The 576,716-nt window shown below is 19.8% G+C and overlaps 9 protein-coding genes and 2 non-coding genes across 30 annotated transcripts; 3 read left to right on the top strand and 8 right to left on the bottom strand.

Moving 5' to 3' along the window:
* Positions 1-132,752: 132,752 nt before the first annotated feature.
* Positions 132,753-445,656, bottom strand: LOC122719684. Of its 7 annotated transcripts, none has more exons than XM_043945705.1 (23): positions 445,356-445,656; positions 320,419-320,490; positions 238,689-238,910; positions 229,360-229,485; positions 218,489-218,500; positions 213,740-214,021; positions 210,604-210,969; positions 187,600-187,830; positions 169,874-170,038; positions 157,363-157,659; positions 152,896-153,006; positions 149,721-149,945; positions 148,683-148,837; positions 143,980-144,759; positions 140,719-142,787; positions 139,499-139,787; positions 138,737-138,946; positions 137,715-138,026; positions 136,981-137,388; positions 136,678-136,906; positions 135,602-136,022; positions 134,390-134,912; positions 132,753-134,155 (listed from the first exon to the last, which is right to left on the bottom strand). In XM_043945705.1, exons 3-23 carry the CDS (start codon positions 238,888-238,890, stop codon positions 133,943-133,945), a joined length of 7,626 nt encoding a protein of 2,541 aa, XP_043801640.1. In that variant the 5' UTR covers positions 238,891-238,910; positions 320,419-320,490; positions 445,356-445,656; the 3' UTR covers positions 132,753-133,942. The 7 variants fall into 7 exon arrangements, with proteins under 7 accessions (XP_043801640.1, XP_043801642.1, XP_043801644.1 ...); XM_043945707.1 differs by having other exon boundaries at positions 134,390-134,909; XM_043945709.1 differs by having other exon boundaries at positions 137,715-137,987.
* Positions 230,590-230,662, bottom strand: Trnaf-gaa. Its single transcript has one exon. It is a non-coding gene; the product is annotated as a tRNA-Phe (tRNA).
* Trnaf-gaa lies at positions 230,909-230,981 on the bottom strand. Its single transcript has one exon. It is a non-coding gene; the product is annotated as a tRNA-Phe (tRNA).
* LOC122719685 lies at positions 362,383-469,992 on the bottom strand. Of its 5 annotated transcripts, XM_043945716.1 has the most exons (11): positions 469,827-469,992; positions 468,422-468,646; positions 467,717-467,914; positions 466,713-466,835; positions 462,828-466,519; positions 462,330-462,745; positions 462,064-462,255; positions 461,452-461,988; positions 461,099-461,341; positions 460,265-460,973; positions 362,383-362,482 (listed from the first exon to the last, which is right to left on the bottom strand). In XM_043945716.1, exons 2-11 carry the CDS (start codon positions 468,613-468,615, stop codon positions 362,451-362,453), a joined length of 6,336 nt encoding a protein of 2,111 aa, XP_043801651.1. In that variant the 5' UTR covers positions 468,616-468,646; positions 469,827-469,992; the 3' UTR covers positions 362,383-362,450. The 5 variants fall into 5 exon arrangements, with proteins under 5 accessions (XP_043801651.1, XP_043801647.1, XP_043801649.1 ...); XM_043945712.1 differs by lacking the exon at positions 362,383-362,482 and having other exon boundaries at positions 459,681-460,973; XM_043945714.1 differs by lacking the exon at positions 362,383-362,482 and having other exon boundaries at positions 459,681-460,973; positions 462,330-462,742.
* Positions 457,373-459,045, top strand: LOC122719686 (STING ER exit protein). Its single transcript, XM_043945718.1, has 4 exons — positions 457,373-457,658; positions 457,738-457,894; positions 458,109-458,337; positions 458,791-459,045. Exons 1-4 carry the CDS (start codon positions 457,538-457,540, stop codon positions 458,935-458,937), a joined length of 654 nt encoding a protein of 217 aa, XP_043801653.1. The 5' UTR covers positions 457,373-457,537; the 3' UTR covers positions 458,938-459,045.
* A 120-nt stretch (positions 469,993-470,112) lies between the features above and the next one.
* On the top strand, positions 470,113-472,582 carry LOC122719674 (cyclin-dependent kinase 9). Its single transcript, XM_043945688.1, has 7 exons — positions 470,113-470,294; positions 470,391-470,475; positions 471,229-471,319; positions 471,396-471,562; positions 471,658-471,899; positions 471,982-472,129; positions 472,205-472,582. Exons 1-7 carry the CDS (start codon positions 470,188-470,190, stop codon positions 472,511-472,513), a joined length of 1,149 nt encoding a protein of 382 aa, XP_043801623.1. The 5' UTR covers positions 470,113-470,187; the 3' UTR covers positions 472,514-472,582.
* Positions 472,583-474,933: 2,351 nt separating this feature from the next.
* Positions 474,934-510,930, bottom strand: LOC122719670 (SPARC-related modular calcium-binding protein 1). 4 transcript variants are annotated; one of them, XM_043945676.1, is made up of 10 exons: positions 510,548-510,930; positions 484,787-484,946; positions 483,371-483,745; positions 482,542-482,766; positions 478,130-478,210; positions 476,498-476,578; positions 475,898-476,131; positions 475,581-475,753; positions 475,275-475,440; positions 474,934-475,136 (listed from the first exon to the last, which is right to left on the bottom strand). In XM_043945676.1, exons 1-10 carry the CDS (start codon positions 510,719-510,721, stop codon positions 475,048-475,050), a joined length of 1,758 nt encoding a protein of 585 aa, XP_043801611.1. In that variant the 5' UTR covers positions 510,722-510,930; the 3' UTR covers positions 474,934-475,047. The 4 variants fall into 4 exon arrangements, with proteins under 4 accessions (XP_043801611.1, XP_043801612.1, XP_043801614.1 ...); XM_043945677.1 differs by having other exon boundaries at positions 478,130-478,180; XM_043945679.1 differs by having other exon boundaries at positions 483,476-483,745.
* A 6,288-nt stretch (positions 510,931-517,218) lies between these two features.
* On the bottom strand, positions 517,219-525,027 carry LOC122719682. The gene is made up of 4 exons (XM_043945702.1): positions 524,868-525,027; positions 524,217-524,347; positions 517,778-517,985; positions 517,219-517,541 (listed from the first exon to the last, which is right to left on the bottom strand). The coding sequence occupies exons 1-4, from the start codon at positions 524,940-524,942 to the stop codon at positions 517,305-517,307; spliced, it is 651 nt and encodes a 216-aa protein (XP_043801637.1). The 5' UTR covers positions 524,943-525,027; the 3' UTR covers positions 517,219-517,304.
* Positions 525,028-525,506: 479 nt separating this feature from the next.
* LOC122719688 (mediator of RNA polymerase II transcription subunit 23) lies at positions 525,507-531,895 on the top strand. Of its 2 annotated transcripts, XM_043945720.1 has the most exons (11): positions 525,507-525,569; positions 526,041-526,285; positions 526,352-526,484; positions 526,543-526,725; positions 526,791-527,075; positions 527,152-529,294; positions 529,393-529,632; positions 529,698-529,857; positions 529,919-530,206; positions 531,379-531,585; positions 531,673-531,895. In XM_043945720.1, exons 1-11 carry the CDS (start codon positions 525,525-525,527, stop codon positions 531,809-531,811), a joined length of 4,068 nt encoding a protein of 1,355 aa, XP_043801655.1. In that variant the 5' UTR covers positions 525,507-525,524; the 3' UTR covers positions 531,812-531,895. The 2 variants fall into 2 exon arrangements, with proteins under 2 accessions (XP_043801655.1, XP_043801656.1); XM_043945721.1 differs by lacking the exons at positions 531,379-531,585; positions 531,673-531,895 and having other exon boundaries at positions 525,512-525,569; positions 529,690-529,857; positions 529,919-530,060.
* A 30-nt stretch (positions 531,896-531,925) lies between these two features.
* On the bottom strand, positions 531,926-534,114 carry LOC122719687 (pyrimidodiazepine synthase-like). The gene is made up of 6 exons (XM_043945719.1): positions 533,847-534,114; positions 533,310-533,467; positions 533,029-533,193; positions 532,759-532,891; positions 532,568-532,683; positions 531,926-532,484 (listed from the first exon to the last, which is right to left on the bottom strand). Exons 1-6 carry the CDS (start codon positions 533,869-533,871, stop codon positions 532,362-532,364), a joined length of 720 nt encoding a protein of 239 aa, XP_043801654.1. The 5' UTR covers positions 533,872-534,114; the 3' UTR covers positions 531,926-532,361.
* Positions 534,115-543,492: 9,378 nt separating this feature from the next.
* LOC122719689 lies at positions 543,493-566,915 on the bottom strand. 6 transcript variants are annotated; one of them, XM_043945723.1, is made up of 15 exons: positions 566,367-566,915; positions 565,150-565,564; positions 564,208-564,459; positions 562,179-562,959; positions 559,022-559,838; positions 556,419-556,863; positions 555,741-555,930; positions 555,154-555,286; positions 549,990-550,229; positions 549,350-549,562; positions 546,355-546,776; positions 544,585-544,824; positions 544,066-544,268; positions 543,941-543,982; positions 543,493-543,816 (listed from the first exon to the last, which is right to left on the bottom strand). In XM_043945723.1, the coding sequence occupies exons 3-15, from the start codon at positions 564,294-564,296 to the stop codon at positions 543,678-543,680; spliced, it is 3,954 nt and encodes a 1,317-aa protein (XP_043801658.1). In that variant the 5' UTR covers positions 564,297-564,459; positions 565,150-565,564; positions 566,367-566,915; the 3' UTR covers positions 543,493-543,677. The 6 variants fall into 6 exon arrangements, with proteins under 6 accessions (XP_043801658.1, XP_043801660.1, XP_043801659.1 ...); XM_043945725.1 differs by having other exon boundaries at positions 562,179-562,956; XM_043945724.1 differs by having other exon boundaries at positions 565,360-565,564.
* Positions 566,916-576,716: the final 9,801 nt, after the last annotated feature.

The following is a 576,716-nucleotide window of genomic DNA, read 5'->3' as shown; positions in this document are numbered from 1 at the left end:
AATAATAATTTATAGGAGCTAAATATAATTAATCAGATATTAAATTCAATTGATATTATCATAATATATCGTTGAAATAAAATATACTGAAATAAAATACCTTGAAATAAAAAGTAAAATCATAGTAAACGTATGTTACAATACAAAAATGAATTGATTCAATAATAGAAAAATGTTTTGTGAATGATGTGAATGTATTTATGAAATATATGACAAAGAAATTCATTGTAAAAAAGAAATTGCAGTTGATAAAATTTAAATGGACATGGAAGTAAAATTCAAAGATAAAACAAATAGGCAAATTTTCACAGTTAAAAGATATGAAAGAAAAAAATAAAAAAAATAACTTTTATATAGACATATATAAAAGGATAGTATTATTAATATAATTTAACGAACTTTGATTAACGAGATTTGTGGCAAAATTTTTTGGCTAATAAATCCGAATGAAACCAAATGAATTGATGTCATGTAAAAATTATTTTGACAATTGCTAAATAATTTAACAAATTACAATATTAAAAAAGATATTGCTAAAATCAATATATAGATTTTATTGATGAGACAACAAATAAAATAATAATGATCAAAACATAGGCAATTTAATTTAAATATTGGAAAATTGTTTAAAATTAGTTAATTGTTTGAAAATCAAATCAATTCTTTTACTTTCTTCTATACAAATAAATTACATAATTACTGCTTGGTTCATAAATTCAACGACATGAATATTATATCCAGATAGAATATAATGAAGAAAAAGTGATATTGTTAATAACAAATGAATATATAATAAAAGTTGAAAAATCTTTGAATTTTTTATTTAAACATGTCATCTAACAGATTATTGTATGTGAACAGATTATAATATAAAATTGAAGAAATACAGTTTTCATAAATAATTTAGTATCTTTTATTAAAAATAAGTTTTATTTTATTCTTTTAATAGTATTTATATATAAGAGTATTGCTTTATACTGAATGCTATCATAAAATATTATTTCATATTTTTGAATCATTCTTAACGGAATAAGAAATTGGTCAGCAATATTTTAAATTACGCATTTGGAATATATTGAAATTTCTATTAAATCTTTCAATGTGAATGATATATTGAACAATTAAAAATAGCACAGAATTCTTTAAAATGAATTGCTAACTCAAAATTTATTGTTTATTAAAATTGATTTTGGAATATTCTTTAACAATATAAAAGAACTAAAGTTTTTACCAATCAGATAATTATTCTTTCTAAAGTTTCAATATCGGATATGTCAACTTGAATAGCGCTATCAAAACTCGGATATTGGTTTGTAGAAAATTGCATTAGTCGTAATTTTTTGCTGATTTTGAACAATAATAAAAATTTTGATTTTTTAAATAATTTTTCGACAAAAAATTAGATACTAATCGAATGAATGATATAATTTAAAAATTTAATAAATGATATAATTTAAAAAATGATTGAAAAGTAAATGAACAAGATGCTATGTATGTATATCTTATCTTTTCTCGTTTCTTCTAATTTCTCTTTATCAATACGAGAATTATAGTATGTATTTAAATTAGAAACAACTGAAATTTTAATTGAATTGATGAACATATTAATGAATAATCAAAATTTTAGGAAATTATTTCTAAAAGTTGCAAATTCAAAATTATATTAAAATCGAATGCAATTTTAGCAAAAAATTTTTTGGTTTTCAAACAATTTTAAAAATGGTTTTTAAAAATTTAATGAAAATTTTCAATCAATTTAATTTAATAATGAATTAATGAAAATTTTAGAGTCATAAGGGAGTCATAAGGGAGAATTGAATAAGTTTGAAGCATGTTAAAAACATTATTGTTATGTTAAAATATTTAAATATATCTTCATATTCTGTAATATTAAACTGTACTTTCAATTATAAGTTAATCTTATAATTTATAATTAGACGATAAATTATAATCAATCATTATCAATTGAAAATTTTGAAAAATATTCTAAATTTATTATTATATTATTTATTATAATTTAAATTATAACTATTAATTATGTTTAAATAATAAATATATGTTGTATAAATATATATATATATATATATATATATATATATATATATTCTTATATACTATGTTACATATTATTAACACATATTTAACATATGTTAATTTGCATTCTAATTTACTTATCGGCATTTGCTTATCGATAAAATTATTCGACATTGATCGATAATTTATCAAAATTTTCATCAATCAATTTTATATTTTATTATGATTGTAATATAATACGACCAATCATCATAATGAAATAAAATTTTGAAGAGGTAAAGAGAAGAAAGAAGAACTCAAAAATTTTATAAGATATTTATTAATTTGTAAGATGTTAGTAAAAATCTTTCAGATCTATTCATTAAATATTATTGATATATTTACATAATAATATATGCATCAAAAGCGACTTTTTATTTATTTATTTATTTATTTATTGTTCTTATAAATATATTATGATTATGGTTAATATTCAAAATATATAATAGATAAATTGAATTTTAACGAATATCATCAAACTTATAATTTATCTATAATAAGTTTTATTTCTTCGAAAATAAAATATAAATTTTTTGAACGATCCAAATTATTATGATCAAAGTTACAATAATAAATAAATATCCGCCATTGTATTTGTAATACATCTCCATTTTATCAATATCGTAATAAACATCTAACTTATCGATACAATAAAATATTCGGTGTCAATAATTATGCAACCGTATTTATAACAATTGCAAAATGAAAAGAAACAGTTTTAAAAAACAAAGATTTTTGTGTTCTAGGAAAGAAATCTACAGCGAAAATGAATTTATGAAAGATTTAATTTTGAAGAATGTCAACATATTTAATCTCGAGTATAGATATAATGAATTTAAAAAATTTTATAGAATATTAAGTATTGAATTGAATATTTATTAAATTTAATTGAATCAAAAATTGTTGAAAATAATAAAAATTTTAGAAAAGCATTCCGATAAAAAAAATAATTAATCCAATTTTAATAAACTGTTTAATAAACTGATTATGGTAAACTAAAATATGACTATTATAATATAACATCAAATGTAATACTATTATATAATATAAAATAATAATAATAATAATAATAATAATAATAATAATAATAATAATAATAATAATAATAATAATAATAATAATAAAATAGGTATATCGCAGATACTTTTATTGTAATTTCAAAAATAAATTTCGTGATATATTGATCATATTTTTCTCAAAAATAGTAAATTTTTGAGAAACACCATTTATTTGTAATATTATTTAAGAAAAAAAAAATAAATTTCAATTTTTTTTAAATACAATGTCATTTAAATTTGTTCATATAAAACATACATCAAGATGAATTTGATCTTATTTAAACTATGGCTTTCAAAGTGAAACAAAAGCAAAAATAAATGAAATAAATTGAATGTTTCGTGAAGCTACATTTATTAATATATTATATAAAACTATATATTCCAAATAGATATTGTTGCAAGAATGTATTTTTGCATTCTATAATACCTTCATAGTACTTTTTGCTAATATTATTTTGAATATAGATTAATATGTTTTTCGTATCTTCAATTATAAATTGTTTAATATAAGTTCTTCGCTAATATGTTTAAAAAAAAAATCTAATAGTGATAAATCTGACAATCGTCAAAGCTCTCACGGATCTATAGATTTCAATTTATTTATCATTGAATATTTCATCCAAAATACTTTTTATAAATCTACAATTATCAGAAAGATAATTTTAAAATTTCATTTTATTAAAAATACATATCATTTATCAATGATTATGAATAATATGTAATTTTATCAATATAAGTAAATATAACATAACTATTCAATTTATTTCATTCATTTTTAACTTCCTATAAAATCCTTCTTAAAAATATTTCAATTCGTTTTGATGCTCAATTTCATATAATATAAATATATTAATGATATTGCATTTAAAAAACTGGAATTTATTTTCCTTTTTCGAATAACAATAAATATAAAAAATTCGTATACAATATCATAATTGACATAAAAAACATTAAAATTTCTTCCTCTATTATGTTTTTTCAAAAATTTATCATTTTTGAGGAAATTTCTAATTCAATATATATATATTTTGTTGTTTTATTATTCATATTTATTTTTAATTCAGGATATAAAAAGAATTTAAATATTATAAATTATAAATATTGTTTTTCTCTTGATGAAAAATTCATAACGTTTGGATAGCTTTTCCTCTATGCAAAAAATAAAAATAGAAAATGATGAAAAATGTATATCCAGAATATTAATCAAAAACTCTTCTAAATTTATGATTATGAGTATGATGTAATAAATTTATTTTTTTATCTAATATAGTTAATATTAATAAATAAAATAAAAAAAATGTTAGAGTAGAATTGTATTTCTTTTAGTATTAAATATCAGATTATGATCTTAGCATTATGAAAGTTAATACGAAATAAACATAAAATTCTTCAGAGATTTAAGATCTAAGAATATATAATAAAAATTATATTCAATTCTGTGCCAAAGTTAATTGAATTAATCATAAACTTCAAATATTTTTTAAAAAGAAAAATAGTATATTAGTTAATATTCCATTACTTATTGTTTTAGAGTAAAATTACATACATGAAGAAAAAACTTTATTAATAATAATGAAACATTTATTGATAGAAAATTTATTATAGATATATTGATACTGATCTTAGTATTAAAATAAAGTTATAAATCATCAAACATAGTAAACTAAAATAAGTAAACTATTTGCAAAATTGATTACTAAAACAATAGATATTACTTACAATAGATATTACAATAGATATTATAAACAAGAAATGGAAAACTATTATATCAAATTTAAAAACTTTAACAATATTTGGATGCAGAATAATTTTATATGAGAGCAAAAAAGATAAGATTTTTGGCTTTTATATTTTGACGATTTTCATATTTTATATAATTATATTTTATATAATCATAGATATAATAAAATAATAATTGGTATACTCATCAAATTTTTAAATAAATATAGTTAATAAAATATCAAAAAAAGCAATTAATATAATAAATTTTAAAAATAATCAATTACTTGAATTTGATTAGTAAATAAGCCGAAAAAAAAATTTATATGTTTGTAGAAATCCTAAAAATTCCCATAAAAGAAACTATTTCAATAAAGAATGAATAATAAAACATTGCTATGACAACAGAATTAAGATCAATTTTAAAATATGATAAATGAACATTAACTGATCAATTAGATAATAAAAATATCGTAACATACTTTTAACAAGTAAATATCTCTCTGATGAATCACTAAAAAATAAAAATAAGATTAGCATTTACTTAAAAAAATAGAAATTTAGTTAAAAAAAAGATTTTAGTGTAATTTTTTTTATGTATTTGTTATTAGCTCAATTCGAATAATAATCAATGTACATATATTATAAGTATATTTAAAAAGAAAAAATGTAAAAATCCTAATATATTTAGATTCTAAAAAAATTAATCATTATGAAAAAAATAACAAAGATATCAATTTAAAAATTATTATCATGCTGAAGGAATAAAGCATTGAAAATAAAATTTATAAGTTAGAAAGTTTATGTTTTTTTCAAATAAGCTGACAATAACATAAAAAAACTTATAAAAATAAAAAAGTTTAAGTTTTTGCAAATGCATCAAATGCAAATTCATGTATGCATTAAAAAAGTTAAAGAAGAAATTTTCAATAACTATATATATAAATGATTTGATAACATCTATAAAACATATATATAAGAAATACAAAAATTTAAAATTTATTTGAATCAAGAGCCCGAAATTAAATATATAAAAAAAAAAAAATTATATATTATTTTTAATATTGACTTTTCAAAAGAGAATAATAGTATTATTATAAGAATATATCAAAAATTTTATTAAACATTTTGATAATTGTTATGATTAATATAAATGTGAAGATGAAAAATTCCAAAAAAATCTAACTTAATATTAATATAAAATCAGATGTTTTTTATGATATTTTTTATGAAGATAAAAATAAAATTTCATATCGAATGTTTAATGTGTTTGATGTGTTTATAAATATTCATTTAAGCATTATTAATAAGTTAATTTGACAATAATTATGAATCATTAGACAACAGCGAAATATTTAACATTATTTAAAAAACAATATTAATATGACATACATAAATAAAAAAAAAATTCAAAATTATGTGAATACAGATTGGAAAAAATTAAAATTATAAAAACAATAGACATTCATATATAATGTTTAATGTTCATTTTCAATTTTCAATTATATAAAAATTATATATTTTTCGTTGTATACAGAAATTATAATATAATATAAAAAATATAATATATAAAATTGATAATAATTATTAGATATAATATATATATATATATATATATATAATTATATTATTAAAATTATACTATATTAAAAGAAAGGATTCAAAACTTTAAAAATTTTTAATATATTCGTCAACAAAAAATGTTCAATCATAAATCCTGCAATCAATTCTTTCGATATAAAATCGATTTTGATGAATTCGATATTGTGAATAAGTTTCATTATTGAATGTAAATAAAGATATTTATTCAGAGATACGTTAGATCAATTGTCAATTCTTGCGATATATAATTCTTGTGATATATAATTTTTTCGATATAAAATCGATTTTGATGAATTCAATATTGTGAATAAATTTCATTATTGAATGTAAATAAAGATATTTATTCAGAGATAGCTCAAGATGTCAATTCTTGCGATATATATAATTCTTGCGATATATAATTCTTTCGATATAAAATTGATTTTGACGAATTCGATATTATGAATAAGTTTCATTATTGAATGTATATAAAGATATTTATTCAGAGATACGTTAGCTCAAGGATATAAATATAAAATTATTATTAATATCAACTGAGATTATTTCATAAATGGAAAAGAAATAAAAAATTTCTTTGTTATAATCCGATATGTTCTTCTTTCATTATAATGCAAAATTAATATCTTCATGTCATAGATCGTTATATACCTTCAAATATAATATTGAATTGATAACTTTGAGCCAATATGCTCTTAAATCAATTTCTGTTTATATTTAATGTATTGCAAAAAAATTCATTCATAATAAAAATCAATTTTACATCAAAAGAATTAATTGCAGCATACCTATGTTGATATTTTTTGTTTCTTTTAATGAATAAGTCATAAAATCTTAGAAAAACTTTTTTTGAAACTCTATATAATATGATATCGAAATGATAATATGAAATAAGAAATTTTTTATAAAATTTAAATAAAATATTTAGATATAATGATTTTCAATACAGTATATTCAAAAACTAAAAAATAATTTATTTTATAAAATAATTAATATAATTACAATTGTGCAATTTGCTTTATATATGAAATACTTTATAAAATATTTTTTTTATTTAAAACTTAAAAAGTAATTTTAAAATAATATAAAGTAAAATTTTTTCTAAATAATCAAATTAGGTGCTTGGAGTATTATGAAGTAATTATAAGGAAACTAGATTTTTAATTGATAATATAGATAATATTAATTGAAATATCTTTTAATTAGAAATACTTCTGAAAAAGAATTGAGTATTTAGAAAATAATTTATTTTATAAACATTTTATAAATATTCTTATTTTGAAATAAATTTATTTTTATATCTGTTATTTTATTTCGAATTTATTTAGAATTATTGTAAATATTTTTTAATATTATTTCAGATAAAAAGTATTTAACTCTATTTAAATATCGATTAATATTGATATTGATTAATTACGTTTTTAAAAGAAATTCAATAATTATTTTTGACATTAAAATTTAGTTAATTATATAAAATAAAATGTTTAAAAGTGAAGATTAAAAATTCTTGTGATTTTTTATTTTAAATTATTCGAAAATAAAAAATTGTTAAAATAAAAAAACATATAAAGTTGTATAAAAAATTTATTATTTGTATTATTATTTTTAAAATAATCAGAACTTATATTAAACTTATAGTAAATTTACTTTTTAAAAAAATTTAAAAAAAGGAAAAAGTTATTTTTTCTTTGCCTTGAAAAGAAATATTTATCAACTTAACAATAAACATCAAAAGATTCAATATTTGTTTATAGAAACAAATTTTCAGCAAGCAGAGATTTATAAATTGCTTAATTTTTAAGCTATATTTTTTTTTACAAATATAAAATAATAACATCGATAAAAAAATAAGTTTAATTTATAAATGTTCATAATATAAATATATTTATATTTATATTATAAATATAATAATTTATATGAATTATTTAATTATTAATCTATCTAACAAATAATTTATAATGTATATTTAATTATAAACATTAAAGTTTTTATTTAATTACTAATTTATGAAAAATATAAATTTCAAAGTATACGATCAATCGATGCTATTTAATATTAATTATAATATTAATTATTTAATTACTAATTTATGAAAAATATAAATTTCGAAGTATACGATCAATCGATGCTATTTAATATTAATTATAATAAAAAATCAAGTCTGATATTGGTCTGATATTGGAATATTATATCAATATTAAATCTATTAATATTAAATCTATTAATAAAATATTATACAATTATATCTTATTAAAAGAAATTGTTATTAAGCTAAAAATACATTTATTTTTGAAAGAAATTTTCCTAATACTTTTATGATTGCAAATGTATTTTCCACATTATAGCTTAAATTTTCCATGTTATAAATATTATATAACATATTAAACAAGAATTTTACTATATTAGAGCATCTATTTTTTTTATTATTATTTCTTGGACTAAAATCGATAAAAATTAAAAATTTAAACAGATAATATGAATATAACATAATGAAAAAAAAACATTTATAGATAATATTATGTAAATTATATTTTCTGTATAATGGCGGCTGTTTGAGATTCGATTGTTTATAAATATTTTCTTGTGACAAGACTGGAAATATTTCATAAAAAACATTTTGTCATTTACATGCACCTCGAAGAGAAATCGAATATTTTTATGTACTTTTTCAACAAATTTTTAATGAAATCGTTAGTAAACAAAATGTTATGTACTTTTATAAAGATTGGTGAGATGTACAAGCGTTTCAAATTGTAACAATGTTTTAAGCGAAGAAGTATTACGTTACAAAATCAATATACAATTCTGTTCTGTTATACAATATGACCACATTTTCCACAAACGTGTAAAGTTTCGAAGTTATAATTTCAATAATTATAGTAAAAGATTAAGTTTCTGTACATATTATCTTACAAAGAAATTCATCTAATCCAAAAATTTTAATTTTAATAAAAATTTATGGGTATGTAGAGCATAATAGATTGTACAGGAAACAATTTTTTTGTCGAAATCTCTTTAAAAAGGTATTTAATTTTTATCTTTGTTATTTCTTGAAAAAATTTTTAACGAAACTTTGTGAGTATGCAAAACAATGAATTTCATATGGAATAATTTCTTTTAATGAAATATTATCATTTTAAATAATAAAATCAATGTTCAATATTTTTTTAAATATAATTTTTTTATAAGAATAAAATATACAAAAATTTTTAGATGAAATTTTATTATTATTTAGAACATAAAAACATTTATAACTTAAACATTAATAAGTAAATATTATAAATAATTATAAATATATATAAAATTATAATCACTCAATGATTTTTAATTCTTTAACCAAAATTATAAATAAACATTTACAATTTAAAAGTATAATTTAGAAATGTAAGTTAGAAATATCATTTCTTCTTTGACTTCAATATCCTTGAAATATGCTGTTAAAGTCATTATTCTGAATTACTTTCCCTTATATATATGTTCAATAAGACCAAAAAGAATATTGAAAAAAAAAAAATGCTGATCCTAAAGATTATTTTGTATTAATAGATATATAAAAAAAAATAATATATTTATGGAATACTTATTTTTAAAGAATCGTTTCTAGAAATCCAAATAGAAAAATATTATATAAAAATGTCAATTTATTTATTGTTTTATTTATTATAAACAATTTAAATTTCTATTAAATGAAATAAAACATCGTGTACTAGGTTTAAGGGAAATAGAGATATTTCATTTTATTTTTATAATGCATAAAATGCAAACTTTAATTTAATAAATAAGTATCAACCGATATTTCTAAACCAAGTTTTGAATTTTAATTTTTAGAATCAATCTTTCAAATCTTATAGATGTATAAAATGATATAATATGTAGTGAAAAATTTAAAGTTTGAATTATCAGAAGTTGAAGATTAAGTTAAATTAATTATTATCAATAATTCACAAAAATACAGATATATATGCTGATAATCATAGTTAATCGAAACAAGATAAAAAAATTCATATATAACAAAATAAATATAACAAATAAATATCGTATATTTTTTTATGAATTATTTGAATTAGAATTTAAAAATTTCTTAATTTTTTTTGTTCATAGACCAAAGAACAAGTATACAAAAAGTACAGAATATTATATATTTCATGAAAAAAATTATAATCTTTCAATGATTTTTAATTCGTTAACCAAAATTATACAAATTAAATTAAATTATCATTATCATAATTGTTTTATAATATTTTTTATAATAATTTTATTAAAAAATATATAATTTTATATGTAATAAATAATTTTGTTTATTATAAAAATTTATATTTTTTTAAAATATATATTTATTTTCATATATATTTATTATTTATATTTTTATTTTTTTATTTATTATTTTTTAAATATATATTTATAATATTTTTTTTAGTAAAATGTTAATAAATTTAAAAAGAATATTTTTTTTAAAAAGTAATAAGTAACAATTAAAAAAGATATATTTTATTACTTTATTATTACATAATACTTTTACATTTTAGTATTACATAATACTTTATTAAAAAGTAACAATAAAAAAAGATATAATAACCTGCAATTCATGATTACACTATTAATTATAAGAAGCTATGTTTAATACTCATGTATCGAAATGTTTAAGAAAATGTCATATTCAAAATTAAGCCTAAATCTATAGTTATATTAACAACGTTGATATAACAATAAATTACATAATATAAAATCATTTTTATATTATATCATATTATATTATATATTATATCATATTATATTATATTATATTATATTATATTATATTATATTAAACATATATTATATAAATATAAATAATTCACTTATTTATAATATTATGAAATTTATGATTAACGATTAAATTGTTATAAAATATCAATCATTATTCACGAATCAATATAAATAGAAAATAAATATATTTAAATTGACACAATTTTTAAATGAAAAGCAATACTATATGATTGAGTCAAAGAAATAATAGAATTAAAATTAATAAGAAAATTTTTATCAAATTTTTATTAATTTATTAAGAATAAAAAAGAAGAAATGAAAAATTAGTTACGTTTCATCAGAATCTTAAAGTACTTGAAGCATATCAAACAATGTTATGAATGAAAGGACTTATATGAGGCACGAGTTAAGAAAACGTTAAATTTTATAATTATTTTTGGTCAATCGTCAAGATATATTAGTTAATGATAGAAATTCATATATCACAAGAAAGTTCATCTCAGTATTGATCTGAGAATTTTGTTTTTATTGAAAATTTATATATATATATATATAGATAATGAATTAGACATGGAACAATTTTTTTTGTCAATTGAAAATCTCTTTAAGGGAATGAAATCATCTCTTAAAAGATTTAGCATTTTTTTAATTTTAGAAAAAATTTTATACGTTTTACAAAGTAGTAGAGCATTAAAAATTGAACATTTTATAATTTAAATTTTTATTTTGTCTCATATTATAAAAAAAATGAATAATTACTGAAAATATTGAGCATTGATTTTATTTTCTTAAAATAATATTCTGCTAAAAAAAGTTTTATATAATGTTTATTAAAAATAAAGAAATTTATTAAAAAAAGTAAAAAACTAAAACGATTAAATTTTTATAATAGGATACTTCTGATTAATTACATTTTTTTTTTATTAATAGTATTTTTTTAATAGATATTTTTTTTTTATTAATAGATATATTACTAGATATATATTACTATATACTAGATATTAGATAGATATACTAGATATTAGATAGATATACTAGATATTAGATACTATATACTAGATTATACTATATTACTAGATATATATTACTAGATATATATTAAATAGTCATAGTAATAATCACTTTTAATCAAATTTATTTTTTTTTTTGTAATATTGTAACATTGTTATAATGATAAAAATTAATAAATTTAATACGATAGGTAATAGATGATATTTATTTATTTTTTTTTTTCGAAAGATGCATATAAACAGCAAAAATCTTTAAAAAATCATTTAATCATTTAATCATTTAATCATCAAATCAAATGACATTATTTAATTAGTAAATGATTGTTCAAAAATATTTATTTGAAATAATGCTTAATTCTAGTTTTTTCTTAAAATAGATTCTTTTTAAATCTGATTATCATCCGATCGATAATAGAATTCTTTTCAAAAATTTTTCTCGCTATTCTTAGTTTGCTCATAGGGATAGCAGATGAAGCAAACTATCCAATTTATAATTTCCTTTGGGATTCAGAGAAGTAAGTGGTGAGAGAAACTTTCCATAGAGGTTGACTGACTATTTCTAGTGACAGTTAAATCTTCCATAGGGATCCCATACTATCAGTCCTTTTCTACTTTGACGTATCGCGAAACTTTATTGACATAGCTATGCGTTAACGATGTCTCCTTTCCTCCAAACCTAGAAAATAGTGTTTGGTGTACGTTACGTATACGTATGTTAGCTTACAATTAAGTTTCTATCATGAAGATATAATATAGAACATATGATGAAAGTATTTATAATATTCACAGTGGAATTTTGAAATTAAAAATCTGAACTGAAATTAAGATAAAGTTTACTTGATTGATTTTAACAAAATTTAGATTTAATCGAAAAAGCAATAAAAATACAAAAATTTTGAATTGAAGAATAAATGTTTTTAAATAAAAAATACATATAAATGTATTAATATTGAATTAATGATATATTGTTGAATTAATGATATATTATTATATATATGTAATAATAATGTATATTATTATATATATTTAAGAATTTTGAAAATAGAAAATCAATATTAATCAATTGCCTAAAAGTTTTATCATGTTATTTTAAATACAATTATAATAATTTACAATATTTTTATTTTAATCAATTTATATTTTTAATAAAAATACAATTTAATTTTTATTAAATATAAATTAATTTTTATTTTATATTTATAATTTAAATTTTAAATAATTTTACATAATTATTATCATACAAAATTTCTTTAAATATATTTTAAATCTTTTTTCTTTTTGTTTTTATTTTAATTATGAAAATATTACTATAATAAATTTCTATCAAATTTAGATAAATTTGAAGTTTTCATTAATTTTGATTAATTAATGTACATATTATTAAAATATTAAATCATATTTATTTTCAATTAATTTCATATTATGGAAATATATTTTTAGTTTTAACATAAATTAAATTTTCTTTACGTTTATTTATAAATAATTCTTACGTTTATTTATCATATATATAAATATCATAAATATCAAATATTATATTTTATATTCTTAAGAGATTTGATGAAAATTGATTTTCAGTTATTTCATCAATTATTTCATAATTATTTAATTAATTTATTATAATATATTATTTTATTACAAATGGAATGATAAAATTTTAATCTTTCTTTGAATTCTTTTCAATCAGAATTCTTTCTCATTGTTTAAATATATCTCGTTTCGTCTTGTCGAAACTCCATTGTCACTTGTCATTCCGTAAACGGTTTCGATTTCTTCGGAACTTCCTTCTCGCCTTAGCCTTCTTTTCTTTGCCGTAAACTTCATCGTCTAACTTCGTCGAAACTTTATCAATTCGTTCTGATCGCATTTAGTAGTCGTTTGTATTTTATCTTCCTTAGATAATAAACGAAACAATTTTATCATGCAGTGTAACAATTAAATGCATTATTCCTCTGTGTGTTGATTTCTATTATTTCTTTTTTTTCATTATGAAAAATATTGTTTTGAATCGAAATAAAATAAAAAAATAAAAAATCAAAAAGATAGGATAAAACTTTATATATTCAATTATATTATTTTTATATATTTTCATTGTGTTGATGAAAATAAATTTTAAAAGAATAATTTATTTAAATCTTCTCTTTATAATATTATAATTATAATTATATTGCGAATTTTCATATATTTATGAGATATTCAAATGTATAAGAATGTACAAGATATGCATAATATTATGCAAAAATATACAAAACATCTTAATAATAAAATAAAATACTTGATATACATCATTTAAAATGAAACAAATTTTTATTTTCATTTTTTTTTATTGTATTCATAAAAATATGAATTTGCATAAACATCCGCAATTTATTTGTAGTTTTTTAAATTAGATTTTCATAGTTTTTTTATTCTCTAATTTTTTATAATCAAAATTATATTTACTTGTAAAAGAAAAAAATTATAATTCGTTAGAATTATTATAATAAATTATGCAAAGTGTATCTTAATATATCAGCGTGGTAAATTTTAGACACAGAAAAAAACATAAAAGTTATAAGAGTTTATTTTTAAAAATATAAATTAATTCTATTAACAATACGAATGTTTATAAATAACTAATTAAGCTTGCAGGCAATAGATGATTTCTAATAGATAATTGTTATCATTGATAGCAATTGTTTGATCAAATTTTATTATATTATATAACATATTAAATAATATGTTTCATTATTTTATAATTAAAAATTTATATAAAAAATTTATAAATATTTCTATTACTAAATTTACTCATTAAATAAATTTCAAAATTAATATCAGCATAATTTTTTTTCTTTTTAAAAATAATCATATTTATCATATATTATTAATATAAAAGCAAATTTGTTTCTATCTTTTGTCTATCATCGCATAAGAGAAAAAATCTAGTTTTAGAGACGAATATACAGTAAACCTGTTCAGCAAAAAAGGATCTATAGTCTTGATACTATCAGCCAGGGAGATTAATATTCCCAGTTTTCCCATTATATGAGGCATCGATTTGTCTAGAACGATATGAGCTGGTTTTAGTGTAACAAGAACACGTTGTTAGGTTCCTGTAGTTAGACCCTTGATTCTCTTTGATCCGGATTCTATTAAAATTAAGTGTGTGCAACGAAGGACGTCAACCAGTTCTGGAATATTATTCGAGGCTTATAAGCAATTTTGCTTTGCGAAATGTTATTTTATATCGACGATGCAACCCTTCGTATGTAATATTGTGCCACGTTCATTATTAGATATCGATTGACTCATTATTATCATCACATTTTGTTGATAAAGATTTCAAAAATAATTAGCAACATAAATGTTTGAAAAATTTGCTTTTCTTATTCATCATTTTATTAATTTTAATTGTTTCTTTCATTTATTAATGATATATCCGTGAACAATGTATTAATGTCATTATGTTCACGAATGCTGCAAAATTTCATTTTCGAATTCTTTCGAAGGTATTTTTGCTAATAAATTTTTTAAAAATCTGATATGATTAAAATATGATTTTAAGAAATTAATTAGAAAAGAATACGAACATAGAATTTTATTTTTTTTATTTTGGCATATAATATAAGAGAATTTGAAAATAATAATATATAAATCAATTTAAAAAATTTAAGAAATTTCATAAATATTATGAGTCCTATAGAACTTTTGAGAAAAATAAATTATAAAACTAATTCTTCTAATATTCTTCTTCTTAATATTCTTCTTCTTGTTAATATTAAAATATTAATAGAAAGTTTTATTAATATGCAAATATAATAGTGTAAAATAAAATAAAAGAATCATAATTACATAAAAAGATTTACTTTGTTTTGCAATAATCACATATATAAATTATACTTTTTTAGCCACATAATTGTGATAGATTCATAATTACATAATATACTATATTATTTATAATTCATCCTTTTTTTCAAATCTTCACAAGTTTTAATTCTATTGCTATCAGATCTTATATTTCTAAATTGTTATTTCGCTTTTTCTTATTATATCATAGTCGAGAACGAATACTTCAAATCTTTTATTTAATATTAATATATTAAAATTGATTATAGAATAACTTTATAATTTATTTTTTTATTTTTTAAAAATCACAAAATAAACTAAATTTCTGAATTTCAATTTTTTTAATAAAAATGTCTAAAAATTTCCTATCTTTCTTTATTATTTATTATTATTAAAATCGAAAATATTCATTAAACAAAAAAAAAATCCCTATCAATAATAATTATTAAAGGATAATGTTTTAATTGTCATAATATTTAAAGTATTGTTGATCATTATCAAAATTATTAATATTGTTGTAATATTGTTACAAATCAAAAGTAATTATTTTGTTTTTCATATTTCTACTCTACATTCATGTCTACTCTACGTACTATATATCTACATGTACATTCGTATCGTATTCGACATCATATTCTGTCTTGTAATAAAATAAAAAATTCAATAAATATTTCAAAATTTTTTAAATTTTTGAGAACTTAAAATAATAAAAAAATAGTTGTTTAATATAAATATAAATTGTAAAGAGATAATAAAATATATAATAAAATATAATAAAATGTTAACACATTTATTGTTAATAAGTGAATCGGCACTTTTATCTTATAACATTTTTGTAATTAAAAATTGATTTTTTTGAAAATATTACCTTTGGCACATATTTCAATTATATAAAGATTTTTTAATTGATATATAATTTTTTTTATATAATTTTTTAATTTGATCATTATTTATAAAAAGACATTTAATTTTTTAATTTATTGTAAATATACGAACATCTTAATTGCAACTTATTTGTAATTTATATAAAAATAATTATGAAATTTTTATTAAACTTTATATATTTATTTTGTACCTACAATATAGAACTGCAATATAGAATTTAGATTATATTTTAATAATATATTTGCAATAATATCTATCAGCAATAATAAAAAAAATTAAATTCTCTTTTTATTCATATATTTATCATTTTATAGCTACATTTACTAATTTTGACAACTTGATTATTAATTTTTTTATTATTTCATAATTAATATTCTTATATTCAGTCTCTAAAAGTTTCTATAAATTTTTTTCTAATTTTGAATTTTCAATCTTGTTTATCTTAATGATTTTATAATGTATTACAGATAACTGTATAAATTGTTAATATTATTTAAAAAATTTAAACAATTAAATTAATCAATTTAATATTAGTATTATTATATTCATACGTATTGTTATATTTATATTCATGTAAGATATTATATTCATAGAACACTTTTGGAGTATTTATTTTAATAAGCAAAACAAATATAAAATATTGATATACAAAAATGTCAATTGAAATTTATTTATTAAATTATAAGCGATGTAACCCAAAATTTATATAGTGGTTAACCTCGATTTTATTTTTAACAGCTTGAGTATTTTCAATAGTCTAATAATAATTTATAAGCGCGTACAGTTCCTTACTGCTTTCCAAATCCTCAATCTAAACAGAGATATAACAGCAATAACCACTTCACAAGTTATATTTGCGCGATAAACTACCGTGGAAGCGAGCGAAAAGATCCTGATCCTCCCTCCTTCTCACGAGAATCAATCCTTTGGAATCATTCTCTAACGTGACTACTGGTTACTCTAATCTTCTCTTAGCTCACATTTTCACAAAAAGTAATGATTGGAGGAAAAATCAAAGTTCGCGATAGTTTTCTAGATCAGATTAGTTAGAATAAAAATAGAATATAGATTATATAAAATTTAGTAACGATACAGTTTGTATTAGAATACAGTTAGAATCATTACAATCGTCAATTAGCAGCAAATAGTTAAAGTAAATCACCATTCGTTCATTCAAAGCTCATAACATAAACGATAATAACAGTCCTATGACAATAGGTGGTCCTTCGGGTAATATCATCAGTTCAAGTACCACATTTGCGCAATATTCAAAGTTGTTTAGTTTAAACTTTAACAAGCAATTTAATCGCGTTGAACGAATGAATTAAAGTAGAAATAGAAAATAATAATAATAGACAATGGTTTTAATTATTTTTTAATTTAATAAGCCTTAACTGATATTTTTGTATATCAACTTTTGTATTATTTTGAATTAATAAGATATATATATTTTAAGATATATATATTTTGAAATATGTACAAATATATTAATATCCTGATAATAATAAAATAACAAAATTAAATTTAATAAAAAATGTTATTTTATATATAGATAATAATTTATGTAATGTGTTATATTCATTAAAAATGAGAAGTGTTCACATATTTAAAAATATTGTACATTTATTAATTTCCGAGATATTTGATAAAAAAATTCATAAAAAAAATATATGATAAATATCGTTTAATGCTCTATATATATGCAAAGTTTTCTTATGATTTTATCATAATTTTATTTATTTTAGTAAATTTTATGCAATTTATCTCAATAGAAAACAGAAATTGAGTCACTTTTCTCTCATAATTATTAAATATTTCATTGAAATTATATGTCATAAATAATACTGTCAATAGTATATGTCATAATAGTACATAAATAGTACACTTTCGCGAAAACGAATTCTGTTTAAATTACGAGGTTAAATATTGAGCGAATTTTGATAAATCAAGAAAAATAAACCATAATAGCCTTTCTTACGATTCAATGAATTTTTCAAATTGATTTGAAACTTCTTTAATTCGAACACTATTAATAGCACTTAATAGTATAGATTTTTAATGTACTACATATATTTACATATTTTACATATACATCTTTTTAGATATTCTGTATATACAATTGATGGATTCTGTATTTTATTAGTTTATTCTTTGAAATTTATTTTATTATAGTCAAAAATATAAATAAATATATTCTTCAAATTATAAATTCTTATTAATATTCTAAAGCTCATATCTTTATTATTCTTTTATATATATTATTTTTTTCTTTTTCTTTTCTCAATTAAAAAAAATAAATTCTTTTAATTAAAATAACAAAATAAATTGTAATTTCTGTTGAATAGATATAGATATATATAAACTTTAACTATTACTAACAACAGACATTAATTGCATAACATGACTCTAACGAAAATGAACAACTGTTGTTGTGAAATGTTGTATAATATAACAAGCAGTTCACGAAAATTTTCATTAATCTTATTACTATACACATCTCAAAATTATAATGAACCATGTATTATCGTTTTATATTTTCACTAAACTATTCATTTCAGATAATTAATATGGAAAACAAAAAATTTGGAAGTAATTTAATAATTTCTTTTATTATTGTTGTTATTATTATTATTATGATTATTATTACATTTTATATAAAATTATTATTTATATTATTATATTATATAAAATGTAATATTACTATTATTAATATTATATTTTATTATTTTTTTATGTTACAATCTAAGTTTTGTAACATGATTATTTCAAATAATTTGTATTTTTGTAAAAATAAAATTTTCTATATAAAAATGTTTCATATAAAAATTATATGATATAGAAAATTATATGATAGAAGAAAACATAATTTGATATTAATAATTTTTTTGCAACTAAATTATTATTTAAAGGATAAACAAAAAAAAATTAATTTTTTTTAATTTTTATATTCCCTATAAAAAATCTATTAAACCACTTATGATAAAAAAATTATTTTATCTTGAATTTTGTAAAATTTATCATATAAAAGATAAAAACACGCAGTCATATTCTTCTCTTCATTTTTTTCATTGCCTTTCAAATAATAAATTTTATAAAATTCAAATTAAAATATTTCTTAAAATAATTTTTTATGTTATAGTTAAATTATTAAATAGTAATTTTTAGAAATTACAAAGAAAAAACAATATACATAGATTAAGAAATATATAATACATTAAAATTACATTTAAAAAAATAAATTTATATTGTGAAAAAAAATTATATCTACCTTTATAATATATATGTTCATATAATAAATAACGAGTTATTTAAAATGATCTTGTTGTTTGCTTTGTATATTTCGTAATGGTGATAGAAAAATCATTAGAAATTATTTTAAGAATGCTTTATGTCAAATTATTGATAGATAATAACTAGTGATTTTACAATAAAAAAATTATTTTATAATAAAGAAGTTAATTAAAATTCTATTTTGCACATATTAATCAATTATTAATTAAAAACATAATGCAAATGATAATAAATATATTCAATTATTATACATTATACATTATATATTATAATTAATAAATTTTATGATAGTTATTTAAAATACAAATCTTTTTTTTCGTAATTATTTTACTAAATAAAATATAATTAAAAATTTAAAAAGTTTTTAACGATAAATTATCTATTTTCTTTATCATTTATTAATAATTCATTTACTAACTATATTTAACAGTTTTTAAAATTATATTCTAAATTGTACTAAATTTTCAAAATTTTGTGTCTTTAACAAATTATTATTATTATTTTAATATCTATTATTTCAATTTGTTTTAGTGAACTATAATATAATATTAGAATTATTAATAATATATATGTATAAATATATACATTTATAATTGATCTATGATTTCAAATCCAATTCCCTATACCCATTTAATTGATCAAAGCTATTTTATCGCGTGCCTATTGATAACTAAAAGTAGAAAATTTGAAATATTCCATATGTTTTTAGTTTTTGTTTTTAGTCTAGCATACAATTTGAGCCAATAATGTTTTACAGAACTCTTTCTTCTATACGATATAAGTTCTATACGATAACAATTAAAGATACCTTGTTACCATTGTAATATCCGTTATCAGTATTAAGGTAAAATTATCTTTTAATAAAACTAAACGACCCGGCTTTGGTGGCGCTAAATTAACCATTACGCTACTGTTACTATCGAAAAAGGCAATTTCCTTTGCGACATGTGTTTTAAAGCCATTGTTCCCAGCACAGAAATTCTTTATACAATGAAACTACTATTAAAATCCAATGATCTTGTTTTTAAAAATTTTTTGATTGTAGAATTCTTAATCGAAAATATTTAATACATTAAATATTATAAATATATTAAAACAAGACTTTTTAGCAGATATTAAATATTTTATATGTATTTTCTTATTTTCTTATTTAAAATTCGTTAGTAATTTATAAGTTATACAAGTAATACTTAATTGAAATATTGAAGATTGATAATGATTTTATTCAATTTTATCATTCTTAATTATAATAATACAATCGATAATTTTATCAATAATTTTATCAGGATTTTATTTTTAGAATATATAAGTATTTTTTCTTAATTTTTTTAAAATAAAATTTTCTTTTACAATATTATAGAATGAAGTATAATAAATTGATTAAAAATTGAATTCGATTTTCGAAATAAAATAACTTTGTTTTTAATGGAATATTATTTCTATTTCAAATCTCTTGTACTAATATCAGAATAATTGTAATAACTTTAAAGTCAATATAAAAATTATTTTGAAATCTAATGTACTAATTTAGAAAAATTAATTAATATGAGTATTTTTTATATTTATGAGTATATAAATGTAGAGAATTTGAGAGGATGTAGTTTAGGATTTGCATTTAATAATTCAATAATGCATAGATTAATAATTATGTATAAATTTGTATATTGTATATTGTATATTATATATTGATCTGATATTTTATATTTACGAATAATATTATTTAATATTATACAATAATAATAGTTATATACATACAAGATATATGTATATAACTATCGTTAAAATTTTTTCGGTGTTTCTAATATTTTTGAAAAATATTTCAAATAAAAATAATCAATTTATATTACAATATAAAAAATTAAAAAAAAATTTTTTATCGATTTTTTTTTCTTAAGCGATCGACAATTATTACAAGAAAAGTATAATGTTATAACTTTTTTTAAATTAACGTAATTAATATATTTATAATTAATATAAGTACTTTTAAAAGTAATAATTTTTCTGAAGAATATATAATAGAATATATTTAATTCAAAAAAATAATATATTTTTTATAAATTTTATATAAGCCTAGATATTCCGACATTCTATTTCTTGATCTAATTAAAAGAAATTTATAGTTGCTAAAATAAACCATTTATCAAATGAACTTGCACATTATATCTGTGCTTTATATGATTTTAGAATGAATATGATTTTATATGATTTTAAAATATCTAAATTTAGGTAACATAAAATGAATACACATTGAACACATACACGCGCACGCACGCGCGCGCACGCACACCACACACACATTTGGTGCAATTTAATAATAATTATTTATATAGTTACCTACAATTTGTATAATTTAAATAAAATGCACGTGGCAGTCGAAAAAGTTATTTATATTTATCCAAAATCTATAATAATATTTAAATAATTTTTGTATATATATATAAATAAATTTTATACTATGTTTTTTTTTATACATATATTTTTTATTTATACAAAATTTTTAGTAATTTTTACATTTTTAATAATTTGTTTTTCCAAAAAATAATATTTTGAATAATAATTTGAAGAAACTTTAAACTTTAAATTAGTTCACTATTTTTTACAGTTAATAAATATTAAAGATTTATTACTAAATTTGCAATTAAGATATCGAGATTTATGTCTTTAAATGAGTTTGAACTATAGAACTGATAGACATATTTACCGAACAATATGTAAGTATATATATTGAATAATCTAGTAGTCAAGTGAGAAACTTTGCAAATATATTTACTATTTGCTATTTTATAAAATTAATTGTCGAAATAGTGCAAGTAAATAATTAATAAATTAATCTAATTAAAAATGAAAACAAGTTTATCATATCTAATCAATACCAAGGAAATAACATTATCAAAACCGAAAATAAATAATTGAATATTATAATAATTAATAAACATTAATCTAAAAAAACAAAAAAATAAACGAAGAAGAATAATGCAAAAGTATGTATTAAAATATATAAAAATTTGAATAATAATAACAAAAGAAAAATTCATTCAAGCAAAAATTACTATATTAAATACGAAAAAAAAAATTTCAACAATTATTTTATGGAATATGAATAAATGAAAATGATAGAGAATGATAGATTCAAATAACTTGTGACATCGATAATAGAATAAATATCAAATATTAAACGAATTAGGAAAAGAAGAAATAACTAAATAAAGTCTATCTTCACTTCTATTGAACTGAAAATAATTCAATTGTTGAAAGTAAACTGGATTCAATATTTCTAGTTCTATATTGAGAACAATAGGTGATATAACAAAAATTCTGGCTAAAAACATTCAAATTTTTAAGAAAACAATAAAAATATTAAAAATGTAAGTTATTTTATCTATAAAATGAAAAATATTAAAAAATATATTAAACAAAGTATTACATTATTCTATTGAAAATATTAATAATACTAAAAAAAAACACGACTTATAATAAATACACAAAACATTATCAATGTTTAATTTAATTTAATTTAATGTTTAATTTATATAAAATTAGATCCTCTAAAGAATTTTAAAAAATAACTTTTTTTGTTTGAAATAAGCTAACTGTTAAAATATTTTGAATATTAATTTTATAAAAAGAATAGTTTTATATATATAGAATATATATATATATATAAATCTATATTATATAGAATAATATATATATATTATATAATATATATTATATAGAATAATACTAAATTAAATTAACCGATAAAATGATCAGTTAATAATAATTGCTAAATCTTTAGTCATATAATATATAATAATTTATAAATATTATCTCAATATATTACATTTATTATAATCTTATTTATAATAATTTATACATTTTAATTTATACATTTTAATATTTATATATTAATTTATATTTTATTATAATTTTAAATTTTTTTATATTAATATTTATTTAAATAACAGAATCTATTTTATTCTATCTTATCATAAAATTTTTATGAATGAATATTCTCTAAAATTTAATTAATTTTGGTTAATATTTCAACCAATTTAGGATTATAAAATATTATCAATATACTTTTAAAATTATAAAATATTTTATAATATATATTTTATTTTGCTTTATTATTAAAATTTGATTTTAATTCCATCAATAACTATCAATATTATTTATTTCTTTATATGACAAGTATTTTAAAATTTTATTACATTTTCACTACTAATATTTATTAGTAATACTAATAATACTAATATTTAAAATCTTACTATTTATCTATGCTGCGGTAAAATTAAGAATGATATTAAAAAGAAATTTTAAAATCTTTTTAGTTATAAGACAAAAAAAAATTGAATATTAAGTTTGTTCGATATCTCATCTATGATATACTTGATACATCATATATGATACATATATATGATACATTATATATGATACTTATATATGATACATTTCCTATGACATAAAGTGCAATTGCAATAATCATTCATATTATGTATCTTTTAATACATATTATTTATACTTATTAATATAATATAATTATAATATAATATAATGTAATATAATAAATCACAGTTCGTGAAACGTATGCAATTCTTCGAAGCTCGTACTGTGGCTCCTATAAATTTTATGTATTTATTATATATATATATATAATATTTATACGTAAAAAAGTAAATTAATAAATCTATTTAATAAAATTAACTACCTAACATCTCAGAAAGATACAAACACATACATATGTAAATATATATTTATAACAATATTCTCAAAAATATACAGTTTTAAATTTTTTATGGATGATATTTAATTCTTATTAAATCAAGCTAGAGTTTAATCATCTTTTTAATATAATTACATAATAAGTATAAATAAATTAAATTTAAATGAAATTGGTTCTTGACTATTTACAAAAACAAAACAAAGCAAAACAAATGTGTTTTTTTTCCGTTCTTGTAAAAATTAATTATTATATGAACGAATAAAAATGTGCAAAAAAAAAAAAATAAAAAGAAAAATCAACCATGCTGATAATTGCCTCCTAAATCTTATTTATTTTATTTATATACATACATACATCGATTCAAAGTTCTTCGTGCACGCGTATTCGTGATGATAATCATGTTTAAATTGGTCTGTCATGAATTGAGAAGCACTGATGTGTATCCTTCATTAACGCTGATAGATTGAGAGTTTCAAATCGGACTTGGGTGATGAAAACTCCTTTTTCATTTTATTTGACAAATAAATTTAATAGTTCGAAAATAATGAGATTATAATTAGAATAGATCGGAATAATAACAGGAAAGGGAGAGACAAATAATATGTTATATATCTCAAAATATAAATATAATACATAAATACTTATAATAATAGATATCAACACAAATTTTTTATTATTAATTTTTCATTAATTATCAAAAATATATAACAAAAAAAGAACATTTATAATATCTATTCAAGTAATATAAATATATATTAAATATAATATTTATATATTTTATAATATATAATAATATAATATTATATAATATATAATATAATATATAATGAATAAAATAATTTTTACTATATCCTAAAGTAATTTTTTCTTACTGATTTGAAATTATAATATAAATATTTTTTTAATAGTTATTTTTTTTAATGTTTGTAATCTGATCCTTTTTAAATAATATTAATTATTTGGAAGTTTTCATCAAAATTTAAATTCAAAAATATAATTGAGAATAATTGTAACATTGGTAATCGAGATTGGTTTTAATAGTATTATATATTAAATAGAAAGAATTCGATGAAGAATATTTTTAACTTCTTTATCTGTTATTAAATAAAAAATTAGTACATTAAATATTTAAACACATGTAAAATGTATTAAAAAATTATTTATGTTTATTATAATTATAATGTAAAATAAGTTCAATAAACAATCTTGTAATTTTTAATTATTTTTACTTTTTTTGCATAAATAAAATTATTTTTATTTAATTTTATTTATTATTATAATTTCTAATATTATAATTTAATATTCAATAAACATTTTAATTTTTTAACATTAAAATTTTATTATAATCAATGTGGAATCAGAGACGGTAAAATATATATATATATTTCTATTATATTTGAAATTTTACTGTTTATATTATAGATTATAAAAAAATGAAAATACAGTTGTTACAAGTTTTCGTTTAAATAATATTTTACATACTTCACAAAATTTTTTTTAATTAAAATATATTTTATTTATTGAATAAATTTTCATTATGAAAATAATGACGAATTAAGTAAAAAAATTTCTTCGAAACTATTAGTTTTTAGATTTTTATTAAGATTTTTTTTGTTTTAATGATTATTGATTATATTATATTTAATGATTATATTATATTAAAATTTGATAACAACTTATATAAATATCTTGTATATTCAAAGTTTTTTACTCTGTGACTGAGTAAATAGTAACGGCAAAAATTAAAATAAAAATATTAAAATAAAGTTAGCATCGAAAGCGATCAGCAAATATCCAGTGTAAATTTTTATCAATATTGCGACACATTAATTTAATAATCAATAATAAAAATTTAATGACTAAAATTTTATGAATAATCGCCTTACACGTAATACAAATTTTATGAAATTTTCATAACTGAAAAATCAAAAATGAAAGAAAAAAGCAATTGACAAAATAAAATAAAACCTCTTTGTTCGCGTTTTTTTAGTGCCTCGTTTTTCTCCTCTTCGTTATTATTATTCGTGTCGCCAAACACTTCCGTTTGAATTGCACTCGCATTCAACCCGCAATTATAATTATAGTAGCCAGTCGACGGAAAAACTAATTATTATTGCCATTGTTTTAATCCGTCATAAACAATTCCGTTAATTTCCGCTTATTAATAGAATAAGACGAATGAAATTCATTCGACTGACGAAAGATCTTTCCTTTACTTATATTTTGTGGCTTTTATTTTTATTCATGTTCTCTCTTTTTCCTGTATACCAATATCCTTTTTGAACTATATCTTTTCGCCTTGCCTTTTCTCGATGAAATTAAAACGCTCTTGTTTGTAGGAGTGTGCAGCTTTGAACAGAAGCGTTTATTTCAAGCGTTCAATTTCATTCTTTTATCGATATCATTCGAATCTTCCTATGATTGATTCGCGACCGTTATTTTTCCATCGATCCATTATTTAATTGCAAACGCTATAAGAATTCGTATCTAAATTATTAGATTATTTCATTTTTAGCTATTAAATATTGTATATTAAATACTAAAAAGGCAACGATTTTGGCTAGAACTTTTAAATTGATAATAATTAAATTGAATTTTATGCAATAAAAGAATCATCGCATCGTTTGAAATAACGATGAAAACAATGGAATAACGGTAATAATTAATATTTTCAAAAATGAGTTGAAAAAATATAAAATATAGTAGAAAATTAAGTTTAATATAAGAATCGATAATATTGTGACAATTATTATTGAACATATTTGATTGAAAATTTATTAAGTGCACAAGAATTCGGCGTATTTTCAATTCGATTTTTTTGAAAATAAGATTATAAATTTTTTTCTTATCTTTCTTATTTTTGCATGTTAAATCATTTTCTATATGATTATATCACATGTTCCATATCCATGTTTGAAATATGCTATATTGGATATTTCTTATAAAATCTCAACTGATAAAATATTAAAATATTAAAATAATGTTAGATTTTCGTGGATTTTTTAGAATTGATTGATATTTGCATTAATTATTGATTTATTATGCCGAGTAAATTCTTTTAAATAAATAAAGGATCACTCCATACTTATGGATTGATGGAGATTAAATTGTATAAGATGATTATATTCTAAATCGTATATTCTAATTTATATCTAATGTGTTTTTAGTTTGGATTCTGAGTTTTTCGAATTTTTGTGAAAGTAAGTAAAGGATCTCAGACATCTTATAAGAAACATATGATTAATTAAATTATCACAAAGTGATAAGAGAGATATTCGAGTTTATTTTATTGATAAAAAATGACTAAAGAAAAATGACTTTTTCTCTTAGTCCTAGTCTCAAATTACATTACGAGGAATACTCGATTAAAAATAACCGTAACAAGCAATTAATTTAGGAGATGCCTTGTCTGATAAATATGCAATTTTCAGGATTGAAAAAGTTATTTTAAGAAACCAAATGCTAAAAATTATAAATTTTCGATGAAAAAATATTTAAATAAATTAAATAAAAAAGAAAACCATAATGATTTCATATATTTATTACTACATTATATATTTTCAGCAATTCTAAATCCTATTCTAAGTAATTATTCAATAAGTTATAAGCTATACAAATAATAATTATTTATATAGAAATTATTTGAATTATTAAAAATTATTAAAATAACAAATCTTAAATTTATTTTTAAGTAAAATATTGGAAAAATCTAAATATTTTTAAAATTAATTAATATTAGTGATATTAAAATAAATGATATATATAATGTATCTAAACTTTCAATATTACAATGGTCCTAATATCCGGGTTCTATCATAGGAATGTTATGTTATCTGAATACTTTAATATGCACATATCTTTTTTGATCTCTAAAATTGATGCTACAAAGATGCCTTATAATATAATATAATATCTAATATAATAATTAAAACAAATTTATTATTATATAATATTATATTATTATTGCAATATTTTTATTAATTAATATAATATATTATTTTGTTATAATTAAACTTTTTTTATTAATTATATAATATGCTATTTTTTTAGGATGTCTCATTAAATTATTAATTATCTTGAATTACATTATTATTATTTGCAGTGAAAAATATTTTGATGGACATTAAATGGCTTCAAGAAATGCATATATTGATTACTAGTTTTAAATGGACGCGTTAAGGATATATAAAAGTCAACTTTCATTTTTTAAATAGAATTGTATTTAGAATCATATTTTTTTATATACCAATCGAAACAATTTAATTTATGTTAGATATTTAAATATGTAATTTGATGAATAACATGAAAATAGTAAATACACAAAAGAAGAAAAATTAGACATTATTTTTATAATTTAATTATAATTTTCTTAATTTATTTTTGAGATTCAAAAAAATATGTCACAGAATAATGAATTTTCCAATCACCTGATTTAATACCCCTCTTTATGGAGTTATTTGAAAAATAAAGTTTACATAGAAATTGCTCAATATGAAAAAGCATTTCATAAATGAATATTGGAAAATATCTGATATATTACAAAATATGAGACGATAACTATTCTATTGATTCTTAAAATTGTTGAAATAAACGTTACATTGAAGTCCTTTTATAAATAATAATTAATAAATAAATATAATTATTAATAAGTAAGTGAAATTATTGAATAAGTGAGTGAGTGAAATAATATTTATATCAAAATATTTCCTTAATCTAAACTAATTTTTCGACATACATAGATTAGTACTTTTTTTATATAAAGAATTTAAAATTACATTGTGTATAAAAAAATATATAGTTCTATTTAAAAAATGAAAGTTAATCTTAATATGTTCTTAATGTATCCACTTATAGAAAAATAATAACACCATATGTGTATCTTTTGAAATCATTTAATGTCCATCAAAACATTTCTCGCTGTGAATAATAATAATGATGTGATTTAAGATGATAATATTTAGCGAGACATTTTGTATATGAAGATAAAATAAATATCATAAAACATTATTAAATGGAAATCTAAATGGAAATAGCTTGTTTATTTAATGTACAATATATTTGTATTACTTCCATGACTGAGTTTTCCTTGTTTTTTATTTATACTATTTATCTGACTATAGCCTTGATTATATCATTTATTAAATTGTATTCTTTATTTATATTATTTTTTGATTATACTATTTATAATAAATTTAAAGAATGTTAATAAAATTGAATACTAGTTAAAAATATTTGGAATAAAAATAGAAATAAAAAGAATGAAATAAAAATAAAAATAATGCAAATAAAAATAAGAATTTATAAAATTAAAAAAATAGGAACAATATGTATAATTTTTGTCAAAATATTATAAAAAGTAAAAAGTTTTATTATTTACTTAACATTTATTTTTATTTCATTTAATATCTATTATCTTCTTTTTCGTTTCAATGAGTACAGATTTCGTATTGTATCGTTTGTATTCTTGAGAAATATTCTCACCTTTTATTGGACTGCTATCAATTTCCACTTTTCACTTTAATGATAACGTTAGCATTTACCATTTATTGGAAATGTATCACCGATTTTCGAAATAGCGAATTATTTACTTAACATGCAAAATTCCGATAATTTGTTCATTGAGAAATTTGATTTTCACATAATTGATGCTTTTATTCTATGATGACAGTTCATTTACAAATAAAATTAAAACTAAATCAAATCATATGCTTGTTCTGTTATACATCAAGTTTATTCTGTGTTTTCAGATAATTTATATTATATGATATATAATATTATACAGTTTACATTATACACTTAATCAAACTTCTATAATATAATAAATTTAGTTGTAAAATAAACTATTACTATTATTATTAATTTGATCATAATTTTCTAAATCGTTTAAAATTGCATTTCATGTAATTACATATTGTTTTTTTTTTTTGTCAAATATGCTTTCTTCAATTGAGTTGTTTTACATATATGACAGATATAAATAAATAGGTATGGTAAATGCAAAATATTTGACAGATTCTACAGTAAGTATAATTTTTTTATTTAACATAATTTAATATGTAATGAGAATATGTATCTTAATTATAAGAATAAAAATTAAGTAATGTAGATATTTGACTTGTCTACATTATTTATATCTTTATTGAAAATTATTTAAATTATTTTATTTTATTTTTAATTATTTTATTTTCTAAAACTTTTTATAGATCTATATACATAATTATAATTATAATTATAATTATTATTATCGTATCATTTACAAAGATAGTTATAAGATAATATTGGAAAATCAATATATTATAATAACAGGCCAAATTAATATATTAGATTGTGATACTTTTAATTTTCGAAATAAAATTTTAATGTTTTATATAGTTTAATATTTTATATAAGATTGATAAATATTTTATATAAGATTGGTAAATATCTTTTAATTTTATATAATAATCTTAATGTTATTTTATTATTTTTTTGAAATATAAAATATAATGAAAGTCAAAAAGTAGTAGTTTTTTCCTTCAAATGCTTAATTTATTTTTTAGATTAAACGATTTGAATTTGTTGAGTTGTTCCATGTTTGCAAGTTCAAATTGATTTTAGATATTAATTTTTTAACTATGATTTCGATTGATAAATTTCATAAATCTTTTAAATATTTTTTATTTTAAAATATTTTGTTATAGTTTTTAAAAATTTTAAAATTTTTATTGAATTATAAATTTATCGTTTTTTTCTAAGTTTTATTATTAATATTTCTACTATTTAATATTAACAGAAAATAGTTTAATTTGCATTAAAAGCTATATATTTTATATATTATACATATATATCTTAAAAATTTTATATTATATTTTTCTACAAATCCTTTTAATATATTTTTATTGATTAAAGTACTTAATGATTTCTTTTGTTGCTAATTTTTTAAATAATATCTTGACTTTACTTTTATCTGCAATTACCTATGGAAATAATGAAAAACTATTTATTAGATAATTTGTAAATGAATACAATGGATACTTTTTCTTTGCTTATTAAATATTCAATTTATATAAATTATATAATAGTTTTTAGTAATAGTAACATAAGATTGATATGATTAATAGTAATGATATGAAAATTTTTAGAGATTTTTTTTCGTTTTTCATGAGAAATAATCAATGTCCCTTATTGATATCAATTTTTTATCGCTTGTCCTTTCTTTTTTATAAATATAATTTTCAATTTTCCAATAGCTGTGTTCAGCTTTTTCTTATCCACTTCTATTCAATTTTTTATTGTTATTTTATTATTATTATTAATATCATTGTTAAATATAGGTATAATTTATCGAAAAAAATACGAAAAAATCTTTATATTAACATTTCTTTTATTTTCCTTCCATTGCACATTCTCGTATCTAAAACTTATTTTATAATATATTTTATATTTTTAAATTTTGCAACTTTTTTTGTATAATAAACTTTGAACAAGAGAATTTCTAAACTTAAAATTAATTTCCTTAAACTTTATTCACCAAATATATATTTTTCGTTTCGATCAATATTTTCGTTGAAAAAATTAAATTCTCAAAAAAAAAGATATATCCAACTTTTTTGCAACATTTTTTTCATAATTTTATAATTAACAATAAAAATAAATATGACATATTTTTCAAAAATTATATACAATATATTTATATAATATTTTTATATTAAAATTTATATTAAAATTTGATAAATTTTTGAATCCACGAAATCAATAATTCAACAATTATTATGAATATAAAACAAAGTATAATTCAATAATAGATATATCCATATGAGATATGAGCATTAAAACGATAATAAATTCATTTTCATATGTTAATTGATTAAAATTATTAATTTGTGACATCGTTCATGTAAGATGATCTTAATTCATAAAAAAAATTTTATTTTATTTTTTATTAATTTTATTATTTTATAAAATTTTATTTTGTTGTTTTATAATTATAATTATATTTTAAGATATTATTATATATGTAATATATACATAATATTAATATTACATTATATTATGTAATATATACATTATATTACATATATATTATTTTCTATCATTACATATATATGTATTTTCTATCAATTTCATCAATATTATATTTTATTAATAGATATTAAATACATATGTAAATTTTTACATTTGAAACGAAAATGTTTCATCATTGAATAGTATTTGCCATTAGTATTAATACCGATAAATAAAAAAAATTATTTTCATTTAAAGTTTTGCAATTCATTAATTATATTGTATTTATAATAATCAAAATTTATTGCAAACAATTTAATTTTATTACAATTATTTAATATGACAATTGAGTGAAGAAAAGTATAAAATACATTAGATTAACAAATGAGGTCCAACGCGGAATTCGTACAAAAACGCTTCTGCAATATCTTTATCGGATTCGCAATAGAAAACGATTGGCCATAAAATGAATGGGCTTTTCATATCAACAGGAATGATCGTCAATTCTGGCCAAAGAAATTTTTATGGAAATTTTAAAAAAATAAATTTATAGGATAAAAAAAAAATAGAATTGCTTTCTTAAATAAAATAATTTCTTTTTACATTCTTTTACAATTTTCTTAATTTTTCATTTTTCTTATTATAAAATTTGAATTGTTATTATGAAATTATATAATAAAATTTATATGAATATATTGTCAATCTGAAAAAACAATAATATTTTTTTATAGAAAAATATTTTTTATAAGATATTTTTTATAAAAAAGACTTGAAATTATCTTTAATATTCAGAAATTTGAAACATTTTTAAATTAAGAATTTTCTTTTTGGCTGAAATATATCATTTTGAAGTTTATTTCATCTTTTAATCTATTAAAATCAAGAAAAGAATTTGATTTATTTTCTTTAAATAGAAAGATAATAAAATAAAAATGTGTACTTATGGTTCATTAAACATTAAAACAAAATATTTTTTATTAAATTTATATTATAATAAGTAAAAAAAAGAAAAAAAAAGAAAGAAATTTTGTATGATAATAAATCATATAATAAATAGATTAAATTTGATATTACAGAAGAATATTAATGGAATTTTATATTATAGAAAATAATATTAACAAAAAAAAAAAAAGATTATATGAATTGACAAAAATTATTTTCTTTTAATATTTTCGTAGGTAATAATAAAATTTGATACTTTTTGTGCTTCTATTATCTTAAACTTAAATACATTAAACAATTTTTATGGCCAGATTCAAATTCAATATACGAAAATATATAAGAAATCTCTTAATTCTCGAATAAAACAATAAAATTTAGTTAATCTATTTTTTTCATATTTATTATTTTGTCGAACATATTTTTTACATAAACGAATAAAATTTGTAAAAAAAAATTTTAATTTCTATGTTTCTAAATGTCTCAGTTAACTTGATTATTAACTCGAATATTACCGTTGATAAATTAAATTATATATATATATTTCTTTTTAAATTCTATATAAGAAAAAAATTTATATAAGAAAAAAATTTAATATGTGAAAAATGATGAATATAACTATTTTATATATACTACAATACTATAATTCTCCATCGATTCATCAAATGTACAATTTGGAAAATTCTCTCTACAATTTTTCTTGTGATTTTTTTGCACTTTTTTTATTCAAGACCAGTGTTCAACCATATGATAATAATAAACATAATAATAAATCTGATAATATTTACCACATAATATTTACCAGGTAATTATAAGAATTTTATTTTCATGTCAAATGTTCAAAATTGTTAATGATCAACTTTGATTCAATAAGAGTTGTTTTATGATCATTAAGAAATAATGTTTTTTAAATTAACATTGTTCATTTTCGTACTAGTAATATTGTAATTAGTGGATTGTTAAATGTATAAATACATGTATCAAATATTCTTTTGATTGAAGTTTATATGTGTGAGTGAACAAGCTGGTGATTGTGATTGATTATTGATGTATTTTCTTCACGATGAGTGAACTGTATTACAAGTGTAGTACGCGTATCTATAAGAAAGCTTGGTCTCTCGTATATTATAATAGGTGTCATATTCGACGATTGCGTAATTACAAAGAAACTACCTATTGTCCTATGGCAGTCAGACTACGATGATAGAAGAATATAATGTTAGAAGAAAATTATCTATTTGTCGTACCCGGTTAAAATTTGATCTTCACAATGAGACTTTTTTTACAAGAAGTGAAATTCGTGCCCTCAGAAAATCCTTTTTAATTTAATAAATTTAATTGGGAAAATCATAGATTCCCTGTGACACGATAATAACCAATAATAACCAATAATAAAATATCGTGATCAGTGCTTGACTCGCGACACATCCAAGTAAGAGGAAAATTGCTCGAATTAAAATGATGTTGATTGAGTCAGCTATATCTGAAATATGTTACCCTTGAGATCAAGCTGCACTCCAGCCAAGCTGAAGTGTGTCAAAAATATATATATTTTTATTATAAGTTTTAATTTATATAAACGTTGACTAAATTCTTCTCAAAAACGGCAATTTTTTGAGATAACATTATCATTTGTTTAGATTTAATGGAGATCGATAATAATAATAGAAAAGAGTTTCCATATGAAGAATTTCTTCAAATAAACTGTTTATAAATCTCGTGAGCAATAAGTGCTCGCGAACATTCTCAAGATTAGTAAAGATCATTAAGAAGTATCAATAAATAAAACATATTATAAGAAAAAAATCATTTCCGTTTACTTGTTGCAAAAAATTTTGAAAAAATTCATAAATTTGTTTTAAGTTTATTAAACAATTTTATATACATTAAAAATAATATTACTTATATATATTACATATATAAACATAACATTACATTTATTTTAACTTGTAGTAAAGAAATTAATGATAACTTAAATTAAATTAAAGTTAAAAATAGAAGATAAAATAAAAAATTTAAAAGTTTACAAATACGTTTAATTGATTAATATGCACGCGAAGAATACAAAAAATGCATCGATTAAATATTGTATTTTATTGTATATTAAGTTTACGATTTTCTTTTTTAAAACTGTTTTTGCTTTTGTGAACATTGCTTTTGTAAATTTCTAATCCATAACTAAAATTTCTATTTTCTAGAATATAATTTCAACTTTATAATGGCTATATATAAACATGATCTATTGCCGAAAGCAACAATTGATGACAAAGTAATAATCTAAGCAATTAAATTTTTGTCATTTGCTAGAGCATTTGAAAAAGCTTGCTTATTTTCGTTTTAAGCTAATCAACTGATATTTGAAATCCATACAAATTATAGCATAATTCATATAATTAAATATAATTAAAATAAATTTTGATATGATAATTATTCATTATCGAATATTTGTTGTCAATTTAAATATGTTTTTTTATTATCATTAATTATCTAAATACTTACTGTTATTTTTAATTCTTTGCTATAATTTTTCAATTTTTTATTTTTTTTCCTTTTTATTGTTCTAATAATATTTCTAAATATATATAATATTTTTCATTTATAGCCTTTATAAATAATTTCTTTTTCTTTTCATCTAATTTCAAATGCAGCGTTTCGTAGATTATTGCTTTCATTTTCCGTATTTTATTTCTCATTAGTTTAATTTTCTCCGACCTATTTCTTAGTATTTTCATTTCCCGTTTTCCATTTTCGACTAATTATTATTTTTCATTTTTATATCTTATTTATTGTTCATATTTTATATTTCTATTATATTTTTATAATATAAAAAAAGAAATTGAAAATAATATTGATTTCTTTCTAATATTCCAAGATTTTTTTTCAAAATATGTGCCAAAACAATAATTATAATTTTTTATTGCAAATACAACTTTTTTCATCTTCTTATATTAATTTTTAAAGAAATTATTAAATTTAAGCAAATGTACTAAAAATATATATAGCTTTTTTTTACACATAACAAACGATTTTAATTTTCGAATTATTCGCAAATAAATTTTGGTACTATACTATTAAATATTACTTATATTATTATATATGTATCTGTGATATCATATATATTAGTATGTGATTGTCATTTAAGAGTGACTAACGATTATATATATAACGAATGAGTTTATAGAAAATCTATTTCTTCATAGATTTAAATAGGATTTTTTTTACGATTTTCTTTTTTCATATATACTTTCATTCAAAAAATCCATGAAATCTTTATTATAAATAAATACACTAAATATAATGATATTTATTACATTGTCTTTACAAACATATATTACAAAGTTGAAAAGTATTGTATAGATATAAATATAATATAGATATCTATAGATATAAATTACATATAAATATTTTACGTAGTACTATATATAAAATATATCAAAATTTTTTGCAAACAAGTCAAAAATTAAGACAAACCATCAATTATATATAGAAGAAAGACATAATATTATAATATTTATAATATATTTCAACAAATATATATTAAATTATGCAGAAGAAATATTTTCATAATTTAAAATATATTTCTTTTAATTAAAATTAAGTTCCTTAACAATAAAATTAATATCAATAATTACATATTATGTATTTATTTATTATTTATTTTTAAAACATTTTAATTTCAGTATATAAATTTAATAATGAATATATTAAATTGTAAATTATTCATTTTCTAAAAAATATTATCAATTTTTTATATTAGAATTCAATAATATTTTATAAAGAATAAGCATTGTCTGTCGAACAATGTATTGAGAAATATACTATTTCATTTAATAAAATAAAATTTCATATGTTTTCTATACATCCAATCTTTTGTACGAAACATTTTTTCATGCAATGAATATTTTACAAAATATTTAAATAGGTTATATTATTAGATTCATTTTAAATAAAAAAAAAAAATAATAATAAAATGGAAACAATATATAATACAATTTTTATTAGTAATCTAATTATTTTTTATGTAATTCTCTCAATTTTCCCGATCACTTTCAAATATTTCTAATCTTATTATCTTTTAAATTATATATATCTTTTAAATTATATATAATTATATATATATTTTATCAACTTTTTAATTGGAATCATTCCCTAACTAAAGAAATGATAAAATAATGGGAATCAAAATACAACAGAAGATTCATTGAACGAAAGAAGTTCTCTGGCGAATATGTGGCATTACAAGCGTGATGTCCATTTTCAAGCCAAGCAAAAGAAGAGCCTTCCTGAAATTTTTCCAGACACGTTCGTTCCCACGCCTCTTTGAGCTCACCAAGCGATGGGGCTAAAGACGATAAGGCCGAATAGAAAGAGACAAAGATAAGAATAGTATGAGGAAAACCGAATGGGGATGAGATAGATGGGTGATCAGCCATCTCGAGAAACTTTCTCAAGAAGTTGTTCTCTGGATTCTCTGCCAAGTGCAAATCCGTTCTTCTGGCAACTCGACGACCACTCCACGGCGTCCCGTTGCACGACTCGAATTATTATTCTGTTGAGTCGAAAGTCGTACGTCCGATCGAACGAACGCCGTCCACAGAAATAAGCCGAATGATTGTTTGCTCATGATCGGATGTCGATTCGAAGACATTCATGGATGTGGGACTAAAATTTCCTCACTCGCGTTTGATCGTTTGGAAACAAGCTAAAAGCTATAATAGCTTAAGAGCTACCAAGCTGACTATACCCTTATATATGCTATAATGTTTGATTATTTATGCATTTTGTCCAATAATTATTTAGAAAGCAGATGTCAATTTCGATTTTGATGATTTTTAAATATATCGTATAAATCAATATTTTGAATAATTTTTTTCTATATATATATAACCGATGATCGATCTCAGTTTTTGAGATATTTGCAAACAATAGGATATTGAATTTTGTTATGTATATAATCGTGACAATATCGCCACTTAAAGTGTACAATTATATTATTATTTATATTATTATATTAATACTCGTAACCATTGTAATATTTCTTTTTTACGAATGTTTTCACTGCGTTGTGAATTTAAAGACTTATAATTTTTAAGGGTTAAGACTTTTACTTACATTTTCACATATCAAAGCGTTAGATTTAATTAACTATTATGTTTGTAAATTATATACATTATTATTATATTATCACAGAATTAATTATTCGACATAGACACAATATACGATAACAAGCAGATCATCATTACATTTTTATTACATTGAATTTCATTTATCTACACAAGTCACAACATATGCATCAATATATTCACTTTTTTCTATATTATATTTTTTATCTATTATATCTAAAATAACGAATGATAAAAGAAGTTTATAAATTCTAATGAAATTCCAATCATAGTTCCAAATCATAGTGAATATTTAATAAATTTTATTAAATTTTTTATATTCTCTTGATTCTATAAATTTTAAACAATTTAAAATGTTAAAAAATTATTTTTAATCAATAATGTTCAATAATTCATATTTTATTCTCGTATGAAAGAGATTTGCTATATTTTATTTCAGGATGTGTATCGCATATGATGGTACGATATTAGTATTGCTATGTCAAAAAGCAATTGAATTGTTTACGTTTGATGTTAATAGAAAATCACATCTGAATATGAAAATTATAAATCGAAACATATATGGATTTTGTAGACGCAACTGTTCATGTCTGATTGGAAATTTTGCTTTTAGACAATTGGATTCTATATATCAATTAAATTCACTAAATGATGATACTCTAGAAAACTAATTCTTCGATTGCAATGTATATTCTAATCAAAAATCATTCACGTATATAACATAACATATGGTTATATTTATATAGTTATATTATTATTCCATTACTCACATATTTGAGTATAATATGTTTATATTTATATATAACCGTGCACAATCCAGGATTTATTCGCCACAAATATTATTTTGAAGTTAGTTATTACAATGCATGTAACAAAATATCATTTGCAATTAAACATTCTAATTACAATATTTTGAAAAAAACTATAACAATAAAGAAAGAAAAAACGAGTATGTATTCATTGTGGCATTATAGTAAAAGAAGAAAATTTAATATTGACAAGAACTTAATAGATAAAAAAAGTTTTATGAATTTTTCAAAATAATAAAATATTCTTTTAATGTTTTATTTAATAAAATTAAAATTTTTCTCTATTTCTTTTTGTATTTTTGTTTATATTATGTAATATATATTATGTATATTATATTATATTTCTCTTCTGTGATAAATAAAAATTATATATACAATAGATTATATGTAGTTTTATATATTTTACAAGTCATTTGTTTAAATGTAATACGAATAAATATCTCACTAAATGAATATGCAGTTTTCTCATCAAGTCTTCTTCATCACATTAATTACATCTGGCCGGAAGGCATTTTTGAAAAAAATGTACATTTAGGTATCAAATCTATAATAGTTATGTATGTCCAGATAAAAAAAAAAACAGAGAAAAAAAAAAATATCAGAGGCTGTTGAATACAATTGAAAATTGTCCGAATCACGAATGGTAACGAATAACACGAATGGTGTAAAAAGTGTTACATATGAAACTGATGATAACATATGATAATAAATTCAGATTTGATGTACGGTTAAGATATAGTTGAATATGATATAATTAATATTAATGAAGTGAAAGATAGAGTGAAATAGATAGAGTGAAATTTGTTTATAATTTAACAAATTATAATTTAACATCTCGATTATTTTTATAATAAATTTTTGTAATATCATATATATGTATTTTTAATCAAAATAAATTTTTAATCAAATCAAAAAATTAAAACTTTGTGCTATCTAGAAAAACAATATAAATAGTAAAGATATTAATTCTATTTTTCAAAATAACAATAACTAAATGTGTTATTCATTTTAACAACAAATTTTAAAATATATGCATTCTTTATTCAATTTTTAATGTATTCTTCATATTAAAAATCTTTAAATAAAATTTAATAATTTGTATCTATTTTTTATTTCATAGACAAACAATATAATAATAATTCTTACTGAATATTCTCCATGATTTATAATGTTAAAATCAAGTTAAATTGTGAATTTTAATAAGATACACGCAAATGTTGAATAACAATTAATATTATTATATTTAAAAATTTAAAAAGATCGTTATATTTAGAATATGTTTTTATATGATATCAAAAATCATGACTTTTATTACCATCTTATATCATGGTATCGTTTTTCTTGAACAATGATTTTATGTTATGATATTATATAGATATCTACGTTGCAATTTTTCAATTTTCAGGACCAAATCGTATTGAATTTCTTTTTTTTTTTTTCAAAATCAAATAAAACTCTTGATAGAAAGTTATAAATCTACATATAAAAATTTAATAATAATTTAATAATAAAGTTTACAATTATTTATATATTTACAATTATGAGTAAGCAAATATCCATAAAATAAGAAATATAAAAATTAATATTTTTAATGTAATATATAATGTAATAATATCAATTTATATATATATATCAATTTATAAATATATCAATTTATATTTTAAAATTGATATTATTTTTGGAAAAATTTGTAGAAAATACATTTAAATATTCGGTTCGAATAATAAAGATTTTATATAAAATGGTGACATTTATATTTATCTATATCTATTTATTTAATCTTTTTATCAAATTTACTCGTTGCGAATTGAATAATTTAAACATTTCTAAACTATATTAATATTCTGATTTTCATAAGTATATTTATATCTAATATCGCTTATCATACAAAGGACGCCGAAAGATTGTAATAATTCACATAATAATGTTCCAACAATAAAAGAATTCTTTTCCTATTATTTTGTTTTGTTATTTAATAAATTCCTTAATCTCAAATCGCATTCTTGTTTAAAAGTTTTCTTGTAAATCAATAAAAGAAATAAGTATATGGTTTTATTTTGTTCTGGTTACTAATTTCATCAGATTATTAGTCTCCTTATTACCTTCTATACCCTATATAATCCAATAATTATTACCTCCTATATCAAATGTAATCCAAATAAATTCTATATGTTTGCGAATAATAAGTAGCAAAATTTATTCGAAGAAATTCCACGCGCGAAAACCCATTTTTCCCATTATTATCAATCTTTCATTAAAATTAAACAAAGAATGATATGAATGACTGCTATTTTTGAGAAAAGTTTAAACGACACTTTCAATTGTATATTTTTGATAAACTTCTGATTGAAGAATAACATGATTTCAAGAATGATATATTCTAGATATGGTTGATTCAACGGCAATCAATATCATCCTACATTCTGAGAAATCTATAATAAAAAATATATGCTAATCAATATTTGATTATAAGCGATGCTAATCATCAACTTTTTTCGAGGAATTTTCCTCTAACTTGGGAATATCGAAGTCAGGAATATTGCTGATGTAATCTTATTGATTATTATCGTATCCCTCCATGATCCTTTCAATTAAACTTGAAAGTAATTTCTAAGGATACGATTTCTTCACTAAAAAAAAAAGAAAAATCTAATTAATCACTTCATTGTGAACATGTCGTATTCTGGAAACGATAAATAGATAATTTTCCTTGTAACGCATCATGCTTTAATCGCCACACATGATTATTTTGACATTGTAAGAGATATAGATCTTATATAAACACGCGTATACTTCTAATACAATCTATTTATCGTTGAAAAAATGTACTAGTTTTTATAATATCTGTCGAAAGAGATTATATATACACATACTTATCTTCCATTTCACTAATATTATCGCGGGCACGAACACTATACATTTATCATTTTTGAAACTTTAATTAAATTCAAAAAATTTTAATTTGAAAGATATAGAAATTGTTCTTTACATTTATTTTTAGATTTTGAAAATGAAGAAAAACATACAGACAGTTAATAAAAATTTAAAAATTATGATTCGTGTTAAGAAAAGCACTATCGATTCAACAATGAAAACAATTAAATTGAAATGTCTTTTCTTATTGATATATTCAATAATTGCAGATCCAACAAAATTTGATTTCGTGATTTTACTAAAATGTAAAAATTATATGCCAGTTGTGATTTACTGACCAATTATTTAATATTTAATATTTGTTTGCTAAATTTAAATGATGTGTTTTCAAATTTGATATTAATTAATTATTATTTATAACAATATTATAATTCTTCTAATATTATAATTATTGCTAATACTTAAATTACTTTTAATATTTTGAATGTTATTATATACATTGTTTTATAAGTCTTTTGCTTTTATGTTTTTTTTTTATTGATTTTAAAATAAAATTGCTAATTTAAATATTATAATTTAAAAGAAAGAAAGATTCTCAATCTGAAAATTAAAAAAATTTTAAAATTTTGGGGATATATAAAAAATATATAGACATATTTTTTTTGCTCAAATATCTAAAAATAAAATTGATATAAAATTGATTATAGAAATTCGATTATTTTTCAATTTTGTGTTATAATTTGCGATTAAAGAAGATACAGAAAGAATTTTCAGATAAAATTTTTAATGAGAATACTGTTTAAAAATTTATCAATTGTTTATATTATTAGAAAGAAATTATAAACAAAAAATTTATAATTTTTTTTAATTTATTTTTTTCATGTGAATCTTAATGAATAATTTTAATAATGATAAACAAATATTCTTTTTTTACATATTTTTTCTTTTATTACAAGTACAAGTTTTTGTATTCGCGACAATCTAGAAAAAAAATTTCTGGATCTTATACGTATGATATGTTATAATATGATATATTGTATAAATTGATAATAAATAATTTTTTTCCTATTATTTATATTGGTAAGATAATTTATATTATATATATTATTATATATGTATATAAATTTATATTATATTATATGAAATAAGTGAAAATAGAGGAAATGAAAAGAATTGTTTGATGGAAATTATCTTTATTACAGAACTTTTTGTTTTTAACATAAATGAAATCATGTCACGGTAGAATAAGCAATTTGATTGTACTTAGATAAATATAAAAATACTTTAAAAGTAACAATTTGGTTAGTAATAATATATCTTTTATTATTTAAAATGAAATAAAATCAAACATAAAGAATAATAGATATAGATTTTTTTATAAATATTTATATTTATTTAAAGAAAAAACTTCAGAATAAATTGCGATATCATTCACAAATTAAGAAATATAATTTTCAGAGTAAGTTATCAGTGCACAAAGAAATAGAATGAAAACACTTTCTTGGATGACATTTTTATCAAAAAATCCGAAATTATTATATATTAAATTTGGAGAAATTTTCCATTGACATATAAAAAATATTAATATAATAATATGAATAGCTACTAGCGAGTTTAACAAAATATTTGTTAATTGTCTTATTAAAAGCATTTTGAATGTTTAAAAATTGCTAAGTATATCTTCTTTATTAATAAATCTCTCTTCAATATATAAAGTAAGGTTAGTGAGATTATGGACGCATGATTTGACTTTATGAAAACTTATCATTAACTATATTTAATTCGTTAAAATTATATTGAAATCACCGTTATAATTTATTTTTAATAATTGAAAATAGATTAAATTATTTCGAAAAGTTTACAAAGTCAAAAGAAAAATCAGACGAATATTTCATTTGTCGATAGTTATATATATTTAATTATTATTATAATATGTATATATATATATATATATATATATATTGTTATATATATTTGATTAGATATTTAAAAAAATTAATTTATATTTTTAAGATAAAAGTTAATTTTTTAAAATTATTATGTTAAAACTATTTTCATAATGTATCTCGTCTAGATTTTGGAATTTTCTGAATTTAAAGTTAAAAAAAAATTTAATTCAATTCAATTAAATCAAAGTGTATGCAAAGAATTTATAATTAGAAAAATAAATAAATATAATTAGAAATGAAACAAACATAAAAAAAAAGTAGAATCAGAGGAAGAATTTATATTGTTAAAAATAATAAAAATTTAAAGATTTCCTATTACTTTTACTGAATTGATTTTAATTCATTTATTTTTTAGAATTCTAGTTTTGTTTCAAATAAATTTCAAATTAAGTTTGTAATATTTTTTAATACAAATTCTTTAAATCTGTCTCTCTTTTTTTATAATAATTTTTTAATTTGAACAGCTACTTTGTTAAAATTATTTAAGTTATTAAGATTATTTATACATTTTTTATACGAACGCTTTTCTCAATTTCTTAAATTTATTCATTCAGAATACCATAGAATAATTTTACATTTATCATGGAACAAAATTCCTATGTATAGATGATATAGATTCCTATATAAAGATGATTGACCAATCTTTTTTTAAGAATATTAGTGTTGATAAAATTTATAATTATAATTAACAAATATTTTATATTTTATTTGTTGCAAGTAAAATATAACTCGTAAAATATAAAATATTTAACATATGAATTCTCTAAATACATTAAGATTTTTTCCCAATTAATTTTAAAATGCTTTTTAGAAATTTTTTTAGAAATGAAAATGGAATAATGTTCGAAATTCAAAATTTCGTTATAGATTTTAATATTAATTTTACATAATGCAATATTTGCAATATTCATAAATGATAAAACAAAATTCTATATATATATATTCGATTTCGTACTTTTATAAAAATCTATATGAATTAAAATTATAAAATAATATTTATTTAATTTGATATAATAAAATATTAATAATTTAATAAAATTATATTTTTGCAATAAAAAATATTAAATATTTATAAAATTTATAGTAAAATAACTAAAACAGCTATTTTTTTTCTTGAAAATCAAATATTGATTTTGATATTTTGGTTCTATAACATTTTGAATAATCTAAAAGATATCAAAAATTATTTCTTGTTAACAATATATTCCCTATTTTATTTTTGTCTTAGATGAATTTGTTATTTTTCTTTAATATGTATTGTTATTTATATATATATATTTTCTATTGATAGTTCCATTGTTTACATGAGGATTTTCACTGCATATGATTCGTTAATATAATTTGATAATTTAAATTTACAATGTGTTTCATTATATCTACTTATAAATAGATTTTTAATTTTTTAAATATATAATATTGTAATTATATTATATATGATTTTATAATATCAGATAATAAAAATAAAAAATTTATAAATATAATTATTTCATTTCCAAAGAAATAAAATATACTGCATTCTATATACAATATGCATTCTATATGTATTATTATATAATATATAATAATATATAATATATCTATATGTATTATTCTATATGTATTAAAATTTGAAAACTTTTTTCTTTTTTATTTTTATAAATATATCTGAACTCTTTAATAAAAATTCTATATCTTTTTATGTTAATATACTTCTTATACTCTAAAAAAGTAAATGTAGATTCGATGCACTATAGATATGAATGTGAATGAAGAAATATAATTCTAATTAATTATTGTCAATTATCGGAGGAAGTGAAATTTCTATTTGAAATAATATCTTTCTATTTTAATTTTGTAATTTTTTAATAATTTTTAACCTTTGATTTTTTAGTTTCAGGTATTTAATATTATTCATATATATATTGTTAATATTGTTAATATATCAATATTACTTTGTTTGAGAAAATTAGATAAATAATTCGAAAGGAAAATTGAAATATATAGTTTTATTGGTTGCTTAATTAATAATAAATAAATCTTAAAATATTTTTTTCTAGTTTCTTATTTTGTATCATTTTTGCATTATTATTTATATATATTTTTGGATTATTATATTTATAACTATATATATATTTATAGCGATGAAATTTACTTATAAATAAATTTAATTGATATACAAATATATACGTATATGTATAAATTTATATATATATAATATTTATATATATTGTTTATATATATATATATATACAATATTAAAAAACAAAAAATAATCATAAGTTTTGAGAAAAAAATTAAATTCTATATATATATATTTTATAATCAATATTTCAAATATTTGTAATTTTTAATATGAATTTTAAGTTTTTGTTTATTGTCTATATTCATTAATAAAAATTATCTTAATATTTTTTCCAAAAAAATAATAAATAATTTTTTTATTTTTTATTTTTTTATTATTTATTATATATTTATTTAATTTTTTATTTTTTTTTTTAAATAAATAATTTCTGTATTTGTTTTCCTCAACATAAGAACTATACTAAATCTTTTAGATATATAAAATCAGTTTCAATTTTTTAAGAATTTTTTTGAAGATAGAAAAAAATTTTATTTACAAAAATTAAATATTTTCTAAGTGTATCACATAAATCAAAACAAAATCTTGAAGTTAATAAAATATTTTTAATATTTTTTAAAAAAATTTGTATCTTAAGTTTGTTTAAAAAATTACAATAATTATGCATGTAAAATAAATTACATTTATTATAAAAACAACGATAGATATATGATTTTATTATTAATATTATAACTGGTGCATTAACAAATATTCTATTTTGTATTGATATTCATTCTGCCACTTTAAATCGCCTTTGTTATTTCCAGCAATTTTGTCTATAATTTTTTAAATGCATTATGTTTTATTTTATATTTATTTATTATATATTATATATTTTATATTTATTTAATATGATATAATATATAATATTAATCATCAATATAATATATATTTTATATTATGATTCTAAAGAAATGTTTACTATTTTTATATTTTTATGGTTGATTATTTATTCCATAAAAAACCAAGCTATCTAATTCGAGAGTCAGGAAGTGATTTATTTATTTTCTCAATAATTCAATATCTCATCAATACAATATCTCATCACTCGAATATAAACATAATATTATACTAAATTTATTTTCTGAAGCTAAAAATATGATTATAATCATTTACCTTCATATTGATAAAAAATATGATATAAGATATAAGATTTTTTTATAATAGATTATATATTTTTTATATTCAATTCGAATAGTTTCTTTAATTAAATTATAAAGAATTATTAAATAGAATATTATATAAAAATAAATATTATCTGCTTAATTTTAAAAACAAACAACTCAAGAATATGATTATATTTATTTTCTTCTAATTTAAAAAGCTTGTTTATTAGTTTTGCTGCTCAAATATTCAATTTCAGATATTCAGCTATGAGATATTCTCGAAACAAATCGAATATTATTGTTAGAAATCAAATATATTATTTATTAAAGTTAACAAATTTACCAATATTTTTAATTGAAACATTTTCTACAGCATTATCAATAATAACAATTTGTTTCTTCTTCGAAAAATTCATATTTTAATCAATTATAGTTAAAATTCTTTTAAGGAGAATATTATGAAATTTTTTATTTTAAGAATTGTTTATTTTAATGAATTGAAATTTGAGGATGAATATCTCTAATATCAGATTGATAACTATATATATTCTTTTCACAATCAAATCCCGGATATAAAAAAAACTGTATTTAGATCAAAAAAAAAAAAAAAAAAGAAAGAAAGAAAGAAAGAAAAAAAAAAATACTTTCTTTTAAGAAAATCAGACAAAATAAATTACTAATGTTATATTACAGACATATGTCTTAGTTTTAATTCACCATTAAGTTTGATTATTCGAGCATTAAGTATTAAGTACTATATATTATTTGACGAGAGAATATATCGTAGGAAGCAATTCAATTATATTTTTAAAATAAATAAAATCTTTGTCTATAAAGTCACGGAGTAAGAAAGGCAATATCTTATACTTTATTATTTAACATTTACAATAATTGGAATTTCTCTTTGAATAGTTTTTTTAAATTAATAATTATATTTTTAAATTATAAAATATATTTTAAAGAAAAAGAAATATAGAATATAGCTATATTTTTCAAATATTTCAAGTTTCAAGAACTAAAGAAATAAATTTTCAAAAATAGATATAAAGATAATAAATATTTAAAATTGAAAAAAATTTTTTCCATATTTTTTAAGCAATTGATTTCTTCACATAGATAAAATGTTTTTTTAATGAAATATAGAGTCAAATAGCACAATAGTGAGCAATTTTATTCAATCGTAGCAAAAAGTACAGTATGTCACATTCAATGACATTGCTTTCGAGAAGCAAAAGTGATTTGATAACGTGACATTTAACATTTCTAACTGAAGTTCAACGCGACGACATTGTGTCACAATCACTGAAAGTCGCGACATTAGCCGTGACACAGTCATACAAATGCAATTCTTAGTTTTTACGATGATCATGATAATAAAAATTATAACTTAAAAAAAATTATGATGGAAATCAGACATCGATTTTAATGAAATTTTACAAGCCAAAAATAATAGATATATATTTTTTTAGCCATAATTCAAGTTTCATCAAGAAAAAATTAGTTTCAACTTTTTAAGAACTAATTCTGTAATGATTGAAGATAGAAAAAAAATTTATTTACAAAAATTAAATATTTTCTAAGTGTGTCACTACATAAGTCAAAACAAAATCTTGAAGTTAATAAAATATTTTTAATATTTTTTAAAAAAATTTGTATCTTAAGTTTGTTTAAAAAATTACAATAATTATGCATGCAAAATAAATTACATTTATTATAAAAACAACGATAGACATATGATTTTATTATTAATATTAACTGGTTCATTAACAAATATTCTATTTTTTTTATTTTTAGATAATAAGTCAACGATATAAATGTTATACTGATAATTCAACAATAAAGATTATTATTGTTGACATTATCATTTGATCAATGTAAATATTAAAAACTTTTTGTTAATTTTAATATTTTCTTTCGACACATTAGAAAGCATTCAATTTTTATTAAAAAAACTTTTCTATCTCTATTATCAAATTAACTGTTAAGATATCAAACTTTGAAAATTAATTTCATTTTTTAAATTTACTACAGTTAAAATAATATATATTTATTATTTTTCGTTGTTTTTTGAACCTGCAAAATCAATATTTAATCGCGATCTTTCCTTGTTAATATTATATAAAAATATCTAGTTCAAAAATTTCCGTTTACTAAAATTGTGTAATTCATAAATTTTTACCGTAACGATAAAAACTAAAAATCAAAAAGCTTTCTGATTCATTATGCATCACGTCACAATATGCATTTGAAATTAAAAAAGAACGAGGAGATAAATAACATTCGTTAAGTTATATGGCACAAAGCTGAATGTTTGATTATTATTCGTCGAATACGAACATTTCTGTATTCCCTTAAGCAAAAATCGAGCAACGAAAAAGACAAACAGAAAGTAACAAAGAAAAAAAGGAAATAAAAAAAGAAAAAGAAAAAGAAAATGTTTTGAAAAAATTTAAACAATATTTAATTTAAGAATCTCATGGAATTAGAGTCTATTGATGGAAATGGAAAATATTCAACAGGCTATTCCAGTTAATTCTTATAATATTCTTCGTCTCTCATTCATGAATGAATAAGATTCGTTTGCAAAGAATTGTTATCATTATTTTTACAACATGCACGAACTTATATAACCGGCAAAATAATTTCTATTTCTGAAAACTTGACTGGCATCCTAATAAGGATTAAATGAGTTGTTTCAAAATTAGAAGAATAATAATTAAATGATTTTATGATATTTCAATAATGTCTTATTATTGGGAGAAAATTGTTTTGATTTCGTTCAATTTAAAAATGGATTTCAATTAAGCTCGGATATATATTTTATGAAATAAAGATATGATATACCAATTCCATATATTCAGTTATTTTATTTCATTTATTTCCTATTAAAAATAAATGAATTATTTTCAAATAATATTTAATTTTTATTCACTTCATTTATTCACATTAAACATAATATGATTGTACATATATGAATAAATGAAGAAACCTGCATTTTAAACAATTAACAACATAATGGTTTAAAATAAATTTTTGTATAGTATTTTCCTTTTATTTTTGTTATTAATATAAATTTATAATTAGAAAAAAATCAAATTGATTTCAAATGATATCAAATTTATGATATCTAATTTTTATAATTTATAAAGCTTCTTTGTGTAAAAGAAGAAAACTATAAGATATTATATTAGTTAAATCTAATAATAATTTAAGTATAATCTGATCTTTAAACAGTATCTATTACATGTATCTATTATAGTATCTATATCATGATCTTTCTATCTAAATAAAATACATTAACTATGTTATTAATTCAATATCTAAAAATGGATAGTCTAAAATTAATCTCTTTATTTAAACCAAAATTATCCAAAATAATTTCTAAGCTTTCTCTGCATAAATAAGGAACAGAAAAAAGCATTAATATTAAAATTAATACAAAATTTAAAAAAAAATTTCATCTCTCCGAATATCTGAAGTTGCGTTTTTCGTAAAACAACAGTAAGGAACATTTCATTGATATTTCATATTTAAAAAAAAAAATCGTCGTTTATTGCCGAATATTTCTACAAATTTTTGTGTGTTTTTATTCCCAGCTACAAATGCCACTTGTTATTTGTTTCCATTTGAAACAATAAATATCAAAGAGAAATAGGAATCACGTGATAACTTGTGAATAGACCAAACAGAAACAAATATTTCTCTTGTATGTCTAATGCAAAATGCATTGTCGCTATCAATTTATACATTGTTTTATGCAATTGTTTTATAAAAATGTTTATTGAAAAGCTAATCATCAATAATGAATGATAAAAATCTTCTATAGATATAGTTTATTAATAAATTATGCTTCAATGCATTCGTAGTTATGTGCAAATTTTTGATGATCTAATTTTGATGATCTAATTGAATCATACTTTTTTTTTCAGCTTGGAATAATTTATATGTATAATAGTCTATTATTATCTATAGCGACGTAGCATTAAAACTAAAACAAAATCAAAATATTTCACAGATTACGTTGCTTCAGACAAAATAGATGTTGTAAATATTTTGGAACATGCAGCAATAAAAAGCGACAAAAAATTGATATTGTTTCAGTATATAACTTTCGAATCCTTCGATACGATAAAAATACGATAAGAATACGATAAGCATTAGTTTGTATCTCTTTCAAATGTGTAGAATCTATAAGGATTTCTCTTATTTAAAAAAAAAAGAAACTTAGATATTAGATAGAAAGATACTTTCAGATATCTTATCAGATTCTTGAAAAATAGAATAAAATTTTCAATTTAAACCAATCCAATATTTTTAGATTTTAATTCGGATCCAATTTTTTCTAATATAGAAATTTTATATATTTACAAATCATATAATAAATTCAAAATCCCAAATATTTAAAAAAAAAAATAATATATTAAAGAAAATTTTCAATAAAATTCAAATTTTCATAAAATTTAAATTAGAATGAATGATAAATAACTGAGTTTTAATATAATTTTCAAAAACTTTCGTACGTATATAAGCATAAAGAAAGAAAAGATAGTAATTTCACTGATTATTTAAAGATTTTTGTGCTTGATGAATTAAAAATGTGAAATATGATTTCTTTCGTTTTATATTAACTGTTAGAAAAAAAATATTATGAATAATATAGTACTGAAAAATTCTTTTATATCTGAAAAATATCTCATAATGTACAGGAAGCATAAACAAACATATAAATAAGCATGAATTAGAAATAAATGAAAAATGTTTACAAATATATGTGTCATAAATATAATAAATACTATATAAATGTAATAAATATTATATATAAATAAAACATAAATAAATATTATCCATCTTTATTCTTATCCCTAAAAATATATTTAAAAATAATCATTTTTAGTTTAAATTCAAATTAGCAATATTTTAGCATCATTATATATTACTGAATAATTAGTTAGTTGAGTATAATTAATTAATACTATTTATTTTCTTTTTAATTAAGATTATAATTTTTATTTAGTTCTTCAAAACATTTTTTGCTTTTATTCATGATATAAAGACTGTTTTAATAAAAAAATTATAAATTTTAAATGTTTATATGTAAAACTTGTAATATTACGAAATATTATAAATTGCAAACGAAAGAATAATACGAATGCAAATAAAATCATTAAAAAGTGCATATAATAATTTACATATTGCAAGATAAGTTTTATGAATAGAACTGATTATAAAGAAATGAAAAATTTTTTTGTATCATTTTCGTGAGAACATATAAATAAAGATAAATAATAAAGAATTTTTGTCATTGACTCTTAAATAAAATAGAGAACAAAGAATAGAGAACATAAATGGGCACTTTTGTTTAAGAGATAGAAGATTAAACGATTATTATGACTTTCATTGAAATTAAAAATTGATCTTTTTATCATAATTATAATATTGTTGTACTATATTTACTACAATGATGTATAATAACTCCTTTTTTTCTATTTATGTGTTTTATTTTTAAGAAATTGAATTTATTCCATTTATAGATTATATCAAACAGCACATTATATATTATTATAATAAATGAAAATAATGAAATAATATTAATTTTATAATTATTAAAATTATATAAATATATAATTATATTGTTAAATTTTACATTAAATTTTCAATTTAGAATTATAATGTGTTTTTTTTTCTAAACTGCTTGATTCTAACGATTTTATCATCTAACGCATGTAACAAATAAGATACATTTTTATTTGACATAAAATCATGACTCTATTATGACTTTCACTGAAATTAAAAATTGGCAAAGTCATAATTAATGTCATGGTTAATGTAATTATCGTATTAAATATTATATTATCAAACCATTTTTGATAAGAACAATATCATGCACTGAATCTGCCATATTTTTTTCCACAGGGCAAGATAAAATCGTTCACTATTGTGCTATTTGGCTTTATGTTTCAATTTAAACGTTTTAAAAATATTAAACTAATTATTTAAAAATTACAAAAAAATTTTACATTTTTCATTTTTCAATTTTAAAATATTTATTATCTTTATATTTATTTTTGAAAATTTATTTTTCTATTTCAAATTTGAAATATTTGAAAAGTATGTTTATATCCTCCATTTTTTTCTTCAAAATATTAATTATTAATTAAGAAAAATTATTCAAAAAGAAATTTTAATAATTGTGAGAATTATAGCAATTACTTTTCTACTTTTCTACTTTTTTACTTTTTTTACTTTTTTTTTTTTACTTTTCTACTTCGCAGCTAGATTTTTTAGAAGCCTCATTTATTTTAGAAGAACGTTGAGCTACTTGTTTTCTCACATTTTCTCTCCAAACAATCTATTTTATAATATTTATTATTTTAGTTAATAACTAAATCAAAGTACGATTTGATAATATGAATGATTGAAAAATCAATATATATATTTAAAAGATATCTTATGATTTTGAATCTATGATGTAGTATCCTAACATTAAATCACGTCAAAAAGAAATATCACGACATAGTGATAATATATATCACGATTTTTAATGTTATATGAAAACTTTTTATAATGGATGCATATTCTGATGAACTCAATCTAACACTAAAAATGCTATTTGAAATATTTTGAATAGTTTTGAATGAGAATTCTTAAAATTTTCGATCATCTTGGAAGACTTGTTTTAATCGATTCTTGAGAGTTATATTATTTATTATACTTTTGTCTTTGATTTAAAATAAAATAATAGTTAATTTTTAAAAACAAGTAAAAATAAAAAATAAATAATATGAATAAATATAAAATAAGAGTTTTGAATTTATCAAGATTTCTTAAGATTTTCAAGATTCAAAAATGATCAAAATTTTTTTTTATTATAATTCTCAAATTCGAAATGATTGATTTAAAACATTCAAAATTTCAAATTTTTCTAGCTATAAAAATAGAATAATTGTATAAATATATGATATAATGTATAAATATCTATGATAGTAATAATAAATCCTTGAAAAAGATTATTTTCTAATTATCTATAGAAAAAATATATTCAATTATATCAATTTATATATATATATATATATTCTTCTGTTAAAAATATATATATATATTCTTCTGTTAAAAATAAAATAAAAATTCTAAAAGCACAGATTTATTATTGTTAATATTTTAACATTTTTGATAAAAAAACTTTGATTATAATCTTATTATAAGTTAAATCTTTGAATTGAATTATTTTTATATTTTAATAATGATTATGTGCATATTATAACGATATATATTACAATTTATATACATATTATTACAATTTAAAAAGATAGATATTTATTTATCTATTTATATATTATATTTACATATGTTTATATTTATTATATATTATAACATTTGCTTGCCAAATGCGGTAAAAAATTCTTTTTCATATATTTTTAAGATCAAAAAAATTATATATATAATGTTAATATATTCGCGAAATATTTAAAGAATCGATTCTAAATATTAAAAAAAAATATATAAAAGTTATAAAAATCTTAAAAATGATTAATTTATTAAATCATAATTGAAATTTTTTTATTAATATCTCAATAGAAATTTTTTTATATCAACTTTTATATTTGTTTTGTATTTGCCTCAAAAAATCAAATTGTTCTATGAATCTATTGATATTTTTGAATCTGAATATATTAACATTTTGTTAATCGAAATTGTAAAATTATAATATGATTTTTTTACATTTATTTTTTAACATTTATTAATAATTGACACGATTACATTTAAATAAGTGAATTCAAAATGATAAAAATAAAATTATTATTTATAATTACTATGTAAATAATATAAATTTATTATTATATATATTATATATATTATATTATTTATTAATATAGTTATTATAATAAAAATAAGTTTAGTAAATACAATCAATACTGTTGAAGACGTTCCGATTACACTGAATTTTTATCGCTCGCTTTTAGCGCTCTCAATTTCAAATTCAATTTTAACTTAGTGATGCTGAATTTCGTTAAAATGATTGCGACTTGTTGATAGAAATAAGTTAAAGAAATAAATGATGTTGAAATATTCTGTTTTTGCGTTGTTCGTTTCGTTCGCTTATCTCATTGTTGCATCCTTGATTGGTGATCTTGATTTTTTGGAAAACCAATCAAGGGACACATTGACGGTTATGTTCATCCCTCCCTCGGTGTCAAACGTTTCTAATGGAAGGGATGAGGTAACGCCCGGAATGAAACCCATAAGATCTCGAAGTCGTCTATTGTGTAAGGGCCACGGTCAAGAGGACAATGACAAATTGCTTCAGAATTACTCTTCAGAATACTTGGTTTATAATACTATTGAATGTCGACACAAGAAAATCCTAAGATATCTGGTTTATTATTTATGTTATTATCTGGTTTATTAAAAATCTTTTAAAAACTTTCACTCAAAAATAGCGTGTTATAAACTAAATCTTATGTTGGTATTTCCATGTTGGTATTCCAAGATTGATACACTGACTTGGTACGCTGTTGCGATGCATTTACATTTGCATCGCATGTAAATGAAAATTTTTTTTCAAGAGATCAGGATTCCAAAATTCTTAAATAGAAAACTGTACTTTTTAAAATAAAGATAAAATTTTTTAATCAAATATTTTGTTTTTTATTAGAAGATTCCAAATATAAAAAAAATATGTAAGGATTTAATTAAAATCAAATTTATTTATCAAAGTTATTTAATATACTAATTTATTAAAAAATATATTTAAAATCTAAATTAATTTCGAAATTTCGAAATCATAGAAATATATTCTTATATTATTCTCATAAAATGTTATGTTATTCTCATAAAAATTGTAAAAAAACTGATGATACAAGTGTCGTTTTACTCATTGCTTATAAACTGAATGAAAGATCAAATATAAATATAATTTTATAGTAATTAATCGTTTCTAAAGAAATGAATACATACAGTATGATTATTTATATAAAAAAACCATGATTATTTATCAGAATAGGATCGTTAAAATACAATCTGAACCAAAATTCATCCATTATATCGTAATCGTAGATTTTTATCTAATAGTGATATATAATATCATATAATAAGAAAAAAGTCTGCTATACATATATCATATCACAGTCTTAATTAGTGATAGATATGATATTCCATTTATAAATTTCTTATATTGTATTCTATTGATAAATATCTTATATTGTATTCTATTGATAATATAATAATATTGAAAATATAATTACATTTAAGAAATGTAAAATGAATAATTTATATGTTATATATATATATATATATATTATTAATAAAAAAATAATAATTAATAATAATATAATAATTTTATGTTATTATTCTTGATAAAATATCTAATAATAATTGAAAAATCAATTAAACAGTACACTGTTACACAAAACATTACGATAAAACAGAAAAAATTTTAGTTTGAGGCATGAAAAAAGTTAATCATTTATTATATATCAATTCATAGCAGTAGATATAATGATAATACATATATATAATATTTCATTCAAGAGAATATGTCTCGTTTACGCTATTTTTAAAAGCTGTTCAAAAATTGAAAAAAAGTACAAATTAATAAATTTTTAATTATTCAAAAAATATAATTATGTTTAATATAAATATGATTTTTTTAAAAATAAGATAAGATTTTCTAATTTATTCTAACAAACTAAAAATGAAAAATTTATATATAATATAATATAATATAATATAGTATAATATAATATAATATAATATAATATAATATATTATATATTATATATAACATATTATATATTTTAAATATTTAAAAGTTTCTATTTAATTATATACAATTATATATAATATATATATAATTGTAATGAATTATATATATATATATAATACTAATAATTAATAAGTTATACAATTTAAATGAAATTCTTTAAAAATATATTAGAAAATTATCCAAGAATTTTTTTGTAAAAGTTTACAATATTTTGTTCATTATTTTTAAAGTCACAGTGATACATTAGTACAAATAATTGTATATGTTTTTGTCCGTGTATGCTTATACGTTTTTCATAATTAAGATAAATAATGCCGTACAAAGATAAACTTTCAAAAAATTTTATGTTTTGGTAAACTACATTATAAGCTTGAAATATCATGTAACTCTGAACTCATGAAAAAAAAAAAGAATATTTTGTCAGAAAGAAAGTATTTTATGAAACCTATTATATTCATCAAAATCAAAAAATATTCATAATAAATAAATAAAGATAAAATTCATATAATCATAAATCTTAATATATTATAAGTTCTATAATGAATATATATTTTTTACAACATTAACATCTGAATATTTTTATATTTTATATATTTTATATTTTTATACTTTTGACATCTTTAATTGTGAAAAAAATGAATTTGAGAGAAATAGTTCCAAATTAACAATTAGAAGCACAGCGATTAGATTATAAACTAATGAATTTTTTCTTTTGTCTTTCTTTTACTTCATAGTCCGATGTATGCGAATATGCGTTGTATCGTAGCATCCAGAAAAATTTATCTATATCTGTAATTTTCCTATCTTGCAAATCAATGGATTTATATATAGTTACATATATAGTTTCATATATGTGATGGTTTATTGAAAAAATCATTTTTGAAAAAATCAAGGTTGAAGAAAATCAACATATAGTAGGATATGTAGTCATACATATATATATAGTAGGATATTGATAATCGATTTAAATGAGTAACAAATAAATCAAGATTCATCGAATAATCGAGATTCGAAAAAAAGTATCTATATTTTTTAATACAAATTTTACTTTTCTTAACAGCTTATTTTTAGATTTTGAAAAGTTTTGAAAATATTATTTGAAAATTTATTTATAATTAAATCTAATTTATATTAACTACAATAACTATTTAATAACTATCAAAATTCCTTCTCATTATCCTCATTTTCATTTTTATAGATCATTTGCTGTACCAAATATTTTTTACTATATATTCTATGTTATATCAAATAGATTCTTTCTTCTGTATTCAATGACATTTATAAATATTATATTTATAAATTTATAAATATATCTATATCATCATACATGAAAGTATACCATAAATAATGAAATAAATCGATGCTAATGCAAAACTTTCAAAAATTCAAAGGAATCAATATGAATTGGTTATTAAAAATGGCAAAAATGAAAAAACATTGTATATCAATATAATTGTAAAAAGATAATACGTAAAATGATAAAAATTAATATACGCTGATAATATATAAGAAAAGATAAATAAAAAAAATATCAATAACACACGGTGTTCCCACCAAGCAGTCACCCATCCAAGTACTAAAAACCGCGCCTGACGTAATTTGACTTTGGTGATCGAAAAACCAAAGTTCGCACGTGGTATAGTTGTTGACTTAAAGAATTTACCTTATCTAAATATAAAGAGAATGTATATAAAAAAAATGTCTAAATATATAAATATATAATGTCTAAATATATAAATAAAATATTGTCTGCCCATATAAAGAATAATTAGAAATGCATATTTTTATACAAATTGTTTTCCTTAACAATTCATTTTTAAATAAATTAATATAGTTTTGATAATTTCTTGCTATAAATCTGATATATATCAGATAATAACTATTTAATAATAAATATCACGATAAATATCGACCTAATTATCGAAGCGTTCAGACATGTGGACTGCTTCGCTCGCGTGTGCCTATTAGGTTAGGAAATAATGAAAAGCCGCGTGCGACTAACATAATTTTTTTTTTGTTTCGAGTGAAAGCAACTATTTCAACGATTAAATACAATAAAAAATCCCTCATCTAACAACATTAATAAGAGGAAAAAATAAATAAATAAATATCTAATAAATAAATATTATCATTCTCGAAAAACGGAGAAAAATCTAATGAAAAAAAATTAAATATAGAAATAGAAGTTCGAAAGAAAAATATAAGATTAATATAAGTATACGAGAATTACTATCCTATACGTTTTGTTAAAAGATACTATAATGAAAAAAATTATCGAATAATCACTTTTAATATCCTCTAATGAAAAATAATTCCTAATAACAATTCTTAAGATTAATTCTTAATTTTAAAATCAAATATATTATAATATTATATAATATATATAATATATATCAAATATATTATAGTATAATCAAGATTTAGATGATCGAGATTCCAGACAATCATAAACTAGTTAATCGAAAAACTAAAAAAATTCAAGAAATATAATCGAAAAATTTTCAAATTCAATTTTTTTGAAAATTAACTTATAATTGAAAAAATTTATATTTTTTACTTATTTTCACATATATATTTATTCCTTATTAATAAAAAATAACCAATTTCATTTATAAATATTTAAAATTTCTCAAATTTGATTTATTTGAAAACAAAATCTCAAATAAAAAAGAATTCTTTTATTTTGACTTATTTTTTCATGAAATTATGTTTGAATAAAAAAATATTTTAAAAATAAAGTACCAATAATAAACGTACTAAAAATACTAAAAATAAAATATAATATAAAATAGAGAAAAATTTCAAACTTGAAATTTCAAATTTTAATACTTTATTACTTTGATATAAGAAAAATATATATTTTTAAGAAAAACTATACTTAAATCATGAAATTAATACTGAATTTTTAAGAATGAATTTCACTTCTTTAAAAAAATTTATAACTAAAAATTCTGTGTATATTATGTTCATACGAACTTTCATTAAAATCAGAATTTTCGGAAATTGATAAATTAATTAAATTTATAATGCAATACATAAGAATTTTCATAATTTAAACATATTCATTGTTTTCATTATATCAGATCATCCTAGGTTTAATGCAAAGCATGGAAATTTTATTGATAGAAGAAAAATAATAAAAATAAAAAGAGAAAGAAAAAAATATTCCGTAAATCTACTTGCAATAGGATCTTCCATGGTAGACAAAGACAGAAGGCATATTATCATAATTATATCTCTATTCGATAGAGATAGAAATAGGATAGAAATGATTAGTGGGTGCAAAGATACTTCCGGCAATTCTACATTCTTTGAATAATTTGCAATTAATTAAGGATAACGTACAATTCTATAGCATTTGTTATAAATACAGAACTAGCTTAGTAGAAATGAGTCTTTCCACGAAACGGAACTGGAATGGCATAATTAACTCTTTGATATGACAAATATATAGATAAATAAAACCCTTTGAGAATGTGATGCTTTAATAGATAGAAAGAGAAAAGGAGAGAAGAAAAAGACGAAGAAAAATAAAAGAAAAATGTTTCATTACGGTTTGCTAATTGACTTATCAATAAAACTTTCTATATTAAATAAAGAGAAAGGATTAAAAAGGATTAAAGAATAAGAATTAAATAAAAAAAATATATTTATTTGCATATTTTAATATTAACTCAAGATTTTTCAAACTTTGAATATAGAAATGCTGCTATAAATATAATTTTCAAAAAGTATAAAAAGTCATTTAATTTTTATTTTAACTCAGCTCATCATATTTTTATTTACATTAATTCTTAAATGAAAATTATTATTATAAAATAATTATTCTATTATTAAATCTTTACATTAAGATAATAGAATTGAATAAAAAGAATTCGAAATCTTCATTCATAAATAATTAACTAAATATTGTTATAATTATAATTATATTAATATTGCTAAATATTAAATTTATTATACTAATTGACGAAGCGTAATAAAGAAGAGCACAAAGCTATTGGTTTTTGGACATTTGTGAATATGATGATTTTATCATTATTTATATTAAAAAGTAAAAAAAATACATTATTTTTGTTGTATTCAAAGTTAAAAATTAGTTTTAAAGTATCAAATAAATGTATTAAAATTGTATATACTTTTAATGTGTACAGTGATATAGTTTATTTTTAAATAATAATAAATAATAATAAATGTTATTTTTTAATCTATCAACGAAATAGATATTATTGGAATAAAAATTTTTTTATTAGGATTTATTTTGCTACACAGAAATTATATAGAACAGAGAATTGTTAGCTCCAAGCCGTTCTTGGAATTATAATATAATAATAAAACTAATTTATTACAAAGATTCGAACAAATTCATTATGAAAAAAACATTATGAAATTGATTATAAAACAAAAGCAAAATCCATATGCTAATGAAGATTTACGTTCATCGTATCATTGAAGTTTAAGATTGTAAATTGAGAAGAGTTCTAAGTTCAAAAAGTTCTTAAAGATTAAAAGTCCTAAAAATTCTAAAAATTAGAGAGTTCTGAAAGTTTTGAAGATTCAAAGGGTTTTGCAAAACCCTTAAAAAAATTCTTTCAAAATACTAGTACACTCTAAAGTCTCCATACTTATCTCACGAAATCAGGGATCTTGGGATACATAAACAACCAATTATATTGTGAACCAACCTGATTGAACGATATCCCAATCTAAGGAAAATTTCTAGAATCAAACTGAGGGGTTACGCCACCCAAAAATCTGCTGTCAAAAAACGATCCAGTATTTGTAATAATTTTTCTCAAACAAAATAATGCTGATTGTCGTTAAGACTGGCATGATTGGAAAATGTCTCAGGTCACCACATGACACTTCAGCCGCTCCGAATTGTTTCTAAATATACAAAGCGAAGGATTGTCCAAATTTTTTTTTCAAAAACGGCATTGTCCTCGCATCCAAACGGCATCACCTTGCATATCATCTGTTCAATATTTAAACAAATATTTGAAAAATCGAAAAATATGAAAAATAATGATAACAATAGTGATTAAATTAAAAACATCTTTATTTAATTATGAATATAAAATATAAAATATTAAAATATAAAATTATAAATATAAAATAATTTTTTATTAATTTTAACTTAATATAAATATAGAATAATGAAATAATAAGGAAAAATTTAAAATAGTTTTTATTTTTAAATTTAAAAGAAAATTTTTATTTAAATTTAAAATAGTTTTTATTTTTAAATTTAAAAGAAAACTTTTATTTAATTTCTTATTTCTTGTTTTATTTTTTTATTTTTTGTTAAAGAAATCAAAATTATTATATAATTTTTTACTCAAGGTAAATATCTGTTCTATATTTTTATTCTTTTGTTTAAGAAATGATGTATGAAATGTACCAAAAAGAATTGATATACAATATTGAAAAGAAATATTTTATTAATTTGAAAAAAGTTTTACTTATTTAGTTTTATTTTTATAATAATAATATATTAATATATAATATATAACATATAATAATATATATAATATATAATAATAATAATATATTAATTATTATAACACGAATAATCGGTTAGATATATTATATAAATTATTAAAGTTTTTCATTTCAAACAATGAATTTTTTAAATGTCCCAGAAATGAAGATAATTTTGAATTAATAAATTTTATATAACATTTTATTTAATATAACTCAAATAATGATATCAACCAACAAATTTATAAAAATAAACTAATTATATATAAAAATAAACTAATTATAAAGAATTATAATTTATATGAAATAAAAAAATATATCTTTAGATTATTATTTATTATAAATTATTATAAATTTTATATAAATTTAAAAAAAAACGGGGATTTCATCTAATGTTATTTTATTTCATACAATATTTATTTTCAAAATGATAATTAATTGATTAAAAATTATATATTTTCTACTAATAAAATTAATTATATTCTATGACGGACATAAAGGATACGTGCAAAATGTATGAAAAGAAATTAATGTTTCTGAATGAAAATCAACGCAAAACAAGAACGAACTATAGAATACAGAATAATGAAAGTAAAAGAAAGTAAAAGAAAAGTGGATGAAATGTAAATATTATCGTACAAAGAATTTAATATTAGTAGAAAAAAATATCATATATAATAAATATAAAATATAATATGAAATATATATTTAATATATATATTATATATAATATATATTTAATTAATATTTAATATAATATAAAAATACGTAATTATTTACATATACATAATATAACAAGATAATTATTTTGCATGTATATATAAATGAATAAATGAATGAATTTATATATAAATGAATATAAATGAATAAATATAATAAAATAAATTTTAATGTTACTTAAAATTAATTTTTAGTATTCAATAATAGTTAATTTAATTTAATTCTATAATTTAAATATGATTTCAAGCAATACAAAGATATAATATTCACACTTATATATCTATAAATTATATAACACAATATAAACACAATAACATATAAACACAAATATTAAAACTAAAAATAAAATATAAAATAATAATAATAAAAAATAAAATATAAAAAGATAAAGTATAAAATAAATTTTTTTTATTTAAAATTTTTTCATTTTCATATAAATCAAGTTTAACAATTTTTCAAATATGAAATTGTCTTATTCTTATAGGATTGCATAAATTATTAATATAAGATTATTTTTATAATTCTACAAAATAAGAAAAAAATCTGGATTATATTTTTTTATCTGAAAATTAACATTTTTAAGAAAATTGAATTTGGAATTCATCGATTACATAATTGTATATATTCAATCTCGATTTTCATAAAAACAATAAAATTTTATTCTACATTTTTTCTTATTTTTACAGAACCATCATCAAGTCAAGAATTAGTTAATTTATATTTAAAAAATTTTTAAATTTGTTTTTTTAAAAAAAAATTTTTTTGAAAAAAAATTTGTTTAAAAATGAAATCTTTTACTGAAAAATTTTATTCCATATTTTTATTTTATTTTAAGCCATAGAAAAATTTCTGATCTCATTTGTACTATAACTTATGGATCACTATAAATTTTCATCGAAATTGAGATATATGCTTTTTCATATATATATATAAGATCGAAAAATTCTTATTATTATCTAATTTAAAAAAATTGAAAGAGAACAAACTTTGTAAGAACATTATAATCTTTCATTGGACAAATTTCAAAATCACTATAATGTAAATTTAGAAAAAAATTTAATTATATATAATATATATAATTATATATAATTTCTACCATTTAAACACAGATATTGTTTTAAAAGAAAATTTTTTTATAATATATTTTAATATTATTAATATGATTTAATATATATATATATATTATGTAATTATGTATGTAATATAATATGTAATATAATATGTAATATGATTTAATATATATATATATATATATATATATATACATATATATTAAATCATATTAATAATATTAAAATATATTATAAAAAAATTTTCTTATATATAAAAAAAATATTAATATATATATATATATATGAATATTTAAGTAAATATAATTGCCAATGATAATTATAATTGCCAAAATGGAAAACACACATTTTTAAAAAATAATCAATTTGAATTTCTATATTTTCAAATAAATTTAATTTATTAATTTTAATTTATTATTAAAAATAATTCGAAAGAAAGCTTTAGTTTATTTCATTAAATATTAAATAAAAACAAGATCTTTTAGCGTTAAAATTCTCAAATTCGAAATATTTATCTCTATCGTGATATACAAAAAATTTCATTTTTATATTTTTTATGAAAAATTATATTATTAATTAATATTATAATATCATTAATAATATCGCGAAAAATCCATGAGAGAAACATTCACAAATATACAAATTAAAATTTCTCATCAATAGTCATTGCATGAAACAGAAAGAATCAAGAACGTTTCCGTATCGAAACTGGATACGTGATATCAAATGCTAACACGGAAAAGTGGAAATTCATATTTCTCCGCGCGCAAATAAAAAGTTACTATCGCCGCGAGCTTTATCCTTTGCCTTCAGTGAGAGACGATTCCTCGCAAAGGAACAATGGTATAGAAAGAAGAAGCAGAAATCGCATATGCTATTCTGTCTTCAAGAGACAGGAATACGTACCATGCAGAGAGTGAGTACGTATTCTCGTAGCCCTTTATTTTTCCGATAGCTGTAGGTAACGGCGTGTGCGGAGAAATCGAAAGAACGTGATCGAAGGAATATGAAAGTTGACGCGTGGTTGCAAAGACATTCCACGTCCTTTGTTTGTTCTCTTTAACATTTGACACCAGCATAAAAGGAATGTCGATCAATTTTTTCTTTCAAACAGAAAAGTTGCGAGGTAACAAAGTATCAGATAGTTCGATATAATATGAGACTATGAAGAGTTGATGTCGGAAAATTGATATTTTTTTCTGTTCAGAAATTGTAATATTTGATGGAAATGTTAGAGAAAAGAATATAATTGTGTTTGCCTCTTTAGGAAATATGATAATGAATGATGTTATACTATGTTAATAATATATTATAATGCAATATAATATAACAAGTCTGAAATATTTGAAACTAACACCATAAATATTCAAATTAAGATATAAAGAATGTTCAGATCAATATATATATATTTCAAGATTATCGCACATAAAAATCAATATGTTATCAATATTGAACAGATTGACATATTATCAATCTGAAAATCTTGAAATATATATATAGAATAGAATATTTTCGAATCATAATACAAATGAAAAAAAATAATTTGAAAAAAAATAATATTTTTTTATTTAAGATTAAGTTTTCAAGTAAATTGAATTTGAACAATTTTTAAGTACAAGTAAAGATAAGCAAAAAATTTTTTTAAAATTAGTTTTCGAGAAAATTGAATTTGAAAATTACATGATTTCTTAATTCTAAATTTAATCTCGATTTTTTTAGAAATAACCTTATAAGCGATAAAATATTAATTTTCATATATAGAATTATAAAAACTCTTATCTATAATTCATTTGAAATCCAATATGAAAATAGCTAATTTCATTTATATTTGAAAAATTTTCAAACTTTTAATATTTATTTGAAAACGAACTTTTAAACGAAAAAATATTATTTTTTTTCAATTTATTTTTACATGTACAATCACGCGACCATTGCCATGAAGTACCATGATTTCGGAGATGTTATGCATATATTGATCGTTTAAATATTTCAATAAGATATTGTACTAAAAAGTGCGTAACTATGATGACAATAGATAAACATGATCGCAAACGATTCTTGCAAAATATGTAGAGCATCACAAATTTATAATAATTTGATACCTTTCTATTGTAAGTTTTTTCTAAGATGACTTTTTTCCATATCTTAAAAAATAGACCAGTAGTAATAAAAATAATTGAAATTATTATAATTCTTGATAAAAAAAATAAAAATTGAAAAAAATAAAAAAATAAAAATTGAAAAAAAATAAAAATTGAAATAATTTAAATTCTAAAAAAAATATTTATAATAGTTTAAAAGAGATTTTTGTTCTTTGTAATTTTTGTATATTATTGATTTTATAATTTCTAAAATATATAGACATCATCACCAATGTTAAATTATATTTTTTTAATTTTTTTTTTTTTGCTAATTTCATTCTTATTATTTATATTTCTTAATTTTCTTTATCATATATGTTACATTTTTTTTTTAATATCTTGTGATTACAAAATTTTCAACAATTGTTTTCAACAATTATTCATTTTATTTAATTAAAATTTCTGATATCTGACATTAAAAGTCTGACATCTAATCTGATCTTGTTACATTTAAATTAAATAATATATAATGTGATCATTCTAGCGTTATTAATCCAAAATCAAATAAATGTTATGATTAAGTGAATTTATCAAATCTAAATAAATGGAATACTAATTTGTGATTTCTATTTTGGAATGTCTGATATGCAAGTACAACACTCACTAGTCTTTGATGTTTAAAAATATGATTATTGGAGAAGCGATAAATATCTTTGCTCGATTATTGATTCTGATCGCAATCGCAAAGGATGAGGAATCTTCTCAAAGAGAGTCCTATTAGTACTTTCCTTCAAATATCTATTTGAAAGCGAGACACCATCTTGAAGCCAAACAAATCGTATCGCTTCTGCTTCAAATAATGTTATTTTTGATCTGACATTTTGATCGATATATATAGTATTGATATAGTATTGATATAGAGCAGAAAATAAAAAGAAAAGTTATCTCTCTTCCTGCCAATAATAAATAAAACAAGAAAACTTGTTTATTGTTTTCGAAATCTCCTGAAAATCAATAAAGACATTAATGAGTGGAGAAACATTCAAAATAAAAAGCATATTTTTCCTCAACAAAAAATACAAACTAGGATCAAAAAACAAAAGTTCTCTACATCCTAAAAAGAAAATTAAAAGCAATAACAGTTTTAACAATAAAAAGAATGAAAATTATAATATAATAATATAATATTATAATTATAATATAATATAATATATTATTATATTATAATATAATAATATAATATAATATATAATATAATATAATAATTATAATATAAAGAACCTGTTGGACTGAAAAAAATTCACAAAAATTCAAAGAGACTTTTGATAATAATTTTCCTGCAATTTTCAAGCAATATCATTAAAAAAGATTTTGAAAAGGATATTAGACTATTAGTACTATTAGACTAGATTATTATTATTAGATTAGATAACGATATTAAACTAAAAATAATCAAGAAATAGATTATCAAAATTTATAAAAAGAGATATTATTTAGAAATTAAATTAAATTTATTAATTAATTATAAAAATAAATAATATAAAATTGTATAAAATAAATAATTATAAAAATAAATTAAAAAAATTAATTAAATTCTTAAACGAAATTTTGATAGCTATTATTAGATATATTGCCTATATCGCTGTATTGGCAAGATAATATGATTAGATCGGTACATAGGATGAGAATTATTCTGAATTCAATGTTATTTGTATATGCCATAATTTTAGACATATTTGTTTTCAATAAAAAAAAAAAATTATAGAAAAAAATTTAAGAATTGCTATTGGAGACTTTTAAAATTTAGAGAAATATAAAAACTTAATTATTCGTAAGTTATTCATATACAAGTTGTTATCAATATTAAATATAAGCTTCTCTTTATGATGCAAAAATAGATATTTGAAGAAAAAGATATCTCAGAAAATCTTAAGGATGATAATCTTTAAGGAACATAAATTTGCCCCCGCGAATAGGAAAGAAATGATTAAAGAATTATTTTACAAACTCTGTAAAAAAATCAATTTTTTATCGATTATCACAAATGCTAATAGAGTGTTTTCTAATAATAAAATAAAAAAAAATTTTAGCACTTGAAAGATATTAGAAAAACATAGCGATGCAATTCTTTTTATCTTAAATATTTACTTGAAAAATAATCAGTAGAGATTTTATTACCATGATGAAAGATTTGTTCTGATCTTTAAACAAAATAGAATTACGTCGAGATAGATTGTGAACGGATACTAGTCTATTACAATATTATCGAATTAATAGCTCATATAATAGCTGTATAAATATTAAACTCAAGAATCATGAAAATTTTTGATCTGGTTTTCAGACAAGAAAATCAATAATTTATATCCTTAGAAATTAGATTGCATATCCTATATTTGAATATGTAATCGTATTTCTAATCACTGGTTCTTTATTCGAATATAATATATTAAGAATTCTTCGAATTAGAATTAGGTAGTATCAAATTAATATGATGGAAGATATAATGGAATGAAAAGTTTTCTAAGTCTAAAGATCTTACTTAATAATAATCTCTGATAGAATTTGTCAAATTATTAAAACCTCGTTTATAATATAATAAATACATATTTAGATATTCCATTGGGGTTCATTATTAATTCGATCATATATGAATTTTTTAATATAGATCTTTCTCACGGAATTACTTTTGTAATATATATTATATATTATATATATATTATAATTTTAGATTTAAAGTTGAAAAGATTTTTTACTTAGTTCTTAGATGAATAAGAAACTATGATCTTAACCTATCACAACTATATACTATGAATCCGAGATCACCATAAGATTGAGAGATAGAATAATAATTTCAGAGAAATGAAGTTATCCAAATTATGATATGGAACAAGTGGATATTTTCTATATTAAAATATTTTTCATATTAAAGTATATTTATAATAAAGTTATAAGAGTTAGCCAATGTTTTTTTGTAATTCTTGCTAAATCGGAAAGATTTGCTGGCGAGGAAGCTATTCAAAAATCGAATTTATTATATTATATATCCCTGAATGATGTAAGCCATCATTTTAAACTCGTTGCAAATAAATTTAGACCATTTCAGAAAATGGAACTTATTATGATTTTTTTATAAAATAATAATATTATAATAAAAATATATATTCTGTAATATTTTTTTTAAGTATATCATCTATTTGAAAATCAAAAAACGCAGAATGGTATTTGAATTCATAAAAAATATAGTATCCAATGAACAAGAGATGGAGATAGAGATGCTAAGACAAAATAAGAAATTATTAAGAAATAACGAACTGTATATAAATAGATTATTATTATGGCAACAATAGGATGAAAATAATTATCTAGATTTGAAAATTTTTAATTATGTATGTATTTATATATTAAAGTCTCTTTTGCAGAATGATGCAAAATATATCACATATCATATATTTATATATAATAAAATATTAGTAATAGAAACGTTGAGCCATGATGGACTCTATTGAAAATATTAAAACCGACAACTTTATTGAAGTTCAAAGAGAAAAGAAAAAATAACTTTTTTCAAATAATATAATATTTGAAATAATATAATGAAATAATATAATATTTGAATGAATAATATAATGAAATAATATAATTAATAAAAATATATAATATATAATATAATACAATTATATAATATATAATATAATTTGAATGAATAGAAAAATAAATAATGTTATGTTTTAAAATATTTTGTTTCTAATTAAAGAAAGCACGATTACTTTCCTACCTAATTAAATATTCAATATTTATCTCAGACTTTATCACTATACAACTTGATTCTAAAAAAAGAATTCCAGTATATATATCTTATTATTATTCTTATTTTCTTATATACTTTTATATTTTATATTTTTAAGTTTATTATTTTATTTTTCGTAAAAATATTTCTATATTATATATTTTTTTATTTGGAAATTTTTATATTCATTATGCTCATTGAGATTCTTGTTTAAGCAAACCGGATATTTTCTGTATAACCGGCAAAACGTCCAAAAGATACGAGGAAAGGAGATAATGAAGAATTTTAAAAAAAAAATAATTATGTTTAAAAATATATATATAAAGAATTTTTAGTTCCTTTCTAAGAACGAATGTTCAAAATTTAATGATTTTCTATATTTTTTAAATTTTTGGTATTTTTGAAATAAGAACAAAAACACTTTTATAAGTTTGTTTTATTAAGAATCGAATTCACTATTTAACTCAAATCATAATTTGTAAACTAAGAAAAATTAATGAAAATTATAATACAAGATACATAGAGATTATAAATTCTGAATAATCCCTCAGTTCAATTGCTAAAAAATCGATTAGTCCATTGTAAATACATTACAAACAATGTAGAGCTATATACAATGTAGAGCTATATCGTCACTGAAAAGAACATTTTGGCGCATCTTATTTATATGATATTTATAATATATTAATAACCTATTTATTAAAATATTTTATTCATATTAAAATAATATAATCTCAAAAACATTTGGATTTTATTTCAATGTAATGAATTTGTTTCAGTGTTAGATTTGTAGCAAGTAACAATTATTTACATATTACCACAAGTCAGTTTGTTTCAAGCTGTTATCAATAATTGAAGAGAACTTGTTTTGGAGCTACAATATTTATTATCATCAATAATAAAAGAAAAAAAAAACAAAAAGCATGGTTCGATCAAGTTTAAATTATCAAAAATTTAGAAGTGCATAACTTATAAATGCATTGAAGTATAATAATTTATTAACAAACAGATGTCTTTATTTTAAAATTTTATACATTTGTTAAATAAGGAAAAATAAACAAATGCGAATTTTAAATGTAGAAACATTTAATTAAAAAATTCTTCGTTGAGATTATTTCATATTTTTTAAGAAATATGTTACATAAAAATAAATATTACAAATTTTATAGGATTTTTTATTTTTTTTTTATTATTTTCTAAATAAATGAAAAATCAGATTAGTACAAAGTAGTATTCAAATAGCACTATGAGATATTATTTTTAAGATAAATAAGTTATGTATTAATATAAAAATTTTATTAATATATAAATCTAATGTATTAAATATAATAAATCTAATAAATATGTCAAACATAACAAAATAATTATAATTAGATTAGTACAATTTATTTTGTAATAATCACATATGTAATTGTACTTTTTGAATCGACATAAGCATGATGAATCCACAATCCACTACAATAGATAATGTATCTTTATAATTTGTCTCTTCAGAAAATTTAAATTATATTCCTATTTTATTTAATTATATTATTAATAATTATACATTATATATTATATATTATTAATATTATATCACTCAAATATCTTATATTTCTATCATTTTATCATTTCACTTTTTTTATCATATTATAATCAATATCATGAATATTTCAAATCTTTATACTGAAACTATGATTTATTATAATAGAATGTACCCTTTCTGTTTCTATAATAATCAAAAAATAAATTAAAATAAATTTCATTTTAAGTGTGTAGGAATTTTTTATTATAATTAAAACATAAAACATTCATCAAACAAAAGAAATGTAATTAACAATCATAATGGGAAAATGTTTTAATTATCATAATATTTAATGTATCAGATCTGTATATAAGTTAAAATCTTTATATTTCATATTTCTATCCTATTTATATTGATACTTTTTCTTCTACACTACTAATTACGAAAGAGGCAATCTACTAAAGAATCGTAGTAAATCAATATAAACTTTAATATCTTCTAATTATTAATATTTTCAGGAATATGCAACTTTATAATGCAATTATTGCACTTCTTATTTGTTATGTCAGAAAATTTTACAAAATATTATATTTAATTAATATTTAACATCAACAAAATATCAAAGCAAAACAAAAAATATTAACAATTGTGAATGAAAATAAGCGAAACATAAGTAAAATGTTTTGTAAAATGAAATTTGATACATAATTTGATACGTTAACATAATTTCCTTGTTTTCCGTGATTTCCAACATAACTGTTAATCATTTGATCCATAATATTATAGCAAAAATATTGTATCGTCCACATTAGAATTCGCAAACAGTTTTATAATATAAATGCAGTATTCAATTTATTGAGATCATTACAACATATTCAGATCCATTTTAAGTTTGCGAAAGGAGCCTTTGATGTGAATGACTGTTTGCTATTCACAGACGAGTTAACGTAGTAACCTATTCGTAGTTCGCTAAAAAGTCCACACTGCCGGCAATCATATTTTGCGAGTTGTTTGCAAACAACACTATAGACACGGTATAAGACGAACAAAGAAGAAACAGATTTTCAAAGGAGTATGAATGAGGAGAGTTAACGAGTGTCCACCCCACAAGCGAAATATCAGCTCTGTTGAATTGAAATTTCCAAAAATCTCCTATAAATATATTAACATCTTTTAATCTGAACATCTGAAAATCAAAATGACAGCCATGATTTTTTTAAAAATTATCATCATATATTTTAATAAAATGTTAAATATCATTGAATCGATTTTTATGTATATAAGATTCCTTTTGTTTGGAATTTTTCTTTTTGCATTTGCAAGTATTTACATGATAGAATACAAATTTACGTGATAGAATACAAATACATAAATGCAATGTTATTAATGGTTAATCAAGAACTTATATAAACAATCAGTCTCAATCTTTTTTAGTATAACTCAATCTAAATCTTGAACAATATTTTTACATATAAACTTTTCCTTTATCTCTAGAATCGATTATTCAAAAAATAGCCTTAGTAACTCATATATTTTTCAATTTAAGGGTTAGTCTATTTTTCTTTTAATTTATTATTTATTTTTTTATTTATTATATTATGGCGATTGTTAAAAAAATAATTCATTCAAAAAGAAATAAACTTTTATAATGCGCATTAACTTATAATTTTATAAAAGTTTTATATATTTTTCTATAAATATATATTACTTAATTATCTTAAAATATAGTTATTTCAAATACAATTTCTTTGATATGTCTATTATTTATTTTTCACGTCTGAAACAAACTTGATAAATAAAGAATAATAATTATTTAATTTATTAATATTAATTATTATTAATTATTATTTAAAAATAATAAATAAAAAATGAGCATTATTTAATTTTTACAATTTCATTCATAAGAAAAATGGGACATAAGAGAAATAAATAGAATAGAATTAATTTTAAATAAATTAAAGATATAATGGTAACAAGTGATTATAGTACAAGCTCGAGTTAAGAAAGTTATAATTTATAATAGAAAACGATTACGAAATGAACTCCTCTCTCTATCTCTTTCTAATAAAACCGTAGTCACATTTAAAGCAGGTCATATTTCAATTTTTTAGAAATCTTACGGAACACCTTGGGCTGTTAGGATTTTTTTAAAGAAACCTTCTGGGTGTCACGATGGGAACTTTTATGAAAACTTATATGTAACGAGATTCAGTACAGTGTTTCTCGAGTAAACATACAGAAACATACGGAAAAAGAAATGTTTCGTAATTCTTTTTCCTACATTTGCTTTGCACGCTCTTTCATCTATTCTTTTTCCTTTGAAACTTTATAAAGAACTTATGATTTAATGAAAACAATGTATCCTAAGGAAAACAATATGCAAAACCTTGTCAACAAATGGAATAATGCATCAAATTTTTAAATCTTGCATTCGAAAAAAAATATACGCATTATATTTATTTTTATACATTAGTAACTTACATCCAAAAATATATTAAATTTTTTAATATATCTGATATTATTCTTAAATGATTAATTAATCTATGAAAATGAAATATAGAATCTGATAAAAAAAAAGTCTTAATGAAAAATAAGAAGTCAAATACTTTTTGTCAATATATCTATCTTCAAATTTATAGTTCTCTAATTATTTATATAATTAGATCTATATAATTTAGATATATTAGCTTCTTAAATATTATATTTTCTAGTTTAAAAATGACTATCCTTAATTTGAATAGATTTAAAAATAATTTTTTGAATTTATATTGATATAACATTTATATTGATATTATATTTTAATCTGCTTAAGCATATATATCTGAAATAACATATAAGAATCGATATTAATTCGATAATTTAACTTATATACAACATATATGAAACTCGTTCTCATTTCCAAGAATAGATAGGAATAGAAATGAATAGTGGATAATAATCTTTTAATTATATATTTCATTTATTTTTAGAAAAAATTATATTAAAAAAGCATAATAAAAAATTAGAAATGAAAAATAAAAAAATGTATATTTGAAAGTTTATTATTAATATCAAATTTGAAATTATTGGATCTAAATGAAATATCAATATATTTGAATAATATCAATAATAATTAATATTTTCATTTTAAACGCTCTTTTAATTTATTTCTTTTAATTCATTAAATCATCATGGCAATTATTTATTTTTTATTATTATAATATAATTTATATTTCAATATTTAAATGTATTCAGTTATAATTTGATAATTTGATCTAAAATTTTGATAAAATAATAATATATACTAATAACAATATTAATTAAATTTTTAATTAAAAAATTTTCAATCTTACTGAAAAATATTTTATTAAAATCAATATTTTACATCTCTCTATTACTACAAAAATATTGATTATTATTTATATAAAAATTATGTATTTAATATTATGTATAATATTCGATATTTATGTAAAAATTATTCAATATATTGTTTATATTCAATAAATATTTATAATTGTAAACCATAAGAAGAACTGAATATTTTATTTTTAAAAGAAGAATAGCTTTTTTCGTTAAAATACGTAATTTTAACTGTTTCATTTTTTTGTCTATAGAAATCACAAAAAGCATAAACAATATATTTTCTAGTTTTATATATTGCAATTTTTCATCTAACGAAATAACTCTGCATTCCAATTTATAAAATTGCCAATCTAATTTCTTATTTTCTATATTAAGCATCAAATATAATGACAATAATTTCTGGTCACTAAACCGAAATATTGTTAATTTTTAAACAGTTACCTTTAGGAAAAAGTCATACAATGTTTCTGAAATTCTTTTAAAAGACAAACTCACTATTTCCACATTACTGTTTCAAATTTTTTTGAAGACACTTTTATAATATAAAGTAATGCATAATTTTTCATTGAATATTGTTAAAAATATAAATCTAATTAATTTATTAGATTAGATAATTAATTTATTAGATTATTATTATGATAATTGTTATTATCATTATCATTGTTATTATTATTATTATTATTGTTATTATCATTATCATTATCATTATCATTATCATTGTTATTATCATTATCATTGTCATTGTCATTATCATTACTATTACTATTACTATTACTATTACTATTACTATTATTATTGTTATTATTGTTATTATTGTTATTATTATTGTTGTTGTTGTTGTTGTTGTTGTTGTTGTTGTTGTTGTTGTTGTTATTGTTATTATTGTTGTTATTATTACTATTACTATTGCTATTGTTATTGTTATTATTATTATTACTATTATTATTACTATTGTTATTACTATTATTATTATTGTTATTATAATCAAATTATAATAATATTTTTTTTCTAAATTTTTCAAATAAATTATATGTGAATGATAATGCGATTTTAATTAAAGTCACATTTTCTTTACTTCCTAAGTTTTATATAATAATTTTCTTAGAAGAATATTTATATGAAATTTTTATTCATTTCAAGTATTCTATTATTCTTTATTCTATTCTTATAAAATTCTAAAAAGTATTTGTTTTTTATATTTTTAATATTCGTGAAAATAATTTTTTTCCATTATGCATCCACTGTCATTGAGCTTGTGTCGGAAAATTTTTGTTATTTGTAACAATAATAAACTTAAATAAGCTACATAAATTATCATTATAGATAAAATGTTTAAAATGAGAATTATATTAAAAGTGAATTTGTATATTAAAGAAAAATAAACAATTTATTATTATATTAGTCATTTATTAAATTATATTTGCATATTTAAAAAAACAATTCTTTAATATACGAAATTATTATTAATAAATTATTGATTCAATCATAATAAGAATTTTTAATCATTACTGATTATTTTCATAATCAATAATTATTGGATTAATTATGATATAATATTTTTTGATTATAATGATTATAATTATTCATTATTTAATAAATCTTTTTTTCATTATTTAATAAATCAGTAGTGATTAATAGCATGATTTTATATTATTCATGATTTCAATTATAATAGATTATGTTTAGCTCAATTTTCGTCGACATTAAAATACTCAAAATATATTTTAAAAAATGCAATATTAGAAAAGAATTATTCTACTGTATAAACTATTTATGGCTTTTAAAAAGATGAATAAAATATAATTTTAATGCTATAATGAAATTAATTAATGAAGTTTATTATGAAGTTTAACTTAAATATGTAATGTAGATAACACATGTCATTTAAATTAAAAGGCTAATATAAAATTGTGTATCAATTTTTGAAGGCTCTTTATATAGGAGATTCAATCTTTTTAAATTTATAGTGAATTTATATAGTTAGTAGTATAGTATAGTGAAAAATTTATAGTTTCAAAAAACATTTTTTAAATTAAATTGAATCATTTAAATTTTTTACAATATTTGAAGAAAAATTATTGACTTTTTTATGTAAAGAAAGTTAAAAAAAACATCTTCTTAATGTAGGCATCTACAAGAAAATTGGAAGTATAAAATTGTGAAAGTATAAAATTCATCTTTAAAAATAATCTGCGAAACATTATTATATGATTTTTTTTATAAAGTTACAACAGTTCAAAATTAATAATATTTCAGTCTAGCACTCGGAAACTTTTGTATATTTTTATATGGATAAATAAATTCTGGATTCACACTAATTTTCTTATACTTCTTAAAAATGAGTCATTTTAATAAGTTATAATAAGTTCTATAAGTTCATCTATGTAAAATATTTTGTTTTCTGCACAAATAAAAAAGATTTGCTATCGACACAATATCAAATTTTCTTTTAAATTCTTAATTTTTGAAATAAATTGGAAAAATATTAACAAAAATGAGTGCGACATTTCTTTCTCGTCAATTTTCTCATCAACTTTTATTATTATTTAAAATAATATTATAGATATTTAAATATTTATAATCTAATAATTATTTATATTATTTTATTCGAAAAAATTTATAAAATCATTTCGCGCAACCGAATAATTACCATTATAAAACACTTCCAAAGTTAAAAAATTGCAATTTTTTAAGATTTTTTTCAAAAACTATGGAAAAAGTTAGAAAAAAATATATACGCAGAATTGTATTTAGATAATAGATATTTAAATATTAAAATTTGTATATTTATAACATAAAAAACATGTATTGGTTAACATAATCAAATAAATATAAATTAAATAAAGCAATATTAAACAGTACAATTATTTAATATTTNTTTCATATTTCATTGTTATAAAATTAAAACAGCATTAATGGAAGATGAATGATAACGTATAAATTCTATGTATTTAATGTTCAATTGTTCTAACTTTTAATTAATATTAATATTAGTGTAATATTATTTCAAGACATTCTCCATATAATGCGAAATAAAGAATATTCCATTTCCCATCAAGTTCAGAGTGTAGAACGATAATCAGTACTGAGGATATAACGAGCATCGAATACGTTTACAATTGCAGAAATTCAATGTCTAAGCTGCACATCGTTTTCCAAAGAGCCGTTTAATGCTTTTGAGAAAATCGTTGTAATAGCGTCACGATGCTCATTTCATTCGAATGATTCGAATGATCGCCAGCTAGTTCACCATTTAACATAAATTATTACGTATAAATTATATATTCATATAAAGATTCAAGTTAAACGAATCTGTAAAGTGGTGTTTAATCATCTTTTTTTCTCTCTTTTTTGCTTTTATTCATTCTTTCATTTTTTTCTTTTTTTATACGGATAATATTTATAGATAAAGTAAATATATAGATAAAGTTTATAGGTAAAATTATATTAGAGAATACTTTTTTTACTTGAATTATATTTTCTTCGAATTATATTTTCTTTTTTTATTTAGTTTTTTTTATTTAGTTAAGTCTTTTTTAATTTTTAAAATTTTAAATTATTTTTTTATTAATAGATTTTGAAATTCAACAGGATTTTTATGATTGTTTGTTGTTTCGAAAAGCCTAGATGATCAATTAAAACAAAATTTAAAGAAATGATAGAAAAATTGGATCTAAATATAAATTTTAATTTGAATTAATTGTTTCCGAAATATTAATTACAATTTTTTATCTGCATTCAATATTGCGTATATTGATGTGATTATAATATATTAATACTATTTAGTATTCAGTAATATTCATTTTATTAAAAAATTATCTTCATTGAAATAATTATATATTTTGAAATAACCGATAAAATAATAATAATATTTTCAATGTCTATTTAACTCTATAAAATGCCGCAATAAATATTAACTATGATAGTTATAAAATTGTTATCATATTTATATCATAATTCTTTATAATTGTTTTCGTATATTTTATAATTCGAAAACATATTTAATAATCAAATCTACACTTGTTATTTCTCTATTTCTATTTTCATTTTAATAGTTTTTATTCTATTGTTATTTTTCAAATATACTAAAGTACATTATATTTAAATTTCAAAAGTCGAAAAATCTATTAGTTAATCTATTATTTTAATCATTATCAATAAATTAAACGTTCTTTATTTATCAAATACCAATAACCATTACTCAATAAATTTTGCATTAGAATATATATATATATATAGAATATATAGAATATATTTTCTATTAGAAATTTTGCATTAGAATTTTGCATTAGAATATATATATATATATAGAATATATAGAATATATTTTCTGATTAAGAGACGAGTTGGAATAAAAAAATGCATAATAATAAAATAATTCTCACTTCGAAATTTTACATCATTTTATTGGCTATTTCTACATATACAACAATAATAATATATACAACTATAAAAATTCCATTAGTAACATTTAAATAAACATTAAACATTTAATTACATCTGAAATAAAAGCAACATTCTATGTATGATGCTAAAAATTTTTTTATTTTTTTATTAATATCTAAAAAATAATAAATTAAAGCTAAAGATAATTTTTTTAAATTTGTTTATGTGTATTTTATTATTTTGTGTATTTTATTACTTTATTTTATTATTATTATTTTTTTATATTCGTATATTTACCTATTTATTATCTTATCAAATTTCATATTGATTGTCCACCGAAATCTTTCGAAATTTTATCCATTTTTATTATTTAACATATTTGTTAATTGATTTATAATTCAAGATTAAAATTTAATTATTGAAAATCAAAAAATTTTTGATCATTTATAATATCAATATATAATATTACATAATATATTATAAATATAATATAAATATCATATACAATATAAAAATTGCAATATGTTAGGATGGAGACTTATTAGATTTTACATAATAATAATAAACATTAATAAAAAAAGTCTTTTAGTTTTTAACAAATTTTATATCATACTATTTATTTGTTCGTTTTTTCAACGAAAATATGAATTTTACACGATAAAACAATTCATTAATTTGCACAATATTCAGAGACAATAACAAGATAAATATTAATAATGAAAAATATAAAAACGAGAAAAAAAAATTATAGAGAAGAATACTTTGTAATTATTTACTTTTATTATTTATTTAAAATCAATATAATTTTCAAGGAAACAGCAATCACAATTTAAAACAAAAAAAAAAAAAATTCTTCATTATTCCTAAGAGAAAAAAAAATGAAAATTTCGAGAATATTAGAAATAGATTTATTTAAAGTAAATTAATTATTTAAATAATTTAAAATAATTTAAAATAAATTATTATTATAGAATATATTTATGATTAATTTAGATCGCCATTTATAATATCAATATATATCAATATATTTTTAAGAGATTAAGAAATGTTTTTTATTTGAAAAAAAATTTTAGATTCGTTTTATATTTCAAAATTGATTTTAAAATTGATTTTAAAATAGTATAACTCGTTCTGAAAAATTTTTCAAAAATATATGTATATCTATAAATATATACATCTTATTTAATATATACATCTTATTTAATTTATGTATTTGAAAATATTATACGTTTCAAAAATAAGTTTATTATTTCATTTTAATCAAATTTTTTTTTATATTTTCATTAAAATACTGTGATTTTTCATTTTATTATGTTATTTCAAAAAATTTATTCATATATAATAGAATTTTTCTTCATGTATAATAGAATTTTATTATGCATTCAAACTATTATATATTACTTTATAAATAAATATATTGAAACATTTGTATTTTGAACATCTAATTCACAAATGTCACGATAGTATTTAACAGATATGTCATCATATGTCTGAATCTCAAAGCTGTAGATACACGATCCATTCATAAAGGGACATTCATGATGTCATAAAGTGATATGTTTGTAATTTGCTTTGAGCAACTAATTAATCTTCAATATGGAATAATTATGTCGGAATCCTCTAATAATTTAATTTTTAATTTTATTTTATATAATATATTTTATATAATAATTTAATTTTTAATTTTATTAAATAAATTTTAAATTCATATTATATAATAGAAAATTTTCTTTCAATAAACTAAAATCCTTAAAAGTTATAAACAATAGATATAAACATATAATATAAAAAAATAAATTTAAAATTCACTCAATTTAAGCTTCTAAAAAAAATCATTGATTATTTGTAAAAAAATTCTAATTGGAGGATTTTTATAGATTTATTTATTTTAATATATTACAATATTCGATGATTGTTTACAATATTGATTTTTATGCAAATGTGAGAATTTTCAATTATTTGATTCTCATGAAAGGAAATCATGAATCGAAGAAAGATTAAAAAACATTATTTAGAGAAATAAATATTAATACTATACCATTTTAATATATTATTTCAGTTTACTTTCTTATTATTATATTAGATAATATTATTATATGTATTATTATATGTATTAAATAATAATAATTACATTATCCTTAAAGAATTTCCTTACATTATCCTTAAAAAAGAGATAAGATAAAGAGAAAAGACAAATACAGATTGTGACAACGGATATATTAATGCATCTACACAGAAGTATAGCTTTGTTGAAAAATAATGACATCATTGTTGATGATCTTAACGATTGGATTTTCATGATAATACAAAAAGGATTGAAGAAACTATCATAGTTATAAATTAATACTAGACAACATTGAATAATTTTAAATAATGTTAGGTATAATAATATACTAAATAACATTGAATGCAAGCTTACCGGAAAAAATTTGATTATTGATCATTAAAAATCAAAAGAGGAGAATAATAATAATTGAATAATTATAAAAGAGCTTTCTTCATTGATTTTGATAATTTTTAATACATTTGTTATAATAATTTAAAGAGAAATATTTTAATGATATTTTATTTTATACAATTAATTTTACATAATATGAAAAAAAAATTTTTAAATGTAAAAATTATTGAATAAATGTAGTTAATCTTTTTAATATACATAATCATTTTCATTGAATATAATAAAATTTCAATATAATAATCGATAAAAATTAATAATCAATGTTTGTTATGAAGAATATGGAATATTACTTATATGAGCCAACGAATTAAATATGTTATAGAAAATAAGATAGATTTTAAATAACTTCACATAATTTTAGTTATTAAAACGAATTAAAGAGCGTATGATAACTCAATTGAAAACATATTGAGTTGTGCTTATACATATATTCATAACAGATGCCATTTTTTAAATGTTTATAAAAAGATATAAGAAATAAACAAATATATCATCACTTTAAGTATCAATTATTAATATTATATTAAACTTGAATATTCTACATAATATGAAAATATATAAAACAATATATATAATGATACAATAATTATTCGATACGAATATAATATTGATATAATATTGGAGCAAAAATAATCTACTTAAAATAATAAATATTGTTCGCAATTTTATCCTAATGAATTTATTAACTTTGAATATTATTTAATGGATTTATTTTAAATTTTGTTGTAATACTGTCTAATAAATACATATATTTATTAAAAATAATATTTAATATAATTTTTTATATTGAATCAATATATTAAAATTTCACTATTCATAATATGTTAATAACAACATAATATATTAATACGGTGTCAAAGTGTTTTGCAAATAATTAAAAAATTAATCTTAATTGATAGTTATATATAAAGAATAAATATTCTTTATAATATTTCAAAACTAAAATCAGAGAAAGTTAATCAGATTTATTATTAATATATATATCAGATTTATTTATTAAAATCATTTAAAAAATCTCTATGATAATTCACAATAATATTCATAAATGAAAACATTAATCAATCAAGAATCAGATTTTAATATAAACAAAACAAGAAATTCAAATTAATAATAATGATTGTTTAACTAGTGAAAAGTTCAATGAACTTTTGTAAATTGCAATAACTATTGAATGATATTTATAATATCAACAATGAATGTCGGTTAAATTGTATATTTTATCGTGTATATTGTCAGATTTTTAAACATTTAATAAAATAAATTTATTTGTTTCATATTCGAATTTAAACTCAAAGTTCAAAGTTATCTTAAGATCACAGTTTCATAGATCGTTGAATTTATCTTACTTCATTGAATAAAATGTCACATAATAAAAAAACAGTTGTTTATATATATATGTAAAATAGCGATAATTTTTAGATAATCATCACAATGATCTTCGGACTTTTTTTATTGTTATTAAACATGTGTATACTCTTTTTTTTCTTTATCATTTTACATTATCTTCATTTATAATGAAAATAATTTAGATAATGACTTAAAAAGAACATATTATAAAAAATTTTCAAGTGTTATTCTCAAACAAGTTCTTCAAACTCTAATATTTGTTGTTCATTAAAGTTATGTATTTATATTCTAAACACATCTCTTAATGAAATTAATTCAAACTTTGAACTCTATATGAATCATCCTATTAAGCAAGAAATATAGAATAAATCTCATGATCGAATTCTTCATGAGAATCAAAAAATCCATAAAAAATTCTCACACACAATTTTCAATGATTCTCAAAATCAAAATAAATGATATCAAATAAAGTTTTAATCTTTCGTTTTTGAAAAAATGAAATAATATTTCGATGAATTTCTTAAAATTTCATGTCGATGAGGAGAAAGAGAGAATTTAAATAGAAATCAGAAAAAAATAGAATAAGCAATTGTATCTCGTGAAACAAGAACGAATATAAATGTAACAAACGAAGAAATATAGATTTTTTTTCTTTTTCTCGATGAAATCGTTGCTCTTATCTGTATAATTTCGAAGTTTAAAATTTCATTAAAGCTGAAATCAACGATCGTAGATACCCGATTCAGACTTAAGAACGGTTTAACTTGATAGCTTCATAGAAAGACGATGATTATCTCGACCACAACGCGATGTCGAGACTCTTCCAAGTCGATTAAGAAAGAAAATAAAAAAGAAATAAAGAAGGGACAAGTCGTTGTAGATTTGCGTTATTGGCCTAGTTATTTCAAAGAAACGGAAATAATGAAACGTTCATGCAGTACCGCTGTATAAACACCGATATCGAGGAATTTAAGGACTTTGCGCCATAGGACATTGGGGAGACGTTGACGTTTAGAAAAGCCTAATATAAATCATTTTGCGATAATGGCTGGAAAAGCGAGAAAAAGTAAGTACTTTTTTCAATCTTTGGATTAAGGTCAATGAATGAAAGAAGTTCTGTCAGACTTTTTCTATGATTATATTATAAGTATATTATAAGAATTTTGAAGAGACATTTAGATAATATTTCTTTTCTTTTTTTCTTTTTTTAGTTCAATAGTATTCAGATCCAAGAGGATTATATAATTTACGTATAATTGAATGTTGTATAATACGAAATATAATTTGAGATTCAGACAAAAAAGATTTGGAAGTATCGATCTTGAAAATAAAATTAATAAAAAACTTTATATTTTATTTTAAATTTATAATTGTGAATATATTTCTTTATTTCGAAATATTATCTATCACAAGATGTTTCCAATTCTTTTTAGATGTTCCAATTCTTTTTAATTCCTCGTTTATTAAGTGAAGGTTTTATAAATAAAGAATTTTCGAGAAGGAATTGTTGTAGTTCTTAATTCATTACTTAAAATTTCTCTATCTCTCTCAAGAGAGAATAGAATATTTCGCATTTCGACTACGTTATTAACATTCATTCATTCATTGATTTCGGAGAATATTTTTTTCCTCTTTGAAAGAGTACTTAACATACATGTTTAGAGATTACATTTTTTTTTTTATATTTATATACAATATTATATTTTATAATATACAATATTTAATATATTTTATAATATATTTTATAATATTATGAAATATAATAAAAAATTATAAATATATAATAAATTTTTAATATANTATATATATATATATATATATATTATGTGTTGTAAAAAAATATATATATATTTATATATAAAATAAACATAATTATAATAATTAAAAATATTATCGATATTATAAATAATATAACAAATATAGTAATATAGTATAAAGTAGTATAAATATACAGATATTTAATTTTTTTCTATAATTTGCGCTTGAAAATGTGTTAAACTTTTGTTAATTAATAATTAATAATTTTAGCAATTTCTCTGAGTTTTTTTTAATTTTTCATAATTCGTAAAATGTTTTTTCTAATTACGATAAGTTTAAATTTTCAAGTAATTTTATTAAGTTATATAAATAATTATTATTATATAATTATTATTATTAAATTATATAAATAAGTATATAAATAAATATAAATTTATATAAATAATTATATAAATATATAAATAAGTAATCTAATTTTTTTTCTGACTTATATTGTTTCGTAGTTTTTATTATAAATTTTGCAGTTGAAAATATACATTTTGTTTTAAATAATATTATTCCAAAATATTGAACTGATATAGTATATGAGTTACAAGTTATAACTAATTATATCAGATTCAATGTTATATATATTCGAAGTGTTACAATTGTATTAATATATTAATAACTGTAATATGAACAATTTCGAATCGTAATTTTTAAGATTTTGAATTAATTTATAGTCTAAAATTGAATTTTGCATTCTATCCAAGATTGCATTACAAACTGATCATTATGAAAAAGTTTTAGAATATATATTTATATTCTAAATTAATTATACAGTGTTTTATATTTTTTAATATAATTTTCTGAATCGAATTAAAATATAATCTTGGATTTTTAAATAAATGTAATTTTAACAAATTTTGTTATTACGAACTATTGTTTATTTAGTTTGTAATGTTTACAATTATTATAATTTAGAAATGAAATTTCTGTAATTATAATAACTGATTTTTAATCATAATTAGTTCATTATTTCAAATAATTTGTATATGTTTTCCAAAAAAACAATACTGGAAAATTTAAATCTAATGATAATTATGGAATTATTTCTTTTAAATAATCTCTAATTTGAGAAATTACTAAATTTATTGAGAATGTACTGAATATAAAATACGATTTTTCAAATCAATAACGAAATTTAAAAGATTTTATGAGTATAATACTAAATCGCATTTTTTATTATATTTATTATTATTATAAAATTTGTTTCTATTATTGCTTGATAACTTCTGTTTATTATTTCTTGAGAAAGTAAATTTCGAATTTTATTATTTATCTTTAATAGTATTTAGTATTATGATTATGATTTTCCTTTTAAACTTTTTCCTTTTAATATAGCGTGAAATGATGAGATTTCTTTCCTGGAATTTATTTCTCGTAAATTGGTATCTCGCGTTATCAGTGTACGAATTTCACTACGAGAGGGACATAATCATATAGCTTCTGCAGTGTATTGAAACGAAACATACTTACTTTTAGTTAAACAATTATCGAGATAAACTCTTGATTATAACATTTGTTTCTCTTCAATATCTTCGCTGTTGCAATATCATCCGTGTTCGTTAATATCACTCTTTCTATATTAATTTTTTTCTTGAACAACTGCCAACGATAACCTACATTTCGATATGTTCATTTATCTTGATTCATTTTTTAATTTATAAAATCAAATACTAATATATCATTTGCATAGCAAAATCATGCTATATGACATAATAAGAATGTTCAATCATTTTATTTCCTACTTTTATATGTAAATCAATTTGGCAAATCAATATTTCCGAAAAATATATCCATATATCTCAAAGAAATGATTTTGTATTTCGCTTATATGTAATTTAATAAAATAATAATTAATAAAATTTTTAATAAAATAATTCGTTTCGACTATTAAAGATTTGCATTCACAGATCTATCGCTTCATCTCTATTTCTATTATATTTTTTAATCTAATAATTTCCCGCCGTTTTTATATTTATTCTGTTTTTTTTGTCTTGTAATTATTATGGCCTGCTTATCGATTAATGCTTTATTTATTTCAGTTATTTCATTATTGTTTTCAGAATCTATCATTAATTGCGATAATTCTATTGAAAATTTCTTTAATCTCGCATTTTCTCTCTATTTTTGTCAGCAAGAATTGAATTTGAATAGTACTCATTAATCCGTAAAACAAAAGCATTGATTTTAATATTTGAAAATCTTCAATTTTTCTATAATTAATATTTTTTATTTTTGTTTTTGAAATAGCGTATAAAAGATTCGATTGTTTTATCGCGATTATTTTATCTCTAGTTCACAAACTTCTAAAAATTCTGATAATTCCGATCTTTTGAATTTATCGATCATTGAGTATCATTAATGATATTATTTACATTATTTGTTAGAATTATAAAAAATATTTGTGTAAAAAATTTCTTTCTTTTTTTCTTTTCTATTAATAATATAAACTTGACTATTTTAATCGTACACTTTCTCTCTATTTTTATGTTATGTAACGTATTTTCTCGTAAGATTTATGACAGCTTATTCGAAAAAAAAAAATTCCTCGATTGGAATGGAGGAATCCTATGAAAATCTTTTTTTATTATTATTGCTCGCTCGACCTTTATTCAGCCTAAACAAAGGATAATGTTATCAGAGAAGATTATCATTTTTGAAAAGAATTTACTCGACATTTATAATTGTATATTTTTGACACTTCAGCTTGGCTAGAACGAATCTTAAGAGTGATATACTGCAAACAGAATTGATTCAACGACAAATAACATCATTCTAATTTGAGAAAATATAATAAATATACTGATTCAATACGATATATATTGATTACCAGCTCAATTCGAGGAATTTTTCTTTAAAATATGTAAAAAAGGAAATGCAGAAAGTTGTTTTTAATTTGATTTTTTTCAATGAACATTTATACATTTCGTATATTTTTAAATTATATTAGTGATAAGATACGAATACATTTTCTAATAATTCTCTTCTAGATATTAAATATGCTCCATGTTAGAAATCTTAATGTAAATAGATATAATATTAGTATTTTTTAATAGCAAGAATAATATTTAGATTTTAATTTAATAAATATATAACATACATTAGTTATGGATTCTCGTTTTTAAATTGCATTTTATTTAATTTTGTTCATCTAAATTCTCTTTTAAAGAGATCACTCAAATCAAATTAAAATGTAATATGATCATTGAGAATCTTTTTATAAATCTATTTTTTATATTTGCATAGAGAATGCACAAAAAATGAACTAGGGATTTAAATTTATAGAAAAAAAAAAATTATTATAGAAAAAAAAAAATTAAATACATATCTAAAGGAATTTTCAATCTTATTGAATATGAACATCAATCAAATTCAATTATAGGAATTTTCTAGAGAATGATTTACATGAAATAAAATTTAGTTCTATTTATCTAAATTTTAATTATATTTACTCTTTTTTAATTACTTATAATTATATTACTTCTCTTTTTTATTATATTCAAAATATAATAATAATTAATAAAATAAAACTTCCAATTCAAATCATTTATTGAATATTAAAATTATACTATAATTGAATACTATAATTATACTATATTGTACTATATATAATAATTGTACTATAATTGTAATAATTGAAGAATCATTGGAAAATTATTTGAATTATATAAATTTTATCTTTGTTTGAGATTTAAATATCGTTTCAATATCTTTTACGCTGATTATAAAACTTTAATTTTATTTGAAACTATTTTAATGATTTTTATTATATATTCTAATTTACTATTTAAAATTTCCTTCTTTCAATTTATATTATATACACATAATAATTATAATAAAAATTAATTTTAATAAAACTTATCATTTAGTATTATTTATCCTCTTTTTATACTTATAATGAATAAAGAAATCACACGATAATCTTATGAAATAATTGAAATTCAGTAACAGCTGATTTATAGCTATGTAAGCATCAATAAATGGCTTGAATAGACGATAGAATTTGCATTATCAAGTAATCTTACCATTATTCTAACAATATTGAAATTCCAACATTTGATATTCTAACCTTTAATACCAACATAATTTATGACTTGGATTCTCTAAAATTTCGCTATATATATGAAGATATTTTTGCTAATTCTTTAGATAAAGAAAATAAATAGTGTGATTTTATGTATAGTATAAATAAATATATAGCAGAATATTATTGCATCGATAAAAATATAAAGAGGATTTAATATTGTACTATTATACAAATAATAATTAATTTATGATTGATTTATTAGAGTAATCTATTATTAAAGATTGAAAAATTAAAAAGAGAACAAATTGAATCAAGAATTTTATTAATAACAATAAAATTTAATAATAACAATAAAATTTTCACAGGATATAAATTAATTTTATTTCATTTTAATAATGAATTTATTAAATTATTAATAATGAAATTATCAAATGTTATATTTCGACAGAGCAGAAATATCTACAAATTTTTACATTCGAACTACGAGTATCTATTGGGACCAATATTCATTTAAAAAACTATATTTGATTTTATGTTATTTTATTATATAATTATATAAATATATAGTTATACGATGATGATAAAAAAATATCACTCGAATTATTTGCTCGAACATCAAAACTTCTTGTTTAACTTAAACCTCAGTAAAATCTTAGAAAAACTTAGTAAGAAATAATGTTTTATAGACTGAAAAAATGAAACAAAAATAGTAATTTGTCTGATTATAATTTGCCTTTGAATATTATAAGAAAAATTCAATTTTTATATATAGAATGTTAAAATATAAATATAATATAAATAAATAAAAAATAATATAAATACTTTTTATCAACAAAAAATTATATCGAAATATATCATAAATAATGAATAAACTATAATATTCACACATTTTCTTCGACATAAGTTAAATTTGTTAAACTCTCTTGGCAGCCAATCTTATTATTGCAGCTTAATTACGTACTCCATGATTAACCAGTGTTTTTTATTAATAATTTATCAACAAAGCGTAACAAAAATTTTTGCAAAGAAAAATTGTGGCTTGAAACTATTTTATAAATCTCTAATTAACGAATGTTTCTATATTTTCATCCTATGTAAGTATATTTTTACATATTATGTAAAAATATGTATTCTACATATTTTTATACATTTTAAATTTATATATGCATAGATATTATTATACAATCTAATTATATAACAATATAATTATATAATATATAATAATCAAGCATTAGAATAATAATATGTATTTTATTTTTATTTATTAATAGATATGCTTGATTATTTTTGTGAATGGAAACTTGATTTCATATTTAATTGTATCTATAAAATTTGTTGAAAATTTCATATCTAAATATTTCAAAAATAATAAAATTTTTTTCAAGAAAAGTATTAAGCATAATTATTCTATTTATTTTCAACGTTATTTGAAAAATAATTTTTTTTTTTAAAAATTTGCATTTTTTTGCAGATTCTTATTTGATGGAAAAAAATTTTTATATTTAATAATAGAAAATTAAACAATATGAAATAAAAATTTTGATAAATCCTACAATTTTTTTTAGTCTTTTTATTATTATTAAATAATGAGAAAAAACAATATAACAAATCGATTTCTTATATATTTTATATTTTTTATATAAAATAATACATATATAACACATATAATATATAATAATATAATAATATATATATATATTATTTTTATACAAGTTAACAAATTTTTACAAAATATTGCATTAATAATTTTTTAAAATTGTTGTATGAAAATTAAAAATATATATGTTTGAAAATATGTGATTTGTAAAATGTTAATTTTAGTTAATTTAATAATTGTAGATTGATTTTTTAAGAAAATTAATTTCCTTTTTTAAGTTTTGTAAATTATTATTGATACCTAAGCATTCTCGAAATCAATATAATGCTATAATCAATTGTTAAATATTATTTTTTATAAAAATTAGTTTTTATAAAAATCTTAAATTGTCAATATAATTTGTTTCTTCCTTTGAACTGTATTAATTGATATATATTTATTTAGATAAAAATTTTTAAGATTTAAATATTCTTGGATTCTTTTGAATTGTTTTTAACGAAAAAATTTGTTTTATCGATTTTGATATGTAATTTATCAAATTATATTAAAAAAAGTGAAATTTTAAAATTCTAAAATTAATATTTTATAAAAACAAAGTAATATTTTTATTGATATTTCTGTGATAAATGCAAAATAAATTTTTTTATTATTCGAATTAATTATTTTAGTTGTCTTTTTCTTAGAAAAAATATAAATACTTTAATTATATTTTATTTTTATATTCCGAATAATTTTTTTTTGTTCATTATAATTTGTTTGCGAAAATATGATAATGCTAAATATTATGGATACTCTCTTATCAGTTATCATATTTTATTTATTATCTTTTCATTTAAACTTCTTTTTTTCTTGAAATCAATGTAATCCTATGTTTAATTGATATTCCTAAAAATAATACTCAACCAGAAATTTCCTATATGTCAATATAACATTACGATTCAGAGTATCGCATATTTCAATTATAATGTAACTTTAATTTTTATGCGACAATAATCGTAATGATTAAACCATAATAAATCTGTTAAGGACGAACCCAAGACTTGTGAAGCGGTTAAACAGCCTGAATTTTATTTTCAACAGCTCGAGTATTTTCAATAATCTAATAATAATTTATGAGCTGGTTCAGTGCTCTTTTCAGATTCTCATTTTAAACAGAGATATAGCAACAATGGCTATTTCACAAATCACATTTGCGTGAAAGACCACCATGAAAGCGAGCGCAAAGATCCTAACTCCCACGCGCTGCGATGTAATCCTGCGAAAGCCCATCCTTTGAAACTACCTTCCAACGCGACTATTGGTTCTTTTAACCTCCTCTTAGTTTGCATTTTTACGGATAATAATGATAGAAGGAAAAACCAAGGCCTATGACAATATTCTAGAATAAAATAGAATTTAGGATAGATAAACTTTAGTAACGATATAATTCACATCAGAATACAGTTAAAAATCAGTCATCATTAGTTCATTCAAAGCTCATAATACAAACGATTGTATCCTACAACAATAGGTCCTCAGTTCAAGAATTCTATTTATGCAACATTCAAAATCATTCAGTTTAGATTTTTTCCTTTTTGATATTTGATCTTTCGAACCGGAAACAGTTAAAGAGTGAATATTTAAAAATAAGTTCAGTATTCAATAGTAAACACCAATTAAAAATCCTCATCATCAAAAAATTCACTTCAGCATCAGAAACTCATCAGTGCGATCTGAAAGGAAGATCAGTGCATCACAAGATCATTAGCACAAGAAACTGCATCGATCCAGCAATATTCAGCAATACTCAACAACAATATCAGATGACATCTTGCGGTTCCACAACAACCATTATTCTAATTGCAATCAACTTTAGCATCGTCGATCTACTCTCCCATTTAATTCCTGTAAGCAAACTATTGTCTTTATGTTAGCAGAGATGGAAGCTCAATTAAAAACACTAGTTAACGAGCATAATTCGATCAAAGCCTCGATGATAAGATTTAAGAAATTTTTTGAAGAATCTAAACAGTCAAAAACGCTTACGGAGATCAAAAAACGATATGACGCAATTCTTCATATAATAAATACGTACACGTGCAAGGAAACATAAAAGAAATTGTGACAAGCACCGAATTAGAATCGTCACATACGGCTCATCGCGACAAGTTTGAAAATTCTATTCAACATAATGATCGCGGTAAAAGATTTTATAAAAAACGCACGTGAACAGAGAAAAAAGTTCTCTTCGTTAGTCGTGCCTCCCGCCATTATCCAGCAATAGTATCCAATTTTGCCCCAAATAAAATTGCCAATTTTTGACGGAACTCTTAAGAATTGGATTAACTTCAGAGATAAATCTTTAATCTCATTTGTTTTATTGATTCACAATAATGAATCTATCGGACTTGCAAAAATTTTATTATTTATGAACATGGTTAAAGGGTTATGCAGCTCGCACCATTCAGTCCTTAGGCGTATCCGAAGAAAATTACAGGCTGGTCTGGCAGTTTACAAACGCTAAAAGAACTGCGAATCTTTCTATTTATCATGCGAGCGCGTTTTTAGATCTATCACCGATTAGAAACAGATGTTGCATCGCGCTAAGAAAATTAATTGATAAAGCAAAAAATTATCTTTTCACGTTGAAGAGATGAACCAATAGAATCCTGGGATACTATTGTACTACTAATTTTTTCAAGAAAATTAGACGCGATAATGTTAGGCAAATGGCGAGATTGAGTATCAGTTTTAGAGCGCAAAACCTTCAAAGATTTTTACGAATTCTTAGGAAAACAGGCTACGTATTTGGAAAGTTTCGCGGCAGATGATCGACAGCAACGCTTAACGGATAATCAAATAACAACGCTCGGCGAATCTTCCAGTACACCAACATTATATTCGAAACAAATGACAGAATTAATGTAGTTGACGTTTCTTTCGCTAATCCAATTTGTCCGGGCAACCATTCTTTGTCAATGCAAAAGATTCAAGAAGTTAAGTTTAAACGAAAAAACAAAAACAACAGGGAAAATTTTGCTTTATCGTACATCGCGTGAAGGTTTTTGTAAAACGTATGGGTGCAAATATATTATTGCATCGAGACAATTCTGAAATAAAAAAGCTCTCTTCAACGAAAGGTCTCTTCAACGAAAAGTCTTGAATTGAAAAAAAATAATTCAGCAAAAGATATCCTATCATTCTGCAAATGTTGCAACTCATTTCTTATCGAAAGAATTACCGTATTGTTAACCATGGTCGTTTACGTGAAAGATAGCCGAGGAAACAGATAGAAATGCTAAATATTATTAGATTCAGATTCTCAATGTAATTTTATTATCCAGGAATTATGTAACAGACTGGGAATAAAATGATAGATGAACGAAATGGAATGCAGAGATTTAATTAATTCGATATTAAGGGAAACGCTTATTAACATATTCTTCCGAATATAATTTTAGCGCCATTTTTTATCTGGCCATAAATAAAATCATCATAGATTTGCTGAATCTTTCACTAACAAAATAAAGTTTAGAAATATCGTCATGTATTAGTCATGCATTGACTGATCCTCAATTTCAAATCAGGAAAATAGACATGCTTATTGCAACACATTACACAGTTTGGGCATTATTGTATGCAGATCAACACTAGGAAAATCCTCACTTTTTAATGGCAGAAGATCCAACTTGGGTGCACTTTCATATAGCGCAATCGAAAGAATCTGCTATGCATTAGGTGTCATCTAGTTAGAAATAATGATTTGGACAAACAAAATTCCGGAGATAGAGAAGATATCTGCGAAATTCGAATAAGCAAGAAATTATTGTGAAACCCATTCCTCGGAAAACACGCAACAGATGGAAAAATGAGTGTATTTGCTTAAGAGAAAATTAGTCAAACTATTGCCAAAATCTAATCTAAATTAGACATTCCCACTATCTGTTTTTAGACAAAAATGGAGTTATAAGAATAGATGGCAGATTGCAAAACACGTCTATACAATTTCAGGAAAGTACTACTCTCCAGTATTATTCTCCAAGCATTCGTTTATAAAAATCATAATAAGGAATGAGCATATTAAATTATTGCATGTAGAATGCCAGTAGATAATATCATCAAGAGTGATATTAGCCCAGTCTGTAAATAAGTTAAGAAGTTAAGAAAATCTCAGTTAAGAAAATCGTAGGAAAACGTGTTAAATAAAGTGTTTTTTAAAGCAAGATCACAACTTTAGAATGCGTAATAGTCAATTACCTACAGTATGAATAACGCCAGACCGTTTTCTAGTTGCAATCTCGATGCGAGTCAGTTTCTAACACGTGAGAGAACCCATAGCAAGAAACCTTATTTATGCATTTTCGTATGCTTTGTCATGAAAACCATATACTTAGAATTAGCCACGGATCTCTCTGCTGAAGTATTTTCAAATTGTTTGCGTAGATTCATAGTCTATAGAAGATTTATACAGAACAATATTCTTAGATAATGAAATGATTATGAAATGATGATGATTATGAAATGACTATGAAATGATTTTATAGACGAAATGAACTCCATGAATTAGGCATACTCTTGAAAAACAAGGAACATAATACAAAAATATTAAGAAAATACAATATAGAATGATCCTCCCTAAATCCTCCTCACGCCACATTTTGGTGATCTATGAGAGTAAAATGTAGTTGCGTTACATTCGTTCGTGAATATTAATTCGATTAACATTTAAAAAGCTATACCGCTAACACAAATAGAGTCTTATTTGAATTCCCGATCTTTTATCCCTTTGTCCGATCTGAATCCTTTGACTCCATTTCCTGATCGAGAATGCATTGATTTGCAATACCAGAGAATGATTTGCGAAAAATCAAAGTATAAATCTCGATTGATATTAGCTAATTTAACAAATGTTCCAGCATTTTTTGGCACACTGGAGCAAAGATATATTTACAACAGTTACAGCATCAGTCAATAGGTACCCTGCAAGGAAATGACCTGATAATAATACAAGAAGAAAACCTCTTTACAATGGCGTATGAATAGAGTGATGCAATTTCATATTGAACAGATGCGCATAACCACCATAAAAATTACCAGCGGTATCGTCATGTGGCCAAATTGTATATTTTATCCATACACGAAGACAGCGGATTATTATTGGATTCAAACAACGATCAGGGGAAGCAGATCAGCATACTTCGGCTGAATTGGATGACAGAGAGACGCAGACGTGATAGAGACATTTTACGGAGTTAACGTCAATGTTATATATTATGGAATAACTTGAGATATCATATCCTTAATTGTTTTAATTTCTAAAAATAATTAAATAATTAAATAACATGATATGAATTCTTTTTATGAGCGAATTATTATATTTATTATATTATTTATAATGTATATATTTATAATATATATATATTATTTATAAATATATTATTTATAATATATGGATGAATTATTATATTATACGATTATATCACAAATATTTACATTTATGAATGAAATTATTCGTTTCTTATGCAAATACAAAGATCATATAATTATCTGCAATACAAAAAATCATAAGAAAAATATTTATTAAGTCCTGATTAAGTAATAATAATTATTAAGTATTTTGAAGATATAAGATCAAATCCAACTTCTGTTTGTACTTATTATATTATATTGTTATATTGTTTTGTATTTGTAATTCGCTATTAATTAAAGATTCAAAATTTTTGCTTTTCCCTCTTTTCCTAACGTGTATTAAATTTTCTAATTTCAAATAATTATGGTATTGAATAAAGCGAATTTTTGTATAATGATTTGAATATTTTTATTGTTCAAGGAACATAAAATTTTATTAATATATTTGACTAATTATCAGAAACTTTTTTCTCAAAGGTAATTTTAGCAGTCACGGGATCATTTGGGATTTCTATAAAAACTGATTTCTATAAAACAAATCTAATCATAAGAATAATAATAAAAAATAATAATCTTGATTTTTCAAACATTTATAAATCCATGCATTTGAATCATTTTAATCAAAAGCTAATTCACCTTAATCAATTTATTTATTAAGCAAAGAATTATTCAATAGATTATAAAATAGATTATGTAAAATATTAACAAAAAAGATTACCTATAAGATTATGAATTATTTTTTTAATTCAGTTAAATCGATTTTTGATAAATTTATTTTTGACATAATTTTTTAAAAAAAATGCTTAAAAATAATAGCAAGAAAATAAAACATATTATAATATGCAATAAAGATTGTTTGAAAACTATAAAAAATTATAAACGTTTTTTGTTAAACATTTAGTTAATATTTTTATTAAGAAAAATAATAAATCATAATTTTGAAACGGAATTATAATGAAATTAAATAAAAAAGAATCATGGAAAAATTTTGTAATATGCATGAACAGTAACATTTCTACTTTTGAAGTTTGGAAAAGTAAGAATGATTAAAGATATTAGAGTTTGGATATTTCTGTTTTTGTCGATAAGTTTATCACGATCATTCATTCAAAAATTGCTAGTTACTATCTTTGGAAATAATTCTAATAATTTCTAATTTAAATAAATTTCTAATAATTTTATTTTTTATACATAAAAAACTCGTAATGAATCATCAACTATTTATCTATATATATATACATATATATACATACATCTGTATTAAATATTATATATATACTATATATTATACATCTGTATTAAATATTTTTTATAAAAAAAAAGAATTGTTACTCTTTGTAAATTAATATACAAACAATATACAAACAAAGTACACAAATATATCTAACATATCTACCAATACACAATATATATCTAATATTTTAATAATTAAAGTAGAAACTCTCAAATTATATTTTAAATTTCTAAATTTATAATATAATTTATACATTTTATTATAAATTTGTGATTAAATTTGAATATGTATAACATTTCTTCTAATGTATCGAAACGACCTATAATTATATTCTTGTTGAATCCTAATAAAAATTCCATTAACATTAATAACAATTGCACGGAAAAATACATTCTCATAAAAAAAATGTAAACTACAAATTTCAATAATTTCATGTGATTGAAATGATGATTTTCCAGAAGCAAATTATCAAAGCGATTTTTTCAAATTCCATGTAAATATAAATAATTTCCATAGTTTGTTAAAATAGTTTTATAAAAATTGATTGTAAAACTGCAAGTTAAATATTGGATTTCATTTTATGATTATTATGAAAAATAGATTACATATTAAAAATAGATTCTAACAAATATCTAAATATTCTTAAAATAATTACAAGTAACTGAGGAGTTGATTTAAAAATCTTATTTTTAATTTGTAGATTCAGAATAAAATTTAAATTTCTTCAATAATTTATTTATTATATTATTTCAATAAATTAAATAAATTAAATACTATGTAAATAATTCATAATTCAGCAAATAACAATGATTAAAAAATTAGATACTAAACATAACATTATTGAAAATTATATAAAGCCAGAAAATTATATTTAGAATCAATTCTATTTTAAATATCATCAATGATAGTAGAATTTTTTTCTCTAAAAGAAAAAATGGATGAATCAAATTATAAGATTAGTTTTAATTCCTCATGCATTCTATTTAAAGCATTTCTGATTTCTAAATCAAAGAATATCAATTTAATTTTTCTAAAGTACTTTTGTAAAAATAAAACTTGAGATTGATACATTTAATATGAATAACATGAAAATACATGAGTAAAAGGATCCACTATAATTCACTATATCAAAATTTAAATTAAATAATTAAAACATAAAAAAAATATATTGATGTTCTAAAATTTTTCTCCACAATTTTACAATTAGATTACATGCATCACACATATATTTTGATAATTTAAAAACCAAAGTTCTAAATATAAGTAGTAATTCATAGATAATTCATAAGAAAAACTAAAGTAAGCAATGATAATCCAATAATATAAATTAATTCGATTTTAACGAATTATTGAAATAAAACTAACTGTAAAAAACATGAAATACATCAGATTTTGAATGAAAATTTAAATGAAGTCTAATCAATTATAAATATCGAAACAGATAATGACTTAATTATCAAATGTTAAAAAACGTATACATCGTACGCATCATTAAAGAAAAAAAATAAAATGATTCTGTAAATTCTTTCTTGCATGGTATCAAAAAAAAATAGTATGGCGAATAAATTAGCTAAAGAAGCAGTAAATTTTATAACAAAGCTTATCCGATTATCTCCATTTATGACTCATAAACAATATAGCAATTAATAAATATTGAACAGTATTTTCTTCAGAATTATTAATAAAAAAAAATTTATTCTTTCGGTCAGAGTCTTACAGGATCAAAACAAATGATAATATCACGGAAATATCAAAATATATTTATGTCTATTAAACAAGATCACAATCGCAATTAATGTGAAACCTGCAATATAATATTAATAGTTATCTCATCCTCTTTTGCATTAAATTCTTCATTAAAAGAATGAATTTTAAGATCAACTATTGCAATCCAGAAATACTAGAATTATGAAAAAGAACATCAATTAAAAAAAATACGACATACTACGACAGCTACTGACATATTACATTTACATAGATTACATTCTAAAAAAATACCAATCTTCAAAAACTATAAATTATTCTAAAGCTCGAGTCGCTAATCCAAGGTGATTGATGAAATAAATAAATAAATAAAAAGATATTATTCATTATCATCAACGATAGTCAAAATAACAATGATATTCAAACCTATAAAACCAATCATATTATTATTTTTATTATTACATCATATAGACCAATATCATTTCTATCTATCTTGTCAAACTACTCCTTATTGAAGAACTGAATTATCAATTTAAATTCAGAACTAAACATGCAGTTACAGATCAGGTACATAAAGTGACAAATATTATCGAAAAATATTTTGAACAAAAAAAAGTTTCCTTTTTAAGTTGTATTTTTAGATTAGATTATCCAGATTATATTTATCATAAGTTTTTAATAAAATTTGCTATCTATTTCAAAAATTCAATATTCAAGTACCACCAAGAAAATAATAAATTGATAAAATTATTTTTAACTAACCATAATTTTAAAGTAAATGTAAGGATATACTAAACTATATGAAACAAAAGCAGTAGTTTCGTAATGTAACATATTGAAACTAACATTGCATCTTCCGTATAGTACAGTAAATTGAAACAACAACAATTATACTTACTGATACATATCCATATAATAAATATATAATAAATATATAAATATATAATAAATAATGATTTTCAAAATGCAAAATAATTATACAACAAAATATGTTTATTAACTTTAAAATTCTTCAATCGATTTATAAATTATTGGAAAAGAACAAATTTCCAAATTTTATTACGAACAATATATATATAAGAATTTTTAATGAAAAGCTTGTTATGGGAAATATTTATATTCATAAATTGTAGAAAAATTGCTAATTAATCTTAAAGATTAAATTATAATTTTATTTAATAAAAAAAAGAACTTAATGTAATCATCGATTATTTAATTGTTTAAAAAAATTTTAAAATTGTTCTGTTTAAATTGTTACATTATCGCATTTTATTGAATATCAAAATAGATTGAAACCATTTATTTTAATTTTAATTTTAATTTTAATTAAGAAATCAAAAAAATTAAAAATATAATAATAATATAATAATAAAAAATATAATAATTATGGAATCAAAGTTTCAAAAAAATTATCATTATTGATTAGACTCAAGATTGCGATTATTAAATAATGATAATACATCTATACATATCAATAATTATATTATTAGATGATATTATTGATTATTAAAGTAAATATTAACAGATGTTAGTCCGATGTTTGTTCTAATGATGATGGTTGGAAACTTGTTAAGTGCATTATATATATGTCAAATGCTTCTTTGATTGTATATTTGTATAAATGTAAAAGCTGATGCTTGTAACCGTTTTTATTTTTTTAAATAAACTAGGCATTACAAGTGCGATACATGTCTATATGAGAACTAAATCTGTTACAATGATTGTATCTGACGATCAGAGCACGGTGCGTAATTACAGAGAAACTATCTATTTGTTGTATCCATTGATCAATATATATTTAATATAATATAATATATTCACAACGAAGTATTAATTAAATGTGCTTCACAATGCCATAATAGATAATCGTATCCGACAGTCAGAGCAGGATGTATTATTACAAGAAAACTATCTATAGCCATATCCAGCAATCAGAGTATATGTTCGCAACGAGTACTAATTCTTCTTCAAAATAAGGCTCGTGTCTTCAGAAAATTTCTTCTTAGTTCAATGGGAGGATCACGGAGAATCGGTATAATAATTAATAATATCACGGTCAATACTCATTCGTAATACTCTCAAATTAGAGGAAAATTGAGCTGATGATCAATATATAAAGATATCAAGGTGTCGATAATTAGAAATTGATCAATATATTTATTATACATTTTGTTGAGACATTGAACATATAGTACACAAAGATGCTGCGAGGGCAATGCCATTTTTGAGAGAAGTTCTTAGAATTATATATTTGTTAGAAACAGTTCGGTGTGGCTGGAACATAATGTGAACATAATTTAAGACTTGAGATGACATTTTTCAGCCATACCAATCTCAATGGCAATCAACATCATCCTACTTGAGAAGAATTATTACAAACGCGGAATAGTTTCCTGGGAACATCTGTGGCTGGTGTAACCTCTCAGTCTAATTTTAAGAATTTTTCTTAGATTGGAAATATCACTTAATCAGAAGATGGTTTACGTATTGGTCGCTTGTACCTGGTAGCTTGTATTGATCGCTCACCGCGATCTCGCGAAATCAATATAGAAAGGATTTTTAAAGAATACAGATATTTTGTTAAAATTTTTTGAACATGAGAACTTTAGAATTTTTTCAAAATCAGAAATCATCTTAAAATTACATCTTAAAATTTTCCGAATTTTTGAACTTTGTAACCTCGAACAAATTGAACTTTAAAACTTTATGAATTTAGTGACTTTATTAGCAACTTTAAAACTTTATTAGCATATAAATTTTGCTCTTGATCGTTTTAAAATAGAACTTATTAACAAACTTTGTAATAAATTAATTTTATTATTATATACTATAGCTCTAGGAATTGGAGCTAATAGAATGATGTAATTCGAACTACAATGATGTTAATGTTTTAGAATTGGCGTTGAATCATCCATGTCTAAAATGTCATCCTTGGTATTGAATTGCGTTCTAGTAAGACTGAAATATATCAAAAATATATATTATAAGTATTAATTAAACTCTTCTCAAAAACGATAGTCTTTTCAGATAATAGCATTCTTTGTTTAGGCTGAATAGAAATCGGTGAGCAAGAATAATAAAAAAGAATTTCGATACGAGGAATTTCTTTTTCAAATAAGACATTATAAATCTCGCGGGTAATAAGTGCTCGCAAATCACTTTTTAAATAATATAATTCATTTTATTTAAAAGAAAATAAATTTGTAAGTTTAAGATATCTCATTATTATATTATAATATTTCAAAATTTCATAATTTTGTTTATAAATCACATTCCTTGTAAATTATAATTTCTTCTCTAACTTTTTTATATAATATTTTTTATCGTAACTATTATTATACATAAACTATTTCATCATAATATAAAATAATGTAATAAAAAAGTGATGTGTAATGAATTTTCCAATTTTCAATGTATTTTTAATCTTTTTTTGATAACTTTTGCAAATAATTGCAATTATTCTCATGTTGTTCATGATTAATGGAGAAATAATAAGATAATTATTAATGAATTATTAATTATATTGATTAATTTTTTTTTACACTATTTAATAATATTTTCATAATTTATATAGTTATAAATGGTTCCATGCATTCCATATTTTCATCTTTTTACATGATATTTTAAATAAATTTTTTCATATTTTTAATGTTTAAGTTATATCGCATAATATTTATATCGTATATTTTATAAAATATATTTGTATTATACAAATACGCATTTTTAAATATATAAATATTTATAAGTATTATAATAATAGATATAAGTATCGCAATTTTTTTGTAAATTATTCTCTATATTTTTTTTGTTTATATATTTATATATATTATTAATAAAATTATGTTTGTTATATAAAATTATGTTGTATAAATTTACAATTTTTTTTTTAAATTTATTACTGAATGAATATTTTTCATATATATATATATATATATATATATATGAAAAACATATCAAGTTATTATTATTATATCAAGTTATCTTCGATCTTTAAAAAAATCTAAATTATTTAATAGGTAAAAAAATTCCATTAAAAGAAAATTCTTATATTAGAAAAATAAAAGAATATAACGTACCATAAAGAGAATTTTTTTTAAATTTCTCTAAAAAAGAATATTTTTATAATTGAAATTTCTTTCAAAAGGCAATTTTATTTATATTTTTTTGAAAAATGATTTTCTATACAATGATATACATGTAAAAATTGAAAGAAAAAAAATTCATATGTATATGTGAATTTAGAAACATGAGAAGAAAAAAATCAATCAAGACTATTATAATAAATAAAATATTATTTATTGAATAAAAAAAACTTTTAGAAAAAAGAACAAATTCGCAAATTTTTCTTTGACTTTCTAAAAATTCTTTCTCAGAAAACTCCTACAAATTGCTTCATGCTTTTCTCATATTCTTTATTCTATATTGCATTTATTCTCTTTCATTCTATCTTTTTCTTTGTTTCTCATTCATCTTAAATATTCTTCTGAAATTCAATAACCAGTTATATCTTCATTCAGATGGTAAATTCAAATATTTTATTCTAAGTATTTTTCTTTTACATTTCAGTTAATTTTTAATGAAATATGATACTGTGATTATTGACCAGAATTGTATTTACATATTCATAAATCACTAATGATTTTAGTTCCTTTTCAATTTTCAAACTTTGAATTTTTATTCTGATTGATATTTCATTTTGTATCATATTATACAGGGTATTAATGTATTCGTGGAAGAATATATATAATATATTTTTAAAAAAATCGATTCTAAAAACATAAATATTAATTTACAAAAATATTGGATGAAACTTATTTATTAAATTATAAGCAATTTAAGTTTCATCACGCGCTAGATAAAGCGTGGCGAGGACAATGCGACGGCACGGTGATATATTTTATTTTATTTTGTCTAATGCAAATTTTAATTATTTATATATAAATCTTAATGGATATTTTCTATATTAATTTTTGTGTTTATTTTGATCTTTAAAATCGATTCTTCAAAGTATCAAATATATATCATGAATATATTAATATTTTGAATACATATACTATGTAAAGTTTAATAAATTTTTTTTGTAAAACTATATATATTTCATTATTTTTTCTTTGTTTTAATTTCTATAAAATCTTATAAATTTAATAACGACTTTATATGAAACAACTTTTATATATAAATTTTTTATATATACAACTTTTATTATATAAATTCTGTTTTTTCAACAAGAAAATTAGAATGAACATACAAAACATTTTTATTTATTATTTTTATTATTTTATAACATTCCTATTGACCATTATAAATTTTGCTCATTAATTGCTTATTTTTCATCACATTTCAATTCATAAACATCCATGTAATATTTTTAATTTATATAGAATCATTCAAGAAATCAATTATATTATATTATATTACAAGGAATTTCAACTAACGATAATTCTAATTTTAATAAAATTTTATGTGCATAATAAATTATATATAGAACAATTTAACAAAGAATAGAAAATCTTTCTCATGACATTACACGTAAAGTTTCATCATCTTTTCTTTGTTTTAACGAAACGAAAATAACAATATATTATCATTTTAATTGACGAAATTTGACTGTTCCCCCCTCCCAAATTATTTGAAATCTCTTCTATCAACCACAATCATTAATTATGATCTTGCTGCTCAATTTCTAGAACACTCTCTCTTATTCTCTTTTTGCTATACATCTCTCTCTCTCTCTCTCTCTATATATATATATATATATAAAGAGAAAGAAAAAGAGAGAGAAAGAGAGAGAGAATTATTACTATGTGGAACGAGAAACTTTGACAAACGACAAAAAGAAAAGATTATTAATAATTAATTTTAATTAATAATTCAATAATTTATCACAAATTATATATATACAATGATATTATATGTATATCTCTTCTTTTTCTTTTTTTGTCAGAAAAATCCATATTTAAACTTAAAGCCTTCTATCCAACAGATAACATACAAATTAATCCATCATAAGTAAATACATATTAATTAATCTAATTCGAACGAAGAAAAAAATTCAATCGATATTAAATCAAACAACGCTAATCCTCTTAACTCCAAAAACAATCTAATTAATTCTCAATGATGGATGATCAGATGAGTTATTAAATTCGATCGATGAATCAACGAGGTTACACCACCAACCAAGAATCTAGAACAGTGTTCTGCTGTAATAGGCGATCCAAAACGAGAAGGGGAGAGGGTTGGTAGACGAGGGTAACAATGGTCGGCTATTATGCAGAACTTCTCGTTTTCTATGCTTCGGTTCCTCACAATATCCATCCACAGGAAACTTAAGTGTATATGTAAACGATTCCTAATTATCAGTGCCGACGACATGGCCCACGGTAATACAACCTCTTAAAGAACCTCTTAAAGGATCCTTACGATGAACGAATCGCCGTGGAACACGCGATAAGCCAGTGAACCATATTGTACTTCAAAACATTTTGAAAATTGGCCAAGATAGATCGTTGATTCAGAATAAAACGAAAAAAAGGAAAAAAGGGAGATGGAATTCGCTATAATTACAATTACAGAAAAGAAATCGATGCCAATTTCGGCTACTCGAATTCTATCACTAGATGATTCTTACTTCACGTAATAAATACATACTTAATTAACCAATAATATTTTATTGAACTTATCCATTGGTATGGTTAAAGTGTGCAAGAATATTCGATCCTAATTAAATAAATATTCTTATCACTAATGTATTAACAATTAGAAACATTATAAAAAGCATTATTAAGAAGGAATTACAAGCATTTTCGTATCTGAAAATTGTATAAATAAAGGAATTTGTTAATAGAAATGTCGATAAAAGGCATAGAGTTTTTAATTATTTGAGATAGGAGATAAAAAGTAGTAGAAATTAATTTTTTTCTTGAAATTATAAAAATAATTAATTTTATAAAATAAATTTTATAAATTATAAAATGATTACTTATCTATTAATAATTAATATCTATTTTTGTTTTTATCATTTAATGACTCAAATTTTAAAATTTGTATATATTATTTATGCTTATATTTTTAGCAATGTTAACGTAATATAATTTAACATATCAAATCTAATAATAATTTTTTAATTGTTAATAGATAGATAGATAATTTTAGATTTATTAATTTAATAGATATGAAAGTTCATTTTTTTCAGAATTAAAAATAGCAGTTTATTAGTTTTAAATTAAAAAATCTATTCAATTCAATATCATCAGTGATTTCTATTAATTTTCCTACAATGAATAAGATCTTTTCTTATTCCTATATTTATATTTACATTGATATATTGAAAAATGAATAACAAATATAAGATTTATTTAATTTTTTAAGGTATAAATTCTTAAATTGTTATTTGAGGATTGATGAAATTGATATTATATAAGATATATTATTATATTAGATATTATATTATATTAGATATTATATTAATATTATATTACATATTCTATTTTGTTGTATTTAAGTTAAAATTATTTATATTAAATCTACTTATAAATTAAACATTTTAATGTATAGTATCTATATTCAAAATTGTTTATTAAAATCATATTTATATTAAGTAACTTTTAATTGAGCAAACAATAATTAACTTAAATTAAATTATCAAAATTAAATAAAATAAATGATTGGAATTAATTTGTAAATCGCATAATATATATATATATAAATATAATCTAACTTAAACATTAATAATAGAAAATCATATTATTAATTTTTGTTTAAAAAAAAATTGATATGATATATCAATAAAATATATAAAAAACTATGTATCTACAATCAATTTTTATAATGCAAAAAAGAATTAAATATTAAATCCGAGATTAAATTTTTTAAAACATTATACCGATGAAATATTTAGATTTAAAAAATTAATTGTTTTCCGAATAAATAAAATGTATAAATAAGATGTATAATTGATATCTGATGATATATTTTTTAAAAGAAAATTATGCGAGACTTTAGTATTTTTTAATAACACGAAGAAACAATGTCATTGAATTAATTGTTAAATATTCAGTTAAAATCAAAATTAAACATCATGAGATCATGTTTGAATTATTCAATGAACCGAATTATGCGATTTATTTAATATAGCGATGAATGTGAAATAAAATAAGTCGGTCAAACAATGGAGAGAATACCAATATTACAGCTTACAAGCAATGTAGCATCGTCGCAGATAATATAATGGGACGTACATGGAAAGCGTATTTGGAAATTCGGTGTTTCCATCGATTCATCGTATGTGCATTCTCACTTTGGAATATTGTTAGGAAAAGACACATCGATTGGTGACTGAGAATTAGAGGCATACGTGATACCTCAATTGCGCACGTGTACGATGTTACAATTTCGTGGCGACTGCTTTGCGACCGGAAATGTGCCAACAGTGTCATTGTTGAGAGTTCAGATGTTAATTGTGCTGCGTGTCTTGTCAAACTAATATCAAGGGAATCTATGTAAGAGAAGACTGATTTACATATTTACGCGACAATTCATTTTTGTAAGTTTTGATAATTAATTTATCAACAATATATTATATATAATATAATACATAATATATTATTTTAAATACATCAAGTATATAAATTAATTTGAATCTTTTTTTTATTTTTTTATGAATAAATTTTTTTAGAGAAAGATAAATTATATTTTTTATTTCATACTTCACGTATGTGTTGCTTCAAAATTAGCAATCAGAAAAAATGCAAAAAATGATTCGTTGATTTTCAATAGATCTAATATATTTATAAAAATAGAATATATATAATATATATATATATATTTAATATATTATAATTATATATATAAATATAGATTAAAAATATTACATCTATAAATAAAATTATATAACGCAAAACATGTTAATAAGCGATATAGAAGAGTATACATTCTTCATTTTTGTAAGTTTTGATAATTAATTTATCAACAATATATTATATATAATATAATACATAATATATTATTTTAAATACATCAAGTATATAAATTAATTTGAATCTTTTTTTTATTTTTTTATGAATAAATTTTTTTAGAGAAAGATAAATTATATTTTTTATTTTTAATCGTGTTTATTTGAAATATGCCATTTAAAATTTTAGATTCAATTATTTTTTTCTAGACGAAAATATAAAAAATATATAAAAATAATATTTATTTCTTTGATAAAATTACATATTCTTAATTGTTTTTACATATTCTTATATTAATTAAAATATTAAAATCAATAAAATCTCTTTTTTGTAAAGCAATTATTTAAGAAAAAATATTAATTTTATCAGAAAAGACATGTTTGATAAACTTGTTTCAAAATTCATAATTTTTTGTGTATTCTTATTTATTTTTTTTAATCTCACTTTATATAACATAATTATTTTTATTTATTTATTTTTTATTTAATTTAATTGAATAAAAAATTTTATTGAATTTATTTATTTTTATTTATAATATTTTTATTGAATAATATAGAATGCATAATCTAATAAGAATAATTAATTTAATAATTAAAAAAAAAATAAAGATCAATATCTTGTGAATTTTAAATAAAATCTATGAATTCTGAATAATTTAGCATTGCAAATTATATTTAATTTCCGAATATTTAAATATTAATAATTTAATATAATTATAAAATTATTTATATTTTTCAGTGTAAAATTGTTTGATTTATTTTCAGTATTACATATTTGGTGAGTATTACATATATACATAACGAAGGAATTAACATAAATTTCCAAAAGTAGTCATCCATTATAGGTCGGACGTACTTCCTCGCAAATAATAATCACTATCATCGCTCACGCTTTACCATATGGGTCATGATGTAGTATTCCTTGTATACTTACTTCCTGTCAAATTTACCAATTTATAATTCTATCTGCAAAATGTGACAACTGTATACTATTCATCTCAATAATATTTATTATGAAACGAATAGAGTTGAAGGTAAAAATAAAGACTAAATGAATTCCCTAAATTAATCGAAATAATTTCTTGATTATTGTTTTCTTTATTTAAATATCAAAAATATTAAAAAAAAATAAGATAAAAAAGATTAAATAAGATTAAATAAGATTAAATAAGATTAAAAAGAAAATGACATTAAAATTATTATTAGTAATAAAAGTAAGATTTTAAAAAAATTAAGAATTTCAAAGATCTCCTATTTTATTTATAATCTTAATAAAATAAATAATTTTTTCTGTTAAATACATATTTCCAAAAATTTTAAAATTGCTTAATCTCTAATTGCGATGGATTAAGATACATATAACGCATGTTGCTGCATTGTATTGAATTAATATTTTTCATAACTTGCTTGCTATTTTATATTACACACGATGAAAATTCACTATATCAGATAGAAAGTTTTTACCAATCTAAATCTAAACCGCTTTTCAATGATGATTTTCTACATTGATCATATAGAATAAAACGTAGACAAATAAAAACGAATAGATATAGATCACATAAGAAACTTGTTTTCGATTGGATATTCATTTAAATTGGTATATTATCCTGAATTGTAATACAATAGCAATTTGTAAAATAGTTATTAAAATTAGTTATTTAAAATTAAAATTCAATTCGAAACAATAAATACATTGATTTACGAAAGTATTTGAATACTATTACAGAGAATCCAGTTCAGAAGAATTTACTTAACCTGAAAATTCTGATTTAAATGAAAGTTTGTATATACAAGCAAAAATGGCAACATTTGTTTCTTGAATTAATTTCAAACATTTTTCTTTATAAAAACTTTTGCTGCAGGTTTGATAATAAGTTATTAATAAAAAATATTCACAAAACACATAATCTAATTGAAATGCGAAAATATTGATGAAAACATATTAAATATATCAAATATTTTTTTATAATAATAAAAAGTAAAAAATTATATCAAATTATATCATAATCAATGAATAACTATAATATATTCAACATACATTCTTTCTTCGACATATATTGTTTGTTCATGCTCGGTCGGCAGCAATATTATCATCGCGGTTCAATTAGGCTTTATGATTGGTCAATTTTTTATTAATAACTTATTAACAAAAACGGTTTTACAAAGAAAAATATTGTTTGAAATTATTTCAGAAATTTCTAGTTAACATTGATTTACGACAAACACATTTTTGGGACAATCTATATATATATATATATATATAGTAATTTTTTTGTCAAAAAAAAAATCTTTTTGAAGAATTGATAATTTATAATTTTGTTATATCTTACACAATTATAAAATTATATTTAAAAAATTTTGAGCGTTAATTTTATTTTTTTAAAATAATTTCATTAAAAAATGAAATTGTTCCATATATAATTTGATTATATTCTACATCAAAACTTTTTCCTCATCGATAATTTGATTTTCATTCAAACGGCTCTTCACTAACTCAATTGCAGAAATTTTATATTCTTTCTCTATCAACTCATTTTCCCACCAGAAATTATATTATTCTATATAACTCTGATAAGTTGTTATAAATGCTGTATAAAATAAAAGATTTTTGTATATGTGCATTTGACTAGCCTACTTATGATGAGATTCATGAAGCAATTGAAAGAACAGAATGAAGAAGTCCTCTTTCTCCTACGACCAAACAAAAGAGGGAAAAAAGCTACGGTGGGCTATAATTCGACACATATATATAATACACTATATAATAACAAAATTTCATTAAAAATAAGAGAAATTATTCGGAATGGATGGAAAATTTTGATTTCGATGATTTTTGAATGTATTGTTAAGTCAATATTTTGAACAATTTTTTCTTTTGCATGTTATCAATGCTCAGTTTTAAGTTTCGAAATATTTGCTTCGTATAATTTTGTTTATCAATTAATAATATCGATAATATACCATTTTCGTTTCTTTCATGAATATTTATTATGTTTTTTTACAAATTCTTGAATACATGTTAACTGTAAATATTTCTATCATGTTCCCAATTTTAATAATTTAAACTTTCTTCTTTTTCTTCTTTTTTATTTATTTTTATTTATTCCTTTTCTTTTTTTTCTTTAGAGGTTTTTTTCAAAAGATTGCTCTGATTTTTACTATCAATATTTTATTATTAATATGATTATGTCAAATTGATTAAATTACTATATATATAATCGAAAATGATAAAAAATTTAATGTTTTTTTTGAATTTTCATTGTTTTCATTTCGATCTTTGAGACATATAGATTTAATTAAAGAGAAAAAATTTTTCAATATTTTTGCAGTAAAATTATTGAAATTTAATTTTAAAATTAAAAATTTTTTCAAATTTTAGAAAAGAAATAGATCTTTATCTATTATTATCTTTATCTATTAATTACAATATTGAAAGTAAAGATTCCGTATAATGAAAGTAAAGATTCCATATTTTAAAATTAATTACGATTATTTTTTTACGAAATTATGATAATTTAAATTATTGCCAATATTTCATCTAATCCAAGTTCTATCTATCTATCTACATAAATTTTTAATTTCTTTTATTATTCATTTTATAATTAACAAATAAATTATTTTTTTTATAGTAATATCTTTCATTAATTTAACATTTATTTTCTTCTATTAATTCAATAAAAACTTTTTATTTTAAGAAATAAATTAAATTTTTTTAACGAAATTTTATATGAATTATAGTATTAAACTTAATATGAAGTAAAAATTACATAAAAAATTATATAATAAAAATATATAAAATTTAAAAAAAAATTAAAAATTATTAATAAATTTTCTATATAAATGTATACATAGAAGTAAATAATTCATGAAAAATTGTAGATAAATCGATATTATAAAACTATCATAAGATTGTAAGATTATATTATAAATCAATAATTTTGTTATTTATATATATATATATATATATATATATATATATATATATATACAACAATTATGAATAACAACTTTAGAGCTTTTTATCTATATTTATAAAAAATACAATAAATTTATTAATTTAATTAATTACTAATTTATTTTATTATTAATTAATATTAATATATAGATTTATTATTAGGTTTCATTTTTCAAATGAAGATTTATGAAATTCTATGGATTTTTCAATTTTTTTTTAATAAATTTTTAAATGTAAAAAATTAATACGCAATAAAATGAAGTAACGATAAAGATAAAAATAAAAAATTCATAATTTGTAAAATAGATAATTTCGCTAAACATTTCTTATAAAATCGTTAACATTCCAATTTATCGTATATATTTATTGAATATTTATGCAAAAAGTATTATTGAATATTTAATTTTGCAACGTGAAAACAGAGAATTTATATAAAGCATAGAAAAGTATATAAATTTATTATAAAAGAATTATAAGATGAAATTACATGTCACATTTTTTCCGAAACTTAAAATTCTTTATACATTTTTTAAAATCATATAAAACAGAAAATTTGTAAAAGTTATATTAAAAATATTAAGTTATATAAAAATTTTAAATATATAAAAATATATAATTGAATTATTTTATCTATCTTTAGTTTATCAATCAACATTATTCATTCATTTATTCAAGAAAATTTATAGATAATAAAAAATTAATATCATTTTGAATTAAAAAATTCTAGAGATCTCTTCTTTTTTTTTTTTTTGTAGTCCTTATACAAAGTTATATATTGGAAAATTAGCTTTCCTGTTACTTAATTAAAATAAAATCGATATCTTCATTGATTTTTTTCACAAATAAAACAATTTAAATATATAAGCTATTCTATAAACAGCAAATTTTTTCATTTTTTATTAAAAACTATAAATATCACACAAAAATTTTTGAATTTTGATTCAGTCTATCGTTTATTTTTTTTTATTTCAAATTTTGTTATTAATTATATATATTGGTATTTTATAAAAGTTTCTTAATAAATTCGATTTTGTAATTTTAATAATACAGAACTCGTTAATATTTTGTTTTTTTATAAAATCTACGAAAATTTTTAAAAATATATATGAAAGATGAAAAAATTTTGTAAAAATTAAACAAAAACTATAGAATCAATCAAAATTGTTAACGAAATCTAACATCTATTATTAGTTAACAATTATTAATATTTATACATTTAATAATTTTTAAATATTTTCATCAATATTACATCAAATATCTACATTTTATTTGACAAATATTTTCGCTCATCAACATTCTATTTGTTTAGATTGAATTTATTGTCTTTTAGAATCAATGTTACAATAGTTCTTATTTTTCAACTTCTAATTTTTTTGATCTTATTTTCCTAAATAATAATATTTAATGAAAAGTCATATGTGTAAAATTTTAAAATGATGGATAATGAGAATCTATGCTATACTAAATTCCTACAATAATTTCAGATCAATATCGATATCATGTTGTGTTCTGCTGTTTTAGAAATATGCATAATAAGAATATGCACTATTTTTTTAAAAATTTTTTAAAAATTTGATTTTTTAAATAACAGTAACATAACAATAACATTTGTGTATTACTTCCAATAATTAATAATTATGTTTACTCATTTTTTAATTTTATTTAATATTGTTTGCGTTCGCAATAATACTACTGTAATGATGTTGATGCATGGAAACCAATAACTGGATATTTGTAAAATGCCCTTCGATAGATGTAACAAGTAATATTTCTAATATTTTTTAAAGATGAATGAATTACAAACAGTTACAGGAACAATACAGTATCTAGAAAGTTGGATTTCTCACAATAGGTAATCGAATACAATCAGATCGAATACGATCAGAGTACAATATGGTGTTAAAACAAAACTATCTATTTGTCGTATTCGGCGATACGAATTGTTCACAATAAGACTTTATAACAAATTTCGCGAACAAATCGCCCATCTTGAACGGCTCGTATTCAACTTTACAATATATTGTTTACAATGTAAAAATTAGACTATGCTTACAAATTATATTTTTGTCTATATAAATTTTCAACAATAATAAATATTAATGATTAAAGTCTTTGTATAATACATATATATATATAACTATATATTATAACTATAATTTGTTGCAGTATTTTAATTACTATTGCTCTCCGTGTGGATCCTGATAAATTGATTCGCTCTTGATCTCTGAGAGATGAGCTCGAATCCTCCATTGATAGAATGCAAATTTTTTATACAAGTCTGATGATACCATCGAATATCTTAATTGACATTACGCGTGTCACGCCATTCTTCCTCGAATACATTCACAATGCGATTCAATTTTCACCATAGCGAAGACAGGTTTTCTTCCTTTATTACTATTATTGTGCCCACTCTAAGTGTGCCATGTATTTCCATTTGTTTCGTTGGTGAAGATAGTCGCTCTACCATCGTTTCCAGAATTGTTGTTGCATCGCTTGCATCGCTGAAACCGATTCAAGCGATTCACTTTGACATCGTGATGTCAGGATAGATTAAATCAGTTATTGGAAATGTTCAAGAGTTAATGGATTAAAATCTTTTATGGGATGGAATGTAATGGCCAAGAATTCATATAAATCTTCACTCGCATTAATATTGTTGACAATTCTTCAAACATGAGTCGCGTTTCTCTTATTGTTTATAGATGTCGTTTGGCCAATTTAACAGCGCTTTCCCACAGGCCATTGAGATGTGAAGCGTATCATGATATAAATCGCCAATCAATGCCTTCCTATGATTGCGAAATCATAAATTGATTGTTGATTTCTCTCAAAAAATGATTTCTCTCGCGGATTCGATGTAATTCGTTTCGAGCGTTCGCGAAATTGGTTTCATTATTCGAATAGATTTCGCGATACCGACACGAAAAAAATCTACTCAATTTAAAAAAGATCCCATGAGATCGTAAGATCCGTGATTAATTCTAGATGAACTATCTATCTAGATAAATAAATACGCACAAATAGGCCTTTGTTGCTATTCTACTGCGCTTTCTTAATAAAAAACGATCTAGCATAATTCAGCCGTACTGTAAAAAAATGCCTGAATATAGCTGCAGATAGCTGGCTCATTAGCTCATCCCTGGCTCATTGCTTGTATCCCTGGATTTTTTTCTGTTGTATTGTATACATTTATGTAGTACGCCTCGTATAGCATTCCTAACCACAAGTGGCTAAAATATGTCAACGATTGGCGAAACTGTTCAAAGGATGATATGTTCCTTCGTCGATTGTGAAACGGCGCTCGCGGATGGCTTCCCCATAGTTTCCTCAGTGATCTGAGTCGGTTTAGTTACCTTCGTGATATATAGGAGAGTATGATGCCTAGCACGACATTGCCTATACGATCCACACTTGCTGCATACTTTAATCCCATGTCCCTGAAGGCAATTAAAACAGACTTTCAATTCCTTGACATGAGCCATTCGATCGCGAGGATATTAAATTCTTTGCACTATGAGAGTATGTAACTCGGATATGCTGATTTTTCGGCAATTAACAAAGGGACGATTCGCGAACGCGATTTTTGAGCGTAGGATTTCATGGGCATTGGTGCAATAGTAGTATCTGGAATGACTTTGGATAAAAATTTGCACTGTTGTTCGAGAAAGATCTGATCGTTTAAAATCTTTTTGCAGTCTAGTTCGGACACGCACCTCTCCCACGCCTCAATCGCTTGCGGATTTAATTTTGTTTCCAATAAACACGTCAGAAGAGTATCTCATTGATCAACAAGTTCTTGTAACGATTTCAAAAACCGGACGTTATTGATAAAATCATCTATTAATTAGCGCAAAGCATTCGTCCAATCTACCGATACTAAAAATAATTCGAATGCACCCACGTGATGATCGATTAATTCATTCGTATCGTTCACGCAATAACTTCCACGCAATCAAATAATTATCGTCTGATATTGTAAATGATCTTATTACTCAGCAGCCTTTCCCTTTAACGCGAATTTTAAATAATAAAATCTCTCAATGTCAGTGAATGATTCATTATAGTTTACTATGGATTCGAAACTATTGTGAAAAAAGATCCATTCGATGAGCTCGCCAAGAAAATCGAATCGAAGGTAATCAGAATAGAGCCAATGTCTCGGATACGGCTGTTAATATGTTTGTGAGCCTAACTGTAGAATTTGACAGTCTGTGTTGTAAATAACCATGGACCTCAGTAATAACGTTAATAAATAAATTATAAATTAATTAATAAATACATAGTTTCGAAAGTTTCACGGAATTAGTGGTGCGCTTCCTCGTCTGCGATATTCACTATTAGCGATTCTATGCGATCTTGTAAAATTTCGAATTTATTGATCAATATTACGTTCCGATTGAACCGTTTCTGAAGGGAGCCGACTGAAATAGTTCTCTTATATATGTCATAGAAATTTTTGAATTTCGTTAGATTAGATTTGAGCCGATCACGTTCGTCAATTAATTTTAATCAGCTCATCGTTTGAGCGTGCCATGTTTCAATACGAATAAGATTGAATAAACTCGATTCACCGAATATAGATAGGATTGAAGATATAAATGTCACTGATCAATCCTCGTTGTCTGGAATCTGACAATTGACGACTGTTTGCAGAATGTCCTCTAGGAAAGGTAAAATGTTTTGGCTAATTTTTTCAACATCCTTATAACTGTTTGAATCCAGCTATCCGGCTCGAAGGATCAATGCCCGCAATAATAATATTGTAATGTTATTGGTTGGAATGATGGAAGCTAATAGCTAAGTGATCGTAGAATGCCTTTCGACAGATATAAGTAATCTATTTTTTTAAAGATGAGTGAACTGTATACGTTTGTGTGCGTACACGTAGAGAGCTCTCTCATAGCAAATAATCAAGTCCGACATCAGAACACGATATGGTGTTAGAACGAAACTATTTGTTTGTCGTATCCTGCAATATGAACTGTTCGCAATGACACTTACAAATGAGCTTTAAAAATGAAGCTCGTGCCCTCAGAAAATCCCTTCCTAGTTTAATTGGGAGGATCTCGGTTTTCTGATAGGACACGATAATAACCAATAATATCACGGTTAGTGTTTGGGTCGGGACTCCTAAGTTAGAGGAAAATTTCTCGATTCGGGTTGATGATTTGCATGTAAAGATTTCAAGATAAACAGAAATAGATAAGTGTATTTCGCTTATGGATTTCCTCGGACTAGAATGATGTTAGTTGTTTTAGAATATATCAAGTTTACGATTGATTCAATCAGATTGAAATATATCAAAAATTATAAACAATTATAAATGTCGATTAAACTCTCAAAAACGATAGTCTTCTCAGATCATATATTTTATTTAGATTTAAGAAAGTCTGCGAATGATAATAACCGAAAGAATTTTTTATATGAGGAATTTTCTGCAAACAAGTCTCGCCAACAAATATGTTACGCAGCATATGAATTATACCACTACGTGCATCAATAAAGATATGAAATCATTATCATCTATTCAATCATTTATTCAATAATATAATATTTTATAATTTTATATATAATATTTTTATAATTTTTTTTTATAATTTTTTATAAAATATAAATATAAGTTTCTCTCTGAGGAAAAATCTTTCTATTACTATAAAATATTATCTAATTTTTTTTAGTCTGTTATATAATCATCATAATTAAGGATATGCATTTCGAAAAGAATAATATTCAAAGAATGAATTTATATAGAAATAAAAACTAGAAATTCTAATGAAGTATATTTATTAGAATACGACGAAAATCAAATTATTGTAAGTTGTATTCTTCTAAAATACAATAATAGAATAATGTTAGCTCTAATCCGTTCATGGAGTTATGGGTATATAATAATAAAAGTAATTTATTACAAAGTTTGCTATTAACAAGTTTTATTATAAGATAACCAAAAACAAAATTTATATACTAATAAAGGTTTATAATTAAATAAGGTTTTAATTAAGGGTTTTCATTAAATTCACAATATTCTAAAATTCGAGATTATAAGAATTTTGATTTTGAAAGGGTTCTTAGGTTCAAACAGTTCTAAAGTTCAACAATTTTTATGTATATATATATTATATATATATATTATTTTATAATTTATATTTTATAATTTTTTATGTATATATATATTATTTTATAATTTACAAAAAATGAAAATGATTCTTAATCAAATGTCATAATTATAATAAAAAAAATAAAAGTTTTAGGAAAAAGCATATATACAGCGAAAACAAATATATATTTTCTAATAAATAATATTAAATTATAAATAATAATTTAATACAATTTTAATGATATAAAATTTTGATGTGAATTACAAAAAACAAGAAAGGAGTTTTTCGATTTTTTTGATATTGTTTGGAATTGAGAAAATAAATTTTTTCTCTTTTATCAATCAAAGAAAGAAAGAATCAATGATTGAAGCAAATAGAAGTTTAATTGGAAAGAAAGTGGCAAACAATTCAAGAAAAAGCAAGATAATGATAAAATAACGATGTGATCCAATAACAAAAATAGAAATTACATATTTTTAGAATGAATTCTTATTTTAATTTATTCGTAAATTTGAGATAAATTCTTTTTTTTATATTACAAAATTAACACAATTTCAATAGATTTTAGCGAGAATTAGAAAATTTCTAATTTAAGAAAAAATTATATTTTTATTTCCTTATATATCATATATGTATATGAAATTGAGCAACATATTTAGAAAAAAATATTAGAAAAATAAAAAAAAATATATTTATTATATAAGAATCTACAGTTCTTAAAATTCCTATGTTTAAAATATTTAAAAAATTTTATATGAAAATTAATAAATTGCATAGATAAGTATATTTCAGGATATTTCAAACTGAATTTTTATTTAAATATTTTAAATTGAAAACAATTAAAATTTATTTATGATTATTTATTTATGTTTATATTATTTATATTTATTTAAATTATAAAAATTTTATTATTATAAAATTATATTATATAAAAATTATATTATTATGTTTATATTATTATTTATATTTATTTATTTATGTAAAATTATTTGAACTCATTAAAGAAAGTAGTTTTCATATGAAATTTTTTATCATGTAGGTGAATGATTAAAACTATATATATAAATTTGATATTTTCAATACATGTATTAAAAATATTTTATTAAATAATATTTATAAATATATTATTAAAATAAATACAATATTATATTATTATTATACATTTAATTGTAAATATACATTTAATTTTTATTTCACAAAAATTTTTATTAATTATTATTAATCGAGGTAATAGAAGTTAAGAATACATATTTTTAACTAATTTAATATGTATATTGAAATATGATTTAATGCTCCAAATCCTACAATGGAATTACATACTTACAATTTATATATATATATATATATATTTACATATATGTTTATTATAATTAGATATGTATATTATGAATTTTTCATATACTTATAAAATATTACATGAATACTAACTAATAAAAATATTAATCGAATTATATGATTAAAAAAATTTTAATTCAACTTTTCATTTCATATTATCTTACGCTAAAATACTTTAGCTTTATTTTTTTTTAATATCAAATTATGATTAAATAAAAAATGTATCTTATTTAGAAAATAAGATAAAATATATTAAATTGAAATTTTTAAAAAAATTATACAAAATATGAAAAATTGTATTAATGTGAAAATAGAAAATTACATTTCGAAAAAATTTTCAGAAATTTTTTAACAGATTCAATGCGTATATAAATTTTTTATTAAAAGAAGTTAATCTATGAATCAGACTTTTTAATTACAATTTATTTTTAAATGTTCCCTAATGTTTATAAAATAAAGGAAAGAAAAAGAATGCAAAATTTAAAACTAATAAGTAATAAATAATAACTAATGATGATTAAGCAAGTCATAAAGCTGATATCAAAATAATTTAATAATTTATTAATAGAAGTAAAAAAAAATAAATAAAATACAAAATATTTTGTATAGATACTAGAAGAATGTAAATATTAGTCTAATATAACTAAATCTAATTCAATAATTTTTCTCTTCTATTTGTTTTTCTTTCGTTTACTTTTATTTTTCATTACATATAACCAAAGTTGTCATTTTAAAGGAATTAAGGAAAAAATTAATATAATCAGTGAACTGACTTATTATAAACAAATAATGAAGATATGCTTATAATTGAATATGACGCAATGATGCGACATAAAAATATGTGAAATATAAAATAGAAGTAAAAGTAGTATATCATTCTTTTAAGTGAGAATTTTTACATATATAAATAAAGTTATATAACTTAAATTTCAATAATATTTTTTTCATTTCTAAATATTTAAAAATTATTTATAATTCGTTATATCTATATTTCTTTACTAAGTTTAAAAATAAAAATCAATGATTTATTAATATTTATAAATATATTATTAAAATAAATACAATATTATTATACATTTAATTGTAAGAAATTATATCTTTATTTGAAAATATTTTCTAATATTTTTAAAAATATTAAGCAAAAAAATAATTATGTCCAATATTGACATTAAATTTTGAATATGAAATGTCAATTATCCAATTACTTTGAAATTTTGTACATATCATTTTTTTATCAAATACTTTATAATTTTATAATTTAAAAAAATAATTTAAAAAAATAATTTAAAAAATATTTTATTCAATCTTATTACCATTCACAATTATTCTTTAAATTGTTCAAAACCGTATTTATATTATTTTTAATATATTTATATTATTATTTCTCTGTTTTCTTTACATTTTAACTTTACCATTTGAGTTTTCTAATTTTTTTTTCTAATTGAATAATTACTTATATTTTGAATATTTTGAATATTTAGATATGCCTTTCCAACAATTATTACAAAAAACATCCTCAATGTCTATCTTTCAAAGATGTCTTGTTGAACTTTATAAGTTGTATTTTCCTTTTTAGCAATTCTAAAGTTTCATATTCTTTTTCATTTTGTGATATTTCTTATATTCGTTTAATCTCGTCCCCTTATATTTTTTTCTTTCAAAATTATACCACGTCAGTATTTCAGATAACGATTAGTACTCTTGAAGTGGCTTATGTACCATTTCATAAATTTTTTCCTTTTTTTTGCTTCAATCTTTCATCTTGATTAATATTATTCACTTATATATATTATTCACTTTATTACAAAAATAAAAATGTGAAAATATTTAAGATGTGTTTATATGTGAATATTATTATGAAAATAATATTAAATTAATTATTATATATATTTATATTATATATTAATATTAAATTAGAGTTTGATTGAATTGATAACAAAATATTCACATTTTTGATATTATTTTATGTTAATTTTTTAATATATTTTTAAAAAATCTTAATATTTTTTATTTTTTTTTCTTTAACAAAGAAATTATACAATATTTTTTAATATTGTATTTTTATTTACTTAATATTTTCACTTTATTTTAGAATGTTTTAAAATAATAACATTTTTTTTTATTTTTTACAAAATAAAATATATATTTTTGCATGAAAAAGAGATTAAAAAATAAAAAATAAGAAATAAAGAAATAATTTTCTCTTATATTTGTACTTTTTCTTATTTAATTGTTAATATTTTTCTGTTATCATTTTTTTGTATTTCGTATTCAATTTTATTATTGAAAATTTTGAAGTAAGAATTATTTAATTATTTTTAAGAATTATTTAATATTGAAATATTAAATTTAAAATAATAACAAAAATTATAATTATAATAAATTAATAACATTAATTATAATTTTTTAAGAATAATATCTGTAATTAATTAATACTATAAAATAAAAATATATTGTTTAATAAATATTTATATTTATATACTTAATCTAAACATTAATCACAATTTAAAAAATTCTCTATAAATTTTATATTTTATTTTTTATAATAACTTGATGTCATTTATTTAAGATTTCCATTTTCTTCAATATGAATGAATTTATATTCCAGAAAAATTCATATAAATTAAAATAATTTTTATTTTTAAATAAATTATATATATTTATAAAATTATATTATTTTTAAACATATAATTGCTGAAACATTAAATACATAACATTAAATATATAAAATAAAATAATAAAATAATATGAGATAAAATAAAAATATTTGAATAAAATTTTTTCTGAAAATAATCGTAACAATAAAATCAAATCATTACAATTTATTAAACTTTACTGTTTTCGTCAAAAACTGAAAATATCATCGAAATGGAATTTGAAGGAGAATAAGGAAGAATACGATGAAAAAAAAGTAACAAGGTTTCCTATTCCGAAGGTATTGAAAGCACAGCCTTGAAATGGTTTCCCGTATGGGCCATTTTTGTCGGCCATTGGCTGTTGAAGAGAGCGCCTTTTATTACTTCCATTTTCTCTTTCTGATTTTGCTTCCAATTTTCTTCGTGAAATTCTGTCGGATTAACGACTCATGCGCGACTTCATTTTTCATTCGTTTTTTATTGATATAAATCCGATTTCATAATGGAAAAAAAAAGTATATAAAATAAAGAAAACTTAATTCCTCTCTATAGGAATTTATTCATGTAATGTTCAATATTTTTATTTTAAGTGAATCTGCTCTTTCTTCATCGATTTTAATACATTTAAAATATGTTACAAAGAACATCATTTTAAATATCTCTCATTCTTTTATTAATTATAGTTATTCACAAAAATTTTAGTATATTATTGAATTCTATCTATATCTGTACATCTATGATAATATATGCATCAATATTGTATAACGAATGAACTTCTCGAAAATATGTTTTCTTACTCTCTTTCTTTTCTCTGGATTTGAATGGGATTTTTTAAAATTTTTTTTTGTGACGTATTTATATATACATATATAATGGAAAATTAACTTCGATTATTATCAATTTCGTTCGCCTAAAAATTTTATATTTTATTTTATTTATATTTTATTTTATATTTCATGAATCCGCATAATATTAATGAATAAGCATGATAATATTTGTTCACCCGTTACATTGTCTATATATAAATAGTTAATAAATGGCAATCATAGCAAAATTCAATATATATAATAGTAAATATTTAATATATATGATTATTTGATATAATAAATCGAAAATTAAAATAATCATAAATTATATGCAAAAAAAAAAAAAATTATTCAAAATGAAATCCTTTTAAACTCATTCAAATCAATGAAAAAAAAATTATTCGATATATTGACTGAATTTTATTATAAAATTTCACTGATTTAAAATATTTAATTTTTTTTTTATTGATTTTTTTACATGAATTTTTTCAATATACTTTTTTAATAATTTATATACTTTATTTATTTATTAATGAGTTATAAGTAAAATATATTTTAAATATATTATATATTAAAATATATATAAATATATTTTAAATATTTTAAATATATTATTTAGAATATTATATAGATATTTATTTTTATTATTAAAATATATGTAAATTTCTTAAAGTTTTCTTAAATAATATATTTCTAAAATATTTCTTTTAATATTTCTAAAATTTTTTATTTTATAATATTATTAAATTATAAAATTTTATAATATTTTAAAATATTATTTTATAATATTTTATTAAAATACATGTAAATTTCTCAAAGTTTTCTTAAATAATATATTTCTAAAATATTTCTTTTAATATTTTTTTTTAATATTTTTTTTTAATATTTATTTTTTAATATTTTTTTAAATATTTCTTAAAATAATAATTCTTTTTTAATAATTTTTAATAATTCTTCTTAAAATATTTCTAATAAAATAAGATTTTATAATAAAATAATAAAATAATTATTTTATAAGAAAATAAATTTTCATTTTCTATTTATGAATTTATATTTATGAAGAATTTTCTATTTTACAAATACTTTTTAGAAAGATATTCAGTAGAATTCGTTAAAAATTTCTTATTCAATTTTAAAATTCAATTTTAAAGCAAGATAAAGATTATAAAATAATTTATTAATAGAAATAGAATAATTAAGAAACAATTAGTTAATAAATAGAAAATTCTATTTATTATTTCAAACAATTCTTGTTTTTATCCAACTGAAATAATAAACTATTTTAATTATATAAAAATAATAAAAGTTTGAGACTTTCCAAAAATTTTAAAAATTAATAAATATATTTTAAAATGAATATTTCATGAATAGTATTACTTTCAGAAAATTTTCCTAGATATTGTTATAACTAATTACTCAATAAAAATTTGGCAAAAAAAAAATAACAATTTAAAAAACGTATAAAAATGTATAAAAAAGAAGAAAAACATTATACAATTATTTCATATTTTTTTATCAAATTCCACCATGTTTAATTAAGATCAATAGGAAAAAGGTACAGGAAATAATATTTCGAATAAAATTGTTTTAAAAAATACAAGTAAATTTGTATCTAATATGCATTTTATTATTGGCAAGTACTTAACTGAATAGAAATAGATAAGAATGTGTATCTTTTTCTTATTCCTTTGCTTACCGCAATTGATGGCCCATTCTTTTTATCATTTTCTGTTATCATAGGAATATCGTCATCATCAGGACCAAATACGCTTTTCTTATCATCATATATATATATATATATATATGTATGTATATACAATATTTCCGTGTCACCATTTCCACGAAACTTTTAATACTTATTTTTCTTTTTTTTTTTTTTTCTTTTATCTGTATATAATATTAATCTATTAAGTTGGATTTATTTTTGAGCGTGTAACAAACATATGTGCGCGTTAAGTTTTCGACAGATCAAAATATCTTTTTCATCGTATGATTGACAATTAATTAATCGGTTGATAAATCGATAATTAGATCTTTTTCGATAATCAACCGATAGAAAAAGAATCATAATATTATATTAACAAGTAATAGATAATATATATTAAGAGATAATAGATAATGATTCTCTATTTTTGTAACAGTCAACTAATTTAGAAGCATAATACGAAATACGATTAAATTCTCTTTCATTCTCTATCAACTCTTAGTGTAGTTCATTTATCTTCATCCTGTGTAGCTAGAATTGTAATTATATTGTGCAATAAGACTGTATGTAATTAATGGAATGAGTAAAAAATTAATAGATATGAAGCATTTTGAAGAAATTATAATCATTTGATAAAATTTTAATTCGTTAAAATTTGCTTAATTTTTTATTTTTTAGAAAAATATATTATTATTATATTAATGATTTTTCAATAATTTCTAATTAATTTTAATTCTTTATATATTTTATGTTCTCTTATACTTTTCGTTTTTTTGTTTAATTGCATTTAAAAATTAATACTTAAAATCTTCTAATATTCGAATTCTTTTCAAATATTATTCCTTTCTTTTGTTTTTTTAGGCAGTAATATATTATTTTTTATTGTTTTCATTCATTATTTTTTTTGTTCTTTTTAATTTTTTTATAATTATTTCAACTAAAATATGCTGAAATTTTTTTTTTTAATGAAAATTTCAACATAGAATTTAAGAAAAAAAATTATACATTTATTTAGATAAAAAATAAATATATGAGATATATTTATATAAATGAACAAAGATTCTGTTTAAGCTTTTATAAAGCATTATTGCACGATATAACTGATTTCTCTTTTTTTCTATTCGACCATTCATACATGCACACGTTTAAACCTTTTTCTGATTCATTCTTTCTCTTTTTTCCACAAATATACTTTTTTTCTTGTTTATTCATTTGATCTGATTATTGATATCATATATTAAATGAAGTATATATTCTTTTAAATTAAATGAGAATTGAAATAAAAAATAATAATTTTCTTTTATGTTTTTATAATATACAAACACATGTTTTTATCATACTCAAAATTATAATTCATTTATTTAATTACCCATTATTTCCATCTTTCTTTTCCACATCAATTTGTTTTTCATTTAGAAAGTAATGCAAAAACTTAACTCTATGAATGTATACACAATACTCTTGACCAAGAAATAGAAAAATCTGTCCATACATTGCTATTCAAATTATCATGTTATTATTCATTCGTTCATTAATGCTTAGAATAAAAAACAGACGAAGTTCATCCATCTTTGTGACGTTCATTTGAAAGATCGAATTCGAATCAATAATAATAATAACAATAATCGATGTTGATCACATGATCACATACAATCGATAAATTTTATGTAGAGGTACTCCGTTGTAGAATTCTATCACAGATTTGCCAGGTTTCCTTCTTCTTTTTCTTTTCTGTATAATAGAGTATTAGACTATCCAACTGAACTTTGTTCGAAGACGATTGATAGAAACAAAAAAAAAAAAATCCTGAGCGTATAATAGATAAAATAAAGATTGATTTGAAAAATATGAAAGAATTTATTTTTTAAAAGTCTATGTTAGATATCTAAGGTTTTTTAATAAAGCAGTTATTTATTAAATAATTATTAAGTTAATATAATTAATGGAACATAATGAAATATAGAAATACACGTAATAACAAATAATAGAAATAATAAAAATGAATGATTTTAAAAAAAAAAATATAATGGCAGTTTTTATTTAACTCTTAATTAATTATTAACTACTTAAATGACAAATGTATTTTTTTTTTTTTGGTAAAACTGATCTTAAATTTTAATGCATTATAATTTCTATACAAAAATAGAAATTTTTTATTTATTATTAATAATCTTGGAAGAATTAAAAATAGTTGTTATTACTTCAAAACTTAAACATAATTATGTATAATAATAAAATAATGTAAGATATATAAATGAAATTATTTATATAAATCATTAAATAAATTGTTTAACTTAAAAAAATATTAATTATTATTATAATTTATGATTTGTTTGAAATATATTATTAATTATTAATTATTAATTATAAACTCTTATATATTAAGGAAATGACATATACATATATTTTTTTCCAAATTAAAAATAAAATCGTCCAATGAATAGATTTTTCTGTACGTATGTTTTAATAAACGAACAATAAATAATAACAAATAATTATCAATAATTGAATTTTGAAGTTCTTTTCTCCAATAATGAATTCTCCAATAATAATATTCTATTTTTACGCAAATATTAATTTCATTGAAATTTAAATTTGAAAACAATATTCTTCGTTAAGCAATGAACTTCTATGTTTATACATGTTACATTGCATAATTAAAATTAAAAATAAATTAAGAAAACAAATAACATAAAAAAATATCGAATAATGGATATATTGAATTATATTGATATAAATTATTTAAATCGGGTCTCTAATGTTTTCAATCAAATTTGAAGTATCGACATTTTTTTTTTAGATATAATGAAAGTTTTATTTGAATTTTTTCAACTTATGTTCATAAGTCACCAAGTTTTCAGTCTTACATTCTAAATTTCATTCTCATATTTTCCCTCTTTTATAAATTACCGAGTAAGTGGAAGATTAATTTGAGAAAAATCTACTCATAGAATTGATCTAATTTTAAGTAAGTACTAAGTTTATAACCTAGCGTTTATTTTAAAAAAACTTGTCTCTTATAAATCATACAGGAAAGCCAAGAATTCTTATCTCAAAAACGCAATCGAGGCATGCATGACTAACCAAGTAATCAAGCTCAGAGAAAAAGAAAAATTTCATCAACGATAATAAAAAAAATTCCAATCGATTTCATTATTGGGTCCTTTAAAAGGATTATATTTATTGAAACTTTCTTTAAAACGTAAGTATAAGAGTCTTATATATTTTTTTTTAGAAAAAGAAAAGGAAAAAAATCTGCAATGCAATATGTCATTTACTCACAGGAAAAAAAGTAGTCGACCTGACAATACTGCAAAACAAAAACCACAAAACGAGAAGAGCAGTAAGCATACATTAATGTAGTACATCAAACATTTATATTTGTATGTTTTTTTGTCTTTCGTCTTCATTTTGTGCACATAGCACATTTCGCCGTGATCTTCAAATTTCATATGTGCTTTTTTTTCATTTTTTGTTCATTTTTTTTTTTTTTTATTACAAACAAACGTCAACCGAAATTTGCCTTACATCCACACGCACACATATTACCACTCGTCATACAAAAAGTTTTGCGTAGGAAAATATAAATGAAATTCAACTGTATCTCTCTTTGTTTCATTTTTTTCTTTTTTTTTCTTTTTCTTTTTCTTTTTCTTTTGTCCTGAAATCTTTTTTCAGACTTTTGGGTTCGAAAAACAATCGTTCCACTATATTCTTAAATGTCTCACTCTCTCTTTCTCTTTCGTTCTCATTTCAATTTTCATTCATGCGTAGAATTCTCCTCGTTCATATTTCATTTTTTTTTTTTTTCATCTCTTTATATATATATATATATATATTTTTTTTTGTTTGTTATTTGTATGTTTGCTCGCTCTTTTACATCTCATATTATTCTCGAACTATATTTTTTTATTCTTTTGTTTTAAATCGACTACTCGCACGCCTTAGTTATTAAAATATAATAATTTCAATTGTCTCTCTCTTTTTCTCTCTCTAGAATAAAATATTAATTTCATCTGTTTTTGTTTCACTCACTCTCCATTCTCTCTGTTTCTTCCTTTCATTCTTTATATATCTCGTCCTTTCTCTCTTTCTCTCTCTTTCTCTTTGTCTTAAGCATCACCCATGCATCGGCTATACAACTCATAAAATATACAGGCTCGCATAATCTCCTAACCTTAGATTGTTTACACATTTTTATTCTGGTCGTTCCATAATTATTATTATTTTATCCTTCCCGTATATCGCGAACAATAAAAATGGCAATCGAATACGCAACATGATCAAGGGATTCATTTCATAGTGATAACGGATGCACGACATGTTCACGATACATTTTTTTTTTTTTTAATTTTCTAATAAAACGAATGTAAACTTTCAGTAAATTCCTATATTATCATTGTCTGTATAAAGTAAGAAGTAAAAAAAAAAAATAAAAAAAATAAAATTTTAAAATAAAAATTCTAATTTAAAATAGAAGAAGAAAAAAAATGTCTATTTGTAAAATAAAATTTTTATGAAACAATTTAATTCAATTCATTCAAAAATGGTGACACAAATTTCTCGTCCATCCGTTACCTAGATACTTATAAACTAATCCTTACGTAGTGGCTAGACTAGCTAGAACGGTATACGCTTTTTTTCATGTGAATTCTCTCGCTTATCTAAATTGTCTCGCCAAAGAAAAAAATTAAGAAAACTTTGCCGGAGCGAAATAAATCTTGTCTTCTCATTGGAAGGAAAGTCGATTCATACCGACATATGCGGTGGTCTTCTCGACTGAGAAGCGCCTCAATTCCACATGGATTCGAAAAAAAAGAGTGTTATCGCGAAATGTCGGCGTCATTTGTTCATCGTATATATATATATATATATATTTTAAATCTTTTTATTATTTTTCATTAATTCATTATTATTTTTTTTCAAATTTTTTCTTATTCGCTTCCAATTATCATTAAAATTATTATTGAAATGGAAGCAAAATTGATCGAATCGAACGATCAAAAAAATGTATATTTGGTATATAAAAAAAAAACGATCAAGAACACCGACATTTCTTTCGATCTATCTATTTACGTTAATCTACGTTATTTACAAATCTACAAGCGAACGTGCCTCGTCTATGTTGTCTACCAGTAGGCTACTTTTCACAGGATCGAAGCGTCGAAAAAATCGTCATCGAAGAAACGACATCTCAAATCGACAAATCGTCGTTTTTCATCATTTATACGACTCAGTAGTCTTCTTTTTAATCTTCAAAGTATAAGCCAATAGCGGCTGTATTAAAAATTATCGATAGATTCAAATTTATTCGATTTAGCGTTATCGCTAACTGTTAAAGTCAAAAATAACTTAGAATCTTGAACGTTAAACATCATTTGAACTATGTCCATAATGATTTAAGAAAGTTATTATTTTTTTTTTTATCTTTCACGCTTTTCATGCTTTTATATACTTTTTTTATATACAATCATCAAAAGATGGATGAAAACCATCGAGCCGATGAATGATACAGAGAAATTCGACAATTTATCGATAATATATATGTATATGTATATATTTTTCTTTTTTCTTGTCGTTTTTTTTTTTGTTGCCCTTAATGGAAAAATACTATGCAATGTACAGATTGTATACGTTGTCCAAGAATCTATCGAATTTATCATCGCCAGGTTTATAATTAACCTAACCTATATGGTGAAGATTTGCGATAGCGTGCACGAACGACAATAACAATGAATATACATTAGAAGATAGAAATCTATGGAAATCGATCAGTTCTATCTAAGACAAATTAGTGAGCGATCCTGGTATGCTATGATCTATTTACACGCGACAATCATACGATGTAAGTACTCTGATTTGCTTGTCTCGCCGATGTAAATATCGCATAAACGCACAATTATTATTGTATCTGCAATTTGTACTAGGATCATGTATCATGCTCCGCTAGGATTAATTGTTCCTCTTATAAAAGGAAACTAGAGGACACAGTCGAAAGACGATACGTTTAATAAACGTATAATAAATAGCTAAGATGTATCGATAATCGGCGGAAAATCGAAAATCTCGTGATTGTACTTACACCGTTAGAGAGATTGTCTGTATATATATCTCTGATAGATTTATATCCCTCTACGAGGATTTGTCGTAGTATGTAAAGAAACAATCACGATTTTATCGGATCGTGATCAAGAAGAATCAAGAAGTGGTTGCAGTTTTCTCGCTATTCAGAGAGATACAAAAAAATCATAAAAAAAAAAGAAAGACACCTTAATTCTACATGGGATGGTTGCACAAGGCTCGCAAAATGAACGCATTTCAAAAAATATTTGAAACGTTTTGCAAATGTCAACTTATCGTTAATCGCAACAGTAATACACGCGCAAGTGAACAAAAAATATTGTGTAGCACCTATCTCATATCACTATGGACTCAATGCTCGAGATATTCTCGATCATTTCGAGTAATCCATCGAATCTCTTCTTTTCGTATTGTCAAGAAATTAAAAAGAAAAGATATAGGAAATGGGACGTGCACTCGCATTAATCTCTCGATCTTATTATATCGATGCATCAATGCTGTTCAAATTGATTTCTGCAACCAAATAATCTTTCTTTTTTTTTTTTGGAATTTCTCTTGTTATTATTAAATTAAATTAGGATAGTTAATATTTAGTAAGTATACATGATCACCAAAGAAAATTTTATAAAAAAATAATGTCAATTAGTACGTTTAATATAACTAGTAGTAATTTGTTTCAAAGAGAACATTAATTGTATAAAAAAAAAATTATAAATAATCGTGTTATAGCTTAACTTCTTGAGAAATATTAGCATATTTATTTTTAATTTTTGACAATTCAAAAGATATAATGAATATTATTTTATATTGCATGATATTCTTTCATGAATAATTTATATTAACATTTAATAAGAACATTATTTTATTTTCAGAAAAATTAATCTTTATAATAATCTTTATCTTATAAATCGATCCCTCAAAAGGCTAAAGAAACTAATAACTTGTTAAAAATTCAAATATTAGAGAAAAGGTATTAAAAAAAAATACTTAATTGTATTGACTTATTACTTTGATCATTTTTTACATCTATCTCATTTAAATTACTAGATTAAACAATATTTTTTTTTCGCTTAGCGAAAATTTAAAGCTTCTTGGTGAAGCTTATCAAAACCTTTGAATGAAAATTTTATCCTGAAAGGATAATAAGCGTATTATTATATATTTTTTCATCTCTATCAATAAAATTATATATAAAAAAAAAAAAAGAATAAAACCAAATGAACTTTTGTTTATGAACAGCATTGAAGCAATTAAATTTAACAATACTTATTAATAGATTAGAATTTATAGATTAAGAAATTAATGCGAGAAAGTGATATTTAATCTAAGTACGTTGCGTCTCATAAGTTCCGATTGCAGGAGTATTAAAAAGAACTACTTAGTTGTCGAAAAATATCAACAGAACAGACTATTTCCGTTCGCAGCTTGCAACTTCAACTTTATATCTCTGCGTATAGAGTTTGCATAATCGGACTACAAGATTCGCAAAAAATCTCTTTTTTTCATTTTTGCTTAATAAATGTAGATATATATATGTATTGTATTTTCGTTTAGACAACAATATTTAACACTGGTCTAACGATTAAAAATCAGATTATGCATCTGATTTACATATGTACGCACTTAACGTTTATGTACAGTATACATATATACATATATATATATATATATATATATATATATATATATTTTATATTTACAATTGATAAAACATTTATCAATATTCTTTTCGTAATTTATTTCGCGTTAATGCCACTCAGTATATTTATTGCATCTCTCCTCTACATATTTAATATATATATATATATATATATATATATATATCTTTTATATGTATTTGTTTTTTGTAATTATTTATCAATATTCATCATAAGCGTGATCCAAATATTGAAAAACTCAGCTCGTAATTTTGAAAAAATTAAGCTGCTTTTCATTTTTATTTTAACTTCGTTATACACAAGGCACAAGCCCCTTCTTCGGATTCAAATTTCGCGGAAAATATGGAAATCTCTCCTTTCAAATGTAAACTTTTGGATCCCACGAAATTTTGCAACAATTGCACGGTCTTCGTGCATCATATATATCTATCACGATAGCATACAAATAATCAGATATTTCTATATAAATAGCGAAACAACTTTATCATTGCACGCCTCTTCATTTGAAAGATTCACAATTTGTAAAATGCGAATAAGTATCGTCATGAAAATACTCACAATAATATTCGCGAAAGTATCTCTCTCCTGTCAAAATCCATCTTTCAACACCGAAACGAAACGCAGTATAACTCAGTTGAAACTTCGAACGATATGAAAGACGCAAGAAACACTAATAGAAAATGTATCAAATTAACAACGATTATCTCTCGCATAAACAATGTACTTGCATATGTATATATATATAATTCAATGGGAAAAAGAATCTAGATCAAAGAAAAATCAATCGTAACAACATATGCAATAACCATAGAAAAAGAGGAAAAATATAATACAACTGGAAACAATGTATTTCTGGTTTTTTTTTTTTGCAATAATAAATAACGCTTGTGCCTTGTGATGACACTGATTGCCTTTCAAAAGCATATTGTGAATGATAGTATCGTTAATTGCATCATAAATATTATTTTTATTTTATAGAAAATCGAAATTATTATTCGAAGTAAACGGTGATTTTTCATATTATAAACTTTAATGTCCTTCGAATTGACGAATGTTCGATTCGTTCGTCTATTTTCGCCATGATTTGATAATCATGATCCTAGCCTTTCGCTAGAAAACGTAACATCTCAACCATGACAGGAACGGCATGGCATTTCATTTAATTTCGCAGTGATTCATTGGCTGACAACAATTAAGTAACACTCGTTAACTTAATCGTCAGCTTAAGCTGTTCTCAAACAACTCCTGGCTGCATAGTTAACAGGTACGTTGTTGGATCGTAATATCCGGCTAAGTAATAAATGTCGTTGTTGTCATAAATGGTCAAATATCTATGTGGTTCCTTGCCCAATTTCTCTGTATATTCTTGAAGAGGTAATACTTCGCATTTGTGAGAGATTGTTTGCACGTCGTTCTCGTCCATATGAGGGGATTCAAACAGAGCGCCCTAGAGAATAGGTAAATTATATTAGATTAAAAATAGATTATAACATTTTTTTTCTAATATTTTTCTAGTATTTTTTTTTTATCCTTTAATAATTAATAATAGTAAGAAACAAAATATAAAAGAATTATTTTACATAAAATATCTATCTTAATACTCTTTTTAATACATTAAATTGAATTAGTTAAAAAAAAAAATCTAAAATAATTTTTTAAGACAATTTTAATCATATTTTACCGGGTACTTTAAGTTCTTTGGACATCCAACGGTCTCCTCAGGATGATAGAACCATTTTACTTTGACAACCATATTGGAGCTCGAAGTTTCCCACATAGATTCGATGCGTCCAATATAAGGCCTATCAGGTCTGCCAGTTGATAAGAAGACAGCACTATCACCTATTTGGATTGTTTCAGTTCCTCGTTGTATAGCACGGAAGAACTGTTTTTTAGCTCTTCCTTTAGCCCCGGGTCGTCTGTAACCTTTTCCAGCCCATCCCCATAATTGTCTTGCTGGCAAGAAAGCTGCCATTTTGCTCCGACTTTCTACTGATTCTTGTCGTTCACGTATTTTCGACTTTTTATCTGTTTTTTTCGGTTTTTCAGGCTTTTCTTCATGAACAGGTTCTTTGATCGGTTCTAGAGTAACTTCTTCTTGAGTAACCGATTCTTCTTCAACTTCTTCTTCTTCATCGATCTTAGATACTGTCTCTTTAGGTAATTCTTCTTCGCTCTTTTGACCACAACAGCTTTCCCCACTGCTAAGAAATTTTTTTAAAATAATATTTGATTAAAATTGGGAATCAATATAGAGATATATATATTTTTATGAATATATAATATAATATATAATATAAATAAATGATCTAATAATATAATATAATATAATAATATAATAATAATATAATAATATAATATAATAAATGATATAATATATAATATAATATAAATGAATATATATAATTTTATGAGTCTTTAAATATTTTTATATTTATTTATAAACTTCATTCTAAAACTATAAAAGAAATTTTCTAAATTTGTGAATAATTTTTGAATTAATATCTTATATACATATTTGTATTAAATTATTTCTTCTAATAAATCTTATTTTTAAAAAGTTTATTAAATCTACATATATCTTTTTCGTGATAATCTTTATAAAATTAGAATTAAAAATTTCTATTATATATATAATTATACTTAAAAATTTTGATAAAAATATATAAAAATTTTTTTTTGACAAAGACATATCATGATAAAAAGTTTCAATTTAGTTGATAAACAATATTTACTATAATCTACTTAATTTTATAATTAATAAATTATATTATATTATATTCATCTTATTCAAATTGATTGATAATTGGTAAAAAGAAATCTCTACAATTTTTTTAAGATTTACTACTCATCATTAAATACTACAAAACAGAGAACTTAAAAAATAACAAACCTATTATGACTTCCTTCACTATAACTACTATGATGGCTATGTTTGTGTTTATGTTTACGATGTTTCCTGTGTTTATGCTTTCTGTGTTCTTCACAACATTTATGTCTTCTGTGTTTCTTCTTTCCTTCTTGAGATTCTTGCAACCTCTTCAATTTATCTCTTCTTCTCTTCTTCATACGTTTCCTTTCACGATACTCTTCCAAATCTTTGGCATCTATATCGTCCGATTTGTGTCGCTCCAATGATTGTGTGTCAGATGATGAAACGTAGCAACTCGTTGTAGATGTAACAGTAGATATTGAGCTATTTATATTTGTAGAAACAGATGGTTGACTATTGCTAGACGAACGTTTATCTTCTGTTGATATTGATGTTTGTCGTCGACGTTTTCCCAATGATAACAAAGGATTAGGATCATATTCTATAATGTAATGAAGAAATATAATGTAAACATTCACAGAATCAATGATTATTAAAAGCTTATTCAAAATATAACTTATTTTATTAGTTAAATTAAAAACAATTTAGGATAATTGATTAAAATAAAAAAATTTAGTGCTTTAAATTTTAATTTTCGGACTTTTTAAATTAAATAATTTTAATTCTCTCAAGGATATTAAAACTTTGGAATTAAAATGTCTGGATAAAGATTATTCAAAATTATAACTTTTAGAATAAGAAAATAAATATTAAAATAAGAATTTTATTAGTTTTATTTTAACATTTTGTTAAAATGTTCCTGTCTTCAAATATTATTTACTAACTGATATAGTAGAAATATTAATCATGAAAATAATTCCACATACTAATTTCTTTATCTTTTATAAGAGATAATATAAACAAAAATAACATAGTTATCGTATCTAATAAAAATATATTGTTATAAACTTTTTATCCAGTTTTAAAATAATAATCAAATACATGAAATTAAAAATGATAAAATTATCATTTTTTACAACAAATTTTAATCATTTATCTTATATAAAAATTAATAATAATTTGAATTTTTTAAAAAAATAATTTTACAAATTCTTTAAAATATTTTAACTTAACAAAAACGAAAGTACAAAATTTACCAACGACAGGATAATCAGGCTGTAACAATCTGATATCATCCAAAGCAATTCTTCCACTATCTCCATCATCGAATTCCACGCTGACAAATTTTTCATCAAGTTCTGGATCAGGTTCCGAGGGTTCGACCGAAGTTCCCGGATACAAACAACGATATTGTTGGCTCCAATAAGCGCACAGTCTCGTGCCAGGTGGTAATTCTTTCGTTGAAGTAGGACAAATCTCCACGATCTATAAACGATGATGTAAATAGAAGTGCATATTCGAACGAAATACAGGCAATGAATGAATCAATGTTAATTTACCGCATCTCGTAGTATCTCCTCTCTGGAATGAATATGAGGTCTATTGCCTCTTTCACCATCCAGCGTAATCGCATAAACGTCAGGTGCTTGAACAGCGCTCAGTCTTCCGGCATAAAATAGACCACCCATAGCCGTTAAAACCCTTAGCTGGTCTATGCCCAAGTGGGCCGATGTTAATTTGCATTTGTTCACGATTTCCGTTTTCTCTGCTCGAGCAGCTTTCGCGCATTCTTTGCATTCTTTGCACTCGAGTGATTTTCGACGTTTCGATTCTTTCTTATCTCGATCGTTTGATTTGTGTCTGGACGGTGAGGATGAATTCGACTTTCGCTTCTTTTTTTTCGATTTCTCGTGTCTTATCTTTTCAGATTCTTTTTCTATTGATTTGGTAATATCCACTGAGATTTCCTAAGCAATTAAAAAATAGATTGCAATGGTTGGATAATTGATGGAATATCAATATTTATACAAAATTTTGTAGAGACAATTTAATTATCAATAAAATTATTTTTAGAAAAAGAATAAAAAATTAAAATAAAATTTCAAAAAAAAATTGTATTGTTTAAAAATGAATATATTTAGAAAATTCGTGAAGAAATTATATTTTTCTTAATATGTCTATATATGTGTGTGTGTGTATATATATATATATATATATATATATATTTGTATATCTTATTAATTGAAATAAATAAGTTGTGTAATAAAATTTTATTTCTATTTTTGTACTTTACCTTTGTTAATTCTTCCACAGTAGATTCTGGCATATTCTCCGTGATGCTACTAGATTCATCGTCTTCCCAAGTCTTCACTTTTGCTTCAGCCTTCAATTTTGGTTTCATTTTACTTTGTTTATCTAACTTTACTTCTTGACTTAATTTCGCCTTTTCCGCAATAATCGAACTAATTACATTTTTGCTATGCAAAGGTGTTTGTTTCGCAGGCTTCGGTTTTGACTTTGTTGATTTATGATTCTTGGAAGAGGATTTTATGGAAGATAACGTAGTCTTAAATGGTAATGGAGTATAACCAGTTTTACCCACATACTGTCAAATAGTAAATATATTTAATATAATAAATATACAGGATTCCAGATAAAAGCCAAAAAACTTTGCTAATAATTTGGAAATCATTCTAAATAATATATATCATGCAGTAATTTGTTTCCATTTTTAAGATATGCAAGATAATAAATCATCAGATTTAAACTATTTAAATCTACTATAATTTTTAATGATATGTAATCATTTATTTAAAATCATGTTTTATATTAATGATATTTTGAGAATGAAAAAAAATTGATATATAGTTCATAATATAGAATATTAACATATTTTAATAGAAATTTTGAAGAATTGATTCTAAAAATCAAAATATATATATATATATAAATTATAAAAATAATTAAAGTTTGCGTTAGATGAAGCAAGACAAAAATAGAAAATGCTCACATATCACATCGTTTTCTATTCTTTTCTTATTTAATTAATTGCTTATAATTTAATAAATAACATTTTCTTAACATTTTTGTATATTACCTTAATAAATAAACTTTAATTGATATGTTTGTGTTTTTTTTTTTTTTTTTTAGTCTTTAGAATCGATTTTCTAAAAAATATCCATGAATATATTAATATTCTGTATAATATTTTAAATTTAAAATGATTTCCTAATTATGTTGGAAAAATATATCCCTTTTTATCTAGAACATTCTGTATATATTATATTTATATTTTACCAAAAAAACAAAGCTCACTTTCGTTTGAAGATGCCTATTCTTCGAAGACAAAAGATATCCCACTAGAGAACTCTTGCTTTTAGGTTTTTTTGCAACTATTGTTTCTGTGAGATGTCTAACACTTCCGGATGTACACATTAACTTCCTAGGCCGACCAACCTTTCGTTTTTTTGAAGCTGAACTAGAACTCGCAATTGTAGGAGCTGGAGATGATGTGTCATAGCCAAGCTGTAACAAGTTTTATAAAATCTTGATAAGATTTCATAAAAAAAAAATTCTTTATCTTATTATATTTATATGTTGTGTTTATATGTTATTGTTCTTCTAGCTTGTTATGCTGACATAATAATTTAAAAATATTTCTGTTGTATTATTTAATTAAATATTATTATAGATATTATATATAGAAATTTCTTATATATGTAGAAATAAAATTATTAAGATAAAAAAAATCCAAATTATAATATTTAATCACATTTCATTTATTAATAAAATTAATAAAATTAAATTAATTAAATAAAATATAATATTTACAGATATACAATATATATAAAAAATTTAAGTAGAAATAATTCTTTATCATTATTATTTTTCTTTAAAATAAGTATTTTTTTAATAATTATAATAATTCTCAATTAATAATTCTCAATTTTTCAATTTTAATTATAATTTTCTTAACTTTTAAAGTGAAAAATTTTATTAGTACCAATGTATATATTCTTATTAAATTTTTAATATATTTTAATTACACACATATTATTTCTATCAAAATTCATTTACCCTTCCTGTGCTTTTTTCATCGTCGTCCTGCGACGATTTGTTCGATTGTAACACGGTAATTGGTGAGGCAACTGGTGGAACAGGAATCGGAATGCTTGGTATACTATCCAACAGTTTAATGTGACTTCTCTGTTCGCCCAATTTTACTAAATTCACATTACATCTTGGCATAGCTAGGACAGTCGAAGTTAGTGGTGGCGGAGCTCCATCTGGTGATCGTGGTGGAGATTTGTGCGGTGAAGATATTGGTTCCAAAATCGGTGGTGATGCGAGAGGTCCGTGATCCGAACTGCAAGTATTATTTATTAGTCATTTATATAACATATATTATATACAATTTTATTTTATATTATTATATTTATTTAATTTTTATATTATATTTATATATAATATATATTTTTGATAATTATATTATATTTAATTTTTATTTAATTTTATAAATGCATATAATTTTTACTATATTTCTTGTTTTTCTTTCATGTGATATTACTTTCTTAATTGTTATTTACGATAATTAATAATTAATTTCCTAATGATAAATAATATATATAAGAAGATATGATAATTACTATTCTTCGATCTTGATGATTTTTTAATATAGTGTCAAAGTCATTAATATTCAATAATGTAAAAATTTTATTTGGTGATCATTGTTCATTAAAGAGTTATTATTATATATAGAGTTATTATATATATATAATTATATATAATATAATATAATATATATTATATATAAGAGTTATTATATATATATATTACAAAAACATTTGATATAGTTTATCTTAAGTTAGTTTTAATTTTATGTTAATTTTAATTATTGCTATAGATAATTGATAACTGGTTGCTCTTACAACAATTAGATTAAGAAAGCACAAGTCCAAACTATTAAATAGATTAACAATTAAAATAAAAAAAATAAATTTTTTTTGATTTGAAGTAAAATTAAACTTAAAATTAATAAATTAATTATATTTATTAATATCAAATAAAATTTAATTTCTAATTTATATTAAATTAGATTAATAAACAACTTTTTAATAAACAATTGTCAAATAAAATCTTCATAACTATTTAGTATGATTTTGACAACATAAAAAATCATTAAGATCTGAGGATAATTTTTATAAATATTTATCGAAAATATGAAAAAAATATCTTAATATATAATTATCATAATTTATAATTAAAATCATAATAATATATAATTTTATCAACTTCACCTGGAAGAATGACTCTTCTTTCGCGGTCTACCAGGACTCTTCTTTTCATCCTTTTTCGGAGTCAACTTAGATAATTCTTTTTGTTTCTCTCTATATTGTCTTTGAATATCAGCTAATCTGACTCTCATATCAAGTTCCATGGCATCCATATTCGGCCAGTCTGCTTCATTATCTATATGTCCTTTTCGAGCAATGAATTTTTTTGCATCAAGTTTTGCTTGCAAGTTCCTATAATCATGACAGTCACGGTGTTCTGTAGAAAGTCGCCTCTTAATATCTATATTATCCTCCTTCTCTATTTTTTCATTAGAAGATTTTTTATCATATATTTCCATATCAGAATCCGATAAATTACCATCAATAGATTCTTTGCTGCTATATGTTCCGTTCATTTGATACTGGTCACAATGTCTTTCATATTCTTCAAAATTTTCGTTTCTTTCATAATTTACATTCTTATTAAGAGGAGCATTTTTCAACATGGCAACTTCCTCATCATCAGAACTAATACCATTTTGTTCAGAAAAGTCTATACTTCTCCTTGTAGTCTCTTTGAGCCTGAACATCATATCTTCTTCTACTCTTTCATCGTATTGCTTCTCGTTATTATTATTTTGTTGATAATGCAACGAACTGCATTCCTCATCCTCAGATTCGCCATCCATTTTGAACCTTTTGGGATTCTCGTAATTCTTTATATCTGTCTGAACATATTTCCGTTTGTCCGTCGTCTTTCCCTCTTTTTCCGGTATATTCACTCTGCCCAGATTCAACAACAATCTACCAGCATGCGATATTTCCTCTGAGCTTTCGAGATTCAACTTTCGTGGTACTTTGTCCCCCACTTCCTCCATAAATCTCTGTTCTGCTAGAGCACATAACAATCCCAAAGGACTGTCTACATTGTTGTTATTACTCTCTCCCTGCGGAGAAATCAGCTTGCTTTTAACAGGCGATTTCTCTAATTCAGATACTGTACCAGAATTTTGAGAATCCGGTTTCAAATGTTCCAATTGTTCAATGCTGTTTGATAGTAATTCGAGGCCGCTAATGTCAACCGTAGGTTTTTGTTTAGAATTAATCATAGAATTAACCATAGCTCTGGATTTAATTGTTTGATTATCAGGCGTTAAAGCGTATGAATTATCTGATGTTTCCATTTGTCTATATTTTTTGGACATGGCATCACTGTTAGTATATTTCATTTCCATCAACTCGCAAATCTCAGGAGATAAAGATTTTTCCTTCTTTACGACAGAATCTTTATCTTCTATCATTTTGATATTATTATTGCTATTTCTAGTATCGTTGTTGTTATCGTTTGTGAAATAGTTTCTGGGTAAAGGATGCTTATTCATGGAAGAATTAGATGAGTGTTCAGTTGTTGTTAAATATTTAGAAATATCTTGCGAATCTTTAGCTATTCGTGCCGTTTCTGATGAAGATACTTCAGGTTCCCGATTAACATTATGTTTGTCCAGAAAAGGAGAGTTCTCACAGGATCTTAAAATATGTTTCTTTAAACCATTCTCCAATTTTCTCGGCACAATATCTGAATGTTTTCTCGATCGAAGATTCTCCGCATTTTTATCCTTGGAATCATCTATTTTTTGAGCTGTTGTTTCCTGTAAAGCAGCAGCTGCATTTTTTTTTAGCTTCTCCACCACATTCTCAATCCCAGGATGAGACTTCTCGACTGAGTACTTCTTGAACGAATCTTGGCATTTTGGTTTCTCTGTCGTTGATGTTGATTCGCATCTGTAAGAGCAGTCTTCATATCCTGTTTCGTCTGCTTCTTGTTTGATAGTAATAGCTTCGATCATCTGTTCGTCACAGTCAATATTAGGCATATCAAATGACTTTACAGTAATCTGAGGGCGAGATACAGGAGTTTGAGGGCAATCATCATGACTTTTCTCACAATTCGATTCGTGATTGGAATTAATTTCTATTTTTGATTTGGTAGAATCCTCTGTTGGTTTTAAAATTTGATTGATTTCCAAATCTTCTGAAACAGAACTCACATATCTGTGCAGCTCTGTCATATCTTTTACTTTGGCTAATTCGGTCTGAAAAATGTAATATTATTTATGATGTTTGAGTTAAATAAAAATAAAAGTTAATTTTATGATATCTAAATAGTATATATTTTTTATTTTATAAAATTTTTTCTACGTTAAAAAAATATTTTATTAATTTGGATGATTTTAAAATATGTTAAGACAACATTTTGAACTTTTTCTCTATATGGTTATTGTTTTTATTTTCATATACTTATTAGATTCACGCAAAAGTATATTTAATAATAATATGTTTAATAATAATATGTAATATTATATTTTTTAAACAATTTTAAATAATGGTTTAGATTGAAATTCAATTTTTATTCGGATTACTTATTTACAACTGAGTTCAATTTACAACATTTTTTTATTGTATTTAATTTAATTCTATCAAACTTCTATCAAAGTAAAATATTTTTAATTTATATAATACTATTATTAATATTAATATTAATATTAATTTATATAATATATTTTTAATCTATATAATATGAAAACTACGAAACATATTTTGTTAATATATTTTTAATACATAATGAACAATAAATAAAATCTTCTGAAAAATAATTAATAATATAGCTTCTAAAACTTAAAATTATAATGCTGATTTTTAAATTTTTAAATTACATATAATACATATAAAAAATATTTTTGTTAATATCTTGAAAATTTCCAGATAATAATTATCAATACAGAAAAAAGTTATGTTAAGTTTACAATGTTTTTTCTAACAGTATATTTCATTATATATTCATTTCAAAACATAATTATTCATTCCAGAACAAATATATTCATTTCATAACTATGAAAATACATTTTTTTCTATATAATTGTCAAAAGTAGTTATGAAATAGTTATGAAATAACAGATTTAATAAATAATCATGAAAAGATTTCATAATAATTTTATATTCTTTAGTTTACAGTTACAATTAAATTCTTTAGTTTACAGTTAGACTGATTATTCTTTTTTTTTTGTTAGTAATATTTTTTCAAATTTTTATTCATTTTTTCATTATATGATGAATTATATTGCTGTGTCATTATACCAAATACAATATCATAATTGAAAAAATTCTTTTTTATCCAAAAACAAATAATTATTCCATAATACAACTTTTTAATTTTTATTTAAAAAGGAATATCTTTATTTATCTAAATTTCAAAATAAAAAAAAAATATATTTCCACAATCCTTACCTCGCACTTTTCAACAGCTCTCGTTGTATTAGTTTCATCTTCTTGTTCAATACTACCAGTTTCAGAAATATAACTTTTATTTTTATCTTTATGTCTATCCAACGAATGATCTCTTTTTCTCCCAAAAAATTCCAAATTTTCGTGAAAACTATCACAATTTTCTTCGGTAATTTCAATAATTCTCGGTCCATTCCTGATGTCCCTGCATGGTATCCTCTCCTCCTCAAGCGACTCATTCTCCTCTTCCTCTACATGACTTTTATCTTCATGCTCTCTATCGATTTGCCTGGTGACCACATGTTCGATCGTCCTGTCGATCGATGTTACACTCCTACACTCCTTCGTGATCGAGTATTTCGGACAATCGGCCATATTGATGATCGTGTTCTCTGCTTTGTCTACCTTACCCACGATGCCACATACCCCTGGATTCACGGTCGTGGTGGTGGTGGTTATTCGAACGACATTGCACACCTTCTCCGGCGATGTGGCCACGATCTCGAAATTGGTCAAATTCGTCAGGTTGGTGGTAGTGGTTGTCAGGTTGGCCGAGTTCTGCAACTGACAGGGACTCAAACTTTGCTCCTGCTTCACGCATGCCTCGACCAACGGTTGCTCCTGATCCTCCGGTTCCGGTGCGTCCGTCTGGTTCGACGCATCCTGCACCCCCACTATCAGCCCCACTTCCGGTGGCTCGATCGTGTGGATCGGCGTCACCTCTGGCGGCGGCGTCAAACACGAGACCGGCGAGGTCGCCTTCGACAGAAACGAATTTCGCTGCTACGCGCAGGATATTCGAGGATCAAGTATCGGCGAGTTAGGCAATGGCGAATTTCAACGAAGTTGGACCAAGATGAGAGATTGAACCGGGTCAACCCACATCAAGAGGAACTAATTAGAAATGATTACTTTTGAAATTTTCGGTTAAGATGATTTCAATTTTTACAAGTTGATCAGACAAATGTTTGAGATTTTTCTATGATTGAACATGAATTTTTTTTATTGTTTAATTAGTTTTTTTTTCAATTTTAAATATTTGAGGAAGGTTATGAATTATGATGATGTTGAATTGGGAAATTATTTAATATTTTTATTAGATTTAAATACAATTTGAAATTTCAGATCAAAAAATCCAATTTTCATTCATAATAAAATATTTAACTTATATTTATTATTTAAAAAAAATTGAATTTAGTTTTTTCTTTCAAAATTTTCTAAATTATAATATTTTTTCTTATTAAAATACTAAATAAATATCAAATGTTACTTATGTTTTAGAATCCTTTCTTGAATATAAAGAACATAAATGTATAATCTTCCAGGAATAAATTAATATTTGACTTTTGAAAACAATATTATCATATTTGATAACAGATACATAACATTTACATAATGTGCTTGAATGTATCGAATAATTATAAAAGAATACATGAATTACTTATGTTTATAAATAAATTATTTTATAACAAATATTAATTACACGTGTAATGAAAAAGACAAATATATTCACAAAAGAAAAAAATATAATTAATCATCAGATAAGTTAAGTAATACAAAATATCAAATTTCTTTTCTGTTTTGTAAAAGTATTCTATTCCAAAATAATTAAGAATAAACACACAGGATATTGTTACATATATATTTCTAACATTTTCTTTTAAATATAAATACGAATATAATTACTATTTGTTGAATATAGAAAAATTAAACGCACATATGCAATTTACTCAACAAAGATTATTAAGATTATAATTTGATTATATTTGATTATTATTTTCATTTCCTTACACAATTTATTTAATCATTTTAAATATACTTTGTCCAACTTTATTAAAATTTGCCACAACGCGTTACGAGTTTATAACAGGAGGACCAAAAGCAAAACCAGCCATGTTCTACAAAGCATTAAATGAAAGAATCAGAAAAATTTGTTTATTAAGCGAAAATATGAAATTTAGAATCTTGTAATTCAATATTTGATAAGTGTTTATTTTAAATTATTTATTTATATATATTTAATAAGATAATTATCATACAAATCAATTTCTAATTGTAAATATAAAATATTTCTAGATAGCATTCAATTATATTAAAAAATTAACAATTATGTAACAATTATGTAAGTAAGTTTTGAAAAAAAATAAATTTAGAATAAAATAATAATGCTATATTAAAAATAATCTGAATAGATAATTTTTATGTTCAAATTAAAACTAATATCTATATTTTGATATTTCTGATATATACTAGTACAGAAATATATATAATATTATATCGTATATAATTCCAATTACAATACAAGATAAAGATTATTAATTGCGAAAAATTAAGAAGAGACAAACATAATTAGTAATGATATTGGAAACAATGTAAATATTTATATTTGTTCTTAATCTACATTCAATTAAATCCGTTCATTAAGAGAATAATAAATCTTTTACTCATGATTAAGAATTTCATAAAATATAATTTTCATAAAATTAAAACTTTGCTAATGTTAATATTATAAAAAATTAAAAAATTTTTAACTTTCAAAAATTTTGCAACGTATAAAAAAATTAAGATATTAGGCTTCAATTGTATTAAAAGTTAATGAATAATAGCAATGCAAAATAATTAAATAATAAAATAATAAATATTTGTATATTTAATTTATATAGTTACAATAAAATTAAATATAAATTTTTATATTTTTAATATTATTTTTAAAAGTTAATGAATAATAACAATGCAAAATAATTAAATAATAAAATAATAAATATTTATATATTTAGTTTATTTAGTTATAATAAAATTAAATATAAATTTTTATATTTTTAATATTATTTTTCAAAAATTATTATCTAAAATTTAAAAAAAAAATTATAAATTTGAAAACTATTCCAAAAAATTCCAAAAAATCTTGTTTATAAAAATTATTTTCTAGAAACGTAGATATATATATATTATATTCGATTTTAATTGAGCAAAAATTATAATCTGTTTAAAAGAAATTATAGATAAAAAGAAAATCATATGCACTATTCCATAATTTTAGGAGCAATTAGAAATAGGAATAGCGTTTATTGCAAGAAAAAGAATAAAGATAAAAAATGAATAAAATAGAAGGAAGAAAAAGAAAGAAAAAAAAATGAAATAACAAAAAAAAGAATAAAATGATAACCTATTACTTAAAAATTCTTTAAACTTAATGCTTCAAAAAGACTCATGTTATAATAAAAAAATAATAAAAGAGTATAAGTAAAGAATTACATTATTAAGAAAAAGTTTTTATTTATTAAAAAGCTATTTGTATAACTAATTAACACCATCGTATTATGAATTACTAAAGAAAAAAGTGAATATCAAAATTAGATTTCGAATAAAAATGACAAATTAAAAAAAATAGAAAAATATTAATACTTCGGAAATTGTATTATTATGTGATACAAAATTTAATCTAATTTAAAAGATAGATATTATAAAGAAATAGATAGATTTATAAAGAAATTTTTCTCAATAAAATTTAAACAAAAAAATTAATTCAATTAGAAAATTAAAAATTTAGAAATAATTTTCAACAATATTCAACAAATATTTTTATATGATAAAAATTATCATATAAAGTAGAAAAAAAAAATTTTTATTTCTTATTTTCCATTTGATTTTCAATTTATAACGATAAAATATCATATTAAACGTAATTTTTTTCAAATTCGATTAAATATTTTATATTACATAATAAATATTTATAATTGAAAATACAACTGATTATTGTAAAAGAAAGTACTGTATTATAATAGCTTTATTTTTTGTATTTATCTTTAAATTACAAATCTGTCTAAATTGTTGAGAATCAAAATATTTTTCTTTTTCTTATCGAATTGTTTTATTTTCTATTAGATTTTGATTCGCATATACATTGATATTTTTATAAATTCTTATTCTAATTTATAATTTAATATTATTTGATTTAATATCTAATATATTGCTAAAAGCATTAAAATCAAAAAATTAATTAAAAAATCTTGAATATTAATAAAAATTAAAAATAATTAAATAAACGAAATGATTTTTCAATTTTGAGATATATATATTAAATTAATATGATTATTAGCGATGCTAAAATATCATGTTCGATTCAATATTAAATTTTTCATTTTCTATTATTAATATTCAAATTTCGATATTACTACTATCTATTATAAAAATTACTATCTATCTATAAAAATAATTTAATAGTTATAAAATAGCAATAAGAGAAAAAAAATTAAAAAACGAATAAAATAAAATCTGGATAAAAAAAAAGAAAGTGATAAAACGAAAACACAGAAATGGCGAAAAACGAAGAGAAGAATAAATCAAAGCCCGGGAAATTAACAAGAAGCATTAAGCTTCCGAGGAATTGCAAGGTCAACAACGAACTGGTTAGTAATATGTATGCAGATAAAAATGCAAATAGGTTTGTGCATGATTATACAATGTGTTATAACATTTCCGCATTTTGAGAATGGTTGGATCGCGCCCCGAGTTTGACATAATTATTGTTGCTCCTTCTCTGCATCGTTTGCTTTTCTCTCTTGTCACTATGCTCAATTCGACATAAGATTGACGAATATAGATAGAGAAAAGAGAAATAAGGAAACGATAGAAAAGAAAGAAACAGGATAATAGCGACAGATGGAAAGCTGTGAATAGAATGGAAAAATGAAGAGAACACTTACCTGTGATCTGCAATGCGTTGGCTCGGCTTGACTGATTTGCACCAATGCAGGAGCATGAGGATAATAATGCAACGTGGTTACAAGGGGTGTATCTGGTACGAGGGTTCCCGTCATCGAAGTCACAGTCTGCAATGCCTTTGTTGATTCCGTTGAGGCTATGAAATTTAGGATTTCAATATTATCTAGGAAATTATTTTTCTAGTCAGTCATCGATGAATTTTCATATAAATATATGGATAAATAAATGTTTGCTTGATCTTGATTTTTATTGACATAAGATTTTTTTTTTTTAGATAATGTGCATGACATACATTTTATATAATTTAAAAATTTATGGAAGTAAAAAAACAATTTATTTATTATTATTTTTAGTAAATAAATCAAGTGTCATTCTTTTTTTTTATTATTTAATTTATGATTAATTATCTCAATTACTTTAGTAGAATAGTTTTAGACTTCTATGAAATATGGAAATATAATTGTATGAAATTTTATAATTTCAAAAATGTTCTTATTTTTTTTTTCTATAGTGAATCTCAAAATTATTACAAATATATTTCAAAAAGAAAATATTAATTGAAGAATTTATAAAAATATTTTTAATACTTTATTAATATATATATATATAATATACTACTAAGAAAGAATTTTTAATAATATTGTTAAAAGAGCAGTGAAAACTAAAACTGAAGTAAAAAAGTATATATAAATTTTTTATTTAATAATGATTTTTATCATTAAAAATGTTAATTGCATTTCAAAATTAAAATAATAAAAGAATTTTAAATTTATGAGATTTTTTATTCAATTAATTATTCAATATCATCTAATTTTTTATATAAGAAAATATTAAAATATTTTTGATCGTAATACAATTGTTATAACCTATAACAACAAAACTTTCTATTGTGATAATCAAAATATAATTTCTTTCTATTCAATTCTTTATATATTCCATACAATTTAATTTCATTTTTTCCATATATCTATTAATAATTTAATTCAAAATTTTCATTTCAAAAAATATGTATGACTTACTGATTATAGTAGTAGGATTGGTGCCACAATCTGCTTCTATTTTGACAATAGGTAAAGTACTCTGCTGTTTTCTTTTGCTTTCAGTGAGGACTAGTCTTGCGCCACCGATATCGCTCAAGAGCTGAAGAGATGGTGGTGGAGGCGGAAGCAAAAGAGACGGTGGCGCGACATTTCCATTATTATGATTCGAATAATTTGGCCATACTACTGCTTGTTGCATTTGTTCTATAAAAGAAAAATCATGTTTTTCAAAAATATAAAAATTATTTAGGAAAAGGGACTTATTAATTTTTATGATCTTGAAATATATTATAAATTTAACATTCTAAACAAATTTTTTTATACATATATCCGCCGCATAGCATTAGTTTACGAGATATTAGTAAAAATTTTTAATCCTATATATCATAGATAAAAAAAATATTACTTTGAAAAAAATATATACTGAGGATTAATTTCTATGAATCAAATAACTATATTATTCGATTTTTGTTTTCAAAAAGAACAAGAAAAAATACAAAATAGCGAGTAAGATAACGGTAAATTATAAAGTGATTGAGTGAATAACAATGCTATTCTTTAGAAAACAGTAGAACATCATCTTCCTCTATCACTAAACAATTTTGAAGATATAAAGATTGTAGTTTCTTACTTTCATGGATCTGTCACTCATTTTCGGATTTCTTATTTTGCAGATGATATTATATTATAAATAAAGAAGTGAGGATACCGATGATTTCGAGCCATACGACTGTTGCTTTTTTTGGAACATTATTGTATATAGTTTAAAGTTAACTCCAATGATTTTGATATAAATAAGTACTATATTGTAGATTATTATACATTAATTTAATCAATTCTCAAAAGATTTTAATCATTTTTCATTGTTAAAAAGTTATTTCAATAATACTATATAATTTTTCAATATTTTACAGATGAAAATATTAAATTTGTATTAAATTAGATTATAATTTTGTTTTTACGTTATAATTTGATTTAAATAGTCGCAATTTTATCTAACCTAACCAAACTAACTTGGAAACATAAAAAGGAATCATTATTTTAAATTATCTTTTATTGAATTGATGTCAATTGAGGTTAATAATTGAAGAAACTTATGACTCTTTTTTTGATATTTCACTGAATTAATCTAAATAATATTGATAATAATATATTATAAAATTCTAAATTGTTGTTATTATTTATTATTCAATTTAAATTAATCTAACTTAATCTAAACTTATATCAATATCAAATCTAATCAAAACTTATTTCAAATCTTAAAATACGATATACAACAAATATATTCTTATGTGTATTTTAAAATATATTTTATCAAATTTAATGAGAAATTCCTTTCCTAGATAATCATTAAATATTCTATTTTATATTTCTCGCAAATTAATTCCTTTACATATAATTTTGTCATATATGAAAAAAAAACTCTCTATAACAGTTATAAAAAAATATTTTATCACATAAAAAAGAAAAGAATTCTGAAATATTATGTATTTACATTTTATTATATTAAAAAAGAAAAAGTATTTCAGAAATAAGTAGTCAAATTTTTGTATTATATTTTATTTTTTTTAAGAATGGAAATAGAACCAAAAACTTTTTTTATTTAAAATATAAATATAAATATTTTTTTTATGATAGAATATTTTATTTTATTTTAAAAAATATTTAAAATTTATTTAAGTAATTTTATATTGCACTAATATATGCATCATAATAATATTCTTTATAATTTTCATTAGCTTGTTTATATCTACCTAATCGATATTAAAATGAAACTTCCTAGAAGACCGTAATTATCAAATATTTAAATAGAAATCTATTACTTTATAATATAAATAAATTGCTTTCAATATCAAGCTAATTTGCTCTACTGCAATTTGCTCTACTATATTTACTTTTAATTTAAACATTTAATAAAAGAATTAAATTTTATAAATCTTTTATTCATATTTATTCATATAAATTTCGAAATGAACAAAAATATTTATATATTTTGAAAAGAATTTCAAAATGAACAAAAATGTTTATATATTTTCAAAAGAAAGAATTTTCAGATATGTTTATATTTATATTCTTTTTTCATTATTGTATACGGTACTAAAATTTGAACATTTATTTTTGAAGTAAATAAATAAAAACTATTTTATCAATAATGCATTTAATATATCATTTCAATATAAAAATAATTAAATTTTTTTTCTTCGATATATCTACTGTACTTTTTAACATGCAGTTTATTAATATTTTCATTCATTACTATCTTATAGTTAGTATATATTAATATTCAATTTGTAAAAATATCTCATAAATTTCTTTTTTCTCGCGTATTGTTTCTCGATTTGTGTTAATGATGTCATAATGCAAAAAAATTATCCAATTTAATGCTATTAAATGTTTAATGATATATAAGTTTGGTAATGGAATTTAACAATTATCATTTAATAAATCATCATTTGTTTATATACTTGAAAATATGTATATTTTAAGATAAAANATATAATATAATGAATATAATAAAGTTATGTAATAAGTCTATTTCGAAATAAATATCTTTTTTTTATTAGGATTATTTTTTTTCTATTAAAAGAATAATTTATTAATTTTATTATAAACTTTTATAATAAAAAGAATATAATAAAAATATATAATAAAAATATACTAAATAGCTATTTCTTGTTTTTTATAATTGTTGAAAAAGGAGTTTTTTATTAAAATAATATACGATTGGACACATTTGTTTAAATATTTAAATAATAAAATTATTATAATTTAAAATAGGATATTTTATTTCGCTTATCATATTTATTTGATTTTTAATTTACATATTTCATAATTATCAAATTTTTCTTATCAAAATCAATGAAAAATCATGAATATTTAATGTAAAATATTTTAATACAAATAATATAAATAAATATTTTAAAAAATTAAGAATTTTATTAAATAAAAAAAAATTAAAATCATCTAAGAGATGATAGAATATCATAAAATAAAATGATTTATATAAAATGCTATGTATACATCATTGAATAAATAACATTTTATATAAAATTATTAATATTAAATAAAAATATTTAAATAACATTCTTATAAAAAAATGCCAACAGACTTTTTATAATTTAATATTATTTATTTTACATTGCATTTAACATACCAGCCGCATGAATAAGGAGAAGATGACCTGTCGTTGGATCTCTAACCAATTGTAGGCCACCTTGAAGACCAACACCCATCTGAGGAAAACCAACTGGTTCCATTGGCATCGCTGTAAAATTTTTTAATGAATTAATAAATTATGATTAAAATATTAAATTTAATATTAAAATTTTGTTTTATGAAAATAAAATAAAGAATATAAAAATTTTATTTTGATAAAATTAATCTTACTTATTAAATTTTAATTGATAAGTAATTTTATATGAAAAAACTTGAATTTATAAAAAAATATTATAATTAAATATAAAAAATTTCAGAATTTAATTTAATGGAATATGCGAAGAATAAATTTTTATTAAATAAGCAAAAATATTTATTGATTTAGTATTTAAATGATAAGTATACAAAAAATGACATGAATATTAAAAAAATCTGCACTCTGATTTTGAAACTTCATAAACTAATGCAATGTTTTCACTATATTTTGAAATTCAAAAAAAAAAAATGTTACGTTAAATTAAATAGAAAATTCCATTTATTTAACAATTTTTTTACCAAAAAAAAAAAAAAAATAACAAGAAAAAATAATAAAAAAGTACCACCATTCTTAGTACAAACAATAAAATCTCGTTCATTTTTATATCTACGATAAAATCACCACATATACATTGTTTTCATCCTTTTATTCCATATTTCCTGCAAATTTCAAACCTTTCTCCATCGAAGAATTTCCCAATACTTCGCTGTCAGCTTAAATTAAAAACCATTTTTTATCGAGTATGGAACGAGGTCAAAAAATTTTTCGTGGCATTGCGTCATTTCTTCAATCGTGATTAAGAAAATCAATAGACAGATCAAAAATGTGAGCAAAGAGTTAAAAATCGACAATTTGAATGCAAAAGTTTGTGAATGATTTAGAGAGCACGAAAATGTCCAAGGCGAATATACATAGATGTTATTCGGATAAATGTCACTCGGTCACCGAAGGAGGTCATTCTTGCAAACAAGAAATGAATTCTACTCGAAATCGCACTATTTGAAAATATTGTGTAACAAATACATATATTCCTAGAAAATTATTTTGAAATTCTCCTTTGTTTTATATATATATAATTATATATATTATTATATATATTAAATTATATATATTATAATTTCGTTGTGTAATAATTAAAATGATCAATATATATGAATCGATACACATGAATGTATCGATATGTATTGAATATACAAATCAAGAAAATATTTATTTTATTTTAATTTATAATGATTTGAATTTGAATTTGAATAAAAAATTCTTTATTTAATTAAATATTTATTATTATTTATTAAAAATTAAATATTTAAATATTTTTATTAACATTATATATACTTAATAATTTTTTAATTAAAATTACTGGTCAATATTAGATAAATTTTTCGTTTTTTACAAATTAGGACTTTTTTATTTTTACAATTTATTATCAAATTAAATAAAAATGACTTTTCTGCTTTTATATTTTATATTTGTAATATAATAATTTGTAATATAAATAGAATTTATAATTCTAATTCAAAACATAATAAGAAAATTAAAACTTAAATCTTCATAAATTCATTTATACTTGAAAATTTTGAAATATTACTATAATATTGATGTAATGACCAATATTAATGCTAAATGTTTCTGTAATCTTTTAATGCTTATAAGAAATCCTTTTTAATGAAATTAATTTAATTAATATTTTAAATTCTTTTATTCAATTCAATTAATAAGAATTTTTTGAAAAACGATCTAATATGAAACAATCAAATATGTAAGCTACTCTTTTTCATTGGATTATTAAACAAAAATACGACCACTATTATATATCTAAAATAAATATATAATAGTTGATGAAAGATATGAAAGGTATCTTGCGTTTACTGTTATATCAATTATACGTATAGAAAAAAATTGTTTAAAATTTTCTGATAACTATTCAAACTTATAAGCTCATTGGAATCGAAAAGATTATTTTACGAATTAATCAAAAATATAAAAAAAAATGGAAATTCAAATTAAAAATAGAATAATTAGCAAATCAATTGGGAAATTATTTTTTGAAGTCAAAAGAAAATTATGATTTTGTGACCCAATTATATTAACAATTATATTACAGTGAATTCTCAAATTTCGAATATAATTCATTCAGATGATCTAAATTATTCGAATTTCGAATTAAATTTCTTCATTTGAAATAATTTCAATTATTTGAAATAAATATAATTTCAATTCATATATATTTCAATTTCATATATAATTTCAATTCATTTGAAATAAATTTAATTAATTTACTTCAAATCTCCAAAAATATAAAACAACATTAAATATCTATTTCAAAAGATCATATTGATAATGATAAAACAAATTCAATAATTGAATGCTTTTATTTATAATATATATATATATATATATATTAAAAAAATTAAAATTAAATTAATTAAACTAAATTAATTAAACTATTAAAAAATTAAAATTAAAACATTGTTATTAAAATATTGTTAATATAAAAAATTAATTTATTAATGGATTATTATAAAATATTATATATATATAAAATTGATTTATTAATAAAAAAATATATATATAATATATATATAATAAATAAAAATTATATATAATAAAAAAATATATATAAATATATATAATAAAAAATATATATATAAATAGATATATATAATATAAATACATACATAGATATATATAAATAAAAAAATTGATTTATTAATGAATTATTATAAAATATATATATAATAAAAAAAAATGTTATATATATATATATATATATATATTTTATAATAATCCATTAATAAATCAATTTTTTATATTAACAATATTTGAAACTTATAATTGGTTATCTATTATTATTTGGTTTTTCTTAAAGAGATACTTAAGATAAATATCTAATTAATCTGATTACCTAAATAATCTGTTTATTTTTTGAAATTTTTAAAAAATTTTTTATTATTCTCTCTAAAATCTTTTATCTTATTAAATAGGTTGATTTTACTATAGTTTCATAATTCTTTTGATTTTTGAGTTTTTATTCGAGTTATTTTGAAAGCTGAATTCTCTTTATATTTTTTCAAGATATTCAGATTTTAAATCGTTTGAAATTGTCTATTGTATTAAAAAAGTAGATAATCCTGAAACAATTTACAAAGTTATTAAAAATGGTCATTTGATAAGTACGCACTCGTTATACATTGGATATTTCTATTCTAAACAAATGAATAAAATTAATTGCGGCAATTTTTTGGAAAATCCAAAAAATTCTCAATGTCACATGAGATAAACAATGCGTTGAATGCAACGATGAATGGAATGCGATGACGCACCAAATACCAAAGATTTGCTCGGTTTAATTAAATGGCGGTCACAAATTTGTAAATAAATATCTGATTACTGAAGTGATTTATTCTGCCATGCAATCCGCTGAAGAATTAACCAAAAAAAAAAAAAAACGAATCCAGTGGTTGTAATGCTACTAATTCATGGAATTAGGAACAAAGTCTTAACAAATGATAAACTGCAAGTTTTTTATTTTTCTCTTTATATCCAATTATATAGAATTAAATTTGAACATAAAAATTTGATACTATTATTTAATACGTAAATATATAATAAAGAAAAAAAGAAGAATAAAAAAGAATTTATCTTGAACGAGATTTGATATAATAAAAATGTTATTGATACTTAGTTATATATTTTTAGAATTTTATAAACAATATCTATGAATTACTGGATAAAGAATAAAAAATGTGTTTAATAATAATTTTTAATCTTTTCGAGATAAATTTTTCTGTTAATTCCTCAAACTATTTTTATTAGCACCTATTTCAAATTTGTAAAAATTTAAAAATGTTTTTTTAAATTTGAAAAATTTGAAAAATATTCAGTTATTTACCATTTAATTAATTTTTTACATCTATCAAAAATATTATAGTAATTTCATTCCAAAAATTATTTTGATAAATACATACCATACTTATATTTTAAAAAATTTATTTTAATTAATTTATTACTTATTTTATATATTTATTCAATTTTATTTTACCAAAGGAAATAAAAATTAATCTTATATTACATGTATTCAAATAGAATATATTCCTCAAAAATTATTTCATTTAAACGTCTATACATTATCCATATTATCCGATTCACATATATTAGCTTTTAATATTTTCTCTATTTTTCAATCTGATCACTGATAGATAAAAATATTTTATTGTATACTCTATAACAATAAATTTTTTTGATTGTACTAATTGTATATAAACATCAACATATTAAACTCAAGCAAATTATGATTATATATAAATAAACGTTAATCTCTTCTTCTTTCAGAAAAGAGGCATTTTATATATTACAATATTAGTAATCCAAAAAATGATTCCTTCAAAAAATAAATGTATAAAAGAAAAAAAAGTGTTCAGTACTCACCTGCAGCTGCAGCTGCAGCAGCCGCGGCCGCCGCAGGGTACTGCCATAAGGTTGGCGGCCATGTGGCTGTGGCCGCGGCCGTAGCAGCGGTTGCCGCGCTTGCCGCGGCACCGATGCTACCCAATGTGGAATTTAAGCTGGAATTCAAGCTGGAATTCAGGCTCGAGCCAAGAGCGGCATTCAACGAGGGTGCAAGAGCTCCCGAGGGAATGGCAAGATGGGCCGGTCGGTCTTCCCCTCCAGATCCTCCGCAATGCACCAGGGTCGCACCGCCTACTGCCATGGCCGTGCTCGAACCTACCAACAGGCCCAGTCACATACATTTCTTTTCTCACAATATTAAGCTTATAATCTCTTCTAACACCATAAATACGCTTATTATTACTTTGCTATATATTCTGATAATACTAATGTTAGTGTTATTAGTATGATTATCATTAAATTAATATTGATAATTTAAAGTATTGAAATTGAAGAAAGATTTAATAATTCTAATTTTAATAAGTAAAATAAAAAGTTATTTTAAGGAATATATACAATATTTAGATTAAATATATAGAAAATTTAAAAAATGATTTTAAATTTAAAAATTAAAAAGTAAAATAAAAAGATTATAATAAATAATAGATATACAAAAATATTCGTTAAAGTTTATTTCTCAAATTTATAATTTAGATAATTTTGAATTAAGTAAAATAAGATAGCATTAAAGTGAAACGGATCTATCTTTGTTTCATTCTATCTTCATCTTATTTGATTCAATGCAAAATTGAATTATTTATAATTTTAAAAATTTTAAAAATAAGTTTTAATTGATATTTTTACATATTAGCTTTTATACGTATTTTAGTTCATAAAATTATTCTTCAAATTTTTTATCTTTTTTTTTTCGAACAATCTATATATCTTTATATTAGAAACATATTAAATTATACTATAGTTTGTGTAAATTTCTAATTATAAAAAAATTTAATAATCAGATACACAATAAAAAATATATTTATTACTATTATTATTTCATTTTTATTCTTACAAACAGTGAAATAAATAAAATGATAATATTTAACAATATAATTTATTTATGTATTCTATTTATTTTATAAATAATTTTTTTTCTATTAAAAAAAAGCAATTTTAAAAAAAATATTTTTTAAATTAAAATTTAATTTTAGTTTACAAATGATTTTTTTTTCTAATTATAGAAGTTACAATAGAATTTGTTTAAAAAAAATATATTTAATTTTTGAAAATGTATTTAAATTTTTATGCACATTTAAGTATAATTGTTTCTACTTTTTATTTGTGACATAATATAATAATATTAGTATTTTACAATAATATTTATCTACTAATTATCTAATTTCTTTAAATTCTAAGCAATATACCTATTTAATAAATATTTTAATTGTAAAACTTTTAAATGAATGTGTATTTTATAAAATTTGTTTCTTTTTTTGTTAGAAATTAAAATTTCAATAAAGTTATTAATTATTTTAATAATTAAAAATAGTTCAAAGTGAAATAAAGTTTCACAATATGATTTTTAAATCATTATTACCATTCACAATATAAATTATATTTTATTCTCTAAATTCTTCATTAAATCATTTTCCATAAATTATTCTCAACCAATAAATCGTATTTCAAATTCGTATTCGAAAATATTTATTATCATCGTTTGTTTTTATTTAGTGATTTGCAAAATATTGATAATTACATATCAATATATATATATATATATTGATAATTACATATCATATATATATATATATATATATACACACATACAATACATATATATATATATACACACAGTGTTATGTGTTAAAAATGATAATTCATGAATAATGTAAAGTATAGTGGTGATTTTCTAACTGTCAAATCTATTTTTATCTCTATAGAAATATGTGCGTAGAAAATGTGTCAAAAGTATTTTCTTAAAACAAACTATTTTCTTAAAACTTATTGAAGATATTAACTTGTTTTTCTTATAAATGATAGAAAAATTACAGACAAGTTAATTTTTTAATGTACAATAAATCCTTTTCAAACTTATTAAGGAGAAAATCTCTCTCCTCTCCAACATCTTAATGCAAAATATTAATTTTCTATATTTCTTATTAAAATAGCTCTTATTGTTGAATAACATTTATTCAACAATAAATAATATATATCTACATATAAATCATTTTTTTTATAATGCATATTTAAAAAATTAACAAAAAATCCATTTCAGAGAGAAACTTTGGACAAAGAGAAATAAAATATTTTATTAAATATTCAAAATGATGTTCTTAAACTTCCAAGATATTAAATTTTTTCCAAATGTTCTCCTGAATGATTTGAATACATATAATAAAAGAATTATTAAATATAAACAATATTCTTGTATTTCTTTTAATATTATTAAATGTTCGATTTATTACTTTGCTATATATTCTGATAATACTAATGTTAGTGTTATTAGTATAATCTTTTGTTGTATACAAAAGATTAATCATTTAATTACAGTAAAAATGAAGTTGATATTTTTGTTAAATTCTAATAAAAGTTTACATTTTATTTGGCTACGTTTACATAATATGCAGGCCGAATAGAAGTACACTAAAAATACTATTTCGGCGTTATATGACAATGAATGGTTACAACGAAGATATATGTCTTTTGTGTTAGATGAAATAGTCATCTTTTTACTCATCTTCATCAGTCATCTCCCTCTATCTTCATCTTAACTATGATTCATATCGGAACTGGTAAAAGATTATATCTGATATTACCACTATTCATGATCGATTCAAATAAAATGCTGAATGTACTTTTATCAAGTGTGATTTTAAAACTTTTAGTAACCTTTTATTTTTTTCATAGTAATCGTATGAATTTTAAAACGAAAAGAAAAATATATTGCACATATAATAAAAATAAAAATATTGAAAACTGTAAATAATTATAATTAAATAATTATAAAGAAATAAAAAGAGATAATTTTAGATATTTTATAAGATAATTAATGATAAATTATATAATTAAATAAAACAAATTGAAAATTTTTATATTTTTAATAAATATTTTCTCTTTTAATTTCTTATGGAAATTCTAATTCTTAATTAATCTCTTAATCTATTTTTTGTACAATTTTATGTTATAATAAATATAAAAGAAATAGTATCTCGAATATTAATAAAAAAACTATAAAAAATATTATTAATAAAAAATTATTTGTAAAAAATGTAAAGCATTGTATATCTAAATTAAAAATTATATTTATCGTTTCGTTATATTAATAGATTTTTCATTATTTCGTTAATTGACACCAAAGGTAAAATTCATAAAAGTTTTTTAATTTTTTTAATTTTTTGAAAAAGTTAAGTAATGTTTCTAAAACAACGTGATAAATAAATCCAATATTTTTTCCAATTTTACAATTAAAAAAAAATAACAAATAGACTTGTAAATAACAGTATATATATATATATAAGTATTTAGAAACTTTAAGATAATTGTAAAATTCTATAATAATATACAATAGAATTATTCAATAGCCGAAATAATGAACATTTCTATTGTATTAATCGAACATTTTATTATTTGAACTATATATTATTTTTATTCACAGCAAGCAAACATTTTTCCATATCCTAATAATGAAAATAAAATTTAATTTGAAATTGATGATATATATATACTTAATGTATTAATTATTGAAATATTTGAAAAATTAACTGAATGTGTTACGAAATTATCAAAAATATATAATATTGAAAAATCTATAGTTATTAATATTAAAAAAATGAAAGAATGAAATGGAAAATTATTTAAAAATTGCATATTTTTTTATATTAATATATTAAAAAATTTATATATTAAATATATTATATATTAAAAAATTTGTACAATTTGGCAGTTGTTCCTAAAAAGTAGAAATTCTAATTTTTTCTAATAAAAATAATTTTCAATTTTGTTGTAAATAAGCATATTATTTTCTTCAAAATGTACAAATGTACATTCATACAAAATGTAAATTCATATAAAAAAAAAATTCTGTTTTATTATTTGAAAATTCTTTAATTTAAAAATCTTATCTCTTTATCAGTACAAATAATAGAAGTTTTATTGTAATATCAATAACGTATATAATATTTAAAATTTTTCATATTATTACTTCAAAAATTAATTCGTAAATAATACATTCTCTGAAATATTCTTAACTCTACACAAAAGTAGAAAAAAAATTTTCTTAACAAGTTACTCATTGACAATTTCTAGCCTCTCAAATGAACTCGATAAAAAAAAAAGGAAAAAAAGATACATAAAACTTTTTTCCCTATAAAATTTTACTTGCTTCATTTCCATCCGACATATTCCTAATATTGGGAATATTTCTACTCCAAAGGAACGGATAATACGCCGATACACGCTGATATATGCCGCCGCGATTCCGTTGCAAAATTATTCACGTCCAGAAAAATTCCGCTCTCATCCACGAGCGATCCGTAATACGGCTCAGTCGCGTGAAAAAATATCGATATTCCACGCAATGATTGAATATCCTCCAATAGGGCTCGAACGATCGCCGTAGAAACGAACGGATAATTACTACCGATCTTTCGAAGATAAAAAGAATCTTGCGCGACACGGCTTCGTTGAAATCAATAGACGATTTGTATTTGTCGTATGATTATTCTCATCGTTTATATCTCATAATTATTAAAATCTATGCAGTTATTAATGATTATCGATTCACTTCTTGATAATATATTACACTATTATGTATTACATTTATCAAATGTAAAATGTATACATACAAGATATTGAGATTTGAATTTATTAATAAATAATAAACAAACAATGAAATGAACACATATTGAATTATTGCAATGTCTCATTGACAAAGAATAATTCTTTTAAATGACTTCTTTTAAATAAGCGCAATAATAATAACGAATCATGTGACTCACTTATTGATTGCAATACTAATCTTTTAAAAATTTGTAGATTAATTAATTTATAAGTTAATTTTTAAAATTCCATAACAATAAAGTTTATTCTATATTAAAGGAATAATTATATTTTTTTAAAAAAAATTTTGACCGAACTTAAAATAATAATAAATAATAAATAAAATAAAATAATTAATAAAATAAATTTTAATAATAATAATATTAATAATATTTACAGAATAAAATTTACAGAATAAAAATTTATTTATTATTTATTTATTTATAAATTTATTTATTTATAATTTTCAATATTGAAAAATTAAAAATTTTTTAAATAGCAAAATATTTAAATAAATTGAATTTTCTAAATTAAAATTAAAAAAGAGAAACTCAATCAAATAGTTAAATAAAAATTCATTGTTGGCTAATTTTATCAATTTTAAAAATCAATAAAAACTACAAAATTCAAAGCTTCCTATTTTTTTTTTTTAAATTCGAATTCAACAAAGTGGTAATTTAATAATCCTTTCTTTTTTTCAATTTCATATGATTTACATTATAGTTTAGTTTTAAAAAATCTTCAATATCGAAATGAAAAGATGTGGCAATAATCTATATGTAACTTCTAAATCAAATAGCAATATTAAAAGTTAAGTTTATAGGAAAACAACTGTATTTATACATATATATTTAATCAATATATATTTATAAACTTAGCAAATTGCTTATGTACAATATATACAATATATATATTGATTAATATATATATATATTTTTACATATCATATTTTTTAAATTTGGAATTCAGAATTGATCTTTTAAAGATGTCTTATATATATATCTTATGTATATCTTATGTCATGAATGTCTCGTAATAATAATAAATATTCTATATAATACAAAATATTTTATATAATAATAAATTTCTTTATTATTTAAGAAAATGAATAATATTTTACTTAAAATTTTTATTTTATAGAATTTTTTAATTTAAATAAATATAATTATCAGATCATTATTATTAGGTCAATTACAAGCACTTTATTATACTTTGTGTTATGTATGATATCACATTTCGCATCTACAAAATTGAAAATTTCATTTTAGAATTGCTGTATCATTTCTTACTAATAATAAACATTTGAAGCGATTTATCTCATTTTCATATCTAAAATTATCTTTTTCAATTTGTTTCAGCATAGATAAATTTGATAATTTTAATTTTATAAAAGAAAAATATACTATATTGATAACTTTTAAATTATTTTTAATCTGATTGCATAAAATTATAAGAAATTGATTTATAAAAAAATTTCTATATTAAAATCTGAAAATTAAAAGTTTTTCATTAAAAAAATTTGAAATTTGATATAAAAAAAAATAAAAATTTAAATATTGATCTTTTAATATAAAAAAGGAAGAAATAGAAATTTTTCTATTAATAAAAAAAATTTAATGATTCATATATCTATACTTTTTATAACTAATTTTAAAAATTATTTGTATTTATATATTTTGTATTTTATCATAAATTAAAAATTTTTTAATTCACACTTAATTACGCGCACAATTCTACTAACGTTATACTCTACATGTGTTATGAATATTAAATTTGCAAAAAGAAACTACGTACATGGCCACATAATAAATAATTCAACAAAATTAATTTATCTTGGGTAATAATTTTTTTTATCGATTTTTTTTTTCGAAAATTTCCTTTTTACAAATTTATCGCGAACTTATATCGTTTTGAATGTCTATCTATCGTTATATCGAAGTACCTTATATGTTGTTCCAACATATACAATCTATCTCTCTGAATCATACACCTGCCGTAAAAATGAAAACTCTTGAGAGTACTTCATGATATGAAGAAACAAATGTTCTTTACGACCCTACAGAATCTACTGTCAATCGTTTACATGGAAAAAAATATTACTTTAGAAGAAACTAAAGAAACTAAAAAAATTTTGAAAAGTTATTTAATTTTAAAATTCTTTTTAAAATGAATACACATGCTATTTCAATAATTAAATTATAGAAAAATAAAAATTTTTTTAGAAAATTTAATAAAAATACAATTTTTTACATTCTATTATAAATTTTACATAATTTTCATGCAATCCTGATTATATGAAAAGGTGTCACATTTTCTAATTTCTATAGTGTATTCTTTGAGAATATTTGATTAATTCTTTCATTATAATTTTTTGAAAAATTATTCTTACAATAAATATTCTTAATACAAAAAGATGCGCATAAATGTTTCATATTTTGTATAATTGATTATAATATATAATTATAATATATAATTTTGATAAAAATTAAAATAAATATGTGATATTATAATTGAATTATAACTAAATTATATAATTTAAGTTTATCTTAAATAAAACAAGTTAGAAATATATATATAATTTTAGTAAAGTTTTAGTTAGTGAATAAATGATTTTGATGTTTAAAGATATAAATATATAAGCATATATATATAATATAATATAACTATATATGTTCTTCATAATAAAAATCATATAATATCTATTTCAATTAATAAAAAATTATTAATAAATTATTTTATAAATATAAAATTTGTTAAGAACATCCACTCTATAAAAAAAACATTAGAAGAAAAATATTTAAAAATAACTATAAATAAAAATAAATAATAATAAAAATCAACTTTATAAATAAAAATTCCTAATATTTATTTTATTCATCAAAAAGAAAAATATATGAAATATTCTGAAAGAAATATTATATGATCGCGAACGAAATTTCACCCGGATCTCTTGGATCTTGACGCGTGGAAGGATGATCAGTTTCGTACCCTTCGGACGGCGGAAGAGGAATTTTCGAAGAAGCCCTTCGCTGTCCTTCGTTAATATTCCGTCCAGATGTTTCAGCTCGCTTTAGGAATGCTGATGACTGCAGCATTGCTTCAAATGAAAACAGCCATAAGATATATTCGATAACGCTTATCTCGTGTGCGTAGGCAACCGTGTGGAAATAGAATCTAATATTCTACAGGTAAGGCAGCTGTGTAACGAAGGAAAATTGTTATGTGTTTGTAACGATGAAAATGACTCAAAAAATTATTAAATGTTTATAAAAATATTTAATTTTGTTGTAGGATAAAAAATAAATTAATTAGGATTATTAAATTAATGTTTTGTCTTTTATTATCAAATTATTCTATAATTTCGATATAATAAAGATAAAATAAAATTATCTATATAAGAAATTTTTTAAAAAAATTAGTATAAATAGATATAATAAGAGATTAATTAGAACTTTAAAAATTACTTTTAATGTAAAATTTTAATTTACTTGTAAGAAAATTAAATGAATTAAACGTTTAAAAAAATAAAAAAGACAGATGAAAGTTCATATAGGAAGAAAATATTTAAAGATTTATTTAATGTCTTATTACTAATATATCATAAAAAAATACAAACATTTATATCATTGTTTTTATATAATTTGATTAAAATATGTTTAATTTTTATCCCTCAATTTTTGGTTTGTTCTTTTGATTCTTTTACATAAAAATCTATTGATGTATGATTATCTCTCTATATTATTTTTTAGTTCTAATTTGATTGATTTCAAAACAATAAGACATTTACATTAAAAAAAACAATTAATTGTTTTTTTTAATTGTTAAAACTAATTTATTTATATATAGAATATTAATGATATATCTTCGTAGAATACGTTAATATATTTAATAATTTTGGAAAGTCAATTCTAAAGCTAAAACAAAAACAAAAAATTGATATACACAAATATTAAGGTTAAGACTTATTTATTGAATTATAAATAATTTAAGTTTTATTTAAATAAAGCAAGATAGAGATATATGATGAAAATAATATGATGAAAATAGATGAAGAATAAAAATGATTTATCTCTATTTTTAACAAATTTAAATTTATATCGTTTATAATTTAATAAATAAGCGCTAATCAATATTTTTATATAGCAACTTTTCTATTTCTTTCTGTTTATCCAATCAATTTTCCAAAAGTGTTCCACAAATATGTTATCTATATATATTATTTATATATATCTTTTGTGGCTATATGTATAGCGAGAAGTATTTATAAGAAATTCTCATACGTATATTTTTTGTTTCGAATTTGTTTCACATTTATACATTTTATCTATATAATTTTAATAATTTTAATAATTTTAATAATATATTTGATAAACTTAATAATTTTAATAATATTAAAATATTAAGTCATATATATGTTAATGTTAATATTTTGAAAAGTATATTATATTCATAAAAGTATTCTGTAAATAAGCGTTCAAGTACTAACAATAAATCATTGTATACATATCAGATTTTTAAAAAAAATTTCTTATTAGATGAAAGAGAATAAAATATTCTATATTATGATTTTTTTTAATATTATTAATTACATTATTGTTAAATATATCATTAATCTTTACAGAAATACAATATAATGAAACAATATTTCATTTAACATATTTTTGTAATATAGATTCCTACTTAAAAAACTTATATAATTCAATTAAATTTTTATCCAAATATAAGATTTGAGATATTCTATGAATATTTATATTTCTTTATATTATTTAACATAATTTTCAAAATTTTGATGTATTATTAATTAATTCTATAAATAACATAGAAATAGAAAATATTTATAAACATTATTAATGTATATAGAAAATATTTATAACCATTATTAACTTATATGTGATAATCATATTATTATATAGATATTATAATCGAAGTTATACAGAAGAAAATTGAAGATTTTACAGAAATATTTAAAATTTTAAAAATAATTAAAAAAAATAAAGAAATTATTATGGATAATATATATTTATTACTTTTTTTAGAAATTAAAAATTAAACTTAGAAATTAGATTGCATTTTTAATAGAAAATATTATTTTTAATATTATTATATACAATATTTTTAATAAAAAATATAAAATAATAATAGTAAATGTTTCACAAAACATATTTTTTGAATTATTATTATAAAAATATAAATTTCTGAAATCTTGAGATTCAATTTTACCACTTAAAGATTAATTACCATCAAAATTCAGCTTACGATTCAGTTACTATTCACCTTGGTATTCTAATTTCGATAAATGTATAAAATTTATTTATTCAGATATTCTCTTTTCATTGAAATGAAAAATTCAAAAAAATATTGTTTCTATAAAAATAATTCTCTTTTCTGTCGAATTTTGTTGAATGTAACTTATTAATATAATAATCGAATGTGGCTTTTAGTATAAAATATGAGTGTTAATGAAAAGAATATCGTTATAAGATATGGTGACGCAATGGATTCGCCTTAAGCATGATACACGGAACAATATACAACCAACGCACTATCAGACAGGTATGAAAAGTAATTAGCCTAGAATGAGTTTTTCTCTGTGGTTTCATATATGCGAATGTAGTTGACCCTGAGCATTATTGCGTATCAAAAGCGGATAAAAGTTACAGTAGAAAATGCTACGGCAATTCTTGATTTTGGTTTCATATACATAAAATGAGATAAAATGAAATCATATAATTTTAATATTAATAAAATTATAATAAAAAATAATTAGGATTATAATTGATCTTTAAAATTTTTTTACTAAATAATATACAATTAATATTAATAATTTTCTTTAGAAAAAAAATTAATAATTTTAGCATTCTTCATATAATATTTTATTTTATGATTTAAAAAAAAAAGAGAATTATTCTTAGGATTTACATCAATTTTTTTAATTTAAAGAACTATAAATTAAATTTGTGTTTTAGTAATCATTTAAAAACTTGATTTGTTAACATTTTCAACATTGAATTAAGATTTTATTGCACTAAATTTGAATAATGATATCTCTAAAAATGTATATAGAATAATAATAATGTATTATATATGAGATGTTTTGTTTCACATGGAAATGTAACATTATTAAGCTAAAAAAGCAAAAACATTTTGTATCTATACATAAATATGTAAATATAATAAAATATATATTTTGTTATCATTAGAATCTAACAACAAAAATATTAATTATTTTTGACTTTTTATAAAAATTGAATAAATTTTTATCGATGAATTCAGAATGCAAATGAGAATAATATATGGTTGTAACAAAATTAAAAAATTTTTAGTTATTTTAGAAATAATACATTTCGGATTTTTATTATATGTTTCTCATATTTTAAAAAATATTCTATTCGATTTTTCTGAAAAAGATATTATTTTTATCGATAAATTCTCTTTAATTGTTTCTGTTTGATAATTTTTTTGATAATGAATACTATTTCTCTCTTTCTCTCTTTCTCTCTCTCTCTTTCACTCTGTCTCTGTCTCTGTCTCTGTCTCTATCTCTCTGTCTCTCTCTCTCTCTCTCTCTCTCTCTCTCTNCTCTCTCTCTCTTTAAAAAAAAAAAAAAATTACTATCTTCCCTAATATTTTTTTTTTGGGTTGGTTTTGATTATCCAAATTTTGATTTTGCGAAATGACCAAGTTTTATGATATCGTTTGCTTCTTAATGATACAAACAACACAAGGAAAATGTTTTTTACATTGTTTAATTTTTTCGAAAATATTATTCTATAGTTCTCAGCCCTTTATTTATTGTGTACATATTTTTTTTACTACAATATTTAATCATCATAATTATTTCATTGAAACGATATTATGGTTTCATTTTCAAAAACTCAAGGAAGAATCGCATTTTGTTTTTCCACTGCATAGTAATATTGAAAGCAATGATCTTATTTGTACTGTTTCTTTTTTTATTTTACATTATTAAATCATTTTTTAATAACTTTATTATTTCTATATTTTAGAATATATTATTTTATATAAATATTTCATTATATACAATGTTTGCCTTTTTTATTTTACATTATAAAATCATTTTTTAATGACTTTATTATTTCTATATCTTAGAATATATTATTTTATATAAATATTTCATTATACATAATATTTGCTTTTTTTTAAGCAAAGGAAATAAATATTTATTAATAATATCGAAACAGATTTTTAATTGGCGAAATTAGGAAAGTTTTCTGTGTAATATTTTTATCAATAATAAATTATTTCAATTTTTTTTTCTTTATATAATATGTAATTGATAATAAAAAATTATTATAATTTTAAAATAATATGAAAACAATTTATATTACAATATAATATATATGTATATATAGAATTAAAAATTATTTATAATTTTATAAATTGAAAAGAGTTTTATAAATAATTAAAAGATATGAAATTGATTGTATATAAAAAAATTTAAAAAAAGAAGACTTATCAAAAATTTTTATTCGCATTAGATATGCGATTTCAATTATCAAAAAAATTTTGGGCATCCCAGATCTTATTTTTATTTTTTTGCAAATCAAACATTACAAACAGAAATATAATTTTCTGTAAAAATTTAAAAACTGTAAAAAATTTAAAAAATCAAAGCAAAACTCAAATAGATTGAAGATTTTTCATAAGCTTTTTGAAGAATTTTTTGTATAACATAGGAAGAGGAAATCTTCGAAAAATCATAAAAACTTACCTAGATTGTCAGGTTGGAAGTGATGATAACTCGCATGATGCGAAGTGTGATGACTTAGAGAAACATTGCGCATCGAAGTGGATGTTTCCTGGTGCTGCAATCTCTGTCTGGCCACCGCGATCCCGACTGGCACGCCACCAGCTCCTGCATTCGACACCACAATCCCTGAAAGACAGATACAACCTCGTATAAATTTCCACTTCCATTTTCGCGCCCTTTCTGCGCGAATATTCCGTCGGCCAGCAATAAGCGGGAAAAAACTGTACACAGATATGGTGTTCGCAATATGCGAACCTTCGCCTGATAAATCATACGACTGTGCGTTGAAGTTTGAACGACTTTGCATGCTGTGCTCGTGATATTTTACAGTGAAATAAGTAAATTGTGATTGAACGAATAATGTGATTTTTTGTTAGTGCTGTCTTAACCATTTTTTACTGTTTTGGAAGTATATATATGTATGTTAATATTTAGTATTGAAGGAATTAGTTTGCTATATAAAATTCAAATTTTAGATGATATATGTTTCTTAAAAACTCAAACGATCCTCCACGTTATAAATGAATATTTTCTAAAAGAAAGTAGTTAAATATAATTTAAATACTATTTCATTTTTCGAATGTCATTTTTGTAAAATCAATCGCAACAAAGATTTTTATTGGCATTTTTGCTCTATTATTATTATTTAAAACTAGTTTTATGTTTTCAATATTGAACAATTTTAAATATTAAATTAACATTTAAAAAAAATATAAATTGTTCCTAATATGAAATAGATATTTAAAATTGGAACACCAACATTAAGCACGTACAATGTTTTCATAAAAATGAAAAGTGATTGTATTCTCGTTATACTTTTTTTAATTAAAAAATCACATTTTGAAAGAATTACATTAAAAAATCTATTTATAATAGTTATAAATAAAGTATTAAACTCTCTATCAATATATTCGTCATGCGTATATTAAACATTTTATATCTATATCTTTTCACAGTGTTTTTGTTTGTAAAAAAATTCTTCGAAATAGATATTCTACATTCATAATCAGGAATTGATTGATCGTAATATCAAGTTTACTATCTATATCGATTTGAATTCTATTTTTATCATTAGAATATCATATCTATTTTTATCATATCAGAATTGTCGAAATAATCAATCCTGTTTCTTATTTTTCTTTTGTTTTGAATAATAAATTTTTTTGTTCTTGTTTCTTAACTTTTTTATTTTCTATTTTGTTTTTCATCCATTTTCAGCTTTCAGTTTAGTTTTTATATGAAGTTATATAGTGTATAGCTAATTTAATTGCTTTTATGATATTGAATAAATAAGACAACTTATCAAAAAAAGTAATCTAAATATAGAAATTCTATAATTGAATTATCATTGGATTTTCATATTTGGAATTTTAAAAACACGATATTTAACTTATAAATATTTACGATCATCACAGGCAAATATATCAGCAACACAAAAAACATAAATAAGTATGATAAATAATAAAAAATAAATACAAAAAACTTTATTAATTTAGACAAAAGTTATTGAATAATATTATGTTGATCCAAATAAAATGATCAAATTCTTAATAAGATTATTGACATTTATTGAAACTTTATTGAAAATCAAAATTTAATTTAATCAATTTAATATATTTATATTTTATTCTTGCAACAGAAAACAAAATTAGAATTATTACAATTAATTGCTTTGATTAATTTAATTGATTGTTTTTAACAATTTTTATTTTATTTTTTATGATTATGTTTGAATGAATTATAATTTTTTATAATAATAAAAGATTATTTCTCTCTTTAATGTATTTCTTTTTTTTTCGAAATTTTTATTAATTTTAACAGAAATTTTTTATATATTATGTTAAATTTTAAACTTGTATAAGAAATTGATATTCGAATTTAATGTTGAAATATAATATAAATTCATTAGAATATATATGATTTATTGCTTTATAATAAGATAAATGATAAAATAATATATTTAAATTGTATTCATTCATTTCCAAGCTCTATATTGACATATAGTAAATATTATTCAATTAGTAAATTTAATCAATTATTTTTAAACGGTAAAATCATTTTATATGTAACATTTTAAGAAATACTATTGTTACAGAACATTTTATTATAGATAATATTCACTTATTTAATGAATAATAATTTGTATAGTATTAAAGTGAGTAAATGAAATATTCATATGAAAGATTGTCAAATTTTTAAAAATAAATAATATTCCATATTAGATAAACTATTTTATACTTGACTATTTTCCTCTAACTTCTTTTTATGAAATTTGTTTTCATTAAATTATCTAAAAATTAAATAAATTACTTTAAATATATTTTGCTTAAATAAATTACTTAAATATATTTTATAAAATTATTTCATATTAATTTTATAGCATATATTAATAATATTAGCATAGTTTTAAATATTTTAAATAAATGAAAAATGTTAAATTTTAGAAAAATAAATTTCTAAAGTTCATGATTCTAAATCCATTTGTTGCATGTCCACGCAATGTATCACCTTTATTATTATTTTTATTTATTAATGTGAACGACCAAGAATTGCATTCTTGCATATTGAAATATTAGAATACGCTCGCAACAATGATATGCAACATGTATAATATAATAGAATAATATAATAGATATAGAAACAGATTAGGTAATAATAAATAGATATTATGTTTTTAATATGAATTTAAATTATTTTAAGCTTTAAATGATAATAATATCAAATGCAATATGCAAATTTTCAACCTATTTTTTATAATGTTAAAACATTTAATGTACAATGTTAAAACAACAATATAAATCATTTATTTTGATTAAAACATTTATATTTGTTATACTTTATATTATATCATTTATTATTAATATCATATAGTATGTATATATTTCTATTTAATAGATTTATAACATTTTTATAAAAAGAATAAGGTATTTCATAAAATCTTTAAATTTAATATTAACAATATTAATAATAAAAATATATATTTTGTTTTTGTGTGTATAAAATGTTGGCAGCAAATAAATGATAAATGAAATAATAAATGAGTAAATCATGTAAATTATTATGTAAATTATTTCATATTTTTTTCAATGTGGAAGATTTAAATAAATAAATAACAAAAGAATTGCTATTTCAAATGGTAAAAATAGAATTAAATAAAAAATAGCTAGAATTAAAATGAGTTCTTCAAATAAAGAATGAATTCTGAATTCAGTCCATGTTATGAACTTATAATATTTATAATAATTCAAATAAGCAAATACTGTTACAAAAATTTCTATATAGATACAGCTTCATTGGAATCCATGTTTTATACCATGTATAAAAGATATAGCCAAGTAATTCATGTACTTAAATATTCTCTTGGATTCGAGCTCATATTTAAATAGCTATCAGTACTCATTGCTTTTTTTCATGAACAATGAACAATCAATGCAGATATCTTCCATAACGATCACACCTAACATCTTCTCCCTATCTTCCATATCCTCAAACACTCTTTCTCACATCATGTAATCAACAAATCAAACACGCAAAATCTTACCTCTTTTCATTTAACATCAATTTTAAACCAAGAATCACTTCAATGTCATCTAAACTTCATCCATTAATATCATTCTCTAAACTCACCTATCGACACATTCGTCTCCACTCATACCTGCCCGTCAAATTAATTTCGATTTCTTATTTCCTCTTCGATTTTTTCACAAAACCAAAAATCTATCAGCCACTGCTACTTACACGAGCCAACAATACAGCTTATGCCAACTCGAATTGAATCGAAACGAATGAAATAAAAAGAAGAAAAAACTAAGAAATCAAAAGAAAAAAAAAAGAAAGTAAAAAAAAAATGAAAATGAAAAAAAAGAAAAGAGAAAAAAGACTTCTCGATGAAGCCTACACCGACAATCGATTCCCGCGGTGAACTGTTGAAATCAGATCTACCGAATGAATTCTCATGACGGTTCTCCCACTTCCACAAGCACGGCGCTCTTTCACATTTTACTCATTATTCCGCTGCGAGATACAACTCGCTCACATGACGTAACATGTGCGGATAAACGTGGGTCGTGGATCATTTCAATCGTGGGTGTGCGTGTGTCAGTGGATACCAGGGATAGACACATAGGGTCGAGACTCTTTTGAGCCACGCCTTGTGTTTGCGTCGCCATGCGTGCCACGCACCTCCTACTTAACAAGGTCGTTTTTTTCTTTTCCTGTCTTTTTTTTCTTTCCTTTTTTTTTGTTTATTTATCTCTGTCATTCAACAATCTTCTCTCTTTCTCTTTAAATATTGTTCCTCTCTTTCTTACTTTTTTAACGAATCTCGTCCTCCGTTGATTCGTCTTTCTTCCTCTCCTTTGGAATCTTCCTCTATTCTCTTTTCCTCTAACCTTCTTCAATTCCTTTTCTCCTGATACTCATACATTTAGTTGGTGGCTGTTTTTTTTGGCATTTTTTTTTATTATGCGTTTTTATCATATTTGTCTTTTTATTTCTTTTTCAGTTTTGTTTTTCGATTACATCTTCTTGAGAGCAATAACGAAGTATAGTAAGATTTTGTGAATGATCGATTGTTTCATTGGATATTAAATAATTTTTTTTAAGTTGTAGATGTAATAATAATATAAATAAATATTTGTTACGATAGAATTCTTTATTTTTTAGTGATTTTTTTAATTTAATTATTATTAATATTGTTGTGTAATGCTTAATTTAAAATTTTTGCAAAATTTAAAATTAACATTGTTGACAAAGATTAAATTTTAAATTGCAAAAAGTTTTTACAAATTAATTTAATTGTACAATTTCAAGACTTTTAATGGAAATTTCTTCTTAATCGTAACTAAAATTATTAAAATTATAAATGTTGTTCGATTATATTATATGTACTAATGTAATATATATTTAATTTTATTAATTTTATTATATTTAATTTTATTAATTAATTAATTTTATTTTATTATGTCATTGTAATATTATGGCATTAATAATTTACATTACTCGTCTTTTCCGTTATCTCACTTTATTCATTTATTAATTTTATTGCAACTTATTTCAAGTTTGGATGATTTGATATTACAGAATAATATTTTATAAAAGTCTCATATTTCTCTTATTATATTTCAAACATATAATGGATTTATTAAATTAATACAAATTAATACAAATCTCTTAAATGCTTAAATATGAAATAAATTTATATAAAATATATTTCTTTTTAATAATTTTTTTTTAAATTTAAGCTTTTCAAATCTTGATTTTTAAGATTCAACATATTCTAAAAAAATTTTTAAAAAATGAATGAAGATATATTTTATATGCAAAATAATTTTTTTATGTAATATAATATATATTATTTTTTACAAAATAAATTTGGATAAATAAAATTTTTAAATAGAGAAAAATATATTATAATATTATAATATCGATTTCAATTATTAAAATAGTTATAAAAAAATCTATATTTCGAATTATTATGATATTTCTAATTAATATTGAAATCTATGATTTCTATTTCAATTCCCATATCAATTCTATAAATTCTATATTAAATCTATATTATTTTTTCAGGATAATTATTCAAAATAGAAGAAGAAATTCATAAAACATTGAAGTTTTGAAATATTTTTATAATGTAATAATAAAACATCTCAAATATATTTTCTGTTAAATGAATCCTATTTATGAATAAAATAGTATTCATTAATAAAAATTTATAAAAATTTTATTGTCTTATTTATAAATTATTTTAAAATTATAATATATTAATATTTTTTATTTGTAAATTGCAATTTTTTCTTTAACATTTTTCATTCTTCGGAAATCAAGTTAATAGTAATTTTTATTAAAAATATTAAAATTATTACAAAATTAAGAAATTTAATCATAATGAAATTCTAAATGTATGAATATATGAATTTCTAAATGTATAGTTTTATAAAAGATATTATTTAGTTAAAATATATCATGTAGTTTTTAATCAAATAAAAAATAATTGTAAAATAATAAGTAATGATAAATTGTGTAAAGTTCAATGAAATCTAACTAATAATTAATTTTTCTATTTTATTATTTATGATATATAGGAATGTAATTGCATTTATATCAAAATAAAATATATTCGAAATATAATCTAAGTTTTAATAAATTAAACACAATAATTCATGCTATTCATGAATTGTATAAAATATAATAAACCAATGAAATCTAATCTAATTTAATTTAATCAACTTATAATTAATTAATTAATTAATTAATTTTTTTTATTGTTTATATTATATGCATTCAGTCGCTCTTAAACGAATGTCAAAATAAAATACTGTAACTTAAGTTTAACAAAAAACGTTTGAAAATATCTCGAAAACTAAAATCATATGTATATGAAAAAGTTGTTTCGAATGATAATCTCGTCAAAATTATCGAAATTAATAAGGAATAATTACCAAATAATCATTTATATATATATTGCTTTCGAAACGATTCCAAAATTGATTTTTATATCATTTCTAGATATTGAACTAAATATTGAAAAATAGATTCTGAAAATAACTTATATAAAAAACTTATATAAATTATATAATTATATAAAACTTAAAACTTATATAAAAATTATTTTAAAATAAATTTAAATCCAATAGTTATAAAAATATTTCTTATAAATTATAGATAGATTCAATTACAATATAGATTTCATAGGAAATTTTTTTAATTCATACAATTTTAAAATCTGTTCTATTAATTTTTTTTGTAACTAAATATCACTAAATTATTGCAATTGCAGATTATTATACGCGCATATCTTTTATAAAATTATTATAAAAAAAGAAGAAATATTTAAATACCATTGATTTCTTACAAAGCATTACATAAGTCAATCAGTAAGTTAATAAAGTAAGTTTACATTTCTGTGTAAAAAAAATATTATTTATTATTACATTATATTATATGAAAAATATTATTAAAATAAATTATAAGATAAATTTATATATAATTGCTTCTCAATGTATTCTTCGAACATCTATAAATATTTATTATAATGAGGAACCGAATTACATCTGAAATCTCTTTCTCAATACCAGATTACACGACATTTAGTAATAATCTTATGTTTTCGAATATTTTATATTCTTTAATGATTGGAATTTGCATTTCATTCAGATATGTATATCAATTCTTTGTGAATTATTCGTTGAGAATAATCTTTTGCCTAAAAAAATTAAGTAATCAAATCCAAGTTCGAATTTCGAATTTAATAACGTATTCGTTATATGATGCTCCATACATATAAAAATATCATATCAATACCATATTATATTAATAGTATGTTATATCAATATTGTTTCTATATAGCAATTAATCCGCAGAGATATACATTACTTTCAAAAAAAATTAGAAGAGATAATACTAATAAGGTATAATTTATTTATTGATTGATTTAGGTGAATAAAGCAGTTATTTATTTTTCATATTTTTAGGCCAATCTATTGTTTAGTTTCTTCTACTCATTTTAATTAACAACAATTAAAATATATTGTAAAGAGCATCATTTTTTTTATACATTACATATAAACAAATATCATTTAATGAAAAATAAAACATATTTGAAAAATATTCAAAAAACAATTTTGATCACTATGGGAATTATAATATAATTTTTCTAGATCTTGAAATATTTATATTATGATATATTTTATATTATATTTTATATTATATTATGAATAAAGTCAAATGAGATTTTATTTTAAAGTTATATAAATTTTACTTTAATTATATTAAAGTTTCAATCAATCAAATTTAATTATTTAAAGTTTCAATTTTTTGGAAATATTGATTATTAAATTTATTGTTTATTTTATCATTTTAGCAAGAATCAAAGAAAATATTTTTTTCATTTTTCATAAACTTGTTGAAATTAAAAGTGATGCGTAATGAATTTGCAATCAATTAATTAATTAAATATTTCATTATACTGATCAAATCTAATACTAAAACAATAATATCCCGTTATATTTTCAATCTTCTAATTTGCTATTTATCAAATAATAATAATAATAATAATAAAACAATTCAAATAAAATTTTAAATTTTATCAACATTTTATAACGCAATATATCTCGATAAAAATTCGATTCATCATAAAATATTATAGAGACAATTGTTCAATATCAATTTTAATTTTTATTTCTTCCACTAGATATAATCACTTTTTTTTAAATATAATAACATGTTATATTTATTTTTTATCAAAAAAAAAATGTTAATATCTAATAGAAATAAAAATCTATTATTTAAATTTTCAACGAGAAACTCAAAAAGCAAACATATTCAATATGAAAAAAGAAATCGCTGATCTCTATTAATAATTAGAAAGCAAGAAAAAGTTAAACATTTCCTGCTGATTTTTTTCATCCTTTCTATATCTCTTTTCTTTCTTGAACATATGATACGAATCAAATGACACAACAAGATTCTCTTTTTATTCTAGTGATTCGAATTTTTGAGAAGTTTCCCAAGAAGGGATCTACTCGACTAGTCCATTATTCATTGGCCGACTGCAATTAATATTTAACCTTTTTTCACCTTTTCTCTTCATAGCTGCGTGAGAAATTACATAATCGGCATGCACGGGAAGCGATACTCTAATCTGGACGGTGTTTTTCGTCGTCGTTCTCGTGACGTCAACTTCTTTCCAGATATTTTTCGCCTCGAAGGAACTTCCCCTCGATGTAATTTTAGATATATTATCGTAAAATAAATCAGAATATAAGAATAATTACATATTACAAGCCCTAATCATTTTGATTTTATAATTTATTTTTGTTGTATAAAATAAAAATTTGTTAATTATTTAATTATTTAATTTTTAATTTATAATTAATTTTTTAATTCAATAGTTATTATTATAAAATATAATATTTATAAATATATGTAAAATAAATTAAAAACTAAAATAATAAAAACAAATTAATTAATCAAATTTCAAATATTTTAAATAAAACAAGACAAGAACAAATTAAAAATAGAAATAGAATATTCAAAATTAATTATATTTGTTTCTTTTTATTTCTTTATATTTAATTTTATTCTTTTAATACAATAAGTTGAAAGAAATAAGAGTCCAGATCAATAAGCAATAAATTTTTTTTTAATATGATTATAAAAAAAATAGAAATAGTATTAAATTGAAAGAAGGAAAAAAAATAATATTAAAAGAAAATATATTTTAATTAAATTTTTAATATTTTATTTTAAAAAAATGTTTTAAAATAAAAATAATAATATATAAGTATCTATAATTTTCATAATATATTAATTAGAATATCTACTTGATGATTATGTAACATTTATGATTGTATGAATTTATTGTTTGAATATTATATTAATTCTATTAGAAATTTGTCTTTATTTAGAATGATAAAATCAATTGACTTTGAATACAAAATATTGAATATTTATCATTATTAAAATATTATCAAATATTTTGTTTACTCGATCTAATAGCTATCATATATTATATTTATGAACAATGCAAGTAAAAATTTAAAGTATTCAATTTAAAAAAATAATAAGCATTTATTTTAGCTTACAAGAAAATATTATCCTTAATATGAGATAAATTCTCGATTACAAAAAATAAGAGATAGAGAAAAGAGATATGAGAAAAAAATAAGAGATAAATTAGAGTAAATAATTAGAAATGAAAACTGGCAATAATGTATTAAAATTTCTCATTTATTAGAACGTTTGAATGATATTTTTCAATCATAACAATTTTATGGTTTTTTTAAAATAAACTATTTGATTAATATTATTTGACAACGATGAATTATTACAATATTAATAATCAATATTATTTATAATTTCAAACAAGAATAGTAATATTATCAGATTTTAGAGTGAAAGAAATGAAAAAAATAGATTGCATCTAAATGTAATTTAAATTAATTTTCAAAATTTAAAATTGAAGTTTAAAAATTTTATTCTATATTTTTTAACTGCTTTTTAAGTTAGAAATTACTTTCTTTCCCATTGTATCATAAAGACATATTGTTTTCTATTCTATATTTTGATATTATTTTTTCTATATTTTACAGGATACATAAAAAGGTCCCCCAAAAAATATATATCTATGTATACTTTTACTTCTAATAAAATGCTATACTCATAATTTTACTGCTATTATATATGAGAACTTATCTTGATAAAATTTATCTGATTAAATTTAATTTATGTTTTAAATTATAAATTTAAAACTGATAAATTGAACGTAAAAAATAACATTGAATATTGTTCATGATTTTTAAACTTCACATCATAAATTTTTTTATAAAATTTTATCAAAAAGAAAGTTTATGGTAGAAAGGCGGCAATATTTATGAACTGAGAGCAGTTATTGAAAGTAAATACCGAAATATCAAACCAAATGATTTGTTCCGTTACTACGATTTCATTCCTCAATGTTATCAGCAATATCTAGATCAAGATAGCCATTAATTTGAATATTTGCAATACGTAAAAAAATTCTATGGTTTGTCTTCTTTAATTTAGAATTTTAATTTTATTTGCATTTCATGAAAGCATGTAACTACTATTTTATAAAGAATTTCATTTAACGTGAAAATTGTAATTTTAATTTTTGTACATGTAGAGCATAATAAATTACACATAGAAGAATGTTGATAGGATTTCTTTTGAGGACATAAAATCAAAAGAATACCCAAATTTTTTAGCATTTTTTCAATTGTTGATATAAATCTGAATTTTTTTTTTAAATAAGATGATAGAATAATAAAATATGAATATTTTTAAATTTAAAATTTTGTTTTATCTTACATCATTGAATATAGAATTATATTAAAGTGAAAAACACACTGAAATTTTGAAAATTGATTTTATCTTCTTTAAGAGATTTCCCATCGATAAAAAATTGCTTTATATCTTATTATGCTTTATATATACACAAATTTTTATTAAAATCAAAATTTTTGGGATTAGAAATTTTTTGTAAAATAGTGTTCAAATATTTTCGTGTAAATCAGTGTATATTTTAATAGATAATTTACAATTATTCAACTATATATATATTTTTTTGAAACACTTTGTTTTCGAAACACTAGAAATTTAAATGAAAAAACCGCTCTTTAATTAATTAGATTTTTAATTAATCGTTTTAATTCAGAACTCCAAAACTTCTTACATGGAATAAAAAACCTATAAATTGTAACAAAATTACAAATGTAATGTTTCAAATGCAACAAAGCACTATATGCACAATTTTCCACAAAGGATTCTAATTCGATCAACGATTTGAAATTGATTTCACGCCACTCGAGTTGAACGATGTTTACAGTTCGTAAGAGAAACACACATTGATATCGCGAAACGAAACATTATTGCAACGTTTGTCACAAAATAAACCATCGAATAAAATTATTTAGCCATATTAATTATTACTGAAGAAGAAGAAAACTGTGAAAACTATGAGATCCTAGAAAAAAGAGAATGAAATGAAAATTTCATGAATTCGGAGATCAATTTGAACAATAACAATAAAATCGATAGAAAGAATTTTTACAAAACACAATTTTAATGATTAAAACAATATATATGATCAAATTTATAAAGGAAATAATCTTCTTTCATGGAACGAATGGGAATTCGACAAGTTTAAAATATTAAGAATATGAATTGAAATAAATGCATTAAATATTTATCATTAAATTCTTTTACTCTTACTATTTTAAAATATCTATAGAAAATTAATGTCTTACATAATATTTTAAGAAACTTTTCAATTTATTGTATTATCAATCTTTGAATATATTTTTTAGAAAAAACTAAACGAATAAATAATTTATTTATAAATATTATAGTTGAAGTCATTTTATATAAAATATAACATGATAAAATAAGTAATATGAAAATATAATATATTTAAAATAATGATAAAAAAAATAAAATCATTTAATATAATAGATGAGATAAACTTAAGAAAACGAAATCTCTAATACAAAAATAAAAAAAATTTTAATATTTTAATATTTTAATAATTATAAAATACACAATGATATATGATTATATAAAAAATTATAAGATGAATTTTCATTCTATCTCTGAATCTTTGACCATTCCTTTATTCGAATTGTCATAATTATTCACAAATCAGCCATGTAATTCGGGGGATACCAGTGAATTTTAATTGGCCACATTTTATTACTCATTTTCTTTTTTTAAATCGCACTAACTAATGTACATCATCAAAGAAAATATTTAAAAATTAAAAATCATAGATTATATTATCTTTCAATAACTATACATTTTTCTTAAAATTCATTTTTCGCTTCATCTTCTCTTATATACTTGATGATACTTGATTCAAATGCAAAATTTGATAATATATATTATTTATGTATTAATTATATATATTATAATATGTAATAATATATATTAATTATAATATATATTTTAAATATTTATATATTTTCAAAGAAAAAAAATTAATTCAAAAATAAAATAGTATTTTATGTTTTAATTAAATTATATTCCAATAATTTTTTTTTCTTTTCTAATTTTTCTTTATTTAGAAATTAAGAATTTATTTATGAAAAATTATTAATGATTAAAAAAAAGATATATTTATTTGTAATTTATTTTGCATGAAATATGCGTTATATTGCAAAATAATATCTCTTAAAAAATTTCTTAAAAAAAAATTTATAAACAAATTATTTTAATAAAAAATAGTAAAATTTCATTGATATCATTTCTTCCAATTTACCTAAAAATCGAAATAACATTTCGATTGTTAAAATATGATTTCTTATAACACTATAATAATATTACAATGATATTTCGATTGTAATTTTTCATTTTTGTATTCTTTTTGTAACTTATATTTATCTTATAACTAATGAATATCAATGACAACAATCTCCTACTTTAAATTATTAATGATCTGCAAATTCTTTGATATTTAGTAATATATATATATATACTTATTTATTATTATATCTCATATTATTATATCTCAAATGAAAGATTGAAAATACAAATACATGTTTCTCAAAAAAATATCAATGAATAAAATTGGAATAAATCAATAATTGAATTTTACTATTAACTAATAACTAATAAATAAAAATTTTAATGAATCGAATAAAATTTTCAATTCAACAGCATTAAAACTGAAAAATAAACTTTCATCGATAATTTTTCGTATTTTTTATAGCTATTGCAAGTTTTAAAAATTCGCAAATTCGAAACATTCAACGTAATTAGTTATGTAAAATTCTTTAAAAAATAAAACAAAAAAAAAAAGAGAAAAAGAAAAAAAAGTTTTATTCGAATATTTACATAGAAAATTTGTTCACAATTTAAAACAACAATCGAGAAAAGGAAGGATAAAAAAACGAAGAAAAACCTTTCGATAAATACAAATAATTTAATCTCTTAAAATATAAATGGCTTGATTACATGTTGATTACATGTGATACCATTATAATTAATTCTCCATATCCTGTGGAGAAAAATTTTATTATTTACAAACACATATCTTTATGCGCTTCTTGTGTTAATCAATTTTAACGTTTGTGAATTCTTCACGTTAAATTTAATTCGAAACAATTCTATTTAAAATTTCCATTTGTATATAGAGGAAAAAATAGAAAACCAAGTTTTTGATTTATACATAATAATAACAAAATAAATACTAAAATAATTAATCGTTTTAAATAATTAAAACGATTTAAAATTAAATAAAATAAAAATTATAATGAAATTCATGACAACTATTATTGTTCATTATTTATTTATATAGAAAGTTTCTGCATGTATGTATATTTAAGAAAAATCTGTTTGAGATTTTCAAAAAACTAAAAAATTACTTATATAATCATAAATTCAGAATATTAATGGCTATTTGATGTATCTATAATATATTTTTAAAATTTATTACAATGATAAATATATAATAAAATTTCAGTTATTATTTTACATATCAAAAATAAATGGTTTAAAATTAAAACTGTAATATTTATTATATTAAATATATGTATATGTATACATATGTATATTTATTTATATAAAATCAAAATTTATACATAATTGTGATTATATAAACCAAAATAAATTGTGATTATATTTTGAATTTATATTATTAAAATTTGATTATTAACATTTTATTATAATTTCATTTTTATTTCAATTTATTTCTCTTAAAAATTATATAATCTTATATTATCATTTGAATTATTATTAGTTTTATTTTCATTTAAAAAAATAAAAAATTTAACAAGTTTTTTATAAATATATTTTTCATATATTTATCCAAAATTATTAGTTTAATTTTTTTTAATAATATTTAATAATTAAGTGATATTGTAGACAAAAACAAAAAGAATATCTCATATTTTCCATATTCATTATATTTATATCGTTCCTAAGGATTTTAATCATCAATTACTTATTTTATTTTAAATTATCCCAATGATAAATTAAACAAAAGATAATGTTTACAATTAACAATTATGATTGTTTATAACAATTTCACTATGTTACACTTTACGATTTTTATAATAGTTTTTTCCTGAAAAATTACAATTAGCAAGGACTCGAAAAAATTTGTAATTTTACTTAAATTTTAATTCTAATTACATATTTTGTGATGAAATTTTATGAACGAAATTTATTAACTACTTAATATTTACGCTTTGAATTATTTAATAATTTAAGTTAATAAAGAAAGAAGTAAAAATTTTATCAAATATCTTTGACTATATAATCGATTTCAAAGATATTAAGATATAATTTTGATTTATTTTTGTATAAGCAAAAATATATAATAACAATCAAATAAAAAAAATTTGCTTATTTTTTTTTTAATTAGAGTTAAAGTTATTAAGAGAAATATTTTAATTATTTTTAATAATATAAATTACGAAATTAATAAAAATATTCTTTATTAATTTTTTTATCTTGCATTCGCAAGATTATTTGAATATCAATCGTTAAATTCAATTTATTAATTCTTTGTGAATTATTTTTATTTTTGATCATTTCTTACACTTATTTTGTTTTATTGTAATATATTATTCTATTTTTTGATATTTTTATATTTTTTTTTTATATTTAATAGCTTATTAATATTTTAATTATACAAAAATTACAAAGTAATGCTATTAGCATTTAATATTTTAAATGCTTTCTTCCTGATCAAAAACAATAAAACATAATTATTTTAAAGTGAAATTCATTATATACATAAATATATTTAATTATTTTATTTTCATATAATTTAAATTTAATTTATTTCTTTGTTTCACAAAATAGTTATTTTTTTTTTCATAAATTAACTTTGTATGGATTTAATATGCAATTAAATACTATGCTCATGTAACAATGTAACAAAATTTTTCACAAATAAAATGAAATTAAAAAAAATGAAATTAATAAACATGATTAAATTGCGATTTTCATTTCATTTGTTTTCAAATTATTCATTTACTATTATTAAACGTTTTTTTCATTTTTAAATATTAAAAAAAATTAAATAGATTACATATTTTATGAATAAAGTGTCAGAGGTTATTAAATAAATTAACGAAGAATAAATTCAAGGAATTGAAATACATAGAATTGAATAATATATTAAAATGATATGAAAGTTTCCTGTGCAAATTGTATGAGCAATTCTATTTGAAATTTCTTATGGAATTTTAAACTTCACGAAGAGCAGAATTTAGATGTCGGCTAAGAAATTTGTTTTACTATTCTTAAATTAATTTTATGACTAATGTCAAAAAATAAAATTTTTGATTTCATAACGATTAAAATCTGTGCATCATGAACTTCTAAAACTTCAATTTAAAATGACAATATCATCAATCGCTTATACTATAATGATCAAATGAAATTCAAGGAAATTCTTTGGTTCGAATTATTTTCTTTTTTATTTTTAGAAAAATAAGAAAAAAATAATAAAAATACAATAATTTGTTTGCGTCACCTGTATAATAAATTATTTTAAAGTAAAAGCAATGAAAAAGTAAAAGCAATTAAAATGAAAAATGAAAACAAAAAATGGAAATAAAAAATAAAAATGATAAAATTATATGCCCTTATTATATTCTTAATTCTAATATCTTCCTTAATGAATTTAATTAAGTGAAATTAAAAATATTATAAAAACAATTTTATACTTTTAATAATCTATAATAAGTTTATAAATTTTTTAAAAACAAATCTAAAAAAAAGAATATATGTAAAATAATTTTTTAGAAAAAATGAAGACGTGCAATATTTAAACAAGTATTTAAAAAGTTTAATGCTAAGAAATGTAAAACGCAAGATATACATATATATCTAAAGTAATCTTTTAATAACAATTTTTTTTATTAATTTAATATATTAAATAAAATATCATGATGTGATTTTCTACAACATAGCTCTAGGAAAATATATATACATATATATTTTATTAGGATAATTTTAAAATGCAAAATTTAAAATTTTGCAACATATTTATATATTTATTTTAAAAAAAAATAAAATCTTGACATATTGTGTATACTTATATCTTATATAATCTTATATATTCATACATAGCAAATTAATATATTTTAAAGGATATCTTTGGTTAAGTTTGCATTACATGATGACAGCAACAATATATAACAATGTACAATTGTAACAGAAATAAAATTGTTTCATCGTTCGCTTTATCAAATGTAAACTTCAATTGCTCGTAATTTAATAAATACATTTTAATCGATATTTTTATAGCAATTTTTATTTTAGCCTCTAAAATCGATTCTCCAAAGATAATCCACCTTGAATATATGCACATTTGTATTACTATATATATATTTGTATTTTTTTATGTATTTTCACATATTTCACTTTCTTTTCATTTTTACTTTCAAATTTTACGTTGATATAAAATTTTTTTTTACACAAATATAAATTTATATATATTTTAAATAAATATTATCATATTATGATATTCATCATATCATCATGCAATATTTTTATTTATATTATGTTGTACTATTTAATAAATCAAAATGCAGTTTAAAAAGCATATCCTTAAAAAAATTTCAGAAAATCAATGTAAATAAAAATACATACAATCATATATGAAAGTCTTTATATATCTTTTTAATAAAAAAAAATTTCATTAAAATGAACCAAACATTGTAATTTAATATATTTTTAAATATATAAAATAATAATACTTATTTCATTATAATATATTATATTATAATGAATATATTATATAAAGTAATAATAATTATTTTACAAGAAAATTAATAAAACTTACACAAGAAAGTTTAATAAAATAATAAAATATTATATATGTATACTCATAAAATTATTTATATGATTTTATTATTTGAAATTATTTATATTATTTTTGTAATTTATTATACATGATATATAATATATTTATATACAATATTATATATATATTATATATATAATATAATATATAATATAATATATAACAATATAATATATAATAATATAATATATTAATAACATGATATAAATATATTAATATATTTTATAGAATAAATAATTTCCATAATTTCTAGATAAAATTTGATGATATTTTGTAAAAGTAATAAAAGTATGAAGACTTTTATGTATATGTATATGTATATATACATCTATAGAAACAGAAAACTTACCATTTTCTGATTTTGGAGGAACTGGTTCGATTTTTACGGAAGTAGTGGTTGCATGAAGGGATGTCGAGACTTCAGCGACCTGACATGGCACCGAAGCCAAAGGTTCCCTCTTTACCAAGTTGTTACCTCCATTGTTATTGCCATTGGAGTTCACATCTTGTCCGTTCCAAGAGGATGCGACTGGCAACGTTCTGCTACATCCTGCATCCGAATGCACTGCCTTTGTTTTTCCTAAATTCGTAAAAATTGTGTCCGGATATAATCGGATTTTGCCTTATGCTTGAGAATTCTTTTTAAAAATAAATTATGTTGCACATTGAATATATGAATAGCATTTTAATATTGTTGCAATAGGCGATATCACTGAAATATAATAATTAAAGTAAAATAAAAAAAAAAACTCAAACTATTTTTATAAACACACATAAAAAATAAACTTCGCATAATTCAACTATCACATAATTCAATATTCAATGCACACTACCTCTTTTTTTTACACACTATTCACTTCTATTTCACCAAATTTCCAATGGGTGGCGCCACGTTTAAAAAACATTCGGCTGATTCTTTCACATTTCGTGATCATTACAAAAAAAAAAATTCACAACGAGTTGCGTGAGTAATTTTAATTTCGACATTAATTTTGTGGACAACAATCTCTATCACCAAAATACAAAAAAAAAAAGAATGACAATCTCGATTTTATTGTTTGTACTACGAACATTTTCATCAACTACGAATGTGCATAACTACATGCAACTAATTGTGAAATGGAAGGTTCGCGCAAATATCGCCCAGTCATACGGTTCGTTCCACCAACAATGAAAACATTTATATGTCCAACACCTTGTGACACAAAGTAGAGGGAATTATGGCCGGTGAATGCAGTCTTTCCGCTATTACTTCCGAGAAGCTCATCGTTTCGCGCGAGCTCTTTGTGCTCGTCTTAAGATGGACATCGGTGCACGACCAATAACTTCTTAGTTGAAACGAGACTTTTATGACTTTGGTTTCAGATTCATCTAGCTTTCATACACCTTTGCTTAACAATTAATCGAACTAAGCTTTCCTTTAGTTTGAGTTAGTATTCTGATTTAAACTCCTAATGTGAGTATTGGGTTTTGGCAATATATTCGATGGAATATATAGAGTCTTAAAGTAAATAATAGAACATTAGATCATTGCAATTATTTTTAAATTATTTTTGGATAAATAGTAAGATTATGTTTATTAATTTCTTTTGCTTTTTATAGTAAAATTATGTTTATTAATTTCTTTTGCTTTTTATTTCTATTATATTCATTAAGATTTTCATTATTTATTCTTGTACTGCAATATTTATTAATACACATTACACATCTAAGTATCACCAATTTTTTTTTTCTAAATTATTCTATAAACTTTTAATGATTGTACATATATTATAATTGTTCTATAAACTTTTAATTTATATATTTATTTGTTAAAATTTTGTTTATAAACAAAATGTTTAAATTACAATATTATTTAAATTAATTATTAATTAATATAAATAATGTATTTGTTTTATACTTGTATATATACTTTTTATATTGAAAATGTATTATTGATGGAAGTTTATTCTGCATAAAAATAAATGAAAAATATAAAATAAAATTTTTTATTTAAAAACTAATTTGAATTTCGAATAAATTGAAATTCATTCAAGTATAATAAGTATCTAATTTTTTATTTAGATATATATGCATTCTCAATTTATATGTGAAAATAAATGAAAAATATAAAATAACTTTCTTCTAATAATTTATTCGTATCTAATCGAGAATTAGTTAAATTCATTTATATTTGAAAAATTTTTGAAAATAAAATGTTTTCAAAAATAAAGATTTAAGTAAGAAAATTTTATTCATTTTTTTTTAAATTTGTTTGAAATTGTCTCATGGAGATTTATAAAATTTTATAGTGTTTCTTTTAATTTTTATTTGAATTTCAAAAGTAAATAAGGAAGCAAATTTTCCTTTATGGCTTTTTCCATTATTTTGTTTTCCATTATTTTAAATTATCCGTGTAATTTCAATATTCTTCATTTTGTAGTTTTTCTCAACTCTGAAAAAAACATATATTGTAATTGTATAAATTATAATTAACCATCAAGCTAATTTTCTCTTCAAGTCGTTCGAGTATTTACTTTCAATAATAAAATATCGACTTGAAATATCAATTTCGCTAAATACGTGTAATCTTGAAGATTAATAATACTACGAATAATTTTTTAAATTAATATAATTTAAATAATGTATTATAATTTTTACAGTTTTATTGTATTAAAACTAGACATTTCGCAAATATTTTAAATTATTATGTAGAATTTGATAGAAAAAGATATGAATTTTTTTCATATTATTTTGTATATATAATATATTTATAAAAATATAATATAATTTTACTTTTGAAATAATTTATTGATTTTAAACTATAAAAATTTTTTGAATTAATTAAATTTGTTTGAATTTATTTATGATAATAACAAAAATTTAATTTAAATAAAAAGAATCTACATAAAATAAGCATAGAATTTTATAGATACAAATGCAGAATAGTGCTTCACAAAACTATCTGAATATTACATTATCTTATAAAGAAATTCACTTAATCCAAAAATTCTAATTTAAATAATAATTAAATAAAAATTTAATTCTATATAAAGTTCTATATACATATATATAATCAATCTTTTATCGATGAAAAATTTTTATGAGAAATTTTTTTACAATAGAATAATAAAACAATTTTGAATATTTTATTAATTAAAAATTTTAGTCTATCTTGCACAATTAAATTCAAAAATCTTTAAAAACTGATTTCACCTTTTTAAAGTAATGTTTTAATAGTAATGATAAAAAAATTCCTTCATATATAATCTATTATACTCTATGTACAAAGTTTTATTAAAAATAAAAAATTTATCATTAATATTTTATTAAAAAATAAACAAATCAAATATAAGTCATTGTAAATATAATATTAAAATTGTTAATAATTTATAATATAAATATTCATCTTTATTAAAGATCTGAATATTACATTATCTTAATTCACTTAATCCAAAAATTCTAATTTAATAAAGTAATTTGAATATCATTAACGTATTATTTTAAATTATAATTTTTCATTTTTATTTCAAATAAAATGTTTTCAAACTTCGTGCATTCTTTTTATATCTTAACAATTTTGTTGATATTATTTTTAGATAAAAAAGAAAAAACGGGAGCAATAAAATGAGGCAATACTGTCACAAAGCTGTAACCTATTTGCGCGTTAACTAGAATCCAGAACGCGTTTACCTGTTTGTCGCTAATCTTGTTACTCATGATATGTTGGGAGCAAGAGGACGAGAGTGTAACTTAAACCTGGTGAGGAACTCGGTGTAGCGTTAATTCGACAATTGAAGGATTTGTCAGGGAAGCGGTTTAACTCCCCCTCAAATGAGAGTTAAGTATTTAAAGATTTTATATTTTCTCGAGGAACGAGGAATTTTCAATTTGGTGATCGAAATTTTGGAATTATAAAAATAAAATTTTATAATTTATATATCTTTAAAAATAAAATTTAATTTTTCAATATTTGAAAAATTTTTTATTATTTTATTATGAATTATTAAATTTTATTATAATTTGAATTAAAAAAAAATGTTATTTATAAATAGATTGTGTCACAAAGAATTGCAATTTATATATATATTATTTATTTTTTGTATTATATATTAAAAAGAATAATAATTTCTTAAACTAATTTAAATTGAAAAAATAATGAATAAAAAATTGATTATTAATAATAATAAAATTTTTATTTAATAATTGTATATTACAATATAATTTTAATTTTTGTATAAAAGTATTTTTTTATTAATATCTTACTTATTCATTATTTTCTCAAATATTTTTTTATTTACATTTGTTTCGTTGAGTCCATCAATTATCATTCGTGCCCTGTTTATATAAGTAATTATAAAAAAGAATAAGAATCTTTATTAAATATTATTTTATAATTTATTTTTTATTACTTATATGTTTTACATATTACATAAGATAAGAATTTTTTTAATTTAAATTAAAATAATTTAAATTTTAGTTTAAATTATAAATAGTAAAATTATGATGTAGAAATTGCTTTGAATTTATTTGTAAATTATATAAATCTCTATTAAATTTATTGAAAATATAATCGATAGTATCATACTATTTCATAATAAATAAGAATTTCAAATAGATTTAAATTTTATGGAAGAGAAATATATTAAATTATATTTACATTAATCGTTTTCCAATATGCATTTGCAAAAAAGTTACAAAAATTGTAACTTAATATTTCATAATAAATAAGTTTTTGAGTTCAATTCAATCATAAATTTTTCGAGAAAAAAAATAAATATTTATAATATATATATATACTATTTATTATACATTATAAATAAACTACATATATTTACATATATTTTACATATATGTAAATGTTTTTATTATAATATTTTATAAATATTTTATGTATAATGTTTTTATTACATATATAAATTACATATATTTTCATTATATTTACAATTTTTTTAAAAAAATTATTTAAAAAAATTGTATAAATTTATTAATTTTTAATATCTTTTTAATTTTTTTCAATGATATTATATTCTTTTATGAATTATATATTTTAAATCATTTATATTGTAATTTTTTTTTAGATATATAAAATGAGTATTTATTATTTATTTGTTTTAGTATTATTTACTAATGGAAGCCTTATCATTTATTTAATAACTTTTTTATTTTCTTTTTTCTTTTTTATGTAACCATTGATATTGTTTCATTATATATACCTATATATAGTAGTAAATAATTATTATTAATATGACAATTTGAAATAATTTGAAAAATTATTATAATAAATTAAATTTTATGATAAAATCCAAAGAAGATTAGAAGAATTTAAAAGATTTAGGTTAAAAATTCAAATTTTATTTTAAATATTTGATAATATTTGTTATTATTTATTTATTTTTTTTTATTTTAATTTATGAATTGGAAGAATTTTGTATGTTTAAAATGAATTTAATATTATATATATAATAATAATTTTACTTTCAACTTGTAATTAATATAATTTTAAATTTGTAATTAATATATAGTTGACAGAGTTCTAGAATTCAAAAATTATATTTTATTAATATTCTATTAAAAATTACATTGTTTTAAAAAAAAATTATTCTTTTTCTCATTATATTTTATATATATTATATATATATTATATATATTATATATATCATATTTTATATTTTATAAATAAATTAATAATTTCAGTGTATTATTTTTTTTATATAAAAAATGATATTTAATTAATTATTTAATTAATTTTATAATCAATTTTTAATTAAACCGAGCAAATTTTAATTCAATAAAACCATACAAATTTTCCAACAATAATCATTTGTTACAATGTTTTCTACGCGTCACAATATATTGAATTCCAATTAAATTAAAATGTAATCGAATGGTATAAAATTTTATCTGACGAACAAAAAGTTTAAAAATGTAAATTGCAATGTTAATAATTTTTTTAGGAACTAGATCAAAATAATTATAATGTCAATGATTTATTTTTTAATTCGATTCATCGATTGAAAATTTCATTCAACATCACCCTTCAAAATATGCTTCGTAAATGATAAGCATTTGATAAGCGTTAAATGAAGTCAATCGAAATATGTAATCTTTCTTCTTTTCTTTTTTTTTTAATCTCTCTTCATTGGAAAATATTGGTAAAATAATCTGTATGCATCGAAAGGACCAGCATAGAAAGCACACAAAGGTAAAGCAATCTATTCAACTAGAATTGATTTTCACATCAAACTACAATGCTTAATTATTCATTGATTAATATCAATATTTTAAGATAAATTGATTTTAAAGCATATAATATAATTATTAAACATCTCTTCTGTATTTTTTTACAAAAATACATTACTTATTTTACTTATTTTCTTCATAAAAAATAATTGGATATTAAGATAATTGAATTTGAAAATTATTATAAAATTTTTTAAATAAACAAAAAAAAATAAATAAAATCATTTTAATGAATAAATAAATATTTTAATGAATAAACTTTAAATTATCGAAAATTGTTTGCAAAAGCATATAAAAGAAACTTAATAATAATCTTAAATTTTAAAGATAATTTAAATATAAAATCTTTTAAAAATATTCAAGAAAAATTCAAGTAGTATTATGAACTTATAAATATTTTGACAAATGACTCTTTTTGATCTTTTTGATTTAAGAAAAAATTTAAATCAAAATTTAAATTTAAATTAAATATAAAATTAAATTAGCAATTAAAAGTAATAATGAAAAATATTTAAATTTAAATTAAAATGTTCGAATAAAAATTTGAAATTTAAAAAAAACATAAATTTTTATATAAATAATTTATTTATGAAGATATTATCATTTTTTAAAAAATTTTAATCCATAATTCTTTTAATTTTTCTTTTTTTATTTTATTAATTTTTTTTTATTTTTTGTTATTTTTTTATATTTTGTAATTCTTATTATTTTTATTATTCTTTTAATATAATTATTTCTTCCAATATTTTAAAATAAATTGAATTAATTTAATAATAACAATATAACAATATAATTTTTGTTAAAATTCAAAATTAAATTTAATGCGAAACTGATTTTATAAGATTTCTTTTTATAAAAAACGTGTTATCTGCATGAAATAAATTAAAGTAATTTCTTCATAATCAACCATCAATAAATATATATATTAGATGATTTAGATCAGTTTTTTCTTATTATAATTTCGAATCTTAATTACTCCTGCATACAATTATCACTTTGCATTCAAAGAAAAAATATTTATATGCTATTAAGCCTAATAATATCAACATATTTTGAAAAAAAATAATGTATAAATATTATTAAAGATAACATATATTTTAAATTCATTGATCAGATTTTAAAGAGATTATGGATATGTATCATATACATATTACATACTTATTAAAAAAGCAATATTTGATATAATTCAAATCTTGTATTTATTAAATTGATGCAGAAATAATTATTACTTATATTAATTTAATACTAATAGAATTTTAAATATGATATTTTAATATGATATTTATATAGTGTTGGATAAATGATAAGATATTTTATTTGTCTTTTTTATAGATTTAAAAAAAATGTATTGTTTTTATTACTCTGTATTGAACACACTTCAGATAAATATAAAATTTTAAATTTATATTATATTATAACAAATATATTATATTATATTGTAACAAAAAAGTTAGAGTGAAAAATATAAATCTGTTTCGATCTTAATAATTAATCGCATAAAATAATAGGATTAATTAATGTGTTGTTATTGCGAATCATTCAAATTCGTTTCCTCTAAAATCATAATTTTTTAATTAATAAATGTGTAATATATGAAGATTGTTGCGCGTCAGCTCGCGACGCTCGAAACTTATCACATCCGTCGGATCATGAGTTGATCTCCTGAACCGTGTATTTTATCTTCGATATTTTTGAAATAAATATATTTTTTGTGATAAATTCATTTGAAAAATATCTAATATATTTTTTGTATTTTTTTTTAGATATATTGACATATTCGAAACAATACATATAGAATATTTATAACAATTCAAGAATCTTTTTATATTATCTTGTTCTTTCTCTTCAGTTTTCGTTATCCGATTAAAAATTAATATTAACTGATAAATATAATATTTGTTTTCTATCCAGTATATTCTATCCAGCCGATTATATATATATATATATATATAATCAAATATCATAAATATAGAAAAAAAAGAATAGAAGAATGAAGCAAAATAAAAAATAGCATTATATCAAATCGATAATTGGGCTATCAAACGAAATAACAGTTTCTATAGCAATAAGACTTACTATTCATAAAAATGACAATTAAAAAAGTTTATTCAATTTAAAAAAGTTGAATTTAATTTAAATTATAATTATCATAAAAAATATTTAGTAATAATTAAGAAGTTTCATCAAGCAATCACATATAATAACAGAAAAAAATAATAATGTCAAATAATAATTAAGAATCAAATATATTAAAATTGTTGAAGAATATTTATAATTAATATTAAAAATATATTAATTTATAATTGCTAAATCATTCTTTGATAGATTTAAGTAATTTTTTAAATTTATTATAATATATTTATAATTTATAATGTATTACATAATTTTTGAAAATACTTGTTGTGATATTGACACTTTAAAATTTTTCTTAAAATTTTTTATTTTATTAAAAAATAGAATTTAACTAATTTTTAAAATAAAAATAATAATAATAATAATAATGATAATGATAATGATAATGATAATGATAATGATGATAATGATAATGATAATGATAATAATAATCTATAAAATAAAATACTATTTTTTTTTTATTTTTTTTTAATCATCTTTCAATTTGTAATCTTTTTTATGAAATCTTACTTATAGATACCAGTTACTTTGAATATATACTAATAAGATAAAGATAGCAAAAAATAACAAAAAAGTAAAAATGTATACTCAGATACTGTTCTTATTTCGCAAAATTATATAAGAAATATATAAATTTTTTAAGAACTTACTAATATTATTTTAATATTTACTAATAACTATTTTTTTATTGTTAAATCATAAATATTTAAATAGATAATATTGAAAATTGTAGCAAAAGAACAATAATGCATGCATATATAAAATATTTATCTTTTTTATTATTTTAAACAAGAAACATACTTATAAATATATATTTCTCAAGAAATTAAATTTCTAGTTAAGGCAAATTTTCATCATCTTCATCATTTTTCACGCGAAGAACAATATTGCTAATGATCTTCATATAGATGCATCATGCAATATTAAATTTTCAAAAAAAAACTAAGAAGGGAAAAAACGTGAAAAAACATGATCTCAACTCAAATTTAAGAAATTATTAAAATGAATGACGATTGACGATTGAAAAAAATTTTCACGTGTGCTTGACGACTTTCGCAATGAAAAGAAGATAGAAGAGAGAACGGAAGGCGAAAATTTCGTTTCCGTAAAATTAATTCACCGTTCTACAGCAAGCCAAGGCAAAACTACGAAAATTATACAGGTATTTAAAATATACGTGAGCTGGAATATGGATAGCTCGTTTAAGTTCTGAGCCGACGGCCTCTCACGCGCTCAACCTTTTGAATAAATGAAACCATAATTTAGCGGCTATAAAACCGGCCGGCCGATGCTAATATTCTGTGAATTAAAAACTTATTAAGACTAGTTGCCGCGCGATTTCATGCCGCGAAATCGGATGTCGGAACGATTTCTTTTTCTTGCACAAATCATGATCGTTGAGAATTAAGTTATCAAGATGATCGGAAAGTTTTGTTGTTTTTTTAAACTTTTTAAAAAGAAAATTTTGATTTTTTTTTATTTAAATTTCTTTTAATTAATTTATAATTAATTAAAAGAAATTATAATTAATTTATAATTGATGATTATATTTTAATGTCATTTAATTTATATAAATCGAAGTTTTAAGTATATAATTTTCAGTTATATTAGAAATGAAAGATCAAAGAAATTTCGTTATGTAAAAATGATATTGATATTTTATATCTATCCTAATTTAGTTATTGAATTACTTTTCATAAGTGAATTAAAGTAAATAAGAATAATATTGATAATATAATAAACTATTTTTTATGAATAATGTATAAATTCGAAATATATATATATATATATATATATATATATATATATATACATATAATAGTATAATAAAGATATATAATAATTTATATTGTAATATTTTTTATAAATATATGAATATGCAATTAATAGTTTTAATATTATTTTTTTGAAATGAAATAAATAATTTATAAAATAAATATAATCATAGAAGAACTAAACTATTTTATATATAACATAAAAAATCTCAATTTAAATTTATTTTAAATACTTTTTATTTTATTATAAAATAATATTGCTTTTTATCCATAGTTCCTTTGTTTTTGTATTATTATAATTAGAATTATTTTAAAGCTGTGATATATTTATCTTATAATGTTTATAATTATTGTTTTATAATAATATTTATAATTATAAATATTTCCTTGATTCAACATCCAAATTTCTTAATGCAATCATTTTCACTTTAATTGAGTAATTACAAACAGTATTTACCTCCGTCTTAAAATTGTACGGTCAACGAACGCGCGCATGAAATTTTATTACTTGCTCTCATTTCTTTTCCACATTGCTTAACCTAGATGATATGCATAACTGAAAAATTTAATATTTAAAGCGATTATTAAGAATTTTTCTATATGCAAATATATGATAATCACTTATGGATAAAGTTAGAATGCAATAATAATAAGCTAGTTGTTTTGGAATTTGTAAGAGCTTTAATGTTTAGTTATAATAAATCATAATTGCATATAATCTACTATAGATATATAATTATTTGCAATTTCATTTTATGAAATATATTATTGATATAGAATAATCTTGCAAAATATTGATTATTTCGCTAGACAAAAGTTTTCTAATTAATATTTAATATAATTTACAATATTTCTTATATGTTTATATTAATATTGTTTCTTATTATAGTTTCTCTTTAAAACAACATTAAAATTTTAATTTGCTTAAAAGAACATATATCAAACTAACGTATTTTGAAATATATATATAAGTTTCTTAATATTTATATTTTACATATAAAATTTTCACAGAAGAATCAATATCATCTCACAGAAGAAATTTGTTTAAAAATTGAATTATTTGTTTTATAATAATAGCAAATTCAAAAAAATAAAAATTAGCAAAAATATAATGAAAAATAAGCTATAATACCATATATATAATATGTATATTCGTATATATCTACACTCATATAGTAAATATACATTGTTAGTAATTTAGTACTTATCGAATAATAAATAGGAAGTTGAAATTTTTATATTCAAATATATATATATATATATATATATATATATATATATATTGTATTATATTAATATGCATATTTATAACTTTTTAATATTTTTTACTTTTTATTATTTTTAAAAATAATAAACTTATACAAAAACTAATCATCTTACATAAAAAATACCAAACAATTTATCTATTTTCAAAAACTAGCTTATTAATTAACAACTATAATGAAAAGGGCAAACCAGACTCGTTATCCATTTAGTCAATTTACATAAAAATCGACTAGATTATTTGCTAGTCGAAGCCGTAGAGGAGAATTCATCATTTCTTGGTATTTTGTGCAATTTACTTGAGGCGTGCACGGTACAGCATTCTGGTAACGAGTCTTGGCCTACAAAAGTCGTCGCGGTTGTTCTTCGAAACAAGTAGCCCGCCGTGGGAAGCGTCGTCGACTGGGCCACGTGGTGGACAGGAATGAATCATGAAAACGAAGCGTAAAACTGGCTGGTCGGGGATACCAAAGAGAAACTGGCAGAGAGGTCTGACCGGCTCTTATAGTAAATATAGAAGCGGGAGAATCTTGCGTAAGCTCGTCCTTTTCTTTCTCTCTCTTCTTTCATTTTCTCGTCTCTCTACACGATTTCCATCTCTCTTCCTCTTATATAATCCATGCTCTTTCAACTATCCGTCTTTCCCGTCCTTCCTCCTCAAGGTTTTTTGCCCTGTTTTTTAAATCCTCCTCCCCTCTCCGTCACCTTCTCTTTTTTCTTCTGTTTTTTCATTTTTTATTCATTCTTCATCCTCTTTCTCTTCTCTTCTGCTCTTTTTCTCTTCTACCTTTAATTTTACCTTTCCTTTCCATATCGCTCTATCCTTTTTCACTATCTCTCGCTTTTTTCTCCCTCCATCTTTCTTTCTTCTTTCTTTCTTGCTCCTTCTTTCGAACTCGCCAACTCAACCATATTCCCTCCTCATCACGCCTCTAACACCGTACGATCCGAGAGAACGCTTTTACCCTCTCTCCGTGTCGAGCCCCAACCAACCCGCAACTGCCTCCTTTCCCCTGCAGCTGACACCAAACACGACTTCGCGTGCGGAACGCCCGGAGGGAGTCGCAGCAAGGTCGTCAATTGCATCAGCAACGGTAGCTCTGCAAGCTTCCTGCTTCTTCTTGTCCACGCCGCCGGGAGATCGTATTCTCTGAACAATTTCGAGTCATCGAATCAGGCAACCACGAAAACCCGAATGAAAATCCTGTGCTCTATTCTTATTATTGAGATCCGTAGAATGGTTGAGTTACTGTATGAATTGTTGGGTGATGATCTAATCTGAAGATAGTTAGTGTTGTTTAAGAATTGGATAAAATATTTATTGAAAACTGAGGAAATGAATTAGATAAAAGTACATTGGATTTGCTGATTGATTGATTGTAATAGTTTAAAAGAAATAGCTTACAATTAATCTTCTTCAATAAAAATTTAGTTAATTTTTTTATTCATAAATTTATTTTTGAATATCGTGAAAAAAATTTTAAATTTATTATTACTATACAAAGTTTAAGACGGAATGAAATTTTGTTTATATGATTTGTTTTCAAAATCTAATTTATTAGAATTAGAATTATTATTTAAATAACTGTTAAAAATTAAATTAGATAATAAATTATATCTTTATAATATATAAAAAAAAAAATACTTTCAAAATATTAAATTATAATTATTAGAAAGCTATTTTTAAATTTAAAGTTTAATATATTTATTTATTTAATTTTTCAATAACGGAAATTAAATTGGAATTTTTTCTACATATAGAGATTTTATGACATTGTTTCAGTTTTTTTTATAAAATTACAAGAATATCATTATATAGATTACTATTTCTTCCTATATTGTTAACTCTATATATTGTATATGTTGTATATACTGTAAACTATATTTCTATATATTATATAAATTGTTGTTTCTTTTCAAGTTATTTAATTAGCCTTTAATTAATGAAATAATGATATATGTATATCTATATATGTAATTATATATATGTAATTATGTTTATGTTATAAAATCCTTCGAATTCAGTTACATTACATTTTTTTTTTAAATGGAAATTTAATTTGAAATAAAAATTTTTTACACTTCTGATACATAATTCTATACTTAAATATTTATTAATTTAAAAATAAGAAATAAATTTAAAAAAATGCGTCTATATTAATAAAAGCATATATAAGACATAGCATATATAAGAGTGTAAACAAACGACATTCAATGCATAGAAAACAACAGAAAGAAAAGAAATGATAATCAATGCGATATAGATGACATTAAAAAGTTAAGAGCAAATATTTATAAAGTATGAACTAATATTAATTCTGTTTATAAATTTACATGATTTATATTTAAATGAATAAAAAATTATAATAGGAAGAATTAAATAGATTCTTATATAATATTATTTAAATATTTTAATTATAAAAACCCAATTATAATTTGAATTTATTTATCCAAAAAAATGAAGTTATATGAATTATATTGTAATTAAGTAAAATGTAGTAGTTTATAAGTTTAATTTATCAACATAATTTAATTTTATCAAAGTATTCAATTTAGGAAATTTTTAAGAAATTTTATAAAATTTTAAGAAAGCTTTTTGATATTTTCAAAATATAGAAACTGAAATTGATATAGATAACGATACGATAATGAAAATTAAATTAATCGAGAGGAAGTTGCTATAAATATTGAATTCAAAATTTAGCATGTAGTAGAACAATGGTCAATTTATTAATAGTTTAACAATTGTATTTTGGAAAATATCTTTTTATTAATTGATAGCTTTTATTAATCATTACGATTTAAGTTATAAAATACTGTTATAACATGTAAGTTATAAAATATAAGTTATAAGTTATTAAATACTTTACTACGTTAAAAGATTAACATATATAAAGCTTTAAATTTAATCTATTAGTAATTATCGAAAATGATAATGTAATATAGTTTTTTAAGTAATTAAAGATTTTGTTATAAATCAATTTTGTTTAATATTGGATTTAAATATCCAAATTATGAAAAAAGTTATAGTCAATTTTAAATGGAAAATTATATAAAATTTTAATATTAAAAAATTAATATTAATATTTAATATTAGAAAATGATTCAACTTGCTATTGATTTATATTCTAAATTCTTTTTAATAAACTTTATTTGCAATTATATAATTTATATAAAAGATATATTTAAATATTAAAAGAAAAGATATATTTAAATATTAAAATATCAAATTGACTAATTCCAAATTTTGTTGCAATTTTCTTGCAATTATTAAAAATTTATAACTAATTATAGAAAAGCAATATTAATTTTTATTCGAACAAAAACATAATTATATATATTTATTTTTATTCTACTAATTTAATTTTACTTTTTTTTTGTCTATAATATATTTAATATAATCAATACAAAATTTTTTTTTCATAATATAATTTCAAAAATTATTTGCTATAAGAAAATATATTATGTTTATTAATAATTTTTCTATAGACTGACGCATGGAGGTCATGTGAAAGTCAATTTTAATTTTTTAAGTAAAATCATATAATTTTTATTGCATTAATCGATATAATTCGTTATTTCCTACAAGAAAGTGCTAATTATTTATGTCGAAAAAGTCTTAATTTAAGACTTGAAGTTTGTAAAACTATCATGTGAACAGTAGAATATTTTGCGTGTATTTTTGCGAATATTTTTCTTATTTTTTAAGATTTTTTGACCTAAAAATAGCTTAATATCTTTTTGTAAAAAATAATGAACTATCGATTAGTATAAAAATTATATGATTTCATTTAAAAAATTAAAATCGATATATATGACTTTTGCATATATCTATAATATGCATCTATCTATAAAAAAATTATTAATATTGCGTAATATATCATTTTATATTAAATAACCTTTGTAAAAATATTTTCTTCGTAAAAAATATTTTACATTTAAATAAAACAAACATTCTAATATAATAGAATATTTGTATATTTTTTTTAAATCTGGAATATATATAATATTAAAAATTTATATTATTAAAAATTTATATTTAATTATTAAAAAAAAATGTATTAAATATAGTTTAAGAGAATTTATTTATCTCAAAAAATATAATTCAAGCTACGATTAAAATTTCAATTCAAAATTTCAAATTTATAGTTCTTTTAAGAATACATCGAAATTAATAGAATCAATAATTTATCAAATAATAAAATAATAATAAATTAATAATAATTATAAAAAATTAATTTTTACAAGGATTTAAACTTCGAACTATAACTTACAAAATTTTTTAAATATAAGAATTCTACTTCTGTTATTTGAACATATAAGAAATTGACATGAAAGAAAAATGTCAATGTGCTTTTTAAATGCGAATGTACTTTATGTATTGAAAAAGATGATTCGCGAAGCTAATGAAAAATTAAAACGCGAAATTTATTTTGATTTAATTGTATATCTTATAAAATTGTATATCTTATAAATCATCTATAATGTCAAGTCAATTGCATAAGTGTAAAGCTTGAATTTATACTTTTGAATTTACTTAGACGACCGATCTTTAGATTTTATTTCGTTCTTAGTTTCCTATTTACCACGAAACTTAAAAGAGTTTCTAGAGAATTCTATTCTTTTTGATTTTTATGTGATGAAAACTTGTTTAATTTTATAAAATTGTATAATGTAATGTCTTTTGATATTTATTTTGATAGTTTCGATTAAATTTAGGTACTTATAGTGTAATAATTTATTCAATTTTTTTCAATTTTTGATTATAATAGCAAGTTCTTATATAATAGTCCATGGATTAATGGTAAAGTTACAAAACATTTTGAAATAAATAATACTGAAATAAATCGAACTATATATACATTAAACTATATCAAAAAGAAATATTGTAAGCACATCAAAATAAAATATTTAAAATATTTTCTCAAAATATTTCTAATTTTGTGGAATTATAAAGATCATTTTATAGCATAAATTCATTTAATCAATAAATATATTTTAAATAATTTATAATTTATATTTAATCGGAAATTAAATTCAGTTGAAAAATTTTTAAATTTGATTTATTTTTTTAAATTATCAAAAATAAAATGTTATTATTTTCTTCAATTCATTTTTGTATTATTTCTGCTTCTACATTCTAATTATAATTCTAATAAATAATATATTTTAAACATAATTTATATATTTATTATCCTTATATTTTTTCAAAAATAATATTATATTTTATATTTAATATTTAAAAATAATATTCTTCTTTGAAATTATTACTTATTGTTCAATATTGTTCTTTTTGATTTAATATTTTGTTTGTTTGATTTTTAATTATTTCTGTAAATGTAATTAGACATGATGAATTTTGATTGCCTATAAATATAATACAATATAATATATCCACAATTCTAAATATAAAATTTTAAATTTTAAATTTTATATTTTTATTACTATTTTTATTATTTTATTGTTTAAATATGTATTATATATATTTTAAATATATTTTAAATATCTTTCAAGATTTAAAAAAAATCATTTAAATTAAATATTAAACTAACAAAATATTCTGACAAGTGTATAAAATTTGTTCAAAGAATATTTATGAAACTTACATGATTAATCTTTTACTAAAGTTTTCATTCTCTCATTTATCATTCATTCATCACTTACACAAATTTCTATTTTTCTACTCTTTTTCATTGAAAAATTTTCTTTAAAAATTTTGATAGTACTTGATAATATTTATAATAATATTTCATAATAAATATTACTTATAAATATTTAAAATATATATTTAAATAATTCTTTTCAAATTTTTATTAAAGCTCTTTAAAATTTAATTAACAAAGACATTATACAATTAAAAAATTATAGTTGTAATTATTTATATAAATAAAATGTTATTAAATTAATGTGATTATAATATAATAAAATTTAAATATTTATAAACTAGTAGTTCTTAATATTTTCGAAGCTACGAAACATTTTTGATCATAAGAAAAATTTACAAATTTATCAAAATCATTAAAAACATCAAGTTTTTATTATAAGATTATTATTATTAGAAATTATTATAATTATTAGAATTATTATTTATTATATTTATTTATTTATTATAAAAATTTTTAATTAAATAGTCTAACATTCGTGTTTCAAAAAAGAATTTTTCAAAGAAGAACATTAAAATACATTGATTAATAACAATTATTAATAAATCCTAATTCAGTTTAAATTCGCAATATTATCAATATAAAAATAATATTTTATATAATAAAACAATTATAAAATTTAAAATATACAATTTTTCAAAATTTAAAAATTAGATTAATAATTTTTTATTATAAAAAATTTTTAACAATTATTGTTAATATTTATGTATATATTATATATATATTATATATATTTTTAAATATTTTAGATTTTTAAATATGAATTAATATATTTAAGGATAAATACATATTGATGTCCATGATGATTTTATTTCCTATATTTTTAATCCAGTTATAGTTAGTTTTCTTTTTATATATAATGCCTGCCCTTATCGAGATTACATAGAGTTCCGTACTTTCTTTTCTAATCCATTTATATTCTTTACATTCTTCTCAGAACGATTAAGTTTTATCCCGGAAATGAAGCATTAAGATCACTGTCTATAATTAACGCTGCCATCAAAGAATCCCCTTCAAACAAAGAACGTTCTAACTATCTTCGTCAATAATGCAGATGCAAGATTTAGAGCGAGGTCAGCAATCGAATCTTCGATTTTTCGAGGTTTTGATGCATTTATATGTATTTTGAAGTCTTCTATCAATTTCGCTAATCGATGAAAGAAAAACATAAGAATTTTTAAGAAATTGTTATTTTATGCTAAAGACAAATTATTGAAATTAAATGTGAAAAAGAATTATTGAATAACATTTTTTTATAAATACTTTTAGAATTGATTTTTACATTGAATGAATTAAAAAGAATATGTTGCTTAAAGGAGTATGCTAATATATTCATTATATTGTAATATTAGTAAACATTAGTAAACATTAATAGACAATATGCTAAATAAACGTTTCAGCATTAGATTTTTATAAATTGTAGATAATTATTATATTAATTAATATATATATATATATATTATATATTATATATTATATATTATATTATATTAATTAGATTATTTTAATCTATAAATACAATTACTATTTTCCGAATTCTTGGTCATTCGAAAAATATTTTAAATAGATAATTAAATTGCTCTGTTTTGAAACATATATAATTTAATATAGTTTTTTAAAGAGTGAATTTGATAAAATATAAAGATTAAATTTTTTTTTAAAATTTAAGTAAAAAAAAATTCATGATCATTTTCTAAAAAAAAGAATTATTAAAAGTATTTATGGCACAAAACCATTAATTCAAAAAATATTTTAATTTAATTTCATTAATTTTTTAAACTTAATTTAAATTAAAACATAAAAAAGACCCTTATCTATATTTTATTCTTCTTTTATGTTCTAAAAAAAATTAAAATTGCAATATTTCTTAAATTAATAATACTTTATTATAAATGATTTAATAGATTTTTTTGTAGAATGCAATTGCATCGATTGATGTATTAAAAAGTAGAATTCCAATAATCTGGAATGCTGAGGAATTCCGCAATAACATATATATTGGATTATTGGATTATATCTTTTATACGATCGAAAGAAAAAAAAATAATACCAAAAAAAATCATATTTAGATGATATAAAAATGTTATTTGTTAACAAAAATAAAAAGATATATATAATATAAAATATACAAGGTATCTATTTTAAATATAATGAATTATTTTTAGAAAAAATATTATGAAAGAAATGTTTTATAAATATAAATTGTATAAAGAAATATATCATATAATGTTAATAATTTTTTGTAGATAGACATGTTGAATGTTAACTTTAATTTTTAAAAAAATGTTCATATATTTTTAAATATTAGTCTAAAAACTGAAAAAAATAATCTTTATCTTAGTATTCTTCAATAAATAATTTAATTCGTTTAATTTAAATTCGCATAATAGTTTTCTTATGTAATCACAAATTTTTGAGTGACCGAATATATAAAATATTAATATATTCAAGGAATATCTTTAGAGGATTGATTCTAAAAGAAGAATTGATTCTAAAATAAATACAAAAATTAATAAAAAAAAATGTTGTTTGAGACATATTTATTAAATTATAAGCAATTAAATTTGCATTAGACGAAGCAAGCAAGATCCAGATAAAATGAAACATCTTTATCTTTGTTACATTGCAATCTCGCTTTATATCCACTTTATGTTATATGCAAATTTAAATTGCTTATTTAATAAATTTAATTTAATAAATAAACTTCAATAAATATTTTTCTAGTAATTTTTGTTTTTATTTTTGTTTTTAGAATCAATTCTCTACTAAATATGTTACACTTTGTATATATACAATAAGTAATAATTTTCTCATTTTGAGAAAAATAATATTCGAAACTAATAGAAATATAAATTTAATATTATAATAACTTATAGCACATATATTTTTCCAGATTTGAAAAAATTAACGGAAAATATGAAATAATGTTTACTGTTTTATTTTTTTTTTAATTAACAAAAATATATTATTCTTTTTAATGATTATCATTAGAAAGTTTTTATTAATTATTAATTATTAATTAATATTTTTATTCTAGTAAAAATTTAATAAAATTTTTTAATTTTTATTCAATATAAATTTACAAATTTATTTGAAAATTTAATTTCAAATTAATTTTAATTTCAATGTAAGATATTAATTTCATTATTAATATTATTATAATTGGTAATATTATTATATTGATTTTTCTCAAATAAAACATGTTAAAATATAATTACATTGTATAAATATATATTAAAATCTTTTTTTCAGCAATGAAAATAATTCTGTATATACATAATATCTTTTATAATAGAAAATTTATTTTTGAAATCATATTTAAAGAAAAAAAGATGTACATATTTTCTTGTCCTCTAGATATGTGTAATTCCCTAATGCATTTGTTTGGCCAAGATACGCAAACTGCACGACAAATCTAGCCTTAAATTTGGCAACGAATAGCATGTCATGATTTATGTTAATCTTTGACTGTGGCTAGAACCGTTTCGATAGAATTACAGTGTAGCCAATCCTCTAGAATTAATTGGACAATGGCCTAGAATCAGATTCTGCTGCGTTTCTGAATATGTTAGATACTCCGAAGTGAAATATATTGAGAATAAATCAAAAGTTTATCGATATTTCTGGAAATTTTATATTCGGAAAAATTTAAAGACTTTTAATATAAAATATGAATAGTATTTATACAAATTAAGTTATTGAAGATTTAAAAAAATATTATATTTAAAAAAATAAATGCTTTTTTTTAGAAATATATTTTAGAATATTTTAAATTTCTGACATATTAAAAAACACAATTAAAAAATTAATTTTATAATTTTAATGTTTAATATTTTAATATTTTATAAAAAAATTTAATTTAAAGAAAATGTTAAAAATTGTATCAAGGCAATATTGATTTATTATTTAAAAAGAAAGTTAAATTAAAAATATTATATATTATGTACTATATTGTGTACTATTTTGATTTATTTAAAAAAATAAAATTTTCATATACATAATTGGAATAAAGTAAAATAGTTTTTTATTTTTTTGTAATTTTTTATTTTTTTTTATTAGAATAGACTAGTATATAGACTATATAGTATATAGACTATATATATATAGTATAAATGTAAAATATGGAGTTTTTAAAATGGCTTTTTTTTCTTTTTTCGAAGTTTTATATTCGTTGTAATTATAATAATTTCATTTCTAATATCATTTATATTATTTATTTTTTCTTTTAATAAGTTTAATGTCACATCAATATTATAGATTATTAGCGACTTTTTATTAGCGACAAAAATTTAAGATCAAAAAAAGTTAATTTTAAATTTGGATATTGATTTTATGAATAAATTTATATTTACGAAATAAGAATTATTTCATTTTGAATAATCTTCTTTAATTTATACGAATAAAAAAAAAATAACGTATGAGAAAAAAAGAAACGTATGAAAAAAAAAGTTATAATTTTATCCCAATTATGTATACATAAAATCTATTTTTTGAAATAAATAAAAAATAAACGGATCAAAAAATAGTATATATAATTTTTAATTAAAAATAAGCAAATATATTTGTAAAATTCCTTCTGAAACATAATACATATAATCTTATGTTTATTTTAAAATTTCATTTCTTATATGCATTTCTCTATCGATTCAAATTCAATTGATTTATCTATCTTTTTATCATCTCAGACATCGCTAAATGAAAACTGAATCAAACTCATGTAAATCATGAACTGTATTGGATGTTCGTTGTCCAAGAATTATTGTATCAATGAAAATCGATATTTCACAATTTCCAAAGCATTCTTTGATTGGCGGTTAAGCTAATCTAGAAACCAATAATTTTGTTTTTCGTAACTATCCGACATCAATTCTAATAAAGAAACGAAAAATGACTAGAATCTGAAACAGATCTTATTCCATTGGATTTTTTTACCAATCTACTTTCGAATTTCTCACAACTCATGAGAAATCATTTTGAACTATTTGATGTCCTATCATAAATCTAGCTTAAAATGTTAAATGCTAAAATATAATTGAAAATTGAACTTTTGTTTCACTATATAATATACATATGTGACAATAGGAATTGCTTATTGTATGCTAATAACCAAGTTCAAAGTCTGAAGTCACACGAATATTTTGATGCATACGAAATTCTATCTATAGAATTCGAATAAGTTTTAATGTTAAATCTGGAATTGAAAGCCAGAAATGATTAGCTTCAAAATTTCTCTTTAAAACAATTTATAAAATCATTCTTTTTGCTGAATTATAAGATAATTCTTAATTTATTTATCTCATGGATTAGATTTTAACTATCCGATATTTTTGAATTTTAAAATAAAATTAAAATTTTCATAAAAATTATTAGAATTTTTATTGATAAAACCTGAAAAGATAAGATCTTGTTATAAATAGAATTATATACGTTCGTTTTATTTAAATTATCCACAGTCTATTGTGTTCGTTGTTAAAAAATTTTATTTTAGAAAAGTTGAGAAAAACTTAGAGATTTGAAAGAAATATTGCAAATAAAAAGAAAGTTTATCATCTTAATTTTCATGATCATGTAAGTATATATAAATACATCCATTTCATCTGAATCGAAATATCCTAAAATATAAAAAATATTAATATATTTATATGGATTATTTTAGAAGCTAAAACAAATAAAAAATTGGTATATAAAAATATCGATATATTTATTAAGTACATATTCAGCGATAAGAGTTGCAATTTAAGTTAAGTGTTAGATAAATCAAGATAATAATAAAATGTGACAACAGAACGATCTCATTGCATTCACCTTTTTTTATCTTATTTTATTGATTCGCATTTATATATATATATATATATATATATATATATATACACATATATATGTTTTCTAAGATATTTTTAGGATATTGAAAATTTTAATATCAAATAAAGTTTATTTTGTAGGCGGCACATAGCAATAAAATAATAAAAATAATAATCAAGACCATTTTAGATGTGATCATAAAAACTCAGACAAGTTGTTGACAAGTCTTAGAATCAAATTCTAATTTAATTGCTTTTGCTTTTTCTCATTACTGTATTATTATTCAAATTATTCAAGTTCTTGTCTTTTCTTCTTTGTTCTTTCTTTTTTATCATTGTATTTATTTATTTAATGAATGAAACAAAAAAATTAGCTCACATTTTTATATGAGGAATTGAAAAAAATTGCTTACAGCTAGAATTTAATAAACGCAAATAATCAAAAGAAAAGAAAAATAAAGAAAAGAAGAAAATATTGGCTAAGTGTACAACATACCGTTGCTGTTTCTGCAAATACAGGGCTGTCTGGTTGATTTGTTCTCCAGTTTCACCGGCTGACCTTGACTTGGTAGGAAGGCCTCCCGTTTCTTGCTGGTGGCCTGGACGATCTGGTTGCCAGTTTGGCCTCCCTGTACTACCATTGTGCTCGTAGTCGAGCTCGTAGGGCACGAGGTGCCATTTACGGTGACCGAACATCCGGTAGTCGAACCTGTCGGCGACTGATATTCCTGAAGCAATACTCCTGTCGTCGGTACTACGTTGCCTGTCGAATTCGGTGATGAGAAGCTGTTGATCGTTAGCGTGGGCGCATTCCCGGTTACCAAGGATAGTTGAGGGGAGAAGCTATTCTGATGCAAGCCTCCTATTAGCGTGAAACGTTATGATATCAATAGAGTGATGATTTTCGGTTATAATAGTAAACTATATATTGAATTCAGAGATTGGATGGTTAAAAAAACTTTTTAGCTTAACATGCTTTTTCGGACACTTATCGCCATAGATTTTATGAATTGTTGAATTACCATTCGGATCATTTAATTAAATTTGGACAATTCATAAGTATACACTTGTGATATTTAAATTATTAAAATACAAAGATTATAGAAAATTATATTAAAATACAGATTATAGAAAAGACAAAAATTATAATTTTTTTTGTTATTACAAAAAATTAAAGATATTTAAAATGCTTAAATAATTTTAAATTATCACAAAAATTATTCATTATTATTTTTTTAAAATAAGAATTATGAAATTATATTTATTAATTATGGAATAGATTAATCTCTAATTAGTTAATATATATATTCATAAAAATATATATATTCATTTAAATTGCGTTATTGAAATATATATAAGAAATAATCTTAAAAGATTTTTTAAGATAAATAAATTTCTTTTTAAGCTAATATACGAGTACTTTTGCGATTCATTACATATAAAATCATCTTTTGTCTGATTGTATCAATTAAGAGACATCCTGTATTTTCATAAATATAATTATTTAAATTAATAATAAATTACATCGAATTCAAAAAAATTTCCGAAAGCAAATATAATTAAGAATCAAAGAAGGAGCATATATAAATTCTAAATCCTTAAAATTTCTTAAATCCTTTTTCATATCTGAGAATGTAAGATATTTGAAATTTGAATTTACGTTAATATGTCAGTATAAATACAACCTTAAAACACCCGATAAAATGTTGAATAACTTTGTGTAAACTTCCGCTGATCGAAAATTATTCTAGCATTTATGTGGAATTAGTCAACAATCAAGTATCGATTAAATTCTTTTCGAACTTGAATGCGTAATTTTTCGTTACATCATTTATTAATCAATAAAATTAAATGAGAAAAATTTCATAATTTTGCTATCTCTATAATCATAAAATAAATGAATCGAATAGAGTTTCTTCATTTGCTTCTCATGATTTCAATCTATTACTTATAAAATGATATCTTTTAAAAGTAACATTACATATTGCTAATAGCTGGTTAAAATTTATTTAAAATTTAAATCTTATATATATTAAAGCATCTTCGATATTTTTAAAGCAGTTATAAAAATTTATAATGTTCAAAATCAAACAATTTTAATTTAAATTTGGTAATAATATAATATTAAAGAAAATGAACGTTTGATATCTTTGAGTTATCGATTGGATTCTTTTAATTAAATTTTATTTCAAATTAATAATTATAGAAAACAGATATATAGACGATATATTTCAGACGAAACAAGCTTCATAAATATATTTTTCGTTTTTATTCGTCCATTGATATAGACAAAATTTGTGATACAAACACAAATTATAATAATTTTATAATCTAGAAAAAAATTTTGTTAAATCATTTTTTCTTAATTTTTTCAGAGTCATTATTATTTTTTTATGAAAAAAAATATATATATATTTTTTCGCATTTTGTAGCAGATGAAAAAATATATTTAAAGAAAGAAAGAAAGAGTAAGAATTACTATTTATATCAGAAAATGTATCTTTATTAATGAATATCATTTTGAACACATAACAATAGATGTTATTCTAATAATGTTATTCTAATAATTTATGTTATTCTAATAATTTCATTCAAAAGAATTATATTGTTCGTTTTCAAAATCATCTGAAGATCATTTCATATTTCATTTCATATTTTTTATATTATAGAAAACGAAAGAAGTATTTGTTTGGCTTGGGACTCCATTCAAAAATTTTTAACTTTTAAATATTTAAATTTTTTTTCATTAAAATGTTCTTCATTAAAATTTTAAAATGTTTTTCTTTTTTAAAATTCAGGATGTCATGAATTGTCAATTGAAAATTTTAGTAACTTGAAAATGAAAAAGAAAGAAAAGAACTCATATATATGAGTTTAAAACTATATATATATATAGTTTGATCGTATATATATATATATATATATATAATGAAATATATTTTATATATAATTAACAATAAATATTTACTTTCATAGAAATTTACTTTTATAGAAAATTTGAAATAAAAAAGAAAAATGAAAAAAAGTGTTGCATATTTCTTAAAATAATAATTATATAACAATTATATAACAGCTTATGTGCTGTCATTCTTATTGTAATTTAAAGTAATTTAAAATATTTTCATTATCATATTATATACTTTTATTATAAGTTAATAGAAAGTTAATAATGAGAAGTTGTTCTATTAATCCGGAAATATTTCTAGTAAAACCGAACTTCGGAGATTAATTTTAAAGCCGTATTAAAATTGAAGTTTCTATGCGAAAACCAGACAGATGCAATCCTAATTACAGGCAAAATTAAATTAAATTATTAATAAAAATAAAGTTTTGAATCTGAAGATTTTAACAGAAAAATATTAAAAATGTATTTTATTCAAATAATATGAAATAATATGTATAATATAAAATAAATATATAAAAATAAGAAAAAAATATATAAAAATTTTGATTTTAAATTCCCAAATTTTCAATACGAAATCTTTATTACAAATTTTAATTTTAATTCTATAGTGTTTTAAAATAATATATTATCTCATTTGTATAATTTTTTTTAAATTATTCTATTTTTTTAATCCATCCAATAATAAAAAAAAAAATATTCTTATTTCCTAATTGGACAAAACACTCACCATGATGAAGATGATGAAGACCGGTCAGATTAAGAGTATGCTGGGTGTGCTGCGTATGTTGGGTGTGTTGGGCGTGATGCAAACTTCCTACGTTCACACCAACACCTTGAAGACTGAGCGCCTGTTGACCTGGAGGAGCCAAACTAGCCAAATTCTTGGCCAGCAGCTCGAGCTGCGTTACAGGGACAGGACTGTACGGTGATCCAGGAGGTGGCGTGGGAGCACCCCAAGTGTAGCCACCTACTCCGACCCCAACAGCCGCGGAAAACACGCTTTCTGAAACTACAGAATCCAGCGATTAATCGATCTGCTATTCCAATTCCAAACCTTCTCTAATAGGAATGGGGCACTTTCAGAATCACATAGCCAGTTTGATCCAAGTCAATTATTTGCCCGATAAGATTGTATGTAAAATATGCACAAATTGCGAATTGTTTCTCAGCAATAATAAAAAATCTGTAATTATTTTTGTAGAAAATTTGTATGTTGAATTTTTTTTAAAAAAATAAACAGATTATAGTGAAAGTGAAAATTTAAAAATATTTAAAAACATCTACATTTTGTTTCTGTTTATGTGATTTTATTTGAATTTTAATTAGAATAGAATGGAAATAAGATAGAAGCAATAAAATTAATGAAATACAACTCTTTGTAAATTAAATATACAGTTTAATAGTAAATATTATAAATATTATAATTTTAATTCTTAATATCAAATAATATTTGACTTAATAATAATAATAAATAAAAAACATATTTATTATATAAGAATTATTAATCATTTTTAAGAATTAAATAAATATAAAGTTTAAAAAATAAACAAAAACGTAAAAAGAACATAAGTCATAAGTAACAATAGATATATATGAAATATAATTAAAAATGATAATAATAAATTCCGATTTTGTGTAAATTAATTAATTTAATTAATAATATATTCATATAGCGTATTTATTATACATTATATATCTATATACACTATATCTTTTTGATATTATTTAAATTTATCTAAATTGTAAATATTACAAAATTTTTATACAATATATTAATATATTAAGACATAAATTTTTTTTCTTATTTAAGCATATCATAAGCATAATTTATTTAAATATAATTTTATTATTGAAATTTAAATGATAACAGTTCTCAGATTAAATTTCAAAATTTATCTTCTAATTTGATATCGATTTTTGTAAATTATATTTAATAATATGTTTATAATTTTCGAAAGTACGAAGCAATTTTTTTTAAAGATAGTTTATATTTATTATCTTAAATTTCTTAAATTTATATAATAATAGTAAGTGAAAACAGAAACGTTTTATACAATGTAGTAATGAATGATTTTTTTCAATTATTATCAGTATCAATTATTACATTAAATAAAAAAACATGGCATTACAAGGATAAATCGTTTTCTAATTGTGAAAAAAAAACGATATTTATTTGATCATTTCGAATCTTTCAAATTCAATCTTAATCAAAATATTTTCATAACTTTAAGGAAAAAAGGAAAAAGGAATTAATATTCATATATTTGCAATTTATTTCAATTACTATTTTAAAATACTATTATTACTATGTACTATTATTTTTATTATTTTTTTTTACTAATGTAATATTTTTATTTTTATTCTATATTCTTGTTTTTTAGGTTAGTAAATATAATATATGTCTCGATTCAATTATTTATTTTTTTATTTCATTAAATATAAGATTAAATATTTATTCGAATAATTCCGATATTTTTAATATTATTTACTAACACAATGATATTGACAGCTTGATATTACAGCATATATTAACATATATCAAAGATTTCAAATCTCTACTCTTTAATACATTATGAATTTTCAATATTTAATATTTATGTACAAAATTACTTGAAAATTATAAGACAAATTGGTATCACACCCGTCATCCGATTATAATTGCTTAATCTAAATTAATTTCTAAGTTTAAATATATACAATATACAATATATAATATTTTATTAATAAAATACCATTCTAATAAGACGAAATTGTTTGAAATTATTTTTATTATTTATTTTATTATAATTAAAAACGAATATAATTTTTTCATAAATCTAATACATATATTATAAATTAATTAATTGTAAAATATCGATCCAATATAAAAAGTTTAGAAAAAAAGAATTTTATTTTTTTATTACAAAATTTTTTTATACAAAATTTTTAACTAAAGTTTTCTAAATAAAATTGAATAAAATTAAATTTTAAAAAAAAATATAATTCGTTAATAAAAAATATTTAATTGTAAATAATATTATTAACAAATGCATATTCCCAAATATTAAAATATTAAAATTTATATTGCTTTAAAATGTTATTTTTCTTTTAAATAAATTCAAATCAAATACATATTCATCTATATAAATGCATTTTTATTATTTTCTGATTATTTTAATTTTATATAATAAATTAATTTTATATATTATAATTTTCATTCTTTAATAATTTAATAATTTAAAAGAAAAAAGAACAATAGAATTTTCCAGTTAATCTTAAATCACTCAAACTAAATCATTACATATTCAAATTAATTCATATAGTTCATAAATAATAACGCTAAATCAATATTGCTTAATTCCATTTCACCGCATCAACGCAAAAAGACAGCCAATGAAAGATATTTGCTGCTAACTTTTAAAATCATCAATGAAATTCCGTCGAGTCAGACTCTTTCATTCTTACCAGTAATGCAAAAGACATGATTTTCTCGAACAAATAAAAAAAAAGAAAAAAAAAAGAAACGAAAAAAAAGATAATAAGCGACCAGAAATGCAATTCTAACAATTTGACTTTGACTTCAACTGAGTTTTGATCGTAAATCAACCACTTAGATCTTTTCTCGATAATGTTTGCGTCTTCGTGTCTGCAACCAGCCTAGATTCCGTTATTTTTCATTTATCTTTAGACAGTTACATTTTCTGATTTTCTGAACGATTAGTCCATCCGCACTTATCGTCTCTATATGCTTATATAAATATTAAAGTCAACGTGTGATGCGTATTCCTATAAGCTTATTAAAATTTATCGCATTAGTTCTTTGCTGCTTTCGATAAATATGCAATAAACGACCGGTCAAACGGATAAATGGAAAATCTATGCAAATTCATTTAAATCAAATGCAACACTTGCGCAGAATGTTGAAGAGAAATAGATAGAGGAAGTAGAGGATGAAAATTGAATAAAGGAAAATGAGCGATTTTTTTTTTTCTTTTATTTCTATATTGAATAATTTTTTTGATTTGGAAAGTAAAAAAAAAAACACTTTGAAATGATTCGTTTGGATTCTAGAAGAATCAAAGATTGTTTTATAGTGATTGGATAAAATTTTTACAACTTTCAGCTATTAGATTTGAGAAAAAAAATATTTATAATATGGGGAATTTTTGTATAATGTGAATGAAGTGTTATAGAATGATTGCGTTTTTGAGAAATTTAACTTTTTTATTACTCCTATTCTTAGTTATTTTATTCTTTAATCATTCCTCAATAATTAAGGAATTAAAAGTTACTCTAGACAAATCAACTCCAGTTAGATTATTATGAATATATATTTTTAAATATAAATATGGAATAAAATATATTTAACAGAAATTATATAATACTTCAAAAAAAAAAATAAAAAATCTAGAAAAATAAAAAATTATTAAATCCAACGATAAAAAATGGCAATTCTAATGACGAATTAATTCATTTTTTTTGTTTAGAAGATTAAGGATAAATTTATTAGATATGAAGAAAATTATGTTCAATATTTATTTTATAAATAAGATATATTACAATTGCCAAAAATCGTCAATTTTTAAATAATTATAGAAATATAGAATTTTTTCCACAGAATATTTAACACATTTAACATATTAAACCAGAATTTTTATTTTTTTATTAATTGTAATTATTTAATATATGTTTAAATATTATAATATAAAAGTGATATCTATTCAAATATATATATTGGAAATATTTTTGATATTAAAAAAGAATGCATATGTATAATATATATGTATAATATATATGTATATAATCATTATATTCTTATATTTTTTAGAATTACATAAATTAAAAGAAAACTAAATGTAGCAAAATCTCTTAAGAGGAATAAAATAATTTTGGACTGAATAATGAAAATTTCAAACATATAACTTATAATATTAGATTACAATGCTTACGAATTGAAATTCAAGTAGAATGATAAATTACAGACAAATTTAATTATATAATATAAATAAAAGTAATTTTTTTATAAAAATATAAATATTCCTATATATTATTTTTATTTGATATAATATTTTTATTTGATAAAATAATAATAATATTAATGATAAAAACATATATAATATAATATAATAATTAATATTATATTATATTAATATAATAATATAATAATATTTTTTCCAGTAATTCATATAATCCATATTATTTTTTTTTAAAAATCTCAAGTAATTTCAAAATTGATTTATTTTATTGATTTATTTATTTTCTATGTATTTTAACATTTAGAAATCATTCGACTTGAAAAAAAAATACGAAATAAAAAAGAATTTTAATTACTAAGATATATTAAACTAATTTTATAATATTGTATAAAACAAAAAAGTCTGATATCATGTAAAATTCTATTTTATAAAATAATTTATTTCATTCTATTAATCATCAAATAGATATTTTATCTTAGCAATTCACTGATGATACTTCTGAATGTCTATTATTCACTTACCTGTTCGTTCTGCTAAAAATTCGCAGCGTGAACAAAAAAGATATAAAAATTATTAATAAAAAATATTGTTTTAAACTTATAAACACTTAATTATATGTTCTTCATTTAATTAAAAAAAGAAAAAAATTTATATAATTTTATTTTAAATTAATATGAAATAATAATATGAAAATAATATAAAATGACTGAAATAATTTAATTTTGTCTCGTATCAAAAATTATTTAAAAATAATTCAATCTTAATTTCAAAAAAAATATTATTTTTACTATGCTATTCTTGCAATAAATATATATAATAAAATAATAATTAAAATAATTCATTACTATTTATTTTTATTATTTATTTTTTATTCTGAAACATTTGTTTTATAAAGGAGGATAAAGATTTCTTTTATTTCAAATAAAATCTAAATATAATTCTAACATTTTCACTAAGATGATATTATTTGTAAATATTATTTAGTAAATCCTACAAAAAAAACATGATTGTGTACAACAATCCTAAATTCAAGAAGAAGAAATCATTATCCTTCATAAATCCAAAAACTAAACCCAATAACATTTATCCCCTCCAAAACAAAATCGCGAACCCATTCGATTTTACTTATAGGCTTTCAAATGATCTGCTTGAAAAACATGATGCGAAAGCGCATGCGTTCTCGCCACGCGATGCGAAGTGAACTCTCGCGTGGATTTGAATCGCGGGCAAGGATAATTGAAATCTTGCCCACGGTTCGAGATTCGATTTTAGACAACGGACCAGAACGTTAAGAAGGAATCGAGCCATGTTTTCGAGTCTTATTTCTGCCGGTACACCAGCAACTCATCTCTTTTCTCTTTTGGCAGTTCTTCCTGCAACCAATAAATTTGTCCCGTCTCTCTTTTACTCTTGCTCCCACTTCGAAAATCTCATCGTTTTTTTTTTCGGACACATGATCTTCGCAAACGGCGTTTTGGATTACATCTCGAACAATGAGCTCGTTAAGAGTGAAAGAGATTGGAAAGACGAAATTTGCCATTCTTGTCATCTTGCGACTTTCAGCCTCTTTTCTGTTTATCTTTATCTGTCTCTTTTTCTTGTGATATTTCAGTGCGAAATTCGTGATCTTTCTCCCTTGTGGCGCATGATGAACCAGTCAGGATATAGAGAACGTGCACGTTGCGATGGAATTCTATTTAGCCGAGCATTTTTGTCCCCTTACGCCTGCCCACTATCGGGCCCCTTCATTCACCACCTTTAATTGCATAATTGCGCCATTGTGCGAATTGGGAGGGGCCCCTGTGAAAGGCCAGTCCCGCTGAGGGAGACCTTTCGAAGTGAAAAAAATGCTGAGAGGGCCCCCTCCATGAAATGATTCTCGAAGCTAGGTAGGGATTATCTTAGAAGATTACGATTTTTACTTGGAGGTCAATATGACAATTAATATAATATAATTAGTATAATTTTAATTAGTTGATTTCGAATCTGCTTTTCATTTCTTTTAACAGAGATTCGAATATTGATAATAAAATAGATAATAATGAGATAGAAATTTTATAACTTAAAAATGACAGTTTTTAATAAATTCAGAAAAATTTGAAATGCAGTAAGTATATTAAATATAGTAATAGAGAAAATAATTTTTTTTTATTGCCAAAAGAAGAATTCATATAGCTGATTACTGAAACTTGTAAAAAGTGAATTTTCATATAATTATGATTATTTAAATAAACTTATTTTTAATTGAGAGATTTTTATCTTTTTGTAATATATAATAGTTCCAAAATATATATTCTAGAATACAAAAAAGTTAGATATGCTATTTTATATATTAATTTTTATATATATATTTTATATATATTTATATATATATTAATTTTTATTTTATATATTAATTTTTTCGATAATCAATTATTTGAATAATTAAATTTTAAATAATTTATATTCGGATAATCGATATTCCATTGTATATATATATATATATATATTTATATTTATATATATTATATATATAAATTTTATATATATATATATTTTAATATTATATATACATATATAAATATTTACAAATATATATATATATATTTGTAAATATTTAAAATATTATATTAAATTATAAAATCTATAATGTTGTACTAAATATTATAGTAAAAATTTTCAAAATAGATACACAGATATTATAATTCATAATATAAAAAATTTGAACTTTAAATATTTACTGTAAAATGTTATTTTGTTCTGATAAAAAATTTATTTATCAAAATTTATCTTTTCAATTCAATATATTTTAATTTCATTTTCTATAAAATGTAATATAATTAAAAAAATTAATGAAATACAAACATCAAATGGTATATAGTTAGTATAAAAATAAGGTATCTAAATTTAAAATATTGAATCATATAAAAAAAATGTTAAAATATAAAAAATTTAAATGAATGCTTAATTATTTTTTAATATTTTTTTTTCAGTTTTTTTTTCTTCCTTGAAAGAACCTTCCTTGAAATACAATAAAAAAATTATTTTCTTGTATTCATTAAATGAGTTTTATATATTTACTATGTTTAACAATCTAGATATATCTTTACTTTTTCACATACTAATTATCTCATCGCAAAAATAGAACGTTTTACAATTTCTTCAAAATAAAATAAATTTCAAAATAATAAATAAAAATAAGAAGCAATATAGATGCAAAAGTAAAATATAAAAGACTTTTATTTAAAACATCTTATCTAATTTATAAAAATTTATAAAATTTAATTAATTCTATTATCATCCATGATAAAAAAATTATTTCTGGAATTTATTTTTTTAACATACATCTTATATTTGAATAATTTGCTTTATACATGTATGTTTTATTTTTTTTTTAGAAATATTTTTTATAATAATGTTTAGAAATATTTTTTTAGTTCATTTTTGTTATGTCAATTTATATAAATATTTTATATGTGCAAATGAAAGTATTTATTTTTAAGAATTATAATATAACTTTATATATATCAATATAAATAATATTTTGTTTCTCAAATAATGAAACAAATTAATAATAATAATAATATATAATAATTTATAATAATTATAATATAATTACTTATAATTAATTAATAATAAATATAATATAATTAATATTAATATAATATAATAATTATATAATATAAAATTATATTATTATATAAAAATATAATAATTAATATTATATAATTGTATAAAATATATAATAATAATAATAATAATATATAATAATTTATAATAATTATAATATATTTACATAATAATTATATAATAATTAATATTACATAATTAATTTATATTATTATTTATATTATTATAATATAAATAATATTATATATAATAATATATTTAATAATAATATTAAAAGTAATAATGAAATTAATAAGATAAATTATAAATAAAAATAAGAAATCGCAATGTTTTTACTGCAATAATTTTGAAAATTAATATTAATATAATAACATTTGATAATGCAAGCACTAATTATTGGAATTAATTTTATATATTCTAACATGATCATTAATATAACAATATTACAATATTACATAAAAATATTTTATAATTATCAATAAATCAGCGTCAACTAACAAAGAAATTTCATTAAAACGCTATGTTAATATTTAATCGTAATAATTAAAATTTTGCAATGACTCAAATGTATCGAATTTGTTTTGTTTAATTATATTATAATTAATATAATTTTCATAATCAATATGATAAATATTTAAAAAAATTTATTAAAAAATTTTTCTTCGTGTAAAATATAATAAAATTATATAAAATATAATTATATAAAATTATTATATAAAAAAAATAATAATTATATAAAAATTATATAAATTATAACAAACAGAAATATTTCGATATTCAACTTGAACATATTAAAATTCATTTTTTAACTATAGGATTTTTATGTATTTAAGTATCTATGAATTAAAAAATTAAAATTACATGTAATTATTATATATATATATATAATATATTCATTTTTAAACTATAGGATTTTTATGTATTTAAGTATCTATGAATTAAAAAATTAAAATTACATGTAATTATTATATATATATATATATAATAATTACATGTAATTTTAATTATAATTAAATATATATATATATATACTCGATTCTATTATATATTTTTATATATCTATAATTATTATATATAAATTTTTCATTTCGTAAGATAAATAAATTTTAACAAATAAAACAAGGTACTTCATATTTATTTATTCACATTATTTGTTTTGAAATTAAATTTTCTAAAATTTTTTAAAATAAAGGAAAATTTGTATCCCAATCACATATACACGAATCAAGTAGGACACAATCAAAGAAACAGTTAAAGAGAAATATCTTCCTGTAGCAAAATTCAAAATGAGCAAAAAATGAAGACAATGACCTCGCGAATTTGCACAATTGAAACTACGTTTCCTTCGATTAACCTTCTACCCTAATTTCCTCTCAAAATTTTCCATTATTCGTATTATTCGTAAGCAGCTGCAGCAGGTGATGCGCGGTCCGACAATCATTAATGTCCTGTGAATATTATTTCATTTAGATCACATCTCTCGTCGGACAAATTATTACCACGCATGTGTTTCAAGAGTCTCGCATCTCCCGAGGCTTCTATACAAGCATCGACGTATCGAGGCTACAGCTGGCCTTCCCGCCACTCAAATTTATTTCCTCGGAAACGATCGATCTTTTCATTTCGCATTGCGATAGAGACGCCCGCATTCGCTTAATAGTTATTGATTTTCTCACTTTTTAATCGATCCTGATATTGTATATTAAAAGAGAATCGTCTATCGATCAACTCTATTTTTCATTTTCTCCATTAAATATTAACGTTTTTTTTTAAACAATTAATATAATATGTTATATAAATGGGGGAAGTAAAAATTCATCAGTATTGGACAATTATGGGACTAAAGAGTAATAGGTTAAAAGATTGATGATTTTTCTTAATTTTCAAGTTATTCTGTATTTAAATATTTATTTGAAAATTCATAATATATCAAATGATTAAAAATCGAAATCAATACATATGATATTATGATATCAAGTTGTATAAATATCATAATAATTATATAAAAATATTGAAACAAATCGACTTTTTGAATATTTAATTCTTTCGCTATCACACATCATATATATAGTACACTAATTTTCTCCTATAATCTAATATTACATATATGATGGATATTGTATTTAAAATTTTTTTTAACATAAATGCATAATATTTATTTACTATTATATTAAATATATTTTTATATATAACTGATAATAATAAACTATTTTTATTTGACATTGCAATATCATTTTTGATTATTTTAAATTTTCTTTTCAATTGACAAAAATCATTAGACGACAGATTTTGAATTAATGTTGTGATTTTTTTCTGATGAATGATGAAAAGATTAATTAATAGAAATCAAATTTCAAGATTATACATATTGTACTAATCAAATGTAAGAAACAAGAATTGTAAATAAAAATAGCAATTTTAAAATAATAATAGATATAAAATTAGAAATCGAATTACACCAATTTTTTCCGAAATATAACTTATTAAGATTCTAAACGAATAAATATAACGATTCTATCGAATAAATATTTTCGATATTTTTTTTAATAGCTAGAAAATTTTGTATACAATGATTCAAATATATCAAATGTTTACAATATCATGATTTTTGTTATTAATATAAAAATCTATATTATTTGAAAATGGTCCATTATTTATGAAATCATTTAGTATGAAATTTAATTCACATAATAAATGTAATATTATTATAATTTTATTTTGCAGGATAATATATATAAATTATAACATTTTTTAACAAGTCTTATAGTTTTGTCACATTTAATTTAATTAATATTAATCGGCTGATAATAATATTCAGCTATATTTAGGTTATTTGTTTCTTTTTTTTTTTTTTGATAAAATTAAATAAAACTGTAACATCATTTGATAATAGTATCAAATTAAAAAATTAAATAATTATAAATAATAGTAATATTAAATTTCAATAATTATATTATTATTAACAAAAACATAACTTTTTTAAGAAACTATTCAATATTTTCTTTTTTATTTTATATCTTTTTTATTATATATTACAAAGAAAATTTTTTAGAAAATTGCAGATATTAAAAACAACCGATTCTTTTTATCTTGAAATCCACATATTTCTCTATGACATAATTTTTAAAATTAACATGTTCATTTAGAAGTAATAAATTAATAGAGTATAAATATAAAAAAAATTCGCCAGTTTGTCAAGAAAAAAATAAAAATAAAAATTTTAAACAAATATATTTGTTATAGTATGTTATAGGATAAAATTTTTAAACATGAGTTAAGTTTTTTGTGAAATAATTTTTTGTGAATAAACATGAAAAGGAAACATAATTGAAATATTTATTTTTTATGCTAGGATGAGAGTTAATTAAAAATTTAATTAAAACATCATTGTCTTTTCTTTTCAAAATCTTTTAAAAATCTTTTAAAAATATTACAAAGTTACAAATTACAATGGACGAAATTAATGATTCTCCTATCGTTAAGTTTTTTTAAAACTTGAAATTAAACAGAACAGAAAATATTTTCAATTTTTTATCTTAAATATTATATAATAAGGTAATAATATTATATATGTTATATATGTATATAAGGTTAATTTCCTTAAATCATTTTCATTCATTTCATTGTTTTCAAAAATTATCAATAATTAGTATATAATAAAATATAAAATAAAATAAAATAAAATAAAAGTTTAAAAAATTCATATAATACGGAAATCACTGCGTGCGAAAAAATCGATGAAAACGTGTAATATAAATGACGGCATTTACATGAGAATAATACAAGAGGAAACGAATAAAATTTTTTAAAGTTTGAAAAATTGTTTAAAATAGGAAATAATGAGGAAACAAACGCATCTCAGAGATAGAAATCTATATGCAAAATTCAATATAATTTTTTTTGCAAATCTGACAAAAATAATGTTTCGTAGAAACTGATCAGATGATCAGAAACTTTATTGAAATTGTGTGATTTTTTATACAAACGACGAAATAATGAATAATATATATAATCTGTGATTATCAAATTAAGATTATAAAGCCTCATCTAAATTTCTATGAAAGATAAATCCGAAGATTATTCGTAAACATATGGAAACAATTCGCATATATTATCCGCGGATAATATACAAATAATTGAAAATAAAACAAAAACTCAAAACAGTCTGACAAATTTTATCTTTGATTAAAAACAAGAGACAATATCTATAGATAAATACAAAATAAGCATATATCTAAATAAAATATTAAACTATTTTTGTAAATATCTTAACGTTACAAGTAATCTTATAGAAACAAGAATTGTATAAAAATTAATATTTTTAATTAATTAATTAATTAATATTTTTCTGGACCATTTTTGGACCAACTTTTTATAATATGATTTCAAAATTATTTTTAGACATTCTTACAAAATTCTTAAATTCGAAATTGTCTAGATTTAATTATTTGAAGAAATTATTTCCATACCAATAAAACTGATTAAAAATCTACATCTTTGCAATTGTTTAATAATTCTTTGTTTTTTTTCTATATATAGAAAAACAGATATATCTTATAAATTATATCAACATAGAATGATTCAAAGATTAAAGACGATTAATGTAAAGATTATTAGATGTAGATATATTATTGTCTACATATATTATCCGCAAACAATCAGATGATGACGCCAGAAATTTTATGTATTTATATAGCAATTAATTTATTAGTATCTGTTTTTGAAATATTTAAAACTTATTGATCGTTAAATTAGCACAAAGATAATTACAAGCAGATATAATATATATTTATATTAATATTCGAACTTGTTTTTATCTTTTTTATTATACTATATGCAAAAAGATTATTTAAATATTGTATAGCTTGATATGAAAATAAATTGATGAATGAATATTTATTTATAAAATTTAAACAAAGAAATTTAAAAAAAGAATTTTATATTTTTATAATATCTTATTAATATTTGAAAATTAAAAGAAAAGAAATATTTTATTTTATAGAAAAATATGTTTTATAAAATTTCGTAATTATAAAATTTTTTAATATACAAATTTTTTTACATTTTAGATTAAATATATTAGATGTAATTATTTCTTTATATTTTCATATGTTTTAAATAACAAGATATTTAAACAATTTTATAATATAGAAAGTAATAAATTTAGAGATAAAGCAATGTTCAAATATTAATAATGAATAGATGTTGATTTTTTAATAGAATTAAAACTAGTACGATATTTATTTAAACTAGTACGATATTCATTTAAATAAGATCAAAAAATTATATTTTTACTCTATTTGAAAGAAATGAAAAATAAATTTTATGTTTTATTACTTTAATGATATTAAAAATTAAATTTGAATTAAATATTAATATTTCTTATATAATTTCTAAATTGAATATTTTTAAAGCTATTGCAATTAGTTAGTCATTAATTAAAATTATTCCAACTTTAGATAAAAAGTTAAAAGATTCGATTTTGATAATTTAATATTATTATTATATTAATGTTAATTATTTATTCTATTATTCTAATAATAAATTAATATTAGTTATATTAATATTACTTATATTAATGAATATTATTTATATTAATGAAAATAAATACATATTTAATTAATATTAATCAAATACATTATCTGTTGTACAAACTGAAATATAAATAATATTTTTTTATGATAAATAGTTTATAAAATATATGATTAAATATAAAATATTATGATAAATAGTAATAAAATATATTTTCCATATATTGCAATTTAATAATACAATTGAAGAAAAGAAATATGTGATAGAAGAAACGTGAAAATAGTTTAAAAAAATAAAAATAACATTGTAAGTTTTTATACGTACATACGCAAGTCACGAAACGGTTCGAAAAGCGCAACAGCCGGAAGTATAGACCAAGAGCATAAACACCATATACATAACACAAGAGCGTGGACAACACACATCCAATCACAACAGAGGTGCGAATCCGACTGGTCACGAACAATGAACAAAATGTCGACGATCTAAGCCGATGGAATCCGTAAATATCCGAATTTTCACGACAACTTTACGTGGCTACGAGTATTCGTAGGTATACTTTATTGTACGAAAAGTACAATGTACAACAGTACAAGTATTCCGAGAATCGTGATAATAAAAGTTTTTGGAAAGAGACGTAAAAAAAAAGCAAATTTATGTAAAAACATATGGAGCATAGAAATATAAATATTATGATTGTATAAAATAGGTGTATAATGTCGTAATAAGTTACAATTGGAAACTTTATTACTAGATTACTATTTATTACTATAACTAAATATTATATTTTCAATTTTATTATTCTTTAATCGTTAAATAGCATTTTTCCTTCACTTGTAATATTTTGATTTATTTTAATTTTTAAAACAGAAAATTATTATTTATTTAAAATTATAACTTGAAATTATATTTGATTGAAAAATGGAATATTTACCATTTATTGTATATATAATATATTAATTTTAATGTATTTTAATTAAAATATAATGTAATATGATACTATACATGCATATAATTTAACGAAAGCATAATGACATTAATATTATTTATCATATTAAAAATTTTTTGAAATTAATATATATATATTAATATTCTTGCATTATAATTGCATTATAATCTTGCATTAAAATATTATAATATAAAATAACTAAAATTATAATATTAATAATTAAAATTAACAAATATTGAGAAAAAAATAGTAAATTTTTGAAATATACAAAAATCAAATCATTAAATATTTATTGTTTAACAAAATAGCATTTAATATAAAAAGAAAAAAGTACAAATATTTGTGTAAAATCTATATAGTATGATCTATATATAAATCTGAAAAAGTAAATGATTGAAAAGTGATCAATATAATTCAATTTAGAAAAATAAAGAAAGAAAGAAAAATAGTGTGAAAGAAAGAAAAATATGTTAAAAAAAATAAAACTTGTAAACCATTAAATAAATTATATAGGTATAATTATAATTGAATAAAATAATAATAAAGTAACAAAAAAATCTAATTTATGTTTTAATATTCGTTTTAATTAACATTAATGATTCTATTATATATATTTTTTTTTGTAATAATTACTGTTACAATATAAAATTAATAATAATAAATATATAATAAATAATAATAAATAATAATAATAATAATGATAATGATAATGATAATGATAATGATAATGATAATGATAATGATAATGATGATGATAATAATAATAATAATAATAATAATAATAATAATAATAATAATAATAATATTCTTTTTAAAGACAAAAATTAATGATTTTATTCTATTACAAATTGTGATATACTAAAATTATAATAATATGTTTAAAACGAATCTATTATTATTATTATTATTATATATCATAAAATCAATAAGAATTTTTTCTATTATTTATATATTTATATATATTTATTATAACTTATTATAATATATTTATTATAACTTTTTTATCAATTAAATTTAAACAAAAATGTTTATATATATTATATAAATATAATATACATTTATATAATAATATTATATAAATGTTTTTAAATATTATATAATTTTTTAAATATTCGAATCAATTTTTGTCAAATCGATATATAACTATCGAAACTAGTATATTAAAAATAACACTCAACAAGTCGTAAAAAGATCAATCGAGGCATTTGACTCACAACAAGAAGACAAAGTGACAAAGAGAAAAAGAAAAAGAGAACGATTAAACAAGGAGGATAAAATAAATAGAAATCGTTGTAAACTTACCCTTGTGTGTTGTCGCGTGATAAGCTCGTGCAGGTGTGGGTGGTCCAGGGGTGGCGGGAGTGGCTGCGACGTAACTGCCCCCGCCACCCCCAGGGAATAACGAATACAGCCCGTAACGACTCACACCTGTAACACCATTTAGACAGAGAATTTACTTTTTACACCCGTGATCTCATGACCGTTGGCACGGCAACCGAGCATTTCGATTAAATAGACCGATGAGAATTATTTTTAACGATTTAAATATCACTGATAATATATTCTTTTCAAAATGAAAATATCGAATTTTTTCCTAACTCTCTGGTGATTATTATTTGATTAATCAAAAAAACTTTAATCGAGAGAATAAGAAAATTTATCAGCGAATAAATGGAATAAATAAAATATAGAAATATTGATTGAATTCTAAATACTTTTTGAATTGTGGAATAAAAATTGATTGGAAGATTATTAATTCATTAAGGTTATAAAGTTTTTAACATTATTTGAATGATTTAATAAAAATTTGATATTTCGTGGAAATGAATAAAATAAAAATAAATTATATCTCTCATATCATTTGAATGAATAAAAAATAATTCATATCTACATTCTTAATTAATTATTTTAGCATTCATATTTATAATAAACATAAATATAATAAATGAAAATATAAATAAAATTATGAATTGTTATATATTGTAATATAAAATAATAAGAAATAATATCAGTATTATAAATAATAAAATTTTTTATAATTCTACATAATAATTTGGATATTGCATATGATATTTAGTTTTAGTGATTATTTTAAAATCAGATTTTCAATTTTGTATATAATTTTCAATTACTCAATGAAGTAAATAATTTAAAACTAAATAAAACATAAACTATAACAGTATATACACGAAGAAATATAATTCATATCAATTCGTATCAACATACGAAGAAAGTTAATATCTCCTATAAAAATCTTCCTATAAAAATTTTTTATTTTTAATAAAAGAATTTGAAATTTTTAATCAATTATACCATATTAATTTTTATTATCATTGTAATATTAACAAATTTTGACAAGTTGGCTTAATAAAAAATGAATTGCATTGAAGATTAAAAGAAATTTCACTTAAATTAAAATTTAATGAAAAAAAATTAATATATGTGCAACTATTAAATCGGAAAATTTATAAAATATTTTTATAATAAATGTTAATATTAAAAAATCAAAATATTCTAAAAAAAATTTACTTTTGCCGAAACCCGGGATTGAACCGGGGACATTTAGATCTTCAGTCTAACGCTCTCCCAACTGAGCTATTTCGGCTTTTGAAAGGTATTTATTATATCTAACTTATCAATGTTTATACATAAGATTGAAAAAAAATTTCTTTGGAAATAAAACTTAGAAGTAAATATAAAAAAATACTTAAATATATTAGCAATATATTTTCCTAAATAAATTATTTCAATTCTTATAAAATATTATCTTATAAATTTGATTTTCGAGTATTTGCTTGTGAAATTAAATATGAAATATTTAATAATAATATTAAAATAAAAAAAAATATTTTGCCGAAACCCGGGATTGAACCGGGGACCTTTAGATCTTCAGTCTAACGCTCTCCCAACTGAGCTATTTCGGCCCACGGCGACGTACTACCATATAATTAGAATTCATGATCTAATTATAAAATTATAAAATAATATAAAATATTTTAATATAGATAATGAAAATGAAAACAGATTATTTATTCATTCATTTATTTATTTATTTATTTATTTATTTAAACAAAATAAATAAAAATATTTACTTTTAACACTAGATTTACAGAACTCGTCAATTTGACGGGTTTTCAATTTTATGCTTAAAAATTCTGATTATGCAAATATTATTCTTTAAACATTATATATTAGTTTTTATATATTTCAAATATATATATTACATATTTCAAATATATATTTTTATTCGTTTTCTCTGAAACATTTATATTTTATTATTTCTAGATATTATATACCTATTTTTATGAAAATCCATCAATTTGAGTTAATATAGATCAATTATTGCGAAATAACAAAAATGAAATAACAATGAATAAGAAAAAATAACACCAAGCAAATGACGACTGTTTAGCAATAAATACATAATCAAACAAGTTATTTATAATTGTGATATAATAACAAATAATCCCTTTAACGGTGAATTTTGCAGAAAAAAAAATGATTTTTGTAAATGAATCTGTCTTATTATTTTATAAAACAATGTGAGAGATAATTTCAGTACGTTTTGTAAAAAAAAAAAAATAAATGCTATTTGGAAGCTTAGCAAAACTTTATTTTCATAAGTGAAGATTTTAATTTTTCAAGATATTTTCAAAATTTATCCAAAAAAATATATTATTTTACATTTATATTATTATGGACAAATCTTCAAAAGATGGAATTGATAAAAAAGAATAATAAGAAAAATAAAAAGAATAACCAGTATAAATGAAGACTAATTTGGATCGGATTCTGATATAAACGAATTATGCGAAAGCGAGGAACAATTTGACAATATAAACGAAATTGAATATTCTCACAATAGTGGGAATGAATTATTTAAAATTATCATAATACATACCGTAAAAGAAAAAGAATGCGTATTATTTCAGATATTGAAAGCGAAAGTGAAATAAAAGATGCTGATAATAAAGAAAATATTATGAAAGCAGTGATCCCGTAGATGGCCCCTTCATGTTTTATAATTGTTTTTAGATTTGGCAGCCATCAATGCCTGGATTATTATACAAAGAGACCACTGGAGTAAACAAAATTCGAAAGAATTTTCTTTTTTAATTAGCTAAAGAATTGGGCAGTGACCATAAAGATGAACAAAATAGCTTTAATTTGCATTGAATAAATCTAACAAGTATATATGCGGAAAATATACATCCTAGATAGAGTTTATATGTAAAAAATTTATTCATTCATTTATTTATTTATTTATTTATTTATTTAAACAAAATAAATAAAAATATTTACTTTTAACACTAGATTTACAGAACTCGTCAATTTGACGGGTTTAGACAAGAGTAAATAAAAATTTATAGATTTTAAATAAATAATTTACAAAAAATTGCATTGTAATATTGTTATAGAATTTAAAGTTCATGAAATTTTATATTGATTTCATTATTGAATATTGTCAGCAATATTACTATTTCATAGTTGGTAGCTATTTGTTTCTCTTCGATACACGTACTTCAAATATTTTGTAAACAGATACGCGCAATCACATATAATCAAATATATTCATTCAGCTAAACCCGTATATTTTATTTATTGTTTTCCATTGCCCAGTCAACAGGTTACGGGCCCAGATTATGAAAGAAACAATAAATTAGGTAAAGTACAATTAAATTGAAAAAGCACGTGGATTAATTATCCGGCCTTGAGCAAACGTGAAATATAACCCTAATCGTGATGGAATATGAAACTATTCGTATTAATAAGCTGAAAACATTGGAAAAATTGGAGCCTCATGGAAATTTCAAGTATGCGTTACTTTGAAATCCTGCGGTGCATAGGAAATAGTTACAGATGAATCAATTTTTCCTGTACCAGCAGATGATGCGACAAATCGAGCATGCGTTGCCTGAACAAAACTCGACAGTATAGCTCAACGCATAATTGCCACATCAGTGGATGAAAAACCACTTTTGCATATTATCAATTGTGAATCGGCTAAAGATATGTGGAAAAAGCTGGAATCTGTTTACGAACAAAATCTGATACTACATAGTATGATACTACTAGTCTGATACTACGAGTATACACATGCTGTTGTAGCAATGGTACATTATATTATGGTACAGAAGGAACCGGGCGATGATGTCGCTACTCATATTGTAAAAATCGAGAATCTTGCACATCGGCTACAAACTCTGGGTGAGAAAATTCCAAATCAAATCATTATTACTAAAATACTCATCACATTCTGTCATTCAAATACTTTATTAGTGCGTGGGAATCAACTCAATCCAACGAAAGAATTCTTACAAATCTTATTTCAAGACTTACCATTGATGAAACAAGGACAGGAACCGAAGAAAGAGCATATGTCAAGAGAGAACATTGCTTTTACTGCTAATAAGCATCAATACAAGAAAAAAGGCAACGTTAAACCAGGCGTATGTCATTATTGCCACAAACCAGGGCATTGGATCAAGGAATGCAGAAACCGAAAAGCAGCAACAAACGAAAAACACAAAGGAAGGAAAGGAGAGGCACTCATTGGAATCATGTCTGCAGAATATAATTTAGAAATAGAATATAATTTAGTAATGCATGGCACATAGATTCAGGTGCGATTGAGCATATGTCAAATCGTGAATGGTTCTCGTCGTATAAAAAATTTGACACAATAGAGAATATTAAGATAGGCGACGGAAAATATATTCAAACAATTGGATCAGAAGATATGGACAATCTTGCTTTCAATGGATAAGAATGGATGCGAAAGTATCTCAGTAATGTTTTTCATATATCAGAACTGAGTTTCAATCTTTTTTCAGCGGGTGCAGCTCTTGACAAGGGATTACGACAATACTCCAATAACAAAATATGCACATTCATGAAGAATGGAAATATTGTTGTAGTGAAGAAAGAAAAGGTAAATTATTCGTAATGAAATTTAAAGTCATTACAGACGAGCATCAGGCAAATGTAGCAGTACGCAATTCTCTTTTCTTCTGGCACAAATGAATGGCTCATCAGAATGTGGATCAGGTGAAGAAAATTCTAAAATCCGAGAACATCATTTTTAAGGATCAGAAATTTTGTTGCGAAGATTGCATTTTAGGGAAAAGACTACCATTCCTAAAAAGTGATACAAAATCTGAATTCATTGGAAAACTCATCCACGCAGATCTTTCAGGTTCAATGCAAGAAAATTCGCTTGGAAGAGCTCGATATTTCTTAATGTTGAAAGATGATAGTCACTGAAGCTTATATTTTATCAAAAATAAATTAGAGACATCACAATGTCTAGAGGATTTCTTCAAGAAGACTGATAAGCATTTAGAAAAAGGAATCAAGATCTTCAGATCAGATAATGGTCTTGAAATAATTCGTCAATAAAGAAATTGAGGAACTAACACATCGATATGGCATTATGCATCAGAAAACAGTATCATTTACTCCGAACAGAACGGTTGCGTCGAACGACAAAACAGAACTGTAGTTGACTTAGCGAGAACGTCGTTACATACAGGAAAATTGCCAATCAAAATGTGTGTTGAAGCAGTTAATTATACTGTTTATACTTTAAATAGAACCGGAACCAGTGTGAAGAAAGGAGTAACACCTATTGAACTGTGGCTCAAGAAGAGACCGAACATTTCAAGTCTCAGAACCTTCGGAGAAGAAGTATACTTTCATATTCCTAAAGAGAAGAGACGAAAATGGGATGTCAAAGCCGAAAAAGGCATTTTCGTTGGATATGATGAAAACACAAAAGGATTTCGGATCTGACTTCCTGAAAGAGGACAAGTTAAAATACATAGGGATTATTGTAAGATTTACAGATCAACTTTACGAAATTAATTCAAATGAAAAATCAGAGTCAATACCATAATCTTTGAATATCAGAAAGATGACACAATAAATGTCGAATCAAAAATCGTTATTCAGTCCGAAAACAACGAACAAGTACATTTAGATGAAGAATCAAACGATCCAGAAGCTAAAAATTAATACGAACAAGACCGACGTTTGAGAAACAGAAATAAAATACGCCGACCAGACAGACTCACATATGGAAATATTGTGATCACACTATGAATCGGAAAGCTATGATGACATACACGATCACATATAGCAACGCAGTCAAATGGAAAGAAGCCATGGATGACGAAATTGATTCTTTGAGAAAAACTCAAACATGGACATTAGTAAATTCGCCATCAGATCATCAAGACATAGATAATCGATGGATTTATAAACTGAAAATAAATAGCGATGGAAACATACAACGATTCAAGGCAAGACTTGTTGCTAGAGGTTTTAAACAAATTGCTGGAATAGACTATTATGAAACGTTTAGTCCTGTAGTTAGATTCGATTCAATAAGAACTATATTATCTATTATAGCTTCGAACAAAATGTATTTACAGCAATTTGACGTCAAGACAGCTTTTTTTCATGGAAAAGTCGACGAGGTCATCTATATGCAGCAAGCAAAGGAATACGAGAATGGAACTGATCGTGTTTGCAAATAGTTTATATGGTTTAAAGCAGGCATCAAGATGTTGGAATCATCGTTTTACAGCGATACTGAAGAAGCATGGTTTTACGTCCACCAGTGCAGACTATTGTGTATTTACAAATGGAAACGATTGAGACCACGATTGATTCTAGCGATTCATATCGATGATGGACTAATTAATACAACAAACCAATCATCTATAAAAAAAATTAGCTGAACTCCGTAAAAAATTTGAAGTAACATCTAATGAAATAAATACATTTGGGATTACAGATTGAACGACTGGCAGATGGTTCCATATTTTTGCAACCAAGAAAATTTTGCAACGATTTCGGATGGAAAATGCTAATGCAGTAACAATCCTAGCAGATCAAAATCAACTGTGCGTGGAGGCACATAAAAGTGGGTACAAGGAAAAATCCGAGTTCCCATATCGACAAGCGGTAGGAAGTTTAATATATTTGTCAGTGGGCACTAGACCAGATATTTGCAGTAAACAAAGTCAGTCAATATTTAGAAAAACCCAACAAAATTCACTGGAATGCAGTAAAGAGAATTTTCAAGTATCTAAAGGGAACAACAAAATATTTATTATTCAACAGAATAGTCATATTAAAGCATTCAGCGATGCAGATTACGCTGGAGACACCGAAACGAGGAAGTCCACTACTGGTTTTGTATTAAAACTAGGCGATTCCGTAATAGCTTGAGGAACTTGTCAATACGACAGCGAACAGTAGCTCTATCCATTACTGAAGCCGAATACATAGCAACATAGTCAAACTGTGAAAGAGATCATATGGATGAAAAGTCTGATTAATGATCTAGCTATATTCAAGAACCTTACAACGACTCTTTACGTGGATAATGTGAGCGCAATCAAACTTATTAAAAACCCAGAATTTCATCGAAGAAGCGCATTGACGCTATCATTTTATACGAGACAAATTTAAGAGAAGGAGTTTCTTCTGCAACATATAACATCGGAAGATCAGCAGGTAGATCTATTAACAAAACCTCTAAAAACAATATTTGAAATACAAAGAAATCAATTGAATATCAAGAGTATCGAAGACATGATAGGCACATAGAACTATAGCACTCAAACATAATAAACATATACACACTAAACAAATTTCAGTTCACTTTTAGTGAGAATGTTATAGAATTTAAAGTTTACTGAAATTTTATATGTGATTTCATTATTGAATGTTGCTAGCAACATTACTATTTCATAGTTAGTAGCTATTTGTTTCTCTTCGATACACGTACTTCAAATGTTTTGTAAACAGATACGCGCAATCACATATAATCAAATATATTCATTCTAACTAAACCCGTATATTTTATTTATTGTTTTCCACTACCCAGTCAACAAATATAATTGTCAAAAAGACGGATTTCAATAAAAAAAGATGTATAGTCAATGTCCATAAATCTAGAGTTAATGTATTCTTATTATATATATTCTTTCTTTCTTAAGTATTTAAAAAAAAAAAATAATTAAAGATCAAAATATTTGTCAAATAATATAGAAAGAAATTCAATATAAATTATTATTAATTTTTATAATAAAACATTAATAATTTTTTTCAGTTATTTCAATCCAAAAATTATTTAAATATTATAATATTATTATTATTATGGAAATTAATTAAATATTAAATTAAATGTTGTTAATGGAAAATTGATTTCTTTTTTATGAAGTCATTCATTCATGAAATCATGAATTATATTTCTAATAATATATAGTTATAATATAAGCAAATATAAAACTGTAATAAATTTTATAGATTAAAAAATTTTGTGATACGTCAATTTGAACATTATGTATTAATATTATATATTAATATTATTTGCCTTTGGCATTATGATTTGCACTTTATATAATAAGCTTTTCATGATTTTCATGAAAAGCTGATGCTCGAAATTTATTATATTAATATTTCAAGCTCTTCAAATTTAGCAAGTAGATATTTTTCAAAGTAATGATAATTTTTATATTTTGAAAATTTTAATTATTTAGAAAAATCTCTATGTATTATTTTGTAATAATATTTTGTAATAATTGTTAAATATATAAAAATATAATAAAAATGTAATATTATAAATTATTATTATAGAAATATACAAAAATGCAATAACAAATAACAATATTTGCACTCAATATCTATATGTTATAAATTTTAGTTTAAGATGTATAATTTTTAGAAACATCTAATATTCTTATATAATGTTTTAGATAATATTAGATTATTGATTATTGAAAATATTTTTCTCAAAGATAAAATGAATATTTATAAATATATATTTAAAGATAAATATAAGAAAAAATCTAATAATATTTTTTTTAAATGAAAAACAATAATTGAGTTGTTTGTCAAATAATACATCGAACCATTTGTTAAAATATTGATATTCGTAGCACATTATACAATAATATATAATATAATAATAAAAGTTAGATTTAAAGTTAAATTAGCTGTTACTATAAAATCAATTAAATTTTCTACGAAGAAATATCTCATAAAGTTCTTTGCTATCAAAATGTGTACATGTATAAGAATATTACATATTTTATTAATTTATTACTTTCAGTACAAATTATTTCATTTCCTATTTCTTAGCAATTTCTTGGAAGAAATAAAATTAATAATTTTAGACAGATCAATATAATTTTCATAAAAACAATTTCGTTATATAACATGATATACAATTCATATACAATTATATGCATATATATATATATATATATAATTGAAAATAAAATATTTTTTTTTATTAAATTGAAAAAAAATTAATTTGTTTTGAATTTTGTATAAAAATAGTATAAAAATAGTAAAATAATCTTGTATAAAATAGTATAAAAATAGTTTCCTCATAAAAATATTCATTCTTAAATCTGAACTTCACAAAAAAAAATCACAAATTTTTAACTTGATTACTATTATCACAAATATCAATATTTTTTTTTTATTAATAAATTTATCCATAAAATTTAATCAAATTATTACTTTATTAGCTAAATAAATTTTTAAATTACTTCAGTTTTGAAAAAAAAATTGTCTACTAATGATTTATTAATTAATATAAAAAAATAACGTACCTTGATTGTGAGCTGGCGCGGGAGTAGCAGCCAAAGATGGAATACCCTGAGACTGTTGGTTTGGAACTTGATTGGACTGTGCGGATGCTAAGGGCCATAGAGTTGCTGCTGCTGCAGGGCCTGATGTTTGTTGGGCCCGGGCACCCGTGTCGCCCACGGGACGATCCCCAGTCCCACTTTGGGCCACGGGAGGGACCAACATCGAACCTCCCCCTCCCGAGGCTGAAAAATTAAATAAAAAAAAATTTTATGTTAAAATACTATTAACCTATTCCATTTCATAACATTTTATAACTTCTTAAAATCTTATTTAGAATTCTTATTCTCTCTACATATAAATTGTATATGATTTTTATTGCATAGTTCTTAAATTATACTATATAAGATATACTATATGAAATAGAAAAAAATTTAAATCATTAGATAAATTTAAATCAAACTGATATAAATTTTTTTATATGCATGCTTTTATTTATTAAAATGTTTATTAGAAAATTTATTAAAATATTTTGATAGTAGAGATGATCTCGAAATCATCTTGTATCATTGATTTAAATTTGTCTTATCAAATTTTTTTCTATTTTAAAATCATTTAAAATTTATCTATATCTTGTATCTATTTTTGGGAATACTATTTTATATATTATAAATAAGTAATTATATAAAAAAAAATATATAATGAAAATATACAAAAAAGTATTATATATAAGAGATTTTAATATATTCGTGCACGAATGGATCCTCTAAAGAATTATTTCTAGAGATAAAGAATTAATTAATCAAAAATATAAAAGTATATAAAAATAACTTTTAAGTTTATTATAAGTTATTATAAGTTAAGTTTTATTTATTAAATTGTGAATAATTTAAGTTAGACAGAAAAAGAATGCGGTATTGATATAAACAAAATAAGATTATCTCATTCTATCTTTGTCTTGTTTCATCTAATGCAAATTCTAATGCAAATTTAAGTCAAAGTTTTTTTTCCTTCATCATTTTCCTAATCAATAAATCGAAGAATATAGTGTATCAGAATCAATGTTTTATCATTAATTTCTATGTATTATGAATTATGATATGTACTGAGAAAAAAGCGAATTTGAGAAGAAATTTGACAATCACGTTCGTTTGAATAAAATAGAAATAGAAGAAATAGAAGAAGAATAGACGGTTTAAAAAATACACGAGAAAATATCTTTTCTTGAAAAGAAAAAAAGATAATAAAAATAATAGGAATAAAAGAGTAATTTGATATAACAAATTAAAATAAAATTGAAGGAAAGTAATTAATATGTTGCAACAAAAAATTACTTTACTAGAATTTAGAAATTTAAAATTTAAAATTTTTTAGAAGAAATTTTGATAAGAAAGAAATTGAAAAAATTTGAAAAAGTTAATAAAAGTTAGTAAAAGTTAATAATTTGAAATTCATAATATTTTTTTTTAATATTTTAATATTATTTTAATATTAATATTTTTATTTAATTTTAATTCAAATTAATTAATGTTATTTAATAACATAAACAATAATTTCTTAATGTTAATTAATGCAGATATACAAAACAATTTTGAAAATTTGTAGAAAGAAATCAAATAAATAAAAAAGTAAATATTTTTTCATTATAAGAAAAAGGATTATTTTTGATTAAAAAAATATTTAAATAAAATATACATTTTTATCTTTTATATGATTTACATTTAGAAAACTTCGAATGATTTATAGAAGCAAAATTCAATAAAAATATGAAAAAAAAATTTTAATTGCAAGAAATGCATAAAATTATTAAATAAAAAAAAAAGAATAATTTAATAAAAAATTAAAAATTCAATACCTTTTTATTTATATTATTCCTTATTTCTATGGAAACAAAAGATAAAGCAGAAAACTAGCCAAAAATCAAAAGAAACATATAAAACATTACTGATGTGCGAAACATCGGATGCGTAAGGATCAATGTATCTTTTCCAAAAAATAAAAAAAGAAAAGCGATAACTAGAAGTCGACACAGAATATAGAGCGCTTTCAATGAGCTAAACGAAATAAGAATTTCGCAGTTTCCTAGCAGAGGGTGAGTCGAAGAGATGAGAGAGAGAGTTGGAGAAGTGATGGAAACGAAGGAGGAGTAGCAACAGGTCGACAAGCATAATATAGCTTCTTAGATACGCATGCACATCGATTTTTTGTTACATAGAGATTTCTAGAACTATGTATATAATTTTTTTCTTACGCATAAAATATAAAATCGGAAAAAGCATTTGAATTTTAAAAAATATAATTAATGATTATTGAGAATTATTAATGAGAAATTATAAGAGAATCTAAAATATATATTTTGCAGAAATCTTCATCAAGAAATTCTTATTATTTGAAAAGTAAAAACAATGAATAATTTACTGTTGTGTATTGATAAATATATTTTAGATATATTGAAATGATTTCTTTTGCTTTATAAATAATAAGACAACAATAAGCTGTAGCCAGTTTTGTAAAATTATTAGAAAATATTATTACATGTCTTTTAAATTATAAAATTTGTGAAAAGAAATAAGGTTTTTATCTTAAACAATTTTCTAATTTATTAAAAGGACAAATTAATCTTTATGGATTGGCAAATGATATAGAATTAATTAGATTTGTTTCTGAAGAACTGTATATATGTATATGAAACATGCCCAATGTAAATTAATTATCAATATATGTATATATATATCAATAAATAATAGTTTTTCGAGCTTTATAGATAGAACGAAATGGAAAATTTTTTAATTTTGTGTTTATAAGAAATTTATAAGAAAAGCATATTGATTATGATTATGAAATCAAATTTTAAAAATTTTTAACATTTGAATTAATATTTGAAATTAACTTTAATAAATGGAAAAAATAATTAAAATAATATTATATAAAGTCTTTTCAATCCTCCAAAGATCAAATATAAGCCAATACTCAGAAGCCAAACTAATGAATTTTACTTTTTATCTGATTTTAGCATCAAAACGTAATGCTCAAAAAAATAATTAGTCTTATTAGTTTGATTTCTATGTGATTATAAATTTTATTTAGAATGTTAAAAACTCAGAATGTTTAGAATCTTAAAAATAAAAAAAAAAATTAAGAATAAATTAGAACGAATAAAAAATTGTGAGAAATATAATCCAATTTTTCATTTTCTGGTAATAAAAATTTTGTATCGTCAAATTTAATTTAAATTTCAAACGATACGAAAGGATATAATATATATCCTTAACATATATATATATTATATCCATTCGTATCTTCAAAAATGACAAAAAAATAACGAAAGAGAAAGCAAAAGCATTTGAAAGTACACTTTCTTTGAAATGCTTTGTTCGTTTCATCTAATATTATGGAGAAAATTATTCAAAATTGTGAAACAAATCATGATATTTGCAGGACAGGATAATGAGTCCGGTACGACGATTTGAAATTCAACCAAATTTTTTGGGCTGAAGAAAATAAAGAATGTTTGAGAAAGTTTTATATATAAGCACAGTTTTATATATAACCCTGTTTTCATGAAAATACACCTTTGCTCAGATCGTTAAATTCACACGATAATAACCATCAATAAACTGTCAATCGATCAGTACATGTTTACCGAGATGTAAGTCAATACACAGCGATTAATGTCACTATTGATCGTGTCGGTAAATTATAATGATTAGTGGAAAATGATGATTAAGAATACATAAACAACGATTTTGTGATTTACGATAATGAGTTATACCACACTAAAGAATAAAATGTTTTTTTTTTTTTAATCGAAATATCTAAATTTCAATGTTTTAAGCTTTCACATATTCCGAAAATGTATATATTGATAAATTACAAATTTTTAGTTAAAATGTGCAAAATATTCATTTAATATAAAAAATATATAGAAAATATATTAATCATATATATATAATATATATATCATAAGATTTATATATCATATCATATATCATAAGATTTATATTATATTTGTAAAATATAATTTGCAAATATATTTGCAAATATTATATAATTTATATTACAATAATTTTTTCAGATTAGATAAAGATTTCCTATCGTAAATTGATTTCTTTTTGTCTTAAAATATTACTTTGTGAATTATCTGGAAAAACATTGTTTAAGTTTATACTAATGTATAAATTAGTTTCTAAATTATTTATTGTATTATTTTATATTTTCTTATATATTATTATATATTATTATATATTATTCTTATATATTATATATACAATATGTATATTTTCTTATATATACATATTATATATATTATATATATAATATGTATATATATTATATATATAAAAAGATTGTTTAAATTTGTACTAATGTATAAATTAGTTTCTAAATTATTTATTGTATTATTTTATATTTTCTTATATATACATATACATATATATATATATATATATATATATTAAATATTGTGTAATAAAGATAATAATTAAATTTCTTGAATAAAGGAAATCATAATTGATTTATATCATAATATAAAATATTATTTATATCATTATATACATAAAATTGTAATATATATATAAGAAATTTTTGTTAATTTTTTATAAATCAACTGTGATCTTCCTTTCAAAAAAATTTAACAATTTGTTTGTGACACAATATTTAAAATATAGATATTTATGTTATTTATATAAAATATGTAAAACATATGTAAAAAATATGTATTTACATAAAAAATTGTAATTGAATTATCCTTAAATATTATTATTTATTAAATCTCTTCTTTGTTATTCGATAAATTTTTAATGTTTAAACTTTTCAATTACTGAATAGTTTTTTTTTAAATTATCAAAATAATATCAAATTACTGAAAAATATAATTTCCAAGTTAATATTATAACTTTAATGATAATTTTTATATATTTTATTTTATATATTTTATCTATGTTATTTCATAGGCTGCGAATTGAAAAATAAAATATTCAAGCTTATTAAGAATAATCAAGAATTGAAAAAAATATCAGAAAAATTATATCAGAAAAATGAAATTGCAAAAGTTTTCGGAATTTCCAAGAAACTTTAGTTTCAAATATTTTTAAATTACAGAATTACTTTTGAATTCGGTTTATTTCTCAAAAATAGGATATTTCGAAGAAACTTCAACAATTAACAAGTATAATATTACTTAAGTCAATCTTTGAATTATTTAAAATGATAATTTATAAATACAAAATTTTATTGAAAAATAATAACAAAATTATTAATTAAAGCTATTAGAAATATCATTTATTATCGTTGATAATAACTTTTCATTACTACTTTACAAAAATATGGAAATCTTAAAAATGCTTTAAAAATAGAAAAATGTCTATAAAAATTAATACATTTACTATTATAATACTATACTATTATTTCTTTATTTACTAAAAAATTTATCTTTAGTATCGCATTTTTCTTTAATTAAAAAAAAAAAATTCAAATGAGTAATATAAAAATCATTAGAAAAAGTTCACAAAATTTTATATTCATCATATTCCAATTTTCAATATAAATAATTAATAATAATTATAATTAATAATAATAATAAAAACATTCAATTGTAAAAAAAGATAATAAATTATTTTGTAAATTGAATTTCTTCATGCACAATTTTCTCATATTAAAATATACATATGATTATTAAACACATGATTCAAATTTAATATTATTTTACACTTCAATCATATTCCATAAATCCCATCCAGTTGTTTAAATGTTCGAATGAATCAATTATTTTCTATGGATCGAATCAACTCTTAAAATATTCCTAGCAGGTTACTGAAAAATTCGACGATCGATTTCACATTCGATAATTAATGGTCCAGGAGACCGCGATTTCTCGATCCTGTAATTTTCACGGTGTACAAACAAGAAGAGGAAAGCAAGAAAAGTCAGAAGCATCAGATTTTTACGAGCACCTGTTCACCATTTTCCAGCCGTAAAAGAAGCTCGACGTTGGCAGGTAGTCACGATTCGTGGCGAGGTCCTTCTCGTACCCTACCGACCTGAAAACCTGTTCTCCTATCCTTTCCTCGATCCACTTGGTCCCTCTTTTATGCCCTTACAGTGAGCCAGAAGCGAGGGAAATTAAAAATTAGGTCGCTGTCAGAACCTAGCTTTTCATTTTATTCGTTTTTATTTATTTGAAATTTTGCTATGATATTTCAATGTTTTCAAAATTATAACGATGAAATTTTTACAAAATATTGATTTACATAATTTTTTATATTCGATGTTTTGTATGTATCATTTTAGAAAGAATGAATAATTGAAAAGTTTGAACACATTATAAATTATAAATTTTAACAATACATGAAATTGAATTATGTTTTACGAGATTATATAAATTTATTTTAACATTTCATATATTATAAATATAATATAAATATATATCTCGAATAAAAAGAAAAATATAAATCAACGGAATTAAAATTTAAATTAATGTGATTTTTAAGTTTGATTATAAAAAATTGTTATTTGAAATATTAATTTAATTAATTTAAATAGTCAAATCATGATTTGTGATATTTTGGTTTTTCAATAAAGTAAATTATTTTAGCATTAATTTCAATATTATAAATATTATTTTTCAATTTTATCAATATTTCTAGTTATTTTTTGAATTATAACTTTATATAATATCATATTTAAATATTATATATCTTCTAATAATTTTTCAAAATTTTCATTACAAAAAAATTTCATTATAAAATAAATTAAATAAATATTGTGATTATTATATTTTTAATCAATTTAAATAAAAAATTTCTTTTATTTGAATTTATTTTATTTTATTTAATAATAAAATTTAACGAAAAAAAAATTCAAGAAGCATCAAAGAAAATCAAAATCTCTATAAGTGTCTCGAATAAGTGCTCATGTATTTAATTAAACAAATGAAACAGTTATTACTATATTCATACAATCGTTGGATGAACATGCCCATATATCCGCATAGTGAACATTAGAATTGAACCAAATTTACCGGACAAGTTTTAAATCAAAACAAACTTCAAAAAGCATTTAAATCATAGAAAAGCAAGTTCTCTCCTTTCTCTATAATACGATTTTCGTCTCTTCGGAAATTCAGAATAACCATAATCAAATAATTAGCCTCCGACTAATTTATATTTTCACATTAAACTTTCATTTTGAATCGATTTAAATTAATTAGAATTGAACAATCAGATAGCAAAAATAGTATTTATGATATACAGAATTATGTAAAAATAGAACAATAAATTGATGTAATATTATATAGATAATATTCGAGACGAAAAAATTACTTTAATATAGAACAGCATAAAAGAATTTATCTTCTTAAATTGAATAAAATATTTTAGAATAAATGAAGTCTATTCATTAATTAGATTAAATTCTAATCAATAAATATTAGTTAATTAAGAAATATTTATCGATAAAATAGAAATAGTGACTCGGAATATTATCATAGAACAAAAATAATTCTAGCTTTATAATAATCTTAAGGTCTTTAAGTTTGCAGAAAGCTATTATGATGAACCAAATGAGTTATATACGAATTCTTCAATTATTCTTTATTATATGGAATGAATATTGATATACACATAACTCGTAAACATCTCGCAAGAAAATATTTATTTATTAACAAATATTTAAAATAAAAATCAAATAATAACAAAATAATAAAATAAAAAACAAAAATAACAATAAAATAATTTAGAAATTAAAGCAATATTTTCAAATGCGACGTATAGGAGATAATGAGAATATTATATTACATTTATTATGTTTGTTTCTTAAATTTATTTAGAAAGTAAATTAAATTAAAAATATTTTTATTTCTTACATATGTTCTTTTTTTATTGAAGATTCATATATACATTTATATGTAATAATATAGAGAATATTAATACATATACATCGTAAGATATTTTTGGAATGTTGATTCTAAAATAAAATTGGTATACAAAAATCTGAGTTATTATATATAGCTTAATATTTAATAATAAAGCTTAATAATTAATAATAAAGCTTAATATTTATATACTTAATATTTATTAAGTTATAAGTAATTTATAATAAGTTTACGCTAAGTCAACAGAAACAACGATATGATGAAAATTAGAATTATTATTTTATTATATTATTATTTTATCTATGTTTTGCTTCTCTCTAATATAAATTTCAATTATTTATAATTTAATAAATAAATTTCAATGAATTTTTTTAATTTTTGTATTTGTTTGATTTCTAGAATCAACTTTGGAAAAATTTTTTATGAATATGTAACTCATAACAGAGGAAGATTCGGTCGCCTGCAACCGATGTGATTTGCAGCTAAACTTTTCTCTTTTCATTTTTTTCCTATTTTTTTCCTCTTTTCTCTTCACTTAACATCGTAGTTGTAATATATACAATGTACTAACACGTTTGAAGAAGTTTCTCACGGATTAACTCAAAATTATATCGCTAAAACCGCAAATATAAATATGTTTTTTTTTAGAATTGACTATTATATTGAAAATTAAAAGATATTAAAATCTCTTCATTGAAAGATATAACGCAAGAAAATATATAAAACATTGATTTAAAAGGAATGTTAATTTTTTTCTTTGCATTTGAAATCTTGTGTTCTATTTCGCTCAATTGATATTTTGCTTGCGCAATCCTGTGCAACCCTATTCTCGAACATGCGCCTAGTTCTGCGTTATATTATACTATATAGAAACTCGTGCCTACATATATATGCGGAAATCGATTTTTGGCAAAGTCGCAGTAGTTCGCAGTAGTTAAGTTTCGGAAAAACGAGACTAGCTGCTACAGAGCATACTATTTTGCACAGAAAGAACTTGTTCTATGAGAGTTTATCACAATGCAGAATCTTGGGATTCTCATAATGATCCACTAAGTTTATTGGTAATGCGATTTCTGCAAGTTTATTGGTAAGAGGATGAAAACACAATATTCTGAATTAATATATTCAAAGTTTATGATGTTATCCTATGTTTGCATCCTGCAATATATATCTAGTCAAAATTGACAAAGTTAAAATCTTATAATGACATAAAGAAATTAAAGAAAAAAAAAATAACCTTTGCCAATTTTTGTTGGAAAAATAAAATTATATATAATAAAGGAATAAAAAATATTAAATAAAATGTTAATTTTATTAAATGTAATAAATTTATTATATTAAATATTGAATTTAATATTAATGCTCATTTCAAGTTAAAATAAAATATAATAAACCATAGTAAAAAGAGTTAAAATATATATACATGATGATTATTTTATATTTTGCTTTTTTATCTTAACATAAATAATATACATACATTATGATATTAATACACTATTTACTAAATTTATAACTATTGAATTATTTAAATTTAATTTTCCTGTAATAATACTTAATATTTTTATTAACCATCATGCTTTTCTTTTAAAAAGAAAGTCGATTACTATTACAAATGTTTTCCACAGAAAAATTCTTTCTGTGGAAAAAGTGGGAGAAAATAGTGAACTAGTAATGTCGTGACTCATAACGAAATAAAGGTGAGAATATAAATAACAATTGGAAGATTAATAACTAATTAATTGTCTATATTACTTTCTCTCACTCATTGTACAAAGGAATTTTTCTGGCAATCCTAATCTTAATTTGCATTTTGACTATAATAATTTTATAAATATGAAAAAAGTAAAAATAAATGAAAGTGTTTAAATATAGTTCATAATTTTTTATTAAAAGTATCTTTTTTGCTCAAATATCATTAAAAAAGATTTAAAAAGAGAAAAATATCCGATCATAAATATTACAATCTTTAATGTTAATCATATCATTCTATGAACTCCTTTCATGACGAATAAAAGCACGTCGGAAGTATTCTCCGCGCGAAAGTCGGAGTCGGATGGTTCAGCTAAAAGATACATGCATATATGTATATATATACGTTGATAGAGCGCACGTGCACGTTCGACATAACAATTTATGTAGACGTGAACGTGAATGGCGTAGTAAATTCAAGTACACAAGGGTGCGGTCCAAACCAGACCGCTGGAAACAGAGGGAGATTCGGTCGCCTGCAACCGATGTGATTTGCAGCTAAACTTTTCATTTTTTTCCTATTTTTTTCCTCTTTCCTCTTCACTTAACATCGTAGTTGTAATATATATAATATACTAACACGTTTGAAGAAGTTTCTCACGGATTAACTCGAAACTATATCGCTAAAACCGCAAGAACAATAATTAGTCTTCTGATATTTCGTGCTGGTCTCCAAAGTCTTACCTCGCCATATATATTTATACTTACAAAACTTTTCAAAATATATATATGTATATATCTTATATAATCTTATCTTATTATATAATCTTATTATATATCTTATATAATATATGTATATATCTTATATATACATATATAACCAATAATAATTAATTTTTTAACACCATCAAATCAGTCCTCTTTAATTATCATTTAGTCTCGATAATACGTTTACTTTCTTCTATCTATATTTTTATAAATAAAAGTGGATTATTACCTTCTCAATTAGTATCTATCTAAAATAAGTATTCCGTAACTTACATCTAAGTTTCTAGGTTCAAAAATCGTTTGATGACTAAATATCGTATGATTGATTTGCATCGTAATTTCTTATTTATTGATTACTATATTTGATTTAGAAAAGGATTGAAGAATTTTTATATTATGAAAATGTAACATCTTAAAAATCAATCTTTTTGTATATTTTTAATGATATGAACATCAAGTATGTATCAATATACTACTTAAATGTTTATTTGAAGGACTTTTGTAGAGATTTCTATATTAAAAAGAAATATTAAAAATTATAGAGATTTCTAAATCAAATTCTTTTTTTTCATATTTTCGTAAAAAAATTAAATGCTATTTTTATTTCAACAATTTAATAATTAAAACGGGAAATTCAAAATAAGAACATTATTTAAATTTAAGAAAATAAAATAGAAAAAGTATTATTTTTACTTCATTAAAATTAATTAATAAAAATTATATTTAAATATTTTTTATCTAATCATTTTAATATATTTTAGTAAAATTGAAATATTATAAAATATATCTATTATAAATTTAATTAAAATATAAAAGAATCGACAACAGTCATAAAAATCGCAATCACACAAATTTTATTAAAAGCATGTGTTTTTTCAAATCTCTCGTCCCACTTACATTATAAGCTGAGACAGACAGATTGATGAATGTATATTGCATATCACTCGAAATGCGCGATAGTGTATGCACTTTTTATTTCTTTATTAATGTCTATGTTATCAATGCGAATTTTATTCGAGTGGAAAAGCTCAAAAGTGATGAACTTGAGATAAAAATCGAATATGAACGAAGTTTGAAATCAAAGTTGAATTATATATATTCCGTCTGACAAACGGATAAATAGAATAGATAATCAGTGATTATTATGAAACTTAAATCAAACCTAGAAAAAAAATATAGAAAAAAGATATAATAGTTGTGATTTTTTTGTATTTGACGAAATGTATTTTTAAAAATATAATATGATAATTTTTTTCTATTCGTTGTAAATTCTAATTGTAATTTGCATCATTGAAGAAGAAAGATATATTTTATAAAAATAAAAATTTTTAAAAAGAAAATAATAATAGAATAATTTGATTTTTTTGAAATATTTTTAAAAAATTAAAAAATAATCTTTAATATAAAAAAAATGTAAATTTTAATGTAACATTAAATTATTTTCTAAACAATCTTTCTGAGCAATTCTTCTGAGCAAATTTTTATATTTCATGTAAATTATATCTACACTTTTTAATAAAATAATGAATTAATTTCAATGATAATTTAATTTTTTTCAATTATTAAATTATTAATATTTAATATTTTAAAACTTTTACATTTATAACTTATATTTTTTTAATTTATATTTTTAAAGACTTTCACAATCTACAAATATAATAAAAATATAAATATATATTACATAAGATGCTAATTGATATTTTTTATGTATGATTTAACTTTTAGATAAAATTTCAATATTCCTCATATAATCTATATCCTATTATTAAAGTATTAAGAAATAATAGATTAAAAGATAATTCAATACAGAATTTTAGATTTTAGATTATAGATTTTCGTAGATGAATGCGATTTTTCATTTATTTCTCATTCGCGAGAAATATTTAGAAAAAAAAGAGATTTTTTTAGAAAAAACTCTTAAGAAAGAAATGCATATTAAGTTGCCGACACAACAATAGACTCGATCAGACAGTAGACTTTCGTTCTTTTCTTCTTAATATTCAGTTCTATCTTTTCGCTAAAGCTCCTTTTAGTATCAGTTGTATTTCTTTTTTCCGATCATAAAACTATTCGATCGATGCAACATTATCTTGCAATCAATGAAATCGAAAAAGAGATCGTTTATGTGAAAAAGTTACATAGATGAGAAATGCAAAAATAATTCGATGTAAAGATCAAACAATTGAAAATGAATGAGTTGTTAGATTATAATTAGATTATATAAAATTTAAATGAAGTGCGTTTAAGTATTTATATATTTTACATATTAAGTATTTATATATTTTATTATATATTTATAGATTATTAAATAATTTAAAATTGTACAAATGCTTCATTTTTTCGGAATTAATTTCGATTATTAAAATATAAAATATTTTAAATAAGAAAAAATCCTTTGTTCTAAATCTTTCAAAGCTAATTTTTGAAATCTAGAAAAAATAATATAATTCAATATTAGTTTTTACATTACTTTTTCTTATATTCTTTGATATAAATATATATATATTTAATATATATATATTTATATATATATATATATTTAATAATTTACAATATTATTAATAATTTTACAATGTGATTATATTTTTCGAAATTCAAATTCCATTAAATTTTCAAAAAAATTGGGAAAGATTTTGGTGAAATCTAAATATTCGCAAAATTTAACAAATATAAATTATATATAATAATATAAATTTAACAAATATAAATTTTTCAAATATGAAATTGTTTTGATCGAAATTCTATAATATTCTATTAGACACAAATTCTTCAACAAGTTTCATGTTCAAGGATAAATTACTTATGAATAAACTATTTTCGATATTAATATCGAATATTAATTGAATATTAATTAATTATGTAATGTTAAGTCTTACTTTTACAATATTAAGCTATTCCATAAATATTGTCGTTTTAAAAGTTCAATTACAGTTAAAAAATTAATTAAAAAATTTTAGAATAAAATCAAATTATCTAAATATAGTTTATATATACTGACAAAAGTTAAGAACTAATCATTACTCACGGAAAAAAATTCTTATATATATATTTATAATAAAAAATATAGTAAATAATATGCAACTTTGATAAAAAATTACTATTATAAATATTATAAAAGCAAACTTTTCTACTACAATGATGGTTAATTATGCAGCAAGAATAACAGAAAAAGTTAATAAATAATAATAGTATTAATATATCATATTTATAATATTTTTTTAATTTTTAAGCGTCAACGAATTATATATAATATTATATATAATAACTAATTATATATAATATTATTATATATAATTTATTTTTTTATTGCAAAATTTTCTTAATCTTTCAAAAAAGAAATTACAAAAATTAATATTAAATAAATTTTTTAATTGAAACAAAAAAAATTTATTGAAAAAAAAATTAACTTTTTTTCAAATTAATTTTTTGAAATCTCTTTTTTAAAATCAATTCTCTCCAATTTCCTTCAATTCTTGTTCTTTAAATCAAATCTTACTGATCATTAAGTGTATTGATCAAAGCAAGAGTGAGGCTGATTGACAAAAATTAAGAACCAATCATTACTCACGGGAAAAAATTCTTGGCCAAATACAAGAATACGATATTCTTTAAAAATACTTTTTAAATTTATTTATAATATATAAAATTATTTTTGATATATATATAAATATAAAATATATAGGAATGTTAAATTAGTAATATCATATATGTAAAAAAATTAAAAAGCTTTTTTTTGTTATGAAGAAGAATGTAATGAAAAACAGTATATCGTTGACAGAAATTCTGAAAAAAATATTCGATATAAATAAAAAATTTAAAAAAAAAGAAATAATATCTTTTTAAAGATTTATAATTATATAATATTTAGCAATTTTCATATCCATATACAACTATTTTTATATGTTAACATTGTAATATTGATTATATATGTTCAATTACCATTTTACTTTTTCATTAATTTTTTTTCACTATTATTTTATAATATTGTTAATAATATTAGTAATATTATTAATAATAAAGAGAATTATTTTTATTTAAATTTATTTCATATGAATTTAAAATTTCTATACGTTTTATATTAATTTATATCGCAGCATTTATATAAATTTAATAATTTCTATAATTTTTAAATACTCATTATATATATTATAGTATTTTTCATAAATATCAGATCTTGCCCAATGAAGATTCTTTTTAAAGAAAATTAAATTTAATAAATTAATAAGAATATATGGATTATTTATTTTTTGATATTTCTTGTTTTGAAAAAATTTTGATTTTTTTTTAAAAACAATATTTTATTTCTGAAAAAACTGATTCATTATAATTTTATTCTTATTTTTTATTATTTTTTTTTATTTCTTATTATTTTTAATTTATATAATTTTTTGAATTTTTTGAATGAATTTAAATTTTGTCTAATTTTACATATAGTCCATGTTATAAATAATATATGACAGATATATATTTTACAATGTATTTTACAAATTTTTATTTAAGTAGAAAATTTATTTAGAAATATATCTTCTAGAAAATCTTCTATAATATTTATCCTTCTTGAATATTTATTCAAATTAGAAAACAAATGAAATATCTGGAACATTACTTCTCAAACTGTTTTGGTTAGTGATATATTTTAAAATTATAATAATTAAATTTTTATAATCATAATTTATTTCATAAAATGAAATTGATTAAATGAATATGAATATGATTTAATAAATATTTTGAATGTACATTTTAGCATTTAATATAATTTATTATTTATTTGATAAAAAAAAGACATTTGAAATCTTTATATCAATATTTATCAATTTAATAATATTTATAATTATTTATAATACTATAATAATATAATGTTTATGATAATTAACTAAAAATCAATATTTTGATCTAAATAATATTAATAGAAACAATATTTTGCAATTAATAATGATTATCGATAAATTTTTTTGTCCATAAATCGAATTTCTTAATTATTCATTATATATCTTCTAATTTAATCTAAGAAAAAAAGAAAATAGGAAAAATTATTTGATGCAAAATTTTATATTTGTACACGACCAAATTTCTTTGAATTTTTCAAATAATTATTTTTTCATATTCTATGTTCTATTTATGTCGTCGATTAGTATTCAAATTTTTTCGTGTTTTCCATTTGAAAACGTATGAAAATTCTTGCATGTCAGTGAAGAAAAATAGAATAAGCACAGGAATAAAGTAATTTCTCGAAAGAATGACAAATATTCCATTTTTCTCTCATCGATATATACTTCCGCGTTCATAAAAGATGGCGAAAATGGTAACAATGATTGTCTTCCCGGCATGAAACGAATATGTACACATTTTCCAATATAAATATTGTGGGGATGACAATTCACCTATAACGATAAATTCTTTCAATATCATATGCTTTGAAGTCTTTGATACTAATCCTTGAACATTATATGTTGACGATGTCTATGGAATCTTGAATGTTTCTTCATTCGTCAAGTTCCAAGTAATTCAGAGTAATTCAATTTTTATTAGTGTATTTTCACTAGATTTTTTCAAGAATAAGATAAATACAAAAAACCATAGTAAAATACATTTATGTTTATTTAGAAAATTTTCTAAATTATTATAAATATTCAGCAGCATATAATATATATTTATTTATTTATAAAACTTAAACATAATATGATTAAAATTTAAAAATTTTAATCTTTTATAATGTTTTGTTCTTTAATACTAAAGTATTTTTAAAATTTTTTCAAAGAAAAAGATATTAGAAAAAGATATTACAAAAAGATATCTATAATTATAATTTGAATCATAAGATTCAATGTTACATTTAAATCAGATAAAATAAATAAATAGAAATTAATTGAATAAATATTTCTATTATAAATTAGATTCTTTCATTGCGCAATAAAAATTAATTGAAATGATTACAAATTTTATTTTTTTAAGATTAAAAAATTTTTTTCGTAAAAAAATTTATCAAAAATAAACTTTGCATAAATATTAAATTATAGTTAAATTTATTGAATTTGAAATACGATTAGGCAGAATTTATTACGTTTACAATAAAAATTCTTATATGAAAATATTTCTTATTTATTTCGAATTATTAAATCACAATAGTTTCGTTATTATATGTCAAATAATATCCAAATTATTATATAATAAGAAATGAGAAGCAGAAAAAATATTATAACCATTTTGAATTACTTGTAAGAATTTTAAAAAATTATTTATTAAATCAAATTACGATAATATTAAATAAAATAAAATTAAAAATAATCTATATAAAAAAGCTATATAAAAAGTTATTAAAAATTATAAGATATATAAGATATATAAATTATAAGATATATAAGATATATATAATTATATTTTTAAAAATTAAAAATTATAATAAATTAAATTAAAAATTATTTTATATCAGAATTATGATAAATGTATAAATTATTTTTCGTCGTTATTTTTTATGTACTAAAACTTATATTTAATGCACTGTATCAATTTTTCACTTAATAATAGACAAAAAAGCTATGATATTCTTTATAGAATATTTTTTATTGATTATAAATTTTATTAGAATTGATTATAAATTTTATTACAATCGTTCTAATTTGATGTTACATTATTCCCGATTATGATTTTGAACTTAAATTATAAAATTTAATCAATGAGATATTTAAAATTAAATAATTAATTATTAAGTAATGATGAGTATTACTTTAAAAAAGATCAGATTAAAATTAAAAAATAGGGAAAGCAATTATTTGCAAAAAAAAAAGTATTTATATTACAATTTTAAATTACTAAGAAAAAATTATTTTAGAATATTGAAAAATTGTTTTTTTTATGATACATGGTTATTGCATATCTATATATATTGAGGATGTATGTAGGTATGTACTTTAAATGTTAAATTTTTCATTATATATTTAAAATTTATGTTATATCTATAATATGTTTCGAGATATTTAATATATTACATTCGCCTTCAATTTATCTTAATGCTTTTTTAAAGAGAATAAATTTATCATAGATTATACTATTAATTATATTATTAATTAAAATTCTATTAATTGTACTATTAATTGTACTATTAATTAAAATTTATAATGTAAAATGTAAAAAATTATTCATTTTTAAATACGGAATAGAAATAATAATAAAATTTAATACAATAGAGAATAAAAACAATCGAAGGAAATTTCGCTTGGACCATAAATTCGAAATGAAAGCAAAACTTCTTCAGATAACTTCTGTTATAACCTAAAATATCGATAAGTTTCATAAAGCAATTTCCAACACAAAGAGGATCGGTGGTGTCATTTGTTTTTTTTTTTTCTCACTTTCCGTACGTCAGTAAAAGTACTTTATACTTCACTGCTTTCCTTTTTCTTTCTCTTTTCTTTCTTCGTTCATCTCACGATATGCATTTCTCTTTTCTACTCTTCATGAACCCAAGTGTACCCTTGACAACCTGCTACTCTTGGTAATACAAGCATCAAGAGTCCATGGCTGGACAAATTGCCGCGAGATCAAAAAGAAAAACCACGATGAATGATCATCTAACTTGACGTACAGCTTTTTTCGCGAATTTCATATCTAAAGTGAGTGGGGATAAAAAAATATTGAAATAAATAACTGATCGTGATTATGAAATTCAGTAGGCAGTTCATTCTCATTGATAATGCGTTTATTTTGTTAGTTCGTGAGATAAAATTTATCCATGTATGATATAATATGTAGTAGTTTAATTTAATCTTTATTATTAAAATTAAAATTTTAATAAAAGTATTTATTACAAATATTGTGCTGAAGAATCTTATTTTTTGTTTTTAATCATAAATAAAATATTGTTTGATAAATTTAAAATTATAAAATTTTATAATCTTGAAATTAAAAAATAAAATTTTAAATTGAAATCATATACAATTTAAAATTTTACTCTTTAAATTATAATATCATATGTTATAATAACAAATTCCTATTGATTATTCAAATTACATAAATATATCAAAATTTATATAAATATATAAATATATCATGTATAAATAGCAATTTATTTATGAATACTAATTTATGAGTTTGTTAGCTATATTGATTTACAATATTATTAAATATAATATTATATACATATATCATATAATATACAAATTTATAATGTTTAATAATATTTGCAATATTTAATTTTTTAGTATATATAAATTATAACATTATAAATTCAAATAAAAATCTTTCTTTAAATTTTCCTTGTAATATTGGATCCGATAATATTGGCTGATCGTATATAAATTTTATTAGTCGGTTGTAACGAATATTTCTCATCTCAACAACCGAATAACATTTTTTTATCTTAAAATAATGAGAAATCGATTGTAACAAAAAAAAATTATTTAAAATATAAATTGTAAAAAAAAAAATTGTATTACAGATTCAAATGTAATCAGTCAAATCATTCTTTTTCCAATTTTTAAAAATTTTAAGAATTAAAATTCTATTCTGAAGGGATTAAAATCTAAGATCGAAAATATATTTTGATTTTATAATTCGCTATATCTCACGAAGGAAAACCATAGTAACTTCTGAGCCGTTTTTGCTCTCTCAATCAATCGATTTGCATGCATACATGGTAGGATTTCGTCTCGATCAATCAGATAAAAAATAAATAATAAATCAATAGTATATAACGAAAAAATAAACGTGCGCTTTAAAAAAAAAAACACATTAATGTTTTTGGATATTTATTTAGATTAAAATTGGATTCTCAATTAATTTATAAAGAATCTTTCTGAATATTTTATGTATTATTATGTATTATGCATTTTTTGTTTTACATCTTATCTTTAATTTTCTTACATCTTATTTTTAATTTTATTAATTTCTTGATGAAATGATATTTATTCCATAATATTCAGAAATTCATAACAAACATAAAATATGATGTAATATATTTTTGTTCATAAATATTCAGATACTAATTAGTTTACACTAATAATTATAAAAATATAATTAATATGCGAATAAATATATAATTAATAAATGACTAAATGCTTATTGACTTTTTTATAGAATCACACATTGAAAGGTTTGAATTATTTATTACAAGATTTATAATAATAATTAATATTAATATATTAATATATTAGAATTATATATATGTATATATATATGATTTAATAGTATATTTATTTGATATTATTATATATCATTATTTGTATTTTTATTAGCTCAGAATCTATTTTTGTACTTTAACAATTAAAAAATTTCTTAAAAATGATCTTAAATTTATAATAATATAATAATATAATATCAAAATCATTAAAAATATGAAAAAATATACATACAAAAATATACAAATATATATATATATATATATATAATATATAAATATATAAAATCTATATAAAAAGTAAAGATGTATTTAATTCCTAATACAAATATATACAAATATAATACAAATGTACAGAATCGAAAATATCATATAAATCAATATAAATAGAAAAGAAAAATAAAATTTTTTTGTTAAGTTTCATTTTTGAACAAATAAATATAAATTATAATAAATTTTTAAAAAATTTCAAATACGAGTAAATTTTAATAACTTTCGATTGAATACGAGTATATCAATAAAAGATTATCCTATAGTATATATAATAGTATATATCCTATAGTANTATATATATTATTTATATATATATTATTATTATTTATATATTATATATGATGATATTTTTTATGTATATCATTTTTTAAAAAATCGAAATTGAAAATTATAATCAAAAGAAAAAAAAATAATTAGGTATTTGATAAATTTTCAATTTTAATTTTGTATTATCTACAAATATTTTGTATAATTTTACTAAATAAAATTTTGTTTTCTCTAAAATATCAATAATATAAAAAAAATTATAAATTATAAAATATTAATTAATATTTATTAATAATTTATTGTAATTTTTTTCAAATTTCAAATAAATATAGTAATTTTTAATAAACTTAAAAATAAGAATGTATAATATAAGATAAATTAATAAATAAAGATAAAAAGAAGAATTTTTATTAAATCTTCAAAATTTCTATCGATACAGGAAATGTTGAACTCGTTAAATTGCAATAACACATGTGACGTCAAGATTGAAAAGTTTCCTGAAGTTACATATACAAATGCATATATTAAATTGACATGTATCGAACAGACCGTGAAAGTAACGTGTATCGATTTTATGGAAGGAGAAGATTAGTGAAATATGGATTAAAAAGTATTTATCTAATTGAATATTTCCCTATTCTTCGAACTTTCCAGATTTCTTTGTTCTTCTATTTCTATGATTTTCCTATTTTTCTGCCTGTTTTGACGCGAAACTTTTATGAATCAATACATTGATCACGAGGGAATATTATTTGAATAAAAAACGAAAATTATGATTATAATAATTTAAAAAAAATATATTTCTATATATTTTTTTCTATATATAAATGTTCATTTTTAGCTTAAAATTCTTTTAGCTTAAAATATTTTATTTTATCTTATATATAAGATATTTTATAAATAATCTAATATTTATTTATTATATCTCAACTTTAACTTGAGATAAAAAGTCAGTTAATTCAAAATGTGATATAAAATAGTTACCATAATGCTTTTTCAACATTCAAATTAAAAAAATAATTATTATGACATCGAAATATCGAATTTTTCATGTTCTAATATATATGAGAGATATTATAATATTTTTTTATAGGATTTTACTTAATTATATACTAATCAATCATAAAATATTTTGATAACAATTTAAATTCATATCATCATATCATAATATCTTTTTGTTTAAGAAAAACACCGATGTATTACTTTACTCGTTTTGGCTATTTTGACATATTTTTCTTTAAATTAATTATACAAAATAATATATTATATATATATATATTAGTTAAAATTAATTAAAATTCATTTAAATGTATTATCTAAATGAGTGAATTTCATTTCAAATCAAAAACGATTTATATTTTTCCAATTTTGTTTCAAATGCAATTAAAACAATTTAATTATGAGTAATTGGATTAATAATACAACAGATTGTTAAGTTAAGATTATACCAATATAGAAAAAGAAGAATTTATATATTTGCGATAATTGTTCATTAAAAATTTATTTATTTATCTCTATGTTCTTTAATTCTAATTATATATTTCCTGTATATTTTATATTAATTGTACATAATATATAATTAATATTTTATTTTTTTGTGTTACATTTTTAGTTATATATGCTATATATATTTTATATATATACTATATATAAATTGGTAATTTTTATTTGAAATAAAAAAGATTTTGCATCTTAAACGATTTTAAGTGACTGTTACGTTTTATGAAAGTGAAATTTTAATATTTTCGTATTTTCTTTTGGATCTAAATATATTTTTTAACACTAAATCTACATTTTCTTATAGACAAAGGTCCATTTAAACTTTAAAATTTATAGAATAAATATCACTTTTGTTAAATTCTATTCTGTGTTAACATAATCGAAAGAAATAATCCACTTCAATAACTTTTCGCTATTTGTTTCCTTTTTTCTTTGTTTTATTATTTATATATATTATTGAAGATTATTTAATTCTTTATTTGTTAACAGAGTTTTTCTTTTCATATTTAATTATTCATATTTAATTCATATTTAATTATTCTATTTTAATTATTTTCATTCTTAATAATAACAATTTTTTTATACTAAATAATATAATTTCGAAGAATCTTCAAGATAATGACATTTTATGTATATTTTCTTTAGGAATTTTCAAATTTATCTTCAATTTCATGTATTTCTTATTATAATTTTTTTTATTAGATATTTTATTGTAGTTTTTATTAGATATTAAATAAAATAAATGTTATTCTTATATAAATACAATTTTTTTTATAAAACAATTTAAATTACTTATTTATCTAATTTTTTTTATAAAACTATATCTAAATTAATTATTCATTTTAAAACATAGATTTATATTTTACGTACTCTAGCTGCAAAAATTATTTTCACATATTTTATTATATATCGTAATTAGTTTTAATCACTTAAATTTTTTATTTAGCAGTATTTTCATATAATAAATTTCATATTGAGTAAATGAAATATAAAATTGATAAAAAAAAGAACATTTTATTGAAAAATATATAAAAATATTTTTTGATGATAATGATATTAAAACATATATAAAAGATATGGAGAATTATTTTAAAAAATCAAATTTTAAATTAAATTTCAGATCAAGTTGATCCTTAATCTTTTATCATTTTATTTTATTTAACTTATATTTATCACATCATTTGAAATCTTACAAATTCATTTATTCGTAAATTTTTCTCTCATTTTTTTTTTTTTTTTTTATTCATAAAATTATATTTAAATACGTAAAATTCAATCCCAATTTAATCCAATTTTACCAGCTGTTACCGGAAGATCTCATCGGAACTACGTCAACAAGTAGAACAATTTGACGATCTATACCATTTTCTCTGTTCGACATCAGGCTTTGCTGAAGTGCCTTTGAAACACTATCAATACACACATGCATCCTGTGGACCATACGCGTGTCAGAAATTCTGGACTTTTCTCATTTCCTTTCTCTCTTCCACTCTCTTCCAGTAGCTGACAATGGGTCGATATACGTTTGGGCTCGTGCTCGAGGGTTCGCGTGCGCCTCAAGCAGGGGACAGGCAAACTGGCTGTCATTTCCAACCAACTCTGCCCACTATCCCTCCAACCACCCCTCTAAATCGACTCTCTTGACTGTGCGATATTATGTTCCTGAAATATTGCCGCGAAACAAACAGTCCAGTGCATGCTCTCTATATGATCCACAAGCTTGTATTCTTTTCTCTCTATCTTATATTTACGCCTTATTTCTTCAAGGTGTCTCTTTCGAATTTTAAAAAAATTAAAATAACTAATTAAAAAATAAATGTAAAATAATAATAAAATAAATGAAAAAAGAGATTTCTCTTTTGATTAAAATTTTTCATATTTCATAAAAAATAAATCAAGATATAGCAAATGAAAATACAAGAAAAATTATTTTTTGAAAAGTACTATTTAAAATAAAATTAAATTATTTCTCTTCATAACTTGGACTATTTGATAATTTAATCATTTGAAAATGAATAAATAAAAAATAAAAATACAGTTTTTTACAATTATAATTAAGTATGATTAAAATGATAAAAATTTTAAAAATAAAAAAAGCAATATAAAAATTCTAATAACAAAAATTAGAAATAAAAACTATTTTTTAACAAATTTAACTTATGAAAAATAAATATACGTAGATAATAGAAAATAGAAATTTGTATTATTTTTCAAATTTGTTTTTCTATTAAAAATTAATATAATATTAAAAATATTAAAATAATATTTATTAAAAATAACAGTTATTAAAAATTTATTAATTTAAAATAAATTTTTAATATTTCCATGATAATAATAACATTAAACATAATTTTTCATCCAATATCTATCATTTTTTGCTATGAGACTAGAATATAGATTAAGATAAAGCAAGATAAAATATTATGCTTCCGAATTTATCAAGATGTAATATTTTTATGACAATAATAATTAGTCGAAACAATGATTTCGTGACGTAATACATAACGTAAACTAGTTTCTAAGAAGAGATGCAACTATACTGTCTGTTCATAGAATCACAAGAATGGCGGCTATCAAAGTGTCATGTTGAAATGTTGTCAACGTCTTTCTTCTTTTTCTTTTAACACTGTAGTAATTTGTCGTAGCTTCGATGTGTGCATTAAAAAGTAGTCATTTTACATTGAATAATGCGATTCAAACTAGATCAAAAAATAAAGAAAACTTCATTATATTAAATTGTCTAGAATTTTATTTTGAATAAAATTTTGAAGAATTTGTTAAAATAATTTGTTAAAAAATTGTGTAAAATATAAAAATTTGAACAATAGTTTGTATATAAGATATTATATAAGATATTTAGTATAATCGTTTCACTTAGCATAATCAACGAATAATCAATAAACTTTAAAATAGATATTTTTCACGGAAATCTTTGTTTAAGATGTAGAAGAATATAAAATATAAAAATATAAAATATAATAGATTTCAGAATTATTGCTATGCAATAATATTAATTAAAAATATTTATTAAAAAATCTGTTATATAATATTGAATTTTGATTGAATAAAATTTTCCTTGATATATGATATATTAATAATTTTTATTTATAAATAATTAAATTAATTCCTTTTTTTATTGCGATTATAACATATGTTTTGTAGATATTAATTTTTAATTAAATTAATTTAAAAATTATTTATTTAAAATTAAATTAATTAATTTTCTTCTCTTTTCTAATGAAAAAATTATTTTGCAATATCACTTGTATCCTGTTACAAAATAAATTATAAATTATAAATGATAATAAATGCACCAGTAAATGAATATACAATAATAAATGATTAATTAACGAATATTGCATATATGAACAAATTATTAAAAGTCAAGTATTTAAATATTTATTTTTAATAATTAAATTAATAAACTTAATAAATTAATAAATTAAAAAACTAATTAACTTATTAATAATTTAATAAGTTATTATAATATTAAAATAAAGTTGTTAATATTTTAATTAATAACATATTTATAAGCTATTAATTATTTATTAATTTATATAATATTATTATATAATTATATTATTATATAATTAATATTATAATTTATATAATAAAAATATAAGCTATTAATTATTATATTTTATTAAAAATATAATTAATAAACTGATAATTGCTATGAAATCAAACAATAGTAAAATATTAATAAATAAGTAATTAAATAAGTAATTAATTTTTACTAATTCAATTTTAATTTATTTTAAATTGAATAATTTTTTAATAATATAATTTTTAATATTATAAAGTAATCTCTAAATTATTAAAATGTTAATATTTATTAACAATTATATTTAAGTTTTTTTTAAAATTTATAATATATTAGAAATATATATATAAAAAATAAAAAAATTTGTCTAATATACAATTTATTATATATTTTATATAATTTTTTATATATTTCAGTTCTTATTATTTCAAGATATTAATTATATAAAAAAATTTAAAGGAATTGTTTATCAAAAAAATATTGTTTATCAAATTGTTATTCAAACATCGGATCAAAAATATTTATATTAAAAATACTTGCTTCGATAATGAGTTATGTGCCCATTTGTTACGTTTACTTTTTATAAATAAAAATCATAAATTCATTTCAATAAGTATCAATTCGATTTTTGTTATTGACAATAACGATTTACAAATGTAATTTCTAACCAATGTATTTATATTGATAAATATTTGTAAGAAAGAAAAGAATTTGAATCTATATAATAACTATATAATAAATAAATAATAATTAATCACATTGTTAAATAAAAGTTAAATAAAAAGGAAAATAACATTATTATATTTCACTGTACATGTTATATTTCATTGTAAAACTGACGAATATTTTAAAAAGAAAAGAAAAATTTGGAAAATTCATTTTTACTATTTCTTCAAAATTAAATCGTTCAATATATAATTTCTCTAATATTAATTTTTATTTGAAAACATTGAAAAAAAACTCAATGAATAACCATTAAATTATCAAATTTATATTTAATTTATAAAGTTTTAGAATCACATTTTTCAATCATAATATTTTTCAGTCATATTGTACATTAATATTCTATAAATATTCTATAAATATCATAATCATATTATCACATAAAATCTGAAATCGAACAAAAATTCGATCAAAAAAAAATCAGAAGAGACAAATAAAATAAGAACTTAATTTAAGTTGTTGACCCGATCATGCCATAAAGATAATTATTGATAAATAGATAAAACATATAAAAAAAAAAAAATAGTATTAGAGTATCTTTTGGTATTGAGGATTTTAGACAGCCAAGCATATTTTAACTTCTGGCAATAGGACAAAGAGTTTATGGAGAAGTTGCCGCTTGGATCGATGTTTGCTAGTGGAATTCTGTTTCGTAAAGTAACGGTGAATCTGTGTTAATGTATCTTGCTTAATTCAAACGGTTAGAACGATGACATATCGATGATGTGTTATTTGATCAACAATATTTGGAGAGAATATTATTTATATTCTAAGATTTCTAAGATTTTAGAAAAAATACTTATTAATATTTTGAAAAATATGGTATAGAGATGGTATAGAGAAAGATTTCTTTTGAGTGTATATTATATTTACTAATTATTTCATTATAATTTTATTTTTAATATAGATTCTAAGAGAAATAAATAAATCAAATGCAAATATTTATCATAATTATAACAATATTAATAATAACAATATTATCAATATATTGTATATATTTATTTTCAAACCAGAACTATTATTAATTTTCTATGTTATTTTTTTTATTAATTTTTCTCAAATGTTATAAAATACTGCATTCAGAAAATTATAAGAAAATTTTATATTATACATAAAAATGTTTAATTTATTAATATTTATAATTATAATTATAATTTATAATATTTAGAAATGCGAATTTTACAATATATAAAAATATTTAACACTTATTAATATCTATAAAAGAAACTCTCATATATCAGTTGAATACACATAATATAGTAAAAATTATTATTATATTTAAAATATATATAGTATAAGGTTCATTGTATATAGATAATATAATATTGCGATCACATATATTTATTTGTTTTTTCAATTGAAAATGATGAAGATAGATAATACGCGTACAATTAGATAGCATAATATCTCATAACTCATTTGTCTCCGATTTTAATATTACATAATATCTTTATATTTAATGATATTTTTGAAATATTTTTTTAAATAAATAAAAATTATAATGAATGTCAAAAATGTGTTACGATTTGAAGTAAATGATAAAAAATAAATAAATAAAAATTTTATCATGATAATTGTATATTTATTTGTATATATTTTACGAAAATGCAATTTATTAAATTATATTATATTTATATTTATAAATATATATTAATAATAATAATACACAGTTTGAGATTAATCAATATACATTGTTTGAGATTAATCAATATATCTAAATATATCTAAATTTCATGCATATCCGAATAAAGTATTTTTACCTTACTAATATATATAAAAGTAATCAATCAATCAGATAATTTTTTTTTATAAATTTGATTTTTTTATGAAAATAACAAAATTTTTTTTGAAAATGATAAAATAATAATACACGTATAAAAAAAATAGATTAATGAAGTTTTTTGTTCAAAAAATGGAAAGAATTTTTATATTGAATATGAATCTATATATATCTATATTCATAAAAATTATTTATCAAATTATATTTAGAAAATAAATGCGTAAAAAATATTGGTTTTTGCTATATTTACAATATATTCCAAAAAAAATTTACAATATTCCAAAGAAAATAATTTTTGTCAATATTTATATTTTGAGAATATTTCAAATTTTTTGAAAGAAATAAATAGCGAATTTAAAAATGTAATTTTTTTAATTTTTGTAATAATTTTTAATTTTATCAATCAAAAATGATTTTTATATATATTTTTATATAAGTCTTAAATGAAATAATTATATATTTATTTTGTACATTACAAATTGTAAAAATACAAAAAATGTAGAAATACAAATTAACAATGACAAAAATTATCTTTCTAAAATACTTTGAAATTATATCTACATTGATATTCATTTTTGATTTTGTGTATAAAATATTTATTATCACAATATTAATACAAATATTTATTTATTTTTTATATATGCGAAATTAAAAAAAATATATTTATAAAAAATATTTATAAAAAAATTTGCAAACTATATTCTTATTTAACATCATAATATATACATAAATATGAAAATTTTAAAAATTCTGAAAAAACTGAATATAAATACATATATAGTATATCTGTTTTAAATATATATAAATAATATTATACTGTAATTATATTCTGAAATATCAGAAATATAAAAAATATTTTAAACAAAAGTTGTATTGATATATATTGCAAAAATATAATTTTGAGATAATCTTAAATTGTACTGTGAAAATTACATTTAAATTTTCAAATTAATCCTATACTTATTATTATATATTCGAAGTAATTTATACCAAAACATTTTCGAAAGATTTCTTACGCACATATTTTTCTTAAAGTGTTGTCAAATTATTAACTTTGAAATTTTTGCCGTACCAGCATAATTCAATGTATGTCGTGAGAAAATTGCTCGATTGAATTTTGTCATCATGATAATTATGATATAAAAAGAAGCAATATTGTGTGTGTGTTTGAGAAGAAAAAAAAAGAAAAATATTTAAAAAAAATACATGCATAAATAATTTGTTATTATTATATATTGTTTTAAAAACATGTTAATATAAGCTTCGAAAATAAAATATTCCAGAGCAAATATTTATTTATTTATTATTTATTTTTTCAATTAATTTCAAATAAATAAAGGTAATATATAAAAAAATCTATGAAATTGTTGTTAGAAAAATAAAATATGGTATATATTCAAGTAAATAAAAAAAAATAAAAATATGAAGTTTATATCAATGAACGATCATATTGTTATCATTTTTATCAGTACGACTGACATTATATACTGTCTTCAAATGGTAAATATTTAATCGTATATGTATGTAATATATAAGTAGCTTATCCTTTGTTGATATTTCTTCTTCGATTTTTGGTTTAAAATCATGATCATTTTTTTTTATAATTTCTCTTTTTACTCTTGTAAACATTTTATGAATATTATATATGCATTAATTTAAAATATTTTATATATTTGAAAATTATTTTTTTAAAATAATAATTTTGATAAATTTTATATAATATTTACAATACAATTTTTTATGTTCATTATATATTTATATCAAATAATATTTTTGATATAGAAAAATATCAAAAATATATTAATATATTCTTAGAATGAGTAAAATTTTTAAAATTTAACTTATCAATATTTAATATAATTAAATTTATTATTTAAATATTTTATAACTAGAAAATTAAGAAATTAACAAATTAAAAAATTTTTCCATTATTAAGAATGGGATATCTTGAATCCATAATACAATGCTATGGACAAAATATCTTGCTACTATAGTTTCGTTTATATGATGAAATATGTCGCAATTTTTATCATATAATGCTATGATGAAATTTCGCATATCTTTTATTGGGATATAAAATATTTTGTCAAAATATTATGGTAAAAACATTGAATTATTAGAGGAAGATTAAGAATGGAAAATAAAGAATTTTTGATATTTATTTTATACATATTTAAAAATATATTATATATATTATAAATCATAATTTATAATGAAACATTATAATTTCAACAAAAATACTTAGTTTTATTTTATAATCTACTATTTTTATAAACAATATACTATTTTTTCAGATAAGGCTTTTCTAATATCTCGCATTTCTTCTGTAAATAGTATTTTATTACATCCAAAAAAATTAAATATTTTTGTTGAAATTGCAATGTTTCATTATGAATTACATTCTGTTTTCAAACATTTCATACAAAATAAAAATAAAAAAAAATTTCGAAAAATATAATATACTCTGTTTATTATTCTTGATTATATTTATCAAATATAATGTCTTATAAATTAATTATATACTAAAATCTTTTTTTATATAAATTGAATGAAATAGTATTCTAATACAAGATATAATATTTCATAGCATAATAATGAACAACAAAAATGTAATGAAATATATTTCGTTTATAGTATCATATCTTCGATATAATGGAATCTTATTTTTAGTAGTTTTAGCAAAATTTAACTTTATACACAATTTTATATTTTATAGAATTAAATTTCTGTTATTTGTATCATTTTTTCTCTGGATATTTAAATTGAAAAAAAAATATTAATTGAAAATTAGTTTGTACTTTGATTAAAATTTTTAATTAAACAAAAATTATTATTACAGCATTTATTTCAAAATAATATTATTTTGAAATAAATAATAATAATATTATTTAACAATTTAATAAAATTATAAAAATATATCAATTAAAAATATAATTATAATTCTAATTATAGCGATAAAAAATTTTCGTTTCATATTTATTACAAATTATAGTATATTTATATACAGTGAAATTTATTATACAGCATATACATATATATTTTTATTTTATACATAATTTTATGTATATAAATTCATTCATATTTATTTGTATATAATTAATAACTGAATATTAAATTAATAAGTTTATATGATGTATATATAATGTATTTTTTTATTATATATAATATGAAAGTTATGATTCCAAAAAATCATACATTTGAAATGAATTATATTTCTTGAAATAGAAATTTTAATAACTTTTCTCCAAAATTAAATTTATTTTTAAATATCTATATATTATATCTATTATTAATAACTAATATAATATGTCTATATAATAACTAATATCATTATTAATACAATATTGTATTGATTGGAAAAACGAACATAAAATATTTTAATTTTAATGCGATATAAATTAAATAAAGTATAATATTAAAAATATGAAGTATTAATTATTTATGCTTTATAAAATTAAAAATTCATTGATAATTACAACAAATAAAACAAATATGAATATGATCCTTATGATCCTCCTTGATATTCTATAATTATATATATAATTTTGATTAAATTTATCAACAACAATTAACTATTTTTTAGACACTGTTCCATAATTGAACTAATATTATTATGTTATGAATTTTTATAACAAATTTAATAATAAAATGAAATTTTAAAATTACAGATTTTTAATCATGTTATTTAATGTAAAATTATAAAATCATAAAATTGTAAAATTTAAAATATATAATTTACAATTTCATTAATGCTATTACTTTCTAATTGTTATATTAGATCATTGAGAAGATTAAATAGATAAATTTATATTTATAAATATATACATGATAACAATATGAAAAGTATATAGAATTTTATAAATTTCAAAAAAATTCTGAATTTAAATTTTTTCAGTAATTTAATAGTAATAAAATATTTAATTAATATGTTAATATTATTATTATATTATTATAATGTTACCAATAATATTAATGATAATATGAATCATAATTATTAGTCATTATTAATAGTCACTATTAATAGTCACTATTAATAGTTATTCATTTATCAATAAAATTATGCGAAATTTTTATTATTTTAATTTTATTAATTTAATTATTACCAAACGAAAAAAAAATCTAAGAAAAACGATTAAATATTCATAATGAATATTTCTTTCATATTCATATGAAACAAATCCTTGTTTTCTATTTTTTATATATGTAATCGATTATAAACCGATTATATACACCGTTATATTATATCTAAAAATCTTTTATGAATTTTCGTTTAGTAAAAATATCAATTCGCAAGTTTGTAAGATTTAAAATTAGTAATTGTTTGTTTTTTACTAATAATAACTTTTTCTAATTTTCATATAATAAAATTTTATCTATAAAAGATATTGGCTTTATTATATCAATAATATAAAAATTTCAATAATTGAAAATGTCTTTAATTAATAATTTATTAATCTAACAATTTGCATCAGAATTTATGTTTTTAAAAATTAAATTTGTATAAATTATAAAAGAAATCATAGATACATCATATATTTCATATGTAATATGAACATAGAAACATTATCACATTTAGATATACATAATCTAAGCGAAGAATAAAAATCATCAAAGTTTATAATTTATTTTTTCGTATTATCATATTTTTAAACACTAATGTAATTTCTCGTAACAGAAAAATTTTCCTGCAATATAGTATAATAATAAATGTAACTTTTAAAAACAATCAATTAATAAATGTTATAAAAAAAAAGTATAATAAAAAAATGCTATAAACTATAAAAAAAGTAAAGAATTCCCTATTTCATTCGAAAATAAAATATCGGATAAGAATAAGGATCGTTTTTCTATACAGAAGCAAGTTTGTTGCGAAATGGATAAAAGAAAACGAAAAGACGGACCGCATGTGCATGATGCACTGTGGGAGGGCAGCGACTTTTATTACGTCCGCAATAAAACAGTCGACGTAGCTTCTCGCGATTTGCCGATCGTGTCGCAACACGAGATTTCTGAATATACGAGGAAAACATGGAAGAACGAAGAAAAATCCTTTCGAAATGTGCAGTACATGGAAATAATTCATGCATATAATTCAGAAGTGGTCATTATCAGAGCAATGCGCTTATTGGTTGCATATAAGAAAATGCAGCCCAGGCCAATTAAAGGAGAATATTGAGAATACAAACTTGCTTCGCAATTAAACTTTCTGATAGAATTACTCTGATATTTTTTTTTATTATTTTTTTGTTTTCTACTTTTTTTTTGCTAGCATTATTTTTTTTTCAAATATATAAAATGCTTAGATTTTTTTTAGATCAGATTAGATTAAATTTTAGCTAAATTATTTATGTTATAAATTTCATTGTCGATTTATAATTTTATCTTACATATATCTTACATATATATATTTTATATTACATACTTACATGTATTATTATTACTATTTTTTATTTATTCAAAATAATTTATATATTCATGAGATATTTTTGAATGTGTTCAAAATAAAAATAAAAAGTTAATATACAAAAATGTCAATTGAAGCTTATTTATTAAATTATAAGCAATTTAAATTTGAAAAAAGCAATGGAAAAGTGAAAACAGAATGCGATGAAAGTGGAATGAAAATCTCATATTTTTCTATTTCACTTTGTGTAATATTAATCGCGAACATTAATTGCTACTTTAATGAATAAGCTTAATACATTTTTATATATCAATTTTTATATTTATTTTGATTTTTAGAATCAATTTTTAAATTTTTATTGTGTGAATATGTTAACATTCTGTATATCTGTTTCTAAAAAATATAAAATAATTCTTATTTAATATTTTCACAATTTAATTCATAAAAATTTTAAAACATATCAAAATTAACAAATTCATCAATTTTTATCTTAAATTTTTATATTAAAAATTTAAAAGTTTATTGTTTATGTTTCGTATTTCCATAGAGAATTAATATTTTACATAAGAAAAACATTCAATTTTTTCAGTAGATAAATGTGACTAAGCATCGCATAACGTGGCAAATATAACAGGATATTTGCATTTAATTAATGCGACATGCATACATTCGTATCTGTCGCATCCGGTACCGTTTGATCAGAATATAATGTGGCAAATGTAATTCATGCTAGTGTTATAAAATCACGTACTATAGTTTGCATCAAAGATTATAGTCTTTTGAAACCATCTTTTTGTATAATGTTAGGTGAACATATTCACTATGAGTAAAAATAAAATTGTAATTGTATGTTTTATTTTGAATTTTATTTGGATTATTAGTTGAATTTTTATTTCATTATCCATTTTCATTAATTTATTTTTTGTTTACTAATTGTATTTTTATAAATTTTATTTTATCTTTTAATAAATCAATATTTGGATATCCAAATATATTTTAAATTAAAGGAAATTATAATATAGATAAAAGTATATTTAATATTGCATCTAATTTCCTAAATTTATATATTTATATATTTCATGTTTATCATATCATATCATATTATAATTAAATATAAGACTGTATATAATATAATATGTAATTTAAATATAGTCTCTAATATAATCTAACCAAAAAGTTTTTTAGAATTATACAGTATAATGTAAAATTTTTCAAAAATAAAGATAACAATATATATATATATATATTATATAAAATAAAAATTATTTTATTTTAGAAAAGAGAGAGTTTGAATACTTTATAATATTTAATATTTGAATCATCTTCCCTAATAGCTGATTTTAAGCAGTCAAATTTCTTTTATGTCAAACTCTAGCAATTGAACGAAGCTGTAAGCAACATTTCAGTGTGCCACAATTTTGACACGTGAACTGACGTCTCTTCGTATTTTATATGTTCGTCGCCTCTTCATATTTTATATCCGATCGTATAGAATAACGTACACAATACAAGAAAGTTGAGACATAAAGATATACGCGAGACGGATTCTTAAACTATCGTTGCGTGACCTAATGCAAACAGATGCTACAATTCAGTTACAAACTTGCTTCGCAATTAAACTTTTTTTTTTCAAATATACAAAATGCTTAGATTTTTTTTAGATCAGATTAGATTAAATTTTAGCTAAATCGAAGTTGCAAATAATAAGCTGAAACATTGTAAAATACGAAATTTTGAGGAATGCAATATATTTTTTATATATAATATATTCTCTGTAAATTCAATTTTTTTTACTCGATTTTATCAATCATATTTCAAATTTTGATAAATCTTCAATATTTAAGTTTTGAATAAATAATTTGATTATCGAATTAAATTTAAAGTAATAAATAATTTGAAATCGATTATTTTATAATCAAAGTTTTACTTATAATTTAATATTTTTCATATATTGAAATCTAACAATTTTTTTATTTTTTGTTATATATAATATAACGTTATATATAATATACTCTATTGTAAAATCATATGTAATATATCCTTACAATACTAAAAAATGAAAAATTTTCTGATTCATTATTTATTAATATTACAAGATATACTAAAGAAAAATGAATTTTTAATTTAGAAGAATAATTAGATATTGTAAATTTTATCAAATTAAACTAAATAACTTGTGCAATTGTATAAACATTTGTATACAAAATATTAAATCATTGAATAAGCATAACAACATATTAAATAAAAATTATAAATTATAAATTTATTATAATTTATATTAATTATATAATATATTAATTATGAACAAAAAATAATTTTTAAAAATAAAAAATAGTTAAATATTCGTAAAATTTACTTAAAACATATTATATATGTAAAAAGAAACTATCAAATGTTATAACTTAACTTTTATAAAAGTTTGTTATTTTTATATTTTTATTTTTGTTTTTTCTATTTAAGTACTTTTACTTTTTACTTGTTAAGTGTTTGAATAATTTTTTCAATATTAAATTTTACCAGTATTTAATTTTTGCTTTATTTTTTTTTTTTTTATGTAAAACTAAATTACAAATATTAAACAAATAAAAATTTGTTTTCAGTAAGTACAACGAATGTTTTAATATTAAAGAAAATTAATTAAATTACAATAAATCACAATAAATAAATAAATAAAATTAATTTTAACTATAATGTTTGAAGTAATTATATATAGGATTAATATTTATCACATATATACACAATATGATAAAAAATATTTATAAGAATAATTTTGAACATTTATATCAAAAATATGATTAAATTTGTTTATAACTTATAAAATAAACCTCAATCAATGCTTTAAAAGAATTTTCTTTTTATATTTTATATATATACTATATATAATACTATATACTATATGTATACTATATATTTTAATAAATAATAATATGAATAATACAAATAATAAAATTATTATGAAAAAATCTTTACAAACATAGTTAATAATAAATTTTTTAACATAAATAGTTACAAGAATAATTATAAATTATATTTAACGATATAAATGTAACAAAAAACAATTTAAATCAAATATTATAAATTATATATTAAATGGTAAAATATTAAATTTTACCATTATTAATTATATTAAAAAAAATAAAAATCTCTTTTTTTTCTTTTTTTTTTTACCAATGAAACTTCTTCATTTTATTTTATATCAGAAGAAACTTCTAGAAGATTCGCGTTCTGTGTGGTAGAAGTGTGTCTATCTCGATAAGCTTCCAGTCACCTCTTGGTGTATTTGAGATAATATTCTGTTCCTTGCTTGCTTTGGACGATTTCTTTGCGTATGTATGTACTAGAGATACATGAGTAATATACATTAGACAAGCAAGATAAAACGTTGTCCAGAATAAATTTCGAAACCATTTTCGATGGAATTTGATATTTATTATAGACAAAAATTTCTTTTAATTCCATTTTTTAAATATTAAGTTTTAAGTTTTTATTGTATATTTTTGTTGTATATAATTCATAATATTAATGATATTAATATTTAATTAAATCTTACATTTATATTGTATTTTATTGGATTAAAAGTTTTGATACAAAAATTTTAATTATTATCCCAAATGTTTTCAATTAAATAGAAAATTTGACCAACAATACAAAATTTTTTAAAAATATTGTAATTTTTAAAATGTAAAATATATAGCTATGTTATAAATATGGAATATATATAAAAAGTTAGATCAATCTAATAAATACAATCTAAAAAATAATTTTCTCTGTTTATTATGAAAGAAAATATAATGCAAAAATAAAATAAAAGTATTTAATCCACAGAAATCCTAAAAAACATTTGTTATTACAACTTCATAAAGAAATATTTTTATGCATGTTAATATTAATATGCATGTTATATATTATATCTTTTATTATACTTAATATTAAACAATTTTTTCGTTAATAATAAACAAAAATTTAATTTTTTTCCATTTAATAACAAGTCATCTAACAGCATTATGCCTGATTAACACTAAATCAGCATTATATTCACAATAATTATTTAAGCAATGTTCTTATTATTTATGTATCGATAAGATCATATTCCCAATCATTATTTATTTTACAAAAATATCGAAATTTATAATTTCAATCAAAATTATTTTTTTTATTTTTACATATATTTATTTTATATATATAGATATATATTTTATAAATTAATAAATTAATAATTATAATTAATATAAATTTATATCATACAAAAATGGATATTCCCGAATATTTATTATAATTCTATTAATTTTTCATGATCCATTCAGTTCGTCATTAATGTAGTATCAGCAATGAATTAATTTTCAATGTGGAAGCAGCATATAAATGACAATCGTCTCATAATCAATAAAATATTTAAATATGTTATCAAACCGATAAACAGTTATATTGATATTATGTTATCATTAAGTGGATACATTTTATGTTAAAATACATATAATAATGTCGATGTTTGTTCGATCTTGTTGTTGATCAGTGGTTGTGCTATTAATAAGCAACAACGTTTATTATTCACATGCATTATATATATATATATATATATATATATTACATTTCAAAATAATATTTTTAATGAATTTTCAAAGATTGAAGTGGAATATTTTGTTAATTGTAATAAAATATTATTTTGTTTGAAGATTTTTTTTTTAAGAAAATTAAATTTGAGAATTTTCGAGTGCATATGTTATCTAACAATATCTTATTTAAACAAAAGGTAAAAAATTTTTAATAGAATTAGGAAAATTCTATGGTTTGGAATAATAGATAAATTAAATAGATAAATAGATAAAAAATTATAATAGTCTGGTTTGATTTTGAAAAAAATAAAATTTAAAAATTAAAATAAAAATATATCAAAGATAAAGAATATTATAAAATTTTTTAAGATATTATTTTTGAAACAATTGAGAAATGAATATATTTAATTAGGAATTTAATTACACATTCAATTCTCAAATTTGATTTCTTTGGAAAAGAATCTATGAATAAAAAAAATTTATTCTATTGTTTTTAGCAAAATTCAGCCAATTTTTAGCCAAACGAAAGAATTAAAAATTCATTATAAATATTTTTAATTTAAAATAACATAAAATAACGTAAAATAACATAAAATAATATATTATTTAAATAAATATAGAAATTATCAAGAAAATTTTTTTTTGTATTTAAAGAGAATGTCATTATTATAAAAAAAAGAATGAAATATCATGTAATATAATATTCGGCATATAGTTATACATAACTTATCAATACTAATATGCATAAAAATAATTGTATATGGACATGAAAATTAGATATTATTAAATATTAAATAATTATATTATATATAAAATATATTTATCATATATTTTATATATATAATTATATTATATATTTATATATTAAATATTTGAAAAAATACTGTTTATTTATTTATAAATTCACAGAAATTAACAAATATTTCTCTCCAAAATTTTCAAAAACCAAATATTTTTTCCATAATTTGTTTTTTCATTCTTTTTTATTGTTTATAACAAACAAAAGTTTAATTTTTTTTATATTTGATTTTCATTAATTTACAGACTTAATATTAATAAAGTAATTTATTCTATGTAATAAATTTATTTTAAATTATGTTATTATGAAATGAATATTACTTTTCCATCTGATATAAATTATTATTATTATTATTATTACACTTATATCAAATGTAAATATATTATATAATTATTATACTTGTATCGATATATTATCATTGTACTCAAAATTATTTTTTTATACTATTTTTTTATACTTTATATTTGAATTAGAAAATTCATTTGTATGTATGTATAAATGTGCTTACTTTGATAGATAAATAATAAACTTAGTTCTTTTATCTGTTGTAAAATGCATATCATAGATATACATTCTTTCAAACCTGCGATATCATTAATATAATAATCTGATATAATTTATTTTTAATATTAATCATGAGAAATTTAAAGACGCAAATATCATTTATGTTTTATCAATTTAACAATTTTATATAAAGTTATAATTATACGCAATATTATAAATATATAAATAACAAAAATTTTTAAAATTATTAATTTTATTTTTATGAAAAAAATGTTCGTACTGCTACAAAAGAAAAATGAAAATATTTTAATATCGAAACCATTTCTACGATATATAATTTCAAATAATAATATCTATAATATCTATAATCTTTAAAATTTCTTTAAAATTATTCTTAATAAAATTTATATAAATTTTTCAACTTCAAATCATTATCATTATTATTAAAAAAGCATCGATTCAATTGCGGAAGCCACATTTATAAGAAATACAGTGATAAAAATACTAAAAAATCGATCTATTTTGAAAATATTGCAAAATTGTTTAAAATAACAATAAAGATGTAACTTCGGATATCTAATAACTAAAATAAATTTGAAAATAAACAAAAATAAAATAAAAATAAAATTCAAAGAAAAATAAAAAGAACTTGAGCGTTGATGAAAAGAGCATTTTTAACAAAAATATAAATCGTTTCACAAATATATAAAAATTCCGAAATCAATCAATTTTACTTTAAACATATAAATCTTAAATCGATAGATGATCGATTTATACAAAATCGACTACTAATATAGAATAACCAAGAAAAATTTTGATAGTTATAAATTATATAAATATAAATATATAAGTTATAAAAATATAATTATATAAAATAAAATATTAAATTTTAATTTCTAAAAAAAATATTAAATAAAAACTTAATATATTATATTATAAGTCTATTTTTATTTAATTTTATTAAATCTAAAATATTCTTACACATAAAAAAAAATTTTCTAATTAATATCAAATCTTTTCGAAATTTAAATATTAATTTCTGCATTTTTCAATTTATATTTTGAAATGAAAATCATAAAAATCATCTGTTAGAAAAAGACTAATCTTTTTATCAGAACAACTTTGACATCGAAAACATTATATTGTTTCATTATTTATATTTATTTGATTATATTTAATTAAATAAAACTTTTTTAAATAGATTTTTCTCATCTGCAAAATTATTTTTTTTATAATTTTATCATTAATTATTTTATAAATTATTTATTAATTGATTCATTAAACATTTTAATAATAAATATATATATGTTATTTAATCAATTGAAAAAATATTATTTCGCTGATTTTGTTTAGAAAATTTGTAAGGATGGGCTAATATAAATAATCTATATTCTATTTTAAATGATAGTTTTATATTTATATATATTTAAAAAATATATATAAATATATATATATTTTAAATAATAGTTATATATATATATGATTGAATATCTGAATTTAAAGTAAGAATTAAAATGATAACGTTCTATTTTATGATTCTTTTATATGTGGAAATATGAAACTTTTTGCTAACTTTTTGTATTAAATCTGCTTTTACATGCATTATTGAACAATTTCATTCGAAAGTATCAATAAATTCTATCAATTGTACATAATTTTTGATGAATTTTAAATAAAAGAATTTTTAGTGTTAATTCACAATTTCATAATTTAATTATGCATATATTCATTATTTTGGAATATATTTATATATTATTTTATACTAAATAATTTTGTTCAAAAGAATTTAAATCTATTGAACAATTTATTAAAAAATTAAAATAAAAAATTAAAAACAAAAATTAATACAAAACAATTTAGTTGTAATTCTAAAAAACCACGATCATCTATCGACACGAAATTTGAAAAAATAATACAGAAAAAAAAAGAGAACCTTATATCTAAAATTTTAATTTTAAACAATTATTAATATCCAAGATATTAATAAATTTTCAATACTATATAATTATTGAACTATATATTTAAAACTAAAAAGACATAATTAGTACATTGAATCGTGGTTATTCAAATATTATTAATACAATAATTTTCACTATATAATAATACTCATTGTCATCAAATATCATCAATGATTACTATTTATTACTATAATATATTAGTTTTAATAAGTATATAATACATAATACATAATCATAGAACGTTTCATTTATCTATCAAAAATTTGATCACTCATTTTAAAAAATTAAACATATTTATTACCAAATTTCAAGTAAATATTATGTCGTATGAGTGAGAGTAAAAAAAAGAAAAAGAAAATTTATTTCCATAAAAGCATTAAGTATGCAAATATGGCAATTGCTATTATTTTAGGCTTTAAATAGAAACTGAATTGAATGAATATCAAATTAAATAAGAATTTAAAGTAGGATTATCAATATTTATTTGATATTTTTACAATTTGTCGTGTTAAAAATAATTGAAGGTTTTACATAAAAGCAAAGTCGATTATTAAATATTTAACAACTTTTATAACGAAAACAATTAGATTGATATATTGCACGTTTGTATAAAATTCAATGTATAGTATTGAAAATTTTTTGGTAATATTTGGAAAACTAATAAATACCCGAAATTAAAATATATATTTGGTATCCAATGTTCTTCACTGTTTTTTGTGAAGAAAAAGTTAAATTTTGTATCAATTAGCCATCAAGAATTAGAATTTTATCCTGGAATTTTTTTATTTTCTTGAAAAACGATAAAAATTGATATTTCTTTTCTACATAATTTTCTTAACAAATTATTGATTAAATATTAATTAAATACATCGATTTAAAAATAAATCATAGAAAAGAAAATAATATCAATATCTTATACAATTTCTTTGATAACTTATCAAATGATACAAATTTTCTTTTTTATTCAATGAAGAATTTCTCTCTCAATTATATCATAAGCATCTAATTTTATTTCAATCACGATGTAAATAAACATTATCATAAATGCGTCACTGGAAATAAGTAATTCTCTCCTAATTTTTAATGCAATATCGAATATTCGATCATTTCGATGATATACACATATGTGCTCGCGCAATTGCTATCCATCGTTCTAAGTTTCACGTGTCTCCTGCAATCTTCCCTGAAGCCACAAGAAAAATCGTCCCTAGTTACTGTTACTCACTAATTGAGTGTCTAGGGAATTTCGCAATTTTCATTCAGAATTCATCTCTCTTCTGGCTAACGAAGGTCTACGATTTTCGTTTCTTACGTATTTGATTTCGAGGAATCATATTCTCTATTTTCATTTTCTCATCATTTTCGATTTTTTCTTCTTTTTCTTTATTATTATATATGTAATTGGATATATTATATGATGTTTTTGTTATGTTATTATATTTATTTATTATATAAATTATTATATATATTAATTTTTTTCAGAGTAAGAAATTCTTTTTAAATTTAGAATATATAAAATATAAAAAAAATATAATAATATATATAAAATTAATTACAATCATGTACTATATACAAAAATAGTTTCGAATTATATATATAATATAATTATATATATATAAAGTAACAATAAATAATATTTCAATTTAAAAAATATTTAATAAATTTTTAACTACATTATATGTATAAAAAATGTTATTAATTTATCAAATAAAAAATAATTCTCAATATTTCAAACATACATTAAAAAATTAATTTTGATCAGATTTCTTAACAAAACCTATTATTCATTGAAGTAAATAATATATAATTCTTTATTTTTTTTTCTTTCCTGAATTACAGAATTTCCTATTATTTCATAATTACTTCCCTTAAACTTCGCTCTCTTATTTTTTCCTTATATCTCTTTTTTTCTCATTTTTCTTTCATATTTGATGTTCTCATATTTAAACTTCCATACGTTTATTTTCCGTTTTTTTTGCATCGTCTTTCTTTTTAAGATATTTATCTTATTTGTGTATTTCTTTTCCCTTTATATTTTTTCTTTTGCTCTTCTCCATTCTTCTGCTGTATTTGTTTTTTCGCGATTCCTTCTTTCCATTTTAGTCCTTACAACGTTCGTTTCTTCTTCAATCCTGCACATTTTATGTTTTTTACATGTAATTATCTCTTTACATCCTATCCATTCTATCTTATTTTCTTTGTTTTCTTTTACCAGTTTTCTAAAATTATTTTTTCTAAAATGATTTTTTATCTCTCTGATTTCTTCTTCTTTCTCCGTTATATTTGTAATCTCTATTCCTTGTGTAGGTTCTTTTCGTTCTGTATCTTTTTATATCATCAGAATCTTCAGCTTCTTAATTTCTATCTTCTTAATTTAATTTTTTTCTTTTTACTTTTATTTTTCTCTTTCACCAAAATTTTATATCATTATGTTTGGCTAGTCAATTTTCTTGTTTTTTTATCTTCATTTTTCTTTTGATGCATTTTTATTTATCTTTTCTTCGACATTTTTTATCTCATTTATCTTCGTTTTCTTTCAATATCTATTAAAATATCACGAATGTTCTTCACAAATCTTCTCATTATTTTCATTTTATGAATTATATTATTCATTTTAGTCTCTTCATATTTATTTATGTTTTTTACATTTTGTTTTATATATTATGTTGTTTTATATACTTATATATTTTCTTTTTATCCATTTATTTATTTATTTATTTTACTATTTTCTTTACCATTTACTCTTTTTTTTTATTCTAATTTTTTTATTTTCTAATTTTATAATTTTATTCTATATTATTCATTTTTTTTTAAATTTTTACATAATTTTATTTTATTTTCTTTTTCTTTATTTTCTTTATTTTTTATATCTCGTATATATATTTTGCTTTTGAATTATATATATATATATATATATATATATATATCTTGGAATATTTTTTATGAAGAAATATTAAATATTTTTTATATCGGCTATTCTTTTCTTCCAAATTAATTAATTAATTTTTTATAATTTACAAAGGTATGTTTTATTTACAATATTTTTTATTATTGTTTCAAAAATAATTAAATTTTTAAAATTTATATATTATATATTAAAATAAATCTGTTTTATTTTTTTTTCAGATTTTCACAATATAATTTTTTGTTTTTTATTTTATTCTTTCTTCTCTGATTTTTTCATTTGTTCTCTGATTTTTCATTTTCTTCTCTGATTTTTTCATTTGTTTATTTTTTTCATTTAAATCTTTTTCTCTTTCCTACGCATCATCATTTGCACATTTATCTTTCTTCAATCTGCCTCTTCTAATTTTCAATACATTCTTCTGTGTTATCTTAAATCATATCTTTCTTATACTCATATTATCTCTTTACAAATATATATTTATTAACTTCAATTCTATTCTCTCTTTTTTAATTAATTATTCTTCTCTTTTTATCTTCTCTTTTTTTTCATTCAATTTTCTTTTCTTTCATTTATTTTTCATTCTTTAATATTCTTTCTTATTTTTTATATATACATTTTCTTACTTCTATATTTTTTCAATACATTTTTTTAAAATTTTTATAATAAATAGGTGCCTAGTTTTTTCATTTCATTTTATATTCTATTTATATATATATTTTCGTTTAATATTTTCTTTTTTTTTTATTTTTTAACTTCGTCTATCTTTTCAACTTTTTCTTCTTAATATTTATCTTTATTATTTTTTATCGATTCAATGTCGATTTTTTTCATTTTTTAACTAATTTTTTTTTTATTCGTCCATATTATTGTATATATTATCTTTTGTTATAATAATTATATTATATATATTAATATTTAGTCATATTTATCATATATCATATATATTATCATATATATTAATATTTAGTTATTATATAATATTTAGTTATTATATAATTTTCTATTTTCTTTTTATTTATTTCATTTTTCCTTTCAAATTTTCTTTTTTAATATAACAATTAAAATAATTTCTTTTCAACCAACAAAATTGTGAAATTTCGTTTTATTTCATAATAAATATAATCTTATGAATTTAAAATAATATAATATTTATAATATATTAAAATATATTTTGTTATAATATAAATATATATTATTATAATATAATAAAAAATTTATATAAGAAAATATATACATTCAAGGAAACCGAAAAAAAATTGGATGAATTATTATTATTAAAAAAATACTCTTTAATATATATTATTAAAAAATATAATAAATTTAAATAATTATATATAATAATTCAATTTGAATAATTAATTTTCAAAAAATTAATTTTTTTATTTTATGATTTTTTTTATATCCATATCAGCCAAATAGATTTAAGAATATATGATATTTTATGTATTATCAATACAAATATAGTATAAATATTTCTATTTAAAAATATATGTAGTTAAAAAAATAATATTATTTTTAATTCAATTTTATCGAATGCTCAAATATTTATGAATATAGATATTAATATAGATTTTATGATATAGGTAATATTATAGATTAAAGATTATATTTTTTACTTGATTTTATAAAATTGATTAAAACTTAATAAAAGGAATTTGTTACTTCTCTATAAACACAGCAACTTCTTCACCTGATATATTAAATTATATTATATTAAATTATTATATAATTATTATATTATATTAAATTATAAAATCAACATTTCTTTCCGATTTTTCCTTTCTTCTTTCTTCTTTCATTTTTCTTATTTGATTTATCATAATATACTATGATACATATATATTATGTACATATTTTCTCACTATATCATCATAATTCAATCATTTCTTCATCTTTATTTTTTCCGGAATGATTTTGTTTTATTGACAAAATAAAATTTCGTCGGGAATATTTTTGTTCATCTATTTTTCCATCTCATTGATACTATTCATTATATTTCGTTCGTTAACAATTCATATTTTATTCATAAATCATGGAATCCGTAATTAAACTGGAAATTAGTAGTGTATTGTATATTGTCACTTGTTCTCACTTTGTATCGTATAACTAATTGTAATTATATTAAATTTATGTGATATGTGATGAATGGGATATAGTTGAACATCTAATAAAATTTTAAATCAAAAAGATGAACAATATTAATTAATTATTTCGATTTAAATATTTTTCATTTCAAAAAATAAATTTCAATGATTCTATTATTCGTGACATATGAATCGAATGGAACAATTTATATGTATATTATATATTAATTTTTAGAGAATCGATTTAGAGATTAAAACAAACACAAAAGTTATCATATAAAATAATATCAAATCATATCATATAAAAAATTGTTTAAGATTTATTTTCTAAATTATGAGCAATTACATGAAACGAGACGGAGATAAATAGAACGAAGCAATCCATCTCACTCTGTTTCGTTTCATCTAATATAAACTTAAATTATTTTATAATTTAAGAAATAAAATTTAATCGATATTTTTTATACATCGAATTTTGTATTTATTTTAATTTTATATTTTATATAAAATTATATCGATTCTTTAAAAATTCTTCGAATATACATATCTTATATATATCTTATATACATCTATATGTAAATGATAGATGTTTCTGTTCCTTATAATTTATATTCTTTACATTTTCTCTCTAAAATTCTAGCAACAATCGAGATGATTTGACGCACACGATTTCAAAGATATTTATCTTTTTTTCTATTGCTGGTATGTTCAGAAAAGATCTTGGCCAGGAGAGATTTCTTACGAGGAAGAATTTTCGTGCGAATGACTCAAACAACCGAAACAATATCTATCGACAATATCTTTCTTTCCTTCAGGATTGATTATATTATATCTTTTCATACTGATGAAAGAAATAGCATCTCAATAATAAGTTTGTAATTGTTTTCTTTTTTTTTTCTTAGTAAAGATTAAAATTGTATTTTTCATATTATACATATTTATTAATTTAAATATAGTAATATATTATTATTTTTAATATTTTTTCGAAAAGGAAATTTTAGATTTTTCTTGATATTTCTTTTATAAATAAAACAAAATTATCTAAAATTATTTTTTTAAAATATTAATAATCTAACACGAATTAAAATTTTCTAAAATTATTTTCTATATTGATCAATAAATAATATCAAAATTTTTGATATAGAAATAAGTTTTTTTTTAATTTTTATTATATATTTTTTTAAATCTTATTAAATGATATATTGATCACTTTTATAATTTTTTGACATTTTATAAGCAATTTTATAATATACTTCTAGAATTTACTATTTCTTTCAACAAAAAAATAAATATTTATACATTTCATGTCTAAGGAATTAAATTTTTTTTTATTTAGAATAATTTTATAAAGATGAAGCAAATAAATGGCATGTAAGTTAAGCAAATAGATAGATAAATAAAAATATTCTAATTCAGTTTTCTTAATTTTTAAAATTTCAATTTGTAAATTGTGTGGTTTTGCATATAAAAAACTATTTTTTTTTCTATTAAAAAGTTCTGACCATTTTTTCACAATATTTTCTTTTATTTCTATCTAATGTGAATAATATTTATCAAAATTAATGCTATGATTCCTTATATTAAATACATAACTCCTATTAAATACATAACATGATCAAGATATGAATCGGCTTTGATAAAAATTAATAATTTACTTTATTCATATTAGTTTATTTTTATTTTTTTTTCATACCACACTATTATATAAAATAATAAAAGTTAATATGATCTAAAAATATTACATCATACTACATGAATATATTCAACAAATATAAAACATAAAATATAAAACATCTCTTGATTCAATGAATAATTAATGATAAAAATATATGATAGAATATTCACGATAAATAAACATCATTTCCATCACGATTAAATTTATTACTGTGAATGCGAAATAAAATTTGTAAAACATTTACGATTTTGTATCCGAATATAAAACAAAATCTATAATTTCAAATATAGATTTTAATATATTTTATATAAGATAATGATATACAATGATTATATATTTGTGCGAAGATTGATTTTAGATATCAAAACAAAAAATATCAGTTAAGACTTATTTATTAAATTATAAACAATCGAAATTTGCGTTAGATAAAGCAAAATGGAAATAGAATGAAATCTAATTCGTTTCAGTTACATTCTGTTCCTTGCTCTATCTAATGTAAATTCTAATTGGTTATAATTTAATAAATAACCTAATCAACATTTTTGTATATAAACTTTTGTGTTTGTTTTGACATTAAAATAATTCTCCAAAATTCTTTTATAAATATATTAACATTCTATATATTAAATGAATAATGTAATAAAATATTCTTATCATAATTTTGAATATTTGCAATGATTTTATTGTATAAATTTTTTTGCTGTATTTATTTATATTTATCAAAAATTGGAATTTTATATGATATTAACGTTTAAATATCTCGTATAGATATCTCAATGACAAAATAATACAATAATGCATTATAAATAATTAATCAAATATTGAAAAATTCAATTCATTTTAATTGAAGCTCATACATGTCCTATGATGAATAAAATAAATAGCAAATGAAAGCCATTATAAATTTATAAACATAAATAATAATATTTTTTAATTAATAAAAGTCTATTAAATATAATTCATTAAAATATGAAAGCATTTGCTACACAATATATATATAAATATTTTTTAATTTTTAAGAAAAAAAAATATTTGTTTTTCTATTATAAAAAGAAAGAATCTTTATTTTGAGAATCCAAAACAATTCGTATTAATCACTCTCTTTTCTAAACAATAGGCCATTCACAAATATAAATTGTCATCAATTTCAAAATACAAAAAATTAAAGTCTAATATCTCTATTTTTATATCAATAAAATTATTTTTATATCAATAAAATTATATCAATATATTCTATATTTTCTAATTCAAATCTTTTTCTTTATTTCATTTTCACTTTATTGGATTCCAAAACAATCCAATGTCTAATCCGAACATAAAAATCTTTCTTTTTTATTTTTATAATAATATCAATCCTCTAAAAATCAACATCCAGAAATCAAACAATAACAACTATAGATTATAATCTAAGAAATTTTTATTATATCATACTAAATGAATATCATTATTATATTCAGCGAATATAATAATGATAATAAAATATTTTATCACTTCTTTTTTAATTTAAATTTTTTTCAATTTTATCTTTAAAAAATCATATTCATAATTTAAAAATTGATTTCAAAAAATTGAACAAATTTTTATCATTTCTATAGTTGATTATATTTTCTAACCTAAATCTTCATATTTTATTTTCTGAAACCATTCTATACAAACCAAAAAATCACTTTGTTCTCTTTTCAGTTGGAATAAATATCTAATTTATCATTGAAAAACTTCATTAAAACCTCAGAAACCAAATAACTTATATTATATAAATAGTGTAAAGAATGAAAATTATATTAATCAATTGTATGCCGATTGTACACGAAGCCGTCACAATTTCTTGCGAGTCTCAAACATGTTACTCAGACTACGTAAAGCTCAGAAACACCGATTATTATTACATTCCAGTCATCCTAATATTTGGCAATGATTGATAAAGGGAGAAACAGTCGGCGTTCATGTGGTCGTGAAATAGCCTTGCGTTAGCGATGTCTAACAGTCCACTTGAGTCAACAGATGACTGATATAGCAAACACATACAGTGCAAACGATAGACGTGTATATCCACGTGCTCTTTCCTTTTATCTATCTGCACGCCTTTTTTTTCTAAGGTTTTATCTTTACATGTTTTATCATCGCGGGAAAGGCTTCGAGAGTTGTTTCTTAAAACTGATCTATTAAAGTTCTAGAGTTTTTACTCAAATACAGAAATTCAATAAAAATATTCTAATTTATGAAATTATATAAAAATGATATAAATAAAAGATGTAGAGATCAACTAATATAAATAATATTTTCAGTTATATTTCATTATTATTTGATCTATTATTTATTAGATTTATTATTTAAATTTTTAGTTAAAAAAATTAATCAATAATAATAAATAAAATCAATTAAGTAAAATTTATTGCATAACATGATTTTTTTAAGAATCAATTTTGACAAAAATTAATGAATTTAGTTTATTTATCTTAGTCTTTTAATTTGTGTAATATAATAACTTAATTAATTTGTCAATTGAAAGTTTAAATCTAAAAAGAGAACATTTAAATTGAGTATGTAACTTTTACTGATTTTTAAATAAGTTTCTGGTTTCTAAATAAATATGAAACGCAAACATATGATTAATAATTTCAATTTTATTTTATTATTATTATTATTATTTTATTTTTTTAAATATTTTTAACACGAAATTATTCTTAAACTATTGTAGTATAAATGCTATAATCTTATCTATAGATTTTTTTAGAAAATATTAAAAATAAATAATAGTCATGTACAGCATTTATATATATCAGTAGATAATGTGTGTATTTATTAATTATATAAACATCAGAAATGATAACATAATCTTTTCAAAAAAGAAGTTTGCAATGAAAAAATAATATTCAAAACAATTGATTCTTATTAATTCTACAATCGATTTCACTAATAAATATTATTAATATAATTAATAATTTTGTCGCTTTTATTAGTATAACACTTATGTAAACACTTAATTATTGGCAAAACTATTTACAAAAATTTAATAGAATATAAATATATATAAATTATAATTATTCAATAATGAATAAGAAATATGTTTTTACAAAACAAAATGATAATGATTAGATAATCACACAAAAATTCTATTCCTATTCTAACAGAAATCTATTGAAATTTATGAAATATATCTAAAATATTGTCGAAATTCTTCTTGTACAAAACCACAATGCATACCACAAAAATTATTTTAGAAATCTCATGATTGAAAATGCATCAATACAACGTATTTCTTACATCTGTCGTAAGATAATCTCGCATAAAGCATCCTCCATTCAAACAACATTTTAACATTTAATTTTAATTCACAATGACGCTCGTTCGTTTACGTCTGGCATTAAATTCCACGCCAATTCCACGATTAAAAGAGGCCGGGAGGTCTTTTCTTCTCATAGCTTGAACATCGGTAAAGTCGACGTAGAATGCGAACTGAGAATTCGTGCAAAAGCCTCTCTCTTTCTTTCTCTCTCACTGAAACGTCCATATGCCTTCTCCAATTGCCAGGTGAAAGCCGAGTTTCTCGCGAACAGAGGGTGACGTATATACGAGTGAAGCAGCTCGGTGACTTTTCCAGATAAACTGTGGTCGAGAAACAACGCGGGATTGAAATTCCTCGCGGTATATTAAGGCGAGGACGCCGCTTCCGTCGAACCGACTTGTTATTTCAATTATATTGGTTTTTTCGCATTATTATTATTACTTGTGTCGAAATTTTTTTTTTTGATTTTGGTTAAAACTGCATTTAGTTTTTTATGGTGATCTTTGGATTGTCTAGAGATCATTAATCCTCAGATAATTAACTTTAAGCTTTATCATGAAAGAATAATTATTTTTCAAAAGTATTTTATTTCAGTGTAATTTTATTAACATATAAATTTCGAATGGAAATATTTCAATATTTTTAATTGGGAACTATACAAATAAAATATTAATAAATTATGCTTTTTTTTCGTACTTATTTTTCATATTAATATCTTTTTAAATTATAATGTGATTTGAAAAGAGAAATATTTTAAAAATATTATATGAAAAAATTTGTTGTCATAAAAATATTCATTTGTTCAAATATTTTCTTATTTTTATATATAAATTGTTCATTATGTACATATATATATATATATATTTTTTTTTATATGATAATATCATTATTAAAATAAAATAGTAAATATTTATTAAAAATTAAGATTTATAATTTCTTTTTTTTATATTAATATATAATTTTAAATCATAATTTAATTTTAATATAATATATGTTTATAAATGTTTATAAATGTTTATAAACTTCTATGTTTATAAATCAGATCAAATAGAAGATATATGAATTCTTCATTATTTCTAAAAAAATATTATATTTTTCAAATATTTTTCGATATCTATTATAATAAGTTCTGTATAATTGAAGAGTTCGACAGAGAAATGGAACTAGTCTATTAAAAAAAAATTGAAAGAAAAAAATATAAGATAAAATTTAAATTCATCTAGAGTAATTTTAATATAAATATCCAAGTTTTCATAAATATTTAATATTTAAAAGTATATATACTTTTTTTTTATTTTTTTTTTTATTTTTTTATAAAATTTTATCATTTATATCATTTTTCTTAATCTTTTAAATATTCGTTTTTATCAAAATAATTTTTATATTTCTATCCATAAGTAAATAAATTTATTTAGAATGGTAATAGTTAAATTACAATTCATTGTAATCTTATATGATATAAATTTAATGAAAGATAATTTTAAAGTAAAACATCCTATTTTTTCATGAATTAAAATCGATTAAAATATTGTTTATGTCAAAACAAAAAATATTTCATCTAATAAATGTGTAAAAATTAAAGATTTTATTTTATTTATCATTTATAATTTATATGCGAAAGTGAACAATATGCAATGCAATATAGTATAAAATTACAAATACATATATATGAATAGAATTTACTAACAGATTTAATAGTTTTTTACTATATCTTGGAAACTATAGTCAATCACTAATTATGAATATTGAAAAAATATATTGAAAAAAGTTATTTGAAATGATTGAAAACATATTTCAAGATCATATTTATTATTTATTGGTGAATAATAGCTTTTTGAATTATTGTTTTTATCATTAATATTTTTATCATTAATGTTTGACTTTTTTAATATAATATAGTATGTTATGATAATTTTTATTTGTTAATATAATATTTTTTTATGTTTCTAAATTTTTTTAATAACAATTAGCATCAATATATTTTAATCAATATTTATCAATGTTTTATATATATATCATTATATACATCATAGTTTTCATTTATCAATAAAATACTGCTTTATGATTATTACTTAATTTTTTAATTAATACTGCTTTATGATTTTTTTTTAGTTTTTAAAAAATTAATAAGTGTAATGTTTTTTTCAATGAATTTTGTGAATTTGTAAATTTTTGTGAATTAGTAAATTAAAAATTAAAAAATCCTTTTATTTCCAAATATTTTTATTACAAAAATTAAGAAACAAATTAAATAATATTTATTTTTCAATTCATAAAATGATTTAAAGTACAATACATATATAAATACAATACACATATAAAAATAAGATTTTATAAATTATTTAATTAAATACCAATCAGACACTGAATCTATTTCTGATCAGTTACAAAATCAAGAAATTCGATATATGATAAATGAAATATTATATCTATTACAAATAAAAAAAGGATCATCATAAGATCAATGTGATTTTAAATTTATTTACAAGATTCTACTAATAAAAAATAACGATAGTATTTTCTATACGAACAATTCAGAAATGCAAATTATTTCATTGCAATAAGTATATGATAAATACATGTATATATGTACCTTTGATAGACATAAAAATCAAAATGTTTTTGAGTCTATAAAAATCTACATAATTGTACTAAAATCTTACTTATATAAAAATAAAAAATAAAAATAAAAAATATTTATATTTATATAAATAGAAAGTTTCTTATACTTTTATACTTTTATATTATATATTTATATATATAGAAAGTTTCTTAGATTTTTAAATTCTGAATATTAAAACTCAATCATGATTTTCACATGATTTTCTTTAAAATTTTCTGTTAACCAACTGGAAATTCAAATTCTATGGTCTTACTAAAAATTTTCCTCAACCTTTAGTTATAAGAAAACCTTTGACAGAAACAAATTGTAGATTTCTTAAGTAAGGACTAGTAAATTACAAGAATCAATCATCATTAAAGCACTTTTAAAGGTTATCGGTTTATGGTTTTACCTGTTAAAATCCAGGTTCCTATTATTGTTTTACAAATACTCTTCAAAATTCTTAGTATTTATGTACTTTTTTAAAAAAATATTATATAATATTTCATATTAATTATTTAGTTAAAAATTTAAAAAAAAAATTTAAATTTTTAAATTTTTAAGAAAGTTTATAAATCTAAAAAAAAAGTTTATAAATCTCGCAATTTTACAATTATCCATATAAATATTTATTTTTAAAATTTTTTCTAAATTTTTAGTTCAAAATATTATTATATATTATTTAATATTAATTATTTCATTATAATAATATATTATAATAATATTCATAATATCCAAAAAATATAAAAATTCTAGTAGATATTTATTGTTATTTTATAATTGTTATTTTGAAATTAATTTCGAATAATTCAAATTATATAATATTCGATTAAAAATAATATTTTTAATTTTTGTTTAAAATTATTAGATATAAAATATTCGATCCGAAAATAATTATAAAATTATTATTTCCAAAAAAAAAGAATAATATTTCTAATATACAAAACTAAATACATTATATTTCTAATATACAAAAAATTATATTTTATTATGAATCGAAGAAATATATTTAAAATATTAAATTTTATAAAAAATTTCTTATTATATACTTTATATTACTAATTTATATTAATTTATTAAACACGAAAAAGATAATTTGTAAATGATATAAAACAAAAAAAAATATATAATATTATATTGTAAATATATTAAAATAAAATCAAGATCACATTTATATCATCTTAATAAGATATAAAATTTAATTATAAAATTCAAATAATCTTATTTTTTATCTTAAAATCAAATAAATTATAAATCTTAATATTACAAGATTTTTTCAAAATCGTATATATTTATATTTATATATTTTTTCAAAATTATATAATCAAAAAGAAGGTAATTGATGTAAAAATGATTTAAAAATATAAAATAAAAAACTTAAAAATTGGTTGTATACATTTATTTTCTAATTAAATAATATTTGCCCTACATCTAATTAATCACCGATATTTTTATTTGTAGTTTTAATATAGGTATATATTTAATAATATTTTAAACTTAATTTTTAATTAAAACATTTTTCATTAAATATGAACATGAAAAAAATATCATTTTTATACTATTGTAATCACGATTTCGCAAAAATTCTATACATTTATTAGTAGATAATTAATCCATCATATTACATATAATAAGATAAAATATATTATAATATGAACTTATAATATTATAAGAAAAATTCAATCAAGAAAAAAAAAAGATTTAATTAATCAAAAATTTAGTAAAAATAACTTTATATTCATTTTTCATTCATGTTTTCGAAGCATTTATAAAAAAAAAAGGCATTTCTAATAATGATGTCATTCATTATTAGGAACTCTTTCATTTGACTCTTTTTAAACCTTAGTTGTCACGTCTTATTTAATAACGATTAAGAACGATTCATAAAGATCATCATATCGATTATCAGAGAAGCGAATATTTAATCCCAGGAAATGGATTTCCAAAACTCTGGCAAGAAGGAGAAGATATGAATTTCCAACGATTACATACTATCTTGTTTATCTCGGCGCTAAATACTAATTTACATCGGTTGTCTCTCTGATCATGTCACGGAATAGCAATCCATTCGTATTAGAACCTCGAACGGAAAGAACATAGGCGGAAATACCGTCGAAAATACAGTATAATACGCGTGACACGCGTGCCAGCTTGTCTCGTTCGCATTTTATTTAGATTATTCTTATATTTTAAGAATTTATATTGAATGATGTATAAAATGAAATTGAAGTACATAAGTATTTGATAAATATTTAATTATAATTGTTTTTATTTATTTGACACAGATAAAATTTATATTGTAATTTTTATATAACAAATATAAATATATATATATTATATGATATAAATTTATATATTTGTAAACATTAATTTTCTTAGGATCAAAATTATTTTTAGATTATAGGATAAATTTTTTTTATTTTTTATTAATAATAGAAAAATATTTATGTATATATTGATGTTTTTATATAAAAAATATAATAATGAAATATAATAAAAGAAGATTTTTATTTTCTAGAATTTACTTTAAGAAAATACTATTGTATTTATTATTTTATTGCTGAACATCTTATATATATTTAAAAGTGATTTATTGATACGATAATGAAATTATCATTATATATTTATAGAATAATTTAAAATAATTTATATAAAATTAACTTATGATAAAATAGCTAATGATAATTGAATTATTATAAATAATTTTTAATTGAATGTCGTAATTTAATATGAGATTAAATATCTAGTAAAATTAATGAATTAATTAATTTAATGAATCATTAAAATAAATTTAATATATAATTGTTGTCTAGTTTAGTTTATATTTACATTTAATTAATTATAATTTATTTAAATTAAACTAATTATATTTTTTTAATATAATTAAATAATATTTAAAAATAAAACATAGTAGATCTAAAAAATTAACCCTCGGAGAACAGATGGTTAAGCTGATTATACAAATAATGGTATAAGATCTTTTCGTTTCTATTTCCTTCTTGGTTTTTTTGTTCCGTTAGAAAATACATTTAATACTAATGCTAAGTACTGTTTTTCATTAGCATATTAGATTCTTTATCTTAAAATAGAAAATAGAATTGATAAGAATGCGTTTATATTAAATGAATAAAAATGACATTTAGAGCGAAAACAAAAGCATTCACTTTTTTTATTTAACAAAAAGTAAAAGAATGCTCGTTTCACTTGAATTTTACTGAAGTGAGGAAAGAACGAGCATTCACTTGCTTGGTCTAAATGAAACGTAAACAAAAGATGTTCGCTGTAATGTCGACTGCTTGATTCGGCAACAACGTGTCCACAATTCATGCTGGCTACAAAGCTTACAAATGTAAATATATATAATATCGAACAGAGTTATGAGCTTATTACATATTTATAATTATTTTAATCAATAAATAATTACTAAAAATAAAAAATTGCAAATATTTATTATTATATATTGTTTATAGTTTTAAATTATAATAGGATTTTCTTTATGATGTAAAATAGAAAAAATAAACACTAAATAATAATATAAAAATACTTCGGATCCATCAAATTTGAAGGAATATTATTTTTAAATATTTAATTTATTTTTTATTATTATAAAGATAGTTCTATTATAATTTAAAAAAACATTATTGTTAAACAAGTAAAATATATTATATAATAAATATTTATAAATCTTTATGTTTATGAATAATTATAATGAATTTTATATATAGCATTATATATTCATATTATCATAATAATATAATAATAAATACGATAATGTGATATAATTTCATATAGATAAATAACGAGATTCACAAAAATACTTACAAGAAGTATATATCAAAAATATTCTCATTAAAATACATTCAAATATAATCTACTTTGATTAAAAGTTTTTAATTTTCTAAAATTAATAAGTTTTCTAAAATTCTATATATAAATATCTCTCGTTAAAATTAAATATATAGATACCATTGAAGTAAGCCGAAATCACATTTTTTCCTCGCTAAATACCAAATTTACTGATCGTTGTTTCCTCCTATGGACGATAAATCGTGGGTCACCAATCAAGAGTTTGCACTGTTCGTTCGATAAATTATAACAAACCGAACGAACACGAAATAATCGAAATTTATGCAAGGTACGAATAAATGGGTAACGAGGAGGCCGAGCTGAAAATTTACCTTTCAGACACGCAAAATAGCCTTATTATTCAATCAACTCAAGTTATGTTACTGGGATGCGTAAACGTTACTCCACCCATTGTTATATTCAATGCAACGCCACACCGTCAATTTGAGGACTCCCTTTTATTCCTCATCATGCACCTCTCAACCTTCATAGCATATCGATTGTATATTCTTATTAGATTACATTTATCGGTCTAAATACGTTAAAAGGTACTTTTCTTCATTAACGAAAACAAAATAAACAATAAAGAAAGCATTTCTTTCGTAAAGCAATAGCTCCGATTTTAATGAAATTTTATTGTGCTTAATTTTCTTATAATCGAATAATTGAGAAATATTGAGAAAGCAAAAAAATTCATAAATTGTACTTTCCTTAATGTTTATAAAATCCTTATGTTTATAAAATCAAATTTCCCTTTATTGCTTGTTATATAATTATTCAATTGTAAAAAAATGATATATCGTTTTAAAGCTTCGTATGAAAATTATATTTGGTATTTTCATTCGAATTTATAAATATAGATATTATATTAAATATATTTTATGTTATTAATTTCAATTTTATTTTATCTTATATGAAATAATATGTATTAATTATATATGTAAAAATTAAACAAAATTATAATTAAATCTATATTATATTCAGTAATATATTCATATCAATCACGAACTAATAGTGTTATTTAGCTATAAAAGCGAGAGATATTTTGAAATGTAATGATGTATATATATTATTATATTTATATTAGATATTATTATATAATATTATTTATTATTTATTATTTAACATTATTTATAAATATAGATATTATATTAAATATATTTTATGTTATTATAATATTTAATAAAGCAATTATGAATTTTTTGTTTTATTTTGATATGACATGATAAACTAAAAAATATTTTTAGTTTTTTTTGTTTGTTGAAATTAGTATAAAAAATTTATAATAAATATCCTGTATATATAATAATTCATGAAAATATTTGAATATTTTCTATAAAAAAAATTATATAGATGTAATATATATATAAATAAAATATATTTAGTACTATAAATATGACTATATAAAATTGTATCAATATAATATTTGAAATAAGACTTGTAAAATATTTATTACAAATATTTATAACTTTCACAAAGATTTTAAGTATTTGAATAATTATTTGTTATAACATTAATAAACATTAATATTTTATAGATCTTATATATTAATTATAATTTTCTTTTAACTTAATTTTTTTATCTCTTCAAATATCTGTTATTCATAAAATATACTTTTATAATATTTTATAGCTATATTTTCGAATTATTTCAAATAATTTGTTTCAAATTAAATCTATAAACTTTATCTATATAATCTTGATAGTCGCTTATAGTGCTAATATTATTATTTTATAGTGCTAATATTATTAATATTATTATTTATAATACATATGTATAGATATTTATAAAAGTTTTCTAGTTTTTACTAAGTGATAATAAATATATTAAAAATTAATTAATTATAATATAATATAATAACAATTACTTGTTTAAATATATTTTTAAATTACTATGTTTTTATTTATTATATAACAAATTTATCAAAACTTTTATAATATCCACATAATTTAAAATTCAATTTATCAAAATTTTACATTCAAGTTTTTCTTATCTACATATAAAAATCCCAATAACACAAGATTAATACCAATCAATAAAACAATCTATCAGTAAATTATTTAATCATTTATTTATATTAAAATTATCATTTATTTTAAAATTTTAGCCTACTTAATCAACAAAATTTCAATTGTTTATGTCTAGTAACAGTAAAAGAAAAAGTAATTACAAAAAAAACGAAATTCTGTCTCTTATTTTAAAGATCCTTCACTTTAGTCGATAATAGAAAAGCTATTCGATTTTTCAAAATTTTTCTTCTCCTGAACAAAGAGATATGTTCAAAGTACGAGGAGAACTTAGAAAGATTGCTCGCTGTAAAGGTCGATCCTTAAGCCGGGATCTAACAAACTCCAAGGGACTAGAAGACCCAAGGTAAAGAAGAACTTCGAGAAGGATAGATTTTTGCCTACATGTATACCGAAATATACTATTCTCTGTCTAACCGATTATCTCTTCCCCTTCTTCTCACTACTTCTCTTTTATCTCACTCTCTTTCGTTTTCTGACCCGTTATGCTCGCTCCTAGTCCATCGCCCCGGATCGTGTGTCGATCAGAGGTGCTCATTTTTCCATGGTATATATAAGCTGGTATTTAGGAAACTAGGGCTGCGGTTTCATTTATACGAAATTATTGATATTAGCAAACTGGATCGAGACGTGATTTGTTGATAAGCTTACTGGTTTCGAGGTAATGTGGGCTCGAACGAGATATCGGAGAATACCGGTATTTGTTGCATGTATAATATGAATAATGGAAGGAGGTGTTCGGTTATTTGGTCACGATTTTATGCTTGAAAGTTTACTTCGGAATAAATTTGGAAGTAATGGGTATTTAAACTATTGTAAGAGTTCATTAAATTCATATCTAAAAAAAAAGATATTGTAAAAAGAATACATTGAAAAAATAAAGTAAAATATAATAAATAGAAATATTAATTAATTAGAATAATAGACATAATTTAATATAAAGAATTTTTTTTAGTGATAAATTTTTTTATGAACAAAAATATAATAAAGAATATGAACTATAATATTCAATGTTTTAAAGTTATAACTTTGTAAAAAAAAAATCGTATAACCAATCGTACAACCAACCATACATTTTAAAGCATGAAATCTCTACTTTTACTAGTACTATATAAGTACTATTATAAGTTCATTTTTTCAAAGATATAATTATAATAGAAATGCAAGAAAAAGAAATGTAAAATACTTTTCTTTTTAAAATATTTAATTGGTTGTAATACAACATTCTAGAAGATCATTGTAAAGAGCAAATTTTAATCTTGAAATTTATTTTGGATTTAATCATGAAAAAATGTTTCAATGTGTTTATAATTGATTGAATTTATCAAATTTCTATTTCTTTATTTATTTATTTATTTATAAAAACATTTTTGAAAAAAAATTTAAGACTGTAATAGAAATTTTATTATTTAAAATAGTTAGCTAATTATTATATGATTTTTTTTTATAAGTTATAAATTTAAAAGTCGAGAATTTCTCATACAGCATTCCCTTATGTTCTTTATTCAATAATTGATTTTCAAATCATTGCTGATTTAAAGAAAAATTTTACAATAGATCCATTGAACAATCCTGATGTTAATCCTGATGTTGAAGAATTTATGATATAGTTTTTATATTTATAATATGATATTCTCTTTTGAAAATTGAATGGATCTTTCATTTAATTATTAATACCGATTTTAATTTATCAAATTTAATTTGTAGAATGAAAGAAAGAAAATATATATGACTATTATTAAAATATTTTATTTTATAAAATAAAAAATCATAAATTCAATCAAAAAATTAATATAATATGTATTGTGAAATTTAAATATATAATTATGAACAAAATAAATAACATCGAATCTTCTATTTTAAAATTTCTAAAGTCTATTTAAAACTATAAACATAAAGAAAAAAACAAGAAAATCAATAATCAATAATCATAAAAATTCCAATATATATGTATATCATGAAATCTATAATATATATTTCAATTTTTACATAATTTTTTTTGCAGAATTGGAAACAGTTTAATATAAATAATCTTCTTCCTCATGTTTTATGAGGAAAAATTATGCTCAATAAAAATGATTTTTGATACAAAATTCTATGCAAATTATTCCATTAATCAAATAAAAAATAAAATTAATGAAAAAAAAATCAATCAAATCGTTTTAAAAAAAATTATTTCATTATTATCATCAAAAATATAGAATAGAAAAATAGGAAGAAAATATAAACAATAATACTCGTTCTGTTTAGAAAAATTAAAATTGATATGCAGCACGGAACTGACCGGAGAGGTATAACAACGCGAAAGCTAATAGGATTCTTCGAGCGTCAAGAAAAGAAAACACGCGTATATAAACAAGATGAGAGCCTCTAAGACGAGAAGAGAAGTGCATAGGCCTCGAGCTAGACCGGAGAAGAAAAACAGAAACTACGATACCGTAATCAGTGCAAAAGAGAACAAAACGATATATACGTATAGTATATGTTAACGCAGAATCATAGGGAAATGCGAAAAAGTGAGACAAGAAGAGGGTTGAAAAATAGAGAAAGAAGATGATGAGAGAGATGAAAGAAAAGCGAGATGGAAGATGAAAAGGGAAAAAGCGGGAAATAAATGAAAGAGAAGAATAGAAGGAAGGATGTAGAAGAAAACAGAAATGAGTGAAACGCAATGAAAATGAAAGAAAAGGAAAGAGAGAATGAGTGAAAAGAAAAAGGTGGTAGAAAAACAAGAAAGGGAGGAAACCGCCTAAAGCTAGGTACGGCATTCCAGAATCCATTCCAGACCTCCTCTTCATCCCTTTGCCAGAATCAGGGTCAACATGAGGATTGTTCAATGGATAAGCAGGCTTCTAAGCATCCCCTCGCTGCATTGACACATACAAACACGTGATGCGGATCGAATTGCATTTCTTCGATTATCGGGAAAGTGATGGAAGAGAGAAACGATATATAAACGGTAATAGACAATTTTTCCGTGAATAGGCGGGATTTTGTGTTCGTATCATGAGGAAATTTCTATGTAAAATTAATGAACGAGGATAAATTTGTATTATCATTATATAAATAATTCAATCTTTAGTTATTTTTTCTTTTTTTAATCAAATTTTTTTTTTATATATAATTAATATTAATAATTGCTATATAATTTAATGCATGAAATATTATAAAATAAAATATTATTTAAACCACAAACAAAAAATAGAAACATTTATAGCAGAATAAAGCATTTTTCAGATTAAAGACTAGTTTTTAACGAAAAATTTAAAATAGAATCAGAAATCATATGAATAATTTATTAATTTTGCAATGGCATATTAGAATGTTTTATTACTGCAATAAAATACTCATTTTTATTTTATTGTATTGCAAAATTATAATAAATAAATTGTAATATACCAATAAATTTTTTAGAATTATTTATATGTATAAACCTAATAATATAAAATGATATCAAATCCAAAAAATCTTAATAGAGAATTATATTATATATTATATATTATTGTAAGATTAAATAAATAAAATAATATTAATTATTGATATAATATTAATATTATTAATTGAAAATTAATAAAAAAAATAAGCATTTATAATATTTAAATAACAAGTATTTATTAAAATTCTCAAAAAATCAATTAAAAAAATTTAAAATTCTAACTAATAAAAATTGCATATACAATCATATATATATATATATATATATATATATATATATATATATTATAATTAATTATGTTAAATCTTGGATTATATAATTTTTACTAATTTAGAAATTTTACTGCAATATGATACATATATCAATATAATAATCAATATAATAAGAAATATAATAAATTATTAAAACATTAATATTAAAAAAAAAAATATTAATTTTAAAATAAAATAAAATGTTTTCATAATTTCATAATTTTCTTCTCAAAGATAATAATGTTTTCTTTATGAAAGAAGTTCTATCAATAAATAATCAATATATTTTAAATTTTATTTTTAAAATATAAAATATCAATTTTGAGATAAGTAATATATATTATAATATAATATAGTATAATAATTTCATTATTTTTTACTTTTTTCTTTTTAAAAAAATTTTTTTTTCTTTTAAAAAAAATGATCTTTTTCCATTTTCATTTTTAATTTAAATTTTATAAACAGCTTGATATTTAATTTATAATTATCACTAAAATGCGATATTTTAGGAAGCGTTTCATTGCATATTTAAAAAAGTGACATATAATAATGCAAAATAAATTGAACTTTTTCGGCATAAGAGATTATCGTAATATTATTCATCTAAAAATTTTTTAAGCAAACAATGTGCAACGAGATATGAGATTTCTTGGAAGCTATAAACAAAATAATTTCATAAAATATTATTTATATATTTTATTGCAAAGACGAAGTGCTTTATCGCAAAGGCGAGATTTGATTTTCAATATTTGATAATACACATATGCACATGTAAAAAAAAATATATAAAAAACAAAGGGAAAAAAATACAAAAAACTGATATCAATACAAGAATATATTAATTAATTTTTACTATTTTCTCTCACGATAGAAATGAAAAAAATTTTGAAAAGTTTGCATTTCTTATTTCTAATCGATATGTAAATCAGCTATTAAAATAAAAAACTATTATATTGTTTGTGGAACAAGATAAATCGCTTACATTATAATATACATTATTATAATATAATTTAATGTTTATTATAATTATAACTATCATAAATATTATTTTAATTTTAAAATATTATTTTAAATTTTTTATTCATTTTAATAGTTCTATTTTTAGATAATCGATTTTTATGATTATTAATTATACATTCATTATTTTTATGATATATCAAGTCCACATTAGAGAATGCTTTAAAAGAATATTATATGATGGAAAACTAAAAAAATAATTTTTAATAAATATAAAATCAAACTGAATATATGTAAAAAAATTTAAAAGAAATAATAAAATATATTTATTACACATAAAATTATATAATTTTGCTTTTTTTATAGTATTAAAAAGACAATTTCAGATTTTTATATTTTACAACGTAATTCAATTTTAATATCTTTTATCCAACTTCTTATTCAACTTTTAACATTCTGATCTAAATTACTCGAAAAAAGAACATTAAGATACATCAAAGAAAGAAGTTATAATTGTAGCAAAATGAAGATCTAATGAAAGAGAGAAAAAACTTATGATAAAAAGAAAAAAAATTCTATTACTATTGCCTTGCCCTTATAAAGTTCGCTGTTCATAAAATTGAACAAAAAAAAAAAAAAATTTCTATTTTTCTTTGATATTTATAATTTTTATTTAGATAAATATTCGATAAAAATATCAATAAAATCAACAAAACAAAATGTTTTTTGTTACAACTTCACAAATGAAGAACATAGTTTTATATTATATATAAATATCTTTAAAAAATCTTCACTTTTCAAATTCCTTCACAAAAATCTTAATGCAACAATTTCTATTAAATTTTCTTTAAACCAGAAAATTAAAAATTAAATGAAATTTAGCAAATATTAACTATTTCGTATTTTTCCAATGTAAAATGACTCGAATCTCATGAAGATTTAAAGCGTAAGTAAAGTATTCACATACATACATATACATATATACATAGTTCGTTTGTTGGAAGATTTTTCTGCCAGCTGCGCGATAAACAAGATCTTATCGAAAGACAGCGAAGGAAAATAGCACGTTGGTTTACCGATCGTGTGTAAAAAACGATAATGACAAGAATCGTGCGAGATAAAGATAATTATTGACAACGATCGCGGCCGATGGCGGTGGCCGCTCCTCTTTCCATCTTAGTAGAGTGAAAGTTTCCCTCGGAAAACCTGTCAACGGGATCCTTGATCCTTGATCCTTGAAAGGTTTCAGGAGGTGTGCGAAAGCAAACGGAGAAGTCGCGCTCGTACGTACTTATATATTACTTTGGAATTAATTTTTTTTTATTTAATCAAAAAATTTATTATTCGCATAAAAAATAATTGCAGAGAAGCTTTTTTCGAAGATACATTTTAATTATATAATATAATTTTTAAGTTGTATTATTCATAATTACATTAATAATTCTAATTATAATTCTAATAATAATCTAATTATAATAAATTATTGATATTATTTATCTTTAATCGTTTCATTTATTTTTGTCTTTTTTATTATTTTTATTTTTTTTTATATTCCAAAATATTTTATAGTTTATAACAAAGAATAAATATATTATCTATTAATAAATATTCATTATCATTTATATAATTTATATATTATAATCATTTATATATCATTATTATATATATCATCATTGCAATATTAAATTTAAAAAACAAAAAAAATAAATATATATTATATTAGCATTAGTATGTTCATATTCCTTTGATCCATATGTATTTTTAATTCATAAGTCCCGTAAATCATAAATGCTTATAATTAGAAATCATAATTCTTTATATAAGGATATATTTAATTTTATTTATTTATGACTATTTCATTTATATATAAAAAATAGTTCACAATAAAACATTATCATATGCACAGAAATATAATATAAAAGAATATTTTTTTCTATTATCTCAATAATAATACATATCAAATTCTTGAACGTATAAAAGATAGCATGTTTTTGTTTCGAATTCTGAACATGTTAAATATTTCTAAAATCAATAATATAATTACAAACTAATATTTGCAATTTTATTTTGAAAAACAGTAGAACATAATACAAAAATTGCGGTTTTTTATAATATGATATAATAATAATTTCTATATAACGTTGCTTATCCTCGCATAGCATGAATATTCTATTTCATTGTTTTTATTTTCCAGCATATTTTTTTGATTCGAATTATCTGCATTTGATTTCTAGATTTCACTTAAGACAATTTCGATTTTTGACAACACGGACTGAATTAAATATGTTATAAAAGCGAAGATATTAAATTCATATATAATATATATTCATATATAATATATTCATATATAATAAAACGTGATAGATGCATATATTTTTTTTTAACAAATTAAATAAATTTTACAAAACTCAAATTAAAATATCTACTAATAAATTTTTATTATAAGTAGTTTAATATTTTTATATATGATGAATATATCAATTATTATATTAAAAAATATATAATTAATTTTCATATAACGTTTATTTAAAAACGTTGATTTAAGTACATCATATTATATATTAAAACAATGTATTTTCGATTATCTTTTTAATATTTTTTAATATCAACAATAATTTAGAAATTTATAAAAGTTTCAAGTTTCTTATTAGAGAGAATTAAATATATAATTATTATCATCTGTGTATGCGTGCATACGTGCATGTGTGTTTATTTAATTTATCTTGTGAAGAAATAAGATAACTATAATTTTTATTTGTAAAGAAAAATTATATTTTCAATTTATTTTATAAAAATTAAATTGAAAATATAATTTAATATATTTTTTATAAATTTTTATAATTTTTATAATTTTTATAAATTTATATTAATTAAATTCATAAATTATATCATATATATACATATGTATATATATATATATATATATATAAATACGTAATTATAATGAGAATTTATAAAAGAAAAACAATAGAAAAATTCACTATTATGAATTTTTATAACATTGCTTCTTATTATAATTGTATCTTAATTTATTTCTTTTGATATTATATAAATTTGATATGTTGAAAATATATGATATAAAAATGTAACAAATCATTGTAACGCAATCTGTTGAAGATAATATTGTGTTAACTATATGAAATGTGATATATTTTGAGAATAGCCATATGTATATTTTAATAACAAATATAATAATTTATTTTTTACGCAAGGAAAAATGTTATTTTTCAAAGGTGTTCATTTTTCACATTTAGAGAAATTATTTTAATTTTATGATAGAAATCAAAATTTGCTAAAATTTGTAAAAATAAAGTAGAATTCTATGAAATAGAAGTCTAGAATGTTTGTATATTTATATTATTACGATCTTATTTTTTTTTTAATTCAATTTTATTTATAATTTAAAAGGAAATAAAGAATTCTATTGAAGATATTTTTTTGCATCAAATAATAAAAATTTATATATTTATTATCATTATATCATTTATAGCTTTGTTTTAAATCTAAATATTTTTCGTTCAATTTTTATTTGAAGTGTCAATAATATCTAAAAAGACAAAGATAAGATAACTTGTCAAAGTAGATATAATGTTACAGAGATTAAAATTGGGAAGGGTGAGGAGGAAGAAGAGAGGAGAAAGAATGTTAAGGTTAATGTTAATTTACATAATGTTGTTTAAAAGAACATTGAATTAAATCCAAAATATATGATATCTTGAAAATCACTAGGAATTTAATATTTAAAAATTAATTATTTATTAAATACTAGCTGAAAATAAAACTTAAGCGATCAAATGGCAATCTAAAGCAATGTTCGAAAAGATTTGAACATTTTGTCGTAGATACGAAGAGATTTAACGCGTGTCGAGCACATCCCCGATGATACTTGCACAGGGTGCGCCCCAAGGGACTACAGGGGTTTCCAAGAGTGGTTGCTAGGCAACTGGTGCCTGCACCCTCGAAGGACAACGTGTTTCTCCTATCTACAGGTCAAAATAGAGAATTCGTCGCACACGTGACGAATTCTTAAAGACGATGTTCAGACTTCGAGGATAGTCCAAGCAAAGAAGAAATGCAATACTCAAATAATGCGGGAATATCGATTAAAAATAAATTATTCGAAAATTATTCGTGCAGAGGAAAATAATATTATATTGGTAATTATTATAAGATTTTTTTTAAAACGGTACTATAATAAATAAACTTTATTGGGATACAAATTTTTATTATTAATATCAAAATAATGATCAAATAAATTATAATGAAATGTGAAAATTAAAAATCAATATTATTAATTTGTATAAAAAATATAATATATATAATTAATCATCATAATTAATATTTTTTATCTGTATAATAATTCTAAATTCTTTTTACTTATTATATTCTTATATACTTATACTTGTTGGAATAAATAAAGACTGAAAATTTTCATTGAAAATTATAAATGCAATTGATTGTATAAAAATTATTGTAAGGATCTTTCAAAAATGAATTTATTAATTTTGTTAAAAGTTGCGATTCGCAAGTCAAAAATACAATTTATTTATTTCTTTTTTAATTTCTTTTATTGAAATCATTATATTAAATAATAATTTTATTATATACCAATATTCCCTAACTGATTTCTTATAAAACATCAATACATAATATATACAAAATATTTTATCTAATTATATTTTTTATATTTTATCTAAATACAATGAAATATTTTTTAAGCAAAAAATATTATGACAAAATGTTTTTAAAATTTTCATACAAGAAATTATATTATGCAACATTATTAATAATTTTTATTAATAATTCTTAATTATTAATAACTCTCTCAACTTTAATTGTTTAAATGGAACTATGTAAATTTTATTACATCAATCGATACAACTCGTACAAAAAATATTAAATTATTTATGTTGAATTAAACTTATTAAAATTAACTTTTATATGACTTTAATGCATATTATAAAAAATAATGTATTACAAATGTATATCAAATATATATCAAACAATATTTATAAGAATATTTTTATAACACTCTTTCCTTAAAAAATATTTCATTACATTTAAATGAAATATCTTTATATCTTGATCGGTATATTTAGAAAAATTCCTTTAAAATTTTACTAAAACATATAAATATTTAATATTCAACAGTATTTTGAAATAGAAAATATGATTCATAGACAAGTTGATGCAACAATCATTATAAATTACAAAGTATTTTCTTATTGATATTAAATTTAAATGCAAATTTTTGTTTATCCTGTAAACATTTTTATATTTAATGCTATATATTTTTAATATTTTTAAAGTAAAATAAGTATTATTTCTTTCTAAATAAATATTTAAACGATAATAAGTTTTAGATTTAAAATTTAAGTATCATATCATTTCAAATAGATAAATACTTTTATTTTAATAATTATAATATTTATACTGTTATGTAATTGTAAACTATAAATATAATTTTAAATTTTGAATTAAATTTTAATTCAAAGAAGTTAAAAAATTATAAAATTATATGCTCGAATTATTATTAAATATGTAAAAAATATTAATATATTCGTGAACATTTTTAGAAGATGGATTCTATAGATAAATATATATATATATAAGATAAAAATACCGTCTAAGTCATTATATCCATTATAAATAATTTAAGCTCACAAATAAAAATCAAAATAGAATGCAAAAACAAAGATAATAACACTTCCTCTAATGTAAACTTCAATTGTTTATAAATAATTTAATATAATAATAAAAATTGTTTATAATAATTTAATATAATAATTTAAATAAATCTCAACTGACATTTTTACATATCAATTTTTATGTTTATTAAAATTATTAAAATCGATTCTTCAAAGCTACATGATATCAATATGATATATTATAATATAACATATTATATAATTATATATCTACATATCAAAATATATTATAAATTTGCCATTGGATCAAATTCAACATGTACTTGCAAATTTAAGTCAATTTCAATAATCAAGTTTCATCTTATAGATTTCGATTACTATTCAAAAGCAAAAAAGAATTTTAATATGTACTCACAATGTAATCATATATATAATGATTTAAAATCGAGCAAAAATTTTATAGAATCATGTAAATATAAAATATAATAAAAATAATTAATAAAATATAAAACTGATTCTATAAAAATCTATTAGAATCTATAATTATTAAAAATTAATAATTCTATAAAACTTAATTTTTTCAATTTTTCAAAGAAAGAAAATTCAAAAGCAAGTATCGTTTTTGAATACATAATGATGATAAAACAAATCAGTTAAACTGCAAACCACAAGTGATGGTGAAAAATGCGTGCGCCGATCAAAAGCCTCATAAATACGGGTCATTGTTAGCCATCGAAAAATGTTCAAGGGCTGATCAAAAACAGGCTATTTGGGATTTTACACGTTCGTTGCGTGCGCATGCGAAGGAAGCTTAACAGAATTGAATGGGCACGTGATGACGATCGCACGAGGAGAGAATGAACGATGTCTCGGGCCAGATCATCATTTTCCTATTCACGAAGTTATAGGTAGCACCGAAACGTATCGTTTAAAAATTCGATGTATACTTTCATGATTCGAAAATTTTCGATAACGAAATTGAAAGGTTCAAAATAAAATCTTGTTCATTTTTTTTTTAAATGAATGCAAATATTTGATATTTTTCAATATCATTAATTTTTTTCAATGAATTTAAATTTTTTTCAATATATTAATTGAACATATTTATTGTATACATATTATTATAGATTATTATTGTGTAATTGTATCGAGAAGAACTCCTATCTCATGAAATCATAAAATTGTAGTAAACTTTATGATTAAAATTGTTAGGAATTATTTTTACTATAAATCCTTCAATTGTATAAAATAAACTTGGATATTATTTGAATAAAATATTATTTAAAAAATGTAAAATTAATTCAAATAATATATCATATTATTTGGATTATAAATAATAATGTAAATTTAACTTTTTGTCTTAAAATGACATTTTATCTCATAATAACATTTAAATATTATGAATTGTTTGTCTAATGTATAATAAATGGAGAATATCATTTTGAAATTTATTCATTGTAAATTTTATTGTATATAAAGTATTAATAATTTTAAATATTAATTATTATATTAATATTTTTTAACTATTTTATTTTTAATTGATTTGTATATAAAATATTGAATAAAATTGATTGTATTTTTTCAATATCTTTCAATTAAATATTTAATAATTGTAATAAAATAAGATATATTTATATTGTATTAATATTATTTTCTTTCTAAATTAGTAAGAAATAAAGAAAGTATTAATTTTAGAAGTATTAATTTTTATATATTTTTCATGTATAGTGTATTTTTTAATTAAATTAATACAATTTTTAATATAAAATAATTTTCTATTTTATTTAAAAAGGAAATATATTTTTTATAATATAAAGAATTTTTGAAAATTTGATCGTTAATAAAATATTGTTTAATAAGTAATTCCAAACTCTGCATATTTTCTGCAGACATGCACAAAATTTATTTATTATTCCATAAAAAGATCAAATATTCATATTTTTTTTTATAAAATGATATTTCAAGAATTTTGAGATTTTATAAAATTTCAAATTTTCTAAAAAATCAAAGTTCAATACACAATAATTTTAAAAAAAAGAGAGAAAAACCAGCAAAAAAAGAAGCAAATACTTTAACATAAATAAAAATATAAGTAAAAATACAAATTTATTAATATAAATAAATAATTCTAATAAAATATCAAATTAAAACCTAATAAAATTGCATTAAGAGAAACTTGAATTACATATCAAAATCATATCATATCATACATTTTAAAAATCATTTTTTTTAAATAAAATATAAGTTTAATTAAATCATAATTTTGATTAATTCTGAAAATTTTATTCAACAAAATAAAAATAATAAGTATTATTGAAATTTGTATGAAAATCGTATTATATTATATTATAAAAGAAATTACTACAAATTCAGATCACAATATCATGAAAATTACATATGTACTATATTAAATTTCTATATATATATACATGTAATCTGCGTTAATTAAAATTATTTTCTATATCAAAAGTAAAAGAAAAAATTAATACAATTTTTATACTTTATGTTTTGAAATATTAATAATATAAAAAATCAAATCAATAATTCATAATCAAAAATAAAAAAATATATTTAAAATATATATAAATCATAATCAATTCAATATATTTTATAATTCAATTCAATATAATTTATAATATATCGTCCATATATTAATTAATAATTTTATAATTCCTTATTATATTTTTTTATTATATAGCATTTTTCATACTCTCGTGGTAATATAAAAAATGTATTAAATATTTTTTCAATATATTTCGCAAAAAACAAATGCATTACATAGTTATTAGAAAAATAGTTGATTATATCTACATATTCGGAAACAAAAAAGTTTGGAAACAAACTCTTGTCATTTATATTCATAGGATTCCTTCTTTCTGCGGTAAAGTGCCAATTAAATAGTTGTAACATCACCGATATCGTATAACTATGTTACAATTAAACAATATTGAAGAAAAAAATGCAAATATTATAGTGAACATTACGTACTGTGAGTTACTGTCATTAATATTTCTCGCATTTTATGAACAAATAAAGCGAAATCTTTAAACCAAAAAAATTCAACTTTTGATGGGATGAGAGATTTCAAATATAATAAAAATATAAAATATATATAAATTATTTATATTTTTATCCGTAACTGATAGAGATTTATAGAAAGTATGAAATTACAAAATAATTATATGTTTTTCATATAGAAAATGAATATATAATATTTATGTAAAGAAAATGAGAGTTTGATTTAATTAATTCAATTGAAAATGTTAATTAATGATAATGCAAAAGTAAATGGTTTTAATTAAATGAATATAATATAATATAATCATAAATATACTATCATAATCGGGAAATCATAAATTATCGAATAATTTTATTTTATCGAATTTTACTATACCATTTTATCGAATAAAATAAATAATAAATTATTATAATTCAATAATATATATAATTTTTCAAATTAAAAATAAATTAAATTTGTAAATAAAATAATTTGATATAATATAATTTTGAAATCCTTTCATTTTCAACTCTTTTACAAAATTAAATTTTTAATTCTATCAAAATAATCAATTCATATATAATTATTAAATTATAATTACTCATATTATTAAACTAAATATTCAATTTTTTTAATTTTTATAAAAAAATAACTTAATCACTTTGTAATTAAATTATCTAAAAAATTGATAATTTTAATTAAAAATTACAAACTATAAAATATTACAATTTTATTATAAAATAAACTATAAAATATTACAACTTAAATTTAAAAAAAAAATGAATATTTTAAATACTTTACCAAAGAAGATTTTAAATAAATTCTCAAATTTTAATGAAGTACGAGTACATATTAAGATAGATCTTTCTTTAAGTTATAAACTAAATATCGAGTCTATATTAAGATCACTACTGTCAAAAATACGCCGCCGAGAATACTTTGAGCGTTTGTCCACAAAAAAGCCATACATCAATTTAATAATACGTTTCGAAATTATTCTTCCGTTGAAAACTTCGACCGCGTCTAATTTTGAGTCGAAATTTCAATTTCTACTTTCAATTTTTTTTGGTATGTGAATTCAAATTTATAAATTGTAACTGAAATTTGTCAAAGTTCATTTATATTATAAATTATTTATTTATATTATATATTTAATTGAATAAATCATAATGTATTCATTGCTGGATATAAACTTCAAAAATAAAATAGTTTATTAAATAAATACAATTCTTATCTAGTGAATATTGAATTATGCAATTAAATGAAACATTAAGCAATGTTTATTCTATAATAATATTTATATATATATATAATATATAATATAATATATATATATATATTATTATAGTAAATTTTTTCTATTTGAATTTATGATTTTAAAACTAATTGTATATATCGCAATCGTTATCATGTATATCAAAATCGTTAAGATGAAAAATTAAAAATTTAATTTACTTGAAGTATTATTTTAAATATATAGGTAATAATTTTTTATTGTTGGATTAATTTAAAACCAAATCAAAAAACCACATTTTACAAATTATTTAAAAATGTTAATAAATATTAAATATTTTTTATATAATTTTTTAAATAATTTTTAATAAAATTAAAATCATCATCACATATTGATTAGGTTGGAGAATACTATTCTATAAGATATATTTTTTAATATATAATATTATAATATTTTTTCTATGTTTTTATGTAATAGATTTGAAAATATCAAATTAATCTTCTTATCTAATACTTAATTGTATCTTCATAGACATAAATAATGTCTTACCCCTTTCTTTCACCAGTGAATGTGAGTCACCCTAGTGGCATAGATTATAATCCAAGTATAACAAACAAATTATATTTTTGGTTGAACTTAATTTTAATTTTATTTCGTATAATAAAAAATTAAAAATAATAAAAATTGTCATTTTCAGTACTTAAATGGTACTTACTTAAATCAACAATTCTTCCTCTTATTAATTAAAATATCATATATATCAGATTTAATCATATATATGTGGATAATATAATAATTCATTATGAAAAAATAAAAAATAAAGAAAATAAAATAACATTTTTTTATCACTATCTTCATTTTTGAAAAAATTTGAATATTTTTTTACAAGTGAATTATAAGATTATTATATCATTTACATACACGTGAAAATAAACAAAAAATATACAATAAAATTTTATTAAATCTTTTTTTTTGATAAAATTGAGATTGAATATATACAGTCATATAATCGACAAATTTTAAAATTTACTTTTTTGAAAATTAATTTTTAAATAAAATAAAATTAATTTTATTTTTTGCCTATGTTTTCATATGTAGAGTGTGTTTAAATATCAATAATTTATTTATATTTATCAATCGGGAATTATCCAATATATATTTTCACTTCTAATCGAAAAATGTTTAAATTTAATTTTTTCAAAAACGAAGCTTCGAATAAAAAAAATAAAAAAAAAATTTATTTTATCTTATTATAAAGAATTATATATAGATAACATCTTATGTCCGTTTACATGGACTCTTATCATAGGAGATATCATATATTAAAATTAATTAAAACCTATATATATTTTATGTAAAAATCTAGAATTCTAATAACAGCACAATATATCTATATTATATATATAATATTTAAATCATATTATATACATAATATATCATACATAATATATGTTCAATATACGTATATACGTATATACATATATTATACGATATGTACATATAATATATGTTCAACATTTTAATTTATTTATTTTTAACAGAAATACTACACAAAAAATTACGAAAAATTTTAATTTCGGATGCTTTAAAATATCTATTAAATAGAATATTTTAAATAAGAAAAGATTTTTAGATTTTACTTTATACTTACTTAATCAGAATTTTATTTTATTATTTATAATTAATATAATATATTATATAATATTTATATATATTTATATAAATATTATATAATATATTATATAATATTTTATAATTCCTTAAATTAATATCTCTGTCTTTAACACGTTGACTGCCGCGTCAACCATATTCGGGTGACAGCTAAAGTCCTCATCGGGCCACGTCACCCATTTTCGGGTGACGCTTATTTGACTACTTATGAACGATCTTCGTAGATATTTGGAAAGATATACTAGAGGGTGTAATAAAATTATTAAATTGTTATAAAAATAATAAAAAAATAATTTATTAAAAAAATTATTTTAAATGTAAAATTTTAAAACATTCTATACAAAGCTGAGGTTGATTCGGATAATTTGGACAAAAAATCTTTTTTAAATTCTTTCGTGCATTTGATCGATCCGTTTATCATTTTTTATCTGAATAACATAATTTGCATGCAGTCTAATACTTATACCAGAATTATTTTTCCGAATGGCGATATTATATTGACTTTGTTGAAGATTTTATTGTATTTTCAGATAATCCTAATAATTTTGCAGCTAATAATTCTCTAAATCTTCTAATTTTGGGATATCACGAATTTTATTGTGATACGACAATTAGATAGTTTATCGTGTTCTGACCATCAGACACGATTACCTATTGTGACATTGTGAGAGATCCTGGTCTCTAATGGACAAGAGAGATCTTTAATGGACAAGCCACACGAATAATTTATATACAATCTACAACTAAGAAATATATTTGTTACGATTAATTGAAGGATTGAATTCGACAGTCATATTATCCAAATTATAATCCAAATTGTCCAAATTAAAATATCCAAAATATATTAAATCAGTACTATTATTCAATACTACTATCAATACAATTACTATTATCAATACTTCTATTGCGGACGTGAACAATAATGGTGGAAACAAATGATGCGAGACATCATTCTTGCGATCATCACGACTCGTATTACTAAAATATCGGTAGAAGCATACTTGACACGCGCGTAGCCTGAAGAAGATTTCGATAGAAATATGTGCGGCAGTCAATGTGTTAAAAAAGTATTCACACAAAAAAAAAAAAATTTATTCATAAAAAAAACAAAAAATTCTATGACCGATTCTTTTCATTCCGGACTACATATGTAATTCCTATTAAAACGTTTTGTGACAAGCGTGTAAAATATATTCTCAGACAGAATTTATCCATCCTCACTTCCTTCTCTTTTGCAAAGAAAGACGTGAGAAGAAAAAACACAGATAATTTTGGCGACAGAAAAAATAACATCTTCCCATTTCAGCCGGTCATCTTAGCGTATTCAGCAACACGCGCTAATTATATTGCTCATTATGCACATCGAATCCGTTTAGCATATGTTTCTCGCCATTTTTAGTCCTCCTCAACATAGTGTTTCAAGTGCACCGTCTCGAATAGCAACTATGCAGATGCACGGAATCCTTTCTGTCTGTCTTTCTCTCTTTTCTTCTCCCTAAATCCTAATTCCTAAATCCTACTGTTTATGCAAGTGTCTTGCATCCTCTCATTTCTAAAACGCTACTGATTTTTTAAAAATGAACCGAATATTTGTACAATATAATTTATTTTTTTTTATCTTTATAATATTTATATTTCTAATTATAACAACAATAGATTCTTTATTTTCATATTAATTGTTCGGATAAGGAAATTTATTTAATAATAAATATTAGAGAAAATATATTTTTTTATATTAAATTAAAATATAAGTACGTGTGAAGCATTTATCGCTTTAAGATCTTCAAATAATAAAATATTCAGTAGATTATTAGAATAGTCAAATATGGGAAATGTATTTGATATATTGGGCGTTCATAATGTTAATTTGTTTTATTCTAGATAATATTATATAATATAATGTAGCATAGTATAATGAATGAATATAGCAAGCAGTTTTTATCGTTAAAATCAAAATTCTATTATAAATATAAAAAATTATAATTTATAATAATATTTATATTTATATTTATGTTTATTGCTTTGTATTAAATTTTTCTTTAAATTAAAATATTATATAATAATTTTATTTATTATAATATGAGTTATTAATACTGATCTTAAATATATAATTTTACATAATATTATTATATTTCAAAATATATAGCAAATATAAAACCAAAATATACTAATAAATTAAGCTACAACAAAAAATTCTAAATTCGTTATATTTCGTTATATTATATTTCGTTTTATTTATATCTAATTAATTTTTTAAATAAAATAATTATTATAGTTTTTATTTTGAATTTGAATGTTTATGAATAAGGAAAATTGAACTTGAAAATTGAAAATATCATTCGAGATAATGAAACAAATCAATTTTTATTTTAACAAATGGAATGATTCAAAAAGATGAAAAACATCTCTAGACAATTAATTTTCACATTATTTATATAAAATATGATAAAAATTAAAAAAATCAAAATATCCAAATTGAATTCAAATTTCTGTGATTTTTCTCAACTCTAATTAATAGGTATTAAAATTAAAATATAAAAATATAAAATATAAAAAATTTTGTAATTTAACAATTTGTTGTAATTATTATTTTTAGAATTCTTTAAAGAGATTCAGAATAATATTAACTTTTTATTATATTTTTATATATTTGTATATTTTATTTCATTTTTACTTTAAAAAATTGCACGTTTTACGAAAGATAATTTTTCATGTAATTTTTTATGTTTGTTGAACAATGTAAATATAATATTTATCTATATCCATATCGTTTTTAATTCTTGCTTTTTTATAAACTATCAACATGAAAATTTCAATTTCAAGTCATATAGATTCTAACATAATTAAATATAGCGAAATTGAAAAATTTTGAATATAAATTATACATGATAAAATCTTTATGCAATATTTACTAAAAGAACAACTTTACGATTACAAGGAATGTCTTTATTTTCAAACTGCAATAACTTGTAGATAATTGACACAGTGTAAGAAATGAAAACTTTGAAAATATCATTGTAAATTGTAAATATTATTGAAACTTCATAAAATAATATGAATTTTTATTAATTTATAAAATAATAAAAATTTAAAAAAATATATTTCAACTTTATATAATTTTTTTATATTTATTGAATTGTAATATTAGAATCTATCTAAATGAAAATAATAAAAATATTAACTAAAATATGTTTATAAATGCTCTAATATGTCAATAAATGTTTATAAATCAAAGTTATAAAGTTAATTAGGAAAACATATAATAATGAAATGTATTAAACACACAGCTTAAACATGTATAAATTTTATGTATTATATTATATAATATTATGTAATATTCCTTAATTTGAATTACTTGAATTCTCATTTCAAAATGATTTTTAGATCTAACTTAATTTAATCTAATTTAAATTTTTATTTTATATTTGGCAATCAAATTTATAAATAAATTTAAATAAAATAATTTATTAATATTTTTAAAGAAATATCTTAAATTGAATTGATTTCTATTTTTTGCAAATATGTAGTAATTATAATAAATTAATAAATTAATTATAATAAAAATTTTTTAATTCAAATATATATCGAAATTGAATCCATATAGATATTCGATACATTATAATATAGAATCCAAACAAAAAAATTTTTGAACAATTTTCATAATTATAATAACAGTAATAATATATAATTAATTAAAATATTATCATAATTATTATTTCATATATTATTTCAAAAAAATAATATAAAAAATTTAATATTATTTCGAAAATCTATACTGAAAGAGTAATATCAGAATAATAATACACATCTGATACCTAAATAAGTGCTACGTATATTATCATTTCTTTTTTTATCAATATTTTTTATTATTTTTATTATTTTTAATTGTTTATTACATTTTATTATTGTTAATTATTTATTACTTTTTAAATTATAAAAATCTTATATTTTTATAATTGATTTTTGTTTCAAATTGTTTATCAATTATATTATTATATAATTATTATATGCGTATTTTTTCTTTTTCTATCATTTATATAAAAAATTAACAAATATTAGTTTCATACTAATATATTTATATTTTATATATGACATATATGTGTATCATATATTATTATTATATATTATATATGTTTATCATAAAAGACAGCATATTATCATAAATAAGTTGTTTGTTTTATCTAAAAATAATGAAATATATCTTAAAGAAAAAATATTATGAAGAAAATAAAAGAATATTAAAAATATCTTTTAAATTAATGATTTTTTAATATAAATATCTATCTAATATTTTTTTCGTAATACAATAAAATACGATAAATACTTAAAATTATATGATTCTATATAAAAAAATTAAAATTAATTTTCATATTCTGTATATCAATCTACAGAAAAATTATTAATATTGCATAATACATCTCTTTATATTAAATAATTTTTTATATTTTTAAATTTAAATTTATATTTTTAAATTTTTCTTAAAAGAATATCATTTTTTTAAAAAGAATTTTTTATTATATATTTAGATAAAACAAATATTCTAAATATGTCGGAAATATATTTTTTAATTTTCAATTATATACTATATATATTAAGATTTTTACTATTGTTCGAATTTATAGATATTCGAACTCACATTCAAATATTCAGGAAATATATTCTCGAATTCGGATTATAATAAATATTTCAAATATCTGAATATCTAAATAATAAGACACATGATGATACAAATAATAATACAGATACGAATAATAAAAAACCTTAAACACATGATTTTAATATATTCATGAAATATCTTTAAAAAGATTCTAGAGATCAAAATAAATTATACAAAAATATAAATTGAAGTTTATTTTTTAATAATTAATTTAATAAATAATTGAAATTTTAAATTATTATAATTAATTAACTTAACATAACATAACATAACATAACATAACATAATATAAACTGTGATAATTGATAAAATAAAGAATATAACTGAGAAAATAATAAAATTATAACTTTAATATAATCAATGATATTGTTATGTTGAGAGAATCCATTAGATTCTGGAATCCATTCTATTTATTATCAAAGTTAAGTCTTGCATAAGGAGCATTTGCTATTTTTATATTTTGTCTAATAATAATTCTTTTCTTTTTCATTCTCATCCAAATATAAAATCGCAAATCGATATAAAAATGTCCAAAAAATTAAGATCCATTTCCCAGAACTTATTTTGCAATATTTTATAAAAATATAATAATAATTATAATAATTGAATTGTAAAAAATTATTGAATTGAAATATACAAATGTTGTTTATGATTGTATATGATATAAAAATTAAACTATATCGAACATTTAATAATTGAATGATTTTCATTTGAAAATATTGTATATTGTTGATAATGTTTCGTAAGCTATCTTAAACTCTTTAATTAATATGTATGTCTAGAAACATATGTAAAATAAAATCAATTAATAATAATAATAAGAATAATTTTAATATAGAATATAATACTAGAGATTCTGTATTATGTAATAAAATAATGCAGTATTATCTAATAAAATTTAATAAATCATCTATTTTTACAGCCATTTAATATCTTATTCAATTTAAATTTATCTCTAATTAAAAATATAAATAAAATTATTGATTAACAACAACAACAACAACAACAACAATAACAATAACAATAACAACAACAACAACAACAACAACAACAACAACAATAATAATAACAATAACAACAACAACAATAACAACAATAACGATAATAATAATAATAACGTTAATAATAATAACGATAATAATAATAATAACGATAATAATAATAATAATAACGATAATAATAATGATAATAATGATAACGATAATAATAATAATGATAATAATAATAACGATAATAATAATGATAATAATAATGATAATGATAATAATTTCAATATGCTATCATATATTAGAGATTTTATAATATTATCTAAAATCTAATAAATCATCTATTTTTATAATTATTAGTATATATTTATCCTATTTAAATTTATTCATATTCTATTTAAATTCTAATTAAAAACATGAATAAAATTGCAACTAATTGCAAACAAATAATAAAAAAATATCTAAATAAATTAAAAATATAGCAAAGATACTTGCATATGAAAAATATATTAAAAGAAACACAGAATGAAATCTGCATCAGTATCACCACCATATCAGTATAATCACGTGAAAGAAAAGATAAAGAAAAAAATAAGTGTAATAAATAACGAGATCACAGCGAACAATCACACTGTATTTTAAACTTGAAACAAATAGCAGCTACTTGGCGCATTTCGAAAAAAAAAAAAGAAAAATGCAATAAATAAAAACTCGAAACAAGTATAAATACGTTGAAGTATTACCTGAATGTTATAGTAGATTATAGAGGATTAAGAGCGCGCTGTTCGCCGGAGTGACGAGATCGTTCGTAGATTCTGAAAGAAACGACAATCGTGATGTTTTATGAAAATTTATCGAATTTGAAGTTTGCGATTAATGCAAATACTAAAATGCCTGTCATTGAGTAAATTCTGTTGACAATTATATTTTTATAGAAAAAATCTTAAATTTACATACCGTTTTAATATGTGAAACAAATATATTCATATATTTTGTTGTATTTAAAATAAAGATTTTTTAATACTTGTTGAAAAACTTTTAGAAGTTGGAAATTGAAATGTAACTTTAAATAATAAATAATTATTCGTAGTATTGGATTATTCTTAGATAAAATCTGTGAAAAAAATCAATGAATTATAAAATAAATGATTTGAATAAATTAATAAATTTTATGATAAATGAAACAAAAAATTTACTTTTTCTTGCTTGAAAATTCAATATTCTCTCAAAGTAAATATTCAACAATTTTAAGATTTCTATATTTAAAATTTTATTTTGACATTTGAAGATTTTATGTTTTATTTTCAAAGATTGATATGTATCATTAGTATATAAAGATACTTTTCTGAAATATTTTTCTGTAAAGATTTTATAAAAATCTTTTGTAAAAAATTCATTTCTTTTAATAATTGCATAATATCTTTAGTTTAGATCAAAGAATTTCATGTTTTACATTTTAATATTATATAGTAACAAAAATATTGATTATTTTTACATCTATTTAAATTTATTCCAGAAATTGAAAATAGTGATCTATGAATAAGAATAAGATAAAAATATATTGTTGAAAAATTGAAGCAGTTATTAAAAGTATTTATAATTTGAAAATTAGCTTTTCAATATATTTTCATTATTTTTAATAATCGAATAATATTAATAATAAATTCATAAAATATATTATAAAATAATTGTTTTTCTTTTTTTTTCTTTTCTTTTTTTTGAAATTCCTTTAAATATTTTCCACACTGAGGTTTCAAAAAATTAATATTTCGATTTATATATAATATTATTTATTTAAGATATTTCATACAATCAAAATATCTACAATTAATTAACGTAATTGATGAATATTGTGTCATGATATCAAATGACAAAAATCATATAAAATGAAAGATAAATAATCTTATATGCAAATTTATCAAATTTATAAATTCTACGCAAGATAACAAAAAAAATTATAAATAAACTTCATTATGATAAATGAAACAAAAAATTTACTTTTTCTTGCTTGAAAATTCAATATTCTCTCAAAGTAAATATTCAACAATTTTAAGATTTCTATATTTAAAATTTTATTTTGACATTTGATTAAAATTATAGATTTTACTGTAATAACAAAAATTTACTATGATATAATTTCATGTTATTAAGATTTTTTTCAAAATTTATAAAAATAATATTGAAAAATTTTTCTATAAATGGATTTTTCAATTTAATGATAGATAAGAGAATTTATTTAAAAAATAATTATTTTCTTATATAAAATATCTTTTTATTACTTATAATTTTTATATCTTTTTATAAAATAGATTTATAAATCTAAATAATTAGTTATTATTTGTTATATATGTTATTAAAATACAAATAAAATAATAATAAATATATGAAATATAATAAAAAATTGAGATAAGAAAAACATTGAAAATTCTTCATAATTAATAATTAATATTATATAATATAATTAATTAATAATTAAATAAATTAAATAAGTTCTTTTTTTTTTTATAAAATTCACAATTATTTCTCTCAATTATAGATATTATTAGTAATAATAATATTAATATTCTCAACAAAATATCATTTTAATCCTTCAATTTCTTTCAATTAATAAAACAATATCCAATTTTTTTAATTTTTAATAACAATCATAAATATTTTGTTTATCTATTTCTACTAAAATAAGCTTTTAATCTTTTGATTTCTTTTCATATAGATATTACCATACATGTATAATGGATATTAAATATATATACATATATGTAAATTCAATATTATATTTCTGATTATCATTATGTATGAATGATAATACTTATTACCTTATAGAAGAGGCCTAAAATTAAATCTATAATATATTTATATTATTAAACATCATATTTTTATCTTATATCTTTACTATTTGTATCAAAAGAAAATATGTAACATGCAAAGGATAATTTTTTTCGTAAAAAAAATAAGCGACTAATCTATCTCAAATAGTTTATATTAGTTGGATATCAGATTTGAACACGATATCATAACACAATGCTATATATTTTCTATATTATACCGCTATTAAGGATTAGTATAAATAAAAAATTGCATCATGTTATGCTTTATTAAAATATAATTTTAAATTAAATACATATAAATGATATATCATTGCAGATTTGTTTCTATAAATGGACAAGTATGTAATCTAGAAATTTATTATAAAAAAAATATATTATTATAAATTTATTAATTTAATATCTTTACATTAAATAATTTATAATTTTTTGAACATTTATAACATTTCATTTCAAAAAATATGAAAATTATTACACTTTGTTCCAATCTTCAATTATCAATGCAAATTACTACCAATACTAATCAATTTGCGAGAATAATAAATTCGAAAAAATCATTTACTAATCAAATACAACAAGCCTTTCACATATATTATATTATTTTTATAACTAAATATATTTAAATGTTTAAATATTATCTGCACATAAGGAAAAGATATATTAATTAAAAATAAAAGATGGAACAAAGTCATCGAAAATAATAGCGAATATTTTAAAGAATAAAAGTATCTATATTTCTATCTATATCGTATCTATATTTTTTTTTAGGTAATATTTATTTTAAAAATCTCGGATTAATTTCTAGAATATATATTTCTCTTGATGGAATATACAAGATCATATGATTCTATTATGAAAATTATAAAAATCTCGAATTGTCTTTGCTGGAATTCAGTTTGATGCTGAATGCTTACGATGCTTTCGTTCCAAAATATATATTTAATCTTAAGATACATAACGAAATCAATTCGTTATTTATTGATTTTTCGTACATATAATAATAGTTATATAATTATAATAATAATTCAGAATAATTGTCCAAATTAACTGTCCAAAAAAATAATATTTTTTTTTAAACTTTTAAACAAATTTTTGTTCTTAAATACACATCTTCATCGAAAAAATAATTATGAAAATCTTTGTTAAGAGGCAAATCAAGTTTGGAAAAATTTCACGATCGCTAAAAAAGACGAGAGAGAAAGCAATTTTTATGTTTATCTTCTGAATTTTTGCAATCCACTTTTCTCGCCGCCTCAACAGTCGCCGGTTTTTCAAAATGATTTGCATTCATTCGCATCTCACGCTGCACTATCCATTCACATTCATCTCTTTTTCTTTTTCTAACAATTCCTTTTCATCTGCCCCCTCTCAATATAAATTTGCTTCCTCCTACTTTTCTCTTTTTTCTTCTCTTTCTTACCTCTCCCTACTCCTTTCCATCTTACGTTTTCACCTTTTACTCAAAATTCTTAATATTAACGCGATATTCCTGATTCTCGCATTTGCTTATACTATTCCCGTAAACCCGAAAAAAAAAAAATTGACTTATATCGGATTAATAATTACATCATTTCCATATGCTTATCGAATACTATTTTGAAACATTAAAAATCATCAAGAGTTAAAGAACATACGCTAATAATCCAAATTCGGTGCTACGAAGATATAAGGATCTGTCTTCTCATCAAGAAATTGACACGAATTTCGAAGTTTGCAAAATTATAACTTTATGATTTGTTTGTTGTGTTGTTCGTATTTGCAAAGAGGAATTGAAATTGATAGATAGAGACAAAATGTTTATTTTTTTCTTGTTTGATAATTAGATAATCTTGATGAAAGAGAAGAAAATTGGATATAAAATTAGGAGCGAAGCGTTTAAGTAATAATAATTAGTATTATAATGTAATTGATTATTTCGAAGAAATTTTGTGAATTTCCAAATATTTTATATTATTTTAATAGTCAAGTGCTTGTGATTATTAAAATATATTATAAATAAAATTTACATTTTTATAAATAAATAAGAAATACAATCTATTTTTTATATTTTGATATTAATTTTATTATTACTTTATTTATTTTTTAATGACATTAATGGTTTTTTTGATTTTTCGTACATATAATAATAGTTACATAATTATAATAATAATTCAGAATAATTGTTCAGATTAATTGTCCAGATTAACTGTCCAAAAGAATAATATTTTTTTTTAAATTTTTAAACAAATTTTCGTTCTTAAATAAATACACATCTTCATCGAAAAATAATGACACTAGATAATTTTATTATTTATATTTTATATAAACTCTTTTTACTCAATATTCTTTTATGAGATGTCGATTATTATGATTTAGATTATGATCCAAACCATAATTAGAAAAATTGCACGTTTCATAAGAGTATAATTAAATAATATTAAAATTCAATATTAGAGTATAAATTAGAATAATTTTACTGTTTATAATTTATATATATTATTTATAATATATGTTTCATACATTATTTAAAATTAATTTCTACAATATTTTTTATTTATTATTTTTAGATATCTATAAATATTTCATAGAAAATTAATTTTTTTTCTAAATAAAATCACTAAACGCGAATTTGTATAAGTCAATTGAAAACAATATTGAAATTAATCTTATATTCGATAACAAAATTAATATTAAATCCACAAAAATTATTTTGATATAAATGTTTTAATCAATAATGAATATAACACAATCATTATTTTTTATTTATATTATTAATTACCAATGACCGAATAAAATGATAAATCAATATAAAAGTGTTCGATAATCTAAATTGATATAAATGTAATAAGTTGATATAAATGTAATTTCCTATTGTTTCTAACTTTGTTCGCAACTTCATTTTGCTTATAAAAAAAATTTATAATTTAGATTACATTTTTTTAAACGAAAATATAAATGAAAAATATCTAAATTTTTAATTAATTTGCTACTGACTCTATTTATTGAATATCCAGTAAGTATTTTTATTGAAACACAAAAATTATTTACTTAAAAAAAATTAAGTATAAAAATTTACATAAAAAAAAAAAAATATTTATTCATATATATTCATATATTCATATTCATATATATATTTATTACATAAAAAAAAAATTATTATAGTTTTAATATAATATTCATATTTTTATTTTTTTCTATTTAATAATATTATTTCACTATAAAATAAAATAAATAAAATAAACTTTTGAAGTATCATATTATACTTTGATATGATAAAATCTAAATAAAAACACATGAAAACAACATCGATAAGATGTTAATTGTATTTTACAATTTTTGTATAATGAAATATTATTTATATTTATTAATTGCTCAAAATAAAAAGATATTTTATAAAATTTAACAAATAATACTTATATTTTACTTCAAAACAATTCTTTTGAAATTTGCAACTTTTTATTATTTTGTGAGTATTAATTATAAATATATCATATATATCTATATGTAACGCAGTGAAATATTACTTCTTACTATTAATTACATTTTTAAAACGACCTCTTTTTACAACATTTTTAGAATAGATGCACGATAAACAAATCATACGTTCTTTCAATATGTGCATTTTATTTATTCGTTTTAATATAATATTCATATATCATGAAAATTATATCATGTATATTATGTAAGTAGAAAACGTATTATTATTACACATAGAATGCGTAATATTATTACGTATAGAATTTTAATTATATATCAAATTTTGAATATAATAATTTAAAAAGATACAATCATTATTGGATTCAAAATCGAACAATTTTCAAAAATGAAATAAATAATTATAAAAATGTTCTAAATAAAATATTTGTTATAAATCAAATATTAAGAAAAATATTTATATTTTTTTTTTGAAAAATTATTAGATATTTTACATAATTAAATTTTAATATATAATTCGAATTTCGAGGAAAAAGAAAAATTTTTCAATTATAGTATTATGATTTATCTTATTAAAATTTTGAATAAAAAAGATATAAGAAAAATTTATATATTATAGTCGATATATATATTCTATTATTAATATTGATTAATATTTTTTTAATCGTAAAAAAGAAAAATTAATAAATATTAAATTGTTGTTTTTTACTTTCAGATAGATAAATACTCAAAAGAAAGGATATATATCAAAATAATTATTAATAACTGATATGACATATAAATAAAAATTAATAGATATATATATAAAGATATCAATGATAATAGGTTCATTTCAAATTTTGACAAGTTAAACTATTCTGAATTCAAGTTATTGAAGTACAATAATGCAACTCAATATATGATAAATAATTCAAATTAAAGTTAACATTAACTTGTAAAACTTTCATAATGGAGTAAAAGAGAATGAATAAAATTTTAATTTTATTATTTTTAAATTATTTATTAAATTTTAATTTATAGAGATTTTTGTTTATAGATTCAATTGTATTATACATAAGTTATTATCAATTTATAATATAAATAAATTAAATAAAAAATATTATTAATTAATATAATTAATAATATTTATTATTTAATATATAATTAGAATATATATATATATTTGAACCTGGATTTTATCCGAAGAAAGTTCTTTTCTCCATTTGGTAAGATTGGAAAGGTATAGTCGATAAACTCAAGATGAAACCATCAATTTTGGAAAATATTGCAATCAACTTGATAAATTGAAAGATATTATAGCAGAAAAACGGCCAAAATTGGCAAACCGATATGGCTATCATGACAATGCAAAACCGCATGTTGCATTGACTATAATAGAAAAGCTGTTACAGTTTGATTGGAACGTTCTATCGCATCTTTTGTACAGATCTATTATTATCCTGTTGTTATTAAAAAATTCTCTCCGTGATAAACAGTTCCAATCCGTAAGCGAAATAAAAACACACTTCAAGAAATATTTTGCAAATAAATCCCAATAATTTTGGAAAAAGAGAATAAAGTTTTGTGAGAGATAGAAGAAGATGATAGAGCAGAACAGTTCATATATAATACAATAAATTAACTTTAAACAATAAATATCGCGTATTCATTTTGTATCAAAAAAAAAGAAAGAAATTTATGGATCACTCTAATATATCTAATAAAAACAAAATAATATATAATTTTTTCTTTTATAAATTATATAAGTTATAAATTCTTTAGAAAGCAAAAAATGAAAATTAAAATATAATATTAAAATATTTAAAAACAATTTCTTAATGGAAAAAATATACTGAAAATATCATGATAGTTTTTATTTGATATTAAATGCTAAAAGTATAATTTTAAAATACATGTATAATGTGAATTAAGCTACAATTTATTGTTGAGTGAAAAAAATATAAAATAAAAATTTACCAAAATTTTTACATTTCTATAAATATATATTCTTTAGAAAGATGGGCTCATTGTGTATTTTAATATTTTTTTTCATATATCTACATTAAATCTTTTTATATATATGAATTTTTGCTAGTAAAAATTAAAATATTGAATAATTAATAGTATTGAATGCAAAAATTGGATGCAAGACAGCTTCATATTAAAATTGAAATTTTATTATATATTTAAGAAAAAAAGTAAGTTTATATTATTGTACAAGTCATCTTCAATAATTTCCTTTTCTATTATAATAGAAATGGAGTCACTTGAATATAACGTTAATCATGATTTTGATGTAAGAAAATAAAGTTTTAGAATGTAATGATACTTATTAAATACTGTTGCAAATAATATTATGAAAATATATCTAAATAATTAAAGATAATGATACAACAAAATAATATCAATAATGAATATAAATTTTCTTTGCTTTTTTAAAATACTTCTGTAACTGGATAACTGTAACAATGATTATTTATAATTGTAATTACTTTCATATTTCTATAATATGATATAATATAATACTTTCATATTTACTATAATATTTCTTTTTCTTTATTATCGCTAATTTTTAACATAAAACATCATTAGAAACATCAATTTAGAAAAATATCATATAATTATTTATATAATTATAGATCATATATCTTAAGATATATAAAAATATATAAAAAGAAATCGAGAAAGAAATCATAAATCGTTATTTCCAGAAATGATATTTAATAACATTCTCTCGGTTATTCAATATCCGGAAAAAAGAAATGTAAACACTTGGAGTAATTGACCGCACGAGACTTATTATTTCATAAGAATTAATTTTACATCAATGTAAGACTTCCCGATTTGAAAATATCATGCAAATAATCTAGATGAATGAATCTGGTCAAGTAAAGGTCATGATTGACGTCACAGGGAGTTGATTGAACGGAGGAGAACATACATATAAACGGAAATTTTTCATGAATTTTTAAACAGATTGTTCCATTTTCGTGAACCCAATTATTAACTGAAAATAATTTCAACTAATTCGTGCCGTGCGAGTAAACTAATAAGCTATGTAAGTCTTTCTCAATTAGTCATAGCGAACAGACGTGTTTACATTTCGTTTGCGAGTATTTGTTAAGGCTATTTCCTTTGCGTTATTGAAATATTTATATATATTAACAAATATACAATAACTAAATTTATTTTAAATTAAATTATTCTATTTAAAAATATTATATTTTATATATATAATAGTTAAGTGTAATAGAATGATTTACAAAAACTATTCATTCATTAAAATATCAATTAATAAATACTCAGATGCTATTAAAATTTTGTTTATGGAATTGTTATGTAAATGGATTTCTTCAGTATTAATCACAATATTCTCATATAACGAAAGTAAAGATTCTTTCATATAATCTTTTATCAATTCATTTATATAATATCATGATTTTATATTAAGAAATTGTTTTTCTTCATCATTCTTGGTATTATAATTTATTTATTTATCGATGATTTTCTGATAAAATAGCTGATCGAAAAACTGATTACAAACCGCAATTTTTCGTTTTCTTTTTTCCTTCTTTTTTCTCACTTTATCTTTCCTTTTGCTTTTTCATTCTTACGAATAACTTGTCTTTTCTTTCAATCTTTACATTGATTTCTTTGTTCCTAATCTTTGAATTCTTCTATATTTCAATGACTTTGCGAAACTATGTCAGAAAAGTTCTTCTTCTTTCCTTTAGAGAGAAAAGTTCCATGAAAAAAATTACAAAGTTCAATCGACTACTTTTTACAATATATAATAAAATATAATTTTAAATTTTTACAAAAATATGATATTTTTCGGATAGAAATTAATAGAGTTTCTTTCATCACACTTTTTTTTCAGTATTCAACGTCAAATATATATAGACAATATTGATTATATTAGATGAATATTAGTTAAAAAGATTAATTAAAAAGATGCACAGATGATTATTCTTTTTAATCTTTTAATATTTTAACCATTTTCGAATCAACAATAACAATAGTAATAATTTGAATGAATATTAACAAAATTTTTTCTTAATTTTTGATATATTAATTTTTGTATTTCATTAATTGTAAACAGTTATTGATATTTTTAAAATAATTTGATAATATATTTATGTACCATAATAATAAAAAATTTTATGAAATTTTTTGATTGAATTTTTTCATGAAAACACTTGTAACATTAACTAAGTGGAATCCTGATAATTATTTTGTTCATATGTCAAAATAATATGGAAAATCTAAATCCAATTCATATTATTTTAATAATTTTTTTTTCCTATAGAATATCATATTATATATTCCTTAAGATTCTTTTATATATTTTTCATATATATGTATTATATTTAGTTTTGAATCATTTATAAATTGCAATAAAAAAAAACTTTTTTTCAATAATAAATCAAATTCATGTCAACTTTTTCAAATGGTTATACCTATTTTTGATTTTAAATTATAGCTAATATCAAAGTGAATTCAACAATATACTATATATTCATAACAATGTATTATACATGTACTTCAAATGACTTTGAATGAAGAAATGAGTAAATCAAAAGAAACATTATCGTTGGCGTTATCGCTTCGTCGCTTCTGAAGTAATGTTGATATTTTTTATATTCCTGAATAAATGATAGTAATAGTATGCGATATCAAGTGATAAATACATATATATATACATTTTTTATATTATTAAGATCATTCAGTTTTCAAAAGTTCTCTAGATAATCAAATGAGACAGAATGAGACATATATTCATCTGAAATTTAAAATATATATAAATATTGTATTTACGATCATAATGTATAATTTAAACATTATAGTCATATTTATAATATACTGTGTAATTTAAAGTATAAACATTATATTTTACTTAATAACTGTCCTTGAAAAATGTTTTCTAATAATAAAAATAGACTAGATTATGTTTCTTATATTCAATCAAAACATATATATAGTTATATTAAAAAATATTTAGAGGAACAAGATATTTTCCAAAAATATTTTATAACATTAAAATCAAGAAATCAAATTTACTTGACATATTTTCATTCAAAGTCATATAAAAGTGATGATATAAAATATCATTAAATTGATCTTGTCATGTATAATATTATGGAATTAATATCTTATATATATTTTATTATATATAATTCAATTTAAAAAAGTTAAAATGATTTCGATTTATTATTGAAAAAATTATTGAAAAAATTTTTTAAAAATTTTTTTATTGTAATTTATGAGTTAATTTATTAATTTTTTTCAAAATATTTTTTTGTTAGATTATCGAAAGTGTTTAAAACAATTATTACATGGTACATTCTATATGTATTATATATGTATATATTTAAATATTATTTTGAAATATATTATTATTATTTATTATTTATTACTATTATTTTATTACTATTATTATTTTATTACTAAAAATGATTAAAATATTTATAAAATGATTAAAATAATACTTTAATTGTAGTAATATAAATCCAAATATATATTACTAACAATAAAATAATATTAAATTAACTATTATAGTTAATTTAGTTATTATAGTTTTATCTAGGTAAATAAAAATTTCTATTCATAAGGATTAAGGTTTTATATATATATATATATATATGTAAAAATTTTTATGTACATATATATATACAAATTTTTTACTTTTTTAAATAAAGATAAAATTTCTTATTTGAATTTTTTTTATTTAAAGCTGTTAAATGTAAAAGAGAAAAATATGAAAAGTAAATTAAATTTAAATTTAAATCATTTAATGCATTAATTTTCGAAAAAAATTAATTAGAATTCCATATTATCATTTTTTTCACTTTCTACATAACTTTCTATGTAATTTTCTATATAGCTATAATTATATATAAGATGTTAATATATTCATAATACTTTTAGAGATTTATAATTATAATAATATGTAATATCATAAAAATTATATATTATAATATAAAATTATATAATATATTATAAACAATTGAAATTTGCGTTAGACAAAGCAAGATAGTAATAAAATGAGACTATCTATCTTTGTCACATTAATATTATATTCTATCTCACTATCTAACATAAGCTTAGTAAAACTGCTATTAAATTTGAAAATATTAAATTTGAATGTCGTTACAATTCAATCCTAGTGAAAAATTTTTACTTTTTATTTATTTTTTATTATAACCATAACATATTTAACATAACCAATATACATAATTCATAGAAAGATAAAATGAAACTTTCATCTTAGATTATATTTTATACATTTTTCAAAAATATTTTCATTTTTCTTTAAATTATTATTGGTTGTTAAATTAAAATGCAATCGCTATAAAATCTTATAATCTTTTAAATGTTAGAATTTAAATGTATGTTATCAAAATATACTGATATAATATACTATAATATTTTTTAAACGTTTATATTTGTGTTTTATTTCATAAAAATATCTTTAATAAAATATGATGTAGTCATAATTGTGAAAATATTATAAATACGATGGTGATAAGTTTCACCCAGCGATATGTTATATTGAATAAAACTAAAATATCTTTCGAATCTTATAAATCCAAATTAATCCATAAACTAAAAAAAAATTCCAATGTAAATCAAATGCTTAAGAAAATTATGTAAAATTACAATATTTGCGTTAAAAATATTTTTACGTATATTTCTAAAATTAAGATTTATAGACGATTATATAAGAAATTATTTAAAAATCTTATCTTTAATATATTTCAAGATTATTGAAATCAAAGTATGATGTGTTCTTTCTTATGTAATTATTGAAAAGATTAATATGATATATATAAAAATAGATATTTATATATAATTATTTATAGATAATTATATATAATATTTAAAAATTTAAATATGCAAAAATATACAAAATATAATATATAAATAAAATATAAATAATTAAAATATTTGATATTATATTTTTACAATAAAACAAATTTTTATTCAGTTGTATTCATAAAATTATTTTATATAAATATATATAGTTTAATAAATCCTAATTAATCATATAATAATTCATAATATTTAAATTAATTGAGAGAAGAAATTACATACATTATAAATATCTCTATTTCTTAAGTGTATTTGTTTTTTTTGTCCCATTGATACATCATTAAATTGATCTTGAACGATTTAATAAAAATCTAATAATAATTATTATTTCCTGTAATATAAATTAAAAAAATAACATACAACTCATTTACAATTCTTTCTTCAGCTTTCTTGCGAATAAACAAAACTTCACTTATAAATTTACTCATTTAATTATGAAAGATCAATTTATATTTTATGTTAATATATTATTCCAAAACAAATGACGAAGAAACTTTTATTAACACTTATCATTCTTTTCATATTGCATATCTTTGAAACGAAAGAAGTTTCTGCAAAAACTTCGATTCACCAAAAATAAAGAAAACAATAATGAAAACAATCATATAAGGGTAACAATGAGAATAATAACAGCAATTCGAAAAATGATTGTAACAGTAATTTTCGTTTTTTTTTTTTCAGTTTGCCTATTTATTATTGTGACCTAAATTTGCAATTATCAATCAACTATGCAGTATCAATATAATTTATTAACGTTTCATCTTAGAGTTTATCATTAATCTTTCTCGTATGGTTCACGTAAGATAATAATAAATTCACAGTATATTTTTCTATTATCTGTAAACCGGCATACGCGCGTCACACGACAGCATATCAAAGTGAACATTCGGGGTCTCCGCATTGGCGTGTAATGCATCGTTTGCTAGCAAAGCATTCTATCGGAAATGCAGGTTACAGACCACCTCCCTAAATGCTCTCCTCTATTGATTCGTGCAAAATTATCGATTTTCGAACAGCCAATTGCAATGTGAGATTTCCTTCAACAAAAACGTTTTTCTTATGTGTATATTGCAGATATATAAATATAAATAATAGTTTTTGAAATAAGAAATAAAAACTTTTTCACAAAATCAACTTAGATAAATTAGATTGTTAAATATGAAGAATTTAAAAATCAATTGGTTTAATTCAAATTTTTCCTAAAAATAACTTAAAATAAAATTAATATTTATTTTATTTTATTTTTTATTTTTAAATAATTAAAGAAGTTTTTATTGTTAAAACGTTTTTTTTAACAAATCAATTATATTTAAATCAGGAATGTTTATAGACTATAAATATATAAATAAGTAAATTTTATATATGAAAAAATTACAAATATACAAAATTACAAATATAAAAAAATATGTATAATACATAATGAATGTAGATATGTTATATATTATATAAGTATGTTTAAAATTTTATTTTACAAATATGTAAAAATTATTTCAATTATACATACACAGTTTCAATATAGATTTGAAAAAATTGATCGAAAAAAATTTTTTATACATGTAATAAATTATTTAAATATTAATTTTATGAAACATTATTCAAGCAACTTTTAATGTATTTTATTATTTGCATTTATATACATATATTACAGGATAAATGAAAAATAAAAAATTTAAAAAAAATTTACATAAATTCATTCAAAATATATAATATAATAAATGTAATAAAAAAAAATTAATCAAAAAATATAAAGAAAAGTTTATTTGTTGAAAAAATATATTTTTTTCTATATTTATTTTTTTTCCATAAATAATAACTACAAAAAATAATATATAAAATAATCAATATAAATTTAAAAAATATTATTTATTTCTTATTTTCAAATAATCATTTTTGATATACATTAGAAAGTTATTATTTTAATTAATATTTTCATACATTATATTTTAATAAATAATTAATAAATATTTTTCATTGTATTTATCGCTATAATTATGAAGTAAATTCAATTATTTCAACAAAATATTTCATTTTAACAAAATTATTTCAATATTTTTTACTTGAAATATAAGCATTATATTTAATCATAAATATTTAAATAACTATAATCAATTTATAATAATTTAAATGAATTTTAATAAATTGTACAAATTAATAAGAAATTACAAATTGTAATATTAAAATATTCTGATAATAAAAATAAGCATACTTTACTTAAAATAAAATATCAAATTACTTTTCACAATAAAAAAAATTAATTCAAATATTGCGTTATTATTATAAATATTTACTTTTTAATAATTATTTATATATGCATTTATCATTACAAATAATGTAAGAAAAGTTACTTTATTTCATGCAAGATACTTCCAAATACTTCCAAATTATTTCCAAATATTCTATTGGTGTTAATTTATTCAAATAAATAAACAAATAATTTGATATTAAAGATTATAATATATATAAAATATATATGTATATATATATATAAAATGTATATGTATGTATAATATAAATAAAATTATCTAATATTTTATTTAAATAAGTTAATTTTTATTTAGATAAAAGTCATGTTTATATCATTATAAATTATTAACAAATGATTTGTTAAATGTTTTTATTTAACATTTATATAAAAATTACAAAAAAAACATAAATAAATAGATTAGATAAGATTAAGCATATAATATAGAATAATATTATAAAGATTTATTATAAAATAATAATAATAAAAATAAAGTTATATTTCTGTTGTTTTTTCGAAAAAGAAATTAATGTTATAAAAATTTATTGCTTATTGGAAATCATTGAAAAGAAAAATATTCGCAAAAACAGTGAGATTTATTTAAAAAATATATATATAAAATTATAAAAAATATTATAAAAAAAGATAATATAATTTGTTTTAAATTAATTGCAATAATTGCACTTCTATAAAAATTGTTAAAAATTTTATCAAATTTTATCAAATTAAATTTAAAAAATAGAATATTTTATAATACAAGAAACATTCATAAAAATAATTTATAATACAGTATATGAAAACAATATATGATTAAAATTCAGTACTATTCAATTTTATTTCCATTTTACGATAAAAATAAAACATCAAATTATTTAAAAAATATAAAATTGCGAATATTGAAAATAAATTGAAATTTATAATACAAAATAAATTATAAATTTAATAAATATATAGTATAATATATAATTCACAGATTGAACAAAAAAGTTCAATTTTGTCATGTATATATCATCATATATCATATTTAATTTCATTTTGAATTTTTTAAAAATATTTATATTTTCAAGCAAAATAAATAAAACTTTTATATAATACAATTATTTGAAAATTTGCAAAGCAAAAAATCGAATATCCATTATTAATTAAACCAGATGTAAAACGTAATAATAGAAAGAGAATAGAAAATATTTCAAATTTATCAATTTTATATATTATATATTATCAATCATATTTAATTGATATAAATATAGAATTTATCGAATTTGAAATATATCAATTTTAAATATAGACTATCATGAAATAAATACATAACTATATTCAAATTATAGTATATATATATATATATAAAACAATGAGTATATTTTTTAATTATATATAAACAATGAGATATTTATATTTTAGAAATTAAAAAATTATATAAAAAAAGTAAATATTTTTTAATAATATAATAAATTTTTATTAAAATAGATATTTTAAGTATTTTAAAATTAAAAATTATTTAACTTTTGTTATTTAGTACAAACAGAAAGAAATTAAAAAACCTAGAATTAGATTAAATAAGTTAAAAAATTGAAATCAAAAATCAGAAGTTTAAAATATATCAGGAATTATAATATTTCACAATATGTTTCAAAAAAAATATCCACATAGTTATCAGATAAATATCGAATTAGAATTAATATTTTAATTTATATCATAAAAATATATTTCGTTTTCTTTGTTAATATTTTTATATTATTTTTATATTATTTTTTCAATTTATGCAAAATGATACACAGTAATATTACGTGCAGTACAAATTAATCAAAAAGTAAACTAACGAAGATTTTTGACCAATAGTGTTTTTCGATTTGTGAGAGATTTTCTATTTGTGATTGGATGACATCGATTAAAACCAATGATATGGATTCGAAAGTTTGAATAAGACGTTACGGTATAAAAATATTCGTATATTTATTAAATTACATTCAGAATTATTTTATCCGCAAATAGGAAGAAAAATAAAAATAGAGGCAAAAACCAGCCTCAGTCTCTGGGATATATTTTCTGGGAACTGCACTTAAAAGTACTATCTTTTATCTACTAAACTCTTTGCGGTGAAGAAACATACAGGAAAAAAGAAACACCAATGCAACAATTGGTGAGTGTTTGATTTGTACTATGAACACGTTCACGAGTTTGTCGCGCATCCTTGCGCACTGTCTCGAGATCCTTTCTTGCTCGAATCGAAAAAGTCGAATCGTTTATCAAAAAAAAAAAATTCTGTTTATAAAATTAAAAATTTTTATATACAAGAAGTAACGTAATTTATTATGCAAATAATTTTAATGAAAAATCATGTTGAATTTCTAAGATAGATACTGAATACTACATGAATATCACAAATTATTTATGTTTAATATGCATTGCAATGGAAATTTTCGTTTGTCTTAAGAGATAGAAATATTCATTTCATATTTCATATTTTTGAGAATATTCAATTTAGATTATTTGAAAGAAATTTTATATCAAAATATATTGCATAAATTTCTTTTTTTTTTAATTTTTTTCTTTTTTTTTAAATATTACGAATTTAATTCAAATTAAGCAAAATTTTCAATATTAAAATTTATAGTAATGAAATTAATATTTGTAATGTATTATTATTAATTTTAAATATTGAAAAAATTAATAAAAAATTCAATTTGATATAAACTCATAGGCTTCTGTCACGATATATATATCGATTATAAAGTATTCATCGGATGCAGTACATATCTAATTTCGTAATATTATCCTTGTTCAACAAATAAGTAATTCGTATAACTGTTATATGAATGCTGACCAAGGATATACGAAATCGGAATTATAATTTTGAATTTCACGAAAATCGTCATCTTAATACTTATATAATGCGTACATATGCAATCGATAAGTGTTATATATGAATCATTATTTATGAAGCGCTGTGTGAAAGGACGGATGCATGAATCGCAATAGATAAATTGCTGTGTAAAAAAGATTTTAGAAGATCTTTTTAAAATTTCACAAAAAAAATAAAATTATTAAATCTTTCAAAAATATAAATAAAAATTGAAAGAATTAATATTAAAAATAAAAATTTATAATTAATATCAAAAATCTATTAAATTTATAATTTTATAATTTTCGAAAAATCTAATTTAGACTTCTTTTAATAATATATATAATATTATAAATTATATAATTTTATCATTAAATCATTATATATTACTTTATCATTTAAATAACATAATCGAAAAAGCAAAAGAAATAGAAAAATAACAAAAATACTATGAAAAAATACCAAAAATATTCTGGTTATACTTAAGTAAAACTCATTTGCAAAATTATCAAAGCGCTAGCAATAAGAGAATTACCTAATCTTTTTCTAATATTATCGCGAATAAATTATCATAAGATTAAACGAACAAACAACAAAAGCGGATAGTAGTCTCAAAATAATAAAAAAAAATTATTTCCTCCGTTAGTTGGAAACAAGCATTACCAGTCTTTAACCAGTTCTTCCTTTTCTCCACACTAATTTTCTCTTTAGTTTTCTTACCGCATGTTCATGTTTAGTCTACGTAGGCCACCACGTGGCAATTCTCCACGCAGGGAACCTTTGCATTTTATCGTGAAACAACTAAGGAAGGAGAAAGGGAAAAATAGACGCAATTAAAAAATCGTTCGTAACTCGATGCATGTTCGACGAAAGTTTTTTTAATATTATTTCTTCTTTATCCTAATGTCTTTTTCTCACCATTCGTGAGATTTATTTTTTCAACAGAACGAAAACTATCGCAATTAAACAGAATATATAATTATTATGAAATTATATAATTAAAATGAAATTAATGCCTCAATTTCGCTATAAATATTCGTCTTCTGTATGATAAATAAATCTTCCATGGAATAGTATGATAATATTATAAGCAACAGAAGTTTGATTTTATATATTATAAATATTATATATTATATATTATATATTATAAAAATATAGTATTCATTATCAATTGTATTGTTTTATTTTAATGAATTTAATAATAATGAAATTATTATTAATTATTAAATTATTAAATTAATAATTATTATATTATTTACTTTGATTATTTTATCGTTTAGAATTTCGATTGTTTATATCGAAGTTTAAATTTGAGCCAATCAATCTGATGATAACTAATTCTATTTATACGTGTCTGTGGCAGTATATACATCTAAAGCATCGTGGAATGTCCAAGTTCGGTATAAAATAACGTGGATACTATGGACGACTATAGTGATATTTACCCGTTATATCTTATTTATATAAACAGTTGATATAATAATCGCATATACACTTACAAATGCATACGTATATTATATTTATAGATATAATATATATCTATAAAATAATTCAATTAATAATATCGAAAGTTTTTCGCAAATAAATTAAAAATCGAAAAAAATTAAGATCGATTAAGTATATGTAGAAGGAAAAGATATGTAGAAGAAATAATGTTTACAATATATTTCAAACTCATAAAAATTGATGAGAAGACAGCTAATTGGCAAATTCATATTTGAATATTTTTTTAAAAAATAGATAATAATAAAAGATAATAAAAAAAGAAGATAATTTTACGCGAGATAATTAAAAATATAATATAATATTTTCAAATTTCAATTTAAAAAAAATCGAACTTAAAATGAACTTGTAAATTAGAACTTGTCAATTCAATTTTAATTAATGAAATATGTTGTAAAGAATATTTCTTTGAGCAATTTTTTTTACATATAATTCGTTCAATTTCAATTATTAAAATATTTGCAAAAATTTATTTATTACATTAAATTTTATCTATGTATGTGATATATAATTGCTATCTCTTTATATAAATATATCATGATACAAAATATAATGGAATTATATCACTATATCCATAATGATATAGTTCAGATATTCGATACAATATCTATTCAAGGACGAGTATTCTGGAAAATAAAATATATAATACTTATTGGATTATTGACTGAAATTATGACCAAAGTTACAATAATTTTGACAATCTTATATTTAGTATTTATTAGTTTTTTATTAGTTTTTAACATTATATATAAAAATTTATATATAATTGTATAAAAGAAATTTTAAAAAAAAGGAGCTCATTCAAATCTATCAGAAAATAAATAAGATTTTCCATAAATAAAATTTTCCATTTTACGCATTATATATATTGATTAATATATATATAACCGTGTTTATATAAGTAATTAATATAGATAGTAACGATTATAAATAATGCATATATTGTTACAGATATTCAAATATTAGAATTCAATAATCAAATCAAAAATTTTTTAAAAATATTTCGAAAACTAAACATTAAGTGTAAAGGAATCATTAAGTGTAAAGAAAAAAATCGCTCAAAATAATGCTCTTAGCAATACATTTCAAAGTCACTAGTTATCACAAAATGGATAATTTCATAAAGTAATCTTATGAAACATTGGAGAAAAAAAAAAAAAAAAAATCAAAAAGAAGGAATTCTAAGGAAGAAATGAAAAGTTTTTTGAGATCAAAATATAATTTTAATTTATAATAATTTAGAATAATTTATATGAATATGAATCAGATATTTTCATCTCAATATGTTTGCAAATAGGCATTGTACTCAAGTCACGTGCGATTTCGAGTCAAATGTTGATCGTTTCCATGGGATGTCGTTGACGTCATCAACTAAACCATCATTTTAACCACTGGTGCAATGACCACGTTCGTGGTAATACCGGTCGACAATTCGTATTAAAACAACTTACGTTATATATTTACATTAATCATTTTAATGATAAGTAATTTTAAGAAATCGGTCTACTTTGAAATTATATTTATTAGTTTAAATATTATTTTAATATTTAGAATTTTTTAATAAAATTGTTTAATATTAATTTTAATATAGAAAAATTCTATCATTTCATTTGAATCTTTAATTAGATTTTCGAAATTTGAGATCTTATGAATTCACTTTAATAATATACATATAACTCATACCTAATATTTGTCAATACTATATATATATATATATATATATATATATATATATATATATATATAATATTCCTTTTATTGAAATAATTAATAAAAATTAAATATTTTCAAACAAAATTTAATTTTTGTATTTGATTTTGTTATACTATTATTAAGCAATAATGATATTTCTTCTTAAATATTTTAATATAATATTATTCAAATTTTTTCAACCAAAAATTTCTAACCAAAAATTACATGTTTGATTGTATTATATTATATATTAAAATTCTCTTTTATATTACAAAAAATCTTTTTTCTCTATCTCTTTTTCTGGACAATTTTCAAGACAAAAGAAAATGCTGAATTTAAAATGGAAAAAATCCTTTTCAAGCCCTTCTATTACCTACTCTTAGTATGGCACAACATGAGACAACGAAAGAACGAAGCAAGGAATGAAGCAGGTATAATGATTCCCGATGACGAAGAAATTACGCGAAACTCTACAGTCCGGTAGCCTTGTAAAACCAGTCCTAATAGGTTCAACTATGTTTTATACTTGAAGAATGCAACGAAGGATCATGGTGTCAAGTTTCGGCAAGCTGCCGGCTTTTGCCAGTACAATCATATTTTAATAGTTAATTCCGGCTATCCCATAAAGCCAGCTCCCATAGATTCTTACGACCACTTTTTGAACATCCGTAGAGGCTATGGTAGTATATACATAGGAATTAAAACCAGTTTGAACTGAAGATTCTCTCTGTGTCGGCAACCTTCGCTAGATCGCAACAGGTTCATTCGTCAACGTTCACCACAACAAATCTGCCGTCTTGCTCAATAATCGTAATCCACCGTTACCTTATCACCAACAACCTTTGGACCGGGCTCTCCGCGCCGAAATAATCGATTCGTGAAATGTTCCAATTCCAGGACATCCAATATTACAGGAAATCAGTAAATATGATTACGAAGTATTTTGTGGTATACATTTTAGATATATAATAGTAATTTCATTTAAATTTGAATTTTCAATTTTCAATTTATTTAATAATGAAAAAGTATTGCATTTTTCATAGTATATAATAATAAAAAATTTAATATTGATTTTTCATAGTATTGATAATAGAGTATAATAATTTTTTTTAATATGAATCTATCAATTAATTTCTTTTTCATTGCTTTTAATAATTTTGAAATATGTTACATCATTTTAAGCATCTTTTTTTTAATTTTCGAGTTATTCGAACAGAAAACTTTTAATACTATTATATTGAATTCTGTCTATATCAATGCATATTCTTTGAATTATAATGCTAATGCATTATCACATTTAATATTTATTTTTAATATTGTATATAAAACAAAACTTAAAAAAGATTCTATTGAAATATATCAAGAACTTTTGACTTCAAAATTCATTTATTTTATATATAGTATTAATTACCGATTGTTATATGTATTTATAACTATTCATATATTTATAAAATATTTATATATTTATGATATATATTTATAGATGTTTAAATATTTAGAAAAATACGAATAATGAAAAAAATATTTCGTAAAAAAATTATTTAGTATAAAGAAATTTATTAAATAGTTTTAATAATTAATAATTAATAATTTTAATAATAATTAATAATTTTTCTAAAGATTAATGCAAAAAAATCATATAAGAATCAATTTTAATTTTTTAAATGGAATTCCATAATTTTTATTATGGAATAATCGATTAATAATCGAACTTGTTATTTTCAAACAAAAAAATTTCTATTTATTTAAACTGAAAATTATATTATTTATCAAATCGAATTTTTTGCTAATAAATTTAATTTAAATAGTACGAACTTTATGATGAAATATAAGTTTAATAATCACACAAGTTTAGTTATAGTTTATTTATATATTATATATTATAGTTATAGTTTATCTATACTATAAACTTGGCATTAATTATCTCTTTTCATTTTACATAATATTATACGGAATTTCAATTATATCTTATTATGTAGTAAAATATCATAAATTAATCTAACTTATCAAATATCAGTTGCTTAGATTTTCTCAATAATTTAATTCTTTCAAGATCAATAGCATTATAAATATTGACATTTACATAATAGAATTTTTAAATTTTTTTTATTATAGATTTTCTATTATAGAAGTTATATGAATATCAACTTTAATTTTTTGAATAGAATATAATTTTTATTGCATCAATCAATACAACTCGTTATTTCCTGCAAGAAAGTACTAGCTATTTATGTCGAAAAATCTTTAATTTAAGAGATATAATTTGAGGATTATGAAATTCACCATATACTAAATAAGGAAAGTATAAGAAATAGAGTATCATTTCACATTTTTCAATTTTCATAAGATATGTTTTCTGAACTTCAAGTTATAATATTTTCTAAATTAAAGATTTTTTTAGATATAGTATTTTTGTAAAAAATAACCATTTGTATCAAATATTGCATGTTTTAAATAATATATAATTCTATTTAAAAAATTAAAATTGATCTTCATTTAACTTTTTCGTCTTATTTCAGAAAAAATTATTAATACTGCATAATATATGTAATATAATTATATATATTAATATATATATTTATATCAAACAACTTTTATCTGAAATAATTTTTTTAGATATTTAAATATTTTCAATTAAACCAGATGCAATAAATGTATAAATGAATAAATTTGATAAAATATTTGATAAATTTGCAATACTAATGCATACTAACGTATATATGAATACATACGTTAGGTAGAATTTAAATTAATAGTATATAATATTATATAATATTACATAATATTATATAACATCAAAATTTTTCAGAAGTAATTTGAAAACTAAAACCAACAGCCAATTATGTACAAAGGAAAAATTATTTAAAATGTGTTAAAAATTGTTTAAATTTTTATCTTTAACAACATGCAATTGTTGATGCTAATATAAATTATAATAAATTTTTCTGAACATTAATAATAAAAAAATTTGGCATTGATTTTTTGTCGATTTTAATAATAAGAAATTTTATATTAAATTATTCAAAATTAGATAATAAATAATTTTTCTAATTTTTGTTCATATAGAAATTTTTATTCAACATTTCAAAAAAGATTAAAGTGAATTTCAAATTAAGTTAAATACAACTTTTTCCATATTTTAATAAAGATTTTATTTTATTTCAACTAACAAATAATTTTAATTAATTTTAATATTGAAACGATATTTAAAAAACAATGTAAATTTAAAATTAAAGAAGAAAAAAAGAAAAAGATAATATCCAGAATCGCAGTATTCAAAATAACTGGACCATAAAAAGAGAAAAAATGAATTTATCTATTTATTGTTAACTAACGAATGATCGACTGTCCAGTTTTTTCAACCGGTGTTCACCAAAAATTCCGCCTTCTTAACCAGCTAGTCTTATATTTGCATATAAATGACGAACTATAATATATAATATCTTAGAACTAGCGAGCAACCAATTTCGATATTTTTTTCGTGATACAGATCAATAGAATTTAGTTACTGAATAATATAAATCAAGAAAGAATTTAAAATAATATGAAAAAAAAACTCATGAAATAAATATAAATTTAACGATCAAAAAATTATCAAATCAATGAATTACAAACTGATTCTATAATTATTTAATAATTATTTAATAATTCATAAAAAAATTAAATATTAAGTTGCAATATGTTATAATATGAAATATGATTCTTAGAATAAAAATTTCATTATATGAAGATTTCAAAGTATCTTGATTAGAATTTTTTTTATAATAATTATTCTTATATTATTTTTATTTTAATAATAACAATAAATAAGTATTTTAATTTATATAAATAACATGTATTATAATATGCATTTAGAAAAATATTTTTTTTTCAATCTGAAAATTCATCTTAATATATAAAAATGTATAAAAACATATAATGTGTAAAAATATATAAAAAAATCTTTTATATTATATTGAGAATAAACAAATAGAACATGTGTATTTCAATTATTATATCTTGAAGCAATTATAAGAAACATTCTGTCATTCTTACTATATGTTTCAAAAATAAACATTTTATATTTTAGAAAATTTTGTCCACATAAAAATAATATAATTCGAGAAATTTATTATTTATATTCTGTTTCAATTTCGTTAAGATGCGTCTTCACTGAAACAATAACGAACAACTTTCTATCGACATTGAACATATCTTGAAAAGATTGCCGTTTATTGCCGAATATTTTTACAGATTTTTTTGTTTCTATTGCGAGCAAATATTGTTTCTATTGTTTATTTCTATTCAGTAAAGATCAAAAAAAAATAAAAAATACGGAATAGTTTTTAATAAAAACAAATTTTCCAGTATATACTTTATCATTCCACGGAGAGTTCAAAACAGTATTGTCTATCAATATCATACATACCATCAACATTAATACAATCTTTATGAAAATGTCCTTAATAATGAAATAGTAATAACTTAATTTATTAAGTTAATTAAAGAATATAAAAATATTATATAATAAAATCAATATCTTAAAATAAATATTGATAAACATATGAAGTTCTAAAAGTATTGTCTATTTGTTAATATTTATTTAAAATTATCAAACTTCATTCATAAATTACATATTTTTGAATTTTTTAATGAAGTAAATTAAATTTGATCGAAACTAATTTTTGTTTTTTCTTTCTTTTACCATTGATAAGAAATAATAACTAATAAATTGTAATTGTAAAGAACAAATTTTTTTCATTAACATTTTTTTCATAAAATAAATTGACTTATATATGAACTAATGCTAACAATAAATATAATCTTGAAACCAAAATAGAAGCTAAATGTTTCATAAAATCATTCATCAAATGGATGATGTTATTTTAATATAAAAAAAATGTTTATTAAGTTATTGAAAATATTTATTGGAAATATTTTGATATGCAAGAAGTGATAACAAATTCCTTGTTATTATTTCAGTGCAGATTGTGCAAATTGAAAAATAAATCATAAAGAATTTTAGAGAAATAAAAATCAGAAATCATTCGAAATATCGAAAATTCATTTTTTTAAAAACTCATACAACAAAATGTCCATATGCACTTTAATAATTTACAACTCAAATGTTAAAAAAATTTGAAATATCAGTTTTTTATTGCGTTTTATTATATTGCAATGAAAATTAAGATTTGATATTTAAATCTTGATAAAATAAAATATGGATTATATGTAACTAATGAATAAATAATATCAATAGACAATAATTAATATTTTTAAGCATAAACATTGATAAATCTTTCATCAATCATTTTTCATTTTTCAAAATACAATAAATTCATGTTAAATTTCTAAGATTTACATTAAAAATCACAATATCACATATCATATATTTAATTAATTTATCTATTAATCTTTTAAAAAAATAATAATCTATTAACTTTTTAAAAAATATATTGTTCTATATAATTAACCAAAGAATATATTGTTCTATATATGTATATTCATATGTGAAAAATATCAGAAATGTTATTCAAATTATTATTCGCTTATTTCAAATTAATTATAATAAACTGAAAAAATAAATTTTTTTTTGCAATACTGAAATAATTTCATGCATTGGCATAATCATATCATCTTATATATCAAATATTGAAAAGAATTACCTAGTATAACAACAATTCATTAATTGTTTTATTATTTACATTAGTCTTTAAATTTTTACTATAATAATAAGTAATATTTTTTTTTATTAATTTAAAAAAGATTAATTTAAAAGAAAGAAAATATTTAAAAGAATATTTCAAAATTGACTTTGATATAAAGTATTTTTCATATCTTTGTAAAAACGCATAAAATTAAAAATTATATATTATTATAATTATTGACATTTTTTCACATACGTATATAAAATATTTCTGATATTAAAAAAGATAAACTAAATTAAAAATGTAATTTCTATTATAACATAATATAATAACAAAACATGTACAAAAATATTCTTCGTTAAAATATTTTGTTAAAAGACTAATAAAAATATAAAATATTTTTATTACATATATATATTTTTGAAAATAATTCATTTTGCTAACAATAAAAAAAAACTATGAAATATAATATAACATGTTTTACGAAAAAATTATCCTTTTCAATTCATCAATCTCAATTATATTCCTTCGTGCATAAAAATATTACAATTACATTTATAAATTTCAATCAATGGTGTTATTTTTATTATAAATCTTTACATCAATAATCATAATGTTTCAATAAAAGATGAAAACAATCATATAATGCTAAAATTATCATTCTTAGGAGCTAAGGTTGAAACTATGACAAACATACCATAGCACTATAGTACATACTTATGTACTATTCACTACTTATACATACTATTATATCCCAACACGATGGTGGAACTGGTAATATCTTTGTGTGGCTTGTTCAGATATGTATTATATAGGAAGTGAAAAAGAGAGTGGTCTTTCCAATGAGTATAAAGGGATAGAAGCAGGAATATGTGGATCCTGTAGCCGGAGCTCGGTGTGGCAATGTTCTATCGGCTTTAACAACGAGTTTCAAAGCGCGAAGCGCTTTCTGTCCGTTCTACCTTCTCCATCACCTTCTTTCTTTCATCACCTCTAGCCTTTCTGCCTCTATTCCTACAACTACCAATTCTTCTTTTGCCCTCGTCTTTGGCTTTGCCTTTGCCACTATCTCCTTCTTTCATACCTTTTTGCTGTTTTTTTGAATTTTTCTGTTTTTTTCTTTTGTTTCTACGCTCTATCAGACTAGAATTCTAGATTAAAATTCTAGAATGTCATAACTCGTTTTTTTCCTTCTTCGTAGTATCAAGTGAGTGTCTATCTCACAATGTCCTTTTTTATTCCATGTCTCTCATATAATTATCCTCATTTTAGTCTCTTTGTAATCTTTGTCTTGTCTCTTCTTTAATTCTTTTACTCAATACTTCACATTTCTTTTTTCACTAATTTATTTTTGTTTTTCACATTCTTGTTCACAATTTCGGAATCAATGTCATTTCACACAAAATTTAAATATGCTTCTCTTTTTTTGTAGCTCTTTATTTGTATATTTTCTATAAATAAAAAGTTAAATATTCTATCGATGAAGCATTTACAATAAACAAAAATCATTACAATTTACAAAAACCATTTTTCATAAGTCATTTAATTTTCTGAAAATCTTCTCCATAAATAAACAATGACGTATAAACTGTCAAAATTCGAAGTATCGCATACGTATTTCCCTAAATTATTTCATAACAATAGATATCTCGCGATGTCTTTGAACAAATATTGTTGAAATATAGAGTTTCAATTTTTTTTAAACAGAATTTGTTTAATTTGTTAAAGAATAAATTTAATTAAATTTTAATTTGTTTAAGAATAAATAGTTGATTAGAATTTTTAATTTTATTTGAAAGATAAGAATTATATTATAATGAACAGTCTGGTATTAGTATAATAAATAGTACAGTAATAAGATATAATAAAGTAAATAAAATAGAATTCAATTGAAATATATAGTATATGTATTAAAATATATATATATATAGTATATGTATTAAAATATACATATAATTTTTAAATCTCAAAACATTTAATTTAAAGCAAATTACTATAGAAAAGCTAATTTTCGTAAGTTAATTATTTTTAAGATATTTCTTTTATTTCCGTAAATTTTTTTTTAAAAAATTACACAAAATAATATATAATTTTAGATTTCAATTTACATAATTTCATGTGAAACTGAATCAAACATAGGTCACGGATTAAATATAAAGATCTTTTCATAATAATAACATATAAAACATATAGATACATTTTTATAATATACAAATAAATTTCACAAAAAATTAATAGATTAGAGTTTCATTACTCTGAAATTTGAATTCAACAAATCATTTATTAAATTATTTCTTATTATCAATTACGAACAATTTCATTAATAAGAAACAAATTTTTATAAATTTATTTTTATAATTATATATTTTTATAATTATATTAAATATTATATATAAAATATAAATTATATATGTAAAAAAATTAGAAAATTATTTTTACATAAATAGAACATACTCTTCTTAAAAAAATTTTGTAATGCTATAAGTTTGTTTCTTTTACTTATTTCTTAAACTTTCTTTTTTCTCTTGTTTCTTTGATTTTTTTCTTTGATTTTCTACCAAATTTTTCTTGAACATTGTTGACTTTGCATTTTCGTTGATTTCGAAATTAATCGATCCAAGATTTAATGTATAAATAAAATATGAAATATTTAATCTTAAAAGAAGTGATACTTTGAATAATGTTAAATTTACATAATATTTTACATAATATTTTATATTATTAGAAATAATAATTTTTGAATCTAAAAACTTTCTTTTATATTTGATAATAACTTAACCTATCACGAATTAAATATTCTTAATTATGAATTTATTATTTCATATAATTATCTTTAGAATAATTCACAAATCTATTAGCAAAAAAAAAAAATTTTTTTTTATAATATATATATATATATATATATCAAATAAAATCATCAAATTAGAAATTTAAGTTAGACATATTTATATTATAAGGATGAAAATAAAAAAATATATGGTTATAATCACAATTTAAACTAATTATTTTAGAAACTACATCAATTATTTTTTTAGTCTTTCTAATAACCATTAAAACCTTTAAATTTGTAAATCTTTCTTCTTTTTCTACATAATTTGTAAATATTACTGTGCCTATGTAAATAATAGTACAATACAATATATATTCAATTATTTAAATATTTTCAATCGGCAAATAATTAAATATAGTACTTCGTACTAAGTACGTACAATTTTTCATAAATTTTCAAATATAATATTCAAATATAAGAATATATATAATATATACTCTTTTTTTACAAAAATTTATAAAAAAAACATAGTGTCACTAATTATATTATTGTCATAATATAAAACTACAATTCAATCATAACTATAATTTTTCTCTCAAATCAAACCTTGTCCCAATGATTTCATGCCTATGGAATGTCTGAATTGTGCGTGTTATTACACGTAAGTGGGAGTACTGTAAGAGAGGTCGATGATTACCATAGTTTGTACCTAATGTCTTGTTGTCCCTCATAATCACAAATTCGAATTATTATCCAATTTCTATTCATCGTCATAAAAACTACGATAATATATGTTAGTATATTAACGTGACTTTCCCTGTATTTTTCTTTCATCCATGAAACTTTCCAAACTCAAACTAGTCTTGTTAATACGATATGTTAATAAAACAGTTGCGACAATCTTGTCAAGAGAATAATCGAATTGTCAATATTAAAAATGATTTTCAATAAGCACGGTTAATTGTCACCTGTCAATAAGCAATTTTCATTATTGCTGGCCTAATAGCATGTGCTTCTCTGTCCAATACAATTCTCACACTCTATTGTTAATGCTGTTTATTTCCTATTGATTGAAAATGTAAGTATTTAGAATATGTAATAAATAATATGTATGTAAGTACTTACCAATACGTTGATATATAAATGTATTTATATGTATTTTTCAATGTTATCCGAATGATGAAAAACTTTTTCAGACATTACAATTGTAACTAATTCTTTGAAATTCTTTTATAATTATTCGATTTTTATAGAATTGTCTGAGTGAATCAAAAATAATAAAAAAAATTAAAAGAAAAAATAATTGAAACGACATTTAATTGTAAATCAAAATAATAATAATAAATAATAAACCAAATAATAAACCAAATAATTAAGTGAAATGAATAATAAAGATTCATTATTATAAGACATTGTAAATAAAATTTCTAATTTTATAAAAAAATTAAAAATTTAATCTATTATTATTAATCTGTAATTCTATTAAGTATTGCAAAAATAAGAATATATAAGTATTATTATTGTTGTAAACTAATTTATTTTCTAAATTTGAATAACATAAAAGAGAAAATTCAAGATTTTAAAAAATAAGAAATATAACAATTTGTTATTTTTATAATTTATTGTTAATATAAAGTTTGGTCAAAAATAACATAAATGTTTTCGATTTATTTTCGATTTCAACTTTTAAAAATATCAAAGAAATATATTTTATTTTATTGTCGACTTTTTTTGTCATAAATCATTTTTTCCGTTATAATAATAATTATAATATATTATTATAATCATTATAATATATTGTCATAGTCAAATCACTATTATTATTATTATTATAAAAAGATATACTTTTCTTTATTTTTTTTTTTTCTTTTTCTATATATATTTTATATTATATTATATATTTTATATATTATATTTTTTCTTTATATATATATTTAAATAGTAAAAAAGTAAATAAGAGCATATTTTTTTTATTTTAATTATAATAATCGTAACATAAATGTAATTACAAAAAATCCACAATATTAATATAATTCATTGCAAGTTTATTACATAAAGTTTTACGTATTTTAAATTTTGACAACAACGTTGTTTTGATCAAATTTACACAGGTAGCAAATTTACAACAGTTTAAAATTTTCGTGAAGGAATATTCGCAAATATTTCATGAATATAGCTAACTCGTGAGAGTTTTGCTATATAAATGTATGATCAAAAACCATCTTTTTTCCATTGCATTTTCTATCCAGACGTACTTCTACTCATAGAGCGATATATAGTCCTCGTCATCATGACTTATTTTTAATTCTCATTAACATATGTTTGTGATATATCACATTTAACGCTATATACATGTAGTCAAAAGACTATCTTTATGAATGTTGTTAACGAAAATAATATTAAAATAAAATTTTTTATAGGATTAACTTGTTATTAAAAATTTTATATATTATTGTGACATTTTTATGTTTATCATTTTATCTTTTTTTGTATATTTTATTTAAATATTCGGAAAATAAATTTTAATAGTATTAATTTCTTTAGAAAATATTCTTTCACTTAAATTTTCTTGGTTTTCGTATATTTCTTAGAATAAAATTATTGTTTAAATTTTTATTTGATTATTTTTAAAAGAATTTTCTAAATTTTAGAAATAAACTGAATTAATTGTAAAATCAACCAACTTTAATATTTTTGACTCAACCAACTTTAATATTTTAATAATTATAAAAAGATATACATAATAATTATATAATATTTATATAATATATATATAATAATTATATAATATTTACTATTAATTATATCTGTTACATTATATTCAATTTTTTTAGTAATCTTTTTAAAAGAAATTCTATTTANAAAATATAATATATAATTTTTAATTCTTTAAATTGTATAAATTATAGTTATAGTGATAAATAGTTATACTATAATAAATTATAGTTAATTGTATAAATTATATAATTATATATACAATATAATATATTGTATAAATATAAATATTTTAGATAATATTTATAATTTTTTCATTATAAATATTAATTCTTACAAAATAATGAGTTATAAAAACACTAAATAATTTTAAAAAATAAAAGAAATTAAAATTTTCAAGAGTTAACTCTTGAATATAAATTTTATTTATCTAAAAATAGTATTCTATTTTTTCGATTTCTTTATACGTTAATTATAAATATTTATTTTTATCTAAAAGTAATATTCTATAATATTTCTAACGGGTTCTTTATACGTTCTAAATATTTTATAAATATTATTTCAGATAAGAATTCATTTTGTAAAATAATACAAAAAATTTCGTATTATATTTAATCTTTTTATAAGATTGCTTTTTAAATCACATTTTTTTTTACAATTATTATATAAGATAATATTTTTACTTTTCTATTTTCTTTAATAAATTCTAAACTATTCTATTATACTTTCCGCTAATTTTACTATATTTTCTAAATTCCTTTTTTACATTTTTAGATTTTTTGCTTTATTTTTTTCAATTACATTCAAAAAAATATTAATTTCAATTAATGCAAATGATGAAATAATAATGCAAAAGATATAAAAAATATTTTTCATATTCATTTCCTGCGCTTATTCTCAAACTGATTCAACAGCGATCGATTTCTTATCAAGTGATAAACAAAATTTCCCAGCAGATCATTAGATCTGATATCGTATGATAATTCAGTTCTCTTGTTCTACATATTCATCGTATGCAAAAGGAACGCTGTGAAAACAACTTGTAATGCAGATCCTATCCATCATATAAATAATAATAGTTATTATTTCCATTTCTCGAGAAGCAATGGCTTAGAAACTTGCGACTCTCAATATCGTGAAAGAAAATAGGAGTGTTTATAGCACGACACTTTAACATTTCCTTAAGAATGCATATTTTAATGTACAATTTTCAAATAGTTTAAAACAGTTGCAGTATGTTTGATATATAGTAACGTGTTAAATATAAAAAAAAATTATAATTGAGAAATTCAAATATTATAATTTTGCATTAATTATCGAGTAACTAAGAAAGTTTTGTTTTTTCTTCATATGTTAATACACAAATTTTATATATATAAATAAAATATAAATAATTATTAATTATAAATGTATAATAATTATTTATTTCATTTATTATATTATTATATTATTTTATATATATACAAATCGAAAAATTATTTAATATTATTTGACATTATTTTTATAAAAAATTTCGTTTATTCTATTAATAGAATAAGATAATATAAGATAATAAGATAATATAATCTATTAATAGAACTATTGATCGATTTTAATGAATATATTAAATTAAAAAAATTAAAATCGATAGAGAAGATAACTTCAAATAACAAATTCACTAAAATTATATTAAGAAGATTGTTTACTTAAGCTTAAAAAACTTATGATATATTCTAAAAAAAATTATAAAATATAAATATAAAGAAAAAAGAAATTGTAATTTTATTTCAATATAGATACATATATATAAAAGCTTATTAATAATATAACTGGTAAATATTTTTTAAAAAACAAATCATTTAAAAAGCTTAAAATAAGTGTACTTTGAATGAATATATTATATGAATATATTTATAATTCTGATATGTTTAGAAATAAATTATACAGAATAATGAAATTATTGCTATTTGTCTTATCTACTTGTAATATTTTGCTTTTTATATAAATCTGAACTTGATATTAATACCTACATAATTTTTTTTAACTAAATAATATTTATTTAAATCTATTTACTTAAATTTATATTTAAATATAATATGAAATTAATTATGTGGAAAGAACTGAAACTATGAGAGAAAAAAAAATTACATTAAATTTAATTAAAATTATTAGAAATTAAAAGAGACTTTTAGTTATCTAATATCAAGAAACTATAATATATATATATATAAAGAATTTTGTTTATTAATAATTTGGAAAGTAAAACAAAGATCAGTTCGAATAAATTTTATAAACCTAAAATATTTTTTTGCAATGAATTAAAAAGAGATGAAAAATTTATACGAAATTTAATTATCAAAATTCAGAAGTTATATAAAATTTTTAAATTTTCATTTTCTTTCATCTTTATTATATAATAATAAATTAAATAAATTTAATATATAACATAATAATATAATAATATAAATATATATATACTAGTACACACACACACACACACACACACACACACACACACACACACACACACACACACACACACATATATAAAATATGTTGTTGTTGTTGTTGTTGTTATGTATTATTCACATCAAAAACATTTTAATAATTTTACCATTATAATAATTTATAAATATATATAATGAATTTCTTTATTGATCTTATCTTTCATATATTATATATATGTACATGTATACACAATATTTTTTTGAATTTTTTTTTTTTTAAATAATAACTTCATTTAATCATTCATAAAGAGAGAAGTATAACATATTCATACAAAGAGTAAAAGATAATTTTTAAAGAATCGATCACTATGCAAAATTTGTTCAAAATAAAAAAAAAAGAAAAAATTATTGATTTTCCACAAAATCAATATTGTAGTTATCCATTTATTTAAAAATTCACAATTCACTTACAAAAAAATATATTTTAATATTGCATAATAAAAAGATTTATAATAAATTCATCTATAAAAAAAACGATAAAAAAGCTAAATAAAAAAAAAGAAAAAAAAAGAAAATATTACTTTCTTACAAGATTAATGTCAATTATAATTCAATCATGACTGAGGAATGGCAAAACCGGAAATGGAAATTTTCTCGAAACTGTTGCGGTGTTTCCTTCACAATAAGCATCGTTTTTATTGGCACCGCGATCATCTGTCGACGATTTGCACTTAAGTTCTTTCTACATCGCTATCGAGGACCAAGAGAAGGAAAAAAACCAAATATAAAAAGAAAAAGGAAAAAACAAGCAGGAGGTCTAAGAGGGAATAAAGAAACTAAATGAGTGAGTGAGAGAGTGAATATCTAAGGAAAAGTCTAAGGATGAGTGAGCGGGAGAATAAAAGAGAGAAAAAGAGAGAGGAAACATGAAAAGAAAAAGGATAAAGTTTTTATGCTTACTACTCCAAGAGTTTTAGAATAGCGTTCCGTCCATGGAGCAGATATCTTTATTTTTCTTATTTCCTTTTTTTTTCATCTTCTTATTATTCCTTTTACACCACGGTCCATTCGTCTTCCCTTTCTTCTTTTGGTTTCTTTGGTTCTTTTGGTCTCTGATTTTTTTTCTTTTTATAACTTGTCTTCCTTCTTTTACTCTTCCAATTGCATCGTCTCTTTCTTATCTAAATTTGCTTCTTCTTTTATTTTAGCATATATTTTTTCATATCTATATATTAGAAACCTAAGGAATTTTTAAAATTCTTGATTCGAAAAACTTCTTAGTTTTATTGATCATAAGTATAAAAACTCTATAGACAAAAAAGAAATAATATGTTTATATAATTAAAGTCAAATTATGAATAATATTTGTCAGAAAAATTGTGCCATTTCATAATTAGACAGAAATTTCGAGAAAAGAAATTAAAAATAAAAGTAATAAAAAAATGTTTAATTTAGAGCAGCATACATATATACATATATAGATATATATATATTTCATTATTAATATTTTTATTTTAATATCTGTTTATTAATATTTGTGATTTTATTAATGATTTTTATATATTTACAAATTAAATTATTTATGTATTATTTATTATGTACTATAAAACCAATTATTCTAATATTAAAATTAGATTAATATTAAAGTTTCAATACAATTCATTTTTATTAACTTATGTTCATTTTTAATGATAAATTAACACTAATCAAATTTTTAAATAATAAAATATTTATTTTATTTCAATCCTTTATAATTATAATTTAGTAAAAAATTTTAATGAAAAAAAAATTTTTATTTTCTTTGGTTTATTCGCGTGATTATTTCCGAAGAAGATGAAATGAAATATTAATGTATACATAGATATATAATAATGTAATAATTTTATTATGCGATCCAATACTATGCACGCAAGTAATTTCAATAAATGGAATAACATGCAAGTAAAATGTAGATCACGTAATGACCACAACAATTTTTTAAATTATATCACAAAAGCAACAAATGGCCATCCGTAATTTTTAAAAACCCATTTTGTTTCATATTTAATACCTGCTAACCATTTCATTTTAATACCTGCTAACGATTATTCTTCTGAATTCATATAATCTTTTGAATTAATTCAATGGCGATTAATAATTTATTATAAATAAATCTAATTCTATTGTAAATATTAAATTACATTTATTGAAAAACACATATAAGTAACATATAATTTATTATTATTATCTATCTGTGTAAAATTTTGAATTGGCAAAAGAAAAATATTTAGTAGTAAAATTATATTAGCGGAGTTAAAAACAAATAAAATTAATTTAAAATAATTTAAAATATTAATTTAAAAATTAATTTAATTAAATTATTTATTTCAATTGATATTAATATTATATATTATATCAATATTTTCGTGCTAAAAAATTTTTCTATTTAAGTATCATTATCAATCACTATTAAATTCCATGTTCAATAAAACATATCTAAATAATAACAATAATGAATTATAAAAATTCTATAATTATACTATATCACAATACTATTTCGTTATGATACAATATTCTAATTGAACATATCTAAATAATCTCACATAAACGAATGACCAAACCTAATTTCCTCTGAATTGATCGAACACATTTGTACAATGATTTTCTATTCAAACTCAACAAAAGACAACGATTGATCGTCGATTACAGTAACGTAACATCTCACGTAACTTATTTAGGGATTACCAATTCGAGGAGTACAAAAATTTATCTAGACTATGATGATTATTCAGTTTCGAACAGACATATTATTGTTCGCTGATTTATATTTTCCCTTAAGGCATCGAATAGCATCTAAACACAGTAAATAATTGGATGAAAGAGGCATCGGACCGAAGAAACTAACGGAATTCCAGTTCCCCAGGAACTTTTTACGCGTAAACGTCGTTCGTAACCTATTATTACGTGTGACTAACAAGAAAAAAGAGAGAAAGATAGTTAGAACATAATGGATAGATAGATAGGTGAGAAAAAATCAAAGAACGAAAACAAATTCACGGATAGGGAAAAGGATAAAAGGGATAGCAATAAAGAACAAAGAAAGAGAAACAAAAAACAATAATACATAGTTAAATTCAATCATATTCTAGATTTACAATTAAATTAAAATAATACTAATAATTGAGAAAGTGAATTAAATATAATTCAAATACGAAAATAACTAAACAAAATAGAATATACGCAATAGGAATATATCAAGTAACAAATGATTAAAATCCGACATTTCAAACTTATAAATATCATGTGATAGAAAAAATTTCATTTTTTGTAATTTTTTTTTTTTTTCAAGAAGAAAATATTAATAGATTGAAATTTTTCTGATTAAAATAAGTCTGATTAAAATAAATATGAGTAAAATCAAATTAGTTTTAATAATATAATTAATAAATTGATATCGATACATTGATATCTTGATTATAATAATTATTAAAATTATTTATCTAAATTATCTAAATTAATTGGAAGACAAATTTATTTGAATAAATAATTTTTCGAATAATGAATCAGAAATTTGTAATTAGAAATATTGTTTTATTTTCTTTATTATTTTATGATAACATTTTATATGTTATGATTTATTATTATATTTATTATGATTGCTTTATCAAAAATAAATAATTTTCAAATTATAAACGTTCATTAAGAACATATCTAATAAAAAAAATTCATTATAAAAAATAAATGATTTATATAAATGATTTTTATATATAGTTTCAAAATGTATGCCTCAAAATGTAAGCATTTGTTAAATGTAAGCATAATAGATAAATATTATTAATATTAAAAATTAAAAGCATCATTAATAGTGAAAGAATCTTAAAGAATCTTAAAAAATTTTTTAACAAATTTTTTACATTAACGAAATTTAATTAATATAAGTTTGAAATGAGTTCGAAAGTTTGAATGAGAAAATGACAAAAATATAGGATTTAAGAGCTAGAAAAGAACAGAAGAGTATTGATCCGTTTATTGTAAATGATAATGAGAATTACTAGATTCGTAATACAGAAGAAATTTATTTTTACGATAATTATATATTTTGACATATATATGCGTATATGATGTATTTTTGGAAATTTTTTTGAAAATAAAATTTTATGTATCATCCGCGATCATATATATGTATAAAAAAATTTTAGAAATAGTATACGAAAGATAGAAATATAACTATATTTCTTCTCAGATTAATTATCTGTTTACTCATTTGTATAGATATTATATGTTTTATACTCTTTTAATAAGTATTACGATATACATAGATAGATTTTATTTAATCAACCTTTAAATTTAATAAAATATCTAAATTAAATTTAATAAAAAATCCACAATAGAATATAGAAAGATAAAGAAAATACAAATATAAAATTAGTGCGTTGCATCTTCTTTGTTTTTCATAAACTAAATTTTATGAAATTATATAAAATTAAAATATGTTTTAATTAAATTAAATTGTAATTTTTGCTATAAATTAGAATAATATTATGTATCATTAGGTAATTATTTAAAAATCAAATATCATGTTTAGATTTCGATAAATTTTAATATATTGTAAAAATCAACATTTTAAATAAATTTTTCTTGCCACTATTCGATCTTAATTTTTGAAATATTTACAAAAAATAGTTGATATTATTATCTTGAATTTCATCTAAACATGTTTTTATGATAGTATATTAATTATCATGCAATCGTTACTTATCAACTATTTATAAAAATATATAATGGCTGACACTAAAAATATATAAAGAATGTAATTAATATCACCACACTTATATTTATATTTATAATTAGTATCTATAGAGAACTTAATAAAAAATTCTTTAGATCCACGGATTAAATAAAAATAAAATATAAAACAATGAAATGGATTGTGAAATTATAATAACTAAAGTTACAATTGTTAGTTAAGTTACATTATTTAATAATATGTATTATAACAAACATATATACATATTTTTTAAATTATATATATATATAATAAAAAGTTATTATAATAATTAAAAAAGAAAAAACATTTAATATACAACTTATATACTGTATACAACTTATATAATGTATAACAACTTTTTCTTTATATATTACTATTTTGTATTGTTGGGCATAATTTTGAGATAGATATACATATCATCGATGTGCTTTATATCTACGAAATGGGAAAATAAAATATAAAAATTATTGAGTCACTATTGGTTCGAAATTACAATGATTGAAGTTATAATGATAACAATATCAACATCGTATATAATAGATACCCATTATGTAAATATGTAAATTATGTAAATATACTATACATATATTTACATTATGACATATATTTACATTATATTATATTATATTATATTACATATATTTACATTATGCATATTATTAAATAATTTAAAAAATATTTATACATGTTTAAATTTTAAAAAAAATTTTCATATATCAATATTATATAATTTAATATTTTTATATCTCAAAATAAAATATAAATAAATAAATAAATAAATGAATAAATATAAAATTTATAAATGAATATAGAAAAATAAAATTCCGAAAAGACGAAAAAAACAAAAAACAAAGATAAATAACTAAAGACATATTCTATATGAAAAAAAAGAGAAGAATGCGGGAACGATTAAATATAAAGCGAAAGAGAAGAACAGTATATGTGCATTTCAAATAAGAAAAAGAAAGAAAGAGAAAAAAATAAGGAACAGGGAAAGAAGATGCGCTATTCATCGTCAGTGGGAGAAACGAAAAAAGCAAGAGAAAGCGAGGAACAATAGAAGACTATGCGCATACACATTTAGAATGTATTATATAACTGTTGCTTTGATTTTTTAAGTATTTATAATAATCTGACAAAAAAAATGTTCTGAATAAGAATTAATTAATCAGTTTTCAATCGATTATAAATTGTAATGAAAAAAAATAAAAAAAAAAAAATTTTGATAACTATAGGAGAATCCGATTTTGATGATTTTTGATATATATTGTAAAAGTCAACATTTTGAATAACTTTTTCTTTTATATATTACTATCATTCAGTCTGATTTTTAAGATATTTACAAAAAAGATTGTTAAAAATTATATATAAATATATATATAAAAAAAAATTATTCAAAATATTAATTGCTATAATATATTCAAAAATAATAAAAATCCGTGAGGATTTCAAATACCAAACTATCTATTCCGAATATCAAATTTTTTTGATAATAAACTAAGATAAAATTAGTTTAAGTTTTTAAATATTCATTCATAATAAAGCAAATTTATACATGTGAAAAAATTCACTGTAACAATACTATAATAATAATAAATATAAGTTTATTTATATTTATGTTTATGTCTTAAATGAATTGAAACATTTATTATAATTCAAGTTATAAAAATATCGCGATACTAAACAATTCGTTTATTTATTTTAATGTACAAATAATTAACATTTTCTATGATAAAGATAAATTTTGAATATAATTTTATTAAAAATGTTTCTCTTAATTTATTCGATATTTTTCTTATTCATAAAATTATTTCAATGTCTTGAAATAGTTCATCATTACATTTATTTTGGCATTATTTATTATAATAGTATGAAATCAAAAATATATGATATCATTTAAAAAAAAGTTATTTGATTTTTATTATCGGAAAAAAACATTTTTTTGATATTTTTTTATTGCAATTTATATAAGATAATGATAAATTATAACTATATATAAATAGTTATAAATGATAACTATTTAATTTCAAAACATTTTCTTGTCAGATTATAGGAAATGTACGAAAATAGTGGTGATAGTTATATCTTCTTATATAGAAACTTATATTAAATAAAAAAAAGAAGAAAAAAGAACCGAGAAGAGAAAGAGAAAAAGAATATATGAAGGCCGACCACTTCTCAAACGTCTCTCTTAGCAATTCTTACTCAAAATTTTATCTATCCCACGCGCCTTTCTCATGGCGCGATCCTTCAAAATTGCCATTTTCCACGTAACAACAGCTTCGATCTGATACGCAAACAAGTATTCACTGCAAGATTTTGATTCAATTGAACAAAAATAATATATAGATATAATATATAGGTATATGTTTTAGATTTGGAAATGTGTAATTTTATAATTTCGTTTCTTAATATTTTTTTCTAATATTTTTTATTCATTCAATGATTATTTTTTATGATTCTTCTACTATGTCCATTATTGTTCAAAATTTTTCGCAAGTTCAGTAATTGAACATTGATTAAAAACAAGATACAATGATATGAGCACATGTTCAAAATTAATTTCTTCAAATAGATTCATAATATTTGATATATAATATATGAATAATAATGATAATATTTTTCATGTAAGAGATAAAAAAAAATGAATTTAAAATATTTAAAGAATAAATAGATGGAAAAATAAAGAAATAAACTAATCATTCACAAAATATTTTTTATTTCTACTTAGTTATTATACAAATTTTTATTCGAAAAATAACTTATTGCTTATTGATATACATATAGACTTGAATCTACTTATATTATTCTTAATTCTAATATTTTAACTATTTATTCAAAAAATGAGAAATATAAATAAATTCGAAACAATTAATTTATTCCTTAATTTTTGCAGGGGAATATAGATAAGAAATAAATAAAAAGTATAATTTTAAGTATTAAATTTAAAGTGGTTTATAAAAATTGGTTTATAAATATATTACTTTTAAATGAAAAATATTTTTTTGCAATTAAAGAATGGATTAAGAGATGAAAAAATATTAAATTAAATATAATATTTAAAAAAAAATAAAATCAGTTTTGAATTCATTTTACAAAAACCAATAATTATATTACCTTTCACAAAGATTCCAAAGATAAACATGTCCTACCTGAAACAGAGAAAAGAAAAATAGTTTATATTATATTCATGTATTAAGATATAAATTATGATTTAAATTATTCTTATTGCTAATTTAAAAAAAAAATCAACTTTTTGAATTTCTGAAATTTTCTTGGAATTTTTTGGAGAAATCTGAAAAAAATTTTTTTTACCAATTATTCATGATAAAAATTTATATTCTATAATGTTTTCATAAAAAAAATTATATAACGCATTAAAATTTAAGATTTTATGCAATAAAAATACAATTATTATTTAGTTATTACGTAATATTTGAAGTATAAAATTGCATATTGCCAACTTTAAAATTAGATACTTCCAAAATATTCATAGGATTTAACTTCAACATATTATTAAATAAATAAGAAATAAAATTCAGAGTATTGAGAAAAAAATAATTTTGAACTGAATAAATTTTTTTTTCTTAAATATATAAATGTTAAAACATATAAATGTAAAAATTCCAATATAAATTTCTATAAACCAAAATTTCCATCATAGGAACTGGCATATTTTCTAAGGAAAAGGCAAAGCTTTTGATCTTTTCGTTCAGAGCAGGTATATATTCGAAGCTAAACAAAACTTCCTTGGCAACTGTAGAATAGCTGAGTTTCTCTTCCACTTATAAGTGATGCTTGTGACATGTACCAGAAGAAAAACAACAATCTATTTCGACAATTTTCGTGCAGACTAGTTGGCAGTATTCGTATTCGGTTTCTTTATCTCGGTAATGTTAGCTTTCGTAAAAGTATTCGATCAATATGAGTTTAAAAGAACGAACAATTATTTATTTTCGCAGTTATAGTTATCCATTCTGTATGCCCATAATATTTCGTTTTTGCTTTCACAATAATTCATTTATTATATCATAAGAAATTTTCAATTATTGGAAATGATTAATGTTTTTGAGATGCGATAAGGTCAACTGTATTTATATTGTTTGAAATATCAAAAAAAAAAAAAAAGAAATATAAGCTCTAAAAATATAAAAATTAAAATATTTATTTTAATTCTATTTAAAAAAAACTAAAATGCAATATATATAAATCGATGTACTATATCGATATATATATATATACGATATACGATAGATCAATATTTTTCAAATAATGTTTTGTTAAAATTTTATAAATATTATATAGATGATAATTATTATTAATATTAATATTTTTATTAATAATTATAATTATAATTATTAATAATTATTAAAATATATCTATGTATTATATAAATTAATCAATGCAGCAATAAAAATTAATTACAGATTTTTTCTATTATTTTTAGCTAGATCAAAATAGTAATCTAATTTTAATAATACATTTTAAATATTTTTTCTTTTTTAAATAAATAAAAGAAATATTTTAAAATAAACTATAAATAAATTATATTTGTTAAAAAGTGTAAAAATCTAATTAGATTTTGAAATATATCATTAAAAGATTAGGAAACATAGTATTAAATTATAATAGAAATAATAATAAATATAAATATATAAATAAATAATAAAATTTCATTTTTTATTCAAATACCGAGAATTCTAGTATTTTTATTTTTTTTAAATTTTGTTTTTATGTGATTGTTTATGTTTATGAAAGTTTCTAATTGATTTAATTATTTTTATTTAATTCATGCTAATTTTGTTTTTAAAACATTTAATTTATATTCATATTCAATTAATAAAAAATAAAAATCAAAAAAGAATATATGTAACTTTTTTAGCTTTAAATTTAATATCAAAATATATATAATAACAACAATTTAAATTCATTGTAAGGATAATAATTATTAAAATAATAATTAAGATTTGAACGTAATTGATTCATTGATTAATCAATGAAAAGTTTATTTGAACTTCTTTCCTTTTATAATAAATAGAAAAATAATAGAAATTTAATTTATTTAATTTCGAACTAGATATCTCAATAAAGAACTGAAATTTAAACTTATGATGCAACTTTAATTAAAAGTTCAATCTAATTAAAAATTATTATCTTGTTAAGAATAAGACTGTGAAATATTTAATAATAAATAATAAAATCTACGATAAAAAATAAAAATATACCAAAAAAAATTAAATTATATTCATAATAAATATAAAATATAATTTCCATTAAATCATATATCAAAAGATTACTAGGATATAAGATCTTTCTTATTTTCAATTAATTTATCATTGCTTTGAATAAGGAATTCTATCAATTTCAAACGTATTCTTGTAACAAATTACTTTGATAAATTTCTGTATCTGTGCTATTTTTTTATTTCGTAATGATGAATTATGAATTTTTTTTAGAAATAATTATTATTTGATATATTTCAAATATTTGTTTTAATCACAATATTATTTTATTTTAACAGTTATTCGCATAATAAAGACATGGATTAGACAAACATTTTTCAAATGTATGAAAATATATAAAGTTTATATAAAATTATTTTATATCAGTTTTTAAACTTAGTACTATGAGACATCTACAAAAAGTTGTAAAATCTAGGATTCTAAATTTACGGTACAAAATCAGAATTTTAATGCTTAAGTATTTAAAATTATTTAAGTCTACAAAAATACAAGCAAAGTCATTAATTTTTCAAGGATTTTTCTATTACTTAATATTCTAAATATTTAATAGTCAAAATATTGTATATATTAGTACTTATTTATAAAAAGAAAGTTATTGTAAAATATTCAATTGTAAAAAAATTAAATTTTTTCGGAATTTACGGAGATATAAGAATTAAAAAAAAATAAAATACAATAATTCGATTATTATTTTTTTCATGGAATTTATATTCTAATATTATCTTAATTTCTAATGTCATTGCTTTGACTAATTCATAAAACTTAATAAGTTCAAAACTTTCAAATTCTATATATAAATTCAATCATTAATTTCCTATATTTTTTAAACAAAATAAAAACTTAGATAGCCGACAATACTATTATGTTCAATTATAAAATATTGGCACCGTTGATCTGACTCGAGATCTAATAAATTTCATTGCACATAAAAACTACATTTAGATTTAAAGAATATAAAATCCAAATGTTTTCTTGAATTCTCAAAAAGTAATAGTTTTGACACAATGAAAAAAAGTTAAGAACGATCTGAAAATATGCACCATTTTCATAACCACGTCCCATCATAAGAATATGGCGCACATCTTTAAAGGATTAAAGCATCGTGAGAGTAATAAAATACAGACTGTTTAACATATACGTTATTACAAAAAGGAAGCAGCAATTTATTCGCATCAGTTCAAATAATGAATCGTACTGTATCGTATATCACTGTAACGTGTCAACATTATAATAATGCGTCGATTCGAAACACAGGGAGCTAAAAGAATTGCTAGAATCATTTTAATGTCGCTTAACCGACTTATTCGAGAAAATACGGATCCATAAATCGAGCGATGCGAAGAAAGCAAGAGTGAAATTTAACGGAGAATTGAATTTCACAGTATTTGTATTTACATTCGAGAAAAAATCTTGTGGTTAATGTTTTAAATATTCTTTATGCATGTGAAGTTTATGTAATACAACAATATGTAGAATAAAAATAAATAATAAATAAACACAAAAATATCCGAATATATTATTACTCTTTATAATCAAAACCAAAAAATAATTTTTTATAAAAAAACGATTACTAATTTTAATAATTATGAAATACGTTGTTAGGAACTATATTTTGAACAATTTTATATATTTATATATATATAATATATATATAATCATCGCTTGATTTTAGTTTTTGAGATATATTTTTGAGATATATATTTGAGATATATTTTTATATAAAAATACGTTTAATATTACGTAATTATTATATTCATAATTATATAATTATATAGCTATAATATAAATATATATTATTATATTTAATTATGTAGTTTAAAGATTTAGTTTCAATTATACGTATATAAATAAATATCCTTGTTATATATTATAAAAATCATTCTATTTCTATTATAGCTTTCAGAAAATTCAGCATCGTTTATTATTTATTCATTAACGAAATCATTAAACAAATAAACAAAAATTTTAATAATATTCTACTTTTTAATTCATTTTATGAATTAAAATATTGGATTTGGGGATATAGGGGATATATTCATTTTAAGTACATATATATAATTATTTTTTTAAGCATCAGAAATTCTATAATTTTTATTACATATTTTTGTAGATTATAGAATACTTTTTATAGATTATAGAAAACGCTATTTATGCATATAAATATTTTTCTTCGTTGAAGATATAAGATTGTAAAAATATGAATATATTTGAAAATAATATTTTTTTAAAGTTTATTTTAGAGTTAATTAATGAAAATTATTTTTATTAGTGGATATCGAAGTGATATTGTTTATTAATGGATGCATCGAATTATTATGGAATAATCATTGTCAATGATTCTTTAATAAAAAATAATTTTCGAGAAATTCATTTTATTTTAAAATTTTGTATTTTTAGAAAACAAGAGATATCGAATAATCAAAATTTCGTATAATCACGAATCAGTTAATCGAGATCTCATATACTCTTTCTTTCTTACATTTTCATCTATATATATCTTTATATATGTCTTTATTGGTCTTCGCGTAAAAAATCCATTAAAAATCCAATGTGGAAGTTAATTTTACCACATAATCTGAATAAGGTTTAATAATTATTTCCAACGATGATCTCTTTTTAAAAAAACATAATGTCATTTTCAATCTTAATACTTTAAATATTCATTTTTTTACGTTTTTCGATATTAGATTATATTTAAATAGATCTTTCAATTCCATCTATAGATATATCTAATCATAGTCAGCATTTTTTAAATATTAAAATAACTTAGCAAAATTAAAACTTAATCTCTTTGTATAGTTACTATCTTTTTTCTTTTAATGCAATATATAATTTTAAAGTTTTTATAAAAATATAGAAATTAAAAAAAAATAGAAATTTTTAGACTAGTTTTGTATTTATCAAGAAAGAAATTTATATTGTTTCGAAAAAAATAGTTTTAGGAGATTAGATATTTTTTTTATTTGGATGTACTTTCAAGATTTCAAAATAATTTTTATCTATTTATATAATTATATCAATAATTTATTATTTTTTAATGTACTTATTAATGCATGTTAATCCATATTTAATCATTTATCTATCAATCAATGTGTAAGGGACAAAAAAAGTATAAATAGATGATTATACTTTGTATGTTTTTGGTCTTTTTTATATTAAATTTTACAAAATTCAAAATAAAATCATTCATAACAAATTCATAAACATATATAATTAATACTTTATTATGAAAAATATCGAAATGCATCCACAAATGTATTAAATATGATTCCATTTAAAAAACAAGAATTACCTTAAAATTTCGAAAGTATCTACTTAGAAAAAGTTCGTGATTATCATAATACATGCCTCTCAAAATAAAATCTAAATTATATTTAAAAAATCTTTTTAAAACATATATAGTTTGGGAAATAAAAATAAATCATTTCAAGAAGTAAATCATTTTAATTATATAAAGATGTAATCATATTCTTCTATATGTAATATTTGATATTTTTTAAGATTAATTAAGTCCACTAAGCATTAATCAATTAATTAACATTTCGCTAATAAAAAACATCGCTTATTCAACTTATTGTATATTTATTATTATTTATTGATCACGTTTTTTATAATAATAAAATTAAATATTTTTTATTATGATAAATCAAATTACACTTTCAATTTCAATTTTCGTAAATTAAATTATATCATAAATTATTCGATTCATTGTCATGCTTTTAAAGCTAAAATGTTATATAAATCATTGTTATTTATATAGGAAGAATGTATAAAAAAAATTTATATTATAGATGGATCAAAATCTAATTTTCAGATTCGTGAAATTCAAATCTAAAACTTCATATAATATCGAAAATCTAAAATATTTTAAAATCTAAAATATTTCTTTTTCTTTTTTCCTGAAAAATATTTATTTTATTAAAAAGTAAAATATTAATAAATTTCAATTTCTAGAATTCTTCAAATTCGACTTCAGCCAATAATAATAATAATCATATTTTTCGTAAACAATTTTTTTACTTTCAAAAATTTGAAACTGTTAAAATTTTAAAAAATTTAAAGATTCCAAATATTTCATTCTTTCTAAAGCATATATATAAATATATGCTTTAGAATTATATAATAATAATGCTATAAATTTGATAAACTTATATATACATAAATAGGTTTACATCAATTCATATAAAATTCTGATTTTTCGCAACTTTCAATATACAACAATATGAAAATCTTCTATTAATTGCAATAAACTAGAAATCATTCTCAATCTAAGAAACATCCAAAAAGACGAAAATAAAACAGCTTATATTTTCCTAATCATTATAATATTTTTATCATATTAATCATAGAAATAACTTGAGTTATAATATTAAAGCTAACATTTCGCTAATTTTCATGTGTCCTGTCGACGAAACGGAAAAGCGCTTTTAGAGTTGATATAATTATTCGAAAGGAGCATCCAATCACGCGCATTACTATCTTATCTGACATGCTTGCCACAGGGTGATTATCCTTTATCAGATCGTACGTTAAGCGCAGGTGCTAGAAATGTTCGTATACACACGTATCTATATGTGTTAGAAACGATACAAATACAGATAGAAAATGACCGCTAGCAATTATTGCATTCTTCAAAAAAACGATAACCAAGAGATATTATGGTATTTTTCATCGATCGACGATCATTGATAAGTAGCTTTACGGAAACGAGATTAATTATAACAATCATGGATCAAAAGAAATTGTTAAAATTTTATCAATTAATCATAAAATAAATCATTTTTCGATTATTATTATTTTTAACAAATTTTTAACAAAATGATCATAGAGTGAAATGTAATCATCTATATTCTATATATTTATAAATGAATATAAGTGCATTTCTTCTCAAGAATAAAAAAAAATTTTAAGAAAAATATCTGAAAATATGAAGATGTTTTTAGCAAAATTAATATTTTATTTTATTAAGATATTAAGAAACATAATTATATACATTCGTATAATATTTTGATAATTATTACAAATGTAATAATACATTGAATAGTAAATATGTATTTTTCAATCAGATATATATATCAAATAAAAATCTGTTGTAAATGTAGAACAATGATTAAAAATAACCATTTATTTAAATTTGCATTTATTTGAATATCGAATTTTCAAAGAAAAACTATTCGTCACTCCATATGCTTTGTTAAAAATAACTTAATAATGGATGATAATATAATAATCATCTTCATCTTTAATTTAAATTAATTTTGGAATTTAAGATGATTATCTTTTTCTAAAATTAAATTATGTTTATAAGTAATGAAATAAATGAACGGAAATATGTATAATATATGTAATGTATGAATTTACAATAATAATATCTAATTAAACTAAAAATATGAATACTTTTTTTTAAATAAATAAATAATACTTTTTTTATAAATAAAAATATAAAAAATTACATCTATTCCTCATTCTATGAATTAGATAGACAATAAATGATATGGAATAAATTGACAAAAAAATAATTCATGTATACGTATTTCTTTTTTTAACAGAAATATATTTTTATTGTTTACAATTTATATATTGTACCCATTATCTATTTATTTGTTTTATTATATTTCTTTATATATTTAAAATACTAATTTTTATTTCATTTTTATTTCGTTATCATTTTTTTTCATTTTTTCATTTTTAATAACATCCATTTCAATTTTACTTTGAATAAATTCAATAAATTCAAATAATATAGATTTCAAATAAATTCAAAATTCATATAATTATTCATATAATTCTGCAAAATTTATATAATATGCCTAAAAACTTAAATATTACAATGTATTCAATATATAATTTCATATAATTTGCAAAATATTTAATATATATCAGTATCATACGATTAATTAGTACATATAACATATATATATATATATATATATATACTTAATTAATATATAAAATCAATACATATATTAATAAATTGGTATAATATATAAAAAAAACTGACAAAATATCAACGTTTTATAGATATAAAGTTGTAGTAAACAAATTTTTCATGCGTAATTGAAATAATTATTATAATTGAATAATTAAAAAAATAAAATACTCATATATTATGTAAATGCAATGCAAATATATATATTTGTGATAGATATATTTCTACTTATAAATAAAAATTTCTATTTATAAATAAAAAACTAAAATAAATAATACATTCTGACAATTAATAAATATTTCAAAAATTATACTCATAATTTATCTAATTTGAAGGATTCATCTGGAATTATCTTGGAATTATTCTACTTGAATGATAACGAGCATAATATGTTGATGAGAAACAGGAGATACTAGTTAAAAGAAATTGAATACCATTTAATGATCGATAATGCTATCATGAAATTTACCGGTCAATTTTCACCGATTGTGAAGAATTTCATTGTGAAAAATTTAAACGTGAAATTGCCAAATAATATATTGAAAATATTTACAAAAAATTAATAATAAAAAAATAAAAAAAAAATTAAAATGGAAAAATTTGAATCGATAATTTCGAAAAAATTTTTGATAATCTTTTTTATATAATTTATAAGAAATTTATACAAAATCATTTTATTGTGAAATATTGTGAAATAAAGAATAGAAAATATTAAATGCTAAAAATTAATTTTATTTTATAATTAACTTAATGTGCAAATGTAATTTATTTATGAAAATATACGAAGCTATGAATGAGAATGAATCTTTCAAAATGTTTTTTCATTAAAATATTAATAAATATAATAAAATCATTTTTTTGTCAGAAACTTATTTCAATGTAAAATAAAAAATCAATATATATATATTTAGTAAAAAAATTTATTCATTTAAAGCTTTCTTATCAATCTCTATAGCAAATACATTCAAGATTTTTTATTTTATACTAAAATTATCAACCAAGTCAAATTAAATATTTTTAGATTTCTGTAACTATTAAAAATGTGGTGCTTTTAATAAAATTAATATTAATTTCTATTCGGATAGAAATATAATTATATAGATTGTTCTATTATATATATATGATGTATATATATATACATCATATATATTATATATATTATATATATATATATATATTATATATATATGATATATATATATGTCATATATATTATATATATATGATCCCAAATTTTGAAATAAAAAAAAAATTTGTTAATATATTCAATAAATTTAAATAATGTTATATAAATATAAATCGTTTAAACTTTGCATAATCAATTCATCGCGTTATTGTATATAAAAAAATATTAGAATAATATAATCAAAAAATGATTAATTTAAGGTTAAAGAATATATTGATTCGAATTTCGAAATTAAAAATTATTCTATAGAAGATAAGAAATATGCAAAACGATGTTGTTCATATTTGTTCATATTTTTTTTCACATTATTATATTAATTCAAATTTAAACATTTCGAACCTTTTTTTCATAAAATGGTAAGAAAATCAAAAAAACGAAAAAAATATGTATTTTTATTAAAAAAAATAATGCAATTATTAGTTTTATATGCATCATTGCACTTATAAAAGAAATATAATTATTATATATAATATATATAATATAATAACTTTTCTTTTTTGATATTTTATTATAAATAAATGGATCATCGTTGTAGCAATTTATATTTAATTTAGTAATATGAATAATGCATAATAAATTAATATGAAAAATTATAAATAATATATTCAATGATATAAAAAAAAAAATCTGATAAAGTAATAAATTGATAGAATATGATAAAATCGATAGAATTGATTTTTTATAGCTGTTAATCTTATATTATCAAGAATATAATATATATTTTGAAATGTATTAATAAAAATGCTGAAAGTATTATATTACGTTTGACAACTTCAGACAATGAACAGTTTTCATAAATAGATGAATATTTACATATAAATATTAATTATATAATAACTCCAAGTCCATTATTGTACTCTTAGTATTTGATATTTTTGTTAGAACTTTTTAATGAATGTTCAAATATCTTATATTTATGTAATCAGTACTTATTCTTATTTTTCTTTTATTTATCTTTATTTAAATGCATCTAGAATCATTCTTTAAAATTATTTTACAAATACATTAATATTATAATATATTTATAGATATATATTATAGTTATTTATAGATACTTATATATTATAAATCGATAATTCTGTCAAGATAGAAATTATATTGAAAATTAAATATATAATATCTCATCAAAATATATCCATATTAATTACATGTATCAAAAATTAAATACGCAAAATATTATATATAATCTCGTCCATATTTGTGAAAAAATTAAAACAAATAATATCAGATGTTTATAAATTTTTCGAAGAAAAAAATAGGTAAAATTTTAACGAATGCATTCGCAGATGAGATATCTCGCATTTCAGTGTCATTCATATGACGCTTTAGGCAAAATATCTCGCCTGAATTTTTCATCAGAATATAAAATAAAATAAAATATAAAATATCTCATACAAAGCATAAATATGATATTGGCAAGATACAAGTCTCATTTAAAAAAAGAAACAAATAAAAATTTGTATAAAGAAAAAATTTGAATTATGATATAATAGATACAAATTACATAAGTTATAAAAATAAAAAATAAAAATTTATGAAAAAGCACAAGTGAATGTCAAAATATAATTTTATATACATAAATATATATATACATATATACATATATATATACATATTAGTGTAAAAAATTGAAAAAAATTACTACTTGTAAAATTTATTTTTGTTTAGATTAAAAAAATTTTTGTTTAGATTATTATTCTTCATTTATAAAGTTTTTATCTCAGATAAGAAATAAAATAAAATTAAAATTAAAACACTCAAAGAACAAATTTTTGAAAAATATTTATAAAAAAATTTTTTAATTTTTAAATTGAATATTAAACTATAGCAATTTTTAAATTTTGACTTATTTTACTTTTTTTACTTTAGAGTTTCTATTTTAGAAATAAAATTAAAGCATATTAAAATTTTGTAAAAATGTTTTGTAAAAATACAAAAAACACTCTTCACGGAATAGATGTAATAATCATTTTCAAGATTAAAATTATTCTGTATTTGATTTAATTTGTTCTTATTTAATTATATTCAATTTAAGAAGTTTATTCTACTTAATATTAATTTAATTGTTATTTTCTTATATATTTTAAGATTCACGATAAAGTTAAAATATTATATATTTATATATTAATAATATTATATATAAAATATTATATATATTAATTAAAATTCATAATTTCGAAAATTGAGTTTGAATATCAATGACTCATATTTAGATAAATACATATAGTATACAACGTACCAACATTCTAATATCATAAAAATATTATTTATTGTATATATATATATATATATAAATTTAACTCAATTTATTACATGTTTAACATTATTTCTTCTAAATATAAAATTGCAGGTTTTGAACAACATATTTTAAAAATACCTCATTTTTTCAATAAAAAATATAAATGAAATATATATAGATATTATAAACTTTTTTTTTCTATTATTTCATCAAATATTTGGATTAAGATAATTAAGTAAGATTAAATAAAATTGATCATATAGTCTTTCCTTTTTTAATTTTAAAAAGATTTTAAATCTCTAAATTTCAAATATATTCAAATTTTGAACTTTTCATACGAATTAATATAGATAATATTTTCTATTAGATTATAACATTATAATATTATCTTATAAATATATTATAAATAAATATGACTCTTATGCATACTTCAAAAATATTATAAATGTAAATAAGATTGTATTACAATACCATTCAAGCAAAATTTTTAATAAGCAAATTCAGGATTTTTAAATCGCCGAAGCGAAAAATTATAATTATTTTTTACAAATGATTTTTAAAATAAAGCTCAAAAAATAATTCAAGAATTTTCATAATAAATGTGTTATCTCGATTTTCCACGAAAATGTATGATCCTTGCTTAGATTCTTCATGAATCCTTGACGTTTAGATGCATTTGGCTAATTCATTAGTTTTTGATATTTATAAATTTCAAATGTTGTGACTTTAATCATTATTAATTCACGAAATAAGATTCATTTTTTAGAGATTATTTTTTATTTCATTTATTTCATTTTTATTTCATTTTAAGTTGCTATTGAAAAATAATAATAAGTAGTATAAGTCCCTTCGATTTTTAGAACCTATTGATAATGTTGCAGTTTCTTTAAAAACCATTCATTTTCGTGAAATGATTTTCGAATTCAGCGATTTAAAAAAACTTCAAATTGACAAATTTGAAATAAAAATTTTGCTTCAGCGATATTATAACAAATATTTCCTACATCCATGAAGTAAATTTTACAATTTCAATTTGTAAACGCTTTCAACAATAAAAGTAACAACATAAACTAAAATAATATTTAGACAAGAAAGATAAATAATAACAAACCAGAATATAAAATATAAAAAAAAGTAATCAAAAGAATGAAAAGTGAGAAGAGATAACAAATGAAATAGATTAGACAATGTAGCGCGCAAGGGAATAAGAAAAGCGCCAATGAGATACATGCGTTTCGCACGCCATATTAGTGATGAGCCGATCCGAGATAAGATGCAACTAGGTTACTCCATGCCGCGCCATATCGTTGCGCCATTCTTAATTGGTCGATCAGGAAAAAGAGCACTTGCCACGATATATTGCCGTAACTTATTTAATTATAAAAACATCTAATTAATGAAATCGTAGACCTGACTTCCTGCCAAAGCAGTTCCGTAAATCTTATGAAAAAAACGAAAATCAAAATTAAGCAAAGGATCTATGATTTTACTATAATGTAATAACCAAAATGATACATGTTATAAATTTTTAGAGAAGAAATAAAGCTTCTTTCTGTATGTTTGTGAAATTCATGATTTAAGATGAGTATCTATTTGTTTTCTTTTGCACATAACAATTGAATCATGTTATTTGAACGAACAAACATTATCAAAATGTGACAAAAATACAAAAACGAACCAATCAATTATTATATTTGTTTGGTTCGTTTTTGTATTTTATAACATCAATTATTAGATTTGTTATTGTTTTTTTTATATCAAAGATATGATACATTATACGGTTGAATTTAAAGATATATATTTGTTATACATCTTCGTGTCATATTGAATAAAACAATTATATCGTGATAAATTGTTTATCAAAATATGATTCAAAGATAATAATAAATAATAATAATAATAATAAAATAAATAATAATAAAATTCATTCATTATTTCTTTTTTTTTTTTTTTGAGAAATATGATATCCAACTAAGTCAACAAATGTGGATAATATTGTTTCATTGTTTGTTTATATATATTAATATATAAATTATAATATATATAATTATAATATATATATATGTATTAAAGAAAATGGTATTTTATATTTAGAGAATGATCGTCATCTTCAATTTTGATAATTCTTAAATATTATAAAAATAAACATTTTACACAACTTTTCTTTATATTATAATTATTGTATAATATATATATAATTATTGCTCAGTTTTAATTTTTTAAATTTTTGCAAAAAATGATTATTACTATTAAATTTTGTCTATAGATACCATAAATTGCCATAAATTTTAATTTAAATTTATAATATTAATTTATAATAATGTAGCAAATTGTATAATGTAGTAGTAGCAACCATTTTTTGCAAATATTTCAAAAATTAAAACTAATCGACATATATAGTAAAAAGTTGAAAATATTTATTTTTATAAATATCGAAAATCATTGAAATCGAAGACAATGCTTCTTAATTAATTATCAAAAAAACTGATATCTTTTTTACATATCATTATGACATATTTTCTCTTCTGATAGAAGTATATAATAAAAATATATATATATATATATAAATATTTTATTATTCAATTGATAGTATAATTTACTTCTGTATAATTTTATAATATAATAGATACTCAATAATAATACTGTAAAGCAAATTGCATTGTATCGTATATATGTATATATGCAATTAAATGATATAAAAAGTGATATACAAATATTATATTAAAAATTAAAAAAAAATATATATCCATTTTTAATTGATTTAATTAAAAATGTAATCGATTATAAATAATAATTAATATGATAATTTTCACTTTTCATAATCTAATTATGAATTATTCATCGTTATTATAGTGATGATATTTTATCAAATATTTAAATATTGTACTAAATATATTTTTTGTTTTGGTTAAGCTTGAAAGAGAATAATTTTTTCTGTTTGATGTTAAAAATGCCATTGAGACAAGAATTTTGCGATTAAAAATAAAAAATATTGAAACAAAACTTATTTATAAATTTAAATAGAAAAATTTTATTTGTATAACATTCAAAATTTAATAAAAAAAACATAAGAGATTAATAAAATAAATATATAAAACTCTGTTCTCTATATTCTACATCAATATCTCGGATAAGATAAGAATTATGTATTTTTATAACAAAAGATTGATTGTTATAAAATCTTATCAGACTAATTTTTATGCATTTGATGTTAAAATTTAAAATTCATGAAGTAAAACTTTTTTTTTTACCTCTTTCATGAGGTAAAAGCCTACGAATCCAGTTTCGGTTTTATGAAAGTCTTTTGAAAGGATAAAATTATGTTCTTCGCGCTATTAGCACATTAGCAAAAGCAATACATAAAATCATTTTTAATTTACATCAACTTTTATATATCTTTTTATTTATTTTACATTATTCAATATATGTTATTCTAAAACTACTCTCACTTTTTTCTTTCTCAAATCATTTAAAAATTTTTATAAAATAATGCATATATCGAATCATATGAATTTGAAATTATCATATAACAGTTTACTTTTTGAGATCATTAATATAAAATTGATAATAATCTCTAAGTTAAACAAATTCTATGACATTTTTATTCGATATTGGAAATTTCTAACTTTTCTATTACATATAAAATTAATATAAAATTTCCTTATGGATCGGTATACAAAAATGTTCATAATATGAATTCATATAAACATCTCTAATCTAACAATAAGTTCAAAAATTTATTAATAAATATAATTAAATATAATAATTTATCAAATATTTATGCAAATTCATATTTACATTAAAAATATCTGAAGAAATTTCTTAAAAATAAATAAATTAGTTTGTATAAATATATTTATAAAATTATACATATATTACATATATTACATATATTTATTACATTTCTGCATTTTTTATTATATTCTTTTATTACATTCTTCTTTTTAAATTTTCTATTCTTTTAAAAATTCATAATCTAATAATTAATAAAAATCAATTAGTTTATTCTAATTTATTTAAATTAATTATCTTTTTTGATAATCTTTATAGATTTCCAAGTTAAATTTACTTATTCAAATAAAAATAAAATAATAAATAATAAAATAATTATAAATAAAATTAATTAAATTCATTAAACTTAAATTTAAAAAATACAATATTAAATTATTAATAAAATATTAATTAAATTCTGATACTGAGAGAAGAAAATATATATAAAGAAATAGTTTGTAAAATAAAAAAAATCCTAAAGAATAAATCGAAATTCTGTAGTTCTCAAGTTAAATATAAATAATTAACAATAAGAACGATTATTCATGGCATTAAATTCAATTCATTAATTATTGTTAATTGAAATGAATTCATTTTTATATAATTCTGTTAGAGTTATCCGAGCTTTTAAAATAAATTGTTATGCTCATAATTTTCTGATTTCATTTAATAGATAAAACTTTTGAAATTATTATAAGAAAAAATGAACAAATAATTAATTAAGCGTAATTACTTATATTATAAAAAATTGCGATATGCTTGTTAAAAACATCGAAACTGATGATTTATTTAAAAAAAATTCGGAAAATTTTTTTCAATATATGTATAATTAGAAAAATCGAAATAATAATAGAATTATTATGATTTATTTATTTTACTTATAATTAATTTACTTATAATTAAATATTCTATAATCATTAATTTATATATAATATATAAATACTGAATAATAGTTAATGGAATATTTTATGGAATGGAAAACTTTAAATATTTAAACAAAAAAAGAATTTTAATTATGGAAAATGAAAAACAACTATAGGTATTGAAGATATATAGATATCGCTTCGTTCAAACATTTTAGATTTTAGATTAAAAGAAACGCTAATGTCTTCTTTCAGAGAATAAATCTAAAAAAGAATGGAAGAAAGTATTTATGTATAATTAAGATAAATGCAAAATTTCCTATTAATTCAAGAATTAATCGCAAAAAAAATGCAATTACTTTGTTTTATCTGTTAAAATAATGACGATGTATAATTATTCAAACTACTTAAAAAATCGATGAATGTTGTTTTGATAATTTATATTTAATATACACAATTAATGTTGTATGAAAATATTAATTATATAATCGTCACGTTATTAAAGATTATAACGTGAAAGGTTATTAAAACTAGCATGGATTTTTTTTATTTTTTAATTATAATATATTATTATTTCTGCAAGCAATTATTTTCAAATTTTATGAAAAATATAACTAAAAAATAAAAATTAAAACTAAATTAAATATGGAATAAAAAATGAACTTGAATTAGATAAGCAAACTTATGATATTTTTGAAAATTATAAAAAATATTTTATAAAAAGTTAATAGCTTTTATTTTATTTTATTAAATTATTATTTATTAATTTACTATTACTATTAGTTTTCATTTAATTATTTAATTATATATTGACTATTTTATTTTATTTTAATATTTTTATGAAAATTTTTATGAAAAAATTTATTTAATTATTTATTATTAATTAATTATTTATTTAACAAAATAATTTTACTTTACAATTAATTTCTTTTCTAAAAAATCATTTTATTCTATATTAATATTTATTATTATTTATATATTATTATTTTATTATTATTTATTAATATATATTATTATTTATTATATCATGTTTATTATTCATATATATTATTTTTTTTTTATTAAATGTATACATATTTATAATGCAAAATTTCTAATATTCAATCAAAAATATAAAAAATAACTTTAAAATTATTATTTTTTTACAATTATTTTTTAAATAAAATAATTAAAATTAAGTTATTTTATTATTATAATTATTTTTTTAAGATAATGGAAAAAAATTATTCTTATTCTTAAGTAAGTATATATAAAATATAAGTTTCCTCAAAATTTGAATTTTACATAAGCTAATATTGACCATTAAACTTCATTTTGTAATTCATTTATTTTATTTTATTAAAGAACATTATCAATTCTATTAAAAAAGAAAAAGAAAAAAATTAAAAAAAAGTCACAGATAAAAATCAAAAAATTTTTTTACATAATAAAGCAGAATTTCGTGCATTGAAAACAATGAATATTACAAAAACTTGAACAAAGATTAAAACGATGTTTTACTATGTTTATTCTTTTTGTTTATCTAATTCACAAATATTTATTCTTTTAAATAATTTTAATATTAAAAATTTTTATATTTCAAAATCATCTTTATGGTTTTTTTATAATTTTAAAATCTTTGAAAATTATTTTTATTAAATATATAATATTTTGAACATATATATATATATATATATATATATATTGTTAAATGATTAAATTATTCATTTCAATTATTTAATCAAACGAATAGATATAACAAAACGTCTCTATCTTAAAAAAAATTATTATTAATTCCATCTTAAAAATTTTTTTAATTATTTTGAAATAAATTTCTTGTTTTTCTTTTCTGAAGTAATCCATTTTGAAATTTGAAGCTTTAATATATTTATTCTAATTTACTATAATATTTATTATAATGATGCATAAGAAATGAATTACAATATTTTTTGTAATAAATATAGAAATTGTTGTTGAAGTTATGCATTAACATATTGACAAATTAATGCAATTGTATAAATATAATTGAAAAAAATAAATAAAAATAAAAAAAAATATTGTTGGAAAATGTTTCCATTTAAAAAAGATAATGATAATATTAGGAATGATTCGGGAAATTATTTTTATGTAGGATATGTAGAATAAAATAAAACTTAAAGATTGTAGAACAAGAATAATATTGATACTAATAAAAAAGATTAGAAAGAGAGAATAATGATTCAATGGTTAAGAAAATAAAAAGAGCACAATATGTTTATAATTCGACTAGAATTTCATTTTTAAGTTGGCAGTTATTATTACTTTTTAGAAATAAATTCGCAATGGATCATAACTTTTAACGTACCTATCTAATAAATGTATTTATTTTATCTGTCTATCTCTATCATTTTAAACTCTAATCTGATATAGATATTCAAATGTTTCATATTATTTAATAATAGAATATTGTACTGTGCTGTATTTCAAAATTAATAATTATTTAGAGGGGATGGATTATAAGATATATAGATCTGGAGTACATGTACATCATTCACGCGAATAAACAAATCTAACAATGTACAATAATAAACAAAGTAAACAAATAATGTGTCTACTTTCTCAACTATTTCTCATTTCTATTTATCATTTCTACATTTATTTATTATGAATTATTTATGAATTTTGAATTTTGCGAAAGAAATATATATATAATATTATATGATATATATATATATATATATATAATACTATATATATATAATATTATATAATATTATTTTAAAGGAAAAATAACAAATTAGCACATTATAAACTAATTTGAAAAGAGTATGCTGTTGAAAATACAATTCAACAAATTATGCATTTAACAAATGATATTTGCCCCAACGATAAAAATACCTGTAATATGCGCAAATTATTCGACACGATATCAAGCTGCCGCCTCCGTTATTGAGATATGTACGCTATTCACTGATACAAATGCTCATAACTTTGAATATTCGTTGAATAAGCAGATTATGAATGTCAATGTTAGCATTCGTTGATATACATGGATATAAGTCGAAATAGTCACGATTCCATACATTATTGTTGTTGTCATTTTTCAATCATTATTCAACAATGTTAATAAATAAATGAACGATTGATTTTTCGCAGAATGATAAGATGAATAAGATCATAAGGAATATATTTTTCCTTAGAAGATTAATTAGAACATTCAAAGATACGATGAAAAGTTATTATTAATTATTAAATTAATAAATGATAATAAAAAATTACATTTTTTAATAATTTCTACATACATTTATGATGAATTATTTGTTTGAAAAATTCTTAAAAGTTTAATTTGAATTCTAAAATTTAAAAAAGGTAAATTAAAATGAATATTTAAACAAATAATCATACATGAAAAAATTGTTCAAAACATAATTTTCTTAAATTCAACCAAAAATTTATTTATTATCTATATCAAATATATAAATATATTAAATATATAAAACTTTAAAAGTATAATATATAATATTAAAAATATTTTTACTAATATTTCAAAAACTAAAAGGCAACGATTATTTATTAAAAAATTATTCAGAATGTTATAACCTATATTTCAAAATTATTGAAATCAATCACATGATTGGTATTGTAAATAATAATATTATTATAAATTCTTTTGTAATAATTAAAAAATTAAAAAATGATCAGTTTTTACCAATATCCAGAATATTGATTAAATAATAGAACTTATATATAATATAATATTAATGAAAATAAAATTATATTACTTATACATAAATAAATAAAAAAGGCTATTCTATACAGAAGAGAAAATATAATAATCACAAATGTTGTTATTTATTCTTAAACCATCTATGATTTTTTTATAGAAAAGAAATTTATAAAAATATTTAAAATAAAATTTATAAGTAAATTAGAATTTCTATATGAAAAAAATTATTTTTAATATAATATATAATATATAATATATATAATATATAATATATAATATATATAATATATATAATATATAATATTTAATATAATTATTTTTCAAAATAAGAATAATAAAGATTATTTTAAAAGGAATTTAAAAATTAATATGTTTTTTCATTTTCCTATTTGATAAAATAAATTATTTTGCCAAATTTTAAATGGTGAAAGATCAAAACATTGGCAAAAATACAAAAATAATATAGCCTATATTTATGTGATGAACCGATGATCAAACTAATATTTCTTCTCAATTTTTCGATGAAAGAACATTTCGATGAAGAACATTACGATGATGAAAGAAACAATTGATTCTTAGGAATTGAACATCGCGAGAACAAATGATCCCATTGAAATTCATGATTATATACCGCACAAAATTGTAACGACACGTAAAAAATACTGTTCGTGTAACTCGTACATCTGATGTAGAAGCTAATGGTAAACGCGCTTGAAATATTTACTAACCACCTTCTGAATACCGCAACAATATATGCGTGTCACGAGAAAATCAATTTGCTTCTGACCATCCAAATAGGTCGTCTGATTACTTTCCTCTCCTTTGTCCCCCCCCCCCCTTCATTTCTCAGTGATCATAGAAATTACGATTAATTTTTAAACACTTATGATTTACTTTATAAAATTGATAAATTTAATTGTATTTTCAGATTAGTATAATTATTTTTTTTAAATTTTGTAAAATTAGATTTCGTGACTTTTATAAAAAAAGAAGAAATAAAATTTTTCAATCAATTTATTAATTCTTCATATCATAAATATTTAATTTCTTAAATATCTTATTTTTAAATAAAAATATACTTTCATTATTTTTAAATTAAATATTCATTCATCGTATTATATAAATTGAAATAGAAGAATCAAAAATATATACATATTTTTTTATAGAATTTATAAAATTATTGCATTTTAAGACATATGATTCTTAATTCAATTTTTCAACAACATCTCGAATACAAACTAACGATTCAAACGATTCCAACTTGAGGTAGTAATATGAAGAGAGCGAAAAAGAACGAACGAGAGATAGAGACTAGTAAAGATCTCGTCGATTAGACTCCTTTCTACCTTCGTTAGTAGTCTACAAACGTTCGTTAGTGTTGCTTCGAAAGATCCTTTGCTTGTCCTCGAACTAGTATTTATCGGGATGGGATAAAAAATTTGTCTCTGAAAAGAGATCGATGACGCTTCGTACGAGAGTAGTTAGCTTCGTTAATTGATGAACTGTATGGAGCTGGTAAAATTATTCTGAATTCGTGTCGGACTTTGATAGGATACTATAAAATTATAAAGCTGTGCAAGCGACATGAAATTTTTTTTTTATATTTCTTTCTATTGCGATAATATTTCTTTCTACATCGTATTTTTTTTCTTTTCTTTTACATTCGATCAGGCATACATTATTTTCATTATTAAAACTTTTTCTACAATGAAATTTATTATTTTATAAAAATTGTCTTTTTATTATTTTTATTAAATCGAATAATAAATTCATTTGCATTTCTCTTTCTCAAAAATATACTTATTATATTTTGTTTTATTCTTTTATATGATTTCTTTTATAATAGTATATTTATTTGGTATTACTAATATATCGTTTCTATAATTTTTCAGAAAACATATTTTATATTTAAAGATGAGCATTTGTTATTTAATTTAATATTTTTGCGATTATAATGAAAACTTCATATATACAATTATCCATATTCTGAAAAAATTAATAAGTTACAAATGTATATTGTAAATTGATTGATATGATTAATAAAATTAATACTTTATAATCTCAGTAAAATCCTAATCAAATTTTATTAAAAACAATGAATATAAGAAAATATTTGTAATTAAATACATATAAATATATATTATAATATTAATTAATTATATATATATAAATACATAATATATATAATTATTTCTATTTTTTAAATTCTCCAAAACATTCTAAATATATAAAAGATTAGATATCAATTGAAATAAACCTCAAATTTCTTAGTAATTAATTAATAAGTAAATGATGATATATTTATAGCATATATTTATCTATTTTATCTCATCAAAGCATTGTATCATTATCATAATTTTTGTTATTATATTTTTAAAATTTTATTTTATTATTATAATTTTTTTATTATTCAGAACTTTTAATTATGCCTATCATACAAATAAAATATTTTTTATATTTATTATATATTTTTCACAAATTCTATTAATAAAAATATTTATATTTTAATAATTGAAATATTTATATTTTTTCATTTGAAAAAATGTATCATGTAAAATATAATGTAATTCATATTTTTCATTACAATCTATTTATTTAAATTTTATATATATATATTTTATATATTATTTTATATTTTATATTTTATATATATTTTATATATTTTTAGTATATTATCTTAAAAAGATATACATTTTTATTTAAAAAAAATTTTTCTTCTGCTTTCAAGTTACTAAACTAGAAACTTATTAGAAAATCTGAAAAATTTTTTAGAGACAATAAATGAAAATATAAAAAATAATTAATAATTTTTGAAACATATTTTCATGTCATGTTAAAAATATTTATATATTTTTCTTCATTTAACAATATCAAACTGAATTAAACCGATAATTTTATGTATTAATAACCATTTGATATTATCGAAACGAAAAAATTGTAAAAAATTCTAGTAATGAAAAAAAAATTTCTGTTTTAGTGCATTTTTATAAAAATATATTGGATGTTATTGGGATATGACAATTATTTACGAATCAACATTGTTCAAATTGCCATTAATTGTTCATTGATATAATTATAACTGTTTCGTGATTTCAATTTATAGCAATTAAACATTTTGATATAAAGTATATTTCACTTTTATATTGATAAATTATATATTTATATATTTATTGGGTTGTATATTTTTGGTATTTGTATGAAATGATATAGATTTCTAAATTACTTTATGAATATTTAAATTGATTTAATGAATTTGAATATTGTGCACTATTATCCAATATTAAATTTCATAAAGTTATAAAAATACAATTTTTGATAACTTAAGTCCGACATTAGTGCTTGTTTTATAGTCAAAATCTATTTAAACCTAATTCAAATCTGTAACATAATCTTATATATATAATTATCTATATTACAATAATTTATCGCAGCTTCACTTTAATTATAACAAGTTGAAAAATATATAGCTTAGTCGAAAATTTATGTTTCAAGGATTACAATGATTGTAATCTAAATTGTTATATATTTATAATTATAGTCAAGATATTAATATTAAAATTATGGTTATTCTTACATATATTATCATACATATAAGCAAAATTCAATGACATGCGGAGTATACAATTGTTGTTTATCTATTATTTCTATAATATACACATCATAATGATCATCAAAATATATAAAATATATAAATGAAATAATATATCTTAATATCTATCTATAGAGAGTTCGAGCATTCTTTAAATCCAAAATATATGTAAAAATATATGTGGAATGAAAAAATAAAATATAAAACAATCGGAATTACAATCAATGATGTTATAACAATAGATAAGTACGAAATTGATATCGCTATTATTAAAAATTTTCTATCAATAAATATTAATAACAGTGAAATGAATTCTGCGAAATGTCCTAACTCGATATAGATTGATAAATTAAGATATTTTAAATCTATCACAAGTCATGAGAAATTTTTTAATCGAGCTATCAATAATAATAGCAATTTTGTCTTTTTTTCTTCTTTAAATGATAAAAAACATTATTTTTTTTAATTTCCTCTGATTGATTTCTTGTTTGAATAATTAAATGAAGATATTTTAATAAAATATAAATATAAATATAAATATAAATATAAATATAAATATAAATATAAATATAAATATAAATGTAAATGTAAATGTAAATATAAATGTAAATATAAATGTAAATATAAATGTAAATATAAATGTAAATGTAAATGTAAATGTAAATATAAATATAAATATAAATGTAAATATAAATATAAATGTAAATATAAATGTAAATATAAATGTAAATATAAATGTAAATATAAATATAAATATAAATATAAATATAAATATAACTATAAATATAAAAAACTAAAATTGATAAAAGCTATTAAATTGCAAAATATTTTTCATAAGTTATATATTTTGATATAAAAATATATTAATATTTAAATTTATAAGAATTAACTTACACTTAATTATAAAAAAATTATAAAAATAGTAAATAATTATAACAAATTATATTTACTATATATATCTATTATATGTATATTATATTAAAATGTTAATATAAAAAATAATCGAAATATAAAATTTTTTTAATTTAATTTAACAATTGATATTTATCGAGTTTACGTATCTTTATAAAGATTCAATACTTTATCAAAATCTCGAAAAAAGCAAATTGTACCAATACAAATTCAGCCATCTGATAGATTCACATAGATCATATTTTGCATCTGCATTTGCATCAATGTGTCAGAAAATTTGAAAGAAGAAAATAAAAGTGAAATGATGATAACATTTTTATTTTATGACAATCTTGTTGAAAAGGACTGACGGTTACTTATTAAACCGATGAATCCAAAGAGAAACACGCCGAGATAAGAGAATTAAAAGGCAATAGAACGGGCAACGGAATCGGAAGACTCGCTTCCGGGAATAGAACACTACTTTACCAGAGATTCGACTCTCTTTAATTAATTCTCGAATAATTTATTATACTTTTCGAAAATTTCAAATACTTTTTATATATACCTATAAAGAAAACAAAATATATGTATATATAGATTTTATCTATAGTTATGTGATTTGTATCATAGTAACAATAATGTATTAATAATAATAAAAAAGAATAAATATCATTTAAAGAAATACTGCTTAATATAAATTATGTAAATGAACTTTTTTAATTTACTTAATATTTTCATAATTCATAATTTCATAATTTACCTCATATTTTCATTTATTAAAAATTATATAAAAATGATTAAAAGTTTTATTAGATTAGACAATTTTGATTGAATCAATTGATTTCAAATCATTTATTTTATTCGTTCAATGTAACATGAACAGAAATAATTTTGAATTCGATTGATTAATCAAAAATTATTTAGTATAAACCTTTAAAGATATTATGCAATTGATATTATATAATTGATTACTGATATTAAAATATGAATAAATATAATATAAAATTTTTCATATTTAACAAAAAGTATTCATTTTTTGATAACTTATCAGTTATGTTTTTCAATATCTTGAAAATTAAACATAAAAGTAATTATTAAATACTTATAATCGCAAGTTTATCAAATCAAAAATTGTAGTTACAAAATTGTATTATCAAATACAATAATAAAATAAAAATTTTCATTCTTAAAATTTCGATATATCGTAAAAAACACTAACACTACTTAAACTAATGAATTAAGTCAGGGAAAAAAACTAATCGTATGGCATTCACGTCATAAATGCAACAGCTGCAGCTAGTGGCTGCCAAACGTTAATATTTAGAGAGATAGTTTTGTTGAGACTCGCGGGATAGTTATTCCACATTAGATATATTATAGATTATAGACTATATAGAGAAAAGCTAGAATCAGTAAAATTATCATTTTATTGATATTATTTAACAAATATAGGATTTGATTTTTATTTTTGTTAATTTTTACGAAACCAAATTTTATTTATGAATTTTTAGCTAATGTCAAATTTAATTGCTTTCTCTTTAGTTTTGATCTAAGAAATAATCAAATAATTTTTGCATATTTTAATAAAATTATATTAATAATAGTTTGGAATCAATTTGAAATTAAATTCGAAATAAAAAAATATTAATTTTTTATTTATTTGTTCTTTATTTTTGGTTTGGTTATTTAAGTCTAATTAAATATTAATTCTTTTTTTATTTTTATTTATTGTATTTATATTATATTATTATATTATTATATTATATTATATTATTATATTGTATTTATTTATATATATTATTATATTTATTATATTATTATATTATATTATATTTTATATATATATATATATAATATATATAATTAAAATATTATAATATATTATATTCACATTTATATTAATAATGAATAATCCCATATTATAATAATTTAAAAAAATAACTTCTTATTTCATTATGCTTTCGTTATTATAGTTTCAAAACTATAAAAACAATTCTGTTCTATCCATATTTCAATTAAATACATTTGCTTGATTCATTGAACTAATTAAGTTTAGTTTTAAATTATTCAAAAAAAAATTAGAAAACTCTGACTAAATCAATCGGTTCATTGCTTAAGCTAATAATAATATTACTAATATTGCTAAAATTTTTAAACATTTTTATTTAATGAATAATAAAATATTCACATAATTAATATAATCAAAAATATAAAATTAAAATATCATCACACTAAATATATTACGAAGCGAATCAGCAAAGCACAAATTGAAAAAAATTATATGATAAAATACTCAAGAACAAATTCCTCAGTGCAATTAGAAAAGCAAAAACAATTAATAAAATAAAAGACACGCAACATTGGCAAATTCTTTCGATGCATTTGTATGTTTGAGATCGCTTCTTTAAAGAATAAAAGCAGAGATTCAGAGATTCCATTGTATCATCATCAAAATCATTCGCTTTCCTCTATTGTATTATCTATTGTATTTTTGTTGCACAAAAATTGTGAAAAGAAAAGCAAAAAATATATATTATCCGGTTTATAACGTTTCCTTCGCTAATCCTCAGCTAGTGCTCATAGTTTGGAAATTTGTCTCTCTCATAATCCGATTCTCGCCATCGAGATGTACAAAATTAATTTTTAAATATATTCATCTTAAATAACATCATCGCTAATCCAATGAAAATAGAATTAGATATTTATAAATCATTTAGTTACATAATAAAGTTTGTACTTAATTATTTAAAATTCTGATTTAAAAATTTCAAATTTCAATAAAGAATAAATTGATTGAATTGTTATTTAAAATTAAATATTCTTGAAAGATTCCATTTTTATAAAAATTTATTTTCCTAAAATTTTATTTATATATAAAAATCTTTATATATCAAAAATATATAAATTAAAAATTCTTATTTTTAAAATTTTACTTTTATATATATTCTTTTAAAATATAATTTGTAAAAGAAATTCTAAATATTCTAAATAATTTTATCAGCATAATAATATAATCGATACAGAATTTGACGAGATTTGAAATTCAAGAAACGATCTTTTTTTCGTTGTAATTTCTTCATTATTTTTTGATAAATTAAGAATAATATTATAAGCTATTAAAAAAAAATTTAGAACCGAATTTTTAAAATTATTATTTATAAAACACAAAATTATTATATTGTAAAAATAAATATTTCTAAAATGTTTAATAATACTTATTAATAATTAAAAAGTAATTAATTATAATATTAATTAATTTTACTTATTATTAACTATTAATAATACTATTAATAATCCGAATCCGCAAAATATCCTAAAACTAATTTTTTTTTCTATTATTTCAATTTCATTCATTTCGATTTCCATTCATTATTTCCATTAGTATTTTCATTCGATTCTAAAGATATTGAGAATAAATAAACGAAGAAAACAATAAATATTGCTATCGCGCTTTCGCGTATCAGTTACTTGGTCTTCAAAAAAAAAAAACAACGAACAAAATTTATCGAATGCAAGAAAGAGAAACAAAGTTGGAAATGAAAACCACTGTAAGGAATAGAAAGCGCAAGAAAGAAAACAGAAAGAGAGAGAGAAAAAAAAGAGAAATAGCATAGGCATGCAACAAAAGTAGATATTGTATACTATACACGATATCAGATCCTCATGGTATGTGCACATATACATATACACGCTTTTTATTCCCTATAGCGGAACGCGAGGAACATCTGTGGTAAGAAAAAGACAGGAAAAAAAGAAGAGGATCAAAAAAGAGAGAAAAAAAAACGAGAGAAGATCTCCAAGTAAACAAAAGTGAAGGAAAGTAAAACAAGAATCGTGCAATATTGTGATAAAAAATATTGTATGTGATAAAAAAACGAGAAGGGAAATCAAAAAGAAAAAGCGAGATTGGAAGAAAGATAGAAAAAAGATAAAGAATGGGATAAGAAAATTATGCATTCGCATGTACCATGAATGCTCGTTTTATCACAAACGTGTTGTGTATATACATATATAATAGAAGGCGCTTGAATCCAAACCCTCCAAAGAGAAAGATGGTGAACGATACATCGTATGCACCCACACAATCACAAACTCACACGATGACACACATATACTGATCTCACTCTCTGTCACATTCACTAATCATATCTCGCATTTTTTCGAATATTTTATCTTATTCAGTCACATATACTACTTTCCTTGTTTCTCTTCTCTATTAGTCTTTCAAAGTCTTTCATTTTGTTTTATATTATACTAATTAATACTAATAAATATATATATATATATATATATGCTTTATCTCCCTTATTCTCTCACGCATATTTCCTTTCTTCTCTATTATTGTTCTCCCGCATTCTTTCTTTCTTTGTTCGATCATTCACGCGCAGTTTCTTTTTCATTTACTTTTACGTTAACTCAATTGTTTTTTGTCTCCTCTTCGGTCCTATTCGTTCATCAGTTCGCTACCACTCGTTTGTTTTCTCTGATTGTGCTCGCATTCTTCTAGTCTTTAGGTCAACTGACTCATTTGTTCGTGGTTTCCCGGATGTTCCTTTTTTTCTACTTCACCCGGTTCGTTTCTCTCAATCCATCTATAAACCTTGTCTCGGTTCGATTGTATATCTTCCCATTTCTTTACGATTGTGCTCTTCTAACGAATACTATGGTAACCTTCGCCAGACCGATGGAGTAGGATACACATCGTGTTTTTATCTGACCAGACCATTGGATATAGTTACACTAGACTATACTTATTCAAGACTATACATATAAGAATAACTTTCAAGCGCGCACAAAGTTATGTGAGTATGCATATGAATGGTATTACGGATGGAAGTGCAATCGAGGCCGTAATTGCTATGTTAATTTCGATCGATTTTCATCTGTGGCGACATGCGTGAGACTGGCTCGTGTATATCCCGCGTTCTCCTCTTAAAGCGGCGATTCCGTGCAGTGGATTTAGCAGTTTCGTTCGCCGATGATGATGAATGCTCGAACGATGGCCAAATTCAACGTGCAGACACAGCTTTCAATATGATAGAAATGCAATTAGTAAATGGAAGTTTTCATCAGATATTCTCTAAAAATTACAACGAAAGACTTAATCGAAGAGAATGTATATTATTATGAAATATAATAGAAAATTTGCCTAAAGTTTATAGGATATTGATGTTTGATATACTAGAATAAAATAAAATATATTTGCTGAAAAAAAAATATATATATTTATAATTCTTATTTTTAATAAAAGTTTTTAATTAATATAATATATTAATATAATTAAATTATCTTAATAATTATTTTTTTTATTTATCTGTCTCTGTCTGTCTGTCTCTGTCTCTCTTTCTCTGAAAAAAATTATAAAAAATATATTTAGTATTTTTTATATTTAACATAATTTCTTATATAAAGATATTAATAACAATAAGAGAAAGAATAAAATAGAATATCAATATTTTTTTTAATTAAATATACAAATGAAAAAAATGATGAATGATGAATCTAGATATTCATAAAAATATTTTATGATTGATTGTAATTGTGATTTTTTGAAAATATTTTTTTATATCAGAGCACGGAAAATTTGAAGTTTTAAATTAATGATGATATTTACATGATAATTATTAATTTAATTTATCGAGAAGTCATTACAATATGTAATACATATTCTGTATGTATATTATTATATTTTGATACTTTTATCGATTCTTTATATATATATTTATTTTTTCTTAAAATTTTTAGATTGAATAGTAATATGTTGATTGCTAATTAATGAAGATTATACCAATGTAGAGAAAAAAGATAATTTATATATTTATGATCGTTCATAAAAAATATATTTATTTATTTAGCTTTTTTAACTTTATTTTCTATATTATATTTTATTATATTATATTTTGCATTTATATTTGCATATATAGTTTTACATTTATTTATATTTATAGTTATTTTGTAATTAATAATTTTAATTTAAAAAATAAAAATTTTGCATTTTTAAATTTAATATTAAATTTAATAATTTAATATTTTTAATATTTAATATTTATTTGATATTTTAAGTGAGAGTTCTATATTATTTTAGTATTTTTCTTGTAATTAAATATTTTTTAACATTTATTTTCATAAATATTATCATAATTAAAAATCTATTTAAGAATCTATTCATTCTATTACATAAAATAAATGTTACTTTTGTCTTCCATTTTATTTTATATTTTTCCTTATATTAGTTACAATATTGAATTGAATATTTCTTAAATCATAATTAAAAAATCCTCATTCTACACGATTTATAGAATAATTCTTTATCTTTAAAATATCTTATCTATCTTAATACAAATCTTTATTTGATCTTTTCATAACATAGGTTTTAACATAATTCATTTGATTTGATTTGATTTGTTGTGTTGAATTTAATTTTATAATTTTTATTTATTTTTTAATAAAATAAATATTTTTAATAAATTTTTAATAAAATAAATTGATATAATTATTTAAATGTACAATGTGCATTTTATAATTCAACGAATTGAAATTTTATGAGACGAGAAGAGAAAAAGAAGGAGCTCTGAATAAAACTTTATTAGTTTCCGAAATATATTAATAAAAATCGAAATATATTAGTATATATGAATTTTGCCTATAGACATTCTAATGTAATATATACATTATTACAGTGTACTGTATCTATTATTTCTATAAACATATTACAATAGGAGTTGTTCGAAATATACATATGTCAAAAACCTATTTATTGTTATTAAATTGTTATTAATATTAATATTGTATATTATTATTATTATTATTATATATTATAAAATTTATCCTAATTATCTAAGAATTGTTTTATATTTCATTTTTGTATTCCGTTGATCCGGAAGAAATGCCCAAGCTCAGCATTGAATTTGAAACAATTTATAAACCTATACTGTATTTTATTCCGAGTATAAACTGTGTCTAGAAGAAGAAAGAATTGTCTCCCAATACATTTTATGGAAATTGCAATTAATTTTTACAGGAGTTAAAAGATTCATTGATACTGATATTCATTAATAATTTAATATTAAAAAAATATTAGGTATTTACTTTAATGCAATAAAATTATTTTAAATATTTTTTTCTCTGAATAATATTTATATGAGAATTATATATAAAAAATACAAAAATAATAAAATTCATCGAAAACATATTGTTTTCACATCATGGAATTAATTTGTTTTTAATTATAATTTATTGAACTATTTAATATATCTAATATACAAAATATTATAATACAAGAGATATTACATATATATGTATAATAAAATACACAAAATCGCATACCTAAAATTGAAATCTCTATTGAATCAATCATGAATGAAAGAAAAGAAAAAAAATTAAATCGATGATCGTGGAATCTCAAACTTTATTCGAAATAATATAAGTAGATATAGAAGTGCGCGTGATGTTTCAAGCATGAATGCGAAATTCCACAGGAGCTGGATAAAATCAACAATAAGAAACGTGTTCCCTTCATACGGCATCGAAAAAGCCGACTTGAAAGAATAAACTTTTTTCCGGTAGGAAATGAACAAATGAAAATGACGCGAATAAAATAATATAATAATTACTCGCACAATTATAATTTATCGATTTCAACAATACTAAAAATTAGAACGTGGCGAATTACATTTATTCATCGTAAATATTAATTATCTGAGAACAAATTTGTAGCACAGGAAACAGATAAAGAACTATCAAGATAAAAAAATGATATTCTATTTTACTTCTTTTTTGGATTTCTGCAAATGTTTTTGTATTTTTTGAACCAAATATAAACTTACTTAAATGCAAAAGAAAAAATTGAATTAAACATAAATTAAAGAGAAGATAAAAGAGGATTTGAATAAATATAAAATTTTGGTTTATAAAAAATAATTAAAAATTTTTATTTTTTAAATATTTTTCTGCAATAATTTATGTGAACGAAATTATAAAACAAGGAAGAATTTTTATTTCATGAAAAATGCAAGCATAAAAAATTGATATATATCTATTATTACGTTCATTATAAAAAATAATAAAACGTTTTTCCTTTTTCATTTTCCTTGTGTAGTTATTATTTATAGGAAAAACATTGGTACAATAATAGAAATGCTGTGTATTTTATATACAAAATGTACATAAATATATAAGAAAAGATATTGGATATATATAATATTTAATTCATATATAATAATAAATAATACATCTCATATACAATAATAAATAAATTTTTGCAGTTTAATATAGAAAAATTCTTTGATATATTTTGAATAATAATATATTCAAGTCATTGTTAAAATTATTGTTAAATTATTGTTTAAATTTTTTATTGTAATTTTACTTCAATTTAGAATGTTTAGGAATGCTAATGATTATTCTTTTTTGGAATTTTTTAAAAACTTTTACCAAAAAACATTGGATACAAATGATTTCCATTTACAGTTTAAGATAACTATAAAAAAACTAGGATAGAGATAACTATAAAAAAATGTTTATAAAATAAGAGATATGAAAAGATATTTTAAGAAAAATAAAAATTAAATTAATACATTAAGTTCAATAAAGACTATTATATTCAAATGATTATTACATTTTAATCTTGTTAAGTTTCATTTCAGTAAAATTAATATTAAAATAATATTATTAAATTAATATTAAAATAATATTATTAAATTAATATTAAAATAATATTATTAAAATTAATTAATATTCATGTTTTTATTCTAAGTTTTTCGATCATCTACTTGTTATGCATCTTTAAATGTTTTATATAGAAATTCGATATTATGCGAGTAACCAAATAACATTTTATCGAATTTGCTATCTGTATACAACTATAATAAAACAAAACATAATGTTTTTTTTTCCTTTCTAAATTTTTATTGAGAAAATTTCTTTAAATCTAATATATTGTATATATACATATACATATATTATATATTATATATATATTGTATATAAATTAATCCAGAATTGAAGGAATAACAAATGAAAAGGTTTTTTTTTAGATCATGATATATCAATAATACCTAATATCGAATTGTAATATTGGACATTAGCTATATTTCTGATAATTATTACTAAATTTGCATAAATTATAAAATAAAAAAATAAATATGATTTTTTTTATTATGTTCCAATTACATGTTCATAATAAAAAGATCGAGTAATTGCATTTAAAAATCAATGTGTAAAAATTATACATTACATTACATTATATAATTGTATTACTTATTACATTATATAATTGTAATTATTATATAAATTTTAGATTATTTTATAATTTTGTATCATTATATTTTTTAATTTTTATATTTTATATAAAATTATTATACAAATCTTAATCTTATATTCTTATTTGTATTGAAATTCGGATCAATATCATTATATTTTTAAAGTTATGATGCCATCAAAATAATTCATTATTTTTAAAATCTTTTCTAATATTTATTTCATTAGAAATAATAAATAAAAATAAAGGGATAAACAAAAAAGATTTATTAACTCCAAAGCTATCTAAGATTCTTAAAAAAAATAAACAAAGAAATAATAAAATATGTCATTAATTACTATTAATATTTATAAAAATATTCTAAAATTATTTTTGTTATTTCCAATGTTAAGAAGATAAGATAAAAAGATCTGAAAAAATTTCATTTTACTATTTACATATACACACAATTATATATAAGAGAGAGAAAGAGAGAAAGAAAGAATTAAAGAGTACAACAAAAATTTGACTAAGAGAGACAAAAAAAAAAAATAAAAATAAAAAAATTACTTATATAATTTATTTGACAATGAAAAGAATTCAATATTAAGTTGCCAATAACAAACTTGATAAAATGTTTCGACCATTATGTTATGAAAAAAATTTAGTATTAAGTTTTTCTATAGTTAATCTAGCTTTCTTTTGTAATTTATTGTTGTAAATTAAATTAAAACTTATTTCGAATCATATTAATAATATAATTTAGTATATCACATTAAAATTTCTTAAAATTATATATTAAAATTAAAATTAATTTATATTAACTATTACGATATTGCTTTATTTTAATATCTAATTTAATTTGCTTTATTTTAATATCTATCATTAATATATAAATAAAATAAAGAAGATATTATATTTCTTTATTTATTTAAAGAAAATTTTAAACGTCACTAATTCTCTTTATATACTAACAAAAAATTCTTATAAAAAAAGAATTGTTTTATAATAGTAATCAAATTAAATTCATTTCATAAAGTATATAATATGTGATAATTATTTTATAAACTTTGCCAATATATAATAATGAATTCTATTTTAATTAAAAATTAATCTTATATTTTATGAAATATATAACAACAAATTATAGTATAAATTAATTTTTTTTTATTAAATAAAATAAAAACATTCAATATACATTATATGCACGATTATACACTATAATTATAATAATTAAATAATTATTATTCATTGAATTATTCAGAATAAGGCATATCATAAGTGAAATCATTTCAATTCCTCTTCAAATAATAATTTTAATGAAACATTTTTCAAATAAAAATTGAATAGTTTTAAAAGATACGTAATATGACAGTTTTTTATGCATTTCATAATTAAACGCAGAGAGAATATATTATATTATGGTCAATGTATTTTTTAAATGTTATTATATACTTTTTATTATATTAATCAATTCTGCTAAACTGAATATTTCTATAAAAATATTAATCTATTGATATAAAAACCTATTAATTTAAAAAATATTTAATTAAAATATTTTAATTTTGAAAGTTTATTTAAAATAAACAAAAAACGCGAAATTCTCCTATTAATATTTTTCTTGTTTTTTATAAATTTTACAAACTTCAAATTATAATATATGTTAAATTAATGATTTTTTTTATATAAATGATTTAATAATTTTTTATAAAAAATAACGAATTGCATTGATTAATGCAAATTAAAAATTATATGATTCCATTTCCAAAAATAATCATTTTCATACAATTCATGTTTATCTACAAAAAAACTTAATATTATTTTTTTTTTTCATAATATTCTTTTTTTACAAGATATTTTATTGTATTTAAATAAAATGCCCTGAAAATAGGATAAATATATATGTATGAATTTAAATATTTATTTTACTCTTATTAAAATTTTAGTTACGACTTTTGAATGTTTCATAAGATGCATTTAAATATTTTTAAAAATAATTCAACAAAACAATCTTCTTTTAAAATTCTTTATAATTTTTAATTGTCTTTATATGAAATAAATGACAAAATTAATTCTATCTTATATTTTACATTTATGCATAAAGATGCATTAAAACAAACGCGATGAGCCACACGCAGAGATATCATTCTTTTTTGATAAAAACGTCCTTTATTTTGCTTGGCTGGTTACAATGCAATCCATTGAGAATGATCAAGCTTCGAACATTCTTTGTTTGAACGCGTGCAAATAGAAGACTAATCATTCTTCAACTGCTCGATTCCGAATAAATTGCGATTTTATATTTAATCCTGTGAGAATAAATGCATGCGGCCGAGAATGTTAACACATTCTGGTAAATACTTTTAATTAGAGGTCAACTAAAAAGCTGACAAGAGCGTGAACATCGGACAGAAACGAAAAAACCGAACGAAACAGTGAATCGATGACATCGTTATTAACCAGTCAAGTTGTATCGGCGTGTGTCAATCGAAATAGTCGTTACTTGCTCTGCTAATTCGACTTTTAATTAAATTGTGCTTTAACACATCATCCAACTGTCGAATAGGAAAAAATCCCGAAGTGAAATCGATCACAATGAATTGATCCATATTTCTATTCGTGAATATTCGCTTCTGAAAATGTCTTATATTAAAGAAAATTCCAATTCACGAAATATAAAATTTACAAGAATAGATAGAATAAATTAAATTTATTAAATATTAAATAAATATGAGATCATTATTTCCAAAACTATTTTTTGCATCCAAAATATTTTTCACTTATTTCATATAATAATATGATATATAATAAATTACAAAGAAATTAATTTAATATCTAATATTATTAATTTAATATAATAATATTAATTTACTTTACAAAATAATCGAAATTTTTGCTATTTTTAATGTTAGATGCAATATATTTATGCAATCACTTACGAAATCTTGAGATATTATAAATATTTAAAACTTATTTAATTATTTTTATTAATTATTTTATTAAGTTTTATTATTAAGCTATTTTTCTTAATCAAATGTTTCGGCAGAATATTATTTTTATAAGTCATAATTAATTTTTTATAAAAAATTTTTATTATCCATTGACAAATAAAGCTTTTTCATTAAAGTTTAAATTTCGTTACTCAAATATGTTTTTATAAGAACTATTTTGTATACTAAAAAAATTTTTTTGCACTTCAAATAAAGATTAATTTAGATAGTTAATAATATTTTTATATTAAAGAAGTAGAATTATTCTCGAAAACTTTATCTTCAGTACTTAAACTAAAGTACTGAAACTAATATTTTCCAAAACTAATATTAAAAATATCAAAATTAATATAATTATTATCATCTAAAAATTATGTGAAGAAATAAATATCGAGATATATCACAATAAATCACGAGAATTGATCATAAGGGAAAAAAAGCAAAACAAGATTTTTATACTTGCATAGAATGGAAAGAAATATTGTGTTTTAACTATCCTAAACATATTCTGCACTTTTAAATTGAAAAAAATATATTGAAAAAAATTTCTGAAAATTACCTTTGACCTTGAATTTTAAGATCAAATTTTTTATTATTATATCATATTTTACTTATCATGAATATAAATATCAAACAAACCATGAATCGTTCCATTCTCTTGGAAAATGATAAAAAAAATTTATTGATATTTATTTTATTTGCATAATGTTTATAATTTGAATTATACAGTTAATATTCATTTGTAATATCAATTATTTTTCCATACCGTAATGTTGAAATTATAAACACTCTAATATTAACAAAACATATAAAAATCATATATATAATCGTATTTAATATTATCTTTATAATAATGAAAGATATTCAACTTCTATTTCTTGTTTTAATATATAGAATAGAATTTAATGAATATTGCGTAATTATGTGCTTATTTCAATATGGTCATTATTATTCTCTACTTCTCAATTTAGCGTCTATATTCTGTCTAATTCTTTGTTGCTATGTTTATATATATATATATATGTAATATGTATTTTAAATCATGGAAAGCTTTATGATTTTTAGCTCTTCAAATATGTTTCTTCAATTCCAATTATATATACACAATTTTTAACTTCTCAAAAAAAAAATTTAAAAAGAATTTAGATCAAGTAATTTTGGAAGTCATAAGTGAAGTATATATAATAGATCTTTAATCGATCCAAACCTTTAAAACGTTTAATCTAAATTTACAAATTATCGAACAGAAATCGTCTGTTAGAATTTATTATGTCGATATACCATCGTATATAAAATACATGTATTACGTGTCACTTACTATGATGAATGATAAATTTATTAACAAGCTCATAATAAATGAACATAAAAACTTAAAAAGACATACCATACTATACAATAAAGAATTAAATAGAATACAGAAAATAATTGAGAAGATTGAGTATTTAAAAAATAATAATGACCATTAATACACAACATTTATCAAAATGATTCTATTCTGTAGATTAGAACAAAAAATAGGAGATAAATATCTTTCATCATTACAAAAATAACAATTAATTATATATGATTTTTATATTATATTATTCGTTAATAATGAATTATTTATAATTCCGATATTATATTCAATATATCCAATATTATAATGAAAAAACAATTAAAATTAATTTTATTTGAAATGTAATTATTAAGGAAATAAATTAAACTAAGATATCAATAAAACTTTCTTACCATTATTCAAGTAAACGTGGTTTCTTTTGCAAAACATGGTTTCTTTGAGATTTTTTATTCTAGTGACTAATAGAATATGATTTAATAATAAAAAAATTTGACTTTGAAATTTAAATTCAACGACAATTTTGCAAGAATTTTTTTTAACACATTTCCAAAGATACAAAACACGCCTATGACAATCAAGACATAACATTTTTTTCTATTTTGTATAAAATCGCAATCTGCCGATGAGAATTCTTCCTGAATTTAAAAAAGATTGTTACTTCTCGCAATTACATTAGAAAAAGAATGATAGGATAGAAAAAGTGAAGGAATCAACAAACAGAATACAAAAACGAATGAGAAGACACTTGAATAGAAAAAGGAAAATTCATAGAAGATTAAAAAGTAGAGATAACAAGAGATTTTTTAATAACATTCGTACAACAATCTAATATTTAAAATTCAATATATCAGTTTTATATTATATAAAAAAGACAATAATAAAGTTTAATTTAACAAAATAAAATAATTATGTCTTTCGACATAAAAAAATGTAACGTAACTTTATTGTCAAATTTGTTTCATATTATGATATCTTTGTTAAATATATCCGTGATCGATTAGACGCATATCACATTATTTCTAAAATACCTTAAATTAACGCGAGAATCGTGATGATGTTCTACCACTTAAGATACTTGACAAACTCACAAGCCATCGCATTAATCTCTGTTTAGATTTGTGTTGCTTCATGTTTATGAAATACATAGGTAACTGCGACAGGAAATTTATCAACGTCAAACTTTATCAAAACTTATGTCTGAAAATACAATACCGTGAAAAATATTTATATTTCTAATATCTATCTTATACAATTATGAATTAAATATATACAATTATACATATTATACAATTTATTATACAATTATATACAATACTATTATACAATTTATGAATTAAAATATAATTAGAAAATTGTATCTTTCTCCGTTCGTAATTAAAATATTAAAATTTAAAATAAAAAAAAAAAATTTGAAAAGTTAAAAATTGTAAAAAATCTTGAAAATTTTTGCTCTGTTGTAAAAAAATTTGCAATATTGAAAAAATTTATACAGATATGTATAATAAAAATTTTATATAATTGTACATAAATTGTACATAATAAAAATTAAATTTTTTTTCATTCAATTAAATTTTTTGATCATTGTTTTATTAGATTATTTTCGTATTATTATTTTTCTACACACTGTAAATAATTTTAGGAATCAAATTTTAAAATCAAATTTTGTTTTTTTTTTCTATGACATTTAATCAAAGATATGCATATAACAAATGAAATATTATTTATATCTAGTAAAAAATTTTAAATTTCTTTTTCGTTTAAATGAAATTTCAAATTTTTAAAGTTATTCGATAAGACAAATTGAGAAAAAGAAATATGATTGATGATTTAAACTTAAATGAAATTAATTATTTTAAATAACAAATTTTTGAGACAAATTAAGAAAAAGAAATATGATTGATAATTTAAACTTAAATGAAATTAATTATTTTAAATAACAAACTTCTTTCATGTCTTAGAAAGTAATAATATGTAGAACATAACTATTTACGAGGATACTAAATTATATTCTAATATTTACAAATTAAAAGACAATTTTTATTAAAGAAAAGAAAATTTATTCTTTTTATTTAATTTTCATTCGTTTTTAAATTACATTATAATTTTATATACATAATTATCTTTGCTTCTATCTACGTAAATATGTATATGTATATTTAAAACATATATTAAATCCATATCAGAGAAAGATTTTTATATAATAGAATTATATTAAAAATTATATTGAAAAAAGAAATCTAATAAAATAAAATGCAAAATTTAAAATCTAAAATATATATTTTGTAAAGATCTTTTATATAATTTTCTTAAGTATTTTTATGCAAAGTTTCTCATTTTTATAAAAAGAAATCGAATGAGTTTTTTATTTAAAATGTAAATTTATTAAATGTAAATTCAAACATGAAAATAAAAGTCTTTTATCCATTATTGACTTAATAAATTTTATTAATAAATTTTATTTTTAATAAAAAAATTTAAATAAATTTAAATAAATTTATTGACCAATAAATATTATTAAAAGATTACTAATTAAAATTTCATTCTCGTTTTACTTTGCGATTTCTAATTTTTAGTTTTTTATTAATTTTAATTCCAGATTTCTAATTCTATTAATTATTATTTCCAGATTTTCAAAATTAATATATATCGAGACTGAAATAATATTAATCATAACAAAAATTTAATAAACTATATTAAAAATTAAGAAATATTTGGAAATTCATCAAAGATAAATCTAATAAAAAAAAATTTTTTTACCATAATCAAGAAACATTTTTTATATTTAATTAAAAATTGAATTTTAATTGAAAATTTAATATATCAATATATAACGAAAAAATAAAAAAAAAATATATGAAAGAAATTTTTCATAAACTTTCATAATTTATTTTAAAATACTGATTATTTTAAAGATCTTTTATTAAAATGACTTTAAACGCAAAATTTGAAATGTTATACTATTAGTCCAATTGCATAAATAAATATATTTAAGATCAAAAATAACTATGGAATATACATATATTAATTATATAATTATTATATTATAATAAAGACTGCAAAATCGAAATAATTTAAAAAAATAATTTAAAAAAATAAAAATATATATGTTTTTTTAATTGAATTTTTATTTAATTATCATTATTATAATTAACATTATTATTTAATTATTCAAAAATTATATTAATGAAATAAAATTTATATTTAAAATTAATATTATAATATTGTTTTAATATCACATTAATTTTATATAATATTTTATTTTTTATTATAAATTTACATTAGTAATCTATTTAATAGTTTAAGAGATTAATATATAATTCGTAATTTATTGTATAATATATATTATATATAGTATTCGATTAACAAATTCTTGAAAGAAGAAATGAAGATTAAAATTGTTAAAATAAAAAAAATATGAAAAAATCAAAGCAAAGTGCAAATTATCAGGCTTCAACATTTTAAGAATTATACTTAATTATAGATATTTAAGTTATTATATAACTTAATTTTTTAACTTCTTGTTTCCCATAGGCATGCAAAGATGCGTGATCTCTGAAAATCATATGCGTGTAATAAACAGTGAACTGGATGAAACATGAATTGGAGCGAAAAGTCGATTTTAATACGTGGTTAGGAGGATTTCAAAGAGACTTTTATTTTTTTAATATTATGAACAATTTAAATTACTTAAATACATTCTGTAATTTGAAATAATAATAAGTAGATGTATTATGTTTTATGTTCCATGTTCAAATAACAATTTTATGTTAAATTAAAGAAATGAATAGATAAATTGTTGAGTTATTGAATTATATCATAGAAAGAAAAAAAGAAAAAGATGAAATGAAATAAGATAATTTATATAGGAAACTTAATCTCTATAACTAGATAAAACTATACTAATACTTGTACAATATAATACTTTTCACACTCAAATATTTTGATATCTATTTAACTAATAAAATGAAACATTTTGTTTCATAAAGTTTTGAATTTTTTTTTTTATAATTATAATTGAGCTTTATAAAAAATATGTATTTTCATAAATAAAAATTAGATAAATTCTTTCTTTTGAAATGATATATAATGATATATGGCAATTTTTTGACAATAAGTTTATAGTGTGATTAAAAAAAAAATAATTTCTCTTTTTTCAAAAATTCACGTGAAAATTTAATCTCGAATAAGTAAATAAGAAATAATAAAGAAATAAAAAATAAAATCTTAAAATGAAAAAAGACCACGAAGAAGGAGAATAAATCGGCACTAGCTAAAAAGCATTCATATCTATTATTTTCTTATTTACATATGATAAATGTATAGATAAATGGAATCATCGTTCTATTTTTTTGATCTAATTAATAAAATAGACATCTCAATATGTATGACATCTCAATATGTGTCATTATATATGAAGGTAATAGAAGAAAAGAATATTTCATATAAAATATAAAAGAATATTTCGAATATAATGTATAATTATATCAGTTGATTCCGTTTCAGTTTTATTTTCTCGATTCTAAACTTGATTCCAGTTAATGAATAATGGAATTAATGAATAAGAATTTTATATTTTATCTATATTTTACAATACGTATCTTTGAATAATCTTAACAAATTTATACATCGATCTAAAAATTCGGATTTTTTGCTTTACTTGCAGATTTTTTATTCTGATTTTCAATCTTGTTCTAATATAAATTTTTCTCTATTAGAAAGAGAACAAGTGCAATAGCATAAATATTATGTTTTTACGATTTTCCTCCTTCTCTCACTCTTTCTTTTTTCCTCTTTTATTTTTATGAACAATTATTCTATGTAGAGTTCGTGCTTTATATATTGTGAAAAAAACATTTATAATATCTATATAACGTGTATCTATAGAGTATAATAACGTATATAATAAGTAAATATATATAAAGCAAATATATACATATTGCGAAAACGATGTGATACTTATTGATAATGATAATGAATCTTACATCACTTGCATTTCTCTAAAATTAATTAAAATTTTACTCATAGTAAAATGCATTTATTTGAAATATGAAAAATGTTGAAATTTGAAGAATTTATTAAATAATATAGAAATAGAATTTCTATTTATATATACATATATAAATAGAATTTTTTTTAAAATTGTTCGTTAAATCCTAAACAAAAGTTAATAGAAAGTTAATAATTCAAAACATTTTATATAATTTTATTATATAATTAAAATAATTAAAAAGAAAAGATTTATTTAATTAATTTAATTAATACTATTTAAGATTATTATTAATTATAATATAAAATTTACATATTTTAATTTTATTGACATAGTTGATTTTTAGTGATAATTTATGATATATTATTATTATTAAAATAAAAAAATAGTCTAATATTTTTTATTTTTTTCATGAATTTAATTTTTCTTTAATAAAATATTACATAATTTCTGTGGATCTTATTTGTAATACATATATATATATATATATATATATACTTATTTATTTAAAAAAATTATATTCAGATCAAGAAATTTAACAAATGTCTTCCAATTTTCCTTTTAATATGTATATATATAGTATCCTAATAATTTTTTAACTATACTATCTTTATCTTTCTAAAATTCATTATTTTAAAAAAATATCTCAAATGAAATTTATATTATTACAATTCAATTTAATTAAGTTAAATATATTTAACTTAATATAAATGATTTTTTTTAAATAAAATAATCGATATATACTTCAATAAATATCTTAAATATATCTCCAATTAATTAATATCTTAATTAATTTTTATAATCACAATTTTTTATCTATGAGAGAAAGAGCTTATAATACATTACAATTTTTTTTTCTTTAATATTCGATAAGTGATAATTATATAAAGATTATGTGAAAATTTATGTGAAGATATATTTATTACAAGAAATAGAATAAAATTAAAGAAAAAATATATATAACATAATATATATAACTTTTATATGATATTGCATTATATACAGAAAGTTAACAACAAAATTGTTAAAAAAGATTTTAGATCAACGATTTTTATTTTTTATTTATTATGAATCCTCTTTAAATAATTTTTTGTCATCGCAAAATTTTATCTATTTAATTTAAAATTAAAATTTTTAATGTGCATCAAATATAACAGATAGATATATATTTAAAATTCTGTTATAGTTAGAAAAAAGAAATTTATTATAAACAAAGAATCTGATAAATATGTATTTAATTATTTATAATAATATTTATAATAATATTTATTTATAATATATAATTAATTCTGTATGTAATTACATGTCAGAACTTCATAAAAGCTCAGAGATTCATGAATCACAGATTGAGAATCATTGTTCTAGAATCTTTTAGAATCTGATTTGGAAATAGTACAGGAAGAAAAATTAATTACGAAATCTATCCCTCCAGTTAATTTATTCTTTATATTACTCTTATTGAACTGATTAGTCTTACTATATTTTTCCAATTGTACTATGCTTTCCCAATTAGTTTTTCCATTTCTATTTCTAAAGTAATGTCAGATTTTTTATGATAATCCTGCTTGTGACTTATATTAAAAAAAAAAAAAAAAAGATTTATATTATAGAAAATAAACACAATACTCGCATAAATATACGATCTGTAACAAGATCAAAGTTCAAGTCTCCCCTTTCTCCTTGCACGCATTGACTACCACTTCTTCCTATGAATGCATTACGAATTCATGTTCACATACATTACTGTTTCATTCAAAATCAAACTACACTCACTAGACAACTTTGTGCGTTCTTTGATCCTAATTTCCGCGTTCCCTTTCTAATTTCTTATCGCTTTGAAAAAGAAGACAAGGATATATAAAAGAATGGAGAATTCGTTTTCAAATAGTTAACAACTCTCCATCATCCTCGTATCCTTGTATTGAAACATCTCTTTTAGTTTCTCTATTAAAACATTCTTCTTCAAGTTGTTAGATTAGAATTATTAAGATTCAAATTATAAAGGATATTAATATATTCGTAAGATATTTTTAGAAACTCGATTCTAGAGGCAAAAATAAATAGATTGAAGTTTATTTTTAAAATTATACACATTAAAAATTTGCATGAAGCAAAATGGAAAGAAAATATGATAAAAATAAAGCGATTTCATTTTATTTCTATCTCGCTTAATACAATAATAATACAAATTTAATCAATATACCTAAAAAATTTTAATACTTAATAAATGAATCTTAATTTTTATAGCAACTTTTGTATTTTTTTTAAAATCGATTCTCCAAAAATTATTTATATGAATATATTAATAATACTATAACACTGTATATAATGAAAAGATCAAAATTCATCCCTATAAGTGTTTCATTGCAATTGTTTTTTTTCTTCTCGATTTATATTTATCACTCGCCTATTTTTCTTTTCTTTTCGACCAATGAGATTTCCAATTAATCGATGTTACTTATAATAATTGGAATTTAACGCGGCTTGATGACGGGCTAAATATATTATGCTCGTAATTTTGGGAATATTGGTTTTTCATTGTTTGATTTAAAATAAATATTATTATATTATGTTATACTGATATATTATTATATTATAAAAAATAAAGTTTAATTCTTTTAAAAACTGAATTTTTTAAAAACTAAAATATAATCATAATAAGAATTATTATAAAAACAAAATAGAAAACTTAATAGAACAAAATTTCGAATAAATAATATATTAAAAATTTCAAGGTTCATATGGTTATTAAATATCATTATTATTATTAAATATACCGGATATTATTTATTTTTAATGAGAAATATTATATGAAAAATAATCATATTATATAAAATTATAAAATTATTATATAAAATTATAATATTATAAAAAATTATATTTTATATATATATATATAATATAATTTTTTTCTGATATATATATCAGAAATTTTAGTTTTAAATAAAAATAAGAAAAGAAATAATTAAAAGAACATTGATTTCTAGATCTAAGAAGATCCACCAACTGTCGATTAATTGCAACTAAAATTTTATATTGTAAATTTTTAAATTATAAAATTTATTAAAGTATCTATTAATTATTACATTTAATAATTACATTTAAAATTCATGTATATGAAAAAATAATTACTCAGAAAATAAAAAGAAAGAATTCTCGCATCTAAAAATCCATTAAATAATCAAGATTTAATTCAACTAATTATTCGATTCCAAACATTTGAAACATTGTCTACGAACAAATATAATAAATTTGTCTATATTTCTATAATAGTATTTTAGCAATACAAAATATCTGCAGTTAACTTAGTTTGCTAAGAAAACAACGTTGGATACTGTTCGTAGTAACGTGCAATTTAGTACTATCAAAAATATCGTGTTACCATTTCACGATAGCGATAACATAACTGAGCACGAAATTGAGCCACATGTAACGTTATACATTATTGAACGTAGTCGCAAATGATTAAGGGATGTCTAGTAAGAATCCAAGACTCCCTTTTCAATCCTACGAAATGATAGGTAAAAAAAAAAAAAAAAAAAAAAAAGTAAAACAAATTAAATACTAAATTTGCTTAGAATTTTAGGTAGAACAATCAACGTACTAAAAATTTTTTTATCAAAATTTTGTTTTCAGACACAAAAAATATAAAATAAACTAAATTTCAATTTATATTTTTTTCATTTTATATTTATTACTCTCAATTTGATTTAAAGTGTCCTGTATATCTGATGTTTTAGTGAAAGTATAATGCAATGTCTTATTATTTAAGAATCCGTAACAGTAAATCCATAACAGTAACATTCTGTGCAGAGAGTTTAGAGAAAAGAAGTGACATTGAGATTTCAAGCAATGATATGATAAAAATAATAACTTTATGTTTTTAAACTACGTTCATTTGCATATCATTGAAATGAATACATTTCTTTAAAAAAATATATGTGTTTTTCATAGTCATATCTCTTCGTATTTAATGAATGGTAAAACTGTATAGTTAATATACAGGCTAAAATATTTTTCTATATAACAAATTTTTATAGCAACTTTTTCTATATAAACAAATATTTGTACAATTCCAATCACACAATGTCATTATTATGAAATTATAAAAATATAATGTATTCTTTATCTATAATAGATTTGGAAAATACTGAATGATAGAATTCCACTATTATATAATAACGTTCATAGTAATATTTGCTTATATTAAGTGATGATGCATAACATTTTCCTTTGTTTCATCGAGAAATATAAGAAATTAAGGATAAAAACAATGAAACTTATACTGATAACGCAAAATGAACAAATAACAGAGTTTGAAAGAGAAAAAGAGATTCTAGAAGAAACGTGACTAAATTCAATAATAAACATGATTTAAAGTAATGGGGCGTTTGAAACAAAGGACAAAAGCAGCTCTTATTACTATAACTTCAAATACGAATATGACCAGGCTGTTTCTGTCTAAGTATCTAACCTTCCAAGAAAGTCAAAGGGAAAGAAAATAGTGACAATAAGTATTGTAGAGTATAACCGAAGTAGAGAGGACTCTAATAATAGGCCAAAGAGAGATTATTGACAAGTTAACCAGACCATAAGCGGGTAGAAGATAGACTAGTAATTCCCAAATGCTCTGAATTGTGTCATCATTAAGATAAAGGGTACCGATAAATAAGTTTTAAACAGATATTGTATATGATGAGTGTATATATGAAAATTCGTGTTACATGATATTAATAATCTTTAATTCAAAATTTAGTTATTAATTCAAAATTAGAAATACAATATTTAAAATATTAGATTATCTTTCAAATTAGATTATCTAATATCTTCGGCTGTAGTTCTAAAACACTCTGATCATTGATCAACACGAAATTTGAAGAAATGATAAAGGATAAAAAGACTAAGATTCTTAAAATCTAAAATTTTATTTCGAATATTTATTATTTTTTTAAATTATTGATAAAAAAATTATTTTTGGTACTATATATTGAAAATAATATATATAGACATTACCTAATATAATATTGTTTATTTAAATGTTATTACTGCAATAATATTCTCTATATAATCATCATTTAGTATCGACTATGATAGCTACTTACATTGACTTAATGTCTCTAGAGTATTTTATTTACAATCCATTAAAGATCTTATTATTGATTATTATAAAAAAATGTTATTAAAAAATAAATAAAAATGAAAAATTATATAACTCATTTTTAAGTCAGATATAGAAGTAATATTTTTGATAAAGCTAATAAAGAAAGTGCAGTTACTACATTAATAAGCAATATTATAATATTATTATTTGATTTTATTTGTAAATATGAAATTTTCAATTACTAGTTTTTATTTTTATAATTTGATCTATTCTATATAAATAACTTATAATTATATTTCTTCGTGGGACTTCATATAATACATATAATTTAAAATGATAAAATAACTGAAACTATTTTAGAATTTTTAAATCGACGAACTTACTGGCAACTAGTCGAATATGGCTAAACTCGATGAATTGATTGAATTTGTTAATTGAAAAGCTGGAAAATTATCATTATGATAGAAATATATGAAAAAAAAATTATATAATTATTATAAAGTTATAATTATAAAGTCATTTTCAAAAAAAGAGAAAAGAAAATATTGGATATATTTCTTATATATCTCTTATGCAAGAATGTCCTTTAAAAGTTTTAAATTCAATATTATTTTATGTGTAAATATCAAAACATTGCTATAATCTACAAAAATTGTTGTATGATGTATTTGATGCATTTTGATTCAGCGAATTATTTGAGCACTTTCGTGGTCATTGGAATTTTATTGGTTTCCGAAATCAAATTCAAAAACTCGGTTGCTTTTTAATATAATTGAACATATGGAAAACAATATACCAATACCAATTGTTTTTTTAATTTTATTAAAAGTAAAAAATTTTTGTAATAATATTTCTTTCTTAATTAATTTCATTTACTCATTGATGATTTTTATATATCATTTTTATATCATTCATATGATTGAAAGAAATATAAATTTTTTTTACAAAATTTTTTTAGATAAATATTCTAAAAAATATTACAATCTTTATTATTTATGTTTTTGTTTTTGTATTGATATTTAAAAATGATCAATAATTAAGATATTACGTTTCAAATATTTCATGTATAATTTCATTATATGAATGAGTTCCGAAGTATATAAATATCCCGAGTTTTGATATCATTAAAATCAATATGATTCGTGCTTTTAAGATTTTCTAAACATTTTCTTTGTTGCAATATATGAAGTTGTATTGAATATTGCGTCTTATGATGTAAACGGTTTATTCGACGTCATATGATTTAAATAATAATGATAAAATAAATAATAATTGATAAAATATATGATAAAACTGATAAATATATGATAACTGATAAAATAAATTTCAATCGTTATTTTTACAAGAATTAGTATCTAGATTAACTAGATTACATAAGTCACAAATTCAAGTTATAATTTCTAAATTAAAGTTATTATCATTGTGATATTATGGAATTTTCTGCAGTATATATATACATCTTTCAAAGTTCATTTGTGTATTATATATTCTTAAAGCAAATTAATACCTAAAGTGAGATAAAAATTATAATAATTATTACAAATAGTTATTATAGAGTTGATCTATATATATATATATAGTAAAAGAATATAAAATATATTATTACTTAATATATAATATATAATTATTTTTGTTAATTATTAAAAATATTCGAGATAAAATTAATCAAAGATTAAGTAAAATTAAGTAAAGATAATTATATGAAATTATATAACAATATACAGACAATGATTTCAATGAAAAAGTTAATGAAAATATCTATTGCTAAATTATAATTACTCAGAAATATAAAATAAAAACATCATGAAACACAAATTCTATCTTAAGGTGAGATTTAAATATAAATAATCATTAGAGATCATAACATATTTCAAGAAATTAATAAAGATTAATTTAATAATTTAATAGAACAAAAGAAAATATAATTTGCGCAATAAAAAATTTATAATTAAATAAAAAAAATAAAAGACAAAATATATATAATATATAAAAAAAATGTTTTCGTTCATAGATTGATATATACAAGTCAAATGAGCCATTGAAGGAAATATTGATGTTACTATAAACAAATAATCATCAAAAAATACAGAAATATATAGAAGCATTTAAAAGATCATAAATGCTAATTCAAAAATATACTATCACAGAAATTAATCATATTTATCAATAAGTTTCTTCAAAAAATAATACAAAATTATCACAGGTCACTAACAAAATTTATTCATGTTACTTCGTTTTAAAAAAAGTTAAAAAAGAATATTATCCAAAATTAGAATTCATATGTACCACAAAATGCGTTAAAATACACTTAATAACACATTTCTCAAATTGTATCAATATTTAAATATTAGATATTAGTTACATTATCAATATAGCAAAAATGTATATTAGCTTTATTCATTTGAAACTATTATATGATATAATTGATTTATTACAAAATTCTATTGTTAACAAATTTTTATTTTAAATAATCAAAAACAAAATCCATATACTAATGAAAATTTACGTACGTCATTGAATGCGAAATTCTAAGAATTCTATTAATTCATTCGAAAAATTCAAGGTTGATAACGTTCTTTTACTCCGAATAATTCAATTAGTTCAATTAGTTCAATAGTTCAAAGTATTTCATAATAATTCAAAGATTAAACTTGTTCTGATTTTTTTTTTTAATTTTATAAACGTTTTTAATCTCTCAGATCCCCATCTCAAAAAACCGCGTCCTCAATGGGTTACAATAATATTGCGAACCAATCCGTGTGACATTCTCAATCTAAAAAAATTTCATAGAATTAGGTTAAGAGATTATATCAATCACAGAATCTACTGTTTTGGAAAATTGATCCATGAATGTTTATAATAAATTTTCTCGAATATTGGGTAATGTTAATTGAGATTGATATAACTGAAAAATATTATCTCAAGTTCCAAAATCACGTTCATATTTCAGTCATATCAAAATGTTTTTAAAAAATATTAATATAATTTATTTTTAAAAATATATACAATTTTAAAAGTTATTTAAATATTTTTCTCTAAAAACGGCATTGTCTTCATACAACAGCATCTATTCTTTGTTAAATATCTCAATGTGTTGCTCGACTTCAACGCATTGCATTGAATTATGCGTACAAATTCAAATAGAAGTATATATATATAATGCGATAACAATATATGAAAGAATACAAACAATATAATGCAAATAAAATTATAATACAAGAATTCATAAATTTCAAAAACAAATTCATAAATTTTGTTGATTAAAATTGATTAATGGATGTAAAATAATCTCTTAAGTTACATATAATAAAGTCAGTTCAGAAAGTTATAGTTCAGAAATGTATAGATTGATAAAATATGAGTAATGGTTATTAAATATAATTTAAATCCTACACATATAATTATATTAAATATTTACATATAATTATAATAATAATTTAAACTCTCGATGTTTTTGCTGTTTGTGCGGTTGCAACATCTTCTTCTAGCAATAAAATACAGACTTTGCTTATCAGTTTTTTCATTCCATCAATTGTTCTAATTATTCTAATGAATTTCTTTTTTCCAAAATCCGTCTTAGTCGCCATTGCAAAATATTAAGCCATCGTTCCTGATAATCATATCAAATTTAAATTTATTGTTGCTATTTATTTCATTGCTACAGCTAATGCAGATATTTGTTCTGCCATTACTTATATATTATTTAAAAATGTTATCTATATTATTCTACTGAATTCGCTCTACTGGATTTGTTCTACAGATTCAAGTATCATGCAATGAATCGCTGATAAGGAAATAACCAGATATTAAAAAAATTAAATTAATCATTGGGATTGAACGATAAAGGACTGAAGGAGCGAGAATTAAGAACTCTATTTATACCGAGATATAATTCCTCATTATATATATTATGTTAATGCAATATCCTCTATGATATATGATTTCATCGATTTTTCATGAAAAAAAAACGAGTTCCTAAAATGAGGTGCACGAGGAAGGATAATATGCCATTATGTATTTCCTTGTTCATAAAAAATTGTACGATTTTTTAATTCTATTCTTTCTGAGACAAGTTTTTTAAATTTAATGAATTCATTTTGTATCTGGATAAAGTTAATCCTGTTATCTGAATAAATACTATAGTATAATCTTCATGCAAATCTTTTTAAAAAATTCAAAGTAATTGCATTCTGTCTTAAAAATACGATTCACATAACAAAGAATCATGCAAAATGGGTAGCAATCTTTTATTTATATCTTTATTTAAGCCTTATTTGAAATAAAACTATCATTTAATAATCTGCATATTCTTAGATTATCGCCAGAAATTTACCCTGAAAAATTCAGATTTTTATATCTAAGAATTGATATAATGAATGCAATATATTGTAATTTAGTGTTTCTTTGTATTGAATAGAAATAGCATACAATAAATATAGTATTCAAAAGAAATTCTGTTTTCGTTTTAATATTGAGAAGCTGATTACATTATCTTTTTTTTCAGAATGTTGTCCGTGATTATTACGTAGAATCGTCATATAGTCATGCTGGTTCATTTTACTATAGTGTTGCCATAGATTAATTTTAATAAAGGAAGATTTCCAGAAATTACGTCATTCGAGTTTCAATTGGGTGATTTCTTCTATTATTTATCCGTTATCTTTTCAGAATCTTCTTCACATTCACATAATAGTCTTCGTCGTGGAGATGATGTTCCTTTGTTCAAGTCCTCTGAGTTATTTATTAGTTTCTCAAGTGGAACTTTTCCAATAAATGTTCGAATTGCTTGTTATGAGCATTATATTTTACAAAATGTTTCTTAATTGCATTCATTGAATTTCAATTGTCCAAATTACCATCCCAGAGTTGACTTTAAAATCGTGCATTTTTAATTACCAAAGTGTTGCAATATGAATGTGTTTCTGATTGTGTACTATGCAGTAGAATGTTAAGTTGAATTTTTGTAAGATAGGATTATTGGAATCTAACAATACATTGTCTGATGCATCAATGATTCTGCATCGATAATCATATTAATTCGATTAGATTTATCAAAATGCAGATCTGCTAGTCTTAATCCAAATAGTATCACATTCTCATTTAATTGTAATGAAGATATATTTTCAATGATTTTAGGTAAGACAAAATATGAAATTGTTTTATTATATTTTAATGCTATCTCTTTTACAGTTCTTTAATACATTTCCTATATTGTCTATAAGCAAAATTATCAATTCCTATGCCTGCGTTCGAGTAAAATTAAATTTCTTTATGAAGTCTGATTTTAAATTCTAGATTCTAATTTATAGATTCTTTTAAGATCTGGAGTAAATTATTTTTCGTATCGTTTAATAATCATCTCAATTCAGAAAATATTTTTTTCATTTCAAAAAATAGTTCAGTATAAATAAATCCAGTATAGAATATTTCAATAATTTTCTATCTTTAAATCTATTTTTTTTAATGCCGTTGTATCTATATAATTATTCTCAAAAATCAGGAAATTAATAGCTCACGGCGCTCTATAAAGTAGAATTTTTCTATATTCGTCAGTGCATTATTGTTATGTATTAGTGACTTAAATGTCTGTTTAACTCACTGATTAAAATTTCTATCAAAATTTTATTATTGATAATTTAATTCTATATTCATTGATATTAATATTTGATACTAATATATTTTAAAGATATAAATATATCTTTAGACTAGTAGATGTAAGTACATCTTCTACTTATACGTCAGTTGAGAAAAATCCGCGATGTTTATATGAAAGATATCTATCGTAATATGAGAAAGTATATTTATAAAAAATATGTTAAATAGCCAAGACGATGTCATCTAGCTAATTTTTTTTGTTTATTGCGTGAAGATGTCTCAAATTTCGTTGACTTGCAATTCGGCAGGAAACAATTATCCTTGAATCGATCCTGCCTGACAGAATCGAGCAGATTGATGCATTTGACTATAGTAGCAGTGGCTTCTTAAGCAATCTTAAAATTCGTTATTTTTAATTTTATATTATACTGAATAGCATGATAGATTTCATGAAACATTTATATATTATTTTAAAATTTTAATTTATATCCGGTTTAAAGATTAAAAATATTAGATTCAATTAATTTAACAAAATTTTATTGTTAACAAAGTTCTGCTTTAAACAATCAAAGAAAAAAGTTTATGAAAATTTATATATGTCATTGTGAAATGAATGAATGAATATATAAATTCACAAAGTTCTAAGAATTTTGTTAATTCGAGGTTCGGAGTTTAAAATAACGTTCCTTTAATCCTTTAAGATTGTTCAATTCGAATTCAATAATTCAGAATTAAAATCGTTTCTAATTTTTCCTCAAATTTTACAAATTAGTTTTTGCTTTCATCATGTTCATATTGGAGAATTAGGAGACAGATGAACGACCAGTGACAAAATCGCGGACCAATCCTTTTTTATGTGACATAAATCTAAAGAAAATTATGTGACATAAACCTAAAGAAAATTCCTAGAATTAATCTAGGAGAGTTAGAAAAAGTTATGGCATCTACAAAGTTTTCAGGGAACTGATCTGTGAATATTTGTAACAAATTTTTTAAAATATAGGATGATGATGATTATTATTGAGATTAGCATAATTGGGAAATATTTCAAGTCTCGAAATCACATTCATATGCCAATTATCTCATTCGTCGGAATATTTTTAAAAAATTATACAAATTCAAGAATGATTTAAATACTTTTCTCAAAAACGACACTGTCCTCATGCAATATTATCTTATACTTTGTTTAATGTTTTAACAATTATATTGTTTGGAATTCTTATCAAAATAGAATTGGATCATTCCTAATTTCACAACGAGATAGATACTTACAATTTAAATATTTTTAAAATTTTTTTATTCTAAAATTAAAAAGTAATAATGGTATAAAATTAGTATTTTCATCACAAAAATACTGCAAGTCAATCTGAATTCATTTTATATATAAGAACATAACATATAAAAAAATAGAAAAATAAGACGAAAAATAAAATGTTAACATTTAATGACATTTATATTTAATGTATATAATCATAATACAATTATGATGAATACAAAAAATCTGTAATAATATACATATATTTACTTTTTCAATCATGAAATGTTATATATATGTATGAAGAGAAAAATAAAACAAATTTTAACATTTAATTTTAAAATTTATTTTGACACAAAGTAAAAAAAAAATGAGATTTTAAAATTCAAATTATTAATATTTTGTACAAAAATAAAATTTTTTGTTTTTTTTTATATTTATCTTATAAATTATCGATCAAAAAATGAAAAATCAGATTGAAAATAAAAAAGTTGTATTTGAAATAACAAAATTAAAATCTTTTAGAAAGAAACTACTAGTGATTCTAAAATAATTCAAATTGAAATGATAATATGTTATGACAATTTATTTGTTGATTTATAATTTCTATACAAAACAGATTAAACTAAATTTTGGATTGATTTATAAATTAGAAATGATGTCAAATAATTATAATAATCACATTAATAAATTTTTTAGATAAATTAATTTTTTAAAGAAATTTGAAATACAGACATTTTACATATATTTTTATTATTCTTGAATCTATTCGTAATTAATTCAAAGTCAGAAATATATAGAAGTAGCAAGGCATTTGAAGTTGAAATTTTTAATTTCAAATATAAATATTCAATAATATAATATAAGATAAATAATATGAAAACATAATTTTTATATATATAATTTAAAAATTTATTTGTTTATTTTTTGTGCATGAATTATTATTATATAATAATATATATAAGCTTAATATATATAAGCTTATAAAGTTAAAATCCATTATTTTTTTTTTTAAATTATTAATTATATTAAATTAATATCATATAAATAACGATACTTTTTCTTTAATAGATAAATAGATAAATAGTTTTAAGTTTTTGTAAAAGAGAATATCGTAATAAAATAAATTATTTATTAAATGTATTTAGTTTATTTATAAATTTTTATAAATTTATTCATTCATTTATTTTTTCAAAAATTGTGAATGAAATAAGACAGCTTTTAATAAGATCAAATATATACTTTACATACTTTACTATCATCCAGAAATCGAGATGCGAATTGATAAAAAGAGAGATATTTTTCGATATAGATCAGTGATTAAGGCATTGCATGTTTTTTTCCACTTGTGAAGGTCAAGGCTAACCACATGGAGACTTATGCATAATAGATCTAAATAGATTCTTGGCAATGATGCTAACGCGCCGTCTCATCAAAGACAAATCAAGCAACCATAAATATGGGACGACGATGTAACGTACAATGATTCGAATAATGTATATTAACTGGACAAAATTCATTTTCAAATGTATAAAAAATAATTATTTCAATGAAATGTATAATAACCATTATTAAAACTCTTATACATTAAAATTTTTAATCCTTTTTTAAATGTTTATAGATTAAAATACGTATATAGGCAGATAACTAATCAAATAACTGATCATATTTTAATAGTTGAGAAATATTTTGTAAATTTATTAATTTGAATTCAAGCATTTGAATTTCAATTTTAAAAAGGCTCTTAAAATATCTATTTTAATTTAAATCATAAATAATCGATAGCTTTTTTGTTTCTTTTTTGTAAATTAAAACAAAACTATATTAAAATTAATTTTCTTTGCAGCCACTCATAACATATACGGACACAATCGAACGCTCATTATCTAACAGATTTTTTAATCTATTGATATTTATGGATTAATTTTAAACTATCTTATATTATACTATATGCATTCCTATCATTATTTATTTATTATATTTTGAAGAAATAAGCAATAATAATATTCTTAACTTTAGTTTTTTTATTTCTTTCAATCTTTGAGCATGTATGCAATATATATCTTCTTATAATGTTTTTTTCATTTTGTAATTTTCAATTTCATTGTTTTCATTTCTAATATAAAGTAATTACTTAACTTTAAATTATTTTGTTAAATTATTACTATTTAGATCAATATCTGGCTCATATCTATCAGATAATTTATACGATTGTCGCGAACATCCTTAACAGCAAATATTCATAACTTTTTTTTTTAATAAGCATTTTTTTCTTAATATCTGTTTCTTTAAAATATCATTTCTAATTCAAGGTCCAGTTTATTATATATTTGTCAAATTCGCTTTCTAATTGCCTGCTATAACTTTTTTGCTATATCTGCTATGCAGATTTTTTGTGCAGTTACTTAAGGGTATGATCTGAGAATAATCAATGACTTGTGGGGATTATCATATTTTACATTTTTTTTTCCATAGAATAGATTCGATCACCTCTCTTGTCAATTTGTAATAATATATATAATATATAATATATTTATAAAATTTGATGATTTCGAAAAGAAAATTGATTATATGTATATTGATATCTAATTCATTTGACATACATGTTATTATTAGCTTGCAATAATTCTAGATACAGATACAGATAGCCATATTATCATCTATTGTTAACAAGATACATTGTTTATATTTCTTATATTATATAGTAATAAAAATATTAAAAATTTCGAAATCCGACTTTTTATATTTTATATTATGATATCTATTAAAATTAAATTTTAATAAAATTATTTCTAAATATTTTTTTTTTCAAATAAATAACTTTTTTCTATAAATAAATAAAAAAATACAAGTTTTACATATTTCAATTAACTTAATAATGTAAATATAATAATATTGTACAAAATTTTTTTTTTTAAATTCTATTTCACTTTTTTATTTTTTCTCTTCATTTTTCATGAATTTCCAATGCATTAGATCTAACAACCGTGATGTGTGAAATACTTTGGAGTCGAATCTTATTAACGTACAATCCTATATTTATTGAACAGTTAAACCGCATCATGACTTAAAAGTTGAAAAGCTGTTGAATCTAGTTTTCAGAATTGAATAATTTAAATGTCGAGACTTCATATTATTTTAAACAGTTCAAGCATCGAAGCAACATTTCATTCAGAAGTCAAAGAAATTAAATTTAAAAAAATTCTTAATTTTGATATTATAATATACAATTAGTGATTAACTTTTCAAGAAGTAAATAATTAACCGTGATATAATTGAACATTTTTTTTTATTTCTATATATAATTATTTTTCGTTTTGAAATTCAAAATCAATTCATTCTCAAAATTAAAGAGATACAATTAAAAATTAAAAAAAAGAAAGAGATACAAAGAATATAAGAAATTTGAAAATTTTTCTCTCGATTTTTAAATATACATAAAAGTAAAAATCAAAAATATATACCTTAAAAAATAATATTTAATATTGATGTAGATAATTTTAAATATAATATTTTAAAATAAAATATATTAGAAATGTTTATATTTTTCTTTTTTAAATTATATATCTGTATATTCATAATATTTTAATTTTCAATTTAAATATATAATATAAATATCTATATACAAACATCTATATATAAATATCTATATAAAAAAATCCTAATTTCATCTAGGAAATTATTTTAAAAACTATCGTAAAAATGTAATATTTCAAAATGTAAATATAATAAATTGATAAAAATAATAAATTAATAAATTTTTATATTTTTTATTACTATTTAAATATATATATATATATATATAAAACGAAATTTTGAATTGAAACATTGACAATATAGCAAATAAAATAGATAGCTGAAAGAATATGTATTAAAACATATAAAAATTTGAAAGGAATCTTATTTTTATACAAAATAAAGAATCTTTTATAAATAATTACGAAAACCGCTTATAATAAATACTTGATAACTATTTTAAACCAAGAAAAATTAATAGATAGAATACTTCAATTTGTTTATAATAAAAAACAAAGTAGTTATATTAATGAATAAAAAATTTGATTTTAATTTATATTTTATATATATATTACATATTTCTTTTAATATTTATTTTAATATATATATACATATATATATATATATATATATATATATATATTTTATTATTTAGCAAGATTTGTAACAAATAAATTTAATATATGATAGTTTTATTTGAAATTTTTTATTGCTTCCAAACTTTTGAATAATAATATAATATTATATATTATAATATTATTTGAATAATAATTTTGAATAATAATATAATAAATACAAAATGAATTCCGTTATTTTTCAGAATATACAATATGTATGTGTACAGGTATTATAAAAGCTTAAGATGTATTTTTCGAGAAACAAGAAAACAATTTCCTCTAAGCTGAATCGAACGTCGAGGTTATTTATTATCGAGTGACGGGCCTACTTCCTATAGTTCTTTTTTCCTCGCTCATTCACTTTTCCACGTCCCTGGTCTTCGAGACTGTGAATCAAGTCACAGATTATTTGCATGTTCTGCCTACTCTCGATTTACGCTTACACCGAGACGGCGTCGGATTAATGAAACGCGATTATTTGTCGATACTGCTCTTTCTCTTCTTGCGTGGCCTTTACGTAATTCCAAGGAATTCTTCAATTTCAAGAAATATTAACAATCCAAATAATAAGTTTTTAACATTTTAAATTTTTTTTTCATCATCGATATTTGATGATTTTTGTTAATACCGATAAATGATAAAAATATAAACTATTATAATAGAAAGTATTTACGTCATTCACAACAAAAAAGATTTTATACTATACTGATAAAATAAAATTATTTCGAAATTATTTACAATCAAAACTTGCTGAATAATAAAATAAATCTACGTATATTGATGAAAATAAACACGAAAACTTGTTTGTTAAAATGATAAAATATAATTTTTTTAATTTAAATATCAGAAATTTTATTATCTATTTTAATAAGCAGATTTAATCAACATATTTTTATGTTTTTTAATTAATTATATTAATATTTATAATTAATAATTATATTATTTATAATTAATAATTAAAATATAAATATACAATTAATTATATTATTAGTAAAAATAAACTGTAATTAATATAATGAGAATAAATAAATAGATATTATGTACAATGTATTTGATTTATTTCGAATTGTTCAAATATATATTTGCAAAAAACATTGTTATTTTTATATAGAATTTCTCTACATATATATCCATAATTTCATGTGCTTAAGCATGTGATCGACATTTGTCTATTTTTTCTATAAACATCGCGACAGGTAATGTCCAAAAGATATAACGGTCAATAAAAAAAATTTTTTTTATGAATTATGATAAGCTTAAAATATCTCAAATCAAGTTTGATTATTCTTTTAGATTCGCGTATAAAAATAAAATATAAAACAATTTTGGATAATCGAAATTACAGTATGAATATTGTTGTAATTTTGGTTATTATAATTATGTAATTTTGGTCCAATTGTTTTTTATTTTATTTATTATTGAAATATTTTAAGTCCGTTTTTAAGTCCATCATAATCCACAAAGATTTTTTACTAGTTATATTATATTATATATTATATTATATATTATAGTTACCTAATGCTGTTATTAATTTATATTAACAGAGGATAAATGGCAATCGCAATTTTATATATGTATATGCAATCACAAATATACAAATTTTAATAATAATAATATTTTTATAAATTTCGAAAATTTCGAAATCGATGGTAACACAAAGAAAAAAATTCAAAATGTTAATTTATACAATATATTCAAAAAAAAATCAATAAGATTCTCATATTAAAAATTTCTTAACTTTATTTTTTCTAAGAAATAACCAATTATTGATTAATGACAACAAAAATTATAAAAAAATTTTTATTTAAAAAAATATAATTGACCATAAAAAATACAATAAACTATATATTGATCTATGAAAAACTGTTAATATTGCATAATATATCTCTTTATAGTAAACAATTTTTATCTAAAATATTTTTTCGTATTATTTTTATTTTATCATTCATATTTTTCGAGATATTTTAATAATACGAAATAAATTGATATAAACATATTTCTATTTTAATAGAAATCAACATTAAATTTTTTAATGTTAACTTTGCATTTAATAATTGCTGTTAATTACAAAAAAATAAAAATCTGAAATCGTTATTTTAATTAATTTTAATATTGAAAAAAAATCTGTAATATAGAAAATTAATGCAATAAAGTTTCTTTACTTCTTCTTCTGTTTTAAACAATTATTCATCGAATAAAATTAAAAAAAAAAAAATTTACAAATACTAAATAAAAATATTTTATTAATATCATTTTTAAATTAAGTAAATAAGCAATTAAAAAAATTCTAATATATCACTTTAAATTTATTTTTATTAATAAACAAAGGAAAAATATATAATTATAATATATAAAAATTAAAATTTTAAATATTCGATATTTCTTCGCTAGAAAATGAATTTCGAAATCTTTCCATTTCTTTTGATATTTTATTTAATTTTCTTTAATTGAAATGATCAAAACGAAATAAAATAATCGAAATTTATTTTTCGCGTTATAGAGAGAAATTTATTCTTCTTTTAATTCTTTCAATTTAATCTAGTATTTTAAGATAAATATATAATCGGGTAATAGTTATGAATAGCCAATACCAATGCGAAAACACCATGTTTCATGGGAAAGTTACAATGAAATACATTTTTCCTGAGTGTAAATACGAGTGTAATTTCATTACGATATCAATGAATTTACGAACTGATAATATCGAATAGCTATTGATTAAAAAATAAAGCATTTATATTAAAATTATTTATCAATTATCGTAATTACCGTCCGTTATTTCCGCCACAAAGCGGAATCTCTGTAAAAATTGAAAATTGAAAATATATTCTTCTTGATCATATTTATTTCCTCTCCTTTTTCTCTTAAAAATAATTTTAATATTGAATATTGAATTATATACAATATTCATCATTAGAATTAATATGTTTGAAGAATACAAAAACAAAATAAGAGAGGAAAAAAGGAATTTTTAAACAAATAAAAAATATTAGTTGATCATTAAATATTCGATATATTGATTGTGGCTCGATTAAATTATTTTTAGAACAGTATCTATATATATCTATTAAAATATTTGATAAATTTTTTTTAAAAATTGAAAGAAATTAGATAATTATTAATTCTTCTAATGTTACAATTTATAATTAAAGATGTATTCTATAATAAAACGGTTTGAAATTTTCATCGCTATTATTTATATTATACAATTATTATATTATTATATTATTATTCTATATCTATGAATTTTTTTTCTCTTCATTGCAGTATATTATATTAATATCTTTTCGTATTCAAATAAATTGTGCTAATAAAAAATAACTAAAAATATAATGTTTTAAAATATAATCTTATTTATTTTGAGAAGCAAATAAAATTGTTTTAACCAATAGTTAATTATTTTAACTGGCTATTATAATTTCAATATTGGACATAAATGAAAATTTTACTGCTTGAAATAAACTAATATTGTTAATAATTTATATAAACTGTTTTAGAAATATTGAATGAATATAATTTTTCAAAGCATAAATAATAATAATATTACGAAAAGTAAGAAATTTATTTTCTGAAATATATATTGGAATATATTGAAATATATATATATATATATATAATTGAAAAGGAAATAAAGTTTAACATTACAAATAAATTAATTAAAACAAATAATATTTATCGTAATATTTATTATCAACTTACTTCAAATATTTTTCATATTCATAATAGACAATAATATTATATAATTAATGATAAATCTATAATATTAATCAATCTTGCTTTATATACATATCTTGGGAAAAGTAATAGACTTTTTTAATAATATATATCTTACTGTTGATATTATGAAAAAATTATGAAAAAAGAAATTTAATATCAAATAATATGAAATCATTACATCGATATATATTATATAATATATCTATATTATATAAATAAAGAATAAATAAAAAATTGAAAATCAATTTGAAAAAAAATATATTTGAAATTTAAAAAACATAAATCGTACAGAATATTTTCATTCTTATTCTTATAATCTTTGGTATAATATTGATATAATACTGGTGTAATACCAATACCGAATCGAATTTCTACAATATTTATTTGATAAAAAAAAGAACATAAATACAAATATATGAGTCAACCTGCCGATTAGCTACTGACTTTAATGAACTTAAAATGTATTGTTAAAGATACCATTTTTAACTAATTTTTTTTTTATACATTAATTAATGATCGATTTTAATTTTCGAGTTATTCGCAATAATTTTTAGTTATACATTGAATTCTGTCTACTCACATGTATAACATAATATATAATATAAAATATATGCAATATTCTACTTATTAATTATTTATATAAATATAAATCAATATATATAATGGATAAATCTATTTTTTGATAGATTTATACCATCGACTTTTTTTAAAGATTTCTTTTAATGCATATACAATTTTAAAAACTAATAAATATTAAAAATGGGATTAATATTATTATCATTGTAATTTTACTCATTTTAATTGTGATTGCTCAATTATTGTGATTGTATATTTTATTTTCGCATTCGACAAATTTGAAAAATATCTATGCATACATATAGACAAAGTTTAATAGAAAAACAATTTTTGTTAAAATATTTTTCTTTTATATCTAAAATTTATTAATAATATTAATAATCATTAATATTTATTTATTTTATATACAAATTTTGATTATATATTAATTATATAATATATAATTTGAATCCACTATTATTATTGTATTATTATTTAGTAATAATATTAATATTAATATTAATAAATATTAATATTAATACTAAATAATATTAATAATAAATATTATTTAGTAATATCATTCTTTCTCTATATTCAATTGATAATTAAATTAGAAAATCTTTCTTTTTTTATATAAACTAAGTTTTTTTATGAAATATATTTTAAGAAATATCATGGAGTATATTTTTAAAAAATATAATTTATTGATTCTTAATATGATACATATATAATTATGTACATATATATGTATATAATAATAATTATATATCATTCTCATATAATCATATAATCACATAATTATATATATGATTATATGATTATATCAAAATCATAAATTGAATTATGAAATTAATAAAATTGTAAATTTTTATATATGAAATACATTTCTGTAGTAATATTATTATTATTTTATTATTTCAACGTTCATTCAATTAAAATTTATCTAAGGAAATTAAAAAGAAATTAAATATATTAATAATAGAATGTGTCATATCTTATTTTATCATTTAACATAAATTTTATAAATCATCAACATTCACTAAATAAAAAATAACATACTTTAAAACAAATAGGATTCTTCTTTCATATAAATAATTTATTATTATTAACATATGAATTATCAAACAAATTTTTCACTATTTCATATTTTAATAATAATGTCACGATAACAATTTTAATAATAATGTCAAAGATACATAAAATATAATTCTGTAATAAAAAAGTAATTTAACAACAGTTTATCTTTTAAGTTCAATTTAATAATCGTAAATTAGAAAATTATCCGAATTCAAGTCATGATATATTCATAATAGTTAGTTAAAAACATGTGTAAGATATATAATATCTTATAATGAGATAATCCATATCTTATAAGATCTTATAAGATATATCCATACTATGTTGTCCGAATGTTATGATTCATAATTCAAATCATTATGTCAATAAGATTTAATGAAATCTTCAAGCATTATAATGAAATTCATTCGATAGATTTTTTTTCTAAAAGATTCGTGGTTTTTCTTCTTTGATTCAAAATCTTCTTTGATACAAAATCTTCTGTAGATAAAAGCATGGATTCTATTCAAACGAAGCGAATTCATATTATATCAAGTAAAAATATAAGTAAATATATTATTTTATTTATTTTTACCATTATTATATATTATTTATTTTGTTTGTTTTTACCATTGTTACATATTATCCAATAATATAAAATGATTTTTATTATTGAATCAAAATAGAAGATATAATTTAAACAATAGAATATAAACTATGATTTAGATGAATGCGTTTTCTAAAGAACTCGTTTTTTTCTTTTTTACATCTTAATGAATTTGTTAGAATAATTAAATAAATAAATTTTTATAAGATTGGTTATATTCCAAGATATTTAGATATTCCATGAATTTTTTCCATAAAAATTTCAGATTTATTCATCAAAACATTAAATTTATCAAAAGTCCATTGTAATCGCAGTTTAAACGATTTAAGCGTATGACAAATATAAGCAAATAATGGATGATAAAATGCTTTACAATAAAACTTTCGTTAGGTTATAAACATTCGTTATGTGAATGTTCCACTATATGAATGTGTGTTTTGTTATATAAACATTCTATTGCATGAATAACTTTTTCTCTATGTATAACCGGTTGGCCTTAATTTTCGAGATATTTAAAAAAAAAGATTGCTATTATTGCATAAAATTCCAGCTATACGTTTGTAATAATATGAGCGTCAGTATATAGCTGCTACTTATCTACTTTTTTTAAATACATCGCAGCGGCCAGCATCCAGATATATAACAGACGAACCAAAAAAACTATTTCATGAATTTTGAACTTGAAATATTTTTTCTAATGAATAATAAAACGGAATATCCTTCGAATTCATGGAATACGAAATTAAAATATAAGGTTTTATGTGATCGAAATTATGAGAATTAATTGAGAAATAATGCAAACTATATATTTCAAAAATAGAAGATATTTAAGAAAATCAAAATAGTGATGAAAAAACTATTTATTTGCTTCAGGATTGAATATTTGTTTATTTTTCAATATAATCTTCATTCCATCATTGAAATATTTTTGATTTTAAATCCGAAATTATACGTAATGAAATGAATATTTTTAATTTTTTTTCGAAGTATGAAAAAAATTGGAAATCACAAAATATCAAATTAAACGAATATGAGAAATATGGAACTGATTCAACTTTAATTTCTTTATAGTATCAACAATTGTATGATATGTATAAATGATGATAAAGCACGTTTATCGGTTTTTAATGTAAAACGTATACATAAATAATTAAAATAAATAAAATGATATTTTATTTATTTATATATTATTACAAATTTTTACAAATATATTATTACATTATTTATATATATATTACAAATTTGTAGAAGAAAAATGTAGCTATATTTTTATGATATAATATACAATGCTCTTTACATTTTTTATTTCATATAATTAATATATAGTTATATAAATGTGAATACTTTTTCAGTCAATCTTCATATAATAACCGAATTATAATAGCAATAATAGTAATATAAAATTTATACATAATTATTATAACATTAATAAGTTGTTCAAAACATTATATTTTAATTTCGCATTCTATGAATTAGCTCCGCTATGGATTGAAAATGAAATATTTTATAACATAAGTCACAATTCAAGAGAAAATAGTTTCTTTGAAGTGTTTTATATGTATGATATCTATTTTCTAAATAAATTTATTTATATATAAACATATAAACATATAAACATATAAAGTGTTCATTTCTTTCTATAGGATGAAATTTAGAATGTAATTTTTCTTTTTTAAAAAGATATTAATTGACTCGAAATTCGGAAAATCGCAGATAGTAAGTGAAAAGAAAAATCCAAATATAAAATTTTAGCTTCAATCAATTATTACTTACCAAGGTATTAATAAAGAACTTCCTCCTTATGACTAATATAACTAATATATACAGTTACTAATATAACTATCTCGACTTTAATTATCATCGACTATTATTAAATAACCGATAACAAAATAATGATATTTTCAATATCTACAGATTTCTATATAATATCTTGATAAAAAAAAATATTATAATAATGACAAGAATTGTTTACATAACAAGCCTATGTTATAATTTTCGATTTGAAGGATTTCATGTATTTTGTAATTTAGAAAGATATTTGAATCAGAGTTTTCTATATGAATTTTCTACTTGTCTATTCTATATCATAATAGTTTTTATTATAATGTACTATTTTTTTTAGCTACATAATATTTTAATTGTCAAAAAATCTAATTATTCATTATCAAGAGATTAAACTTTTACTTTTATTAAGTTTTTATTTATCAAGTATCATCAATCATGTCAATTTGAATTGGATCAAAATATATAATTTTTTGGCCACTGGAAAATAATTAATCTTACCAGAATTCCTCGTATCAAAATTTTATATTTTTACAACAATTTTATAAATCATTTAATCACCGATGATAACTATTAAAGCGGAAATAGATTTAATAACATGTCGATAATATTAAATGTATTAAATCATTTATATATATAGTGCTTAATGATGATGAAAGTTTTTTTATCAATATTTCGAAAAATAATAATTGATTAAAGCTAAAATTTTGTATTGAAAGAAAGAAAGACTCTCCCTCTTCCCATTATTTTCCACATTTCTATTATCGAGAATTTTTTTTTTCTTTATCTCTTATTTATGAAACTAATAATAATAATAATAAAAACATATCATTACAGCTTTAGAAATTTATTGTTAGAATGTTTCATGTTTAAAAATAATTACTTATTTAAATTTAAATTTAAATATAAATTTAAATCAAAATATTCATTTATTTAATATAAAATATTCATTTCACAAGAATCGAATATTATTATATATAATAAAAAATAATTCATTTTGGTATTTATAAAATATTTAATAATTGTAAACTGATTTTAAAGCTTAGAATACGTATTCAATTTCAAAAATCTATTTATTCTTATTATTATAAATTTACTTACAATATTATAATGAATTGAATTTCTTATATGTAAGTAATAATCAAATTATGAAAGAACGAAAAATATATTTTATTAAATTTTTATTTTTATAATATAATTTATTCTTATATTTCTGTTTAGAAATAATAGAATATTAGAATACAGTTAATTAAAATATAATTTTATTAAAAACATGAGAACATTTTTAAGGAAATTAAAAAGAAATACTATTATTTTATAAAACGTAGTTGCTTATTATTATATTTATTATTATTATTGTTGTTATTGTTGTTGTTGTTGTTACTATAATTATTATTATAATTAATAATATAATAATAGATTATTATAATAATATCAGTATTATTATTATTTGTTATATTATAATTAAATTATATATAAAATTGTATAATTGATGAATAATAATTTTCAAAAATGATTATAAAAATTAATTTTAAATGAAAAGAAAAGTTTAAATAAAATATTCATCAAGTTTCAAATCTACTTGATTAATATTCAATTTTATTTAAAAATACTTTTTTCACCTCTGAAAATACTTATAAAGGATTCATCATAAAGATTCTACAACAGATTCAAATCTATTTGAAGGTATTCAAGATGTTTATAGAAAATTCAAATCTTATCTATCGAATTTATTTACGATATACTCTTTATTAAATAATATTAAAGTAAATATTTCGTTGCAATATATTTATAAATAGATATAATAGATATATAATAGATATAAAAATGAAATTAATATCTACTTTTAATAAAAAATAATAAATAAAAAAAATTTTTACTTAAATATTATTTTTTTATATCGTTATGTGATTCTGACATCACATAAAAGATTATTGATTATAGAATATATGGAATTATTCACTTAGAATTTTTCAATAATCAAATATAAAATTATCAGATTTTAAAATTACAAATAACATGAATTTCCAGAACATGTAAAATCGCTTAAATTATTAGAAAGAATATGATGACATATGCGTATGTAATTTATTTTATAATTCACATACTTTCATTGTTACAGTGTAATTTTGTGTTAAATGAAGTTTTCATTTTAATTTATCGAATACCTGGTCAAATATTGTTCAAATATGCTCGGAAATGAACATAGTTAATATTCGTCTTGTGTTAGAATAAAAAAATATTAATCACCATAAAATATCTCTGCAACACTGAAATTGCTCAAACTAAAAACAAATTTGTTATGAAATTTCCATTCAATTCATGAACGATTTTTCACAAGTATTTGAAAACATATATGAATGTTACAAAGCGATGCTTGTGTACTCGAAACAAGTACAGTGAAAATTTCTGTTTATCAAAAAAAAAAAAATATGTTTTCTAAAACAAAAATTTTCAGTTTTTTAATATAAAAAGATTTTTATATATCATATAATATCATAAATAATTAAAATTAAAACTTTATAACATTATTAATCCTAAATAAAGGAAAAAACGATAATAATAAAAATAAGAAAAAATAAATTTAAATAAATCCTTGAAATTCTTTATCATATTAAAAATATTATATAGTATAATTATTACAATGTATTATTTATATCAACTGAAAAAAACGAATGTAGTATTTTTTTTTAATTAAACGTTAGAGCTTAATTCTTCGAATATCAAATTCTGGAAATCTACATAAAAATCCAAATGGAATCATTAAATTTCACATTTTTTTAAAATTTAACATTTCACATGTATTCAAAATTATAAGTACAATAAGTATACGAATAAATTTAAGAATAAGACTTTCGAAATAATTATTTTTAATGTAGTATTAATCTATTTCTGAGATTCTCAAAAAATTTACTATCAAAATTTAATTTATTTGCATTTTAAAGTCAAAATAAATTTATTATATATTTTTTAATATTAAAATAATAAAAAAATTTTATAAAGAATCACTGCGAAATATTCAATTATAGAATATCAAATTATCCTATTTAGAGCCAAAACTATATCATAAATTGATTATGATAATCAATTTGTAAAAATTAAAAATAGTATATATAGTAAAAAAAAATATTTATAAAAAACAAAATAAATATGTATTACTTTTAATTATTAATTTACTATTTTAATATTACTAAATAAAACTAATTATCTATTGTATAATTTAATATATTTTTAATAAGATCCTTATATTTTTACTATAGATTAATCTGAAAATTTAATGATTAATTTAATAATTTAATAAGTTCTAATATATTTATTTAGATATTTTTACATATCTATAATATTTTTGTATAATTATTGTATAATTAATATAAGAAGCATAATAAAGTTAGTTAACATTGTTAAAAACCATGACAAGAATTATTAGTGTCGAAACAGATTTAAAAACGAAGAATATAATCAGTATTCGATGGTATTGAATTTCTTTGAGGGAATATTCCTTGAATTCTTCATTAGGTGGTCGAAAAAAGAGCGTAATCCTACTGCTTTTCTTTGCAAACGCGTCACGAAAGTAATAAACTAGAAAGCGAACTCATAAATGCAAAAAAAGTTGCGTATTCAAGAGGGAAAACGATGTTATTGAAACCTCGAAACATCGCTCGAAAATGTGAAAATATAGATAAAAATTATTATTAGATAAATATAAAAGTTTTATCCATTTCATTATTTATGAGTGAAATATTGTTTTTTTTTTAAATTAATTATGATGAATTGAAATAAAAAAAATTCTCGTAATAACTATATATATATATATATATATATATATATATCAAATAATAAAAATCATTTCAAAATCGTTCAAAACGTAGATAAAAAATAATTTATATTATATAAATAATTTACGAGATTATTGTAACAATATGATAATTTTTATTTAATTAATAATTTATTTTTAGACTTTATGTTCATTTTAACTAATAAGATTTCAAAATAATCTATTGCAATAATTTATTTATTATTAGAACTTATTAAAGAATAAAAGATAAATATTTTTTTTTAAGTTAAAAAAAGAAAAAATATATTTAAACATTTTAAAGTTTCTACAGTTTAAAAATTTAAGATCTCATAATGTTTCGGATTGAAGATTCACGAATCTAAAAATTAAAATAATTAAATTTACAATCCTTCTCAGATAAAAAATAGTGAATTTTTCTTTATATTAATAATTGATATAAGAAAATATAATGCATACTATTCCATCAGAATAATGTTAATGGAATATTAATATTTAACATTATTCAATAAACAATACATAAATGTATTACAACATCATTATTCTTCAATTTTGTTTTAATATATTTTTATTTATTTAAATTATTACAAAAGTTTTTATAATCGAACATTTTCAAATTTCGTAAATTTTAAGAACTAACAATTTTTTGTAAGAGAATAATATTAATTAATCAAGAAATAAATAAAAAATTATATTACATATAAATATATATATATGATATTTTATAAAAATAATTTTTAAATACAATAAAATATTTTTAAAGAAAGTATTAAAAAAGTATATTATAAAAAAAATATTTTTTCAAAAGTTGTATAAGAAAATACAGTATTAACAACTTTTCTTTAGATTGACGTATAGAAGTCATATGAAAAGTCAAATATAATTTTTTAAATAAAAAATGTTTTATAATTTTTATTATACTAATGCAACAATTTATTATTTCGTTCAAGAAAGTATTAAGTTATTTATAATTTTTATATAAAATGCTTTAAAAAAAATTTTTTTAAATAATTTAGAAAAAATTGTAACTTGAAGTTTATAAAATAAGTTCATATGATAAATAAATCGAATTGCATTGAAAATTATATGATTCCATTTAAAAAACAAAGAGTTATCATGATATTTATTTGATATATGATATTTGTAAAAAATTTTATTGCAAAATATTGCATAATATTGTATTTATTAATATTGTATTTTTTTTAAACAACTTTTTATAAAAATATTTTTTTCTTAATATTCTTTTCTTAAAATATATTTCATTATATTTAAATGAAACAGACAACTTCTATAATATATAGACAAATATAAAATTATTTTTTCATAAAACATGCATGCAACATTTAATTATATTTATTTTTGATTTTTATTTTAAAATCATAATTATTCTCTTATATCACAATATATAGTTTATAAAATTATTATATATATTACATCTATAATTTTATAATATATAAAAATAATAGTAAAATCAACAGAACTTTACATTATATAAATTCCATATCGATTGTGTTTGACGAACAATCAATTTATTTTCACACAAAAAAATGAATAATTATCATTTGTTAATTTGACAAATAAGAACAACAAAAATATAACACACCTTCACATACTTAATATTTGACGAAGATTTTGTATGACATCTCATATAAATTTACTTTGAAAATACGAAAAAATTATTAAGATTAAATTAAAAAAATTACTAAAATTGAAACTATTTCCATTAAAATGTAATTTCATGAAAATTAAATTGATTTTGTAAAACCTTTAATCAAGAAATTATCAAGGAAAAATTTTTTAAAATATAATGAAAAGTAAAGTTAAAAATGTAATTCAAATTTAAACATAAAATGTAATGAAAGGTAAAGTTAAAAATAAAATTCGTAAATTAAATATTATGAAAGAGATTTAAAAGAAATATAAATTAAAAGTGATAATCGTAAAAACAGAATTCAAAAGAAATTCTAGATTTTTATCGAGAAAAAAAAAAAAAAAAAAAAAATAATTTAAATTCAATATTTTAGCTAATAACTTACATTATCTATAGATATTAGATACTGATTACTTTCATAAAAATCTGTTATTTACTTATCTATTTACTTATATTGTAATTTATATATATGCTTTATATATACAAATCATTATACAAGATTCTTTAAAAAATTTTAAAAGTTTTAATTTTTTTTAAAAGTTTAATTTGTATTGCAATTAAATTCGAAAAATTAATGTTAATTATATAATTATATAATAATGTAATTATATAATTATATAATAATGTTAATTATATTAATCTTAATATTTAATATAAATTTAATTTTTAATATTTAACATTTTAATATTTAACATTAATTTTTTAACTTAAAAATATAATATACGAAAAATATTTAATGATTGTTAATTACTTCAAACTATAGTATAAATATAGATTTTTATGTTTAACATGACACTTTTTCAATATTTACGACACAAATAAGAAAGAAAACCAATGAAAATTAAAATTTAATTCTCTTAAAAATTAAACATTCAGTTTTAAAAGAGATATTAAATATATGTAATATCTATATAGATATATCTAATATAGATATAAATAATAGTATAAGAAATATATTAAACATTAATATATTTTTACAACTTGTATTGTTAAAATAAAACAAAACAAAAAAAAGAGAAAAATAATAAAAAACAGTAGAAAAATGTAATCATTCTAAAATATATTGGCGCAAAAATTTTTGCAATGATTCCACATAGCTATGGATCAAAAAAAAAAAGCGCGCAAGAAAAACAACAGAAAAATTTGTAAAAGCGGAATGATTCAAAGGAACGACAGAAATATTATAGCATAGAATGAAAGGTGAAGCTTCATCTTTTCTAAGTAAGTTACGCGTGTACACGTTGTAATGATTCTCGTTATTCATTTATGATTAATCGACAGAGTAATCGATTGATTTTTCCATTTCTTCTCTATTCTTTATTCTTGTATTTCATTTCAATTTCGGAACATGATGAGACGAGCATTATAATCCAGATAAACAGGCCAAATGATTCGCGTATTTCGACATTTCGAGGCATTTCTTTGCCAAAGCGAGTGGAACGTCGCGGTCTCGCCTTTGCTCGATGTTTCGTCTGGCAAAACCGAAGACCGGTTTTTATAACCTTTGGAATATAGACACCCAATCTCTGCCTCTCACCTCGAATTCTTCAGCTGCTCTAACCAAAATTCGTTAAGTATTCTTACCATGCATTTGTGATTTATAATTTTTGATTAACAATTATTTATTTATCATTAACTCGCCTTTCTTGATATAAATTGGCGAAAAAGATAATATCCGTATTGTTATTGAAGTGTTAACATTCTAATGTTTTACTTATTTTAAATATATATTAAAGTCTAAGCATAATTTATTTGTAATTCTACATTAATAATTATTTGTTTAACATTAATGATTTACCCTATTAAAAATACCCTATTAAAAATGATATTTTATTATTATTGAAATATTTTAAATATTTTAAGCATTTAATATTAAACTTACGGGACGCGTCATTTTGATGCATTTCAAATTTCACAAAGAAAATTACAGAAATCATTTACATTTCTCTCCTATTCAATTAATGAAATAAATATATATATTCGAATTCATTTCTTCTAAATCTTCTAATTTCGAAAATCTCTGTGATATATCTATGAACAAGCGTCAAATTGACGCCTATCCATAGAGATAGATATATAAGAAATGTCCGTAAACCTAGTATTAAAAATATTATTTATTTCTTTTTTAGTATATTTATAATTTATTTGAATTTCATTTGAAAATTATTTATATTCAACAAATTCGATTTTCAATTTTATTGAAATTTTATTAAAACTGTGATACATTCATATTATTATTATTATACTCATATTTTAAATTTCAAAAAAATATTTCAAGTTTTTAAATATTTCTGATATTTGTAATATATTCGAGTATAACTTGAGAATTATTTGTTTAGCATTAGCACAAATTTCTAAAGCTTTAATGCTAAAGGCAATATTGTTGATAGAATATTACGAATGATTGATTATAACAATCGTTTAACGAAATTTGTGTTTATCCGCTATCACGAATCGAAAATGAATGATACTCGGTAATTTAAACAATAATAGGGATATTTTGATCCTGTATAATTGGAGTTTTATTTATTTATAAATGAGAAAAGAAATTACAATTTTTTTCATTTGATTTAAAAGTTAAACATTAATAAAATAATTGTTATAAATGTTAAAATTCAAAAGACAAGTGACAAAATCTTCATTTTAAAAAAAATTAATAATAATAAATTTTAATAAAGAAAAATTTCTATTTTTTCAAAGATGAAAATTATTTATTGATAAAAACTTGCAAAATTATAAAAATTTAGTTAAATATGAATCTTACAATTATATGATTTATATTTGAATAAAGTTTTAAAAAAATTTTTTAAATAAAATTGTCTTTGTTCTGAAAAAAATATTTTAAAAAAAGATAAATAATATTTATAAAAAAAGAATTAAAAATATAATTTAAAAACATAAATAAAAAAAATGAGATATACGTAAGATTTAATATATTTAAAATATATTATTATGATAAGATATAGATTTCAAAAAAAAATTTCTATATTTAAATTAGTAAAACATTAAACTAAATAATCTCTAAACATTACAAACAATGAATGTTCTTAGTTACATTTACAATCTAATTCTCTCCTAAATCAAACATATTGAATTTTATAAGAATGTATTAAAATCTCTAATTGCCATTCAATAATATTTATGCAGAATAATTAATGAATATTCAAAGTTTAAGAAATGTGATATAATCGCTTAATTTGATTTTATGTACAATTTAAATGAAGAAAAAAGAAATATTTTTATGCTTCTTACGTAAGAACGATACAACTTCTCTATTCACATCTCACGTACAATCTTAAACGTGACTATATGTTTCTGAACACCTGTCGATTATGAACGTAATGCATGTTTTGAACGAAAAATGGAAGATAAAACTACATAAGAAAAAAAATTCTTCGGAAATAATCCAATTATCTTGATTTAATATTAAATAGTGATCCTTAGAAGCAGATTCCCATATTTGTTGAAATATCGAATTAGATATTAAATTCATTTCATTTATATTAGATACAATTTTTATGGGATAATGAAATATGATATTATTATATAATAAGTAATAGAAAATTTCAATAATATTCAATTCAAAATTCTAATTCAAATGTTATTATAATATTATTAACTATATTATTATGTAATACGAAATATGAAATTATTTTTATTATTATATACATAATATGAAAATTTCAAGAATAAAGATTTAAATTTATTTAAAAATTCAAAATTATATAATCTTAATTAAAATAATGAAATAAAACTTCAAACTTAATCAATCACTATAATTTCTATGTATTTAAAAACATAAAAATTTATTTTAAATTTAAGTTTTAATCATGTAGAAGCAAAATATGTAATTATAAAAAAAGAAAAATTAAATAAAAAAATAATTAAAAAAAATTTTTTTGAATTATTATTTTTAGCAAGATGCAATAACAACAATTATTAGCTGGACAAATATTCTGTATACTTGTTTGATTCAAACAAAAAAAATATAAAGCAGAAATAATATTGAAAGAGACATTGTATTAATATATGTATTATAATATATGTATTATAATTTTTTATGACATTTAAATTGAAAAAAATGAGGAAAAATATTTGAAGGAAGAGTTTTTTTAACATATATTATATACATTCTAAATGCATTTAGAATTTAAAATTTTTGAAAAAATAATAATTAAAAAAAATAAAAAAAATAAAAAAATATTATTCCTTTCATAATTATTCGTGTCCTTTCTAATTAAATTTGACAAATAAATAGAAAAGTTAACTAATAATTAATATTAATGAAAGATGTCAGACAATTTATGTTATTATTCTTGAAATATTTGTTTAGATGTAGAAAAAAGAAATTAATTACTAACAATATTTAGCAAAATATTTTGAGAAATTATCAGAAATTTTACTTTTGATATCGAAAAAATTCAATCGTATATTACTACCATATTTGATATGATAATGATTAATTAAAATTAGATACAAATGCATATGCACAAATATTGCTACATAAAAAGATAATCATTCTAGGCTGATTTTCTATCATCAAAAAATTTACAATACAAAAAGCAGTAAACGAAATAATACAGAAAGAAAATAATAAGATCAAGAATAAGATCAATTATTTATTAATACTAACTAAACTGGTTAAGCACTAATTAGATTATATTCATATTTAATTTAGAGATTACTTTAATTGTTTATGAATCAAATATTGGTAGAATATTTAAAATAGAAGAATATTTACCGAAAATATCATAGATAAAGAATCTTGTTTTTCAAATTATTTCGACAATATATTTCGAAAATATATTACAGATTAATCATTATCCAGATTAGAGAACTGGTATATCAACATTATATATCTTATCATTTAAAAAAAATAGTAAAAAAATAAAAAATTAAAATTGCTTCAAAAGATTATTAAACAAAAATAATATTATAGTACAATAATATTATAGTACAAAATACTAAGCATAATATTTATGTTGATGATGAAATCGGCAATATTATCATTTTGATATCTGAAGAATAATTAATGAAATTAATATTATTTTTTTTTATTACATTATCCCTTTTATAAATATCATTGCCTCTTTCAATACAACTAATTTATAAAAGAGAAATATAAAAATATATAATATATAAAAATATATAAAAATATATAATATAAAATATACGTTTTTAAAAAACAAAAAAAAGACAAATAAATATAAAAGGAGATTATCAGTATCACATACAATTATAATTAGATAGTTGATCTTTCTAATCAATTAGTAAAATAAAAATGCTTTGGTTCTTTTTATATTTTATTAAAAACAAAAATATCTCCTTCGTGCTATCTCTTCGCTACATATATGTAAATATTTATCTCACTTTGTTGCTTGAACCGTCAACGAGAAGACTTCAAGGAACCCTTAGATATTTTCATGTTGAAACCCTTCAAATATTCTTGCTTCATATGAAAAACAATATAAGTATATTTCTTAGAAATACGATTTTACCAAAAGAACTTTGAAAAAATTTAAAATGGTTTTTATGAAATTTATATACAAATTATTTTATTATACAAAATCATTCGAAAATTTTGAAATAATTATTATTTATGTAATATTTAATATTTAAAAAAATAAAAATTCAATTTTCTTAATTTTAAAGATTTAAATTTAATTTTAAATTTTGCAAACACATTCAATTTTAATAACTACAAAAGGGTTTATAATTTATTTTAATATCTAATAAAATTATTTTTACTAAATTGTATAACTATTTTAAATTTTCATGAATTTATTAAATTACCATTTCAGTGTATCTGTACGTATCTGGTGTGCGCATGCGCGCGATACAATATTAAAAATTATTAAAAATTAAAATTTATTAAAAATCCAAAATTATTTAGATTAATTTAGAATAATTTTTTCTTACATTTCTTTTGATTTTATTAAATATTAATATTTATAGAAAATATTTAAATATTTATAAAAAAATTAATAATTAATATAAAATTAAAATGTTTTTTAAGCTAATTTTTATTTTTTTTTCCTAAATAAAGTCTTAGCCATACTTTTAAATACACACATTAATATTCAGATAATTATTGCAAGATAGAGATTGAAATGCATCAATTATTCGAAAAACTAGATGTTCTGAAAATTATTGCTAATTTCTTTTTTAATTTTATTCGTTTCATTAAAATATCGGAAACGAGAGAATATTTCTTATAAATTAAATAAAAAAAAATATTCCTGTTTTATTTTAAATTTTAACTATCAGCTTTTTGAAGATATATGCATATCTCAATAACTTTCATTTTTAGAAATTGATGGAGATAATTTCGAATCATTTAAGTGAGTAAAAAATATAATTATTAACGAATAATACTATATATTGGAAAAAAAAAACTAAACTTGCAAAAAAAACTCATCTATTTTAACAATCTTGAAATATATTGTTTAGGATATTATTTTGAACAACTTTTTCCATTATATATATGTAAATAATTGTCAATTTCAATTTTTTGAATTATTCACAAAAACTTTTGATATTATATCATTCTATCATATGTATACATGACAATATATGCGTTATTATGAATACAATATATATAAAATGAAGCTCTTAATCTTTAATTATAATAATATAATAATTATATTATATATAAAATTGTATATATTAATTATAATAATTATAATTAATAATTAATTAGAAAAATATATTTTAACATAGATTTTGATGTAATTTAACCAAAATTAATAAAATTAAAAGATAAAACAGAAAAAATTACACATCTCTGATCTTAGATTATTTTTTTCTGAATTTTGTTAATTATAATAAATTAAAATGCAGCTGCTTATACAAGAATAAAAAAATTACTCAAATTAATAGATTCTAAAGATTAAAAACTTTATTTTTTCTACGTATTTTGCATATTTTTGTGTATTATATGCGTATATTATTATGAATATACATATAAAGTCAGAATTTAATATCTATCAAAAATTATATTTAATATATATCAAAAATTCTTTAAAAATAATTCGGAAATTAAATCGACTATCAAATTAAATTTAGAGAAAAATCAAAATGATATTTCTAATAAACATATTTAAAGAAATGATATATATTTAATGAAATTAATGAAGAAATTACTTTTTTTGTTTACTGAAAACAATAAATAATTGTCTAGATTCAACACAATGAAACTAATATTTATTATTATAAATTACTAATAAATTCTTTTAAATGATATATAAATTATTCTTGTATAAATAAATGATAATAAATTTTATAAATAAATTTTATAAATTACAAGACAATATTATATAATTAAATATAATATAAAACAAATATAAAACAATTATTAATTTATTATTAACAATTATTAACATAATATAAAACAAATTATTAATTTAATTTTCATATATAGTTGTTAATTTTAAATGAAAAAAAAATGTTATATTTTATTTTATAAATAATATATTTTATTTTATAAATAAAAACTTTAATTGTTGTAAATATAAACTTTTTCATGTTTAATCTTCAAATAAATAATATTTAAAAATTTTAGGAACACGTATATATATTAGGAACATATATACATATTATATTATTCTTATAGAATAATAATAATAAATACTATATACAATGAAAACAATAGAATTATTATCTATTTTAACAATTTTGAAATATATATATATATAAAATTTTCAGAATGTCTTTAAAAATTAAACAAACAGCAAAAATAATAAAAAGAATCAAAAAATAAAGATATTTTAAAAAAGAAAAAAATGTTTATTATATTTCTATTTAACAATAATTAATATTTTTTTCTTAATTAATTGATTTCTTAAAAATTTTTATTTTAATTATCGTTTTTCTTATATGAATATTTAATTAATATTTAAAAAAGAAATCAAAAAAATAAAGAACAAATCAAAGAAGAGTGTATCAAAGACTTTCTCGTTTCGACGGATAGTAGCGAATAGCATATCGTCATACCAACAATTATTTCAGGAAACTGAAATCATTTTACACTTGAAAAACTATTTAAATCGATCGCAATAAATATAGGGAAATATTTGTATTCTACAAGATAAATGATATTTGTCATCTGTTCATAATGCAAAATATTTTGATTATTCATTTTGGCAATATAGACGTTATCGAATGAAAGAACCGAATAAATCAAATATTATTTATTATAACTAGTTGAAGAAAAAATAAAGACAATTCTATATTGTAACATTGCTTTAATGGTGTAAGTATATTTACTATTTATGTTTATATGCTTTTATTATTATTATATGAAATAAATATTTTAACTTGCATTTCGAAAAATATATTTGTTTTCCTTTATATTTTATTTTTATTTTCGAGTTTATTAAGTTTTTCGTAAAAAAATATAAATAAATATATGAATGAAAATAATCATTGACAAATTTATATTTTCTATCATAAACTCAATTTTTAATGTATATATATTATAAAAATATTATAAAATAAAATAAAAAATATTTAAAAAATTATAAAATAAAAAATATTAAATCATCGATTATTCATTTTATTGATATTCATATTATAATATATTTTCTCATTTTTCCGTCTCCTTAGTTTTTATGTTATTCGATTGATAATATAAATAATATTAATCCAAAGAAAATTAAATCTATTCTGAAGATTTGCATTAACATAAAATTTCAAAGTGTTATTGTAATATAACCCACATATATAATAAATATTAATATATTAAATTTATAAGTTAGAAAATTAATTATTTTGCGAATGCAATTTTATGTTATATCGTTTTATTGTTTATATCATTTATTATATATATATATGTGTCTATATATCAAGATTCTTTAATATACTTTCAATAATTTTTTAAATACTTATATATAATATCGAATATATTTATTTCTATCAGTCTGAAACATGCTATATATTGTTTAACAATAATATATATACATATATATTATTATATATTATTATAATAACAACAATAATAATAAATTAAAATTAATGATTGATATCTTAAAACATTGTTCATTGAGAAATTTAATTATTCTATGCAATAACCGATTTCATGACTGAAATACCATGAAATTGTAGAATAGATGTTTGTGTGCTTGTCGAAAAGTTTCATACGAAAGAAGTTTCGGATAAACTTTTATCGTTATCAAAAACAAGATAAGAAAGATGCATATGTTATATATATATATGTCATATGGTTTGTAAATGTTTCAAAACGCTTTAATAAACAATGACTTCAATTTAATAAACAAAGACTTTCAATTTTTATTACAATGTATATCTCAATTAATTAGGATTCAATTTTATGGTTTCATAATTATAATATAATTATAATAGAAGATAATATATAATAGATAAATATTATTAGTATATCATTGTATGATATACTGAAAATGAGGTTATATTTATATAAATAATGAATTATTTTTGTCGCAATTATTCTTCAAACGTAATAATTTGATATACGAATAGATTTATTTGAAAATATAGATTTTTGATATATGAATAGAATAATGAATAGATATATTATAAAAATATAACAAAGAATAAATTTATTTAAAAATTATTAATTTTCCGCAGATTTTCTATTATTACATTTCATTATTTATTATATAAAAATAGTTAGAAATAAATTTTAAATAACTTTATAACATCTATGGATATATTTTTATTATTTAATCTATATTTTCTAAAAATTAATACAATAATTGAAAAAAAACATATTTATCTCATACTAAAATATTCTTCATTTTTTTCAAAAATAATTCATAAATCAAAATAATTATAAAAGAATAGTATATGAAAAAACATATATATGTACATAATACATAATATATATATATAATACTAAACAATTCTATTATGTGATAGTATTCCATTTATCAATAAAAATATAATAAATGATTTTTTTATTACTACGAAGTTAAAATCATATCATAATAAAAAAACTGCTCTTTCTTTATATGTTTAAAATTTTATAAAATTTCAAGAACTTAATGAAATTATGAAACTATGTATATAAAGTAAAAAACATATATATATATTTTTCATATAATAAAAATTATATATATTTCATATATAATTACAGTTACTATCTGCAATAATGTAGATTCAATTATAAATTTATTTTTGATAAATTGATATTATTTTTGATTAATTGCGATATATATAAATTATATTTTATACATAGGCATAATATGTTTCCATCAAATTCATTTTTACATTCATATAATAATGTATATAATATGTAATATATATACATGTATATAATAAATATATACATATATACATATTTTTTTTCCTTTCTATCGTTCTTAATTAATTTAATTTTCTAATTTTTTAAAATTACTCTATCATAAAAATAGACAACACATATGTAATATTTATATGTAAATAAATACATAAACAAATAAAATTTCCAGTTAATAAATTATTGTATAATTAATATTTTCAAAAATGAAAAATTTTATTTAGCGAAATTACTCTGAAACGGAAAGGTATTTCTAAATAATAATAATTGTAAATATTAAAATTTTATAAACAATAATAATTTATTGCAAAAAGATAAAGAAAATTGAAATATTATACGATTTATTTCTTATGATTATTTTGTAAAATAATAAAATTGTATTATTCAAAATGCAAAAACTCAAATCGTTTTAATAAAAGTACCATGAACTTTATTTAAAGTTAAGATTTTTTAATTATGAAAACTTGAATATAATTAATTTGATTAATTAAAAAGAAAACGAATTTAGATGTAGAATGTAAAATGTAAAAACTTAAATAAAATGACATAATATTTACCTGCGATTAAGCAGAACTCCACTGTGACAATTATGCGAATACTGCGTAAAGACAGATTCTGATCATCTTGGAGAGAAATCCCCAAGAAGTAAATATATCCATTTATAAAATCATGTTCGAGAAGAAGTAATGATGGAACCGTCGGAAGTCGTCACTTCTATTACGATTCTTTTTTCAATTAAAATAAATCACCGTAATCACTTATTTTTGTTCACTATTCACTATACAATATTGAGTTTCACTTAAGCACGCAAATAATAATAAAATCAGTAAATAAAATTCATAAAATTTTTACTTATTATTCACTTCTAAATAAAAAATTAATCATGAATTTTTTTGAACACCGGAATAATTAAAAATAACAAAAAATTCTTTTTTATATGTTTTACTAATTTACAAAAACAAAAACTGAAACATTCGAAATCCGAAAGAGATAAATATTTATGAATACGCGTTTTCGTTTTGCATGTTGTCTTTTCGAAAGAAAGTATTGCAAACTACGAAAAACTACATTTTCAATTAATATCACAAAATATTTACCGGTAAATAATTTCTACAGTTTTTCAAACTTTTTTTCGTATTGCAACAAATACATATTCATTTCGAAATCAGAATTTTCTCAAACTATGCTTAAACTAAAATGCATCAATTTTCAATAATTTGATATAAAAAATGAATCAATAGATTTGAATTCAATAATATTCGCGATATAATAATAATCAAAACGAAGGATATGACTCCTAGAATCTGATCATATTCCCTTTAATGCGGGCGCCGGCCGGCTTAAAGCTAGGCAACCGAATGCTTTTCCTTGTAACTGATAGCTTGATTTTTTTAAATATCCACAACGATTCACTTTACATACATTTAACGTACGAATCACTTTTTAAAACATTTAACACATTTGTATTTTGTTAAATAAAGTTAAATTGACACATTCACAGTTCAAATCACTTATTGAAAAAATTTTTAGACACTATTTCCATATAAATAGAAGAATGTATAATTTGTTTTAAAATATCATTTATATGTTATGATTGAATTAATAGATAAATAATTATCATTTCCAGTAAAAAGAAATTCACCCGTAACGCGACATATCATAACATGTTCACCATCGAACGGTTAAATTGTGACTGCGGCTAGTGGGGTTCGATGCCATCTCCCCCACTACCATATTCAACCTTACTAGCGAAACACCACAGAGAGTAGTGGATGTTTTAAAGGACACGCCTACTGCCACGCCCTCATCTCCACGTTACACCTCCTTTGGACGCGCCTCTTTTTTTCGGAACTTATCACATGAGAAGATTCATATAAAGTAAATAAGAGTAAATAAGTTCTTATTTACTTTATGAATAGAATTTGAATATTTCGCGCTTTTTTAAAATAAAATTATTTATTTTTATTTAAAAAAAAAATATTTAATGCTAAAATGTATTTATAGAAATAATTATAAATAAGATAAAAAAAACAAAATAAAGATAAAGATATTATCAAAATAAAGATAAGATATTTATTATATTGTAATAAATATATTGAATATTCAAAAATATGCAACAAAAATTTGTAAAAAGAAATATAATAATAATAAAATATAAATAATAAAATATAATAGTATAATAAAAAATAAAAAAAAAAAGTTTAAATCTACTATTATCAAATATTTGAATATAGCAAATAAAGAGATAAATTCTTTCTCTAATAATCATATATTTTATATTCTCTTTGATCTTATTTTTATTTTGATCTTATTTCCACAAATTAAAAATATAAATATAATGTCACATAAAAAAAGAAATCTATATTATATAAATCTATATTATATATATGATAAATTAATCAATAATATAATATAATAATATTTATTTTGTAACATATTTATAATTTTAAAAAATTACATAATATATATACATATACCTATGTATACATGTATGCTAATTAAAATAAATTATATAAGATTTTTATTTCAATTTTACAATTTATCATATTATTATTATAAAATTATGAAATTAATTAAATTATTAATAATCTAATTATTAATTATATACTATTTAAAATAATTATAAAATTATATAATAATAATATATATTTATATGTAATTCAATGATACCTAAAATATTATATTATTATATACTTAGATAATATATAGTATCTATATTATTATTAAATATGATTAATTTTAATTTATATTCTATTTTAATATATATTTTATTTTTAAATTATTAAATGAGTATACTCTTTCAATTGTTTAAATCATTATTTTCAGATAAAATAACTATTTGTTAATAATAAAATCCAAAATATCATTATATTTAATTGTTTAAGTATGAGATATAAATTTTAAAAAATAAATAATTTACTTTAAAGATAATATTTCTTTTTATAAAATACAAATTAATTAATAATTAAATTGTGGATTTTTATTTAATTTATGAATTATTTTTATTTTAATATAAGCAAAAATTACATTATTGAAATATATTATTTATAATCTATAAAACTGTAAAAAATTTTTAGAATAATGTTAATTTTGTTGACAATTGAATATTATATAATTTTTATAAATATTACATTTGATATGTCAATAGTTATTTAGATATAATTGATTGAATGATGTGAAAGATCTATAATAAGATTGTTTATAGATTTAAATAATATAAAAAATATAATAAAAAAAATAATATAAATATATTTATCGTAAACTGATCTAGAATACTCTTTTGTTACATAAATAAAATAAATATAGAAAATTATTGTATCAATAAATATAAATCATTCTATATCATTTATATTATTTTAGATTTTAAAAATATTTAAAATATTTAATAAATATAACTATTTTTAATAAATCATTATAATATAAGAAAATGTAATATTAAAATCATACATGTGCAGTATCTTTCGTATAATATTGTTACGATACAGTAAATATAGATATATTTACTATATATATTTACGTGAATGCATGTAAATACATGTATTAATGCAAAATAATAATATTATCTAATACATTTTTATTATTATTATGTCTTTTATATAATTTTTATTATTATTTATTATATCTTGTATTATGTATATTTGTATCTATATACAAAGTGATAATATATTTATGAAATCCTTTTGGAAATGATTTTAGCGATCAAAATAAATGAAAATTAATATACAAAAATGTCGATGAAGCGTTTTTATTAATTTGCAAGCAATTGAATTTTATTTGAAGTTAACTTAAATAGTTAACTTAAATAAAGTGAAACATAGATTAAGTGAACGGATCTATCTCTGTCACATTGCCATTTGCTCTGTTTCTGTCTCATTTTATTTAACTTATATAACTTATTATAGCTTATATAACTTATATATAAGCAAACTTATTATATATATATTATATATATATAATATATATATATTACATATATAAAATATATATAATAATATATAAATTAAATATATAAAATATATATATAATATATATATAATAAGTTTGCTTATATATAAGTTATATAAGCTATAATAAGTTATATAAGTTAAATAAAATGAGACAGAAACAGAGTAAATGGCAATGTGTATATGGCAATATATATAAAAAATATATATAATATATATATTATATATATATAATATTATTATATATTATATATAACTTATATATAAGCCACAATCAATTACATTATAATCAATTACATTCAATTACGTTATAATAATATTTTTATAATTTACTATAATAAATTATTAATATATTGTTATAATATATATTGTTATAATATATATTTGTTGTAAATAAAATGAATTAAATATTTATAATTTTTTAAAATTGTTAATAACAGAAATGTAAATATTGTAAACAAGCAATCTTTATGAATTAAATTAATAAAGATAATTCGAATCTTCACAAGATATGAAGTATATATCAGTTTGATTCATCCCAAAACAATATTATCGGAGTTTTGGCTCTCATTTTTCTCATTTGCTGCGTGCTTGAAAATTCAATTGAAATCTAGGTATTGTAAAAAAAAAAATATTCTGCACTTTTTTTTTCTTATTGTATTCATGGAAATAAATTATTATTTTCCTTATAGTATACAATATTTTAAATATATTTATTCATTAAATTTTTGAACTAATAATAAATAAAAAAATAATAAAAAATAAGAAGTTCTATATAATAGAAATTGATTTATCTAGATTTAGAATAAATTACATAATATTATTTATATATAATAACTTATAATATTATTATTCTAAAAAATACAACTTTTAACAATGATGCAACAGTGCTTTTTTTATAAGATAACATAGGGATTAATTTAAATGAATTAATAAAATTCGATTTATTATTTTATTTATTATTTTAAAAATATTTATTTTTTTATGATATTTAATTATCTATTAATATTACAATCCATTTAAAGTTATTCGAGATATTATTAATCATTTTACTAAATTTTCGAAATACAATTAAAATTTTATAAAATTTAATGTGATCTTCAATTTATATGAATTATTTTGGATATTTTTTCAATACATCTCTACACTTTACAACTTGCTAACATTTTTATTATATCATTTTATTATTTTTTTTGCGCAATATTATATATTTTTTTAAATCCAATTCTCAAATACATAAAAAATCAATATTATATCTTTTGTAAATTCTCTATTTAAAGGATAATTAAAGCGTGATGATTCCTAATTCTTTCAATAAATATATAAGTTTAAAAATTAATTTTAATATAAGAGCAATAAAAATTTATTTATCAGAAATAAAGATATATTTCAAGCAAATTGGACAGTTAAGAATATAAAAAAATATACAGAAGAATGGTCATCCGATTAAATTGAAAGTGTGTATGGCATGCACATCATCATCAGCATGGCGCTCCCCCATGCGTCCCTGTGGCGCCGAGACTGCTTTGAACTTCCGTCCTGCCCCACGAGCAACTAGAATCCCCTCCTGTGTCGGTACACCAGAGAAGCGAATGGTGCCGTTTTATGCAATTTTTGCTGACAGTGATGCGGTACCACCCGGTACAAGTTAGTTTTAGATGCCGCTCCGCCTACCGACACCATCGCAGTTATATGAACTTGGTTGCACATGCGCAGTATGCAGAGTTATATGACGCGTTCGAATTACTCTCCGCCATCTTTTCACCAGCCAGAATCAGTGATACAACCCAATGTGACTGTTCTCTTTCTCTTTGTCTTTCATCCGTATGCAATCTTGTTGATATAACTATCTCTCTTTTTCTCTCGTTTTCTCTTTCTCTCTCTTTATCTATCTTTTACTTCTTACATCTAGCTTCCTCCCATTCTCTTATGTGTTTTTCTGCCTTACTTTTTCTCACTTCTATTTGATTCTTCTGAAGCGAATATCTACTATTACAATGAATTGTGAGAAATACGCTAATAGAGAAGTTACCAAAATGGCTATTCACTAATGTCTATCGAAATTTATAATAAATTTTTATATTTCATATTATTATTTTTATATTATTATATTTTTAATATTATTTAAATATTTTTTTAATTAATATTTAATAATATTTAATTTATTAATAATATTTTTTTAATTATTTAAATAAATGTAACTTAATTATACTCATTTTTATAGAGGCATTTTTGATTAAATATACACATACATACACAAATATACACATTGATGTAGATTAAATTTAATCATTATATGTACAATTTTCAAATCAGAAATAATTTAAAATATCTTAAATTATAAATTGTATATATTTTTTATATTTCTGCAGAATATATATAATTTTATATTTTTCTGATATAAAGAAAATAATAAAATCTAGATAATTTCATAAATAAATTTACTAATATAGAATTATAAATATTTACACATTGTGTAAGTTTAATTCGGATTTAGTTTATATTTTAATTTCTTCTTTTTTCTCTAATTTTCTTTCATTTTTTTCTAAAGTCAAATTTATTCAATTATTTTTATTGTTAGTTATATTTCATAATAATAAAATATATTTATGTTTTTACAAATATCTTATTATATGGGATATATTATATTATATAGGACCGGAAATGATTTTTCATGAAAAAATAAATCAAAAATAAGAAAAAATTTTTTTCATTTGAGGATTTGTTTTCGAATAAATCAAATTTAAAAAAAAATTTAAATATAAGTGATCTGGCTAATTCTCAATACGAACTATTGATAGTTATTCAACACATGCAAATAAATAAAAAATATAGAATAAAATTTTATTGCTTTTTTTTAGAAAATCTTTTTTTTAGAAAAACAAGATTGAATATACAATTAAAGAATTATATCATAAGCAAATTTTCAATTTCGATTTTCTTCAATAATTAAATGAAAAAAATTTATTCTCAATAATTTATTATTAATCATTTATTCATATTTAATAAAAAAATAATCATTTTCACATTAACATTTTTTAAATTTAATTAACTCTAAAAATGAAACTTAAAACTAAAAATAAAACTTCAAAAAAAATGAAAAAATTTTATTTTTTCTTATTAATTTATTTTTTCATAAAAAATCATCTATTCAGCTGTGTAACAAGATATATTTTTAATACCAATATCGCATATTCATACATATTAAAACATTACATATTCAAAATCAATATTAAAAATCATAATGATATATTTTTTATTTTGAAGCACATTAATAGAAATGCATATTTTTATTATTTTTATTATTACATAATATAATACCAAAATTTTTTTAGCAGAATATATATTTTTGTTATTGAATTGCAATGTGACTATAAATATCAAAATCTAAATATATTTAAATAATCTAATATAAATAAAGTATCTATATTATTTAGTTTTTTAGAATTTTTTATATAATTAAATATATAATTATATATATATATAATAAATATAATTATATATATAATAAATAATAATAAAATTATATATATATTTATATATATAATAAAAATATGCGAAAATGAATTAAAAGACTTTAAAGATGTTATTTTATATTATTTGATAATCCAAAAAAATAGTATGTGTTACTGCAAAAGTAATCATTCTAATAATAATCTTCAAATAATTATCCAAAAAATTCAAATATTCTATCAATTTTCTTACTAAAATAAATGACTTTCAAAAAAAATTTTTTTTTTATATTTTTAATAATTATAGAAATAATAAATTATATTCTTTATATTCTTATATTTAGACATAGTGAATGTAAATCATAACATGTTGGAGATTATGCCGTGTTTTAATTAAATATCGAACGCAAAATTGTTGATTCCACTAACTAATGTGATACATAATATATATACTTGCTTAAGTATATCAAAAAAAATAAAAGAAATTAATATTCTAATAATTATATTCAAATTGATAATTTGAAAATCGAAAATAAGCGATTTTTTCGTTTGTTTAAATATTTTATTGATCAGTCAAATAAATATGATAATAATTTTATCATATTTATATAAAATCTATTTTAAAACATAGTATTATACATATGTATAAAATATATAAAAGGTAAGTGTAAAAAGTATCATAACGTGATTTTATATCTTTGGATCGGTATTCGGTATTCTATAAATAAAAGTATGTGCAAAAATAATCTTAATTTCGAAATTCAAAGTCAAATTTTTTTTATTGCATTGTATTTTATTCATTGAAGAAAAGTATCAAAAGAATCATAAGTCACAATTTAATTTTGTTAAAAAAAAATATTAAATTTGCATTAATTTTCGAATTTATTTTATTTATTAATTTTATTATTAATTTGTTTATATTTTTCGGTCAATTATAACATCTATTCTATATCTATTCTATATCTATTCTATATCTGTGACATTTAAATAGAGATCAATCATCATATATTCCATATTGTGAGATGCCGAATGACATACAGGTAACATCACAAGGATGATATCAATAAGCCATGATCAGTACTATTTCCCTTTTCATCATTCAATAGTACAATAAAAATATGCCAAGAAAAAGGAAAATAAAATATATTTGAAAAGAAATACTCGGTCGGGAGCGAAACATCTGTAATAAATTAATTTTTTTTGAATAATTGTAAAAATGAAGTACATAAAAGAAAAGAAATTAGACATATTATCATTTATTTTGAAACAAAAAATGTCTTACGTATGGAATGCATTATATGTGGAAATATTTTCTATAGAAATCATCTATATCGTCAAATTTTTAATAATTTTTAAATATTTTCAATAACTTGAGAGTTCTTCGACGTAAAACAAACAATTTAAATGAAATTACATTTTTAATTTTTTTGTAGATGGACGCGATAAAGACATATAAAAATCCATTTTTATTTTTTAAATAAAATTAATAGTATATTTTTTTATATATCAATCTATGCAATTTTTAATTCTCTACAAAAAAGTATTATTAACCTATGCATAAAAATGATTAATTTAAGAGATATTTTGATGTAAATATTAAGAAAATTTAATTCGCTTATTAATAATAAAATTGTATTTATTTATTAATTTACAAAAAGGATTTAATGAAATATATGTACAATACTTGTCCGACTAATTGCAGATTATCTTTCAATTTCATCATCAAATTCAAAGATGGTATAACTATAGTTAATAACACCATATACATCTTTTGAAACTATTTAATATCCATTAAAACATTTCTCATTACAAATAACAATATAATTCAAAATAATATTTAATGAGATACTCTATAATAGACCTGGAACATTTATATAATTATATATCATAGTGCTATTTTTCTTTAACTAAGGAATGTAAGCAAATTATAAATAAAATGAATTTGAAAAGTAGTAAAAATTTAATGATTTTTTTTAAAAAAACAATTAAGTTGCAACTCATGATTCTTTTCAAACTTTTTATTCTTATTTTTACTTTATCCATAAGTAGAATACAATGCAATAAGAAAAAAATTTGAGTTTAAATTTCGAAGTCAAGATTATTTTTACACTTTTATTTATAGATTTTTATTGACTTAGAGATATAAAATGTTATAATGTATTTTATACTTACTTTTTATATATTTTTATACATAATATAATTGCCATAACCTATCGCTATTAATATATATTAATATATACATTAATCTATTATATGCATGCACAATATAACAGATTTTTTTTAATAATATCATTATAAATATTGAATTTCTGGTAACTTATTCAAAAAACGTTCAATTGCTAAAATTTGCAAATTATTCCATTTTATATAAAAATAATATTTATAAGAAGAATTTTTGACCAAAAATAAAATCCAAAATTTGCGAAAAATATTTTACTATAATGTCGATTCCTGCATTACCGATAAAGCATAAAATAAAATAAAGTGAAATGATTGAACTTTCGGAAGAACTTTCTAAAGAATAGATTAGATCAATCAGTTTATTCGAAATATTTATGCTTTTCTGCATTTTCTACATTAAAGATTTCTATTTTCTGTTTTTTTTTTTATTTCTTATTTTTTTTTGTATTTTTGAAATTATAATGACCAAAATTATAATGATAGCAATATCAATAATAATATCATATTTTGAATTTATTATCATAACTTTATTACAATTTCGATTATACAAAAATTTTATATTTTATTTCATACATTTGAAAGATGCTCAAACTCTCTATAGGTAGGATATTAAAGATTGCGAATATTTATAAACTGAAGAAGATTTATTTTATCAATTATTAAACTTATTTTAATAATTGTATTTTATTTTATTATTTTAATTATTAAATTATTTTATCAATTATTTCAATTATTAAATTTATTTTATCAATTATTAATCAATTATATAATGTAATAGTTAAAATATTATAAATATATGCATTTAATAGTACATTTATCTAAAATTTTAGTGAAATCAATTCAATATAAAAATATTTATCATTTCTAATAAATATACACTTAGTACACAATTTACTATAATAAATTAATAAAAGTATCAACTAAATCTAAAATAAATAATATCTTTAAAGTTATTGATTTAATTAGAGTAAACTTTTATACTAATAATATTTATTTTGCTAAGTTATTTTTGTTTTAATATTCAAACGAATTGTTATAATAATTGTTATATCATTATATATATTATATATATTATATAAAGAAATCAATCATATAAAAAACAAAATATATCTACATACAAAAAATTATATTATGGCATTATATTTTGTACATATTTTTTTTACTAATTAATTTTTTACTAATTAATTCGATATGAAAATATATAATATATATATAATATATATATTATTACTAATTAAAGTTTACATTTAATTAGTTATAAACATTATATATATTTTACAAATTAATATGTTTAACAATGTTGTAACATTAACTATTAACTAATACATTAACTAGTAAATATATATGTATATGTATATATATATATATACATGCAGGATATTCCAATTAAATCTAATCATTTTATAATTTGAATTGCAATTGTTGATTAGGAAGAAGTGCTTTTTTATTGAATTGTTGTCAAAATTATCAAATCTGACATTAGATTTAAATTTTTAAAGATATTTAAAAAATAAAATATATATAACATTTAATAATTTGAAACAGAAGATTATTTAGGAATGCTAACAAATTTCGGAAATGCTAGAAACAATTGATAAACTAAGACATAGAATGAATATTTATATCCAAGTTAAAATTGAATATTAACTTTAAGAAAATATATATGATTTTCAAATGATATTCAAATTAAAATATTTACTGAAATTTTATATTATAAAAACTTTTTATTTTTTTATAGAAAATGTTGAATTGCATTCAATAATGTAATAAAAAATATATATAGTTCAATTTAAAAAAAACAGTTATCCTATATGTGTTCTCTATATTTCATAAAAAAATTATATCAAATTACATATTCATTGAAACTATTATACTTTTGAAACTTTTTTTTTGAAATTTCTTTTTTTTCAACAATTTGAAAGATTGAATAAGTTTTATTTAAATTTGATAGATATTTGAATAAATCCTTTAAATAGATGCATGTACTTATATTTATAAATATATAGGAAATTAATAAAGAAATGTAGATGATTGACCAATTCTTTTTCTTCTACAAAAAAATATCTATTATATTTTATTATTATATATATATATATATATATATATTATATTATTTTTATTATATTCTATTATTTATTATATTCTAAAAAAAATTCTAAAAAAAATATTATTTTATTTTATTGAGTTTCAAATTATAATAAAATAATAAAATATTTTTTGCAAAATTTTAAATTTTAATTTTAGAATCACTAAAAATTCTTCTCATAGTAAATAATAAATATTTTTATGCAAAATTTTCAAAATTTCATAAATCAAGCATAATAATTTTTCTCAAAAAATTTAAAATTTTGTTCAAATTAAAATCTTTTTGTAACTATTTAATATGTAAATAGATTTTTTTTAATAATAAGATGAATGTCTTACATTAGTAATCAAATTGCAAATAGCATAAAAAATATTTTGCTCTTTTTTGAAAAATATTTCAGAACATGAAATACGAAATTTCATAATATATTATATTCATTATATAATTCTGTAATCATATTATTTGTTAATAAAAATATTATTCCTAGAGATCTATTTTATATCTTATTTTTATCTACATTTCATTTGTTATTGATATTTATCCATTTGATATCTGTTTATCATTAATTAGTTTTGATAATCTATATTATGATTGTATATAATTATAATTTCAATCACTTGTTGTAATCATATTTTTTATTTCTATCGATAATATTGAAAACAAAAATATTAAGAAACTATGTATAGATCACAATTAGATACAAATTAAATATAAGAATAAATCGAATATTTTATTATTTTATGAGCTTTGTGAATTTTACGAGATATATATATATATAATATTTTTTTTTATAATATATATATATTTATAATATATTTTTTTTTAATATTTATAATATATATATATACTTTATAATTATTTTATTGCATGACTGTCATTTTTAAATAGAGGGCGCTGAAATTAACATCGAATATCGATGGCAGTCAAGTTTGGATAGGAAAGATGATTAAGTCTACTTTTATATTTAGTTTGTGACTATATATAAACAGTATGATTGATATAAATAATTTATATTTTAATATAAAGTCAAAATAAAAAATTTACTTTATAAATTGATTATATAATTTTAAGTGAAAATGCCGAAAGTCGTTTCAAGAAGTATAATATGTTCCGATACAAAAGATCAAGAAGAATATAGTGAAGAAAAACCATTACATATTTATTATTGTTTATGTGGACAGATGACATTGATTTTAGGTTAGAATCATATTATTTATTATATTATTCTTTATTGTCTTAAAATTTATAAGTGAAAATACATAAATATTTTTATTAGATTGTGCTATAGAAAAATTACCTTTAAGAAAAAGAGATGGTGCACGAGTTATTGATGGTAGTAAACATGCTCATAAAATGACTTGTGAGCAAGATGAAGTCGTGTATTTGAAACGTCATGAAGGAATAGAAAAACAATGTCGTCAAAAATGTAAAAAGTATGAGATAATTTATTTTATTTTTAAACATAATTTTCCTGATGTAATTATATCAAAAATTTTAATTTAAAAAATTAGTAATATTTAGTGATTTTATATATTATTTTTACAAGTTACAATATCAATTTCAATGTACACATACATATATATATATATATATATATATATATATATATATATATATATATATATATACATACATATATTTTTACAGATGTGGTCTTTTTCTTTATTATAAACATGATCAAGCAACAAATATTGTATTTATTGTAAAAGGTGCAGTAATTAAAAGTTCTGGTGAAGGTCCAATGACAGATATATACAATCAGGTTGCTATTGAAAAGCCAAAGAAAATAATTGTAACAAAACATACAAAAAATATGGGAAAATTCAGTTCTGTTACTGTATCTACAATTGACGAAGAAGAAGATGAAATCGAAGCAGTAAGTTTTTAATTTCCATATTATATTTTCAATTTTCAAAAATAAATATATTTTTTTTGAAACTAAGATAAAATAGATTCTTACTATATAAGAAGATAAAATATATTCTTACTATTATTTGTAAAAAATTGCAATTAAACCAATTTTTTTTATTAACAAAATAAAAAAAATTAAAAAATAAATAATAATAATAATAAATTAATAAATAAATAATAATAATAATAAATTAATAAATAAATAATAATAATTAAATTAATTAATAAATAATAATAATAAATTAAAAAATAAATAAATTTTTAATTTTAAAATATTAATATGATTATATTAGATTCTAATATTGTATATAATAAAAATATAATATTTAAGTACAAGAAAAAATTATATATGAATTTGTACTCTTTCTTTTTTATAAAAAAATAATTTGTATTTATAATGTATATTTCATATTTGCAGAGAGAAGTTGCTGATTCATATGCTAATAATGCACGAATAATAGAAAAACAATTAGAGAGGAAAGGAATGAATAAACGAAAGGCTATGCCTCCTCCTGAAGCAGATCCAAAAAGAGGAAGACCTCGTGGAACATTATTAGATGTTTAAAATTTAATTAATATTAATATCACATATTTTAAAATATTTATATCGTTTTTGTTACTTTATCAAAATTTAAAAAAAAAATGATGTCTTAAAAAATTAAACCATTCTTTAACATTATATTGAGTTATTTATTAACATTACATAAAAGTAAAATATTTAAAATATATAAATGACTAGATATAAATATTGTATATAAATGTACAATGCAAAAAATAGAGATATAAATTTAATAAATAAATACAAATAACTATTTAATTTATTAATAAGGATCATTTAAGGATAAACGAAATTCTATTTATAATAAGAATTGATTAGTAAAATGGCAACATTAAATGGTAAGAAATAATTACATTACATATATACTACAACTAGTAAATAGTAAAAATATATACTAAAATTAGTAAATAGTTCTAGGAAATAATTTTGGATAATATGGCTTTTTAATGTGAAAGAAAAAAAATCTATCTAAATATATTATATAACTGGCCATGATACATCTATATTCTATGAATATGTAATATTTAATATTATGTGTATTAATGCACACATTAGTTGAAAATTAGGTGGGATAAGCTAGCTGCATTTATGATCGAAAGTGATACTTTTTATCGATATCTTAATTACATAATATTTTAATTAAATTTAAAAAGTATTAAAAGAAATAATTAAAAAAACAATATATAATAATCTTACTTATATATTCCTAGTACCATATTTCATTTTAAAATTATTTTCAATATTATAAGAGAATCATAGCAATTTTCTATATATCTAATAAATGCATTTTAAATTTTTTTTTTTATAATTAATCAACTGCAACTTGATTAGATTAAAATTATATCTATTTTTATATATAGTACGATTTCGCGGTTGGAGTTATCACGTTTGTGGTTAAAGATAATAGTTTTATAGTATAATTGTAAAACTGATGATGCTATGTTTATGGAAAAACTTAGCACTTCATAAATTTAAGTATTAATTTGAGAAGATTTAATATCTGCTTTCTTAAGAATCGTGGGTTCATCTTTCAAAAAAGTTCCTGATCTAGAACCTACTGTTGGTTGTTTTGAAACTTCTCCATTACACTTATTTTTAACTTTCTCATCACAAGAAGTCTTTGCAATAGTTGTCCTTTTATTAGTGACCAAAGATTTATTTATTTTACTAGTGCCAAATGATTTAGGAGAAGATCTTTTGCTAGGACTTTCGGAGCTTTGCTGCATTGGCATTCCTTCTTTTTTTTCTTTCATTATATTAGGATGATTAACTGTCGATTGGGTAAGCGGTCGTATGCTTACTGTTTTACACACTATGTTATTTAATGACTTACTTGGAATATCTGGTGTTTTTGCAGCATCTAGAAGATTTCTTCGTAAATGATAAGCACTAATAGCTGCAGCTCGGCTTCTACTAGCTGCAGTTGAATTTTCTAATGATCTTCGTGGTCTTCTTGTTATTGTAAGTGGACTTTTTTGTTGCATCGGTGGTGAAGTCTTTTTTACTCCTTTATCATGATATTGTGTTTTACTTATCGTTTTTCCTAAAGTAGGTGAAAGCTTGTTTGATGTATTTGACTTGGGCGTTGTTGTTATTTCAGTCATAAGACTATCTGTAGATATTGAAGTATCCATCTTATTTGTTTTTTTCTTAATAGTTGTTGGCTTGTTCTTCGATTCTGCTAAAGAATCTACAGACAAGCCTATCTCTGTATTTTTCTGTTTAAAAGATGGAGATTCTGGACGAGTAATACCGCAACTTTTACTGATCGAATCATTTTTAGTATTAGTTCTAGTGGCATTAGATTCTGTTAAACTATCTGAAGATAATGCCTTTACATCTTTCTTTATAGGTAATTTTATTTTAGTTAATGATTTTTTATCAGTAGCTCGTTTCATTGCCGGACTAGATGTACGAGATGAATCTGAAGATGAAATCATTATTTTTCGTCGTTGTTGTATTATAGTTTTTTCTTGATGTACTGGTTGCGTGCTTTCTTTTGGAACAGATTTATTCCTAGGTTCTAAGTATCTTGATTTTACCTAAAAGTTAATATATTAAATTTTAAAAAATAATTTAAAAGAAATTTTTTGATTTTCTAAATATTATATTATATAATATTTTCATATTATATATCATAGTAATATTGAAAAAGAAAAAAAATTACCTCTAATTTATTAGGCCAAGATTTTGGCCTATTTGTATCTGTAGTGATTTGTTTATCGTTTTGCATTTTACGTTCTAATGGATCACTTTTTGGTTTGTTAAAAACTTTTTTCGGTTGTTGTTGAGTTACTGCTACTTGTTTTAAAGTCTTATGATTATGTTCAGATATAACCATTTTTACACGTTTCAAATCTAAAGTTCTATTTATAGTTGTTGAACGATTTGATACTGGCCTATAAGATTCCTGTAAGAATAAAAAACAAAAAATAATTTTAAAAATAAAAAAATATTTGAAAAATTTTAATTTGTTTATATAAATTATAATAATTTATAATAATATTATAAATTTTTTACTTTTATGAAGTTAGAATGTCTTGATTGACGCTTCGATGTTTCATGAGGTAGAATTACAAGACAAGCTAATTCTTGAATTCTACGCCGAAGTTCCAAATCCATTTTTAACCACGAAGTAGTTCTAGCAGCTCGTGCTGCATCTCGAACTAAACATTTTTCTACTCGACTTTGAATTTTTTTCAAAAAATCAACAAATAACGATCCCCACTTAATCTTTTCTTGAATTTCATCTTGTTGTGCCGAAGTTAACATTTTATGCAATTTTGAATAACTTTTACATGCTTGTTCGGGAGGTAAACGTTCAGCTGCTGCTAAGAAATTATCTTCCAATCGACTGATGTTCCACGTTAATTCTCGTCCAAGGGACTGAAAATTTTCATTTCCTAAGACTCCTGAAAAATTATCTGATAAAAATTTCACAGATGTTTCCAATAAATTTGAAACCATTCTGAATACTGGTTCGGCCCAACGAACATTTGGCAAAGTTGCAAGAAGTTTATCACAATCCATTATAGTTTGAAGCACATTGTCTGTGGACTATTTAAAATAAAAACAAAAAAGATTATCATATATACTTCAGAAAAATTTAATGATATATTAAATGATACATACCATGTGTACAATATGTTGATGATAACATTTTGCCATAAGTTCTTTTGGAAGTGTTGCAAATGCTTTACATGGCCATATTCGCACAAAATGTCTTGTAACCCAACGAAGAGATTTTCGATATACTTCATCTAAACCATAAGCTGCTGCTAAAGGCATACACTCTAATACACCAACGGCACATATTTGACAAGGCTTTAAAGAAAATAATGATAATATTGATTAAGAATTTTATTATAAAAATGTAAAATTTTGTGAAATTTTTTTACCTTGTGAAACAAATGACAATATTTAACTTTAAGTGTATATCCTATAATTTCTTTAAGACCTTCCAAACATAACATATCAGCTAATGTAGCTAATTCAACTATACTTATGGAATCTGGTATATTACTTTCTCCACTATATATGTGGCACAGTGCAAAATGTACTGCATCATAAGAATATCCTTGCAGAGAAATAACATTTCCTACACTTTCAATCCATCCTCCACTAAGGATCGCTGCAAAATATTGACATCGAGAACTCAATATGCATTTGTGAGCTCTTATACGACGTCCAGCTACATCGATTGTAACATCTGGATTAATTTCTTCTAAAAACATTCTTAATAAATCTTCTCCCAATCTATTATATGGTCTACTTCCTGCTAAACTTGATGTTTCAGTTTCCTCTGTACTTCCTTCTAAAAAAAATTAATAATTAATATTTTAATAATTTATAATCATTTTGATTATATTTTCACTCTAAAATAATAAATTACAAACCTGCACCAGAACGACCCATACTACTTTGCATACTACTTAGATCAGATTCTGATATAATTCCTTCTCCATCATATTCTCCTGTTAGATCTTCAAGGGGAGACTTTTGTTTAGATGGAAGAGAAGTGCTCATGATCGAAGTAAATTTTCTAGATGGTCTAACAGATCCATTAGTTCTAGACATTATTAATTTGCTTTCAATCCATGAAATTTCTGGAATACTATTACACATATGATAAGTATTTTCTTCTTCTTTTACAGTTAACATGTCCGCTGAATGAGAAGAAACAGGTGTTTTATCTAAATCAGATAATCGAACAAAATTAGAAGTTGATGTTTTCATATTATGTTCTATAATTTTTTCATGTTTTTTTGATATTATATTATGATTATCATACGTTATTTTTGATTTTACATAATCTGAACTTTTTAATTCGCTTTCAATTTTTTTGATAGTTTCATTTAAAGACTTATGTGTTTCTGATATTTTACTTCCTACTACACTAGGAACTACTTGCGTTCGATTTATACTTGGTACTTCTCCGTTTAATAGTTCCGATAATTCATAATCATGATTATCACTATCAGGAGATGGACCACTGCCGCTACTAATGTCAAATGTTTCACTTTTGCGTGTTTGTCCTTCAGTACTTTCTGTACATGTTTTCTCCCAAACCGAAGTTTCTGAATATTCATCTTCATATGTTTTAACATCGGTAGTATTTAGATTTTCTGTCATTCTTTCAGTTTTCAATTCTGTATATTCATGTTCTTTTATATTAACACGAAGTTCTTCATTGATCACTTCAACATGAGAATTTGGAGGCGTATCTCTTACATCAAACTCGAAAACATCTTCTGAAGATGTATCCATATTGTTTGGACCATTACTTTCTCGAAGAAGTTTAGAATTTCCCTGAGTAATATCTGGTTTTATCATGTCATTTAAAGAATGATTTGAGAAATTAGTTTTTGCTTGTAATTTCTTTAAATCTCCCCGATCTACGGATAGACTATGTGCGCGTTTGTGTTCCTTCCTAAACATTAATTCCTTTGCAACATGTCCATTATTATTAGCGCCTTGTGTTTTATCAACATTCCAAGAATGTCGTTTAAACAGTGGCCGCGATGAAGATAAGGTTCTTCTTCTTACTACTGGAGAATCAGACTCTATGTACATAAAAACACTTGGTTTGGTTTTTTCTTTAATACATCGTTGTTCAATTAATGATCGATCTTCCTTCATTGTAATACTATTCTCGCTAGAATTAATATCATCCATTTTTATTTCTTGTTTGTCGGAAAATGTGGAAAAACTTCTTCTATGTAAAGATTGTATATTTTCTCTGTTTTTCGGTGTATCACTTAAATCAATAAACATAGAAAAAATATTTTTCTTATCACTTTCATTAGATTTTTCAGGTTTGACAATAGCTTCTTCTAATTCTAATTTTGTATTTTTTAATACTTTATTTGTATTAGACATATCGACATAAAATTCACAATAAGATTTATTACATCCATTATGTTCTTTCTTTTCTAATGAATAATTTTGTTGTTGTGAAATAGATTTTGTATCCATATTCTTCAAATTAACGAAAAATCCTAAACTATTATGTTTTTCATGGCTACTTGTTTTTTTTATCGGTTTCTTTATGCATTCTGAATTTGAAAAACTTTGAGACATTCCTGTATGAATATTGTTCAATGGTTTGGATTCATTTTTATTACAATCGCTCATATCAACGATCCATGCAGTCATAGATGAGGACATTTTTGTGGATTTTATTTTTACTACAGGTTCATTCATAATAACAGAACCTCCAGAAACGATTGGTGTAGATTCTGTTTTTCGACGCACAGTAGGACTATCATTAGGTTTAGAATAATCCAAAGTGCTTACGCCGCCGGAAATAATAGGCATAGTTTCATCACATTTAGTTTTTTTTATATTATCGATTTTACTATCTTTTTCTATAATAGAACTTAATGTAACAGGTAAGCTATTACTACATTTGCTTGAATCATTATCCAATTCTGAATGATAATTCGTAACTACTTTATCACTAGCACTTTTAATTACCGGATAATTTATATTGGTTTTATTTTTTAAAGAATTATTATTTTCTAATGATATTTGATTATTTTCATATTCTCCATTATCTAGCGAAAGATATTGCATGGCATGATATTGACTACTAGTTGGAATTTGAACATCAATTGGAAATTTATTTAATACATTGCTTATTGAAATTGAAGATTCATCCGGATTGAAGCATGAATCACCATCTACACGATGTCCTGAATATTGAGGTATAGCATTTTGAAACACGAGATTACCTTGTCGTCGTTCATATTCTTGTCGTAAAACTGAAAGTTTTTCATCATTTGAGTCCAGCTCAAATGTATTTCTTCTAATAAGAGAAGGTTGCATATTATTTGTTAAATTTACATCTTTATCATTTGTTGGTTCCATTATTTCCTTTTTAGTCTCTATAGTCAAATTTGTATCATTATCATTTGTTTGTGATATTACATATCGGTCGTTATTTATGTTTTTATTATTGTCAGGGCAAGGAGAAGGATGCGCACTTTCTCCACTGTCTGCTTCTTTAATTTCTACAACTAAAGATTCTTTATTTATTTCAGTATTTATTTTATCTTTAGATATAGAATTAATTCTTTTTATTTTTTGTGGCTCAAAATATTCAGTAAGTTTCAATTCTTTTTCGAATTCTGCTATTCGTTCGTGTTCAGTTTGCAAATTAGTCGTTTTTAAAGATGTAAATTTATAATATTGCTCTTCAGCGAGATCAGTAGATGTATTTGCAACATACTTAGAAGAATAGGAAATATAAGATTGTAATTTTTCATTATTACATTTATTTTTAACCACATTAGAAGTTGGAATTTCTACTTCATCATTAAGAGTTGATGCATCAATAAAATAGTAATTACTTGTATTACAGGAACTTTTTTGGTTATCATGTGAAATTTCATGATTTATATTTTTTGATCGTACATTTTCATTTTGTGAATGACTGGAATGACACATTTTTTCATCTTGTAACTTTTTTGTGGATTCTTTCTCTGTGCAATTTTTTTTTACATCAATGCTTGTAGAAGACGCATTGCCAAAATTAACAAATTCAAATGATTCATTTTCATTACTTCCACAATCTGATTCATAAAATGGATCACTAAGTACTTGACTTTCATATTGAAAGATTTCATCCGCATTTGATTTTGCTTTTTGAGCATTATCCATAGATGAACTAGAGAAATCTAATTGTGGTTGTTCTGTATCAAAAGAACAACATGTTGCACTGTTATTTGAACCATATTCCATTAATCCTGATTTTACTAAGTTCTTTGAATGACATGTACTATCATAATTATTAGTCAAATTATAATGTTCATTTTTTACGATTACTTTTTCATCCTTATTATGTAAATGTTTAGCGTGTATCTTATCCAATTCATCATTTCCTGAAGTATAATCTGTGACTTGTAATTCCTCAAAATTAGTACTTGAATTCTCAGATATAGTATTTTCATGTGGACTTACAGAACCTGTTTCTAAACCAGAATCAGCCATATCGGATATAGTGGGACTTACATCCACAGTAGTATATTCTCTCACATTTCTTGTAGTTTCAGTACTTTTTAAATAACAATCTGATGAATCCACATATCTTTGACATAAAAACAAATATTTATAAATATACATAAAAAAATGTACTTATAACTATAAATACATATAAATATATTATTTTTATTATTAATAAAATAAAACTATTAAAAATATTAATATATATATTAAAAATATTTATATATATATATTTTATAAAAAATACATTTTAAAATATTGTAGTTATAAATTGTAACCTTTTATTGATGTCTAATACTTTATTATTAGAGGATGCATTCACAAGTTTTGAATAAGTATTCAAAATATATTCTACCAATAACTGTTCTTCTTTTGAAAAATTAGAATTACTATATAAGAGTCTGAAAATTTATAAAACAGAATTAACAATGTATGATAAGAATGGAAATAAAAAAAGATATCTAATACATATTGTTCTAATTATGATATCTAATACATATTGTTCTAAAATGTGTGCATTCTATGACATTTATTTTGAAAATAAAAAATTAATTACAGGCTAATAATAATATCATAATATACTATTGAACATCATAATATACTATTGAATAGAATAATATATTTTTATTGTCAATATATAAGTAATGCTTATAATCATTATATGCATAAAATAAAATATAAAGAAATAAAAAAAATAATTTATTTTACAAATTTGATATTATTGATAATAAAAATTATTTATAATTCAAAATTGAATAAAGGGAATTTTCATATGATTGCAATTTAAAAATTATAAAATTTATAAATTAACTTATAAATAATTAATATAGTTAATAATAATAATATATATATATATATATATATATATTTAATTGTATTATATATTATTTATTTATTTATTTATTTATACACGAAATAAATTTTTTTAATGGAAACAATATATAATACTTTATTAAAAAAATTTTAATACATAATTTATATAAAATGCATGCAAATAATGCATGCATAATTTATAATATTTATATAAAAAAATATATAGAACTTTCAAAATTCTATTAATTCAGAAATATTTATATTATTTTAATATTAAAATTAATTATTGATTAATACATATATTTAAAAATTTTAATGATTAATTTTTACAAATATTTCTAAATTAAACAAGAATCTATATTATAGAGGTAGGTATAGCCTGCAATATGTAAATATAATATAATAAAATAGTAAATATAGTTTTTATTGATACTGCTATATAAATGATTAGGGATGATTAGGGCAGTACCTCACAAAACCTTCTATGTGATGAAAAATTTCCAGTTTATCAATGATGCAATCAATATGATTGTTAATGTATATAAAATAAGGCTTGAGAATTTCATAAAAATGTGGAGCTCTTATTTTAACAATACAATGGTTTGTTCTTATTATATTATGTCCATATACTATGTTAAAATCACAATATAAAGAGTCCGTAAATATGCTACAATAAAACACTCTATTCAGTTTATGTATTTACGAGCTTATATTTAGCACATATAAATTGTTTTATACAAAAATATATCTTCACTGATACATTAATAAATTACAGATAAATTTTATACAGATGCAACAAATATTATATAATAAAATAAGATCTGATATAAGTAATTTTTAAATTATGATTCTATAACTTTGTACAATATATTAGTTATTTCAATATTTTCAATAAATTATATATTAATATTATATATTATTATACGTTAATTATATATTATTATATATTACTCATATAAACTAAAATATAAAATATACAATAATACAAAATAACTCACTAAAACTTTTCAAATATATCATGCAAAGATTTATAAAAATATTTATATTTATAATTTATATTATATTATAATTTTTTTCTTTAATATATTAATAAAAAAATTATTTTTTAAATTATTTCTTCTTTGAATTTGAATTAATAATTTATAATTTAAATGATAATAAATTATTAATTTACCTCAAAATATTATCTTGTAGATCATTAAGACTTTTTGTAACAATTCGATTTTTTTCTATACGTTGATGTTTTTTAAATGTTTCACTAAAAGGAAGTTCAGGCTTGACAGAAGCATAAAGTTGATGGCAATAAAGCCATTGATGTATTTTGTCTAAATTTCCACTTTGCTTGTTGTTGTCCCTGCCTCCAGCCATGAGACATGTCTAATCTTTCATACTTGTTTACCTTTAAATCATTAAATATAAAAAAATTAAAGAAAAAATTTCAGTCAAATAAATATAAACATAAATTAGTTAAAAGAAATATATAATATATAATATATAATATATTACATGTAATAAAAATATTATATTTAATATATTTATTATTTTTATAAATAATAATTTTCATATATAATTTCTATTTATATAAGTTTGATTATAGTAATTTCATCTTTAATTTTTTCAGATTAATAAAATTTTAATTATAAAAAAATCTAAGCAAAAGAACATAATGATTTAAATATTTATATTGTCAACAAAGTACACAACAATTTTAAAGTCAATACAGTATAAAACATATTTCTTGCAACAATTCTTTTATTAATTCTTTTATTCAATATTTAACTTATTCAATATGTACTTTCAACATTGAAAAACTAGTATAAAATATATATAATAAATAGTATAAATATATATAATACTAATATAAAATATATATATTATACGTATAATATATATCTGATTGTAATTTATTATGTAATATTATCTCGAGAATATATTTAAAAATATATATATATATATATATATATATATTTTATTAAATATTATACATATATATATAATATTTAATAAAATGTTATGTGATAATTTATATTCTGTTTAACCTTAAATTTAATATGTATTTAATCACATATGGATTCGTGAATTAAATATTTTATGAAATATTTGAAATATAAATAAATTAAAATTAAAATAAAATTAAGATGCAAAAACTAAAAATAAATATGTAATTATAATACAGTTCAAAAAACTAAATTTTAATCAAAATTATATGATCGAAACATGTTAAATGTTGACTAATTGATTGATTAATAATAATTATTTTTAATTAAGAAAAAATACAATAAAAACGCATAATTAAGAAATTATTTTTTTCATTTTTGAAAAACATTGATCGAACACACCTTGTTGACTGTCATTTAACATATCTTCACATGCATCCTAAGTAACTTACTTTCAAAAATTAAGAATAACATACATAAATTAATGAGGTTGAATATAGAATATTTATTTCAAAAAGTTTCAAATATACAAAAATATTTTTTGTCAAATATTTTCTAAACTTATATTTTTAAATTATATATTTTATATAAAACATTCTCAATAATTTATTGATCGTATTTCATACATATGTACTTACGTACCTCGCATTATTTCGGTTCTGGAATATCAATCAGAATATATCATAATTATACGATATTATGAACTATAATTTTTTCGCGCATTTCGTATCCGTTATAAATTTTAACAGATATTAACAATATGACATTATCAAATATCACTACTCGTTTGTTATTCAAAAGGCATAAATATGTGACGACTGTTCTCAATATAAAAGCATGAAACTGACTAACGCTAGTTCCGCTAGGTGACGTGCGAATCAAAAGAAATTTTTTATTTTGAGGTTAAGTACAAGAATGTTCTGTCAAATTTGTTTATAGATTCTCATGATTTCTTATTTATCATGTTAAGTATTATAATAGTCATGTTTGAAAAATATTCAAGATGAATACGAAGGAAAAGGAAAAATATATTGAAGAATTTGATTTTCCTCATTGTGATGAATCTTCTAAATATGAAAAAGTTGCAAAAATTGGTCAAGGTACTTTCGGGTAAGTTTAGTTATATTCTATTTTAGGTTATAATTATATACAAATGAAAAATTTTTATTATTTTCTTTAATTTTAATAATATATATTTTTTCATAGAGAAGTGTTTAAAGCGAGAGATAAGAATTGTACTAAAAAATTCGTAGCTATGAAAAAAGTATTAATGGATAATGAAAAGGAAGGGGTATGTATATGTTGAATATTTGATTAATTTGATTAATATATTTTTTTCGTTTTTTATTCATTTCATATGTATATAAATATACAAACACAATAGCTTACTATATTTTTATTTAGAAATACTAAAAATTATTAATTCTTCTAATAATTATTCTTTTTTATGTCTAAGATAAATAAATAAATTTTTTTAAATCTTATTAGAATTTTAGAAATTTTAAAAATAATAGTATATAAATAATGTAGAAAAATTATATAAGTTTTATTAAAAAATCATTTATACTCAATAATTTGCATAATGTTTTGCATTCTAAAGATAAAATTAATTAAACTAAAATAATTTTCAGATATTATAATTATAAATTGAATATAAATTTGATTTAACAATTAAAAATTAAAAATATAATTAATTAAAAATTAAAAATATAATTGAATAAGATTTTATTATTTATTATCTTTATTATCTCATTTGTATAATATCAATTTTTCTCATTAGATATATATCAATAATATGTATTTTTAAGAATATAACTTTTGATGAATTTTTTAAAAATTAAAATTTTTTAAATTTTTTAACTATTTTTAAATTGTATTCATTAAATATTGTTAAAAAATATAAAAAAAATAATATAATTTTTATAAAGCAAAATGAAGAAAAGTTTTATTTCATTTTTTAAAGAAAATTATATATTATATTGAAATATATTTTACACTTATATATCATATGAATGTACTATAACATTATATTTTTTATTTATAGTTTCCTATAACTGCTTTAAGAGAAATAAGAATATTGCAATTATTAAAACATGACAATGTAGTAAATTTAATAGAAATATGTAGAACAAAAGGTAAATATTTGATATTGTAAATAAATATTTTCTGATAACAATTATGAAGTAAATAATTTTGAAAATTTTTTTTTAGCAACTCAATATAATCGTTATCGTTCTACATTCTATCTTGTATTTGATTTTTGTGAACATGACTTAGCAGGTTTATTGTCCAATGTAAATGTCAAATTTAATTTAGGAGAAATTAAAAAAGTTATGCAACAATTATTAAATGGTCTTTATTATATACATAGTAACAAGGTAAGAGCACAATAAATGTATAATTAGAAAAAAAATAATTGAAAAAAATTTGTTTAATATAAATAATATAAATTACATATTAATTTTTTGCATAGATTTTGCATAGAGATATGAAGGCTGCAAATGTTTTAATAACAAAAAATGGTATATTAAAATTAGCTGATTTTGGATTAGCCCGTGCATTTAGTGTAAATAAAAATGGTCAACCAAATCGTTATACAAATAGAGTTGTTACTCTTTGGTATAGACCACCTGAACTTTTGCTTGGTGATAGAAATTATGGCCCTCCTGTAGATTTATGGGGTGCAGGATGCATAATGGCTGAAATGTGGACCAGGTATTTATATTTTTAAGTAATAATATTGGTATTTATTATTGTAAATTTATTTTTAATATTTATTTAATATAATTGTTTATAGATCACCTATAATGCAAGGGAATACAGAGCAACAACAGCTCATATTAATTTCTCAATTATGTGGTTCGATTACAACAGAAGTATGGCCAGGAGTAGAAAATTTAGAATTATTTAATAAAATGGATTTACCTAAAGGTCAAAAACGAAAAGTAATTATCTCTATTATCTTAAATAAAATATTTTCATTAAGAATGTAATTCATTGAAAATATACATTTTTTTTAGGTTAAAGATAGATTAAAACCATATTTAAAGGATCCTTATGCGTGTGACTTATTAGATAAACTTTTAATTCTTGATCCATCTAAAAGATTTGATGCAGATTCCGCATTAAATCACGATTTTTTTTGGACGGATCCTATGCCTTGTGATCTTAGTAAAATGTTGGCTCAGCATACTCAGAGTATGTTCGAATACTTAGCTCCACCAAGACGTCCTGGTCACATACGCCATCCTCATCATCAAGTACCTGGGGGACCAGCCAAACCTAGTTCTAGTATGGCCGACAGTGGTTACCAAGATCGTGTATTTTAGAATAGTTATATTTTTTTTTTTATAACTATAGACTGCCATTTATTATTCATATTTTTTTCAACTCGTAGCATTTTGATATAAGATTTGACTTTAATTTTATTTTAGTAATAATAGAGTATTAGTTAAAATTAAAATTTTAATTTATATAAAATTTTTAAATGTAAAATTTTCTTATGTATATATATATATACATAAACAGGATAATTCTCTCAATGAATTCAAAAGCAATATTATCATCTAAATATTGTGATATTTATGCATATATGATTTATAATATTTGTGAACAAATTAAGTTTTTTTATTTTGTAAGTCGTTTCGTAAAAATTTGATAGCTAACTAATAATAGAATAGCCATATTGACAAATTATTATATATAAAATGAAATTATTAATACAGTTTTTAATTGCTTTTGAATTCATTTTGAAGAAAAATCATCATATATATATAAGTTATAAAAAATTTATGGAAATTTATATATATATATAAATTTTGTACAAGTAGAAACAGTCTTCTATTTTAAACCTTATTTCTATAAATATTCAAACTTATAATTTATAATTTTTGTTCAATTATTTATGTATTATATTTTACAAAATAATCTAATATTTCTCAATATTTATAACAAGAAAAAGAAATTTTATATACATTCTTAATTCAACTTTAGTTGTGTTATATATTAGAATATATAAAACATCTTAAAATATACTCATTTAAAATTTTACATAGATATAACATTGTGATACAATTATGAAATAATATAAGATTATAACTGTAAATTGCCGATAAATTAAATAATTAAAAATTATATTTAAGATGAAAATATTGAAATTAATTGTTATTCCAAAAATTAGTTCATCAAGTATTTGTTATCAACAAAAAATTTTATTTTAATAAACAAATTTTAACTTTATCACAATCTTTGAGTATGTTGTTATATAGTTTATTATATAATAATATAGTTAATTATATAATAAAAGATTAAATAATAGAAGTATTAAAACATATACAAATCTCAAATTAATTAAATTTAAATTAAAAAATTTAAAAAATTGCTATACTATTCATATAATAAAGAGCGTGATTAATGCAATCAGCAATTTTACATTCAATTTTATCAATCAATATCTATACATCAATATCTATCTATCTTTGTCATGAAAAAGCAATGCATAGCATCTAAATAAAAAAAAATTTGTACATAATTATATGTCCATAATACTTTGTTGTTTTTATTCTATATATTATATATATATATATATAATTGTAATATATATATAATATATAATACAATATAGAATATATGTACTTTTTATATATTATATATATAAAATTGTAATATATATATATATGTAAAAAAATGAATATCGATTAGAATTTATTTTTCAAATTTAAATAATTTAATTTTATCATATCAATATATAATAATAACGCTTGCCTAAATGATTTCTTAACAAGTTTAAAAAAAATATATTCATATCATTTTAGATACATAAAATAAAAAGTATTGAAACAAATTTTTTTCATAACAATTTTTTTAACATGTAACGTATTTAATTATATTGTATTAAAATTTCAATCATATATCTAAAAATAAATATAAATACATTTTTAGCTAAGAAAATTAGCTAGACAAGCAATAATGCATTACAATATTGATTAAATGATCATCCTCTCTCATTTTATCTAATGCAAAATTAAATTATTTATTTATTTATTTGAAAAATAAGTCTCATTCGACATTTTTTCACATGAACTTTTGTGATATTGATGGTATTATACATATTGGTATCTAAAATCTGATTTTTTAAAAAACATTCCATTTTTTAGCTTTTTTTTGTATAAACATTATACAGATATATTATAAATATAAGATAAACATATAAATATATATATATTTATATAATATAGATATGGAGTATTATCGAAGTAAATATAATATAACATATATATAAATCAAAACAAGATGAATCTATATGAAAAAATAAATCGAAAATAAGAAATTGTTTTATACGGAACTTCACTTTCGAATAAATCAATATTGAAGAATCCATGATATTGATAAAATTCATGTATACAAAACTAATTGTAAGTTAATCTTAAATATATATGTATTTAACAAATTTTCAACATTGATTTATTTAAAAATAAATTATTTTTTATATAAATATTTGTATAAAAAAATATCATTATATATTTTCGATTTATTTTTTTGTATAGATTTATTTTTTTTTTAACTTACATTTCAGTAATATCTTGTATATATCTATATACATATACATATAATATCATTATTATATTCAAATTACTAATTATTAATATCTTTCTAAAAAGTACAGAAATATAATCTATATTAAAAATAAAATAATGTGATATTTATCATTAAATATAAAAATACAAATAAATTTCTTTTAACATGGCAATTAGCTTTTTTTGAAAGTTTCATCGTTACACTATGAAATATTCATTCATATGTAATGAACGATTACTATACATATCAATAAAATACCAAACATATATTTTTATCACATATACTTTTAATCATCATCGTTTTTAAGAAACTGATCCAAAGGATTCGGGCCCATTCTCTTCGGTTTATTCGTTGATACTTTTTCTGTACTTTCAGCTATAATATTTTAATATATTTAATATGTATAATAATAGATTTGAATACAATATTTATAATTGATGAAAAAAAATATTATACAAAATTTTAAAAATTTGCATATTTATATTAAAAATATAATATATTAAAAATAATTACATGTTGTAGTACGTTGAGCATTTAGACAACTGAACCATTCCGTCATGCTAATTTTTCTATCATTATTAATATCACAATATCTTGGAAGTCTTTTACCACATCTTTGAAGTTGTCTATTATTCGCTACCATTGTGCGAAAACTTTTCCATTCTTTTCTTTCTAAAACCTGAAAGAAAAGTATAAATACATATCAATATTAACATTTTATTTAAATATCTTTTTTGTCAAATTGATTTTTATGATTTTTATATAATATATTTATTTATATAATATATAAATTTATTAGAAAATATTTATTATTCTTACTTTATTTTTATTTTTATCAAGCATGACGAAATGCCAAGTTGCTATTTGTTCCTCTTTAGAAGCTTGCCATTTAGCTGTTGTTTCATCTGAATCAGTGCCAGAAGCTTTCATCTTTTTATGCATCAAGTCCATTAAATCACGTAAAAACAATTGTTTTTTTTGTTCAGGACAACCTATATTTATAAATTACAATATTTATAAATTAATAAATTTTTGTTGAAATAAATATATAATAAGACAAAATATATATTATACACACTATATATAACTATATATAACTAAATATACACTATATACATTAAAATATGATTAATTACCTTTCATAGGCCTACTAGGAGTAGGTACTGGATTACAATTTGGAGTATGGTTTTTGGAAGATGTTCCAGGTATTGGTTTGCCAGTATCTTGATATACACACCAACAATAACCTGAATAACATTGCACTCTGTGGTACCTTCCATCAGGTGTACATGCAGGTATATAAAATTTCTCCTGAGAATGTTGCCTCTCATCTTCTAATACAGATCGTCTATCCGTTAAACAGTCATTTGCTGTAAATTTCATTTTTATATTTTACATATCTTTTATATTATATTTTTTTATTTCTTTCATATTGGCATTTTATTTATTTCTTAATATATAGAAATTTTACAATAATTAAAAAGAATAAAAAATAATAAAAATGATTAACAAATTATTTAATTTTTTTTATTATATATTTTTTGTATTGGAATTGTTATGAAATTTAATGAATTATGTAATTTTATTTTTTAATTATGATTTTCTAAATTTTGAAAAACTATATCAAAATATATATTAATTTAAAAATTTAAAAGAAATTGTATTTTTGATTTTAAATTTTAAAAAGATATTAACAATTGCTTTTATGAAGAAAAAATATATAAAAGTTTATTTACCATCATTATCTTCTTTCGTATCGATTGGATCATCATTAAATGCTGGTCGAGAATGCATTGGAGGAGGATTACCATTCAACACTGTGAAAAACAAAAAAAAATAGCATTATCATCGTATTTTCATTTTCATTTATAATTTTCACTTATAATATACTAATATAATACATAATATACTTATAATGTATGATTATAATCGGCCCATTCACGAAAATTTAAGATTAATGTTAATCATTATGTACAAAAACAAAGATTTTTTTCTTGTTTTTAGAAACTATTACGTTTTTAAAAATTATGAAATGTTTTATTTTTTTATGAAAAAATCTTTTTTGTACAATCCATGAATGTTTTGTAATATGATCTGTTAATACAGCGGTTAATTTAAAATTTATATTTACACTAGAATAATTATAATATTGCACACTTATTTTTACAATAATTTTGAGAAAGATTACTATCCGTAATAAAATTTATGCACAAATGCATACATTTTTTTCATATATTTTTTATCTTTTTTCTTTTTATTTAGAAATATATCATATATCATATATCATATTAAAATAAATATATTTTATAAATATCAAGATATAATTTAATATATTTTGTTATTTTCAAAAAAATTTTTTACAAAATTATGCAAATTAATATAATAGTAAAATATAAAATATAAAAATATATTTATATAAATATAAATAAAATAATGATATATTTAAAATATAAATAATATACTATTTATATAAGAAAAATGATTATAGAAAATTTTCATCAAAAATCAATAAATAAAAATTTATGTTTATAAAAAAAAAGCTTTGGCACGATTTTAAGTAAATTTATTATTTTTTTAAAATGATACGAATAAACTTAAATAATTAAATAGTAAATAATTCAGTAGTTCATCATGATAGAAATTAACTTTTTTTTTTTAAATAAATAGATATAATTTTTAATTATATCATAAATATAAGAAATATAAAAAAAAATAATTTGTTAAAATAAATTTGTTATAGGGATATGTGCCGATTTTTTCAAATAATATTTTATTAAGATAAAATATTAGATATCTTTTAATTTAAATTCAAACATTGAAAATAAAATATTATCTTTTTAAAATTGATCAATCTATATAATAGAATCCTGTTATTATTATTATCTATTATTTAGTATCAATCTTTTCTTAATTAAAATTTCTTAAGAATTAAATGTGGCAACAAAATTTTATGATTCAATTTTATATTGTTATAATATATGATTCATTTTATATTATTATTAAATATAATAAGTAAAATAATTTTTTAAAAACTTAACAATATTTATGAATTTTTTTCGTAAATTTCTTTTATTCCATACATATCAGGCAACTTTTTCAGTTTTCTACTAAGTTATTTCAAAAAGTATACTGTATATTCAAATGTCTTATTACATTTAATAATAAATAAAAATAAATAATAAAAAAAAAATTAAAAAAAAATATTAATTATATTAAATAATATAAATATATGTATATTTACATGATAAAAAATTTATAAGGATCCCCATAACAGGTGAATAAATAACACTGTTAAAAAAATATTTAAGAAAAAAACTAACGCAAAAAATGATGTGCTGACTGTTTTGATGTGCAGAACTAGGACTCACCTTGGTCCATGACCCGGGTCCTCTGCGCCTCAGGGACCTCGGGACGCTCGTCTGCGGGGTTCAGCGACAAGAACAAACGTACTAAATGATAACAATGATGTCACTCAGCCGACCGGCCTTACCTATATGTACAATGTTTTTTGTCATTCGCGCATCGCAGGTTTTACTAGCAGAGCAGCGAGCAGTGGCGAACATCGAATAGTAGGATGATCACTAATTATAACAACTCAGGCAGCATTTTTTCTTTCGCTTTTTCTTTCTTTCACCCTCTCTAGTGTGTATCCCAAACACATTCCAGAATTCTTGCATATAAATAAATCTATATTTATAGATGCAATTTTTTTTTCTAATGAAAATATTTTTTTGTTTGCCTGTAGCAGTTTGTGATTTCTGCAGATCATGCATTGGTATGTCATTAATAAAAACTATGTACACATTATACATGTTATACAGAATATATATCTTAAAAGACATGCATTTGGAGAAAATGTTTGAAAATAATTATTAATGACAATTTATAAATATTTTTAAATAGAGGAAATAATATAAATATATAATTAAATTCTAAAAGTTTAAACTTCTAAAATTGGAGAAATCAAGAAGTCTAAAAATTTAAAACTAGAAAAAATAACATTATATATAAAAAATTTTAAAATTCTTCAAGAATATTCAAGAGTTTCAAAAACTATAAAATCGAAGAATACATTATTTAATTTTTTTTATCTTTATCCTAATATGATAGTTTATAATTACGATATACAGTTTATAACTGTAGGATTATAAATTCTAGAGTTCTAAGATTTTGTAAAATTTTAAGAACTTGAGATTACAAATCTTTTTTAAACACTTATTTTTTGTATATTATTATATTTTGTATATTTTATAATATGAGTATTCAACAGAGAAATTTATATTTGGAAATTATTATTAAAAATTTAATATAATTTAATGATCAAAATTTTCTCCAAATATAGTTCTAATGTTTTTTCATAATTTATACACATTAATTAAACACCTCAGTTTGAGAAATCAATAATGCATACTCATCCATGCGTAAAATATTATTTTATAATGTATTAAAAAAGTAATAAATCATTTAATTTCATTTTATGTTTTTTATAAATGCATATAGATAATGAAAAAAGTGAAGTAAAATGTATATAGAATTGAAAAGTAAAAGAGTCATATTATACAAAGTTATCGATAGCGATAATTGGAAGTTACAAAATCTATTATTCTTTAATTATATGAATGAATATTAATGGATCTCCTTAGGTGGTTAAACCTAGGTTAAACATATTATTTAACATGCAATTTGCAACGATTCTATATCGATCGATTTATATATATATTTATTCTAATATTTTACATTGATGCAAACTATTTGTTTGAACAAAAAATAGAATAAATTTATTCTACTTGGATAGACAGGAAGAAGCATGAGATTTAAAGCAGCATTCTATGTTAAAATAGAGTTTTGTAACACTTATTATTATATTATTTTAATATTATTATAAAAAATAGTAAGTGAATTAATATTTATAATATAATAGCGAAATTTTATAAGTTATAATTGATAAGTTTTTTTATAATCATAATAATTATATCTACATCTAAATTTTTTTACATGTCAATTAAAAATCTGATAATAAAATAAGTAAATAAGTAAAATTTTATAAGCCTTACAAATTTAAAATAATTAATATAAAATTATAAAATTTATCAATTTTAACTTTCATTATTAAATGATAAATTGTTATATAAAAAAGTAAATAATCGAAGAAATTAAAAATAATGATATATGTAATAATATTTAATTTTTTTATCATACATAAGAAAACAAGCATTGATTGAAATTTCTTTTTGAGAGGAAATTTCACATGATAATTCCGATAGTTTGAAATAGTAATTATTGTAGATGCGTAGGTGTGAATTTACGAAGCAGTTGTGAGGGCGGTTATTCTCATAGGTTAACCGCGAATATAAAGCATGTACACGAAGTCAATTGCTTTAATTCTATACTAGCCAGTGTGGGCAAACTTCCGGCAGGATTCACAAATGTTAAACGGGTCCGAGTGTAAAAGACGGCCCTTGGCGTGCGCGACATCCTGTCCAGGCCACCGTTTGTAATTTATACCACGATTTAGACACCGAGACGACGATCTTCCGGTATTATCATCAAACAACGTGCAATAACTGACAGGCATTACAACAATTTTATTTATTGCCGGATCCAAGAATTTATAAATACTTGTGACGCGTATTTCTTGAATCTTGCCTATATTTCTCTTTGAGATATGAATGATAAATAAGAGAAAAAGCAAGAAAATTCAATTTTTAATAGTTTTAATAATTTAATATTTGTATTATGGAAGTATTATGTTTTATATATTTATAAAATCGAAATAAAGTATTTTATTAATATATATATTTATTTTATTTTAGTGAAAATATTAAATAAAATAAATTATGTTTAATATAACAAATAAAATAATATTTAAATCTATATTTCTACATTGAAGATCGATTTTCATATCTTCTTCAATAAAAATATTATATATATATATATATTATATTATATATGTATTATATATATTTAACTTCTAATAGTAAGTTAATTCATCAATAAAAGAAACAAATTGATAAATTGATAATTATTGTATCATTAAATATCATAAAAAAATAATAACAAAAAAAAATTTTATTATATTAATTTATTTTTTAAAAGGAACGCTTTAATATATTAAAACTATCAACAATTATGGATGTAATTTATATCTAGATATTTTAGAATCTTTTGCGATTCAGTAGTTTTATATTTTAGCTATCATTAAATTTTTCCCCTTATTTTATATATTTTTTTCTATCAATATAATAATATATAAATTAAATTGATTAAGTCAAGTTCAATCATAGAAATAATTGATACTATATATTGTTTTAATTATATTAATTCAAACATAATTTCAAAAGAAATAAAGAAAATTATCGTGAATAAATATTCTTACCTGTATAAACTCATTTTACAAATAAATAATCTTAATGTTCACTGGCTAAATATATTATTTCTTTTATAAATATAAGAAATAATTTTTTTTTTAATAAATTCATTCTTGAGATGAATACTGTTTAAACACTGATAAAACGCTACATAAAAATCCGCTGTTATATTTATTATTGAATAAATTATATTTTGTAAGAGATATTTTGTTTGATCCGTAAAATAAATAATAAATTATCCATTGTGCCAATAATTTAACCAAAGTAATATAATATGATAAATTCATATTTAATTTTAATTATTGCATACTTTTTAGATCTTTTTACATGTCTTATTTTTTTTTCTAAAATTACTGTAAGGAAAAGAAAAAAATTCAAAATTTGATATGGATCTATGAATCATGTAGGTTTAAAAGCAACCCAGCAGCCTTTACCCAGGAAATAAGGAAAAAAAAGTATCATGCGCAGTAATTACTTGATTGCAATGGCACGCGAATAGATTAACGTACATTAAATAATATTAAATACAGATAATGATATTAATCCCAATTTACTATCGTAATAAAAAGCCTGTCCAAATATTTATGCTCTTTTAATTTTAATTTTAGTTTTATAATTATTTACAAAGTTGAATAAGTCTTATTTATCATATACATGGCGTATATCAAGATTAATATCATGCTTTAAATTTTTGTATAAAAAACGATTTTAGATCCTTTCTTTATAATACATATAAGAAAAGCACCATATAATGAAATTTTGAAAGGATTTTTTTTGAATTTTATCTTTTTTTTTCTTGTGTCACACACACATATATATATATAAAATTATATAAAATAATTCAAAATCTCGAATAATTATGATATATTGAATATATCTTATTTTTTAAATAAAAATAAACAATTTTTTTAAATTTTGCATACTTTCAATGAAATTTTTTTAATTATTTATAACAAAATAATTTTTTTTTTTAAAAGAGAGTCATAATATTCGTTTTAATTTTTATGAATCGAAGTGATGAACAGATCTTAGAACAGATTTTTTGTGATGCAATAGTGTGGCGCTACTTCGCAAATATCAACGAATTTAAAACTGATTTATGCAATCTCCACTATAACCTTGAGAACTTCAAGTCTACTCAGAAAGAGAAGTTAATAATATTTGTAATTCAAATAGAGTAATTTTGAGTTCAACAATATTCTTCTATATGAAAATCTCTAGAAAAATAATAAAAAAAGAAAATATTATATTAATTGTAAATATATTTATTTCATTAATAATCATTTAACTTCGATGAAAGGAAAGAAAATCGTTGAATCGTGCAAATAAAACCGAAAAGATCGAATTGAGAAAAAGTCTTCAAAATTTTTTTTTTATTATATGAAATGCATATATATCATATTTAAACTTACGAGTGAAGTCGTTCGCAAGACAGGCACCCCATTCTTGCCTGGAGAGTTTCAAATCTCGATTTAGGTCGCACGTGCGGGCGAACGTGCGAGCACATTTCTTCGGTTTTACTGCCTTCTTCGCCAGCCTTCTCAATTCTTTATATTCCGTTCTATCCAAATAGCCATCTCCATTCTTATCCAATGTAATAAATTTCCATGATAGTACTCGTTCTACATTTTTATCGCCTATTTGTAAAATATTAATAATAAAATTAGATTTAATAAGAAAATATAATATGAAATAAAAAAAAACAAAAGCAACTTAATAAATAGTTTAAAACTACAATATGCAGTAGTATTCAGAAAAGCTTCAAAATATTAGAAAATACTAAAAATATTAGATTATCAACATATTTTATGATAATTCTTAGGAAGAGAAGAAAAAAGATTCTAAGTATAATATTTTCATTTTACAGAATGAAAAAACAAAATTACAATTATATTTATGTATGTATGTTAATATAATTTATATATGTTATAATTTTATATTCAATTAATTTTCATTTAATAATAATAATAAAAAAAATATAGATATCTAAAAAATGAAAATAAAAAAAAATGTTGTAATTGCAAAAAAATATATTGAAATTGCACAATTAACAGTGCAGGTTTTAGCAAGATTTAATAATTTTTGATAAGAATATTTGATTTCTTCAATAAGAAATTGTAGAATACGTAGAATATATTGAAAATATTTCTAATATTTTCATTAAAAACATTTAAATTTTAGAAAAACATAATATATATTTTCCTATTTTCCTAAATATTATATACTCTTACATTATCTTACCATCGGTAGAAATATTTGTTCGCCTATATTCGATTTTGAAGTTTTCTATTAGGTTTCCGTTAAACTTGGATTTTTCTGTCCGATCACATGTATTCCTATGCTTACTGTTATATTGTCTTCGTTGTTTCCAATTCGGCGAACGTCTTCGTTGCCCACTCTTAGTGGACGCAGAAGATCTGGGACCGAGTTTTTTTATGCATCTTGGTCTTTCGTTTCTTACTGAGGTGTCAGGGAGCGGTCTGCCCTGTGGTGTCACGCACCAACAATACCCGGTTTCCTCGTGACATTGCACTGGTGCATAAGTGCCATCCGAACGACAGATTGGTCGTGCACTTGGTCTAGCGGTCAATCTTGCGGAGAAGCACGCCGGTGTCTCTAAATAAACAAATTCAATTGATATTCTAAATTTTTATTAAATTTTATAATTTTTTATTTTTAATGAACATTTTGAAATAGAAAAAACTTTTAAAAGAGAAATAAAAGAAAAAAGTAAGAAAAATATATCTTCAAAATCTTTAATTTTTAATAAAATTCTAATATTTGATCATAAATTTTAATTTTAAATTCATTAAAATTTAACATATAAAACAGAAAGTTTATTTATGTTTATGTATTTATGTCTAAAAACTTTCGAACAGTAAATTCTGGAGTCACAAAATATGTCTCAACTCATTATGTTTAACTAATGTAGATGAATGACCATTTTCAGCTCGTTACATCCTTTTTTTCTCGAATTATGAGTTAATTAGCTTTACGATTCAACTTTACACGTAATTTATATTTTGATTTTAACTTTTTAAGAAATATAGTCCTCAATTACGAATAATTGAACTAGTAAAATTGATTTCTTTTAAAATTTCTTTTCTGCAAATATTAATTTTTTTTCAGCGAATCATTGGATTGAAAATCGAAATCTAAATTTCGAATGAAACTAAGCAGTAAAACTAATATTAATACAATAATAAATTATTAAATTAATATATATTATTAATAATCTAATTCTCTTCAATTTTTAAAAAAATATTTATTATATTTTAAAACTTTTAAACGAAAATATTTTGATTCTTTATAATACTTTATAATGATTTAAAATTCTTTTTCTTTCTTTTTCTTTTATCCATAAAATATGATATAAAAGAATCATATTTTTTCAGAAAAAAATTAGAAAATAAATGCTCCTTTAATTTAATTGTTTAATTATTTTCAATATTAGATTTAGAGATAAAAATGTGAAATTTTAATTGAATTTTAAATTTCAATTGGAATTATAATTTTTAATTTTAATTTTAATTTTTAATAATCATTCGAAAATTTTTCTGATATAATCAGAAAATATAATCAGAAAATAATAACAAAGATATAATATTATAAATATATAATTATAAATATAATTACGAAAAAAATGCATTATCCTACCTGGACAAGGGCCAGTGTGCTTGATAAGAATAGACATGCCTTGACACTGCTTCGAGATGACCCGACAGTGACTCGAATACGTAACACCGTCACTCCCACATACCGGTGTACTTGCACCGTCATTCATTGTGCACTCAGCTATCCTTTTCCTACACTCCTCCTAAAATACAATCCACATATAATATGATACATAAAATATATAAGATAAAATATGAAATATTACATTGATGTTATTAATTAAATAATATTGAATGTGTAATAATTTTTTTTAATTCAATTATCAAAATTCTTTATTGATTAAAATTTATTTATTCTAATTTTAATTTTTATTAAGCGAATCTTTATTAAAAATATTAAAAAAAGTTGTTATTACAATTAATAATGTTTAAGAAATAAATATTTAAAAATTTATAGATAAAAAAATAATAATTTGGTTTAAATTTTTAAACGAAATTTTTTCGTTAAATTAAAATAGATGCTATATTTATTGCACGGTCAGTTAGATGATTTGTGAAAAAAATAAACTATTATCATCGATATATCTATAGAAAATATTTATATGTATATTTTTTAATTTTTTGATCTTGAGAATTCTACGAAATTATTAAAAAAATTTGTCTTATATCAAATACAAAGAATTAATTATTTCTGTTAAATAATAATATATGAAATTAACAATGAGTATAAAAAATATATATAACAAAATCATATTTCTTATTTATACGTATTTACATATTACGTATGTTTAAACTTTTTATGCACTTATGTACAATGATTAATCATTATGAATCATTTTACAAAAACATTAAATATAATCAATAATTTTTATGACTTCTGTTTAACTAATAAAAAAAAAATGAAAATTAAAATTGATTTTTGCAAAATGACTAATTGTTTCACGATTTTCCTTGAAACATCAACATCATTTAAAATTCTAGGAAGATTAAGACATTTACGCTCTCTTTCATGATTTCTTACATATAAATGAGAATCGTATTTCTGACAACTATAATTGGTAATGTTATTTTGAAAAAAAAAATTTACAATAATATTTTAATTTTAATTTTAATTTTTATAGACAAAATTAAATCTATATTTTTAATAAGTGACCAAGAATATTTAATGATAGATTATTTTCTCAATAAGAATGAGAGAAAATTTATATATAATTTAACATAATTTATTTCAAATAACATGATTCGATAAAAATATCTAGATGAAAAATCCTGAATCGGAAATTCTCTTTATTACATGGAATAATCCAGAAACAGAAACGTCTTTAATAGAAAAGGCGCCTCTATCCAGTGAAGAAGACGTTTCAAATCCATCAGAAGAGCCTGGATCATTATGTCATACATTTGCAATGCGCGGAATGTAAAATTCAATTTATGATTGTGAATATATGATCCTGTCAGTAATTACCCTCGTTAAAATGATTGAATATATTGGCGAGAAATGAGTTACTAATTATTATCTGTAAAATATTATCGTCATTTACATAGTCATTTGCCATTACACATTAGCCACATGTCTTTCGCACATTGCACTTAATAAATCATTCAATATGTAAAAACATATAAGGTACGATCGCATAAATTATCCTGAATACATCCTAATTCAATTATCTTCAACAGTTTTATGATAATATAGAAATCCTATGATATACAAAGACAAATATATAGAGAAAAAAGTATTATATATAAAGTATTATTATAGTATTATAGTACCAAAAAAAAATAAAATGGATTTCTAAAAAGATAAGAAACTTAATTATAATCTTATTTTTCAAGTTTTTTTAAATAATTTTCAAGTTTACTAATTCATATTGTTAGTTGTTAAATTGTTTAAGCAATATGTGTCATAAAAAGCAAAGAAGATTTTGTTATAAATTTTGAAATCTTAATGAATATATATTTTTTAAAAAAAATTATATTATTTGTACTTCTCTGATATCTTAATTTAATTTATAAAAGCTATCATTAAAGAAAAAAATATTAAAATAGTATTAAAATAATATTTGCTGGAGTAAACTTTTATTCATGATTATTTTTAAGGCTTTTATTTTTTGATAATTTTTTGATTAAATAAGTACATACTTTTATGTATGTACTTTCAAATGATTTTGTCATATAGATTTTAAGTCAGTGACATTTCTTATTTAAGTAAGAAAATATTGCTATTAAAAAACTTGAATAATTTTTTCATGCATTAATCACAAAATAATAAAATAATGAATAAAATTGAGAATTATCAAAAATTAATAAATACATGACATTATATTATAAATATAAATATATACATTAAAAATAGTAAATACATAAAGATTAATTAAATTAATATTTGTTAATATTTACTTGAAATCAACTTATTTATCAATCGACTTATGATGTAAATATAATTTAAATAAATAAAAAGCTGATAATTAATCAGAAAAACGAGATACATAGTATTATAGTACCAAAAAAAAAAATTATCTGATTTAAATCCTATAAAGTTTCTAACAGAATTTTTTAGAAACTAAGAGATATTGATCTATAAAGATAATTCTGTAACATTCGAATATCAAACACCGGCGTTTCTCGAGAATTGAATTGTGTGCATACAACGCGATGCAATATATGCGTAATAGGTAGAGTACAATACGTAGCATAGAATAATCCGGACTACGCATTGAATGCTAACATGAGCGAGGAACGTGCGCGAGGAATGGTTGCATGCTTGGCGCCACCACAAACACGGTTCGAGAAAACGATGCACGAGATCATCAAATTATATTGTAATAATCTCTAACTATTGTAAATTGTTTTTCTTTCTTTCTCTTTACTTTTGTTTTTTATTATTTTTTTCTTTTCATTTCCATTACAATTGCCATATATACATGAGCCATTGTTATATAAATTTTAATTTCTTTTTGTCCTTAAAAATTAATAAAAATAATTAAAAAAATATTTTTATATAATAAATATATTTTTATTTAATATTAATATAAATATAAATGAGTAAATATAAATATAATGAAGAATATATAATATATGTATAAAAAAATAAAACAATATATTCGTGGATAAAAATCAAAATAAATATAAAAATTATATAATATATTATTTATTAATTATAGGTAATTTAATTTTCATCAAATTAAGTGAAATAAGAAGAGAAGAGTATGACAATAGCAAAGTATGATAATAAAAACGGAGTCATCTCATTTTATTTCTATCTTATTTCCAATACATTTATAATTTAATAAATATAGAATTGATGCTTCTAGATGTTTTACAAATATATTATTTATACATTTTATTATATCTATATCCTACTAAAATATATTATTAAGTATCCTAGTTAAGAAATTAAAAAGCATATCAAACTACAAAATTTATATCTTTTATTTTATCATGTTTATTACAAAATTTTTAAGTGTAAGTATAATTTATATCTATTTTAATATATAATTATAATTATTATATAACATCATTTTCTATAAAAATTATAAATAAATTTGTTGAACTTTTTTGATGTACATATAATAGAACATAAATAATTTTTAATTATTTTTAAATTTCAAATAATTTTTTCTTCTGAAATTATCGTACTTAGAGATATATAAATTTTAAAATGATTATAATATATTCAGATTAAAAAGTATTCGGAATATTATTATAAATTATTTTTATAAAAAATATAATAAATCGGAATATATTTCTTTTTACAAAGCACTGTAAAGTTTTTAATTTCTCAAAAAAAAAATTGTTATAAATATTAGAATCGTTTAAATTTTTATCATTTGTTATAATTTTAAATATAAATCTATATATTAATTTAATATAGTTATCTTTGTTCTTTCATTATTTAAATATGTTAATTATACGAATAATTTTAAATATTTCATCATTTTTTTATAATAAATTTTATGTAACGTATAATATAATCTTTTCTGGTAAAAATATTTCTTTTAAAATCTCAAGAAGAAATGTATTCTATAATCACCTTTTGTACATAAATTTATCATTTGATTTATAATCTAATATTTTTTTTTCTTTTTGATATATCTAAAAAAATTTGATTCAATGTCAATCATTTTTTTTATAGAATTAATAAATACAATTATTATTATTTGTTCTATAATCTTTTAATATTTTTTTTAATTTATTCAACAAATTCGATAATTTTTTGGATGTTATATGAAAGATTTTGCTTTATTTTACTGAATATTATAATATTATAATATTAATTTTTTAATAAAAATAAGTTACAATTTCTCTTTAAAACAAAATTTAAAACAAAACTATTAATTTGTATTTTTGATTCAATTTAAAATCATATTTTTTTTTATATCTATAATTATTTTTAAGAAAACCTGATATAAATTCTATATATGAATTCTATATATGAATTTTTAATTAATTTAAAAAATTTTATTTTATTTTTCGCGATTTCTTATCTTATATGACAACAGTTACCAAATTAAAGATATAAATTAGATATATAAGAACTTTATATAAGAATTTTATTGTAAATGATTTAAAACAAATATATATAACTTCATCATTGATATCTGCAATAATAAAATAATTCAAAAAACGTTTGCAAATTTCTTATGCATTCTTTACATTGTTTACATTATGATGTAGTTTACATTATGATATAACAATGTAATAATAAGAATTATATGTTTTTTATGATATTTTTGAAGTTATTAAGTATATCAAGAATTAATATATAATAGGTAATATAATAGATATATTTGCCATAATATTTATAATCACATTTATATCACATGTATTTTCCATTAATTAAAGATTAAAGATTAAAAGTAAAATAGATAAAATAATAATATCAATATTTCTTTTAAAATCTACAAATGATATCATATTTATGAGTGTAAAAGGTATTCTTAGCATTTTATGATTAATTACAATCACTTGATTCCATTAAAATTCCATTTTTATGTCTATCAGCGAATAAAAAAAAGCTATGAAATCTAAAAGCGAATATTAAAATTTTAAAAATCAATATAATATAATATCTATTTTTCAAACTTGGTATTGAAAATGATTGTAATAAATAAATAATTTATGTAATGCATTTTGTATTTCTATAGTTTGATGGTTTAAAATCAATTTAAGTACATATAAATACTTACACATTGTATCTGTTTTGTATTCAATAGAGCTCTGAATCTGAATTGGTCCTCATAATTTTTTAAATGCATTACTTTATATATTATATATTATACATGCCGCCCGTGCATTATTTGTCACTCGGATGTGTCTCATTTGATAATCTTCGATATTTTTTCTGTTTGCTGACAGGACAGTCATAGCATGGACTTGTATAAGTATATTTAATTGTATCTCGTATAGGATAGTATTTTTTAGCAACGAACAGCACTTGATGCGAAGATTATATACTATATAATGTCTATTATTAATCATCGTTAAATTTTGGTTGTAATACTTTTATATATAATATAAAAATATAATATAGAGAAATGTCAAAATATTATGTATAATGAAAAAAATATAATAATCAATGCAATTTAATTTCAAAAAAATGATAAAATTATGAATGAATACTAAAATAAAATATAAATATTAAAAAAAAAAAACTATTAAAAAAAAAAAACATTGATTCTCAACATTGACTTTGAAATCTCAAAAAATATTATTACATTTCCTCCTTTTATTAGTAAAGAAATAAAATATAAGTAAAGAAATAAAATTTTCTCTTTAAATTAAATAATATTTTCTTTTGATATTTTTATATATCAACAATAAATAAGATGTTTAAGATGCTCAAGCTAAATAAAAATATATATGTATATTTAATAATTTAATAATAATTTAATTTGATTTTATAATATTTTTATAATTAAAAAATTATATTATTTTAATAATTAAAAAATTTAATAGATTTTGTATTAGATATAAGATTTATAATATTTATAATATTTTGTATATGAATATGTAAAAAATTTAATATTCATATAAATATTATATTGACATTATAAATTTAATATTATAATTTGTAAGAATATTTAATAATAAGTAATATAACATATATTTATGTAATATAATTTACATAATATAAATATATATTATGAATTATATATTTATAGTAATATATAACATAATAATTTATATAAATTAGCAAAAATCCTAATTACGAAATTTATTAACAGAATTCGTTACGGAATTCATTAAGAAAATATTTAAAAATAGCATTTCTTTTTAAAATTCTAAAACAAACTAATAATGATTTCATGCTATTGTATTTTCATATGTAATTTGTTTAATGATAAACTAATATTTGTATGTATGCCAGTATCGATCGTAAAATTATCCACGATTTATGGAGAAATTAATTACTAGAGAGAAATAGTATTTAATTATTGTGTTTAATTATGTTGTTTATCTACTTAACGAGTATGTTTTATATTAAATGAGTATGTTTATATTAAAAAGAGAATAAAAAGAAAGAAAGAAAATATCACAAAATCGATAACATGATATTGTATCTACAACAAAATAGGTTTTAGATATATTACACTTATATATATTACACTATATACACTTGCAGCAAGACAATTTTCTTTTGGCAGAAAATAAATTTTAAAGCCTATCAAGAACTATTCCAAGTTGTATACTTATTTAATTTTTTTGACTATTAATGAAAATGACATTGATTCAATACTTGAAGCAATAATTAAGAAGCATAAAAATAAAGTCTCACATTTTTTATTGAAATTGATATTTTTTTTTGAAAATTTATTGAAATTTCATTCATTATTTTATTAAATAATTAAATATTTATAAAAAAATATTTAAATTAAAGAAATATTTAAAAAACGGAATAATAATCCCATGAAAAGACTAACAACTTTAATTCAATGTTTACAAATTTATAATTTCATATATAAGGAAATATAAGGAGCATTAAAGATTAAAGTTTTAAATTATTAAATAGATAACATTATAATATTTTGTAACTATAATTACAATTCGCAAAAAAAAAGCAAGTTATGTGTAATAGTCTATCAATACTAGAATAAGATTTTTAAGAGCCCTTAGCATTTAAGACATTTTGAGGATTTTTTCTCTTATATAAGATGTTTATTGTAATATAATATAAAACTTTTTAAATACTTTCGATAATTTTAGAAAAAATATTTCGAAAAAAATTTAATTAATTTTCAATTACGAATTGCAATATTTACGATTATCAAAAAAATTTTTTTGTAATAAAAAATCATATTGATTTTTTTAAATGACATAATAATATATTTTTGATTCATTATCATTATAACTCATATCAAAACAAATTCAATAATAAACCATATACATATACATACCAAAAAGATAAATCATAAAATAAAATTTTTTTTATTTTAAAAATTTTTTAAATTTCATTGGTGCTTTCTTTTTCTAATGTTTTAAATCAATAGTGCTTATTTTGTAATCAATTCAATACTATACGACACATAAATTTCTACAAACACTTGTTGACTTCTATAATTACTTGTTACACTTATTTCAGTTATATTTATAAGATGTATGTAATATGTAATATATAATATCTATATATTTAAAATTTTTATATGTTTCACAAAATTGATTATGTAGACAACAATTTTCAATAAATTTAAATCGATTTTGTTCTAGTAGAACGGATTCATTAATAAGAAACGAAAAATGCTCATTGAATATTCATTAAGTTGAGTTTGATTATTTCTATTAATATCTATTAATATTAAATCGCCAATCTTATATATATGTATATATCGTATTAACTTTCGGATAATTTGTAACGAAATTGAGGAGAAATTTAAAGACATATTAAACATTATATAGAATTAGCACTTAAATGATTAATAGATTAATTAATTAAATAACTTTATTAAAAATGATATTTTTTCTTTTCCAATGAATTTCTTCAAAGTTCTATATTTATAAAATTATAATCTGCATATTTATAGATGCATAAACATCATCGATCATATATTAATTTTTCGATTATATGTAAAGATTAAGTGGAAATGGAATTGAAGAATTTATTTCATGAAACATATCAACAATTATTTTAATCAAAAAATGATATCTATATAAATTCAAGTTTTTGTTGATATTTCATTTAAATTTTTCCAATTTTACTTTAAAAAAACTCGTGTTTTTCTGCTTATTTTATTATTGAATAATTCATAATTATATAAGAAGGTCATTTTGATTATTCAGATATAATATTCAGATTAATAAAAGTGAAATTGAAAATTTTTCATTTCAAAATTATAACATAAAGTTCATCTTGATATTTAAGCAGTAAATGAAAAATTAAAAAAAAAAATTTTTTTTTAATATATTATGTATATATTTATTAAAAAATATATATTATTTAATATATTTTTTAATTTTACTCGAAATGTATCATTGATTAAGAGATTATTATTGAATAACATTGAGAAAAATTAGAGCATTTATGATTTGATGATTTGGTTTTAATTAAAATATAAATAATAATTAAAATATTATCTTTATTTAAAATAATAAATACATAAAAGCTTATATTATAATAATTAATTGTTTTGTGCTTTTTAATTAAATAAATAAACTAAAATAATTTAAAATAAATTATTTATTTAAATAAAATAATAAAAATACAAAAAAATTTATATTCATACATAAAAAAGATATTTTAAATATCCGTATAGTATCATGTCAATGCTATTTAGATATGTTGAGATGTTAAGATATATTATATCGTTCAGTCATATTAACCAATTTTATATTAATTAAATTTATAATACATTATAGATATAATTACAGATTTTGCAATATCAATTAATATTAAATAAACATTTTGACACAATATATTAATCATAATTATATTTTCACTCTAAATATTAAATATCCCAAATCATATTTTTTAAATCGTATTTTATTAAATTTAGAAAATAATTTTTTTTACTCATAAGACATTCATATTTATCTTTATTTCCCATTTATTATATAAAATTTTGCAAAAAATAATCGATAATGAAAACTTTTTATAATTGTGTCTATTATTTTAGTAATAATATAATATAAGAGATTATATATATATGAAATTTCGATGATATATTGATTTGTCAACAATAATTCATTTTTTTTTCAATATATAAAAAAAAGATGAAAATGATTAATTAAGAACTGAATAATATTAATCCTAAAGTATAATAATTAAATAGAAAAAAAAAACATGAACAAACTACATTCAATATAATAATTAAAAGTGAAAAATAATAATAAATTATCTTGTTAAATATAGTTGGAAAAAAATTGAAATATAATTATAAAAAAGACATTTATTTTATTTCTCTTATCATTTAAGTATTAAATTTTATAATGCAATTATGAAAAAAATTTTTTAAATCTAAAAATTTATATATAAAGATATAATGAACAATTGCAAATATAATTAAAAATATTTTTATTATTGTCATTAGTAAATTGTCAGATTATTGGTAACCAAGCAAGAATTTTCATTATTGATGAACAATAATACTTTCGTATTATATACGACATATTATAAATATTATAAATATTATAAATTATATTATATATATATATATTATATATATGATAATATTCAATAATATATAATATAACGCCAAAAAAAATTCGATTTTTTTAATTGGTTATTAATAATTAAAATATAATTGAAAGTTAACAAAATTTTGAAAAATGATCATAATTATGTATTATGTAATATTATAATTTATTATTTTGTTATTTTGTTATTAATTTATTATTACAATACTTTGTATAATATATAATCTTTATTATTTTATATTTATATATAAAATATTACAGATATGTTTGAAATATTTTTTATTTTTGAAGGTATTATTATTATGTTATTATATTATGTTATTAAATCGATTTAGTTTGAACGAAACAAGTAGTTTATAAATAGAATTAAAATAATTTATTTTTAATTTTTTAATTTTTATTTTTAATCATTTTTAATCTCTAGTTTTTATCAAAGATGAATTTTGTATTTATAATAGATAATTCCATTAAAATATTATAATTGAATATAGCATTAATATATTATCATTAATATATTATAAACAATATCTATTTTTTTGATGATATTTTTCTCATTAAATAATTTTTCAAAAGAAAAATTTTTATTTTTTGAATCTATCTATCTATTTTTGTGATGATTTTACTAATAATATAATATAATATACAATATATATTTTAATAATTATATGTATATTTAATATATTTAATAATATATTTAATATAAAATATATTATTTTTTATTTATATTATATCTTTTTAAAAATATTGCATATAAGAAGAGGATCTTCTAAACATGATATTTGAATATTAGTTCTAATTATTGAATTCAGTTACAGTTATGCAATTAAAAAAATCAATTAATTATTGCTAATATTAGTAAATTGAGAAGTTCGTATCGTATAAATTATAGATTCTTATATCTATTCATTTTTGTGATCAAAAGATATATGTTATATTTTTTAGTAAGTTTTTAATAATTCTTTTTAATTATTTTGTACATATTGTATGTAAAGATAGATATTGATTTTTATGAAAAGGTTTTTTTTATAAAGGTTTTAATCAGGATTTGATATGTCCTAGTATCAAATAATATATTTTTCTATATTACCGGATAATATAAATCTCAATCTTGAATTGTATTAAATGTAATATTCGGACAATCGATACACCACTTAAATTTACGATATCTTAAAAATATTATATTATTTTTGAAAAATAAATCTTCTTTTAAAATCTTTTTTAGAATTTTTTATTTTTTTTATTCTCTTAAAAGAAATAATGAATTAATAAAATATTTCAATATTTAAGATAGTTAGACAGAAAATGAGTTTTTTTATATAAATTTATAAAAAATATATATATATATTTATAAAATCAACGAATTTTATTTATTATTTGAACAAAATATTATTGAATTAATTATAAAATTATGAAACAAATACTATTAAATTAATAAAAACTAAATGTTAACTCATGAAAATGACAATTCTTTTTAAACATGATATCTTATTCCAATATATTAAAATAAAATCTTTATAAATTTATAATATAAAAAATTTAATTTATTAATTTTATTGTGATTTTATTTCAATCTAAATTAAATTTTGAAAAGGAACAAAACATTATATATAAATATCGATTGACGGTATAATTCCATATTTTATTTTCACATCAAATTTTATTTTCCGTAATTTATTAAATTATTATTTTCAAAAGATGTGCAAATTTCGTGCAGCTATTTTTTGCAATAAAGCAAATTCAATCGACTTAAAATCAATTTTTATTATAATATCCAATTATAATATCTAGAAATTATCTATATTACTATGTTTATCATCTAAGCTATAATGAAGTTAACGATGAAACATTTCTTCTTTTTTTGTTCGTTCTTTTTCTTCTTGTTTTTTTTTCAATTTCTGATGTTTTTTGTCATATTATAGAAAGTATGATAAATTCTATATATTGTTTGATTAAGTTCAATTTACTAAGTTCTACTATCTTAGAAAGAATGGAAGATTTTCGAAGAACATGTTCAACATTAAAACGTTCATTTTTTGACAACAAATTATTTGCATTATTTCTTATTAATATATATTGTTTATTGAAGTAAGTAAGTTATAACATATTAGTATCTTATATAGCCATATCCTATTTTTATATTGGAAAAATATCATGTTAGATAAATAAAAATTATATATTAAGAAATTATATACTAAGAATTTGAGCAAATTTATTTAGTGCTATATGCCATTTTATGATTTTTCAAAATTAAAAAAAATTTTTTAAAAATTAAAAAAGTTTCATGTTAATCAAATCAAATATCATTATAATGTTAATTATTTTGATGTTTAATATTATTAATTTATAAACAAAACAGAAAAGAGAAAAAATAAAATATTATATTTTTTTAAGAAAAATCTTAAATATTTGATCGATATTTTTCTATTTCATTTAACTTTTCTTCACGCAACCTCAAAATAATTTATTTATAAATTTATTATACCATTTATATTCAACTAATTCATATTTCAAATAAAACAAAATAAAAAATAATAACAAAATATGATATAATTGGCTTGTGACTGGCTTCAAATTTTTTTTAATTTTTCTCTTATTCTTATACACGCAGCCAAAACGCAATAATTGCCATTAAATCAAATAATCAAATAAACATTCATTTAATTCATTTAATTATCTTAATTCTATCTAATCTAATATAATCAAACTACAATAAAAGAATGGAATGAAAATGAATAATGATAAACAAATAGACATTTTTTTTATTCATCAATTATGGATGTTAATTAAAATAGTTTTCTTCTTTAATAATTTTCTTAGTGCATAGAAATGGTTCGTGTCTAATGATACGAATTGTTAATTATCAAGGCACGTCTCGACAACATCATCGTCATTGACACGCGCGCCTATTATCAATCCACATTTTCTGCGGTAGTTACTATTAATTGTAAGTTCGTGATCAATTATCACGAATACAATAACTCGTCAAGAATGTGTTATTCTTTTATTTTTCTTTTTTTCTCTTAAGTCCAATTCTTATTAATTTTATTTAAGAAATTATAAAATACTAAGAAAATGGAATGAAAAAAAGTGGAAAATGGAGTGAAAAAAAGTATTGCACGGATAAAAAATATTTTTTGTTATGAAAAAAGAGGAGAAAAAAGATATTATATTATAATATTTATATATTATAAACTGGTATGACACGTGATTTCATTTTTTCTATTAAAATATACAAATTTTTTGATAAGAATTTTTTTTTAAATATAGATATCGACATATATATTATTAAATTTTTTTATATAATATATCAAATTTATTTAACGATTTATAATCCAAAATTTATTTTTGAATTATGAATCCAAAGTTTTGTTTTATATAGGATATTAATATGTTTATGAAATATTTTTGCAAACTCCATTTTAAATATTAAAATGCATTTTTTTAAAAAAAATACATAAAAATTGATGAATAAAAATATCAGTTGAGATTTATTTATTATATTATGTAAATTGGGGATATTTGTGAAAAAGTTGAATGTAAAAAAATCTACAGAATATAATAATATGATATAAAATATTCAAAATATAGTACACATTATTATTTGAGGAATAAATAAATAAATTTCTATTTATATTCCATGTAAAATTCTTTAAATATATAAAAATTCTTTAAATTTATAAAAATTTGATTTTATTTCTAAGTTCATAAAATTATAAAGAATGAAGAGATAAAGCAAAACAAATAGAGAAAAATGATTCTATCTTCTATTTTCTATTATTGTGCTTTGTTTTTGTCTTGCTTCTAACAAAAATTTAAATTGCTCATAATTTAATAAATGAATTTTATCCGATGTTTTTATATATCAATTTTTATTTTTTTTAATCTCGAGAATCGATTTTCTAAAATTATTCCACGAATATATTAATACTTTATACAATTAATTTTTCGTCATTTTTTCTTAATTTATTATTAAACCCTTAAAAATAAAATAATTTAACCAAATAAAAAAGACTTAGTAGAAATATTATTTTTAAATTAAAAATATGAGAGAAACCAATTTACGAAGAAAATAAGAATAATAAATTTTGAAATAAAAACAAATGTAATTATAAGAATATATATGAAAAAAAAACAGATGTTTCAATAAAGTATTGTGACTATGAAAGTTATTTGATTTAAAATTTCGAACGAAAAGTGGGAACAATTTTAACATCACTTCATTTTTTAAATGAATTATATGATTTTTGTATGCATTAACTGATTTATCTAGACATTCTCTATAAAAAAATATTATTAATAATATCGAAAAATCATCGAAAAACCATTTAGGAGATGTTTCAATTTAAATATTGCGATTTTATATTATTAGAATTAAAGAATAAGAAAATGATAATCTCTTATAATTAATTTTTATTCAGTAAAACAATATATAAAAACAAAACACATTTTTTATTGATCTCGTTTACTATTAACTTTAAGTTGAAGCATTAATGAATAAAATAATTAGTACATGAATTAATAAAATTTTGTAGTTTTATTGTAAATAGTTATTATATTTTTTTATATTTTTATCTTCAAGAAAAGTTTTGCAATTTTTATTGTATTTAGTATTATCAATATACTATATGATAAACAAAAATCTTTATATTTCTCATTAACTGTAAACATAATTAAGAAAAAAAGTCTTAAAAAAGAATGGTCCATTTCTTTCCAAATTATTTTATCAATAAAAATAAAAATAAAAATTTAAAAACTTTTAATAAATATTTGATATCTTTATTGATTTTGTAATGATTTAAAAATAAAATATAAAGCATATAATTAATAATTTTGCATTGAAAAATAAAAATACAAAATATTGAATCAATTAAATATTTTTGTGATCAATTATTATAAATTTTATCAATTTTTTAGTATAAATTTAGTATAAATTTCGAAAATATATTGTTCTTTTTTTATTAAATTATTATGATCCGAAGAAATATGAAAAATATATAATTGCAGAGAACAGTAAAATTAAAATTATTTTTTATTTATAGATTATTTTAGACTATATATAGATAGATATAATATAAGATATATAGATAGATATAAGCTAATATATATAGATATAATTATTAGATATGAAACAATAAAATACTAAAATTGCTACATCTTATAAGTCAAATAAAAAATCAAATAGAAAATATATTAATTATGAATTTTTTTCATTGTTTCGAGACACTAAATTCATTTTAGAAATATTGCTATTATAATGTATTTTATATTTATATTTCTTATACTATAAAAAAAAAGAAAATAAAAGAAAAAATAAAAACAAAAAAAGAATTTTAATAAATTGGTACTACAATACTATGATACCATAGTTACGATTATAGAAAAATTGATTATAGAATGAATATGATCAGATATCAAAGGCAATTCAGTTTAAATTACGATATAATAGTCTTAATAGTCTAGACTTAATAATCTCAATAGTCTATAATCAAGATTCAAGATCCAAGATTAACACACTTGATATATCGATTACATATATAATTACTATGAATATAATTGCTCTTCATTATCGGCACATTAATTGTTACTTAAATCAAGTTAAAATTAGTATTCATATGGAAAAGAATTAATTCCTATTTTTTGGGAATTTAATAAAAGTTCATTGATAACAATATGATATAAATATGAAAAAGAAGCGAAAAACGGAAACAAGATTAAAATATTGATTTTAAATTAATACAAAGATAGTTATGCAACGATTATAAAAAATTATTACGTTATTAATATTATTTAGCTGCGAAAAAATTATATATTATGCATGTAAATATTTTTGAAAAAAAAATTCATAAATTTTTAATAGATTTTTATTAACAAATTTTGTATTGTACATTTTTCTATTGATAATATTAATAACAAATTAACACTTTTATTAATTTCAATAATTTCGAATAAAGAAATTTAATTTTGAAAAAATTTCATTATTTCATTATTAAAATTTGTAATTAATTAATTAATTATTATTTATTATTATAATTTATTATTATTTATGAAGTTAAAGTTAAAAATAATTATTTAAACATGAAATATCTAAAAAGTCCTAAATTCATTTAATTCTATTATATTTTATTAAGTACAACTTAATTTGTTTCTATTTTAAGTTTTTATAATAAATTTTTCAAAACAGAAAAAATTATTTGTTAATCGATTTTAATGATTATGTGACAAATGTTTCAAAAATTCAAAATAATATATAAAAAATAAAAAAATATCTATTAATATCTGAATATTCGAGATAAGCACACAAGGAGGTATTCTTTAATATAAGAAAAAAGAAAAGAAAGAAAAGAGAATCTCGTAAGATATTGGTTCGTCCCAAACAGGTTTTTTAAATACATTCTTTCTCATCTTGATCTTCGCCATTTGTGCAACCAACTTCTTATGAATTATCATTCTTCATTTTGAGAGATTAAGATATGAACTTTAAGATATTTTTCTTTTTTTTTTCTAATGAAAAATCTCTATTAAGTAGATAAATATTATATTTCAAACAAAATACGATTCATCAATTATGTTATATTGAAAATGAAAGCTTCGATAATTTTTTTTCTTAATGATATTAGAATTTAATATAATATAATGCATGTAATGTTTTTATAAAAATTTATTTACAATTTAATTTTTTTATTTATTTCTTTTCTATGAATTTATTTTTAAAATTAAAAAATATTATATTTATTTGAAAATATAGTTATTAATATAGTAAATTATATAGTAAATTATAGTATATAAGTATATAGTAAATTAAAAAATTTCTACTTTTTTATTTAATAATGCAAATTATATCTCTATTATTACCAAATATTGTTTAAAATTTAATTAAAATTTTGACATTTTTTAACTAACTTTCGATGTATGAAATGAATTATAACTTTTATTTTTTAAAAAAATAGATGTCTTATTAAAATTTTTAATATCCAAATGAGATTTATATTGCACTGCACTTATACTTATACTGTATAGTTAAACATTTTGTTACATATGTATGAAAATTATAATAATAGAAATAATATTGTTTTTAAAACAATATCAAAAATTAATAAAGATATAATCATAAAAATATCAATAAATAAAATAGTATTATTATGTTTAATATAGAATGATGGAATATTTAATATTTAACGAATTTTTATATTAGAAGAAATATAACTAAAAATTATTATTAATATAACTAATATAATTAATAAAATTAATTAATTTTAGCAAAAATATTATTTTATATAGATTCTTTATACTTATTAATTTTTATTTCTACTTAAATCGGCAACTTTTTTCAAGATGGTTGTTTATAAAGTAGACACAATAATGCAAAACATGCAAATTTGAATATTGAGATAGGATTTGTTGTGCAAAGATTAAACATCTCGAAATATTTAACGAGTTGTAATATTCACAATTTACATATCTATAATAAAAATAAAAAATCTGATTTTTTATGAAAATCGAATTAGAAATATAAAACACGATTGTCACCTAATAAATGGTAAAGTAAGTATTGCTATAAATTTTATTACACATATATACTTATTTGATGATTGCGAAAATAATTGCAATAATTTTGAAATATTGTAATAATGTAATATAATTATGAAATATAAATTTATGATTTATTTTATATAAATAAATTATATTATTTCAATTATATTATTTATAAATTGAAATTTCTTTTTTAATTATTTTATTTATTATCTTTTATAGATTATTTTACTATGATATAATGATTTAATTTAATATAAAAATTGATATATAGATATATATATAGATATATTATTAATTTCCTATTATTATAATTATTTTTAACTTTTGTTACAATTATTTTTAAATTTTTCTGAAATTTTTCATTACTGAAAAAATGATAAAATCATATGTTTACTAATTTTTTATGCCAATTTGTTTATTCTTTATTAAATTTTTCGTAATTGTAAATAATGCATTCCATATTTCCATTTCGTTACAATATATGATATTTTGGATTAAATTTTTATCTTTTTTTATATTAAAATTGTATTTATATCGTATAAATAATATTTTTAACGAAATATGATTTGATTGAATAAGAATATAATTATTATAGTCGGATATCTATTTTGAATATTTATAATAATATGAAAAAATGTTGTATATAAAACTTACACTGTATAGAGAGGGACATATTATGATACAAACATTTTTTGCGTGGATAAAGGTATAGAAGAGATTTCAAGGTCATCTCTATTTTTTTAAATGGAATGCTTTTTTTTATCACAATATAATAATTGATGTTGAGAAAACTTCAGTAAGCATCAGTCATTGAAGATCATGCAAGATCAAATAGTAAAATAAAATATAATAAATTTTTTTTCATTACAGATGTTCGAATTGGTGATTGTTTTATATTTAATGTTGATAAACAATATTTTTCAATGCTTTTCAAAGAAAAAAATCTAATGGAGTTAAGTTTGGAGAATCAAAATATAAATATAAGCTGTTCAATATTATATATAATTAATATAATATTAACATGAATTAATAGTTAGTCTCAGTCGATTGCTAAATTAAGTAGCTGTATCCATCCAAATGAAGTTTTCTTTTGAAGTGAATATAATCCTCATTTATGGTGAAATGTAACAAAATTCGAAAAGAGCTGAAATCTTGTATACTGAACAATTTCCAAACATATACATCCTTCACATCAAATATTTTAAAAATTATGCACAAAATTGAAAAAAAACGGAAATTTCTGTCTTCGTAAAAGCAATCATCGTAAAACAGTAATTAATGAAAAAAATGAAACTAATGTTCTTGCAATGTCATAATCCGCAAATTAGTTCTCGATAGAGAACGTGAGTCGGATATCAATAGAAGGAGCGTGCTACGAATTATTACACGGCATAAATTTCATCCATTCCTTATTATTCTCTATCAAAAGTTACACGATACAGATTTTATGAATCGCATCGCATTTTGTCTATAAACTCTATATGAAGTACAAATAAAGAAAACAATTTTTTTTTCAATACTATTTACCGATGAAGCTTATTTTATTAACCATGAAAATCTCAATTTGCATAATGCGCATTATTAAAATGCTGATAATCCACATAAGTTACGACAAGTTGAGTATCAACGACAATGGTCAATTAATGTGTAATGTGGAATCGTTAGTAATCAAATAATCAGATTTTTATTTCATCATATTTTATGATGAAAATCTTATTGGCGAAAAATATGAACATTTTATACAAAATAGGACTTTATTAGAAAACTTTTATATTAAAACTTTATGTATTAAGGACTTTTTATAAAATGTGTCACTAAATATTCGTCAAATGATATGGTTACAGCGATGGATGTCTCTCACATAATGCTCGGAAAGTAAGAGATGCACTTAACGAACTTTATCCAAATAGATAGATAGGACGTGGGGAATTTGTTTCTTTATCTCGCTCTCCAAACTTGACCCCATTAGATTTTTTTCTTTGGAAAAATTTTATTCATCAATATTAAATATAAAATAGTCACTAATTCGAACATGTCCTATAATATAAGAAAGTTTATTGTTTGACCTTGCATGACTTTCAATAATTAATGTTTATTGAAGTCTTCTCAACATCAGCTATTACATCGTAATAAAAAAAAAATAGTATTTTATTTAAAAAATAGAAATAACCTTAAAATCTCCTCTATATCTTTCCACGTAAAAAATGTTTATAATATGCCTCCCCCCCCTATCCCCATATAATACAAGTTTTAATACAATTTAATACCCCATTTAATACAATATAACATTTTTTCATATTACTACAAATAACGGCAATGTTCAAGGTAGACATAATGTATCCTACTCTGTATAATATAATATTCTTATAATCATATTTAAAAATATTATATATATATTATATATATTGTCAAATATATATTATATATATAATATATATATAATATAATTATAATATATATATATATATATATATATATATATATATAATATAATATATGTATACATATTATACTGTGAATGTATATATATATTACTTAAAACTAAAAACTGTCTCTCATTCCAATTACTAATAACAATTTACAAGATGCATATTATTACATCTATAATACATCTAATAACACATGTGTATCTTTCGAAGTTAGCTGCCTAAATCGATTTTTTATCTCAGTTTTAAAAAATCATTAGATCATTAAATCATTAAATCAAGAATCTGACACACATAGAATTCGTCTTCGATTTATATACATTCCATGTTAATGAATTAAATGACCAACTATGAGAAAATAAGGAATGGTATAAAACATAATTAATTGATATGATTATTTGTTCACTACATTAAGAATAAAAATTGATTGAAAATGTAATATAAGTTTTAATCATGAACTTAGTTTTTTTTTTATTTTAATAAATCAAAGTATCAATTTATTATATTAATAGATAATGAAACGCAAAAATTATTAATGGAGTGCGAAATATTTTATAATAAACTTAATATTATATTAAATATTAATGATAGCATGATATAATAAGGATGTTATTGAGAATTAATTATTGACATATTAATAACGATATATTATTATCTCTAATCTTAAAAAAATATTATATATAGTTGTATTATTATATGTATTAATATATATTATATTATAGTAATTATTTAATAATGATATTATTATTATATTTTTGTATTAATTTACTATTAGAAAGATTTAGTTTGTTCATAATTGAAATGTAATTCTAAAAATTTAAATAATGAACATAATATGAAAAATTATTTTTAAGTATAATATTATAATTCATTATGATATTCGTTGATCATATATTTGCATATTATTATTTAAAATAAAATGTATTATTTTTTTAATATATTTATGAATGTAAAGATAAAGTAACTTTTATAAAATAACAATAAAAGAAAGGTGGTAAAAATAAGATATATATTAAAAAAAACATTTTGATTATAGAAATTGTATACTTGTTTTATAATTATAATATTTATATATATATATCAAATTATATATCATATCATATTCATTTAAAAATTCCATTATTAATAATCATTTGTGAACGCTTTCTTTTGATTTTTGTATATTTTTTTATCAAATATTTTGAAAATTAATATTGTATATTTTAGAAATTTTTATAATTTTGAGATTGTAAAATTTTTGGAATTTTTTAATAAAAAATTTTTTTTGATGGGTTTTTTTATTTATAATAGACATTAAGAAAATAATCTAATCAATGGATAATTATTAGAATATTTCCTTTAAAATTTTTCGTTGACATAATTTTTCTATTTATAAAAAATAAATATATGAAGAAAAAAATGAATAAAAAATCATGAAAGGGTGCATAAAACAAGAAACAGATAAAATGAAAAAAAATATGAAAAATGAAAACATTTTTATTTAAGATATAGATATCATATAGTAAAATTAAAATATCGCTGTAGTTGTATTAATACTATTAAAAATATTAGTTATCTATTATATAGATATTAATACATAATATATTATTTATGCATACAATAATTGTATATACTACAATTATTTATTATATTCATTTTTTAATTATATTTATTTTTCTTTATATTTATAAAAATTTTTATTTTTTACTTTCTAAAACAATGTATTTTATCTCTTTCATGAATTGATTGACATAACGAAATAATATTCATATTAATTTTTTAATTTAATTTTTCTGAATAATAAAATCATAATATTATTATGTTTTTCTTATATAAATATGTATTTTTCATAATATGTAACATAATTTATATTAAGCTTAAAATATACTAAAAAACAAAAAATAATTCCTAAATTTAAAAACAAAGATAATTATTTTATTAAAAAATAAAATATAATTTTAAAACAATATTAATTAAAATATTTCAATTAACAACAAAATTAAAAAATCTACAATTAAAATTGAGCAATCAAATATTTTAATAATATTTTAGATTACTTTACAGATTAAAAAGATATATTCTTATTCGTAATTTTTTGATGTGTTTCTTTTATAAATATATATGTTAATAAAATTAGAAATATACTTCGTACACTTATTTAATATATTAAAGAAATTAACCTCAATCTTTTTTATCATTATTCTAGATATATCTAATTACATGTAATAAGAAATGTATTAAATTAATATTAAAAGACATTTCAAGAAAACACAAAATTTTAGTTGGAAATAAATTTCATTTTCTACCAATCTATCAAATTGATTTGTATACATTACAAATGAAATTTGCATATTAACAATATTATTGTTTAATGATAAACTTAAATATACACGAAGATCAATCAATATAAAAATACAAAATGAGAATAAAATGAGATAGAAAAAAATAATATATTTGTGGGTATTTATTAGAAATGTGTAAAGTCGAAATGAAAAAACTGAAAAAAAAAAACTAAAAAGAAAAGAAAAATTATTTCGATACTGAATATGTATATTTATGTATGAATTCCACTGAATGACAAATCTGTATCTATATTATTTCGAGAATACGAAAAAAAAAAAAAATTAAATATAATCTTTGAATACATTTTTTTTTATCGAATCAATGATTTTTTAAAAAATAAATAATCCACGATGCTAGCTAATAATAATTAAATTTTATTTTTGAATAAATATATATGTATATGTGGAACTTATAAAATAATTGATTAATAAAGTGATTCTTGATATAAAAATTTTTTATGATATAAAAATATATCGTATATATCATATATATAAAAAATATTATATATCAAATTATATATTATATATAAAAAATATATTATATATAAAAATATTTCTCATTTATATTTTTGTAATATTTATAATATATTTATATATANATATAAGTATAATATATAATATAATTATATATAATAATATATAATATATATAAAATAAATTATATAATATATAATTATAAAAAATTTTATTAATTAAGACAAATTTTTGTATACAAAATAGAATTAAAAATTATAATTAATCATATAGAATAAAATGTCACATAGAATACAATACAAGAGAATACAATCAAAACGTAAAGTGCGCTTTGCAAAGAATATAAACATTTTCCCGATATATCAAGAAAGACTGGCAGAGAAATAATCCAAGAAACAGAACAAACAGAACGACAAAACCAAGTATAAATCTACTATCCAACTATAAAATATTCGCGGTTTATTAACATCGTTATTTTGCTATATTAATATTATTTTTCAAATCATAAAGTACGTGAAACATATATTTTAAAATATATTTCCGAAAATAATGCGAATAACATTTTTACGATTAATAATGAAACATAGATATGCAATATTTTTTATTTTATTTAATTGTTAGGAAAATAATTGAAAGCTTATATATAATAATACTTATATATAGTTTTCCTGTAAAGTCAAAATGAAAAATTATGCTATTTCTATCTTTATGCTGAAGCTTGTTTCTTTTTTTATGATTTACGAGAAGAAAACATGTGTTAGTTTACAAATAAACTAGTAATGTGAAGAAAGAACAAAATATTAGACTACTACTTTTATCATAATTAATTCAATAATGAAGAAATGAGTAATCGCGACATAAATAAATACGATTCTCTTTTAATGATTGTTATCGTAGATCATTTATGTGAGTATTACAATAGCATTGCTGCGGAAATTGATTAGTTGTCATGATTTCTATCTATATGGATTTCTATATGGATTTTAATCTAGAAATTGATTACTTGATTTCTATTTTGAATTTTATTTTAAAAATTAATTATAAATTATTGCCATAATTTGTATTCTAATATTTTTTCATTTTCTTTTTATGAATAATTCTTTTGAAAATTATATATATATATATAAAATAAGATTTCCAAATTAAACATATATTTTAAGTTTTAATTAAAAATATTATTGTATAATATCATATTACAATATTCATTTAATATTTTAGTAAATTGATTATTATTAAACATAATAATAGTATGAATTAAAATTTTGAAAATTTCTATCTATTATAATATATTTTCATTTCTAATAAATATATTTATTAATCTTTTTATACGAAATATATTATATTTTATATATATATATATGCGAAACACACATTTTTTAAAAAATAAAAATGAAACTAATTCATATTAATCACAGAAAAATTATAATACAAATGAAAAACTAATAATTGATTAATTCTAGAATAATTTAATAATTTTATATTAGTTTTTTTACGCATTTTTTACAAAAATATATTATTCGTTTATTTTGAACTCAGTTTATCACAGATTACTCAGAAATATCACATTGCTTATAAGGTAATCTAATAATTAATACTATAAAAATACATTTTAATTAATACTATAAAAACATTTTTTATCTTATAATATTGAGAATGAATCAATGTAATATAATAATAATTTTGGATTAAATACAAAATATATTATAGTCTATATTTATCAAAGTTCAATTTTAACTCTGATTCTATTCTAAAATTACATCAATAGATTACTGAATATGAATTGTGCATATTGTACAGTATTTCACTTTTTGCTTCAAATTATAATGTTAAAATAATAATTCAATAACATCAATATTCTATAATATAAAATAATAGTATAAAATAGTATAATAGTATAATAGTATAATAGTATAATAGTATAAAAAAGTAAAATTAAGAGATAAAGAAAATAAGAAAAAAGAAAAAATTTCTAAATCTAAAATGAAAATTTCTAAATGTCAAAATATCATTGTTTTTAAAATAAACATTTTAATTAAATTAATGATGAATCATATACATGCAATATGAAAATTTTACCGTAATAGTTTCAGATTTCAAATATATTACCATGCACTGATAAAGAACATTACTATTTCATGGAAAAAATTATCGTTTTAAAATCCTTCTTGGAATTATGAAAGAGAAAGAAAAAGAAAGTTAGAGAGAGAAAGAATGAGTAAATGAGTAAGTGAATGAATGTGCGTGCGTACGTGCATACGTGTGCAGATGTGTGCATGCGCACACGCGCAGTGAGTGAGTGAGTGAGTGAGCGAGTAGGTGAGTGTGTGCGTGCGTGCGTGTGTGAGAGAGAGAGAGAGAGAATTAGTATAATGCAATAAAATTTCGTAATAAGAAATCAAAATTATCTTTCCACTGAGTGTAAAAGCAGTAAGTTATCGGGTGCTCCACATAATTAAGTTAACAACGAATATAATACTGGTCGGAGTTTCTCGATTGATCATTAACACTAAAAAAGGAAAGAAATAGGGAGAGAGAGTGAAGCAAAGATAGAAAAACAGAAACAGAGTCAGAGACTTGATATCGCGTATTTATAATTAAATTAAAAAAAAATATTACGTTGTCGGATCTCTAATCGAGCGTCGAATATTACTGTTATTTACCTTTCTTCTTTGCCTGGGACAAACAAAAGACTATTTGTATCGCATGGCGGGATACTTAAAAAGCTGTAGAACGCTTGTATTCGCACATTGAATGTTAATAATTTTTCTATCGAATTAAATTGTAAAAAAAAATTTCTTTTCATCGTTAAAAATATTATTTTCATCTATATTTCATAATTATCATCTGCCTTAATTATCAAAAAATCAACTATAATGAATGAATACTTTTTAACTACACAATGGACAATTTAATCATCTCTGCATAAATAATTACATCTGCGTACTACATTATTTGAATTTAATATACTAATAGAAGCATTAGTATGTTAAAAATAAAAATATTGAAGTTCATTTAATTCAATACTTTATGAAATATAAAATAAATATAAAATAATATTTTAGTATTGAATTGACTTTTTAATCAACCTAGCTAAACTTTTAATTTAATTTAATAAATTTAACGAATTTTTTATAAATTTTATAATATAGATTTATAAATTTAACAAAAATAAAATTTAATTTATTTTATAAAAAAATTTGCATAAAATTTTCAGAAAAAGTATTTTTCATTATCTTAAATAATATAAAGAGAAATTATATTTGAACAAAATAGATTTTAACTTCACTAATTCTTCTCTAAACATTAACTATTTTAAAAAAAAAAAAAAAATAAAATCTAATCCAGATTATAATAAATACCAAGAATATTTCAGAATAAAAAATCCAAAAAAGTCTTTAAATAAAGAAACATTCAATTACTTACCTTAGCCATAGTGATGGTATTTATGGCAGCATTAAAATGAACGAAGATGAACAGAAGAATGGCAACGCGTATCATCGGAATCATCATCATATCCTCAATTGGTGGTACGTCCTCGAGGGTCGAAGGACCAAAGCCACTAGTCTGATACGTAAGTAACACGCACGTCACATACATTCACTGTTCCTAGCACATGATATCTTTTTTTTCATGATCTTTTTTTCTCTCTTCTTTTTTCTACTTGCGTTTCTTTTCTTCGAAGTGTTTTCACAATCTTGTTAGACTTTTTTATCACTTTCGTTTTCCGTAATTAATATAGATCTTTGATTTTCTTTTAAAGAACGACAATGAGGGTAAAATTGCATGCAAACACTTCCACAAAAGAACGCAAATATATGTCCAGCCGTGGCAACTGCCGTCGAGCAACTGGCACTTGCTCGTTTGCTGGAGCAGCTTGTCTCGGTAACTGATGGCAGACTCTCTGTTGCAGTTTTGTATGTTACGCTCCTCTTCGTCACTATGGAATTTCGATGGTTAAAAAGTGACGAGGATTTCGTGCTCTTCATCACTTCTTAAGGGAATTACAAGATCATTTTTTTCAATAATTATTTAGTTTGTTTTAGCTATTCGGATACTTTTCTTATAATTGTATTTCTTGGTTCGGACATGAAAAGTTAAATTCTGTTAGAAAGATATATTATTCAAAAGATTATTTTAATAAGATTTATAGACATTATGAAATCTGATATTTTTATAATGTATCATTAAAAGGAAAACATTTAGTAAAACGGCTTATTAAATTATGATCTATTTTAAATAGTGTCATATAACATATATTCTTTAGAATTTAAATATTAAATAAAAATATATTTTAAAAAAGTTTACTTATTTATTATTTAATTATTTTATAGATTTAATTGGATTTTTAACAAACAAAAAATTAATTTACCGATTTTATCTTTTTGTTTTTTTTATTGGAAAAAAATATTTATATAATGTTTATTTTTATCTTTTTCTTATCACATTTTAATCTCATCAGAAGTTTTTTTTATTGGTATTTATTTTATATTTCTCTTAATGCTGCTTCACTGTCTGACAGATAACAGTAAAAATAAACTAATTCTATTTTTAATTATAATATAATTATATGTAAGTAATTATGTATAAAAATCTTAATTATTACTTATTTATAAATTAAATATAATTATAATAACAACAATCGATTAATACAATTATAATAACAATTATAATCAATTATAATTTTTTGTAAAAACTCTTTATTAGAAATTTTATTATATTATATATATGTATTATATACATGTATGTACATCTATATTATATATACACATGTATATATATATATATATACATACAATTTTATATGATTGAAGATTCATAAGCCATCCAGAATTCGAAACTGATTCAGAACTGGTTGTTTGGTCGATGGAATGTAGCTTTTAACAGCAACTGACCGGCCGGCACAAAAGGGTGTGAGAGGGTGCAGGCAGATTGTACGAGCGTTTAGAAATGGATACACACCTGTAGCTATTGACATTCGTTAAATTTTTTGATTTAAATCGAAATTTAAATCAAAACTCTAATTTATTCTTTTCGTATTCATAATTCGCATTTTTTCATCCTCTTCTAATTGATTGTTCTTTTCGAATTCTATAAAATATCTGAAGATCAGAAAAGAAATCAGAAAATAATGTTGCCATCCTTTCGAATTCACTTTTCCCGAAATACATTTTAATTTTTATATCATTATTTTTTCTTAATATAATTTAATATAATTTAACTGTTAATAAATATAAATGCTTTTTAAATTCATTGTAAAATTTATTAATTTATTATTATATAAAATTATTTGTAAACTTATTAATTTATTATAGAATCTACTATTTAATTTAGGTTTTTTACTTAATTAAGGAGAATATAAAAATGAATATAACAAAATATATATGTATATATATGTATTACAAGATAATAATATAATTTGATTCAATATAATATAATATAGAAATAGTAATATATAATATAATATAATGTAGAAAGTTCAATATAATGTAGAATAATAATTTTATATACATATTTAAAAATCCTAATTTCATATTTATGAATTCTTTGTATATATAAAGGCATCCATTATATTAAAATTTACTAAGTATTCTTTATTATTTGTTACAAATCGTAATAATTTTGTTATAGAATATATAATATTTTTAGCATACATAGTATTTATAGTTGTCATTTATAATTTATAATATAAAATAATATATAAGTATATTTATTTCATTTCACTTATAGACACAACATAAAATTAGAAAAATAAGTTATAAAATTAAAATTTAAAGTCAGATTTAAACTGATTATGCTCGTTGTTCCATCAATAATTTCTAATATTGTCGCACATAAGCAATATCTATCTTTAAGACACCTGTTTAAGACAAGTAAACACAATGATGGTTAATCGACCAGAACGATGATCGAACTCTGATTGAACTTGTTCTTTTGGTAAGCGTAACGAGTAAGATAATAACTCACTATTGCTCAGCTTCCTACATACTCGTGAATTTAATTTCATGAAATTCGCGATTAACTGTCTTTATATAATTTTACTAGTTGCTTCATATTATATGTATTTTCGTAAAAAATAATTATATATATAAAAATATATACGAAAAATAGTTTTTGTTCTTTCTTTTATCTTAATGACAATTTTCACTATTTTCTCTCTTCTTCTTTCTAATAAACTAACATGAAAAATAATTTTTCTTTTTTCGTTTTCTCAATTCTCAATTCTTATTAAAATTTCTTAATTTTTTTTATTGATGTATGCATGTTAAGTAAGAAATAAATAATATTAAATAAGAAATAAGAATTATTATTTCATTATATTAAAAGAAATTATTAATTCTTAAAAACGAAATTAATTTAAGAATTTAAAAAAAGCAGATAATTTAAAATAAAATTGATAAATTCAGAATAATTATTGATATTCGAATATATTCGGTTTAGCGGAGAAAGTGAAAACGATCGTGAGTGCAATTATAGTATCATGTCTGAGATAACCAAGGAGACAGAAGTTTTTCTATATTTACAATTTGCTTTTAAAATATTATTATTAAATCAATAAATCAAATAAATCATTTAATGTATTTAAGTAAATCATTCAAACGTAGACATTGATAATTAATTTTAAATATGACAACAAATTCTTAAAAAGACTTTAAAAATAATTTTTTTTTTACAAATGAAAAGTTTTTGAAAAGTAATTGTCTAATATTAAAAAATATGCAGATGAAAAGATTTGAGACATATAAATCTTAAATAAATATTTTAATTATTTTATAATGGAAACAAATTTTATATAAATAAATATAAATTTTAAAAATATAATATGGTTGATATTATATTTTAGAAAAGAAATTTATTCCTAAAAATTTATTAAAATAACATTTAATCAAAAAAATTAAGTTCAACAAATAATATTAATCTTCCATTTTTATGAATTTTACGATCTCTGATTCGATCTCTGAACGAAAGATTTAAAAAAACGTAATTTAATATTCGATTTAAAGTAATAACCAATCGTTAGCAATTCTGAATGATTTCAGAGAGATTTTACTTTCTTTATTGGAATTCCAAACGATTGCGAATTCTGAAATTGGTAAAGTGATTGCGTCCCTGTTCTTCGTGCACGAAGGGACTTAACAGGCTGCTCGTTGGCCAAGCCACCATCGGTTGGACAGCAACTTACTCGTCGTCCACTCTGGCACACCTGTTCACTCAGGTATGCAATCTTTCCTCTCGCTTTTTCTCTCTTTTCTCATCTTTCTTTCTCTTCCTCTTTCTTACTATGCTCGTCCCTTCCCCACTATTCTTTTATCTCTTTCTTGCTCTTCATCATGACAACAGACCAACGGTGGTTTACCGTTGTCTAGTTGATCCTGAATCCACGGAGAATCGGTCCATTCGCGATGTGTAAACTTCTATTAATATAAGTCATCCTGTAATTTCTGCTTCATAATTATCTTTCTCTTTTTCTTTCTTTTTCTCTCCATCTATCTAAAAATCTAAAAATGTCTACTTATATATTTTTGATCAATTTGTAATTGATTATAAATTTATAATTAATTAAATTTAGTTATATTTTGATATACTTTAATTGTTATTGATTTGATGATATTATTAATATTTCTTTATTCATATAATAGTTGAAGAGAAAATTGTCTTTTTTTTACAATTTTCTTGTTTACAATAACGGTGCTTTTAAGTTTCCTTGCTGTGAAAAACTTATTTTCATAATTTTGTTTGTCTTTTTCAGATTGTTTCGGATCGATTGGAAAAAATATGGAAATTCTTGATTTAATCGAACAGAAGAATTATACAATATATTAATACTCCAATAAATATAAATATCTTTTTTATCAGTTATTATAGTTACTATAGTTTGTAATAATATTTCTTGAAAAATAATGCTAATAAGAAAATCAATCCGCAATTTTTAATTAAAATCGATTAAAATTCTGTTTATAAAAATATATTCTTATAATAGTAGAATTATTATCTATTAAAGATAATAAATTCTGATAATTCTAATAGTTAGTAAAATTATTATTAAAATATATTCATGTATAAATTATAATACAAAGTCTATTAAAAATCTATAAAAATCTATTATAATATAAAAATATAAATATAATTTAGATGAATTTAAAAATGAAATAGTATAGAGCTAGTTATTACAATTTCATGATATTCTTTAAATATAATTTATCTGAAGTATGTATATAGAAATACAAATATGAAACGAATTGTCAGCAAGCTTAAATCTTCAATGCATTTCAAGAACACATTATTAGACTTTTAGATATTAAATAATACAATAGGCACAAACAAAAATTTGTATATTTCTCTATTCCTTACTTATATAAAGTGTAATTAACAAAGTTCACACATTTTTAGTAACACACTTTTGAACAATTGATTATAGAAATTAAAACAAACAAAAAAGTTAATATAAAAAAACATCAATTAAGACGTTATTTATTGAGTTATAAGTAAGTATTAAACTTTATGTTAGATGAAATAAGATAAAGACAGATTGAAATAGCATGATGATAGTGTAACAAAGAGCCATAATGTAATATAACATAAGTCATCTTTATTAAAATAATTAATTATTTTGTTATTATTTTTTTTTGAATTACAATAAATATAATTTCAAATATTTTAGCGATTATTATATATTAGATATAATATTATATTAAAACATTATAATATTATATTATATATTAAAACATTAATTATTTAAATAAAATTTTCAAAAACAAAACAAATGAAATATATAAAACAAATTTTCGGATTAAAATAAATAAATTAATTAAAGATAACTATGATATATAAGATATTATATTATTATATGATATATAAGATAAATAATAATAATAATAAAGTTCTTTAACACAATTATTTATTTTTTCTTAACACATTCTTTAACACATTCAATATCTCAAAATAATCGATATTATAAAAATAATATATTATTTTTATATCATTTCTTCTATATGTGTTAATAATTATAATATAATTTCTATCTCTCTTATATATATATATATATATATATATATATATGTACACACAAAATTAATATATATAAGTATAAGATATTAACATATTTACAAAACACTTTTGGAAGATCAATTCTAAAAGTCAGAATAAACACAAAAATTGGTATATAAAAATATCGATTGAGATTTAACTATTAAATAATAATCAATAAAAATTCATATTATATCATATTATATAAAGCGAAACGGAAATAGAATAAAATCACTCTGATACATTGCTATTGTTTTTGTCTCGCTTCATCTAATGCGAGCTTAAATTGTTTATAATTTAATAAATAAAATTCGTTATTTTTGTATATCAATTTTTGTATTTATATTTTGTTTTGTTTTTTCTAGAATCTACCTTCCAAAAATATCCTAAAATATATTAAAAATATATTAATTCTTTGTATAAATTCATTTATATTTGAAAATATAAATATATTTGGATGTTTAAAGGATTTTTAAAAATGTATGTAAGATATTTAAAAAAGATTTCAAAATTCAAATAGTATATCATATTGAATAAATAAAATAAAGATAAGTAAAAAAAAGATATAGAAATAAGTTTATTTTATATTAGCATTTACTAACATGATTAATTTATTAATTGCTGGCTTTTACATATCATGGCATAAAATATTTTTTTTAATGTTTATATAAACTGCTTTCTGAATGTTTTCATATTTTCATACATACTTAATAACAGAACAATTTTTTACTAATAAATGATTTAAGAAAATCGAATCCAACAATCTTATGAAATAATTCGATAAAAATTTGGAATTTTTCGAAAAAATTTACAAAGAAAAAATGCCAAGTATATATGGAAATAAAAGAAGGATATGTGAAATGAATGAATATCTTCTATAATTATCGACAAGTCAATCATAATATTAATATAATTGATAAGTCAATTCATACTAATACAAAACAAAAAATGATTATATCTTGCATCTGGAAATGATTGAATTTTCTATATTTATTCTATCAATTTATTCAATCTATCTATCTATTCAATCTGCATATTAAAATTTTTTTCTTAATATAATATGTTCTATGTACCATATATATATATATATATATATACCATATATGTTTTTTTTACATTTCAATATTTGATTTAATTATGAATATTGATCTGAAAATTAATTTCTATCAAAAATCATAGATTCGTGTAGAATTTGTTTTAACACTCTCGTTCCATCTTCGAGTTTGCAGTATCTATACGATGGGCATTGTTCTGTAAAAGCTTTCTGCAAGTATTTTTGTAAAAATATAGTATTACTTTCTTCTTCATTTGTTACATTCCAAATATTAATAAAGTATATTGTGTATGTACAAATATCATTCATTCCAGAAAAAGACCAGGCGCATATATATACCTGAAGCAAATGAAAATAAATTTTTTTTTCTCTTTAAATAAATTTTTTTTGTATTCTTTTGTAGATATAAAATAATATATAAATATATTTAAACAAATTTTAACATTATAATAAATATAATTTTAATATTAATAAATTATAATAAATAATAATTAATAAATTAAACATAAATATATTTAAACATATATTTAAATAAATATTTTTTCTTTATTTGATCATGTTATATTGTTACTTACATTGATCTTTAGAATTCGTGCGCAAGAATTCATCGTATCAAGAATCAAGGAACATATTCTGGCGATGTGAAGATCTCGTGATATTTCGCTTTCTTTATAATCATCGATATAGGTGTCAAAGTCGTCGATTAAAAGAATAGATGGTAAACAGGCAAAGGTATGCAACTCAATCATTCGTTCTACAAGAGATTCATAGTTTTTCAAATACCTACGATATTAATTTTCATGTATTTTGCATTCAAATAATTTATATAATAATTTTATAAAAAAACTACTTATTATTTTACATAATATAATTCTATTATAAGATAATCTAATTTATTCAATTAAAAATATTTTTTAACATTTTAAAAAAGTACCTAAACAGACATATAACAGACTCTATTTAAATTGAAATAATTAAATATTTATTAATTTATTTATTGATATATTATTTCATTATATATATTTAATTTTTCTTTTCCTATTATACAAATCTATAATTAGATATAATATTATATGAAAATAATATAAATCCATAATTTTTTATAGAAAAATTTGTTATTATTGTATAATATTTATAATATTTATAATTTAGGATTTATATAGGTATATAGATATTATATATAATATTTATATAAGTATTATAATATAAGTAATATAAATAATATAAGTATATAAGTATATAATTAAATATTTTTTCTCGTATCATTATAATTTTTAATTAGTTAAAATATTCTTACAGATAAGATTTTAATGTTTTTTAAAATTTTTTATTTTTAATTTATATAAGAAATTATTCTTCTTTATATATTAACTATATAATCGTTTTTATATCTGTTTCTATGCAATAATTTATTTTTTCTAATATAAATGATTATAATAAAAAAAATTGAAATATTTGATTGATTATAAACATTAATAAAAGTAGAATATTAAAAATCTTTAGAAATAATTTCAAATTTTATCATAGAAAATGGTTAAAAAATTTTAAAATAAACAAATGATGAAAAAGTCTTGTAAATTTATATAATATAATAAATAAAGGTATTTCTCTGATACAATAATAAACATAAAATAGTTCTATTTACTATTTCTATATAAATTTATTTAAAAACATTATATATAATAAATCTAACAAATAATTATTTTAAATTCAACATAATAATTTTAATTTCCATAATTTAAATAAAAAATAAATTAAAATTATATAATAATATTTTATTCGAATAAGTAATCTATCTTTTTATTCTAAATTTTAATCTATCTTCATTGAATTTAAAAAGTCAAAGTTTTTTTATATTCAAAAATCTCAAAAGAAACATGATCACAAATAAATTGTTATTTTGAAAAATGATTTTAACGTTTCGTAAACTATTTTATTTAATATTTACATTTCTATTGAGATATTGTAATATAGATGATAAACAATTAAATCAATTAAATATTATACAACTCATATTACATAGCTTACTAAATATGTGAAAATTTAATGAAATTATGTTCAAGAAATATCAATTCAATGCGATTTTCATTTTAACAATTTATTAATTAGAAATTAATATTATGTCACTTTAATGTTAATTAGAAATTAGATCAATCTCACAGTGAAAGAGGAATAGATCATTATCATTCTCAATGAATAAGAATAAAAAAAAAAAAAAAAAAAATTTGGATTATTTTCAAAATCAAAAGAATGTCAGAATTTGAGATATTTTGTTTTTAATGTTTGAGCATTGAATTCGAACTGAATTATTTAAGTTGCAATAATTTATATGACGATATAGACGATACTATACTATAATGCTTCAATCAATTTGTTCGTCAATTTTTAAACAATATATTAAATTACAGTAGATCAAAAGCAATTATATTTGTGTCTTATATAAAGTCTGTTATATTTGTAGTTTTTTTTTCCAAATGAAAATAGCACTAGACTTTTTTAAAAAACATATTTTATGAATACATTTATGTTAAATTTAAATTTAATATAAATTTTAATGAATTTCAATGAATTTTTACTTAGATTAAAAAAAAAATTTCAAATTATTATTCTTTTGATTTTAAGAATAATACACGTTTCAAAAACCATCGTTTGCCTTTCAACTTGTGTAATCTATTGATAGAAATTTTGTATAATCACTAAATATTATATACATAATTTTTTTCTTTGTATCTGATTTATTTCTACTCATCGAATTATCAAGAATTATTATGAGATGACTTCTTTTATTATGAGATTTATTTGATGTTTGATGAGTGTTAGAATGACATAATATTAATTTCTGATAAATTGTTGATTTAATTAATGAAAATTGCATCAAATTGATATTTCTTTTGGACATAATTTTAGTAAATTTGCATATATTTACAGTATATTTCGTATAATATATAATATTTAGTTAACTCATCAATTACTATCTATATTGTAATATTTCAATAAAAATATAAATAATATAAATAAATATAGAAAAATATAGATGAATAATTTAAAATAATTAACGAAATTTTAGAGTTATTTTTCAATAGAATAGTTCATTCATACGATCTAGTTGCTTTGGGATTTTTATTCCTCGCGACGAATATATAATGCAATAAAAAAAAAAACATTGATCTTGAAAATTTATATCAAGATTATTTTTATGGCAAGTATTTTTCATAAATCTCTACCGATCCAAAGATATAATCATGCTATAATAATCACGATACTTATTTTTTATATATTCTATACAATATACAAAATAAAACTTGCAACTTATATAAAAAAAAGGCCAATGGATAAACATAGTTAGAAAGAAAAATTTTCTTTTTTTATCAGAAGAATAAATCCTTAAAAATGAACAAATCTCAATTCTGAAAAATAAACTAAAGAAAAAAGAAGCAATTGATTTTTGATATCGTTCGATCGTTTATTTTATTCTTACTTGCCATGATGAATGCTATATAAAAATTGAAAATTCTACTGTTGTTTATTCAATTAAAAAAACAAATCTTTTCAAATTAATTTCTTTTATCTACAAAATAATGATAACAAATTTGTAATTATTCTAGTAGTTGAAATTTAAAAATCAATTATTAAAATCAATTATAAAAAAAATAATAATATAATAAAAATATTGTAATACAATATGAATTATTTTATACAGAGTATTAATATATTCAAGGACATTTCAAGGTCAAAAAGAATAAATTCTATATATCAAAACAAATACAAAGTTTGTATTTAAAAATATCAACTTATTTATTGAATTAAAAACAATTTAAATAAATAGAAATGAAGTAAGATGAAAATAATGTGAGACAGTTTTCTCTTTGTTATTATCTTTATTTTATTTTGTTTCATCTAATATAAACTTAAATTTAATAAATAAATTTTATGCACTGATATACAAAATATACAATAGTGTGCAAAAGTCCCAGTCAGGTGGTTTCTTTAAATTTTTTTCTTAAAAAAAAAGTCTAAGAAATTTTTATTAATATATTATATAAAAACATATTGTCTAAAAGGATATTATAAAAAAAATAACGCTATTTATTGTTCATACGTGTTTATTTGAAGAATATGTAAATTAATTATATATTCAAAAATTTTCAGTCAGTTCTTATTATAAGTCTGTAAATTACAAAGATCAATAAGTGTTTACATTCAAATATTATACTTTAATTAATAATTAGTCATTAAGTTGCAAATATGAATTTCTAAAGACACTTGTTGAAGTACGCAACATTATTAAAATTGTTTTTAAAAAAAAAGTCATCTCGTAAAATTACTTCAATATTATCAATTATAAAATGTATAGCAAATGATATATATAATAATAGATATTGCGTAAGACAGTGTAAAAGATTGCCCGCGCAATTGAGGATTCTAAAAGATCACTAAAAAAATTGATAAAATTATAAAATGAAAATCATTTATGAACACAAAGAAAATAGCTACTAATGTCGTAGCTGAATTACAAATAGAGAATATTGCTAATATTAATAAAAGTATAATAACAATAAGATTACACGATGCAAAATTATTTGACAGAATTAATGTTAAAAAACCATTAATTAGTAAAAAAAAATAAAATATTCCGATGTTAGCCAAAAAATATTATGACTGGACTGTAGAAAAATGAAAAATGGTACTTTTCTCAGATGAATCTAAATTCAATTTTTTTTGGAAGCAATAGAAAATATTATATCCAATTGGCATTGGATATAATAGAATATAATAGAATATAATAGAAATAATACTAGTATCAAACACCAATATTAAACATGATAAAGGAATTTATTATGGTTTGAAAAACTTTTTCTATTTAAGAATCCTCTTATAAAAATTGAGGATATCATAAATGATATCATATATAAAAAAATTTTAGAAACTCATGTCACCATATGATTTTCTAAGAAAAATTTTCTAAAAGAAAAATGGTACTTTCAAGACAATGATCCTATACATGCATTGAAAATATTAAAAGAAAAAGAAAATTGTAAAACGATGATTGTCCGAAATACAAGATTGGTCTTCTTAATTTATGGATTTAAATCCAATAGAACATCTTTGAAGAGAGAAAAAAAAAATCATAAAAATTTTAATAATACAAAATTTTTTTTAAATTTAATAAAAAAATGGAAAATATTACACGATTATATATACTCGATTAATTAAATCCATGCCTTATTGTTATACTGTTGTAATTGCCGCAAGATGTGACTACAAAATATTAGTTATAATACATAAATAATATATAAGTAAAGTTGTTGATACAATGAAAAACAAGCATTATTTATTTGCTTAAATATACTGCTCAAGAACTTTTATATATGCTAATGTATATATTCTTCAAATAAATATATATGAATAATAATAAATAGCGTTGATTTATTTTACAATATTCTTTTACGCAAAACTTAAATATTGATATTAATAAAAATTTCTTAAGACTTTTCTTGGAAGAAATTATCTGACCGAAAACTTTTGCATACTATTGTATATATAGATTCATATCAACCAATTTTTGTTTATTTTGATTTATAAAATCGATCATCCTAAAATTTCTCATGAATATATTAACACTATAAGATGAATCACCTAAAATTGTGTTTAAAAGTTTTAAAAAGTTATAAATATTTTTAAAATTTTTAATTAAAAAAATGTTCATATAAAATATGAATATAGTTCTAAAAATATAATTTTTTTTTTGTAAATAGACGTAGACGATATATGATTAATCGATTCAATTTGTCATTCCACAAAAACATAAAAATTTAAAAAAAGTACGAAAAATAATGAACAGTTTGTTTATTACATATAATAAATTTTATAGTATTATTTGAAATCAATTTAAAATATTTCGTAAAATAATGTTTTTTTAATATAAATAACTTAATCATTACTTTTTTTTCAATGATAAGTTGAATTAATTCGTTACAAAAATGTGATTTAATTGAAAGAAAAACAAATATAATATATATATCCTCTATATTCATTTATATATTATCATAAATATGTTCTTCAAATAACTTTTATTTGAACCTTTTTTTTTATATAACTAATTCGATTTGGTCTTAAATGACTCATTCTATATATTTACTCATTCTATATATCATTTCTATATATTTCAATTTCATGATTTTGAATCATGATCGTAATTTTGCATATACAATTAAAAAATATATTATTTGTCAAATAATTTTAAGAAAAGGATATAAGTAAAGATAATTTTAATACGATCAAATATATATATATAATAAAAATAATTTATATATAAAATATATTATATACAAACATTTTTTTAATTGTCTATAAAATGTTTATTTGTTTTATTAATTTCATATTTTTTTTGCAAATTGTAATGATAATCTAAAAAAAAAAAATTATTCAAGATTTATTCAAAGTATTGTACTGTAATAAATTGCATACTTCATTGTGATTCATTATACCAAGAATGAGTAACATTCTACAGAATGATCTATATACTCCCCGTTTTTTCTGAAAATATGATATGAATTTATAAACATATATATTTATGCATGTAAAATGTTGCATATAATTATATGTAAAATAAATAATATTCATTAATCAATTGTTTCCAGTATCAAATCAAGTACTTGAATTCAAAATCGTTTTATATATTATTATTGTATAATGCAATAATATTGCACTTGACAATAACTATTTACATTGATCAATTAATATACATAAAATAAATTTAATTTTAATTTTTACCTTAAAATAATTATTAACAGTCTTCAAAAAATAAAATAATATTGTAAATGATGATTATTTTTTCAAAAAAGCAAAAAAATTATAAATTCTCTATTGAAATTTAAAAATAAGCAAATTAATTTAAAAATAAGCGATTTAATTTAATTAAATAAAAATTAAATTAAATATAAATATTCTTTTTAGTAACAAATTCCAAGATCAATAAATGTAGAAGCGCCATAAGAAAAGTATTCCGCTTACATAAATCTCATGAGCTTGAAAGCCGCGGGTGCTGGATTACATCTATCATGACAAGTTGCCGGTAATCTCTCCAACGGTGTTGGTGTAATGTAAACGACGCGACGTCCTTCCTCGGCCCAGTAAATTGCTGTCTACAAAGAAAAATGAGATTTCGAAAATATAATATTTTTATCAAAATCAATGCTAGCCATTAATGTTGACCAATACAATAAATATATTCTTAAAATTCTTTAAAAATACATTCTTAATAAAATATTTATAACATTTAAAAAATTAAAAAACAAATTGCATGAAATATTATTATATCTTGATATTGATAATAATATATCGATATTAATATTTTTTTATAAATTATATAATATTTATAAATTATTTCTAAATTTTTAAATGATTATTATATTTAATAATTCATTATTTTTAATCTTTTTAAATTTTATGATTAATATAAAAAAAATTTAATTATTAAATTCTCTAAATATTCTGTATAAAGTTAATCAATATTTTATATTTAAAGAATAAAAAAATTTATTTCATATTTATGCAATGCTAATTCCATTATTTATTTCAAATTGTTGAATTTCATTTTAAATTTTAATTATTTTTTATAAAAAATTATAATGTTTATATTTTTTGCTTCACATTTTCATTTACCTCAAACATAAAAGATTTATTTAATTGCTGAGGTCCACAAAGTAATGTTGATTTCACATTTTTTGATGAAAACATATTTTTATGTCACTTCCAAATATATGTAGGTTATATATATAATTATCACAATAAGACATATAATTTTTTTTTTTTTTTTAATAATTATTTTAAGGTTTGTTTCAGACAAAAAAAAAAGTAGCTATTATATCAATATTGAAAACTTAAAAATATTTTTGTAAGTTATTTATAGTTTATATTTTTTCATATGTTTTTCATAAACACTATGCACGAAAAATTTAAACAAAATATTCGCCGCAAATTATCAACAATGTCATTTTTCTATTTTATTCTATTACAGTGACATCTCGCTTATGTGCTATGTACTAATAATCACACTTTTTTTTATTATATATAATATAGGTTATGTTAAAATGTACATTTAACATAAGACAGACAAGGTATGGAACAAGATCTTATCCGTGGTTATGCAAACATAAACAAAAAATTAAGAATATGAATTGTGTTAAAGATTGATTTTCATTATATATTAAATAAATATATAAATCTTGCAAAAAAGTATGGAAAAAATTAATATAATTTTAATTAAACTTTATACTTTATGACTTTTTTCATTAGAATATAAAATTTATTAACAAAAAAATGACTAGTGAAATTCAAATTACAAGCATCGTAAATGATATTTTAGTAAGTATTTATTTTTATATTATATTTTTATATTAATATTTTAATGTATTTTATTTTCGTTTATATTTTATTATTTATAATTATTATTTTACAATACTTAATTTTAATCTTATCTTTTAGAAATGATTGAAATTAAGATCAAAGCTTTTATATGTAGACTTACAAATGTAATTAATACATATAATTATTGAAATATTTATTTCTGAATGGTTAAGTTGGGTTTATATAATATAATATAGTTAGGTTTATATAATATTAAAAAATAATATTAAAAAATTTATAATTATAATCATGATTTATTAGAATTATGATGATGGATTAATAAAAATAACAATTATTATTTATTTGATTATTTTATTCTTCCAAAATATATCATTATCATATCTTAAAATAATAATAAATAAAATATTTTATTTTTAAAATTTGTAAAATTTTGTAAAATTATAATAAAATTATTAAAAATTATTATAGAAAGTGGAAGCTATAGAAGAAGCTTTTAGTTGTGTTTTGGTGCATCATCCAAATAATGAAAATGAAAAAATAACAGCATGGCAAACAGAATTATCATCTACTATGTCAAATTTGTCTAAAGAACAACAAGAAAATGCAGTAAGACAATTTTTAACCATGGCAGCAGCAATGACTAATCATAAAAGATTACAATTATTATTGTCATTACTTGAAAACTTAGTTACATCAAATATTCTAGCAGCAAGGTATATTTAAATTTGAAAATAAAATTCATTCATAAAATTTTATATATTAAATATATATTATTTTAGACTTGTATGTGAATGTATATTAAATTGTGATAAACTTCAATATCAATTAGAAGATTTTTGGATTGAATGTTTTGTTCTTATTCGACATATTATTGGAGGAGTTGATTATAAAGGTGTCAGAGAAATAATGAAGGTAAATATCAGCAAATTTTATATAAATTTGAAATTAATTACAACTTGTTATCTTAAAGGGATGCAAAGAAAAAGCACAAACAATTCCAGCAAGATTAGATGCATCTATTCAACCTCAATTAAAAGCTTTAGAGAATGTACTTGAATACATTTTTGATAGAAATGCTTGTTTATTACCAGGCTATTTTATTGTAACTGAAATTCAGAAGGCTTATCCTGATGGTAAAAATTGGCCACATTGGGTATGTTATTTAAAAAATAAAAATTATTTCACTATGTAATAAAATTTTACATAAATTTCTTATAGAAACTAGCAAAATTGCTTTCAAATTTTGTCGAAAGTTTTCGTAATACTGCACAAATGGTATCTATAGTTGGACATTCAAAAATGTTACCAGTAGTAGAACATACTGGATATGCAGATTTGATTAATCCTTGGGTACTTGATACTACAACATTAAAATTTTCATTAAAAGGAAATTTGCCTTATGATGAAGATTTACTTAAACCTCAAACAGGATTGCTTAGATATGTGTTAGAACAACCATATAGCAGAGATATGGTATGTTCAATGCTTGGCTTACAAAAACAGGTATATTTTGTATTATATTTATAAGAAGAATGATAATAATAATTTAAATAATAATTTTATATTGTTTCTACTTTAGCAAAAACAACGTTGTATAGCTTTAGAAGAACAATTAGTTGAACTTGTTATTCTTGCTATGGAACGTGCAGAAAATGAAATGTTACCAGCAGAAGGAACTGATGGAACTGTTGCAAATCATTATGTATGGTTGCATCTTTCATCACAACTCATATATTTTGTACTTTTTTCGTATGCCTGTTTTCCGAGTATTGTAATGGCAATACACGATAAATTAGCAGGAAGAGATCTAAGAAAGGGAAGAGATCACTTAATGTGGGTTTTGTTGCAATTCATTTCTGGAAGTATTCAAAGAAACCCTTTATCAAATTTTTTGCCAGTATTAAAACTATACGATCTTCTTTATCCAGAAAAAGAACCTTTACCAGTTCCGGATTATACTCAGGCATTATGCACTCATCAAATGGCTATTACATGTATATGGATACATCTATTAAAAAAAGCTCAATCCGAACATTCAAATATTCATAGACCAATACCACACACTTTGAAACTTCATCATGAATTTTTGCAACATTTAGTTATGCCTAATACATCTTTATGTATGGGTTCAGATTATCGCATTGCTTTGTTATGTAATGCATATTCTACAAATCAAGATTATTTTGGCAGGCCAATGGCTGCTTTAGTAGATACTATACTTGGTACTCAAAAAGGTCAACAACAACAACCAATGCAAACATTACAAAATAATGCAGCTCTTGCAAGTGGACCAACCACACCATTATCAATGTCAATATTGGATTCATTAACTGTTCATTCAAAAATGAGTCTAATACATAGTATTGTTACTCATGTTATAAAATCAGCACAATCTAAAAGCAATATGGCATTAGCACCAGCACTAGTTGAAACTTATAGTAGATTACTTGTATATACTGAAATTGAAAGTTTGGGCATCAAAGGTTTCATCAGTCAATTACTTCCAACAGTTTTCAAATCTCATGCATGGGGAACATTGTATACATTATTAGAAATGTTTAGTTACAGAATGCATCATATACAACCGCATTACAGAGTACAACTTTTATCTCACTTACATAGTCTTGCAGCTGTGCCACAGACAAATCAAACACAACTTCATTTATGTGTAGAAAGTACTGCTCTTCGTTTAATCACTGGATTAGGATCTGCTGAAGTGCAACCTCAATTATCTCGATTTTTATCAGAACCTAAAACTCTTGTATCAGCAGAATCTGAGGAATTAAACAGAGCTTTAGTATTAACACTAGCACGCTCTATGCATGTTACAGGAACAGGATCAGATAGTCATAGTGGTACATGGTGTAAAGAATTATTAAACACAATCATGTTAAATACTCCACATTCGTGGGCTAATCACACTCTTCAATGTTTCCCTCCAGTATTAAGTGAATTCTTCCAACAAAACAGTGTACCAAAAGAAAATAAGCAACAAATTAAGAAAGCAGTAGAGGAAGAATATCGAAATTGGGCTTCTATGAGTAATGAAAATGACATAATAGCACACTTTTCTGTCCCAGGTACACCACCTCTATTTTTGTGTCTTTTGTGGAAGATAATTTTTGAAACTGATCGAATTAGTCCAATTGCATATAAAATCTTAGAAAGAATTGGAGCTCGAGCTTTATCGGCTCATCTTCGAAAATTCTGTGATTATCTTGTGTTTGAATTTGCTAATAGCGTAGGTGGACAACACGTAAATAAATGTGTTGATACAGTTAACGACATGATATGGAAATATAACATTGTAACTATTGATAGATTAATTCTTTGTTTAGTGTTAAGAACTCATGAAGGTAGTGATGCTCAAGTATGTTTTTTTATAATCCAATTATTATTATTGAAAGCCATTGAATTTAGAAATAGAGCTCAAGAATTTGTAAAAGAAAATTCTCCAGAACATTGGAAACAATCAAACTGGCATGAAAAACATCTTGCGTTTCATAGAAAGTTTCCAGAAAAATTTGCTCCAGAAGGTATTATGGAACAAACTAGTGGAGGACCTAGTCAATATCAAAGTTTACCTGTTTATTTCGGAAATGTATGCTTACGATTTTTACCTGTTTTTGATATCGTTGTACATAGATATTTGGAAATTCCAGCTGTATCAAAAAGTTTAGAAACACTTCTAGAACATTTAGGATGTTTATATAAATTTCATGGTTTGTATATATTTCTTATTGAGTATGATAATAGAATACTTTTATGTTAATTTTATACTTAATAAATTTGACTTATTATATTTTGTTTTATTTTTTAGATCGACCTGTTACATATCTTTATAATACATTACATTATTATGAACGTAAATTAAGAGATAGGCCACCTTTAAAACGGCGTTTAGTATCAGCTGTTTTGGGTTCTTTGAGAGAAATTAGAGCACCAGGATGGGCACTTTCAGAAGCTTATCAAATGTATATGACTCGATCTTCTGATGACGTTGTTTCGTGGATGCCTGAATTGGATTATTATATTCGTTTAGTGCGAAGAATTGTAGAAAGTAAATAATTTTTATCAATCAGTATTTTTTAAATTATAATTTTTTAAAAATAATTAGTTTTTCAGCAATGTCAGGTACAGCACATTTTCCTGCTACCGACTGGAGATTTAATGAATTTCCCAATCCTGCTGCACATGCATTATATGTTACATGTGTTGAACTTATGGCTGTTCCTGTTGCCCCAAATATAGTTGCTAACTCATTATTAGATGTAGTTGCAAAAGGGTAAGATTAAAATTTTATTTTGTACTTAAGTTCTTTTTTAATTTTATATTTATACTATTAGGTATACAGTGATACCATCAGATGAAATTCATTTGTGGATAAATTGTGTTGGTTTACTATTGGCTGCTTTACCAGAATGTTATTGGTCAGCACTTCATGATCGATTAGTAGAAACTATTAGCAGTCCAGGATTAGCTAATTGGCAATATAATAATTTAACTCCATTTCAAATGTTTAATTTTAATAACACACATAATAGTTTATTGGAAAATAAATACAGTTATATGTTAGCTTTGGCACATTCTGTGTGGCATCATGCTGGTGTTGGACAAATAACTACTATGCCTCAGTAAGTCTAAATTAAAATATAGTAGATTCTCAAACTTTGAATGCAATTCATTCCAAAAATTGATTTAACATTTTAGTTATTCAAGTTCAATTTCTTTATATGAAATAATGTAAATTAAATTAATTTGTTTTACATATTTAAATTTACAAATATATAACATTTTAAATATCTATTTCAAAAGAACATATTGACAAAACAAGAATAATCGAATCTTTTTATTTATAATAATATAAATTATAATAATATTATTATAATATATATTATAATATATAAAAATTATTTACATATATATAAAAATATTTTATAATAATCAATTAAAGAATCATTTTTATCTATAATTCATCACTTGGGGATTGTAATTAATATTATTTAGCACAAAATAATTTTTCTTGCACAAATTATTATATATCTATCCAATATTATTTGTTTTTGTCTATTTTTTAAAAATTTTTCTAAAATATTTCATTATATTCTTGTTAAACAGATTTATTCGACTTCCGAATTTTTGTGCAAAATTCAAAACTAGATTTTTTTTAAATTTTTTATTTGAATTTTAAATTAGAGTTTCAAATTTAGAAGTTTCAAAATCTACTATATATGTATATGTATATGTATAGAATATTAATATATTCGACAGATTTGAAAGATTGATTCTTAATAAACATAATATAAATAATTGCTGTACAAAAATATCGATTGAAATTTATTTATTAAATTTATAAGCAATTTAAATTATAAAAAGAGTTAAAACCTATAAAAAGATATTATATAACATAAACATACAATGAGATATTAATATGAAATAGTTTTCTCTCTCTCTCTCTTTCTATATATATATATATATTTCTATCTATTTCTATTTTGCTTCTATATCTATATAATGCGAATTTTAATTGCTTATAACTTAATAAATAAGTCTCAATTTTTATATATTAATTTTTATGTTTATTTTTGTTTTAGAAATCTCCATAGATGTCTCACGAATATATATATAATGAATATAATGTAAACTGTGTATATATATATATATATATATACATACATAATACATATATAAAATATTATATATATTTATATTATATTTATATTATATTTTATTTATATGTATTTTTTTTATTATAAAATACTATATATATATTTTAATTAATTATAATATAATGTATTTTATTTAGATTTATCAAAGAAAAACTTCAACCAGTTGTAAATAGTGAAGAGCAATTAATATATGCTTGCCATTTAATTGGACCTACTTTAGCAAGATTTAATGCCGAAAGGCCGCACTGTGTTGTAGAATTAACAGTTTGTTTATATGAAATGCTTGAACAAGTTGATCGACTTCAAAATCATTTACAGTATATGGATCCAGTTTGTGATTTATTGTATCCTTTTATAAATTTTTTTCAAATTTTCAAATAATTGTTCAGTAATATAATATATTTATATTTTTCTTAATTTTTGCTATACAGATATCATATAAAATACATGTTTGTTGGTGATATGACAAAAAATGAAGTGGAATGTGTTATACGAAGATTAAGACCAGCATTACAAATGAGATTACGATTTATTGCTCATATAAATATAGATGAAATTCAATCTTCCTAATATTAATAATATAGAGCTATCTATATAAATAATGTGTTTTAAGTATGTGAAATATTAATTATGAAAATCATTATTTAAATTTTATATTTGAAAATGTATTTTTTACATATCAAGACTAAATATGTTATATATTATTTAAAGAAAAACTTGATCTTCAATTCATAAGATAAAATAATAATAAAATTGGGCATGTAAGCCCAAAATAAAATATTTTAATGAAGTATGAAAGAAATTTAAGTTGCTTTGTCTAAAGAGTACATTTATAATGTTTATCACAATATATTTTTCACAGCACATCTGACAAGGCAATGATATTTTAAACAAATTTATTAGTATATATTGTCATAATAGAAGGCATGAGTTATGAAGCTCAAAGTTTGATTATTTATAAAATAATAATTTCTATTTACAAATTAATACTATCAGATATATTTTAAGATTAATCATAATAAATTTCATTAAATGATTATTTTAATATTTCAAACTTGTAATTATATCCAAGACTTAAATTATTATGTATCAATATATGCACATAAGTACATATAAAGATTTAAAGTTTATCAAAATCAACATTTCCTGTTTTCAAATCTTTGACTAATTGAGCAAACTTTTCATGTGAACATTCATTTTCTTGTATAAATGGTTGTGCTTTCATTTCTTGCATCCATTTCATCTAAAATACATTCATAATTAAAAATAAATAAATTCAATTTGTATTTTAATCAATAAAATTATTTTTTATAAATATAAACTTACTAAATGAGAAAAACTTCCATCATTAAAATGAGTGGGTTCTTCATAAATTAGAGATAAAGACTTCCGTCGTTCAACCCATGGCCACATCAATATATCTAACATACCAGGTTGTGTTCCTAATAATATATTAAAAACAAACTCAAATATTTTTTTAATTTTGCATTATTTGTAATTAAAAATTAATATAAAACCTCCAAAATAAACTGTTCCACGAGTTTTTAATTCTTCTTCAAATTCTATTAGTAGAGATGAAATTTCAGCAATAATTTCATTGATTGATCTGCTATCATTACCATGAATACAGTTTGAAAAAATACTAATAAGCTGAAAATCACAAAAGAATGTTATTCTTATATTCAGAATAAGAAATGAAAAAAATAAATATTATAAATATTAAATAGTTCTTTAAAATCATCTATATTAAAAAATTAATATAAATATCTCCATTAATTGTTTTTTACCTTGGAATAATGATCTAAAAGTTCTATATCACGAACTTTTGTTTCATTATGATATAAAGAAGGCTCACCATATTTTTCATCTAAATAATTTGCTATTATTACTGAATCAACAATTACTTTACCATTAACATCAACAAGTGCTGGTACTTTACCCTCTGGATGAATCTAAAAAAAATTATTAGATATAATATATATTATATAAATTTAATAATATAATTTTTAAATATAATTATATTTAAAAATTGTATAATTATATAAGAAGATACATAATTAATACATACTTCTAAATACCATTTTGGTTTGTTTTTGATATTAATATTAACATTATCATGGGGAATTTTTTTATAAGAAAGTATTAATCGAATTCGATGTGTAAAAGGACAATATTTCATACCATATAAACGAACTTGTCCTTTTACTTCTGGTGGTTTTTGAGAATCTATAAGTTATATTAAATATAATTATCTTTTAAATAAAATAATTTTTCTTCTATATTTTCTTCTTATAATAAAAATCATTGTATTTGCAAAAAATTTTAAACTTATAATTACTTACATAAATATGTATTAATAAAATAATTCCTATTTTTATTGAAAAAATATGTGTTCAATAAATAATAATAATAATATAAGATTAATTTTTAATTTTGATATAAATTTATAATAATTAATTTATGAAAAAATTATTTAGAATAACGAAATACAATAATTCATTCTATTGAAAACCTTATTTGTTTCAATAAAGAAAAAATAAAATAAAATTTCTAATAATATGTTATAGAATATATATGTAAATTATGTTATAATTAATGAACTTACCAGGTCCAAGATGTAAATTACTCATAATAGTTAGTATTTCTTTAGTAGACTTACGTCTAACAAGAAAATAGACAATATATTTCGAAATGTTTGAAATGATAATTGTATTTTAATTAATCAGTAAAATATCAATATATGATTATTTGTAACGTATTATGTAGTATATATGTTTTTGTAAATGATGCGTAATTGAAATTCTAAAAAATTAATAGAAGCCGTAATTTCTCAATTTTCACATTTTCAAAACTGAGCCATATCATAATATCAAAATTTATATTACCAGTAACAATTTCATAGACGGATATTTTCTTTCTAATGTATTTCTTTTTCAAAGAAACTAGGTCAAATCTGCGCATGATCAAATGTTGATTGATCGAATTGAACTTAGAAATAGCGTTATTTTATAATATTTAAATATTTTATTTTTTAAATAATAAAAGAAATTATAAAAACATTATATATAATTAAGATAATAAATCGTTCAACAAAATATTGTTTTAAAAATATTTATATCTTAGTCAAACTTGAAAATAACAGTTTTTTCAAAACTTTGTTGCAAATGTTTATCATCAAAAAAATTAAATTTGAAATAAGATCTGTTATATTCTATTATATTTAATAATAGACAACAAAAATATACCAAATTTTATTCATATAAATAATTATAAATTAAAGGCAGAAATCAAATAGAATCTGCATAGAGAAACATTCTGATATCAGATAAATTATATAGCATAATCTAATGATACAACAAATTTTATTCTAGTAGCGACTTAAATTTTAAATGAAGCGACTTATTTTAATGTTGTTAATCTTTTCTGAAATATATGATTAATGATAGATAAATAGAATAAATAGAAACAAAAATTAAATATCAATACAAATATTTTATTCATTTTACTCATTTGATGCAATACAATAATATTTTTATATTATGAAATCAAATTTATTATAAATATACAGGCTGTTAATATATGTATTTAGCGATTTGATTTCTTAATCTTCAAATACTAAAGTTAATATATAAAAATATCGGTAAATAAATAATTTAAATTTAGATAAAATAACTTTATCTAACGCAAACTTCAATTATTTATTATCAATTTTTAATAATTTTTAAGCTTTGTGCTCATGAGCAACATTTATCCTTGTGATATCATTATGATAATATATCTTTTTTCGTTTTTTTAATTGAAAAAACAAGAAAAAATGTATAATGATATCGCGCAATAAAAAATGGCTCATGTGCATCGTGCTTTAACTGACATTTTTGTACTATTTTTTATTTATTTTGATCTAAAAATCCTAAATATTATTATCTTATATATTATTTATAATTTGCTAATCTTTTGCTTTCTTTACATGATGAAATGAAAAGATTTTTTTTTGATATCTAAAAAAAAAAATTCGTTACTAATTTTGATGATTTTTGAATAGATTTTAAATTGTATATAAATCGATATTTTGAACAACATTTTCTAATATTTACAATTACTGCTTAGTTTTCGAAAAATTTACAAAAAAAAATTATTACACATAGAATTTCGTCTATATGTATGTGTTTGTACAACTTAAATAAGTTACGTCACATGCGACTGGTATACTTATTAACTATTTATATACATCGCAATTGACTCGTACTTAAAATATATAATGGAAAAATTATATCATTATTATATTATTACTTAGATTTATATCAAACTCTTATGAATAGATATTAACAACAGATAATTTTGAAATACCTACATTTGATATTGATTGAGGTTAAAATATTTCAAGCTCATCATAATTCATGAAATATAAAACGTAATTTTATTTAATAATAATATTTTTTTTGTATAATGATAATATTATAATGATAATAAATGATAAAAAGTATATATTATTTCTCTTAATTAATTTCTTATTCTATTTCTTTTAAATGAAATTATTTAAAAGAAACTAATGAAATAGTCAAAATTGAGAAAAATTGCTAATCTATATAATTATCAAAAATAAAAACAAAATATTTGATTTAAAATATTTATTTCTTTTAATAATTTCTTTCTTAGAAAAATAAAATATTGAATTTTCCCAAGATTATGATAGAAAAACTTTTTATTAAAATTAAATAAAAAAAATATATTTTTATTAAATTGTAAACAGTAAAATTATTTAGCGTAGTTCTATTATAAAATCTATTTGCTATTAATATATCAATTTCTTGTCTTATATGATAAAAATATTTTTTTTTTTGCATCATAATAAAAAGAAAAAGATTAGAAAAAAAATTGTTTTTTTCAAGAAAATTGAGAAAACTCTTATTGTAAGTTGATTATTAGAAAATTAAAAAAAATTTATGATCATATACAACCTGATTTCTGAAACATAAAAAAATTCTTTTTAAAAATATAGTTAAAAAGAAATTTTTAAAAATATAAAAAGAATATAAAATTTATAACAATTTAAAATTTAAACAAAATTTAAAAAAAATGTCTGAAAGTTTTAGACATTTTTTTTTTATATAAGAATTTCGATAATTATGAAGGAAATAAAAAAATAAAAATTTTATATTAAGAATATATAAGAATATATAAAAATAAAAATATTATATAAGAATATAATATAATTATATTATATTAAGAAATGTAAATATAAGCGATCAAAATGAAAAAAGCTTTTAATAATTGTAATTGAAAGTTTTAATATAGTTTCATTATCATAATAATTTAGGCCCAAGTTAGACAATTAACATATGAAAAATTAAGAACTTTGAATAAAATTAAAAATTATCGATTTTTCTTTGTGCTTGATTAATATCAATCAATATTAGTGATTGATAAAAGCTAATTAATTATCTATTTTTATTTGTTTGATAAATAAATTTTCTATGAAGAATTATTGACATTGTATTATTACATACTATTATATAAAAAATTGATATTCAAAACTTTTATAATAATTTTAATGAATAAAAGAATTATGAATTTACGAAATGATAATTGATGCAATGATAGGTGAAAAAAAGGATTAAAAGATATGAACGTTTGGAATTTTATAACTTACAAGTAGATTCATTTTTATTGAGCACACATGTATACGGAGTAGACTTTAATAATATTTATATTTATTAATATTATTAGAAAAAAAAATATTATAAACGATTTAATATTAAAAATTTATTGTATATTTGAATCAAATATAAAAATTTAATTGAAAAATGTATCAAAGATAAGTATTTTTTATAATGAAATATATAAAATCTAAATATTACACTATTGATGGACAATTCATTAATATTATGACTGTTTATTATAAAAATAACAACAGATGTATAGTTCTTTTTTAAATAACTTTTCACAGCTATAATCTTTAACATACAATAATTATATAATTAAAAAAAATTAAAAATGATATCAATGAATATTTTGAAATGTTATTTTCTGTATTAATATGAAAAGGATTTTTTTTAAACATTTTATTATTATACTTTATGATATATATATACACATATGTAATGAAAAAAATAATCGATATCAGATATAAAAAAAAATCGATTTTTAATTTTAACTATTTTTTTATTCCTGCTTCCTTTCAAAAATTTGAAAAAAAATATTAATAAAATATTAATAAAATAAAAATAATAAAGATATTGTAAATGTAAAAATAATAATATAAATATAAATGTAATTATATAAATGTAATTATATAATTAATATAAATGTAATTAATTAATTAAATTATTGTCATTTTTAACTTTTGAATTTTTTAATATTTCATTTTGTAAGTAAAATTTTAAAAAATTATTTAAAAAATTCACAGAAATGTATAACATAATATATGCATAACATAAAATACTTCGTATTTATTCAAATTTGTATATATTAGTAATTGCATATGTTATTAATTGAATAAAAAAAATAAAAACAAAAAAGAAAAAAATTTAAAAAGATAATAAAGGAAATAAATTCAAGAAAACTAGATTATTAAGACTGAAAGAAAAAAATAAGAAAACTATCTGCGTACTTCATTTAGAAAACAATGAACATATTTGAATATATATAGTAATGAATATATTTCATATATTTGATTTTATATATAGGAATATATTTGATACTATATTTAATTTTATATATAACAATGAATATATTTGATATATTTGATTTTATATGTAAGCAACGAAGCTTGTATTCTGAATATTTCGATGACTGAAATAAATTATATTAAAATCATTCTGTTTTACATTAAGAACTTTTTGATTCTTTTGATAAAATTATATATTTTAAGATAATTTAACTTAAAATAAAATAAAATTTAACTTAAAATAAAATTTAACATTTTAAGATAACTTATAATAATTATTTTGTTTCTTTATTTTAATTTCTAATATTATTAACTTGAATAAAGCAAAATAGAAAAAATAAATAAAATTTAATTTAAAATTTATCATTTTAAGGTAACTTATGATAATTTTAATTATTTTGTTTCTTTATTTTAATTTCTAATATTATTAACTTAAATATAGCAAAATAGAAAGAATAAATAAAAAAAATATTATATTTTTTTATTTATTTAACAAAAAGTTTAAACATCACTTTTTTCTATTAAATGTATTTTATAGATTTTTGTATTTGTAATTAAAATTTTGTATAAATACTTAAACATTTATAATTTATTAATCATGAATCAGAATTTGTTATTGAGTTTTATTAATTTTTTTATTTAGATACTTTAAAATTTGCGAGTCATGCTTATTAAATATTTTTACAATCATTTTTACAATATACGTATTTAGTTTTTTCAGCTGCGTGAATTATTAAACATTATAACAAATTATAATATATATTATAATAAATTACAATATTATAATAAATATTATAAAAACTATTAAATACGTTTCAATTGTTAAATCAATTGAGTAATTCTATATATATATAAATTTAATTTAAAATTAAAAATTTTTTTTTCTTTATATATATATATATATATATATAAATTTATATATAAATTTTTTATGGCAAAGCATACAGTAATATACTACTTAGTGATATATGTTTTAATTAATGTTTTAATTAATATATGTTTTAATTATCGTGTGTTTCGCATTCGTTTTTTTTTTCCTTTATGAATTCTACAATACAATCCTTCGATCGCAAGAAACAAATTAAATATCACGCGATCTGTGGTATAATAATCGAAACTATAATGACAACAATATTACTTCTATATTTATTGCTATATTCATTTATTTTTGCAATGTTTTAGTAATTTGAAAAATATTTTTAATTGCTCAAAAATAAATGAAATATAACAAAGCATACAAAGATAATCGATACAAAGATAATCGATACAAGATAAATATAGGTGCTGCAAATCGGAATAGAAGAGAAAATTTAGAGACAAAAATCAAATGTTATAATTTATATATTTTATTTTATTTATTCATTTAAAAACTTTGAATTAAGTATTTCACAAAAAGAATATTGCATGATAACTTATGCGTCATTAAAAAGTTTTAATTTTTTAAGTATTATCGGTTTTTTATTTTTTGCCATTATATATATTAAAAGTAATTTAAAAAGCTTTTATCAAATAAAAGCCTGATAAATCCATGAAAACATCATGCATCAATTTGATTATTATATAATCAAATTGATACTATTGATACTATATAAGTTAATTAAATCCAAATCTGGATAATACTTTATTTTTTTGAAAGTGATTAGAATTCGATCGGTGTGCCGATTTTTTTGTTATATGTATGTCGCAATAAATTTAATTTATGAAATGCAAAAATAAAATGTAAAACAAATCAATTGAAATTATAATGAATAAAGTTATAGATAAGTGTAAAATATCACAATGCAATATTTGTTTCTTAAATGTGGTAGAAATTTTCTGATTGAAATAATACATTTATACCTAATTTTTTTTGCTATTAGACATATATGTATTTGTCATTTTATAAATAAACAATAATTAATAAAAAATAAAAAATTTATTTTTTAATATTTTTTAAATTATTAATTAAATAAAAATATAAAATCTAATGAAAAATTTTTGAGATAAAAAAAAATATAATATGATTATAAAATACGATTATAAATATATTGTACAAAATAATAATATTTTAATAGTATTATTTTATAAATTTTAATTAATTTTAATAAACCTGTTTCTAATATATTTTAATAATTTAAAAATTTATTTTAATTTATAATGTATATAATTTTTTTATTTTATTTACTTTTTATAATTAATTATTTATTATAATTTGTTATAATTTATAATTTGTTTTTTATACATATTACATTTATATTAAAATTTACTTATTACTTTGTTCATATTTTTATTTATTTGTTTTTTCTTTGTTAGTTTGCTAGTTTTTCTGTTACAGATTTTAAAAAAAATATTAGAAAGTTAGAATTCTTAAATTGTATATTAAACTTTCAAAATAATTGAACGCGAACATATTTTGTATTACTATGTTTCATGTATTTCGTGTATTATATATTTTATAAAATTAAGTTAAAACGAAATTATTTGTTGATATATATATTCTCTATATCCAAAGTAATGTAGAGAGCGATAAAAAAGTGAATTTTAAAAGCTTTGTTTGAAAAAATTTAATATCAATATCATAAAAATTTCACAAAAAAATCCTAATTAATGATTTTGAGATTAATAACGCATCATTAATATCAATAATAATAAAAATTATTGTAATTATCTCAATAATTGTATAATATCAAGAAGAATAATGAACTCTATTAAATATATTTAAAAATTAAAAATAAAAATGGAAAATATTAAATAATATATAATTCTGAAAATATCAATAAATATCAATAAACATCAAACTGAAATTTGATATAGTGCAAATACATATCTAATATATATCTAATAATATATTGTATATAATAATTTATATTTGGGAGTTAAAAAACAATAAAATTGTAAATAATTTTAAATAAATAATTTTATTTTTCAATAATTTTGAAATTATTTTTTTTAAAAACTTGTAATCATCTTAATAATTAAAAAATATAAATATAAATGAAATTCAATAAAGTAATATATAATATATAATTGCATACATCTTGAAAACTAATGCCAATCGACATTTATATAATATAAAAAAAAATTTATTATTTACTTTAACAGATATTACATCGATGGCTTTAATTTTGATATATATTATTAAGGTTATTATTCTAAACAATTATTTTTTTATATACATATGTATATAATAGGCGGATGCAAATTTTTTTTAATTTTTGAGATATTTGTAAAAATATGTTTACCATTATGTATATTCAATGCTAAATATTTTTTAAAATCTTTTCTTAAATTAAATATAATCTTTTCTTAAAATGAATATTTATAATATTTATGTATTATGAATATATGTTCATGTATATTTATAATTAGGTATATATGTATTATATATCATAATATATGTTATGAAATAATAATATAAATTATAATAAAATATAATAATAATAAATTTCAATCGTAAAAAAGTGGAATTGTATCTCTCTCTGTGCCTCCATTCTATAAAGAATCTAGTGTAAATTTGAAATAATTAAAAGTCACTTGAATAATTAGAACTTTAATTTGTTTGGATTTTTATGAAATATAGGATTCCATTCTCTTTCACACTTTTACATCATATATTCAAAATACATGCATATATAAACAATAACAACGACAACGACAACGATAACAACAATAACAACAATAATAATATACAAATAATATTATGTATTAAATGTATAAAATTATATATGAAAATATATAAATATTATATATTGTGTAAGGAATTATGTATATCAATTTTTTTTTAATATTTTATTCATTTATATTTTCATTTATGAGATTATTATTTTATCATTATTTAAAATTATCATTATTTAAAAAAAATTTCAATCGTAAAAAACAAAATCGATTCATTCATTTATATTTTTATTTATTAATTATTGTTATTATAAAAAATCAAAATAGATTAATCTTTGTTTTATATATTGTTTTATATTATATCAATTATTATTTTTAGATTATTATTAGTTTAAATATTTTTGGCTTTGAAAAATGTCATTAATCTATATATTTCGTAATATAAATTTAAATTCATATTTATGATTAAGCTGCTAAGGAAAAAAATTGAATTAAATAAGATTTAAATTGTTAGAAATGTTCATGATATTTATTTTTTATATAATTTTATTAAAATTAACATCTTCTATTTTATTTGTTTCATTTAGTTTTAAATATCATACTTTGAAATTGAAAATTTCGAGTTGTCACGAAGAAAAATAGCGAAAATAATAAAAACTCACAGTGTGAAAAAAAAATCGAAGTAAAATAAAACATTACAAAGAATTGATTTCAAATTTAATATTAATTAATTTTTAGTTTAATGTTGGTTAATTTTGAAATAAAGATCAATTGCTGAATTTAAATTTTTTAAAACAAATTTAAAAATATTAAAAAAAAATATTTTTTAGTGCTCACATTAATATATTAATTTCTTCATGAAGAATTTATTTTATCCTCCTTAATTGTTTTTTCAAGTATGCTTCTTCTATTTTTCTCTGTGATTTTTCATTATCATATTTCATAATCATTATATTTTTTTTTGAATAATTAAATTATTATCAGTTTTGTTATTACGATTTATATAAATATATTTCGAAAAGAATTCAAACTTAAACTCCTGCATTGCTTCATTAAATGAGAACTTAAATTACTTATTAATATATATATAATTATATTTTTATATCTTTATATAATTTATATAATATGTTTGTTTTTAGCTTTAGAATTGGTCCTTTCCAAATACATGTACTATATTAATATTTTGTATATTCATTTTATATTCACAATTTTCATTTCAATATAAAAATAATAAGTATTATATCAAATAAATGAAATAAACAAAATATTATTTATTGATATTTATTTATTTATTTATTAATGATCTTCTATTCCATTCACTGATGTATTTTGGAAAAGATAAACAGTATTGAAAAGACAAAACAGATTTATGTTAGCCTGTGCAAATGTATTTATATATCTTACAGAGTAGAATTTGTTGCGTTTTTAATATCAAATTATACTGATATATTTTTTTGTTTTATTTCCATCATGACATCAAAATGCTAAATTATATACTCGATTTCTCCAATGTGCAATTAATATATAAAAAATATATTACATAAACAGTACAAAAAGTTTCTTTACTTTAGTAAAACCTATTATATTTCTGTTTTAGTATTAATCTGCTAAAAAAATATAAGTCTAAAATGTAATTTACTCGAATGTAATTTGCTAAATAATATAGACTATAACAGACTTATATCAATCTTATAACAGACTTTATATCAAATCTTTTACAACAAAATTTTTAAAAATATGTTATTACAAATTTAAATAACTTCATTAAAATTATTATTTTAATGTATCATATTAATCTANATATAATATATTATATAATAATATATAACATATAATATATATAATATATATAATATATAATATATAATAATATTTGAATAAAATATAATACATACAAAAATTTTATAAAGTCTCGTATATAAATATATATTTTAAGTTTTATTTTAATTCATTCCGATCAAGATTTATATTTTCGGAATGTTAGATTTTATTTCAGTATTATATTTGTGTATTTATTTTAATACAAATACATTATAGATATGAATATTAAAAATCGACTTTTTAAGGCAAGCATGGGCATTGAATTTATAATAAAAATTTATACATAATACAAAAATTATTACTATTAATTTTAAAGGCACTAAGTAGCATAACTTAAAAAAATAAGTTATTTGTTCATGGATCCATAAGATTGATTGAAGGTGGTCGTATATTTAGTTGATATTCTCCAAAAACCATAGCTGCTATCCATTTATATTGTTCTTCTTTTAATGATCCTGCTAAAGTATTTCCGAAAAATGGAGTTTCTTTACATCTAAAATTTAAATTTTTAAATTGCTCCATTATATTTATTTCTGTTACATAGAATAAATTTAATTATATTATTTCTAATACTTTAATAATTTTGTTGATAAATAAAAAATTTTTAACATTATTACCTAGTTGGTTTTTTATTTTTGATTATAAATGTAATGGACCATCTGTAATAAGAAATATATATGTATAAATATTTTTAAAAATTCTACAAAAAACAATGTATCATGTACTAAAAGATTATAATTACCCTGTTTGTGGATTTCGTTTTGATTCGTGACCCAAATACCAAATGATATCTTCTATTTTCCATTCATATAATACATTCGCGCACACTTTGTCTTTATAACAATAAAGTTTTGCTTGACTAAATTCAAAGAGATAGTGTTTGAAATTTTTCGATTTTGTATCAGCAAATTTAAGTTCACCAGATATTGTCATTGGTGGTTTTATCTTAAAAAAGAAAAAAATATTACAAGATTAAGAAATAAAATTTAAGAAACAGAATTGTATTTATTTTTAATGTTATAATTCTATAATATATACAAATATATTTTATAATTATAATTATATAATATATGCAGTTCTAAATATATTAAAAATGCAATTGAATATAATAAAGAACATACAAAGGAGTTAATATAGATTAATCAATTACATATAAATAAACAAAAATATTTAAAAAATATATTACATTAAAAATTTAGATCTTTATAAAAAATAATTATGATGAAAGATTTTGTATAATTTTTTTTATTATTATATTTACCAGAGATACTATATCCTTGTATAATCGATCTTTCTTAAGTATAAGAACATTGTCCTTCCTATCTTCGGGATCCCAGTATCCCCATCTTGCTATTGCTTCAAGGACACGCTCTTTATGATGTAACGGTCTTTCTAATGCACCAGACAATGTATCCTCCTCCAAACATAGTTCATGAGCTAACATGTTCATTTTGTGTGCCAATTCTTGGCATATATCATATGCAGTTTTTTGTGGTCCAATCTATAAAATAAATTGTATTTTTTAGATATATATCTATAATTTATATCTATTTATAATAAATTAAAATTGTATTGTGGAATTTTATAGAGAGAATCCCAAAATAAACAAATTATCCTTTGAACAATACAATTATTTTTTAAATTAAATCTCGTTTTATAAAATTTTTCAAATAAATTTTATTTTGTTTTATATATTATAATAGTAACAAATTTGCTGAATATGCCTTCAAGATTTTGAATTGGTTTTTGTTGGTTTAAAAAAAAACTATATATTTTTACTTAGAGGAACATGTATGCCTGTTCCATGATAAATTTATCAATTTAAATATATTGATGTTATTGTTGAGAATATTATTCAAAATTATTTACTGTCATTTAAATCCTATCTTTGTTAAAAGTCAAAAATTATTTTTTATGTTTAATATTCAAAATGATCTCGAACGTTAATCATTGATTTTCTCTATTTCTAAAAGGTAAATATACTTTTTTAAAATTCCAAAAATAGAATATAAAATTGACATATAAAATTTTTCATCAAATTGATATATAAAATTTTTCATCAAAAAGAGTTTTTACCAATAAATTTCCTTTATCTTTTATAAAATTAAAAGAAAAAATTCAAATATGTAAATGAAACCTTATTATAATATTATAATTCAATGAAGAAAATTTAAACAGCAGTAAATAATTTTTAATGATTTTGGAACATCAATACAAAATTCGTCATGAAATAAGCTATACCTGAATAAAAATATATAATCATTCTTTTATAAAAACAAAGATTACATTGAAATTTCGAAAATATATCCACATCTAGATAAGAATACATTATCTTTTTCATCATCATAAGATAATCTTTTGAAACAAAGTTCTTATTTGAAACATTTTTTTCAATAAATAGTTTAGAAATAAATGAGACATCTTATAATTATGTTACAAAAATCTAGCTTTCTATTTAATTTGTTTTCATCATAAAAATTGTATATTATTACAAAAAAAAAAAAAGAAAATTAAATATTTTCCAAGAATAAGGATAGAATATAATGTTTATATTTTACAAATAAAAAAACATTCAATCATTTTACAACACAATACTTTAAAAATTTCGATAAAACAAAAATTGATATAAAAATAAATAAAAATTGGAATAATTTTTTTATGATAATCATATAATATACATAATTCATACAGTTTCAATTATTTAATAATTATTGATAATAATAATAATAATAAATTTAATAATTGTGATATATATCAATAGTGCTAATGTTTTCATCATATATGTTTTCATCATATTAATATATTTCATATATTATTTTTGTAGATATTTTCTTTAGTTGAATTAATTTTAGATTTTATTTAACATGATATAATATAAAACGATTTAACTATAAAAAGATTAATTATACATTTATACTTTAATTTATAAATGAAATTAAAACTTATATAATTATATAATTATATAATTACTTTAAAATATTCTTTATATTATTATAAAAAGACCATTAGTTTAAGTGAAAAATATTCTCACAGTCACATTGACACATTCCCCATCTCTTGAGAAGATATATATCCAAATTTTGAGATCGCCTGAGGGTGCTCCACGTAAGCCATTATTTGAACCATAATGCTTTTCGAGAATTTCCAAAATTTTCGCCTCTTTTGCCAAATCTGCAGCTGTCAATTGATATAATTTTGGATATAATTTGATCAAATCCCCAATCACCCTAGTTTCGGATCTATTCCATTCTTCTGCGCTGTTTTCACCAGCATGCATCAACGTTGGTCCCCAAATTGCAGAAAGATTCTCACTAGTCATCAAATTCTTAGAACTTTGTTGACTTAAACAATGAAGGTGAGCAAGAATTCTCCTGAGCGTTGCTGCTGGTATTGGGGTCAGTGTAGACAATAATTTACTATATGCTGAAACTCGTTCATTTTCATTGATAGTTTCTAAAATAAAAAATACATTTATTATTTTTTTTTAAACTATTTATTATATTTCTACTTATTTTAATTTAAAAAATATAAAAAAAACTACAATTTTTGTATATTTTTTATATTTATATTATTTTAATATTATATTTAAATATTATATTATATTTAAATATATTCAATATAATGAAAATAATAAATAGTTTAAGATTTAATTATATATTTTAATTTTAATTCTAAAATAGAAAAAAGATTAATCTAATTATATAATTTTTAATTGATTATAAATTCATAAAATATGTTTTTGTTGCATCTCATTTGTAATAATATTTAATAATGATTGTATGCAGTTTTTATGAAGAAAAGAAAAAATTAAAAATGCACATTGCTTTCATTTCATTATTTGAAAATTAATCATGATTTATTATCAACTTTCATGCGATTTTCATGCGATATTTCATTATAAGAGATAAAAAATCAATTGCAAACTTTACAAAAATTTGAATATTTAAGTACAATATTCATTCATTCCTTTATTCTTAAAATATTCTTTCTTATGTTCTTTTTTTAAATAAATGACACAAAGGAAAGAAACAGAATATTATAGTAAATAATAAAATTATTTTGAAAAATATTAATCTAAGAGTATTAATAATAATTGTATTATACAATATAAAAATATTTTAATTATTAATGTTTATATTTTTTGAAAAAAACATATTTTTAAATAGAAATGTAATTTTTTGATTCTAAATTTTATAATGCTTCAAAAATCATAATAAATAACATATAATTTATTATTTATTTTTTATTTAAAATAAAATAAAAAAAAACTTCATCATTCATTTTTTGTTTCTATTAATTAATATTATTTGCCATCACATGCGATGCTGTTTTTTTATATATATTCTCCTTTATATAATATATATCCTTATATATTATAATGAATACTATAATAGTTATTAATTTTTACTGAAATTTTGTTGAATGAAGATAATTATGCATATTAAAAAAATGATTAACTAAATTTGCTTATTATATTTTTATATTATTTATTTTTTCATATTATTTTAAATTATAAATAAATATAATCAAAGTATTCCTTCTTAAATGTAAAGACAACAAACATATTAAAATTATTAATAATATATAATTATTATATATTATTAATAATATATTAATAATATATTATATATATATAATAATTATATTAATTATATTTAAAAAGATAATGCGAATTGCAAGATGATTAATAATATCGGAAATTTTACATCACATTAAAATTAATTATGTATTATATAAAAAATACGTAATAAATTTTTTAATAATTATACAATTATAAAAGTTTTTATAACTATCTTACAAGAAAATTCACCTATTTTGAAAAACCTTAAAAATTTTAAGATTTATCTTATTCTAAAAAATTACATGTATATATGTATATATAAAATATGTATATATAAAATAATTTTTGAATAAAGAATCTCTTTAAATGTATGAAATAAAATTTTTTCATGTTTTTTATACAATTTCAATTAAAAATATTTTTTATAAAATATAATAAAATATGATAAAATTGTAAAATATATGATGTGATAAAAGTATTAAAATTTGAGTATTTTATAATTTAAAATTTTGGTCTATCTCATATTATGTATTATATTTTAAAAAATGAACAAATACTGAAATTTTAATTTTAGTATTTTACTCCAAAATTATGTACCAATCAATAAAAAAATATACCAGATATAATGCATTATGGTCTATATACTTGCAATATATTATATAAAACAAAATTATTATTAATTTCGATAAGACAACTTATTATTTGAACTCATGACAGATATATGAAAATTTCTGTAAATTGTAGTGTTGACTGTATATATTATACATATGACATTGATCGAAAGAAAAAAATGATATATTCTTTTTTCCTTTTTAAAAAAATGTTTTTTTTTCTTTATTTCAATATTTTTAAATATTCTCTTTTACTTTGATTTTTTTTATTATCTTAACAAAAATTTTATGTTAAAATAAATTTTTTTTGATCAAAATTATTTTTTTGCTAATAATATGATATGAAAAATATAAAGAAAATAAATATTTCCTTATTACAAAACATTATTTGTATATATATTCAATAATAATATATATAATTCAAATATAATACATAATTCAAATATTCATTCCCAAAAGAATTTCTTAGATTGTGTGTAAATAATATATGTATGTATAAATTTATTACCGAATATTTTTTGTTTTTTAATATTTTTTTTATTTTTACAATTCAATTTCTCTCTAAATAAAATTAACAGTTCATACAATTCTACTTCTTCAATTGAAAAAATAAATATAATAATTTTATAGTAAATTTTATAACATATTTTTTATAGTAAAATTTTTATACATAGATGAATATAATATATTCATATAATAATTGAATATTTCGAAATCTTTAAATCTTTATATAATTTAATTTCTTCACATTTCTTATTTTATTTCATATTGTAATTTGATACCATTTTATTATATTAATATATTTATAATATATTTATTTTAAGTTCAAATATGAACAATAAATAGTTCCTTACCTGAAGTAAAACAAAGACGATCATGAATATTAGAGGGAAACAATGGATTCGGTAAATCACGAAGAAATCTTCTAAGAACTGTGGCAACATCATGTTCAGTATATGCACTTCTTGTAATTTGTGTTGCCCATGCATCGCGACGAAAAGCTTTCAATAATTTAACTACAGCACTGTTGGATCCATTTTGACGATAAATGCCCTTTGACATAATACCTTTAATATTATATTATATTATTATTTTCATTTAATCCAATTTAATTATTTATAAATAAAAATATAATTTTATTAATTTAAATATATAAATTTTAGATAAAAGATTATAAAAAAGATTATAAAATTTTAGATTTAACTAATATATAAAATATAAAGAACAAACAATAATAGAAGAAGAAATGTTTTATTATATTTTCTAAAGAAAAAAAATCTTTTTTTAAATAATAAAACTAATAAAAATTTTTAATCTTTTAAATAACTTTACTTTTATATTTAATATTATAAAAACTTTTTTTACTATTAGTATAAAGAATTATTTACTTTGAATGTATCGTTACAAGTTTAATATATTAATGTAGATATTATAAATTTTGAAAAATTAATTTCGTATAATAATCTTTTATGATGTTATAAATGATATATGTACCATGAGCATAAATAAAGTTGATGCACTTGTCAAGAATCACAGGTACATTGTCCTGTGTGAGTTGTTGTTGCTCTAAAGCAGGACCACAGGTAATGGCTGCTTGATAGAGTGCGTGTTTCCATGCGGATCCTTCGTGGGTTCCTGGTGCAGCTATATGTAGTGCACCGGTACCTCCTGCGTCGACAACTACTACCGGAACTAATCCAGCACTGGAAATTGGTCCTTCTTGTTCTCGTAAAACTGTAATAGAAATTATTTCGATTACAAAATTATAATCAAAATTATTGTTAGTGTGATTCAGCGAAAATTAAGCGAAATATTTAATTTTAAAATTGATCACGATTATCTTAAAAAGTATCAGATTTACTTATAAAATAGACATATGAAAATAAAAGATAAAAAATTTTTTTTATACTTTAAATGATAGATTTTTTACAATAATTATTTTTTTTATAATTTATATATTTTTTTCTTTATATTAATAGAAAGGAACAGTCTTTGGTATCTATTATGCTATCTTTTGAGTTCTATATATTTGTTTCAAATATAAATTTATGTCTATTTCTAGATATTTATATTCCTTTTGAATCTTCAAAATTCAAAAATAAATGTAATAATATATATTTATATATTATCATATATATTATAGTTTCTTGCAGATCTTGCTCTTGGTAATTGTGGAATCGAAAGTATAGATAATATGAAATAATTATCATAAATATTTATAATTATGCGATACAAACTTCTAATTTGGAAACATATGGAGGTTTCAAGCCGAAGAAACTATTATTTATTAATAATCGTAAATTCATTATAACAAATTTCGTTATTGTTAAATAAATTTTACTAATTATTTAAAAGTATAGTTTTCTCATTGATTTTAATGAATTTAAAAATAATTAAATTACTATCAAGAATATAATTTTCAACAAATTTTTCTTATATAAATTTATAATTATATTACTATTATTCAATCTTATAATTTATTTTGAGACATTCATAAGAAACTTTTAGTAAATTTAGATTTATAATTATATGTAAATTTAGATTTATAATTAGTGTATATATTCTATTTTATATTCTATTTTTTTTAAAATAAATATATTATTGTTTGTATTTGAATATCTAATTCTTTTGAATGTTTTATCAGTAATTCATAAATATATATATGTATTTCACTATATATATAATAATAAATATATATATAATGAAATTAATAAGATCGTTAAAGAATTAAAAAATTTAATCATAATGAAATTATATGTATTTGTAAATGTATATAATAATCAGGATAAGTTAGTTTTTAATCAAACAAAAGATTATTTAAATGTTTTCAAATAATTATCAATTATTAAATTTTTATTTTTTGATTATTTGTTTAAACAAATAGATTAACGATAATTTAAATTATTTTTATATTATCATTAAAGTTATTCTTATATTATTATTATAGTAAAAGATAAAAATGTAAGTCTAAAGATTTAAATTATAAATATTATAATTATGTAGATCAAATAGATCAAATAAAGTTAAAATAAAATAAATTTATTGTTTATTCTTTTTAGAAAGTAAATTATATCATTTGTTGTAACAAATAAAGTACTAAACTAACTTTTATAAGTTTTTTGACTTTACTAATTTGATTTTTACTCATTTTTAATAAAAGGACTTAACGAATAATTTAACAAATCCATCATTGTTCTGATTATAATCTTTACATTATAATACATAATGTATGATACATAATGTATGATAACTTAAATATGTAATGTACTTAAATATTTTCGCAAAATATATTTCTTCTATTTATTTTATAATATTAAAACAATAAATAAATAAATTTTTTATTCTTTTATATTTGTAATATAAATATAAATTTTATATATAATAAGAGAATAAGAGTATATAGCATACAATATTACAATAAGATATATAAATATTAAAAATAAAAAATTTATTAGTTTATTATGTACTAAAAATAAAAAATCTTTTAATTCATTTTGTATTATTATCATTATAAAATAGATAAAAAAAAATTGAATTTAAATACAAATAAAAATATTTAAATACATTACAAATTTAAATTATTAAATAATGAGATTTTGCCAAAATATAAACTATAATATGAATTGTATCATAAAATTAATTAAAATTAATAACAACACTAAAATGAAATGATAAAAATTTTTTTTTATTAATCATCCTATATCTTATTCTTCTGTTAAATAAACTTTTAACATCTTAAAACATTTGAAAGATGGATGAATTTAAAAAGTAAACCTTATCGATTTCAATAATCTTATTAAAGTTAAGAATATTATTTTAAATAATTTTTTTTTATTCAAGTATTCATATAATAGACGAATCCAGCAAATAAAAAAATCATATAAATATTTATTAAAGATAGTTTAATATGTCAACTTTTATTAATATAAGTAAAGAAAAGAAAAATTTTTAATTTTTATAAACAATTTTTGAATTATGTAGATTTTTAATTTATTTAGATTATTATATAGATTGATATAGTTTTAGAAAATCGATTTTAGAAGTCAAAACGAACACAAAAATTTTTACAAAAAAAATGTTGATTGATGTATTCAATTATTTATTATTATTATTATAATTATATTATAATATAATATATATTATATTATAATTTAAATTATTTATTATTAAATAATTTAAATTTATATTAGATAAGTAAAACAGAAGAAGAATGAATATGATCAAGATAAAATCATGTCATTATATTTAACTTAAATTATTAGTTTATTAAATATATTAACTTGATAATTAAATCTCAACTAATATTTTTATAAAATTTTATATTTTTTTTTTATCTCTACAACCAATTCTCCAATTTTATAAATATACTGATAAATATCTTTTGACAAAATATAATTTTTATTCTAATAGTTAGTGTCTAATTTTTTTAATTGTTTTTATTAAAAATTAATTTTTAAAATTTTTAGACAAAATTTTTACAAAATATTTTTCTTATTAGATATAGATAGATAAAAAGATAATAAATAAAAAAAAATCAATTTTTTAAATTTTATAAAGATTATATTCATTTAAATATTGTTATAATAAAATATAAAATAAAATTTTATATTGAAAATAAAAGAAAAATTGAAAAAAGATATTCTTGACATAGAAATCTTAAATTCTTTCCATTGATGATGAAAATAAAATTATAATTAAAATAAAACTATATTTTAAAAGTTTATTTAAAAATAATTGGCAAAGATATGCAAATGCTTTTTATAAAAATCAAATCAGAATTTAAATTAAAATAAACGGGTCTGTAAATTTTGTCCATATATATGCATCCATAATAGTATAGTATATTTAAATTACAAAATTAAAAATGGATCTATAAGTTTTAATTTAGTTTAATTTTTTTAAAACAAAAATTATTTTAAAAAATTTTTTTGATATTATATCATTAAGTTTTATCTGCATAAGCATTCATAATAATATATATATCAATGAACAAATGCACAATTAAAAAAAAGATTAAGTGTATATCTGTCTTTAGATAAGTCTATGTTATGAATAAAATAAGTCTTTTGTTATGAATAAATTTTTCTATTCTAATTTAAACAACAGCATTTTAATTTAACTTAATACAAAATCTAAAATGTGGTTTAAAAAAAAATCTAAAATGAAATCTTTTCCTTTTCATGAAATAATTTTGATTAAACTAGATTAAAATATTACTAATAATGTCAAAACAAAAAAATTTATTTATTTACTTAATTGTATAGAGATTGAGGATTTTATCTTTTGTTTATATTTTGTACTTTATAAATAATGTAGAAGATAAATATATTGACACATGTAATCACAAATGTATATGTATAGATAGAATTTAATAATATAATATCAATAGATTTTTGTAAATAATTTGAAAACAAAAATCAACCTGAAAACTTGTATAAAGAAGAATTATTTAAAATGATATCCTTAAAAATATACTTCTTGATATAAATTAGCAAAAAAGTAGTCCATATTATTGAATAAAAAAAATAATAAATTAGATTTGAAATATTTTAGACAATTTTAGACAAGCCTATGAATTTAATAAAAAATTTTTTTATTTTTGGTATTTATACACAATATTTTTAATTAAAAATATAATTAATAAATTAATAAAATTAATAAAAAAAAAGTATTCAAGATTTAAGGATTCTACAGCATCAAAAAGAGCAAAAAATATCCGATTAATATAAATTCTACGACATCATAAAATCATAGCTATATAATCAATTTTTTCGACATAAAATCGATTTTTATTATTGATGAACTTTCTAATGAACTAAATATAAAGAAAGATTGATTCAAAGTTTTTAATCAATATTAACTAATATTAACAAAGATTACTTCATAGACGCGAACAAACTAAAAACTATTAGCAAAGCCGTACAAAAAATGTATATTTGCTATTATCATATTTGAATAATAAACAAACATGAATTGCTTGACCTGATATTTTCTATAATACTTTCTACATTCAATAGTAAATGAATACCGAAAATTTGCACGTTTGAATGTAATATAAATATTATAATACTATAGTTATTATACTTGATGAATATTTTAAATTCTTGGACATTCTTTTTTGTATACTATATTTTACTATATTTTAATATAATGCAAAACTTTTGTTTTATTTATATTTACTTTAGATGTAAAGCATAGAAAAATCTAAAGCATAGAAATTAAATATTTTTGTAACTGATAAATGTTAAATTTATAATATATTTTATAATATATTAAATTTAAATCTTTAATCAAAATTTATAAATTCATCGCGGCATAAAAATAAATTTCATAATGAATTATTCATAATGATATCAAACAGTTCGATACAAAAATGAATTAATTTACAATAAAAATTTGAATTAAGTAATAAAATTATATTGTAAATTAATTACAATTTCACTAAGAAACATTTTAAATAATTAGAAAAAAAAATTAGAAAAAATTTTAGAAATTAAAAATTATGGTTGCACTGATAACAATGTAATTCTGGAATAAAGAATGCTATTGATATACATATACTTTTTTTTTGATAGTATATTTTTCTATTAAATATTGAATTAATTCAAAATTTCGTTTTACGTAATATCTCAATTTTGATAAAAAAAAAGATGCTTACCGATACATCGAGCTTTCCGAAGATCAAGTTCTCCAAAAGTTATGGCCATAAAGGAATCCAAAGATTTTGTATAAATTAATGTTCGTTGATATAAAAGAACCCAAGCTGCAAACCATGTACTCGTTACACCTTCCTGAAATATATAACAATTAATATTAATTAATAGATAATTTTAAAGTTTGTTTAGTAATAATTTAATAAGTATTATTTAAAAAAAAATGATAAAAGTATTTGTTTGTTGCTATATATCTATAATACAGCAAATATAAGCAAAAATTATTATTATTTATATAAATAAAAATTTTTTTATTAAATATATTTTTAAATATATTTTTATAATACTTTTATATAATATTGCCAATACTCATTATATTCCATGTATGTATGTATGTATATTTCAACCATGTATATTTGATCATTTTCTTCAAAAATAGTTATAGTTAATATGAATTGAACAAAAATTTTATGTACATTCTGAATATAAACATGAATATTAGGCATTAATAAACATTTAAATTTAAAAAAGATAAAATAAAGTTTTAAGAATTCGTTTATACTATGCTTATACTATGCTCATTTTTTTTTACCTTTAAATAGGCCCATCCTACTCTTGTCAATTCGGTCGTATATTTTGTAGGAAAAATTGTAGTAATGGTTTCTAATATTCTTTGAGCCCAAATTCTTCGTTCTGCGATTCCTTTTGCATAGAATACATGGATACTCGGTCTTCCTTCACCACTAATTGCTATGCAATATACGCTTTCTCCATCAATTATCCTGAACATTTTGAATTATTTTTGTTATTCTTCTATTAATTTAATATTATATGAAAATTATTTTTTTTCATATTTATTTTCTATTCTTTAAATAATAAAACTTTTATTCAGAAAGAAAATTTATCAAAAATTTTATAAAAAATATAACGTAATCAATTAATTAAATAATAATAAAAAAAATATAATATAAGCAATTAAAAATATTCTTCAAGATTAGATATTAAAATAAAATAAATATATTATAAATATATATTGTATAATAATAAAGAAAGAAAATATGAAGATTTTTAATATAATCGCAATTTCAATATAATAAATGATTTGAAGTAAAAAAAAAAAAAAAAAAGAAGAAAAAACAATATAAAAAAGTATATATATATATTTTTTTTTAATCATTTTGAGTTTATGTTTGATCTTGCTTATTCATTTGTCTTTCGTTCATTATCATTATCTAAAGATGTCTTTTATTCGACAAAAAACTGGACTCACTTAAAATCCTGGAGAAGATGAATGCTGTACACTGTATTGAGATCAATAACTTCTTTTAGTGTAGACATGCTTTTATCAGTATAAAATGAAAGTTTTTGATCAGCCAAGACTGCTGCTCTCAGCACTAGATCCTTTGCTCTTTCTATTCCTATACCAGTTCTATAAACGATTCCTCGATGTGTCATGAGATTTTGTAGTTCGTTCACTTTTGGTCTTTCTAATTTCATTGATTTCGTGATTGATATTGTACTATTCTGATCACGATTTCTGGACAATAACTTACTGCTACTTTTCACAAAACTCATCACATTTGGTCTGATTCCGTGGCCAGTGGAATCATGTCTCAATTTTTTCAATTTCTGAATTACGCTCACGCATTTATGTTCTTCTGTGATCTTATTAACTAAAGAACTTGAAGATTCGTTGGTACTAGTCGTATACATAACTATAATAAAATAAGATATGTATTTATTTTTCAATAAGTTATACCAAATAATTAATTATTAATATATTTTGTTATAGTTTTGGTATTAATAATGTAACTTTATAAATTAACTAATTAGATGATATTAATAATGTAACTTTATAAATTCTTTTAATTACATTTATTTTATGTGAAAGTTATTAAACTTCTGAATTTGATACTTAGTCAGTTGTTATTGATATGTTTATTGATAATAATACATAAAAATAGAATGTGACAAACGCCATTTTCAATATTTTTTGTTTTAATCAAAAGAAAATAACTACGCAAGCTTCATTAATAATAATTACTAATTTATTAATAAAATATACTTTCATATTTATCTATTTATTATTATCTATTTATTATCTATTTATCTATTTATAAAATGTATCAGATTTAGGTAGTTATTTAAATGGTTTAAAATTGAAGATTTTAATTCAAAAATAAAAATGAACAGCATAACCAAAAAAGTTTGAGAAATTGCAGAAAATATTGAATGAAAATCCAATATGAACAATAACAAAAGGATTCTTTAGTTTATTAAATGATAGTTTAATTGTTTCTAAATGTTTGAAATGTAAATCAAGAAAATCAAAAAAAGAACGATGGATTTCGCATAAATTGTGAAGAATTGATAGACTAAAATAAAATTTGTTTTTTACTATTCTCAAAGCATAAAAAGAAGCAACTCTTATATTAAATAATAAGAAGAGATGAAAATTAGCTATATTATAATAATCGTAAAATTGAGAGTAGATTCTAAACAATCTATATTTCCAATATGGAAATTCATAACATTCCAATAACATTCATAAAAAAAAAGAAAAAATTATGTTTTGTATTTTATGAAATTATGAAAGTGTTATTTATTATGAGCTGTAAGAAATCAATTAAATTGTTTCAGCTAAAGATTACTTAATAAGAATAATTAAACAAAAATTGCAAGAAACATCAATCGTAAAATAATTGTAAATAGCGAATAAAAGATGAAAAATTATCTTTCTTCATGATAATGTTTAGCTACTTAGAACTATATTGCAAAAAATGTAAAAAATTATTGGAATTTAGATAATTTGCTACTATTATAATTCCATTTTTTCACCAGACATAACCTCATGATTTTCATTTATTTAGATCGATGCAGTACGTATTTGAAGAAAAACAATTTCGAAACAATATCAAGAAACAGATTGAATCAAAATCCAAATTTTTTTTATCGTGGAATGCATTTATTATTCGGAAAATAAAAAGTTGCATCAAATGGAGAAATCAATATAGAAAATATTTTAACTTATATTTTAAAATATATTATTTTATTTTTACAATAAATGTATTTTTTTGATCTCAAAAAACATTCAAAATTAAGAATAACATTTAAAATAAAAAAATTAATTTTTATATTATGTGTTTTTTACATCTTTAAATGATATTACTAATATATATTTATAATATATATTTTTAACATTTATATATTATACATTATATTATATTTATATATTAATATATATTATTATTAATATAATATTTATTCATTTATTATGGTATATAAAATAATTTCATAAAAAATTAAATAAATATTTGTTTATACAGTTTCTGCATATTAAAATAATATATAAATAAATAAAATTTTATATATTATATGAATATATTATTTATTTAATTTTGATAATAAATAACTTTATAACAATTATTTATAACAATAATAAATTTATAACAATTATTGATTCAATATATTATGTTGTGCTTTATGTTGTGCTTTGTTAAAATTAAATTATTTTTAAATCACTTATTATTTATTTATGTAATAATTTATCAATTAAATATTTTTAAATTTTGATTTTTATAATAATTTTTATATTTCAAAAAATGTTTCATATGCTATCGAATTGAGAATATTAAACTATTAACATTAACTATTAATTTCAATTATTTTTAATTTTAACGATATAGTCTTTGTTTACTTCTATATATTACTAGAATTTAATATTAAATTAATATTTTTTGAATTTGATCTATTTTTCTTTATTTCTTTTTAAACATTAATTCAGAAAAGTTTTTATAAGTTTTAATTTTTTTTAATTTTATTTAAAGCTTGTAATTTATTGAAGCTATCTAAATTTTATAATAAAATAGCTACCTGAATCATTGTTAGCTGTTGCAGTTGTAGATACTGAGACAGATATAGTAGAAGGAAAAGATGTTTGACTTAAGCGATTTTTTGCTGTTAACTTCCTAGGCGGGACAGCAGGTTGTTTTCGCGTTACCAGATGCGCTAATTTTGGTAATAAAGCTGGATTTTTTCCTGTAATATTTTTATCCGATTGTAAAAGAATTTCCGTAACTTCATCGTATTCGTTTTTTGGCAAAGAATCGAATCTTCTTGGTGGTTCTGGTGGCACTGATGAAATATGCTCAGCATCCTTTTCGTTAATATCATTTTGTATTTCTTCATTATCAACTATTTCCTGAAAATCCAAAATATTTCCAGAACTGTTTGGCGTATCATTGGTAGCCAATAAAGTTTCCAATAACATTAGATCATTATTTTCAAAGTTACTATATAGGTTTTCATCAGAAGTTTTTGCAAATGGATCAAATTCAAACAATAAAGATTTACTGCTTTGTTGTCTGTTTTCTGTATTATTGGACTTTATTTCTTTCTCCACTTGTATTTTTTGTGGTGATAGATTTTCATACAATGAATTTTGAATGGATGCTTGACTTTCATTGGACGTGTTGGATGTTCGATCAAAACGCACTTCTTTGTCCAGAATGTCCTCTTCTGTACTAGATATCCTGTCCAGTTCTTCGATTCCGTCAGATTTTCCTATTGGTGCAGTATCGTAAAAAGTCCAAGAATCGGACCTTGATAATCTTTTAACATTATCCAATTTATCTTGTGGTAGAGTTATGTTAATGTCGGAAAGATTCAAACTTTGATCAGAATCACTAGCCTGATAACAAAAATTTAGTTAAAATTATTATTCATGCTAAATATAAAATGTAGAATATATTAAAAATAATGTTAATAGAAAACGAATATATTTTTTCATATTTCAAAAATCATATTATTAGGTAAATCAGATCGTATTGGATCAAGATCAGAAAATTCATATATAAGTATAATGCTTTTTCTTAATGTTACAATAAAATTTTTTACTTTTTAATAGTATTTTTATTTTTTTACTTTTAGTTTATTTTTTATAATTCTTACTTTTAGATTTAGAATAATTTTTTGTATTTTTTTAATATAGTCAAATATGTAAAATCATAAAATTATTTAAATTATGTAGATCCATAAGATTATATTAAAAATTATATTAAAAATTTATATTATTCGATTATTTCAATTATATTAAATCTATATTATCTATTATTTATTATTATATTATTATTATTATCATATTAAAGATTTATATTAGATATATTAAATTAGATTTTATTAGATTATTAAAAAATATGAAAAACTATTCTGAATTTGAAAATAAAAAATCGTATAAAAAATGAAATAAAAAAATAAAAATAATATTAACAAATATGAAATCTGATTGTAAAATTAAAAAAAAACATTACAACATTATGAATTTTTGATCTTCAATCCATATCGATTATAGTTACGAATAACCGAAATAATAGATATTATTTAATGGAATTTTAAACTTTAAAGATTCCGATTCGTTCTAACCTCTTCTCCCAAAGAAGAAAGATACTTGACATTTTAAATATTCGCACACTTCTAATTATAAATAATTTTTATTTACTTATAATTCTTATTTATTTTTTTTATTTTTATAAATAATTATTCAAATTATAAATCAAAATAATAAAATATTTAAAAAAATCATTTATTTTTATTATAAAATTGTATATACAAAAATTATGCATAAATATTTTAGATTTTTAATAATTTAGAAATGAAAATATTTAATATATAGTGATATAAAAAATAAATGTTATAAAACAATAACGAAGAAATATAATAGGAAATTATATATAAGAATAGAATACATAAAAAATTAAATATTTAAATTAAATAAAATAATTTTAGAAATTGAAGTACTAAATAATTTGTACTATTAATAAATAAATAATTGAGTACTAAATAATTAATTGGCTAGATATTGATAAATTAATATTAAAAAAAAAAAAGAAAATTATGATTTTAAACTTTAAAAAATTTATCAAATATGTTTTTAAATGTTTAAAAATGTTGATTTTTCTTTCAAATATATCAGAAATAAAGTTTGTTTTTATTTTTGTTTTTATCTCTATGTCTAATAAATTTATTCAAATATTCTTATATTTTTAATATATGAATGATAGAACATAAATTGAAAAAACTATTTATATATTTTCATGTGATATACAATAAAAATTAGGAAATAAGAAATAAAAACTTTTTCTTTTTCTAAAATGTATAATGTATGTTATAATATATATGTTAAATTTTTTTTTTAAATATTTTAGATTGTAGTTAATAAAATAATAGTTAATAAAAGAAAAGACAATAAAGACATATAAATACATAATTTTATTATAATTCATATATTATAAAGAAATATAATTATGTTTTAGTATTTAATGCTTTTTAATTATTTTTAATAAGTTATTATTAAGCTATTACTGTTTTATTTGAAATCTTTATTCAATTGGATTTTATTTGTTGTTTAAGAAACATTAATTCATAGCTTCTTTTGATTATAAACTTTTCTTGTGATAAGTCCTCGATAGAGTAGAGATCAGAATTTATTGTCTTCATGACAATAACAAATAGAATTTGAATAGAGATTATAAATATAATATTAAATAATTTATTGTTTAATTTAATTTAATAATAATGTAATTTTTAATAATATTATAAATTAAAAATAAAAAAATCACTAATTATTAATTAAATAAAAGAAAGTAATATTATAATTACAGATTAAATTTTTTTAAGAGAATTTTTAGCAATTTTTAAACAAAATTAATTATTAATAAATTAATTAATTAGTAAATAATTTTTAAACAACTTTTTTTCTTTTTAAAAACAATTTTTATTTCTTATTTTGTTATTTTTGTTGCATATCAATTATGAAAATTAATAAACACTTATAACAATTTATATTTCATTATTGTGGAAAATAGAGAAATATGTTTATAATTATTTAAATTATTTTATTTTATATTTTTCACATATTCATTTTGAAATACATTAAAATATAAATAAAAAAACAATGATCTATCGAAATAATTATTTTGGTGATATAAATTATTCGCAAATAAATAAATATTTTATTAAACGTTATTTTTACCTGATTGAGTGCGAAATTAAGGAGATCAAACGATTCGGAAAAATCCCTGTCGACTTTGTCAGAGATGGTCGAACTAATCGTATCATATCGACTGCTACCCGACGTGACAGATTGCAGTTCGTCGTAGATAGATTCGTCAGGATGTAGAGGAGGATATGCAGGAGATGGTGGGTTGTGACACGTTCCGGAAAGATCCTCCTCATTTCTAATGCTTCTCAGATTACTATTTAGAGGACTGTAAAATGAAATGCTGCTGAAAATATCATCAGTTGGCATTGATACGCATCTTTCCTCTTCTACAGGATCTTTGAATTTCTTGTTAACGATTGAATTATCTCGTATAATATCGTCTTGATTTAACGAAGTTAATCGCCGTGTTAAAAGATTTTTTACCGATTTCTCCAATCTAATGCTAGCATTTCTCGTGCTCGAAATTACTGCACGGCCTTTCATTGTCATTTTCTCTGATATTTCATCTTTCAATTGGCGCGAACTGGTGCTCAGATTTCGAAAAAATTCGTTGTTTGTGCTTCGTGTTTCCGATATCGATTTTGCATCATCACTTTTTTCCGACTGACTCGAACTATCATAGCTACTACATCGAGCTGATGGTAACAATGGTGGTAGTCTTCGTGGTGCTGGTATTGGTCGTTCAGACATTACCGATCTAGGTTTCGGTATTGGTTTCTCTTCCATCTCGAATAGAAATTTTTCAGTTTCGCTACTCGTTTTCAACCGAAGGATCCAGGAACGTAAAAGCTGTACCACATGTTTCGGCCTCCTTAACAATATTTTCAAATCTTTCACTTATGAGTTTTGAAATAAATATTATTGTTACTATAGATTGCGAAGCTATTAAGTAATTTGTTAAATATTTTTTGATTCAAAAAATTATTTTATTATAATGAATCGAATTTAAAATATTTTTATTGTTTACTGATTAATGTGATAATATTAGTAAATTTTCAACTCGAATTATTTAATATAATAATTTCATGGAAAGAAAATAATACGATTATTGTTTTTCTGTTGAACTAAAATTTCAATTAAATATTATATTATTAATTTAATGATTTAATATGATAAAAAAAGATATTTCAATTTATTTGTTAAAACTATATGATAGTGATTATATGATTATAAAAGAATACTATTAATTTTAATATTTAACTGTTTTATATTATGCATCGATACATTCGAATATTTCATCTATCTCAAAAGAAAATATTTAATATTATTTAAATTACAAAATAAATTATATGTATCAAATTTTAATTTGATCATTTTTTAATTATTTTTTAATTACTTTTTATACCTCGCAATGTTCATAATCAATTAATATTAATTAATCTGAAACAAAAGTTACAAATTACAATTCCATATCAATGAAAATAATTATTATGAATTATGAATTGATAATGTTAATTTAAAAAAAAAGAAAAATATTGTGTTCAATATAATTTATATTTCGATATAAAATTTATATATTTTAGATTAATAAAAGTTAAATTCAAAATTAACAATAATAAACAAGTTTAAATTAAATTAAATTAAGTTAAATTAAAAACAAAATTTACAAATATATTATCTCAAAATAAAAAGCACATGTTTATTGTATTATCATAAAGAAATGAAAGTATATTAAAGTATATTAAAATATTTCAAGAAAATAAAAGTCATTTTTGATCTTGCAAGATAATGTGAGCCTATTAATATCTGTTTTTACATTCCATAATTAATAAAAAAAATTAAATATAAATATTCGTATTCATCGAAAAAACTTGTTTTCCATGCAATTGCATTCAAATTGTTGATCAATAGATTAATAAAAAATTAATAAATAAATAATAATAATAATTAATAAATAAATAAAAGTTAATAAATAAATAAAATATGAATAAGGTAGATAAAAATTGAGTGACTCGAGTAATTCATAAAACTGCTTCTAAGATTCATAACTATTTGTTTAAAGTTTTGAAATATTTTATCAAGCGAATTTTTTCTATAAACGATAATATATTGATCATACGTCATAATATCCAAAGGCAATTCCTCATTTTTGAAATCCCGAGGCGTTGCACGCTGATTCAAAGAACTATCAACATTTGCTTCGTACATTCTACTAACGATAATACTTAGATAATAAAGACAACTCAGCGCGAAGCATTTCTGCACAGTTGAATCACCGCTTCCGAGTCACGTGATTAGCAATGAGCAGTTGGAATAAATCATGTTTTATAATTTCAATTGGTCTTGATTATCAGCTTCATGCATATCTCTTCTGAAGTTTAATAATTTTTATTTGATTAAATTTTAAGTTTTAATTATAATGAAATTAATTTATGATTCCATTATTTTCAAAAAATCACTTTTTCTTCTAATAATTTTATCCGTTTTCAAAAATATTTCATTTTAATGAGATATCTTCTAAAATATTTGAATTATTTTATAAATACACAACATTTATTCAAACATTTTAAATATAACGCATTGTGCATATGTAAATTTGAAAATGAATGTACATTATTAAGAAAATAATTGGAATAATAATTCTACGCGTATTACATATTTAGTATTTCTGATATGATTTTTAGTTTCAATATTTTCAATTGTTAAGTATTTTCAAATATTAATTAATTAATTCTATTTTTTTATTAACATACTAAATGCATTTGATTAATAAAAAAGATTTAGGTTAAAATGCTATATTTTTTTCTGCACATCTATTTTACATTTAACATAAATATTATTTTATAATGATCATTAATTGTTAATGTTTTAAATAAAAAATATTTAAAACATAATAGATCACGAATTTAATAAATTAAACAAATCTGATTAAAATAATAAAAAAGATTTAGGTTAAGATGTTATATTTTTTCCTGCACATCTATTTCACATTTAATGTAAATATTATTTTATAATGAACATTTAAATTATTAATAACAAATATTTTAAATGATATTAATACAAATAATAAATATTAATAATATGAAATTTTTGGTTCCCGCAGAAATAACAATCATTAAAAACTTTGGCGCGTAGAATTGTCGTTTTCTAATCACGTGATCACAAGTTATAGTAATAAAAAAAAAAACAATGAAAATTGATGCGGTACAGTAATGAGTCATCGCTTCGAAATCCGATACTAAACGCATCGAGTTTCCGGTTTTGCACTAACCAGCATTCAACATCAAGTTTCTATGCTTTCTCAGTTTCGATACAAGAATCGACAAGTTAAAGCTAGATTCCCATGTTCCTCGTTCCTTGTCAGACAAAGAAGAGTGGTTCGTTGTTCCCTCTGCTCAGCCGAGAACGGAACATGAATCATGGTAAAATCGTGCCAACAGATCCATCAGAGTTTCTAAAATTAACAGATATCTCCGCTGCAAATGATAAGTATTCCTCGTTATTCTCTAAACGCCTACAACTTCCTGCTTGTTACATTAATAAGTAAGAATTTATAAGCTAAAGTTGACTATTAAAAAAGTATTCTTAATTTTAAATTTATTAAAGTTTTAGTTAAATATTGATTATGAAATTTTCACTTATTTGTTCCATTTTTTCAAAGAAATTCTCATTATAAATGTAATGGTATTAGATTGAACTACTACCATTTTAATTTTAACTATTATAATTTTAAAATTATAAATTGTAAGACAAATTTATATAAAAAATTGATTACATAAAAAATGATTACATTTAACAAATAAAATAAAAATCACATAATAAAAATGATTTAAAATGTAGTAATTTCTTATATTCAAACATTACTATATTGATTAAATGTGTTTGAAATTTAATCTTACAATTATATATCCGTATATTTTTGTTACATAATTACATCTGTTTATACGAATAACATTATTTCTGTTATAACATTTTTTTCCTTCGCTATTTATTTAATAATATTTAAAAAAATTTAATTAAAATCACAACATTGATTTATTTTATATATGCTGTAAACAATGAAAGTGAACAATTTGATATTTGATTTCTTAATTTTTATGCAGCAAGCTTATTATGTTATGTTAAATGAAGTTTTTATTATATTGAAAAGTTAATATTTTATAATGTTATTACAATATGTAATGGAGATTAAATTGATTTTTCTATAGTCAACCGAAGCTACTTGTTGATTCCCAAGTGTCCTCAAAAGGCATCGTACAAAAAAATAAGAGCACATACCTTGAAATGCGTCCAAAGCAAATTCACGAAATTTTTTGATGATTTGAATATATTTCGCGTGACAACACTTTAAATTTGTACATAGAGCATTATTTAAACGTAAACTCTTTATTGTTCAGTGGGGTCAGAGAGCCAACTGACCGTTGGTCATTGCTATTATATTTTTTTTTGTTTTTTTTTTTTCCACTTTAAAACAATATAAAACTTTTCATTAAGTTTACAAAACACACACTAACACAAATAGTTTAGAGATGCACATAGTTTAGAGATGACGGATACTCTCACGCACAAGATGGCACACATACGCGAATTTCACACTTTTCTTATCTCCTTTCTCTTCGCATTCTTTGACATCTTTGTAAATTGTTCTTCTTAATTTTCGATGAGAAATATTTGTGCCATAAAAGATGAATAACAATAACTCTGCTTTGGTATTTGCACAGCGATAAAATCAACTAAGATAAGATAAAAATATTAAAAACATATTTGTTTCAGCACTTCCAGATACTAGTATATCCACACCATTTTACTCTGAAGTCTACGCCAGACGCGCGCTACTGCCATCGAATCCCTACTCTTGTTACTGCTATTGCCTCTCCATCCCTACCATGCTGATTTACGAATCGTAATATATATGAATACAATATATGTATAAAACATTTGATTATAAATCTTATTTATATTATGATTATAAATCATAATATAAATAATTTTTATTTTAATTTTATATTATAGATTAAATATTTATAATATGATAAATTATATTAAAAAAAAATGAAAATTTTTAATATTTTTAATAATTTTTAATCTACTTTTAACATAATATAACATAATATTTTTAATCTACTTAAAACATAATATATTTTCAAATTATGTAAAATTCCACTAGATAACTATATTCATTGTAAAATATATGGATTATTATCCATCGTAATTATTTATTTGATCATAAATAAATCCACCAAAATCTTCTTTTTTTATTTTTTTAAAAAGATGTAAAGAAAAAAAAGAAATAAATATATAAAAACAGAAATAAATATATAAAAGAATTGCATCAATAAATCAATTTAGTTAAAAACTTAAAACATAAAAAAATTATATAAAATAGTATGTTATTTATGAATAGTATTGTTAATATAAATTTATTTATTAAATGAAATTTAAAAAATATAAAAAATAATATGATATATAATATATAAAAATATATAATAAATATAAAAAAATTTAAATATATTAAGTAATATTGAAATAATACATATATTATATATATTATATTTTACATGTAATATTATTAAATTTAATATTATATAGATTTATGAAATTAATATTAAATGTAATATTATTATTTTCTTTAATGTTCTTTTATGAAAATTAAAAGAAATAAATTTGATTGATCATCTGAGCAACGAATGAATCATACGATTGTAGCATCACTGACTAGCCGATAATTTTTATCAATTATAATACAATTGAGGTTACCAGACTATATATTACACTATCAGAAGATAAAGACTAGTTTTGTTCCTGATATTATTGGATATACAATCTTATGTTCATTAAATAATTCAAAATTACAATCGATATATACGATATACTGATTATCATTCATTCATAAACATATCATTCAGTAAAATAATGTATATTAGAAAATATGTCAATTAAAGAAATATCACATAAATTTCTATAGAGTAATAATTAAGATTGTACTATTAATAATTTATATTAATAATTTTTTAAATTATTTTTTAATTATTTTTTATGATAATTTATGATTAATAGATCCTGTTTAGATATGTTTTGTATTGATTTCTATATTATTCTTGTAATATATATATATATATGTTATAATTTTTAATTCTCTTTGCAAATAATAATTTATTTACAACGATATTCTTATATATATGAATGTTTATAAAAATGTGGAATATCTTTGAAAAGTGGATTTTGTGGATGAAAAAATTTTACATCTATTAAAATTTAATTAACGATTTATTTTATTAAACTAGATAGAGACAGCTGACTTAAATGAAATTGTTCAGCTGGATGCACACATATTACATCATAATATTACTTGCATAACAAAATGAAATCTCAACGAAAATTCAATGTATCAATATTCTTTTAAATAATATATAAATAACTATTTTTGAATTTCGGTTATAACTAATATATAATGTACATAATAATGTATATGTAATGTAACCATGTCATGCATTTATATCGATTTAAAAAGGAAAAATTGTTTATATATAAATTTATGAAATTAATATTTTTTATAATATTTATTATTTTAATATATCTCAAACAGAATGAAAAAATAAATATAGATAAAAAATATTAAATTAATGTTAATCAAAGAAAAAAGAATAGTAGAATATCTTTCACAAATAAATATATTCAAACCATTATATCGACAAATAAGAATATTTTTTCTTTATAATATCATCATAAACTATTATATCAGTAAATGAGAATATTTTTTTTTTAAATAATATTACAAACTATTTAATTTTGTATATATAATTTATAATTTGTATATAACTATTAATTTTGTATATATTGAAATTTAACAAACAGTAATTACACAAGATGTTAATATCAATTAATCAATTTATCATAAATTATATAAATAGATATGATGACGATTCAGAATTGCATGTTGAGCGAATAATCACAAGTCAATTTCACTACTTTAAATCAACGCGACGATAAGTTATTGATTTACTTTTGTAATTGTTAATTATATCTTTAAGAATGATCATTACCTTAGAAAACAGATATGTAAGTATGCACGTGCACGGATTTCAAGTTCCGTATACAATATCATAAGTATTAGTCACTTATTGTGTTTCTCTCATTCAAACCTTACGTTAAAAATATTTTATATGCAAATACAATTATAAATATAAATAAAAAATATACTTAATAAAATGATGTCTCTTGTTATTTCAATAATTTAATTATTAATATTTTTATTATTATTATATTTTAATTATTATTAATTTTTAATTCTTTATTAACGTCTTTCTTTTTGCAGAATTAATTAAAAAATATTATTATAATTTGAATCTAAATTGCAGAAGTATACTTATTCTTCGCTAATATTAATGATGATTTATTACAATGAAAAACATAAACATAATTATTCAATTAAAATATTTTTTCAAATCAAATTTCAAAACTCATATTTTTCAGAAAAATTTAAGTATATAAATAGATAAAAGAAATGATTTGTGTCATTTATTGTAGAAATTATTATTATTATATATAAAGATAGAATCAAAATGACATTTAATAGCAAAAGAATAACCACATATTGTATAATTTATGATAATTATCAAAAATAAAAAGAAATTTTTTAAATCAATACTTAAGTAAGATACGTAGAAAAAAATATTCTTAATATCTTATTTTTGTAATTATATTCTTATTATAATCGATGACCCATAATAATAATAGTCATCATAATCAAATTTTTCATAAATAAAGTGTCAAAAAATTTGCAATTCAAAATTCAAAGCACTCAAAATTTTCAGCATAGTATTTTTAACTAAATATTTTAAAATAAATTTTATTTTTAATTTAATTTATAGAAAATATTAGTTAGACAACATAGAGAATAATTAATTAATTGTAATAAAAACTATAATATTTTAAATCCTATTATAATTTTATTAAAGAATTTTTGTTTTTTCATAATCTGTTTATTGAATTTACATGATTTTTTAATTAAAGGAAAAATAATTAATAAAAGGAATTTTATCGACGCTTCTGCAATTATCGAGAGACTTAGTAATAACTACATTTCAATTTTGTTAATCTAAATTTTCAACAATTTTTGATGTTAAGAATTAGCGTTGCAATGCCTTTCGATTCTGTCGCCTTTCACTCGAATTATTTAAAAATATATAAAAAAAGATTATGATTCAATGTCTCTTGTGTAATACTTTAAATTTCATTATATGTAAAATTCATTATATTATATTATATATAATTTCATTATAATAGTTCGCTTAAAATTTTAAATTTTTCGTTGTTTTTTAAATTTATTTTTAAAGACTCTAGATCATACATTAATAAATTTATATTTATATCAATTAATACTTTTTTTATGTTGAGTAAAATAGAAGAAAAAATAATAATGAAGAATTAATATTAGAGAAAAATATATAAAAAATGAAATTAACGATGAATTCAGAATATTAATTGGAAATTACATAAAAGAATTATATATTTATTATATTTCTATATATTGATATATTTATATAAGAAATTTTAAAAATTTTATAAAGTTATATAATAAATTTTTAATAAATATATATATATATATATTTATATATATATTTATATATATACTTATATACTTATATATTTATATATATAAATAATATAAATCGAAGATAAAAAAAATGGTGTTAACATATATATAGAAATTAAGACAATAAAATAAATGTAATAATAAATACAAAAATATAATTATCAATAGATATTTTCAAAATAAAGAAATGTTTATGAGAATGTAAAAAATATTTTCGCAATTGATAAGAAAATTATTAATTTTGATATATACATATATAAAAAAATTCATATATATGAAATATCGAACTATAATATAAAGATGTGATGTAAATAAATACTAATAACATATGCAAAGAATATCTATATTAAAGGATATCAGTTAGTTTATATATTTATATTAATTAATTGATTAATTTTTAAAAATATTCCATTTATGCTATATCAAAACATGCATATATTTATAGAAACAAGTAATTTCTACGCTACTTATTTTTCTTGTGCCATGATTGTGCATTTTTGAAGTGTTTATCGAAAAATTAGCTATATAAATATATATTTTTTCTTAAAGATTTATTATATTTCTGCATTTTATATAATTATAATAGTGTAAATAAATATTTTAAAATTTATATATTAGATGAGTTAAATTTTTTTTAATATTTTATATATATATAATGTAACATTATAATTAAAATCAAAATAATTATTTGTTAATTGACTAATAACATTCAAGACTAGTTGATTATAAGTTTTTATATTTTTTATATATTTCTATATAATTATTCTTATAATTTACTTTTATATCTAATATTTTATATTGATGTCATTTTTTTTATTCATATAAAAGTTTAAATTATTATTTTGTTATCAGGAAAGCAATTTTTATTTTTTTTAAACTTATAATTATATTTAATAATAATACTAATAATAGTTAATAATAGTTAAAAAATATTCAATTTATTATTAATGCGAAAGAAAAATAATTAATATTTTATAATAAAATAACTTTCTTGATATTATTATTTTATTATTGCCTAAGATTTTCTTAATTTATTGTTAATTGCATAATTAATCTAATTTATTCGATGGGTCAATGGGATTAGTGATTGAAACGTCTTAAAAGAAAATAATTATTATTATATTAAATCAATTTTTAATATTTAGATAATGAAATATATATTTCTCTTATAATAATATTATTTTATCTATATAATAATTTATTAAAATTAAAAACTATAAAATTAGTCTATCAGTCCTTTTATTCCTTTATTCCTTTTCTTTATCCCAGTTTTCTATGAGAACTAAAAATAAAAAAATAAGATGAAAATTCTATAAATTTTTAATGAAAATTAATGAATGAATAGAAATAGAGTTGATTTAAATATATATAAAAAAATAAAACAAAAATTATATCATCGAAAAATTAAGAAACAAAAATTTAAATAGAAACAAAAATGAAATAAAGATTTATCAATTTATATTTTGCCAATATTTAGATTATTTTAGATTATTTATTTAGATTATTTATTCAGAAAAATCTTTTCAATATTAAAATGAATAATCGAATTTTTTGCAATCTATCAAATCGATAATTAATGAAAAAATAATTCGCATTGATTGAGATTATATATGAATGTATCTATCCAACAACAACAGAAATGATATTTTCATGAATATTTTACTTGAAATATCTTAAAAGTTCAAACTCTAGATCAATAAAATTATCTTATTAAAAATCTTAATACATATTTTTTTACATATAATTCATATATTTTTAAACACAAGATCGACAAACATAATGTTCGTCTATGCAAATGGATGTACCGTGCACGCACATGATTACATTGTAATTGCATTTATTAAGAGGAACATACATATACATATACATGTATGTGTATATATATATATATACACACATACACACACATACACAATAGATATAATCGGAACACAGAGAGACAATTAACAATGTAATTAATCCTTAACTGACGTTTTTATTTGGTTTTTAGAATCGTACAATTATTAAAGTGAAATAATAAGGAATATGAGTTATAATGAGTTATAATAAAAAAATATAAAAAAATAATAAAAAAATAATGTTATTAAAATAATATTCGTATTAAAGAATTGTAATTATTATAAAAAAAAACTATTTGTATAAAAGTTGAAAAAATTATAGATAAATCATACAGATTGTCAGTTAAGAATCAATCAGAGCAATTTATTCTCTAATAGTTTTTTAAAAAGAGAAACGGAAATGAAAAACATTGAAGAAATACACAATAAAGAGTAGATAGACAAAGAGAGATAGTAAATACAGAGTGAAATAGATAAATTTGAAGAGAAAATTTGTAGGCACACCCACACACATACACATACATTTATATATATAATATATATAATATATATATGCATAGAGCGCAAGAGTCTTTTTTAATTTATATTTCGTGAAGCAAATCGTAAATCCGAACATTAGATTTGCCGTGTGTTGTCGAATGCAAATGCAGACAAAGGTGATGTGACGATTTCTCATTTTCTTTTTAATTTCTTTTTATTCATTTCAATAATCAATATTCGATTCAATATTGATAAACATATGAATAATGCTCTATATTTAAGAGTAAATGTTTCATGTAGGCTTATTTTTTTTTTTTCTATCATCACGTGATAGGTTTTTCTTCGTCTTTTTTTTTGTCGCTTATCGATAATCAAAAAATAAATTATCCCAATACTTTGTACTTATTCAAGACGATTAATATGTTATAAATGCTAAAGCTCTTGGCACAATATTCGATTTATATAAAAAAGGAAATCCGATCTTATTGATCACCTTAATGCTGCATGCGTTAAAATTCACACGGAAAATAAACGGATTTTTTAAAATTGCTCACTTCTCCCATACAATTCACGCATAATCAATAATTAGAATATATAATAATTACGTTGTAATTCAATATAGCAAATATATTATCACATTTAGATTGTATTAATGTTTAAGATCTTTTTTTATCTGGACATTCTTCGACAAATTGAAATACATGTCTTATTTATGTTATTATTTATGTTTTATTTGAATTAAAATTTTTCTTTATATATTATTTATTTATATTATATTTAAATCCTAATTTATTTTCGTAGATTTTTAGGATTTTACGTATTATTATAACGCGTTCAATTTTTTTTAAATGTTATATTTTTATTTCAATTTTATATCATGACAATTATTATTATTATGTTATATTATAACATCAATTAATTAAGCGTTATTTTCTCGAAGATATCCAGAATTGATCAATCTGATAACTTTATGTAGAAAATCATCAATTTTCATAAATTTTCATTAAACTATACTTAAAATTTTCAATAATTAATTTAATTTGAAAAATATATTTACGTTGTATATTCCAAAAATTTATACAATATATATATAATCATTAATGTCAAGTTAATTTATAAATTATTATATAATGTAAATTAATTTTTAAATTATTCCTTTTTGAGTATTCGAAGATGATGATCGACGAAAGCTTTCAGATGATCATTTGTATGTAAATTTAAGAAACATTAATATAGAATATATTATTGTGTAGTTTATATAAGGTATACGTTAAGACACTTACCATCTACTGCAAAAATTCAACAATTAAAAGATTGTAACAATTAGTTCGCATATTTTCGTACGAGACAGATGTGCTCGATCGATATACTAATTTCTGTTTCTACATACCATTTCGAAAACACTTTAATTATATTATTGTATTGTAATTATCCAATTAATTGTAATATCGGAATCATTCGAACGAAAAAAAATATATGATCAAGCAGATTTGACTCGTTTGCACTCTCTAATATTTCGATTCTTTTGGAACTATTTAACACATTAAATCCATATTATCGTCCCATTATTCAGTATCTTTATTTCTTTTTTTGGCACGCATTTCATTTTTTTTTTTTTTTTTATTGAATTTTCTTTTATTTTAATTTTTATTTCTTTACTATTGGCACAACATTTATGAACAATGAGCTAGAATTAATTAATTAGCATAAATCTCGGACACACCTGAGATCGATCGTTCAGACGATATTATATATAATATAATAAAAAGACTTTTGCTATCGCGTGTGTACATCGTATACTTAACTACAGAATGCCAATGAATCGTGTTACATGTTCGGCTCGAAGAGATTCTACGCCCGTTTCACGAAAGGCAATCCGTTTACAAAGCGATAAAGTGACCCCCATATAATTATTATATTTGTTCTGCCGTTTTTTTCTTCTCGCCTTTTCAAAATTAATCTACGTCCGAGACGTTTTCAAGGATCATGCTAATTATTTTATACCAGTTTCTTAATTTTTTTCAAGCTACAATTCCTTTTTTATATTAACTTATGTTCTTAATGGATTTAGATTAAATTCATTAAAAATATAAGTTATTATAAAAATATCCATTATAAAATGGATTTAATTTAATTAAATTAAAAAAAATGTATTTAAAACAAACTTTTTAGAATTTTAATTTACAGAATTTTTTAAAATTTTAATTATAATTCATTATGATAAATAATTAGCATAATGTAATAAATATTTAATATTTTTTAAATATTTGCAACAATTATAATATTGTATTATAATATTGTAATAGGTAGTGTTATATAAGAATATTTGAAATTAAAAATCTCTTAAAGATCTCTCGCAAAAGTAATTTTCAGTTTATTATTTTGTTGCGATCTGTATAAGTTGAGATTTTATATAATATTTATGCAAATAAAAGGAAAGAATCGTATCATATTGTTCGTTCTCGCGACATACCTTAAAAACTATTAAATTATTCTAAATATGACCGTAAAACGATCCACTTCTAGAATGGAATAATTAATCGAGTGATTATCAAAAATAGAATTATTATTACAAATTTAATACGCAATGTACCGATATACCAACGATCAACAATTTTGTCGCTCCGCAATGAATCCATTGGGGAAACATAATCGCGGTACAACTATTTTACCAAAAATACTATTATCGCATATAATGTAGAATATATTGCATTCGTATAAATGCAGGAAAGTTCGAAAAAAAAACGAAAGAGACAACGATCTTTCCTCAGTTTTTCGATTCCCTTTCTTTTTTATTTCGTAGAATTTTAGTAAAAATCCTTGTTAAACACGTATATGCAAAATTATGAATTATAAAAGATATCGCAGTCATCATGCACATCATAAATATATCTCACAAATATACGTATAAAGTATTATTTCAAATATATCTCAAAAAAAAATATTCTATACTGTACAATTAACTAACTACATAATGAGGGGCGAAGAAAATGTATATGCATAATTTTATAATAATAATATTATTAATTGTTCTTTCAATGATTTATCGAATGTGTGTATCGTTTTCAATTTAAAAATTATTTATTAGATATAAAAATTTTAATTATATAAAAATTTCTATTATAATAATTTATTATAATTAAAAAACTGTAATAAATTCCATAAAAAAATTATTTACAATTTATATAGAAGATTATTAATTAAAATATAGAAGATATTTCAAATTTGTAATAAAATATTATAATTATAAATTATAATATATAAATATAAAATACATGAATGTAAAAGATAAGATTAAAAAGCTATAACAAATTATATATATATATATATACATTATATTATAATAATATATACAATATATAAAAATAAAATTTTTTTAGATTACTATAGTTTCTTTATGAAAAAAGAAAATTTTATCTTTTTAAATTAGATAAAATTTTAATATTTTAATATTTATTTTAATATTTATTATAGTTAATATAGTTTAATGAAATAAATTCTTAATATAAAATTATAAAACATAAAACGATCAATTTCTTAAAATTTATAATTCCTGAGATATTTAATTTTGTACATTATAATTTATAATAATTTATAATAAATTATAATTTATTATTATAAATCATATTTGATTATATATGTGCAATTAAATTGTAAATATTGTATATCGAAATTTTATTAAAAACAATATCAATTATTTATATTAATAATTCA

This window comes from Apis laboriosa, unplaced genomic scaffold (assembly GCF_014066325.1).
Source record: "Apis laboriosa isolate Shangri-la unplaced genomic scaffold, ASM1406632v1 scaffold93_cov139, whole genome shotgun sequence".
NCBI lineage: Eukaryota > Metazoa > Arthropoda > Insecta > Hymenoptera > Apidae > Apis > Apis laboriosa.
The sequence above is the reverse complement of the archived record's forward strand: the minus strand, read 5'-3'. Positions and strand labels throughout refer to the sequence as shown.

Excerpts from the sequence above, each read along its gene's own strand:
- LOC122719684 (XM_043945705.1), bottom strand. The coding sequence starts at position 238,890 with ATGTTGGTCCCTCCCGTGGCCCAAAGTGGGACTGGGGATCGTCCCGTG. Across the intron at positions 144,760-148,682 it reads CAACGCATTGCAGATCACAG|CAGCGAAATTCGTTTCTGTC; the intron begins GTAAGTGTTCTC and ends TCCTGCGCGTAG. Across the intron at positions 138,027-138,736 it reads ATAGGCATCTTCAAACGAAA|TATGTGGGTAAAACTGGTTA; the intron begins GTGAGCTTTGTT and ends ACTATTTGACAG.
- LOC122719686 (XM_043945718.1), top strand. The coding sequence starts at position 457,538 with ATGCCGAAAGTCGTTTCAAGAAGTATAATATGTTCCGATACAAAAGAT. Across the intron at positions 457,895-458,108 it reads TGTCGTCAAAAATGTAAAAA|ATGTGGTCTTTTTCTTTATT; the intron begins GTATGAGATAAT and ends ATATTTTTACAG. Across the intron at positions 458,338-458,790 it reads AAGAAGATGAAATCGAAGCA|AGAGAAGTTGCTGATTCATA; the intron begins GTAAGTTTTTAA and ends TCATATTTGCAG.
- LOC122719685 (XM_043945712.1), bottom strand. The coding sequence starts at position 468,615 with ATGGCTGGAGGCAGGGACAACAACAAGCAAAGTGGAAATTTAGACAAA. Across the intron at positions 467,915-468,421 it reads CTACAAGATAATATTTTGAG|CATATTTACGGACTCTTTAT; the intron begins GTAAATTAATAA and ends GTTTTATTGTAG. Across the intron at positions 466,520-466,712 it reads GTATTAGACATCAATAAAAG|ATATGTGGATTCATCAGATT; the intron begins GTTACAATTTAT and ends TTTATGTCAAAG.
- LOC122719674 (XM_043945688.1), top strand. The coding sequence starts at position 470,188 with ATGAATACGAAGGAAAAGGAAAAATATATTGAAGAATTTGATTTTCCT. Across the intron at positions 470,476-471,228 it reads TGGATAATGAAAAGGAAGGG|TTTCCTATAACTGCTTTAAG; the intron begins GTATGTATATGT and ends TTTTATTTATAG. Across the intron at positions 471,900-471,981 it reads ATGGCTGAAATGTGGACCAG|ATCACCTATAATGCAAGGGA; the intron begins GTATTTATATTT and ends AATTGTTTATAG.
- LOC122719670 (XM_043945676.1), bottom strand. The coding sequence starts at position 510,721 with ATGTATGTGACGTGCGTGTTACTTACGTATCAGACTAGTGGCTTTGGT. Across the intron at positions 478,211-482,541 it reads TCTTGCGAACGACTTCACTC|TACGTTTGTTCTTGTCGCTG; the intron begins GTAAGTTTAAAT and ends GTTATCATTTAG. Across the intron at positions 475,441-475,580 it reads TTGATAAAAATAAAAATAAA|GTTTTAGAAAGAAAAGAATG; the intron begins GTAAGAATAATA and ends CTTTTCTTTCAG.
- LOC122719682 (XM_043945702.1), bottom strand. The coding sequence starts at position 524,942 with ATGTTTTCATCAAAAAATGTGAAATCAACATTACTTTGTGGACCTCAG. Across the intron at positions 517,986-524,216 it reads TTCAAGCTCATGAGATTTAT|GTATTTGAAAAACTATGAAT; the intron begins GTAAGCGGAATA and ends TTAATATCGTAG. Across the intron at positions 517,542-517,777 it reads CACGAATTCTAAAGATCAAT|GTATATATATGCGCCTGGTC; the intron begins GTAAGTAACAAT and ends CATTTGCTTCAG.
- LOC122719688 (XM_043945720.1), top strand. The coding sequence starts at position 525,525 with ATGACTAGTGAAATTCAAATTACAAGCATCGTAAATGATATTTTA. Across the intron at positions 529,295-529,392 it reads ATGTTTATATAAATTTCATG|ATCGACCTGTTACATATCTT; the intron begins GTTTGTATATAT and ends TTTATTTTTTAG. Across the intron at positions 529,858-529,918 it reads TTAGATGTAGTTGCAAAAGG|GTATACAGTGATACCATCAG; the intron begins GTAAGATTAAAA and ends TTATACTATTAG.
- LOC122719687 (XM_043945719.1), bottom strand. The coding sequence starts at position 533,871 with ATGAGTAATTTACATCTTGGACCTG. Across the intron at positions 533,194-533,309 it reads AACCAAAATGGTATTTAGAA|ATTCATCCAGAGGGTAAAGT; the intron begins GTATGTATTAAT and ends AATTTTTTTTAG. Across the intron at positions 532,485-532,567 it reads ATGGAAGTTTTTCTCATTTA|ATGAAATGGATGCAAGAAAT; the intron begins GTAAGTTTATAT and ends AATGTATTTTAG.
- LOC122719689 (XM_043945723.1), bottom strand. The coding sequence starts at position 564,296 with ATGTACGAAGCAAATGTTGATAGTTCTTTGAATCAGCGTGCAACGCCT. Across the intron at positions 562,960-564,207 it reads TTGCCTTTGGATATTATGAC|GAGGCCGAAACATGTGGTAC; the intron begins GTATGATCAATA and ends AATATTGTTAAG. Across the intron at positions 544,825-546,354 it reads GGGAATGTGTCAATGTGACT|ATTGGACCACAAAAAACTGC; the intron begins GTGAGAATATTT and ends TTTATTTTATAG.